The sequence below is a fragment of the Periplaneta americana genome, chromosome 2, assembly GCF_040183065.1.
Source record: "Periplaneta americana isolate PAMFEO1 chromosome 2, P.americana_PAMFEO1_priV1, whole genome shotgun sequence".
NCBI lineage: Eukaryota > Metazoa > Arthropoda > Insecta > Blattodea > Blattidae > Periplaneta > Periplaneta americana.
Window position 1 is genome coordinate 15,314,135 of NC_091118.1, and position 576,716 is coordinate 15,890,850.

Genomic DNA, 576,716 nt, shown 5'->3' on the forward strand with positions numbered 1-576,716 from the left:
GAGATTGTAATGATCGGGCTTCGAGACTTCGGACCCGATAGAGCAGTTCAGTGGGAAATGCGCATAACGGCGTACTGAGTATAGTGGTAAAGCGTAGACTACAGTGGGTGGGGGTACTGTAGAATGGATGCCAACAAATACACAAAGGAACACGCTCTGGATTTGAAGGTTCTGACGAATAATTTGGTTTTCATACAAACTGTGTCTGAAACTATTACACGGTTAGAAAAGTCAGAGCAAGAGATGCCGGAAGCCCTCAAATTAATTTAGAAAATGATGCAGAGAATTAATGAGACATCAAGTACACCGGTTACTGAACGTGTAAAACAGAAGTGGAAATCAATTTTATGTAAAAATAACGGATATGGAACATTGTGTAACATAAACAGCAAATTAGTGGACATAGAGTCACCCGAGAATAAAGGACTGTCTCTTAGAGACTGCAATGATGTTAGGTTTTTTCGTTTTGCTCCTATCACGTCATGCGACGTAGAGCGGAGCTTTCTACAGTACAAACTTTGGCAGATAACCGAAATAGATTTACGTTTGAGACACTGAGAATGTATCTTGTAGTAGCTACATTGCAGTTCGGTATTGTAACTGCACTTCCTAAAGACGACCAAAGGATAAATGAAAAAATTAAAATTGCTACATGCTTATTTCCACCATTAACACTGTGTATAATTAAACACAAATGCTTATAAAAGACAGGAGAATAAATGCTTTTCACATTCTTTTGACATTATCATTGTGTAATGTATATTTACTTTCGGAATGTACATACAGTAAAACCTGTCTAAAGCGGCCATCTGAAGTTACCTTGTAAAATGGCCGTTTTATCAGGTGGCCGCTTGATTAAGGTTGCGGGTTTTTATGAATCAGCATGAAAATACTGAATTTCATTGACTTTTTAGTACTGTGCGTGTACAATAATCGTGCATATTAATGTCAGCCTCTTCCATTCTTTCAACTAGCCTTTCCAAATCTCGCTTGCGGTACCTCAGTTTAAATGACTGGACAATACCTTGATCAAGGAGCTGGAGATGCGATATCGTATTTGGGGGAAGAAACACCAATTTCACGGATCACATTGCGATAAAGTTTTGTTAGGGAGGGCACTGAAAAAAAAAAACATATTTCATCAACATTGTTAATGTCTCTCAGTTCATATTCCGCAGGAATTGAAGACAGTCTATTTTTTCCATTCTTCAATAACATTGGTTGCAATGTCACCTCCTTCACCAAACACAGAACGAAATGCAATGTTATGCCGTTTTCTAAAGCTTACATTGAGTTCTTTGGCAATTTCAAGAGCTTTCTCTTGAATCATAGGCCCATTTACTGACAATTTCTTCGCCCTCTCACACTTGAACCATTCGTAAACGAAATCATTCACATTACTAAACACAGATTCTCTCTTCCTTTTTTGGCCGCCACGCATATTTTTCTCCCATTATTTTAATATTTAATTTTTATTCTTAATTATACCCTTTATTTGTGTCCGCCCACATTTTAACATTTCTGCAATTTTTCTCGCAGATGTTCCCTTCTCAATTTCTTCAATCATTTTTCGTCTCACCTCTGAACTTAACACCACTCTAGACTTACACTCTAGACTTATTGTTAGACGTGATTTCTCTCTCAGACTAACTGCACAGTTCCTCTGAATCAACTGAATGAAAAGAAGAAAAATTCGTAAAAGCTGGTGCAAATAGAGGAAGATAGAAAGAGGAGAAAAAAAATTCGAATGGTTAACTACTGATCTAAACCATTCTGTGACATTTTTGATAGAAAAAGTCCGTGTTTCAATCATTTAAAAACGAGTAAGAATTTATACTAGCTGTGGAGGGTCGGAGTGGAAAGTGACAAAAGTGTCATAAAACAGTAACCAACTAACCCCAAGATATGGAGGGTGTACTGTTGTACACTTAGCTATTGTCCTCGTGACATTGCTTCCTGTCCTTAACAATCGAAAAAATAGGTCAGACAGTATTCGTGAAAAGATTTTTTGTTGGACAGTGACTGTTATAGTCAGGTTCAAATCCAAATAAACCCCGGCCGCTGGCCGGCGCGTGAGGTGGCCACTAAATAAAGAGATAATTTGTATTGATCTTATGGAAAATCCAATTGGTTCCAGAGAAAATTGGCCTTTTGGCCAGATGACCGTTTAAATTAAGTGACCGCAAAGGCAGGTTTCACTGTATGTGTGTTTCTCCATAATACCGTACTCTAAATAGCAACGTTGTTACCTCAACACATCTCTATCTACCTGTAGCGAGTCAACAACCTACAGTGCATGCACAGTAAACTTATTGTATCGGGTCCAAAGTATCGAAGCCTGATAATGATGTTTAGGATTTGAACTCAAAGTTTGATATTTCTTTTCATTTCTGCCTTTATACTTCCAACATTTATCAACATCCCACCATCCGGGAACTGTTGTCAACCCCGTTCTCGCACGCTGGGTGGCGGCCTTGCAGACCGGCCGGGCGTGGCACAGTTGGAGGACGAACATACGAATAGTGACGGACGGACGGACGTTTCCCAAGCAAGCAGCCTCGTGTAGTGTGAAGGGCGTCACGCGGGTTGGGGCGCTCTGCACTTTCTCCCCCGCCGCGTTTGTACGAATGCGTGCGATCTTGACCGTAGAGGTCAGGGATTAAACCGCGGCTCTTGCACCAACAGCCACTCGCTATGGTCGCGGCATCTGGGCCAGTTCCGGCCTCCACCGACATCCGACGTTATTGCCAATATTTTCACCTTGCTTTCATATTGCAGCAACTGTAATACTGATTATGTATGAGTCAATGATTATCCGAAAAGGCGGATAAATTAACGATTTAATTCGTCTGTAAATGAATGAATGAATGAATGAATGAATGAATGAATGAATGAATGAATAACTACCTCTCTGCACCTTGTAGCTCGTGCTACGGACGTGGGTTCGGAAACAGCTTGGTTTCAGTATCTGTTTCGATCTTTTCACCAAGATTTGTCCCAAGTGGAAGGTAAATGTCACGTAATCTCATGGCGAATCCTCACTCCCATCTCGTCAGGTTATTTTTCCTGCTATCACCTATATTCCACCGACACAGCGCATTAATTAACCTATTAAATGATTCCTGACTATATGAGTTGAGTGAATTAAATTAGCTCCTGAGTAAATTGAACGGATTGTTGAGCGATTTGAATGGATTAGTGTGTGAATTGAATTAGTTAATAAGTGAAACGAGTAGATTAGTATGTTAATTGAATATACTAAAAGGTGAATTGAGTGGATTAATGAGTGAATTGAATGCATTATTGAGGGAATTGAATGCATTAGTGAGTGAATTCAATGGATTAGTGAGTGAGTTGAATGCATTAGTGAGTGAATTCAATGGATTAGTGAGGGAATTGAATGCATTCGTGGGGGAATTGAATGCATTAGTGAGTAAATTGAATGAATTAGTGAGTGAATTGAATGGATTAGTGAGTGAATTGAATGAATTAGTGTTTGAATTGAATGGATTAGTGAGTGAATGTAATGAATTAGTGAGTGAATTGAATGCATTAGTCAGTGGATTTAATTTATTAGGGACAGAATTGAATGCATTAGTTAGTGAATTGAATGAATTAGTGAGCGAATTGAATAGATTAGTGAGTTAGTGAACGGAATAAATTAGTGGATGAATTGAATGCATTAGTGAGTGAATTGAATGGATTAGTGAGTGAATTGAATGAATTAGTGAGTGAATTTAATTTGTTAGGGACAGAATTGAATGCATTAGATAGTGAATTGAATGAATTAGTGAGTGAATTGAATGCATTAGTGAGTGAATTTAATTTGTTAGGGACAGAATTGAATGCATTAGATAGTGAATTGAATGAATTAGTGAGTGAATTGAATGCATTAGTGAGTGAATTTAATTTGTTAGGGACAGAATTGAATGCATTAGATAGTGAATTGAATGAATTAGTGAGTGAATTGAATAGATTAGTGAGTTAATTAGTTAGTAAACTGAATAAATTAGTGGATGAATTGAACGGTTATTGAGCGAATTGAGGGAATTAGTGAATACAATGTGTTGATGAGTGAAATTAATTGATTACTGAGTGACTTGAATGGATTAATGACTGAATTCAATGAATTAGTGAGCGAGTTGAATTGATTATTAAGTGAATTGGATGAATTAGTGAGTAAATTGAATACATTATAGAGTGGCTTGAACTAACTAGAGAACTAATTTATTTTTGGATAGTGAGTGAATTGAAATTGATTATGGAGTAATTTGAGTCTATTAGTGAGTGAATTGACTGAATTAGTGAGCGAATTGAATGCATTAATATTAGCGGGGGAATTTAATGGATGAATAAGTGAATTTAGAATTTAGTGGATTAGTGAGTGAATTGAAAGGAGTAGTAAGTGAATGGAATAGATTAGTGATTCAATTAATTTAAGTAGCTTAATGAATATGAAAAATCTCTCCTATGTATGTGAAGTATAACTTTTATTAAATTACGGCAAAACTACACACAGACCTACAACTGTCGGAAGACAGGTTGGAACCTCATGAGCTTTCAACTGCAGTGTCATTCAACGTCTAAAATCAACGTGGGCTAGAAATGACCGACGAATTTTGACTGAAGCCCTCTATCAGGGACAGAATTCATTTACGTGCCGTAAATCTATGACATGGGCACACTGATTTACTTCCCTCCCGTAGGAAGCCATGCTAAATATTTTATCTTCCTTTAAGATTGATCGTCCTCGGCCGGGTTTGAGCCCGCGAACCTAGAATCCAACGTCAGCATGGTAACTGCAAGTCCCCGAGAACGACTGCGCCGAAATCTAATATATCAAATTATTATCCGTTTCAGCTATCCCGATTCTTACCAAACGGGCTGCAACTGATGCTCAGTCATGGAACCTGACACTGCACTGGTTTGAAATGTTGCGATTTGGAAAAATGTCTAAATTATGCCTCTGAACTACATGTGCTTGAGACTGTACAATCTGATATGAGTTCAATTAAAATGCGCTTTTTTTTACGACATAACTTTGAAGGAAGCAGAAAAGATGATAATGAAGAAGTTGACGTTTACTCTGGTAATCGTGAACTGAAAGTTATATTCCACATAACTTGGAACATAACTTATATTATAGTACAATGCTTAACTTTCATGTTTTAATAAAGAGTGTTTGGCTGAATCAGTGAACCTCTTTATTTGCACGAGTTTGTTGAACCCGTTGTGTGAGGAGGGGTCAGTTTCAGCCAGTGTATATCAAGGGACAGGTTTTGTTCTTCTGAATATTCATTCGACTTGCTAACACTGGATACCACCTCAATGCCACGAAACCGCGAAAAATCCAGCGTTGCTATGTCTCTCCTTTCAAGTCACCATCATGCCGAGAAGTTCTACCCGTCTTTGAATTGCAGTCTGGATACTTGGTCGTAGCATTTCTGTGCTTGACTCTTTAGTGAGTTCCCAGTTCGCAGACTTCTTACTTTTCTTACTTGATCTCTCTTTCATTCATTGTACTTATTCTACATCCTGCTCAGCTCATCCAACTTGTTCTCTTCAATCTGCTCATTCTCATTTAACACATCGTACAGTTAACTCTTGAACTTTCTTTTTCTTCAACCTGCTCATTCTCACTTAACTCATCCTACACTTTACGCTTGATATATTTTTTTTTCTCCTCAACCTGATCATTTTCACTGAATTCATCCTATACTTAACTCTTGAACTTCTCTTTCTTCTCAACCTGCTCATTCCCACTTAACTCATCCCACGTTAACTCTTGAACTTAACTCATCCTACACTTAACTCTTGAACTTTTCTTTCTCCTCAACCTGCTCATTTTTACTTAACTCTTCCTACACTTAATTCTTGAAATTTTCTTTCTCCTCAACCTGCTCATTCTCACTTAACTCTTAAACTTTTATTTCTCCTCAAGCTGCTCATTCTCAGTAAACTCATCCTACACTTAACTCTTCATCTTCTCTTTCTCCTCAACCTGCTCATTCTTACTAAACTCATCCTACACTTAACTCTTGATCTTCTCTTTCTCCTCAACCTGCTCATTCTCACTTAACTCTTGAACTTTTATTTCTCCTCAACCTGCTCATTCTTACTAAACTCATCGTACACTTAACTCTTCATCTTCTCTTTCTCCTCAACCTGCTCATTCTTACTAAACTCATCCTACACTTAACTCTTGATCTTCTCTTTCTCCTCAACCTGCTCATTCTCACTTAACTCTTGAACTTTTATTTCTCCTCAACCTGCTCATTCTTACTAAACTCATCGTACACTTAACTCTTCATCTTCTCTTTCTCCTCAACCTGCTCATTCTTACTAAACTCATCCTACACTTAACTCTTGATCTTCTCTTTCTCCTCAACCTGCTCATTCTCACTTAACTCTTGATCTTCTCTTTCTCCTCAACGTGCTCATTCTCACTTAACTCTTAAACTTTTATTTCTCCTCAACCTGCTCATTCTTACTAAACTCATCCTACACTTAATTCTTGATCTCTTTCTCCTCAACCTGCTCATTCTACCTTAACTCTTCCTACACTTAACTCTTGATCTTCTCTTTCTAATCATCTGCTCATTCTCACTTAACTCATCCCACGTATAATTCTTGATGTTTTCTTTCTCACTTAACTCATCCCACGCTTAACTCTCGAACTTAACTCATCCTACACTTAACTCCTGAACTTTTTTTCTCCTCATTTCATTTCATTTTCATTTAATTTATTGTATTCCATAGATCTTACATTCGTAATGAAGCTTTAAAATGTGTAACAAGTCAAAAAGTTACAAGATTACATTTTTTTTTTTTTGGCTGATGTAGTGAGATGTAGATTTCACTCTTTATCTTTTTTTTTTCTCCTCAACCTGCTCATTCTCACTTAACTCATCTCACACTTAACTCTTAAACTTTTCTTTCTCCTCAACTTGCGCATTGCCATTTAACTCATCCCTCTCTTAAATCTTGAACATTTTATTCTCCTTTACCGGCTCATTCTCCTTGAAATCATCTCCCTCGTGCGATTCATTCTCTTTTAAATAGTCCTTCATGCAATCCTCATCCGAATTGAACAATCTTCTCATTGTTATTTTACTCATCCTCTTCATCCTCATCCTGCGCAACTCCCAAAACTCACCCTCCATTTAATACTGCTCATCATGATCCAACTAAATTTCTTCCTCAAACGGCTCATTGAAATTCAAAGCATTCTCCTTCTGTCAGTCTCATTCCAACATGGAGCCATTACAGGCTCATGTCTAACCAACAACCTGGGGTGAACTGAAGGCAGATGAAGATGGGAGATTTTATCTCTACAGCGTACTGGCCGGCGTCTGTTATGGTAAAACAAACCTCAGTCACTGCCACTATAAACGCTGTCTATTATCGTGCTTACAGCCGTGCACACAAAGCACTTTTTCTTTGTGGTCTGAATAATAACCATTCTTTCTACAGTTTTCTATAGGCACTTCATTCAGGGTTAATTAATTGCACAATAGGAAACAGTTGTTTTATTTTCTTAGATATTTACAAGTTCCACTTGCCGGAACACAACACGGGTAAACATTAGTTTCCTTACCCGGATTCGAATGAGAGGCCTTGAGAAGTACTGGACATATACCACCTCGCTTACTGCAAGGTCAGCACTCTGGATAGAACAATCCCTCGGCAACAACTTGGCTTCCGGCATCAAGTAATCGTTTAACAAATAACCACTTGTTATTGTTTTATTGTGCTATTGTTTTATTACCCAGCTTACAAAGGTTACGGCGCACAGAAGCAAACAGAAAACTCGAAATGTAATTTTTATTCGAAGGACAGTTGTCATTAAGTGTAATTGATTGCAGAATTCATGTAATTTGTATGAACGCTAATATGTTATTTTTGGGTTTGTTCCTGTCAGGTAGGTCTCTGAATCAAGCATTGATCCCAGCTATACGATCGGTAAAAATAATAAACGCTGTCTTAAAAAGAAACCTATTCTTACTACGAAACTGTTCATTGTTTCGTCTATAGCTACAGCAGATTTATACCGCGAGTTCAGGCCGTAATCTCAGCGTTGACGTCAGTGGTGGACGATATCGGACAAGAGAGATTTCCTGGATTCTCCAGTCTTCCTCACTCACCACTACAGTTCATGTGCAATCTTGACTGCCTTACAGATTTTGAAAGACATGTTGGTTCAGAAAAATGTAAATACAATTAATAATTATATATAATAAATTTTCAGTCAAATACATTTTTCAATTTGTGAGATCAGATAATCTGTTACATCACAATATTTATTACAAAGTCACTAATATTTTCGACTTTAAAAAGTCATCTTCAGGTGCATGAGATGCAAAGAATTTTAAAAATAGGTGATAAGTTGATCTAATAATTAATAATATAGTAAGTAATGCACGTGCTGGCATTTACAATTATATAAGTTTCGTGCCTCTTGAGGTATACTGTACATGGTAAAGCTGAACACTGATGCTAGGTTCTCGTATATATATATATATATATATATATATATATATATATATATATATATATATATATATATTGTGACAGCGACGTGAGATTCGAACTCACGACCAGCGTCCCGCAAGAGAGAAGATCGCGCGGAGCACTTTGGGATGGCGCGCGGCGGAGAGGGGAAAGGGCCAACGCGGCGAGAGAGTGGAGAGAGAGTGCGCGCGCATCTGGTGCTGGTAGAGAGGAGAGGGCTCTGGATTTTTCTGGAGTGCCATCTCTAGAGACGCGTGGAACTTTCGAGGCTACGTCGCTGTGGTTATAAATTAAGGACGCGAAGGAACGACAGCAGTTTTCAGTTGATTAATCAGCCAGTCAGTGACTAAGACAGAGCAAGCAAGCCAGTCTTGTGTACCGGAGTTCGACTCGAGTGTGCGTCCGCATCTGCGTCAGCATCCGAAGGCCTGAGTTCGAGTGCAGTGGACCGCAGTTGGAGGGACCTGAGTTCGAGTGCAGTGGACCGCAGTTGGAGGGACCTGAGTTCGAGTACAGTGAACTGTCTCTGGAGGTCTGTGGTTCGAGATACTGTGAACCCGAGTGACTGAGCTAGAAGAACTGTGAACTGAGAACTGATAGTTCTGATTTGTAAATAGTGCTTTGTAAATATTAGTTAAGATTAACAGTTCATTGTTGTTCGTAATAGTCCAAGTAAATTGTCATTGTCGTCGGTGGAATGCTATAACGAATATTGTGTTGAGTGAAAATCCAATTGTTGGCGAGAGCGTTTAATGCGAATTGTAGAAAGGAATTATTGTTGGAAGAATAAATTACATTGTTGTGAGTGAAATAAAATCACTATATATATATATATATATATATATATATATATATATATATATATATATATATATAAAGGAAAAGGCACAGCATGATATTAACCTTATACAATTAAAGGCTAAGATTCTCATTAGGTCATATCATTAAAATTAAATTTGTACAGTTTGATATTAACTATGTTAAAATGTTAAATATAATGTATAAATTTAAAAGGGGTGGAAAAAGCTGTGATGCAAATGCTGTTGGTAGGAGAGTACGCAGTCTAATTCGTCGTGGTGAATGCCATATTTGTCTGATAATATTTAAGTTAATAGCTTATTATTAATTTTGAAAAGGTTGTGAGAGCTGATGTCAGAGTTTTTTAAAGGTTTATTATATTTATACTTACATAGTTGTTCAGTTGTATGCGTCCAGACAATTGCCTTACAGATGTCATTATAGGTCTTCCCATCCTCAGCTTCTTTTCTCCATCTTCTGATACAGATTTTTCTTAAAATGACACTCATACCCATGCAACCATCTTGCACTTGGTCTACCAGTAGGCCTAGTCCTTTTTTGTTATGTTGTTAATTTATACACGCTTTAACATCTATGGTCATATCACTTTTGTAGAATCTTTGGGTATAATATCAGTAGGCCGTGTACTAACTGTTGAGTTTTCAGTTTGTATTGTCGTGTGTTATAAATGGCTTGTTTTCATGTAACTGATTTGTGATGATTAAGGCGTTAATGAATCATGGTACGTAAATTTCCAATCTCACATTTATTTTTGTGACTGAGGAAAACCATGAAAAAACTCCAGTCAGATTGAACCCTGGACCTCCCGAATTCGAGTCCCAGACATTCAACATTTTGTACCTCCATTACTGTATTTTGGACAATAATGAAAATTGGTATATGTAAAACATTGTCTTTCTGCTATTGAAAAAAAAAAAATTACGATTTAAAAAAAATATTTACATTTTTTTTTTCCAAAATTCATAATGGTGACAGTGATGAAGCTTTTCTCTCATAACTCATAAAATTGTTAACTTTTCACGTTCTCTCTCTTTTATTTTATTGCTGAAACTTATGGTTACAATATCATGCTCTTTCAACTACATTCCTTAATAAATAATATTTTTTTTTTATTTTGTGTTAGAAGAAAATACTGATATCTGACCATTTTTGAATTAATTAATTTTTTAATTAGACAATCTATCAAAGGTAGAGAAGTGATCTTGGATCATATTGTAGATATGACATGCACAAATATACACAAAAAAAATGTTATCACAGAATGTTGGATAGTTTTTGAGTTATGTGAGAAACGCTTCATCACTGCACAGTGAACTGAATTTTGAAAAAAAAATGTAAACAATTGTTTTTAAATCGTAAAAATATGTTTTTCATATAGAAGAATGACAGTGTTTCACACATACTAATTTTGATTATTGTACAAGATACAGTAATGGAGGAAAATAATGTTGAATATTTCCAAAATTTTACTGCTGTAAGCTGTACCTAACTCCTTAATGAGTGGTCATATTTTATAATTCAGCAGGTTTTGACTTAGGAATCATAAGTAATAAGTATAATCTTGATCGATTGATAAATAAACATTGGGGGTTATGAAGGCCCAGCACTTTGTCTATTGTACTGACCCCCAGCTAGGTGCATTTTCACCCACGCCGGTCGATTATGCTACGGCACGCTGTGTATCATGATATTATACAGGCAATCCCACATGCCTCTCGCTGCTATGGAACTCGTGATAAGAACGTTAATGATTGTGGATAAATGTCGGAATGTCGACAGGCGTTTCTATGGCAACTGGTCATTTGATGAAATAGCCCCATATGCCCAGTGCTTATCTCTTAACCTGGAATCCTCTATAATATTGGCAATGTGAAAAAATATAGTGCCATTGATGAAACTCGAACAAATGGCTTCCACATAGGGTTGAATCTGCGTCCTAACCATTGTGCATTCTTTTTGGGTGTGGAGAACATGTAGGAAAAATAAAGGTCGAGAACCTGTTTACCAGCCTGTGATTTTCCTCAATATTTCCATCTGAAAACCGCAGAACGCTACATGCATGCTTACGCCAGAGCCAACTTGTAGCTTGCATGATAAATTATACGAGGTTCTGGAAATTTCCAAGAAATCTGTCACTTCTGTGTGAAGCTCTCAAGTTATTTTAGTACTGGAAGTCTGTGGGGTTTACCGGCACTGAATTACGAAAACAGGTTACAAAGCACTTGTGGTTATGAAAAAAGAGACTGTTGATCAGGATGTATGCGTCAGGAATAAGCAGTTGAACAAAATATACTCATGCAGTTGCCATGCCGACCAACGAACAGTTGAGAACACTGAATATTCATTAAGTTTATTTATTTGCTATCAGAATGTATGAAGGAGGATTAAATAAGCAGTAAGAAATCTGTTTTTGCCTTCCTCGATCTTTTATCTGAATGTTATTAATGTTCATGTTACAAGGGTGAATAGTCATCAATTCCATCGTATATTAAAATACGGCTGGGTACTGTTGTTAGACATGCAGACATGGATGCCCGGAGACTGAAACCCTTGCCCACGTCCAAGGTCAGTGTAACAGAGGTTTACTCCTCCGAAATGCCAGACACCATCATGTTCGATCCTTAATTGCAACTGCTTTTAAAAAAAAGTCTTGGACAGTAGAAGAGGAAGTTTTTTGCCTTGCTACTAATGGCTCCTCTAGACGTATTGACATCATAGCGTATTCCCAGACTACCAAGAAAGGATATATAATTGATCCTACCATAAGGATTGAAACGGGGAGTAGCCAGCCGGAGGATGTCAATAAAGAGAAGATCAACATTCATCTGCCAACAGATGATTACTTCAAAGCAAAATACCAGCTTCAAAACATTGAGGTGATTGGTCTTCTTATTGGAGCTTGTGGTGTGATTCCCATGTTCTTTGAAAGCTTCAGGAAGACTTTTGAACTACCACTGACACTTACTACTGACATCATAACTTCAGTTTTGAAACGCTCTTGCCAAATTCTGAGTCATCATATTCACTCTGTTTAATTTCTCTTTCTTCACTTTATAATTCATATGTATGTTTATTTTAATTTTCTGTCAACAAATTTATGTAAACATTTAGTGTGCTATTCATAGACATTTCGCTAGCCCGGGCTACGAGCGTGCTAAACAGGATTCATATCGTATCATATCGCTAACATTGGTTTATGAATACGAAAAACGTTAGTTCACTGATCATCCACCGAAAGTCCGCGCTAAGAATGTCTAGGAATACGGCCCTTAATATTTTATAATTCATGTAGGAGAGTATACTGAGTCCTTCTGGGCTACCTCCAATGGGAGCCTGTTAACAATTTATTATTTAAAGCATGAACTATCACCCCAAGATGTAAGCAGCCACGAATCAGTACTGCCAATTGTAAAATATTACGCTAGTGGCTAAGAGTATGCGCCCAAGAGTTCGCATGCGTACTCTTAGACTCGAAAGCAGCTACAGTACGACTCAGTTTTATAGAGATAATGTTTTAACTTGCATTTTGTTTATTTTATATTAGTTAAGATAATTATTGTATTTTAATATTTTATTTAATTATGTCCTATTTATTCGAATCCTAGATGTCTTTTTTTTCAGTGGAGTTGCAAGAATTAGGAAACTATGGGGAAATATAAAAGGAAATCGGATAGAAAGTTGGTTTTTACCAGAGTGCTGCATTGGAGTTAAATCGCTCGCTTGAACTCGGTCGAGTGTCGCACCCTCGAGTGAAATAAGATCGGTCGTGATACACTCGTAATAAATAGAAGCACAGTACAAGGTCATCTCACCGACATGTCTTATCTTGTATGGAAGGCGACAGATAAGTTACACGTATGTTTTGCTCACACGGTAAAAATAAGGCTTTATTTTCTGCGTTTATGACAAACGTTTAATGGAACAGTCAATGCAACGTACCAAAACAGGAACATGAAGTTATAAATAAAATAGTATGAAAAACTTCGATATACAGTTATTATTGCTAATTAATAATTATTCAATGTTTGATTTACCACATATACTCGTATAATATATTAGGTCCATACATAGTGTTTTGCCTATATACTGCGACAATGTAGAAACGTTTTACAAAATATTATTGATAAAGCAGTAGATTAATAACAATATTAGTACAGAGATAACGTCACAGAAAATAAAAAAAATATAAAAAAACGAATAATCATGCTGCACAACTGTTACAGACGCAAAGATTGATTCACTAATTATTAGAGATTATTATTATTATTATTATTATTATTATTATTATTATTATTGTTATTACTAGAAAACTTGATACATTTCTTGCATTATCGTGATTGTGTTCTCCGTTTATAATAATTACATTTACATCCAATAACATCTATCAGATGTGGCAAAAACAAAATCACTCCTGTGTGTGGGGGGGGGGGGAAACATTTACCTACAACATTTTTAGCAAGTTTTGTAGTTGTACTATGGAGAGGTTAGTTAAAAACTGCCAAGTTTTAAATGATAAACATCTATGATGTTACTACACAGTTCATCACTGTAACAAGAACGAATGTCTAACGCTCGGCTTATACCGTTCGAGGATTTATCGCTCGTGACAATTTTACCCATCATGCATGTGCGCTACCTATCGGATTATGCTATGAACTACTTGGCGCTCGAGCGAAAACGTCCGGTGCAGACCTCTGGTTTTTACGGAAGTAATGGTGGAATAGGTAAAGGAAAGACTAGCAAGAGGTGAGAGCAAAGATCCGTTGCATAGGCTTTTAATATAAACGAGGTGAACATCACTGCTTGTCCTCTGTGTTCTGAAGAGTATAGGAACCTCCTGATTGCGACTGGATAAAATGTGACCAATGTGATGATTGGTGATATGAGCACTGTTCGTGATAAATTTGATTTGTTAAAGTTAGTTGTGATCTTTCTGTCTCTGTTTGTTTACTTTTTGTTCTTGTTGCTAAAAATCTGTCATCAGGTAAGTGATTTAATTAACCATAACGTTTGAATTAATCTCTATTGACAGAAGAAACAAAATGATGATATACAGATAATAGTTAAAATAAATAAGTATAGTATATGCGTACTCTTGAACTTTACTCCTGCGTGCTCTTACACCATATGTCGCCTAAGAGTTCGCATTTTCAGTACCTAATGTAATTAATTAATTGAAGAAGAATTTAATATTATTTTAAGATTTTTACAATGTCCATGTTTTTGGAAACATTACTCTATTTTCTATAAAAAATTTACATTTATTAACTAAACCACTAAGCAACTAGAACTCAAAATCCAAAAAGTACGTCCTCTTACCCTACTTTTTCCCTATGCATCATAACTCTGAAAGTAAGAATTTTGCGGCAAAAGTTGTATAGAACATTTTAATATTACTTTTACCTCTATATTACAATAAAAATAGCTCGCAGCCGTCAAATTACTCTTCAAGGAACGACAGCTCATATAAATTGAGGGAAAGAAGACAGAGGACGGGCACTGGAAAGTTTTCTTTTCTCAATCGTACTATCAGGGACTGGAATGCTTTACCTGCAGACTTACTAAAGGCTTTACCAATAACCAAAAATGTATTTAAAAATAGGCTTAAGGACTTTACTAATAGACGGTAGTATATTATACACACTACTTAAAGGGTGTAATTGATATCTTGTTATTTGAAGTGTTCTATCAGTGAGGAAGTGTGTTGTGTCAGTGAAGTGTGCAGTGTCAGTGAAGTCTATTGTGTAAGTGAAGTGTGTTGGTGTCAGTGAAGTGGCTGTGCAAAGTATTTGAACAGTGAAATGGTTAGAAGTGTTAGTGAAATCAGGTAGAATTAGTGCAGTGAGTGAGTTGACAGCGAAATAAGTGTAGTGCCGAAAGGTACTTGTGCAGGTATGAACCTGTCACACTCGTGGGTCTTAGTTCGAACTTAGGATTAAGATACAAATCAGATTTACTTTAAATGTTATTTTAAATGACATGCTTCATTTAATTTAGGATGTTCCTTGTTATTATTATTATTATTGTTGTTTTTTATTAGTTGTGTTTATTATTAATTGTCATTATTGAGTGTAATTAGTTACCACCGCCACCGGGTAGCTATATACCCATTTGCAGTGTGAATAAGTACATACATACATACATACATACATACATACATACATACATACATACATACATACATGCATACATACATATATACACACACATACAAAGTTTGTACAGGTACTTATGAATCACCCTGTATAAGCATCGATATACTGAAAAATAAACGATTGGGAACCTTGTTCTGGACTTCTATTGCAGATTTCATAAGAACGAAATCCGCTGGAGAGAACTGTTGTCTCTCCTGGAGGAAGGTCGTCTCTGTGTTGCAGATCGATCACATGGATCTGCCGGTTATGAATTGCATCCGTATCCGACTGCGAAGTGACTTGCGAAATTTTGTATTGCAGTGTGAGAAACGTTAGAGGTCAACACAATCACATTCTGCGAACAGCGGTGCTTGCGTCATGCGACCCCCAAGATCTCGACAGAACTGAGGCAGATAAGGCACGTAAAACCGAGTTTCGAAAGGGTCAAGTGACAGGGAAGAAGAATAAGATTGGTACATCAACTCGTCTTATCTAGCGACTTAATATTAGTTTTTGAAAATAACTACGCAATGCTTGTCAGTGAAGGCTTTTGAGTTTGTAGTTGTCACTCCCCTTTCGTGTTGGATATTCACCGATTCGCACGCCTGGGAAGAAAGGTCTTCTGTCTTACATCAGATGTGTATAAACGTTTTCAAAGCATCAAGATGTAGGAATATTGTCAGGTGAGCCTTCTCTTCTCGTACTACGGTGGGCGAAAAGATTTCCAGAAGTGGAATGAATTATTAAATCCTAACGCACGGTTCACATGGGCTAAATAAATAAATAGACACATAGGTAAATATATAAGTAGATAAAGAAATATATAAATAGATATTAAATGAATGAATGAATAATGAATGAACGAATGAATAATGAATGAATGACATCATACACCCACAAACACAAAACCAAAGACATGGATACAATACTTTTATTTGAACCCAAATGTGTAACGAGTATTGTCTTCAATCAGTGATATCGGTCTTAGAATTTATAACAAATTAATTAGGAAATACCCTAATCTAGTTAACTCAAACAGTTTTAAATGTATAAATGTATGTAAGAATTTCTGTCTTTACTGTACCTAAAGAAAATCAAAACTCGAGTGGGATTTAATTGACTATTACACGATTAGAAGACAGTATACCAACATTAGAAGAAATAAAGTACTCTAATACAATAAAATATGAATTGAGTTGAACTAAAATACTGAACTGTCTTGAAAATGTGTTATTTCACAGTAGTGGCAAGAAAAACCGGACCAACGGAATAATCGAAGTCCCCGAAATGAGCCACTGCGCATGCCACGGCCGCATTCACAAGATAGCGAGTAATCTATTGAAATTGTTATAGTTTCGACTGCTGACGGAGCCCATTCCGAAAATCATAAGAAAATAAGCTGGTAAAATTCATGTTCTGGGAATAATAAGTTAATTCAGTAGTAAAATATCGCTCAATCGAAAAGTGTTTTTTACATATTTATTTATTTATTCATTTGTTGTTGAACATAACAGGCAAAGCCCAATTACAATGTTCACGACTAACAAATTAATTTATAAAACATAAACAAGGAAAAGGAAACATACACTTATTAAAAACTGAAACATAATAGAAGTAAGAGAGAGGGGGGGGGGAAGAGAAATTGAAATAAGGTGCGAAAGTAGCTTCAAATTAACTAACAACAATGTTCTGTAAAATATGATAACAAATAATTCTGTATCTAGAGAAATTCATATTGAAAATATCAACATTCGGATGAGGATGTAATTTATTGTATAACTGTAACATTTGGAAAACTGGGGAATTTTTGTGGGATTCAGTATTTGTCCTTGGTATGTAAAACAAATTTCGAAACTTCGTTTTAAGCTTAGGTGCATATAATGTTATATCTATACTAATAATAAATCTGTAGCCGAAATTTTTCTGATAATTTTCGATTTTCCATAAATAATTGCTCCTAACATATATAATTAACCACCCTGAAACCGAAAATCGCTTTTTTGAAATTTTTGTTTGTATGTCTGTCTGTCTGTCTGTATGTTTGTTACCTTTTCACACGATAATGACTGAACCGATTTCGATGAAAATTGGAATATAAATTAAGTTCGTTGTAACATAGATTTTAGGCTATATGGCATTCAAAATACATTATTTAAAAGGGGGGTTATAAGGGGGTCTGAATTAAATAAATCGAAATATCTCGCTTATTATTGATTTTTGTGAAAAATGTTACATAACAAAAGTTTCTTTAAAACTTTTTTCTGATAAGTTTTATTCTTTGAAAAAGTTTGATAGGACTGATATTTAATGAGATAAATGAGTTTTAAAGTTAAAATAACTGCCATCTAAGGCGGTGTATTGAAATAATAAAAAAAAAGACTTCGTCTATAAGGGGCCTTGGACACAACAATCGAAAGCTATGAAACATAGCCTACAGACAATGTTTCTGTGTTTGTACGAGTATGAAGTAATATCGGAAGATAAATTAACCGATTTGTATAATTAATTATTATTTCATCATTGGAAAGTGTAGTTTCTCTGTATGGACATAATGCTATAATGTTATTACAATAACTTGTGAGTGAATTGAGGACAGTAAGATTAAAATAGCTTCTTATGCACAGAAAACTTGATAGGTTATTCTGTATATTCATTTCCTGTATTTCTTAAAATAATGTTTATGAATATATTCATTTTTATCTCAGAGAATTAACGAACAACGAGAGTGTATTGATTTCGTATGCAGTAATAGTACGTTAGCTTAGCAATCCATTATTGTATAATTCAAATTTTAACTATGCTCAATTGAATCATGTTAAAATACATAAAATATATATGCAATAAATGCAATGCAAAAAAATTGGGTAATGAGCCAAGCAGATTATGTTGCGCTGTTGTAAAAGCTGTTCCTCCTGAGATTCAAGAGCTCCCACAACAAATTAAAAACTTTCTAATTCGAGTACATCCGTTATCAACACACTTTTTACATAACATAATATAATATAATATAATATAATATAATATAATATAATATAATATAATATAATAATAAATCTGTAGCCAAAATTTTTTTGTTAATTTTCGCTTTTCCAAAAATAATTGGTAATAACAATGAAGAAACATGTTAAAGGAATTGTCATTGCACCAAATGAGTGTCTCTGTATCAAAATGATCGTATTTTAATACTTTAAATACAATTTAAATTAAGTAACATATTAAACGATTTATCCTTCTATCAAACACGAATGTTCCCTGGACCAAATGTCCTATTTTAATTATGTAATTACTTTATATTTATTTCTAACGGGTGCAGCGGAGCGCACGGGTACGGTTAGTAATAAAATAAACTAACACAGTCCAACTTATTGTTAATAATTTTATAAAGAAAGTTTATAAATTGACAGTTTCGTCTAATTTGCAAACTAGTAAAATGGAAATGTTGAAGCATTGGAGCAAAACTCTTAAAAGTAAGGTAGGCTAATCATTATAAAGTCTGTAATATAACCATTTTAGAAATTTATTTTGAATTTTTTCCAGTAACAATATATTTGTTAGTAACTGGGTTCCAGATAACAGCAGCATACTCTAATTTAGATCGAACAATGGAATCATACAACATTATTATAGTTTTGACTTTGAATTTACAAGAATTTCTCATAACAAAACCTAAACTTTTATAAGACAAATTTACAATATAATTAATATGACTATGACTATTGGGAATAAATTTGAATAAGGAACAAAAAAAAAAAGTTTCCTTCCCAGGCAGGATTCGAACCACGAAAGTCTTAGTTACCAGTCTATCGTGCTGTCACTGTGAATAAGGCTCTGAAATCAGGTACAAGGGTCGGTCCGGGTTTTTTTTTTTTTTGCCACCACTGTGCCATCTCATCATTACAAATATTCCGCTAAATGACAGTAGTGTGTTATGATGAGCTGTTCTCTTGTTACCAGTTGTGCCAACTATAGGCTACAATCTTCATTGACCTGTATGGACGATTACTAGTCAAGAAGCCTTTGTTGATTCAGTTTCATTTTTATTAAAACAGTTACATTCCACTTCAATTATCAATATAGTAGACTATATTAAACAATCTCTGATACGTGACTATCCATAATCTCATACAGCAGAAGCTATAACGTAAAGTAAAAAATATAAACAAGATGAATGATAGAAAAGTTTTAATTAAGGATGATGAAATAAACATGAATCATTTTGAAAGGTACAGTTATTGAAAGTACAATGTTGGCAAACAAATAAACAATGCTAGGGAGGTGATAAAAACAAACAAATGCTAGGGATGTGATAAAACAAATGTTATAGAGGTGATAAAAATTGTAGGATAATCAACTATGATTGGTTGAAACACGTCGTTCCGTACCGTTTTATTGGTCAGAAATTGTATGACGTAGTAAAAGTGTAATAGTCTATGTAAATTTATTACGCATTAAATTTTTTCCCGAGCATGAGGTCTCTCTTTCACAGGAGTCCTAGAATTGTTTTCTATGTATTAATTTGATGCATTTTGAGCATATGTACCAAAGAATGTGCTTTCAACAATGTTATATTCATGATTCTCATTTTTTTACATTTTTTTAAAATTTCGATCTCATTTAATTTGTATTTCTATCGAAAATGATAAATTATAAGTTTACATTATGAGCACAGGTTGTATTTTGCAGTTATAAGAACCTAGTTTCGACGAGGAAAAAAAGTATAGTTGTTCGCTTTTCTGGAGTGCATTTTTGTATCAAAATTCCCACTCCGTCTTGCCCTGATCCTGTAGAGCGCGTTGGGAAACACCCTGTACAGGTAATTCAAGGCGAGATCTGCTCAAAGGGTTGCAGGGTCACTGGAGCCCTCCGGTAGTGAAAGTCCAGCAATGTTAATTCCATGCCTGTGTGTTTGCCTTGGATTGCACTACTTACATGTCGTGAGCGTTGTGTGTTGCCCTTTGTAAGGACGCGTGGAATTATTACAACTTTGAGGAATGTGGGACCGACCAGAGGTGTAGTAATACGACGTTATATGTATGATCTAATCATAAATTCTGTCGTAATGTGAGTTACAGGTGCATAAGTTCGATTCCATGGTTGGACAGTTCTGTGTTTAAATTCTGTTGCTGTCCGCAAACCTTTCACTACCAGGAATACAAGCGAAGGGATATTAAATCGAGTTATTTCCAGAAATGGTCAACGTCTTATAGTGCCAAGAAATAAATAATTACCAACATATAGTACACAGTAGTTTACTTATTATTGTGGATTTCAAATGACTGCTGCCATCAATATTAACAAAAGCATCTCGTATTATTCCGCATCCCTTGTTATGATTGGGAAGATTATTTCCATTCCGTATCGCCTCTGTGGCTCAAGTAATAGCGCGTTAGCCTTCCATCCAGGCTGCCCGGGTTCGATCCCCGTGCAGGTCGTAATGAAATTTGTGGTGGACAAAGCAAACGGTCCACACCTATGGAGTAACGGCTAGCGCGTCTGGCCACGAAACCAGATGGCCCGGGTTCGATTCCCGGTCGGGGCAAGTTACCTGGTTGAGGTTTTTTCCGGGGTTTTCCCTCAACCCAATAGGAGCAAATGCTGGATAACTTTCGGTGCTGGACTCCGGACTCATTTCACCGGCATTATAACCTTCATTTCATTGAGACGCTAAATAACCTGAGATGTTAATACAGCGTCGTAAAATAACCTACAGAAAAAATTAACACTGCAATTAGGAATACGCATGGTGGCAGTGATGTAATTAAAAGAATTACAGGAATAAATTACAATAATTACCGCAATAAAATTGCAGTAATTACAGCAATATAATAACATAGACAAATTAAACGTAGGCCTAATAGTAATATGCGTTACAAGAGCGGTATGTTGACGTTTTCATGTTCGAGGAAAAGATTGAAAAAGCGAAACGTAGTTGAGGTTTTTAATTTCCGAGAACATGAAAACAAACATACCGCTCGTGTATCGTACATTATTTTGTGCGAAGATCGTTTATTACATACCTGAAAGACGAATTTCTAATTAGTTGCAATGAAATCTCCATGTTGGTTTCTGTTTAATGACGGCAACTTCGGAAAACCAAAATATCTTTCTTCAACATTGTTGCTATAAAATGTTTTCTGTGTTTACTATACTCCAGCAGGCCATGATATACGTCTGTCTTTTTTTTCCCAGTCTATAAATGCGAACTTAAAACAAACGGTAAGGTTATGTAATGATTTATTTTTCATTTTAATATTTTAACAATATTATTTATATAACATATTGCAGTAATAACATCGGCATCTGGAATCTTGTTGATTTTTTCACGGCTTCCTTAATGTTACTTGTATGAGGAATGCAATAAGTTTCGTGGAGTAGTAGATTTTACTTAATTTTTGCAAATATTTAAAAACAATAATTAACATTGCAATTTAGGTGAAATTGCAGTGGTAAGTTTCCAATTTATAATTATTACTATGTTAAACGTCTCTAAAAATAATATGTTAAAAGCCTAAAGCAGTAAAAGGAATGTCGCGCTTAAGCGGTAAGAAGAGGGAAATTGTTATGTGTGTTACGTTGGGAATACTGAATGTGGTATTTCACACTTACCGCGTATTGGTTCTGTGCGGAAAACAAGCAAATACGCACGATCTCGCACAAAAATAATTCTAACTATAAATAAATAAATGCAATAAACGTAGGACTATAAATAAAGACTTTGCTATAATAACGTCTACTATAAACAAAAGTAAATTTAACTTGCAAGTAAACCTATTTCTATTAAACCCAACTATTGTCAACTAAAGTAATTGCATATCATCTTAATTAATCACATATCAACTTAATTACATGACACAACTTAGATAATTACACTGCACAATCTTTTCAACATTACCTTAAATGTATTGATTTTGAGAGGACCATCCTGAACGATATTATTGCAGGTAAACTGTCATAAATAAGCAAGTTACTGTAATATTAAATAAATTGGATAACTCCTGACTTTTTTGTACATTTTGAAGCTGCAATGCTTATGTGAGGTTTATGGAATACAATAAATGAAATGAAAATGATGGAATTCTGTGATAATTCACCGAATAATAATAATAATAATAATAATAATAATAATAATAATAATAATAATAATGTATATTTTTTATTCCTGGAATCTTTCTGCCAATGCAGGTTGTCATAGAAGACAAAAATTATTAAGAGATAAATGTGACAGTAATGTAACAATAAAATAGTTAACAGTGAAAATATTAATTTACAAAATATTACACAAATCTGTCGCAGAAGTTAACAACTAATTAAATACAAAACACAGAGTGATTTATATCTGTGGCCGGGAGGAAACAGGTCTTAAGTAAAAATTTTATGCTCTTCAGGAGAGCAGTAGAAAGATTGAAATTGGTGTCAATTATAGAGTTTTTTTAATTAAGGGGTTTTCCCTGGATATTATTTGCTTATATTTCTTCTAAAATAGGTAATGTTGCTCATTTAACAATTTTCTTGATTATTTTCAAAAATAGTCGCCCTTAAGCCCTTTTAAGACTAGAACCCAAACTGAGTAGAAGGGACTATGTAAATATGAGACCTTTTTCATGTCAAAATAAATGAGAAATGTAAATTATTATGAATGCAAAATGGGTCTTAAGCAATTAAAGGACTGTTTACCTGGTGCTTAAAGTTTTAATTGGAAAGGGCATCAGTATGTGATAAAATGGCTAAAATACAAGTTAGACCTTTTTAATAGGAAAGCATGGAAAGTAAACATGTGATGGTTTGTAAGGAATAAAGTATTAAGTATTCTTAAGTCCTTTATTTTGTGTGTGCTCGATTCAAAAAGTACTTAGGACATTCAGTAACGCCCTATAAATCCAGTCAGGATTCTTATTTGACTTTAACCGTTTTACCAGATTGTAGAGAATTGTTTCCGCTTTCAGAATATATGAGAATCTCATTTTCACAAAAAATTGACTTAAGACCTTTTTCCTCCCGGCCACTCTTCAAGGAACGACCACTCATATAAATTGAGGGAAAGAAGGCAGAGGACGGACACTGGAAAGTTTTCTTTTCTCAATCGTACTATCAGGGACTGGAATGCTTTACCTGCAGACTTACTAAAGGCTTTACCAACAACCAAAAATGTATTTAAAAATAGGCTTAAGGACTTTACTTATAGACGGTAATTATACACCGTTTTTAAAGGGTGTAAATGATATGTTGTTATTGAAGTGTTGTATCAGTGAAGAAATATGTTGTGTCATAGAAGTGTGTAGTGTAAGTGAAACGTGTTCCTGTCAGTGAAGCTTTATAGTTGATAGTGGCAGTGCAAAGTATTTGAACAGTGAAATGTTTTTGAAGTGTTAGTGAAATCAGAATAGAATCAGTGAAGTGTGTTGTAGTTCCAGGTTAGTGAGTGAGTTGACAGCGAAATGAGTGTAATGCTAAAAGGTACTTGTGCAGATATGAACATATCATACTCGTGGGTTTTAGTTCGATCTTAGGTTTAAGATACAAATTACTGTAGATTTATTTCAAATGTTATTTTAAGTGATCGTTTCATTTAATTTAGGATATTCGCTGTTATTATTATTATTATTATTATTATTATTATTATTATTATTATTATAAATTATTGTTAGTATTAATTATTATTAGTATTATTATTAATTGTATTTTTAATTAATAAGTTTATTACTGTCATTATTGAGCGTAATTAGTTACCACTGCCACCGGGTATATACCCATTTCAGTGTGAATAAATACATACATACATACATACATACCTACAGATATATGACAGGCATGGAAACCATAAATGATTAAGTACTTCGCAATAGGTTCAGATCAAATCATAATTATGTGCCTACTTCGATTTCACAGCCTTCTATTTTCTGATTGCTTACAGAAGGAGAGCGCGGGACCTGATGTAAGGTAAACCACTACCTATTGGTTCTTCCTTGGTGAGTACATATTTTGCCTTACATGCTTGTAGAAGGGAAGAACTATTACACAATTATGTAGAGATTGAAATCCAAAACGGTATACATCAAGGCTTCGAATTTTAATTTTTCTCTTCATTGCTGATTGGCTGCTTTATAAGACATCTGGCCTGTTGAACAAGTGCTCTTTGGCGATTTAAACCTCTCGACCTCTTCGTCACTCTCTCTGTTAAATTGAGAGTTTCCCATAATCTACATCTCCGTTGAACCCCCACGGTTGCCCTTCATTGGATTCCGCGCCGTCTTCAAGCGTTAATAATATTAAACTCATTATGACAGCTTCATGTGTGGCCTTTAACGAGTATGATAGATGCTTTTAAGAAGATACACGAAAAAGGTGAAACCTAACGCATGTAATAGCAACAAAACGATAGGTTGTGTGCCCTCATACTACATTATAACCTATATTGATCTTAATAACAGTTCACTGCTCATCTAAGACGTTGTAGCCTGCAATACACGCGGTAGAGGATAATCGAGTCATTTATCTGCATTAATAAAGTAGAAAACTAAGTGGAGTAAAGCCTCGATATAACGTTCTTAAAAAGGACCGAATGAAAAGCGGAAAAGCTATATAAACGGGAAATGAGGTTTCCTTAAACACAAAATGCAACATGTTTTAAATTACGTGAAAGTCTATACAAATTTGTTCAACTGCATCGCTTTATGCCAGTAAAACATTTTTTGCCCTAGTTCAGTCTATAATACAGTATGGAAATATAGGATGGGGTGGATTATCACAGAGTACCATTCGCCCATTAATATTACTTACTTACTTACAAATGGCTTTTAAGGAACCCGAAGGTTCATTGCCGCCCTCACATAAGCCCGCCAGCGGTCCCTATCCTGTGCGAGATTAATCCAGTCTCTATCATCATACCCCACCTCCCTCAAATCCATTTTAATATTATCCTCCCATCTACGTCTCGGCCTCCCTAAAGGTCTTTTTCCCTCCGGTCTCCCAACTAACACTCTATATGCATTTCTGGATTCGCCCATACGTGCTACATGCCCTGCCCATCTCAAACGTCTGGATTTAATGTTCCTAATTATGTCAGGTAAGAATACAATGCGTGCAGTTCTGTGTTGTGTAACTTTCTCCATTCTCCTGTAACTTCATCCCGCTTAGCCCCAAATATTTTCCTTAGCACCTTATTCTCAAACACCCTGAACCTATGTTCCTCTCTCAGAGTGAAAGTCCAAGTTTCACAACCATTCATTAATATTACTACATAAAAGAATTATTAAAATATGTTTAAGAAGAAAACTTGATCATCCAACTCATCTCATATATAAAGAATTTAATGTTTTGAATATCAAGCAAATTTATATGTATACTATTTCACCTCTATGCCGACGACCTACAACTTTACATACATTCCAGACCCAATACGATCAATGAATCGGTTGACAAGTTAAATTGTGACCTAGCCACTGTCTCCACTTGGGCGGCCAATTTCGGACTCGCACTTAACCCAAGTAATACTCAAGCTATAATTATTGGACATAAGCGTTTAGTTAACTCCCTTAATAACAGTAATCTTTCAGTTGTTACCCTTAACAACACGCTAATCCCTTATTCTTCTGTCGTAAAAAATCTTGGCTTCCTTTTTGATAATAATCTAAGTTGGAATTTTCAAGTTAAAGAAACGATAAAAAAAGTCTGTTCCTCCATTCACTATATGAGTCGCTTGAGAAACTTCTTGCCCCAGCAACTAAAACTTACCCTAGTACAAACCCTAGTAATGCCGCACTTCGATTGTTGTGACGTTTTGTTAAGTGACCTAAGTTCTGAACTGTCAGTCAAGTTACAGCGAGCTCAGAATATGTGCGTCAGATACGTGTGCAACATCCGACGATATGATCACATATCACCGTCCTTCGCAAGTCTCTCGTGGCTCCGACTTAAAGAACGCAGAACTTTACACTCTTTGTCTTTACTCTATCGAATACTGCGCACCTCAACACCAAATTACCTTTCGTCTCGTTTCTCTTATCTATACTCTAACCACGACGTAAATACCAGATCACTTATCTGTGGCACGCTAAGTATACCTCTTCATAGAACATCTTGTTATTCATCATCTTTTACAGTATCCACCTCGCGTCAATGGAATTCCTTGTCACAAAGTATTAGGGGCTGCAAGACAATAAACGCCTTTAAAAACAGCTTAAAAGATAACCTTCTTAGCATTTCACTCCAATCTTACTGATTTAAACTATCACTGTCTACATTGTTACTCCTTCCTTTAGACATGCATCCTGATAGTGCTGTATTTTCAAAATTGTCTCATAATAATCTCTATTATCTAACATTTTTTAGATATATTAACATTCTATGTATTTTAGCTTAATTCTGCTACACAGTTTATTTCAGTGTCTAATTAATAGTTCATAGTATTTTGTTGTTTAATTCGTATATAACTCTTGTATACACGTAACTCTCACCTAAATCAAATTGTTGAATTCTTTTTAAGTTCATGCATATGTATATTCACTTTTTTCTGGTTGAGTGGAAGAGAAAGCCTTACGGCCTTAACTCTGCCAGCTAAAATAAATCAATATTATTATTATTATTATTATTATTATTATTATTATTATTATTATTATTATTATTATTATTATTATTATTTTGAATCACTACCATAAATATCAAGCTAAATTCATATTATCCGATCATGGCCACAACACAAGAAGATACAATATTTCGCTCCCCCTCACTGAACCAAAATGTAAGACTGAAGCAGGTCTAAGGCACAGTTCTAATTATGGTCCAAGATTGTGTAATGATTTTACAAAGAGGAATCCTAAACTAAAATTATTAAACAATACATTATTCAAAAAACAAGTGCTTGAACTGCTTTTAAAATTATAATCATGTAAATTCTTATTTTTCATTTATTTTTTTCTGTCACTTTAACAATGTTGTATTCTTTTAACAATGTTGTATTCTTAACTCAGTATGTTTATGTATACTGTAAGCTATAGTACCGTTTGTTTGCTTGTCATTGTTTTATTCTTTTTCTTTTTAAACTTTATGTGCAATTACAGTTAACAGTTTAATCACAGTTGTGATTATTATTATTATTTTTTTTTCTGTCCAGTTTTCATTCTTGGCCACACCCGACCTCAAGCATCTTGCTTTTTCGGGTGTGATCCAGTTACATTGTATTTATGCAATAAATTGTAATATTTAGGCTATTTGACAATGAGATTGGTAATCAATCTGTACATTTTAACCTGATTTTATACTGTTTTCTTTTAAAACTTTTAACCTGTTTTTATGAATGCCTGGTGATTGTATATTTATTTTTTTTTATTCTTACATTTTATTCATATTGTACAGGGACATCATTTTATTTTGACTAACATGTTTAATATTAACTTGCCTATACCTCTGGATCAACGCAGTTTGCTACTCCCTTCCACGACTGGAGTTCGATGATACTGGCGTAATACACAAACAAATCACTTTACTAGGTTTAGGAGGGAAGAAAAGTAGTTCATACATTTACGTAAACTAGAAAATATTGCATTTTTGAGTTTTATCATTTTCATTAGGTTTTTGTTTAATCAAAATACAGTACAGTATTAACAATGAGTGTTTTTACTCACTAATTGATCTGTCTATGTGAACGTATTCATTATGTAGTGTATATTATACTGTCTACAACACATTAGCGTACAATATAGAGAATGAAGTTAAATTGAAAAATAATCATAATATGGATATTTAAACACATTTTTGAAAATGGTGGCCGTTCATTTCGATACAGGCTTCAGTTCTAATGTGCATATTATCGCACTATAGACTATTGAACCTAATTTCAATTAGGCTTACCAGTTTCGTCCTTCGTACTAGTAACTCATGTTGAAATAATTCTGTACCTACTCTATAAAAGAGTACCTTACGTACTGTAAATTCAATCTTCACTTCTGCCCGATCCGAAAAGATAAAATTACTCAGACATACTATCGACTGTCCGTCCAAGTGGTTATGTCTTAGGGTCGTAGAAAGGGAGGAAATCACGTGGCAGTTAATTACTTAACGAGGCCCTTTTATTTAAGTTATTTTAAACAGTTGTATAATATTACGTAGATGTCCAATTCCTAACAAATTAATGTTCTCAGAAAAGAGCTAAGACAGCCCAGCTACTAGCTGGCGAATAAAAGCTGGTGAGGGAAACCGGGATACGACGTAGGCAAATGGCAGACAATACCTGTGCGAAAATGATTCAGTATTGAAAGCTCTTTCGTCACTGGAAAACGGGAACATATTTTTGGAACGTACTGTTTACTATGACCGTAAGGCTACTATGACTGTATATGCGGTCTTGGATCTGTGTGGAGGACGGTTGAACTTCATTAGTAGAAGGGGTGGGAGTGAAGTACATTCAAAAACTCAGGTACAATAAAACTGAAGTAAAAATAAAATGATGTTCCTGTAGTAGCCATGTATTATATGTATCTACTCTGACGTTGTCTATGGCTGTAAATCGCTGGATGACATTAAAAAAAAAAATTTCGAATTTTGAAGAATATTCATATACGAGTATTACAGTAGTATTGTAAAATATTTGTTATTGTATGTAATTTTTGCTTGCAATAAAATCTTTGTAAATCTTAAAAAAAAATCTTATTGTATTTTATTACCGAGTGTAAACACGATAGATCGCTTTACATGATTGCAATTACTGGAAGCTACTAAAGTGGTTTTCTAATTACGTCATCGCATCTCTTCTGTCTCCGTATTTGCAGCGTCGTTCTCAGTGTGGTGGAGATTACGAAATAGATCTTCCAACGTATCATGGCGGGAAGTCAAATATGCTGACAGTAGACAAAACATCCACCACAGCATTATTACGGCAGTAAATGTTTAATAATAATAATAATAATAATAATTATTATTATTATAAAAGTTTATATATAAAATGTAGGCCTATAATTTTAACTTATAGTCTTAATAATAAAAAACTCCTATACGGATATTTAACTGCCTAACTTATACAATCAATAGCTCGTTAATAAGTGGTGTGTATATTCCTGACTAATAATCACTACATATGTCGTGTATAAGAATACAACTGTTACACAGCTACGTCATAACTTCGTCATTATTTTTATTACGAAAGGTAACAGAGCAACTGAGATTCTTTATAGCATCCGATAGTGTGCACTAATGTGCCACGCCAAGTATCGGTAGTACAACTGGGCCTGATCGATTACCATGCTATATTTTGATCAAACAGTACAGTTACAGCAATACTATTCTAATTATTTTATGCTCTTTGATTTATTGTTCTGTGGTTACAAGGCAATCATCATCTTAAAATGACAATCAATACGAACAGCTTTTAGAGAGATGCCATTTTTTCCTCTGTATATAACGCTTAAACTGGGAGTTTCGTGTTTATAACTACAGAAAAGCAATTCCCGTGTACAGTTACACACTGCTTAATACAAGTACATCCATCGCTTAGGCTATGCATGGTTTATTAGTTACGTTTTCTGTTCCAACTCTGCATAAGTCTTGTATAAAAATTTTACACTGTTTATTAGTAAGACCTTTAATGTTGAGTTATAAAACAGTTTAGCAAATCGTTTCCTGTGCGGTCCGTTACATGTAGATAGGGTGTGTCTGTTACTAAGCAACTGACAGTTGAAATTCGCACAGCGCTGGATTTTACACTTTCTCTCGAATGATCGAATGGCCCTTCAGGAAAGACGTATTCACGTCGAAAGAATAACATTCAACTGTAAGGTGAATGTCGGGTAATCTTTGGCGAACTCATGTAGTCAAAGATCCAAAATCCCATAAACGCTAGATTATCATTCATAAAGACTGTAACATGATGTTACATGTTACAAAACTAACATGACTATTAATCTTGATTCGCAATTTCGATCACCTTATAAGTAGGTAATCTTCATTCTCTTTCACACCTTATTTAGCATTGCCTTCTTGCCAGTGCTTCGTAGCTGACGGAAATCACAATGGCAGTGATGATGTTGCCATGACTACCTCCCGCTAGTACGGCCGCTATTTCCTACATAGGACAGCGCATGCTGATCTGAATAAATGAAACTGATTCGCTAAGATCCTGAAGTTTGCGTGATCGACTTTTTCATGAAGCAGCTGCAGGCCCGAGGCGGGCGGGACTGTGGCTGCCACGGAGTCCTCAGGGCTGTCCCTCTCCCAGGTGCGGTACTGAGTCTTTGTTTAGTTACACCACAGCATCTCAGATCCTGCCTGCCTCGTAATTTCTCTTGTTTGACAAGGTCGCAAGACCACCCGCCTGTGCTCCATGCGACCGAAACTAATTTCTGTAAAGATGAAAATATCCCTCTAACAAGTTTTAGGAATTTACCTTCTCCGCTGTGAATCAAGTGACAGCATTTCTAGCTACAAATCTCTAAAGAACAGTTGAGATATTATCTCCCTCTGATACTACATGTAATGTGTAGTACCAAGCCCCAGTCCTCATTAATAATATGTGTAATCCCTTATTGCAGCTGGCTACGGACTGGAAGGTTCCGGGTTCGATCCCGAGTGATGACGGGATTTTTCTCGTTGCCAAAATTCCAGAACGATCCCGAGGTTTACTCAGCCTCCTATAAAATTGAGTACCGGGTCTTTCCCGGGGGTAAAAGGCGGTCAGAGCGTGGTGCCGACCACACCACCTCATTCTAGTGCCGAGGTCATGGAAAGCATGGGGCTCTACCTCCATACCCCCCCCCCCCAAGTGTTTTCATGGCATGTGACGGGGATACTTTTACCTTTATAATCCCTTATTGAGTTGACTATTATATTGCAACGAACTTTTTTTAATATTGTCTAATTTTTTACTTCACTTAGTTCAGAAAGGCCCTTATACAAATGAAGAGTCCACTGCAAGAATGATGGATGTCACTTTCTTTTCGAAAATGAACCAAGACTGTCAATGCATAGCTTAAGACATATAGAATGTACATACAGAGTTATATGGCATTAACACTGATAGTCATTGTCCAGTAATGATCGGAAAACCACAGTGAAGCTTTGAGCGCTAAGCATTTCAAACTTTCAATTGCTTCTCCTGCAAAATGTATTCCAAATGACATCCATCATTCTTGCAGTGGACTCTTCAAATACATGTACATATTTGATTAATTCATGTAATTGTTTATTGTAAAACCACTGTTACTGTAAGAATTACATTAATGATAATGTTATTTAAATATTTGTCCCTCGCCGTGGCGTCGTGGTCTAAGGCATCCTGTCTAGGACTCGCGTTACGGAATGTGCGCTGGTTCCGAGTCCTCATGGGGTAAGAAATCTTCTCATGAAATTTCGACCAGTGTATGGGACCGGTGCCCACCCAGCATCGTGATGCACTTGGGGAGCTACGATAAGTAGCGAAATCCGGTTGCGAAAGCCAGCTATAACGGCTGGGGATCAACGTGCTAACGAATGCTACCGCCATTCTGGTTGGATGATCGTCCCCCTCTTCTTCGGCATGTGGACGTGAGGCCAGCAGCCGGATGGTTGGTCTTGGCCATTCATGGGCTGTCGTGACTCGAATTATTATTATTCCTCGAAGGGAAAATGAGAATAATAATATGATTGGGATACGTTTAATTCTATAATAATAATAATAATAATAATAATAATAATAATAATAATAATAATAATAATAATAATATTAACAAGGAGCATCCTAAATTAAATGTGTTTCTAATTCTCTGAACGCTCAACAAAAAATGCTCCTTTCGACACAAATATTGTTTTAGGCCAATTAACCTTTGAGGTCTTATTGTAGCCCTATGTAATTAAAAATTTAACTCATTTGCTTCCTGAGGTGCCTTATTTTTGAGAAAACATTTTAAATCCACAAAATATTAACATAACAAATTGGCCAATATTCAAATTCTGGGAAGGTGTATAATGAAGTTGAAAAACGAATTTCAAGCAACTGTTAATGAGCGGGGTCCGGCCACTTAATCCATGAATATTTCACACAAGGGACAATTCACCCAAAATATTTCACCGAAGAAAATTCATCCAAGAATATTAATCCAAAGATAATTCGCCCAACATATTCCATTCTTACCCCCATCCTAGGAATATTCGTCCACCAATATTCCCACATCCATATTCATGGTACATACGGTAATATTTCTATTTTGTATACAGTTTGCTCATACATCAGTGTACAGTTTTAAATTTCCAGTAGCTCATAAATTATCTAATGGGCGATCAGGGAGAAATTACACAACGTGAAAGGAATGAAATGATTTTGGTCCATAGAGGATATCTATACAACTTGCACTCAAGAAATTCTAACAGAACTAAATTGTATTGGGTTTGCAGAATAGAACCAACTTGCACGAAACGGGCTATTACTACAACGCCGGATGCTAACGTTGCACAGGTTTTGAAGGGCGTTGATCACGATCATCCACCATCGCTGGAAGAAGTGGAAGACCTATTAGGGTAAAGAAAGCTGCAGAGAATGAGCCTGTTGCGGGTCCAGCGCAAATTATCCAACGTGAGCTATACCGTCAAGAGTGCTTCTGTTCCTTTTTTGCGTGAGTCACTAAAAAGGAACATGAATAAAAGACGTCAGAGAACATTTCCCTCAAACCCCAAAGTCACTATCAGATCTTCATGTTTTACCGCAATAATTCCGAATAACAACAAGTGGTGAGCAGTTTTTGATGTTTGATAGTTTTGATGATCATGACAGTGATGATGAAGACGATTTTGATCGAATTATAATACTTGCTTCGAAGTCTCACCTACGAAAGCTGTCCTGTTCTACAACCTGGTATATAGACGGAACATTCCATACAGCTCCAGACATATTTACATAAATATTATAAATTTGGGACAATTTTCTTTGGGTGAACTTCCTTTGGATTAATAATTTTGGGCAAATTATCCAATGGACGATTGTTCCGAGAATAAAAATGCTCCTGGACGAAAATTCCCTGGATGAATTGGCACCAAACCTAATGAGCTGCTCGCTTAGATCATCACAGCAGAAAGGCGAATAAAGATAAATTAGCTGTCAATAGTGACTGTAAGTTTGCGAAATTAAACCATGAAAAAGATTATCCTGCAATTTAGTAGCAGCAGGCTTTGAGTTGTAGCTGCTGAAACTAGTCATCGCGCTTGCAGGCGCTTCTATGGTTACACCACGAGAAATCATCCTCACTTGTTGTTGATTAGCCCGCAGGACACCTGCGTCTGCACTACGTGACCGAAACTAATTTCCATCAAGGCGAGAGTATCTCTTTAAAAGTCTTGAGGATCGTAGTTCCAGGTTAAATTATAATAAAATCAATTTAAGATTAGGCACTGATGTCTGTTCTAATCGTGAACTGTCAGGATTTACGTTGCAATCGAAGTGCAGGTTTTGAATGACATAAATGTGACAAGTGACATGTTTGGTGGGCCGTGACAAGACTCGATCTCGCGGTCACAGTCTGTTAACACGGCCGTAAGGTAACACCACCTGCTGACATAACTAACTAGGACACATATTTCAGAGATCAGGTGTCTTATTTATGAGGAAAGGGATTCGGTTATCGAACTCAGTAATGATAAAGGAAACACCAGTCGTAGATTTCTATAGTATCTTCAGTTGACGTCTGGATGGTGCTGTCATATAATAATAATAATAATAATAATAATAATAATAATAATAGACCTAATAATAATAGCCTAATAATAATAATAATAATAATAATAATAATAATAATAATAATAATAATAATAATAATAATAATAATCAGGCTTCGAGACTTTGGACCGGATACAATAAGTTTACTGTGCATGCACTATAGGTTGCTGACTCGCTGCAGGTAGGTATAGATGTGTTGAGGTAACAACGTTGCTATTTAGAGTAGAGTACGGTAGTATGGGGAAACGCACACATATGTATATTCTGAAAGAAAATATACATTACACAATGATAATGTGAAAGGAATGTGAAAAGCATTTATTCTCCTGTCTTTTATAAGCATTTGTGTTTAATTATACACAGTGTTAATGGTGGAAATAAGCATGTAGCAATCTTAGTTTTTTCATTTATCCTATTGGTCGTCTTTAGGAAGTGCAGTTACAGTACCGGATTGCAATGTACCTACTACACGATACATTCTCAGTGTCTCAAACGTAAATCTTTTTCGGTTATCTGTTTGTACTGTAGAAAGCTGCGCTCTACGTCACATGACGTGATAGGAGCAAAACGAAAAACCTAACATCATTGCATAAGAGACAGTCTTTCATTCTCGGGTGACTCTATGTCCACTAATTTGCTGTTTATGTTACACAATGTTCCATATCCGTTATTTTTACATAAAATTCATTTCCACTTCTGTTTTACACGTTCAGTAACCGGTGTACTTGATGTCTCATTAATTCTCTGCATCATTTTCTAAATTAATTTGAGGGCTTCCGGCATCTCTTGCTCTGACTTTTCTAACCGTGTAATAGTTTCAGACACAGTTTGTATGAAAACCAAATCATTAGTCAGAACCTTCAAATCCAGAGCGTTTTCCTTTGCGTATTTGTTGGCATTCATTCTACAGTACCCCCACCCACTGTGGCCTACGCTTTACCACTAGGCTATACTCAGTACGTCGTTATGCGGATTTCCCACTGAACTGCTCTATTGGGTCCGAAGTCTCGAAGCCTGCTGATCATCTTCAACGATGTCTTCACCACCACAATCTCCTCCATTATAGGCCTACCATGGTCTTCATTCTAGTCCATCTCTTTATCTTCTTACCCTCCTCATCGGCCTTCGTTTCATCCTCCTGGCAGACAGTTATTCATTTCCTTACATCTTCATTTTAATAAATGTCTTATTTCTTTTTCTTGAATAAAACGATTGTTATTTTCTTTTCCCTCTAACCTTATTTATTTCTGTTCCTCCAACCTTTCTCCATATTCCTGTTACTTGTCGCCTTCACTGTCATTCTACATAATCTTTTTCGTTCCTATTATTTTTTTTATGTTTTGTTTACTTATCTGGAAGAGAAATACCACATGCCCGTTTGTCGCTGGGAAGTAATTGGTTTGCTCTTTTGTGCAAGGGGCACTATCCCATCGCACCTCCTCATACTCATCCGCTTTCACAATAGCCCTGCCAAGACTCTGGAATTCGCTACCTGCTAGCATCAGCGACTGTCGAAATAAAATTGAATTCAAACGCAAACTTACTAGGCACTTGGTCAGTAATTGAGACTCGTTCAGACAGGTTTCTTGTAAATAGTTCTCTTAATCTATCACAAAATATTTCAATATTAGGTAATTTCATTACTATAGATTTTTGTTATTGTAGGTTTAATTTGTAATTTAGTAAATACAAAAATATTCTTTGTTCTTAACTTCTATGATAAAATGTCTAGCTTTCATTAATCAGGTAATCTTGTCGTACTTTAATTTTTATTGTAATTGTAATTGTAAATTTAATGTTAATTGTAATTTTATTGTTCATATTATAGTTGTAATCCCCTGGTAGACGGGCAGAGAAGGCCTGACGGCCTTATCTCTACCAGGTTAAATAAATAAATACTACTAAATACTACTACTACTATCTCAAGATTTTGTATCAGTTTCTTTCATCGTTTTCATTGTGATCTTTTGGAACTTCAAGATATAGCCATTAATGTTTTAAGACATATCTTGTTAATTGTGAATAACCATCTGTACAGTTCTATATATGAAAAATAAAATTATTCCTGTCGGGGATAGCTGCCCCCAAAAAATAAATTAAAATAAAATAAAATTTAAATTTAAAATAGAATACTGTTGGTCTACAATTAATTTAGGTGCTGTTACCGCTCAGTACCCTTTTTCAAGGGCAGCTATCCTTTTTGGATTCTTCTCTTTATGCACGCTTTAACTTCTATAGTCATATCGCGTGTATAGTATACCAGTAGACCTTTTTACTATTCTTGAGTTCCTGTTCCTGTTGTCGTGTGTTGTAGATATCTAGTGTTCATGTAACTGATGCCAGGTATTGATTAATGTATACAGGATGGTGACTTGAAAGAACGAACCATAGGGATTTCAATGCTAAAATTTATATATTGTTATATTAGCTCCCCTAATTATTACAGAAGAAAATGTGATTAAAGTTTTTTGTAGAGAAGAAAATTCTGCATCCAATCAAACCATTAAAAACAATTTCGTAGATAATTATACTCGACATGTGAACCTATATGATCACTGAAACTAGGGCTTATAGCTCAGTACACTTCGCAATGAGGTCTGAGAGCTGGGCGGGTAATCTATTTCAAAGTAGAAATTGTTGAAGGAAAGGATAGCAGGAAAAGGAAATTGAATCGAAGTATCCCTGAACTTAGACATTGCAGGCAACGATAAGGAAGCTGGGTGCAGTGCTTGTTCACCTGACAGTTATCCTAAAAAGAAAAAAAGCTTTCACTACCGACCTTTCGGAAAAAAATCGACAATTCTATAGCTTTACTGTGCTGCATACCTTTACGTAGAACAGCGGTCATCAGCACAGTGCACAGCGTCTCTTACCCGCAGAGACTGGCGGGTATACTTTCTCCCTCCACTTTCTACACGACGGTGCATATTCCGATGCATTCATTACCAGTTACCCATTTCAGCGAGTGCTGACGATCAGTGACGTAGAATTATGTACAGTGGGGTGCTATCGCCTGTCGAATTAGCAGAGCAAGAGGCATACAAAAAGAACAAGATGAACACAAAGAGAAAAAGGGGGAAGAAAGGAGAACAATTGGAATACATGGAGAACAAGGGAAGACAAGGAGAATAAGAGGAATGCACGGAAAACTAGGGGATTACAAGGAGAACAAGTTAAATATAAGAAGAACAAGGGGGATACAAGGAAAACAATTGGAATATAAGGAGAACAAGAGAAGACAAGGAGAACAATTGGGATACAAGGATAATAAGGGGAATACGAGGAAAACAAGGTGAATACAAGGAGAACAAGGGGAAGACAAGGAGAACAATTGGAATATAAGGAGAATAAGGGGAATACAAGAAAAAAAGGTGAATACAAGGAGAAGACAAGGAGAACAATTGGAATATAAGGAGAATAAGGGGAATACAAGAAAAAAGGTGAATACAAGGAGAACAATTGGAATATAAGGAGAATAAGGGGAATACAAGGAAAGAAAGGTGAATACAAGGAGAAGACAAGGAGAACAATTGGAATATAAGGAGAATAAGGGGAATAGAAGGAAAACAAAGTGAATACAAGGAGAAGACAAGGAGAACAATTGGAATATAAGGAGAATAAGGGAAATAGAAGGAAAACAAAGTGAATACCAGGAGAAGACAAGGAGAACAATTGGAATATAAGGAGAATAAGGGGAATAGAAGGAAAACAAAGTGAATACAAGGAGAAGACAAGGAGAACAATTGGAATATAAGGAGAATAAGGGGAATAGAAGGAAAACAAAGTGAATACAAGGAGAAGACAAGGAGAACAATTGGAATATAAGGAGAATAAGGGGAATAGAAAGAAAACAAAGTGAATACAAGGAGAAGACAAGGAGAACAATTGGAATATAAGGAGAATAAGGGGAATAGAAGGAAAACAAAGTGAATACAAGGAGAAGACAAGGAGAACAATTGGAATATAAGGAGAATAAGGGGAATAGAAGGAAAACAAGGTGAATACAACGAGAACAAGGGGAAGACAAGGAGAACAATTTGAATGTAAGGAGAATAAGGGAAATACAAGGAAAACAAGGTGAATACGAGAAAAACAAGGTGAATACAAGGAGAACAAGGGGGATACAAGGAGAACAAGGGGAAGACAAGAACAACGGGAAGACAAGAACAAGGGGAAGACAAGGAGAATAAAGGAAAGACAAGAAGAACGAGGGGAAAACAAGGATAGCAATGGGAATACGAGGAGAACAAGGAGTATTAGAGAAAAAGGGGAATACGGGAAAACTGAGAATGCATTTTAATGTGACGGTCAGTTCGCAAGTAACGGGAAGACCAAAGAAGAAATGGTAAAGCTTGAAGTCGGAGTTGGACAACAGCAGCAAAAGGACGGTGAAAGCAATTAATTAATATAAATTACATAAAAGTCCCGTTATCATGTTTTGTAAAACCTCTGAATTGAATTGCTTTCAGCACTTGCGTTACAGTTCCCACATGAGAAAGTTAAATTCTATTAACAGTAAAACCTTTCGCTGTACACATGTTCGATACGCGTGCTCTGGGCTCCTGAGATCTGAATACACGAAAAATTCGTGACTTTTATTTATCGCTTTTTGTTTGTTGGCCTGATATAATTAAATTGCGCTACACAATAACTGACAATGTTTGTATTACGAGACAAGAGAAGTGGCTGTATAAGGCGCTCGATTGCTACAAAAGCGTGCGGTCTGAACACTTTACGTTCCAGTAAGCCATTACAACCAGCCACCCCGGCAAGCGAGGCACTTCTCGCATACCTCTCACTTTCCAGAGAGCTAACAACACTTCTCTTGTATCGAACACAGCAGGGGCAAAAAAATTGGAATAAATAAAAATAGACTCGAAACAGGAAGGCCCTTGGCATTTCTTTGGGAACACCTTGTCAAGAAACCGCAGCCTATCTGGATAAAAATCAGATCAGATGAATAAAGTTATTGAAAAAAAAATTGCGTCGTGACCAATTCGACCGCCACGCCGCGGCGGGTGCTGTAGAAGGACAGATAACATGACTATTTGCAAGTCAGGAAGAAAGTGTAGCGTCATGGGGGTGATGGAGGGAGTAGTACCGGTGGCCTAGCCTCACGGCTGGTCGGTGAAAGTGAAAGTGGACCACTAATTAGCGAAAAATCGAAGGACAATATCGCTCCATGTCTAGACAGTGTGACATCTAAGGTCGTGCAATTAGATTATAGAGCGGAACCGTATGGGAAGCAGCCTTGATGGTCGTGCAGGGCGGTGGGTTCTGAGAGGACTGAACTCGGACCCCCAACCGCATCCGGTTTCCGTGCAAGGTTTTTCTGCAGATTAGCCCGCGCCATTGCTACAACTTAAACCTTCACAAGGCCGCAAAGATACATTAAATGGTCAGTTGGTATATGTTGGCGCTCTTGTTTTGTGTTGCAAGTTGCTTTCCATTTCAGTGTAAGTGGAGAAATGGTACAGGAATTAAAAATCTGTCTACCGAAGTTGACATGTAATTTCCGATCAAATCTTTTTTGTCTTTAGCAACAGTAACAAAAATATAAACGACACTCGGGAGGAAATTAAACGCAGAATAAATATGGGAAATGCCTGTTATTATTCGGTTGAGAAGCTTTTGTCATCCGGTCTGCTGTCAAAAAATCTGAAAGTTAGAATTTATAAAACACTTACATTACTGGTTGTTCTGTATGGTTGTGAAACTTGGACTCTCACTTTGAGAGAGGAACAGAAGTTAAGGGTGTTTGAGAATAAGGTTCTTAGGAAAATATTTGGGGCTAAGAGGGATGAAGTTACAGGAGAATGGAGGAAGTTACACAACGCAGAACTGCACGCATTGTATTCTTCACCTGACGTAATTAGGAACATTAAATCCAGACGTTTGAGATGGGCAGGGTTTGTAGCACGTATCGGCGAATCCAGAAATGCATATAGAGTGTTAGTTGGGAGACCGGAGGGAAAAAGACCTTTGGGGAGGTCGAGACGTAGATGGAAGAATAATATTAAAATGGATTTGAGGGTGGTGGGATATGATGATAGAGACTGGATTAATCTTGCTCAGATTCATTGCCGCCCTCACATAAGCCCGCCATCGGTCCCTATCCTGTGCAAGATTAATCCAGCCTCTATCATCATATCCCACTTCTCTTAAATTTATTTTAATATTATCATCCCATCTACGTCTCGGACTCCCTTAAGGTCTTTTTCCCTCCGGTCTCTCAACTAACACACTATATGCATTTCTGGATTCACCGCTACGTGCTACATGCCCTGCCCATCTCAAACTTCTGGATTTAATGTTCCTAATTATGTAAGGTAACGAATACAATGCGTGCAGTTCTATGTTGTGTAACTTTCTCCATTCTCCTGTAACTTCATCCCTCTTAGCCCCAAATATTTTTCTAAGCATCTTATTCTCAAACACCCGTAATCTCTGTTCCTCTCTCAAAGTGAGAGTTCAAGTTTCAGAACCATACAGAAAACTGGTAATATAACTGAATTATAAGTTCTGACTTTCAGATTTTTTGACAGTAGACTAGATGATAAAACTTCTCAACCGAATAATAACAGACATAATAATAATAATAATAATAATAATAATAATAATAATAATAATAATAATAATAATAATAATAATAATAATAATAATAATAATAATAATAATATAACAAGGAATAATGTATATTCACGCCCAATTTCTTGAGATGAAATGAAATTATGCTTTAGTCTTGACTTCACACTTCGCCACTGCTACTCATGCACCACCTTGTACAGTATTATTATAGGTGCTGCGGCTTATCAGAATTTTTACTCGCTTTTCCAGCTTGCTTCAATATCCAATAGGACATCAGTACAGTAGCCTATATCGTTGTTGACAGATCCCTACATCGCGACGCACAGGTTGAAAGTCGCAGAAATATGTGCTCGCAGTCCACGAATATAAGGCGTGTTTGTGAATCAGGTTTGAGCCTCTTCTGTGTGACATAAGACAAATAAAAGTGTCCCTGATGTTAAGTGGTCAGCTCTGTAGGGCAGACAAAAGCGATGCCCGTCTGAAGGGTAAACACTGCAAGTGTGGGGCAGAGGACCTCTTGTTCGCCAACCGCGTCGTAGCCTTCACCTGGATTTGCACCCGCCACTCTCCGCCTGCTGACTTTCACAATCGAAAGGGAAGAAATGAATTGGGTAAATGTTAATGCTGAACTTTTGTCAGGCCGAAGAGGGGTTTCCGATCCCTCGGCTCCGTCGTGCCGTGTTCCCATCTCCGAAGGTCTAGTCCAATCACTAGAAAGCAGGATGGATGCTGATCGTGCCACGGCGATTGTTGTGTTTCCACAATAGCTTACAACAGAACGAGTAGGCCTACCTGACAACTTCATGTACAATTTTATGCTCTCTTTACAACGAGAAACAATCACTCTACTTTTTCTATTCTTTAAGCGACACTAGGGCTGAGTTTTCACAGAAGATGGTCAATAAACGATTTATATTTTTTTTACGAAAATCAGTAGCGGACGGTGGGTTTGAAAGTTGAGGAGGCCAGGACGTGAATGATGAGAATATAAAAATATAAGGTCTGTGACGTACCTCATTATCAAGCGCAGTATTGATAGATTTTAAGAAATTAAAATTAGGTTTTCCAATTTATGTTTTAGGATTTTAAATCTTATGTTAGGAAGTTATATGATTTTACGGGAAAAAATAAAAATAAACAACATACTGTTAATATTATTACAACGGTTTGGTAAAGATTGCCTCTCTTTAAGACACTCTTAAGTCCTAACCTACGAATTAGGTCTTTTTAGGTCATATTGGATTTAAGAATGTTACTCTTTGCTACATAAAACGAACAAGAAAAGCAGTATTTCGAGAGTAACAAGATAGCAACAAAATTGATTCGAACCAAGAATCCGGAGCTTGCTCATTACTATTACATAGTCTAATTTTACAGCAAATTAACTGGACGTTCCTCTTTCTTCGCAAACCGATCAAATAGGTCACAACATACTGAATAACTGCTACTAGAAGAAGCTAGAGACAAATCTGCATTTGTTTCTAAACTCTCGATATATTTAAAATACTGTATAAGTAAATACATCTCGTAACACAAAAGAATAAAATAAGAACATCCGCAAACAAGAGAAAAATCTAACAACATAAATGAAAACTTTTACGCAGGGAGAGAAAAATAACAACACGTGACTCAATTTTCTAAAACTACGAAGAGAGAAAGAGAGAGACCTTCCCAATACAGCCGAAACCGGCCGTGACTATAAGCAGTACAGTTGTCAGCGGTGGGTAGGACGTCTCCAAATCGGCTCCCTTCGCGCGTTCTAGTCAAGTTTAAACACTCTTCTAACCAGCTATCTTGTTGGTTGAACTGCTGTTGCCATGGTTACCGGGGAGTAGCGTCATGTAGCCGACTCCTCTCTCCCGCTCTCGCATAGACACTGCAGGCTGCGAGATGTCGACCGTACAGGTTACAGCGCTATCTGTTACTTTTCAGTACGAATTATTTGTACTATCTACAGTATAGCGAGCGGGCATCACCAACTGAATGTGGTCGACTTTACGTTACTTCTCAGTCGTAGTGAATAGTAAAATTAATATAAAAGGAAAAATGTTTCCCATTTGCTGTAACTTGTCTGTGATCTTAATTCAGCTGAAATTATTACTGCCATATTGTGTTCTGGTAAAATATTAGGGGAGGCACGGCCTCCCTTGCCTCCCCTGAAAATCCGTCGCTGACGAAAATGTTCCTTGGGCATTTAGGAAGTTGATAGTAAGAGGTTTTTTGCCTTTACGTCTTGAGTTGTAACAGCGATTTTTATATAGACCTGGTGCATACTTTAGTATTGCATCTCTTTTCACAAATTCGCCTTTTTATCGAAACTACATTTTTAGATGTTCAAAATGCTCCATGAGCAAGAGCATGCACTTGTCATCAAATTAAATAAATATACCTGAGATCTAACGTTGAGAAATCTTAAACATCTTGAAAACTGAGAGCTAAAACAAAATATTACTTATGTAAATAATATTTCCGTTCCACTCATCCATCATCATATGATGACGCAGAATTTCTGCACGGAAATATCATATGTACTTCGGTACATCGTAATAATATATGATATGCGAAAAATAATCACTTAGTGCAGCGTTTCTCAAACTATGGTCCGCGGACCACCTGTGGTCCTCGAGGTCTGCCCTTGTGGCCCTTAAAAAAAGACAGAAGAAAAGATAAAGTTCAAACGAATTGTGTATCACACTATAGCTTAAAATCTCAGAGTTTGGAAATGACACATGGCAATCGAATTTCACTTTTTCTCCCAGTACTGCATTTTACGAAATTTATTACCCTACCCATCTATCGGCTTCCCACTCTAGTTTCAACAACAAAAAAGGGATTTAAAACACTATACACGTAGTGTTTCTCGACATCTTTTGCCTGCACATCTGGCGCCGCGCCTGTAACACAACCAGAGACCACCCGAATTCATAACAGAGGACCAAAGTAGCGAACCTTATTTCAATTTTAAAATATAAGTATACTGGCATTAAAATATGCTACAAAAATGATAAATTTGCTTTCGAAGGGAACAAGAGTAAGGTAGCCCGCGGAACTGTTCTGACTTAAAAAAGTGGTCCCCACTTCAAAAAAGTTTGAGAAACGCTGACTTAGTGATTCAAGACGGCGCTTATTCCGTCGGATCCCGGCCACTTAGTCACTCATAACGAGTGCACCTCTGCACATGTGTGGACATTGTGCCACTGTCATACATCTGTTACGCAGTGCATGAGGGTAGGCCACTAGAGGGAACCCAAGATGTGGAACTTAAACTAAGAGGATTCAATCCGACATCGAGATGAGAATCCGGTGTGGCTTAGTGGATAGAGCGTCAGCACGTAGAACTGAAAACCCGGTGCCGGAGAGAATTTTTCTCCATTCCACTTACCCAGTCCACACCTGTGGAGTAACGGCTAGCGCGTCTGGCCGCGAAACTAGGTGGCCCAGATTCGATTCCCGGTCGGGGCAAGTTACCTGGTTGAGATTTTTTCCGGGGTTTTCCCTCAACCCAATATGAGCAAATGCTGGGTAACTTCAGGTGCTGGACCCCGGACTCATTTCACCGGCATTATCACCTTCATCTCATTCAGACGCTAAATAACCCAAGGTGTTGATAAAGCGTCGTAAAATAGCCTACTAAAATAAAATAAAAAATCCACTTACCCATCATCATATGATGAAGCAGAATTTCTGCACGGAAATATCATATGTACTTCGGTACATCGTAATAATATATGTAAATAAAGAATGTGAATAAATAAATGTCTGAATTTTAAAAATGTATTATGTCTAAAGAAACATACGAGTAGACATCGTGAATTTCTCAATGTTAAAATATTTCCCTTGAATCACAGCCCATAAGAAAAAATTATTAACTTGCTGTATTTAAATGTAATGAGCATGGAGCATTTTGGTTTTATCACTAATTTCCATAATTAAAAAAAAATTAGAATGTGGAAAAATCATTCCTCAGTAACAACATAAATTGAATAAAAAAACTACTGTTGCAGCATGAAGTCAAGTTATGTGTTCATAAGTTGCAAAAGAATCAGCTGTCTACAGTTTTTGAGGAAAAGTTCCTTACGTAAGACATAATTTAGCATTGTCAAGATAGCCAATACCGTGTCCTTCTAACTAGAATGTTTGTTACTTACTGCATTGTAAGCTAAAATTTAACTTTTAAATTACAAAGAGATTTTAGATTAATTGTTATTTCATCTCTATACATTCGTACACTTCATTCATTTTCTGTAGTTCTGATGGTAATGAAACTTCAATCACTTGTTATCAGAGAACACTACAGTAAAATCATATTATAACATTTTAAGATATCCATTATTTTTGTACTAGTTCTCAAATGAATTTTCGTCCTCAAAAAATTACTTTTTTTTTTTTCGTCTACAAAAATTAACACAAATCGAATTTGTTTAAGATATTTTAAAATAACTGCATTATTAAGATTAAATTTATTTATTAACATACCCTGAGCATTTTACAATCTTAAGTTAAATAGTTTCTGGAAAAAAGTGTTCCAGTGGAATGAATCTACAGAAATAGTTTAAAATGTAAAAATTAATTTAGGCCTTTAGCTGACAATGCAGTAAATAACAACTAGGTTCACTCAATACCCGAAACTTTAGCACAAACAATTTCAGAAAAGCTACCATCATTAGGACCAAATTATATGACAATCTAATTTCAGGCAATTTTTTTTTATGATTTTTCATAAATCCATAACAATCTTCTTCCTTAAAATATAGATTCTATGATGCTATATGAAGGACAGGTACATCATATGACCTAAATAGGTTAGGTTATGTGACAGTAGGTGACGGTGGCTAGGGGCCTATTGTGCACCCCGAATTTATGAGATGAATGAGGATGAGGTGTACTAGCCCACCGCCGCATGTGACCTAGGATTTTATCTCCCCTCCACCCTTCAGCAGAAATCTTAATTCGCACCCTGACTGCAGACAATATCCGACGTCTCCACATAATAGGATGCCATGTGAATTCCATGGAGACTTCTTCTATGGAAACCTACTGAATTCTGTTTTCTTTTTTTTTAAGTTTGTTCATACACGCTTTAACATCTGTGGTCATATCACTCATCGCGTGTTTTAGGTTTGGTGGGGTATACCAGTAGGCCGTTGTTATTATTGTTGAGTTCCTGTTTCTGTTGTGTGTTGTAGGTGGCTTGTGTTCATGTGACTAATTTTGGATTTTGATTAATGTTTATGATATTGGTGATTGAGGCGGTAATGAATAATTGCATGTAAATTTTCAATCCGCTGAATTCTTGTTTGCTTATACATTATTTTTTCTATTACAGTTTCCTTGTACCTTTTTAAATAAATTTACAGATTGGCTCGAATGGATTTCATTGAATCGAGCCTTGTACAATATTGTAATGATTAATTTACTAAGCAAGGAGAGGATGGTACTTAATAATCTAGGCTTGATCTGCATAAGACAATTTAGAGCAGTAGATGTATTTTTTAAACTATGTTCCTTCCATTATAGATGTAAATGGAGCACAATTGTTGGGTATTTTGTTTCTTGCACGGAAGGTATTTGGACATTCCTAAGGAAAAGAGAGGTGGCTATATTCATTGGTATTTTCTTAACACTACTACAGTTGTCTCCTTATTGTAATTTTAATTTTCCAGGTTTCAGTGTGTGGAAATTGTGCTCCATTTTCGACAGTATGAATAAATCAAAGTGCTGCTGTTATAATAAAAAAAAAGTTTTATTTAACGACGCTCATAACTGTCGAGGTTTTATCAGCGTCGCCGTGTGCCGGAATTTTGTCCCACAGGAGTTCTTTTACATGCCAGTAATTCTGCTGACATGCACACTGTCGCATTTAAGCACACTTAAATGCCATCGACCTGGGCCGGGATCGAACCCGCAACAGACCAGCGCTATACCGACTGCGCCACCCAGGGCAACCTGTTATAATATATGATTGTTGAGATTAAAAAAAAGAAAAATCTGCAAACTCATCAACTGTTCACTGTGCGTTTTCATCGTATACATTACAGATGAACAAAACTTAACTGCCGCTCTCGCTCGCTGTGTTCGCTGCATTTGTCTTTCGAGTCTTGGTTCGTCATTCTCGTGCGCTTCGAGTTTCGCTCGTCATTCTCGAAATAGCATTTGGTCGGCGTGGAAAGCCTTCGTAACTTTGAATAACATACATCATTGAAATAAATAACATTATAAATGTTGAAAGGAGACAAAAAGACAAAACAGAACAGTGTCTTAGTTACGAAATGTTCTCGTTCTATTATATGATATTACCAGGGAACGGATTTATATGGACTAAAAATATATGAAATATGTAAATATATATGTAGTTATTTTTACCAAAATATGGAATTAAATATGGATTTTTACCAAAATATGGAATTAAATATGGACTTAAAATTATAAAAAAATGACTATGTACGTTAAATATTGGTACATTTTAATCAAACTAAACAAAAAATATAATGGACGTACCTTATCTTCCAATGTAGTTTCAACAAAACACAATTTTTATTGTCTGTTACCATAACAATAGGTTACAAACATTTCTTTCAAGTGCTGAAAAGTGAATCTTCTTCTATTGTCTCTGAGGATAGATTTATACTGACTAAAAGAGCGTTCGACGTCACAAGAAGTAACTGGTACATAATTCAATTTCACAATGTCTGCTGGGGATAAGTCCAAGTTAATCTTCACTGTTGATTCACCACTCATCACAGCAACAACCTTTTGTAGTTCTTCATATCCAGGGTTTTTTGAAAGTACAGTGTCCACCTTAGCTCTTACTGCATCTGCAACTTTACCTCTACCACGATTCAGTTGTTCCACAGTACTATTTATAATTTAAAAACTTTCAGATAGTGAAAGGTGCCTATTTTGGAGACTTTTGAGCGTTTTTATGATGCATGAAAATGTATGCTGAATGTGAGCTAAGTCATTCTTCACACTTATGTCACAGGTAACTGTTTTCGCAGTATCAATTGAGACTGCATCTTCAGAGTCCAATGCAAGGAGAACATTGTTAATAGAGTCTATATGTTCGGCATAATATTCAACTGCTTCTAGCCATGTACCCCATCTAGTTAAAATTGGCTTTGGTGGCAATGGAATTTCAGGGTACATTTCTTTCAACACGTTAACTCTACTGGGAGCTTTGAGAAATACTTTTTTCACTGATGAAATCAACAAATCTACTTTAGGGAAATTGTCTCTGACCACTTCTGCCACACGATGAAATGCATGCGCCACACAAGTAAAATGAGTCAATTTAGGATATACAACAGATAATGCTTGTCCAGCTTTGACCATATAAGGGGCAGCATCGCTAATAAAGAATAACACATTATCGTACATAATACCCTTTGGCCACAGGATACCCATAGCTTCGTTGAACAGTTTAACTATAGTTTTGTTATTGCACTTTTCTAGAACATCACAATGTAAAAGAATTCGTTCAGAATATTGTTCACTTAACAAACCGATAACTACATTACCAACAAGTCTACCTTCTTTGTCGGGAGTCTCATCAATGGAAACCCAAATTGAACTATCTTTAATTTCATCTCTTATCTTCTGTATTGTCTCATCGTAGATGGATGGAGCATACGTCTTCCTAAGTGTTGACTCATCCGGGATTGTATGTTGAGTATATTTTATTCAAGGAATTCCCTGAAGACCTTATTCTTTAGTTTGTAGAGAGGAATATCAGCAGAGATGAGAGAACGGCACAGGTCGATGTTAAACTCAGATCTTACATTCGATGTTGTTGGTTGTGTTAAAAACAATTGTCTCTGCTTGGAATTTAGTTGTTTGTTGGCCTGATGTTTACTAGTTGTAATGTGTTGTTGCACCAGGAACTTTTGTGCAGATGATACTGCACACTGACACAAATTACAAAATAATATTTTATTGTCAGTTGATAAACCATCTTCTTTAAATTCTGAAATGTAACTTGTTAGTTTTGATTTTAAATTGACTGAATGACGTACTTTTGGCATATTTACCGTCTTTATAGTATGATTTACAAAACTGAACCTATGTGTACTCTGACTGGCATTTAACTGTTGAGCTGCACAACTGAAGTCTGTTAAAAATTTTAAATTAAATTAATACAGTTTTGTAACTTACTTTCCCATTGTTGATAGGACTGCTAATTTTCAAATAACTCTGATGTTAAAGGGATTACTGAACATGTGTTTAAATCTCTATTGTTGAAATGTATTTTTAAAAGTTAATGGAATTTTGTTTTGTTTTATTGTTAAACCTAATATAATATGGACTGTTTTATATGAAATATGGAAAATATATGGAAATTAACGAAAATATGTACTAAACTCTAAAATATGGAAAAATATGGAAAATAAAAGTAGGATTTTTCAACCCTACACATTGTGAAACATAAAGATAATGCAAAATATAAATTATATTAGCTTTATAAGTAAATATGTATTTACATATAAATCCTTTCCCTGGATATTACCTATGGTTATATAAATAAGAAAAAACAATTTTATTCTCAAATAAATTTACATTTCTAAGAAACATAAAACATTACAATATTTTTTTACGCGAGATTGCACGCTTGATGTTAAACATATGAAAAGAAAATTCCTGGTCTAAAAATAAGGGCCAAGTAATTAACTAAAGACTGGGGAAAGGATTATTATACACTGAAAGGTAGAGATGATGTTTCAAATAGGCTACTTGATTGTTTATACATAACAGTTACCAAAGTAGATAAGAGTTCAGTCAGGCATAAACAACTGCTGACTTTGAGACTTCGGGACTTCGGGAGATGATCAATCTCGAGTCTCGGAAGACTCACAACTGGTCTTTACGTCAAGGACGCGACGTAATACAACATTGTCGTGTGGGTTTTCGGCTTTAGGGGCGCTGTTAGTCTCGTTTTCTCGATCGTTTTTCATCTCTAGTATACCTATTTAAGACGGGTTGTATTGTAAACGGGAGTATTATTTTGTAGTTTAATTTGGGATCTTCGACTTACTTTCCGTTCATTCATTTCTTCTGTCAGACTTTTAATTTTCTTCAAAATGTTTGGCTCGGAACTGTAAAAATTATTTGTGTAGGGTTCTTAAAATTGCAAGTAATTCTTTACGTGCTAGGTCTGGTACTGTGGCTGGAACGAAACGTTCTGCAACTTGGTACAGTTTCAGAAAAAAAAAATAGCCCGCCTTAATTTTGTTTTAGATTCAGCGCATTGCGCATGCTCAGAGCTCTAAATCAGTGGTACACACGAGATCGCTTTGGCAGTTAATGAAATTCATTTTACTTCGATTGTTCTCGTGACCCGATACACGTTTGAAAAGATGGGATGAAAATTGATCTTTTCTTAACAGTAGATGAATTCTTGTAAGTCGTGCATTAATTAGACAGGTGGTAAACGAAATTAACCTCCATGATTAATAGGGCTAGGATTTTGATGACCCATAAATCATAAAAAAAGTCCTAAAACAATGCATTTATGACCTAAAAATCTTTCAAAAATGCTGTTAAAATGCCCTAAAAATTGATCTTACATAATTACCTTAGTAGAAAAAGAGATTTTGTACTACTTAATATTTACACTAATAATTAAATTAAATTTTACATAATTTTTTCTAAGTAGTACACTTTAATTATTTTATCTGATGTAGTTTCCATGTATGATCGTGCACCTCTGCGTCGGCATGTGGACGTGAGGTCAGCAGTCGGCTGGTTGGTCTTGGCCCTTCATGGGCTGTAGCGCCATGGATTTACTTTACTTTTAGTTCCCATGTAGTCTACCACAAGGCCACTCAAATCTGGAATTAGCAGGTATAGAGGAGTCTATATTGAAGGGGTGGTTGGACTGATCCATTACGTAGGGTGTACTACGTTAAAATGGCAATATTTGTGTAGAAAAACGATTAAAATATTATACAAAATAATGAGTATTAATGGACAAATATGTAAAGAAAATATAAAAGAAAATAGACATTATTTTACATTAATAATGTGGATTTATGGCCAAAATTAAATGAAAATGCCTAAAAAATGACCGAATAAGACAAAAGATGCTCTTATGAGTTGAAACAGACATAAAATATAAAAAGAAGGCCTAACAAAAATATCTTAAAACACTCAGTTTATCACATAACATATACAGTAAATACTAAAGCAGCTATGTTTTCTGGCTTACTAGAAAAAAGATACAATTTCATCAAAATCCTAGCTCTAGTAATTAATTTTAAGAATTCTTTCCTCAACAGTATCCGAACCCCGAACTTTGTAGTCTGCTAGCAAGCACGCTAGCACAGAGCTATCGGAATGATTGCGATGGATTGTCATAATCGGGGTTATCGTACTGTATCGTGATTGTTTAATAATGACTCTAGGCATTAATTTGATCTTATTTCGTGGTTTTTGGATTAGTTTTGAAATACCTTCCTGTAATACGAGTACTATTCAAATAATACTGGGTTGATAACCATTGTTAAATTTTATTGTCGTGTGAATCGTGGTCTGTAAGTAGCTTCAACAGTTGGTCCATTTTTGGTGTCTGGGACTGTACGTAACGACAAAGAACCTGTTAAGAATGCTTCGTATTTTCGCGACCAGCCATAAGATAGCAGCAGCTACAAGTGTAGCTGTATGTAGTTAGTTACCACATTACCGCGAGGCGCGCCACAATGCAGAATGTATCTGGACACTCTAGTGAGTATTGTGCGAATTTCTTGTATGCTTCCCAAATGATTACATTACAACCAACGAGCACAGAATACATAGAGTAGACACTAGCATCTTAATACCACAGTCTACTATATACAGTCGCGAAGCTTGAGGTGTTTTTTTTGCAAATCTTGTGATAAAGCGCTCCAAGCGGTTAGCAACTAGAAATAATAGACTGTCCATGGTCGACTTTGGACTGTGTCGTATTTCTATCGAGTGCTAGCTCGTTGCGTATTTCACATTGATGCTTGTGAAATGTTCGTTATTGGTTATAATGAAAATGTTAATGGCTCAAATATAATAATTGGAATAATAATATGGGACAAGGAGGAGACGTTTGTAGTGCTATAAATTGTAGCAACAGTACTAGAAAGAGGCCAGTTATCCTTTTTCCGATTTCCGAAAGATTCAGAAAGGTTCCTGGGTTTCCACAAGAATGCTGTGCAGAAACAAAACGGTTAATTTGAAGTTCTTTGTGACTGTTAGAATACATTATATCCTTAAATTTCACAATGAAACGTTTCAGTCTAACCGAAAGGACATTAGATACCGGTTAAAGTTCTGTCACTTAGGCTGTTAAATTTCCAGAGAAATAAAGGTTAGATCTACTTTTTTTTTAGAGGATATATTTTTAAATGTAGCTACTAATTTTGTTATTATTTTTATGTGTTATTTTACTAAAGACGTAGAAAAATTAAGTTTGTTTTAATGAAATTTATTGATCACGTTTTATTTTCAATTCTGGTGGGATTATTATTGCTCAGGCCTATTTTTTTCAAAGGATATGTTTTTAATTATAGCTGTTAATTTTGTTGTTATTTTTATTTGTTGCTTTACTAGAGACGTAGAAAAAGTCTGTTACAATAAAATTTATTGATCACGTTTTATTTCCAATTCTGGTGTGATTATTATTGCTTAACCTCATCCCCTTTGTTAACTACGTAAGCCTACACTACAAGTACCGGTACACGTAAGTTACGCCATTAATTCATATTTCCATTATTATTGTTATAAAGAGAAATGCAAATTAATATTTACTGGTTTCATAGTTGATTATCGCTATAATCTTGAATGAGTGAACCTATTATAGTAAATTTCAGTTCGTTTTGAACAAACAAAAATTATATTAACTTATTTCTTCCAGGTATCTTCGAGTTTATGGTGGAATTTAATATACTTCATTAAAATAATAAATTAACTTTACGCATTTAATATTTCAATAATGGAAGGAAGGTGTTAATTTTTCCAAAAGAACACGACAACGAAAGTGTAACATATTTTGTCGATTGCTAGGAGAGAGATCTGAGATGATGAGGCGATAGTAGCGATCCTAGTGGTGGGCAACTACCCATGTTTGCATTTTTACTACATATTGACCTTCGCGACTGTATATAGTAGACTGTGTTAATACCATTGGACGGAGTGAAGCCGCTCTGATGAACCTGACGCCATCTTGTTGCTACCAAAACATTGCAAAACAGCTGTACTAAAAGCCAGGTTATGATCCGACTAAACCGGAAGCAACGTTCTGTTGGTCTCTTTCTGAGCTCTGTTGCCACATAGTGGCGCGAGATTCAAAGCGTGTTCAGCGTTTGTCACCGATATGTTTAAAATAACTACTGTATATAGTTCTCGGTAACACTATCAACAATATTAGTAATTAAAATTACTATTTTTAAGAAAGCACGAGCTAATGACGCTGGTACGAAATGCGACTCGTAATGCACGTGGCACTGCAAATGAACTGGCTACACTGTCTCCGTGATTCCTTTGCCAGATTTTCGTTAGCAGACGACATTTTCACGCGAGGTCCAATAAAAAGCTCCGTTCTCGTTCTCCCCTCCACCCCCCACACTCAACGTGTCATCACTGCACAGGCTACCCCTCTAACCCGCACTTTTCTCTCGCCCATCCAACTACTTCCTGTTTCGTCGGTTCATAACCTGGCTTTTAGTATACTGCGTTGTAGAAGATCTTTTGATAATAGGAACTCCATACGTCCCTAATTTCCTGATGAAGTCACAGTTTCTTTTTTGTTTCGTAATACAGAATCGCTAAGCACATATTTTTTTTAGCAAAAATTGGAAACTATCATTGATAAATCACATACATACAACTTATTTAAATTGATAGCTCTTCTAAGTGCAATATGGTATTAAATAGTTTGGAAGGTTAAAAAAAAGCACTTTGATTTTATTTTACCACTAGTCCAATAAAAATGCTAACCTACAATAATTACTTTCATAGGTTGATCCATTTGTTTTGAGTTAATAATGCAACTGGTTGCTTAACGCAGATTATCATTCTTTTCCTTTTGCCAGTATTTCATATAGATGTCCCATTTTATATAAAGAAAATAGAATCTCCTTAACCATATAAAAATAGATAGGGTCTTCGTTAAAATTGTTTTACTTTAACATTTTTTTATTGTGAACTTCATTATGTACAAATTACAAAATGTTACTATAGTATTGCATTATTATTAACTAGTCGTACCCGTGCACTCCGCTGCACCCGTTAGAAATAAATATAAAGTAATTACATAATTAAAACAGGACATTTGATCCAGGGAACATTCGTGTTTGATAGAAGGATAAATCGTTTAATATGTTACTTAATTTAAATTCCATCCCAATAATTAAAATGCGATCATTTTTGTCCAGAGACCACTCATTTGGTGCAATGACAATTCCTTTAACATGTTTCTTAATTTTTATTACATACAACCATAGTTTAATGAACATTGACATCATTTAGATTTAATGTGTATGCTTTATTTTACTTGTTATAGCTTTCCATTTAATTATGGTAATAACTCAATTTTAACCCTTGTTTTCTACGTATTCAGTAAATGGCGCTTGGCCCACTATGGTTCTGAACCCTTCAAATAACTTAAATTATATTATATAATATTACATTACATTATAAATTATATTATATTATATCAGAAGTTACTGTAATAACATTATAGCATTATGTCCATCTAGATAAACTACACTTTCCAATGGTGAAATAATAATTAATTATACAAATCAGTTAATTCAGCTTCCGATATTACTTCATACAAACACAGAAACATTCTCTGTAGGCTATCTTTCATAGCTTTCGATTGTTGCTGTGCAAGGCCCCTTATAACGAAGTCATTTGTTTTTTAATTGATTACACGGCCTTAGATGGCAGTTATTTCAATTTTAAAACTCATTTATCTCATTAAATATCAGTTCTATCAAAATTTTTCAAGGGATAAAAACTTATCGCAAATTATTTTTAAAGAAACTTTTGTTATGTAACATTTTTCACAAAATTCAATAATAAGCGAGAGATTTCGATTTATTTAATTCAGGCCCCCTTATAACCCCCCTTTTAAATAATGCATTTTGAATGCCATATAGCCTAAAATCTAAGTTACAACGAACTTAATTTATATTCCAATTTTCATCGAAATCCGTTCAGCCATTATCGCGTGAAAAGGTAACAAACATACAGACAGACAGACAGACAGACAAACAAATAGAAATTTCAAAAAAGCGATTTTCGGTTTCAGGGTGGTTAATTATATATGCTAGAACCAATTATTTTTGGAAAATCGAAAATTACAAGAAACATTTCGGCTACAGATTTATTATTAGTATAGATGTTTGCAAATGAAAATAACATACGAAATAAAAGCTTTCACAAATATTGAAATTAATTTCTACTGCTGGTTGCAATTTTTCTATTAGTACCTATGTAACATAAAATATATTATATAGAAATAACTAAAATCGATTGTAACACACCTTCCAAGGCTTCTATACATCATTTTTCATTAGCCAATCAAATGGTTAGTTGGCTGATGACGCGCGAAGAGTCCAAGCTCATTGGTCCTTTATTTTCAAATTGATCAGCTACGTAAGCGTACATTATAAACATAATCGCATGAAATAAAAACATTATAATGGTTATAAACCAATTGTGTAGGTATCAATTAATAAAATAAATACGTTGGAAGTGTTTATGCCGTGTATATAGAAGCTGTACTTACACTTGTCACTGCATTATTTTTCTGTATTTCTTAACAATTCGTCTGCTCTCAGTGTCTGCCGTCCGTTTTCGTCCGCTAGTTTCCAGTACAAATTGTAACATAGAATGAGATATTAAAAAGGGGCATATATCGATAATGAAATATCAGCTACACGTTTCTTTAATATAATCACTATAACTCAACAATGAATTATCACTGAAGGCTTTTATGACTAACCGACTGAATATGCCATCAGGACAAAATGTCATAAATCTTTAATATAAAATCAATTATATCGTGATAATTATAGTGAAAAAAAACATCACTAGTATTAGTCGCTAACCCTCCACCCCTTTGGTATGCGACTGTTAGTATAAGTAACATGATTGTTTTGTTAATTGTAATTTATATACTACCCAGCAGAGATTACAAAAGAAAGGAAATAATTTGAAGGTTAACATAGATGAACCTAATCGAATTATGTAAGCTTTTTGACGCTCTGGTGTTAGGTTAGCGGCGCGGTTTTGTCGCTGCAGTTGTAGGTTAGCAGCGCGTTTTTGACGCTCCTGTATGGATTAGCGGCGCGGTTTTGACGGTCTAGGAGTGGGTTAGTGGCGCTTTTTTTACGCTCTTGATTTGGATTAGCGGCGTGTTTTTGACGCTGTACGTTTGGATTGTAGCGTTTTTAACGCTCTAGGTGTGGCTTAGCGGGGTGTTTTTGACGCTCTAGGTTGATATAGCGGCGATTTTTTGACGCTCTGATGTTGGTTTAGGGCTGTAGTCTTGGGTTAACGGTGCGTTTTTGACGCTATAGAGTTGGTTAGCATCACGTTTTTGACGCTCTAGTGTTGGGTTAGCGGCACGGTTTTGGTGCTATAAGCGTGGGTTAGTGGCGCGTTTTTTACGCTCTTGATTTGGATTAGCGGCGTGTTTTTGACTCTGTAGTCTTGGGTTGACGGTGCGTTTTTGACGCTATAGAGTTGGGTTAGCATCACGTTTTTGACGCTCTAGGTTGAGATAGCGGCGCTTTTTTGACGCTCTGGTGTTGGGTTAGAGGCGTGGTTTTGACACTGTAGTCTTGGGTTAACGGTGCGCTTTTGACGCTATAGAGTTGGGTTAGCATTACGTTTTTGACGCTCAAGTGTTGGGTTAGCGACACGGTTTTGACGCTCTAGATATGGGATAGTTACACTTCATTTACGCTGTAGAAGTGGGTTAGTGATGCGGTTTTGGCGCTCTGGTGTTGTTATAGCGGCGCGTTGTTGACGCTCTTGTGTTGGGTTAGCGGCGAGTTCTTGACGCTCTAGAATTGGATTAGCTAATCGCTTTTGACGCTCTTGATTTGGATTAGCGACGCGTTTTTGACGCTCTTGATTTGGATTAGCGATGCGTTTCTGACGTAGGTTTGTGTTGTTGCGTTTCTGACGCTCAAGGGGTGGCTTATTGGCGTTTTTGACGCGCTAGGTTTGTGATGGGAGCGCGTTTTTTACTCATGTTTTGGGTTAGCGGCGCGATTTTGACGCTGCAGAGTGTGTTAGCGGCGCGATTTTGACGCTGCAGGGTGGGTTAGCGGCGCGTTTTTTAGGTTCTTGATTTGGATTGTTGCGTTGTTGACGCTCTACGTGTGACTTAGCGGCGTGTTTTTGACGATCTAGTTTTGTGATAGCGGCGCATTTTTGACGCTCATGTGTTGGGTTAGCGGTGTGATTTTGACGCTGCAGGGTGGGTTAGCGGCGCGATTTTGACGCTGGAGGTGTGGCTTAGCGGGGTAACATTGACGCTCTAGGTTGAGAGCGGCGCTTTTTTGACGCTCTGGTGTTGGGTTAGCAGCGCGGTTTTGTCGCTGCCGTTGTAGGTTAGCTGCACGTTTTTGACGGTGAAGTTTTGAGTTAGCGGCGCGGTTTCGACGCTCTAAGCGTGGGTTAGCCGCGCTTTGTTGACGCTCTAAAGTTGGGTTCGCATCACTTTTTTGACGCTCTAGTGTTGGGTTAGCGAGGCGGTTTTCACGCTCTAGTTCTGATTAGCGGCTCGTTTTTGACGCTCGTGTGTTGAGTTAGCGCCGCGGTTTTGACGCTGCAGGTATAGAATAGCGGCGCCTTTTTGTCGCTCCGTGTTTGGGTTAGCGGCGTGGTTTTAACGCTATAGGCTTGGGTTTAAGCGCGTTTTTGACGCTGTAGAGTTGGATTAGCATCAAGGTTTTGACGCTTTAGTGTTGGGTTAGCGGCGCTGTTTTGACGCTCTAGGTATGGGATAGCTGCACTTTATTGACGCTGTAAGGTTGGGTTAGTGACGCGGTTCTGACGCTCTGTTATTATTTTAACGGCGCGTTTTTTACGCTCTAGTGTTGGGTTAGTGGCGCGTCTTTGACGCCCTATAATGGCTTAGCGACTCGTTTTTGACGCTCTTGATTGGGATTAGCGGCGCGTTGTTGACGCTGTAGGTTTGTGTTGTTGCGTTTCTGACGCTCTAGGTGTGGCTTAGCGGTGTGTTTTGACGCTCTAGGTTTGTGATAGCGGCGCGTTTTTGATGCTCTGCTGTTGGCTTTACGGCGCGGTTTTGACGCTGTAAGTGTGGTTTAGGGGCGCGTTTTTGACGCTCCATGTTTCGGTTAGCAGCGTGGTTTTGACGCTCTTGTTTTGGGTTAGCGGCGCGTTTTTGACGCTCTAGAGTTGGGTTAGCATCACGTTTTTGACGCTCTAGTGTTGAGTTAGCGACTCGTTTTTGACGCTCTTGATTTGGATAAACGGCGCGTTTTTTCTGCTGTAGGTTTTGGTTGTTGCGTTTCTGACGCTATAGGAGTATCTTAGCGTCGTGACTTTGACGCTCTAGGTTTGTGATAGCGGCGCGTTTTTGACGCTCTGGTGTGGGGTTACCGGCGCGGTTTTGACGATGCAGGTGTGGGTTAGCGGCACGTTCTGACGTTCCAGGTTTGGGTTAGCGGCGTGGTGTTGACGCTCTTGTCTGGGCTTAGCGGCGCGTTTTTGACGCTCTAGAGTTGGGTTAGCATCACGTTTTTGACCCTCTAGTATTGGGTTAGTGACGCGGTTTTGACGCTCTGGTGTTGGTATAGCGTCGAGTTTTTGACACTCTAACGTAGGGTTTGCGGCAGGGTTTTGACGCTGCAGGTTCGGGTTAGCGGCGTGTTTTTGACGCTCCGGGTTTGGTTAGCGGCGCTATTTTGATGCTGTAGGTTTGGATTAGCGGTGTGTTTTTGACGCTCTAAAGTTGGGTTACCATCTCGTTTTTGTGCTCGTGTTGGGTTAGCGGCGTGATTTTGACGCTCTAGGTTTGGGTTAGCGTACGTTTTATGACGCTCTTGTGTGGAGTTAGTGACTCTGTTTTGACGGTCTGATGTGGGTTTAGCGGCGCACCACAGTCAACTATCTGTGTGCTAAGCGGGAGCTAATGTTTTGGTAGCATCGTGATGGCGGCTGTCCGCAAGCTCGGCTTCATTTCCAAGTTGTTTTTGTCTACTCTATGTATTCTGTGCTCGTTGATTACAACACGTAACAGTCCAACATCGGCTCATGACTTTCAGTAATATTGTGAAAAATATCTCCGGGTCCTTTGGAACAAAAGACTAACTTGCAAACAGCATATCTATATCATAAAAATACAGACATTAAATTACAGTGGATCCCGAAAAAGCATTGCTCGTAATCGGGAGCCAGTTCAATAGATGCAAACATTTACGAAGACAACAAAAACAATGATTTTGTCTTAAAAAAACAGTTTTAGAGTCATTTACTGATCATCAATTAAAATTAGTGAAGATTAAAAACAGTAATGGAAAAATATAGTAAAAAGAAAATTTACAACTATTTAGTAATAATAATAATTATAAAATAAAATATAAAAACAAAATGTAGCAAAAACGAAATTAAACATAATAATAACGAATAAAATTAAAAAACAAAATGCAGTAAAAAAGTAGAAACATTTAATAATAATTAACTATAATATGTAAAGAGTACACATAAATAATATAATGTGCTATAAAAACCTCTTATTTATTTCTTAAACATACATGTGCATTCATTTTACAGGAAATCTTTGTGACAAAATATTATACAGTCTTGTACTATAACACAAATTATGATTTGATCGAAATGTTGCATAGTACATTGTTTCTTATTGATAGGAGGAGACATAATCATTAATCAACCAGTTAATTAATGTAGGCCTACTTAACCAGTTATATGGCCACAAATCTAGAGTGGATCATCTTACAGACATACTAAGATAGGTAAATCTATTAACAATAATGTCATCGAGTTGAAAATAACATTGAAAATGCTAAACAGATTTTAGCATCAGAAACCCTCTGTTATGTTAAAACACATAGTTTTACATCGTGGTTCATTAGTGCAAAATATACGAAAGTAATATAGTAATTAAGACGTGAGTATGTTTATGAAACGAGCGCAAGCGAGTTTCATAATTTTCATACGAGCGTCTTAATTACCATTATAGACAAGTTTCATACGACTTTTTATGCTCGACCTTATTTCTAACTTGAAATTATTCATAAGTATTCATATTATTCTTATCTGACTGGGGAGCGGAACTGACCTTGTGCAATATCTCGTAAATTGTGAGATGTGCGCAGACGGGAAAGTATTGATTTTTTCCTAGAAACAAATGTCATTGACCTTGATATAATCTAGAGAGTAAAATAAAGATTAATCTTGATATAACCTTGAAATTGATTTAGACATTGTACAACGAGATGACAAATTGTATTTATTTGAATATTATTTACAATTCACGCTAATTATTATAGTAACAGAACATAACCTTCTGCGACAGTATTGGATTTCCAGCCTCTGTGACGTTTCTCTAGTTGTCTTTCGATTGCATATCCGAGAATAATCGATACTTGCGCTTTTATATTGCTACAATGGTGTCTTCTGATTGATGGAACACCTGAACTTTAATGAATAGGTGTACTTTAATGAGGTTCATTATAGGGCTGCTACCAGGTGTGTAATTACTACATTTCGGCATGGTCGAGCATAAACAATTACTGTTATAATTGTTTATGTACAAGTTACTATATGAATGTTTCATTGATAATAAACAAATAAATAAATGAATGAATAAATGATTAAATGAATAATTGAATGAATGAATAAATAAATAAATATACAGATAAATAAACATAAATAAATAAATATAAGGTACATGCATATAAATAAATTACAAATTATACTAGTATGCTAAAATGTAACTCTATTATTAATATATCGGTTATTCTGCAAACCATTATTTGCACAACACCTTTTAGATTAATTAATTTCACATCTATAATGTGTTACACTCGTAATTATTTATTGACTAATTATAAGGTTAATTACAACACATAAACAAGCGATTCGGATTAAATTCCAATTTTTACACTAAAAATTAATAAAATGTATTGTAATTCACACCTTCCAATAGAAGTTAAAGATATCATATTTGCAGTCAGATACATGTATTATTAATAGGCAACATTTTTAAATATATTTTCCATCAAATAGCTAAAAATTATACTTAGTTACTTACCTAGAAATGGCTTTTAAAGAACCCAGAGATTCATTGCCGCCCTCACATAAGTCCCTATCCTGAGCAAGATCACGCGTTCACAGCAATGCGTTCCAATAACGAAACGTAACTCTGTAAATATTGAGAATATGACCCATGTTTATATAAAATTTTTTGCTCAGAATGTTTTCGAAAATAAGCTCCGTAAAGGACGGTAAATCTCCGTTAGTCACCCTGTATATATATATATATATATATATATATATATATATATATATATAATGATATAATGATATATTTATTTGTCAGTCAACTTTACAATTCACAGTTATGGTGGACCTTCACATTTCTGTTTTTCGATCCACCATCCCTTTAATACATACAACTCTTTTCTATTAGTGTATTCTTTGCCGAGAATTTCTTGATTACTTTCTAATGTTCTGTTATGACTGAATTGCTACATGTCCTTCCCTCTCTATCCTCTTCTATTCTCCCCCTCCTACCTAGACTGTCTCCCTTCCATTTCTCGCTCACCTATTAAATATTGCATATTCCTTCCTTATTAATTAGCATTTTTTATTTATTTTCTTCTCTACCCTCACATCCTACCTACTCTTAATCATTATTTTCCAGCTATTTTCTCCTACATTACTTGCTAACTTTTCCGTTTACTCTATTTTACAACACTTACATCACTTTTTTTTTCTATCCTCTGTTTATTTATGTATTGATCCCATTCTCTTCGTTTCACTCCTAAATTTCCTATTTTATTATCTCTTTCCATAAATTTATTTCTTTAATATTCCTACAGTTATAGTACCCCTGATACTACTCCCAACCCATAACATTGAAAAAACATGAAATATCTAATTCACTTAATTACACTTGCAATTTCTCTCTCATTCCACTTCTCATTTGTTCAGATTTTTTTTTTCACTTTAATTTTCTTGTATTCACTGTTTGATAGTTTATCTTATTACACTATTACACTATCTTCTTACACTTAACACTTTCTTCTCTGTTCCTTTTCTTACACTTTTGCCACCTCTAACTTTCTTGCACTCACTTTTTAGCACTCTTCTTCTTCGCTAATAACCTCTCCACAGCCCTATTCATTCTGTCCTCACAATCACTAATATCTGGTAGTCGCTTCATTCCTTCACCCGTTCTTATCATGTCTTCTCTTGCATTTCCTCCATTAGTCTTGTCTATGCTCCTGACCTTAGACCCTTCCAGCTGTTTCCATAATTCTTCGTCCGCAGTATTTTGTGTATATATATATATATATATATATATATATATATATATATATATATATATATATATATATATATTTTGGGCAAATATCATATATATATAATATTTGCCCAAAATACAGATATTTTAAATTTCATGTACAGGATGTTTCCAATTTTTCTCATTTCGTCGTGCATCTTCTCAAAATGTAGGCCTAAGCACCCGAGAACAGGTGAAGAAATTGAGGAGATACATACAAGAAGATCATGAATGAAGCTCGCACCCTTGGTGTGAAAATTTTCTTAAATTAAGGTTTGTATCGAAGAACTATAAATCCGACAATTTCTAATCGATATCTTTAAAATGAGTAAGATACAGATATTTATTAACCAGCACTGTCTGTTATCCTGACACTATTATTTACTTCAGCAAGTCACTATTGGCTGTAATCTTGCTTCTCTGTTCATTATTAGTAACAGTTTTAGTTAATTTTAAAGGAATGAAGTACGATAGTTGAGAAGGTAATAATAATATTTGGAGGGTAAGAAAGGGGAAAAAAAGAGAGAGGAAAGAAGGGCAGCAGTCTAGATGAATAGTGGAAGGATGAAGTTTATGATGTTTCATGTATTAAAATATTATTCTGTACATAGTATTTAAGATGACAATAGCAATATTACTTCTTTTAAAACGGTGATTTTTACAGAATTTGCAATAAAATAACCCATATAGAAATTACATGATTTTCTACAAGAAGGGCTCGAATAAAAGTTTTTATTTCATGTTGGTCAGCAAGTAATGGCGATATTTGGCTTTTGTGAATAAAATTGAATCGGTCATTGCAAAAAGGTCATGAGTCAACTTTTTTACGAAAATGAGTTATGCAATGAGCATTGTGATGTAGGGGTAGCCCGACTAGTCTATGTAAGAAGATCATGAATAAACTTTCAAACAGTGCTGAAATCGAAGCTTGAAATTTCCACTTCTTGCATAAAGGTCACGAGTCTGGCTTTTTGGTTGGATGTGCAGTATTTCCATGTCATTTCCAGAAACTCAACACACTAGTAAAATATGAAATATACAGACACACGAAAACACACCTGAACAATATTCTCAACACACAACTCAATTGCGAAACACATACACTCTTTGACTCTACACTACGAACACACCCACACAGGAAACAAGAGGCGCCAAGACCAACAACGACCAGTTCCGAAGATGACCGAAAATAGGTCGAAACATGTTAACAAGATACGTCAATAATATTTAACACAAGAAAGTTATCATACATATTCCGAAGTGATACAGTGTTAAAAGTTGTGTAATCAAGATGTATAAAAAATATCATATAAGCATGGGTCCTATTCTCAATATTTACAGAGTTAAGAAAAAAAGTATTTTACAAACAACTTTAAATTAGTGTAACTCTGAAAATATTGAGAATAGGAACTATGATTATATTACATTTTGTTTGTTCGAAATATCTTCAGAAATAACCTCCGTAAAGGACGGTAAATCCTTGTAAATCACCCTGTATAATATGAAAATAGTACACATAAGTGCTCTCATTCATGGTATATTGGTGCATTAAATAATTTATGTAATTAGAACATTATTTGCTAAAAATATATTTTATTAATTGGTAAAATGTGAACGTTCATTGCAAAAAGGTCATGAGTCATTGATTTTGAAAATGTGTTTTATGCCAAACAAAAAATTTTAAATGAAAAATTTATAATACTGTGACAGCGACGTGAGATTCGAACTCACGACCCGCGTCCCGCGATAGAGCATATCGCGCGGGCTTCACAGGGAAAGGGGAAAGGAGCCTACACGCGAGGGAAGGCTGCGCGCGCAGCTGCTACTTAACGCAGTGAATGTGGAACGACCTTCTCGACTATTCCAGAAGTCCGTCGAAGTGGAGATATCGAGATAATTCTCTACACACCTGTAGAAGGTTCTCGCAACTATGATTTTGCTATAAAAGAAGAAGCGCCAGCGAACTAGTTTCAGAGTTTTCAGTTATTCAGTCAGTGAGTAAGCCAGAGCAAGCAAGCCAGCCGGAGTTCGACTCGAGTGTGCGTCCGCATCTGCGTCAGCATCCGAAGGCCTGAGTTCGAGTGCAGTGGACCGCAGTTGGAGGGACCTGATTTCGAGCGCAGTGGACCGCAGTTGGAGGGACCCGGGTTCGAGTACAGTGAACTGTCTCTGAAGGTCTGTGGTTCGAGATACCGTGAACTCGAGTGACTGAGATAGAAGAACTGAGAACTGGTAGTTCTGATTTGTAAATAGTGCTTTGTAAATATTAGTTAAGATTAACAGTTCATTGTTGTGCGTAATAGTCCAAGTAAATTGTCATTGTCGTCGGTGAAGTGCTATAACGAATACTGTGTTGAGTGAAGATCCAATTGTTGACGAGAGCGTTTAAGGTGAATTGTAGAAAGGAATTATTGTTGTGACGAATAAATTACATTGTTGTTACTAATAAAATTCACAATACAATATTTTCCTCGATAACGCTTTAATCATTGACAGTCGTATGAGAATTAAAAATTAGGTAGTTTATGCTGTAGGTAGTTTCTTCTTTCCCCTGTAAAATTTCAGTGTCTTTACTCATGACCTTTTTGAAATGACCGATTCAATTATTAATAAAACATACTAAATTCCAATATGTTGTTCCTGTTCTGCCTGACAAGTGTCAGGCCACAAGGCCTGTTACGGTCTCACATAAAATTTTCACGCCATCTCTTAGCAGGACGACCCACAGATCTTTGGCCATGTGGTACATAATCATAAATTGCCTTTGGGAGTCTACTATTACTCATTCTTCCCAAATGATGTTTCCAATTAGACTGATATTGAACAATGTAATCTAAAGCTGGTTGAGTTTTTAGTTCCTTTAAAATTTCACAATTTCTTTTCAGATCCCATTTAGTATAGCCCGCTGTTCTTCGCATGAATCGCATTTCACAAGCCGTTCTTCTGCTTTTATCTGCTTTCCTCAGTGTCCATGCTTCGCTGCCATAGCTGAGCATCGGTCGTGCCACTGTGTTGTAGAGCCGTATGCGGGTGTGTTTCTGAACCAAGGATGGTTTCATCACACTATTTATAATGCCCATAGCTCTTGTGTGTTTATTAATTTTCTGTGATATGTCCAATTCTTCAAAAATGGAAAGATTGTAACCTAAATATGGGAAACTATTACATCTTTCTAATATTTTATTATCGAGACAAATTTTACTTTTTATTGGGTATTTCCCACAGAATGCCATAATTTTTGTTTTATCTGCTGAAATTTCCATATTGTATGTGGCTGCTACTTGCTGCAAATTATATATTGACCTTTGGAGGTCGTCTTCTGAAAGTGCTAATAATACCAAATCATCTGCAAAGAGAATTGAATGCAATTTAAGGTGTCTGTTAATTTGTATATATCCATGGCGAGTTTGCTTCCACTCTTTAATTATTCGGTTCATATAAATAATAAAGAGAATGGGTGATAATCCACATTCTTGTCTTATACCAGTATTGATGGGTTGTATAAGATGATAGCTTACCATCTTGTTTAATTGCTATTTTATTTTGGTTATATATGTTATGAATATTGTCAGTGCCGGTTCCTCGGGGGAGGGAAGGGAGGAACGTCCTCCTCACATTTTCTTCTTTTGAAAGTAAATACCAAATAAAATATGTGCCTTGAAATTCGAGGAAGATTCGATAATTTTTAAGTTCACAGCTATAAGAAAAACTCGGTTGATCGAGTTTTAAACGACGCGCGCTCATGTGCTGTAGAAAACTGTGAGAAAGATGCGAGATTTTCTGTGTGGAGGAAAGGCACTCCATTCCTCCTCTACTGCAGTTAACACACACAGACAACAGCGCACTAGCGGCCAGAGAAAGAAGCAGAGTTTTAAAGCAAGTAAATGAACGGAGAGGAAGGAGATCCTCCTCTGAACCAGCGCATGGGCGGGAAATAGAAACCGATTGGTCGTGCAGCAAGCTCGCTACCGCTGCCACCTAACGATGTTGCATTCAACGAAACTAACACATCTTGGAGGAGGCACAATAAAAACAGTTTTAACGCAACGCTATGAAAGACACCATGTAAACTTTTTTTTAATTATAAGTCAAAAATATTATTCATTGCACTTTATATAGGCTACTATTCATGGTTTGAAACTTTCGTGGATATTTGAAAGTTAAAGTCGGGTTTATGTAAAACAAAGAGGAAGTAGTTCTACGTAGTTGGCCCCTGAAATTCACTTCTATTCATTGTTTACTAGACAGGGCAACAGCCAAGTTGTCAGTTTTGTACAAATATATTTGAAATTGAAAGTAGGTACTCCAAAATACATCATTTTTAACATAAAAATTAATCGGCCACCGGCAGCTTTGAACAATAATGATAGTATGACTTTACAAGAACTGACATTCTTCAAAAGCTTGTGATACTGAACTTGTAAAATGTACATGTGGCAACACAGACCATGTGGGTGGGTGCAGTGTTCTCGCTTTCCTCAGATTATTTCCCATTCCCATTCCCACTTCCGTAAAACGGTTCCGGTTACGAGTTAGTAGCTAGTCTCTTCCAACACATGTGATGCTGTAGTGTGCTCGAAAAATGCTACGAGGTTGTGAATTTCCTTGTAATTGTTAATTTGCGCAATTATTCAACAATGAATGGAAGTGAAATCATAATATATTTTGGACAATTTAGGAAACTCAGTTTACAAGAACAGATTATTGCTATACAGAAGGGAAGGCCAACCCCAACACTACCTGGTCTTACATGTATGCATGTAGGCTAATTTGTAGCATGTTTCATTCAAGAAATTGTCATTTCGTGCTGTTAACTTCTTTCCTCCTATTAAGAAATATGCAGGGGCCGCCACTGAATATTGTGGATAAACTGTTGTGGAACTTTGTCGTCTACAAAAATTTATAATAACCTTGATCTGTCTACTTTATCAAAAGCTTTCTTGAAATCCACAAAAGCCATATGTGTCTCAATATTAAATGCTTTGTGTTTTTCTAATAATAGTTTCATTGTAAAATATCCACCTGCGCATGACCTTCCTTTACGAAATCCCATTTGTTCCTCTCCAATGAAATTGTCATAAAATTTTGATAATTTGTTTTTTATTATATTGGCATAGATTTTGTAGCCTGAATTCAATAAACTGATCCCACGATTTATTATTACATAACATTCTTCTTGCAAGTGACAACAACAGTAATAAAACTCTTGTTAGCTCGTTATTCTAAATATACTTTTGCTATCTCACGCCCTTCTTGCAGCCACCTCCTCAATTGTGATGTTACTTCCGAAGCTTCCCTGAATCAGCGGAGTAGGTAATGAACCAGTAATTCGGCTGTGAATACGACAGAAGCCAAAATAATACCACATGAGAAAATGTAAAATGCGGGGTAAAGGTGGTCCAAGGTGTACTTATAGTATATTTCCTGCATGGAATAATTTCTAAGGGCCGAGATATGTGTGTCAGGGATATTGTTAACCCAACGCGAATATAGCCCCGATTCCATTGTTCTACTAATGATGTCATTTATCCGGATGATGAGCGCGTTGCCATGCGACATACATGACGAATAATACTTGAAAAGCAACAAATTGCTGTCCAGTTTACAATATTTGAATTTGCCATTCTCATCCAAATGCAGTCTTAATGTACGCATGACTTTAAAGAACAGCGTGGTAAGGATGACAGATACGTTTTGATAGTTCACGGCCATATTGATGCAATCTGATTCATAGGCCATCTCCATGAAATAACCCTCAAGTTTAGACATTAATTCACTATTTGCAAAAGTGAGCGCCTTTCTCAAAGAAGGAGATGTACAAATCTTTAAATTCTTGGCAAACATTTCGTCTAAGGTCTCGACTGGACGTTCATATCCTGGGTCTACGAGGTACGTAGTGAGGAAACACTGAATTACGATGTTCAGAGCCAAACTGGAACACACCCACATCAAGAAGAACATTCGGAGAGACGATGTGCGGGGTACGACAGACACAGAAGCGCCCAGAAGCAAAGCCCAAACATTCGTCAAAGAACTTGCCAGATTCTGATACACAGCCTTCTCTGAACCGCTGCCTGTAAAGTGAGTCATTAACTTCATCGTCATGGAAACAACAACCATTACAAACAGTAGACAAACCCACACGTCGAAGGAAAATATCCTGAAGATGCCGCTCCATCGAGGGTATTTCATGGAACAGGGAACGTAAATGTACAACTCGTCAAAGTGCAATGCATTCGTTGACCCAGCCCTGAATTTTGGGCAGTCTTCTAAATTCACATGTCCCATTAGTATGTCAGCAATTCCGTCATATACTCTCCACACCTTGTCTAATGTAATCTCTGTATTTTTATCTTTGTACAATACTACTGTCATATTCATTTTCTCCATTATCAAGTTCATAAACAACCTGTCAACATCCGAAAGTCTAGCTGTTACGTGTATTATTATGGGACATCCTTGGACGTCCGTACCAATTTTATTGGTGAACAAGTCTTTATTCCCCAGGAAGTATCCTTCGCTATCCAACATCCACGAGTCTAACTTGGCAGTGATTACTCCTCCTGCCTCTACAAGACATCGGGACGGATCACTGTACGGGAACAGTGTATACACTCCGAGCATTATGTTTGTATTCACATCTGTTTCCTTCGTTATGAGTACGACATCTGTTAGTCTGAAGCGCCACATTATTCTAATTAATATTACATCGACGTAACGTCTGGAGCATCGACTAGTCACAGCTATTATAAACCGTGACTCCGGTGTCCAAGAGGCAAACTCATGGAAGCATTTGAAGAGATGTAATATAGAGTCTTCACACTTGCCTGTCAGCAATATAATATATATTCTGAACTTCTCAGTAATTCTCTGAAATGTGTCACCTGCACAAGGATATGATAGAATAGGCCACAAGTTTAGTTCATGAATATTTGCAGCAAGTTTGTCTTGTAAGTCAGTGTTCTTTGTGGTTGGAGATGTCATTGTCAGCATTACCAGCCTTTGACCGGGCTTGAAATAGCGAACGCTGATGTTGGTGATGCAGCGAACCCACTGATCATCCTCAGAGATCACGTGACAATAAAGCAATCTGCCTGTGATGGCAAGGAGCAGCAAGCGAGACAACATAACTCTGTGAAAGAAATCAAATTGTGATATTTGATAATAATAATAATAATAATAATAATAATAATAATAATAATAATAATAATAATAATAGTAATAATAATAATAATAATAATAATAATAATAATAATAATAATAATAATAATAATAATAATAATAATGTTTTATTTTCGCTGGCAGAGTTAAGGCCATAAGGCATTCTCCTCCACTCAACCAGCCTTAATCAATACAATACACAAATTTAAATTACAAATATTTACACTAAACTTAAAAGGTTCTCCAGCAATATTCTTCACTACATATTTATTTAAATTTAGATAAATCTATAAGATAAAGTAGTAACTTAATTTATGAGCTAATTTAATTCAATGAATTATAATTAATGTAATATTTGAGGTAGCTAGTAAAATGATGAAAATTAATTTAATATAAGCTTACTAGGACTATGTTACAGGAAGAATATATATATATTTCTATTTCTATAACGAGAATTTAATGTAATTGCCATTAGAGGTTTTGTAAATCTATTTAGAGAAATTAATGATAATAATAATAATAAGAAGAATGGACAGATGTTAGTTTCATTATAAGTAACAAATATTAATCAGCAATTCATCTGTTAAGTAAGAATTTATGTAATTTTGACCTAAATGAAGTTATTGTCCAACAACCCCTTACATCACTCGGAAGCGAGTTCCAATTTCTAGCAACTGAAACTGTATAGGATGAAGAATATAAAGATGTCTTGTGGTAGGGTATAATGAGTAAATTGTTATGATGAGATCTTGTACTTAGCTGATGATATGCAGATAAATTTTGAAAACGAGAAGCCAAATATATTGGGGTAGCGGTGCGCAGAATTTGAAATAAGAGAACAAGAGAATGCAGGGCTCGTCGATCGCTTAGCCTTAGCCAAGACAGAGTTTGGAAAGACGGGGAAACATGATCATACTTACGAATATTACAAATATAACGGACGCACGCATTATGCACACGTTGTAGCCTGCTGCTCAAATTTGCATTTAGGTTACTTAATATAATATCGCAGTAGTCAAAGTGTGGCATCACGAGTGTTTGTACAAGGATTAATTTTAATTTATCAGGAAGAAAGTGCTTCAGTCGCTTTAATGAGTGAATAATGGAAAATATTTTTTTGGAAGTGTGATTCACTTGTTCATTCCATTCCAGGTGACAATCCATATAAATGCCAAGGTTCTTCATAGTCGTACTGTATGGAATAGTAGTATTACTTACAATTATCGGTAGCAGATTTTGTTTGTCACACTTCGATCTTTGATGTTCTATTAAGATTGCCTGCGATTTACTTGCATTTAAATTAAGTCCGTGCGTTTTCGACCATATGGATATAGAATTCAAGTGATCGCTTAGACATAAATTTAAAATGTTTTCAGTAGGGAAAATAGTACCGGTAGCCTATTAAGATATAAACAAATCTACTGTAAAAAGTCAATTTTATGTTATTACTAGCTGGAAACACCCGGCATTGCCCGGGTTTTTATTTTTACTTCTATTTTTAATTAAACTGGTTGTTAAGACTTTTCGGAAATGTCGGAAATTCAGTAATAGACAACTTCGTTCATAAAGATGAATCTTTACATAGCATCACTTATATGAATGATTAATGCCTACCGGGGTTAACTCAATTTAAAACAGCTGTAGATCAGGCACCGAGAAGAAAAGCTTGCATCTTGAGCCTTGCGTTTAACTGTTTTTTAATTTAATTATATAGGGTAAACTAGGGTCTGTTGGACAGTCGGGCATGTTGGCCACTCTGTACTTTAACGTGTTACTACGCCACTTGTGGGCACCACATTCTGCTAGACGTCAATGACGGAAGTAGCCCCACTCGTACGTACTTCCGTCATTGACTTCTATCTGAATGTGGTGTCCACAAGTGGCGAGGTAACACGTTAAAGTACGGAGTGTCCAACATGCCCGACTGTCCAACAGACCCTAGTTTACTCTATATTGTTTTTTTATTTTTGTTTATTTATTTAATCTGGTGTAGTTAAGACCATTAGACCATCTCTTCTACATCACCATAAATAAAATAATATAGTAGTAAAAATCAAACTATAAACAAAGTAAAACTAACGAAAATATATACAGACTACAGTCGCACGAACTTTAAATGAGTTAGAATTTTCTTGAAGTTCAGCAAAACAAAAACACGCCCCTTTGTCCCTATACACCCACTTAGCGTTGACTCAATGTTCTACAGATCTTACATTTCATCTATAGTGGTCAATGACTTAAGTTTGAAGTGGCTTATTTTATTCGTGGGCGTTAGAGTATTAAAAAGCATTGCAAGCTTTCTGCCATCTCTTTTCCTCCCCAGCGCAAATGTGACGTTACACAGAGGCAGAGATAAAATTATATAAGATCTGTACATCTATATGTAGCTGTCCTGACACACATTTCACGTAATTTCATGACTAAGGAGCGAATTCCTATGTAATTAAATATTATTTTTGCGTGTGATAAAACACAATTAACAAAGTTAAAAATTCCGAACATGAAGTTTCAAGTTTAAAACCCGAATTTTATTTCACATAAAAACACATATTTTCACAAAAAAATTATGTAAATACATATTTTCAGGAAATCTATTATAAACACATAAATCTTGGAGTTTTTTTACTTAAATCAATTTTTTACAAGAACTTTTAAATATTTTAAAACTAAATCAATTATGTCAATCAGAAGTAAGTTATCTTTTTAAGAATTCTTGGTTGCTTCGTGTTTCTAAGCACTTTGTGGTGTATCTGTGATCTATTTTTGTAATAGTATCGCCTCAAGTTCTGAGAACTGCTAGGCAGCATATCAGTGTTATTATTAGAGAATAAATTAACGTGGACAAGGAGGAGAGATCTTGCAACACATAATTAGGAAAGTTTGTTGTTACTGAAGATGATTTCATTCCACGCTTTGTTTGTGAAACACAACAGATAAGAGCTTTGGTATGGACATTATCTAATTTAAACTAATCTCTCGCCTCTCGCTCATGTCTATCAAGTAAGGCAATATGTCTTGTTGTGATTCTCTGTTATTGGGCTTCGTCAATCGATATCCTTCAAGATATACTGAAAGATGGTTATTTAAAAAACGATTTGGCTTTCCTATTAGCAAATCTAAGCGTTTTGTGTGACACCATAAAAAAACTCGAAACATCCAAAAACCTGTTGTCTGAAACAAGGAGGTGCGTGCCGTGAAAATTAAACTAGACTCGCTACCAGGTTCAGAAGTACAAATACTAAGGGACAATTTCCAGAATGTGTTTGGAAAAAACAGTGGATATAAAAAAATGTATAAAGTTGCTCAAGTATTGGAGGATGTGCCTGTAAGTGAAATTGACAGTTTTAAATATGCACGTCTGACGTCCTGTGATGTGGAAAGATCGTTTTCACAGTATAAGTCGTTGTTGAGAGATAATCGGCATGCATTTGAGATGGAGAATTTGGAGATGACCTTTGTTGTTCACTGCAATTTTCGGCCAACTACTAACACTCAAGTGTGGTAAGTGAGTACCTAGTAATATATTTTTTTTTTCCGAGCTAAGTAAGGTATTTTTGTCATATTTAAAAGAAATATATTTTTTTTATTTTTAGCAAATATTTTCATACTTTTTAGCACATAAAAATAAATATATTTAAATTTTTTAGCACATAAAAATCCGCTCCCTATTCATGACTATATGTGCTTTCATTTGAACTTCAGAGAAAGTCTTAACCCGTTGGGGTGTCATAGTCAGCAAATATTTATCTCTCTAGCGGTCATACCAAAGAATCAATATATACGTCTTGTAATTCAATTTATATTCGAAGATTTTTTACCCCTTGACTGCTGTACGCCAGTTTATATCATACCCAGTTTTTTTAAATATTACTTGAGAAATTATGTGTCAGAAAATAAGAAAATATTAAGTATATTATATCTTATTTTGTATACAAAATAAAGATTACCTTCTGAGATAGTAGTAATATATTTGACACTTTCAGTTTGGTAGAATAGGGATGGCTGGCTCTCCTTTAAGCAATAGAAGTATTTTGCTTAATATGAGTCGGTATATATTTTCAATTACAACGTGCTAGTTAATAAATTTAATTCATTTGCACTAAGGCCCGGTTTCTTGAACCTTTGTTAAAATGCATCTAGCATAGCGTTAATTAACTGTAAATTAAAAGTATAAATTGCTGTTAAAAATATTGCGTTTCTTCAACTTTACATTTCACATTTTAACATTCTGTTTGTTGACTCTCTGTTAGGACCAGAGATTTTAGAGTTTAACCATAACCTATAACTAAGAATAGGCTCAATTCTGTTTTCTGAACTCTGACAATTGCGATTCTCGCTTTTTTCCGTTGTTTTAATTCAGAGAGGATAGAAGTCTTGAACGCGAAAAGTAAGGCTTGGTAGAAAATAGCCTATATCTTTGTATTAACTTCTGTTCTGTCAAATCACAGAAATCATCCGCTCTGTTTATGTATTCACGGATATCATTTTATAAATAATCAAGTTCAGCATCTAACGCACCAGCCATATTGAATACTTCTATGGTAACAGAGAGTTAAATGATTTAACTACATGAAATTGGGCAGTTAAATTAACATGGGTTATGTATGGATTTTATGAAAATTGAAAAATTGTAAATTTAAATTTATATATTATAATTGCATAGTAGACATAAGACAAATTGTATTATATACTTATTAATTTCAATTCAGGAATCCGCCTCTGAGCACGAGTTGTACTCTTTCAGGGGCGAGCTAAAGTTTTCTGTATATATTACAGTTTATGTTACAATTATTAGCAAAATAAAAATAAATAAAATAAAAAAATAAAATAAAACAGCCTGTTATTACTAACACTAGTTGAAGAAATGCTTCAACTGTTGAGTTTACAGTAAGAATTGAATAACACACTGTTATAATTTAACAAAGATTAAAGAAATCGGGCCTAACAGTTTTTTTCTGCGCCATGTAATGTAACACGAATAATGTCCCTTAACATTATCCGTTCTCAATTTATGGAATTACCAAAATGTTTACTTTAAATAACACAACAAAATTCGGTTGAAGTATTGACAGCAGTAAATGTTTGAAACTCTGTTGTCCAGTTTACAGTTCCTTAAAACAAATTGAACTAGAATATTAAGCTATGCTTCCATACACACCTATTGGGGCTCTTGTCAAGTCTTGCACAAGTATAGAAGTCTTGTATGCCAGACTGCACTTCTCACCGAACTGTGGAGCGTATATTCATAGAACTCTGCACGAACGTAACACAAACCTTTTACATGAATTGCACATTAATCTTCCTCTAATACAGACCTTAAATGACAAAGACAGTTCATGAATATACGATATATTCGTATTACAAACAATTGTCACTGTTATAGCATTGCTGTATACCCACAGGTATTGGTCATTCTTGTAAATTAACAAAAAAACAGTTATTTACTCTCTGAACAAGATAAATGCATCTATATCAGCCGTATAATTTTGTTCACGAACGATTTGAAATTCAATTCCAATTTCGAATAGTGAAATGCAATGAAAAAGCAGTTTCTACTGACAAATAGCATGTTTATCAATCCACTATATGTGCGTGTTAGTCTAAATTGTATGAAATAAATTCCTGCAAGTAACGCACTTTATGGAGGAAATAAATTTGACGCAAATTATTGAATTAAATGGCGTCACGGAATTTAAGGTTTTCAAACAATAAAGATTTTAACAATATATCATCTGTTCAGTATATTAGTGCTTGAGTATACTTACTTACTGGCTTTTAAGGAACCCGGAGATTCATTGCCGCCCTCACATAAGCCCGCCATCGGTCCCTATCCTGAGCAAGATTAATCCAGTCTCTATCAACATATCTCACCTCCCTCAAATCCATTTTAATATTATCTTCCCATCTACGTCTCGGCCTCCCCAAAGGTCTTTTTCCCTCCTGTCTCCCAACTAACCCTCTATATGCATTTTTGGATTCGCCCATACGTGCTACATGCCCTGCCCATCTGAAACGTTTGGATTTAATGTTCCTAATTATGTCAGGTGAAGAATACAATGCGTGCAGAGTGCTTGAGTATAATAATAATAATAATAATAATAATAATAATAATAATAATAATAATGATGATGATGATGATGATACAAATATGGAATAACTTAACTTTTTTTTTCGTTTTGACACCTACATATTTTGGATGCTGAACGTAAAGTGTCGTCCTTTTTATTGCTGAATGTCTCTGTGAATGGTACACCGGATTTAGAAGTTCGTAAGAAGTTGTAAAATGTTTAAAAAAATAAGTTGTAAGATGTTTGAAAAAAAACTTCCTCAAAATCTAACATATTTACTTCATAAAAAATGGAGGTACAAATATGGAGTATTATAACAAGTTACAAGATCAACAAAATTGAAAAGTTAAAATGGTCTCTACTAAGAAAAGCACAGAACAAGCATTCAGCATCTTCATTGGAAGGTGTTTTGCCAACCGTAATACTGGATCCAGATGAATCGCCTCTCACGTCTTTTCTCGAACTTGTTTTGTGCCTTCTTACATTACCTTTTCATTCCGCTGTTTTTTAAGTTTGTTGGAAGGTGAGGCTTTCCTTCTTTCTGGAGGTGTGAACACTAGTAACGAGACAGAAAATGAGGGTATCGTGTATTAATAATAAGCAATTCGGTCGACACTATGTGACTCTCTTGGAAATGATTTTAATTGTGTAAATGCAATGGTGAGGTTTTTATCATGTACAAGACTTGGTAAGGTGATTTAAATTTTAAGTCACTATTGACCCGTTGTTGCTTATCCTCTACATTCTTTACATCTAGGGGTTATTTGAGTTGTTTGTTGTTTGCCTCAACTAACATTTTTGGACCGTTTATTTATTTTTTTTATTCTTTATTTATTATATTTAAATTTAAATATACAGAATAAAGAATATAATTACAAAACAAACAAGAGAAATAGAAATAAAATAATACAAGCAATATAAAAAGAAGATACAGTAGTATTAACAAAATTTGAGACCGAATGAGCAGCGCTCGTGCTCGGTCGCAGTTCAGATATAATATTAAAATAAATAATAATAATAATAATAATAATAATAATAATAATAATAATAATAATAATAATAATAATAATAATAATAATAATAAAAATAAATCTAGCCTATACTAATAATAAATCTGTAGCCGAAATTTTTCTGGTAATTTTCGATTTTCCAAAATTAATTGGTCCTAACATATAAATTAATCACCCTGAAACTGAAAATCGCTTTTTTGACATTTTTGTTTGTATGTCTGTCTGTCTTACTGTCTGTCTGTCTGTCTGTCTGTATGTTTGTTACCTTTTCACGCGATAATGGCTGAACGGATTTCGATGAAAATTGGAATATAAATTAAGTTCGTTGTAACTTAGATTTTAGGCTATATGTTATTCAAAATACGTTATTTTAAAGGGGGGTTATAAGGGGGCCTGAATTAAATAAATCGAAATATCTCGCTTATTATTGATTTTTGTGAAAAATGTTACATAATAAAAGTTTCTTTAAAAATAATTTCCGATAAGTTTTATTCCTTGAAAAATTTTGATAGGACTGATATTTAATGAGATAAATGAGTTTTAAAATTAAAATAACTGCCATCTAAGGCCGTGTAATGAATTAAAAAACAAATGACTTCGTCTATAAGGGGCCTTGGACAGTAACAATCGAAAGCTATGAAAAATAGCCTACAGATAATGTCTCTATGTTTGTATGAAGTAATATCAGAAGCTAAATTAACCGATTTGTATAATTAATTATTAATTCACCATTGGAAAGTGTAGTTTCTCTAGATGGACATAATGCTATAATGTTATTACAGTAACTTCTGAGTCAATCGAGGACAGGTAAGATTAAAATAGCTTCTTATGCACAGAAAACGTGATAGGCTATTCTGTACATTCGTTTCCTGCATTTCCTAAAATAATTTTTATGACCAAATGAGTGGTCTCTGGATCAAAATGATCGCATTTTGATTATGCAAATACAATTTAAATTAAGTAACATAATAAACGATTTATCCTTATATCAAACACGAATGTTCCCTGGATCAAATGTCCTATTTTAATTATGTAATTACTTTATATTTATTTCTAACGGGTGCAGCGGAGCGCACGTGTACGGCTAGTAAGTAAATAAAATAGGAACTAAAATATAATTACAGCGGCAATGGAATTATATAATATAATGTTAACACTTACTTACAAATGGCTTTTAAGGAACCCGAAGGTTCATTGCCGCCCTCACATAAGCCCGCCATCGGTCCCTATCCTGTGCAAGATTAAGCCAGTCTCTATCATCATACCCCACCTCCCTCAAATCCATTTTAATATTATCCTCCCATCTACGTCTCGGCATCCCTAAAGGTCTTTTTCCCTCCGGTCTTCCAACTAACACTCTATATGCATTTCTGGATTCGCCCATACGTGCTACATGCCCTGCCCATCTCAAACGTCTGGATTTCAAGTTCCTAATTATGTCAGGTGAAGAATACAATGCGTGCAGTTCTGTGTTGTGTAACTTTCTCCATTCTCCTGTAACTTCATCCCGCTTAACCCCAAATATTTTCCTAAGCACCTTATTCTCAAACACCCTTAACCTATGTTCCTCTCTCAGAGTGAGAGTCCAAGTTTCACAGCCATATAGAAGAACCGGTAATATAACTGTTTTATAAATTCTAACTTTCAGATTTTTGGACAGCAGACTGGATGATAAGAGCTTCTCAACCGAATAATAACACGCATTTCCCATATTTATTCTGCGTTTAATTTCCTCCCGAGTGTCATTTATATTTGTTACTGTTGCTCCAAGATATTTGAATTTTTCCACCTCTTCGAAGGATAAATCTCCAATATTTATATGTTAACACTAGAGAAGAATAATATCGCACGTACGTTTACGCTTTAAAATTTTATAGAAAATAATTTTATCTCAGATTGCCATACACTATATTCCTTTTTTAAACGTTTGTTTGGCTCTCATAATAATAAAATGAGGAGCGGTTTTTTTTTTCAAAAGTAGCTAAACCCTCAAATGTTCAAAATTTAATAGTTCGGTGGTTACATGACAACATGCGTGTTACGCGTATCTCTGTAATATCAGTTTTAGAAAAATCTATTATCCCTGCAGTTATAAGGCAATGAAAACTTTGATTTTGTTTTTTGCAAAACTCGATATTCGCTCTCGAACATTTAAAGCAAACGTCGATAAACGCCAACTACATTATAAGCAGAATACAACACGCAACATATGACGACTAGATAGCAATTTATATTTAGATCAACAATGTAAAATGTACATTAGAAGAAGAGTAAATGGCTACTTATAACGCATCAAGATAGTCTAGATTCACGTGAATGGAGATACAGTGAGGCGAACCACGCACTTGGGCATATCCAGAATAATCGATTCTTTTGAAAGAAGGTCTATTTTTTTAAGATAATTTGTAGTTCTTAGGGCGTTCTCTTCTTTCTTTCTTTTCTCTTTCTTTCCGTTTCAGCGATGGATTAGACTTCCAGTATGTCAAAGTAATCGAAACTGTATATAAGTTATACAGGGACATCATTTTATTTTTACTTCAATTTTTATTGTACCTGAGTTTTTGAATGTACTTCACTCCCACCCCTTCAACTAAGGAAGTTCCAACTCCACACAGAACCAAGACCGCAGATAGTAAGCAGTACTGAGTTACAGAGTATAGTACGTTCCAGAAATATGTTCGCGTTTTCCAGTGACGAAAGAGCTTTCAATATTGAATCATATTTTCGCACAGGTACTGTCCGTTTGCCTACGTCGCATCCCGATTTCCCCCACCTGCTTCTGCTCGCCCCTCTGTAATAGCTGGGCTGTTTTAGCTCTTTTCTGAAAACATTAATTTCTCTTAGGAATTGGAAGTTTACGTAATATTATATAGCTATTTAATTTAACTTAAATAAAAGGGCCTCGTTAAGTAATTAACTGTCACGTGATTCCTCCCTTTCTACAATCCTGCGGCATAACCACTTGGACGGACAGTAGATAGCATGTCTGAGTAATTTTATATTTTCGGGTCGGGCAGAAGTGAAGATTGAATTTACAGTACGTAGAGTAGGTACAGAATGATTTCAACATGAGTTACTAGTACGAAGGATAAACTGGCAATTGGAATTAGATGCAATAGTCTATAGTGCGATAATATGCACAAAAGAACTGAAGCCTGTATCGAAATGAACGGCCACCATTTTCAAAATTGTGTTTAAATATTCATATTATGATTATTTTTCAATTTAACTTCTTTCTCTATATCGTACGCTAATGTGCTGTAGATAGTATAATATACACTGCATAATGAATACGTTCGCATGGATAACTCACTTCGTAAGTAAAAACACTTATTCGTAATACAGTACTGTACTTTGATTAAAGAAAAACCTAATGAAAATTATCAAACTCAAAATCGCGATATTTCCTAGTTTACGTAAGTGGATGAACTACTTTTCTTCCTTCCTATATCTAGTAGAGTGATTTGTGTTTTACGCCAGTATCATCGAACTCCAGTCTTGGAGGGGGGGAGCAAGCGGTGTTTCCGGTTCTCTAAAGGTATAGACAGGTTAATATTAAAAATGTTAGTAAAAATAAAATGATGTCCCTGTATGTATAAAACTATAACAAACGTACCGGCAGTAAAAGGTTCCAAATTCGCGATATAAGAATATGTTAGACTCATGTTTAATATATCAGGGACTTTGGCAGTATCGTGTACATATAATACCGTTTTCCAACTACTATATTCAGTTTTTCAGTAGAACATAATATACAACCAATGGAAGAACTTAATCTAAAAAATGCCCCTCGTCCTGGCTTGAAATTATGAAAGAAAAATGATATTATTTCATTATTGAAATTCTTGAAACCAGAAATGCATGTTCTCTTCAAAATATTTTGGATTCTGAACCAGTGCTGGATGAAAATCATCCTGAAAGTGAATCAGTGATCATGCATAAGAATATTTGACACTGTAGTAGAGGAGTTTTCATCTGTAGTATAGTTTGAGAACTGATTTTCTTAATAGGCTACTTCTTATATTTTTTCTTATTAGAAATGTAAAACAAAACGTTGTTTTGACCACCTCTGTGGTGTAGGGGTCAGCATGCTGGTCTCTTACGCAGAGGACCTCGGTTCGATTCCCGGTTGGGTTGAATTTCCTGGTTGACGTTTTTCAGGATTTTCCCTCAACCGTAAGACAAATTCCAGGAAATTCAGACCACAACATCCCTGATTATCACCGGCCTCATTCATCACCGAAATCATATTCATAACAAATCAGTAATACATATACAGACGCCATCTAGTTCACAACAATAGAACCAGTCTCAACAATAGTACACAAGCCTTCGGATTTCAACCAAAGATTAACTCGCGATATGACCAGAGATGTTAAAGCGAGTATAAACAACAGCGAGAGAAAAAAAAAACGTTGTTTTGTTTCTACAGTATATTGCCATAAAAATGTAAGGGCTTATCGGCTAAAGTTCTTATTATGTATTATTTTGATAAGCTGAAGTCTTAATGTACTATTATTTCGTATTATTCATTTAGGAACTCTAATTAAAAAAAAGTAACAGACTTTATATACAAAAATGACTGAAATTTTCTATAATTTATTTAGCCTACAGATACTATAAAAATGGGTTGTGTTTAAATTATAACTGTTATTAATTTTAATAATTTATACAGTTTAAAATATTATACAGAACAAATGATGCTGGTATATACTTACTTACTTACAACTTACTTACAAATGGCTTTTAAGGAACCCGAAGGTTCATTGCCGCCCTCACATAAGCCCGCCAGCGGTTCCTATCCTGAGCAAGATTAATCCAGTCTCTATCATCATACCCCACCTCCCTCAAATCCATTTTAATATTATCCTCCCATCTACGTCTCGGCCTCCCTAAAGGTCTTTTTCCCTCCGGTCTCCCAACTAACACTCTATATGCATTTCTGGATTCGCCCATACGTGCTACATGCCCTGCCCATCTCAAACGTCTGGATTTAATGTTCCTAATTATGTCAGGTGAAGAATACAATGCGTGCAGTTCTGTGTTGTGTAACTTTCTCCATTCTCCTGTAACTTCATCGCGCTTAGCCCCAAATATTTTCCTAAGCACCTTATTCTCAAACACCCTGAACCTATGTTCCTCTCTCAGAGTGAGAGTCCAAGTTTCACAACCATACAGAAGAACCGGTAATATAACTGTTTTATAAATTCTAACTTTCAGATTTTTGGACAGCAGACTGGATGATAAGAGCTTCTCAACCGAATAATAACACGCATTTCCCATATTTATTCTGCGTTTAATTTCCTCCCGAGTGTCATTTATATTTGTTACTGTTGCTCCAAGATATTTGAATTTTTCCACCTCTTCGAAGGATAAATCTCCAATTTTTATATTTCCATTTCGTACAATATTCTGGTCACGAGACATAATCATATACTTTGTCTTTTCGGGATTTACTTCCAAACCGATCGCTCTACTTGCTTCAAATAAAATTTCCGTGTTTTCCCTAATCGTTTGTGTATTTTCTCCTAATATATTCACGTCATCCGCATAGACAAGAAGCTGATGTAACCCGTTCAATTCCAAACCCTGCCATACTAATAAAATTTCTACGTTGTTTTAAAACTTTAACATTGTTTTTCTCAGAACATATTTTTTCAACTTAAGCTGTTATTGCACCCAGCGGCTCAATTAAAATATTTACTAGCTAACTCCGTTTAAGTACGTTATAATAGCAATAAGTTTTAGTCTCCTTATACCTACCTTCGTCCAGAACTGGCATCATCGCAGCTCGGAAGAGAAGTCGCTATGTGACTATTGTCATATTAAATAAGGGCTTGGTGTAAGAAGGGCCTATTCCACGTTTTTTTAACTTCTGAGAAATGACTCTTCTTCCAGCAAGAAAGCAAGCAGTGAGTTACGCTTTTCTTCAGTAACAAAAATAACAAGTGTACTTATAATTATGATGTACCGAAGTACGTATGATATTTCCGTGCAGATATTCTGCGTCATCATATGTTGAAAGATGATTGGAACAGAGTAAAATTCTCTCCGGCACCGGGATTTGAACCCGGGTTTTCAGCTCTACGTGCTGATGCTCTATCCACTAAGCCACACCGGATTTGTCCGGTCCACTCATCTTTCATCATATGATGACGCAGATTATCTGCACGGAAATATCATATATACTTCGGTACATCATAATAATATATGATATGCGAATAATCACTTAGTGATTTAAGACGGCGCTTATTCCGTCGGATCCCGGCCACTCAGTCACTCATAACGACTGCACCTCTGCACATGTGTGAAAATTGTGCCACTGTCATACATCTATGACGCAGTGCATGAGGGTAGGCCGCTAGAGGAAACCCAAGAGGTGTAACTTAAGGTGTATGTACACCCACAAAACGCAAAAAATGATAAAAAAAGTTGGAATTTTAAAAATACAACTATTTTAATAGAGAATTTTCTCCCCTTTAATTTGATATAACAATTTTCGATTTATGCTTTATGGTTTTTCAGATAAGTCCCATTTTCCAAAATTCTGTGTCATCAGCCACGGTCACTTCTACGAAGATCACTCCAAAAGTAATGCACAACATTTTTTTCAATTTATTTTTTATTCTAAACCTTTGCAATTTATGGAGGTCATAGATACATCCTTCCCCCTTGTATTCAAATATAATTTAAGTCGTTCCCGTGAGTGGCGCCAGAGAGTAGCTCAGACGTGTTGGTTCAGACTTTTATCGTGCAGGTATACAGGCCCTCATTCCAAGGTGGCGTAAGGCAGTTGAAAGGTGCGGGGATTATGTGGAAAAGTGACATATTGTTCCTGAAGGATGTATGTACATTCTATGAAAATAGCAAAGCTGTAGGATAAAAATGTAATTTTAAATAAATATTGTGGATTACTTTTGAGTGATCCTCGTAGCAGTCAATCCCCTCGTCCAGCATTGCTTGTAAAATAAACTTCTTTCTAGTCCCAAAATAAAGGCATAGATATCTGGGCATGATCATTAGATTGAAAACACGTTTTTACATAATGAAGTAATTTATAATCTTTTACTGCTAGTCATAAAAGTGTAAATTTGTGTGTCAGTGATGTTGTACGTCATTTTAATAAGAGTCCAAAAGGAGAAATTAAAATTCTGAGGAGGATGAGCATCAACCCTGGGACAAACACCATCGCAAGATTTGTTGCATCAATGGAAAATAAGGACAAAAATGCCAAAAAAACATTCAACACCTGAAGTTAAAACAAGGAGGAGGTATTTGAGAGGCAGAAAGAAGCTGAAACTGGACCGACATGAAGCTGCTTAAGGGGTGACATATGATGATGCAGTCTTCTAGGCTCTGAAAGTTTGTGGTTCTTTTCCTGTAAATAGTAATTTTAGAATATTTAATTCTTTTAAACATATCTCAGTCAAATATGGTGATACCAAGAAGATATTGGTGTCATTTTGAAGCGTGAAATGTCTCCTAGAGCCTGACAATTAGTAAAATAACATTAATGTAGTTAATAATTATCTATGGATTTTTCACATCATATATGCAACATAAAATATTAGTATAAATTACATATATGGTAATATTTAATTAGTGTAAGTGAAAATAAAAAAATTGCTCTATGTCAGGCACTAAAGAATAGTTTTAGCTATAAAACAGTGAAAAAACTGTGGCTCTAGCTTAAAAACTGAATGAGCTATCATGTTTCAAGTTGCATGTCAATATTATAAACAAAATAATTTTATACACAATTTGGACATAATGTCAAGGGATCTGTTCACTTCATTCTCTTTCTGGTACCATTCTCAATTGTATAAAAATTTTACAGAGCAAAAGTATGCAAAACAAAATAGTTTGTATGTAAAGGTTACATATACCTTAAACTGAGAGGATTCGATCCGACATCGGGATGGGAATACGGTGTGGCTTAGAGGATAGAGCATCAGCACATAGAGCTCAAAACCCGGGTTCAAATCCCGGAGCCGGAGAGAATTTTTCTCTGTTCCACTCATCTTTCATAAAAAATAACAAGGTTAGACATATTCCACCAAAAAACAAATAATAATAATAATAATAATAATAATAATAATAATAATAATAATAATAATAATAACTATTATTATTATTATTATTATTATTATTATTATTATTATTATTATAGTTTGGTTGTGGTACATTTATTACTGGCTGTAAGTGTCTTCTTTTTACAGGACAAATAGTAATTCATATGTCGCCTGTACTTTTCGTCTGCAATATACAAAGCAATGGGGTTCAAACAAGCATTCCCAAAAATGAGAGTCTCAGTGACCAAACTCAGAGTTTCATGAACAAGTCTGTCAAATTGAAATCCGAGTAGATTAACATATACGTGTACATAGTATGGTAGATAACAGACTGCAAAGACAACGGTGAGAGCTGTGACAATGTTGGAGCTGATTGTGCGAGCTTCAATCGTAGATTCCTGGCCGTTGCTCTTAAGACGTAAGTTCTTCATACGTCTGGCCGATATTCCTGAGGACACTGCGATGACGATCACAGGAATGGCACAAATCACCACGAGATCTGTTAATATCAACTTGGAGATGTATCTGTCTGTAATTTCAGTACTGCATGTTCTTCCGACAATAACTGCGCTCATAAAATGTGGAATTGCTGGAAAGCTTGCCATAAGCCACACAAACAAAATGATTAGAGAGTTGTTAATGTTTCTGGGAATTCTACAGCCACAGCTCGAAGATTTAAATGTGCAGGTCAAAACAAGGCATCTTTGAACGCTTATGACGACAATAGAATACACTTTGACGGAAATGCAGGTATGACTAACATATTTATAAATCTTGCAGAAGACCAATCCAAAAATCCAGAACCCATAGAAACGTATTAAGCCAGCGAACAGAACGTTCACCAAGAGCGAGAGAAAACCCCCAATAGCCAAATTTATAATCAATAGACTTGCATCTGTACGCATTTCTCTATGTCTCATAAACACAGTCAGAAGTATACCATTGCCAAATATTCCTACAACAAATATTAAGATCTGTATACCAGGACCGACGTAATAATGTAATACATCGTCGAAATTCCTGTCTCTTCTATAGCCTTTCCAAGTTTCTAGAACTCTAGTCTCATTGCTGTATCTGTATCTCCACTGTCCCATATCCAGCAACTTTGACATGTACGAAGATTGAAAACGCATTTTAATGTCACAGGCTTTCCTTAACTCTAAAACAATCTCGCCTTCTTCAAGTATTGTCTTGATTATGTTGACCATGTACTCAGATTCTTCTATAATGTGGTCCAGTAATGTGACACTATAGTCTTTAACACATTCTTCGCATTTCTTAGTCATTGAGTCATTCACTTCCTCAGATATAATTTTGAATTCGACTAGTTTGTAGAGATAATCTAAAACTCTCACTGCACACTCCGCTCTCTGAAGATCTCCCGCAAATATATTTGCTGTATTCCCGCCTTCCCCGTAGAAGCTGGTGAATTCCCTGAACTCGTTTAACGTGTTTGCCATTTCTTTTTGCGTCTTTTTCATTTGAATCAAACCCAATGTTTCATTCTCTTCCATCCTATGTTCCCAGGCTGTTTTATAAAATGTCTCCATGAAATTATTTTTTATTGTCTCTAGTGATTTCATGTATTTGTAATTTTTTTCGTTCTCGTTTCTTAGTTTAAAAAAATGTAAATACTGTACGTCGTTTGTAGCAGTTTGATAGCCTAAGTACGACACTTTTGTTTCAATGTTTACACTTTGATTTTCTTCCGTTTCAATCACATTAGTGGTATAAATGTAATCGTCATATCCTATCGAAGTGGTCATTTCTGTCGTCATATCAAAACTCTGAAGAGTAGTTGCATTATTTGTTTCCCCGGCTTCTTCCACAACCGTCGAGAGTACATCCACTGCGTCTAGGCAAGGGAGTTGAATCACAGATAGGCCTATCAGCATCAGAGCAATCATACCTAAACAAAAACAAAAGAAACCGTATCATTAATACAGGGTCATCATTTTATTTTTACTAACATTTTTAATATTAACCTGGCTATACCTTTAGAGAACCGGAAAGACAGTTTGTTACCTCCTTCCACGACTGTAGTTAGATGATACTGGCGTAAAACACAAACAAATCACTTTACTAGGTATAGGAGGGAAGAAAAGTAGTTCATCCATTTACGTAACTAGGAAATATCGCGATTTTGAGTTCGATAATTTTCATTAGGTTTTTGTTTAATCAAAATACAGTACTGTATTAACAATAAGTGTTTTTACTCACGAACTGAGTTATCCATGCGAACGTATTCATTATGAAGTGTATGTTATACTGTCTACAGCACATTAGCGTACAATATAGAGAATGAAGTTAAATTGAAAAATAATCATAATATGGATATTTAAACACATTTTTGAAAATGGTGGCAGTTCATTTCGATATAGGCTTCAGTTCTTTTGTGCATATTATCGCACTATAGACTATTGCATCTAATTCCAATTGCCAGTTTCGTCCTTCGTACTAGTAACTCATGTTGAAATAATTCTGTACCTACTCTATAAAAGAGTACCTTACGTACTGTAAATTCGGTCTTCACTTCTGCCCGACCCGCACAGATAAAATTACTCAGACATGCTATCTACTGTCCGTCCAAGTGGTTATGCCGCAGGATCGTAGAAAGGGGTAAAATCACGTTACAGTTAATTACTTAACGAGGTCCTTTTATTTCAATTATTTTAAACAGTTGTATAATATTACGTAGACGTCCAATTCCTAACAGAAAATTAATGTTTTCAGAAAAGAGCTAAGACAGCCCAGCTGTTACAGGAGGCGAGCAGAAGCAGGTGGGGGAAATCGGGATGCGACGTAGGCAAACGGACAGTAGGCTATGCGAAAATATGATTGCATATTGAAAGCCCTTTCGTCACTGGATAACGCGAACATATTTCTGGAATGTACTATACTCACTAACTCAGTGCTTTTTACTATATGCGGCCTTGGTTCTGTGTGGATGGCAGTTGGAACTTCATTAGTAGAAGGGGTGGGAGTGAAGTACATTCAAGAACTCAGATACAATAAAAATTGAAGTAAAATAAATTGATGTCCCTGTACAACGATGTATTTTGATACTTTTTTTAGTGATTTATATACATGGACATCATTTTATTTTTACTTTAATTTTTATTGTACCTCTGTTTTTTAATGTACTTTACTCCCACCCCCTCTACTAGTAAACTTCCAATCGTCCTCCACACAGAACCAAGACTGCGTATGCAGTCAAAGTCGCCTTACGATCACAGTAAACACTACTGTGGTAGTGAGTATAGTATGTTCTAGAAATATGTTCGCGTTTTCCAGTGACGAAAGAGCATTCAATATTGAATCATATTTTCGCACAGGTAGTCTACTGTCAACCGTTTACCTATGTCGCATCCCGGTTTCCCCCATCCGCTTCTGCTCGCCCCTCTATAAAGGCTAGTGGCTGGGCTCTCTTAGCTCTTTTCTAACAACATTAATTTCTGTTAGGAATTGGACGTCTACTTAATATTATACAACTGTTTAAAATAACTTAAATAAAAGGGCCTCGTTAAGTAATTAACTGTCACGTGATTTTCCCCCTTTCTACGATCCTGCGACAAAACTACTTGGACGGACAGTAGATAGCATGTGTGAGCAATTTTATCTTTTCGGATCTGGTAAAAGTGAAGATTGAATTTACAGTACGTAAAGTACGCTTTTATAGAGTAGGTACAGAATTTTTTCAACATGAGTTACTAGTACGAAGGACGAAACTGGTAATTGAAATTAGGTACAATAGTATAGCAAAAAAGAACTGAAGCCTATATCGAAACGAACGGCCACCATTTTCAAAATTGTATTTAAATATCCATATTATGATTATTTTTCAATTTAACTTCATTCTCTATATTGTACGCTAATGTGCTGTAGACAGTATGTTAGTCTAAGTCAGGCCTGCACAAGGTTTGCACTCTCCGAGCCGGCTCACAGCTCATGAGCGGAATGCAGATATTAGCTGCGCTCTGTATAAGGGTGGACTGGAAGAAGGGGTGAATCTCGTACAAAATAAACACAAAAGGAAGTACTATTACGAGTGTTTATGAAATGAATTCCCGTTCAGTGTTTGCAAAACTATCTTGGACTATTATTAGTTAATAAAGAAATGTTTATTTTACAGAAGTAATAGAAATTCTATAGCTACTTAAATGCACAATATCATTTTGTTAGATTTTAATTTATCAGTACATCAAAACGAGGTTTTATGCTGTTGGCAGCTGAAAGGAACAGTAGCGTACTGATCATAATGAAACATAGTTACAGATGTTCGATGTCTGCCTTAATTAAAGTTGATTATAGAAAACAGTTGATCACAAATATAAATGTTGAGCCAAACATAGCGATCATTTTCACAGCCAGCCTGTGTAGTCGTGGATATTATTGCTAATGTTTAGTCTTGTAAAACTCAACCAGGCTAGTAGTATTATTCAAACGATCTTTAGCCCTTAGGTCACATTGAAGATCAATAAGTTCGAGCTGTAAATCGTTAAATGTTAAATGTTATGTTCCGTCTTTTAGATTCCTCCATACTGAAATGTAGCAGTAGGTAAGAACGTGAAACAGTTACTGAGAATAGGCCTACACACTCCACTCCACTAGATAGCTGAGTGGTCGTTTCCCTCTCCTCTACCTATAGCAAGTCTATGTCATTCTGACGTATCTTCCTCTCCGTTTCGGCAAGCGGTAAACACCGCTCTCCCGCTCCGAAGGAGCGCGCGCGCTCGTTGAGCGCTGTTTGTGCAGGCCTGATCTAAGCCATAGACGTCCAATTGTAACTCGTACGAGGTAACCTCTGACGTAAGCAACCTGCAGCGCATATTCTTTAACCCAGATAAACCTACTGACCTATATGTAGGACGACATACATTTTCTCAATTTAAATCTATCTCTTTGACTTCCTACAAGTTGGCAGTCCTGTTGCTAATGTTACAGATATCTATTTAGTTGTTGATGAGACAGCCGATGTTGCAAGTGTTCATATCGTAGTATACTTGTGTTTGGAAGTTGTCTGTGTCTTACCATGACAAACACTTTGTAAGTGTAATTTATTTTATTTACTTTTAAATGGAACTAGAACTTTGTAATTATATTTGTACACTGATAAGACATGAATACAACGTATTATTAAGTAAGATTGCAATTTACTGTGATTACTTCGCGTTTATAATAGGCTAAACTGAAGCGACCTAGATGTAGGACGGTAGGATGATCCGCGTACATTTCTGTTAAAATAATTTTGTCTTCTTAATATTTAAAATTCTGTAATCCAGCAATATGTATGTTACATAGTGACTAAAAGAGCAGATTTTCAAGAGCACCATGGTTGCAAACAATTTATCAAGAATAAACCCATCAGGTATGGCTTCAAATTTTGGCTTGGCGCTACAGACAATGGATTTGTCATTTGGTTTGAGCCATATCAAGGGGCTTCGACCCCAATAAAAGAAGATTATCAACAATACGGCTTGGGAGGTAGCATCGTGTTACAGTACTCTGACGTGTTGAGGTTTGAGCACCCTGATGCAGCCTATTACTTTTTCTTCGGCAACGTTTTCACCAGTATTCCTCTATTTGTAGAGCTAGGAAAGAGAAAAATCAGAGCTACTGCTACAATTCGAGACAACAGGAAGTCAAACTGCCCCTTGGTGACTACTCTTGAGATGAAGAAAAGATAGAGAGGATCTTATGACTTCCAAACAGCTGAAGCAAAAGTTATCGTTTGCAATTGGAACGATAGCAGTGGCATTACTGTAGCATAAAATGCCGTGTCTGTGAACCCACTGCAAAGTGTCTCTAGATATTCAAGACTTGAGAAAGAGAAAATTCAAATTTCTCAGCCCAGAAATATATCTGTCTACAACAAAGATATGGGTGGAGTTGATCGTGCAAATCAAATACAGGGTGTTTCAAAAATAGGGGGAATAATTTCAGGTATGTATTTCCCACATGTAGGCAATCAAAATAGTTCATTACAACATGTGTCCGGAAATGCTTCATTTCCGAGTTATGGCCTTCACAACATTGAAATTCACCGGAACGTTTTTCTTTCCGCAGGTCGTTGTCATTACAGAAGATGTTCAAAATGTCCACCTCCTGTTTGAATACAGACCTCACATCGATGTCTCATTGACCTTCGAACACGATCCCAAACTCCAGGAGTATTGCGTATGTCCTCAGAACATGCCACAATTCGATTCCGAAGGGATTCCAAATCAGGCACCGGAGACGAATAAACCAATGATTTTAAATGGCTGATAGAAGGAGTCATGTTCACAGTCTCCAGAATCTCCTCCTGTACTTCTGGAGTTGTAGATCTTGGTCGTCCTCCTCCCAAACTAGGAGAGTTAAATTTTCCATACTCGCACAGACGGTAATGGAGACGTACAAATGTCTTCCGATCTGGACATTGTCGCTGTGGGTACCTCTCCTGGTACAAACGACGAGCCAGCGCAGCATTGCCGTCCGCCTTGCCGTACATGAAGTGTATCTCTGCCAGCTCTTGATTTGAATACATGTCGCACAGTCTAACGCCTACACAACACTGAATGTAACCTTCGCCTCGGAATGAACTGTCAGAGTGCCCTCTTAATGTCTCCTTTGAAGGCAACGACCTGCGGAAAGAAAAACGTTCCGGTGAATTTCAATGTTGTGAAGGCCATAACTCGGAAATAATGCATTTCCGGACACATGTTGTAATGAACTATTTTGATTGTCTACATGTGGGAAATACATACCTGAAATAATGCCCCGTATTTTTAAACACCCTGTATATCATTGTATAGAACTGTCATTCTTGGTAAAAAAATGGTACTTCCCCATAATCATGCAGTGTATTGACATGGTTGAGCAAAATGCATGGCTTCTCCACAAAAATAATGACGGAAAGCTGGATCATCTGGCATTCAGACGACAAATAAGCGCTCAATAAAAAGAGGCCCAAGCAAGGCATCGCGAATGGAACATGCAGATTCGAGATACGACAGGCTCGAACATCTGGTGATCTAACAGAACTGTCAAACCAGGTGTAGAGTGTGTCATCAGAAGACTTCCTGTAGGAAGGAAGTGTGGCATTGGGTTACATGTCAAGTGTTTTCTTGTATATCACACTAATGTGTAGTAAATATTCAGAACTTCCCATGTTTGTGACAGTTTATTTATGTCATCACTGTGATTAGGTAATTTTCATTTTCAAGTTACAATATTGCACAATTTACCGCTGAATTATATATGTGGATTTATTTTGTTGCAGTTCACAGTAATGAACACTGAATGTTCATATTATTACTTTGCTCACTTCAGGAGTATACAGGGTGTTTAAAAAATACGGGGCATAATTTCAGGTATGTATTTCCCACATGTAGACAATCAAAATAGTTCACTACAACATGTGTCCGGAAATGCTTCATTTCCGAGTTATGGCCTTCACGACATTGAAATTCACCGGAACGTTTTTCTTTCCGCAGGTCGTTGTCATTACAGAAGATGTTCAAAATGTCCACCTCCTGCTTGAATACAGACCTCACATCGATGTCTCATTGACCTTCGAACACGATCCCAAACTCCAGGAGTATTGCTTATGTCCTCAGAACATGCCACAATTCGATTCCGAAGGGATTCCAAATCAGGCACCGGAGACGAATAAACCAATGATTTTAAATGGCTGATAGAAGGAGTCATGTTCACAGTCTCCAGAATCTCCTCCTGTACTTCTGGAGTTGTAGATCTTGGTCGTCCTCCTCCCAAACTAGGAGAGTTAAATTTTCCATACTCGCCCAGACGGTAATGGAGACGTACAAATGTCTTCCGATCTGGACATTGTCGCTGTGGGTACCTCTCCTGGTACAAACGACGAGCCAGCGCAGCATTGCCGTCCGCCTTGCCGTACATGAAGTGTATCTCTGCCAGCTCTTGATTTGAATACATGTCGCACAGTCTAACGCCTACACAACACTGAATGTAACCTTCGCCTCGGAATGAACTGTCAGAGTGCCCTCTTAATGTCTCCTTTGAAGGCAACGACCTGCGGAAAGAAAAACGTTCCGGTGAATTTCAATGTTGTGAAGGCCATAACTCGGAAATAATGCATTTCCGGACACATGTTGTAATGAACTATTTTGATTGTCTACATGTGGGAAATACATACCTGAAATAATGCCCCGTATTTTTAAACACCCTGTATATCATTGTATAGAACTGTCATTCTTGGTAAAAAAATGGTACTTCCCCATAATCAAGCAGTGTATTGACATGGCTGAGCAAAATGCATGGCTTCTCCACAAAAATAATGACGGAAAGCTGGATCATCTGGCATTCAGACGACAAATAAGCGCTCAATAAAAAGAGGCCCAAGCAAGGCATCGCGAATGGAACATGCAGATTCGAGATACGACAGGCTCGAACATCTGGTGATCTAACAGAACTGTCAAACCAGGTGTAGAGTGTGTCATCAGAAGACTTCCTGTAGGAAGGAAGTGTGGCATTGGGTTACATGTCAAGTGTTTTCTTGTATATCACACTAATGTGTAGTAAATATTCAGAACTTTGCATGTATGTGACAGTTTATTTATGTCATCACTGTGATTAGGTAATTTTCATTTTCAAGTTACAATATTACACAATTTACCGCTGAATTATATATGTGGATTTATTTTGTTGCAATTCACAGTAATGAACATTGAATGTTCATATTATTACTTTGCTCACTTCAGGAGTATACAGGGTGTTTAAAAAATACGGGGCATAATTTCAGGTATGTATTTCCCACATGTAGACAATCAAAATAGTTCATTACAACATGTGTCCGGAAATGCTTCATTTCCGAGTTATGGCCTTCACGACATTGAAATTCACCGAAACGTTTTTCTTTCCGCAGGTCGTTGTCATTACAGAAGATGTTCAAAATGTCCACCTCCTCCTTGAATACAGACCTCACATCGATGTCTCATTGACCTGCGAACACGATCCCAAACCCCAGGAGTATTGCGTATGTCCTCAGAACATGCCACAATTCGATTCCGAAGGGATTCCAAATCAGGCACCGGAGACGAATAAACCAATGATTTTAAATGGCTCCACAAGTAGAAATCGAGAGGGTTCAGATCAGGTGAGCGTGGAGGCCAAGCAATTGGGCCACCTCTACCTATCCATCGATCAGGAAACCTTCGATCCAAGTACTGAATGTAACCTTCGCCTCGGAATGAACTGTCAGAGTGCGCTCTTAGTGTCTCCTTTGACGGCAACGACCTGCGGAAAGAAAAACGTTCCGGTGAATTTCAATATTGTGAAGGCCATAACTCGGAAATAAAGCATTTCCGGATACATGTTGTAATGAACTATTTTGATTGTCTACATGTGGGAAATACATACCTGAAATTGTGCCCCGTATTTTTGAAACACTCTGTATAAGAGAAAACAATTTGTGTTTACAGTTTATAACATATTATTACAAGAATGAGTTAAAGTATTCAGTCTAAAATTACATTGTTGCACTATATTATTGTAGTTTTGATTTACATTGAGATCACAACTCGTTTTATCTGCATTCGCTCCTACATTTCGGACAACTAATGCATATCGCCCATATGTTCTCCCTATATCCTACCGACCTATATGTAGGACGCCACTTATTTAAAAAACCAATGCCATGATTACACAGTGTTAAAAAACTACTGGGTGTTCATTTCAAAGTGTGTCATGGCGTCACTGTTGTTGGGTCACCGATTTGAAGCGAGTTTCAGCTTGTATGTTAGAGAAGTTGCCTATTATTTAAGGCGTTCTTCAATCTGAACTTGAGAACGTGTACGGTATAACTTGAACGTCGTAGCAACAGATGGCGGTCTGTACGGTCTGTGTGCTACCATAACCTCTTTCGAACTGTGCTTTGCGCCGGCAAGTCGTACGCAGGGTATTTGTTATCATCGGTTGCTTACGGTAACATTCCACAACACAAATCAAATGCTCCGTGTCCATGTTGACCGTCGAAGTTAATGTCAACAAATACGTAAGTAATCGTCTTAACCCTCTCCCCATATCCCGACAGTACGTATTTCCAAACAGTTCACATTCCTGCTACTACCGGCGTTACCGTACGTATCGGTTCGTACTCTTCAGAATGAACGCCGTACTTGCTAGGCAACTTCTCTCGCATTTGGGTAATATGCCTCTGCGGAAGTGTAGGAAGATTGAATTCTCTAGGCTCATCGGCTAGCCACATGACGGCATACAGCGAGCCATGACACACTTTGAACTGAAAACCCAGTATATAAACGAATATTTTAAGTACATTTTATAAGGATATGATGAAATTCCTAGTAAAAAAAGTTTCAGGCTTATCTGGGTTAAGGTCGTTTTTCCTATTTTATATGGAAAGTTATTGGCCTTAGCAGAGTATGCTTGGCGTGTAATATCTCCCGGTTCTATAGGCACCCATGGTCTAAGTTATACTGAATAGCTGTGATACTCTTAAATGCATTCAGTTAAATGTAAAAGGAATAGAATTACGTCATAGACAACGTTTTGTTACTCCAATTCCTAGAACAGCTGTTTTCTTCAAGAATTCTCCATTGTTTGTTACGTAATAAACTTAAACTCTCTTTCAAACTCTGATTCTCTATTAGATTCCGGTTTATCAAATAATTTTTGCCATTTTAACAATGTCATATTCTTAACTTAATATGTTTATGTATGTATACATCCTTCCTTTTTTAGTTTATGTGTAATTACAAATAATAGTTTATCGTAGTTAATTGTGATTAATTTTTCGATAAAGTTCATTATTAATTGTAACATCCGATTTTAAGCACATTGCTTTTTCGCGTATGACCCAATTATAATTTATTAATACAACAATTGTAATATATTCTGTATTATACTCTAACGGGATAGGCACAGCTTACAGCAGTAAATTTTTGGTAATATTCAACATTTTTTTCCTCCATTACTGTATCTTGTACAATAATGAAAATTAGTATGTGTAAAACACTGTCCTTCTGCTATATGAAAAAAATATATATTTCTACGATTAAAAAAATTATTTACATTTTTTTTTTCAAAATTCAATTCACTGTGCAATGATGAAGCGTTTCCCACATAACACAAAAACTATCCAACATTCAGTGATGAAATTTTTTGTGTGTATTTATGCATGTCATATCTACACTATGATGCAAGATCACTTTTCTACCTTTGATAGATTGTGTGATAAAACATAAAGTCATTTAAAAAATGGTCAAATATAAGTATTTTCTTATAGCACAAAATAAAAAAAAATATTATTTATTAAGGTGTGTAGTTGAAAGAGCATAATATTGCAAACATGAGTTTCAGCAATAAAATAAAAGACAGAGAACATGAAAAAGTTAACAAGTTTATGAGTTATGAGGGAAACGCTTCATCACTGCACAGTGAACTGCCACCATTTTGAATTTTTTTTTTTAAATCGTACAAATATTTTTTTCATATAGCAGAACGACAGTATTTTACACATACCAATTTTCATTATTGCACAATATACAGTAATGGAGGAAAAAAATGTTGAATATTTCCAGAAATTGTACTGCTGTAAGCTGTACCTAACCCCTTAAAGAAGAGGAACGTGTATTTTTTTATTTAATTTCTTTATCATTGTGTTATGTTTACTTTTTATCTATAATTATAATATGTGTAGTTGCATTATTTGAATTCAAATAAATTTAAAATAAAAATATGAAAACATATTAATATTAAAAACAAATTCATATAATTTTAAAAACAACTGTATTTCCTTAGCTATTTAAATTATGAATAAGTGTAGTATAGACTAATATTTTTTTCTCTAATTTAAAAATAATTCTATATCATTGTATTGACAATTGGAACGAATGTTAACTACAGTATTATATTCTAGCATCTATTAGATATCTTTCCTTCTTCCTTTCTTTTGTTTGTCTTGCTTCTTTTGTTTCACACTTATGTATTTTATATATTAGGTTTATATTGTATTTATGTAAGCCATCTATAAATGAGGGGCCCAGTGGAAAAGGGGCCCATACCAAATTCTTGTTGACTTTTAGTTTCTTCGATAATCTAACACATCATACAATCTAGCACCGCTTTTATGAACTTCCAGTTTTGTGGCATGTGTCTACCGGACATAGTAAGCACTTATAAATGCCTCTTCTTCACGTGAGGAGAGAAAATCTCAGTGGAAATAAATGCTTCTTCTACAAAATTTAGTTTTCGTGGCATGGGCCCCTTTTCCAGTGAGCCCCACAATTGGAAGATTGGTTCTGTAGGCGGTGAAGTTGAAATAAGTAAATAAATAAATAAATAAATAAATAAATAAATAAGTAAATAAATAAAAAATAACTAATAAATAAATAAGTAAATAAATAAGTGAATTAATAAGAAATAAGTAAATAAATAAGTAAGTAAATAAATAAATAAGTAAATAAATAAATAAATAAGTAAATAAATACAAAATAAGTAAATAAATAAGTAAGTAAATAAATAAATAAGTAAATAAGTAAATAAATAAATAAGTAAATAAATAAATAAATAAGTAAATAAATAAGTAAGTAAATAAATAAATAAGTAAATAAATAAAAAATAAGTAAATAAATAAGTAAGTAAATAAATAAATAAGTAAATATATAAAAAATAAGTAAATAAATAAGTAAATAAATAAATAAATAAGTAAATAAGTAAATAAATAAAAAATAAGTAAATAAATAAAAAATAAGTAAATAAGTAAATAAATAAGTAAGTATATAAATAAATAAATAAGTAAATAAATAAAAAATAAGTAAATAAGTATATAAATAAGTAAATAAATAAGTGAGTAATTAAATAAATAAGTAAATAAGTAAATAAATAAAAAATAAGTAAATAAATAAGTAAATAAGTAAATAAATAAATAAGTAAATAAATAAAAAATAAGTAAGTAAATAAATAAATAAGTAAATAAATAAATAAGTATATAAATAAATAAATAAGTAAATAAATAAATAAGTGAGTAAATAAATAAATAAGTAAATAAATAAAAAATAACTAAATAAATAAATAAGTTAATAAATAAGTAAATAAGTAAATAAATAAATAAATAAGTGAATAAATAAAAAATAAGTAAGTAAATAAATAAATAAGTAAATATATAAAAAATAAGTAAATAAATAAATAAGTAAATAAATAAAAAATAAGTAAATAAATAAATAAGTTAATAAATAAGTAAATAAGTAAATAAATAAATAAATAAGTAAATAAATAAATAAAACTACGAAACGCAAAAACGCACATAGTGAAGCGGCCTCATCATACACCACGCGACTGGTCGACATAATATCAACAAATGCCATCCTTCCAAACCCCTGCAGCAGAGCAGCTTCCGCGCGTCGCTTCTTGCTCAGTGTTACGTAACTACCCAGTCTTTACCACGTAACACTGCATTGTGTAGACTAGGGAACAGGTCGGCATGTTCGCATGACGTCCACTGTGGTCACGCACACCGTCCTGACTCGGTCCCGGTCAGGCCTAGAATTTTGAGTTGAAAAATAGAGACACTTACGGCGGACAAGGTCACGATTTATATTTTGACGTACAGCTGCGTACTTCTTATCACTGGATAAGGGAAGCGGCAGACCGTCCATGGGGGGAGGGATACCACTCGAGTGGGGGTGCCGAGCACCAGGGAAAGTCGGCGTGGTTGTTTTTTTTTTTTACGGAGAGGAAGACACAAAATATCCACGAAACTTTTTTTACGCGAAAAAGGAATTCTGCTAAATCACATGTTATTGAAATATTAATTACGTCTTCAACAAGTTTTAAGAAGTAGGCTACTATTGAAGGATTTATTTCCTTCTTTATGGGGATGTAGTATTGTACTGATCGACATTTCTTATTTATTTAAACTAGTACGGATAAGGCCATTAGGCCTTTCTGCAACTACAATCTATACTAGGCCTAATAATAAATCTGTAGCCGAAATTTTTCTGGTAATTTTCGATTTTCCAAAAGTAATTTGTGTTAACATGTATAATTAACCATCCTGAAACCGAAAATCGCTTTTTTGAAAGTTTTGTTTGTATGTCTGTCTGTCTGTCTGTCTGTCTGTCTGTCTGTCTGGATGTTTGTTACCTTTTCACGCGATGATGGCTGAACCGATTTATATGAAAATTGGAATATAAATTAAGTTCGTTGTAACTTAGATTATAGGCTATATATCATTCAAAATACTCTATTTAAAAGGAGGGTTATAAGGGGGCCTGAATTAAATAAATCGAAATATCTCGCTTATTATTCATTTTTATGAGAAATATTACATAACAAAAGTTTCTATAAAAACTATTACCTAAGTTTTATTCTATGTCAAATTGTGATAGGACTGATATTACTATGATGTACAGAAGTATATAATATTTCCGTCCAGGAATTCTGCATTACCATATGGCGAGATATTTCTGTTTAAAAAAAAAAACAATGCTTTTTATATCTTGGCAACGTCAGATTAGCCACGAATATAGCAGTAATAAAGATAAAACAAATGAATCTGCATTTATTTAAGGCGGCCTTGGAGCCCTGGACAACAATCGGCCTAATCTAACCTAACCTAGCCTGCCACATAATACAGTATAGTCCCACCATCGGATCTGTGCCCCCGTAAGATATGCTAACTGAACCTTAATTCCTTTTCAGCCTCGGCAATTCATTTCTCTCCCTGTATTCCTATTTCTCTCTTTTCTATCCCTCTCTCTTTCTCTCTCCCACTACTCATAATTTTGAGCCTTCTTGCGGGACAGTTTATTTGCACTTGCAGTCCAGTGTTGTCAACTCAACATGAATACTGTAGCACGGAGTGGCGAAAGAAATATTATTCAGCAAGTAATAGCATTTTGCGATGAAGAGAAACAAACAGGTCAATATCTGTTTCCTATAAATCAGGCAACGAAAAGAGCAGCTGCGATCACAGGTGAGGCTTATTTTATTTCAATTGATTACGTATTAAAATTACTTACTTAACTAATACTAATATAATACTACTTTTTTATGCAATTTATATAGGCAGATCAGAGCGCCTAATAAAGAAAATCAGGAGAGAGGGAGTCTGTGCAGGAGATGAAAAGCTAGAGTCACCAGGGAAGAACAGACCAAGGTAACCTTTAATTCTTGTAGATGATATGGACAGATGTATTTTAAGAAGAAAGATACAAGAATTTTATACGATGCAGAAAGAAGTTCCGACATTGGAGAAATTATTCAAGGTTGCGGAGAAGCAATAAATTTCCAAGGAGGGAGAGAAACGCTACGGAAAGTGATTCGAGTCATGGGATTTAGATTTAAAAACTGTAGAAATACAAGATGTATTTTGATTGAAAGAAATGATATTGTAGCATGGAGGGCCAGTTATTTAAGAAAAATTGCGAAATTTCGCAGAGAAGGAAAGTATATTGTGTATTTAGACGAAACATGGATACATCCACATTATACTGTTAAAAAATGCTAGCAAAGCGATAATGTTTCTGATGTAATTTCAATTTAACCAATAAATATCCACTGTAATAATATAATTATCTGCAAACAATCGTAAGTCAATCAGCGTCATTAGACCTACTTAAATTAAATTATGAATAAGTAATAATTAACCTTACATTATCATAAGCAATATTCAAGGGACATAACACTGTTTGGCGGAAGTTTGGCAACATCCCTATTCGGCAAGGTTCGTGGCCTGCTGTTTGACGTAGTGGGAGAGAAACGGGTGGAATGGGGTGAGTAGAGGCGTTAACTTTTCCAAGAACGAAGACAGCGCTGAAGGGGCACAGATCCGATGGTGCAACAATACTACACACCTGTAGTAACATTCCTCACATTTAGTGTAATTTCGTTTGCATATATTGCCGGCCCTGCTTCTCGTGTTGGTAGCCATGTAGTGAAAGTGAATCGTAATTCGAGAAAGAAAATATGGCGACTTTAATAATAATTACATTTACTTTGTCCAGTGATATATTAAATGTGTTAATGTAGTAATAATTCTATATACATAGTACAATAAGAACTGAAATGTGTTGTGATTGTGATAAAAGTGTTCAAAATTGGTTTATAGCGCCACATTGGCAGTGATAAAAGTGTGCAATATTCGTTCAGTGGCCGGTGGATATTCTATATTGACCAGATTTTTTTCTTCAAGAAAAATTCCTCGAGACCGAACTCGGGAATTAAACCCGGGACCTCCAAAGCTGGAAGGCAGCATGCAGACCACTATACCACGGAGGCGTCACAACTAATTTAGTCTCAGAACGTGTAGTAAAGTGATTATCATCAGCGCAATCTACCGTCATTTTAACTATAAAACTTTAATAGGCGTATTACGTAATATAGGAAACTTAGCAATCCTTTTTTTTACGGAAAAGAAAAATTTCTGTCCACGAAGTGTAATAATGTTTGGCTACCTTAAATTATATGTACTTACAGTTGTTATGCTTGTATAATACACGTGTCACACAACTTAACCCACCTTGATATTCCAGTTCCGGCAGCCTTTACGTATTCACCGATGTTTGTCTTCGAACTGAACTCCAGATCACAGCGCTTTCGTCTCACATACGCAACTCAAGGTCGACTGGATTCAAGCAGGAAAGACAGAAATGAATTTCAATACACAACGCATCGGAATGGACTAAAATTGTATCAGCGAAGGACGTCAAGTCTTCCCTTATTCCGTCACACGCATCATTCTATCTTCCTACATTCCACACCTTCTCTTCTCCCCTCTGCAATTAATTTCCAATTACATATATTAATATACTGAATATTTTTTGCATATGCATGGTCCTAACGCTCCTTTACCCTGTAATTTCACCCGAATACAAAGCTAGATTCAGTCCTCGAAACGCTCTGAACGCCTCATTCAGAAACAGCAAAGGAAAACGTTCAGCACGTATATGACATTTCTACACAATGCAGCATTACTTTCTCTCTCATACAAAATGATTTGCTAATTCATTCATTCATTCGTAGCTTTCTGTCCAAGGGCAGGTCTTTCACTGCAAACCCAATATTCTCCAATCTTCCATATTTTCTGCCTTCCTCTTTGTCTCCTGATATGATCCATATATCTTAACGTCGTCTATGTTGTATGTATTTATTCACACTGCAAATGGGTATATACCGGGTGGCAATGGTAACTAATTACACTTAATAATGACAATTAATAATAAACACAACTAATAAAAACAATAATAGGCTAATTAATAATAATAATAATAATAATAATAATAATAATAATAATAATAACAAGGAGCATCCTAAATTAAATGAAGCACGATCACTAAAAATAACATTTAAAGTAAATCTAATTTGTATCTTAACCCTAAGTTCATACCTGCACAAGTACCTTTCGGCACTACACTTATTTCGCTATCAACTCACTCACTGCACTGATTCTATCCTGATTTCACTAACACTTCAAAACCATTTCTTTCATAGCTATGATCTGATATCTTCTTTTGCCCCGAACTCTTCTCCCGTTCACCATGCCTTCCAGTGCATCCTTCAGTAGACAAATAAATGTAAATTTAAGTGTAGATACTAAAATATGTAAATAATATTACAAGTAATACATGTAAATACTAGGTACTGGTGAACTGTGATAGTCATTTCGAGCACCGGTTGAGAAGTACAAAATGGTACGTTAATGTTATTAACCATAAGTTACGATGGGATCACTTGAAATGTGTCCAATCTGAGAAAATGTATTCCATAAAAAAGTGCAAATAATAATTGAAGCTGTGAGATCAATAACCATTCAAGTCCACTTCTGGCTATTCATTTTTTGTAAATTTGAAATTCAATTTTGGATATTTTCACACGTGTTGCGACTTTAAAAGTTGGTATACTACTTTGTCTTGATCTCTAAAACAACCACAAATATTACCTGCAAAAAATAATTACGTAACAAATAAAAAAAAAGTTTTTTGCATTTTTCTCAAAACTTGTGTAAATGGATTTGAATGGTTATTGATCTCACCACTTCAATTAACTAATTAATTGAAAATTTGGATTATGAACATATTCCTATTCAAAATATTAGTTTAATATAATAAATGAAAGCTTTTTTTTTTACAAAAGCTGTAATAAATTTTTCTTCTAGGAAAATATTTGGGGTAAGAGGGATGAAGTTACTGGAGAATGGAGAAAGTTACACAACACAGAACTGCACGCATTGTATTTTTTACCTGACATAATTAGGAACATTAAATCCAGACGTTTGAGATGGGCAGGGCATGTAGCACTTATGGGGGAGTCTTTTATTTATTTATTTATTTATTTATTTTTAAATTTTGTTGGGTTATTTTACAACGCTGTATCAACATCTAGGTTATTTAACGTCTGAATGATATGAAGGTGATAATGCCGGTGAAATGAGTCTGGGGTCCAGCACCGAAAGTTACCCAGCATTTGCTCGTACTAGGTTGAGGAAAAACCCATGGGGGAGTCTAGAAATGCGTAAATATAGAGTGTTAGTTGGGAGGCTAGAGGGAAAAAGACCTTTGGGGAGGCCGAAACATGGCTGGGAGGACAATTTTAAAATGGATTTGAGGCTGGTGTCGACAAAAAGCAAAAAATGCACTTCTGAATTAGGCGAGAATTCAGGAATTTAAATTTGTTTATAGAAGTGTGATGTTCATATAATAAGTACATGATTATATAATAGTTACATAACAATTAATCAGATGGGGTTCATGTCTAAAACAACTGAAGTTAAAGACAATATATGTTTATTGTAGACCTATTATTTCATTTTATCGTATAGTGAATGTCCTATAATTTCTTTTCCTTTTGTATAAGTTTAAAACAGAAAAGCAGCTTTATGTACTAATTGCATTATTAGATAACTATAACAAATAATTAATTAGACCCTAGTTATCTGAAATTGTATAAGTTAAGGAGAGTCTATGTTTATTATTAAATTGTACTTCTTTATAATTAATTGCATTTATGAGAGAGAACATGCTGCAAAACATGCTTTGATTTCTTGTTGTCTTGTATGAATGTGACACATTATCTATTGCTTAAAAGCAGTTTCATTCACCTCGCAGTGGTAGGCCAATAGAGTTCATTTTTCTCACCCATTGTTCACTGCTACTGCCTGCAGAATAGATTCATTGCAACCAGTCAGTGCTTGGTAGCACGTAGAGTCGTGTACGTGCTTCTGACCTTGACATTTCTGCAATAGGGAATTAGCAGATATGTTGTAGGTCTATACATGTTTCCAGTGTAAACTCTCAAACTTTCTTCACTTATCTTTATGGAAGAGATCTGTATGATACAAAATATCATAAGAATACATTTGTATAAAAAATAGTCCCAATGAAAACGCATCTTTACATGACACTATGTTTCATATTGTTCTTTTACAAGAAAACAGCATTCATACAAGGCACGAGGAATTTTACCTTAATGATTAATTTCGACGTGATGTATCGTCATCTTCAGATTTTTTAGTGAGGTCATGTGCTTGCTTCCGGTTTACTTTTGGTGTCTTGGTTAGGATGACGCAGAATAAATATGGGAAATGCGTGTTATTATTCGGTTGAGATTCTTTTATCATCTAGTCTGCTGTCAAAAAATCTGAAAGTTAGAATTTATAAAACAGTTATATTACCGGTTATTCTGTATGGTTGTGAAACTTGGACTCTCACTTTGAGAGAGGAACAGAGATTAAGGGTGTTTGAGAATAAGGTGCTTAGGAAAATATTTGGAGCTAAGAGGGATGAAGTTACAGGAGAATGGAGAAAGTTACACAATGCAGAACTGCAAGCATTGTATTCTTCACCTGACATAATTAGGAATATTATATCCAGACGGTTGAGATAGGAAGGGCATGTAGCACGTATGGACGAATCCAGAAATGCATATAGAGTGTTAGTTGGGAGACCGGAGGGAAAAAGATCTTTGGGGAGGCCGAGACGTAGATGGGAAAATAATATTAAAATAGATGTGAGGGAGGTGGGATGTGATGATAGGGATTGGATTATTCTTGCAGAGGATAGGAAGCGATGGCGAGCTTATGTGAGGGGGGGCAATGAACCTCCAGGTTCCTTAAAAGCCATTTGTAAGTAAGTAAGTAGGCTAAGTCTTGGTTAGGGTGTGTGGGTAGAAGTGGAGATGTGTTTTTGATTAATAATTTTGTGTCAAATAAAGTGTGTTCTGAAATTCAGCTGAGTGTTGAGGATATGTTGTACATGTGTTTTTGTATGTTTATAAATTTCGTCTTGTTATAGTGAGTTTAGTTTTTGGTTTTTCAGTTCAATTTGTAGTATTTACATATCTGTTTTTATATTACTGTAGTTGTGGTTGGAGCTGGTGATGTGTTCTACGAAGGTTAAACTGTTGTGTGACTTCGTTATTGTTGTCATTGTATTCCTTGTATAGTTTATGAAAATATCTCCCAGTTTGTCCCATGTAGAAGTCATTTCAACATTAGTAACACAGTGAAGTTTAAAAGCAGTTTATTTACGAAATATCTAGTTATCTTAATACAAACTTAGTTTTGTAACACGCAAGAGTCATCGATAATAAATATATTCTCTGTATTTATGTCTTATAACATAGATAGTCAAGGGACTAAAACAAGTGTTCGTGAATATGAGAGTGAACGTAGCAAAGTACACAATCGTAATAACAGATTTTTCCATGCCCATTTCATACCAAATATCTATAGCAGCAACAACTAAATGGGGGATGTAGGAGAGGGTGAAGACTGTGGATAGGACTATGAGAGCGTCAGAACTCAGCAAACGTGCTTGTCGCATCCTGTCGAGACTCCTTGCCTTGTGAGATATACTCCTGATGCTGCTATGCAGTTGCCTGGCGGAGACTCCAGAGGAGATGGCGATGATGATCAGCGGGACTACAAAAAATGTTATAAAGTTAATTCTGTCTCCCCTCCTCACGAAAACCTCACGGGGATCACGACAGTGAGTGTCATACCAGATGACGGAGTTCACCGTAATGTCAATTGAAAGCACACTTCCGATAAACCACACACACAAGATGACAAGATCGGGCTTGATGTCTTTCAGCACCCGATATCCACTACCTCGCCATCTCAGAAAATCTGTCAGCATGAAGCATTTCTGAATGCTGATGACGACTGTAAAGTAAACACATACACCGAGACACAGTTGTCCTAAAAACTTGTACATTCTGCATAGGCCTACCCCTACGTCCCAGGATCCACGAGCATCAACCATCTGAAACACTATAAACATCATTAAAAGAGAAAGGAAGTCGCCGAGAGTCAAATTAAGGATTAGCAGATTGGATGTCGTGCGCATTTCCTTGTGCCTTAGAAACTTGATCAACAAGAATCCGTTGCCGAAAACTCCAACTAAAAACACGACGCCTTGTGTTGCTGGTTTGATGTATTTGTCCAAAGACAATCTGAACTTCTCGTCTTCGAGTAACTTCTCAAGTGCTTCTAGATCTTGAGTTTGGTTCTGCAACTGAGAATCGAAGGCTGTCAAATCTAGTAACTCTTTCTTGCAAGGGGTATCGGAACTGAAATCCACGTTACAAGATGATATAAAGTTTACAATTGTGTCTCTTGTTTCTGAAAGAACAGCGTTGATCAGCTGTATTATCTCTCTAAATCCATCGGCGATGTGTTCCAAAGTCTTCATTTCATTGCTCCTGTAATACTCGTTTTTATTTTTAATCAATAAAGCTGTGGCGTTTGTAAAGCCGACGTAAAGTCCCAGTAATGTATACAGTTGCTTCAGTTCTTGAACCCTACGTTCCCTCCCCAGTAACACGTCATCACTGGGCAAAACTCTACTGAGGAACTCGACATTTTCAGAGTCATTTTGAAAGTTCCAAAGTTCATCAAGTAGAGTGGACCTGTTTACCATTTCTATGAGAAATTCTGTGTATTGCAGAGATTTGTTTATAGCTGTTAGACCAACTGTTTTGTTTCTATCCAGGATGAATTTCCAAGTTGTGTCGTTAGCCTCTCTTAACATTAAGGTCATCTCAGTGTTTATTAATTGTATAAGTTCGTATTCTTCCTCATTGGAGTCATGTTTGGCAGTAGTTGAATTCCCATCACCTTCACTCGTACTGTTTGAATTACCTGAACTAAGAACCGTTGCGTTTTCAGAAGATGAAAGAATTTTTGAGATGTTTATTTTTTCATGGAGAGGTTCTTTTTGTGCATCGCTTGAATTCACACTGCGTGGAATGGCATGCAAATCTTGTTCATGATGAACGACTTCTTTGTACGCTCCAGATTCCTCCCAGATTATTGGACCGTCGCCACTTCCTTTAACCACTGCAGAATCTATCCATTCAACTCTGTAGAAGAGCAGTAGAAGATGTACAGCAGAAGCTTCCATACCTAAATAGAAATAAACGTCATGAACTTCCATTATTGATAATCGGAGACCGGAAGTTTAGGCATTATGAATCATTAAAATAGGGAGGCAAAAAGGCATCATAAATAGCTAAAATAGGCAGGAAAATAGGTATTATAAATAGCTAAAATACACAATAAAAGGCAATTACAAAAACCTTGCACTAGACCCACAACCTTGCACTTTCCATAAAGGGATTTCGGCAGCAAGAAAAGCTTTACATAAGTCGAATGCAAATTGAGATTTTCGACTCGATGTTGCAATTACTGTTGGAAGCAAAGAAATTAATCTTCCCAGTAGCCTTGGAAAGTACATTTTTGTGTTTGGTTGTACTGATATGTTGCGATATGAAATATTTAGCTAGCCACAACAACGTCGCAATGAAAACTGAAAGAAAAATAACGTTAGACCCGCACTCATTGTTGCCTCGTCAAATAAACACAATCGATAATTAAAACGCTTACTGTTATACATTTTTGCACTGCAGCACTCATTGTTGCAAAGAGAATATGAACTGACTGAAAGACAATAATATACATTCGGTGAAGTCACTTTCATTGTAGCGGTTATAGAAATAAATTAAAGTATACCTGTAGGCAATTTTTAATAGTATATAATAGATAAATAATCAAATAAAGGCAAAAAAAACATTTATTTTATAAATTAGGCATTTATATTAAAAAGGCAGAAAAGGGCAACATAAAACTATGACGTTTCAATCACAAAGGTATAATTCGTACAGATTTACTTTCAAAATGAAGACAGATTTAACACATTTAAAAAGGCATTCTGCCAAAGTTCCGGTCTCTGCTGATGATGTTCGCAAGAAAAGTTTTGTGTTCTCTAAAGTTAGACTTGCTACAGGCCTGTTCGACTTTTTTTTTAGTAGATTATAATATTTGTTGTATTCTTCCTTACGTTTTCCCTATTAACTATTTTTATTGAGTTGCTTTTATCGTATTTCAATCGTTAGATCTGTATTTTACTTTCTTTTTTCTACTATGGTATTATTTTCATGTTGTTTAGTGTCGATTTTGTTATGCTATTATTTTTTTGTAATATGTTAGTATTCTGTACTTTAATTTTTGTCAAATTTTCACTGCTTGTATACTTTGTGACCTTGTAGAGTGTAGGAGAAGGCCCTATGGCCTTAACTCTGCGAGTATTAATAATGTTTATTTATTTAAATGAGGATCTATAAATTTTTACCAGTAGTTATCACATACTCTTTCCGACCAAGACTTTATCAGAAATCGCTGTACACAAACGGACATCTTACAGCACACAGATAGACAAATGACATTCCAAATTTACTATTTATATTGTGGAAGGTGAAAAACGAGTAGGTCTATTTCCACGAAAATTTCTAAATCAAATTATTTTTTAAACATCAGTACTTTCTGTGAGAAAACTTAAACAACATACATTCATTCATTTCTCTACTTGATCACATCAAGTACCATCTCGCCATATAGCATCGACATACAGTATAGACTACTGTAAAAATAAAGAAAATTTATGATAACGATAGAGGCATCATAATTCGTTTTGGTACCGTTAAAGGTCTTTAATCCTCTTAACCCCACTCACAAACTAGCGCACGGTTTACAAGATCCATTGCTCAGTCCTTCTGACTCAGTTGTCTGTTATTACATATCGGACTCCTGTGAACTAGGCTTAAAACTCTCCTCACAGGCACCACTTCGATTCATCTACACTCAGTGTCATTCTTAACTTTTAGCACCTAAAATTCCGGGGTCTATCATAAGTTCCCGAAACAGACGTCAAGGCCAGAAGCATCGGAAGGGGTTTTATGCTTTATCTGACAAGGAAAGAAAGCCTAGTATAGCGGCTGCAATTGATGCAGGAAGTTTTTTGCGGTTCGGAGCATCGTGATACAGAGTACGTGGGCGGAAGATGAAAATATAAATAATTTGACTTAGTGTGTTGAGAACTGAGCCAGTCAGTAACAAAATAGATGTAAAATTTAATATCCCAATTTGAGTAACACCGTAAATGTATTCAAGATAAAATATACGATTATAGGCCCTACTACAAGAATTGCTTGTTTAATGAAAATATTATAGGATTTGCGTGAATGTCATAGAACGCTGGAGAACTAAAAGCTATACTTGAAAGATGGGACATGACAGTTAAGCGGCCGAGCTTGAAACTACAATGGCATGTTGCCAATATGGACTACCACGCTGCCAGCTGATGGAAGCTAGCAATTGTCGTTAAGATGGCTGACGTTAAAACATTCATTGACAATTGACGCAAAGGTAAGAAAACAATACAAAAATCGACAGAGAATCAAAGACGAAACGTACCAATGCTAACATTGTGTGCACAATAAATGTCGCCAAGAGAGCTATTAAGCACTGGCCACGTGGGAACTGTAAGTTTGGCAACTCAACCGTTGTTACCATAGCAACAGGCCTACTACGCTATGTGGCATTCAGTTGTTTTTCCGATCGCAACGCTCCTGTCCTCCATCTTTCAAAAAAACAAGTATATTTAGTAATTTAATACGTTTTATTTGAGTTTAAATTGTTTCATAATAATTTTGACATTTCTTTTGTTTTTTATTTCGACGAGCTCTCCCCTATGAGTCGCTATATGCTCATGTTATTAACTGTTGCCTGTTAGTTTAATATTCCCGCTCTTATTTATTCCGCTTTGTTCTCTAGAGGTCTCTTCCATCTCTTAAATCGTTGTCACTCAGATCTGCAGGCTGAATCGAAACGTTTTCCCTCAGTTAATCCTGTAACTGTCTGCAAATCAGAGGTGAAACACAGTTCTCTAATATTCTCTCAGTAAGGAGCACTTGAATTCCGATTTTTTTAATAGTTTAACTGGTTATTTAACGATGTTGTATTAACTTATAGGTTATTTATCGTCGATAGGCGATGGCGTGATGGTATTTTACAGAGAATTCGCCATAGGCATACATTACCTCACATTCGCCTTATAGTTGGGGAAAACCTAGGAAATAACCCAACCAGATAACCAGCACGAGCGGGAATCGAACCCACGCCCGAGCCCGCTCTGGATCCCGATTTTATTTCTTTCTAAAAGACATCATATTAAGAAATTTTGTCGCTTCTTGAAATTGGATTTTTCTCAGCCGAACTTGAAGTCCGGGAATTGCAGGTCCTTTCGTTAGCCTAACTAATATTTTGTCCTCGAGTAGAAGATCTTGCACAGCACAAGCATATAAAAAAAATTGTCTGTTTAGAGAAAAATTAATTTTTAAACTGTTTTTTTTTAATTCACCTGCAAATTTACAGACACGAGGTATCACTTTTTGGCCATCGTTTTTCGTATATGACAATTGTTATCCTTGTCTTCCGCTTATTTTGCCTATATTCCTCTTGTTCTCCTTGTTCCACGCGTTGTTTAACAACCCCTCCTACGTAAAGATATCGAGCATAGTGAAGCTACGTGCCTGTCGACAGGTGATAGCACCCACACGTAGGCCTATTTGTATGTAAAGGTATCCAGCATAGTAAGCTATTCACCTATAAGAGAAACAGAAACTATAGAGAATTTCACGTTAAGAAAAAAGCATGCAGCATATGGGGCTATTCTATCAAATGACCAGTTGCCATAGAAACGCCTACCTACTACATAGCTTGTACAATGTATTTAGCAAGGCCCATAAAACCAATGCTATTTTCTTAACGTGGAATCCTCTATAGTTATACAGGGACATCATTTTATTTTTACTTCAATTTTTATTGTACCTGAGTTTTTTAATGTACTTCACTCCCACCCCTTCTACTAATGAAGTTCAACCGTCCTCCACACAGATCCAAGACCGCATACAGTCATAGTAGCCTTACGGTCATAGTAAACAGTACGTTCCAAAAATATGTTCGCGTTTTCCAGTGACGAAAGAGCTTTCAATATTGAATCATTTTCGCACAGGTACTGTCGTCCATTTGCCTACGTCGTATCCCGGTTTCCCGCACAGCTTTTATTCGCCAGCTAGTGGCTGGGCTGTCTTAGCTTTTTTCTCAGAACATTAATTCCTGTTAGGAATTTGACGTCTGCGTAATATTATACAATTGTTTAAAATAACTTAAATAAAAGGGCCTCGTTATGTAATTAACTGTCACGTGATTTCCTCCCTTTCTACGACCCTACGACATAACCTCTTGGACCTACCGTATATAGTATGTCTCAGTAATTTTATCTTTTCAGATCGGACAGAAGTCAAGATTGAATTTACAGTACATAAGGTACTCTTTTGTAGAGTAGGTACAGAATTATTTCAACATGAGTTACTAGTACGAAGGACGAAACTGGTAATTGGGATTAAGTACAGTAGTCTATAGTGCGTTAATATGCACATTAGAACTAAAGTCTGTATCGAAATGAACGGCCACCATTTTCAAAAATGTGTTTAAATATCCATATTATGATTATTTTTCAATTTAACTTCATTCTCTATATTGTACGCTAACGTGCTGTAGACATTATAATATACACTGCATTATGAATACGTCCGCATGGACAGCTCAGTTCGTGAGTAAAAACACTCATTGTTAATACAGTACTGTATTTTGATTAAACAAAAACCTAATGAAAATTATCAAACTCAAAAGCGCGATATTTCCTAGTTTACGTAATTGGATGAACTACTTTTCTTCCCTCCTATACCTAGTAAAGTGATTTGTTTGTATACTACGCCAGTATCATCGAACTCCAGTCGTGGAAGGGGGTAGCAAACGGCGTTGATCCAACGGTAGCCTATAGCCAGGTTAATATTAAAAATGTTAGTAAAAATAAAATGATGTCCATGTACTTATATTATGTAAACATTTAGTAAATTGGCGTTAGAAACGTGAATCGCAAAACTTGTTTCAAATGTCAGAAGCACTCCCACGACCAAGTGTAACAAAAGAGCGGAGTTCTTAGTGCGCTGTACTTCGCACATTCACGGACGAAGCAAATTACCGCCCAAGGCTCTAGGACAGGTAATTATTTCTTTTCGGAAGCTTCGTGTTAACAAATAAATAAGCATAAAACGTACGTTTTAATCCACTCCGAGTTTTTCTTGCATGTTTATCGCAAAACGTGCTTGACTGTACTTTAGAAAGGACTTTTTATGATATCCACTGAAATTTGCATGATAATTTCTAAATTGTGTACATTTTCTTTCTAGTTAAGTGGAGAGGATGGTATTTTTTAAAACTTTTTTCCTAGTTGGTGTAAATTATTAATTTTTTGTATGTAGAGAGCTCATAGCTGTGGCAACTCAACCCAATAAAAATATTTTGAAAAAAAAAAAAATTATTTGAGGGCCCGAAATTTGAAAAAAAAAAAAACCAATGCAGGATTGTACTAAAACCGATATATCTAAACTGTTTTAAAAGATAGATTCAAACAGTTTTTGCAATGTGTTTGCAAAAGTATGTTCTGCAAACTGTCTGTAACAGAATTTTGATATTAGTCCCTACGTTTGTAAAAATAAACAATTAAAATTTAGTAACAATTTTCTGATTTCCTTTCTTGCAAACAAACGGACGTATTTTTAAAATGAAATCAATTAACAAGATTCTGTTACAGAGAAAAGTTTCCTAATAGTCTAAAGAATGTGTGTCCTAAATTTCTAGCATGTATCTTTAATAGTTCAGAAATTATATCCATTTTGTCTGGCAATGTAGCAAAAAAAAAAATGAAGTTACTGGAAACCGATAAAAGCGGGCGTGTGATTTAAAAATCCATAGCGCAGGAAGTTTAAAAATGACGTCTCAACACCCGATAAGGGCACAAATACCCACAAAATGTTATGCAAAGCATTCCACATATATCAAAGGGTATTTTAAAGAAAAAAAATTTTGAAAATTTAATTTACCGGAAATAACAATAAAAGTGGGTGAGTGATTTAAAAATCGATAATGCAGGAAGTTTAAAAATGGCGACCCACACATATCACAGGGTATTTTAAAGAATTTTTTTTTTTGAAAATTTAGTCTCTTTCATCAAAAATACCATCCTCTCCCCTTAAGTATTGTACGATTTTCTATTACACTTTTTTGTTATGTTACGCTACTTCAATGGTCGTCAGCACTCGCTGAAATGGATTACGGGTAAGCAGTGCATGGCAATATGCACCCTTGTGCAGGAGGAAGCATACCGCCAGCAGCAACGAATGCACGCTGGTACTGTAAGAGACCTGCGGGCAAGAGACGCTAGCCCGAGAGTGCAGTGTTCTGATGACCGCTGCGCTACAGTAACGTTATGCGAGTATAATGTTAGAGTAGGCTACGTAATATAATTTATCCGCATTGGTTTGATAATGGATTTTTATCCATCGTGATATCACCATGGCATTGATTACCACACTGAATGCGGTAATTATTTACATATCGCACTCAGTCAACGTACGTTTCATGAACGCATTAAATGCATTATTAAATAGACGCGTATAATAGTACATTATGCAACGAGTCTATAATGGTAGTAATTAAGACGCGAGTATGTTTATGAAACGAGCGCAAGTGAGTTTCATAATTTTCATACGAACGTCTTAATTACCTTTACAGTCAAGTTTCATACGACTTTTTATGCTCGACCTTTTTTATAACTTGAAATTATTCATAAGTATTCATGTTATTCTTATCTGAGGAGCGAAACTGACCTTGTGCAATACCTCGTAAATTGTGAGATGTGCGCAGACGCAAAAGTATTGATTTTTTCCGAGAAACAAATGTCGACATTGACCTTGATATATTCTAGAGAGTAAAATAAACATTAATCTTGATATAACCTTGAAATTGAATTAGACATTGAAAAACGAGATGACAAATTGAATTTATTTGAATATTATTTACAATTAACGCTAATTAATATAGTAACAAATCTGACTTTATTTCAAATATAGGTGATTTATTGTGCAATTGGTGAAATGAATTTGCGGGAATGTGCTTTGTGAAAGGCTGGAAGATGACGGTGAATTGATGTTAATTTGTGTGTTGTCTTTTTCGACTGAGCTTAATATTGTGTTTGAGATTTCAATTTTATTTTGGATCGATTCTTCAACATAACCTTCAGGGACAGTATTGGATTTCGAGCCTCCGTGGCATATTCGAGAATAATCGATACTTGCGCTTTCATTTTGCTACAATGGTATTTTCTGATTGGTGGAACACCTGAACTTTATTGAATAGGTGTACTTTAATGAGGTCCATTAAAGGTCTGCTACAAGGTGTATAATTACTACATTTCGGCATGGTCGAGCATAAAATATTGTATGCAACTAGTGGGATGAGGATAATTATTGATTTCATGTAATAACAGAAGTCGGCTTACGCCTCGTTCTTGCAAAACACTTTCGTGCGGTAATGGTGTTCATATCCCACTAGTTGCATAAATAACTAATATCGTATTATATTATTTTATACTGAATTATGTTATAGGCTTATTATATTGTCATATATTGTCATACACAAAATGAACCGTAAGTAATGTTACTAATTTTAGGGGGTTATTCTTTGAGATATTTCAAACAAAAAAGTTTAACACAATTTTGCTCCTTTTTACTTCCTATTCGAGATAAGGATAGTTTTATATGAAACATTTCATAGCGTGTTTTGGGAAAGCGATTAATTTAATTCCCAATATGCTCAGTCGATTTAAGATATTATGATAATAATTAACGATTGAAAGAATTTTAGTTTTGTCCTTTAAATGCGAAGAAATTTGACCCCAACAAAGACGTTTTACAATGTTGCATTTGCAAATCAAGATTTCAGGTATAACTCCCTGTAAAGTTGATTTGAATAATTTCGAGGGAAAAATTGTTCCCGGGTTCGATACCCGGCTCCGGAACAATTTTTCCCTCGAAATTATTCAATGTTGCATTTGTTCGGATCAAATTTCTGCACATTTAAAGGACAAAACTAAAATTCTTTCAATTAGTTATTATCATAATACTCTGCTCTCTTAAATTGACTGAGCATATTGGGAATTAAATCAATGGCTTTCCAAAACACGCTGTGAAATGTTTCATATAAAACAATTTTTATCTGGAAAAGGGAGCAAAAACGAGCAAATTTATTTTAAACTTTCTTATTTTAATATCTCAAAGAATAACGCTCTGAAACTAATGACATTACTTACGGTTCACTCTGTACTATGCGTAACGCTGCAAGTCGGAAGGTCGCGGATTTCATTCCCGAAGGAGTCGTGAATTTTCTCCATTCATATCTTTGCACAATCTTCTGAGCCGAATTTGGTTTGTAATGGGATTGACTTTTACATTGCATTATAACTTTTATATTATATTATATTATATTATATTATATTATATTATATTATATTATATTATATTATATTATATTATATTATATTATATTATATTATGTTATATTATATTAGGGCCTATATTATATTGTATTATATTATATTATATTATATTATATTATATTATATTATATTATATTATATTATATTATATTATATATCAGAACATGAATTTGTAAATGTACAAGAATTACACAAGATAAGAAAAAAAGCGATATAAATGTAGTAATAATAAAGTATGTCACAGAAATAAACTAAATACAAATATTTATATACAGAAAACTTAATAAATTTTATAGAAGAAAGAATTCGTCCAAAGGGCTGGATTCGGGAAAAGTACCTAAAACGCTAATTGCATTTCCTTTTGAATAGCAATAGACCTACTTAAGCGTTGACTCAAATAAGTAGTGCAACGGCGATCACCAATAATGGAGATCAAAATTTGACCGATTTGAGATACCAAAACTTTAGCGTCATGACTCCAAGGCCAATATTATATTATATTATGTTATATTATATTATATTATATTATATTATATTATATTATATTATATTATATTATTGTGGGAAATGAATGAATGAAAATATGGGATAATGGAAAGAAAAATAATTTAAATTTACGTGTCCTTCCTAGGGAATTTGGGGCTGAGAGGAAGTTCCTGTGTGAGCTCCAAAGCTGTCAGCCACTTATCTCACTCCGATTTTCTCCGTTCCGTTTGTAGGAACAACACAGAATTTTGATGTGCAAAACCTGAAGGCACATTAAATATGGAATGGACTCGTACGAACAGCGTGGAAAACTACGAGACACGAAGTTCATCTTACACTTCTGTTTCCATGTTACCACGAATGACGTCAGAGTAAGCGTTTCATGTCAAATCGTTTATAATTTTTCTCTCTTCTACCTCCAGGATAGATGTTTGACATGAGGCTACGAAGAGGAATATTAATTTGAAAGTGATAATGATTTGAAGTATTACGTAATTGCGTGAAATATGTAATGGGAACATGGCTCATGTTCTTTTAACACATAGCGTACTGGATTGCGAACATAGCCATAAATGTCTTCAACCGGATTTGAACCCGGTCTTCAGTGTATAATCTAAATCCTACTGTTACTCTACCAGCTAGTGTTTTAGGTTATGTCTGAGATGAGAGTAATTTCTGTTTTATTGCGTTTGGTCTGAAAACTTTGCTTTAATTCCCAGATATGTTGAAATTTTGGCAAATAAAAGTATTTAAGATGGAAATGATTGTGTGTTTAAAACACTACGATTTAGCCGATGACGTAATGATTTACTTACTCGTTTCCTTACCAGCTGACTTTGACCAGCTGACCTTGGCAAATCCTCTCTTCCAGATCTTGACGCACTAGAATGCGACTTACTGTTCCAGTTGAATGTGCAGCCGAACTTGGAAGCATGGGATGCAACTGCTGTTTGGTGCCATACTGACAAGATTGTGTAAAATATAAATTGTTAGGATGAGCTGTTGGACTTACGTAAAACTCCCCCCAAGGTCGTCAGGAATTCCTCCTCAGACAAAAGAGAAGAGATGGGTGAATGTAGAAGGTTACCTCCAGCCTCAGGCATTTTCGTGCATAAAATGCGTAAATGAATTGCAGTTTCCTTGTTCCTCCATACTAAATCTGAGATCTGTATGAAAAGTAGTTGATAAAGTGTTTTTAGTTGGTTATTTTACGGCTCTTTATCAACTGCTATGCTTTTCTAGCGTCTGAGTGAGATAAAAGTGATAATGCCGGAGAGATGAGTCCAGGGTCCAGCGCCGAAAATTAATCAGTATTTGCTCTCAATGGGTTGAGGGAAAACCTTAACCAGGTAACTTGTTCCAACCAGGATTTGAACCCGGGCCCGCTAGTTTCACGGTCAGACGTGCTAATTCTTACTCCACAGCGGTGGACGACATAGTGTTTTATATTCAGTAGCAAGAAACGCCAAGCTGGAATGTCTGCTTTCGACATTAGAGACCCAGATTCATGTTTTATGAAAATAATCGCCATGATATAATCTGGAGTGTATTTTCAGTTGTTGCTTGAGGGTTGGCAATATTTTAGATTAATAGGGAGGCGCATACTCCCTCCCTATTTACACTGAAATGAAGTATTTTCCATATCGTAAAGGTGAAGACTTGACCATGAAAAGAATACACACCACACCACACACCACATCACGCTGTACGCTAATAATAGCTGTACACAATAAATTAGTCACACATAGATAGATAAACATACAGACAGACAGACAGACAGTCCACATTTGCGATGTCAAGAAAAATTATGTATTCATTTTAAATTTAACTTCATTTTTGTACTTAAAAATGTTTTTCCGTTTCAGTTTATATAATGACAAATAATAATAATAGTAATAATAATAATAATAATAATAATCTTAATCTTCACTTCACGGATTACGTATACCTACTGCGCCTTCAAAGATACCCTCTCCAGAATTATCTGTCATCAGTGTTCTTCTGCATATAATAATAATAATAATAATAATAATAATAATAATAATAATAATAATAATAATAATAATAATCTTAATCTTCACTTCACGGATTACGTATACCTATTGCACCTTCAAAGATACCCTCTCCAGAATTATCTGTCATCAGTGTTCTTCTGCATATAATAATAATAATAATAATAATAATAATAATAATAATAATAATAATAATAATAATAATAATAATAATAATAATCTTAATCTTCACTTCACGGATTACGTATACCTATTGCGCCTTCAAAGATACCCTCTCCAGAATTATCTGTCATTAACGTTCTTCTGCAGATAATAATAATAATAATAATAATAATAATAATAATAATAATAATAATAATAATAATAATAATAATAATAATAAAAATAATCTTCACTTCACGGATTACATATACCTATTGCGCCTTCAAAGATACCCTCTCCAGAATTATCTGTCATTAACGTTCTTCTGCATATAATAACAATAATAATAATAATAATAATAATAATAATAATAATAATCTTCACTTCACGGATTACGTATACCTATTGCGCCTTCAAAGACACCCTCTCCAGAATTATCTGTCATCAACGTTCTTCTGCATATAATAATAATAATAATAATAATAATAATAATAATAATAATAATAATAATAATAATAATAATAATCTTAATCTTCACTTCACGGATTACGTATACCTATTGCGCCTTCAAAGATACCCTCTCCAGAATTATCTGTCATCAACGTTCTTCTGCATATAATAATAATAAAAATAATAATAATAATAATAATAATAATAATAATAATAATCTTAATCTTCACTTCACGGATTACGTATACCTATTGCGCCTTCAAAGATACCCTCTCCAGAATTATCTGTCATCAACGTTCTTCTGCATATAATAATAATAATAATAATAATAATAATAATAATAATCTTCACTTCACGGATTACGTATACCTATTGCGCCTTCAAAGATACCCTCTCCAGAATTATCTGTTATCAATGTTCTTCTGCATATAATAATAATAATAATAATAATAATAATAATAATAATAATAATAATAATAATAATAACAATAATAATAACAACAACAATTTTATAACTGCCTTATATTCTACCCTACTCTATTGTCTTCCATTCTTACTTGTGGCTTTTAAGGAACCCTGAGGTTCATTGCCGCCCTCACATAAGCCCGCCATCGGTCCCTATCCTGAGCAAGATTAATCCAGTCTCCACCATCATATCCCACCTCCCTCAAATACAGTTTAATATTATCTTCCCATCTACGTCTCGGCCTCCACAAAGGTCTTTTTCCCTCCGGTCTCCCAACTAACATTCTACAGTACATACATTTCTGGATTTAATGTTCCTAATTATGTCAGGTGAAGAATACAATGCGTGCAGTTCTATGTTGTGAAACTTTCTCCATTCTCCTGTAACTTCATCCCTATACATCTAGACTACAGTATTTGTGTTCTTGATTACCTTTCGAGTCGACGCTACCGGTCGCCACGCTGATACTTCTAACTGTCCTCGCTAGATGTCGCCCAACAACTGAATCAGTCAGAGTCCGTGGATATACAGAGTAGCGCAATCACCGAGTCGGCCGCCATTGTTAGTCCTTTTCAACACGCTAGGGATAGGAATATTTGAAGTAAAACTCAGATATTTTAAATTAGAAGGGCAAAAACGTCTAATGGATCTTCTCACATTATAGAACATTATTATCAGTCAACATACTAATGTAAATAAACTTCATTTAATAATTATAATAGCATAAATATATATTTAAGTGTTCAATATACTCCTTCATAAACATCACAGCAGTATGAACTTAATAAATTACAAGTAACAAATGAAAACAACAATTTTGCAAATAAAATAACAATAAATCTAAACATTTCCAACTGCATTCCTCGTGCAAACTCTCCGGCTTCCGCATATAAGGGCACACTATACTGAAATTTCTCGAAGTTTATTAGTTTTAAGAGTTCACAACAGTGAAACCAATAACTACCATACTTACGAAGCTAGATTCACCAAATTTTGATCACTGGTATATCTGCTTATTAGTGACAAGTGTACAAAATTGCATCGGCCTATGATACGTGGTTTGCATTTTATTAATTATTTTACTAAAATATTGAACTGCTTTATATAAAAAGTCGCACTACAATTGACATTATTCTTAAGTGATTTTCACTTACATGGCTCCTTACATATATGGAATCAAAGCTTACTATAAGGTTTTGTTGTAAAATTAATAAGTAAATTGCTAGAATTTTTTAGTAAATAAAAAAAATTAATAGTCATAAAAATTCCTAGTAATTTACCCATTCGCTGTACAGAAAATTCCAATAGTAATGTTTGTTCCAAGGTATATAAAGAATCTTATAAGTGAATATCAATGAAAAATAATGTAAATTGTGACGCAAGGGACTTTTTGCATTAAGCAATACACTATATAATTAAGTTATTAATAAAGTGCAAGCCACTTATCATAGAGAGAGACGAAAGTTTGTACATGTGTTATTATCAACCAGATATACTAGTGATAAACATTTTGTGAGTTTAGCTTTAAAAGTATGAAAGTTAGTAATTTCATTATAATGTCCCCAAGCATACACTGATGTGAGATTTTGTCGATTTTTGGTAAAAAAATCGTTTCTTTGTTTTTATCTTTAATAATTCATTTATGATCTAAAGATGCCCTCTGCCAATTTTCATGATCATACGACCGGTCTATCAGCTGTTTAAGGTCACATTTTTAAAAGGCTGCGAGCTCTGACTGTTAATTTAAATTCTCCGTCCACGACCCCCACTCTGAATTTTGCGACCATTTTGGAAATTACGCTATATTTCATACATTATTTTTTATATTAGATTTCCGATTGAGTCAGTGTAGCTTCTTGACTTCTCGAAATATTTCTTCATAGAATCCAACAGGTGTTAGACCTACTTCAAAGGCTGCTTTCCTTTAAAACATATTCAGTTACAAAGGAGAGCACAACTCTTATCTTAAGGAAAATTCCACTTGTTGCTAGTAGCCATAACAACGTGTTTTCCATGCTTGGTTTTTGTTTGTGATACAAGAAATATTTGCAAGTTTCTAACAGTTTTATTGTTAGTGTTATAATAGTGTCTATAGTCCATAGTGATTTGTGAATAATATTTATCTATTATAGTGTTTTCATAAGATTACATAATTTTTTAGTCATCTTTATTTACTAGTGTAGGTTAGGTGTGCACAGCGTGGTAGTGTATATAAGGATAAGTTCTGTATATAGTATGATAGTTCTACATGTTTCAAAATGCCTAGAAAATATAAAAAGACAGAGACCTGGTTAATTATTATTATCCCAAACTTTTGAAGTCCATTTTCTCCACTTTAATTTTCTGTAAATTTTGCATTGCTAAAAATGCTACTCTTTCTACAGATTCTGTACTACATGCATGATTTTTTGTAGAGATTTTCTAATATGTTCTTAACAAAACTTACTATCAGTATTATACCTAACACTCATTTTTTTTTTTGTTCTTGTTGTTTAGTCAATTGTCCGAAGACAGATTTGAACCTCATAAGTACCACCAATAAGACATCACTCATGAGAAAACTAGGCCAGGAGATAATGGGGTAGGGTGGCAAGTTTCTTTCCCCCTCGAACGCATACTTCGCCGATTAGTTACATATTCCACTAATCACACTTCAGATACTTACAAACAATTGTCTTCCTCTGACACATATCGTCAAGTGAGATGTACTGCCTGATTATATAGATATGCATATCAGCCAGAAGAGGTATTTTTTAATATCAAGTTTTTTACGCTCGAGTTGAATTTTTCTGTTTTTACACTTTTAGTGCATTAAATATGTTTAATTATTTTTTAGTAAAATAAAGAGGAAAATTGTATAGTAAGTTTCGTTTCTGAAGGTCTGACACGTATGTAGACAAAAATTCTGGCCAAAATAGTAGCAATTTTTGAAAACCTAAATTTGCACAATTTAAAATTACAAATTAAAAGTACAAAATTTCATAGATCTACTTAGAATAGTTTAGAAAATTGAAATTTCACATCAGTCTAACCTTAATAGGGTTTCCAGTTTCTACGGTCTTTGTATTTTCTAATCGAGCCTAACCATACAATCTTGTCTCAAGAATAAATTCAGAACTTCACAAATATATTTTGTCATTCTTGCAAATAGCAAATAGGATCAAATTCAGAAATGCTTGATTTGAAAGGGAGAAGATGGTAAAAATTTGACACTGATACTAATTGGTACGTGACTTTCATTTGTTTTATGTAGAAATATCATTGCTGAATAGATTAGTTTTATGAAAATATTTTGGGACCCAAATTTTGAAAAAATAAATATCAAAATACAGTCATTCATTAATCTCACAATGTATGCTCGCTCAGGTAGCGGATCGTTCCTTTTTATTTATAGTCACTTCTTTCCTTTTTCCTTATTTCTTTCACCTTGTCACAGAGAAAACAAATGTGCGCTTTTTTTAGTTCTCTGTGAACAGTTCTGAACACAGTAGCATTGCATTTTTTCGCATTTAAATTACATTCTTTCCCTATACAACTGTATACTGCATAGCGCGCGCTGGACTAACAATGGCGGATTTGTCGGCATTTGCCGGCTCAAACGATTGCAGTACTCTGGATATCCACGGACTCTGGAATCAGTCAGTCCGTGTGGTATGTATACTGATGGGAACTTTCCGGAAATTTTCCCCTTAAGGAATTTTCCTGAAAATATTTCCCGTTATTAAGCTTTTGTTAAGATTTATAATACTCGTGTAACCATAAATTTTCTCTTAATTTTCCTTTATTAAACAGTTGATATAGATAATTTGATTTGGAAAATTCTTAGAATCGTTCTGATATAATTATAAATCTTCCAGAAAACTAGCCCCTTATTAAGCAGTTTGTTATCTTATTGATTCTTGTAAATCTTATAATATATCTTACTAATATAATTATGAATATTCTTGAAATTTTAAAAATATAATAATAGTTTGCATCCAAAGAACCAAATGCTCTTCCTTTTGGCATTTACAGTTATAAAATATAATACTAGTAAATAAGTTGTTTAGTCAACTGTCCGGAGACAGATCTGAACCTCAAAAATGATACCAACAAGACACCAGTTATGAAACAACTAGGCTAGGACTAATGGGTAGCGTGGCCAGAGAAGTTATGTGACATGATTAAAATTATAAGTATAAATTGGGAAAAAACACTTATTGAAAAAAAAAATATCTATACGAAGAGGGTTAAATAATGGACAATTCAAATTTAAAGAAATATAACGTAATGTTAATATCCATCCATCCATCCATCCACCCATACATCCATCCTTCCATCTACCCATCCATCCATCTACCCATCCATCCATCCATTCACCCATACATCCATCCATCAATCTATCCATTTATCTACATATCAATCCATCCATCCATCCATTCATCCACCTATCCATCCACCCATTCATCCATCCATCTACCCATCCACCCTCCATCCATCCATCTATCCATTCACCCATACATCCATCCATCCATCCATCTACCCATCCATCCATCTACCCATCCATCCATCCATCCACCCATACATCCATCCTTCAATCTATCCATCTATCTACACATCAATCCATCCATCCATCCATTCATCCACCAATCCATCCACCCATTCATTCATCCACCTACCCATCCACCCTCCATCCATCTATCTATCTGCCCATCCATCCATGTACCTAACCACCCACCCATCCATCCATCCACACATCCATCCGCCTTCTTTCCATCCATCCACCCATACATCCATCCTTCCATCCATCCAACCACCCATACATGCATCCATCCATCCATCCACCCATCCATCCATCCACCCCATACATTCATCCATACATCCATCCATCCATCCATCCACCCATCCATCCATCCATCCACCCATCTAGCTATCCACTGGCAAAGTCCGTAAGGCTCACTTAAGAAATCTACTTTTATGCTGTACGTTAGGCAACCCATCTCACTTTAGTGTATTGTGGACCATCCTCCTCTCTATTGTTTTCAGAGTTAGCCAAAACACATTCTTCAATGGTATTTAGGGGCTGAGAGAAACTTAAGATGTGAGCTCCAAGGCAGTTGGCCACTTGTCTCACTCCGAGTTATGGATTTGCACTGGATGAAATTTAGATAATTTAGCTACCACATGAGGAGGGACTGAACAGTAACAGGGCAGGATCGCCGAAAGACATAAAAAAAACTTGCACATTGAGTGGCACTGGCACTATCCTCGCAAAAGAAGGGTTCCGAGCCCTTACACTGTGCTAGTGACAGTCGGGTAAACTCACCCCACTTACCGAAGGCAATTTGCGAAAACCAAGGCTCCTATTTCCAAGGCTTTAATTTGGAAAAATACCGAAACTTGTGTGGCGAGAGAGATTTGAGTCCGTGGCCTATTTCTTTTAGGACTTAGCCCAACATTTGTCTTAACGCCTTAGGAAAACCACAGATAGGATGAGTTGTCTCAATTTAGCAGAGTAGCCAACTTCAGTTTGACAAGCTGGTGGATTGTGGTAACATTGACTGAGCAATCTACGTGTGTAGTTCTTCGTGCTGTAAGCAATGGAGAGAACCATTTGAACAGAGGGAAAATTTTCTTGAAAAATATAGTGGAAAATTTCCTAATTCAGTTTCACTTCACACCTCACTAGATGGTAGCACACTGCCATCTTACGTAGAGCTTAGTCTTACGTGGGTATTAGTGTAACTAGAACCTTGCTGTCTCATCAGGTGGCATCATCTATCAGCATCTTCATGAATTACATTGAACAGGTGATCTGGGGTTTTCTCTTACTTGGTTCACTGACTCGCACAATCGAAAGCATTGTACAGGAGAACATGTACGAAACATTAGGAATGAAGAATTGGGTCACGTGCTGGTATTTTAGGAGCTTTACCCCAGTTCTGAGTCTTGTGTGGGCCTCGGACCTAATTGATTCCACTAGTAAGAGATAAGAAGATGCTGTTTTTATGATACTATTACACTTTACTACGTCATACTGCTTTTGACCAATAAAACGGTACGAAAGGACGTCTTTCAATCAATCATGGCTGCTTATCGCACAATTTTATCGCGTCCGTAGCATTTGCTTAATTTTATCGCTTCCCTAGCATTTGTTTATTTTTATCACTACCCTAGGATTTGTTTCTTTGTTTGCCAACATTTCAAACTGCACTGGTCTGGACGTCAAAAAACAGAAAATTACAAACCACTCCAGTCGATGCACAGCACTTTCAAATATGACTCGCATTGGCATTCAAGAACAAGAATTAATAAAGATCACTGGTCATACCTATGCACCTTCCCTGAAACCCTAATTATAAATAAATGAAGAGCACCATTCGGAAATTCTGATTAAGTTGAGGAATACACCATGTACATCAACGAGTTCCACTTCTTCTACGTACACGTCCAATATAACATCAACTGAACCACCAACCACTAATAGCCTACAAAAGTTAGTAATGGATGTAATCTGATTTTATTTGGACTATTCGCTATTGTGTTCTTCTATTCCAAATTTAAGTCTATTATATTTTACTTAAAGTACGGTAATTATATTTCTTGTGCATCATTCTCGGATAAATTTACTAGTATATACTGAATTTGAACCGGACTCTTCAGGAGATATCTCTGTACAGAAATGAAAATACAGTTTGAGCAAAAGCACTTCTTTGTGGTAGGAATGCTGATACTAGAATGTGTATTTACTTGAAAATTCAGAAAACTATTTTATGCAGCATCAGAATCCTTCCTTTTTATTTTTGCGATATAATAATAATAATAATAATAATAATAATAATAATAATAATAATAATAATAATAATAATAATAATAATCCATACTAATAATAAATCTGTAGCCGAAATTTTTCTGGTAATTTTCGATTTTCCAAAAATAATTGGTCCTAACATATATAATTAACCACCCTGAAACCGAAAATCACATTTTTTTAATTTTTGTTTGTATGTCTGTCTGTATGTTTGTTACCTTTTCACGTGATAATGGCCGAACCGTTTTATATGAAAATTGGAATATAAATTAAGTTCGTTGTAACTTAGATTTTAGGCTATATGACATTCAAAATACTTTATTTAAAAGGGAGGTTATAAGGGGGCCTGAATTAAATAAATCGTAATATCTCGCTTATTATTGATTTTTGTGAAAAATGTTACATAACAAACGTTTCTTTAAAAATGATTTCCGATAAGTTTTATTCATTACAAAATTTTGATAGGACTGATATTTAATGAGATAAATGAGTTTTAAAATTAAAATAACTCCATCTAAGACGGTGCAATGAAATAACAAATGACTTCGTCTATAAGGGGCCTTGGACAACAATAATCGAAAAAGTGGCCTTGTACAACAGCAATCGAAAGCTATTAAACTTAGCCTACAGACAATGTTTCTGTGTTTGTATAAAGTAATATCGGAAGCTAAATTAACCGATTTGTATAATTAATTATTATTTCACCATTGGAAAGTGTAGTTTCTCTATATGGACATACTGCTATAATGTTATTACAGTAACTTCTTAGTAAATCGAGGACAGGTAAGATTAAAATAGCTTCTTATGCACAGAAAATTTGATAGGCTATTTTGTACATTCGTTTTCTGTATTTCTTAAAATAATATTTATGTACACACTCATTTTAATCTCAGAGAATTAACGAACAACGAGAGTGTATTGATTTAGTATGCAGTAATAGTACGTTAGCTTAGCAATCCATTATTTTATAATTCATATTTTAACTATGCTCAATTGAATCGTGTTAAAATACATAAAATAGACTAATATATGCAATAAATGCAATGCAAAAAAAAATTGGGTAATAAGCCAAGCAGATTATGTTGCGCTGTTGTAAAAGTTTTTGCTTCTGAGATTCAAGAGCCCCCACAACAAATTAAAAACTTTCTTATCGGAGTACATCCGTTATCAACGCACTTTTTATATAATGTAATATAATATAATATAATATAATATAATATATAATATAATATAATATAATATAATATAATATAATATAATATAATATAATATAATATAATATAATATAATATAATATAATATAATATAATATAGTATAATATAATGTAATATATACTAATAATAAATATGTAACCGAAAATTTTCTGGTAATTTTCGCTTTTCCAAAAATAATTGGTGTTAACATGTATAATTATTCATCCTGAGACCGAAAATCGTTTTTTTTTTTTTTAATTTTTGTTTGTATGTCTGTCTGGATGTTTGTTACCTTTCCACGCGATAATGGCTGAACGGATTTCGATGAAAATTGAAATATAAATTAAGTTCGTTGTAATTTAGATTTTAGGTTATATGGCATTCAAAATACTTCATTTAACGGGGCCTGAATTAAATCGAAATATCTCGCTTATTATTGCTTTTTTTTGTGAAAAATGTTACATAACAAAAGTTTCTTTAAAAATGATTTCCGATAAGTTTTATTCTATGCAACATTTTTGGTAGGTCTGATAGACTTTTAAAATAACAATACAATACGTTTTCACCGCCGCCTCAGATTGTAGCGTTGTTATTCCTGCAGTAATTCCCATGTGCAAAATATAAAATTTTTGAGTAGAAAGAAAAAAACACATTTATTCATTCCATGGAAATGGTACATAGGAGATCGTGAATTCTTATATTTTCGAAAGAAATATAATTACATGTCACTGTTTATGCTGTATCACTATTTAAGTTATTTGAAGGGTTCAGAACCATAGTGGGCCAAGCGCCATTTACTGAAGACGTAGAAAACAATGGTTAAAATTAAGTTATTACCATAATTCAATGGAACCATATAGCAAGTAATATAAAGTTTACACATTAAAACTAAATTTAATTTAATTTATTTATTTTTTATTTAATTTTATTTAAATTCAAATATACAGAATAAAGAAATATAATTACAAAACAAACCAAGAGAAATACAAATAAAATAATACAAGCAATATAAAAAGAAGATACAGTAGTATTAACAAAATTTGAGATATCTAAATGATATGTCAATCTTCATTAAACTATACTTGCATGTAATAACAAATAAGAAACATGTTAAAGTTATTGTCATTGCACCAAATGAGTGGTCTCTGGACCAAAATGATCGCAATTTAATTATTTAAATACAATGTAAATTAAGTAACATATTAAACGATTTATCCCTCTATCAAACACGAATGTTCCCTGGATCAAACGTCCTATTTTAATTATGTAATTACTTTATATTTATTTCTAACGAGTGCAGCGGAGCGCACGGGCACGGCTAGTAATAATAATAATAATAATAATAATAATAATATTTAAGGAATTCCCGTCCACACCTGTGGAGTAACGGCTAGCGCGCCTGGCCGCGAAACCAGATGGCTCGGATTCGATTCCCGGTCGGGACAAGTTACCTAGTTGAGGTTTTTTCGGGGTTTTCCCTCAATCCAATATGAGCAAATGCTGGGTAACTTTCGGTCCTGGACTCTGGACTCATTTCACCAGCATTATCACCTTCATCCCATTGAGACGCTAAATAACATAAGATGTTGATAAAACGTCGTAAAATAACCTACTAAAAAAAGAGGAATTCCCAGGATTGCATCAAACGTCTATACTCGACTTCCGGTCGTCCGTTCTTGAGTTCTTCCGTTCGTCGGTTTTTACCTTCGTCCGTTCTCCTATTCATTCATTCATTCATTCATTCATTCATTCATTCATTCATTCATTCATTCATTCATTCATTCATTCATTCATTCATTCATTCATTCATTCATTCACCCATCCACCGATCTATCCACCAATCAATCCAACCATCCATCCACCCACCCATCCATCCACCCACCCATCCATCCATCTATCCACCCATCTACTCATCCACCTACCCATACATCCATCCATCTACTCATCCACCCATCCATCAACCTATCCATCCGTCCGCCCGCCCGCCCGCCCGCCCGCCCGCCCGCCCGCCCGCCCGCCCGTCCGTCCATCCATCCATCTATTCATCCATCCATCCATCCATCCATCTACCTATCCATCCATCTATTCATCCATCCATCCATCTATCCATCCATCCATCTATCTATCCATCCATCTATTCATCCATCCATCTATTCATCCATCCATCTATCCATTCATCCATCTATCCATTCATCCATCCATCCATCATCCATTCATTCATTCATCCATCCATCCATCCATCATCCATTCATTCATTCATCCATCCATCCATCCATCCATCTATCCATCCATTCATCCATCCATACATCTATCCATCCATCCATCTATTCGTCCATCCGTCAGTCCATCCACCCATCCACCCCTCCATCCACCCATCTACCCATCCACCCATCCACCCCTACATTCACCCATTCATCCATCCACTCATCCATCCATCTATTCGTCCATCCGTCCGTCCATTCACCCACCCACCCATCCATCCACCCATTCATCCATCCACTCATCCATCCATCTATCCATCCACTGGCAAAGTCCGTAAGACTCGCTTAAGATATCTACGTTTATACTGTACGTTAGGCAACCCATCTCACTTCAGTATATTGCGGACCATGCTCCTCTCTTGTTATAGGCGTCAGAAGTCTGAACTCAACGTTAGTAGGCCTGTTATAGATTATCTTCTATTCTTTCTTCTTTTACTAAAGTTTCTTTCAGTTCTTTCAATCTCCTTTCTATTTCACGTTCTCTCCTCCTTTACCCGTTACTTCTTACTTCTCTTCTTTTGTCTTCCCACTTATATTTTCTTGTTCATCTCCTTTTCTTCTACTTTTTCTTATCCTCTTCTCTTTCCCTGTTCTTTCTCTTCCTTTACATATCACCAACTTTGTTTCCTCCTCCCCATTCGACTTATAATTGCGATAACCTTCCTAATTCTTTATGTAGAAGCCACCTCCACTCCGGACTTCAATTAGTTCTTACATAACATATTATCATTACTGGTATTTTTTCTACTTCCTTCCGTTTTCAACTTCTTTTTCGTCGTTGCTTTTCTTCCCCATTATCGCCCTCTGATCCGCCTGCTACTTTTTCTTCTTTTCTTTTTCTTTTTTCTAATTTCTGTCTGTCATTTTCCCCTTTCGCCTTAGCGTGTAATACTGACGTGAGTTTATGAATCATTATGCGATGTTGGATGATGGCTTATATTACGATGGAAGTGATGAGTTAATGACGATTGCGTTAATGATTCACAACAATGAGGATTTACTTTATAATGATGATAATGATGACGATGATAGTGGTAATGATCGTGGAAGGAGAAGAAATGAAGAAGATGCTCCTTAAAGAGACGTGTATAAATTTGCTAATATTTAAACTTCAGACCTACAGAAGTTGAATAATTCGATGTAATGTTTACGGCGTAGTAATGCATCATTTTGGAATATTTTATGGGTAAAGCAGTACGGCCTACGTAGTTTTTTTCTTTACTATTGCATATTGTACTGTGTGAAAAAAAATATATTTACATTTGGATTTAGTGTACAAAACTCAAATAAAATATTAAGTTCAAATGCTGAAATTTTGTATAAATTTTATGATTCAAGTACTGTATATCAAAATGTTTTATTATTTTTTTACATGGCTATTTAATGACGCTATACCAACTGCGGGGTTATTTAGCGTCCATGAATTCGGTGATAGCGAGATGGTATTTGGCGAGATTATGCCGAAGATTCGCCATAGATTACCTGACATTCGTTTTTCGGTTGGGGAAAACCTCGCGAAAAACTCAACCAGGTAATCAGCCCAAGCTGGAATCGAACCCCCAGAGCGCAACGCTATATTGTGATGGTGGTGATGATGATGATTATTATTATTATTATTAGTATTATTATTATTATTATTATTATTATTATTATTATTATTATTATTATTTAACGATTTTAAATATTTTTGCAGGAATTATTATTTTATATTACAGATATTTTTTATGGTAATGGAATTAAAAATATTTAACATTATTAATCCCGCAAACACTTTATAATAGTCGTTTTATGACCTATTAGAAAACAAATCGAAGCCTCACATAATTTGTTTTTTAGATGAGTGCACTCAATCAGACGTACCTACACATTTAAAAGTAGTCTATATTTTTTCACGTGGGATATATGAGTGAAAAGAAAGCTGTTCATCTGAAAGTTATTTTTCATTCATAAAAAATAGCGCTAAATAACCCATTACAATGCTGTAGAAATTACATCAATTAATACGTGCAGCTTTTTGTAAATCTGCAGTTGAATATTAGAAGAATCAGTAGATCGTCCGTGGTCGAGTGGTTAGCCTCTCTATCTTCTATCCTGGCGACTCGGGTTCAATCATTCAATATCTATTAATTCGAGAACCTCAGGTCAGAGGCCATTGACTTCGCCAAAGTACAATAGCCTACATAATAGTACAACAAGATAATAACTGCAAACATTTTAAAAGGCTATATTTACAGTGGATACTAAAAATTCATCAATACTGTAAAGAGGATTCATAATTACCCAGCTGTGAAGGACAGCTTTGAATCGTTGAAAGATTATATCGACGTCTGCATGCCTCGAACAGGAACGCTCTGTACACGGTGCTGTTGATGAGACGACGGAATTAATGAACAGTGAAATGACGTCGAGTATTACCATGATATATTTATACACACATCAATTAATATAATAATTTCGCAAACATGTCTTTGGAAATCCTCGTTCCTTTTATCATATTTACACGGACGGAAACCACGAACCTGTCTTTCGGAAATGCTCATCCTTTTGTCATAGATACACAGACGGAAACCACGAACCTGTAGTCACTTCATTGAGCCAGAATAATATATACCGGGTGTTTTCGCGGTGATGTTACAAATTTCCAGGAATGATACTTGCTTACTTACTGGCTTTTAAGGAACCCGGAGGTTCATTGCCGCTCTCACCTAAGCCCGCCATTGGTCCCTATCCTGAGCAAGATTAATCCAGTCTCTACCATCATATCCCACCTCCCTCAAATCCATTTTAATGTTATCCTCCCATCTACATCTCGGCCTCCCCAAAGGTCTTTTCCCTCTGGCCTCGCAACTAACACTCTATATGCATTTCTGGATTCGCCCATACGTGCTACATGCCCTGCCCATCTCAAACGTATGGATTTAATGTTCCTAATTATGTCAGGTGAAGGATGCAATGCGTGCAGCTCTGCGTTGTGTAACTTTCTCCATTCTCTTGTAACTCATCCCACTTAGCCCCAAATATTTTCCTAAGAACCTTATTCTCAAAAACCCTCAATCTCTGTTCCTCTCTCAAAGTGAGAGTTCAAGTTTCACAACCATAAAGAACAACCGGTAATATAACTGTTTTATAAATTCTGACTTCCAGATTTTTTGACAGCAGACTAGATGACAAAAGCTTCTCAACCGAATAATTACAGGCATTTCTCATATTTATTCTGCGTTTAATTTCCTCCCAAGTGTCATTTATATTTGTTACTGTTGCTCCAAGATATTTGAATTTTTCCACCTCTTCGAAGGATAAATCTCCAACTTTTATAGTTCCATTTCGTACAATATTCTGATCACGCGACATAATCATATACTTTGTCTTTTCGGGATTTACTTCCAACTCTATCTCTTTACTTGCTTCAAGTAGAATTTCCGCGTTTTCCTTAATCGTTTGTGGATTTTCTCCTAACATATTCACGTCATCCGCATTGACAAGAACTTTCAGGAATGATGGAACAGGGAAAAGGCATCAATTCGAAACCAGGAACCCCAATCGGGAAACGCCTCAGTCGAAAGCTACAAACCAAAACAGATGTTCGTAGATTGCAGGAGGTATAACAGTAGTAGAAAGGTGAGCAACCCCCGCTAATATGTAGCCGTCAAGTGAGTAAGATTTGCAGTGAACATGTTGGCGGGCATAGTTAATGATTACGTAATAGACCTACATCTTCTTTCATTCGCTTAACTGCAGCAGTATGACGTTTGTCAACATGAAGGGCCCAGTTCATTGTGCAAATGGTGCTCCTGAATACCTTAGTAAGACGTTTCCTGGAAAGTGGATTGGAAGAGGAGGTCCTGTTTCTTGACCAGCATATTCGCCTTAAGTATGACTCCATTTGATTTTTTCTTGTGGGGTCATGTAAAAAATTTCTCTCCACGAGTCACCTGTAGAGAACGAAGATGGCCTCCTAGCAACAATCTTAGCTGCCTGTGACATCATTAGAATGACTCCAGTGACATTAGATCAGGCGCGACTTTGTCATGCCTGCATCGATGCTGGTTCGCCAGTTGGAACAAATGTAAATGTAGTCTTCGTAGCTTGAAGGCAATACAATTATTAAATCTAGAAACAAACATCTTTGGGTTCTCTTACTGCTCTTCAATAAACATCCAAAAGGATTTTGGTTTATAACTTTCGACTGAGACATTTCCGAACCAGGGTTTCTTATCTCAAATTAATCCTTTTGCTCTTCTCGATCGTCCATGAAAGTTTGTAACATCATCAGGGAAACACCCTGCATAATACAGGGCGGCCGATATTTATGTCCAACTTTCTATTGCACTGTAATAACGTAAGCAGTCGGGTTAAGTGACCCATTCCACCATTAAAATGTACTGTGTTCCGAACCATTTGTAGCACAAATGAAGCTTTAATTTTATTTTATTCTCATTGCGGTCCGAAACATGTGCATTTAATCAGAAAATTTACTGGAATATGTTTTGCATAAATAAATCTTGGAGCAGTAACCATGGCGACAGATTTAACACTGTTAGACTTTTTTTTCTATGGTGATACCTTAAAGCAAAAGTGTACGCCAGGAAATTTCGGGATGTGATTAGCTACTTTAGAAACGGTAATTCGAGAGGCGTGTGGTCGGGTGCGAAATGATATGTTTGTGAGGGCGATTCAGAACGTTCAACCACTTCTGAAAAAAATGTGCAGCAAATGCTGGTGCTTACGTTGAATTTTAAGTAATGCTAATGACGTTGGATATAAGCATGAGTCGCTCTGTATATACACGCACGCATACACACACGCACGCACACACACACACACATATATACACAGGGTGATTCACGAGGATTTACCGCTACTTACAGAGCTTATTTTCGAAGACATTCTGAGCAAAAAATGTCATATAAACATTTATCGTAATCTCAATATTTTCAGAGCTACAGTAATTTGAAATTGTTTGTAAAATAGGGTAAATTAGGATCTGTTGGACAGTCGGGCATGTTGGACACTTTGTACTTTAACGTGTTACCTCGCCACTTGTGGGCACCACATTCTGCTAGAAGTCAATGACTGAAGTAGCCACGAGTGGGGCTACTTCCGTCATTGACTTCTAGCAGAATGTGGTGCCCACAAGTGGCGTGGTAACACGTTAAAGTACAAAGTGTCCAACATGCCCGATTGTCCAACAGATCCTAATTTACCCTACCATTATTTTTTAGTTTTAAGGGTAAAAGAATATTACAGATAAAGAATGAACAATTCAGGAGTATCATTTCTTTAATTAGCTAGTATTCTGAAGCTAAAAATGTGTTGTGAATTCCATAGTTGCTTCGTACAGAATTTTTTTTTTCCGATTTTTAACTACAAAATTACATTTTCTTACGCATTTATCAAACAATTGTTACAAATCACGCCACTCTTGTAAATTCTTTAAGACTGTACATTACGATGCTTCATTAAACTGTGAAGAATCAAGTTCCTAAAATCGTATGATTTGTAACAATTTTTGTGATAAATGCGTAAGAATAATGTAATTCTTAGTTAAAAATTCAAAAATAAAATCTGTACAAAGCAACTAACAAGATATTTTAGCTTCAGAATACTAGCCAATTAAAACTTGAAATTTCTGAATACTTTATTCTCTATTTTAATATTTTTACCCTCAAAATTAAAGAAAAATAGTAATATACGTTACAAGAGCGGTATGTTGACGTTTTAATGGTCGAGGAAAAGATTGAAAAAGCGAAACGTGGTTGAGCTTTTTTAATTTCCGAGAACATGAAAACAAACATACCGCTCGTGTATCGTACATTATTTTGTGCGAAGATCGTTTATTACATACCTGAAAGACGAATTTCTAATTACAGTAGTTGCAATGAAATCTCCATCTTGGTTTCTGTTTAATGACGGCAACTTCGGAAAACCAAAGTATCTTTCTTCAACATTGTTGCTATAAAATGTTTTATGTGTTTACTATACTCCAGCAGGCCGTGATATACGTCTGTCTTTTTTTCCCCCAGTCTATAAATGCGAACTTAAAACAAACGGTAAGGTTATGTAATGATTTATTTTTCATTTTAATATTTTAACAATATTATTTATATAACATATTGCAGTAATAACATCGGCATCTGGAATCTTGTTGATTTTTTCACGGCTTCCTTAATGTTACTTGTATCAGGAATGCAATAAGTTTCGTGGAGCAGTAGACTTTACTTAATTTTTGCAAATATTTAAAAACAATAATTAACAGTGCAATGTAGGTGAAATTGCAGTGGTAAGTTTCCAATTTATAATTATTACGATGTTAAACGTCTCTAAAAATAATATGTTAAAAGCCTAAAGCAGTAAAATGAATGTCGCGCTTAAGCGGTAAGAAGAGGGAAATTGTTATGTGTGTTACGTTGGGAATACTGAATGTGGTATTTCACACTTACCGCGTATTGGTTCTGTGCGGAAAACAAGCAAATACGCACGATCTCGCACAAAGGTATTTTACTAACAAATGGAAATTAGTGTAACTCTGAGAATATTGAGATTAGAACACATGTTTATATGACTTTTTTTTTTTTTTTGCTCAGAATGTCTTCAGAAATAAGCTCCGTAAGTAACGATAAATCCTCGTGAATCACCCTGCGTGCGTGAGTGCGTCTTTAATAAGTTACTTCGACGAATATGCCGCCTATTATTACTGGGGAAAAAAAAAGAAGATTTCCGGGCCTATACGTTTGTCTGGAATCTTTGTTTCGCAGTCTTTGAAATGGATACTCAGGACGCAATTTAAATAATAAATTCAACTCACTGCCTAGCAGTGCCTGTGACATCTGATCATTAGCTCGATATGAAGTGATAAAGTGTTGGTGAGTCCTGTCCTATTAATTTGATTAACGCCGCGCTATTATGCAGAACCTCAACGATACTCAGATCAGACAAATCAAAGGCATGCCACGAGAGTATTATAAATTAGAATAGTACCGTGTAATGCAATAAAGTAGTACCGACGGTGTAGTTAGATTATTTTAACAATTTAATTTGCAGTTAATTAAAAAATGCATTGAAATATCGTATAGGCCTATAATTTATACCAACTTCGAAGGACTCGAAAGAGTCAATGGCCATTTCTTATGAGACGGAACGGAAAGGTTCCTGAAATTTTCGAACTGGAACGCCGTTTCGGTCCATTTCGAGTCCTATCCGTGTTGGTCCTGGAGGAATTTCTGATGAACAAAGCAGACGAGAGAGGTTTTTCTCGGGATTCTCCCATTTCCCCTCACCATCATCATTCCGCGAATAATCCACGATCATCCTCACTCAGCAAGGTCCCCAACAAGGCCGCCAGAACAAATAAACGGCCCAGTTCAAAAGGGAAATAACTCAAAATTTAAAGTTTTGAGAAACCTGAATTTTAAAGCTAAATGTTGCTGTGAAAAGTTCAATTACACTATAATTTGAAGCTTGTAGTATACAGAGTGGACCGCTCGAATGTCCCTAATTTCAATTGTATGTGACTGGTGAACGGTTGAAGATGGAACCTTACGGTAACGTTCATATGAAAGAAAAACACAACAAATTTGGAATCCTATCGGTAGATGGTGCGCAGACACGGTTTCTTTTCGTACATTTTATCGATTGTCAAAATGGCGACACCGCAGATGAAAGCGCAAACTGTGTTGTGATATGCGGAGTTTGAATCAATTTAAGGGAGTATCGGCGAGTGTTTAACCATGATGCTCCAACTGCTAAAAGCATTAAGAAATGTCACGAGACATTTTTAGCTACAGCATCAGTGTTGAAGAAGCATGGTGGTGGTCGTAGAACATCCGACGAAATGGTTGCAAATGTTCAAGCCGCGTATGAGCGAAGCCCGCGGAAGTCATTAAGAAGAGCTTCGCGGGAACTTCAAGTACCAAAATCAACATTGCAACGCATTGTCCACAAACGTCTCGAACTGTACGCATACAAAGTGGAGTTAATGCAACGTCTGGAGCCGGATGACAAACTCAAACGAGTGGAATTCGCCAATACGATGCTAGACCTTCTCGGCGCTGATCCTGATTTAACACCGCTCGATTTTTTCTCGGGACTACGTCAAAGATAAAGTGTACGCCACCCCAGCCAGAGACCTTCGTGATCTTCGGGAGCGCATCATAGAGGCTATTGAGAGTATTCCAGAATACATCTCCAATTTGCTTGGCAAGAAATCGTTCATCTCCTCGATATCGTCGATATGGTCTTTGGTTTCTTCCGAGGTTTTCCACAGCCGTGGGACTGAAGCCGGATGGTCTATGGCGAGTCCTCGGCATCAACCCCTTTCATTTGATTACCTGGTTGGGTTTTTCCGAGGTTTTCCCCAACCAAAAGGCAAATGCCGGGTAATATTTTGGCGAATCCTCGGATCTCACCTCATCTCACTACATCTCGCCAAAATATTGTAAAAAATTGCACAAAATTGTAGAAAATTACTAAATTGTAAAGCTATAAAAATTTGTAAAAATTGTAATTGTAATATTGTAAAATTTTGACTTGTTCCACATCTTAAAGCTTCATTGCTCATGTAAGATCTATGGAATAAATGAATGAATGAATGAATGAATGAATGAAGTGAGAGCTGGAGCTCACATAGAGATATGGTGATGTGCATATCGAAACTTGTTGACTTTTCCTTTCATATAAACGTTCCTGTAGGTTTCTACCTGCAATCGTTTACCATTCACATACAATTGAGTGGTCCACTCTATATTATAAGATGTCATAATTTTTTCGTTCGTTCACGCACAACCACTTTAAATATAAATATAAGGAGTCCACACCTGTGGAGTAACGGTCAGCGCTTCTGGCCGCGAAACCAGGTGGCTCGGGTTCGAATCCCGGTAGGGGCAAGTTACCTGGTTGAGGTTTTTTCCGGGGTTTTCCTTCAACCCAATACGAGCAAATGCTGGGTAACTTTCGGTGCTGGACCCCTGACTCATTTCACTGACATCACCTTCATATCATTCAGACGCTAAATAACCTAGATGTTGATACAGCGTCGTAAAATAACCCAAAAAAATAAATATAAGGAACGGAAACTAAATTCGAGTTTATTAAAACCTAAAATTTCTGTAGAGCCGTCTCACTGAAACAGGAAGTTATCACGTGTATTTCGTACGGAAACTCTGCCCCGTGTGTACAGGGCCTCGAGCATGCTACCAACACGCCGTGTAGGCCTCTACTAGCGGCCGAGCCGTCAGCTGTGTTGTGTCCACAGTGGAGCAACGTTCCCGACGCGCACGCGCAGTGGCTTGTTTCTAACTCATTTCGCCTCGTCCTTCCTTACTCAGCTGACTGACTTGAGAGCGGCCGCGTGTTGTGTTGTGTGTTGGTGAGTGCAGGCGCCCCATGTCCGCAGAATCAACAGGTGGCTGGGGGAGGGCAGGACCATCGTCTTGTTTTGGTGAGATTAAGGGGGGTAGCCCTTGATAGCGTGTGACGTGGGGTCACGTGCAGCCCCCTCCTCCTCGACTACCAAGTCCCTCCCCCCCATTGGGGCACCACCTATCTATGTATTATGCATCTGGAAGTGTATGATAAGTGTATATAAGGGGGCACAGACCCGCGGCCTACAACTTCATTGAATCCGTCAGTTCGTGCCAGCACGTGATACCGACATGAGCACTCTGGAGTGGGGATACACCGAGAGCAATGGTGAGTGTGATGTGCCATATTCACTGGTTTCCTTCCCGATTTTGGAAATGAATTTATGAGGTTTTTCTTTTCGTTGATGAAACTTAAGGTAGGGCTCGAAGTGGACGTTTTCACGATCCGGAACGCTCTGTTGTTTTTCGTGGACACGGTGGTGACAATGACGGAATTAGGCTTAGTGACCAGTGATGACCTCGAATATTACCGTGAAATATTTTTATGTACATCAATTGAAGAGTGTGATCTCAAAACACAGTAAGTCCATTTTTATGAAAATATTGGACTAGTTTTTTTTTTATCCACTAGCCTACGGGACTGAGTGAGTTTTCAAGTGTCATGCACAATAACAGAGACTGGCGTTGTTTTTTAAGAAAACAAATTTAAAATATCACAGAGGTTTCAAAATAATCATCTAAATGTATAAATCGTACAACTGACCAAATGGACTGAGCGAGTTTTGGGAGCACACTCTTCTTAATATAAAAATTTAGGAGATATGTCTTAGGAAATTTTCATCCTTTTGTCATATTTATACAGACGGAAACCACGAGTGATGTCATATCATTCAGCCGAAAATATAAATTGATAATGTATCCTATAGGATACAACAGGATAATAGGCTATATGCTATAATTTTAATAGAACAGTAGAAAAAACATTAGTAGGAAAATTAAATTTTCACAATACTGTAATATTGTACAACATAAAAATATGGACATTGCGATAGTTGTTTTCTTTACGGTCCGACACGGTTTAAGAAATTATTGTGAGAAATGAAGCTTTGCTAAGTTAAGGGATAATAAAATGCACACATCTTCAATAAATTTGAAGAGTCACTGCAAGAATGATGGATGTGATTTGGAATACATTTTGCAGGAGAAGCAATTGAAAGTTTGAAATGCTTAGCGCTCAAAGCTTAACTGTGATTTTCCGATCATTACTGGACAATGACTATCAGTGCCAATGCCATATAACTCTGTATGTACATTCTATATGTCTTAAGCTATGCATTGACAGTCTTGGTTCATTTTCGACAAGAAAGTGACATCCATCATTCTTGCAGTGGACTCTTCATTTCTTTTATTATTATTAGCGAAAGAAAATGTTTTCCGGCCCTACACATATGACTGGAAACGCTTTTTTTTTTTTCTTCGCAAAGTCTTTGAAATGGACATTCAGGTCGCAGTTTAAACAATAGGAAATTCGAAATCTGATCATTAGCTGATATGGAGTGATAAAGTGTTGCTGAATTTTGGTCCTTTTATGAGTAATTTCATTAACGCCGCGCTATTATTCAGAACCTCAACGATAATCAACTGAGAATCAAACATATAAATGAGTATGCCTGAAGAGTATTATAAATTAGCGAGACCTAACACCAATGCTCTAACAGAATACAGCCTTTTTTTTTTTTTGCTTAGTTATTTAAAGACGCTGTATCAACTACGAAGTTATTTAGCGTCGATGGAATTGGTGATAGCGAGATGAAGCCGAGGATTCGCCATGTATTACCTGGCATTTGCCTTACGGTTGGGGGAAAAACTCGAAAAAACCCAACCAGGTAATTAGCCCAAGCGGGAATCGAACCCGCGCCTGAGCGCAACTCCGGATCGGCAGGCAAGCGCCTTAACCGACCGAGCTACGCCGATGGCCCTAGAATAAAGCAGTTTCACATTGCCGTTGTTACTATTTTTAACAATTTCATTCACACTTAATTGAAAAAATTATACATACGTAGCTATGCTAGCGCGTTTTCCCGCTGATCCGGAGTTGCGCTCGAACGTGGGTTTCATTCCTGCTTGGCTGTTTACCTGGTTAGCTTTTCTGCGAGGTTTTTCCCAATCGTAAGGCGAATGTCAGGTAATCTATGGCGAATCCTCGGCTTCATCTCGCGAAATATCATCTCGCCATCATCACTACAATCGGCGCTAAATAACCGAGTAGTTGATACAGCGTCCTTAAATAACCAAGAAAAAAAAAGATCCGGATCGAACAAGAGACATTTCTTACGACATGGAACGGAAAGATGCTACATGAAATTCACGAACCGAAACGCCGTTCCAATCCGGTCGATTTTGAAGCCCTGGTTTAAGGTGAGAGCAGAGGTCCTATATTACCAATGGTAAAAATTAATAATGTTTAAGAAATTTCATCTCGGAAGCTGTTATAGGTACCTAGCCTATATCAAAATTTTATTAATCCTTTATTAGGTACTTCTTTACTTCAGTTGACGGCGCGTTTTCTGGACGATATTTTTAAAAAAATCCACGATTTAACTTGGGGAATACGTAAAAACTACTAAAATTGAGCGGAAAGCAATAACTTTCATATTCTCTAGTCAATACGCTATTCACGGCTTTAAGGCAGCCTTTATAATCTGTGGTAAACTTCAGTGAGCGATATAGGCCTAGTTGACAGAGGGCGACTGAAGTTGATGTGTTTGTGGGTTTATCATATTTCACACATAGCTATTAGTGGTAGTATCTGATCGTGTTTCACTGTGTTTTACCCTTCGTCGGCACATATTTCCGTAAATATTTCAAGCTGAAGTATAGGTTAGGTTAGGTGAGGAGATAGGTAAGTGACAGTAGGTCGAGAAATGTGACAAAGTTAGAGAAATGGTAACGGAATGATGTAGATGCCTAATATGGGAAGAAACGGGAAAACACTGAGAAAAACCCCAACTGAGACCTTGTCCGCCACAAGTATCTCTATATGGATTTTTAAATCCCAGACCTGACCGGGACTCGAATCCGAGCCGCGTGCATAGATTAGGTTAGATGAGGGGATAGCTAAGTGACGTGAGGCCGAGGAATGTGCCAAGTTTAGCGAGAATTAGATGTTGATTCTAGCTCAATGATAAGAGTACCGACGATTGTGACAAGGTTAGAGTTTTTTTATATTATGCTTTCCGCGCAATTGTACTAATATTTCTACATATGTCCCAAGTCAAATCAAGGCGTTCTAAATAAATTTTGTCGAGAAAACAGTCAGCTAAAGCAAATATTTACACTTTATTATTTTAAAAGTGCTGAGCTCTTGTTTAGTAAGTGTTCTTTGTGAAAATAGTAAGGTATGATTTTTTGTAACCGACTACTTTTTAAGAAAAGTGAAATTGCATTACAACATAATTTCAATCCAAATGACAAAAACCTAGAAGTCAGCAATCAATGCACTGCTGTAGATAAGCTGTAAAACTACGTGCTTCTGGCTCTCTTGGCTTTTGAGAAAAAGGTACATATGTCGTGAGTTTTTAACTTTCGAGAAAATGAGCAGCAAAGCAAGCATTAAAAAACGTATATTTTCAAAGACACACAACACTAAGCTTGTTACGAAATTTCACATTAAAACCAGATAGGCTTTCCTGTCTCGGCATGGGCAGAATGAGGTCGCATCTTCAGACGAGTAACCTGATAAGCCCAAAACCTTTCCTATTTCTCCAGCCTGTTTTTAACTATTTCAAGTGATAGATGAAATTAGAGGGAAGTGGAGAGTGTTGGTAGAATGATAGAGGAACGCGAGAGTAACCTGAGAAAAAGTTTTTGCAAAATCTGCTTTGTCCACCACAAATTTCATCGAACCTAGGCCGCCTAGATGGAAGATCAGAACGACACTACTTCAACCATAGGCGCCGCCGGTTTTTTTTACAGCTTTTTACTTTACAGCAGTTTGCCGTTAGTTCCTGTTTTCCAGATACTCCTATCCTCTCATTGTCCTTCCAAACCCCTTTTCACTACCGCTGTGCTTATTTCTTCATACCAGATATTTCGAGCGCGGCCCTTATTTACCGGACGAAATCAAGAAACTTTTCTACTGTAAAAATAAACTCACAAAATGTTCATGACATTTCTCCGTCGTGAAATCGTTATTAATTTATCGGAACTGTTCGTTACGTACAAAAGAAGTCCAAGATATTGCATAGTTACAGATAGGCAACAAATTTATAGTTCTATACCTATTTTGTTTGCTACGTCCTAGACGTATGTTATTCAGATATATCTCTGTTTCTTGTACATAGTATCACCACAGTCTAAAATATAAAGTCACGAAGCTCAATACGTAGTAAATATGCACCCATAGATAATTGCTCACCACTAGGATCGCTAATATCGCTTCTTTAGAGACAATACGAAATAGTACCAGCACAGTCTATTGTTCCTAGCACCCTCACAACTGAACCTTCATGACTGTATATACTAGACTGTGGCATCACCCTGTTAAAAATCTATAGATCTAAAATACCTAAATGAAGCACAAAGTCCTGTAAGGACCTAAAAACTATGTTTGTGCCTAAAAAGGGTCTTTTTATTATTTTGTGTATATTTAAAATAAAAATACCGGTACTGAAAATGAAAAAATGCCCAAAAACCAAAAATTCTATTTAAAAAACCTCTTACAGACAAACACTGATCTAGCAAGTTCGTCCTATAATGGTCTTAGAAGTGCAGAGAAGAAGATTTTAGCTAATTTCCTGGAACCAAAGTTCGTTTGGAAAAGTCCATCTAGCATAAAAGAGATTAGTAGGTTGTTGATGTTAGGCGAGAGCTTAGAAATTAGTTTTTACATTAATGCAGCCCTATTATGTGAAATGAAACTGAGCGATCAGCAATCAATCTCTCTTCCTGATATAATTGTCTTTAGTTCAGTAGCATTCACCGGCAGCACCAGTTCTTTGTACTTATATTCCACATAAAATAGAATATTTACTAAAATCAAAGTTATTAATAATTGTTAATTTTATATAAACTCCTAAAAGTCCTAAATTTAACATTATAAAATCCTAATGTGTCTTTTTAGCACCTATAAATCCGTTCTCTAGTTAACATAATTTTCTTTCTATTTCATCCTGATTGCATTGTAACCAATCTGATAAAGATTGTGCGTGTTTGCTACACCCGGAAGCCACATGTTGCGGGAAGCTTATTGCAGTAGCTATCTCGGGAAGTACTGCATTTCTTCTTGCCAACATTCATATATCCGCTTAAACAGTAATCTAGGAATGGGAAGCTAAACACTTCCTTAATTCGTTTTTGCATTAACAGAGCGACTACCTGAGTAACCTTCCTTTCTTTCAGTAGTGGACTGATTCATCGCCGTACTAAATTAAATGTTGTTGCTATAGTTACGCTGAAAGATTAGTATAGTCTAACTTAGGTAATAGAGATATTTATGTAACGTTCACTTACTGTAATATTAGTAGGGGCTACTGCTGTGGGGTAAAGGTTAGCATGTCCTGGTTAAGACAAGTTGAGTTTTTCTAGGGTTTTCCCTCAACCCATTAAGAGCAAATGCTGGCTAACTTTCGGCGCTGGGACCTTGGACACACTTCACTGGCATTGTCATTTTTTTCTCCCTCTGACGCTAGATAGCCAACACAGTTGATAAAAGCCATAAAATAAATTATTTTAGCAAAACTTTCTCATATTTGCAGGCTAGGCCTATATAAGAATGTGACCAATACAAGGTATGAACTTATGGGCTGTAGGTGAACCTCTGATGATGACGTCACCGTAACCACTCTTAGCACTGCCGCTGAGCCTATTGCTACTGGTAGGTTCTGTTCAGCTAGTCTACCATCGAGCAAAATCCAGCATACGGATTTCATCCCTACAATAAGCATTGAATTGCTACAAAAATGTCTTCAGAAGTACGCCAATGCGGAAAAGGGTTATAGTGGCATTGATGGATAAATGAAAAATATGATAAAGTACCACATTTACCGCTCATTAATTCTCTGTATGTTTCCTTGTCTCCGGCGACCTCAAAACATTTTCTGCCGAGATTGAATGCAATCTTCTCGTGTCCATAATAATATTCTAAGTGTACAAACTTTGCAAGTAGTAATGGCAAAGGGAATGGTATGTTAATATGTTGCGATTGGCTTTCTTAGCCTCTTCGAGGGCTGAACCCAGGATGGGATCTTGTAATTAATGTTTGCTTTGGTCCATTGTACGCCCTATATATTGTGTAAAAGAGTTTGTTGACGATCGTATATTCTTTTATCGTACTTATCGATGTAGTTTACATGTCTTGTAAGTTGAAAATGACACACATTGACTGGTTGCAATATAAACAAAAGAAAGACACTTCTGTAATTATTACTTATCACATTAGTGGCGTAAACAAAATAATCAGAAAGGAAATCTTTATTTAGAAAATTAAACATGATAATACCACAGTCTAGTATATACAGTCGCGAAGTTCAATACATAGTAAATATGCAAACATTAGATAGTTGCTCACCACTAGGATCGCTAATATCGCCTCATTACAGGCAATGCAAAATAGAACCGTCACAGTCTATTGTTTCTAGCACCCTCAAAACTCAAGCTTCGTGACTGTATATAGTAGACTGTGATAATACAACCGATTCTCCATGCCTTTTCAGTATTTGCTTCCTCTGCTATGTCCACTACTACTTCTGCCATCATCAAATTAACACAAAGCTATTCAATCAAGCACCTACACTTAACTGCCTGAATAAAATTGATTTAATATTCAATATTTAATATTGAATTAGCTATTTACACGGAAACAAGAGAAGCTACGTAGTGTCCTAGCAACGACATGCAACTGTTCCTTTATAGCAGTAAGTTTTACTTACGAAAGAAATAAAATTTGTCTTTAAGGGTGCTATGCATAGACATTTCGCTACCCCGCGCTACGAGCGTGCTAAACTAGCCCCGGCTATCGAGTGATTACTTGTACAGGATTCATATCATATCCCTAACACTGGTTTATGAATGCGAAAAACGCTAGTTCGCTGATCATCCACCGGAAGCCCGCGCTAAGGATGTCTATGAATATGGCCCTAATATTTTAATCAATTAAAATGACGATCGCACAAAAAACAGTACGCAATACACATGTTTTACAGGTACAGTATTAACAGACTGTCGGAAATAGAAAAAAAAAAAAACTCGACTTCCTCTCTCTTTTTTCAGACTTTTCCTCCGTTGTGTAACAACGCACTCACACAATTGTATCGCAATGTGCTATTAATATAAGTTACGTAATATGGATTTAGCAAAGAAAATCAATCATTTGTCAATACTATCTTCCTTGTATGTTTCACAGGAAAATTGAAGGAAAAATAATAAGGGACTAAAAATTCATGGAAATGCACTAACGTGCGTTTTATTTTATTAATAGTTTCAGAGGAAATAATTAAATGAAATTCTAAAATAAGTTTTATTACTTTTGTTTAACATTTTACATTTTGTTTCAACTACAGTCAGTTCTTTTTTTTTTTTATTTCTGTTGTATTTATTCAAATTTTATTCAAATTTATTCACAATTTACATTTGAAATGAATACATATGAATAGATACCCGAAATGAACATATGCTCGTGCTCGGGTACAGTCCAGTAGTCTACATAAATTTTACATATATCAATAATAATGTTGATGATAGAAATAACAGTAACAATAATAATATTAATAATAATAATAATAATAGAATAACCTTGACGGAGATGATACAAAGTAATAATAATAATAATAATAATAATAATAATAATAATGATAATAATAATAATAATAATAATAATAATAATAATAATAATAATAATAATATTGATAAAACAAAAATATTTACAATAATAAAATAAATACTAAGATGGATAAAATAAAATATAAAACCACTAGCGAGAGTTAACACAACTTAAATAAGCATATAATAACCGAAAAAAAAAAATGACCAACTCGAAAATCAACAGAAAAGTTCGTTGTATCGTACACGACAGCAGACATCGAGTTTCATGGGGCCGTGGCAGAAATAACAAAATTAAATAGCAATGTTGTTAAAGCCTAGCCTATTAAGAAATCCTAAATCCATCTTCAAAAAAAATTCCGACAGGTTTAGCGTTGAATTACGGAATAGATCGAAAATATGTTATCCATTTAACCGCGACTTTGTTCTCGGAAGCTAATGTCACGAGGGGAATGAGGTGCATAATTATTTGACTTCTTTTAGTTAGAATATAATCCGGAGAGCGTATGCGAGGTTTGTGGTAAGTCCAAGAAAATACAACATTACACTCCATGCTATTGAATACTCGTATAAAATGTCGGCAATAGGGTAGGCCGGCATTCGTTACCAGGGAAACCAATGTGTAACGTGTAGTGTATTATTTACAGTATGTACTCTTTCTGTGTGTAATTCCATTGCTTTGACAGCTAATGGTAGTGATTATATTAGACTTTAATTGATGTTTGTTAGCCTATACCTACATAATAATGACTTGTACTTAGTCCCGATTGTTACGCCTTAAATACTGTATGTCGGTTGAGTGACTACGTTTAGTGGAACTAATTCGATGTTTTTGTAGCATAATTTTACCTCGTTACAATCACAAACAAAGACAGGCGATCGTAGATATTTTCTTGATCTTTACTGCCTATAAGTTAGATAATACTTGTACTGTATTAAAGGATAAAAAAACTGCATAATTTTGAGCTTGAAATGAATTACTTCAGAAAGACAGCTGCCATTTTATTTTGTTTACAATATTTACTAGTACCTGCAGTATCTGAGTAGCTAATTTCGGCCTTTCATGTCGGCGGTCGTGGTTAGTCCCAGTCCCGTCTAGGATTTATAAAAAATATACACAAGATCCCAATTTGATTTTTCTTTGGCGTTCTGTCGTTCTCCCAATATAGACATCGTAACCGGTTTCTAACCTGGGGTCCGCGAGTGATTTAAAAAGAGTCCTCAAAACCAAAATGTGTGTGCATTTTTTCTAAAGTTATCTCTGTGTACAAGCTTTACTGAATATCAATAGATAAACTCAGAACCTATGTCAATATTACAAAGACTTGTGAATCAAACCGAAAGCTGTTATATACTAACGGTCTTACTAATAAACCGTGTATAGTTTTTATACGAGACTTATGCAGAGTTGAGACAGAAAACGTTACTAATAAACCATGAATAAGCTATGGACGTATAAACAGGCTGTAACTATACAATGGGAATTGCTTTGCAGTAGTTATATACACGAAAACCCTTGTTTAAGCGTTGTATATAGAGAAAAATGGCCACTCCTCTAACAGCTGTTCGTATCGACTGTCATTTTATGATGATGGTTGCCTAGTAACCAAAGAAGAACAAACCAAAGCGCACAGAATAAGTAGAATAATATTGCTGTAGCTTGTTCTCTTTGACCAAAATATAGTATGGTAATCGATCAGAGCCAGTTGTACTATCGATTCTTAACACGGCACACTAGAGCGCTCTACCGGATGCAATAGAGAACCTCAGATATTCTATTACCTTTCGTAATGAAGTAATGACGAAACTATGACGTAGCTGTGTAACAGTTGTACTGTTATACACGACGTATGTAGTGATTATTAGTAAGGAATATACACACGACTTATAAACGAGCTACTCATTGTACTCGTATAAGACAGTTAAACGTCTGTATATAGAGTTTTTATTAGTAAGACCGTAAAACGACAATTGCTATTATTATTATTATTATTATTATTATTATTATTATTATTATTATTATTATTAATTTATGCTATATATGTATTTATTTATGTATATATTTATTTTTATCTATTATTTATTTCTTTGTTTATTTATTTATTTATTTAACGTTAAAATTTATTTTGTTTAGCTTGCTGAAATGATAGTATCCGAATTCCGAAAACCGACTTACTTACTTACTTACTTACAAATGGCTTTTAAGGAACCCGAAGGTTCATTGCCGCCCTCACATAAGCCCGCCATCGGTCCCTATCCTGTGCAAGATTAAGCCAGTCTCTATCATCATACCCCACCTCCCTCAAATCCATTTTAATATTATCCTCCCATCTACGTCTCGGCCTCCCTAAAGGTCTTTTTCCCTCCGGTCTCCCAACTAACACTCTATATGCATTTCTGGATTCGCCCATACGTGCTACATGCCCTGCCCATCTCAAACGTCTGGATTTCAAGTTCCTAATTATGTCAGGTGAAGAATACAATGCGTGCAGTTCTGTGTTGTGTAACTTTCTCCATTCTCCTGTAACTTCATCCCGCTTAGCCCCATATATTTTCCTAAGCACCTTATTCTCAAACACCCTTAACCTATGTTCCTCTCTCAGAGTGAGAGTCCAAGTTTCACAACCATATAGAAGAACCGGTAATATAACTGTTTTATAAATTCTAACTTTCAGATTTTTGGACAGCAGACTGGATGATAAGAGCTTCTCAACCGAATAATAACACGCATTTCCCATATTTATTCTGCGTTTAATTTCCTCCCGAGTGTCATTTATATTTGTTACTGTTGCTCCAAGATATTTGAATTTTTCCACCTCTTCGAAGGATAATTCTCCAATATTTATATTTCCATTTCGTACAATATTCCCGTCACGAGACATAATCATATACTTTGTCTTTTCGGGATTTACTTCCAAACCGATCGCTTTACTTGCTTCAAGTAAAATTTCCGTGTTTTCCCTAACCGTTTGTGTATTTTCTCCTAACATATTCACGTCATCTGCATAGACAAGAAGTCCGAAAACCGACTACCACTTTAAAATGTATACTATTTATTAATTGTAATTACTAATATTAATATTATTTATTACGTTCAAATTTCAAACTAACACTAGCTAGTAACTTTCGTTTCATGAAAGTTGGCAGCTTCTTCAAAGGCAAATGATGCTGTCGAGATAACAGTCAGAAAATAACAACCAGTTATAGTATTTGTTAGTCCGAAATTCGAAACAAAGTCGGCAAAAGAAAATTCAACCTGACAACTAGAAAATCACTATAATCCACTAGCATATTAAATAATAGGGAGAACGTCGTTAGGTTTCATCCTTAAGGTATAAAGTAAGAAGACCTGGACTATGGAATGGCTAGTTACAATTTTGGTTGCACACACGACCATATATCTCAATCTTTCCCTAATTGCAATACAACACAATGCCATGTGCATCAGCACACTTGTGTGAGTGTACATTTTCTGCTCTAGCCTCTTGGAAAACAAAAACCTGAAGTTGAGTCACACTTGCTACTCAAAATAATTACAACTGAAACCTACTTCCCAGAACTGATTACTGCAAGGCAATGTAAACCATCCCATTAACACCCTTCTGGTAACAGTAAAAGTCTGGCATCTTTTTCACAGTAAAGAAGTGATCTAATTGTATACAGGGTGAACCGTAAATAATGTCATTAATTTCAAGGCGTTATTGATTTGATTACCCCCTTTGATTTGATTACCTGGTTGGGTTTTTCCGAGGTTTCCCCCACCGAAAAGGCAAATGCCGGGTAATATTTTGGCGAATCCTCGGACCTCATCTCACCTCACTACATCTCGCCAAAATGTAAAAAAATTGTACAACATTGTAAAAATTGTAGAAAATTACTAAATTGTAAAACTATAAAAATTTGTAAAAATTGTAATTGTAATATTGTAAAATGTTGACATGTTCCACATCTTAAAGCTTCATTGCTCATGTAAGATCTATGGAATAAAATAAACGAATGAATGAAATGAATGAATTCTTTGAGATATTTCAAACGAAAAGTTTAATGCAGTTTTGCTCGTCTTTGCTTTATTTTCGAGATAACATTTCTTTTACATGAACTATTTCATAGCTTGTTTTGGGAAAGCCATTGATTTAATTACCAATATGTTCAATCAATTTAAGAGAGCAGTGTATTATGATCAGGGAAAGGAAGTTCATGCCCTAAAAACGTGAAGATATGTAGGCCTATGCATTTATGCCGTAAAAATAGATAAATATGCTACAAAATATGCATTATCAGTCTGAGATTATTTTAGCAGAATAATAAGATATAGGTAACTTACGTTTAGTCTATGGATTTTGAAGTGCTTGTCTCATTGCTGAATGCTCCATTTATGCTGTTACAGTTCACAACTAAGCAGTGACGTATGTTTTCTGTTGTCATTCTTCGCCTCTTGTCTCTCAGCATAGCTTTGTAGCGCGAAAAACTTCGTTCTACGTCACAAGAAGTAAGAGGGGCTAGCACAAAAGCTGTGAGTTGTTCTATAGAAAATTTTGTTGGTTTTGGGGGTGTTTTTCCTTCGAGAATATTTTGAGTTTCTTTTAAGTTGATAATAGCCAGGGTTTTTGGAAAGAATATTTGCTGTTTTCTCGTTCACTTTATCTCCTACATTTCCTGGAACTGATGTTAAACTGGATATTGTTCTATCGAAATCTGCTAAAGGCTGCAGTAAAGGAATACCAATTGTTAACTTGAGAGGCTCCCTATGAGGGCGTCATCGTTACGTTCAAAATTCATAAACACAAATTAGTCGTGTTTACGAGGTTACACACTTTTAAAAATGAGGGAAAGACAAATAAACATACATAATATGCAGTTTCCCTGCATAAATGTTAAAATATGATGCTTTTATAAATAATATGCATAATAAAAGTAATATCATTGCATTCAGAAATGTGTGATTCATGTAGATAATCTTTCAGCATATTCACACAACGATAGAGAACAAATATGCAAATGCATGAACTTCCTTTCCCTAATTATGATAATAAGCGATTGAAAGAATTTTAGTTTTGTCCTTTTAAATGTGCTGAAATTTGATCTGCACAAATGTAACTTTTCGTTCTGCAAAAGAATTTTACAAAGTTACATTTGTTCGCTACGAGTTTAGTACGGGTGTTTAATTCACTACGTTATGCAAATATATGTCACCACGCTGGTATAATGACTAGAGCGGTGGATTTACAATCCTCTGGATCCGGGTTCGATCCCTGACGTACCCTCGGTGTATAACTTGTGTTGGGCAAGTCCGTGGTGCAGGTGACACCGAGGTTTTCTCCGGGAGCTCCAGTTTCTCTTTGGAATCCCAACGAATCTCCATTATCATTTCATCTCATTGCGGGTGTAGTGTAGACCAGCCTCCTATGACGCACCCTGGGCAACGACTTAGTCGGTAAATTGATCTACACAACTAGCTTCACCCGCCATCAATAAAAAAAAGGCTGCAAAATATTTAATGAATGAACGTGTTTACCGGCCTAAATTATGAAAAATATCATGTGTGGGGTAGTCAGGGACACTCAGAAGTGGTGGAAATGCTCGATTGTAAAGACCCCAATAAAACAATCAATAAATGACAGTAAAGTGATATCATTTGTATTGTGTGTGGAGCAACTGTTGGTTTAATTCAGCGAGTCTTTGTAATATTGACATATGGTTCAGAGTTTATCTGTTGATATGCAATAAAGCCTGCACACAGAGATAACATCCATCACAAGGGGACTGAACCCTGAAGAGATACTTGTATGTTTTATGTCAAGTAGGCTTAGAATCTAATGAACGCCAGAAACAAGCCTAAATCTGCTTTACACGATCGAATTCAACGGTTCACAAGTCTTTTTAAGACTTGCCAATACTTTTTACAGGTTTTATTGTCAAATCACTTGCAATGTTTTGATTGTTTTGAAAGTAAATAAGATGATATAAATGATTAGGGACTTGACAGTTTTATTTTTTATTTTTTTTATTTCAACATCTTAGGTTATTTAGCATCTGAATGAGATGAAGGTGATAATGCCGGTGAAATGAGTCCGGGGTCCAGCACCGGATGTTACCCAGCATTTGCTCATATTAGGTTGAGGGAAAACCCCGGAAACCCACCTGGTTTCGTGGCCAGACGCGCTAACCGTTACTCCACAGATTTGGACTTGACAATTTTATTCTATGAAGAAATTAACGTATAAATTTCGAAAATATTATGCCGCCAACAACCACAAAAAAAAAAAAAAACAGGGCGTCCTGGCAGAAAGAAGTTGTTTGCGAAAACCCATTTCTGTGTGCCGTGGTTCTGTGAAATACCACGCTAAAGTGAAGAAAAATAATGTGTGTGAGGAAATTGCAGGGCAGATATCTCGGGTTAAGTACTAATACAATATGTATTTTTTGTTAAATATTCTAACCTACAACCTAGACAAATATTAATCGTAAATATTTCATTTTAAAATAATATACTGTTCTAATATTCTTCGTTTTAAAATTCCGTACAGTTAAGTAATACAAATATTATTTTCTAAAGCCTAGTTATTCTCCAAAGGATTTACATAGGCCTACGTATATTGTATATTTGAAGGGTTCGGAAGTAAAACATGGTAAGTGACGTTTTGAAATTATTATACATACAATAGTTTTATAGTTACCAAGAAAGTGAAATCTGTATACTTTTGCCATCTGTTGAGATGTTGGAAAACTAACTACTGCATTAGATGCAGAATGTAAGATACCATGTTATACGCTACATATCCCATTTTTTGACTAAAATTTCAGTTACTATGTTTTACGCCCGAGGTCCCTCATTTGGTAGGTAGGCTTACGTAGGTTACAGTAGATCAGAAGCACATGTTTTAACATCTTGTCAAATATTTAACAATATGAAACAGTTTTTGGCAAATCTTTTTCAATATTGGTGTATATTTGACAATTTTATTTTGTAAAATATTGGATTGGAAAAAAAAAATCTATAAAAACACCTTAAATAACACTGGAACTGAGTTTTTGAACTTCTCAAGTTCTTTTGTCAATTGCTTTCAAATTCGGTGGGTTTGTTGAGTAGGCCTATCTACTTTTCAATAAAACTACGAAATTCCATCAAGTTTCATGTATTAGTTCTTTAGATATTAATTTTCACTTATTTTAATGATATTAAATTATGAGTAAATTCAAAACATCCCTGACGTTTTCTCGAGTTGTTGTTGCTTTTTAAAATTTTCTGTGAAGGATTTAACATCTCATGAATAAGAAATCCGCGCGTGAATTATTTAATTTGATTATTGGTTAATGAGGTAAAAATTTGCCATACAAATTACAATTTTTGCTTCATAATTTTCTTTAAGTTTTAAATGTTAAAAATCCATATCTTGAAAGATTTTCACTGAAGAGCTGATTCCGTACAAAACTTTGAATAATGGAGTAATACGGGTATTCTTGCAAAGTTTAATGCAAATCTAAGCAAGTGAAAGCCACCAGGAACATTTTTATTGACCTAAAATGTAGTTTTGAGAAAATGCAATTTTTAGTTGATCTGGTAGTTTTAAAAGAGCTACGAGTAGCATTTTGAAAATGACCACCGTATATTTAATAATGGCGTACGGGGGATAATTAATATAGGGCAGAATGTTAAAGTAACTATTTATGTAACTTATAAAAAATATATATTCTTTTTTAGCCATTTTGGCCAAAATATGATATGATATGCGTAAATCGTGATTTAAGACGGCGCTCATTCCGTCGGATCCCGGCCAACTAGTCGCTCATATCGAGTGCACCTCAGCACATGTGTGGACTTCGGTCCTGCGTTCATAGACATCTATGACGTAGTGCAGAGGGCGGCCACTAGAGGGAACCCAAGAGTTGGAGCTTAATCTGAGACGATTCTAACCGGCGTCGGAGTTGTATCCGGTGTGGCTTAGTGGATAAAGCATCAGCACGTAGAGCTGAAAACCCGGGTTCAAGTCCCGGCGCCGGAGAGAATTTTTCTCCGTTCCATTACTCTTTCATCGCAAAAAAAAAATCAGTTCTTATGTCCCTTAGGTATTGTAGCCTTAAAAAAAATTACGAAGCAAAAATTGTGATTTATGTGGAAAATTTTTGCCTCTAACCAATAATCAAATTAAATAATCCATCCGCATGTTTCTTAATCATGAGATGTTAAGTCTTCCGCAGAAAATTTAAAAAAGCAACAACAGCTCTGAAACCGTCAGGGATGTTTTGAATTTACTCATAATTTAATATCATTAAAATAAGTGAAAATTAACATCTAAGGATGCTATTCATAGACATTTCGCAGCACGCGCTACGAGCGTACTAAGCTAGCCCCGGCTATCCACTGGTTACTTGTACAGAATTCAAATCATATCCTATCGCTAACACTGGTTTATGAATACGAAAAATGTCCACACCTGTGGAGTAACGGTCAGCGCGTCTGGCCGCGAAACCAGGTGGCCCGGGTTCGAATCCCGGTCGGGGAAAGTTACCTGGTTGAGGTTTTTTCCGGGGTTTTCCCTCAACCCAATACGAGCAAATGCTGGGTGACTTTCGGTGTTGGACCTCGGACTCATTTCACCGGCATTATCACCATCATTTCATTCAGACGCTAAATAACCTAGATGTTGATAAAGCGTCGTAAAATAACCCAATAAAATAAAAAATAAAATAAAAATACGAAAAACGCTGATCATCCACCGGAAGCCCGCGCTAAAAATGTCTATGAATACGGCCCTAAGGAACTAATAGGCTACATCAACTAAGTCTCTCTGATGTTCATGCAATGGGAAAAAGTTCCCAAGAACATTACCTCTTAAAATTGCTATGGTTACTTATCTAAAACGTTTTGAAACGATACACTGCAGACTGTAGGTTGCCAAAACCTTTATGTTATATAACGATATCATTACGAAATCTGTTATAGATCAAGGTTTAGTAGTGGAATTTTTTATCTGATAGCTTTGCCACACGTTGCGCTGAGGTGAAACATTGTGGCTTGTACTGTAATTGGGAAAAATTCTGGGAACTAACCACAAGAGAAGATTCTATTAAAAACCTGACAAAAGATTTTGTGCATAGACATCACGTAGGAACGTTAGCGATTTGTGAATGGGAATCAATTTTGTCGAGAAGAGTGGAAATCTATACAATGTAGTATAGGCTACTTGAAGAAAACCTTCCTCAAGGCCACTGTAATGCTAATGTTATGTTTTATTTAACGACGCTCGCAACTGCAGAGATTATATCAGCATTGCCGGATATGCCGGAATTTTGCACCGCAGGAATTCTTTTACATGCCAGTAAATCTACTGACATGAGCCTGTCGCATTTAAGCACACTTAAATGCCATCGACCTGGCCCGGGATCGAACCCGCAACCTTGGGCATAGAAGGCCAGCGTTATACCAACTCGCCAACCAGGTGGACAGGCCACTATCCTCGACAAGTTTCATATAACCTGATTAGATCATCATCATCATCATCATCATCATCACATCGGTCTATTTCTGTTAATACTCGGGTATTATCTAAGGTTCTAAGCCAAGAACCATAATTACTAATGTATCACTACGCCGTGATAAACAGAAAAGATGGAGTACATATTAATGTAGAGATACATTAGGTTTATTTTATTCTAGCATAATGGTTAATTACATTGCACTACTTTTAATTGACTTAATATTTTGTAAAAACGTTAGTTACAATGAAATATTTACGGGACTATATTTTATATCGTATATTGACTTTGGCTTTCAATCAATCGCAGATTAGTCAGTGATGTCATATTGTTTTGGTCTAGTATGGCTCTTGGCGTGGATAGACAAATAGGAACGAGTTTCTCTCCTGATCTTACGGTTACCATGGTTTTTATTAAATTCGAAATTCCCTCTCAGAGATCGATGTAATTATAAGGCATTTGAAAAAGATGACTTCCTTCAGTTCGGAAGTAACTCCCGGTGTATTTGGCTCGTTGAAGGATCTTGTTCCGGAATGAGCGGACGCCAGACAAAATTTATCGCCCACATTACTGTCTTCAGTCTCTAAAAATCTTCAAGTTTTTCGTTTCTTTTATGTATCGAGAAATATATAATCATACAGTACTGCATGTGTCTCACTTCAGAAACTGTTACTCCCAACATATTGTGCTTGTTTTTACTAAATCTCACAACCATACAATAGAGTTACAGTTTCCAATGTACACACCCTGAAACGAAATTTGGGCCACCTGAAACTTCCAAGTTCCAGTTATAACACTGCGCATGCTCAGTAGGCCCTATATTATAACGGGAATTCGGAAAATTCAGGTTACCAAATTTTGTTTCTGGATCTCTACGCTTTTGATGTTAAACGTGTATAGGAGAGAAACATTGTAACGTTTTGATATTAAAGGTTTGCTCTGACGTCACTCACGGTACCATAGAAACAGATTTCTGAGATGAATTTTATGTCTCGTAGTTTTCTCATCGGTCTGCCTCGCTCCATTCTCCATTAAGTGCCTCCTCGATGTTTTGCACACAATAGTCATGGAAATATTGGGTATATGGATTCTGTTTAATGTACTATATGAATACGAACAAAATGCATTACCGTGTTAAAGAAAGTACATAGGCCTAATATTTTATTGTATTACTTTAATTCAACGTTTACGCAATCATTGGGATTTTCTTATATTCCCTGTTAATTTTTCTGTATACTCAAGATTAAAGCAGAATTAATGGAATCAGTATCTTGTATGAAGTATGTAATTTTGTTATTTACATTTTGTTAATATTTGTATGAAATATTACATTCATTTCCTATTAATATGACCTCTCTATATATTTGTATCTTACGTTTTATCAACAGTAATCTCACTAGAGCTTTTGATTTATCTAGAGAAAATCAAAACTCGAGTGGGATTTAATTGACTATTACATGATTAGAAGAAAGTATATAAAGTTTAGAAGAAACGAAGTACTCAAATACAATAAAATATTAATTGGCTTACGAAAATACAAAACTGTCTTCAAATTTGTACCATCTCAACATTATAAATATTACGCTAGTAGATGGCAGTAGTGTGTTATGAATAGCTGTTTTCTTATCAATTGTGCCAACTATGGAATCTTCATTGAATTCTGTGAACGGTTACTGGTCAAGAAGGCTTTGTTGATTCAGTTTCATTTTTATTAAAATAGTTGCATTCCACTTCAATTATCCCGGTCCCAGTAATCAACGTCACTTGACAGATGACTTTCAATAAATCTTAGTATTAAACAATCTCTGATACGTGACTATTCATAATATCATATAACAGAAGCTATAACATAACCTAAATAATATAAACGAGTGTTAGATAAGTTTTAATTAGGGATGATGAAATAAACAAGAAACGTTTTAATTAACGATGATGAAATAAAAAATAAACATGAATAATTTTAAAAGAAACAGTTATTGAAAGTACAATTTTCAAATTTGAATGTTTTAGTAGTTGGTGGTTCAGTTGATGTTATATTGGACGTGTGCGTAAAAGAAGTGAACTCGTTGATGTACATGGTGTATCCCTCAACTTATTCAGAATTTCCGAATGGTGCTCTTCATATATGACCAGTGATCTTTATTAATTCTTGTTCTTGAATGCCAATACGAGTCATATTTGAAACTGCTGTGCATCGACTGGAGTGGTTTGTAATTTTCTGTTTTTTGACTCCAGACCAGTGCAGTGTGAAATGTTGACAAACAAAGAAACAAATGCTAGGGTAGTGATAAAAATAAACAAATGCTAGGGACGCGATAAAATTGTGCGATAAGCAGCCATGATTGGTTGAAAAACGTCCTTTCATACCGTTTTATTGGTCAAAAGTAGTGTGACGTAGTAAAAGTGTAATAGTCAATGTAATTTAGTTAATTTGATCTTTGTAGCTTTTATTCATAGCCTACTATTGCGGTAAAAGTCAAACATCCGCAGAAGTACTTTAGGTTGCTAAATACCGTTTTTAAAATCGATCTCAGGAACAAATCGCTGTCTTTGAAGATAGTGACATAGAGATACAAATGGCATGCCCAGTGAGTTAATGATGTACCTCTCCCCACGATCGTTACTTAGGGTTGATTTATGCTACTGTCCTATTTGAGAGGCAATTTGCATTTCTTTGACAAGTTAAACCACTGACTAAGGAACTTTAATATCAGAATGTGTATTGATTTTAGATTTATATATATATGGTAACACAAAAAACTGAAAACGACTTTAGGACGTGTATTTTAATATATTAGCTTTCTAGAAATGTGATTTATAAATAATAATCTTAACACAATGAATTGAAAACTATTTCTGGACGTATTTCAAGTCCAGTTAAATAGAATCTTTCTTAAAGAATTATAAATTAGAACTCCCATGCTTCAACTTTACTTCCCATTGAATTTTCGAAGTTTATTTTATCACAAAGGATAATCGCTGTTATTTGCATACAATTGCTTTGAAAACAGGAAAATATTTCCTGCTTAAGAAAGGAATATGAATAAAATATCAAAACTCTACACATTTTTCTGTGACCTGTAATTTCTGCTATTTATGCTAAACATTGGCTAAACATAGGAATGCATGCTGGGCTGTGAGGCGCATAAAAATGCCAAAGGCCTGGACTTCAAGTACTGTAATAATAACTTCCATGAATTAGGTCGATTCCAAAACAAACTGTTCGAGATACTCAACAGGATCTTCCTCAACTTCTTTGGCCTTTGCATGTGTGAGTGGCTATCTTTCTGGAAATGAGGATTTTGCCTATCATCAGGCAGAGTTCAACAGCTTTCAGCCTTTTCAGTAAGTAAAAATTATTCTGAGTGTTTGAGGAGAACATTCTGGTCTATTCATTCCCATATATTTTGCTGTTTTACTGCTATCTACACTAACGTCTTTATTTATATCACTATGTTACTCAGTTCAGTCACATTTGCCTTCGAAGCATTTAGGCCCATGTGTAAATTACATTTATCGAGATTTTCATATATATCAAACGTTTTCCAATTTTCAATTTCATTTTTATGTGAACGTAGAGCTGGGGCTTAACTGAAGGCTTTCACAGTATAATGGCGTATAACTCACACTGGGGCAATATTATTTAAATCATTAAGTGTCATTAGAATGATATTCCAACCTTATTATTATTATTATTATTATTATTATTATTATTATTATTATTATTATTAATCTTCATATATTTATGCTGATGACGTGAATATATTAGGAGAAAATCCACGAACTATTACAGAAAACACAGGAATTTTATTTGAAGCAAGTAAAGAGATACTTTGGGAAGTAAATCACGAAGAGACAAAGTGTATGATTATGTTTCGTAATGAGAACATAGTACGAAATGGAAATATAATGATTTAAAATCTATCCTTTGATAAGGTGAAAAATTTCAGATATCTTGGAGCAACAGTAACAAATATAAATGTTACTCGGGAGGTAATTAAACGCAGAATAAATATGGGAAATGCCTGTTATTATTCGGTTGACAAGCTTTTGTCATCTAGTCTGCTGTCAAAAGATCTGAAAGTTAGAATTTATAAAACATTTATATTACCGGTTGTTCTGTATGGTTGTGAAACTTGGACTCTCACTTTGAGAGAAGAACAGATGTTACGAGTGTTCGAGAATAAGGTGCTTAGAAAAATATTTGGGGCTAAGAGGGATGAAGTACAAGAGAATGGAGAAAGTTACATAACGCAGAACTGCATGCATTGTATTCTTCACCTGACATAGTTAGGAACATTCAATCCAGGCATTTAAGATGGGTAGGTCATTTAGCACGTATGGGCGAATCCAGAAATGCATATATAGTGTTAGTTGGAAGACCTGAAGGAAAGACATTTGGGGAGAACGAAACGTAGATGGGAGGATAATATTAAAATGGATTTGAGGGAGATAGGATATCATGGTAGAGACTGGATTAATCTTGCTCAGGATATGGATCGATGGCGGGCTTATGTGAGGGCGACAATGAACCTCTGGGCTTTCTGAAAGCCATTTGTATTCATCTTCATAAAACTGTAAAGGTTAAAGGTAAAGTCATCTCATTACAGGCCAAATCGGCCCGAAGAGTGACGGGAGGTTGAGACTCCTATCTGTACAGTCGGCATTAATAGCAGTAGGGATGTCAGTCCTACGCGTCCGCCGCCTTTACCCTGGTAGACTACTCATTTCTGTTAGATTCTGAGTAAAACTCAGTGCCATAATACGGCCAGAAGGATTAGATCAATGAAGAAAATACATGACCCTTTCAGCAATCGAACGCACGACCTCTCGGCTTGCAACATTACACCTTAACTGCAATGATATCACTTCCCATTCACACAATTGTAAGCTGGGGAAATAAGGGTAGCAGAAATATAAAAATAACAGAATCACATTTAGTAAATATAATAGGCTAGTGGTTAGTTTTGTTATAATTTTTTTATTAAATTTAATTGCTCTCAAAAAACGTATAAGCACAAAGTTTCTTGATTTGTAATTGGATAATCACTCAAACTGAAGAACATTAATCGAAAATAGTAGTAGTGGTAATAATAATAATAATACTAATAATAATAATAATAATAATAATAATAATAATAATAAAAGTCTGTGGCGCTAAACCCATGAAGGGTAAGATCTTATTAACACGAGCGAAATTTTCTGATCATTCGTTTGCCATGATAGAAGCTCGTAACTGAAGGAAACAGAAGCGAAACTCAAGCCAAAATTGCAAATTCCGTTGCTATAGAAACCAGGTAAAATCCCAAAGAATTTAACCGGATACCGATTAATTTTTTGCCTGGCAGATAAAAGGAGAAATGTAAATAATTAATTTTAAAGTTTCCTGTAAATAATGCTAAAGTGAGCGTCGTTTATGTGTGTGCAAATTTACTTGGTTTCTTTGCATAAAAACGTAGATTTATTTTCATACTCTCTTTTGTTTCACATTCGACCTATTTCTTCTTTGTCTAAACAACTTCACTGTTGAGGCAGTCAGTCCAGTAAAGTTTTATATTAGTAAATAGTGTAATGTCTACCTGACTTTGATGTTGACCTAGAAAAAGTATTTGAAAAATAAATTGCTGAAAGACAGGACAGTAGCTCTTTTGATGAATAAATCACTGTATTGTCCTTGTGATGGACTGACATACGAACCATTTAGCAGTGGATGCCCTGCCTCTGCCCAGTAAATATTCATAACATCCTTTTGCTTCTGTATCTCCTCAATGTTGCTGTATTCGTTTTCAAATTTGTTCTCATATTAGCAATTCACTTTAAAGTTAGGCGGTGAATTGGCATGATTTGTGAAACAAATGAAATATTAATGACAGTTCTGGTTTCTTTGAAATGATATGATACTTCGATTGCTTTCCGAAAACGAAAATAAAATTATACTGATCCAGAAATTTCTACTAATTGATTAGGCTGAAGTATAAACCCCAGTTTTAGATTATGGAATTCATGCCAAAATGATGAATTTAACATAAATTTCATACACATTTACAGACCAGGGATTTCTAAGCGGTTTTTCGCGAAGTCCCAATATATCAGGTCGTCTCATAAGTGTTTGTAAGATTTCAATGATTTTCTTTAGTATGACGATGAAATTTACAGGACGCTGTGATTATTATTATTACGTATTGTGAGCATGTGATTGTCATTTGGTAATACAAAGTATATAAAATGGAAGTTATAAATGTTGATATATACTTATATTAAATTAATTTTCATCATTTTACTAGCTATCTCAAATCTCAAATTAATTGTAATTGATTGACTTAAATTAGCTCATAAATTAAGTTACTACTTTACCTTATAGGTTTATCTAAATTTAAATAGGAAATATGTAGTCTACTAGTCGTTAAAACTTAACTGAAGAATATTGCTGGAGAACCTTTTAAGTGTAGTGTAAATATTCGTAATTTAAATATGTATTGTATTGATTAAGGCTGGTTGAGTGGAAGAGAAGGCCTTATGGCCTTAACTCTGCCAGCGAAAATAAAATATTATTATTATTATTATTATTATTATTATTATATTAGAGTCATTCTAAAGCACTACTTGAAACAAGGCTACCTGCAGCTGCAGCTCGAACATGTTGTGGAGTCGAGAGTGAAGGTGTCGTTAGTGAGCGTATATCAGTACTATGGTTTCAGCGTTTCTGTAATGAAAAAGGAGACATTAAATGTTTACAACGTCCTGGAAGACTTAAGATATTGAATATTGAAAATATACGCAGAGTTTTGAAAGCAAATCCACAAAAAAAAAGTGCTCCTAGGTTGCCAGAAGAACTTTGTGCTTCGGAAGGTGTGATACATGGCCACATTGAGACGCTTACAAAATCATACAGAAGTTGTAAATCTGTACCTCATGAATTGACACCTGAACATGCTCAACGCAGAGTGGATATCTGTTGTCATTTTATCGCTAATCCCATGGATGATAGACCTTTCAGAAAAATTTTACAAGTGATGTAAAGTGGTTAACTTTTTTATGCAATCTTACTCAACTTGGTGAGGTTGCCAAAGATAAAGAATGTTAGATAATAACATTTAAAATGACATTAAAAATGTATTACAAGAAATTTGTTTACAAGAAACTAAAATTTACAGTGGATAATATTTCACATAATGAAAATTTGCAGTAAAATAAAAAATACAGATGAAAATAGAATGAGAAAATTCAATTTGAATTGAAGTACAAGTGTCGCCGTAAAATCTGCAGAGAACCTTTGAAGGCTATCATAGAAATTTCCTTAATTGTTGTTGTTGGTACGCCAAAGTTATGACAAAATGACAGGAATTTTTTTTGTTATGGTCCCTCTAACGCCCACCATTAATCCGTGACTTCTATATCCCTGAATTTATATGATGTTTTGTAATAAGGGATAGTTGGTTCATAAATTACCCTCCTAGGGTTGATTATGATTCGTCTCGAATCTGATGGTCGGATCCAGAATATAATCTTTTTTCTCTCCAGGTTTAAATTTTGTAATATCAATACGCCGATGACTTCCGGTATCCGCTATTCCATGGACTTCTTCATAGGTAGTGTAGCCATTGGACTTAAAGGCATGTTGCGATTACAGACCTGATCTTGTGATGTCTGCTGTTACGAAGAGTTTCGCCAAATGGGCGTGAACCCAAGACATGAGCCAAAGTTTCAACCTCACTGTGGCATCGCCTATAGTGATTATTGTCTTTAGTTCTGCCTGGAACAGTTCGTACAGGAGCAACATTACCGGTCATCTTCAGCGCATCTCTCCACTCGGAGTTAGAAAGGCCTGTATGATGTCTGACCCAGCTGTTTGCGGGAGTGAAGTCTTGATATAAGTTGACTCCTTTACCTTTCTGTAGCAGTTGACACCATTTATTAAATTCTTCAAGGCGCAAAATTTTCCTGACTTTCCTAGAGTCAATTAGACCTCTTTTGTTCTTAATGGTGTCTAGGGAGATCAAATTGTTATCCAGAGGTAACTTAGTTCACTCTCTAAATCTCTTGTGTTAGCAATATACTGATTATCTGATCTCATCTAAACTTGACAACTGTTAATTTGTTGCAATACTGCCTCCCATGTCAGAGTAAATCATTGAACCTAGAGTATCTGTAACTAAACATAGTATTTATTTCAGTGTTGTTTTAATCATTTTATGCTCGACCATGCCGAAATGTAGTAATTATACACCTGGTAGAAGTCCTTTAATGCATGTCATTAAAGTACACCTATTCATTAAAATTCAGGTTTTCGATTATTCTCGGATATGCAATCGAAAGACAACTAGGCAAACGTCACGGAGGCTGGAAATCCAATACTGTCGCAGAAGGTTATGTTCTGTTACTATAATAATTAGTATTAATTGTAAATAATATTCAAATAAATTCAATTTGTCATCTCGTTTTTCAATGTCGAATTCAATTTCAAGGTTATATCAAGATTAATTTTTATCTTACTCTCTAGATTATATCAAGGTCGTCGACATTTGTTTCCCGGAAAAAATCAATACTTTCGCGTCTGCGCACATCTCACAATTTATGAGGTAGGCTATTGCACTCACTCACATAACAATAACATGAATACTTATGAATAATTTCAAGTTAGAAATATGGTCGAGCATAAAAAGTCGTATGAAACTTGCCTATAATGGTAATTAAGACGCTCGAATGAAAATTATGAAACTCGCTTTCGCTAGTTTCATAAACATCCTCGCGTCTTAATTACTACCATTATAGGCTCGTTGCATAATGTATTATTATCTGCGTCTTGTAGGAAACCAATTTGGATTTTTTCGAGAGGAATTGAGAAAAAGTGGTACATTAATATCGGACAGATTGAAGAGTTGAGGATTTTAAATTTCTGATCTGGATGTAACCAAGGTGAAGAAGAAAGTAGATCCAATTTAATTTTTTAAATTTTGAAATCATTTTTACCGTAACTCTGACTCCTCAAAGCAGTCGCTTAATCCCCGTCAGCCTACAAAAAATCGTCGTTAAACAAAATCGGTTCGGCCCTAAAGTATTGTTATGTGTGTGGTGGAATTTTTAAGTTGTCAGTCACTGGGAGTTTGTTCCAAACGGACGTGCCTATACGAGATAAAATTACTCTGGTTTTTCACTGAAATTGAAAAATTCTTCGTTCTACGAAGCAATACAACGCTAAAATTAATTGAGAAGAACCGTATAGAAGAAGCCAACGGCGAGATAATTGTCTACAGCTACTAGAAAAAGTATACATATACGTTTATTTTAATTGAAATGCTTTTCTTATGTGCTGCATCATGGAGAAAATGTAGTGGGGGTGTTTGGGGGCTCTGCTCCGTTTGTATTGACTGCAGCATGACTCACCATGACTTCATAGAATACCTAATTGAATCACGTCGCTGAAATCTTTCAGATCACAGAATGCATGTTCTGGAGTCTGGATTCCGTACTTAACGCATGTAGGATAGATTTAAACGAATATCAGTCTCTAGCAATGAAAAAAAAAAAGACGGGGACTTTAAGGAAATGCCAGTAATTGCATGAAACAACTGTACTCGAATTAAGGTAATAAATTAACAATATGTATTTTCTTAACACTGTACTATAGTATATTTTATTTCATACTAGCTGAAAGCACCCGGCGTTGCCCGGGTTTTCCTTTCTGCTTCTATTTTTAATTAAACTGGTTATTAAATTTTCGGAAATCTCAGAAACCTAACTATACACAACCAAAACGAATTGTCTTTACTACGCTTTCCTCGCCCATAAAGATGAATCTTTACTTAACGTCACTTACATAAATTAATGAAATCCTTAGCCAAATGCTTGCCAGGGTTAACTCAATTTAAAACAGTTGTAAATCAGGCACCGAAAAGAAAACATTTCATCATGTGCCTGACGTTAAACTGTTGTTTTAAATTTATTTATTTATTTATATTAATTTCTTTTTATTTATTTTTATTTATTTGTTATTATTTATTTATTTATTTTATTTATTTATTGTGGTGTAGTTAAGGCCATTAGGCCTTCTCTTCCGCACCGCCAGAAATACAAATAAAGTAATAGAAAAATCAAACTATAAACAAAGTAAAACCCAACGAAAATATAATTCCTTCTCCTCTTTCTGATCAGTTTCAGCATCGAATCAATATATACATATATAATTTAATTTATATTGGAAGATTTTTTTACCTCTTGAACGCTGTACACCCACTTATATCATATCCAGTTTTTTTATAACTTGAAACTGTACCTCATAAATTCAGTACATATTATATTAATTCTAATTTTACACACAGAATACAGATACAATATAAACTCGCAATAAGTCATTTTTTAACATAAAGACTAATATTCTGAGAAACGTATAGGCCTACCGGTATTTTAGAAATTAAGAGATTTTTATTTCCACAACGCTTAACATACTAAATTTGCAACGTGAACAACAATATTTTGAGAATTAATACAATGTTATTTTCAGCAGGCTTATGTACATTCACATACCACATTAGCAACACGACAAAAGTATCATTGAATTGCTTATTGATATGTGTAAAATCTTTTTTTTTTCACTTCTTTGTATGAAATATAGTTGAGGATGTGAAAAACACGCAGTTTTTAAGTTAATGTCTGCAACTTTGAGCAACTGTCCTTGAGCTTCATTTTAATATGGTCATTACAAATGCTTGTGGCATTGAAATTGCAGTTGAATGAGTATCCTAGCAATATGTGGAATAAAAACATCTCCTTTTATTTTTGCAGTTAATATTGCCAATTCTGTTACGTTTCGTATGAGTTTTTCACACCAATTCTTATTCGTGCATAATTTTGGTGGGTCAATATTTCACAATAGTACTATTGGTTATTCAATATTAAGTAAATTATGTGGTAGCAATCCTTGTAGTTACAAAGAATTCTAGAATTCAGTTGTATAAAACAGTTTGCTCACTATCTACAAAACTGCATCGAGGAATTCATAATACGGTCCTGGACTGCGTAAAGATACTTATTGTATGAATTATCTAGTTTTAGCCTTCATGAGCTGTAACAACATTGTAATTTAATTTCGTGTTAAAATTTCCATGGCCTCGTGAAAGTCGATGTTGAATATAACAGACAATAATAAAAAACACTTGACTGTAGAAGATTTAGCGTTTTAATATTATACATGAAGATTTGATCTATTTATTTTTATTTTTTATAATTTTAATGAATTTAACTTCCATTTGCACAATTTTAATGTAGCCTATGTTCTTCTCCTGATTATGAAGATTAAATGTGCAAACTTTGGCACATATCGGTCAAAGCGTGTAGATTTGTATAGAGAACATACACACACACACACATACATACATACACACATACATACATACATACATACATACATACATACATACATACATACATACATACATACATACATACATACATACATACATACATACATACATACATACATACATACATACATACATACATACATACATTCAATTTTATATATATATTGATATGCCTGTACTTAACCTATATACCCAACATTTCCATGAATATTGTGTGGAAAAATCGAGGCACAATACACAGAGAATACAGGGAGGCGGACCACGTAGTAAACCACTAGACACGAAGTTCATGTGTACCAAGAACCGAGTCCGGGTTTTCTACGCAGTCTTACAGATGCATAGGATAATTATTGTTACCCTGGAAGCGAACACAGTTCTATAAAAGATCCAATCTCAGAAAAAATAAAAAGCAATCGCTACTTCAATTAGTGTTTAGCTGTAAGACTGAAGCCTGTGAGAGGTGTAATCAATTGAGATTGCATGTCACTTTAATTTTGCAGCCTGGGGTGACTGAAAGGATAATGGTGATTAATCAGAAGTGTGTTGTCAAAGAAGTACTGTATGCAGGTACTTCAAATCGTGAGGCGGACTGCAAATAATGCAGGTGAAAGCGACTGATGTGTTGGGATAAAAGGTATTCGAATGCCGGACTTTCCTTAGCCTATTTATACTGCAAGCTCTTCAAATGTTATGTCTCGAGTTTCATGGCCAGTTTGTCCAAGTAATGTTTAATTTTACTTAACGAATGTTAAATTAACAGTCTGTTTATTTTTATCGCTTTGTTAATGTATTTTCCATTTGTTCAACATAATTTTGTTTAAGATAACCAACACTTAACTATAACGTCTGTTGGCACTATTTTAACTACTCAACAGCAGTTGGTAATGATTCTACACATGTAAGACAATTTTTGATTGGCTAAAATTAATCTTTAAATTCTATATTATAGAGTGAGTCATGAAACTTGCATAAAATGACAACCTGTTGTAGTAGGCCACGCTCCATAAACAAACAGTTGACAAATAAATGTTGTAGGTGACGTGCTGAATAATAATTACAAAGTAAGGTTATATTTCCTCATTGCTATTATGGATACGAAATACGAAAGAAATAAAATAACACTGATGTATTTAAACAGTCCAAAGTATTTTTTAAATGTTATATTACCAGTCATATGCTAAACATTCCCCACAGAGAGACACAAAATATTAATTTCGCAACTTCTGTTCGAACAGCTGTGGAGACATCGGCCATATTTAACTAACTGGTAAACGAGTTAACTGCCCGAAATCTTGCATTTAAAATTAACAAACTGTTAACAATCTGTTAAACAAAACTGGTGTTGAAAACATACAATTTTATTAATTAACAAACTGTTTAGAGTTTAATAATCGTTAAATTTTCTAACAATACTTGGAAAAACCGGCCATCAGGCATTTTATTAATTTTGCAAGAAATAATATTTGCAACAAAATAATCTCCCTTTTTACTGTTTTTATGAAGGTTAGAGTTACGATAATTTTGAAAGAAAATTCTTGTGTATACAGGTTGAACAGATTATACGCGAAAGTATGTTGATATCTGTTTAAGAAAAATTCATGTAAAACGCCATATTTACATTTCCCCTGTGTTAATAATTTTCCTATATAGAGTGTCATTTTTATGGTCTGATGTTTTATGAATGTTCGCACTATGAAACGCTTGTAGGTTTATGCTATACGCACGTCTATCTATTCCAGCATAAACATTCTTTCTCGGTTGAATGTTGTTAACCTTTAGTAAGGTCATTTGCGAATATTTGACGTAAAACAAGATCCTTAAGTAACGTACAGTCTTAGAAAAAAGTTTTGACGCACAAATACTGTTTGTCTCAGAAAGGTGACAGTGCGCATGAGCAAAGAACGAGCGATCTGGTTCACAAGAGAAGGACTAGTTGAAGTAATAAAATTAGTTTTGTTTCGTTGTATGTCTGATCATGCGCACTGCCTCCTTTCTGGGACTTACAAAGTATCTGTGCCACAAAACTTTTTTTCTAAGACTGTACATAATGTAAGGCCCGAACTCGCAAACCATTATTAGCTACACACCTTAACCACCAGATCTAGTTTGACAGGCTGGTAGGTATTATGTTTACTGAATTCACTGTGAATGTGCGGGATTGCTAACTCCCATAATTTTGGTTATATTAAGCCCATTAACACATTGATAGCCCAAAACTTTACCTCTATTTATCTGACAGTAGAACCTCAGAGCGTCAGAATTCGTAAAATAAAACTAAGAATAACTCCGTGCGTTGGACATAGTTGTTTCTTGGTAACGGAGTGATTAGAGCAATATCAAGGACATAAGCTGCTTTGACACACATTTTCCATTAGCGAACTCGGTTCACAAGCTTTGTATTATTGCACTTCCACTTGGCTATGGACAGGACCTTGGTCGCTTTATCCCGAATGTGCAGCACAGTAATATTACCACTTTTACATAAAAAATATTTTACAGTAGATTTAACTTGAATGAATGTAATACCGAGGCCAAGGATGGAAAACTCTCTCGTTAACCTTAAGCAAATTACTGGCTGTGATACAAAATTTGCGATAGAGTTGCTTGCATTGCTTCTTCAAGTAGCAGTGGTTTTCATCCTCTTGAAATAAATTAATGCAAATCCTATCTTTTTTTAGTGAAAAGTTTTACAAATAATTAGTCTTATACAGGGTGTTTCAGACCACCCTCTCAGCCTTTTTTCTCGAAAACTATTCGATACTGGTTGTTCATAAAAAAAATTGATAATCGAAACCTATGTAAAGAATCGATTGATGGTAGTACCGTTTCCCGTAACAAACCGGAAGTAGGGATACCTGTGATCAAATTCGAAGTTTCAAATGAGAACATGGGTCATTGAAGGTACCATTGGAAACTAGGTCTACTTTTAAAAAGAAACAGCTTTCACTGACATTTTTTTTCCAAACTTTATTGTTTACTCACAAAGCAAGAAAAATGGTATCTTCTGAGAACTGCTGCATGTTGTTTATGTACGTACATTCTTCATAGTAAGTGTTCACAATGTACACCACCCTGTGCTAAACAATGTTCTGATCACCTTCTATAGTCCCGTCGCTCCAATTTCCGGCAGCCAATCGCGTTGCAGGTCGGCTACATTTAAACGTGTGCGTCTTGTGATTCGCTTATGAAGACGTTATTCATTTCTTAAGGCTCGATAAATACTTAATATAATCGCCCGCCATTTTGGCTCTTTTTTGGCGTTCACAGAAAGCACACGAAGACTTTATTTGCCGCTCAATTATTTGCTGAATTACAATGCGTTTGATTTATTATCATAGGAGCTACGACATGATAATGTTTAACGATGTGGCAAATAGATTCCTCGTCTGGTAGCTAGGCAACAAAAGAACAAAAATGGCGAACGATACTACCTACCTAGACTTATAGAGCCTTCACTTCCTAAGACGGTAAGCAAAGAGGAGGAGTCACGCCGGAAATAACAGCGTCGCGACTATAACATCCGTGATTGCACTTCAGAACAGCTGAGAGATCCACAGGCTTCTCTAATTATTTGTTTCATGTCTTCTGTAGTTGTTGGACGCACCTGGTAGAACATGTCTTTAATTCTCTCCCATAAGAGAAAGTCATTTGGAGCGAAGTCAGGAGATCGGGCTGGCCAAGCTACTCGTCCATCTGGTCCAAATTTCGAAGTTGACCACAGGTATCTCTACTTCCGGTTTGTTACGGGAAATGGTACTACCACCAATAGATTCTTTACATAGGTTTTGGTTATCAACATTTTTATGAACAACCATTATCATATAGTTTTCGAGAAAAAAGGCTGTTACGAGTGGTATGAAACACCCGGTATAAATACTCGGTATCGACTCTCGCCATCATTATTTGTATCTCTGTTTGGTGTATATCTGTAAAATCATTGTGTTCTTATATAACACAGGGTCCGTTTCATTGTATAGTCGGAGCGTTCATTTAATACCCAGACGTTTTCATAGAGGGCACTTTCTTTTGAAGAGATAAGATTAGCGTTTGTTTATTTTTAGGCGTTCTCAGATGCCGCTTCAATCACAAGAATACTGAACGAGTTGGCGCAGACAGCGTTTGTGACCCGTATTCAGGAGGTCTCTGGTTCAAACCCCGTGACCGGCCAATCTGACCGGGGATTTCCCGGTTTCCCTCAGTCACAAAGGAAAATGCCGGATTGGAAATTTACATACCATGTTTCATCACCGCTTCAATCACCAATATCATAAACATTAATCAAAATCTGAAATCAGTTACATGAACACAATCCATCTACATCACACAACAGAAACAGAAACAGGAACTCAAGAACAGTAAAAAGGCCTGCTGGTATACCCACAGATCTTAACACGCGATATGACAACAGATGTTAAAGCGTGTATTAAATAAACTTAACAAAATAAAAACACAAGCGATATCTTGTCTACTAAAGATTGGTTAGCTTTTCTAATTGACGTTCACATTTCTACTCACTTGGAGTAAAATCCAGTATTGTCATGTCTTGAGTTGGTTGATGACGACATAAAAGGTTAGTAATTATATTTTCAATTTCAATTAAAATTAATCTTACAGATTAAAATTTATTAACTGTGGATGATGATGATGATGATGATGATGATGATGATGATGATGATGATGATGATGTGATAGAGATCGGTGTACTTATGTCGGTATATAAATAATAATAATGTGACAGCACTGTTGACTTTACAAGTATTGATGCGTGCAAAAAGCATAATATATCCAACACAAATTAGAGGTGATTTCTCCAAGAAAGAAAGTGTGTGCCATTCAGAGTAAGCTATAGTTCGTATGTATAATGAACTGAAGGAAGAAGCTAATGAAGAAGGAAGTATGCACATATAAAATAAGTATTATGACGTATTAGTATTAGTATTGATATTAATTAATTACACTAGCTGACAAATTGAAACTTTTTTTCTGTGTCTGATGTGTAAATAGGTGAATTTACCTAATTTTCGGATGCTGAATTCATTGGAAAAATCAGTTTCTTTCTTAACTTTATTCGTAGCATTTTAATTGTTCTCTGGAGAAATACGTATTACTGAATAAACAAGTAGTAATTGATCATTATTCAGTAAACTCTAAACTGAAAGTCAATACTTAAGTCTTATAAAGTTGTCATCAATTAAACACTGAAATTTCTGAAAGTAAAAGCGCTTACTTATTTTTATTCATAACACCATTAGTTTCCTTTGCACTCTTTGCAGTGACTCAGGTCAGCGGGATTTGGTGATTTTATTCATTTGATGGAATAATAGATTGCTTGCGAAAGAGTTCCTTTGCGTTTTCTATGGTCTGAATGTAGTAATATCGAGATCAGTTGGTAATCCTGCAGTAGCATATCGATGTGTCGAGTTACGTGAAAAAGATAATCGTCCTGTTGGTATTAGTCGTAATCTTATTACCAATATTTGTGATTATAAACAAGCTCTTAATACTTTAATGCTATGGTCCATGATGGATACAGAGTTCATATTCCTGGCGGCGGTGATGCAATCTTCGATTCCTCTATTCAGCCAGTGTTAGGTTTTTAGGTGCGCAGCTTTTTGTAGGATAAATGCTGATTTTTAATTTACCTCTGTTTACGCTGTTGTTGCCTATTTTAAGAATAAGTGCCTATTTTGGTTGCTTTTTTGCCTTTTAAATATCAATTTAAAGTAGCCTATATTTATTTATTTATTTTTTCGTTTTCTTGGCCTGAGATAATGCTCCTGCATTCCACTGAAGGATCTTAAGTTGTTCAGTGTAATCCTTAAAAGGACAATTGGTTGGCTTTCTCATTTTCTTTGCCTTATTATACACCATTTTGCCGCAAAGCGTTGTCCAGGGTGCACCACGTGGAGGTAGGTCTATTTTCCATTTTGAGTGATGTTAACACCCAACATTTTGATTGCCTTGAATTTAACCTTCTCATGTAGGAGTTTTAATGTTGTCTACTCCACAGTTGCAACCCTTCATTGAATCTATAACCACAGTCTAGTATATACAGTAACGAAGCTCAATACGTAGTAAATATACATCCATAGATAGTTGCTAACCACTAGGATCGCTACTATCGCCTCATTACAGACAATGCGGAATAGTACCTGCACAGTCTATTGTTCCTAGTACCCCCATAAACTCAAGCTTCGTGACTGTGCTATTATTATAATTAATTTGGACACCCTGTATTACTTATTTGAGCAGTATGACTTGTATGACTCTTTCATTACACAACGATGTAAAAGAATATCACTCTTTTCCAAATCTCATATTCAGATATTTGTGATAAAGTGCACTTTTAATACAATAATACCAGTATTATTAAGAAATGTTAGTAGTTTTACATAAATTAATTATAAAACCCTATCTTCATTCTGATAGTGTCAGTGATAAGGTTTCATAACAGTAACGTTAAACCGTTAATCCTGTTTGATGGATAGACTCGTCGTTGTTCATGTATTGATATTAATTAGATTGAGTTTTTATATAATGCATGCAGGCATGGCGTGAGCACACAAAGTACCATCATCATCATCATCATCATAATCATCATCATCATCATCATCATCATCATCATCATCATCATCATCATATTTAGTGTTCTCATTGCATGTTAACGATTTTTCTTGGCGATGTTTTTCATACAAAGTCATAATTTCGAAGGGATTTCTAAAGCATCCGCGGGAGTGACAACAAAATTACTTACTTACTTACTTACTTACTTACTTACTTACTTACTTACTTACTTACTTACTTACTTACTTACTTACTTACTTACTGGCTTTTAAGGAACCCGGAGGTTCATTGCCGCCCTCACATAAATATTATTTTAATGTACCGAAGTACATATGATATTTCCATGCAGATATTCTGCGTCATCATACGATGAAAGAGTAATGGAACGGAGAAAAATTCTCTCCGGCGCCGGGATTTGAACCCGGGTTTTCAGCTCTACGTGCTGATGCTTTCAGCTCTACGTGCCACACCAGGTGGCTTAGTGGATAAAGCATCAGCACGTAGAGCTGAAAACCCGGGTTCAAATCCCGGCGCCGGAGAGAATTTTTCTCCGTTCCATTACTCTTTCATCGCCCTCACATAAGGCCGCCATTGGTCCCTATCCTGAGCAAGATTAATCCATTCTCTATCATCATATCCCACCTCCCTCAAATCCATTTTAATATTATCTTCCCATCTACGTCTCGGCCTCCCCAAAGGTCTTTTTCCCTCCGACCTCCCAACTAACACTATATGCATTTCTGGATTCGCCCATACGTGCTACATGCCCCGCCCATCTCAAACATCTGGATTTAATGTTCCTAATTATGTCAGGTGAAGAATACAATGCGTGCAGTTCTGTGTTGTGTAACTTTCTCCATTCTCCTGTAACTTCATCCCTCTTAGCCCCAAATATTTTCCTAAGCACCTTATTCTCAAACACCCTTAACCTATGTTCCTCTCTCAAAGTGAGAGTCCAAGTTTCACAACAATAAAGAACAACCGGTAATATAACTGTTTTATAAATTCTGTCAGATTTTTTGACAGCAGACTGGATGATAAAAGCTTCTCAACCGAATAATAACAGGCATTTCCCATATTTATTCTGTGTTTAATTTCCTCCCGAGTATCATTTATATTTGTTACTGTTGCTCCAAGATATTTGAACTTCTCCACCTCTTCAAAAGATAAGTTTCCAATTTTTATATTTCCATTTCGTACAATATTCTGGCCACGAGTCAAAATTATATACTTTGTCTTTTCAGGATTTACTTCCAAACCTATCTCTTTACTTGCTTTCAGTAAAATTCCCGCGTTTTCCCTAATCGTTTGTGGATTTTCTCCTAACATGTTCACGTCATCCGCATAGACAAGCAGCTGATGTAACCCATTCAATTCCAAACCCTCTCTGTTATCCTGGAGTTTCCTAATGGCATACTCTATAGCGAAGTTAAAAAGTAAAGGTGATAGTGCATCTCCTTGCTTTAGCCCACAGTGAATTGGAAACAAAATTATTGAAACTAGAACCATACAGAATTTCATCATGTCATGAATTACATCTCGAAGATTACAATGACAGGCGTAATTTTTGTAATTGTGTGTTAGGAAATGTAAATAATGAAGAAGAACTTGATCCCTGATCGATTTTTTTATGATGAGGTTTGATTACATCCGCATGGACACGCAGTATTACAGAATTACAGGTATTGATCATCAGAGAACCGTGAAGCTCCGTTATAAGTTTTAACGAGTTAAGTTGCGCGAGCGCGCTTGCCATCTTAGCGGCAGAAGCGCGGCCTCCCACCGGGCACGCGATCGGTCAATCGTCGCGGACATTATGGCAAAGACGCACTGTATTAAAATCCTGTTTCAATCATAAAATTACTAAATATGGGAACTATATTATGCTTCCGCTAATCGCATTACATCTCCGGTATCCGATAGGACAGTTTCACACCCGTTACTTTTCTTTACCTCCCACTTTTAGTAAGATCTGCAGAAGAATCTATACTAATAATAAATCTGTAGCCGAAATTTTTCTGGTAATTTTCGATTTTCCAAAAATAATTGGTTCTAACATGTATAATTAACCACCCTGAAACCGAAAATAGCTTTTTTGAAATGTTTGTTTGTATGTATGTCTGTCTATATGTTTGTTACCTTTTCACGCGATAATGGCTGAACGGATTTCGATGAAAATTGGAATATAAATTAAGTTCGTTGTAACTTAGATTTTAGGCTATATGGCATTCAAAATACATTATTTAAAAGAGGGATTATAAGGGGGCCTGAATTAAATAAATCGAAATATTTCGCTTATTATTGATTTTTGTGAAACATGTTACATAACAAAAGTGTCTTCAAAACTAATTTGCGATAAGTTTTATTCCTTGAAAAATTTTGATAGGACTGATAGTTAATGAGATAAATGAGTTTTAAAATTAAAATAACTGCCATCTAAGGCCGTGTAATCAATTAAAAAACAAATGACTTCGTCTATAAGGGGCCTTGCACAGCAACAATCGAAAGCTATGAAAGATAGCCTACAGAGAATATTTCTGTGTTTGTATGAAGTAATATCGGAAGCTATATTAACCGATATGTATAATTAATTATTATTTCACCATTGGAAAGTGTAGTTTCTCTGGATGGACATAATGCTATAATGTTATTACAGTAAATTCTAATATAATATAATATAATATAATATAATATAATATAATATAATATAATATAATATAATATAATATAATATAATATAATATAATATAATATAATATAATATAATATAATATGTAATATTATATAATGTAATTTAAGTTATTTGAAGGGTTCAGAACCATAGTGGGCCAAGCGCCATTTACTGAATACGTAGAAAACAACAAAGGTTAAAATTAAGTTATTACCGTAATTCAATGAAAACCTATAACAAGTAAAATAAAATATACACATTAAATCTAAATGATGTCAATCTTCATTAAGCTATGGTTGCATGTAATAAAAATTAAGAAACATGTTAAAGGAATTGTCATTGCACCAAATGAGTGTCTCTGGACCAAAATGATCGCATTTTAATTATTTGGATGCAATTTAAATTAAGTTACATATTAAACGATTTATCCTTCTATCAAACACGAATGTTCCCTGGATCAAATGTCCTATTTTAATTATGTAATTACTTTATATTTATTTCTAACGGGTGCAGAGGAGCGCACGGGTACGGCTAGTAGCAAATAAGACCTAATATCTGAAGTAGCTCAGTTTGGCATCCTCGCGAAAGGGCATCTGGAGTTTATTTTCATCCTAGTAGGACATCAACGTCTATTATGCAACATTACTCCTGCTCTTCCAGTCAAGTTAAACGACACAATAATCCCTTTTGCTTCCTGTGTTAAAAACCTTGGAGTTTACTTTGATACCTATTTAAACTGGAATAACCAAGTAACCCATATTACTAAAAAAGTGCTTTCCATACCACATTCCTTAAACAAAATTCGAAAATTCCTTCCGCTATCACTCAAGAAATACTAGTGGAAACACTAGTAATGCCCCACTTCGATTATTGTGATTCTCTACTGACCGACCTCAATGTCAACCAGTCGCAAAGATTACAACGTGTTCATAATTCTTGTGTTCGCTTCGTCTGCGATGTCCGTCGCGCTGACCACATTACCCCATCTTTCCAAACTCTAAACTGGCTACGGCTTGACGAACGCAGAAATTTTCATTCTCTTGTTCTCCTTTTCCAAGTCCTTCACACTTCTACACCTACCTCTTGCCTCCCGTTTCAGTTACCTGTCATCATATCATAATGTCTTCACACGCACGCAAAATAGCCGCATACTAGCCATACCAACACATAAGACATCATCGTATTCATCATCATACTCAATCTCGCTCTCGCGCTTGTGGAATACCCTACCCAATGACATCAGAGACGTCGGAATTTAGTAGCATTCAAAAGCAAGCTTATTAAGCATTTTCTTACTGAGTACAATAGGTTTAATTTTTACTTAATCGATAAAGAAAATGCTTCTCTCTTCTTAACTTTTACAATAAACTGTCTAGGTTTTATTAATCAGTTAGGGCCGTATTCATAGACATTTTTAGCGCGGGTTTTCTGTGGATGATCAGCGTTTTTCGTATTCATAAACCAATGTTAGCGATAGGATGTGATTTGAATTCTGTACTAGCAACCAGTGGATAGCCGGGGCTAGCTTAGTACGCTCGTAGCGCGTGCTGCGAAATGTCTATGAATAGCACCCTTAATCTTTTAGTACTTTGATTTTTATTGTATCTGTAAATTTAATGTTAATTGTAATTATAATTGTAATTGTATTCTTAATATTGTAGTTATAATCCCCTGGTAGAGGGAAAGAGAAGGCCTGATGACCTTATCTCTACCAGGTTAAATAAATAAATAAATAAATAAATAAATAAATAAATAAATAAATAAATAAATAAATAAATAAATAAATAAATCTATACTAATAATAAATCTGTAGCCGAAATTTTTCTGGTAATTTTCGATTTTCCAAAAATAATTGGTTCTAACATATATAATTAACCGCCCTGAAACCGAAAATCGCTTTTTTGAAATTTTTGTTTGTATGTCTGTCTGTCTGTCTGTCTGTCTGTCTGTCTGGATGTTTGTTACCTTTTCACGCGATAATGACTGAACCGATTTATATGAAAATTGGAATATAAATTAAGTTCGTAATAACTTAAATTTAGGCTATATGGCATTCAAAATATTTTATTTAAAAGGGGGGTTTGAATTAAATAAATCGAAATATTTCCCTTATTATTAATTTTCATGAAAAATATTACATAATAAACGTTTCTTTAAAAATAATTTCCGATAAGTTTTATTCTATGCAAAATTTTGATAGGACTGATATTTAATGAGACAAATGAGTTTCAAAATTACAATAACAACGCCATCTAAGGCGGTGTAATGAAATACAAAACAAATGACTTCGTCTATAAGGGGCCTTGGACAACAACAATCGAAAGCTGTTAAACATAGCCTACAGAGAATGTTTCTGTGTTTGTATGAAGTAATATCGGAAGCTAAATTAACTGATTTGTATAATTAATTATTAATTCAGCATTGGAAAGTGTAGTTTCTCTAGATGGACATATTGCTATAATGTTATTACAGTAACTTCTGAGTGAATCGAGGACAGGTAAGAATAAAATAGATTCTTATGCACAGAAAACGTGATAGGCTATTCTGTACATTCGTTTCCTGTATTTCCTAAACTAATTTTATGACCAAATGAGTGGTCTCTGGATCAAAATGATCGCATTTTAATTTTTTTAATTCAATTTAAATTAAGTGACATAATAAATTATTTATCTTTCTATCAAACACGAATGTTCCCTGGATCAAATGTCCTATTTTAATTATGTAATTATTTTATATTTATTTCTAACGGGTGCAGCGGAACGCACGGGTACGGCTAGTAAGTAAATAAATAAAATAAAAATAAATATTGCTTGAGACTCGCCGCTGTGCAATATCGTTCTGAGCATTTCTTCTTACTCTGTTTATAATTTGACCATTGCTCCAAGATTTCCGTATCATCGTTATCTTGGTCTGTAATTTGAAGAGGGTTTTAAATATAGAATTAGAAAATATTAGAAACGGCACACAGATAATATAAATTGAGTAGCTTTGCTCCACAGCACGAAGAGTTGACTTCATCTGTTTCCCACTCTGATTACACGTTTGTTGCTTTTCCTGGCGTGTGAATGTGGTCTGTGCTTTGAATCTGAAGAGGAGTGTTCAGCTTTGAAGACTGGACGCGTCTGTCATTGCCCATCACTCTAATTGGAGACCACGCGTGCAGAATTGCCTCCACACAAATCTTACACATCACCATAAGCAAACCAGTCCTGAGTTTGAATATCCATTACATTACATTATTTTGTCCTACGAGCATCATTACCTGTTACGTATTGCACTGTTGTACAGAGTGAAGAAGTGTGGAATATTTCTTATAGCCAAACTTAGCATATTAGTTTCATTAAAGTGTTAAATATAATATCTAGAGACCGGATTTTAAACGGAATCCCTTTTTTATTTCAACACGAAACATGAAATAATTAATTACGATGTTCAAAAATATCTTCCACAGTATATATTATTTTAATGTACCGAAGTACATATGATATTTCCATGCAGATATTGTGCGTCATCATACGATGGAAGAGTAATGGAACAGAGATATGATATGCGTAAATCACTTCGTGATTTAAGATGGCGCTTATTCCGTCGGATCCCGGCCAACTAGTCACTCATAACGAGTGCACCTCAGCACATGTGTGGACTTCAGTCCTACGTTCATAGACATCTATGACGTAGTGCAGAGGGGGCCACTAGAGGGAACCCAAGAGTTGGAACTTAAACTGAGACGATTCTGTCCGACACCGGGATGGGTATCTGGTGTGGCTTAGTGGATAAAACATCAGCACGTAGAGCTGAAAATCCGGGTTCAAATCCCGGTGCCGGAGAGAATTTTTCTCCGTTCCATTACTCTTCCATCGTATATCTTCCACCCACCAAATTATGTGGTTTTGACTTCCCTTCCCCTCCCCTTTTTTAGTCCATATTCCATTTTTCCCCTTCTTTTAAAAATATCTCTAATTTTGGTCCCTTTTGACAGAATATCGCAAACATTTAGATGATTTTCCTACATTTTTTTTCCGATAGGCCTATAACGTACTGAGGAAGCGAAAATAATATCGTTCTTCTTCTGATTCCAGACATTGAAAAACTGCATTTCTTCCGACAATATTGAATTATTTATCCATTATTACAACATCTTTATGTAAATTATTATATCTACCTCGCATTATGTAGGCTACTATAGTTTCGTAACTTAAGGACACCACACACTCAAAGATTTATCGGAGACTTAATCTGTAAAGATTTACCTCCAGTAAGCAGCCTGTGTCCGAATTGGATGATTGCCCACACTGAATTACTTCCTAGACTTAACAGTTCACCAAGAACTCGTAGTTGTTGAAATTGATTTCTTTCAGTGGAGAAATGTGGTCACTCGAGAAATACAATTCATAGTTGTGCATTCATTTGTTCACCGTTTCTTAGCACAATTCTTAAATAGCACCATAGCACCTCTAAACTTATGCTGTTACAAGTTTATAACTTATAAACGAACAACATAAGATTCAATGACCACCTCTGTGGTGTAGGGGTCACCATGCTGGTCTCTTATACAGAGGTCGGGTTGAATTTCCTACTTGAGGCTTTTCAGGGTTTTCCCTCAACCGTAAGACAAATGCCAGGGAATTCTGGCCACAACATCCTCTGAATATCACCAGCTTGATTCATCACCAAAACCATATTCATATTTATTTATTTATTTATTTATTTATTTGATGGTGTCAATAAAGACACATGTCATCACAAGTTCCAGGTCACGTGGACCCTTGCCTTAACAAGAATATTGCTTAGTATAACATGAGTACGTAAATGAAGTGTGACCATCTTCTCCATCAGAGACGGAGACTGGTAAGCTGGATATGTAGGTAAACTTTCAGAGTCAATGATTTTTGCAGAAAAGTTAACATTACTTGATTGTTCACTGAATGCTATGTGTAATTGTAGTCTAATAAGTTGATTAGGGTGTGTTTGTAGTTTCTGAAGATAATCTTTACGTAAGTGCTGCACGTAGTGACTGAATAAAATGATTTCCAAGTCACTGTACAGTTGTGCGTTAGTAATATAAAAATCAGCTCCTGCGCACAGCTCTTTGGATGGCATCGAGTTTCTTGATGTGGCGGAGAGAGTTTGAGCCCAAATTTCTGACGCGTAGGACACGTATGATCGTACAAGTGATGTGTACAGCAATAGTTTGGTTTTGAGGGGAATGAAGCTTTTAAGTATTGGATATAATGCTAAGAATATTTGCAGAGCTTTGTCTCGTACTAACTGTATATGTTGTCTGTATGTCAAACGACTGTCCAGTACTATAGTCCCGTCGCTCTTATTTCCGGCAGCCAATCACGTTGCAGATCGGCTACATTTAAACGTGTACGTCTTGTGATTCGCTTCTGATGACGTTATACACTTCCTAAGGCTCAATAAATACTTAAAATAATCACCCGCCATTTTGGCTCTTTCGTTGGCGTTCGCAAAAGCAGACGAGGACGTTATTCGCCGCTTAATTATTTGCTCAATTATAGTGCGTTTGATTTATCATCATAGGAGCTAAGATATGATGATGTTTAACGGTGCGACAAATAGATTCCTCGTCTGGTAGTTCGGCAACGAAATAACAAAAATGGCGAACGATACTACCTACCTAGACTTTATAGAGCCTTCACTTTCTAAGAAGTAAGCAAAGAGGACGAGTCACGCTGGAAATAACAGCGACACGACTATAGACCAAGAACAAATCAGTAATACATATACAGACGCCATCTAGTTCACAACAATAGAACCAGTCTCAACAATAGTACACAGGCCTTCGGATTTCACACAGAAGATTAACTCGCGATATGACCAGAGATGTTAAAGCAAGTATAAATAAATACAAAAAATCAAATGGAATAAAACTGGTTGTTGTAAAGGGTAAATAACATTCCCACATCAGTTTATTGAAAGAATTACGATTCGAATCTAATGACGAAACAATTACGAAATCTCGACCACTGCTCGTAGTAGTAGGCCCTGTCATTTGTTTCTGTTTACTTTTTCTCCCACTCAATTTGAAGAGTGCTATAGTCGAAAAATTCAAGCAGCCGCTGAACTTTGGAGACTTACCTCAAAGTCGAAAGCCATAATATTTTTCGCTCTTACACGACGAGATTTGCCTCTGGATTCCGGTTTGTAAGGTAGTCCTTGCATGTGTGGAATACCTTACGCTGACTTGCTGCAATGCAGGCGAATTCGGAGGTGTGAGAAGTTACGTATAGGTTAGACACGTTGTAGTACCGAATTCTTTACAATTCTCATTAGCCTCCAAACTTAATTGTCTCAGAACCTGGCAGAGAGTTTACAAATAGTTAAATTCTTATCTTAAGCACGTGCGGTGCTTGTATAATTTCATGGATGAAGTAGTAGAGCTTGTCGGTGTACTCTGTGAGATCATATCGCAATTTGGCAACTCTGGACTGACGACGCTCTTTGTTCAGATTCTCGATGTCAGACACACACACACGCCTGTTCCAGGAACATGAGAATAAGGTAGCCATTGTGTTGAGAGAATGCACCGAAGATCCCACACATTTTCCTCGTATCAGAGAAGTGATGGCAAACATTCCAAATTTAAAATATTAACGCCGGAGGGTAATGTTTCTTATTTTCTTTGTTATTCATTATGTTCATTGTAAGAAGCTATTAATTTACTACGTAGCCTATGCTTAATGTATATTGGGTCGATTTCTAAATCACGAACGAAATCGTGGTTTCAAACCTTGACTTTTAAACCGCGATCAGGATCTGAATCCTTGTGCGATTTCTAAAACGAAGTCGAGACGCGGCTACGGAAGAAACCAAGGTTCGTACGTTTTATATATGGCAACGCAGCTTAGAATCGATTTTTATTCCTGATAAACAGTCGATATTAGAAAGAAATAAACATCGGGATTGATATTTTTATTGAATTGCAGTAAGGCACATTCTTTTGTTCTCAGCTAAGTTATTGTTATATTTACTCATTTACAGAATAAGTTATAGGCTATGTGTGTTTAAAATACTAGCATTATTTAGTACTAGCCGTACCCGTGCGCTCCGCTGCACTTGTTAGAAATAAATATAAAGTAATTACATGATTAAAATAGGACATCTGCCCCAGGGAACATTCGTGTTTGATAGAAGGATAAATAGTTTAATATGTTACTTAATTTAAATTGTATTTAAGTAATTAAAATGCGATCATTTTGATCCAGAGACCACTCATTTGGTGCAATGATAATTCCTTTAACATATTTCTTATTTGTTATTACATGCAAATAATTAAAATATGATCATTTGGTTCAGAGAACATCCGTTTTTGATGCAACGATAATCCGTTTAACATTTTTCTAAATTAGTCTTGAATGCATCTTTAATAAATCACTCCAAATTAATAGAGTGGATTGTGTACGAAGATAATTTTTCTGTGCGTAAAGATCTATTTTCATCTTACCTCATTCCTTATTATGTAGTATTATATCCATCTAGAGAAACTACAAATTTCAAATAGTGAAGGAATTATCCAAATTAGCTTCTGAGATTACTTCATACAAACAGACAAATTTAATATTCTCTGTATATTAATATTGATAAACGTCATGGCCGCCTTAAATAGACGGAGTCATTTGTTTTAATTTCATTATAGCCATCGATGTCGTTCCTGCAATAACTCCTTTGTGACATATCGATTTTCAGATTTTTGCTCTATTAAATAACTTAAATAGTTATACAGCAAATAATACAATCTCCTATATGTAATTATATTTCTTTCTTTCGAAAATGTAACAATTCACGATCTCCTATGTACCACTGCCATAGAATGAATAAATCTGTTTTTTCTCCCTACTGAAAAATTTTATAATTTGCACATAGGAATTACGGAACAATGACGCTATAATCTGAGGCGGCGTTGAAAATGTATTGTATTGTTATTTTAAAACTCTTGTATATCCTTAAAGATTAGTCCTATCAAAATTTTGCCTAGAATAAAACTTATCGGAAATAATGTTTAAAGAAACTTTTGTTATGTAAAATTTATCACAAAAATCAATGATAAGCGAGATACTTCGATTTATTTCATTCAGGCCCCCTTATAACCCCCCTTTCAAATAAAGTGTTTGAATGCCATATAGCCTAAAATCTAAGTTACAACGAACTTAATTTATATTCGAATTTTCATCGAAATCCGTTCAGCCATTATCGCATGAAAAGGTAACAAACATCCAGACAGACAGACTTAAATATCAGTCCTATCAAAATTTTGCCTGGAGTAAAATTTATCGGAAACCATTTTTAAAGAAACTTTTGTTATGTAAAATTTTTCACAAAAATCAATAATAAGCGAGATATTTCGGTTTATTTAATTCAGGTCCCCTCATAACCCCCCCCTTTTAAGTAAAATATTTTGAATGCCATATAGCCTAAAATTTAAGTTACAACGAACTTAATTTATGTTCCAATTTTCATCGAAATCCGTTCATCCATTATCGCGTGAAAAGGTAACAAACATCCAGACAGACAGACATACAAACAAAAGTTTCAAAAAAGCGATTTTCGGTTTCAGGATGATTAAGTATACATGTTAACACCAATTATTTTTGGAAAATCGAAAATTACCAGAAACATTTCGCTTACAGATTTATTATTGGCATAGATTTAATAGGGAACGGATTTTTAGGTACCAGAATAATATTGACCAAATAATTAGCACAAGTCGAGCATTTATGTTGTAGTTTATCATTTGTTCATAACTACTACCAACATTAACTACCTTAAAACCAGTTTCTAGGGAATTAATAACCTAAATATTAACTGGATTAAAATTTCAATTGAAAGTAAAATGTAGTATGGTTCTATTTTCACATATAATAGGCCTACTACGTGGAAAGCCCCAATAGCATAAAACCTAAAATAAGAAGACAAAATCACATTTGCTTCATATTCTTGTAGGCTCATGTCATTTTCAAGTATTAAATAAAATGTAAAAAATTACTGTAAAGACTAAGAATTAAATTATATCTTACTTCCCCCAAAGCAACAAAGTGTAAAAATAAAATTGCCAACCTGCCGCGTCTTGCATTTCGATGCAGATTATTCTTTTTCATACTTGCTAAATTTTGCGTTGATTCCTTCGAAAATCAAAATATATGTCTGAAATTATCGTTATTATATAGTTGCAAATAATTATTTCTGTTTTTCATCACTGTAATCCGGGGATTTAATACTTGTAGACACAATTTTTCCTTTGATAATCATCCAGCTGATCTACTACCTCCATCTTGTATACATGAAGCGATGATATTAAACCTACACCAGCCGTGGTCTCTGGTTCAGATCATGGTTTCAGCAATGGCTCAGAAAAATGAAAAAGACCTCGTTTTATAAGTCCAAACGCTGTTTAAAGCCATGGTCGTGGTCTAGACCTCGTTTATGAAATCGACCCTTTATGAAAAAGAGATAGGTCTGTGTAGTCCAATGAAATCATAATAAATAGGCCTACAGTATAAGCAGACATCAACAAAGATAAAATGTGCTATAACTAAGATACACTTCAGCGCTATAAAGAAGCTTTGAAATGAATCTTGACCCGACTGTCCTTTAAAAATAAAGATTTCTAATATTATATGGACATCTATTAAATAAGTTCAAAGTTATAGGCCTATTCTCAAACCTGTCATGCGATTTACTATATTTACGTATATAAAATATAAAGGGCGAACCGTAAGTAATGTCATTAATTTCAGGGAGTTATTCATTGAGATATTTCAACAAGAAGTTTAACACAATTTTGCTCCATTTGTTATTGTTTCTTTTCAAGAAAAAAAAAAAGAATGTTTTATATGAATGATTTCATAGCGTGTTTTTATTAAAACCATTGATTTAATTCTCTTTATGCTCAGTCAATTTAAGACAGCAGTGTATTATAATAATACATGATTGAAAGGATTTTAGTTCTGTCCTTTAAATGTGCAGAAATTTGATCCGAACAAATGCAACTTTTCATTGTGCAAAGGAATGTAATATATGTAATAGTAATGTTACAACTACACGAAATAAAAAACAGAAATAATAATACTCATTATTTATTATACTGACATCCAAATGGAACTGACAAGACAATTCACGGTCAGAATATATAAACAATGAATCAGATAACTTTTGCATATTTGAGAAACAAGAACAAACGTAGATAACATCTCTCTGCAGTCGCAGAAGTAGGCTGTGGCTGAAGTCTGATGACTCACCACCTCATTGTAGTGGCAGCAGTTGACAGTGGTTGAAGTCTGATAACTCATCATCTCATGTAGTGGCAGCAGTTCACTGTGGTTGAACTCTAATGAATGAATGAATCAATCAATCAATCAATCTAATCAATCAGTCAATCGTTTATTAATGTCATGAGCAACAGTTTGTTGCAATAGACATAAAATATACTAAATTACAAGAGACTCACCACCTCATTGTAGTGACAGAAGTTGACTATGAATGAAGTCTGATGACTCAGCACCTCATTGTGGTGGCAGCAGTTGACAGTGGTTGAAACCTGATGACTCAGCACCTCATTGTGGTGGCAGCAGTTGACAGTGGTTGAAGTCTGATGACTCAGCACCTCATTGTAATGGCATCACTTAACTGGTTAAAGTCTAATGACTCACCACCTCATTGTAGTGGCAGCAGTTGACTGTGGTTGAACTCTAATCAATCAATCAATCAATCAGTCGCTTATTAATATCATGAGCAACAGGTTGTTGCAATAGACATAAAATATACTAAATTACAAGAGACTCACCACCTCATTGTAGTGGCAGACGTTGACTGTGCTTGAAGTCTGATAACTCAGCACCTCATTGTAGTGGCAGACGTTGACTGTGGTTGAAGTCTGGTAACTTAGCACCTCATTATAGTGGCAGACGTTGACTGTGGTTGAAGTCTGGTAACTCAGCACCTCATTGTAGTGGCAGACGTTGACTGTGTTTGAAGTCTGATGACTCAGCATCTCATTGTAGTGGCAGACGTTGACTGTCATTGAAGTCAGATGATTCAGTACCTCATTGTAGTGGCAGACGTTGACTGTGTTTGAAGTCTGATGATTCAACACCTCATTGTAGTGGCAGCAGTTGACTGTCGTTGAAGTCTGATGACTCAACACCTCATTGTAGTGGCAGACATCAACTGTGGTTGAACTCTAATCAATCAACCAATCAATCGCTTATTAATGTCATGAGCAACAGTTTGTTACAATAGACATAAAATATACTAAATTACAAGAGACTCACCACCTCATTGTAATGGCAGACGTTGACTGTCCTTGAAGTCTGATGACTCAGCACCTTATTGTAGTGGCAGACGTTGACTGTCCTTGAAGTCTGATGATTCAGCACCTCATTGTAGTGGCAGACGTTGACTGTCCTTGAAGTCTGATGATTCAGCACCTCATTGCAGTGGCAGACGTTGACTGTCCTTGAAGTCTGATGATTCAGCACCTCATTGCAGTGGCATCAGTTGACTGTGGTTGAAGTCTGATGACTCAGCACCTCATTGTAGTAGCAGCAGTTGACTGTGGTTGAAGTCTAATGACTCAACACATCGCTGCAGTCGTAGCACGTCAATTATGGCTGAAGTCTAGTTACCAAATGATGTTAATATGAATTTTATTTCTTCTTCAATGGATATAGTGTACAGATACTTTAGCTTCTGTATCATTTTATTTTCTGCAGTAATTTCCAGTTTTAGAAATTCTTTTTTTATTTTTGATTAAGTGCTTCTTGTTGCATTTCTTCTTTGTAGAATGTATTTCTGTGGCTCCTGGTTAGCAGCGTACAATTTTCTTGGTATAAGATGCGTTTTCACAGTTGCATTACTTCTTGGTAAACAGCAGTGTTATTTTCCTTGAGTTGAATTTCTTGTTGACAGAAGATATTGTGATTTGTTCTTAGTTTCATCTTCCATTCATTGAAGAATATGTTATTAAAGATAATGTTTTGCTTTGGTTGGAGCTCTTCTGTATTGGTGATGCGGTTGTTTTTAATTACAGAGGAACTTTACCTCTAATGGAGAATTGATTAATGTTTCCTTATGTCATCAATCGTGAGCTCTTGATGTAGGCTATTTCTTTAGCTTGGAAGAGTTTGGCTTCTCATATAAGAAGAAATTACACGTTGTTGAGTATATTTTACTTGTTGGACAAGAATAAAGTATTTGTTGAAGATCTGGATTTGATTTGTTAGAAAAAATATATAATTAGGACTGCTAGTTGATGGCTTTTGTTTGATAGGAGATGATAATGTGATGAGTTTTTTTTTTTATTGAAGATGAAATGCTGATTAGTGCAGTTGGACTTCGTTATGTTAGAAGATATTATGATTTAATTTGATTGAGAAGATACTATAATGACGGTTTTAAGAGGGGAATCTTCTTCCCATAGGAGGGAATAAGTTTTTTTCACGTGATAGAAGTTGTGATAGCTTTCATGAAAGTGACTTTTTTTTTTTTCTTTTTTTTTTTTCAAATGATTGCGAGGTGATTTTTGGAATTGAACATTTATTTTTTCATCTGACATTTTCTTTTGTGGAGATGGTATTTTTTTTTCACATGGTGGCGTTCTGATTTTTAAAATGGATGTGTTTTTTTTTTTTTTTGGGTGGTGGCGAGTGATAATTTTGTTCAGTTATACTGAAAAATCTGTTTCGTAACAGTGGCCTTGTGAATTGCTTTCGTTTGTACTATATAAAATGTTTTGTAAAAGTTTACACATTTTTGTTTTTGAATTTTATGCCACTGTAGTAATCCATTATCGTCCATGTATTTTATTTTCGTAAATACATGGGAATTGCTCATAGTTTTGAGGTACATTTTGCATCTTTAGGTCTCGTTTATTTCTTACTTTTCGCGAATCTTTTCTACCAAAAGTAGTATCTACAGGAAGCATAGAGGTAGGGCTCCATGCTCTCTGTACCGTGCGGAGCAAGATTGACCAACACTTGTATCATCTCGCTGCGCTTATTCAGTTCCTGGATAGACAAACCAGGTAATCATTGAAATGAAATTGAACGGCACATGGCCGTTTCCTATTTTTAGCACAGTTCATTTCCCTCCTTTTGTCGAGGGAACTGATCTCAGCCATTCTGCAGTCAGTTGCCCTACCAACTGATATTAGTCAACTATAATTTGAACTTACTAGATTCATTGTGTACAATTTCATTTCTAAATAATTCTAATAGGTTATAAGTAATATAATGGTTTGCGATAAAATTCAAGATAAATATGAGATAGGTAATTGCCACATTCTTGCAATCACTGTTACTTTGGAATTTTGATACCGATTTATTATTAACATGAATGCAAGGAAATCTAATTTGTATATAGTTGCTCAGTGGCTTGTATTATTTGTTTTAGATTTCCTTAGCCTACTTCTGGTGACCGTATAGGGCCAAAAGTACTTTTTTACAGAAAGCACAGAGGAAGTAGAGCTCCATGCTTTGTGTACTGTGCAAAGGATGATTGAACTATAATTGATCATTTTGTTCTGGTTATTCAGTTCCTGGGTAACTCGGTAACCCCTGAAACAAGCCTCGACGGATAGCAGCCGTACTGCATTTTGTGGCACAGATAGTTCCTCTCCTTATCTCGGAGGGAACTGAATTCCGCCACCTTCCAGTCAGTTGCCCTACCAACTGCTGTTAGTCAGGTCCGATTTGGACTCTGTAGTTCCGTTGTGTGCAGTTTGCACTGCATATATTTTAATGTGCTAAAATTCATTTTTATAACATAATTAAAATAGTTGTATGAGGGTAAGCGTTTGATGGATGATTCTCACATTTCTGCAATCACTGTTATTTTGGAATTTTGATATGTCTGCCAGTTTCTTTTTACATCAAAGCATGGATTATATATACGCTCATTCGCTTTTATAATTTTTATACAGATTTTGATATGCGTGGATATTTGAGTGCATAGTACCGCTTTCATAATCTTTATTTCTCATACTAGACCTATTGGCGGATCTGGTAATAAAAGTATTGTTTACAGAAAGCATAGAGGTAGGGCTCCATGATTTCTGTGTTTTGTCGGTCGAGATTGAGGCATAGCCTACTTTATCACCATGTTCTGCTTATGCCTGTATAGAGAAGCATCCGGTAAACATTGAAGCCGTTCTGCAGTTTGTGTCAGTTGATATCTCTCCTTATCTCGGAAAGAACTCAACTCTGCCGCATTCCAGTCAGTTGTCCTGCTAGCCCATGGTGGAAACATAGTAGAGGTGTGGGACAAGCTGTTCGTGTTTTCGTTCAGTCTGCGCATGACGTCACCTTTACTGCAGGCCGCACTCGAATGACACAGTCAACATAACAGATTGTTGATGGTTAGATCTGCGTCCATAGATTTAAATGAATAAATAAAAACTCATGGTTTGTGTATTCAGTAAATATTGACAGTATAGGCTATAATAGGGTCTATCTTGAAGTGATAACATTATAAAATAGTGAACAATAAATTAAATTCAAGAGTCAAGAAATAATGTAATATGGTAGTGCAACGTTAATAATTGCCTTCTGTAATATACACGTACTTTTATAATAATTATAATACGTTATGCTACAAATATGCACAAAATTAGGCCCATATATCACACAAATTATATTACACATGAATTCAAGTACAATAGGAACTACCTTGAAATGATAACGTAATAAAATTATGATCTATGACATATTAAACTCAAGTTTCAAGAAACAATGTCATATGGCAGTGTGTCATTAATAATATTGCCTTCTGTAATATACACGTGGTTTTATAATAATTACAATACAATGTGTAATAAATATATACATACTTAGATCTATACAGTTATTTATAACATACATTATTTCGTACATGAATTCAAATACTTTTGAACCTTCACTAACATATGTATATGAATTTCTTGGAATAATTTGTCATTATAGTAAACAAATATTTTTATATATTCAGGCTATTGGAGACATAATATAGTCTACTACATTATTTACCTTATTATTCCACACACGACATAATATAATTTCACCATTATAAATCCCACTCTGTTAAGTAAATACTTATTCTTATGCAATCTTTTTCATTTTCTTTATAATATTTCTCTTTGAAATTCCAGACATTTTTATTATTTTATTAATTTCTTTAATTCTAATAAATGTTCTTGTTCTAACCAATGTCGTAATTACTTCTGGCGAAAGAGGAGAACTGATTTCTGCTTCGTTTTTCATGGCTGAATTAACCAAATTTACAGCCTTTTTTATTATAAATTTCTCATGAGAAACAGAATCTCCGTGCACATCTGAGAATATACTGTCAACAAGCATGGCAACCAATTGCAGATCCTTAGAAGGGAGAATTAAGTTTCCACGGGACACTGTAGTAATCCAGTCTTTTTGATTAGCAGAAGTTGACAATTTTGTAGGAATTCCAAGATTCGGGTATTGCTCCATATGTTTTGATGCAGCATATCCTGCAATATATTTTAATCCTTCCTGGGATATCCGCTATCTTGCAGAGATTTCATATATTTTTTCTGGGAGGCCTATATTTTCTTCAGGATCTCGATCGTTGGTAAATTTAACCGGTTTCAGAATGCCTTTAAGAAATTCTGCCGTTGCACATAGTTCTTTCTACAGATTATCATTGACTTCTGATTGGCTTGTACTAGGACCCACTATTAATGCCTCTTCATCCGAAAGCAAAAACGGAGGTGTTTTTGTTCTCACAAAACTGAGATAATGGATTTCGACCTAGTATGTACCACTTCAGTCTATGTTTAAAATATAAAGCAGAGGGATGATCGTTTGTTCTACCCATGCTTCTAATTTCCGAAAAAAAGTTTTCTACCAGATCTTGGTTAAGTTTTCTTGTGATGATGTATTCAATTTTGTACTTGTACCTCATTGCCTCATACAACAATGTTAATGATTTATTATTTATTAGAATTATAATTTATTATCAGGAATAAGGTAATTTCCTGTTTGCTTCTCCTACTTTAACTGTGATCATGAAGTCATTCATTTCTGAGAGTATAATATTCTGATCTTGAAGGTTTATTCCGTAACTATGCAGCCCACTGTGGGTACCGAATTTAGAAACGGTATTAAATAAATCAAACCAATCATTAGTTAATTTTATTGCCTTTGAAGTTTCTTTCCATTCATTTGATCTCAACAGCTCGTTTCACCACACCATTTCAAAGCCTTTGCAACTCTGTTGGAAAATAATTGTGCTGCCAAACTAACTTTTTGTCTTTGGGTACCAAGGACACTTAAGTGTAATGGAGTTAACTTGTAAGCTAATTTTGTATCAGAGGACGAGGATGCACGTAAAAGTTCATGAATTGGTTCTGATGAAATGTTCAATCCGTTCAAGTCGAAACCATGATCTAGAAAGTGATTCCTGTGTAATTTCAATAAATGTGGAGCGTCTGAAAAAACAAATATTTCTCGAGTTGAATCATTTGGATTAGGAAAACTGCAATTTAGTTTGGTAGAAATTTTCAAATCACGCCACAATTTTCTGTTACTTCCACCTAAATCGCTAACTGTGGCCACAACTTGAAAACCACTGCCTTCTAACTGGCAAATTATGTCTGTTAGGATTTCTTTTGTCATTGTCTGATCATATTTATAGTATACGGGCTGCTTCCTGCTTCCACCTTGCAAACAAACCACGTGCAAAAACAACCTGCACTGCCTTATGAGGTCCAATTATTTGTTCTTCCCTACTGTCAAAAGAAACCTCCTCATTTAAATACATTTCATCAAATGCTAATACTGTTTCACGCTCTAACTCCGACATATTTGTAGCTCTCGCCTTCATTAATTTTAAGACATTATGAAGTACCCCTTCCTCAAGCGATAATTGTTTTACTGCCCATTTTCTCAGAGTTGACAAATCAGGTAACGGGTAATTTAATTTTGTTCTTAAGTATCGGTATGTTTTTGGACTTAGGTTTCGAAGTGTTATTGCAGTACCGTAATCTTCTACAGGCCATTTCACCCTACGCTTTTTATTCAAAAGAGCATCAATTTGCCCAATAGTGAAAAATGGTTTCAAAATTTCAGCCACTTTAGATTTAACTTCCGTTTGTCTAATGTTTTTCAATGAAATTACATCCTCATGTAATTTTCTTTTGTCTTCTTCATGTTTCCTGTTGGCAGCTGTCAATTCCTTAATCCTCGTTTCTAGAGAGTAATTCTTCTCTTCTAATTCTTGAATTCTTTGTATTAGTATTTGGCATTCCTCTGTGACAGTAGACTCAGTGGCTCCGCGATTTTCCATTGTTACATTAGTGCTGGATGCTCCTGTTGCGCTGAAGTGAAAGAAAGTCAATAGGTACAGTAGCCTACATGCAATTAGGGGCGTATTTAGGCCTCGGAAGACTAAGCAGCTGCCTAGGACGGCAGATTTGAGGGAGCGACTTTTAAGCTATTACTGTTAATTTTTTATATGTTTTTTTAAATTTTATTCATAACTCTTTTAAAGAGTACATGAACTTAAATGCACAATGAAAAGGACATGAATAACAATGGCAACAATCAGTTCAAATTATGTATTGTAATTAATGTCTAGTTAGGTTTATTAAAGAAAATGTACTCAACGCAATGAGCTGCGATCGCTGTCTGCAGTAAAGATGACGTCACACGCCTCGGCCGCTATCGCAACAGCATGCGCAGTCCCACACCTTTACTATGTTTCCACCATGTGCTAGCCCTTATTGTTCAGATCCGATTTGAACTTTTCAGTGCGGTTGAATGCAACTTTCACTTCATATTTTTATGTGCTATATATGTTTATATATTTAGTACTAATAATTGGCTACGATGACAATATAAATACATTTATCGTTCATTTCTGCTATCAGAGTTATTATGTAAATTATGCTGTGTTATGTAATTCTGTAAATTTATGTATGACTTTACAACTGATTTGAATTTGTTACATTACAATTTAATTTCATGATTTTCAATCTATTGTGAGGTCAATATTTTTAGTTTGCATCCCTTTAGATAATTGAGACAGAAATCCTCTTTTATTCTGTGTTGCTGCCGGAGTTCTGTGCTTCCATTCGAAACTGTGAAGTGTGTTAAGTCAGTTGGACATTCCATTCGGGTTACGAAACCCATACCACTATTGGGAGTCAATAAAATGTTCTGATACTTTCTGGGCCTTGTAAATGAAGCTTGGAAAGCACCTTCACTGAACTCCGGCAATATAGGCCTAAAGTAAATTAAAATTTGCACTGTTGACAAAACTAATGCCTTATTCTCCCCAAACCCACGAAAAACCCCGAACCCTAACACCCCACCCCACCGCCCACCCCACCCCACCCCAACCCATCCCACCCCAACCCATCCCACCCCAACCCACCCCAACCCACCCCATCCCACCCAATCACACCCCTACCCGCCCTTGTACCCACCCCCCTTAAACCCCATGAGGAGTTTTACCTCCATCCTCCACGGCGATCCTGCAGTTGGGGAGTGCGCCCGAAGTTCCTCCCGCCGCGCCGGGGTACCATGAAAAGAAAGAAACTTTATGTTCAGACAAATTGTTCGCAGTCAACTAACTAAATGCAAGCTACTTCATAAAACTAAGTCCCATAACACGAGTCACCAAATAACGCCAACTATGACCGTGCGGTGTTATCTTGAGGGAGCCTTTGACATGTGCGGGCTGTATGGTGTGAGTGAGATGAAGGTGATAATTCCGACGAAATGAGCCTAGACTTGCTGTATAATGGTCGCAACTTGTGCAGCCAACCACTGTACATACATTGTACATAACATGTTCGACGTTGAGTGGAGCTACTTGTGGCTCCATATTGACGTAGACGATAGCAGTCATTCTAGACTTGCTGTATAATGGTCGCAACTTGTACAACCAACCACTGTACATACATTGTACATAACATGTTCGACGTTAAGTGGAGCTACTTGTGGCTCCATATTGACGTAGACGATAGCAGTCATTCTAGACTTGCTGTATAATGGTCGCAACTTGTACAACCAACCACTGTACATACATTGTACATAACATGTTCGACGTTAAGTGGAGCTACTTGTGGCTCCATATTGACGTAGACGATAGCAGTCATTCTAGACTTGCTGTATAATGGTCGCAACTTGTGCAGCCAACCACTGTACATACATTGTACATAACATGTTCGACGTTAAGTGAAGCTACTTGTGGCTCCATATTGACGTAGACGATAGCAGTCATTCTAGACTTGCTGTATAATGGTCGCAACTTGTGCAACCAACCACTGTACATACATTGTACATAACATGTTCGACGTTAAGTGGAGCTACTTGTGGCTCCATATTGACGTAGACGATAGCAGTCATTCTAGACTTGCTGTATAATGGTCGCAACTTGTACAGTCAACCACTGTACATACATTGTACATAACATGTTCGACGCTAAGTGGAGTTACTTGTGGCTCCCAGAGTTCACTACGTGCAACCAATTTCTGCTCGTCCACACATACACACCCGCACATTGTCACTGTTTTGGTACTTTGGAATCATGCCACAGTGTTAATCGCAGGATTAAATATCTTTGAGCTGGCGTCTGAGTATTTCTCATTTAATGCAGTCGGTTAAGCACGACAGGTCTACTGTCTGTCGGAGAAACATAACATCTGGTTGATTGTACTCTCCTCCATTGAGAGGAAAGAGGATTTAAAGGCAAACCTCTGAATAGTGGAAAAGCCTATCGAAAATAACTTTACTAGGCTTGTAAAACTGGAAGGTCTCCACTCAAGTGTTTTATTTAGGCCTATAACGGTCATTGACTAGACTTGCAACTAGAGCTGCGGTTCTTGATATCGCCTTCTATATTGAGCATATACCTGATCGTATGAAGTGAGGTTGAAAAGCTAACATTTGAGCCTTGTTTGCATGGCTGTGTTTTCACAGTTGTGATTATATAATATGATAATGCAAAGCTCAATCAACTTTAGCACCATGGTGAACATTTTGGACGCTTATCTCTGTTTCCACTCACTTTTCTGAGGAATATGAATCACTATTGGATATACTTTAAGGCTCTTTTGTTGATCAGGTCTTTTAGACAGTGTGAGATCACAGTTTAAGGCATGGCGGTGGGAAGGAATATGGAATTAAGTGTGATTCAAATCAATTCTTGTATTATTTTTATTTTCCTAGCATCTTTTAGTACATGTATTCTCGCAGTACGTAGGCCTTATGAGGACAGATACTGTTGTGAACAAAACAGTGAAAAGATTATTCCAGTCCAGTAAAGTCTGATAACAATCGAGATGTGTATATCAGAATAAAACTGTATATAATTGTAGTATTCCATAACTCAGACTTGTAGAATAACTTGAAAATTGTATCTTGATTAAAAAAATGTCGGGTTTTGTTGTGTCGGGAACATGGCCGTTTGTTTTACGTGAATACTTCTGCCTTAAGTGGACAGATCTAGACGAGATCTTTCGTTTCACACAAAAATCAGCATGCTACCACATCGGAATCACGAGATATACTGCTCTGAAATTATCGCCTATGCCCAAAATGGTCGTCAATCCAATAGATTTTATCGAAAACATATTTTAGCTGCCAGTTTGGATACGCCGCACAGTATGTAATTTCAAGCAGCTAGCCGGCCAAAAATCAATTTTCACACCGTATCTTTAATGCTAAATTCTTATATAGACGTGTTTATAACACTCCAAAGTATACTATTCAAGTGTAGCCAGATGCTTAGATCTGTTAGGGGACCCTCACAACGGAGCGAAAGTTGCATGTCTCCGATAAGATCATTTACGCTGCAGAGGCGGGCGCGAAGTATGTGTTTGGATGGTGCAAAGTGGTGAAGTTAGTACAGTATTTTTTCTAATACAGAGTGTGGATATATTATAAGAAGGTATGTACTTATATACAAGCTGATTTTCGTGACAAAAATTGTCTTACTGATCTACAGCAGAAATGAGAAAAATGCTTAAAATATAATGCGCTATGTTTCAGCCAAGATGCAAAGTCTGAAAATAAAATTTATGATACGTTGCCATCTACTACAAAACAATTCCAATTTGATACTGCCAGTACAAGCATTCGAAGACGTCCACGTAAACTTTTCGGAGACTGAGCGAAGGAAAAAAAAAAAAAAAAAAAAAAAAAAAAAAAAAATAAATAAAAAAAAAAAAAAATAGTCCACATTTTAAAGAAAGATCGCCAGAAGAAAAGCTTTCTGTTGCCGATATGAATTTCAGAACTTCTAGGATAAGAGATGCGGCCAATATTGTAGGAGAGCTTTCACTTGCATTACTTCAACGTGCGACAAAATTGGGGGGAGGGGGCAATCGTAAAAATTGATTTTGCAGGAACGACCAACAATTGTCACCTAATAAGGATCTCGCTTTGATTACTGATCTACAGTTGACCTCAAATCAATATAAAGAATTGAGGGATATACAAAATCTTGTAACAGTTAATTTAGATCCACCGTTTTACTTATTGCGAAACATTGAACATAGGACAGGTTCAGGCATGTTGACATGACATGTTGTTAACATGATAAAGCAAAGCAGTTGCAATAAAAACGATGCAAATACCGCAAGAATATTTTTCAGGAAGGTTTCCACTTTCGCATATATTAAAGGAATAGATGGAAATCTAATAAGTCGTTTAGACATAATGGGTGGTATTAATAAAGATGAGGAAGATGAGTTTGCTTCAAATTTTGTGAGCTTCCTCCTTTTCCTATTAATAAATTTGAGGAAAATGAGCTTGCTCATCAAGAATTTCCTCCACCTTTGAGCAAGGAGTCAGCACGTAATACTTTCCTCGCATTACTTATTAATGAAACGGAGTTTTGCTTCTTGCTCTGAAGCATTTGCTTCAAAAATCCTGAGGTACCTAAATAGGTAACTCAAGCTTGTAGAGTGAAGCTGTTGTATCGAAATGGCTGAGTTCATGGATATTCAATGGCCTCAAAAGTTGTATAAGAAGCACAGAGATTCACTTTCGAGAGATTACAAAAATTCGTTCCGATTTAATCGAGAAAATGTGGAATGTTTAACCGACTATTTCTTAGGTGACACAAACCAAACCAGAGGCAGTGCTTTTAAATATTTCCTTAACAGATTTGCAGAGGCTAATGCTGTTGGAACAATTGGAGGCATTGAAGGAACACAGAGAGTATTATAAGGAAAAGCGTGCAAGACTCTTTGAAAACTACTATCAAATCACAGCTGATAATACACGGAATGTCGAATACCTCTTTATTTACAATTTACACACAAATGTAACTTACATGAAATTATCAGTTCAAATATTATGCACTGGAATGAAATAGAATTTGGGAGAGGGGCACTATGACCCAGCACTGAGACCTATCAAGATACAATGCACTAACCCTCAAGCTAGGCACATTCCCAAACTCACACCGGCTGACTACACAAAGGTTTGCTATATATCCGGTTTTCGAGCAAGCAACTCCACTAATCCCTAGGCCAGCCCCGTTCTTACGTCGCTAGCCGGCATTCGAGGAATGCTATGGAATAATGAGTGAATGGAGAAATGTTGACAGAATGATGTAAATTCCTCATTAGGGGAAACGGGAGAACCCCGAGAAAAACCCAACTGCAACCTTGTCCGCCACAAGTGTCACTACGGATTTTTCAATTAAAGAACCCGTACGAACCCGGACAGTCATTCATCTTTATGATCTTGTTTCCCATATTTTTTTTAAATCTAGTCTTCATATTGGACACTTTTCTAATTAATTTGTGCCTCGGTTATTGGCACCCCAAACCCTTTTTCATACTTCTCTCTGATATTTGCAAATGCTGCAGATTTCTTTTGCCTGGATTCCGGTAACATTGACTTCTTAATTATAACTGGAAATTTTTTAATGATATCCATAAATAAAGATAAATCTTCTCCCTTTTTGCCAACGTCTTCCTCTGTATCACTCATAGCTCAATCACTAATCTTTTCGATCGAAATACACGTGGCGGTATCGCTTGTTGTCGCTGGCCTGAACCCGTTTGACGACCCTACTGATACGAATTCCCACGGTAAGTGAAGCAAAAACTGAGAACAAGCTCTGACACGTAAGAGCAAGCTCCGATACTTTTTATTAATACGACATTTCAGAGCTTCTTCATAGAAAAAGCAAGCTCGTTTTGCTCATGAGGAAGATGAGCAAAGTAAGGTCTTCGTTTTTATTAATACCACCCAATATATCAGAAACCTTTTTCTTGCGGTTTTGCAATACTGATGAACGGGCACTTGACAGTATGCAAGGGAGACAAGGGAATTATATTTATGCTTGCACAAATAGTATTATATGCCTACAATCCTTCACAAACTCTTGGCTCATGGACACAAAGTCACAGGACACTATTATACTTACTGCCAAACTATCTGAGGAAGCCCAGGAAACGAGGAACAAATACTATATTAGACTTTTCAGAGAAGTCTTCGCAAGAAAAACATCAAGAAAGACACAAATACCGATCTTTTACTCAGGCTACTTATTTCTTAGGACCCTTACATTACCAGCTTAAAGAAATTAAGAAGAGGAAATCGCGGTCGATTTCAATAGTAGTGCTGCAGTTGTCTCCGAGCCTCCATTAGTCGGTGCTGTCAAAGGAGAGACTAGCAGCGAGGATACAGATTCTGAAGGGGATGCATCTGACGTCCGAACGACTAAGATATGTAGCAATATTCCCTCGCCTTACGCTTTCAATTTTAAGTACATTCCACATTATGAACATTAATTCCACATTATGAACATTAATTAATTTTTTTTCACTCGAATCGAATTTTTTTTTTACAATATTGCTATTTTCATTTTCATTATAAAAAACTTATCCACTTCAATAATTCAAGGTACATACTAAATTTTATGAAAATTGAGCGATTAGTTTTCGAGAAATGATTTTTGGCCGGCTAGACTCGCTAAATTACACAGTGTGCGCCTGTGTCAGATTCACTGTCTGACGAGTATATTGGAATTATTATTAAATCAATGTCTCTTTATTCACTTGAATTCGCTTTATTGTGTGGAATGAAATAGTGCATCATCATCGTGATCCTGAACTCCTTCTGTTTCAGCCAAGTGTAAGCTGATCTCGTTGTCTCTGTGAACTTCGTACCGTCCTGTAGATGGGGGTGATACTGAACACTCTAATTTTAAGACCCTGTTCCTACACAGCTTGACTACATTGGATTTTATCATATTTTCCGCTACCATTTGTGGCACGTGACATAATTGTATATGTTAGCTAGCTAACGGTGTAACGCTGCAAGCCGTAAGTTCGCGAGTTCGATTCGCTATGTGGTCATGGATTTTCTCGAACCCTTCCAGCCGCATATTCCCCTGGATTTTATTCAGCCTCTAACAGAAATGACTACCAGGTGCACTTCCTTGAGGGTAAGGACAGCGAGCACGTAGGGCTGATATCCCTACTGTCATAATGCCGGTTGTAGCCTATAGCTGGAGCCTTAACGTCCCGCGACCCTCTGGGCCGATTTGGCCTGTAATGGAATTGCGTTTACTGACTACTTTGTTCAGTTGTAACTTTTCATTGAGGAATTCATTTTGGCATTCAACATGCGTATCTATATCTGGAAGTACCTTCTTCCAACGTAACTTCGGTTTGTTTATTTATTGCATAATTTGAGCAGTGAATTAAATTGTTCTATAGCAAATTAATATTTTAGAAAAGACTGTACCGTTCGTCTGATCTGTTTAATACAATGAAGGACCTTGCCATGTGACATGCGTAATTGGTACGTGTTTGCATATTTGCTGGTTACGACTCATGAATCACTTACAGCTGGATTCCGAAGTAGGTCCTACCGTAGTCATAATTTCTTTCTTAGGCCATTAATACCTGCCTTACTGTGAGACATGTTCGCCTGTTTTTGTTCCTGTTGAATTCGAAAGGTCTGTGATTTGGTGCTTCCACTGTAGTAAGTTGCTCAGTTCTTGCAAAATGAAGGCGATATTAGAACCTGTGGCGTTATTTGGCTTTTCTCCTTTACAATCTTTGACTCAGTAAGTCGATGCATAGTATAAGACTTGTTTTGTTAATACTGATTACGCTATATGTGAGTAATTCGCTATTAGTGATAGCATGTTTATAGTAGCGTTGTTTTAATCGCTTCATAATTTAATGGTATTTTAAAAGTGCTATCTGCAATTTCCACGATGAGTCTGTGACCTAAAAGTATGTGCAGCACTGTCAGAAATTTGACACAAGCACTTTCGTTGTGATTATTCTTTCGTCGATTTACTGAGGAAGTATTTATTTTATATTCCTACTCGTGTTATGAGACTGCATCACTTTTCTACATCTTAACACCTAAATGCAGATGGTAAATTTCCATAGGCCTATATGCAGATACTTTAAAAATCTAATTGGTTTGTTATGGTTCTTTATCAACTGCGATGTTTATTTAGCGTCTAAATGAGATGAAGGTGGTAAGATAATGCCAGAAAGTGAACCAGAAATTACTAGAAATTTTGTATAAAATGGCGAAAGACAGTTCCTAAAATTTGGTTAACACAGAAATTTAATTTTTGCTGTATAAATATTATGAATGAAATAAGACACTGATTGTATACTATAAATATAAAAAACTATAACTACAATAACCTATACCTATCCTACACACTAGAACACTAAGAATAATGATAATAGTAATGAAGCAGATTCTCGACTTACCTTAATTGTCTTGGCGACGAGCCCTACGAGGACCGCGGCCGTGCAAGTTTTGCCCTAATCCCCTCCGTCCCTGTGTCTACGCTCCGTCCCGTAATTTCTAAGGACCTTTTCATAGAATTCTAATTGCTCCTTGGTAGGATTAGATGCCAAATATCTTCTGTACAAAGCCTCGTGTTGCTCCTCTGTCATGCCTTGGCTGAAGTCGCGTCTGCCCGTACTGGACGCGCCAGCAGGCTGCGAGCGAGAGCCCCCCGGAGTCTGCTGGCTGGCGACTCTGCCCGTACTGGGCTTTGTAGCAGGCTGCGGGGCGCTCTCCCTCGGGGAGGAGCGCCTCGCTTCCTGCTGCCTTTGACGACTTGACCAGGGAGGAATTCTGTCTGTACGTTGTGGGGTGGACGGTCTGTCTGCCATTCCCGCCCGCATAGAGGGTGACGGCTTGTCTTCCTCCCGAGGTATCTCACGAACCTCGGGAACAAGCACAAGCCTCACCCTCTTGCGCGGACGGTCGGCCCCCTGTTCTTCTGGTGTACCCTTTTTGAGAATAGAGCGGGGCGGCGGGGGTGGCGGTGGTTCGGATGAAGATGGATGTGGGGATGAGGGGGGTGACTGTAGTGTCACTGGTGGTGGGCGTGTTGGTGTGCAGGGGGGTGCGTAAAAGTATGGAAAATGTGTGCAATAACGGGAGTGTGCGTGTGGTGACTGTGAAGGCGGAGACGGCGGAGGAACACGATCAGGGGACGTGGAGGCATCACTTCTCTCCGGTAGACGGTTCCATAAGTAATAGCCCCCCAACCCCACAGTCCCAACGATACCCACGGTTCTTACCAAATCTGGCATGCCCCACGAAATCCGCGATGGTGCTTGCACAACCGCAGGTCCTCCCCAGAACGCATTCTTGAGCGATTGAAGCTTGAGGGATCGGAATATTTTCGACATTTCGAATCTTCGAAATCGCAATCCCAAGTGTTTCCAGGGAAACGATCCGCACGTCCTGTGTGTTGAGCATTGTTGATGACGTCGCCACGACAATAACCAAGCTGCGAGTGCGTTCAAATACCGATACAATAAAAGATGCGAACGTTTACACATCTTCTATCCTTGCGATATTGTTATTTCCTTCTTTTTATGCGAATAGTTAAAAAATGCGATTGCTGTTTTATAGCTAGACGAGTATTGAATACCGACATACAAATACATAGGAATTAAAATTTCTATTAGAAATCAATCAGCCTTCTTATACATAAATTATAATTCAAGGCCAGTTGTTTACTCGTTTTGACTTCATACGGTGATATATTATTTAGAGGCATCTTCTTGTTTGAATAGTAAATATTAATGTGTCGTAAGATAAGCAATTCTTACGCCGAGGACAGGATTATTTTGGTATAATATCTCAGATTTGTTATTAGTAGGAGACGGATGTTCATTACCTAAAATTAACTGAAAATAACGAATATACTTAATGCCTTACATTTTACACAAAATATTCCAAACACTTAAGCTGAAGTGACCTTAAAAGTTAAGTCAGTGCTTGCAGTGGGACAAAATATAACTCCGCGGATGGTTTCAATAATTTTTTCTTTTTGAATATAAACTGTACTGGATAAATGCATCTACAACATATTACTGCCACATATTATGTAATACATTAATGTTTTTATTAGTTTAATTTTTTTTTATAATGGGGCATTTTCAATTCATGAGGTAAATAATAAATATATAGTACATTTTTACACATTTCGTTCTTATATGCAGTCAGTGAACCTTTGCGCAGTAGGACTACTCCTTTGTACACTTCGTTCATTGAAAATTAAAGGAAAGCAGAAGTTGAGAATATTTTCATATCTTTCACGCAATTGTCTATCAGTGATCCTGAAAACATGTATATGTTATTAAACTCTCAAAACGTAGTCCAGTACTTTACATATAGCTGCTTCAATCAGAAATGAAATCACAGCAGAAGTAGATTACACAAATTGTTAGCTGATATTTGAAACGGACAGGATGCCAGAACTCAGCTTTCTGTGGCGTTTGTATGCAACCCGCAAAACTCTCCAAATAAGCCTATAGTTCAGTACTTTCATTATGAGCCACAACGTATAGGCCACTTGGTCTGTTCCGTCATTAAGGGTTATAATAAACTCTTTTGTTCCATTAAGTCTTGAATGCAATAGTTTTCTGGGATTTTGTCGTCAACCATCCTGTTTATACTGTACTGGTGGCTTGTGCAACAAATGCTGCAAATCCAGTTAGTTATAAGTTCAAATAAAAGTTTTCATATTTATGTCCATAAAGATTACCAGACATTTTGAAATGCATTTGCTTCCACAATGATGAAGATGTAACATTTAAAGCAACGTAATTACTCAGGAATCCTGTCAAAAATATTTCTTTTAAAAAGCTTCCTCTTCAATGTTTTTTATGATAAATAGTTTTTCTTGACCACATCTATCTTCAGTTCTTTGAGCTCTCCCTACAACAAAATGATATGCTTGGCAGCGATCTCAGATCTAATCGATTAAACCAAAGGAATATGAAATTAATTTGGATAAGATGCAGCTAAAATAGAAACATGACTCAATTCACTAATGCCTCTTCCATATTACTGCACTACATCCTAGAAAAATTAGAGAATCACACATAGAAGTATCTGCACCGCCCAGCCATTAAATATATATTAAAAAAGACCCACACCACTTCAGTAATAAGTGTAAAAATATTTCATTTTTAATATCAATATTGTTATGTTACGTAAGTTTTGTAGTTTTCAGTAACTCTATATATACTATAGCCGTTACTCTGTAAATTATAGATATTAAGAACTAATTTAAGATATTCTGTACGCCTACTTATACAGTATAACCCCAATAGGATTCACTTTCATAATTATCATCGATATATCAATAGCATTAATGTACATCATTAGTGACAAATACATAATGGCATAAACTGTGATAATATTGTGAATTTTATTAGTAACAACAATAAACTTTATTCGTCACAACAATAATTCCTTTCTACAATTCGCCTTAAACGCTCTCGTCAACAATTGGATTCTCACTTAACACAGTATTCGTTATAGCACTCCACCGACGACAATGACAATTTACTTGGACTAGTATGAACAACAATGAACTGTTAATCGTAACTAATATTTACAAAGCACTATTTACAAATCAGAACTATCAGTTCTCAGTTCACAGTTCTTCTAGCTCAGTCACTCGAGTTCACAGTATCTCGAACCACAGACCTTCAGAGACAGTTCACTGTACTCGAACTCAGGTCCCTCCAACTGCGGTCCACTGCACTCGAACTCAGGTCCCTCCAACTGCGGTCCACTGCACTCGAACTCAGGCCTTCGGATGCTGATACAGTTGCGGACGCACACTCGAGTCGAACTCCGGTACACAAGACTGGCTTGCTTGCTCTGGCTTTCTCACTGACTGGCTGACTAATCAACTGAAAACTGCTGTCGTTCCTTCGCGTCCTTAATTTATAACCACAGCGACGTAGCCTCGATAGTTCCACGCGTCTCTAGAGATGGCACTCCAGAAAAATCCAGAGCCCTCTCCTCTCTACCAGCTCCAGATGCGCGCGCACTCCCTCTCCACTCTCTCGCCGCGTTGGCCCTTTCCCCTCTCCGCCGCGCGCCATCCCAAAGTGCTCCGCGCGATCGTCTTTCTTGCGGGACGCTGGTCGTGAGTTCGAATCTCACGTCGCTGTCACAATATTCAAATTTTAATGTAATAATGTCATCAAACCTTCTTAAGTTTTATAGTTTCTAAAATCCAATACACAGCTGTACTCAGAAAATTACGCACCAGAGAATCAGACCTGTAAATTATTTTTAGTAAGTCTTGAGATTTTCTAAAAAGTTACACAAATGAAGATCGACATAGCTATTGGAATTATGGTGTCAGATAATCTGAGCTCTAAATATGTCAGCAATCCTGCAGGTCATGGCTTTCGTGTAATATTGTTTATTGTAGTGTGTGTGTTTTGTTTTATTCTGAAAAGCCATTAGTTCTCAAAACTGATGACAGATGGATTTTGGAAAATAGGAAAATTATGTAGGAAAACTAACGCTTCAGTGAAAGTTACTATTTTTCTGAAAATCTTTGGATGTCAAGCTTCAAAATGACGGGTCATTCATTAAAATGAATTCACCCGTTTTCCCGTAATTTCCATTACCAGTTCAAATTATATATAGAAATGTTCAAACCAGTCCTTTTTTTGGTTTACTATTCTTTCTGTTACATTAAACCTATTCAATTCTTTCCTTATTTGTGAGTTTCTTTCCTGGTCTGTCCTCATATAGCCTGCCACTGATGTTAGGTATTCCATCTCTGCGGACTCAGTCCTTTTGTATCAGTCGTACTCGTCACCCGGTTTTCACATCCGTACATTAAACTCGGGACTGCGATGTCCTTATAAAATTTAATTTGTTTCTCTCTTTGAGTTTTATACTGCTTATTGTTCCACACATCATCTGGAATGTATTCAATGTTTTATTTGTATCGTCTTCATAATTACATGAAATATCCCAACCTAGATAACAGAAATGTTTCACCTGTTCTATGATACTATTGTTAATAACAGTCTTCGTTCTCAAGTGATGTTTTCCTTTAAATGGCACTGACCTTGTTGTTTTTTCAGTTCAAATTTCCAAATTAAATTTTTCATGATTTCATGTAATGAATTTGGTGCTATTTGTAATTCTTCTTCCGTTGCTGGTAAAATCGCCTGATTATCGTCAAATGAGATTGTCTCTAAAATTACATGTCTAATTTTAAAATCCCAATACTTTCTGTAAGTTGTAGCCTACTTCATATTTGGAGAAATGAAACGTTGCATAAACTGCAGAAGTCGTGGTATACTGAATAATTTTATTGAATGTTCTGTGACATACTATACAACAGAATAATAATAATAATAATAATAATAATAATAATAATAATAATAATAATAATAATTTGTAATGCATAGCACGGGGAGTACTATGAGAGGAAGTATACTGACAATAGTGGTGACAGTGGTAGAAGCTTTATTTTGCCTTGCAGAGTTTAAGATCAAAAGCCATTTTCTTCCACTCTTTATAAAGGTATACAAAATATACACGAAATACATTGAGTGGGGAGCTTATTTAAAAATAATTATAAGTCACACAAAATTACATGAAGTCAGTGAAAATAAGTGACATGAACATTAAACTAAATAAACAATTACAAGTACAAATTCAGCAGTATATATTATTATTTTTATTATTATTATTATTATTATTATTATTATTATTATTGTAACTTTTTAAACTAAACAACAATTTAATTTTATTATCTCAACAATAGGATTTGCTCTCCACACAGTAACACAGTATTCGTTAGTGCATTCCACTGACGACAATGACAATTTACTTGGACTATTACGAACAACAATGAACTGTTAATCTTAACTAATATTTACAAGGCACTATTTACAACACAGAACGGTCAGTTCTCAGTTCACAGCTCGTTTGTCTTGGCTAGTTCTTCTAGCTCAGTCACTCGCGTTCACAGTATCTCGAACCACAGACCTTCAGAGACAGTCCACTGTACTCGAACTCAGGTCCATCCAACTGCGGTCCTCTGCACTCGAACTCGGGTCCCTCCAACTGCGGTCCACTGCAATCGAACTCAGGCCTTCGGATGCTGACACAGTTGCGGACGCACACTCAAGTCGAACTCCGGTACACAAGACTGGCTGGCATGCTCTGTTCACTGGCTTACTCACTGAATGGCTGAATAAATCGAAAACTGCTCAAGTTCGCTCGCGTTTCTTCTTTTAAAGCCAAACTATCGTTGCGAGAAAGTACGAGTTCTGGATAGTTCGCGATCTCGAATAATCGATAGATGCCTAGAAGATTTCCACGGATGTCAGGATGGCATTCTCGAATAATCTCGCACGCTGCTGCTCCCCTCCTTCACCGCGCGTGCCATGCCCCAGGAGGCAGATGCGCGCGCAACCCGCCCAAAACACGGCCGACTTTGCACTTCCTTCTGCTAGTCGTGAGTTCGAATCTCACGTCGCTGTCACATTATTATTATTATTATTATTATTATTATTATTATTATTATTATTATTATTATTATTAGCTAAAGGAAAATAGAAAAAAGTTATGGAAGACTTTAATCATATTACATTAAACAAGCTACAACGTCGTATGCAAGATTAATGTATATATTTAGGCCTATATAGCCAGAGAATAATAAATAAAATATAAACTTACTTACTTACTTACAAATGGCTTTTAAGGAACCCGGAGGTTCATTGCCGCCCTCATATAAGCCCGCCATCGGTCCCTATCCTGTGCAAGATTAATCTACTCTCTATCACCATATTCCACCTCTCTCAAATCCATTTTAATATTATCCTCCCATCTACCTTTCGGCCTCATCAAAGGCCTATTTCCCACCGGTATCCCAACTAACACTCTATACGCATTTCTGGATTCGCCCATACATGCTACATGCCCTGCCCATCTCAAACGTATGGATTTAATGTTCCTAAATATGTCAGGTGAAGAATACAATGCTTGCATTTCTGTGTTGTGTAACTTTCTCCATTCTCCTGTAACTTCATCCCTCTTAACCCCAGATATGTTCCTAAGAACTTTATTCTCAAACACCCTTAATCACTCTTACTCTCTCAAAGTGAGAGTCCAAGTTTCACAGCCATACAGATCAACCGGTAATATAACTGTTTTATAAATTCTAACTTTCAGATTTTTTGACAGCAGACTGGATGGCAAAAGCTTCTCAACTGAGTAATAACAGGCATTTCTCTTATTTATTCTGCGTTTAATTTCCTCCCGGATGTCATTTATATTTGTTACTGTTGCTCCAAGATATTTGAATTTTTGCACCTATTTGAAGAATAAATATCCAGTTTTTGTATTTCCATTTCGTACAATATTCTAGTCACGAGACATAATCATATACTTTGTCTTTTTGTGATTTACTTCCAAACCTATCGCTTTACTTGCTTCAAGTAAAATTTCAGTGTTTTCCCAATTGTTTGTGGATTTTCTCCTAACATATTCACATCATACACATAGACATAAAGCTGATGTAACCCGTCAATTCCAAACCCTCTCTGTTATCCTGGACTTTCCTAATGGCATATTCTAGAGCAAAGTTAAAAAGTGAAGGTGATAGTGCATCTCCCTGCTTTAGCCCGCAGTGAATTGGAAAAGCATCAGATAGAAACTGGCCTATACGGACACTGTTGTACGTTTCACTGAGACACATTTTAATTAATCGAACTAGTTTCTTGGGAATTACAAATTCAATATGAATATCATATAATACGTCGCTCTTAGCCGAGTCATATGCCTTTTTGAAAATGGACTAGTTCTGTTCAGTAATACTATTTTTCAGTAGCAAAAATTTAAAACTTTCGAACTTCGATTGCTGTTGTCTTGTGGCAAAAAATTATTCCAGGACCGACTGTGGCTATTGTAAATAAGGCAGAGTAGAGAGATGGTCGATGATTCACAGATACATCAGTAGCAGTTGTGGTGGTGGTGGTGGTGGTGGTGGTGGTGGTGGTGGTGGTGGTAATTTTGTTTAAATAAAATGTAAAAAATTAATATAAAGACTAAGAATTAAAATATATCGTCTTATATTAAGGTATAAATAATATAAAATATTATATCTTACTTCCCTTAAAGCAACAAAGTGTGAAAGATTTGTCAACCTGCCGCCTCTTGCATTTCGTTGCAGATTATTACTTAGCATTTTTGCTCAATTTTGCGTTGATTCCTTCGAAAATCGAAATATTCGTCTGAAATTATCATCGTTATATAGTTACTAAGAATTATTTCTGATTCTCATCATTGTAATCCGGGAATTTAATACTTGAAGACACAAATTTTCCTTTGATAATCATCCAGCTGATATACTACCTCCATCTTGTATACATGAACCTACCTCAGCCGTGGTCTCTGCTTCAGAACATGGTTTCGAGCCATGGCTCAGAAAAATGAAAATGACCTCGTTTTATAAATCCAAACGCGGTTTAAAGCCATGGTGGTAGTCTAGACCTCGTTTATGAAATCGAACCATTATGCCTATATAGCCTAATGAAATCATAATGTATAGGCCTACAGTATAAGGAGACATCAATAAAGAAAAAATATGCTCTAACTAAGATACACTTCAGCGCTATAAAGAAGGTTTGAAATGAATCTTGACCCGACTGTCCTTTAAAAAGGAAGATTTCTAATATTACATGGAAGTCTATTAAATAAGTTCAAAGTTATAGGCCTATTCTCAAACCTGTCATGCGATTTACCATATTTACGTATATAAAATATAAAGGGCGAACCGTAAGAAATGTCATTAATTTCAGGGAGTTATTCATTGAGATATTTCAACAAGAAGTTTAACACAATTTTGCTCTATTTGTTATTGTTTCTTTTTCAAGAAAAAAATGTTTTATATGAATGATTTCATAGCGTGTTTTATGAAAGCCATTGATTTAATTCTCAATATCCTCTGTCATTTTAAGAGAGCAGTGTATTATGATAATAAGTGATGGAAAGAATTTTAGTTCTGTCCTTTAAACCTGCAGAAATTTGATCCGAACAGTGCAACTTTTCATTGTGCAAAGGAATGTAATATATATAATAGTATTGTAAAAACTACAAGAAATAAAAGCAGGAATATTAATAATCATTATTTATTATACTGACATCCAAATGGAACTGACAAAACAACTCATGGTCAGAATATAAAACAATGAATTAGTTAACGTTTGCATATTTGAGAATCAAGAACAATGGACGTAGATTCTGGTTGTCTGTCAGCACCTCTGGATGTTAATGACAGATTTCTGTTGACCCAACACCTCGCTGCAGTGGTAGAAGTTGTCTATGGTTGAAATGTGATGAATCAGCACCTCATTATAGTGGCAGCAGTTGACTGTGGTTGAACTATAATCAATCAATCAATCAATCAATCAATCAATCAATCAATCGTTTATTAATGTTATGAGCAACACTTTGTCGCAATAGACATAAAATATACTAAATTACAAGAGACTCATCACCTCATTCTAGTAGCAGCAGTTGACTGTGGTTGAAGTCTGATGACTCAGCACCTCATTGTAGTGGCAGCAGTTGACTGTGGTTGAAGTCTGATGACTCCAGCACCTCATTGTAGTGGCAGCAGTTGACTATGGTTGAAGTCGACTCAGCACCTCATTGTAGCGGTAGCAGTTGACTGCGGTTGAAGTCTGATGACTCAGCACCTCATTGTAGTGGCAGCAGTTGACTGTGGTTGAAGTCTGATGACTCAGCACCTCATTGTAGTGGCAGCAGTTGACTGTGGTTGAAGTCTGGTAACTCAGCACCTCATTGTAGCGGCAGCAGTTGACTGTGGTTGAAGTCTGATGACTCAGCACCTCTTTGTAGTGGCAGCAGTTGACTGTGGTTGAAGTCTAATGACTCAGCACCTCGCTGCAGTCGTAGCACGTCAATTATTGCTGAAGTCTAGTTATCAATGATATTAATAAGACTTTTATTTCTTCTTCAATGGATATAGTATACAGATACTTCAGCGTCCATATCATTTTATTTTCTGTAGCAATTTTCAGTTTTAGAAATTCTTTTTTTTATTTTTGATTAAGTGCTTCTTGTTGCATTTCTTCTTTGTAGAATGTATTTCTGTGGCTCCTGGTTAGCAGCGTGCAATTGTCTTGGTATAAGGTATGTTTACACATTTCCATTACTTCTTGGAAAACAGTAATGTTGTTTTGCTTGAGTTGAATTTCTTGTTGACAGAAGATATTGCGGTTTGTTCTTAGTTTCATCTTCCATTCATTGAAGAATATGTTATTAAAGATAATGTTTTGCTTTAGTTGGAGCTCTTCTGTATTGGTGATGCGGTTGTTTTTAATTACAGAGGAACTTTATCTCTAATAGAGAATTGATTAATGTTTCCTTATGTCATCAATCGTGAGCTCTTGATGTAGGCTATTTCTTTAGCTTGGAAGAGTTTGGCTTCTCATATGAGAAGAAATGACATGTTGTTGAGTTTATTTTACTTGTTGGACAAGAAGAAATTATTTGGTTGCAGAATTGGATTCCATTTATTAGAAAATATATATAATTAGGACTGCTAGTTGATGGCTTTTGTTTGATAGTAGGAAATAATGTCATGAGTTTTTTTATTGAAGATAAAATGCTGTTTTGTGCAGTTGGACTTTTTTTTATTTTATAAGATATTATGACTTTGTTGGATTTTTGATAATTTGATTGAGAATATGCTATAATGACGGTTTTATGAACGGAATCTTCTTCTCATTGGAGGGAATAAGTTATTTTTCACATGATAAAAGTTGTGATAGCTTTCACGAATGTGAACTTTTTTTTTTTCAAATGAATGCGATATGACTTTTGGAATTCGAATTTTTTTTTTCATATGACATTTTCTTCTGTGGAAACAGTACTTTTTTCCACATGGTGGCGTCTGATTTTTAAAATGGATATGATTTTTTTTTTCAAGTGGTGGCGAGTGATAATTTTGTTGACTTCTACTCAACAATCTGTTTCGTAACAGTGGCCTTGGGAATTACTTTCATTTGTATGTAAAATGTTTTGTAAAAGTTTACACATTTTTGTTTTTGAATTTTATGCCACTGTAGTAATCCATTATAGTCCATGTATTTTATTTTCGTAAATGCATGGGAATTGCTCATAGTTTTGAGGTACATTTTGCATCTTTAGGCCTCGTTTATTTCTTACTTTTGGCGACTTTGTTCTACCAAAAGAAGTATCTACAGAAAGCATAGAGGTAGGGCTCCATGCTCTCTGTACCGTGCGGAGCAAGATTGACCAATACTTGTATCATCTCGCTCCGCTTATTCAGTTCCTGGATAGATAAGTCAGGTAATCGTTGAAATGAAATTGAACGGCACATGGCCGTTTCCTATTTTTAGCACAGTTCATTTCCCTCCTTATGTCGAGGGAACTGAACTCAGCCATTCTGCAATCAGTTGCCCTACCAACTGATATTAGTCAACTACAATTTGAATTCACTAGTTTCATTGTGTATAAAATTTCATTTCTAAATAATCTGTATAGGCTATAAGTAATATAATTCTTTGCGATAGAATTCAAGATAAATGTGAGATAGGTGATTGCCAGATTCTTGCAATCACTGTTACTTTGGAATTTAGATACCGATTTATTATTACAAGAATGCATGAAAATATAAATTCCCAATATAGTTGCTCAGTGGCTTATATTCCTTGTCTTTGATTTCCTTAGCCTATTTTCGGTGACCACGTAGGGCCATTAGAAATGATTTTTATTCACATGATCTTTTTTAGAAATTTTTTTCTTACGTGATTTTTTTTTTTTTGAGATATTATTTTTTCACATGAATTTGTTTGGAGATGTTATTTTTTCATATGGGGTTATGATTTTTTTAGAAATGGCTATGAATTTTTTTTTCAAGTAGTGGCGAGTGATAATTTAGTTCTGTTAATTTATATTCCTTTTTTGACAGTGGCCTCGTGAATTGGTTTCGTTTGTATAGAGAATGTTTAGTAAAAGTTTACATATTTTTGTTTTTGAATTTTATGCCACTGTAACAATCCATTAATGCCCATGTATTTTATTTTCGTAAATACATGGGAATTGCTCATAGTTTTGTTGAGGTACATTTTGCATGTTTAGTTCTCTTTTATTTCTTACTTTTGGCGACTCTGTTCTACAGAAAGCATAGAGGTAGGGCTCCATGCTCTCTGTACCGTGCGGAGCAAGATTGACCAATACTTGTATCATCTCGCTCCGCTTATTCAGTTTCTGGATAGGGAATCCAGGTAATCATAGAAATGAGATTAAACGGCACGTGGCCATTTTGTATCTTTTGGTACAGTTCGTTTCCCTCCTCATCTCGGAGGGAACTGAACTCAGCCACATTGCAGTTAGTTGCCCTACCAACTGATAATAGTCAACTCCAATTTGTACTTACTAGCTTCATTGTGTACAGTTTCATTTTTATCTGCTAAATAACCTTTATATAATGAATATGATTGTTTGCAATAAAATTCAGGATAAGTATAAGATAAGTGATTGCTACATTCTTGCAATCACTGTTACTTTGGAATTTTGATATCGATTTATATTAACATGAGTGCAAGGAAATCTAATTTGTAATATAGTTGCTCAATGGCTTGTATTATTTGTTTTAGATTTCCTTAGTCTACTTCTGGTGACCGTATAGCGTCAAAAGTACTTTTTTACAGAAAGCACAGAGGAAGTAGGGCGCCATGCTTTGTGTACCGGTGAAAGGAAGATTGAGCTAATCATGATTATCTTGTACTGGTTATTCAATTCCTGGGTAGAGACACTAGGTAACCCTTGAAACAAGCCTCGACGAATAGCAGCCGTACTGCATTTTCTGGCATAGATAGTTCCTCTCCTTATCTCGAAAGGAACTGAACTCAGCCACCTTCCAGTACTTGCCCTACTAACTGCTGTGAGTCAGGTCCGATTTGGACTCTGTTGTGTGCAGTTTGCACTGCATATATTTTAATGTGCTAAAAATTCATTTTTATAACATAATTAAGATAATTGTTCGAGGGTAAGCGTTTGATGGATGATTCTCACATTTCTGCAATCACTGTTATTTTGGAATTTTGATATATATGCCAGTTTCTTTTTACATCAAAGCATGGATTATATATACGTTCATTCGCTTTTATAATTTTTATACAGATTTTCATATGCGTGGATATTTGAATGCATAGTACCGCTTTCATAATCTTTATTTCTCATACTAGGCCTATTGGCGGATCTGGTAATAAAAGTAGTGTTTACAGAAAGAATAGAGGTAGGGCTCCATGATTTCTGTGTTTTGTCGGTCGAGATTGAGGCATAGCCTACTTTATCACCTTGTTCTGCTTATGCCTGTATAGAGAAGCATCCGGTAAACATAGAAGCCGTTCTGGAGTTTGTGACAGTTGATATCGTCCCTTATCTCGGAAAGAACTCAACTCTGCCGCATTCCAGTCAGTTGTCCTGCTAGCCCTTATTGTTCAGATCCGATTTGAACTTTTCAGTGCGGTTGAATGCAACTTTCACTTCATATTTTTATGTGCTATATATGTTTATATATTTAGTACTAATAATTGGCTACGATGACAATATAAATACATGTATCGTTCATTTCTGCTATCAGAGTTATTATGTAAATTATGCTGTGTTATGTAGTTCTGTAAATTTACTTTGACTTTACAATTGATTTGAATTTGTTACATTACAATTTAATTTCATGATTTTCAATCTATTGTGAGGTCAAGATTTTTAGTTTGCATCCCTTTAGATAATTGAGATAGAAATCCTCTTTTATTCTGTGTTGCTGCCGGAGTTCTGTGCTTTCATTCGAAACTGTGAAGTGTGTTAAGTTAGTTGGACATTCCATTCGGGTTACGAAACTCATACCCCTATTGGGAGTCAATAAAATGTTCTGATACTTTCTGGGCCTTGTCAAAGAAGCTTGGAAAGCACCTTGACTGAACTCCGGCAATAAAGGCCTAAAGTAAATTAAAATTTGCACTGTTGACAAAACTAATGCCTTATTCTCCCCAAACCAACGAAAAAACCCGAACCCTAACACCCCGCCCCACCGCCCACCCCACCCCACCCCAACCCACCCCATCCCACCCCACCTCACCCCATCCCACCCAATCCCAACCCATCCCACCCCACCCCACCCAATCACACCCCTACCCGCCCTTGTACCCACCCCCCTTAAACTCCATGAGGAGTTTCACCTCCATCCTCCACGGCGATCCTGCAGGTGGGAAGTGCGCCCGAAGTTCCTCCCGCCGCGCCGGGGTACCATGAAAAGAAAGAAACTTTATGTTCAGACAAATTGTTCGCAGTCAACTAACTAAGTGTAAGCTACTTCATAAAACTAAGTCCCGTAACACGAGTCGCCAGATAACGCCAACTATGACCGTACGGTGTTATCTTGAGGGAGCCTTTGACATGTGCGGGCTGTATGGTGTGAGTGAGATGAAGGTGATAATTCCGACGAAATGAGCCTAGACTTGCTGTATAATGGTCGCAACTTGTGCAGCCAACCACTGTACATACATTGTACATAACATGTTCGACGTTAAGTGGAGCTACTTGTGGCTCCATATTGAAGTAGACGATAGCAGTCATTCTAGACTTGCTGTATAATGGTCGCAAGTTGTGCAGCCAACCACTGTACATACATTGTACATAACATGTTCGACGTTAAGTGGAGCTACTTGTGGCTGCATATTGACGTAGACGATAGCAGTCATTCTAGACTTGCTGTATAATGGTCGCAAGTTGTGCAACCAACCACTGTACATACATTGTACATAACATGTTCGACGTTAAGTGGAGCTACTTGTGGCTGCATATTGACGTAGACGATAGCAGTCATTCTAGACTTGCTGTATAATGGTCGCAAGTTGTGCAACCAACCATTGTACATACATTGTACATAACATGTTCGACGTTAAGTGGAGCTACTTGTGGCTGCATATTGACGTAGACGATAGCAGTCATTCTAGACTTCCTGTATAATGGTCGCAAGTTGTGCAACCAACCACTGTACATACATTGTACATAACATGTTCGACGTTAAGTGGAGCTACTTGTGGCTGCATATTGACGTAGACGATAGCAGTCATTCTAGACTTGCTGTATAATGGTCGCAAGTTGTGCAACCAACCACTGTACATACATTGTACATAACATGTTCGACGTTAAGTGGAGCTACTTGTGGCTGCATATTGACGTAGACGATAGCAGTCATTCTAGACTTGCTGTATAATGGTCGCAAATTGTGCAACCAACCACTGTACATACATTGTACATAACATGTTCGACGTTAAGTGGATCTACTTGCGGCTCCATATTGAAGTAGACGATAGCAGTCATTCTAGACTTGCTGTATAATGGTCGCAACTTGTGCAACCAACCACTGTACATACATTGTACATAACATGTTCGACGTTAAGTGGAGCTACTTGTGGCTGCATATTGACGTAGACGATATCAGTCATTCTAGACTTCCTGTATAATGGTCGCAACTTGTGCAGCCAACCACTGTACATACATTGTACATAACATGTTCGACGTTAAGTGGAGCTACTTGTGGCTCCATATTGACGTAGACGATAGCAGTCATTCTAGACTTGCTGTATAATGGTCGCAAGTTGTGCAACCAACCACTGTACATACATTGTACATAACATGTTCGACGTTAAGTGGAGCTACTTGTGGCTCCATATTGACATAGACGATAGCAGTCATTCTAGACTTGCTGTGTAATGGGCGCAACTTGTGCAGCCAACACCTGTACATACATTGTACATAACATGTTCGACGTTAAGTGGAGCTACTTGTGGCTCCATATTGACGTAGACGATAGCAGTCATTCTAGACTTGCTGTATAATGGTCGCAAGTTGTGCAACCAACCACTGTACATACATTGTACATAAAATGTTCGACGCTGAGTGGAGTTACTTGTGACTCCCAGAGTTCACTAGGTGCGACCAATTTCTGCTTGTCCACACATACACACCCGCACATTTTCTCTGTTTTGGTACTTTGGAATCATGCCACAGTGTTAATGGCAGGATTAAATATCTTTGAGCTGCCGTCTGAGTCAGTATTTCTCATTTAATTCTGTGGGTTAAGCACGACAGGTCTTCTGTCTGTCGGAGAAACATAACAACTGGTTGATTGTACTCTCCTCCATTGAGAGGAAAGAGCATTAAAAGGCAAACCTCTGAATAGTGGAAAAGCCTATCGAAAATATCTTTACTAGGCTTGTAAAACTGGAAGGTCTCCTCTCAAGTATTTTATTTAGGCCTATAACGGTCATTGACTAGACTTGCAGCTAGAGCTGCGGTTCTTAATATCGCCCTCTATATTGAGCATATGCCTGATCGTATGAAGTGAGGTTGAAAAGCTAACATTTCAGCCTTGTTTGCATGGCTGTGTTTTCACAGTTGTGATTATATAATATGATAATGCAAAGCTCAATCAACTTTTGCACCATGGTGAACATTTTGGACGCTTATCTCTGTTTCCACTCACTTTACTGAGGAATATGAATCACTATTGGAGATACTTTAAGGCTCTTTTGTTGATCAGGTCTTTTAGACAGTGCGAGATCACAGTTTAAGGCATGGCGGTGGGAAGGAATATGGAATTAAATGTGATTCAAATCAATTCTTGTATTATTTTTATTTTCCTAGCATCTTTTACTACATGTATTCTCGCAGCACGTAGGCCTTATGAGGACAGATACTGTTGTGAACAAAACAGTGAAAAGATTATTCCAGTCCAGTAAAGTCTGATAACAATCGAGATGTGTATATCAGAATAAAACTGTATATAATTGTAGTATTCCATAACTCAGACTTGTAGAATAACTTGAAAATTGTATCTTTATTTAAAAAATGTCGGGTTTTGTTGTGTCGGGAACTTGGCCGTGATTTGTACGTGAATACTTCTGCCTCAAGTGGACAGATCTAGACGAGATCTTTCGTTTCACACAAAAATCAGCATGCTACCACATCGGAATCACGAGATACACTGCTCTGAAATTATCGCCTATGCCCAAAATATTCGTCAATCCAATAGATATTATCGAAAACATATTTTAGCTGCCAGTTTGGATACGCCGCACAGTGTGTAATTTCAAGCAGCAAGCCGGCCAAAAATCAATTTTCACACCGTATCTTTAATGCTAAATTCTTATATAGACGTGTTTATAACACTCCAAAGTATACTATTCAAGTGTAGACAGATGCTTAGATCTGTTAGGGGACCCTCACAACGGAGCGAAAGTTGCATGTCTCCGATAAGATCATTTACGCTGCAGAGGCGGGCGCGACGTATGTGTTTGGGTGGTGCAAAGTGGTGAAGTTAGTACAGTATTTTTTCTAATGCTGAGTGTGGATATATTATAAGAAGGTATGTACTTACATATAAGCTGATTTTCGTGACAAAAATTGTCTTATTGTCTAGACCAGTAGTGTCAGAGTTGTAAGCTCCGAAACCGGTTGTGGTGCTAGAGACGTCCAGTTGGAGCGTGAACTTGCTTATGTCTGTGGAAGCACTGGAGGACGCAACGAGTTATAGTGGAGCGCTCCGCTCCGTTTAGGCTGTGTCTGACAACGCTGGTCTAGAATAAGTGTCTGGATAAACATGTGCAAAGAGTTTGAGTTTTACCTTATTATATATTTCGAGTTGACTTTTAAAAGCTGTAGCCCTCTATCACCTCGATAAAATTTGGTAGAGATATTCAATATACTTTTCTGAATACGACGTCATGATTTTTTTCTGCAAACAGATGCAGACAAAGTAGCTATTAATTATTTTCAGACACCATGCGCTACGTAATCCGGAGAGCTGTTTTCCAGATGTGGAACAAGAGCGAGAGAAGAGTGAAATTCTCAAATATAATTGAACATTTTGGCCTCAAAGATTACTCTGAAGACATTTTACAGTCAATAAAAAATGAATTAAATATCTATGCTCGAAAATTCGGTTACGGTGGGAAAAATACAGCAGAAATGGGAAAAATGCTTGAAATATGGGTAATACGCTATGTTTCAACCAAGATGCAAAGTCTGAAAATAAAATATATAATACGTTGCCATCTACTACAAAACAATTCCAATTTGATTCTGCCAGTACAAGCATTCGAGGACGTCCACGTAAAGAAAGATCAAAACGGGGGGGGGGGGACTAGTCCACATTTTAAAGAAAGATCGCCAGAAGAAAAGATTTCTGTTGCCCATATGAATTTCAGAACTTCTAGGAAAAGAGATGCGGCCAATATTATAGAAGGGCTTTCACTTGCATTACTTCAACGTGCGACAAAATGGGAGGAAAAAAAATCGTAAAAATTGATTTTGCAGGAACGACCAACAATTGTCACCTAATAAGGATCTCGCTTTGATTACTGATCTACAGTTGACCTCAAATCAATATAAAGAATTGAGGGAATTACAAAATCTTGTAACAGTTAATTTAGATGCACCGTTTTAATTATTGCGAAACATTGAACATAGGACAGGTTCAGGCGTGTTGACATGACATGTTGTTAACATGATAAAACAAAGCAGTTGCAATAAAAACGATGCAAATACCGCAAGAATATTTTTTGCAGGGAGGTTTCCAATTTCGCATATATTAAGGAAATAGATGGAAATCTAATAAGTCGTTTACACATAATATATCAGAAACCTTTTTCTTGCGGTTTTGCAATACTGATGAACGGGCACTTGACAGTATGCAAGGGAGACAAGGGAATTATATTTATGCTTGCACAAATAGTATTATATGCCCACAATCCTTCACAAACTCTTGGCTCATGGACAGAAAGTCACAGGACACTATTATACTTACTGCCAAACTATCTGAGGAAGCCCAGGAAACGAGGAACAAATACTATATTAGACTTTTCAGAGAAGTCTTCGCAAGAAAAACATCAAGAAAGACACAAATACCGATCTTTTACTCAGGCTACTTATTTCTTAGGACCCTTACATTACCAGCTTAAAGAAATTAAGAAGAGGAAATCGCGGTCGATTTCAATAGTAGTGCTGCAGTTGTCTCCGAGCCTCCATTAGTCGGTGCTGTCAAAGGAGAGACTAGCAGCGAGGATACAGATTCTGAAGGGGATGCATCTGACGTCCGAACGACTAAGATATGTAGCAATATTCCCTCGCCTTACGCTTTCAATTTTAAGTACATTCCAAATTATGAACATTAATTCCACATTATGAACATTAATTAATTTTTTTTTCACTCGAATCGAATTTTTTTTTTTACAATATTGCTATTTTTATTTGGAGTAAAAATTGTTGCTATTTTTATTTTCATTATAAAAAACTTATCCACTTCAATAATTGAAGGTACATACTAAATTTTATGAAAATTGAGCGATTAGTTTTCGAGAAATGATTTTTGGCCGGCTAGACTCGCTAAATTACACAGTGTGCGCCTGTGTCAGATTCACTGTCTGACGAATATATTGGAATTATTATTAAATCAATGTCTCTTTATTCATTTGAATTCGCTTTATTGTGTGGAATGAAATAGTGCATCATCATCGTGATCCTGAACTCCTTCGGTTTCAGCCAAGTGTAAGCTGATCTCGTTGTCTCTGTGAACTTCGTACCGTCCTGTAGATGGGGGTGATACTGAACACACTAATTTTAAGACTCTGTTCCTACACAGCTTGACTACATTGGATTTTATCATATTTTCCGCTACCATTTGTGGCACGTGACATAATTGTATATGTTAGCTAGCTAACGGTGTAACGCTGCAAGCCGGAAGTTCGCGAGTTCGATTCGCTATGTGGTCATGGATTTTCTCGAACCCTTCCAGCCGCATATTCCCCTGGATTTTATTCAGCCTCTAACAGAAATGACTACCAGGTGCACTTCCTTGAGGGTAAGGACAGCGGGCACGTAGGGCTGATATCCCAATTGCCATAATGCCGATTGTAGCCTACAGCTGGAGCCTTAACGTCCCGCGACCCTCTGGGCCGATTTGGCCTGTAATGGAATTGCGTTTACTGACTACTTTGTTCAGTTGTAACTTTTCATTGAGGAATTCATTTTGGCATTCAACATGCGTATGTATATCTGGAAGTACCTTCTTCCAACGTAACTTCGGTTTGTTTATCTATCGCATAATTTGTGCAGTGAATTAAATTGTTCTATATCAAATTAATATTTTAGAAAAGACTGTACCGTTCGTCTGATCTGTTTAATACAATGAAGGACCTTGCCATGTGACATGCGTAATTGGTACGTGTTTGCATATTTGCTGGTTACGACTCATGAATCACTTACAGCTGGATTCCGAAGTAGGTCCTACCGTAGTCATAATTTCTTTCTTAGGCCATTAATACCTGCCTTACTGTGAGACATGTTCGCCTGTTTTTGTTCCTGTTGAATTCGAAAGGTCTGTGATTTGGTGCTTCCACTGTAGTAAGTTGCTCAGTTCTTGCAAAATGAAGGCGATATTAGAACCTGTGGCGTTATTTGGCTTTTCTCCTTTACAATCTTTGACTCAGTAAGTCGATGCATAGTATAAGACTTGTTTTGTTAATACTGATTACGCTATATGTGAGTAATTCGCTATTAGTGATAGCATGTTTATAGAAGCGTTGTTTTAATCGCTTCATAATTTAATGGTATTTTAAAAGTGCTATCTGCAATTTCCACGATGAGTCTGTGACCTCAAAGTATGTGCAGCACTGTCAGAAATTTGACACAAGTACTTTCCTTGTGATTATTCTTTCGTCGATTTACTGAGGAAGTATTTATTTTATATTCCTACTCGTGTTATGAGACTGCATCACTTTTCTACATCTTAACACCTAAATGCAGATGGTAAATTTCCATAGGCCTATATGCAGATACTTTAAAAATCTAATTGGTTTGTTATGGTTCTTTATCAACTGCGATGTTTATTTAGCGTCTAAATGAGATGAAGGTGGTAAGATAATGCCAGAAAGTGAACCAGAAATTACTAGAAATTTTGTATAAAATGGCGAAAGACAGTTCCTAAAATTTGGTTAACACAGAAATTTAATTTTTGCTGTATAAATATTATGAATGAAATAAGACACTGATTGTATACTATAAATATCAAAAACTATAACTACAATAACCTATACCTATCCTACACACTAGAACACTAAGAATAATGATAATAGTAATGAAGCAGATTCTCGACTTACCTTAATTGTCTTGGCGACGAGCCCTACGAGGACCGCGGCCGTGCAAGTTTTGCCCTAATCCCCTCCGTCCCTGTGTCTACGCTCCGTCCCGTAATTTCTAAGGACCTTTTCATAGAATTCTAATTGCTCCTTGGTAGGATTAGATGCCAAATATCTTCTGTACAAAGCCTCGTGTTGCTCCTCTGTCATGCCTTGGCTGAAGTCGCGTCTGCCCGTACTGGACGCGCCAGCAGGCTGCGAGCGAGAGCCCCCCGGAGTCTGCTGGCTGGCGACTCTGCCCGTACTGGGCTTTGTAGCAGGCTGCGGGGCGCTCTCCCTCGGGGAGGAGCGCCTCGCTTCCTGCTGCCTTTGACGACTTGACCAGGGAGGAATTCTGTCTGTACGTTGTGGGGTGGACGGTCTGTCTGCCATTCCCGCCCGCATAGAGGGTGACGGCTTGTCTTCCTCCCGAGGTATCTCACGAACCTCGGGAACAAGCACAAGCCTCACCCTCTTGCGCGGACGGTCGGCCCCCTGTTCTTCTGGTGTACCCTTTTTGAGAATAGAGCGGGGCGGCGGGGGTGGCGGTGGTTCGGATGAAGATGGATGTGGGGATGAGGGGGGTGACTGTAGTGTCACTGGTGGTGGGCGTGTTGGTGTGCAGGGGGGTGCGTAAAAGTATGGAAAATGTGTGCAATAACGGGAGTGTGCGTGTGGTGACTGTGAAGGCGGAGACGGCGGAGGAACACGATCAGGGGACGTGGAGGCATCACTTCTCTCCGGTAGACGGTTCCATAAGTAATAGCCCCCCAACCCCACAGTCCCAACGATACCCACGGTTCTTACCAAATCTGGCATACCCCACGAAATCCGCGATGGTGCTTGCACAACCGCAGGTCCTCCCCAGAACGCATTCTTGAGCGATTGTAGTTTGAGGGATCGGAATATTTTCGACATTTCGAAACTTCGAAATCACAATCCCAAGTGTTTCCAGGGAAACGATCCCCACGTCCTGTGTGTTGAGCATTGTTGATGACGTCGCCACGACAATAACCAAGCTGCGAGTGCGTTCAAATACCGATACAATAAAAGATGCGAACGTTTACACATCTTCTATCCTTGCGATATTGTTATTTCCTTCTTTTATGGGAATAGTTAAAAAATGTGAATGCTGATTTATAGCTAGACGAGTATAGAACACTTACATACACATATATAAGAATTAAAATTTCTATTAGAAATCAATCAGCCTTCTTATACATAAATTATAATTCAAGACCAGTTGTTTATTCATTTTGACTTCATACGGTGATATATTAGGTTAGAGGCATCTTCTTGTTTGATTAGTAAATATTAATGTGTCGTAAGATAAGCAATTCTTACGCCGAGAACAGGAAAATTTTAGTATAATATCTCAGATTTGTTATTAGTAGGAGACGGATGTTGATTACCTAAAAATAACTGAAAATAACGAATACACTTAATGCCTTACATTTTACACAAAATATTCCAAACATATAAGCTGAAGTGACCTTGAAAGTTAATAAACTGTTGGACGATCTTAAACTTCAGAGTGTCAGTGCTTGCAGAGGGACAAAATATAACTCCACGGCTGGTTTCAATAATTATTTCTTTTTGAATATAAACTGTACTGGATAAATGCATCTACAACATATTACTGCCACATATTATGTAATACATTAATGTTTTTATTACTTTAATTTTTTATAATGGGCCATTTTCAATTGATGAGGTAAATAATAAATATATATGGTACAATTTTAAACGATTCGTTCTTACAGCAGTCAGTGAACCTTTCTGTAGTAGAACTACTCCTTTGTACACTTCGTCCATTGAAAATTAAAGCAAAGGATTAGTTGAGAATATTTTCATATCTTTCACGCAATTGTCTATCAGTGATCCTGAAAACATGTATATGTTATTAAACTCTCAAAACGTAATCCAGTACTTTACATATAGCTGGTTCAATCAGAAATAAAATCACAGCAGAAGTAGATTACACAAATTGTTAGCTGATATTTGAAACGGACAGGATGCCAGAACTAGTCTTTCTCTGAAGTTTGTATGCAGCCTGGAAAACTCTCCAAATATAGTTCAGTAATTTCATTATAAGCTACAAGGTAAAGGCCACTTGGTGTGTTCCTTCATTAAGGGATATAATAATCTTTCTTGTTCCATTAAGTCTTGAATGCAATAGTTGTCTGGGATTTTGTCGTCAACCATCCTGTTTATACTGTGTGTTAAAACCAATCCCTTTTTTGGTTTACTATTCTTACTGTTAAATCAAATACAGGGACATCACTTTATTTTTACCAACATTTTTAACATTAACCTGGCTATACTCTGAAACACTGTTACCCCGTTCCATTACAGGAGTTTGGTGTTACTAGAGCAATATGTAAACAAATCATTTTACTAGCTATAGGAGGAGAGAAAAGTAGTGTATCCATTAATGTTACAGGGAAATACGATATTAGGATTTTCAGTTTGATCATTACTTTTACGGTATTTTACCAAAATACAGTAGAGTAGTAACATTTTTTTCCACAAACTCAACTCCTCAGGCGGTTTTATTCATTATAAATGACTACTTTATTCAGCATATTACCGTACTTTCGGTAACTCTAATCTTCACTTCTGCTCAATCCACACAAATAAAGTTATTCAGTCATGCTACTCACCGTACCTGTGCGAAATAAGCAGGGCGGGTATTTACGGAGATCGCGAAAATCACGACATAATAGATATACAATAGATTTTTACTAATATTTAGGAATTAAGTGATTATGATTAATAATATGCGGATGAAACAATCACGACAAATCGCGAAATAGAGTTCTAATAGCGAAATATGAACACATTCGCGAATTATTATTATTATTGTGTCGTTTTATAGCGAATTTCACATTCTGAGTTCTTTTTTCGGACATTTTTTTTCATTTGAATTTGTTGCGCATTCAAGTAGGCTACATTACATGGTATTCCAGTTGTTCTAATTACACTAGTGAACTCAAAAGACGGAGAATTCAACATTTCACTAATAATTTGAAAGTATTATTTGAGGGCTGCAAGTTTTTTTTTTTTCTTCAGTTTTTGATGAATATGTCTTAAATACAGTCTCAATCCAACAAATATTGTCTATTGCATTCCGCACCTTTACCAGAATCCAATGAATCTTTAATGTTAATTATTTGGAAAGTAATATTGATACTGAGTTAATACTCCAATTTCAAAATAGTTGTACTTTCCAAAATTTCCATTAATATCCAACAAGAGTACAAATCAATCTCCAGCAATCTCCGCCGACACCAATATTGAAAAATACAAATGATAAAATTAATCTCCATAAATACCTGCCCCTGGAAATAAGCTTCAATAATATAGGCACTCCCTTCTATGGAAAACGCAAGCATATTTCTGAAACACACTATACTCTGTACTATTTACTTCACTGCTAGCAGATTTCGTTTGCTACAGCGGCTGTAAGTTTGTGTGGTTGACGGGAGCAAGAACATTAGTGAAAGGGGTGGGAGTTAAGTACATTCAGAAACGCAGGTACAATAAAAATGCAAGTAAAAATAAAGTGATGTCCCTGTATATTCAATTCTTTCCTTGCTTGTGAGTTTGTTTTCTGGTCTGTCCTTCTACAGCGTTCCACTGATCTTAGATACCCCATCTCTGCGACTCAATCCTTGTATCAGTTGTATTCGTCACCCGGTTTTCGCATCCGTACATTAAATTCGGGACTGCGATGATCTTATGGAATTTAATTTTAGTGTCCCTTCAAGTTTTACATTTTAAATTTCTGCTTATCGCTCAACACATCATCTGGAATCTATTCAGTGTTTTATTTATATTGTCTTCATAGTTGTATGAAATATCGCAACCTAGATAACAGAAATGTTTCACCTGTTTTATGGTATATATATGTATGTATATATTTATTCATACTGCAAATGGGCGAGCACCCAGTGGCAGTGGTATACACAAACTAAACAATACACAATAAAAGTTACAATACACAATACAACTATACAATATATAATACAATTTTATACACAATACAATAAGAATACACAATACAATTTAACACAATAATTACATTTAATAATAGAAACATAAATGAAATGCCTAATTTTACAATACAACCTACATAATTATGTATAGGCCCTACATAAGTTTCAATAGTCTTTCACTTTACTCTCATCTCACTCACTTATAGTGGCGCTATGACGCATTTCACTGACACTATAGAACACATTTCATTGACGCTATAAATTATCACTGATCGGAACTGTTCACTGCACTGTAAAACCATAACTTCACTGACTCACCTCGCTTCACTGATACAACAGTTCAAATAAGAAAATTACTTACACCCTTATGCATACTTATAAACAGAACTACATTTAAGCTAAACATTTCTAGTCTAAGATCCTCTTACACGCTATTTTTAAATAATTTACAATTCAAACTAAGGGAGCAACTCGTCAGGCTAAATAAATACATGTCACCTTAAAAAATTAAATGTTAAATGTCACCTTAATTTTAATTTGCACTTTATACACAATTTTTTAAGTTATTCTTGAATCTCCTTAAGGTACTATTGTTAATAACAGTCTTCGTTCTCACGTGATGTTTTCCATTAAATTACATTGACCTTGTTTTTTTTAGTTCGAATTTCCAAATTAGAATTCTTCATGATTTCATGTAATTAATTTGCTGCTATTTGTAATTCTTCTTCCGTTGCTGCAAAAATCACCTGATCATCGGCAAATGGGATTGTGTCTAAAATTACATGTCTAATTTTAAAATCCCAGTACTTTCTGTAAGTTATACTTCATATTTGGGGAAATGGAACGTTACATAAACTGCTCAAGTCGAAGTATCTATACTAATAATAAATCTGTAGCCAAAATTTTTCTGGTAATTTTTGATTTTCCAAAAATAATTGGTGTTAACATGTATAATTAACCATCCTGAAACCGAAAATCGCTTTTTTGAAATTTTTGTTTGTATGTCTGCCTGTCTGGATGTTTGTTACCTTTTCACGCGATAATGTTCGAACGGATTTCGATGAAAATTGGAATATATAAATTAAGTTCATTGTAACTTAGATTTTAGGCTATATGGCATTCAAAATACGTTATTTAAAGGGGGGGATTATAAGGGGGCCTGAATTAAATAAATCGAAATATATCGCTTATTATTGATTTTTGTGAGAAATGTTACATAACAAACGTTTCTTTAAAAATGATTTCCGATAAGTTTTATTCTATGCAAAATTTTGATAGAACTAATATTTTAGGATATACAAGACTTTTAAAATAACAATACAATACATTTTCATCGCCGCCTCAGATTATAGCGTTGTTGTTCCGGCAATAATTCCTATGTGCAAAATATAAAATTTTTAAGTAGGAAGAAAAAAAACATTTATTCATTCCATAGCAATGGTACATAGGAGATAGTGAATTCTTACATTTTCGAAAGAAAGAAATATAATTACATATCACTGTTTATGCTGTATCACTATTTAAGTTATTTGAAGGGTTCAGAACCATAGTGTGCCAAGTGCCATTTACTGAATACGTAGAAAATAGGGTTAAAATTAAGTTATTACCATAATTCAATGGAAACATATAGCAAGTAATTTAAAATATACACATTAAAACTACAGTAAATGATGTCAATCTTCATTGAACTATGGTTGCATGTAATAAATAAGAAACATGTGAAAGGAATTGTCATTGCACCAAATGAATGGTCTCTGGACCAAAATGATTGCATTTTAATTATTTAAATAGAATTTAAATTAAGTAACATATTAAACGAGTCGACCTGGTTGGCTAGTTGGTATAGCGCTGGCCTTCTACGCCCAAGGTTGCGGGTTCGATCCCGGGCCAGGTCGATGGCATTTAAATGTGCTTAAATGCGACAGGCTCATGTCAATAGATTTACTGGCATGTAAAAGAACTCCTGCGGGACAAAATTCCGGCACATCCGGCGACGCTGATATAACCTCTGCACTTGCGAGCGTCGTTAAATAAAACATAACATATTAAACGATTTATCCTTCTATCAAACACGAATGTTCCCTGGATCAAACGTCCTATTTTAATTATGTAATTACTTTATATTTGTTTCTAACGGTTGCAGCGGAGCGCACGGGTATGGCTAGTACTGAATAATTTAGTGAAAGGTCTCTGGCATATTATACAACAGAATAATAATAATAATAATAATAATAATAATAATAATAATAATTTGTAAGCGTAACATGGGCAGTATTGTGAGAGGAAGTGTGCTGGTGGTGGCGGTGGTGGTGGTAGTGGTGGTGGTCGTGATGGTGGTCGTGGTGTTGGTCGTGGTGGTAGTGGTGGTCGTGGTTGTGGTCGTGGTGGTGGTGGTGGTCGTGGTGGTAGTGGTGGTCTTGGTGGTGGTCGTGTTGGTGGCCGTGGTGGTGGTGGTCGTGGTGGTGGTGGCGGTGGCGGTGGAAGTGGTGGTGGTCGTGGTGGTGGTGGTTTTGTTTATCGACTGTGAATGTTCATCGTGGAAACTCAACGTGGGCGAGATATTGCCGACGAGAACGGTAGCCACTAGCAATAATTACGTCATTTAGGACACGTCGCTATACTGAGACAGACTGTATGGCAAAAACCACTTTTTTTCATATCAGTCTTACCGACATTTTTGTTTTGTGTCCCTTTCCCGGTTTTCTAGAGTCGACTCGCTTTTCTTTTCCATCCCACAGCTGTTCCTCCTTCATCTTTCTCTCTCCCTTTCACCTCTCCGCACCCTGCGACTTCGTTTCATCCTCGTCGCTTTGCATTCAGACCATTTCCTTACTTTCTCCTTACAATTCCACTTCTTTTTTTTTTCTCTGTCTTCTTCATTTTTTCATTGATATAATTCTTCCCTCCATACTTGTTCTCAAATTTTCCTTTATCTTTGTTCTTCTCATTACGCAAGACTGTAGCCATGTCTGCGCAGTTCTTACGTGATTTAAATCGATCACCTGTCGACAGGTGAAAAGCTTTACTATTGCATATTTTTACATAGAAGTACGTGTGGGTGGTGCAAGAAATGAAACTAGGAGAACACAAGGACAGAAAGGGACACAAGATGAACAGGCAATACAATGAGAACAAGGGAAGTACAAGAAGAACAAGGAAAAATGGAGGAATGGGAATACTAGTACAAGTAGAAGAAGGAAAATGCAAAGAGGACAAGAGGAATGGAATGAGAAGAAGGGAAATACAGGAAGAACGATGGGAGTACAAGGAGAACGAGTGATATACAAAAATGACGAGGGGAATACAAGGAGGACAAGGGGAATACAAAGAGGACGAGGGAAATACAAGGAGAATAAGAGAAGAGCAATGAGAACAAGGAAAATACAAGAAGAACGAGGGGAATACAAGGAGAATAAGGGGAATACAAAAATAACGAGGGGAATGTAAGGAGAACAAGGGGAGAGCAATGAGAACAAAGAAAATACAAGAAGAACGAGGGGAATACAAGGAGAACACGGGGAATACAAAAATAACGAGGGGAATGTAAGGAGAACAAGGGGAGAGCAATGAGAACAAAGGAAATACAAGAACAACGAGGGGAATACAAGGAGAACAAGGGGAATACAAAAATAACGAGGGGAATGTAAGGAAAACAAGGGGAGAGCAATGAGAACAAAGAAAATACAAGAAGAACGAGGGGAATACAAGGAGAACAAGGGGAATGCAAAAATAACGAGGGGAATACAAGGAAAACAAGGGGAAAGCAATGAGAACAAGGAAAATATAAGAAGAACAAGGGGAATACAAGGAGAACAAGGGGAATACAAAAATAACGAGGGGAATGTAAGGAGAACAAGGGGAGAGCAATGAGAACAAAGAAAATACAAGAAGAACGAGGGGAGTACAAGGAGAACAAGGGGAATACAAAATTAACGAGGGGAATACAAGAAGAACAAGGGGAGAGCAATGAGAACAAAGAAAATACAAGGAGAACAAGGGGAATACAAAAATAACGAGGAGAATGTAAGGAGAACAAGGGGAGAGCAATGAGAACAAAGAAAATACAAGAAGAGCGAGGGGAGTACAAGGAGATCAAGGGGAATACAAAAATAACGAGGGGAATACAAGAAGAAGAATGGGAGTGCAATGAGAAAAAAGAAAATACAAGAAGAACGAGGGGAATACAAGGATAACAAGGGGAATGCAAAAATAACCAGGGGAATACAAGGAAAACAAGGGGAAAGCAATGAGAACAAGGAAAATACAAGAAGAACGAGGGGAGTACAAGGAGAACAAGGGAAATACAAAAATAACGAGGGGAATACAAGAAGAACAAGGGGAGAGCAATGAGAACAAAGAAAATACAAGAAGAACGAGGGGAATACAAGGAGAACAAGGGGAATGCAAAAATAACGAGGGGAATACGAGGAAAACAAGGGGAAAGCAATAAGAACAAGGAAAATACAAGAAGAACGAGGGGAATACAAGGAGAACAAGGGGAAAGCAATGAGAACAAAGAAAATACAAGAAGAACGAGGGGAATACAAGGAGAACAAGGGGAATGCAAAAATAACGAGGGGAATACAAGAATAAGAGGAGAGGAATGAAAACAAGGAAACTATAAGAAGAACGAGGGGAGTACAGGGAGAACAAGGGGAAAACAAAAATAACGAGGGGAATATAAAGAGGACGAGGGAAATACAAGGAGAATAAGAGGAGAGCAATAAGGACAAGGGAAATACAAGGAAAACGAGGGGAATACAAGGAGAACAAGGGGAAAGCAATAGAACCAGAAAAATGCGTGAAGATCGAGGGGAATACAAGGAGAACGAGAGGAATATAAGGAGAAAGAGAGGAATACGAGAACAATGGCAATACTAGTATAACGAGTAAAATACAAGGAGAACAGGGGGAATACAAAGAGAACAAGAGAGTACAAGGAGAACAAGGGAAATACAAGAAGAACAGGGAACAAGGAGAGCAAGGGAATGCAAAAAGATCGAGGAGAATACACGGAGAAGAAGGGAGGTGAGATTGCATGCCAGTCGATTCCCAATTTAACCCCCAATACTATGTAGTGAGTAGAAAGACGTACGTTGTTTCAAAACACTGTTGTACAACCCGATCGTCTTATAGAGTGCATAAGCTGTTCAGTGCTTACATAAGAACCTAGCACAAAGTTAGTTTTCAAGACAGGAATACGTTTGTGTTCGCGTCTTTGAAAGCAGTCGTTCCACTGACGTAAGCAAGCCGTGTGTTTGACATGCATTGCATATCTGATGCATGTCATAAACAACTGGCAATTAAATATTGCACAGCTAAACCGTAGAAAACGTATATTGTATTGTGACGAAACTTACAAGCATTTTAAACGCTGCTGCAGTAAGTATCTGATAACAATAACTTTTGCTTCTATGCATTAATATAATAATTATATTTTATTGTTATTCTTCTTCTTCGCGGTAGAGGATGTTTATCCTGCTCCAGCTCAGTAGTCCATCGTCGTCTAGGTCTTTCAGTATCTCGTCTTTCTTACTTAGTTATAAATGGCTTTTAAGGAACCCGGAGGTTCATTGCCGCCCTCACATAAGCCCAACATTGGTCCCTATCCTGAGCAAGATTAATCCAGTCTCTGTCATCGTATCTCACCTCCCTCAAATCCACCTTAATATTATCCTCCCATCTACGTCTCTGCCTCCCCAAAGGTCCTTTTCCCTCCGGACTCCCAACAAATACTCTATATGCATTTCTGGATTCGCCCATACGTCAAAGGACAAAGGTAGGATGAGTGATTCCTAGACCATGAGCTCTACTGTAAATCCAGGCAACGCGTGACTATCTTGCCTCACTCCACCGTCGAAGAGTTTCCATTCTGTTCTCAGGCAGTGTGCCTGTTATTTCTAATCCTCCACCGTCAAAGGGTTGCCTTTTGTTCTCAGAAACATCTCCATTATGACGGATAGCATCGAAACAACGGAAAATGAAATAGCCTTCTTTTATTAAAAGGGGACGAACATTATGTCCAGAGCATAAAAAGGTAAGATTCCCATGGCTTTCAAACTCCATCAAACCCCTCCCGGTTTTCATTGAGTGATCCGGGAATACGCAGTCACACCAAAACAGCGTTTGCCATTTCTACTTGATTAGTTGGTTTCTAGTGTTCGAACGGTGAACGTACCTTCAAAAATGTCGAAGCATAAAGTGTTTTCTTTGGAAGATAATGCGAATATTATAAGTGACATTGAACTTGGTCTTTCGCAAGCGGACGTGGGTCGAGTGCATAGTTCAAGTAAATCAACTGTTAGTAACAGTATGCAATGTAATATTTTAACTACTGTATAGTATTTTATTTTCTTGTTCACAGTTTATTCATTCCTGTCATTTAAGGTTAGGGGAGAGACACATTGGATTTAGTGAACCTCGAATATTCATCTGTCGTAAAAAATCTTGGCTTCTTTTTTTGATAATAATCTAAGTTGGAATTTTCAAGTTAAAGAAACGATAAAAAAAATCTGTTCCTCCTTTCACTGTTTGAGTCGCTTGAGAAACTTCTTGCCCCAGCAACTAAAACTTACCCTAGTACAAACCCTAGTAATGCCGCACTTCGATTGTTGTGACGTTTTGTTAAGTGATCTAAGTTCTGAACTGTCAGTTAAGTTACAGCGCGCTCAGAATATGTGCGTCAGATACGTGTGCAACATCCGACGATATGATCACATATCACCGTCCTTCGCAAGTCTCTCGTGGCTCCGACTTAAAGAACGCAGAACTTTACACTCTTTGTCTTTACTCTTTCGAATTCTGCACACCTCAACACCAAATTACCTTTCGTCTCGTTTCTCTTATCTATACTCTAACCACGACGTAAATACCAGATCACTTATCTGTGGCACGCTAAATATACCTCTTCATAGAACATCTTGTTATTCCTCATCTTTTACAATATCCACCTCGCGTCAATGGAATTCCTTGTCACAAAGTATTAGGGGCTGCAAGACAACAAACACCTTTAAGAACAGCTTAAAAGATAACCTTATTAGCATTTCACTCCAATCATACTGATTTAAACTATCACTGACTACATTGTTACTTTTTTCTTTAGACATCATCCTGATTGTACTGTATTTTCAAAATTGTCTCATAATAATCTCTTTCTATTATCTAATATCATTTGAAATATATTAACATTCTATGTATTTTAGCTTCATTCTGCTACACAGTTTATTTCAGTGTTTAATTAATAGTTCATAGTATTTTGGTGTTTAATTCGTAAATAACTCTTGTATACATGTAACTCTCATCTGAATCAAATTGTTGAATTCTTTGTAAGTTCATGCATATGTATATACACTTTTTGCTGGTTGAGTGGAAGAGAAGGCCTTACGGCCTTAACTCTGCCAGCTAAAATAAATCATTATTATTATTATTATTATTATTATTATTATTATTATTATTATTATTATTATTATATAGTGAACGAAATATGCAAGTACGCAGAGATTCACTACAGTGGCTCAAAAATGTATTCACCTATATACTATTTTCAAGTGTAGTAATACAAAACTAGCAGAAAATAAAATAGTATCGTGACACTTGTATACAAATTTATTGTTTATCACATAGGCCAAATAAACACAAAACATAATATATAACTTTATCTCTTTTCAAAACAATAATATATGAAAACAAAACAAAATGTGTGTCATTTCACCTCAAATAAATATTCAACTACAAAAATAAAATTAATTTATTGTCCGTTATTAAACAATCCTTAATACCGGGTGGGCCTTCCTTTCCTCTTGATAATTTCTAGTATTCTTCTTGGGATTAATTTGACAAGCTGTTCTGTCTCTAGTGATTTTCCCCCATTATTTCAACAATGCTTCCTTTAGGTCTTTGCTTGAGATGATGTGATTTCTTATTCCTTCTTCTAAATCGTGCCACAGATTTTCAATCGGATTGATATCCGACGATTGTGGTGGAGTTACCATCCAGCAGGAGGTGTTGTACAACAACCACAATCTTGTGTTGAAGGCGGTATGTTTGGGGTCGGTGTCTTGTGTGAATATATAGTCGGCGAGATGAGACATCAAAATTCTTATGTAAAGATTGTGGTCCATTATACCAAATATAAAATACAAGTCGCTCACACCATTAGCACTCTTGAAGCCTCATACTAGTACTGATCCTTCTCCGTGTTTAATTGTGGCTGCTGGATTTTTTCATCTAGTTCACAATTATTTTGCAGCCACACTTTTATCTGTCCATCTGGCTTTAAAATGGTAAATGCTTTTCTCTGTGAAAACAACCTTCCTCCAAAATTCATAGCCATCATTGACATGTTCTTTAGTGTAGTTAAATCTCTTCGTTCTGTTAGTCCTGTTGATGTATGGTTTTCTTCGTGCTGTGCGGCCATGGTATCCAGCTTCGTAGAGCACATTTCGTATTGTTTGTGCATTAACACACTTTCCAGTTTCATTCTCCACTTCATTTCTAATCTTCGGAGCACTCAATTTTGAGTTTTTCTTTACTTTTCTAATGATCTGGCTTTTTTCTGACAGACTTAATACAGAAGGACGAACACATCGTGCTTTTTTTAACTTTTCCTTTGATTGAACCTGTATATAATGCTCTTAATTGTTTAGTATCTCACCTATTTCCTTGAAAGATTTACCTAGTCGAAAGCATCTCACTGCAATTTGCCTTTGTTCTTCAGTCGTTTCTTTACCTTTTCGCCCCATACTTGGTCAACCCTGATAAACTGCTTGTACACTGAAAACAACTTCACTGCAGCAGTCGTATACACCAGCTGAAGAGAGGGAAACTGAAAGAGTGAGGGTAACTTCATGGATTTTTGTTTACTAGTGGAATACTTATTTGACGTCTAAATCGACATAGCTTAAAGTTAGGGCTCTATTTGTAAACAAAACAGAAAACTTGTACAGTTAAAATGCATTTACAAGAATAGTGCTAATACTAACTTCACAAACATGACATGCAGATATTAAATTCGTCGTTAAGTATATGATATTTGAATAAAATGTAGTATAACGACCGAAAGTTGAATACTTTTTTGAGCCACTCTATATCGGGAGTTGACTGTATATTCCTGAGACGGACCATACATACCCCCTATGCGTACCCCTTGAGACAATCCCGAGTATCCTTGTGGGTACGCGTGCTTGAATACCACTGGTATAGGCTACATCTCACTTGACGGTATGTGTCAGAGGAAAACAATTTGTGTAGACTATGCATCTCAAGTTTGACTACAGTAGTGTAACATGTAGCTAGTCGGCGATGTTTGCAATGGAGGGGGAAAGGAACTGGCCACCCTACTCTATTATCTTCTGGTTAGTTGCCTCATAAGCGGTGCCTTCTTTTACCACGTGTGAGGTTCAGACCTCTCTCTGCTAAACAACAACCATCACTGAGGACTAGAGATGGCCGATATTTCACAAACCGATATTTTGCCACAGGTATTTTTTTGTCACAGATAAACCTGTGACTGATGACGCGAAATATCTGTGACAAAATATCGCTATCGAAATCTGCTCCGTATTTAGTACTCTGTCACCGTTGCAACGTCTGTGACTGATATTTTCTCCTCTACGTCGTGGGTTTGCACATCCGCATGATACAATAACAGCAATCGGGCGGTGGTACTTGATTATTTTTTCGTGATATTTTGTTCAATATTATTTTTTTCAAAGTGATGATGTGTTGCAAAGTTATTAGTGGCATTATAATAATATAATCATGAATCTGACATTTTGTTTTCATATTTTAATCTGTATATATGTTTTATAAATATTTTATGTATTCCCCGAGATCTTCACATTTTCATTAAGCTTACTGTCAATATTTATTAATTTGTAAGTATTTTCCACTCAATTAAAACCGAATGAGACAAAACTGGCTAGTATGATGGGCAACTTATTTCGCTAAACTAACCTTGAGGTAGTTCCCTTCGTATTCCCCTTATACACCTTGCATATACGAATCTGTGACAGGTCAGGTTTGGTTGGTTTAAGCTTTTATTATGCCTAGACATATAGGATCAACGACTAAACTAGCGTTGAGGTAGTTCCCTTCGTACTCCGCATATACACCTTGCATATACGAATCTGTGACAGGTTAGGTTTGGTTAGCCATGGATATACGATCAACTGCATCTCCACAAAAAATCAAATTCAACGATTTTCACTTTAGAAATCACCTAAACTACCTCAGCGCTAGTTTAACCCGAGGAACTGTCTCTCTCAAAAAAAAAAAAATAATAAAAACTTATAAATGCAACGATTTTCACATTCGAATTCGCCGAAACTACTTCAGCGCTAGTTTCACCATCTTATTATAAATTATATAATGACTACACGATTTAAATAGTAATAATACCATTGGTTACCAATACTTTATCTTGTGTAAAATCCTGTCTGAACAACGGTTTTGTTTTGTAATTATTTTCCATTGTTTTTCGGAATACTGATGTTTCGTTAATTTTTATTCTGACTCAATATTATAATGTTAATGCAGGATCAATTTTTAAAACCATTAGGATAATCACATAACTTCAATTTCTCCATACCCAACTACATTAAAAATTATATCTACAATCAACTACGATATAACCTCTTGGTATATGAGGTTAACTTTTTACATGTTTCTGTTGAGTTAGCTTAGTATTTATTTGTTAATGGTACATGTACATAACTTATTTGTTGCATTTTCCCATATACACCACTGATGTGTGGCGTGTATAGAGAATTCGTATTCACATTGCACTACTCTTCAATATTTCCTGTTAATTTTTATCGGTGTGACAAAAATTGTAATTCATGCATATTGTGCTTATCGATATAAAATATCGGTGTGACAAAATCACAGATAAAAGTCACAGATATTTAATTGTCACAGTCACAGTTGTCACAGATACTTGGAAATATCGTTTAAGCTCAACTCTACTGAGGACACTGCACACAGACAACGTGGTGTTCTATTAAACGTGGCTTAGCCCTGACCCTGCACTGCTCTCTTGTGGGAAGTCGTTGCAGCTCACATGTTACGATTGTTCTGTAATTCCCGCGGACATGCTAGAAGGTCGCACTGCTCAGTTCTTCTTGTTGCTGTACGCTTAACATTTTACGTAACCTCCTGAGCATCAACACGAGTGAGCAGCGGCGGCTCGCCAGGACAGCAATGCCTGCTGTTGGCTGAAATTCTATCATGATTGAACTGGAAATTCTCGGGGTTTCTGCTATCCTTCTCTTTGTCTATGACAGGGAGAATTTGCCGAAATTCTTGGAAACTGCTCCCTTTACAACACTCTTATATAACCTAGTAGTTGATACAGCGTCGTTAAATAACCAACTAAAAACACCCTTATTTTCTTTATATTTTTATTTATTCATTTATTTGCTTGCTTGCTTAATTACTTGCTTAGTTACTTACTTACTTAATTACTTATTTACTTACTTAATTACTTACTTAGTTACTTACTTATGTACTTATTTACTTACTTATTTATTTATTTAATTACTTATTTACTTACTTACTTACTTATATACTTATTCATTCATTCATTCATTCATTCATTCATTCATTCATTCATTTAACCACTACAGGTTGCCATTGACAAAGAGTACCATCATGATACAATAGAGTAAATGCCTTGAGGCTTAGTGATACATTGTTGTTAGAGTGAAAAATAACAATTTGAATTATATTGAAACACATGAAATTAAAAGAAGTAACGTCAAGGAGATGCGAATTAAAGTCATGGTCCATATGTATGATGCCTTTGAGTGTTGCAATTGTTAGATCCCTTAAACTATCTTTATGCAAAAGATTTACAGAAGTCGACTAGGAACCGGGGTATGGTCCCACGGGCTCCTATCATTAGTCCCGTAATGACGATGGATTCCAGATGGTATTTGTCCTTATAAAAACTGATGGAAGGTTCATATATATTCCTTTTTTCCTCGTGTACTTCTTCTGGCTGGTGTTCGTGCGAATCGAATCTCACAGTAGGGTCTATGATGTAACCTTAAAGACAGGGAGGTTTAAATGCAGTTATGTCGATTCTTCGATTACTACCCTCACTGGATATGCCGTGTACTTCTTCATATACTGAATAACCTTTGTTCCTTAAGGCAGTTGCTATTATAGATCTTACTGTATGATGCCGCGTATTTCGTACTCGTAGAAGTTCACCGTGTGGACAGGGCCCCCAGGACATGATATGGCCTGTGGAAGTGTCACTGGTTAACTAGGAGAAAATAATAATATTGTAATTTCCTATCGTTCATTTTCTTTTCCTACTTTTTATTATTTTATTATCCTAATCCTTCTTATTTTATTTATTCTTGTAACTTCGATTTCATTTTGTGTGATTTGTATTATAAATAATTGTATTTTCTTTCACGGCTCTAAATTTCTGAAATTTTACAAGAAAATGAACTTACAAGTGCACAAAAATTGCAGTTTACCATAATAAGACTTATTATAACTTAAATTACTTATAAAAGTATAAAAAGTTACTAATAGGCCTAATAATTTTTAAAAGCCAGTTTAAACATCGTTTTAATTCTTTCATTTTAATAATAGGCCTAATTATTGTCTTAATTAATTTACATTTCACTGCTTAATTTTATTATTATCTCTCTTCATTTTCATTTTTTTTTCATTTTCATAATTCTTATTTTCTCTTTGATTTCAATTAGGCTAAATTTTTTTAATTTCCATAACCGAAAATAAATTATTGTCTATTGAAGTTGACTTTTGTCGGAGAATAGCGAGAAAATCAAGGCGGGAAAAATAGACATCAAAGAATTAGATAAATTATGGAGGTAGAAAAAAGCGTTACTGGAGTAATTGAAGAAAGAAGATTAGGATGATTTGGGCACGACACGATGATGAAGAATGGAAGAATACTGAAGATGACTGTGGAATGGACTGCGGTTGGAAGGAAAAAAAGAAGAAAACTAATAGAACAATGGATGAATGACGTCAGAAGGAGTATGACTAGAAGAGATCTTACTGAAGAAGATGTTGAGAATAGAAATTTGTGGAGAAGCAAAATTTCTTTGGGTGCAGGATGAATATTATATTGTAGGAAAATCGTGATAAAAATGTCCATAATTATTTTTTTTCATTCCCACATTTATTATGTTTTTTCATATGATGCATAATTATAATTTTTTCATTTCCATAAATAATATCTTTTTAATCTTCATAGGCTAATTGTTATCTTTTCTTTAATTTTCATAATGATGATAATAATAATATAATAATAATAATAATAATAATGACAATAATAATAATTTTTTCACTTCTATAAGTCTTATCTTTTTGATCCCATAATCTTATGTTTTTCACTTCCAAGAGCTGCTGCCAGGAAGTCAAAAGGAGGATAGCAATAGCCAAGAAAGCTTTTAATGGAAAAAGGAGCATCTTCTGCGGACCTCTAGAAAAAGAACAAAGGAAGAGACTAGTGAAGTGCTTTGTATGGAGTATGGCATTGTATGGGGCAGAAACATGGACATTACGACAAAGTGAAGAGAAGCGGATAGAAGCATTTGAAATGTGGATATGGAGAAGAATGAAACGTGTGAAGTGGACAGACAGAATAAGAAATGAAGCTGTGTTGGAAAGAGTGGGTGAAGAAAGAATGATGCTGAAACTGATCAGGAAGAGGAAAGGGAATTGGCTGGGTCATTGGCTGAGAAGAAACTGCCTGCTGAAAGATGCACTGGAAAGAATGGTGAACGGGAGAAGAGTTCGGGGCAGAAGAAGATATCAGATGATGGACGACATTAATATAATATTGATCTTATGAGGAGACAAAGGGGAAGGCAGAAAACAGAAAAGATTGGACAATTCTGGGTTTGCAGTGAAAGACCTGCCCTTGGGTAGAACATTGAATGAATGAATTCTTACATTTTTCATCTTCATAATTGTTATCTTTTTTTCACTTCCACAATTCTTCTTTTTTTTTTTTTTCAATTTCATAATTATTACTTCTTTCATGTCCATAACTCTTATTTTTTTATTTCCATAATATTTTTCTCACTTCTATAATTCTTAGGCCTATCTTTTTCATCTCCATAATTCGTATGTTTTTCACTTCCATAATCTTTTTCATCTTCATAATTGTTATCTTTCTCATTTCCATGATTCTTATCTTTTTCACTTCCATAATTCTTATCTTTTTCGTTTTCATAATTCTTATCTTTTAACTCCATGATTCTTATCTTTTTCATCATCATAATTCTTACTTTTTTCATTTGCATAATTCCTTTACCATATTCTTATCATTATGTCTCCTAATCATGCTTATCACAATTAATTTCCATAATTATTTTCGTTTTCACTATAATTCTTCATTTCCATCCTCATTATGACAATTAATTTTTTATTTTTCTTGTCATTTTAATTTTCTTTCCTTTTCAATTTCAATAATCTTTTTATAAACAATTTTCATCATTCGTCTCCATGACATATATCTGTTGTTCTTCAATGAAGAAACACTGTAATAAATGTCAGTATTCTGAAGACAGTCTTCTGCAGTAAAATAACTTACGTTAAATGCCTGTGTTCACCTTGAGGAAGAAGACTGAAACTCAGTAGATGAATTACAGCTGGTCGTCAAGTTGAAGATAACAGACAGTTGAGAACATCGTGTTTCAAATCAATTCCTGTACTCTCGGACCGTGTTACATTGAAAATTGTCTATTTGCCAATGTTACGTTCGCATTGGTGTTCATTTTGCTTTTCCGTGAAATTCAATGAAATTTTGTTCCGTCTATGCTTGAATATGTAGAATTTCATGCAGGTTTCGATAAAGAAATGTATTGCATTTCAATGATTCCTAAATTGAGAGCTACTATGTCCTGAAAAACTAGTCGATAATCAACCATGGCTGGTATTCGTACTATAGCTTGTTTTCTGTTTAATAGGTTGTTAAAATATGTAATCATTTCGTGATTAAGAAGGTAATTTATGTGCCTAGATATAAGGTTTACATACAGGGTGTTTCAAAAGCGATGGTAAAAATTAGGAATGAGCAGTAAAAACGAAAAGGAGGAAAAACATTCCAGTAAACATGCGTTTGCAAAGTAATCGTTTAGGAGATAATACCGCTTTTTTATTGGTTGGGGCCGCCAGTGAACAGAGCGCCTGGATACGACAAAGTGGCAACATTCATCCTCTGTATGTATGCCGCACTCACCCCATTTCATTGCCTTCTAAGTATGAGACGATGTCTAAACAAACGATATGGTGAACGGTGGATAGGTACAGGAGGACCTGTATCTAAATCACCGGATTTAAATCCTTTGGATTTTTGTGTATGGGGTTATGCAAAAAGCCTAGTTTACACAACAGACATCACAAAGCCTGAAGAATTGCAGCATCGGATTGTAAATGCCTTCCAGCAAATGAAGACCCAGGATTACTCAAGCGCATCTGCTACTGCGCCGTCAAATAACTCACTAAAATCCGATCTTACCTATTTAATATACAGTACTGTGGGGTAAAGTTGCCTAATTCCGTGACATATTTAATAAAGTCTATATTTATGCCAAAATTGTACTAAACATTTTCAAATAACACCTAAATGACGTTATTTGGACCTTTAGCTACAGTTTTTACAACATCCAGTGTCAACAGTTTCACAAGTTTGATATATAATATATTATTCTTCATTGTTATACAGTGACTCCTAAATCCGTGACAGGGATCCAAATTCCTTGATAGTGGTTTCCTAATTCCGTGAGTGATATCCTAATTCCATGATACTAAAATAATCCTCATTAACTGCACAGAAAACAAACGTGTACTTGGAAAAACACTTTAAATTCATGGTATATTGTTTTAATATGGATTAAGCAAAAAATTACAACATAGAAAAAGGGCCTAAGTGACAAATTTCATACAAAATACTTGTGTAACTACAGAAATACATATTACATATTAATATATTATAAACAAAATAAATTGAAAGTTAAATTCAATACGAAATTAAATTTGAGTAAATTGAATTATAACACAATAAATTATTTCTTATTATTTATATTCCTAACAACAGCAGTAATTAATTTAAATGTGCTATTACTTTATTATAATCATAATTGATGTTTTCTATATCTTATTTCTATTATTTCCAGAAACTATTTTCTTTCATAGACATTAATTTTCACAATTTATCGTTGGCATCACTAGTCGAGTGAGCCAGGAAGGAGAAATATGGAAATAAATTCGAAAATGGGAAAGCTCCTGTACCATTGTTATTGTCTCATAATGTTTAAATAATCATACACATTGATTCAGCTGACTATAGTCTACAGTAATATATCATTTTTATAATGCTATATCAATTCTTACATCTTAAAGTTATTTGACGTAAAATGTCTATTTAAACCAATGTTTATTTGTTGTTATTGTTTAGCCAACTGTCCGAAGAAGGTCTGAACCTCACAAGCGATACCAAGAAGACACCACTTATAAGACAATTAGGCCAGGAGATAATGGAGTAGTGTGGCCAGTTTCTTTCCCTCTCCATTGCATACATCGCCAACTAGCTACATAATACACTAGTCAGACTTCAGATGTATAAAAGCAAATTGTTCTTCCCTGACAGATAATAGATGTACAGGGACATCATTTTATTTTTACTAACATTCTTAATATTAACCTGGCTATACCTTTGGATCAACGATTGAAAACCGGAAACACCGTTTGCTACCCCCTTCCACGATTGGAGTTCGATGATACTGACGTAATATACAAACAAATCATTTTACTACGTATAGGAGGGAAGAAAAGTAGTTCATCCATTTACGTAAACTAGGGAATATCACGCTTTTGAGTTTGATAATAATTTTCGTTAGGTTTTTGTTTAATCAAAATACAGTACAGTATTAACAATGAGTGTTTTTACTCACGAACTGAGGTGTCCATGTGGACGTATTCATTATGCAGTGTATATTATACTGTCTACAGCACATTAGCGTACAATATAGAGCAGCCGCGGCGAAAATGCGACTTACGAGCACATTGTGGCTCGCCGTGCATTTCCCTTGCTTCCTACCTACAACCCCCACCCTCTCACTCACTGGAGTCAAACTCCGTTCCATTTGTATTTGTCTCTGACCTGCGAGTGGCGTATCGTCGCAATGTCTCTCTCGAAACCATGTACCTCTATAAAAACGAAAGTTCCAAGTAGAATGGGAGGACGCATTTTTTTTGCTGACAATATGATGATAATATTAAATGTATGATTTGTTCACAAGTATTACGAGGAAAACGGTTGTATAACATAAAACGGCATTATAAGTTACTACATGTTACTGATGAAACATTAAAAGGTTAAGTATACCTACCCTACGCCAGCCTGGATGGCGCAAGCGGTAGAGGCACGGCATGTCTTTATCGCTTGGCCTGAAGGGTTGTGGGTTCAAGTCCCGCCTCGGGCATGGGTGTTGTGTACGTACTAGTTTAAGAAACCAGAAAAACAGAAATAAGATAAACAAAAAGAAAACTTTAGGAAAATGGCCTCTGGCCGGTTAAAAAAAAAAAAAAAAAAAAAAATTGTTATTATTATTATTATTATTATTATTATTATTATTATTATTATTATTATTATCTCTGTACGCCGATCCTTTTTCAGCAGATGTACGAATAATGCGGTTAGATCTTCAATTTAAACTCACGGATTTACAATGTAATGTCAAATGAAAGCTAGATGTAAGGACTTGACAAATGTTGAACTTTTCAAATCTTTGGCAAAAAATAAATATTTGAAGCTTCGTTCTTTCGCTTGCTCTGTTGAAGCCATGTTCGCTACAACTTACGTTTGTGAAAAATTATTTTCAACAATTAAAATAGTAAAAATCAAATTTAGATCACGACTGACAGACAAATACCTTCGTGATCAACTACGAATGGCAGTAAGTGACATAATTCCTAATTTTGAAATTTTGTCGCAGAGACATTCTGAAGACAGTTAATTTTAGGCTGTGATATTGTTCATTCATTGTTCATTTCTTTCTTCGTTACACGTACTAAACATTAGTTTGTAGCCTTGTACTGTATATAATTTTATTTAAGTGCTTGACGTAAGGAAAATGAAAAACCGTTAATAAGTCAGACAGTTGCTTCACTTCCCCTTCGGGTGTCCGCCTCCCTCCATAGGTGCTATGCACGTTGCAGCTTACACAATGGCTCGGCGCACGATGGCATTTTCGCCACGGCTGCTATAGAGAATGAAGTTAAATTGAAAAATAATCATAATAGGGATATTTAAACACATTTTTGAAAATGGTGGCCTTTCATTTCGGTACAGGCTTCAGTTCTTTTGTGCATATTATCGCACTATAGACTATTGTACCTAATTCCAATTACCAGTTTCGTCCTTCGTACTAGTAACTCATGTTGAAATAAATCTGTACCTACTCTATAAAAGAGTACCTTATGTACTGTAAATTGTTCAATCTTCACTTCTGCCCGATCCGAAAAGATAAAATTACTCAGAAGTGCTCTACTGTCCGTCCAAATGGTTATGTCGCAGGGTCGTAGAAAGGGAGAAAATCACGTGACAGTTAATTACTTAACGAGGCCCTTTTATTTAAGTTATTTTAAACAATTGTATGGGTATAATATTACGTAGACGTCCAATTCCTAACAGAAATTAATGTTCTCAGAAAAGAGCTAAGACAGCCCAACCACTAGCCTTTAAAAAGAGGCAAATAGAAGCAGGTGGGGGAAACCGGGATGCGACGTAGGCAAATGGACGACAGTACCTGTGCGAAAATGATTGGATATTGAAAACTCTTTCGTCACTGGAAAACGCGAAGATATTTTTGGAACGTACTGTTTACTGTGTCCGTAAGGCTACTATGACTGTATATGCGGTCTTGGATCTGTGTGGAGGACGGTTGAACTTCATTAGTAGAAGGGGTGGTAGTGAAGTACATTAAAAAACTCGGGTACAATAAAAATTGAAGTAAAAATAAAATGATGTCCCAGGTACAAATCAGCCATAATTAAACATCACGAGCCGCCTTTGCGAAAGTTCCCCGTGACGATACTAGTTCGACCTCTGGCCACAAAAGCCATGCTAGCTGCAGACTTACAAACCATGCGGCCCGTAGCTGCCGACGTCGTACCGAGGCTTATTTACTTCGAGTTTCCAGCACGGGTTTGGGCCTTGTTGGTCACGAAGAAACACGGTTTATTAAAAGAACGTGGTACAGCGCAAAGCTTTGCTGCTTGCGAAATTAATTTAAATGGCTGATAGCTGGCTGCAATAACTGTTATTAAAGTAATCTGCATTAAGTAATGTGAGTGAGTCTCAGGTTCTGTTTGTCGATGACTCTTGCAGCATATCCTGCTGTAGTTGTAAAACGCTGTTACGAAATCTAAGATGGAATAGCTAATTGAAAGCTTTTAAAGGTTATTGAATACAGCAATCGCCTGCGACACTGAGCATTTCTTTGAATGTATTTGCAAGAATGAATGACGCATTTTTAATTGGTTATTTTACGATGCTTTTTCAACTGCTGTGGTTATCTAGCGCCTGAATGAGATGAAGGTGATAATGCCAGCGAAATGAGTCCAGGGTCCAGGGCCGAAAGTTACCCAGTATTTGCTTTTAAGAGAGAAAACCCTGAAAAAAACCTCAACCAGGTAACTTGTCCCAACCAGGATTTGAGCCCGGGTCCGCTCGTTTCATAGTCAGATTCTAATAAAAATCGAATTATCTAAAAAAGAATATTAGTTGCATGTTTTTAAATAACAGCTCAAAATTATAGACTATCACGAAGTGCTTCAACAAGTAAAGAACATCCCTGGAAACAAAAGGTTGGCTTAAACTAGATAAGAAAATAAATTTACATTCACTTCTTCTCTTCGAGATCTTGAACTCTTCTATTCCTTCGTACCTGTCGTCTCGCTTCACTTACCTTTCTTCCCACCACAATCTGAACACACGCTCTCGTCATGAAACAATACTAACAATACCATCCCATCGCACCTCCTCATACTCATCCTCTTTCACAATAGCCCTGCCAAGACTCTGGAATTCGTTACCTGCTAGCATCAGGGACTGTCGAAATAAAATTGAATTCAAACGCAAACTTACTAGGCACTTGGCCAGTAATTGAGACTCGTTCAGACATGGTTTCTTGTAAATAGTTCTCTTAATCTAACACAAAATATTTCAATATTCGGTAATTTCATTACTATAGATTTTTGTTATTGTAGGTTTAATTTGTAATTCAGTAAATACAAAAATATTCTTTGTTCTTAACTTCTATGATAAAATGTCTAGCTTTCATTAACCAGGTAATCTTGTCGTACTTTAATTTTTATTGTAATTTTAATTGTAAATTTAATGTTAATTGTAATTTTATTGTTCATATTATAGTTGCAATCCTCTGGTAGAGGGGCAGAGAAGGCCTGACGGCCTTATCTCTACCAGGTTAAATAAATAAGTACTAAGTACTAATACTAAAGAAAGGAAGGATGTACATTTCAGAGTCTTCGTCCCTTACTCCTCATTCTCCGCCGCTATTCATAATACGAGAGAGAATATACGACTCGCCTGAAATCGGCAATTGTATAGCGAACGCATGAAATGTTTTGCACGCGGCACCTCTTGTTGCGTAGCGACGAAAACTGCCTGGAGCATCTTCAGCCGGCCAAGACAAGGACGTCGCATTTCTAACAGCCCTCAGGGCGGTAGACCTCCAATAATAACATGCAGCGCTGGAGGTGATGTTCCGTGAGTGGCTTTTATTGCATTCCTTGATCAATAACGGCCCACTGTGCCTTCCCGAAGGTTAACATTCTTCATATTGGAGGGTCAGTGCTCCGCCGTGAACCGGAAGAATGGAATTAGCACGCCAGTAAATACTCCAGCTGCCTGTCTTTACGCCTCGAGCTGTTTATTGTCTCGCCTGGATCACGTCATCACGTCAGAAATTATACACAAGTAGGCCTATCTGTGTTGTACTGTAGTTAAGAAGTTCTTGGTTTCATCCATCTGCTAAGTTCTGCTCCCCAATAGCCTACTTTGGCTTCCTCCTACACGTCTTTTCCATTCTTGTCATTTTCCGTAATATTGGCCCTCTTCTTGTTCTTATCCTCTTCTTTTCTTGCGCTAGGCCTTCTTATCTTCTTATCAATATTTGTAATTCTCTTCTTGTGACCCGCCATATACAGGGACATCATTTTATTTTTACTTCAATTTTTATTGTATCTGAATTTTTCAGTGTACTTCACTCCCACCCCTTCTGCTAATGAAGCTCAACCGTCCTTCACACAGATCCAAGACCGTATATACAGTCATAGTAGCCTTACGGTCATACTAAACAGTACGTTCCAAAAATATGTTCGCGTTTTCCAGTGACGAAAGAGCTTTCAATATTGCATCATTTTCCATTTGCCTACGTCGCCTCCCGGTTTCGCCCACCTGCTTCTATTCGCCTCTCTGTAAATGCTAGTGGCTGGGCTGTCTTAACTCTTTTCTGGGAACATTAATTTCTGTTAGGAATTGGACGTCTACGTAATATTATACAACTGTTTAAAATAACTTAAATAAAAGGGCCTCGTTAAGTAATTAACTGTCACGTGATTTCCTTCCTTTCTACGACGCTGCGACGTAACCACTTGGACGGACAGTAGATAGCATGTCTGAGTAATTTTATCTTTTCGGATCGGGCAGAAGTGAAGATTGAATTTACAGTACGTAAGATCTCTTTTATAGAGTAGGCACAGAATTATTTCAACATGAGTTACTGATACGAAGTATGAACCTGGTAATTGGAATTAGGTACAATACTCTATAGTGCGATAATATGCACAAAAGAACTGAAGCCTGTATCGAAATGAACGGCCACCATTTTCAAAAATGTGTTTAAATATCCAAAATATGATTATTTTTCAATTTAACTTCATTCTCTATATTGTACGCTAATGTGCTGTAGACAGTATAATATACACTGCATAATGAATACGTTCGCATGGATAGCTCAGTTCGTGAGTAAAAACACTTATTGTTAATACAGTACTGTATTTTGGTTAAGCAAAAACCTAATGAAAATTATCAAACTCAAAATCGCGATATTTCCTAGTTTACATAAATGGATGAACTATTTTTCTTCCCTCCTATACGTAGTATAGTGATTTGTTTGCATATTACGCCAGTATCATCGAACTCTAATCGTGGAAGGGGGTAGCAAACGGCGTTTCAGGGTCTTAATCGTTGATCCAAAGGTATAGCCAGGTTAATATTAGAAATTTTAGTAGAAATAAAATGATGTCCCTGTACTTCATTTATTCTTTTCGTCTCCCACATTCTTTGTCTTTCTAATTTTATTGTGACCCTTCACATTTGTATGCATATTCTCTCTTTCGTTCTCCTTCTCAAGTCCTTTTCATGTCACATGTTTTATTTTGTTCCACTCATGCTTATTCTGAATTTACATTTTAACATTTTATTTCTTTCCTTCTGCTATTTATCATTCATCTCCTTTTAGTTCCAATTTTTTTTATACTCCTTTCTGTTCCCCCTTTTTACACCACTGCTCTTTTTTCTCGTAATACAGATGTAAGAGGTTAACGGGCTATCTACCTTAGTGAACTGCCTTCTGTGTATCTTTCTGGCTACACGTTGCAAGCTTGTCGTATCGGTCATTGGCTTCAAATTAGCGATTTTGAAATTAAATTTACACGAAAACCGTCCACGCTATTGAAATATGCCAGAGGCAGATTTCCTATCGATATGAACAAAAATCACGATCCTACTCGCAATAGTTACTGAATAAGAGGATGTTAAACATTTGGGGGAGGGGAGTTTTCTCAGAAAACTGTAGACTTTCCACCAATATGGTATTACACTTTTTTGTTACATACAACATAAGCTATTCGCTCTGAAAATCTGCAGGGTTATTTTACTTTCACTCTGTATATGATTGTGTTTGAGCCCTCTATCATTAGGCCTATATTTTAAGCTTCTTTTCTTCCGAAACAACACCAATCCTTGTCTAAAATATTATTAAAATATTATTTTAATTTTAATTTTAATTTATTATTAAAATATTATTAAGATATACCGAAGCACATATGATATTTCGTGCAGGAATTCTGCATTGTCATATGATGAAGGATGGGTGGAGTGGAGAAAAATTCTCTCCGGCACCGCGACTCGAACCCGGGTTTTCAGCTCTACGTGCTGATGCTTTATCCACCAACAAGGAGAGGACACGCTCTTTATATCACCAAATGAAATAAGATTGTGTGAGATGAAAGTACAAGACGTACTGTTTAAAGTCATACCTGGTATGGGTGACCAATAACCCCTCGTTTTGGAAATATTGGCTATTGTTTGTGACATACTTCCGTTAGGTGCCTAATAGGGAAGCATTAGACTGTGTAATAGCGTAGCTCATACGGTTGGATGCTGAGTTGTTATCCAGGCAACTTGAGTTCGAATCTTAACTGGTCCTATATTTTTATGATTAATATTGTCATCACAGCTATCTATTTACATATATCACATTTCTCAATGTATTGAACGCTTTATCATGTTTTAAACAAATTATAATTAACTAACATTGTATTGTAAAGGATAAACAATGAAATATTGCTCATGTAGGCAGGTAAGATGTGTCACTGGTGTCTGTTCTGTTTCTGTAGCAGCTATTCCACTTCATTTTGTCCCCATTCATTATGATAAATGTCATAAAAACACACAAAACATACATATTTCCTGCACCATGCACAGCAAATGAAAGACGGTTGTCCACAGTCACACACATTTTTCTGCACTTCTACTGCGAAACAGATATTCACAAACACTTCTCGTTCGTTTATTAATTTTGATGCATACCACGCATATTTCAACATGGCTTTGATTATAGGAGTTGACAACTGAAAGTGAATTAAAGAAAAATAGAAATAAATAATAATAATAATAATAATAATAATAATAATAATAATAATAATAATAATAATAATAATAATATCAAGCTTTAAAATTGATAAGGCATTAGGATTCGAACTCAGGTTGCCTGGATGACAACTCCAACCATATGAGCTACGCTGTTACACAGTGTAATGCTTCCCTATTAGGCACCTAACGGAAGTATGTCACAAACAATAGCCAATATTTCCAAAACGAGGGTTCATTGGCCACCCATACCAGGTATGACTTTAAACAGTACGTCTTGTACTTTCATCTCACACAATCTTATTTAATTCGGTGATATGCAGAGCGTGTCCTCTCCTTGTAAGCCACACCGGATTCCAGTTCCGATGCCGGATTGAATCCTCTTAGTTTAAGTTCACCTCTTAGTTTCTTAGTAGGAATCACACGCGTTTTGGAATCACACTCTTCAATGCTTTTTTGTCTGTCTACCTTTTGTCCTCTTCATTATCTTCCATACTCCATTCACTACTCTCTTCCCTCCAGGAACTCCGTCTTGCTTCATTATTACCAACATTATGTAATTCCTATGGCCACCTGGAAGATGGTAAAATGATTCACATCGATGGTTTTGGTTTTATGATCGACATCACCCGCCCTAACAAAATAAAACTTTAGCCATCATTCAGTTAGCTTGCATTCACACCTAGGTCTCCAATTGACTGATGGTACTGTATTGAGTTCTAATCGTGCACGTTCCTTCACAACACCGCACGCTTCCCGTCACTTGACACTGGACGAATCAACCAGGAAAGTCCAATGACCGTAATCCATAGGTCTGTCTGTGGTTGAAAGTAGGTCACTACTATACGGAAGGTTGACATCGCCCTGGAGAGCTATTCTTGATTCAGAGGCCTTGTTCCAGTTCAGTGCGGGTTCAGAAATCACTCACTCAATGTAAACACTGCAAGGCTACCAGTTCACAAGGCTACCCAACTTTCCTCACTATAAACATTTCTTTTTTGTCCGCCCTCATCCCAGGTTGGCGGTCGAGCAAGTCAGTTGCCATAGCAATTATTCGTTTCACTTCCAGAACGACCCCGAAATCAAATTGAGTATCGGGTCTTTGCCGGAGGTAAAAAGGCGGTCGAAGCGTGGTGCCGACCATACCACCTTATTCTAGTGCCTGTTATCTACCTACTTTACCTACCCACCTTAGTGCAAATCCTAGTAATTCTGCACTACGATTTCTGTGACTTCTATTAAGGAAAGGAGCAGTGAAGGAAAAGGAAAACTTAATTTTAAAAACAATCAATTTATATCTCCAGTTGTTTGTTGTGTAGTCAACTGTCCTAAGACAGGCTCACAAGTGACTTAATTTACAATTCATGTTGATTTTCAAATAAGCCAATATACATATATACTTATATCAGGTTTTAAAATATCAATCTCTATGACTTACCATATAAGTGACACCAATACAGCATCACTTATGAGGCAACTGAGACAGAAGATAACGGGTTAGGGTGGCCAGTTTCTTTCCTTCTCCATTGCATAAATCGTAAACTAGTAACATATTACGATACACTAATCACTGATTAGTAATCAGACTTCAGATGTATACAAACAATTGAATTGTCGAGTAGGAAAAGGGCCCATCTACACTTTTTCTGAGAATGCAATAAAATACAGTCCATCATGAGTCGCACACACTGACGAGAAGAGAGACTAAGTCGACTTCAAGCCTTTCACAGTTTGAAGAAAGTTAAGCTGATGCAAAGGAAATAATACGAATTATATTCAGTTTTTCCTCTCCTGAACACTTAATTTTGTAGATGAACTCTTTTTCTATTCACCTATTCAATTGTTATTCCTCTGACACATATCGTCAAGTGAGATATCCCCAATTATTATATTTAATTTTAAGCTGACTAAAATTGTTATTGATTATTGACAATAGATGTTGTCTGTACTATTAATTTAACTTCCTTTTTTAAGTATATTTATACACGCTTTAACATCTGTGGTCATATCGCGTGTTTAGGATCTGATTATAGATTTTGATTAATGTTTATAATATTGGTAATGAATCATGATATGTAAATTTCCAATCCGGTATTTGCCTTTGTGACTGTGAAAAACCACGAAAGACCCCAGTCAGATTGACCGGTCAAGGGGTTTGAACCCGAGACCTCCCGAATGCGAGTCTCGAAAGCAACGGTCTGAGCCAATTCGCTTGATTTAATTTAACATTGGTACCTCATAAAACTTATGTAAAATTCTCAGTTTTCATATTATAAAGAAGTACAAATTGTACCAAATTATGTCAAATTGTACGAACAAAAATCAACCGTACGTATCAGCGTACAGACCGTTTAAAATTGTACTAAAAGTGGCGACACTGACTGTACAATTCCATGCTCAGCTCTTGTGGTTCAGCAGCCAGCAACATCTCCGATAAGCCACGGAAGATGTTTAGTATGGATGCGTAATTCACTCCTCCACTGAAGAGATCCATTTCCTGGCATCATACCAGATCGGCACGGCTCTGGGGTTAGCAATGCTGATCCGCTTCGTTTCTTTACGTAACGCTGACAGCTTCACTGCAGGTGATGCTTCCTTAACCGCGATTGTCCTTGGATTGGTTTCGCGACTGCAGTTGGTTAAGCATTGCGAATGCTATTATTCAGATATCTGGGGAAAAAATAAAATAAATTAATAATAATAATAATAATAATAATAATAATAATAATAATAATGTTATTAGAATTTTCCTACAATACAGTAGTCATCCTCCATCCAAAGAAATTTTGCTCCTCCACAAATCTGTATCCTCAACAAAGTAAGATCTCTTAGGCCTTTCCTTCTGACGCCATCCATCCTCTATTCTCTTGGTTTTCTTCTTCTTCTCCTTCCCTGCGCAGTCCGCTCCAGCATCATCTACGATATTCTTCCATTTTTCATCCTCTTCACGTGTCCAAACCATTTTAATCTTTTCTCTTCATTAACTCCAGGAACATTCTTTTCTCCCTCCATAATTTGTCTAATTCTCTGATTTTTAATTCTTTCCCTTCTTGATTTTCTCGCTGCTCCCCTCCAAAAGTTCAGTTCAGTAGCCAATAATTTGTTTTCGTGTATTCTAATGTCCTCTCCGTATAACGTAGAACTTTACACTCCTTGTCATTGCTCTTTCGAATTCTGCACACTTCAACACCAAATTACATTTCGTCTCGTTTCTCTTATCTATACTCTAACCACGACGTAAATACCAGATCACTTATCTGTGGCGCGCTAAGTATACCTCTTCATAGAACATCTCGTTATTCATCATCTTTTACAGTATCCACCTCGCGACAATGGAATTCCTTGTCACAAAGTATTAGGGGCTGCAAGACAATAAACACTTTTAAAAACAGCTTAAAAGATAACCTTCTTAGCATTTCACTCCAATCATACTGACTTAAACTATCACTGTCTACATTATTACTCCTTCCTTTAGACATGCATCCTGATAGTGCTGTATTTTCAAAATTGTCTCATAATAATCTCTTTCTATTATCTAACATTATTTGAAATATATTAACATTCTATGTATTTTAGTTTAATTCTGCTACCCAGTTTATTTCAGTGTTTAATTAATAGTTCATAGTATTTTGTTGTTTAATTCGTAAATAACTCTTGTATACATGTAACTCTTATCTAAATCAAATTGTTGAATTCTTTGTAAGTTGATACATACTGTATGTATGTATGTATGTATGTATGTATGTATGTATGTATGTATGTATGTATGTATGTATGTATGTATGTATGTATGTATGTATGTATGTATGTATGTATTTTTTTTTTTTTTTTAATATTAGTTGAACGGCATGTCCCATTACAATAAAGGTAATACTACATGCCTTGCTGCCTGTATGTTTACAATATAACACATTATGTCTCGTTTCTGTCACACTCTAAGCGTATGTAGGTCTGTTATTCTGTTGTGAAAATTTGAGTCTTTCATTATATCTATTGCCTACTCTTATCTATCCTAGATTAAATTATCCTACGTTTACTCGTCTAAATTTATAACATTGACATAGTTTGTGAATGTATGCGCATGTTCTTGCATTATTTTAAGCTTTATGAAAGTCCACTTGCCAGTTTTCCTTAACATTTCCCGCTGGAACGCTAGTCTTTCTTTGTCCAATTTCGGGCACTCGAAAAGGAGGTGGTCGACGGTCTGTTCCTCTGCTCCACACGTACACGACGGGTTGTCCTTCAGCTTGAATCTATATAAGTAAGCACCGGTTTTTCCATGTCCAGTTAGAAAAGTTGTGACCTTTCCATTCAGTGGAATGTTAACGCGTAACCTCTCTTTTACACTGGGGAAAAACGATTTTGTCACTGCACCATTTTTCGTGTTTTGCCACTCACTTTCCCACTTAACCACACTTTCTTCCTGAAGTTCCCGCATGATGTCGCTGACTGGTATCCTCTCGAAGCTCACTGGTATCTCGTTGTTACGTGCTGCCTGCTTTGCCAAGTGGTCGGCCAGCTCGTTCCCCGCAAGTCCAACGTGCGCCTTGACCCATGCGAAGTGAATAGTCCAGTTTAATGTTTCCAGCTTTCTTATCTGTTTTCTAATATGTTCTATGAAGTGGTGATGGTTATTGAAATTTCGTAACGAATCGAGTGTGATTCTGCTGTCGGTATGAATGGCTGCTGATTTTCGAACATCGTTTAGTTGTTGGAGTATTTCGAGTTGTTCTAGTGCTTTGAGAATGGCGTACTGTTCCGCTTGGTTGTTCGAGCACCGCCTGTGGAGTTTATATTGCAGCTCATGGACTAATTCTTGATCAATGAATATGGCGACACCTGAGCCAACTCCCGAGTCTCCCTTGCTGCCATCGGTGTAGATATCTACTTTGTAAGTTTGATCACTTGATTTTTCTTTAATCAGGATTTTATCTGCTGGATGCGGCCATGTTGTGTAATGCTATACTGTGTCAATTTTAATTCCCTCCTGGATCCTTTTCGTGCTTTCATATGCTGTCGCCAGCTTCTGAATTTCTATACCTATGGGTATGTTTTTTGTTAGGATGCATAGTGCTTCGGATGACGTGGTTCGAAAGGCCTTTGCTATTTTTATATTTATAAGTCTCTGGACTCTTTGTAGTTTCAGTTTGTTGTGTCTTCTGTTGATGGCTTCAACCCACACTGGTGCCCCATATGTCAAAATCGGCAGTATGGCTCCTTTGTATATTATTCTCATAACATCACTATTTAAGCCCCAGTTTATTTTAGCAGATTTGGATAGTGCGTGAATATGGTTAATGCATTTTTGGCTGACGTATTCTATATGCTGTGTGAAGTTAAATTTTTTGTCAAAAATTATGCCCAAGTACTTTAAGCTTTCTGTCTGCTGTAACTGTTTATTGTTGAGGTATATCTTGAGATCTCGTTCAATCACTGGTCTTCTTTTCGATATTACTAGCAGTTTTGATTTCTGCTCATTGAAGGTGATTTTGTTTTCTCGAGCCCAGCTTGATACTTTCTGGAGTTCGATATTGGCGTAATTTTCTAGTTCTAGAGCGCAGCTTCCTTTAATAACCAACATTACATCGTCCGCAAATGCAATAACCTTTGTGTTCTTATTATATTTCAGATTCAGAAGTGAATTATATTGTATGTTCCAGAAGCCCGGTCCGCTGCAGGAACCTTGTGGACAACCTTTGCTGATAGTTCTGTTTATGGATAGACAGCTTGCTGATATTGTAGCGCTCCTTTCACTGAAGTAGCTTCTGGAAAGATCGTAGAGATTCCTTGGGCATTTGAAGTCTCTTAATGAAGTCAGAATGCTGGGCCACCATGCGGCGTCAAATGCTCCTTTGACATCTAGGCTGATAAGGACAGCCATCTGACCTTGGGTTAGGGTTTCTAGGATTAATTCTTTCAGGTACATCGCGGCATTAACGGTGCTGGTTTGTGGTGTGAATCCAAATTGATTGTTATTCATAAGATTATTCTTATGTATGCGATGCATTATCCGTTGTATTAGAAGCTTCTCTAACACCTTGGCTGCTACGTTGAGTAGGCTGATAGGCCTATATTTACTTACACCGTCACAGTTTTCTTTGCCCGGTTTAATTATCGGTACAATTGTTGCATGTTTCCATCCACTGGGGAAACAGCTTCTCCTTAGACACCCGTTATATATAGCTGTGGTGAGTCTCGGCACTAGTCTGAACACTAGGCGAAGGATCTCTGCTGTGATTCCATTATCACCTGGAGCTTTGTTTGTGTCCATATTTTCTAATACTGATTCTACTTCTTCTCTTGTAAATGGAATGTCATCCTGTGTATCTAGTTCTTTCGTTACTTCATGTCTAATTTGTCTGTGATATTCATTATCCTCTTTTTCTTCATCAACCGGCGCAAATGATTCCATCATGAAGTTCAGAGTCTCAGCCAAGTCTCTGGTGTACTGACCATCGGGTTTCCTTATGGTCGATAGGGTGCAGTTTTGTGGCATCTTCCCAGACGCAAGCCTGTAGACTGCGTTCCAAGGATTGGCTGACGTGGTAACGTTGCAATATTGTCTCCAGGACTCATACTTGGCTCTTTTAATTGATGATTCATATCTTCTCTTCTCTTGGATGTACTGTTGCTTCCGCAGTTCCCTATCGTTTTCATTGCTTTTAACTTTCTGATATCTTCTTCTCATAGCTGTGGTCTTCTTCCTCATGATCGTCAACTCTGTGACCACCATGGAACTGGTTTGTGGTCCTTTACTTTAGTTGCAGGTTTGCAGATCCTAAAAGATTTGTTACATGCTGCAGTTATAGCTCCTTCAAATTTTTCTACCAGTATCTCAATATCCGTTTCGACAGATGCTATGTCTTGGAGAATTTCATCCAGCTTCCTCATCTCGTTGCTTGCATTCTGTACTCCAAATTTCACTTTAACCTCTTCTGTAAAGTTGTTATTAAATTCCTTGTAATTATCTGCCTGGACTACGTATCGTGTCCCAAGGAAGTTATACGATTTGACTTGGTCGTTTCTGTATTCTATGCTGAATGTAATCGTCCTGTGGGCAGAACAGTTTTCCTCGTTTACGCAACTCCAGTTATTTATAAGTTTAAGTATATTGTTATTTGTTACTGTTAAATCCACGTTGCTGGAACCTGTAGGTGACTCGAAAGTAGTGATTTCTTTGTTGTTGTTTATAATATGAAGATTGTTGCTTATTATAAATTCTTCGAGCATTTCCCCTCTCTTGTTTGTTATTTTGTCATTCCAAACCCTGGACCTTGCATTGCTATCCATGGCCAGTATTAAACCCTTCCCTTTAGCTACTTGGGTAATTTCCTCTAGTTTAGTTAGATCTCTGTTAATTTCCTCGTTGAAATCGAGATAGCTGTATGTATGTATGTATGTATGTATGTATGTATGTATGTATGTATGTATGTATGTATGTATGTATGTATGTATTCTTTTTGCTGGTTGAGTGGAAGAGAAGGCCTTACTGCCTTAACTCTGCCAGCTAAAATAAATCATTATTATTATTATTATTATTATTATTATTATTATTACCATTATTATTATTATTATTATTATTATTATTATTATTATTATTATAACGTAACACTTTGTACCAATGACTTATACGAGTAAATGGGCATTTTTGTTTTACTTAAAATGTTCCTGCTCTTCACTAATCGATTATATACATACACATACATAGTGTTCTACCAAATGGCTCATCTTTCTCCAATCTTCCCTATTTTCTGCCTTCCTCTTAGTCTCCGCACATGATCCATAAATGTTAATGTCTATCATCTGATATCTCCTTTTGCTCCGAACTCTTTTCCCGTTCACCATTCGTTCCAGTGCATCCTTCAGTAGGCAGTTTCTTCTCAATCAGTGACCCAGCCAATTCCTTTTCTCTTCCTGATCAGTTTCAGCATCATTCTTTCTTCACCCACTCTTTCCAACACAGCTTCATTTCATATTCTGTCAATCCATTTCACAGTTCCATTCTTGTCTAGACCCACATTTCAAATGCTTCTATGTTTCAGCGCCATACAATGCCACATTTCACACAAAGAACTTAATTACTTCTTTTCCAGAGGTCTATCACAAGTTTCCTTTGCGATTGCTATCCTCCTTTTGACTTCTGGCAGCATTATTATTATTATTATTATTATTATTATTATTATTATTATTATTATTATTATTATTATTGACGACCGGGTAACGAGGTAGAGCAGCTGGCTACGGACTGGAAGGTCCGGAGTTCGTTCCAGAATGGTGACGGAATTTTCTCGTTGCCAAACTTCCAGAATGGCTCCGAGATTCACTCAGCCTCCTATAAAATTGAGTACCGGGTCTTTCCCGGGGGTAAAAGGCGGTCAGAGCGTGGTGCCGACCACACCATCACATTCTAGTGCCGAGGTCATGGAAAGCATGGAACTCTACCTCCATGCCTACCAAGTGCCTTCATGGCATGTAAAGGAGACACCTTTACTTACTTACTTACTTACTTACTTACTTACTGGCTTTTAAGGAACCCGGAGGTTCATTGCCGCCCTCACCTAAGCCCGCTATCGGTCCCTATCCTGAGCAAGATTAATCCAGTCTCTACTATCATACCCCACCTCCCTCAAATCCATTTTAATATTATCTTCCCATCTACGTCTCGGCCTCCCCAAAGGTCTTTTTCCCTCCGGCCTCCCAAATAACATTCTATATCCATTTCTGGATTCGCCCATAAGTGCTACATGCCCTGCCCATCTCAAATGTCTGGACTTAATGTTCCTAATTATGTCAGGTGAAGAATACAATGCGTGCAGTTCTGCGTTGTGTAACTTTCTCCATTCCCTTGTAACTTCATCCCTCTTAGCCCCAAATATTTTCCTAAGAACCTTATTCTCAAACACCCTTAATCTCTGTTCCTCTCTCAAAGTGAGAGTCCAAGTTTCACAGCCATAAAGAACAACCGGTAATATAACTGTTTTATAAATAGTAACTTTCAGATTTTTTGACAGCAGACTAGTTGACAAAAGCTTCTCAACCGAATAATAACAGGCATTTCCCATATTTAATTTCCTCCCGAGTGTCATTTATATTTGTTACTGTTGCTGCAATATATTTTAATTTTTCCACCTCTTCGAAGGATATGTCTCCAATAAAGGAGACACCTTTACCTTTATTATTATTATTATTATTATTATTATTATTATTATTATTATTATTATTATTATTATTATTATTTAAAATCTATTCGGGAACCTCAGTTATTGCGGCCATTATGAATCTGTCTTTTGGTGGAACTTGTGACAACGAGATGATAGTATTTTTGCTATGAGGTTACCTAACGTTCGCCTTACAGTGGGAAAACTTCGGAAGAAACCCATAGTAATCAATACAAGTGAATAGCGTTAGAACCCGTACCCGAGATATAGGATCCAGTTTATTATCTCTGGGCTATGACGTTGGATTTCGAGTGTCATACTAGCTCCAAGTGTTACACAAGAAAAACACTTCCTTCATTGTGAATCAGCTCTAGCGTTGCATAGTCCTCATGTGCTTGGGAATGTCTGCTGTGTCGTAAGCAGAGCAAACAATGAGACTCCCACACGCGCATGTAGGCCTATATAACTGCCATTTTGTTCTTAGGCACATAACTTGACAACCATTTCTGCTGATAATTCGCGTGATACAAGAACATGTACGTGCGTTTTGTTCTATCGATTTGAGTGACGTTCTAAACGGTGTTATCTGGAGACATCCTCTTCCATGACACGGCTTGTCAAATCCGATGTGAACACCAGCTAAAATTTTAATTTGGCTTGCATGCCTCAAGCTCCGTCTGTTATGCAAAGCAAATTCTTTCCACGAACTGAGGTACAAGGACCTGGAAATATGGGCGCCACTGTTCCTCGACGATTTTAAGATTTTAAATTCCAAAAGTTCACTCGCTGAAGTTTTTCTTTTTAACAGAGAACAAGTCTTTTTCCGCACGGAGTATGGTCAGCCGTACCGGGATCCGTAGTGAGACAAAAAGTGCCAGAAATTCAAATGCTTAATGTAACAACACTATGTGCCACAGCTGAATGCTAATGTCATTAGTCAGGCCATGAACCAATTACGCCACCTCCCATCGCTACGAGCATGAGAGCAGTTTGAAACTGCAGGCTGACTTCAGATATATTACTTACTTACTTACGGCTTTTAAGGAACCCGGAGGTTCATTGCCGCCCTCGCATAAGCCCGCCATCAGTCCCTAACCTGTGCAAGATTAATCCAGTCTCTGTCATCATATTCCACCTCCCTCAAATTCATTTTAATATTATCATCCCATCTACGTCTCGGTCTCTCCAAAGATTTTTTTTCCATACGGCCTCACAACTAACATTCTATATGCATTTCTGGATTCACCCATACGTGCTACATGCCTTGCCCATCTCAGATGTCTGGATTTAATGTTCCTAATTATGTCAAGTGAAGAATACAATACGTGCAGTTCTGCATTGTGTAAGTTTCTCTTGTAACTTCATCCCTCTCAGCCCTAAATATTTTCCTAAGGTCCTTATTCTCGAATTCCCTTAACCTCTGTTCCTCTCTCAAAGTGAGAGTCCAACATACAGAACAACCGGTAATATAACAACTGTTTTATATATTCTCGTACACTGAAATATTTATGTTATAACTATATATTAAACAACATTATTATATCTGGTAATACTGAAAACTGCGCTAATAAAAATACAGGACGTCTGGCTTCTTAACTGTAACAATCAAGACTGAAAATGCAGATGGTTTAAATTTCAACCAATCAAGGTCGACCGGTAGATCACCAACCTTCAAGCAAACAACAGAATTTATTTTAGTTTGTGAAAAGTCATGTAGAATTGTATAAATCATTTTTCTTTTAAGTTTTTTTTTATAAATAGTCGCAAACCTGCAAGGGGGAAATCCTGAAATCTGGGAGGAAAATTCCGCCCCGGGCCGTCCCTGAATTCATCACTATTATTCACGCTCCTTCACAAGTCCGTGAAAACTTTTTATAAATTCATCACAAATAAACTAAGCAACGGATAATTGTAATTATTATAGGGATAGAACGAGAAACACTCAAAGTTTTGCTAGGAAAAAACCTATATCGCATAGTTGTCGTAGTTTGCCGCTAAGAGGAGTAGTAGTGAATTTGTTTTGTTAGGGAAAAGCCTGTGATAATTACATTTTTCAACAGGACGGCTGTCCGGCTCATTTTCACAATGACGTACGAGGCTATCGCATGACAAATTTATCACAACGTTGAATAGGACGCTGTGGACAAAAAAGATTATGCCTTAGTACGGTGGCCACCCAGGTTACCGGATTTAACATCTTGCGATTTTTTCTTGTGGAGATTTGTGGAGGACATTTTTTGTACTCCCACTCCTCGCGACCGTATCACCGCGTCTATGACTCTGACCGATCGTAATATGCTGACACTCGTGTGGGATGAAATGGAATATCGGCTAGATGTCGACCGTATCAGCAAGGAAGGACACATTGAGGATTTGTCAGATGTATAAAAAAAACTTGGAAGGTGTAGGCTACCTACATTTCTGTGTAATAAAATGTGGTATCCGTTGCGTAGTTTATTTGTGGTGAATTTCTAAAATATTTGACGGACTTATGAAAGACCCGGTATAATGTAGTTTGGTAGACTACTTAATGATATTTTAAAAATACAAAGGAAATTCTGTACGAAGTCCTTAGGTATTTTACTGAACGCTCCATGTAAAATAATCGTCTGTCTTAAAGTTTCACGGTTGTTTGGGCTCCACCTGTGCTCGTTGTTCGGAATGTGAGGAGCAGCCAGTGCTAGTCAGTCAGCCTTGTCCAAGTGTATGCCGCCGTAGGCTGAACAGGTTTCACTGTGGGATGTGTGCCAAGGGTCAGTGTCCGGCCGGTTCGAGGAACACCGATAGGCTTCAGGCTTCGAGCTTGACCCCAGGCCAGACCTACCCCAAGTCAGAATTAATCCCGAGTAAGCTGTGAAGAGAGGTTAACTTTATTGTCTGTGTCTTCAAATGCACACAACATTGTCCTAGCCGGAAATGTTTACTGTTAAAGAAGGGAGGTACACTTTTCGCTACTGCATTTCAACATTTTTCTATAGGTCCTTTGGAAATAAAAATTGGCATGTTTAATTCAGGGTGGTTCACGAAGTTTTACCACCACTAACGGAAATTTCCTGAAGTGATTTGCAACATATTTTTCTAATAAAGTTTTTCCTATGTCACATTATTCTGGAATAATAAATGATTTTCTAAACGTGTTGATGTGAACAGAGCTCTCAAATGTCAGCGCATGTGCTTACTTTGCAGTGCATCGAGAGTCATTTCTCGCATGTTCAGTTGACGGTCATACCACAGTATAGAGAACATACAGTAAAGACACCTAAGCCATTTCGTGGGAACAAATTCTGAGTGCGCATGTCACGAAACCGGGTGTATTATCTGGAACCTCCACCAGATGGATCTCCATCTACGACAGGGCTGGCATAATTTAATATTACCTGAAAACATTCATTACCCATCTTTTAATAAATTTAAAGACATGAGGCAAAGGAATGGCAATATAACCATAATAATAATTACTTCCGTATGCGATCGTCATGAAAATATTCACTAATTGACGCTAACGTTCAAGTCACTGTTTGAGGCTTATGTTGGTAAAATTGATCCAAGTACAACATAATACATCATGGCGTCCGTTGCGGTGAAGTGCGAACATGAACGTCAACAATGGATATAAGTATTTTGACTTCCTAGCGACATAATACTAATGATAGATAATATACATACAAGATTATTCGTATTACTGACCAATAAAATAAATAAATATTTTACTAATATTTTGATAGTGGTTTGATACTAGCGACATAGTTGGATTCATTGAGAACTATACCTTACTGAGCTTGAATTTAATACCAACAACATCAAAGGTGCCGACAAGAGTTGTCCCTACTGATTCTTCTTATACTGTGGTCATACATTGTGAATTTAGCAGCTTGTTAATTGTCTCAAGATGCCGTATAAATTTACAACTGAGGAATGTGCCGATATGGTATTTATTTATGATGTGTGTGAGGGAAATGCTACAGCTGCTGCTGCCGAATATTACCTTCGTTATCCTAATTGTAGGATTCCAAATCCTAGGACTATTGGTGGAACATTTAACACACTAGGGCCCGGTTTCTTCAACCTTTGTTACAATACATGGCGTTAATTAACTGTAAGTTAAAAGCATAAATTTCTGTTAAAAATATTGCTTTTCATCAACTTTACATTTCACATTTTAACATACTGTTTATTAACTCTCTGTTAGGACCGGAGATTTTAGAGTTTAGCCATAACCTATAACCAAGTATAGGCTGAATTCCGTTTTCTGAACTCTGATAATTGCGATTCTCGCTTGTTTCAGTTGTTTTAATTCAGAGAGGATAGAAGTCTTTCTATTCTCTCAGATTTGATTTCTGCTTCTTCCCGTCGTCTGTATCACGATAGCGTGGAGCGGCGTATAGCCGTATTGGTATTGCTGTTGTGAAATGGAAAACACTGGAACAAAAAGAAGTCGTGAAATTAACTTCTCATCGTTCTAGAGAAGCCTTCTGCTGGAAATAATTTCGCAGTATAAACCAATTATTGAGAAAAAACAAACAAACGGATCTACGTCGAAAGCGAAAAGTGAGGCTTGGCAGAAAATAGCCTATAATTACATTTGTATGAACTTCTGTTCTGCCAAATCACAGAAATCATCCGCTCTGTTTATATATTCACGGATATCATTTTATAAGTATTCAAGGTATAGAAGTTCAGCATCTAACGCACAGCCATATTGAATACTTCTATGCTAACAGAGAGTTAAATGATTTAACTGCATGGAATTGGGCAGTTAAATTAACATGGATTTTAACAACCTGTTAGTACTAACAGTAGTTGAAGAAATGCTTCAACTGTCAAGTTTACAGTTAAAATCGAATAAGATACTGTTATAATTTAACAAAGAAACCGGGCCTAAGGCAAAATGGTTCACTGCCAGGCCAGCCAGGTCCCCAGATTTCACATCCTTTGATTACACTGGACAACAAATTTAAGCTTTGTTTCTGTCCTTTAGATGAAACAATGTAATTTTAACTACAGTAAATGAGAGGTGCTGAGTTCATTTTTGAAAACCAAAATTTTCTAACACATACCATTATTATGGTACACGCACTTCAATTATTTACACAAATTTGTTACACTAGCACATAATGCAACCTTTGTTTGGCCAAAATAAAAAAAAATTAAAATGTATTTTTTTTATCTTTCACGTTTGTAAACAGCTTCTGCAATATCTCTTATGATTGATCAGCAATATTCAGCCAGCATACTTGCATTCCACCTTCCACTGAAGCGCTCTTCGAAGATTGACATGTCTTGATGAAAATTCTCGCCGTCTTCATCGCTTACTGCACCAAGTTTTTTTTGGGGGGGGGGAGAAAGAAATCCAGATGCTGTCAAGAAAGTGTATTTTCAGTGACATGTTCATCCCATAAGATCAAAGCAGTGCAACATTTCACTACTTACTGGCTTTTAAGGAACCCGGAGGTTCATTGCCGCTCTCACATAAGCCGCCATTGGTCCCTATCCTGAGCAAGATTAATCCAGTCTCTACCATCATATCCCACTTCCTTCAAATTTATTTTAATATTATCTTCCCATCTACATCTCGGCCTCCCCAAAGGTCTTTTTCCCTCCAGCCTCCCAACTAACACTCTATATGCATTTCTGAATTCGCCCATACGTGCTACATGCCCTGCCCATCTCAAACGTCTGGATTCAATGTTCCTAATTATATCAGGTGAAGAATACAATGCGTGCAGTTCTGTGTTGTGTAACTTTCTCCATTCTCCTGTAACTTCATCCCTCTTAGCCCCAAATATATTCGTAAAAATTTCAGGCTAACCCTTTTTTAATTAGGAAAAGTAAATTTCCTTCAATTACTCCATTTGTGTAGTTACGAAATGTCATCAGAGTTCCTGCATGGTGAAATGCGCCTGGTATTCTGTCCTCTATATCTGTGGTTCTCTCTAGCCATGAGCAACCACTTCAAGGCCGGATATTCGAACGAATGTCCAACCTCGCCGGTTGATCTACAACCGGTCGAATATAAACCGATTGTAAGCGCTGTTCTCCAGCATCTGGTATGTAAAGAGAGTAAGAAATTTGTCAAAATTGGACTATTTTCAGTAGCGCATCGCTTTAAACTCAGCAACGGCGCAAAGTTTCTTCCTGTACAAAAGAAACAGAGTAGGCCTATAGTTAAATAGTGTGCTTTGGAGTTTATAAGTTTTGCTTGTAAGCTCTGCACCAAAAAAAAGTCACATTAGAATTTTATTTTCAACTCTCACGTCTTATATTCCTGGAAGGACTTAGGAAAGTGAAAGTAGCCGCCGCTGACAGTCTGTACAGATTGGTCGTATTTTCAACTGCAAAAGAGCGCTGGTTGTAGCTATTAACTCCTGGACGGTATGTTAAGTGCGTTGCGCCGCCACCCTACAATTTATATATCGTCTCATCATCTCTGAACTGCTTCCCTCATACTAATCAGTGTCGGAACATTCCAGTCCCTAATGCCAGTGCATGTCTTCCCATCCTTGAAGCAACTTGCGCGAAATTGAAGTTAGGCTAAACAGAATACATTTGATTTATTCTTCTTTTTCTCTCTCATACATTTTTATTATATTATCTCATTCTAGTTCTCTTCTTACATTTATTCATTTATTGTTTTTATCTCTTTTCCCTCCTTTTATTCTATTCATTTAATTTAACTTCATCTCCATATTTATCATATTTATTTTTCGGCCTTGTCTCTCTTATTATATTAATTCCATTCTTCTTTTTTCTTGTCTCCTATTGTCCTGTTCTTTTAAATCTTCATTACTTCATCTCTTTCAGTATTTATCCTATATTATTCTTTATTTCCTCTCTTATTAGGCTGTGTTAATTCCATTCTTTTTTCTTTCTCTTCCATTGCCCTGTTCTTGTAATTCTTTATTATTTCTTTCTGATCCCTTCTTTTACGTATTAATTGCATTAATATCCTTCATCTTTTTCATCCTCATATTTCTCCTATCATTTCTCACCTTCTACAGTTATCCTCCTTGTTTTATCCTTTATTCTTCCTTGTACTGTATCCTACATATATTTTTATGAACATAGTAATAAGTGTTGCTCTCAAAAAAACTGAAAGTCAGAATTTATAAAATAGTTATATTACCGGTTGTTCTTTATGGTTGTGAAACTTGGACTCTCACTTTGAGAGAGGACCAGAGGTTAAAGGTGTCTGAGAATAAGGTTCTTAGAAAAATATGTATGTATGTATGTATGTATGTATGTATGTATGTATGTATGTATGTATTCACACTGCAATGGGTATATACCCGGTGGCAGTGGTAACTAATTACACTCAGTAATGACAGTAATAAACTTATTAATTAAAAATACAATTAATAATAATATTGATAATTAATACTAACAATAATAATAATAATAATAATAATAATAATAATAATATAATAATAATAATAATAATAATAATAATAATAATAATAATAATAATAATTGGGGCTAAGAGGGACGAAGTTACAGGAGAATGGAGAAAGTTACACAACGCAGAACTGCACGCATTGTATTCTTTACCTGACATAATTAGGAACATTAAATCCAGACGTTTGAGATGGGCAGGGCATGTAGCACGTATGGACGAATCCAGAAATGTATATAGAGTGTTAGTTGGGAGGCCGGAGGGAAAAAGAGCTTTGGGGAGACCGAGACGTAGATGGGATGATAATATTAAAATAGATTTGAGGGAGGTGGGATATGATGGTGGAGACTGGATTAATCTTGCTCAGAATAGGGACCGATGGCGGGCTTATGTGAGGGCGGCAATGAACCTCCGGGTTCCTTAAAAGCCAGTAAGTAAGTAAGTGAGTAATAAGTGTTGCACAAATTGAGAATAAGTACCTACGATTTTGGGACAGCCGATGACTTTTTGTAGTTGTTAAGCGTTCTACCCTACAAATAATCCGTGCCATTTTTATTGACAGCAAGTTGCCATACACGACGATAAAATGTATTCATAAATATGTAATATAAGAGAATACAGGTACCAAGACTTATGAAAATGCATGTGGAGCGTGGGGTCTTTCTTAGGCGAACTTGTCGTCCTTGGAAATATTCAAGATATTACCGGGACACATTATTCGACCTTTATTAAGCCGTAAATTAATTTTGACATGCTTGTTAATTAATGCATCTTGTAACTAGGTCACAATGTGGTACTTGAGTTGACCTTCTGTTTGCTGTGTTTCGCAAGATTTTCTTTGGACAGATGCTTCATTTACTGTACGATGATCTTTTCTCATCCGTTTTTCTCCTATTTTCAACCTTATCGCGCATAATCTTTTTCCCGTATCTTTCTTCTCCCTATCCTCAAAGTCTACTCCCTTTCTCAGTTACAGTTCCTTTATCTTTTATTTATCCTTTCTCTTCCATCATTTTCCTCTCTACAGTTCCGTTGCCTATTTCTTCCTCTCTGTACACCTCTTTCCTACTTCTGTTAAAATGTATTTCTCAGTTACATTCGGATTTTATCCTTGTCCAACTTCTCCATTTATTTCCATCCTCCGTTCTCTTCTTCTACTTTCCCTCCATCTCATTTTTCTTCTCAATTTTTACATTAACTTAAATAATATGTCCTTCATTTTCTTTCTCATCGCCATTTTCTCGTGCTTCTCTATTTTAATTATCTTGTCCATTTTGACCTACTTCTCTATCATCTTTTTGTCCTCCACTTCCTTCATCTACTTCTCCATCTTATTTCTCTCCTCCATTTTAGCCTATTATTCTACACCTCCTTCGATTCCTGGTCGGGGCAAGTTACCTGGTTGAGGTTTTTTCCGAAGTTTTCCCTCAACCCAATTTGAGCAAATGCTAGGTAACTTTCAGTGCTGGACCCCGGACTCATTTCACTTGCTTTATCACCTTCATCTCATTCAGACGCTAAATAACCTAAGATGTTGATACAGCGTCGTAAAATAACGTACTTAAAAATAGACTGAGACTGTCTATTCCATAACTCTTAAGGCTAATTCACAATGAAAATTAAACATAACGTAAGCCTTAACTTAAGAATATAAACGTTACGGTAAAATCAAGAAGTCATACCATCATTCACGATGGGAACATAAACATAACAGCAAACATACTTGGTAACCATGGAAACACAACAACGACGCCATTTCCTCATATTCTGTCGTATACTTCAGCGCTCCACGATTGTGTACTGTTTGCAAATCACGTAAGCATAAGCATGAAAGTTTGGAGTTTGCAAACTTTCATGTTAACGTCTAACGGTAATGTTTATGTCATTGCTTATGTGAATCATTGTGAATGATCCCATTTGGTAGCCTGGGCGCAAAAATCTGTGTTTATGTTACGGTTATGTTTAATTTTCATTGTGAATGGGCCTTTACTCAACCTCAAACTTCATAAGATGTAATAAAATAAGTATATATAAATTTCAGTTATAAGACACATCTGTTTTGCAAATGTTTATTTGCTCTATGAATATGGAATATATTAACGTTTTCGCCTTATTGGGCATCATCAGATATAATAAAATATGTAATCTGAACCTTGATCAAATTGAGCAAATAACAAATGAGCAATGTATTATATACATGGTGTTGGATCTTCATGACCTTTATGTATAAAAGTATAAATAAAGGATAATTAATTTCAATGTGATGCAAACTTTTGAAATTGAAATTGATTGTGTATACATATAACTTATGTTACAATATGAATACAAATTGATCAATTGAAATTATACGATTTATCAATGATGTTAAAATATTATGAATAAAATGAATATATTAGCTTAAAAATTAATTAAAATTCACATTGTTCGAAGAATGTCTTAAGGTACTATATACAACATTGGGGGGAAAAAAAAATCATAAGATGTGCCGGGAAACGAAGTATTTTCCATTTAGTATGAATGCGTAGTTTTGTCCCTTACATGTAGTAGCAGTAAAGCAGAAGAGTTTTGACTCCGTTTTCAGACAAATATTTTTGGACTCGCAAGTGACAGAGAATGATGCAACATGGAGTATTAACCCTGCGCGCCGTTTCCGCTTATCAAGAAAATGAAACTGAAGTACTTAATTTGAGCACATTGCTTAAGCGTGCCGGAGGTCAGCGAGGTCCTGTCGCTCGTGGTTTATCAGACGGCCACTTGCACTTTCACCACTGTCGGCATTCCGATCTATCTGAACACTTGTCTGTTCTTGCAAGCTGTAACACACTCGCTCTTTTGTTCCGGTAATTGTGAATTGCTGTTTACGTCCTTCGCTTTGTGTGTGAATGGGGAAAACACGACGTACAGTTCTGAGAACTGCGAGTCAAGGTGCCTCGAGCTCAGATAAAAAGACATTCAACTTTGTCATACACGTAATTCTCTTTGTAACTCATGTAGCGTGTGTCACAGGAGGAAAAGAAATGCATTAAATTCGTATAAGAAAACGGAGCAAAGTCTGCAGTGTTGTTAGTCCTTGATATCCTTATTCGTTATCACGTGAAACCTACTTGCTCGTAAGGGAAGAAAAATTGGACTGAGAAGCTTCCACTTGCAGCTAGCTAGCTCACTTACTCCCACAATAAGATTCTTACTATGAACTGCGACACATACATTCATTTGGTTTCACGAGATAAAAAATTCCCTATAGTGCATATTGTCCTCGGTGGTGCTCGGGTTACGAAGCCGGTCGTTGGACTTGGCGTTCTTGTGTTCAGATCCGGCCCCAGGGTGATATTTTTAATGGGCGATAAATATATTATTAGTATGGCTTCCTCTAGGAGACAACTAATGCTGTATGTGGATCCCCAACTGAATCTCGTTAAATGATATAATTTACTACTAATACTACTACTCATACTAATACTACTTCTGCTGCTGCTGTTACTACGCTACTACTATAGTGAGGGTCACGTAAGAACAGTTCCTAACCAGTAAGTATTGTCATCTTGTCAGTGTTGCCAACTGTTACCAGGTATCACCATATGAAATAAAATCACGATCCTACGTACTGAATGACTTATTTACTTACCGTACTCTATCTTTATGTTGGAAGGTTATTATAAATAATTCAATAATTTGGTAACATATTTTCGTAGGCAAACTGTGTGGCAATATGAAATTCATTTGTTTGACTAAACAATTGATTCACGAGACCTAACCTAAAAATGTATTTTGTTTGACCGCATGACATCATTGGCACTAAAACCGAAAGCCGAATCACCATGAAATGTATGCTTAAGAATATTTACTCCTAATAGTTTTGCTATTCTAGTTATAATTGCTGTCTACGTGAGCATAATTCCTTCTTCATTATCTTCTTTCGGTTAAATCTGAAAGAACAGAACGCCAGTAGGGGAAGTTATCCCCACTCTCGCAGTTCGCTTTACGCTTTCTTGGTGAAGTCGCTGCCATGATTTTTCTTCTCTTTGACATTATTATAATAAAAATCTAATCACGAAAGAAATTCATTAAAATGTGAAATAGTATTTCTATCGATTACCCACCTGCATTACCACACCCAAGTATGTTATATTTATTTACACTTAGATCTACCTGACTATAACTTAGTCCTGAATTGTAACGACAACGCAACATATAAAATAACTATTATGTATTAATATAAATACTGGTATTAATTAATTATTACTATGTTCAAATTTCACTAGCTTTCAGTAATCGGCTCAGAAATCTAATATAATTTGAATTCCATGAAACTCCAGTACCGACAATTTTTGTCTCAGCTACCAACATAACAGTTAGAAAATCACTATGGAAATTCAAAACGAAGTTGGCAAAAGAAAATTCAGTCTGCAAACCAGGAATTCAGCACATTCCACTAACATATGTAGTAATGGGGGGAAAAATGGTTAGGTTTCACCCTTAGGGTATGAAGTAAACTGACCCGAACTTTACTACTGGTACTACTACTGCTACTATTATAACTAGTACGCTATTACTGCTAGTACTAGTACTGCCGTGGATATGTGGTCATTCGTTGTTGGTGGTAGCGCTATGTACCGTGGGTTCTCTACTGAGCTCGTGGTAACTCGTGGGACAGGGAAGTTCGGTGGCGGTGCGCAGGGGGATCTTTAGGGCAGGGGGCCTTAGGGCTAGCACACCAGGGTATGGACCCACCCGAGCGGAATAGGTACGAGGACAGTCCCAGTGATCAGTGGCGGTTCGTGACCTTTTCTGTTGTTGGGGCCAGGTGAAAAAGAGGAAAACGGAGTTTTTAACAAACAATTAATTTCGTTCATGTTTACATTTTAATCGCTTAACATGCGCCACACACAAAATTACATGCACAAGGTGTCGATCTCCAAGATACTGCCACTACAGTCCGTTCAGGACCACGACTGACTGGCCTCACCATCTTCAGTCAGCGTGTAGGAGACAGAATTAACGGTTCAAAGAGATCCCATACCGGTGCAAGCAGTCAATCTCTTTTATAAAGGAATATTATTCGTGATTATATTGCATAGTTTTGTGCAGTATGCCTCAAGTGATCTGATTTGTGAATTACTTAAGGATATTATTTTACTCTTTGTTTAAAGAAGAGTAGTCAAAGGTTGATCCAGAGCTAGCCTCGTCATTCATTAGCAGCCCATGTTTGTTCATATTTGTGTCTGTGACTACGTAATGAAACAAACTCACGTGATGTTGCGTCAGCACCTTCATTCATTATTTCATTGAAACGGAAAACAACAAGATGGAAGTTTTCCCGCCATTTTACTTTAGTAGATAGGCCTAGACGTCGCCTTAATCTAGTGATATCTACAGTGACTCTATGAAGACTCACTGACTCTTTCATACAGTCACTGTACTGTTGTGTAGAGCCCTTTATACTATATTTATAAGAAGTGTTCAGCCACGCAATGTATTTTGATATTAGTGTCGATGGTCTTTTGTTGCAATCAGAAATTATGGCCTACTTACATGTCGCATACATCATGCACTATACAGTTCGCCTAAAAGCCAAATGGCTAGTCTCTTAAATTGAGACAACTCATCTTCTCTAACATTTTTCGTGGTTTCCTAAGGCACTAAGACAAATGTTGGGATGAGCCCTAAAAGAAATGAGCTACGGACCTACATCCTCCTGCCCATAAAGATCTCGGTATTTTTACAAACATACAGAATGATTCACGAGGATTTGACGCCACTTACGGAGCTTATTTCCGAAGACATTCTAAGCAAAAAGTGTCATATAAACATTTGTCCTAATCTCAATATTTTCAGAGTTACACTAATTTGAAGTTGTTTGTAAAATACCATTATTCTTGAGTTTTAAGGGTAAAAGAATATTACAGATAAAGAATGAACTATTCAGGGGTATCATTTTTTAATTAGCTAGTTTTCTGAAGCTAAAAATGTGTTGTGAATTCTATAATTGCTTCGTACGATTTTTTTTACGATTTTTAACTACATGCAACATTAGATTTTCTTACGCATTTATCACAACAATTGTTACAAAACACATTAGGATGCATACTTAAACTGTAAAGAATCAAGTTCCTAAAGTCGTATGATTTGCAACAATTCTTGTGATAAGTGCGTAAGAATGATGTAATTTTTAGTTAAACATTGAAAAACAAAATCTGTACAAAGCAAATTCACAACACATTTTTAGCTTCAGAACACTAGCCAATTAAAGAAATGATACTTCTGAATAGTTCATTCTCTATTTGTAATATTCTTTTACCCTTAAAACTAAAGAAGAAAGATATTTTACTAACCAACTTCAAACTAGTGTAACTTTGAAAATATTGAGATTAGAACCAATGTTCATATGACATTTTTTGTTCAGAATATCTTCGGAAATATGCTCCGTAAGGGACGGTAAATCCTCGTGAATCATTCTGTATAATAGAATCGCCGCTTCAGAAACAATTGGTTAGTCTCTTAAATTGACACAATTCATCCTGCCTAAGGTTTTTTCGTGGTTTTCGTAAGGTGCTAAGACAAATGTCGGGACGAGCCTTAAAAGAAATGGGTTCGGGTCTACTTCTCACTCCAATAAAGTTTCCGGTATTTTTTCAAACATGATTTTTCGACAAAGATGCCCTGGCTCAGCTTCCATACATTACATACATTACCCTGTTACATGGGCGAGGTTACTCGATTCTACTCGCACTACTTTTCAATATGCAGACTTACGACTCCCGGCGGTCTTGCCTTGGCCTTCAAGGGAATGTGGAGGGCCACGAGGACCAAACGGTTGAGTGACAATGAAGCATATCATATCATATCATGTCATATCATATCATATCATATCATATCATATCATATCATATCATATCATATCATATCATATCATATCATATCATATCATATCATATCATATATCACGTCACGTCACGGCACGCCACGTCACGTCGTCACGTCACGTCACGTCACGTCACGTCACATCAGTATAATTTAGGAAATGTCGATACAAATCTTTCATAACGATCACGCGACTTTACACAAATTTAGTAATCGCGAATGAAGATACTTCCTCGGTAGACATTAGACATAGTAAATTATAGCATACCGGTAACCATGAAATTAAAAACCATCCACCATTCACAACAGTGTTCTTGAATACAAATATTAAATAGCCATAGAAAGAAAAAAAATGAACACAACAAAACAAATGCGAATACAGCTCCTTCTTTGCTACTAAAATTAGATGCTTGCAAAAACTCCATAGTGACGGATAACCACATGGTTATGCTACTTATAACTCAAGAAAATAAAGTTGACCTATAAACACTAATCAGTAATATAATTCGCAACGCAATGAAAATGCTGTATCAACCCCTTGACACAATTTTTTAATTTTTCTACTTTAAACTCTTTTAAACTTCCTCGTTTCTCTTCTGGTCCAAAAGTGTATTTCCTGCTGCAAAATAAATAGTGGTACAGATTAATTATGATTATAGAAAATGTTTCTAAGAGTAAATAGGATGCGTTGGTTGTCGTAAAAGTGTCGCTTTTGTTTCCTGTTCCTTGAACTCTGCATGCAACAATTGCAATTGTCCCAGAGAGAGACGCGTTCTGAAGGCACGGACTGTAACGCCTGTGTTTTGGGAAGTCCTGCATTCGTTTGTGCGGATACAACAGCGAAATCTCTTGTGATGGAGACACGCAACTGGGGGAAAGTTATCCGCCGTCATTATGCTGGGATATCACTTATTTAATAGCTGCTGGCAAATTTGAGAAAGTTGCAAATGTCCCCATCATCTTCATTACTGTTGGACTGAAAATTTCGCAGACACTACTCTCGTTTGTTTATTTTTTCGTTTGTTAATTGAACGACCGAATATATGATGACATTAAATTAACATTGTTTTAAGTTCCCATATCACTATTTATATTTATGTTCCCCTATTTTCTCCATATTTGTAATATTACTTTTATAAGCACCGGCGTAACTTAGAAATCAATTATGTAAAACAACGCAGAAAAGTATGGAAAGACTAACAACAATAAAATTGAGAATGAAGTTGTTGTTTTTCTTTCCATATTTTTTACAAAATTGTATAACTGGCTGGCCGAACAACAGACAAAATAAAATTTTAGTGCGAATGCCTGACTGGCAGGTTTTCTAGTTTCTTGAATCATTAACTGACTGAACAGAGAGTTATTCGAATGACCGTCTGACTGACTGGCTCTATGTTTGTCTCATTGACCGGATGTCTGACTGATTGCTTTTCTGACAAACTGTCTGTGTCTGACTCAGTGACTTGGATGTCTGTTTGTCTGACCGACTCGATGTCGAACTGATGATAAGACTATTAGCCTGTTGGATGTCTGTCTTGATTACTTGACTATTTGACTCTGATTGGTTCATTGACTAGATGTCTAAGTAGTACCCTGAATGTTTTATTGATTGAATATCTGACACTCTGATTGTCTGAATAACTCATTGAATAAATGTATTTCTGGCTGAATGATTGTATGTCTTATAGTATGAATGTTTTAGTGACTGGATGTCTGAGTATTTGATTTTCTAACTGGCTTATTAAATGGATGTCTTTCTGATGGAATGACTGTATGTCTTATTGATATTTTAACTGTTTTACTGACTGAATGTCTGACTACCTGTTTGTCTGTTTGGTTCATTAAATGTTTGTCTGTCTGGCTCAATAATTGAAGGGGTTAGTGGAATAAGGGGGTATCCCACATTTTGGTAAAAAATGAACTAATTCCATATTATGAAAGCTGAGTCCATCTACTGTTAGTTTAATGTGCTATTTAAGTAAGGGATAGCCCCATTTTTAAATAAATATGAACATATGAAAGGGCTTTGTAAGTTGTATCAGAATTCTGAATGGAATAAGGAGGTATCCCACAGTTCTTTGAAACCTTGGTTCTGAATGGCAAGCTGTTTACCTAACTGACCAATGGGAGAACTGCTTTGATACAATAAGTTTCCAAGCAGCATGGTGGATGTTGACCGTAGGTACTAATGTTTTTGTAAGTGACGAAATAGTGAAAATAAGACAAATAATAGCAAAAAGAGGAAAAGAAATCCATAAAATGGAAAGACAACAGCAGAAAGAAGGCACGAAACAATGGACAAGAATATATTACACGCACAGACAAAGTAATGCCTGCTAAAGTGTTCACTAACATACAACAGGGAAAGAAAAGCCACCAAATACAGGGTGTTAAAAAGTATCTAATATTTTAGGAGGTGATAGTATGCATCAAAATAAGAAAATAATGTCTAAACATGGGTCCTACAACACATACTTTCTGAGATCTGAACACTTGTTCATAAGAGGTGCTCAATGTGACGTCCATTCATGGCAATGCATTTCTCTGTCCTACAATACAGCAGACTACCAGAAAATCATAAGTACCGTAGTTGACACCTTTGGCACGGAATAATGATATGCCGCAAGGAATACTGAAAACAAAAGTCTGGTTGCGGATATGAGCGGGGTTCAGCAGAGATGCTGTCGTGCATTTTTATAATCAGCATGTGTGGGCTGATGAAAATCCCCATGCAGTTGAAGAAACAAGGCATCAGCACCGATTCTCAATCAACGTATGGGCAGGCGTTCTTGGTGAAAGATTAATAGGGACATACGTGCTACCACAGAGACTTTTAGGACTTTCTTTTTAACGTATTGCCTGCCCTGCTGGAGAATGTGTCATGTCAGCAGGACTACAGATGTGGTTCATACACGATGGCGCACCAACACATTTTCTCCGCAATGTGCGTGAACACCTGACGTTGACATTTCAAGACCACTGCAATGGTCGGGGAAGCACCACACTTTGGCCTGCTCGTTCCCCAAACCTAAATCCCCTAGACTTTTGGTTATGGGGACACATGAAGGAACCAGGTCAGTTTCAAGAGTGCGTGATTCCTTACGCCAAAGGCCAGAGGAATGCATTGCCATGAATGGATGTCAGATTAAGCACCTCCTATGAAGAAGTGTTCAGATCTCTGAAAGTAGGCTATGTGTTGTAGGACCCATGTTTATTAGACATTATTTACTTATTTTGATGCATACTAGCACCTCCTAAAATATTGGATATTTTTAACACTCTGTATAGCAGGCACAGTTATGGAACCAAAGCACCCCAATGGAATGCCCATCAAAGCTGCTTAGCGTCCTGACATATCGTACATATTAAAGTTCATACCTCCAATTCATCACAACTTTTATTTAAATTTGAAATCAGATAATGGATGTGAAGTAGAGAACAATGATCATAACCCATTACCTCCTGGTCTAGTTGCCTCATAAGTGGTGCCTTGTTGGTATCACTTATGAGGTTCAGACCTATCTTTAGACAGTTGACTCAACAAACAAACTAATGAACCTTATTTAAGTGTCTTTTGATTAATGTCTTTCAAAGTTTGTTTCTTTCTTTGTTGTAAAAAGTAGTATATCATAAGTGAAATTTTCCTATAATAATAATAATAATAATAATAATAATAATAATAATAATAATAATAATAATAATAATAATAATACTCAAGATATTATGCTCTACATTTGCAGAAAGTTAGTGCAATACCTATCTAACACATTACCCAAAAGACTTTGAGATTCTTATTATTTTCCTTAAGTTACAGAGAATCTAACAAAATGCTAAATATCTCAAAAACATACTTTTGAGGGATACCCCCTTCTTCCACTAAGCCCTTCAATTGTATGCCTTGCTGTTAGCCTGTTTTACTGACAGTATGTATAACTGGATGTTTGGCAGGCTCATTAAATGGATGGATGTCTAGCTGAATAATTGTGTGCGTTACTGTTAGTCTGTTTTTGCTGACGGGATGTATAACTGGATGTTTGACTAGCTCATTAAATGGATGTATGTCTGGCTGAATAATTCTATGCCATACTGTTTTACTGACGGAATGCATAACTAGATGTTTGACTGGCTCATTAAATGGCTGCATGTCTAGCTGAATAATTGTATGACGGGATGTATAACTGGATGTTTGACTAGCTCATTAAATGGATGTATGTCTGGCTGAATAATTCTATGCCATACTGTTTTACTGACGGAATGCATAACTAGATGTTTGACTGGCTCATTAAATGGCTGCATGTCTGGCTGAATAATTGTATGACGGGATGTATAACTGGATGTTTGACTAGCTCATTAAATGGATGTATGTCTGGCTGAATAATTCTATGCCACACTGTTTTACTGACGGAATGCATAACTAGATGTTTGACTGGCTCATTAAATGGCTGCATGTCTGGCTGAATAATTGTATGACGGGATGTATAATTGGATGTTTGACTGGCTCATTAAATGGATGGAATGTCTGGTTGAATAATTGCATGACTTGAATAATTTCAAGGAAAAATTGTTCCGGAGATCGATACCCGGCTCCGGAACAATTTTTTTTTGAAATCATTCAAACGTGCTTTACAGAGAGCTACTACCTGAAAGCCAGATTTGCATAATTGTATGCCTTACTATTAGTCTGCTTTACTGACGGGATGTATAACTGGATGCTTGACTTGCTCATTAAATGGATGTATGTGTAGCTGAATAATTGTATGCCTTACTGTTAGTCTGTTTTACTGACGGGATGTATAACAATGTTTTACTGGCTAATTAAATGGATGTATGTCTAACTGAATAATTGTATGCCTTACTGTTAGTCTGTTTTACTGACGGGATGTATAACAATGTTTTACTGGCTCATTAAATGGATGTATGTCTGGTTGAATAATTGTATGCCTTACTGTTAGTCTGTTTTACTGACGGGATGTATAACAATGTTTTACTGGCTCATTAAATGGATGTAAGTGTAACTGAATAATTGTATGCCTTACTGTTAGTCTGTTTTACTGACGGGATGTATAACAATGTTTTACTGGCTCATTAAACGGATGTATGTCTAACTAAATAATTGCATGCCTTACTGTTAGTCTGTTTTACTGACGGGATGTATAACAATGTTTTACTGGCTCATTAAATGGATGTATGTCTAACTGAATAATTGTATGCCTTACTGTTTCACTGACGGGATGTATAACTGACTCATTAAATGGATGTATGTCTGCATGCCTTACTGTTTGTCTGTTTTACTGACGGGATGTATAACAATGTTTTACTGGCTCATTAAATGGATGTATGTCTAACTGAATAATTGTATGCCTTACTGTTTTACTGACGGGATGCATAACTGACTCATTAAATGGATGTATGTCTGGCTGAATGATTATATGCCTTATTGTTTGACTGTTTTACTGACAATGTCTTACTGGATATTTGTCTATTTGACTTGTTCATTGAATAGATCTCTGGTTGAATGGTTACATGTCTTACTGATAATATGACTGTTTTACTGACTGGACGACAATGTGTTCTGACTGATTGGATACATCACTGCCTGAGATCTTGCCTAACTGAATGTCTCATTAACTGAATAACTGGCAAACTTATTAACTTACTTGATTATGAGAGATTTTCAGCCTGTCTACTGTTTATTTACAGTTCCACTCAGGTGGAAGTGTGTCACATCACTCATAAATATTTATTTATCAAATTTGCAGTTTGAGCCATCATGCTAACTGGTGACAGAATTCATCACCAACGTCATTTCTGCAGCGTTGCAACATGTACTCAATAATAAAAGTACTGGAACTACAAATATATTTGGTATAAAACTTGTCACTACTGTGCTAAAATGGGCTATTTTCTCTTGTTTTTCTCACATTAGCCGAGAGATTACTGAGCGAGTCATCGTAAAGTTCGCTCCTCAAGACCGACTCCGAAATCTCGCTCAGCAATCTCTTGACTATTGTGTGAACAACAGAGAAAATGTTCCATGTTCAACGAGGTTTGAAAAATATGCACATGCCTTACAAAACAGCATTTTTCGGACTTTATGTTTTTGTACCACAGTGACATCCATCTAATAGTCTACTACACCTACCAAAAACTTTCTAGTGATATTAATAATATTTTCAACGGCTGGGAAGACTCAGAAATTATACGCCTAAATGTGGTGAAATTTATGTGGGTCTTCCAAAATTTGAAAATGTATTAATTCTACAATACATGGCATAACATAATGACACCTAGTGAAGTATAACTAATAGATTTAAATTCCAACAAAAAGTTACAGATCTCTTGCGCTAAAAGTTTAAGTTATAGGTGTTACTTAATGATATTTCACTGTGGTCTTAACCTTTTGAGCGGTGCTGCAGTTAAAATGCAATGCTGCATATCCACTTCCGAAGACAACTTACAAATGGCTTTTAAGAAACCCGCAGGTTCATTGCCGTCCTCACATAAGCCCGCCACAGGTCCCTATCCTGTGCAAGATTAATCCAGTCTCTATAATCATATCCCATCTCCCTCAAATCCATTTTAATATTATCCTCCCATCTACGTCTCGGCCTCCCCACACATCTTTCTCCCTCCGGTCTCCCAACTAATACTCTATATGCATTTCTGGATTCGCCCATACGTGCTACATGCCCTGCCCATCTCAAACGTCTGGATTTAATGTTCCTAATTATGTCAGGTGAAGAATACAATGCGTGCAGTTCTGCGTTGTGTAACTTTCTCCATTCTCCTGCAACTTCATCCCTCTTAGCCGCAAATATTTTCCTAAGAACTTTATTCTTAAACACCCTTAATCTCTGTTCCTCTCTCAAAGTGAGAGTCCAAGTTTCACAACCATACAGAACAACCGGTAATATAACTGTTTTATAAATTCTAACTTTCAGATTTTTTGACAGCAGACTAGATGACAAAAACTTCTCAACCGAATAACAACACGCATTTTCCATAACTTCCGAAGACATCAATATGTTTTTTCTAATTTGTATCCTTTTTTGAGCTTCGTACGTCTTGAAACATGAAGATTCAAAAATATAAAAACAAGTACATGGTATAATTAAGAAAAAAGACTAGTTGGCACATTCTTTTAAAATAAAAAAAACATAGTTTTTAAAACATTTTCGTCCACCGGTGTGGATTAGCGGTTAGCACGTCTAACTGTTAAACTAGCGGGTCCGGTTTCAAATCCTGGTTGGGACAAGTTACCTGGTTGAGATTTTTTCCTGGGTTTTCCCTCAACCCATTAAGAGCAAATGCTGGGTAACTTTCGGCGCTGGACTCTGGAATCATTTCGCTGGCATTACCACCTTTATTTCATTCAGACGCTAGATAATCATAGCAGTTGATAAAGCGTCGTAGAATAACCCACTAAAAACATTCCCAAAATATTCCTTTTTTCGTCTCCATACCTTTTGTACATAGAATGTCTTCATAAAAATAAAGATAGGATAGCTACAAGCAGTGTTGCATACTTTTTACTCGCCTTATATATAGTCTGAGAGAACATCTCTGAAGGCAGGACGCTGCAGGTACAGTATTTGAATGTTGGCGGAGTTCTACATCCCTAATTCGACGGTTCCGTGGACTACGGACGCCGGCCAGTCACTGCTGTTTGTTTGGCTGCTGTTCGTGAACATTCTCTACAGAAAAGCATCAATCTCGATGGCTTTCTTTGCGGTCCGCACACGCCTGCACTTCTATTCTGGTTCGTTATTTTGTTGTGTACTGGGTGTGCCAGAAATAGATGAGATTCTCCCCATTAATTGCAGGCCATTTTCTAGCAGCCAGATACGATCTGTTCTGCCCTGCGATTAAAACTTTTCCACTACTGATTTGAGCACTGTTAGCCGTAAGGAAGGACGTCGGGTTTTCTTGCCAAAGAGTCGGGTTTGAATCACGACATCATGCGTTTCTCTCATCTAAGCCGTCTTCCTTGAGTATCCTTTCTCTACTATCCTTCATCACGATGATCATCACAAATATCCCTACAATCATACTACCCGTTATCTTCTCTGAGATGTAATTGTAGGCCTACTGTATTCATTTTCGTCCTCACCTTAATCATATTCATCATCTTTGTATTCGTTACCTCAACTTTTCAGTCATTTTATTCTAATCATTTTAGTTCTCCATCATCTTATCAATATTCGTCACCATTTTCGCTGCCATGTTAGTCGTATCCATATTTTTTTTTTTCGTTAACTTAATCATACTCGTCATTATTTTCTCCCATTACGTTAATAGTATCCGTGTTTATTTTCTCTCATGATAATATTCGTCATCACTCTCTTTTATCTGTCATATTCGTCACTTTCATCTTAATAATATTGTCTATTATTTGCTGTCATTATGTTATTAAAATTTATCATTACTTTATCTTAATAATATCTCCATTATTTGCTCCCATCATGTTCATATTTGTCATTTTCTTTCTCATTATAATAATATTCGTCATTATTTTCATCCATTATATTAAAATCCGCCATTATTTTCTCTCTCAGAATCAAATTTCTCATTATTTTCTTTTATGTTATATTTATCATTAGTTTCTCTCATTATATTAATATTCACCGTTATTTGCTCCAGTTAGGTTAATAATATTCGTCATTATTTTGTTTCTCATTATCAAAATCATATTCGTCATTATTGTCTTTCATGGTGGTTGTATTCGTCATTTTTTTCTCTCATGTTAATCATATTCATTTTCTTCTTTATGTTAAACACATTCGTCAGTATTTCTCTCGCATCTTAGTCATATTCGTCATTTTTTCGCTATCATCTATCTAGTTCGAAACCGACGACATCTGAATCAGAGAGCAAATAACTGATTTTATTACGTAAAATTATTATAAAGATAATAACACTTCAAACAAGCGCTATAGACTGGCGTGTATACAACCCATTGAACACAGTGTCTATAAACGTTTCCTGTGTTCATTCTGCAAAATATATGAACCACGCGATCTACCTACTTAAATAGGTTTGCTCTTTTTTGTTTTCTTCAGAAACTGAATATATTTAATACCCGTTATGTAAGTACTTACAGCACAATAGTGACTCAGAACTTCAACAAATAGGCCTACCAGTATGTCAGTTTTCACGCCGGAGATATTAGTTTTATTCCTGATAAACTTCCTTCCTTCTTATACTTCCAGGCTGCAATTTGTCAACCACAAATTTTGGCATCTAAGAACAGGGAATTGCTGAGCAAGAAAGAAGACTTAGGGAAAATAAAAGTATTACTTGTATAATTTTCATGGGTTATTGTGGCGAGTATATATATATATATATATATATATATATATATATATATATATATATATATATATATATACTAGCCGTACCCGTGCGCTCCGCTGCACCTGTTAGAAATAAATTAAAGTAATTACATAATTAAAATAGGACGTTTGATCCAGGGAACGTTCGTGTTTGATAGAAGGATAAATCGTTTAATATGTTACTTAATTGAAATTGTATGGTTTGATGAAGATTGTTGCATGGCAGTAGAAAGAAGGAAACAGGCAAAATTGAAATTCTTACAGGATCCAGTTGAGGAGAAGAGAGATAATTATTTCAATGAAAGACGGGAAGCAAGTCGTACACTTAGGAATAAAAAGAGAGGTTACTTGAAGGAAAAACTGAATGAGGTAGAAACAAATAGTAAGAATAAAAACATTCGAGGTTTATATAAGGGTATAAAGGAATTTAAGAACGGATATCAGCCAAGGGTAAACGTGATCAAGGATGAGAATGGTGACTTGCTTGTAGACTCTCCATCAATCCTAAACAGATGGAAAAACTATTTTGCGCAACTACTAAATGTACATAGGCCAAATAGAAATGATCGGGACGAAATTGAAATACAAACTGCTGAGCCATTTATACCCGAACCCACGCTTTCAGAAGTCGAAATTGCGATAGAAAATCTGAAAAAGTACAAGTCTCCAGGTATCAATCAAATTCCAGCAGAATTAATACAAGAGGGTGGGAGTGCATTATCTAGCGAAATTTATAAACTTGTACTTGCTATTTGGGAAAAGGAAATTGTACCAGAACAATGGAAGGAGTCCATAATTGTACCTATTTTTAAAAAGGGGGACAAAACCAACTGTGGTAACTTTCGAGGAATATCACTTTTGTTGACGTCGTACAAAATTTTGTCCATATTCTTTTGAGAAGATTAACTCCGTACGTACATGAAATTATTGGGGATCATCAGTGCGGTTTTCGGCGTAATAGATCGACTATTGATCAGATTTTTTGTATTCGACAGATAATGGAGAAAAAATGGGAGTATAAGGGTACAGTACATCAGTTATTCATAGATTTCAAAAAGGCTTATGACTCGGTTAAGAGGGAAGTATTATATGATATTCTTATTGAATTTGGTATTCCCAAGAAACTAGTTCGATTAATTAAAATGTGTCTCAGTGAAACATACAGCAGAATCCGTATAGGTCAGTTTCTATCTGATGCTTTTCCAATTCACTGCGGGCTAAAGCAGGGAGATGCACTATCACCTTTACTTTTTAACTTCGCTATAGAATATGCCATTAGGAAAGTTCAGGATAACAGGCAGGGTTTGGAATTGAACGGGTTACATCAGCTTCTTGTCTATGCGGATGACGTGAATATGTTAGGAGAAAATACACAAACGATTAGGGAAAACACGGAAATTTTACTTGAAGCAAGTAGAGCGATCGGTTTGGAAGTAAATCCCGAAAAGACAAAGTATATGATTATGTCTCGTGACCAGAATATTGTACGAAATGGAAATATAAAAATTGGAGATTTATCCTTCGAAGAGGTGGAAAAATTCAAATATCTTGGAGCAACAGTAACAAATATAAATTACACTCGGGAGGAAATTAAACGCAGAATAAATATGGGAAATGCGTGTTATTATTCGGTTGAGAAGCTCTTATCATCCAGTCTGCTGTCCAAAAATCTGAAAGTTAGAATTTATAAAACAGTTATATTACCGGTTGTTCTGTATGGTTGTGAAACTTGGACTCTCAGTCTGAGAGAGGAACATAGGTTCAGGGTGTTTGAGAATAAGGTGCTAAGGAAAATATTTGGGGCTAAGCGGGATGAAGTTACAGGAGAATGGAGAAAGTTACACAACACAGAACTGCACGCATTGTATTCTTCACCTGACATAATTAGGAACATAAAATCGAGACGTTTGAGATGGGCAGGGCATGTAGCACGTATGGGCGAATCCAGAAATGCATATAGAGTGTTAGTTGGGAGACCGGAGGGAAAAAGACCTTTAGGGAGGCCGAGACGTAGATGGGAGGATAATATTAAAATGGATTTGAGGGAGGTGGGGTATGATGATAGAGACTGGATTAATCTTGCACAGGATAGGGACCGCTGGCGGGCTTATGTGAGGGCGGCAATGAACCTTCGGGTTCCTTAAAAGCCATTTGTAAGTAAGTAAGTATTTAAATAATTAGAATGCTATCATTTTGGTCCAGAGAGCACTCAGAAGTTACTGTAATAACATTATAGCATTATGTCCATCTAGAGAAACTACACTTTCCAATGGTGAAATAATAATTAATTATACAAATCGGTTAATTTAGCTTCGATATTACTTCATACAAACACAGAAACATTCTCTGTAGACTTGTTTCATAGCTTTGGATTGTTGTTGTCCAAGGCCCCTTATAGACGTAGTCATTTGTTTTCATTTCTTTACACCGCCTTAGATAGCATTGCATTTTAATTTTAAAGCTCATTTATCTCATTAAATATCAGTCCTATCAAAATTTTGCAAGGAATAAAACTTATCGGAAATCATTTTTAAAGAAACTTTTGTTATATAACATATTTCATGAAAGTCAATAATAAGCGAGATAGTTTGATTTATTTAATTCAGACCCCCTTATAACCCCTCTTTTAAATAATGTATTTCGAATGTCATATAGCCTAAAATATAAGTTACAGAGAACTTAATTTAAATTCTAATTTTCATATAAATCGGTTCAGCCATTATGGCGTGAAAAGGTAACAAAGATACAGACAGACAGACAGACAGGCATACAAAAGTTTCAAAAAAGCGATTTTCGGATTCAGAGTGGTTAATTATATATGTTAGGACCAATTATGTTTGGAAAATCGAAAATTATCAGAAAAATTTCGGCTACAGATTTATTATTAGTATATATATATATGTGTGTGTGTGTGTGTGTGTGTGTGTGTGTGTGTGTGTGTGTGTGTGTGTGTGTGTGTTGGCATTATTTTCTTAGTTGTAGTCAGTTGTTGCGTTTTCGTTCCCGGTCATTGCGTCATACATAGACAATTAAGTGACCCTATTGCACGTGGGTGGCAATGAGGAGTGGGCGAGGTGTGCCCCTGAGTGTGAGGTCACCTTGTATGGGATGTGCAAGGTCACAGCACGGGTGGGTCAGTTGCACTGCGTACTCCACCTGTCATACGGAGTGAAAGCGATCCGGTGCACTTAGCAGGGCAAACACTTTACGAGGCTGGACTGCGTGACGTAAACCAAGGCTGATGTCTATGACTAATTAAATTAAAAGTGCTATAGGCGATATTGAAGGCATAGATTTAAGTATAGTCCGGGTCAGCTTACTTCATACCCTAAGGGTAAAACCTAACCATTTTCCCCCATTACTATATAAGCTAGTGTATTATGGCGATTTTCTAGTTTGCAGGTTGAATTTTCTTTTGCCAACTTGGTTTCGAATTTCGGTACTGAGAAATACTACAACTGGTACTGATTTTATAACTGTTATGTTGGTAACAGTGACATAAGTTGTCGGTAGTTTAAATTCTGAAAATTAAAATTGTTCTACATTTGTCAGACCATTACTGGAAGCTAGCGAAAATTGAACATACTAATAATAGTAATATACGTTACAAGAGCGGTATGTTGACGTTTTCATGGTCGAGAACATGAAAACAAACATACCGCTCGTGTATCGTACATTATTTTGTGCGAAGATCGTTTATTACATATCTGAAAGACGGATTTATAATTAGTTGCAATGAAATCTCCATGTTGGTTTCTGTTTAATGACGGCAACTTCGGAAAACCAAAATATCTTTCTTCAACATTGTTGCTATAAAATATTTTCTGTGTTTACTATACTCCAGCAGGCCGTGATATACGTCTGTCTTTTTTTCCCCCTAGTCTATAAATGCGAACTTAAAACAAACGGTAAGGTTATGTAATGATTTATTTTTCATTTTAATATTTTAACAATATTATTTATATAACATATTGCAGTAATAACATCGGCATCTGGAATCTTGTTGATTTTTTCACGGCTTCCTTAATGTTACTTGTATCAGGAATGCAATAAGTTTCGTGGAGTAGTAGACTTTACTTAATTTTTGCAAATATTTAAAAACAATAATTAACATTGCAATTTAGGTGAAATTGCATTGGTAAGTTTCCAATTTATAATTATTACTATGTTAAACGTCTCTAAAAATAATATGTTAAAAGCCTAAAGCAGTAAAATGAATGTGGCGCTTAAGCGGTAAGAAGAGGGAAATTGTTATGTGTGTTACGTTGGGAATACTGACTGTGGTATTTCACACTTACCGCGGATTGGTTCTGTGCGGAAAACAAGCAAATACGCACGATCTCGCACAAATATCCTTTATTGATTCTCCATCCGGGAGTATAATACTTCAGTACTTCAACAGTGCTCTTTGGTTGAATTGTTAAGGGTTTTGGCTTTTACTGGTTGTAGTGGTGGTGTTGGTGGTAGTAAAAATGCTACCCCTCTCCGAGTTGCAAGGAAAACGGGGGAATACAAGGTTAATAGGGGATGCAAGTAGAACAAGAGATATGCTACAGGGAGAGCAAGGAGAATATAAGCAGAGGAAGAAGAAAATAAGGAGAACAAGCTGAATACGAGAAGTATAAGGGGGTTGCATTTTTATGTGATGATCGATTTCCAAGTAATCCCTCCCCATACCTAGTAAGGAGAAAGGTGTAGTTTTTGTATTAAAGCCTTAGGTTGAGTGTTGTAAAACTTGAAAGAAAAGTTGTAATAAGTGCGACATCCTCTGTGTTGAACATAATAGTTACGAAATGTTGGTAACATACACAAATCTTCAGCAACCAATCGGAAAAATTCTTCGTTAACGAAGTGAGGCAATACAGTGCTTTTAAGAAGACGACCTAATTTTCAGAATTTAATTTAAATATAAGCATGTTGTTACTGGAATACAAACAATTTCATCTTAAAATCAAAGCGATTTGTGACAGAAATTTATATTAACTTTCTTGATTATTTTTAGGTTTTCAATCTGTACTTACGTTTAATTCTTAATGTTATGAAACATTCTGTATATGTTGTTACATTTTGTTATAATTAAATTAATTTCACTTTAAACACGATTTGTAATTTGTAAATGTATACGCATTCTATTTATTTCTTTCGACTACATGCAAAGAACTTCTCACGCATTTCTCTGCTGCCATATGGTAATGATAATGATCAACTTGGCATACGAACCAGATTTTTTTTTGTAACCGTGAAGGCCTTGTCTCAGAAAAAATACAGGACTTGTAAAACAAAGATAAAAAATAACTAGAAACATATAAATTGAGGAGCTCATCTTGATCCAAAAATACCAACCGTTTGTGCTGGAGCTGCTATCGAGATCGTCATCTTTCGTAACAATCTTCGGCATCTGAAACTTGCATCTGGTTCATTATGTTCCTGGTCACGTGGCCAGTTTCCTAGTAACTGCCCCTATCCCATGACTTGGACAGTCACTTGTTTCAAATCTCAGCCACGGCTATCCAGATGAAAAAGTAAGTCCACACTTCTGAGTCCGTGCTGGTACTGGGTATTCGTAGCTCTGATTTTATAATAGGCCTGTCTGTAATACTGTAGAGCAGTGACGGGAAAATTCCTGCACTGCGTGCACGTACTGTGTGAGCCTAAAACGGCGTACATACTGTATGCACGAAGAACCGGTTCTCATGGACTCTGTAACAAAGGTAATTCAAAAGAATACAGAGCGCAGAAATGCGACATGAGGAAAAAAAAATGCAGGTTTTACAATAACGTACAGGATAAAAAGCAAAACACTTTTGGGTAAAATTAAAAATATCACTATTATTTCGACATTATATCTGCAGCACTTGGGAAAAGTGGCATAAGTCAGTTTCCACAAACATTTTTATTAATTTATTGACAACTTACGGAACATTTGCTCGCTTGCAAAAAGAGACATAAGTATTTCTCCCATTACAATAATTCATACAGAAGAAAATCAAATCGACATAAACCAGTGTGAAGACAGTTTTTTTCCTTCTCCTGTAAAATTAACATTTTTGACTTGTGCCACTTTTCCCGAGCACTACAGATATAGAAAACTACATATCAAAGTGGGTCAGTCACATTGAAAGATTGCAGAACTTTAGGCTATCAAAACTTAAAACACCAGCTTACAAGAAAGAGATAGTTGGCAAACCAAAGAAGGGATGGCATGAGAACGAAACAGACCAGTTGGCCTAAATTCTATGAAATGAAGAAGACGACGGAATTTATGATAGCAAGATGGTATTTTGTGAGGATTCGCCACAAATTACCGGAAATTTGCCTTATGCTTGGGGGGATGGAAAAACCTAACCAGTTTGTCAGCCCAAGGGATAATCGAACCCATAGCTCCGGAGTAGCTAGTCTAACGCTACCGCCTGAGTTACACCGGTGGCTTTTTTATTTAAGTAAGTTATTTTACGACGCTGTATCAACATGAAGGTGATAATGCCGGTGAAATGAGTCCGGGGTCCAGCACCGAAAGTTACCCAGCATTTGCTCAAACTGGGTTGAGGAAAAACCCCAGAAAAAACCTCAACCAGGTAACTTGACCCGATCGGAACTCGAACCCGGGCAACCTGGTTTCGCAGCCAGACGCGCTAACCGTTACTCCATAGGTGTGGACACACCGGTGGCTAATAACGGTAAACGTTTAAATATTTATGATAACATAGACGTAGTTCATATTGGATCTTTATTTTGGTTTCATTATTTGTAACCAAAAATACTACAATGCTGGCAATATTGTGCCCTTAAGTGTTAGGTCGTCATGAAATCTTATTCTTTGGTATCAGTGTCGAGGATACGTCAACGGGATTAAAAGAACTGCCTTGGTGTTGGTTATTGTATCAGAGATTGTCAGCCCATTTCTTTATGAGGATGAAATAAAGCAGGAAAGGGTCCTTATTACTCTGTGTAAGTACTGGAACTCTTTGGTCTCTTTCACGGTGTTTGCTTCACGTAAACAGAAAGAGGCACTCAATGCTGTGAGAGACCTATAAAGTGGTCTTCTTACATAATTCGTCGATACTCTACAACTCCCAAGAACTGGTTACGACCAGTTAGACGTGAATCTTGAAAAGCTACACAAATACTGAAGAAAGAAAAACAAGACGAACCCAGACAAATATTAGGCCTACTATTTTTTTCATAACGCACGTCTATCATTTGGGCTTACTGCCTGTCTTCCTGATCGTCCTTCATGTCTGTATGCTTATCTAATCAAGCAACTCAACAACCAAGAAAATAATAATCAACCAAATAGTGAAAAACTAAATAATAATCCAAGAAAACAATCTAAAAATTAATGTCTCAACCGAACAACCAATCAGTCGAACTATCTTGCAATCAATAGAATAATCATAAACCAGGTAGTCAACAGAACAACTAACCAACTAATTTAACCAATCGATCAACGATACAGTGGAACGTTCAACCGGTCGAACAATGGATCAACCATCCAATAAATCAAGTAACCAATAGAACAAGCAAACAACCAAAATATTTCGAATTAACCAACGAATTCACGAACAACAACCGAACGAACAATACAACAGTCAACAAACCAAACAACAAATAAGTCGAACAATAAGACAATCAGTAAACAAACCAAATAACAAATGAGTCGAACAATAAGACAATCAGTAAACAAACCAAATAACAAATGAGTCGAACAATAAGACAATCAGTAAACAAACCAAATAACAAATGAGTCGAACAATAAGACAGTCAGTCAACAAACCAAATAACAAATGAGTCGAACAATAAGACAGTCAACAAACCAAATAACAAATGATTCGAACAATAAGACAATCAGTAAACAAACCAAATAACAAATTAGTCGAACAATAAGACAGTCAACAAACCAAATAACAAATGAGTCGAACAATAAGACAATCAGTCAACAAACCAAATAACAAATGAGTCGAACAATAAGACAATCAGTCAACAAACCAAATAACAAATGAGTCGAACAATAAGACAGTCAGTCAACAAACCAAATAACAAATGAGTCGAACAATAAGACAGTCAACAAACCAAATAACAAATGAGTCGAACAATAAGACAGTCAGTCAACAAACCAAATAACAAATGAGTCGAACAATAAGACAGTCAACAAACCAAACAACAAATAAGTCGAACAATAAGACAATCAGTAAACAAACCAAATGACAAATGAGTCGAACAATAAGACAATCAGTCAACAAACCAAATAAGAAATGAGTCGAACAATAAGACAATCAGTAAACAAACCAAATAAGAAATGAGTCGAACAATAAGACAATCAGTAAACAAACCAAATAACAAATGAGTCGAACAATAAGACAATCAGTAAACAAACCAAATAAGAAATGAGTCGAACAATAAGACAATCAGTAAACAAACCAAATAAGAAATGAGTCGAACAATAAGACAATCAGTCAACAAACCAAATAACAAATGAGTCGAACAATAAGACAATCAGTCAACAAACCAAATAAGAAATGAGTCGAACAATAAGACAGTCAGTCAACAAACCAAATAACAAATGAGTCGAACAATAAGACAGTCAACAAACCAAATAACAAATGAGTCGAACAATAAGACAATCAGTCAACAAACCAAATAACAAATGAGTCGAACAATAAGACAGTCAACAAACCAAATAACAAATGAGTCGAGACAATAAGACAATCAGTCAACAAACCAAATAACAAATTAGTCGAACAATAAGACAGTCAACAAACCAAATAACAAATGAGTCGAACAATAAGACAATCAGTCAACAAACCAAATAAGAAATGAGTCGAACAATAAGACAGTCAGTCAACAAACCAAATAACAAATGAGTCGAACAATAAGACAATCAGTCAACAAACCAAATAACAAATGAGTCGAACAATAAGACAGTCAACAAACTAAATAACAAATGAGTCGAACAATAAGACAATCAGTCAACAAACCAAATAACAAATGAGTCGAACAATAAGACAATCAGTCAACAAACCAAATAAGAAATGAGTCGAACAATAAGACAGTCAGTCAACAAACCAAATAACAAATGAGTCGAACAATAAGACAGTCAACAAACCAAATAACAAATGAGTCGAACAATAAGACAGTCAACAAACCAAATAACAAATTAGTCGAACAATAAGACAATCAGTCAACAAACCAAATAACAAATGAGTCGAACAATAAGACAATCAGTCAACAAACCAAATAACAAATGAGTCGAACAATAAGACAATCAGTCAACAAACCAAATAACAAATTAGTCGAACAATAAGACAGTCAACAAACCAAATAACAAATGAGTCGAACAATAAGACAATCAGTCAACAAACCAAATAACAAATGAGTCGAACAATAAGACAATCAGTCAACAAACCAAATAAGAAATGAGTCGAACAATAAGACAGTCAGTCAACAAACCAAATAACAAATGAGTCGAACAATACGACAATCAGTCAACAAACCAAATAACAAATGAGTCGAACAATAAGACAGTCAACAAACCAAATAACAAATGAGTCGAACAATAAGACAATCAGTCAACAAACCAAATAACAAATGAGTCGAACAATAAGACAGTCAACAAACCAAATAACAAATGAGTCGAACAATAAGACAATCAGTCAACAAACCAAATAACAAATTAGTCGAACAATAAGACAGTCAACAAACCAAATAACAAATGAGTCGAACAATAAGACAATCAGTCAACAAACCAAATAACAAATGAGTCGAACAATAAGACAATCAGTCAACAAACCAAATAACAAATGAGTCGAACAATAAGACAATCAGTCAACAAACCAAATAACAAATGAGTCGAACAATAAGACAATCAGTCAACAAACCAAATAACAAATGAGTCGAACAATAAGACAGTCAACAAACCAAATAACAAATGAGTCGAACAATAAGACAATCAGTCAACAAACCAAATAACAAATTAGTCGAACAATAGGACAATCAGTCAACAAACCAAATAAGAAATGAGTCGAACAGTAAGACAATCAGTCAACAAACCAAATAAGAAATGAGTCGAACAATAAGACAATCAGTCAACAAACCAAATAACAAATGAGTCGAACAATAAGACAGTCAACAAACCAAATAACAAATGAGTCGAACAATAAGACAATCAGTCAACAAACCAAATAACAAATTAGTCGAACAATAAGACAGTCAACAAACCAAATAGCAAATGAGTCGAACAATAAGACAGTCAGTCAACAAACCAAATAAGAAATGAGTCGAACAATAAGACAGTCAGTCAACAAACCAAATAACAAATGAGTCGAACAATAAGGCAGTCAACAAACCAAATAACAAATGAGTCGAACAATAAGACAATCAGTCAACAAACCAAGTAACAAATGAGTCGAACAATAAGACAGTCAACAAACCAAATAACAAATGAGTCGAACAATAAGACAATCAGTCAACAAACCAAATAAAAAATTAGTCGAACAATAAGACAATCAGTCAACAAACCAAATAACAAATTAGTCGAACAATAAGACAATCAGTCAACAAACCAAATAACAAATGAGTCGAACAATAAGACAATCAGTCAACAAACCAAATAACAAATGAGTCGAACAATAAGACAATCAGTCAACAAACCAAATAACAAATGAGTCGAACAATAAGACAATCAGTCAACAAACCAAAGAAGAAATTAATTGAATAACCGGATAAGCAACCGAACAATTGAGCAACCAACTAACCAATCAAACAACGAATCATTTTAGAATTGCCAACTAACAAAAGAAACAATCTAACAACCAACTAGTCAAACAAACAGCGAAACAATCGAACAACCAACTAAACAATCAGAATCGATCAACTAACGAACCAAACAATTGAACAGTCAACTAACCAACAAAACAATCGAACAACCAACTAAAAAATCGATCAGCTAACGAGCCAAACAATTGAACAATCAACTAACCAACAATACAATCGAACAACCAATTAAACAATCGATCAACCAACGAACCAAATAACTGAACAATCAACTAACAAACAAAACAATCGAACAGCCAACTAAACAATCGCTCAACTAACGAGCCAAACAATTGAACAATCAACTAACCAACAAAACAATCGAACAACCAACTAAACAATCGATCAACTAACGAGCCAAACAATTGAACAATCAACTAACCAACAAAACAATCGAACAATCAATTAACCAAGCAATCTAACAACCAACTAACCAAAAAATCGAACCACCCAAACAATCGAATAATCGAACATCAAATAAATAAACAATCGATCAACCAGCGAACCAATCAAACAATCGAACAAACAACCAATCAAACAATTGATTAACGATCCAAACAACAAACACAACTGATCAACTAACCAACAGTATTGCTTCCACCTAATGGATGAGGGTTCTTTTTCAGTCATGTCCTGTTAAAACTGTTGTGTAAAGACTGCATAGCAGATTTTCTCCATGTTCTTACAGCATCCACACCGTTTTCATTCCACTGCTGTCTGTTCAGACAGTTACCATATCTACATACTCGAACAGCTTTGAACATTCAAAAGAACGTTCCCAGTTATCAAAAAGAGCTTGAATATGAGCTAAGGAAGGCAGGAGAAAACACGTCTCAACATCATGAAATTAACTGTTTAAAAAACAAAAAAGTAAAGAAATATCCTTGAGCAATGCATCCTCATGGAAAACTCGTTACAGTACTTATCACGATAAATCTGTTTCAAACCCAGTTCCCCTTGAACTAGCTTCAAGTTCACTGGTGTTGACTCATGTCTTGTGCTAGATTGCATTGTTTCACATCCAAGAATTACCTACTCAACTTAGAAAATGAAAGTCTGCGTTACTTTTATCCCAATCTGAAGACGTGATTTTTGAATGGCACGCAAATGCTAGCTTCTCTGTACTCAAAGTGCCTCTGTACATGCATTTCAGGTATAGCCAGGTCTTGGGAACTGCAATAAACCAAATCGAACTTTTGGTTATACCAATGCTGAATTAGGGTCGCTTCTGTCGATGACGTAGTGAGTCGCTGTTGCTGTGGTAACGTTAGCCAGTTTGCAGAGAATCTCAATGATGGCAGTACATACACCGTAATCACAAAAGAAATAGACTACTTCATGACCATTCAAGATGTAGAAATTCTGTCTGTAGATTTTTGTTCAGAGAGAATTAATATACAGGGTGATTCACGAAGATCTCCCCCGGTTTATGGAGGTGATTTCTGAAGTTCTTTGGAACAAAAATGTGAATAAATTAATGGAATCGCATTCATAATTACGGAGTTACAACATATTTTCCAAACGCGTCATAGTGAATGGAGTGCTACGTACGTTTGTTGCCACAGCTACGTGCACAAGCATCTGGGCTCGGACGAAAGACATCGTGTATCAGGTTAAGTTAGCTTTATTAGAAGTACTTCTAAGTTAGGTTTACTTTTGCTTATAGTAGGCGTTATTATAGCGTAGTCTATATTTATAGTCCTAGGTTTATTGTATTTATGTATTTATATTTACTTACTAGCTTTTAAGGAACCCGGAGGTTCATTGCCGCCTTCACATAAGCTCGCCATTGGTCCCTATCCTGAGCAAGATTAATCCAGTCTCTAACATCATATCCCACCTCCCTCAAATCCATTTTAATATTATCTTCCCATCTACGTCTCGGCCTCCCAAAGGTCTTTTTTCCCTCCGGCCTCTCAACTAACACTCTATATTCATTTCTGGATTCGCCCATACGTGCTACATGCCCTGCCCATCTCAAACGTCTGGATTTTAAGTTCCTAATTATGTCAGGTGAAGAATACAATGCGTGCAGTTCTGTGTTGTGTAACTTTCTCCATTCTCCTGTAACTTCATCCCGCTTAGCCCCAAATATTTTCCTAAGCACCTTATTCTCTAACACCCTTAACCTATGTTCTTTTCTCAAAGTGAGAGTCCAAGTTTCACAATCATAAAGAACAACCGGTAATATAACAGGTTTTATAAATTCTAACTTTCAGATTTTTTGACAGCAGATTGGATGATAAAAGCTTCTCAACCGAATAATAATAATAATAATAATAATAATAATAATAATAATAATAATAACAATAATAATAATAGTAATAATAATAATAATAAATCCCTCTGGAATTATTTAGGGAAGTGATATCAAATCCCATACTTCAAGGATAGGATCTACTTTAGGACACGGGTTGTGAAACTATGACACGTGATACCGATTTTTACTTTATTTCAGAAGGAAGCCAGACTAGAACTATTGTCTTCGTTTTTAAATAACTATTGTACTTGCAAAATTTGCGAATTTAATACACACACAGTTAGGAATTATTTCTGCTGTAATTTCTTCGCGAGTACATTCGCCTTTGATTTTTAGGGGAGTTACTAGTCTCGTTTTTACGCCTGTAGCCTTGGTATTGTGGAAATGCTAAAGAAAACTGAGAGCCTGATCTATGATACGTTATTCTGCGTACGTGATGAGCAGAGCGTTCATCGACGCTGTCGTGAGGACCAGCACGTATTTATCGAAAGTGGATGAACTGAGTCTCGGCACAAGCGACGGCCTGCACGTCTCCAGTTCCTCCAAGCCTCGGGGTGTACTTTCAGCTGGAGAGATGGATTTTATCTTAATTCTTACCTGTTCCCAGTAGCGTGATGCTATTCCACATCGATTCTGTGAATTCGTGTCTGTCTAGATACTTAAGACATACTTTCGATCTTAACAATAAAATGATATAGTTTCGAAATTGACCATTTTCAGTAATAAAATGTTCTCTTGTACCCTTCCCCTTTTCTCACGTCTTTATGGCGGCTTCACCCTCCAGCAATAAGAAAAAGAATAAGAACAATTTATTATCTTGAGAATAAATTGTTGAACTCTGTGTATAGTTAAAGGAACCTTCAGTAGGAAAAGTATGATGTATGGTTGTAAAGGATTTAATTTTTTCTCTTTGAATGTTCACTGTCATCCATCATCATTATCATGAATGTTGTGTTCTTTGTCAACATCATCGTCATTGTTACTTGGGCTAGGAATTTTATGACGTATAAATAATGGAAAAATGTCCTAAAAACAATGCATTTATGACCTAAAAATCTTAAAAAAACGTGCCCTTAAAAATATCCTAAAATTGATCTTACATAAGTGGCTTAGTAGGAATATTAATATGTAGACTTGTACCAACATTCAAGTTATTTAATTTTACATAATTTTTTTAAGTTGTACACTTTAATTAATTATTTCACCTGATGCAGTTTCATGTAGTCCACCACAAGGCCACTCTTATCCGGAATTAGCAGGTATAGAGGAGTCTATATTGAAGGGGTGGTTGGACTGATCCATTACATGGGGTGTACACCGTTAAATGACAATATTTGTGTACAAAATCGATTAAAATAATATACAAAATAATGGGTATTAATTGAAAAAATATGTAGAGAAAATATCGAAGGAATTAAATAATACTTTACATTAATAATGGGGATTTATGACCAAAATTAAATGAAAATACCCCAAAAATGACCGAATAAAACAAAAAATGCTCTTATGAGTTGTAAGGGGTAAAAAATGCAAAAAAAAAATGCCCTAACAAAATATGTTTCAAAACACTCAGTTTATCACATAACATATAAATACTAAAGCAGCTATGTTTCTGGCTTACTAGAAAAAAGATGCAATTTCATCAAAATCCTAGCCCTAATTATTACCAACGTAAGACGAATGTCAGGTAATCTATGGCGAATTCTCGGCCTCATCTCGCCAAATACCATCTCGCTATCACCAATTTCATTGACACTATTAACCTAGTAGCTGATGTACTGCCGTTAACTAATAAAGTAAAAAGTCTCGTATCATTGTCATTATAGGGGAAAATAAATATACTGTAAGTTCACAGGTCTAACGGCTTCAAAGCTGGGTACTTGGTTCTAATGAAGTGCATAGGTAGCAATATAACATGGGGGCATGAGATAGTTACTCTGCCTGCCATAATAAAATTCACTTCAATTAAATTCCCCAATGTAAAAAAAAAATAAAATAAAAAAAAACATTGTCATTATTATTGTCACCAATATAGTCAGTAGTAATAGCAGCCACGTCATTATCATCATAATTTTGTGGCTCCAAGGCTAAATATGACGTCATTTCTTTCAGGTTTTCAGGATCGAGCATTTAAAGATTGAACGACCGTCTAGCTTAAAATCATAGGAATCATCTTTCATAAAAAACGGACTAAAGGGAAAAATAATACAGATATGGTGTCATCTTTTGGCGCAATAAAGATACCATTAGAACGCACAACATATCGCAAAATCTCATTTTCGCCAAAAATTGACACATCACATTTTGCCTTGGAATCACAGAATTTTCATAATTATTTTTGTTGTTATAGTTTTATGACTTCATCATTGCTACTATTGTTTCGTCATTGTTATTATTATGATAATTTTGTTGATAATAATTTTATTTTAATCATGATCGTTACTATATAATTACCATGTCATTACCGAATGGCTATAATTGTCATGTCATTATCAAAATCATCACTATATATACATACATAATGGCAGTCTTTCACTGCAAACCCAGTTTTCTCCAATCTTTCCTATTTTCTGCCTTCCTCTTCGTTTCCTCATATGATCCATATATCTTAATGTCGTCTATCGCTTGATATCTTCTTCTGTCACGTATTTTCTCCCGTTCACCATTTCTTCCAGTGCATCCTACACTAGGCAGTTTCTTCTCAGCCAGTGACCCAGCCAATTCCTTTTCCTCTTCCTGATCAGTTTCAGTATCATTCTTTCTTCACCCACTCTTTCCAACACAGCTTCATTTCTTATTCTGTCTGTCTATTTCACACGCTCCATCCTTCCCCATATCCACATTTCAAATGCTTCTAGTCGCTTGTCTTCACTTCGTCGTAATTTCGTGTTTCTACTCCATACAATGCCACACTCCACACAAAGCACTTCACTAGTCTCTTCCTTAGTTATTTTTCTAGAGGTCTGCAGAAAGTGATTCTTTTCCTATTAAAAGCTTCCTTTGCCATTGCTATCCCCCTTTTGACATAACTGTATTATTATTATTATTATTATTATTATTATCATCATCATCATCATCATCATCATTACTGACGTATTTCTACATTGCAATATTTTACATGTTTTTCGTGTAGTGAGAAAATAAAAAAAAAACAGTACGCTGGGTTAGGTATATTAGACTGAATGTGTTGGTACGCCGTATTATATAAGCTATGACAATATTTCTGTATTTACTAGACGAAACCTCCGACAGATCTTCTGTCGCAAGCAACGAATTCCAACCTATGATTTCCGTAGGACTGAAAACCAACCGCCCAATAAACACTCAATTTTTTTTAGATAATTCCATATAATTTGGAGACCAAATCTTTTTTTATTTTTATAAAAGAGTCAAGAAAACTCAAAAACACTGTTATAAATTACTTGAAATCTATGCCCTTAAATTTTAACCTTGTCTTCTAATATTACTCTTTCCGGAATATGCGCTGAACAAAAATAAAATGTTGTTTGCTTAAAAAGGAGGCGTAGTTACACCTCTCTTCTGTTGAAATATTCACGATTCCACGCCAAGTGCAGTAGACGAGGTTGTTATGGCAGACCCTGGGGGATCTGCTGGTGCCAGGGCACTCTGGGAAAAGAATAGTTTGTGTGTGTGAGAAGAAACAACAAAATGGTTATGTGTTTAAGCAATAAAGCGAAGCTATTTTCAGAAGGGCAGTCGGATAAGTAGGGGCACTTGAAACATTCTGTTGGTTGCCATGGGGATGAACATGCTCCCGTCTTACGTGCGTGCACCTTAAACCTGTCAGCACATCGTAAATGTTTGTTTGAAGTGGACGTCGTTTTCTGAAATTTATTGTGTTGTGACGCAATACATTTTGTTTGAATAAAATTGTCTGTGAACGGAGTGCAGGATTCTGTTTTATGTAACACACTTCTTTACGTAATCCTTCAGCTTTTTATAGTGGGAGTTTGTAATTTATTAAATTTTCTGGTTTGATGATTCAGGGTGGATTATCATATCCGGTTCTAGGGTTCGGACATACAGTCTGTCTGCCTGTTTAGATCGATTTCTCATTGGACGGATTTTGTTCGTATTCAGTATTTACGAGTCACTTTATCAGGGAATGATGTATATGATATCTTTTCAATGTTGTACCTGTATATGAATATTTTACTTGCATATAGCTATTGTGAAAAAAATATTCTGAATCCATTTTAATTTGAATTGTTAATGCAGATACCTCTGTTTGTGTTTAAAAGTTCCATGAAGATCGTGCTTTCTTCTTATTCCTGTGCAGTGAAAAGTTTCTGCAAATTATAAGTGTTTGAATGTTATTTTATGGTTTTTTAATCGTAAAGATTGTTTAACAGACGCGCATCTATGTACAGGGACATCATTTTATTTTTACTAACATTTTTAATATTAACCTGGCTATATCTTTGGATTAATGATTGAGACCCGGAAACGCCGTTTGCTACCTCCTTCCACGACTGGAGTTCGTTGATACTGGCGTAAAATACAAACAAATCACTTTACTAGGTACAGGAGGAAAGAAAAGTAGTTCATCCATTTACGTAAAGTAGGAAATATAGCGATTTTGAGTGTGATAATTTTCATTAAGTTTTGTTTAATCAAAATACAGTACAGTATTAACAGTAAGTGTTTTTACTCACGAACTGAATTATCCATGCGGACGTATTCATTATGCAGTGTATATTATACTGTCTACAGCACATTAGCGTACACTATAGAGAATGAAGTTAAAATGAAAAATAATCGTAATATGGATATTTAAACACATTTTTGAAAATGGTGGCCGTTCATTTCAATACAGGCTTCAGTTTTTATGCCTATTATCGCACTATAGACTATTGTACGTAATTCCAATTACCAGGTTCGTACTTCGTATCAGTAACTCATGTTGAAATAATTCTGTGCCTACTCTATAAAAGAGTACCTTACGTACTGTAAATTCAATCTTCACTTCTGCCCGACCCGAAAAGATAAAATTACTCAGACATGCTATCTACTGTCCGTCCAAGTGTCCAAGTGGTTATGTCGCAGGATCGTAGAAAGGGGGGGAATCACGTGATAGTTAATTGTTTAACGAGGCCCTTTTATTTAAGTTATTTTAAACAGTTGCATAATATTACGTAGACATCCAATCAATTTCTAACAGAAATTAATGTTTTCAAAAAAGAGGTAAGAAAGCCCTGCCACTAGTCTTTACAGTGGAGCGAGCAGAAGCAGGTGGGGGAAATCGGGATGCGACGTAGGTAAACGGACGACAGTACCTGTGCGAAAATATGATTCAATATTGGAAATTTTCGTCACTAGAAAACGCGAACATATTTCTGAAACGTACTATAATCACTAATTCAGTACTGCGGCCTTGGTTCTATGTGGAGGACAGTTGGAACTTGGTTAGTAGAAGGGGTGGGAGTGAAGTACATTCGAAAACTCAGGTACAATAAAAGTTGAAGTAAAAATAAAATGATGTCCCTGTACATAAAGTACGACTTAACGGGCTAGCACCTTTTATTTTACACTTAACAGGCTACACAACCTTTTAATTTAACATCTTGCTCACCGGTTTCTTTTTTCGCCATTCATTAAATAGTGTCAGCTCCTTATAATATCGATCTCGCGATTTTCCTGGTATAGCTCTTTCGCTTACTTGTTCTGCTTCTACCAATTAGGAATTTCAATGCAATCCATTTCTACAAATTAATCTCAGAAAAAACCATTTGTAGTAAACGCTTTTGTTTTATTTTCCTACCATAGTAACCGATTATGATGTTTTCCCTCTCATAATAACTGACTAAGACGTTTCTCAATTGTTATTTTATCTACAAATTCTCAATTATTTCTGTTCCGACAACATGCAAAATACAATTATTAATTTATTTTCTCTTAAGATATACGATTCACGCTGTCATAAAACGTTGTACAATATACGACCTTATAAGAACTCAAGTGCTGACATAGATAACTAACTCGTTGTCGCTCGTTTAGTTAAATTCCATGCTCGCATGTTAAGTTCTACATAACAATCTTGTAATGTAAATAAGTACAGTATTTTTACATCAGCATTATAAACAGTGTTTATCGTTAGCGAAAATCGTTCATAACATCACATTATTGTACCAGAGCCGTAACATTACCGTGACAGCTAAAACGTCATGACTTTTGTTATTACGGCATAACTTGTGCTATAAAGTTAACATTATGAACGATTTGTCACGCTATAATATTTAATACATCATTGTTGTCATAGCAACCTCTTTCTTCATAGACCATGATATCAAACTACTCATCATTACAAATTTGATGTTATTTCTTTATTAATCTATATATATAATTTGAACTGGTAATGTAAATTACGGGAAAACGGCTGAACGGATTTTAATAAATGACCCCTCATTTTGAAGTTTGGAACTCAACGTTTTTCAGAAAGATAGTAGTTTTCAGTGAAATGTCAATTTTTCAACACAATTTTCCTATTTTCCAAAATCTATCTGTCGTCAGTTTTGAGAACTAGCTAATTGCATTTCATAATAAAACAAAACACACACTACAGTAAACAAAATTACACGAAGGCCATGATCTGCAAGAATGCTGACATATCTAGAGCTCAAATTAAATTGGTTATTAAAAACTTAACTTACTAAAAATAATTTACAGGTTCGATTCTGTGGTGTGTAATTTTCTAGGTACAGCTGTGTATTGGATATTAAAAACTACAAAACTTGAGGTGGTTTGATGACATTATTACCATTAGAAATGAAATATTATTGTAGTTAATGCCATAATGTGACTATTTTTCATTAATTATACATATTAATGCTATATTGATGATATGAAAGTGAAACGTTTTGGGGTTATATAAGTAGATGTAGAGAATAACTTAAATTAGATTTTGATTTCTATATTTTACTGAGTGGCGGCTATATAGTAGATATAGTATATGTTACTAAAAGCTATAAAACTTACGTAAGATAATAATATTATTAAAAATCAAATATTTTTATAGTTATTAATCAAGTGGGGTTGGGTCTTTTTCATATATTTAATGGCGGTGTGGTGTAGATATTTATATGCGTGGTTCTCTTCAGTATTGGCTCGAGAGAGAGTATCTTTCATTATTATGGAAGGAAATAACTTTCAGAATGTCTGGTATTCTTCAATGAAAATAAATCTGAAAAATGTTTATTTGAACGTCTAATGAACTTAGTTTGCAGCATTTGCTGCACAAGCCACTAGTTGTTTTATAATGCTGACGTACAAAAGAATAACGCACGAAACACGTTTATAATGTTATACAGTTATTGCACTACTCAAAATTAGGACTCATTCACAATGAAAATTAAACATAACCGTAACATAAACACAGAAGTTTGCACTCAGGTTACCAAATGGGATCATTCACAATGATTCACATAAATACTGACATTAACATTGCCGTTAGACGTTAACATGACAGTTTGAAAACTACAAACTTTCATGCTTATGCTTTAAGATTTGGAAACATCGCACTTTGCCTACAAGCTGCATTTCGATCTACCGGCCAGGATATAGCAATATGAAATCCTTTAACGAGAAATTTATAATTCTGTATCAAGAAAACCATGTCTATACGACAAGAAACATAAAACGTACAGGGCGTTCATTTCAAAATTTCCCCGTCTAAATAACTAGTTACTTAAATTGAATTAAATTTAAACAAAAAACACCTCAATTTAGATGTTCAGAGGGAAGTCTGAAACCAGGCTTAATTGCATTTTAGATTTCACCCCACACCCCACAGCCATCCCCGCTTTAAAATTCCAAATGGCACCTCTATATTTTCATACTTAAATATTGAAGAACATTCAATTCTTTATACATGTCATTCGTTTTCGAATGTTTTATTTTCTATCGTCGCCTGGCAACCTGGATTGTTGTTATTGTTGATTAGGTTGAAGAGAATAAAGCTGCAAGAACTTACTGAGCATTTCATGTGATAGTTGTGTTTGTGCATTAAATTATTTTAAAATGGTGTATACCCTTCAAGAGAGAACATAAATAATCCTTATTGATTAAATTTAGGAAATACACAAAATAAGCTGAATTTTATCCTACAATCAACTGATAACAAAAATACAGGTTGTCAGGCAACGATAGAAAAGAAAAGATGCGAAAACAAATGAATGAGGTGTACAAACAATTGAATGCTCTTTCATATTTAAGTATAAAAATATAGGGGTGCCATATGAACTTTCAAAATGGGGGTGGCTGCGGGGTGGGGGGTGAAATCTAAAATGCAATTAAGCCTGGTTTCAGACTTCCCCCTCAATATCTAATTTGAAATCTTTTTTGTTTAAATTGAATTCAATTTAAATAATTAGTTATTTAGATTGGGAAATTTTGAAATGAAATCTCTGTATAAAGAGAATACATTAAAAGAAAACATATGTAAAAAAATCGTACAGGAAATGAATTCTGGAGGTAGGTATCACTTGTATCATGTGCTAACATGTGTAGCCTAAAGTATTGATGTTTCACATACTAGTATCTGGATGCAGTTTATACGATTTCAATATTAAATAAATAAAGTGCTAAATCTGTTTACGGGAATAAGAAATCTGTGCTATTGTTGCGTGGTTAAACTAACTAAATGGCTTTTAAGAAACCTGGGGATTCATTACCGACATAATATAATCCTTCCATCGGGCCCTATCATGGATGAAGTTAACCCAGTTCTCAGCATCTCAACCCACCTCCCTCAGTCTTTTCTATATCATAAAAATCATCAACTCTCATTTTCGGTAAGAGGTTATAAAAATATCCCTGTTGAATTCTCCTCTGACTCAATGTATGAACCTACCATCGTTTATACTGTATCTACGTTGCTTTGACTTAAAGAATCAAAATCCATATAATGAAACCACTGTAGTTAGTAGCTATATCATTGTACAAGTCTCCATTTTTATGTAATAGGTACTCTTTTTCAATCTGTGTCCTTGATTTCCACACACGTTTATGTTTTTATGTTATCGTTAAAACTGCATTGTGAATGATGCCTGGCTTCTTATGTTTGTGGCATAAATGTTTATGTTACTTTTATGTTTAATTTTCATTGTGATGGACCTTAAAAATTGACTCGTATCATAACGTATAACATTATGAAGTATATATACTATTATCGCCTCAAGTGAATGAGTCTTTTTAATGTATTCTTTCTTTCTTCCAGGTAAGTACAACCGTGCCTTTGGAGTTCAGTGGAAGAGTGGACTTTGCGGCAGTGAGTACTTGAAACAGTTTTGTTACAGGCCCAATTATGATGCACAGCTGTAATAGTATATCACGATACAAGGTTGGAAAGTGCTTTTTATAGAATCGAGGAAAAGTTTGAAAAACGAGCAGACCGAGTTTTTCAGTTTCCCAGTTTTTCTAATGCAGTTCACAAACGCGTATAGTACAACATTTTTTGCATGGTCATATTTTTAAAATTGCAGATACATTGCATTGAAAAGTTAGAGCAATATTATTCCAAAGCCTTCGGAAAACTGTACTGTAATGGTAACTAAGTAACAATAAGTGCACTGTAATGGGTCTATTTCAGTATAGTTTTATGTTATGAAGAATGGTTTCCTTAGCAACAAGTTTCTGTGTGGGAATTCTATCTTTCAAGGCCTTACAACAATAGCTGTAAACAACAAAAAACACGGTCGTGCAAAAAATAAATTTTGAGATGTGTAGCTCTACTTTTTATAGATTAGGGAAGTAGTTGAAATGCTAGAAGTGTATCTATTGATATTGTTACCGAATTACAGAAACAGCAAGTTATAAAACATACTTTTTTTTCTTTTATACATTTACAGCATCCAATCATTTAATAAGCCATAAAAATTATTTTTTCAGGAGAGACTTTCTTTTTAATTTACTCTTAACTAATATAAGTATAATAATGAAATTCATATATGTTGGTTAAATTTTTAATTTAAAATACAAGAAGTTTTATTATTTAAAAAATTAGAAAAAATACTACCTTATGTGATTAGGTACAACAGAAAAATCGACTTTTTTTACTTATGTGTCTTTTCCCGCCGACCAAACAAATATTTCCTACCTTAGGAAATGGCGTCTCATTTTCATTCAACTTTATTGCACTCATTTGCGTTTCCTACACAATCTTAAAAATTCTGCTACTGGCATATTACACCAGATATGCGAATTTTTACATCCCCACTCACTGTCATAACTTCATCTTTCTCGTACAAGTAACAGCCTCTCTTCAAAGCTGTATACAACAGTTCTGAGTTCGTGTTCTAGAATATCTGCCACTGTGTGTGTTATGGAGTCCTTCAACTCATCAATTGTCGTACGTTTGCTCAAGAATACTCTTTCCTTCCTTCAGATAGCCTTACGACCAATAATCTGCTTGGTTAATATCTGGCGATCTTGCAGGCCAAGTCATAGGAAAGTGCCTACTGATAACGCGACCACCAGAACAATCAGAAACAAACTCGTTGTCATGGTGATCTATAAAATCGTATTTCTTATGTAATAAACCAGTGCCAGAATTTGAAAGATTGTGTAGAATATTAAGAATAAATAAGCAATTAAATTTAATTCTTGCTTTTGAAAACCCATGTACTTCTCTTGGGACTTCACACAATTGAATCGGTAAGAACTGAAAGGCATTAAGTCAAAATTTGACTTTTTTTTTTTAATTTAGCATTATGAACTATTTAAGCAAGTCCTATCGATCGGTGCAAGAAAGAATTAAGTCAGCCTTCTCCTTGTAGAAAGAACTGTTGCTACTGGTAACGTGAACGGACGAGGAAAGCATGAAGTCATTGACTTCCTGCCTTTCAGCGCCGCGCCACACCATGTGAGGTTGACTAAGCAGTGCTGATTTTCTATTCCCGCCAATCCCGCGTCCTTGCGATATCATATTTCAGTGTAATAAGAGTCATAAGTGACTTTGTGCTTTTTATCCCATTTCATTCTAATTAGCCTTAATTTTGCTGTATCATAAGAGAAGTTGTAAGCCACCGACGTAGTTCAGTCGGCTAAGGCACTTGCCTGCCGATGCGGGGTTACGCTTGGGCGCGGGTTCGATTCCTGCTTGATTTTTCCGAGGTTTTCCCCAACCGTAAGGCAAATGTCAGGTAATCTACCACGGAGCTAGAAAGCATTTAGTCAATTTTTTAAAATAAATATATATTTTAGTGTGTATGAGGCATTGACAAAGTATATGATTATGTCTCGTGACGAGAATATTGTACGAAATGGAAATATAAAAATTGGAAATTTATCTTTTGAAGAGGTGGAAAAATTCAAATACCTTGGAGCAACAGTAACAAATATAAATGATACTCGCGAGGAAATTAAACACAGAATAAATATGGGAAATGCCTGTTATTATTCGATTGAGAAGCTTTTGTCATTCAGTCTGCTGTCAAAAAATCTGAAAGTTAGAATTTATAAAACAGTTATATTACCGGTTGTTCTTTATGGTTGTGAAACTTGGACTCTCACTTTGAGAGAGGAACAGAGATTAAGGGTGTTTGAGAATAAGATTCTTAGGAAAATATTTTGGGCTAAGAGGGATGAAGTTACAGGAGAATGGAGAAAGTTACACAACACAGAACTGCACGCATTGTATTCTTCACCTGACATAATTAGGAACATCAAATCCAAACGTTTGAGATGGGCAGGGCATGTAGCATGTATGAGCGAATCTAGAAATGCATATAGAGTGTTAGTTGGGAGGCCGGAGGGAAAAAGACCCTTGGGGAGGCCGAGAAGTAGATGGGAAGATAATATTAAAATGGATTTGAGGGAGGTGGGATATGATGATAGGGACTGGATTAATCTTGCTCAGGATAGGGACCGATGGCGAGCTTATGTGAAGGCGGCAATGAACCTTCGGGTTCCTTAAAAGCCAGTAAGTAAGTAAGTAAATGAGGCACTGGATTTGCCTTTCTATTGTGGCACACATACGCTAGGGAATTATTCTACAGCTTAACATAAACATTCAATAAATTTACTTCGTTTTCTTCACGACATAATGTTTTTTTTTTTCTCCTGAAAAGTTGCAAAAACTGACTTAATTCCTTTCAGCTCCGACCGATTCATTTAATATACCGTCTCTTGTACTTCTAAAACAGTCTGAAAAGTCCCCTTTTATGGTCACTTTTAGGTGTCTCGTTGCTTTCTCCTTGATTTCCTAAACGGTCTGCAATATTTATTCCACACATTGTCAATTTCATCCTTGACAAATAGGCCTATCGCATACAGGCAAATCTGGGCTGTATGGCGGTTTGAAGCCAGTACTGTGTGGTATTTGGGTCTCCATTACACTGAATTATTGAAGCCTACTTGGAAAAAAAAAAATCGAGGTAATCTCTGTAATAGATACAGACTCAAGTTTGTGCGTGAATACGTCGCTAATAGAATTGCTATTAAGGTAAACGCCGGCAGTGACAATCAACGTATCTTCTTTCCAGATACCCTAAAAATTCGGTATATTTTCGCTGTATTGATAGTAAAGATCTCTGTTGCTATAGTAACAATCGTGCTCTATCGTTTCCTATCCTTTGCTTGGCCGCCCGGTCACATTTGCGCTGGATACGCCATGACATTGTGAATTTTATCACCACACAATTTAAACCGCGAAGTTTTCCAATTTAACTTGTCAACTGCTGTATTATTACAATGTACCGAAGTACATAATGTGTTGTGCATTGTGCCACTGTCACAACTGTGACGTAGTGCTTGAGGGTTGGCCACTAGAAGGAGCTTAAGAGGTGTTGGAGCTTAAACTGAGAGGATTCGATCCGGCATCAGAATGGGAATCCGGGGTGGCTCAGTGGGTAGAGCGTAAGCACGTAGAGCTGAAGACCCGGATTCAAATCCAGGTGCCGGAGAGAATTTTTCTGCGCTCCACCCATTCTTCATCATTGTCAACTGCTGATTGTTGCTCAGTTTAGATTGTAACGTTGTCTTTTTTTACTTGGTTATTTAACGACACTATCAACTGCGGGGTTATTTAGCGTCGATGGGATTGGTGATAGGGAGATATTATTTGGCAAGATGAGGCCGAAGATTCGCCATAGATTACCCGACATTCACCTTACGGTTGGGAAAAATCTCGGAAAAAAATGCCAACCAGATAATTAACTCAAGCGAAAATCGAACCCGCGCCCGAGCGCAACTCCGTATCGGCAAGAAAGCGTTTTAGCCGATTTAGCTACGCCGGTGGCTTTGTAACCTTGTTGTCCACACCTGTGGAGTAACGGTCAGCGCTTCTGGCTGCGAAACCAGGTGGCCCGGGTTCGAATCCCGGTTGGGGCAAGTTACCTGGTTGAGGTTTTTTCCGGGGTTTTCCCTCAACCCAATACCAGCAAATGCTAGGTAACTTTCGGTGCTGAACCCCGGACTCATTTCACCGGCATTATCACCTTCATATCATTCAGACGCTAAATAACCTAGATGTTGATACAGTGTCGTAAAATAACCCAATAAAATTAAAATTAACCTTGTTAGTTTCGAATTGTTTGACGCCACTGCGAACGTTCTATCGCTACGAATTTTCGAGTTAGCTACACTGTTGTGCGTCCCGCCAATTCGTATCTCAATTTCCGTCTGCTTATCGCTAGATGACGTCACCTGCTCCAACTCAGCTCACGATGGATACTTCATTGGAAAAATGTCGTGTGTTAAGGAATTATAGGAGCGGCAAAACAGATCTTAAAATGTAGGAATCGACTTTCTCGGATGACATCCTAGTACTGGACCGAAATTATAGAAGTGTAGTTGGCGATCATCATCATCATCATCATCATCATCATCATCATCATCATCATCATCATCATCATCTTCTTCTTCTTCTTCTTCTTCTTCTTCCTCTTCATGTTGTTAAGTACACACCTGTGAGTAACGGTGAGCACGTCTGGCAGCGAAACCAGGTGGCCCGGGTTCGAATTGAAATTGGTGTCAATTATAGTTTTTTCATTAAGAGGTTTTTTGTGGATATTATTTGTTTATATTTCCTATAAAATAGATAATGTTGCTCATTTAACAATTTCCTTCATTGTTTCCAAAAATAGCCGCATTTAAGCCCTTTTAAGACTAGAACCAAAACTGAGTAGAAGGGACTATTTAAACATAAGACCTTTTCCATGTCAAAATAAATGAGAAATGTAAATTATTAGGAACGCAAAATGGGTCTTAAACAATTATAGGACTGTTTACCCCGGTGCTTAAAATTTTAAAGGGAAAGGGCATCAGTATGTGATAAAATGGCTAAAATACAAGTTAGACCTTTTTAATAGGGAAGCATGGAAAGTAAACATGTGATAGTTTGTAAGGAATAAAGTATTAAATATTCTTAAGTCCTTTATTCTGTGTGTGCTCGATTCAAAAAGTACTTAGGACATTTGGTAACGCTCTATATATCCAGTCAAGAGTCTTATTTGACTTTAACCGTTTTACCAGACTGTAGAAAGTTGTTTCCGCCTCCAGAATATATAAAAATCTGATTCTCACAAAAAATTGACTTAAGAACTTTTTCCTCCCGGCCACAGAAATGAAAATAAATTCATGTGTTAAAATTAAATACAGTAACTGGTATTATGATAGAAGTAATGATTCTCCCCTTAAAATGCGCGTTTCGTTGTTGAAAGTCACCCGTCCGTTTAAAATAGACCAGATGCCTTTTCAGAAAACACACAGACCGATTCCCCATAATATATAGCCTACTGTGCTTACCTAAGTCTAAACATGTGCCGGGCTTGCCAAATAACACCACTCGTGATTCAGGATGTTCTGCTGCCTCTACGTCACCCGATTATCACCTGACTGCGAACTCAAGGCACGTGAAATTCCATTAATTTACGCAGGAATCCCAAGTCAGTGCAATTTGTGGTCAGACCAGACGGAGGCACTTGTTTTCTCAGCCGATGTTGTGCTAGGGAACGAAATCGTGTGCAATACGAGTATGTCCACACTTGTAATGGCGTCCATAAGTTGCACAGACAATTATTTTGTCTGTTTGTGTCAAGAGGTAATTATCGTGTTTTGATATTAATCATTTCACTCTTATTTTTTACGTAAATATGTTTATGCAAAAGGTCCATTCGACAAACACAACGTTATGTTAGATTTAAGTGTAACATCCAGCACGAGATACCTTCAACTATTGGTTACTCAGTAATGGATAGTGTAATTGTAAAATAAGTACTTGTGGCCAGCAAATGCTGCTTGTTGATTTTCGACAAATATAATAATATAGTAATAATAATAATAATAATAATAATAATAATAATAATAATAGTTACTTACAAATGGCTATTAGAGAACCCGGAGGTTCATTGCCGCCCTCACATAAGCTCGCCAACGGTCCCTATCCTGAGCAAGATTAATCTAGTCTCTATCATCATATCCCACCTCCCTCAAATCCATTTTAATATTATCCTCCCATCTACGTCTCGGCCTCCCCAAAGGTATTCTTCCCTCAGATCTTCCAACTAACACTCTGTATGCATTTCTGGATTCACCTATACGTGCTGCATGCCCTGCCCATCTCAGACGTCTGGATTTAATGTTCCTAATTATGTCAGGTGAAGAATACAATGCGTGCAGTTCTGCGTTTTGTAACTTTCTCCATTCTCTTGTAACTTCAACCCTCTTTGCCCAAATATTTTCCTAAGGATCTTATTCTCGAACACCCTTAATCTCTGTTCCTCAAAGTGAGAGTCCAAGTTTCACAACCATACAGAAGAACCTGTAATGTAACTTTCATAAATTGGACGGAGTTACACAATAATACACCAACCGATAATTTGAAAAAAAAATATATATATTTGCACAGATCTGTTGATGGCAGGCTAATTTAACTCGGAAAAAAATCTAGAATACGTTATTTGAATTTTGCTGCTATTTATAAGCAAAAATTTGTTTATTGCATAAAATTCACTTATTTATTTTGCTTTGAAATATTAATTGAACTGCTGGTCTCTTACTGTATCAAAAATCGGCTAACCTTTTTTGGTATTAGTTGTGCTATTTTTTTTTGTAATAGTATGAATCTTATAATACTTCTTGCATAAAATGTTTTATAAAAAAAACAGATTTATTTCAATGGCCAATATCTGGAAACAGGTTTTTGGCTCTTGATCTATTATTGCGTAGCTCCGTCCAATTCTAACTTTCAGTTTTTTTGACAGCAGACAGGATGACAAAAGCTTCTCAACCGAATAATAGCAGATATTTCTCATATTTATTCTGAGTTTAATTTTGCCTCGATTGTCATTTATATTTGAAGAGTTCGCGGGAAAAACGATGAATGTCACATTTCTGTTAAGGATTAGATAATGATCTAATTGAGTCTATAACTGCAAGATGTAGAGCTGTTTCTATAGAAAATGAAGGAAAAGATTACTGTATTCGTGATGATAATTCTCCTTTTTACCATTTTTCATAAGAACAACATTAAATTTCGTAGTGATCCATTGAATTAGATAATGACATCAACCTTAACAAAAATGTGACATTCATCGTTTTTCCCGCGAACTCTTCATTTGTTACTGTTGCTCCAAGGTATTTGAATTTTTTCACCTCATCAAAGGATAAATTTCCAATTTTTGTATTTCCATTTTTATGTTCTGGCCACGAGACATAATCATATACTTTGTTTTTTTCGGCATTTACTTCCAAACTTATATCCTTACTTGCTTCAAGTAAAATTTCCGTGTTTTCCGCTAATAGTTTGTGGATTTTCTTCTAACATATTCACGTCATCCCCGTAAACAAGCAGCTGATGTAAACTGTTCAATTCCTGGACTTTCCTAATGGCATATTCAAGAGGAAAGTTAGATGATGATGATGATGATGATAATAATAATAATAATAATAATAATAATAATAATAATAATAATAATAATAATAATGATTATGAAGATAATAATAGATTATAATCTACTCTGAATATGTTGTTACGTCAACCTGTAGATTTTTCCAGTCTTTCTTAGGAAGCAGTCTGATTCTAATTAACATTAATATTTCAGTATGAACAACATCTTTAGTATAATATCCATCATGACTGTGAAGCTGTCCTTGATCTGATGTAAGATTTTTACATTCGTTGGCGCTTTACTCACCATGAACCATGCATGATATTACATTTTCGCATAGTTTTAAATGATTCTCTATCAGGTATATACACGGGGCTGAGGAAAACACACTAAACCGTTCTGGAAGCGTGAGCTAAACTGCTCATTCACGATCACTGCTTTAAAATGAAATTCTTGATACTGACTACATGTATCATTTATTGCACTTACATCGTAATGCTTACCCTGTCTTCATTTACATTTTCCCGTCTTGATGCATTGTTCATGGTACCAACTCCATTGTGTTTTATACATTTTAATTCCTACTATGTGAGGTAGTGATTATCACTTGGGCTCGGATTTTTAGATGCTAAAAATCGGGAAAATATTTATTTCTTATGTGCTAAAAAACAGTCCACACCTTTGGACTAACGGTCAGCGCGTCTGGTCGCGAAACCAGGTGGTCCGGGTTCGATTCCCGGTCGGGGCAAGTTATCTGGTTGAGGTTTTTTCCGCGGTTTTCCCTCAACCCAATACGAGAAAATGCTGGGTAACTTTCGGTGTTGGACCCCGGACTCATTTCACCGGCATTATCACCTTCATATCATTCAGACGCTAAATAACCTAGATGTTGATACAGCGTCGTAAAATAACCCAATAAAATGTGCTAAAAATAAGGAAAATATGTGACAATAAAAGAAAAATATTTGATTATGTTTCCATTATTTTATATAAATATAAACCATGTCCTGTGCTCACCAGTATAAATTATGCTGTCTCGCCAATAGCTGAAGAATTACAGTACACAATGAGATTCATCCTCAAGTTGTCCATCATAAATGACTGACTATTATCGCGGAACACTGCCTTGTACTGGGAAAAGAGCGCCTGGCCATTGAGAAACAACATGGACTCCGTAGAGACATGTTTATGATTGGAAACGAAAACAGAGGCAGCTGATGTTTATGAAATTATAATTGCTTTCTCAGTAAGCGTTATGGTGACTTAAAAGGCACTCCTAAATGACACATCAATGTTTATGTGTGTTAGTTACAATACATTTTTTTAATGGTGAGAGAGCAGATTGTAGTTCCACAGATAGGCAATTCCGAGAAACAGTTGCGAGCTGTCACGTCTAAGCAACTGCACTGAACATTCTAGTGATGATTAATCTGAAATGGGGCCTTTGTCGAAAATTATTTGATGAAAACTTAATTTTTATGTTTTTATGTGGATATTTGAAAATATGTATTTACATGAAAAATGTCAAAATGTGTGTTTTATGTGAAATAAAATTTAAAATATATACTTAGGTAACCTTGTGTGAAACTTAAATACAAATTACGAGTTCCTATTACAGTGCAAATAAATAGTAATATACGTTACAAGAGCGGTATGACCGCTCGTGTATCGTACATTATTTTGTGCGAAGATCGTTTATTACATACCCGAAAGACGAATTTCTAATTAGTTGCAATGAAATCTCCATCTTGGTTTCTGTTTAATGACGGCAACTTCGGAACACCAAAATATCTTTCTTCAACATTGTTGTTATAAAATGTTGTCTGTGTTTACTATACCCCAGCAGGCCGTGATATACGTCTGTCTTCCCCCCCCCAGTCTATAAATGCGAACTTAAAACAAACGGTAAGGTTATGTAATGATTTATTTTTCATTTTAATATTTTAACAATATTATTTATATAACATATTGCAGTAATAACATCGGCATCTGGAATCTTGTTGATTTTTTCACGGCTTCCTTAATGTTACTTGTATCAGGAATGCAATAAGTTTCGTGGAGTAGTAGACTTTACTTAATTTTTGCAAATATTTAAAAACAATAATTAACATTGCAATTTAGGTGAAATTGCAGTGGTAAGTTTCCAATTTATAATTATTACTATGTTAAACGTCTCTAAAAATAATATGTTAAAAGCCTAAAGCAGTAAAATGAATGTGGCGCTTAAGCGGTAAGAAGAGGGAAATTGTTATGTGTGTTACGTTGGGAATACTGAATGTGGTATTTCACACTTACCGCGTATTGGTTCTGTGCGGAAAACAAGGAAATACGAACGATCTCGCACAAATATTTATTTACGTAAGAATCCTAGCTCTCAGCACCATGGCAACAGTTACCAGCCCGTTATAGCAGTATTCCCTGCTGTCCCACGGGCTCCAGGCCTCATCAGCGGAAGACAGCTGGCTAATTTTAGCTAAACAAGCGTTTATTGGTAAAAATACCACAGGCGACCGACGACCCCTCTTCGCATTGTCAAGTGTTCAGGCCACGCCAGGCCGTTGAGTTGCCAGAATACAATTACAGCAAAATAAAAAAAAAACTTTTTTCATTCTTGTTTTCTGCTATTTTCTATGCTTTTAATTATTTGCCCTGTTTCCTTTATCTCATTTCATTGTCTTACTAAGCATGGTAATACTAAAATAAACATTATATATTACATCATTTAATTGTGTTTTATCTCTTTATTTTTCCTTTTATGTTTCGCCTCGACTCTCATCTCATCACTTTTATTTCTTTCCTCTGTTATTTCATTTTTTCTTTTATCATTCATTTCTTTCTTCTCTAATTTCATTTTTATTTTGTCCTTTATTTCTTTCTTTCCACTCTTATTTCATTTTTTCTTTATCATTTATTTATTAATTTCTTCTTTTATTTCATTTCTTCTTTTATCATTTATTTATTAATTTCTTCTTTTATTTCATTTCTTCTTTTATCTTTCATTTCTTTCTTTCTTCTCTAATTTCATTTTCCTTTTGTCCTTTATTTCTTTCTTTCCACTCTTATTTCATTTTTTCTTTTATTATTTATTTATTTAGTTCGTCTTTTATTTTATTTTTTCTTTTATCTTTCATTATTTTCTTTCTTCTCTTATTTAATTTTTCTTTTATCATTTATTTATTTCTTCTTCTATCTTTTATTTCTTTCATTCTCCTCTTGTTTCATTTTTTTATCGTTTATTTATTTCATTTCTTCTTCTATATTTTTTTTCTTTCATTCCCTCTTATTTCATTTTTTCTTTTATCGTTTATTTATTTCATTTCTTCTTCTATCTTTTATTTCTTTCTTTCTTCTCTTATTTCATTTTTTCTTTTCTCATTTATTTATTTATTTCTTCTTTTATTTTATTTCTTCATTTATCTTTTACTGATTTCTTTCTTCTCTTATTTCATTTTTCTTTTATCCTGTATCTATTTCTTTCTTCTCTAATTTCATCTTCTCTTTCATCCTTTATTTTATTTATTTATTTCCTCTCTTATTTCATCCTTTCCTTGCACTTTCCCTCTCTTTCTTTTCTTTCTTTCATTTCATCCATCTTCTCTCTCTATTTTTTGTAGGCCTATAGATAGTTGATTTTCACCATCTGAGACTGGTTCAATTTCTCTCGCCTTAAGTGAAATCTGTGTTTGAGACAGATGATGTTGATGAGTTTTCGAAAGGCTCTTTTATTCGTCCTGTCCTAATTGCACAATTCCTATACTAATCTTTATAGTGATCATAATATTGAAAAATATGCGTTAGTGTACCATGGTAATGAAGATGGTGGCAAAGTGTTATACTGTTTCGTTGCATTATTCCTAGAAAATAAATGTTGAGCTCAATTTGAAATGTCTGAGGATCAGAGTAGTCGCCGTTCATTTGTTTGTTTGTTTATTTATTTTATTTATTTTTCGTTTGTTTATTAATTTATTCGTTTTTCGTTTATTTATTTATTCATTTATAATTTTTGTTTATTTATTCATTTATTTGTTTATCTATTTATTTATTTGTATTTTCGTCCGTTTATTTATTTATTTGTTTGCTTGTTTCTCCGTTTATTTATTTGTTTATATATTTCTTTCTTTGCATTTTCGTTCATTTATTTATTTGTTTTTCATTTATTTATTTGTATATTTATTGTTTGATACTATTTGATATTTCAGTTATTTGTAAATATATTTTTAATGTGTAGCCCTAATGTATTAAAACAGTTATATTACCAGTTGTTCTGTATGGTTGTGAAAGTTAGACTCTCACTTTGAGAGAGAAACAGAGATTAAGGGTGTTTGAGAATAAGGTGCTTATGAAAATATTTGGGGCTAAGAGGGATGAAGTTATAGGAGAATGGAGAAAGTTACACAACGCAGAACTGCACGCATTGTATTCTTCACCTGACATAATTAGGAACATTAAATCCAGACGTTTGAGATGGACAGGCCATGTGGCATGTATGGACGAATCCAGAAATGTATATAGAGTGTTAGTTGGGAGACATAAGGGAAAAAGACCTTTGGAGAGGCCGAGACGTAGATGGAAGAATAATATTAAAATGGATTTGAGGGAGGTGGGATACGATGGTAGTGACTGGATTAATCTTGCACAGGATAGGGACCGATGGCGGGCTTATGTGAGGGCGGCAATGAACCTGCAGGTTCATTAAAAGCCATTTTGAAGTAAGTAAGTAAGGTTGCTGCTCTTATGCGAAGGTAGTGAGGGCTTGTTACCAAATATCACCTACAGCAGTTCTTGGCCACTCTCACAAAACATAGCAACGGACATTTTGGTTTCGTCAGTCATTGCTTGAACTCTTCACGAGGCTGAAACACTCATCTGTTCCATGCTGGATTGCATCGCAATTCATAAATTCCACAGTCCTGATACACTCTTTTGTTTTATAAATAATCTAGGCCTCCTTCTGTTTCTAGGACGTATTTTGTTTACCTGTTACTAAATCCAGTGATCATTGAAATGAGTATAGGCTCTAACGACATTGAAATATGAACAACGCTTGGCTGACGGCCATGTTGTGCGCGGTCAGCCATTTCATGGTAGGTACTTCAAGTACATTAAGTGCCCCAGCTATAAACAGAAGACAGTTGTTACCATGGCAGCACAAATTAGAAATGAAGCTCGTTTTAGCCTCGCTGTCACATCGTTCTAGTGATTTGTATTGTGTTTGACTAGACTACTCTTCTTGTTTACTGAAACAGATTCCATTTTGAAAATGAAAGCGCGAGAGCTGGCTGTAGTTCAAATTCAGTAAAAATAGAGGGATTCTGTCTGGCTATCTGTCTGATGTATTAATAACACGTTAACTGGCTCATCTGATTACGAAAGTTTGAAAAGTGAAAGCGTTACGCCTCGTGTCCATTTAAATACAGTTGAGTCATAAAATTTATCTGTTACGTTGTTAGTAAATTTCTTTAGAAGACAGTGTGTGATTTTTCAAAAATTGGAACAAACTTGCCTCCTCAAAGACACTCTCAGCAATTGTCAGCCTTTTAACTTTATCTTGTCCAACGCTTTGGGGTAAGGGTTAGTATACCTGACCGTGTAACGAGCGGGCCCGGGTTCAAAATTTAGTGGGAGATGCACCTACCTAGTTGAGGTTTTCCCTCAACCCGTTAAGAGCAAATGCTGAGTAACTTTCGGTGCGGACTCTGAACTCATTTCGCTGGCATTATCATCTTCATCTCATTCAGACTATAGATAACCATAGCAGTTGATAAAGCGTCGTAAAATAAGCAATGAAAAAACTTTATCTTTGGCCGTGATCTGCTGCCTTAATTCAATTTCGTATGCACGCGGACGTAGCTTGTTGGACAATAACTTCATTTAGGTCAAAATTACATAAATTCTTACTTAACAGATCAACTTACTTACTTACTTACTTACTTACTGACTTGCTTGCTTGCTTACTTGCTTACTTACTTACTTACTTACTTACTTACTGGCATTAAGGAACCCGGAGGTTCATTCCCGCCCTCACATAAGCCCGCCATTGTCCCTATCCTGAGCAAGATCAATCCATTCTGTTTATTTATCCCCATCATATCCCACCTCCCTCAAATCCATTTTAATATTATCTTCCCACCTACGTCTCGACCTCCCTAAAGGTCTTTTTCCCTCCGGTCTCCAAACTAACACTCTATATGCATTTCTGGATTCGCCCATATGTGCTACATCCCCTGTCCATCTCCAACGTCTGGATTTAATGTTACTAATTATGTCAGGTGAAGAATACAATGCGTGCAGTTCTGTGTTGTGTAACTTTCTCCATTCTCCTATAACTTCATCCCTCTTAGCCCCAAATATTTTCCTAAGCACCTTATTCTCAAACACCCTTAATCTCTGTTCCTCTCTCAAAGTGAGAGTCCAAGTTTCACAACCATAAAGAACAACCGGTAATATAACTGTTTTATAAATTCTAACTTTCAGATTTTTCGACAGCAGACTGGATGATAAAAGTTTTTCAATCGAATAGTAACAGGCATTTCCCATATTTATTCTGTGTTTAATTTCCTCCCGAGTATCATTAATATTTGTTACTGTTGCTCCCAGATATTTGAACTTCTCCACCTCTTCAAAAGATAAATTTCCAATTTTTATATTTCCTTTCGTACAATATTCTGGTCACGAGACATAATCATATACTTTGTCTTTTCGGGATTTACTTCCAAACCTATCTCTTGCTTCCAGTAAAATTCTCGTGTTTTCCCTAATCGTTTAACAGATTAACTACTGATTAATATTTATTACTTATAATGAAACTAACATCTGTCCATTCTTATTATTATCATAAATTTCTCTAAATAGAATATAAAACCTCTAATGGCAAAATTTCATTACATTAATATTCTCATTATATAAATATATTTTAGAGTTATATCTTTTCTCCGTATGACACAGTTCTAGTAAACTTATATTAACATTAATTTACATTTTCTTTTTTGTTCATTTGAATTGATTAGGATGCCGATATTTTAAATCCAAGATTTGGACGGCTATCATTTCGATTTGATTCATCATCATTTTACTGGCTATCTCAATTTAATTATAATTGATTGAATTAAATTAGCTCATAAATTAAGTTATTACTTTATCTTACAGGTTTATCTAAATTTAAATAAACAGTACTAGTCGTTAAAACTTAACTGAAGAATATTGCTGGAGAATCTTTTAAGTGTAGTGTAAATATTCGTAATTTAAATTTGTATTGTATTAAGGCTGGTTGAGTGGAAGAGAAGGCCTTATGGCCTTAACTCTGCCAGCGAAAATAAATCGTTCTATTCTATTCTATTTTATTCTATTCTAGCTTATGTACGGAATATTATACATTTTGCTGCAAGGAAGTTGGGGTCGTCGAATGGATTTACTTGAGTTTCTTGTAAATGAGATTCGATTCCGTTCAATGTCTTCGAATGCTTTCTGATTTTCAGCAACAAGCTTCCTGTTTACTTGAACTTTGTATCCCAGGCCATTATTCTCTTATAAATCAGAAATGAAATCGTGTCTTTGAAGGTTGAACTTCGGATGAAACTGGCACAGTATATGCTTAAGAGATTTTGTATCTGCTAACCAAAAAACATACGACATTTTCTCCTGAAGTGTCCAAATGGTTGAACCATTAAATAATTAACAGTTTATTTTGACTTGGGTATGTCTTCAAAATCAGTAACCTCTAGCAATTGTTGGGCGAGCAGAAAAGAAGTATAGAACTTTTGCTAATATCTTAAAAGATATAACCGACAGTTAAAATGTGAAAACTGACTTCGAAAACCAAAGGATAGAAGCACCTAATAATAGCTACATCAAAGTCACGCGCATGCGCGAGGAGCGGGGAGAGCGTCCGCCATTTTTTGTTCTTTCGCTCTGTGTCCCACGTTTTCAAGTCAGTATATCTCCACACTGCAACGTGGTAAAACTGTGATATGGGCCTTAAGTGATTCGTCTGCACGAGATCTAACCATAAAATGCTAAATAATAAGCATCTAAACTAATGTGTATATATATATATATATATATATATATATATATATATATATATATACTACTGGGTTCAAAAAGTTCCCGGAATTTTACCACCATTTTTCGTATTAATATATAACAAGCGATATTATACATTTGTTTTGTTGGTAACATTCATGATGTTATTTCCTTAAAGTTTGCTGATAATGGCGATTGTTGGTTTTGAGTTGTAGGCAATTGTTTATCATAGTGTTTTGTTTGTTCGTCGCGTTTTGTAATTATGTCCACAGAGCAACGTACAAACATCAAGTTCTGTGTTTTGTTACACAAAACTCCTGCAGAGACATTAAGATTGTTGGAAGAAGCATATGGCGAAGCAGCAATGAAAAAAACCCAAGTGTATACCTGGCATAAACGCTTTTCTGGTGGCCGCGATAGCATCAAAGATGACGTACGCAGCGGCCGACCAACAACTGCAACAAATGAAGCAATCGCTCAGCGTGTGCGTAATGTTGTGAGGGACGACCGACGTAAAACCATAAAAGAGATAGCAGCAGAGGTCGGAATATCAGTCGGAAGTGTACACAGTGTTCTTCACAAGCATCTCAACATGCATTACGTGTCTCAGAAGTTAGTTCCGAAAATGTTGTCGGCAGAACAGAAAGAAACAAGAATGACTCTTGCTGGGGACATGATCAGTATGGCTGATGAAGATGGTGATTTCTTAAACAAAATTATTGCTGGTGATGAAACTTGATGCTACTTGTACGACCCAGTCCCTAAACGACAGTCATCTGAGTGGAAATCGAAAACATCTCCTAGGAAGCAAAAATTTCCTAGGGACACTTCCAAAGGCAAAGTTATGTTGGAAGTTTTCTTCGACTCTCAGGGTCTCATCCACCATGAGTTCATTCCAGAAGGTTGTACTGTAACGAAAGAATTGTAAGTAAAAATCCTCCGTCGCCTCCGGGACGCAGTGAGAAGGAAACGTCCAGAAAAGTGGGTAGAAAACAACTGGTTCCCTATGCATGACAATGCACCTGCTCATCGCGCAATTATTGTAAAGAATTTTCTTGCCAGGCACAACATAACTGCTTTGGATCACCCACCATACTCTCCTGATCTCTCACCACCTGACTACTTTCTGTTTCCCCGTCTGAAAAGTCATCTGAAAGGACGGAGATTCAATGCTGAAGAGGTTATCGCAAACGCGACGAGAGCACTAAGACGGGTTTCTCAAAATGGCTTCCTGGCCTGCTTCCAGGAACTCTGCACGCGTTGGCAAAAGTGTGTTGTTGCGGAAGGCAACTATTTTGAAGGGAATGCTGTAGAATAGTGTTTAAGGTACGTTGTTTCTATGATACTAGCAAATTTCGGGAACTTTTTGAACCTAGTATGTATAAGTGATTCAAATTAAAATGTCGAAATATTTGCATCTAAAGTCCAAGTCAAATATAAGAGATGCATAATGGATGAAAGAGAAGCTCAAAAGAGATGGATTAAGTTCAATATGACCCAAACCGAAAGATGCAGGGCTTATAGAGAGAGGAAGAAAGCCGAAGCGACGAAAATATGAAAGCCTAACCTAGAAACTCTACCGCGAGTACCGCAAGCCAATGGATGTGGACACTCAATAGAAGCGAACACACATATCGAGCCATTAATGGTTAGATCTCAAGAAAAATGTGAGAAAGTGTAACACGATGAACTAAATGAAATATTACAGGGCAATAAACCGTACGTTTGTTTCTTCTCATACCTTAAATAAATACAATTCTGCTAGAATTAGGGGAGAGTCGGGTAGGTCCGGACACATATGGTCGATTTCTAAAACACGGACGAAATCGTGGTTCCAAACCTCGGCTTTTAAACCGCGATCGAGGTCTGCATGCTTATGCGATTTCTAAAACGAAGTCGAGACGCGGCTTGAGAAGAATCCGAGGTTCGTGGGTTTTATGTATGGCAACGCAGCTTAGAATCGATTTTTATTATTGTAAACAGTCGATGTTAGAAAGAAATGAACATCGGGATTAATAATTTTATTGAATTCCAGTAAGTCACATTCTTTTGTTCTCAGCTAAGGTATTGTTATATTTACTAATTTACAGAATATATGTGCGTTTAAAATATTAGCATTACTTAGTATTTAATAGGGAACGGATTTTTAGGTAACAGAATGATATTGCCCAAATAATTATCACAAATCGAGCGTTTATGTTGAAGTTTATCATTTGTTCATAACTACTACCAACATTAACTACCTGAAAACTCGATTCTAAGGAATTAATAACCTAAATATTAATTGGATTAAAATTTCAATTGAAACGAAAATGTAGTGTAGTTCCACATATTTTCACATATACTAGACTTACTACGTGAAAAGCCTCAGTAGCATAAAACTTAAAATAAGAAAACACAATCACGTTTTCTTCACTTCACTTCAATTTCGAGTATTAAATAAAATATCCAAAACCACTGTAAAGGCTATGAATTAAGTTATATGTCTTATAGGCATAAAGGTGTAATTAATATAAAATATTATATCTTACTTCCCTCAAAGCAACAAGAAGGTGTAAAAAAATTTAAAACCCGCAGCCTCTTGAATTTCGCTGCAGATTATTATTTAGCATTTTTGCTAAATTTTGCGTTGATTCCTTCGAAAATCGAAATATTCGCCTGAAATTATCGTCGTCATATAGTTACAAAGGATTATTCCTGTTTCTCATCACTATAATCCGGGGATTTAATACCGTAGACACAAATTTTCCTTTGATAATCATCCAGCTAATCTACTACCTCCATCTTGCATACATGAAGGCGTGGTTTTAAACCTACCTCAGCCGTGGTATCTGCTTCAGACCATGGTTTCGAGCCATGGCTCAGAAAAATGAAAAGGACCTCGTTTTATAAATCCAAACGTGGTTTAAAGCCATGGTCGTGGTCTAGACCTCGTTTTAGAAATCGACCCTTAAGGTTTTTCTTTCATATTGACTTGGTTTTATGTTAAAGAAAAGAACAAAATCTTTAATAACACTATTCAAGAATCATAAAACAATATACGTGTACTGTTATTGATGAATAGACACTAATAATCTGAGGAAAGGCCTATTTACAAATATACATTTTGCCTAGTGATTCGGATATTGGCGGGTTGTACCGGACAGTCAAAAAGTTAAAAAAAAAAGTACAACAGATGGTATGAATTGAAAAGAAAGAGTTATTGCACTTGCATACACTTGTCACACTCATAATAAAAGGTCGCATTTTCTAAATTTGCACACTTTTCATGCGCGCAACTCTTGCACTTTTCACACTGAATCCAGTCTTCTTCAAAACTCTCACCACACAATATGCAACAAGTCACACTGGAAGCAGAAGCCTGGACTGATGTTGAAGATTGATCCAAATTTAGAGTTTTTGCGCATTTCCGGCGTTTTTTCTCATCCTTTTTGTTCTTTTGAACCTGTTTCTCTTCCAGCGACTCTTTGTAGGGGGTTCCAGTCAGAATTTGACTCTTCTCTGCCTTTCGTTTTCTCGTAGCAAGTCTTCGTTTGCTTGCATCAGGGATTGGGGACAGTTTCTTCAAGAGAGGCGCAATTGACGCAGAATCATTGCACGGAGTGCTGACTGAAGATTGACTTTCTTCGACATGTGGTTTTGTGAAAACCACTTCATCCATTTTCTCATTTTCTTCATCACAGAGCTATCTTTACTTGGACGCACCTGCTTTACAAAGTGTTTCAGCCATCCAAGAAATATGTCACCATTCATCCACCCGTTTGGCTGAGCTACACCTTCGCTTGCCTTTTTCCTTTCACGGACATCACTTTACAGTTATCATGCACTGAAGAAACGCCAGTTTCATCCGCACTGAATGTCCGTGAAGGGGGAAATGAATGTTTCTCCATCAATTCCACAAGCTTGCTGAAGAACAGGTCTACTTGGGGCTTGTTAAAACTCACTGCTCTCATCATACTAGTGGATTCAGGTACTCTTAATGCTATTTCAGGATGCCTTTTCAGAAATCCATAATAAAAGTCTTTTCCGGCAAGTTTCTTTGTCTTGTTAAACCTGTGTGGCAATCTCAACCCCACGGCTAGATCATATGCCAATTTCAAGAATTCCTTCTTGCTTAGTGGCATAAACATGCCGTCGAGCTGTCTGATATGGGCTAATAGTTCCTCTTCATATGTTTCGGAGAAAGTAAGTTCAAATCTGCCTAATTTAGGCGGTACATTAGCTTCCTTCCCTTTCTTTATTTTATTAATTCTGTCATGCAGAGAACTTTTCGGAACGCCATACACCCTAACTGCTTCTCTAATACTAATTTTTCCCATTAGTACATCATTCATGGCATGCTTCATATTTTCTTCGGTCCAACATCCCTTTTTATTATGTTTTTCTTCAGATTTCGGTATTATCTCCTCCAACAGTGAGCTCTGTAACACAGAAAAGCATTTTATTTATGTGTCCTGTGCTACCCGACAAAGCACTGTCCGGTCTTACCCGATACACACGCCAACGAAAGAATTCCTGCCATTTCTAAAGTTACTTGAATTTTAAAGCGCACTTCTATAATTAGTTCCCTAACACTTCTATAAACACAACAGTAGTTGGCAGATGCACTTCACTTACCTTATTTCAAAGTAGTGATGTCTTGAATAATACTGAGGCGGAGAGCAGACACAATGTAAATCACGAACAATGATGTACACACTTAACACCAGGAGGTAGAGCTACACACTGATGTGTATTCAGTACTCTGGACGGAGGCTTCTAAACGCACTCAATAACATGCTTCTATCTTACGGCATTTATGAAAACTGTAAGTGTCCGGACATACCCGCCGTCCGGCCCTACCCGACATTCCCCTAACTTGTATTTCATTCCATAACCAACTTCTACTGTCTAACAAGGATCCAAGTATAGAGAGTGTTACTTAAGTACTCATAACGTCTTAAATTTAATTTTACAAACAATTTTATACAAAAGCTGTTAGAGATAAATCATACAGTTTGATACCAGTGTTAAAAAAAAAGTTAGTTATTCAGGCATTCAGGGCGTGAAAGAAAACTATTTTTGAAAATGACACCCTATTTTAAGATTTACATATTCCAATCTCCATTACATTTTAAGTATGAATTTCTTCCTTTTGGGTTACTTTAAGTGTAGAGAGTATCACGATAAACCAAGAAATACTTAACAGAAAGAAAAAATTAGCTTAGAGATGGAACTGATCATTCATGTAACTATGAAAAAGACAATAGATTGTTTTCTTGATAGACCGGGACATTGTTTGTCTGTGAATGGTTCCCATTTTGAGCAACTGTTGTAAAGTTTGGTTAGTGATAAGGCCCGTTCCCATTTAGCGGAATCGAACCGAATCGAAACGAAAAGTCTGCTGCCGCTCACAATTAGTGGAATCGAACCCAACAGTACTTTTGTATTTTGTGTTTTGTCATACAAAAAAGGATAATTCTGCACAATATTTATTAATTTTTTATAACTTTCAATAGTAAACAAAGAATGGATGTGGTTCATTTGTTTTTTTTTTTTCACGAAGGCTTACGAGAACTTACGATCATAGCCGAAACAAGAAATTCTGTTCCGACAGTGGAATAAATATTCTAGCTCATGAATTGTGTTCTGTTCGATTCGATTCGACGCGCCGCTTTCTGCTATCTTCCATTTAACTGCATTGTGAAGAGAAATTCTATTCGATTCGATTCCGCTAAGTGGAAGCGGGCCTTAAGTGTTCTTTTTTTTATGGCCTACTCAACATGATTTTACATACTTATTTGTCTGAAGTTTGAAGTTCACGAAACAAGTTTAATAAATAGTTAAAAGACATGAAACGTCTAAATGCGTAAAATTTCTACTAATTTATACGTAACAATTAATGGAGATTCCATTTAAAAAGTAAAATTTACTGTCACACCCTGTATATGTGAATAACTACTTTTTTCGAACTCTGGTATCATATTGTATGGTTTAACTCCAACAGCTTTTGTATAAAACTTGTTTAGTAAAATTAAAGTTTAAGATGTTATTAGTAATATCCCATACTTAATGACCACTCTGTATAATGCCCCGCGGGTGTGTCATCGGCACAGCCTATCCCGATTTTATCAACATAGGCCTACGACTCCATGGTAACCATATGTATGTATTTATTCACACTGCAATGGGTATATACCCGGTGGCAGTGGTAACAAATTACACTCAATAATGACAATAATAAACTTATTAATTAAAAATACAATTAATAATAATAATACTAATGATTAATACCAACAATAATGTATAATAATAATAATAATAATAATAATAATAATAATAATAATAATAATAATATTAGGAAAGTTCAGGATAACAGGCAGGGTTTGGAATTGAACGGGCTACATCAGCTTCTTGTCTATGCAGATGACGTGAATATGTTAGGAGAAAATACACAAACGGTTAGGGAAAACACGGAAATTTTACTTGAAGCAAGTAAAGAGATCGGTTTGGAAGTAAATCCCGAAAAGACAAAGTATATGATTATGACTCGTGACGGGAATATTGTACGAAATGGAAATATAAATATTGGAGATTTATCCTTCGAAGAGGTGGAAAAATTCAAATATCTTGGAGCAACAGTAACAAATATAAATGACACTCGGGAGGAAATTAAACGCAGAATAAATATGGGAAATGCGTGTTATTATTCGGTTGAGAAGCTCTTATCATCCAGTCTGCTGTCCAAAAATCTGAAAGTTAGAATTTATAAAACAGTTATATTACCGGTTCTTCTATATGGCTGTGAAACTTGGACTCTCACTCTGAGAGAGGAACATAGGTTAAGGGTGTTTGAGAATAAGGTGCTTAGGAAAATATTTGGGGCTAAGCGGGATGAAGTTACAGGAGAATGGAGAAAGTTACACAACACAGAACTGCACGCATTGTATTCTTCACCTGACATAATTAGGAACTTGAAATCCAGACGTTTGAGATGGGCAGGGCATGTAGCACGTATGGGCGAATCCAGAAATGCATATAGAGTGTTAGTTGGGAGACCGGAGGGAAAAAGACCTTTAGGGAGGCCGAGACGTAGATGGGAGGATAATATTAAAATGGATTTGAGGGAGGTGGGGTATGATGATAGAGACTGGCTTAATCTTGCACAGGATAGGGACCGATGGCGGGCTTATGTGAGGGCGGCAATGAACCTTCGGGTTTCTTAAAAGCCATTTGTAAGTAAGTAATAATAATATTAACAACAGGGAATATACTAAATTAAATGAAACAATCACTTAAAATAACATTTGAAATAAATCTAATTTGTATCTTAAACCTAAGTTCGAACTAAAACCCACGAGTATGATATGTTCATATCTGCACAAGTACCTTTCAGCACTACACTCATTTCGCTGTCAACTCACTCACTGCACTGGTACTACGACACATTTCACTGATTCTATCCTGATTTCACTAACACTTCAAAAACATTTCACTGTTCAAATACTTTGCACTGCCACTATAAACTATAAAGCTTCATTGACAGAAACACGTTTCACTTGCACAACATAATTATTCACTGATACAACACTTCAATAACAAATAAATACTGTGGGGTTATAATTACCATCTATTAGTAAAATCCTTAAGCCTATTTTTAAATACATTTTTGGTTGTTGGTAAAGCCTTTAGTAAGTCTGCAGGTAAAGCATTCCAGTCCCTGATAGTACGATTGAGAAAAGAAAACTTTCCAGTGTCCTTCCACTGCCTTCTTTCCCTCAATTTATATGACTGGTCGTTCCTTGAAGAGTTATTTGGCGGCTGCAACCTATTTTTTATTTCTCTCCAGACAGGCTCACCTCTGTATGTTTTGAACAGTGCGCATAATCGAATTCGCGTTCTCCTGTCCGTGAGTGTGTCCCATTTTAATGGTGAATTTTTCCGACAACACTTGGGAGCCCGTTTTTGAATATTTTCCAGTGTCTTAATATGTTCTAATCTGTAAGGATCCCAACATGCAGCACCATATTCCATTACTGGACTGCAAAGGATGCAAATCTCAGTTGATTTATTTTTGTTTGTCTTCTAGGTTACATTTTCATATATAGCTATTTCGTTTATTGGTGTTTTAAGCTCGACACGCTGTATTTCACCTCAACCTGTTGCGTTACACCTGCCAGCCTTATCTCCATTACAAAACACTTCCTCCACTTCTCGACGCATGTCTCGTAATTCTCACAATTTCCAGCAACAGCTCGTCGGCGCTATCGTACTGTAGTCCTTGTAGTTGGTTAGCACGTGCTCTCGTTTGTCTGGGGCCCGATTCCTTAACGACGAGCTCGATAACAATAGAAATTAGGAAGCCGTTCTGCCCGGCTCGCTCCACGCCTGCAGATCTCTTTGGCGGCGCGTGCGTAAGAAAGTAAAACGCGGAACACTACACGCTCCGCAGACTGTGACCCTGGTTCGTGTCCAGGACACAGCACGCGACTGGACGCGTGAGGGGCGACCACTCAATTAAAGCACACTGTAAACACGAAACTCGCATTCTCTTCAACTAGTATAAGAATCTGTGCCTGAACGACTGACTCACTCAATTCACTAACTCAATTACTTATTACACTGACTGAATTGCTGATTCACGCCGTTGACTGGCTGAGTTCACTAACTCGATGCATTTTCTGCAGATTGATGTAATGACTTAACCCACAAATAAACTGATTTAACTGACTGACTGACTGACTGACTGACTTGTACTGCAAGACTCACTCAATTTACAAACTCATTGACTCGACTGAGTTATTAGTTATTGGTTGTCTGGTTTCCTTGTTATTTACTGTTTCCCGGCTGATTGACTATGTAATTGCCTGAGTGACTGATTTTCCGGCCTGGCTGACTGTCTGATTGCCTGGTCATTACCCGAATGACTGATTGTAGGATTGCTTTACTGTTTAGCTGTCTGATTGCTTTTAGATTAATTGTCTCACTGGATTGATTGATTGATTGATTACTTGGATGATTGGTTGTCTTATTGGATGACTGATTTCCTGGCTAATTAATTACCTAATTGACTGATTGTCTCATTGCCTAGAGAACAGCCTGATAGATTGTCTGATTAATTGTATATGGTTGCTTGATTTCCTGTTTATTTATCGATTTCCTGGCTTATTGGCTCTCCGATACAAAGCTAGCTGTCTGATTGCCTGGCAGATTTCACTGTCTGATTGCCTCGTTATCTGACAGTAATTGCCCGGCTAGATTTACTGACGACTGGCTAATTCCCTCGGAAACTATATGTCTCATTGTCATGCTGACTGACTTTATGATCGCCTGCTGATTCCTTGACTGACTGAGCTTATGTTTGCCTGACTGATTGCCTGGCTGACTGACTGTAGGATTGCCTGACTGATCTTATGATTATCTGCTGACTGACCTTATGATTGCCTGCCTGATTGACTGTAGGATTGCCTGAGTGATCTTACGAATATCTAACTGATTGTCTGGCTTTACTGACCTTATGATTGCCTGACTGACTGACTGACTGACTGTAGGATTGCCTGACTGATCTTATGATTGTCTGATTGACTGATCTTATGATTGTCTGGCTGACTGACTGTAGGTTTGCCTGACTGATCTTATGATTGTCTGATTGATTGACCTTATGATTGCCTGGCTGACTGACTGTAGGATTGCCTGACTGATCTAATGATTGTCTGGCTGACTGACCTTATGATTGCCTGGCTAATGGGGTATAGGATTGCCTGACTGACCTTATGATTGCCTGGCTGACTGACTGTAGGATTGCCTGACTGATTGGCTGTAGGAATGCCTGACTGATCTTATAATTGTCTGCCTGACTGACCTTATGATTGTCTGGCTGACTGATTGTAGGATTGCCTTACTAATCTTATGATTGTCTAACTCATTGTCTGGCTGACTGACATTATGGTAGGCTAATTGGCTGTAGGATTGCCTTACTGATCTTATGATTTCCTGATTGTCTGGCTTACTGATCTTATAATTGCCTGGCTGACTGGCTGTAGGATTTCCTGACTGATCTTATGATTGTCTGACTGATTGTTGATTGCCTGACTGACTGACCTTATGTTGCCTGGCTGATTGATTGCCTGGATGACTGACCTTATAATTGCCTGGATGACTGAAGTTATGATTGCCTGACTGATTGTCTGATTGCCTAGTTAACTGACAGTGATTGCCCTGCTATATTTACTATGTGATTGCCTGGCTGACTGTCTAATCCTCTGATAACTATCTGTCTCATTGTTCCGACTGACCTTACGATTGCCTTACTGACTGTCTGATTGCCTGTTGACTAACCTTATATTTGCCTGGCTGACTGATCTTAAGATTGCCTGGTTGATTGTCAGATTGGTCTTATGATGACCTGGCTGACTAAACTTATGATTGCCTGCATGATTGACATTAAGTTTGCCTGGCTGATTGTTTGGTTGCCTGGCTGACTAACCTTATGATTGACAGGGTGATTGTTTGGATGACTAAAAGTAAGATTGATAGACCGATTGCGTGATTGTCTTGCCGATTACTTGGCTCTGTAGCTGTCCAATTATCTGATTAAATGACTTCATATGCTTGCTTGGTTTATTGCCTGGATTACTGATTAACATAGGATTGATTGACTGTCTGGCTGTCTGATTTCCTTGCCGATTACTTAGTTCACCTGCTATTTGGTTGCCTGGCTGATTGGCTGTATGATTTTTTTGTGTCATTAGCTGTCTGGTAACCTGACTGGTTAGCTGTATGATTGCCTTCTTGTTTGATTAACTACCTTACTGACTATGATTGCCTGGTTAATTGGCAGTCTCAGTGACTCAGTGAGCTGATTGATTGATTGGTACACATCATTAGGCGGATTCACTAGAGCGTTTGTTTAGATTAATTGGTTGGATTAACTCAATTGTCTAACGTAACTCATGTAGGCTATTATATTTTCTTGGCTTCTAGAGGGCGCGTGTGCCTGATCAGTAGGCCTACAGCTGCTTATGTGCGGTTGTTTAATGTACAGAACGTGACAAACACGTTTACCACGTGAACTCACTTCCAGTCAGTGCGATCGGATTCATTAGAATGCACTGCTGGTAACATAAACCGGCTCTCCGGGGATTCACTCTACATTCCGCAATCCACAAATCAACTGGACTTCCCAGTAGTGCTCTGACCACGAGAACACGGTCGACATGGTGTTGTCTGGCCTTACAGAATGTTAGCAAGAATTGTGTGTTGAGGTGATTTTCTTGGTATTAAATCGGAAAATAATGGGAGGACTCCAGGATTGAAGTGTGACAGACAGCACTGCTTATAAGAACGATTTCTTGAATTCTAAAATACAGGGCCTGACGAAAAAGAAATAACTATATCTCTGAAACTATTGCATTTATTGTCATGATGTTTAGACAGTTACAAAGGGAAACACAATAAGTTTTAATGCACCTCTATATGAGCATCATTTGTGACCAGGACTATGTCCAGGCGATACTCAATCTCCTGTCACACACGCGAAAGCATCTCAGGTGTGACTAGTCCTATTGCTTCGTAGATTCGGCCACGTAACTCTGCAATATCGGTCACAGGAGTGCAATACACTTTGTCTTTCACAAAATCTCACAGAAAGAAATCCAGTGGGGTCATGTCCGGCGACCGTGGTGGCCGTGGCGTAGGTTCGCATCTCCCAATCCAACGGTCAGGAAATGTGCGCACATGGTTAGCATAGTGTGGAAGGGCCTCCGTCCTGTTGAAACACGGTTTCTGGTGGTAGTTGTGAGACAGCGTAATTTCGCAGCATATCCAGGTATATGTTACCTGTCACTGTGAGCTCTTGTCCGTTTGGAAACGACGTTGTACACGCTTGACTAACTTCAATTCAGCCAGCCATAAAACGTATTCTGCTTCATCTACTGTGCTAAACATTTTTCGGCTGTTCATTTGATACACGCACAACTTGCATTTCCAGTTCTCAGAGCAAGACTGTCTATATACGCTGTGCAGAACTAGCTTTTTATCGTTTTCTCCTCGCGCAATGGTATGCGCACGCGCGTAACATGCTGCTAAGTAACAAAACTTATCGAGTTTCTCTTTCTAACTGTGAAAACATTGAGGTAATAACTGTAATAGTTCCAGATATATAATTACTTCTTTTTCGTCAGGTCTTTCCCAGACACCCTGTACATGTAATGCAGCCAGTAGAGGATTCTTAGGAAAATATTTGGGGTAAGAGGGATGAAGTTACAGGAGAATGGAAGAAGTTACACGATTCAGAATTGCACGCATTGTATTCTTCACCTGACATAATTAGGAACATTAAATCCAGACGTTTGAGATGGGCAGGACATGTAGCACGTATGGGTGAATCCATAAATGCATATAGAGCAGGGTTTAAGTCATAGTCGGATTTGTCGCATTTTGGTACTCGATTTATAAAAATGCAACAAACTTTGAATGTAAATGTACAAAAATGCTACAAACACTTTGGACTTCAGAAACGAGGATGATAATGGAGAAAATGAAATCAGAGATGTGTTTGAACTAATCTGAATTTAAATGAAATACTAATGGCATGGACAATGTTCAAAAAGATATTGAGCAATAGATGTTCAGGAATGGATTTATAAGAGTTTGTGCAATTTATGTAAGTTAACAAGTTAAGTGAAGAATTACTTCTCATTGATGTATACAATTCCATCACACACTGTAAATTGTGAGCGAGGATTTAGTTGCATGAATCTTGTAAAAACTGGAATTAGAAACCGCCTTTCTGTAAAAAGAGTTAGCACTCTGCTAACAACAAAATCTTGAAGGCCCTGCTCGTAAAGAATTTCAATGTTTAGAGTGCCCATAAAATAACGTATTTTAATGAGATGTAAATTCAGCAATCATTGATTCTAAACATACCTACGTTTACTGATTTACTTACATAAGTATATCTAGAGTATTGTAATATGGATTGAAAGTAATAAAACTCGAAGAAACAAAATTCACAAAACTTTTTGTTTCTGCAAACCTTATTAATTTTATATTTCTTTACAATTATTTAGAATAATGATCAAGCTTTTCGCAGTTTGCACAAATATAATTTTTCATTTCTGCATTTTTGCATTTATTCGGTTGAGAAGTTTTTATCATCCAGGAGGATAATATTAAAATGGATTTGATAGAGGTGGGATATGATGATAGAGACTGGATTAATCTTGCTCAGGATAGGGACTCATGGCGGGCTTATGTGACGGCGGCAATGAACCCCGTGTTCCCTAAAAGCCATATGTAAGTAAGTAAGTAAGTAAGAGAAACAACTTCTGTTGTCGCCTCAGATCATATTGAAATCGATGTTAACTTTGTTTTGGATGATGGGAAACTAGTGTATTATGGGAAATTTATTATTATTGTTATTATTATTATTATTATTATTATTATTATTATTATTATTATTATTATTATTATTATTATTTGTCACCAGCGCAGGATTGGTGTTACTACACGTGCCATTTGGGGTTAAAACGGGAATTCTACTAGAACCCCAGACTTAGTAGGAAAAAGAAACTAAGAAAATGATGTACGGGCAGACAACCCCCCAATTCCCCCTATGTTCTTACGATTCTGACCCAAATATTCGATCCTAAGAACTAACTGTGATTTTTAATTGAAGAGAAGCGAAGACTGCCCACATGCTCCTTACAAATGCGAATTAAACATGCAGGCGGCAATGATCAATAAGGAAGCACTGCAGTGGGCAGGGTGAATGGTCAGACGTGCAGTCCAGGGTTCTTGCCTGGTGCTAGTTGCAGAACACGACTGTCTCTAGCTAGCCTTCCAGTAGACTTGCATTAGATTACAATTAATGTCCTGTTGCATAATAATTTACAAACTAATAACAATAGTAAATTTACTGGTGATTTTGTAATTTATAGAATATTTCTGTTGCGTAATGCTAAGAAGAAAACTTACATATTACTAGCAAAAATAACCGAGTATCGATCCCAGGACCCCCTTCGCTTAGCGCGCGAACGCTCTACCGACTGAGCTACCCCAGGAACTATACACGACACCGTCGTAAAAAATTGTGACGGTGTCGTGTATAGTTCCTAGGGTAGCTCAGAAGGTAGAGCGTGCGCGCGCTAAGCAAAGGGTCTCGGGATCGATACCCGGCCCCAGAACAATTTTTCCTTGAAATCATTCAAACCTGCTTTACAGGGAACTACTACCTGAAAGCCAGATTTGTATAAAAATAACCGATATAATTAGTGAATTTTACAAGCTCTGTTGCATAATTGAAACTAATATTATTAGTTATTAATATTTACTGATATTTCTTCTACAAGTTTGTATTCACCCTTTATTACAGATTATCAGTGAGGTCTTCAGATAACGAAGACTTACCAAAGCCTCCTCCTAAAGTGTATTGTTACAATTTTTTTGTTATTTATACTCGCTTTAACATCTCTGGTCATATCGCGAGTTAATCTTTTTGGTGAAATCCGAAGGCCTGTGCACTATTGTTGAGACTGGTTCTATTGTTGTGAACTAGATGGCGTCTGTAGATGTATTACTGATTTTTTATGAATATCATTCTGCTGATGAATGAAGCCGGTGATATTCAGGAATGTTGTGGCCCGAATTGCCTGGCATTTGCCTTACGGCTGAGGGAAAACCCTGAAAAACCCCAACCAGGACATTCAACCCAACCGGTATTCAAACCTGAGCCTTCTACGTAAGAGACCAGCATGCTGACCCCTACACCATAGAGGTGGTCATTGTTACAATTGATGTTCCATATTCACATATTTCTTCTCAGTAATTAATTTTGTCGTCTTTAGTTAACGTGTCGCTAAATCGGCCAAATAATATTGATTTCTTTTTTTTTTTACATTTAAATTTATTTAATATTCAAAATTTCAGTTTTCTTTGCTCTTCTCTCTTCCCCATTGCAAAAGATTTAGACACAACTGTTTATTTATTTTTTTTTATTTACGCGATGTTTACACTCACTGCCATCGAGATTGTTATAGTTTCTATCGTGATTATCATTGCACTGATGTATGCAATTACAATCTAAGAGGCCGTGACATGCCTATGGTTCTCTGACGAACTTGTAATTTGTAATTTTTTTAGAGCGAAAATCACTAATAATATTAGTAAATTGATATGTATTATGCAACAGAAATTATTAGTAATAGTAATTTGTAACTTTATTCTAATAATATTAGCAAAATCTTGCAACAGAGTCCAGAGTTATTTTCAAAAAACTACAAATAATGCCCATGGCTTGTCAGTATATCTTTTCATTAATAATCTTCCTCGTATGTAATCGTGAAAACTTCGTAACTAATTCAAAAGTTCATAGCATAAGTACACGTCAAAAAATGACTTCCATACTCCATCGGCAAGTCTATCGTGCTATCAAAAAGGAGTGCGTTATATGGCAGTAAAAATTATTAATAGCCTCCCTATCGATATAAAAAATGAAACTCAAAACATAAGATTATTTAGGGCCAAATTAAAGAAGTACCTAATTTCTCACGCCTTCTATTCTGTAGGTGAATTCATGACAATCAACAACGCTTCATGAAATTGATACTAAAACTTTGTGTTGTATTAGTAGACTATATTGTAAATCTCGTCTGTATATATTTTATCTAGACTGTGACTATAAATTAAGACTTTATAATAGTATTAAGTTTTTTGACTTGTTCCATATTCTAGCTGTAAGCATGTATGAATACCATGGAATGTTAATAAATACAATACAAAGGCTGTAGTTTAAAAAGCAGTGTGCAAAATTGAACTGGTGTGGCTCAAGAAAAGGGAATTGTTGAAAAAAAGATTGTGTATGATATAGTGGGATGCAAATTGTTGAAATTGGGTGGGATTTTTTTTTATATTGAGGCGAAATGTAGAGAAATACATTAATATATTTGAGAGCCTGTATAGCATACATTTATGCAATAGAGCATCGGCGTTTACGGCAACTCCCCCTGTATAAGCTGAGTCACCGATACGAGGAATCATCGTATGACCGTACAGTAGTGTGTAGGCCTAATTATTCTAATGCAATGGTTCAATAAGTATTTGGCATATAACTTTTGTTATGGTAGCTTACTGTATTTGCAAATAAAAGCAATGAAAGTATTAAAAAGTTTATTCCTAAGCTTCATCACATATTGAAGTGAAGTCACATGATATGGCCTGTATTGAAATGAGATGGCAAATTGTAAGTTGGGGTTGAATGGCAGAACATGAGATGCGTTAAATAATAATAATAATAATAATAATAATAATAATAATAATAATAATAATAATGATTTATTTTAAATAGGGTTTCTTTATTCTTACTTAAGCTCCCTCTAAAAGGATGAAGCTACCCATGTGTGATAATAATGCACACGCAGTGCAGAGTAAAAACTGACCTTCACGTACTATAATAATTACTGTAAGACACTCTCACGTTGTACGCATAAAAACAAGCGTGTTTCTTGAAATGTATATCATAGCCTCTCACCAGGGACTTTCTAGACGAGGCTAACAAAATCATTTGTATAGCCTACCGCTTTTCTGTATCTGTGCTCTGCGCAGAATTCGAATCCGCGTCCCTTGTCCCTGTCTTTTAGATTCTGCTTTCACCTCTGTGGACTCATACCACAGTCTAGTATATGCAGTCACGAAGCTCAAATGTAGTAAATATGCATCCGTAGATAGTTGCTAACCACTAGGATCGCTACTATCGCCTCATTACAGACAATGCGGAATAGTGCCTGCACAGTTTATTGTTCCTGATGCCCTCATAAACACAAGCTTCGTGACTGTATGTACTAGACTGTGGCTCATACCTAGAATTACAAAATATTGTAGGCAATGTCTCGATAGATTTTGGTTTTAACAATTTCTTTACTAGCAACTTTCTTGGGTGTAAATCATCTATTTTATATTTAATACTATTTCGCGAATACAGCAATAAATAATAAGAATGGAGCAATAACGCGCATTATTTTAACATATTAAGATATTTAATTTTTTAATGTTGAACTACAGCAATTTTATGCAGAGAACGCCAATGAAATATGTACGATTTTATTTTTTTTAATACTGAGAAGCTGTTAGTCACTTGTTCATGGTATTGTTGGAGAAAACAAAGGAAGGTTGGGGATTTATGTTACGAACCATCTGTGAGCTGAGGAGAAACGTAGAGAACATATAATTATAGGCTATGTCGCAAATCGGAGTCACGTGATTATCATGGTCTAGTCAAGGCCACCTTGACAATCGCCTGATCATGTTCAAAGTTCTAAAAAAAGACAAAGAAATTGCTATATTAAACTCTTTTAAACGTACATTTATATATAAACTTATTCAGTGTTGGCCATGTTATGATTAAGAACGTGATGCTGCGCAGTAGGCTGTCAGAGAGTTATTGGCAATTAAAAAAAAAATTAAATCTTTGTATTGCCATTCGCGGTGGTCATTTTGAAAATGTTATTCATCGAGCATGTATCTTGCATGTATTGTCTTTAAACACGTACATTAATAATTAAAGTATATAAAATTAGTTTAAGATTTTTAGTTATTAAAATCGTTAATATTTCATGGACGCTTTCGGTATTTCATTGGCTGACATGGCCTACAATATTTTAAAGGAGTAAAAATGTTTATTTACAAACATGAACAGGGCCATCTAGTGTTAACACTGCTAACTACAGCTCATTGACAGAAATAAAGGGTTTAACAATGGTTATGTTTATGTTTATACCTAGGCCAACATATTTTTAAAGAACATGATTTATTACATCAAACAAATGAATGCAATTAAATGTACAATTGAAGAGTGTAACAACAAATGTTGTAAGTGTACAGAACAAAATTTTTCAAGAGAGACATTTTTCTCCGTCAAAATCATTTAGGGTAAATGTTGGTAATATCGTGATACGAGTAATATTGTGATGGTTCTTTTTGAGAATTTATTACAATTTTATTGAGCGAGAGGAAGATCGTTTTTTTTTTTTTTTGCCTCAACATATTGAGGGAATGTCCGTAGAATGTTGCTGTACAAAACCGGTCCTTTTCTCGCTCAATAAAATTGTAATAAATTCTCAAAAAGAAGTATCACAATATTACTCGTATCATAGTATTACCAGCCTTTACCCTATTACTAGTGACAACAATAATGGCATACATTAACTAGGGCTTGCTTCCACTTTGAATTTCAACATAATATATTTATGTTTATAATATTATTATGTAGTTTATCGAGTTTCACACATACAATAGTAATATGCGTTACAAGAGCGGTATGTTGAAGTTTTCATGTTCGAGGAAAAGTTTGAAAAAGCGAAATGTAGTTGAGGTTTTTTAATTTCCGAGAATTGAAAGAAAACGTAGCGCTCGTGTATCGTACATTATTTTGTGCGAATATCTTTTATTACATACCTGAAAGAGGAATTTCTAATTAGTTGCAATGAAATCTCCATCTTGGTTTCTGTTCAATGACGGCAAATTTGCAAAACAAAAATATCTATCTTCAACATTGTTGCTTTAAAATGTTTTCTGTGTCTACTATACTCCGGCAGACCGTGATATACGTCTGTCTTTTTTTTTTTCCCTCAGTCTATGATGAGTCTGGAATCTTGTTGATTTTTTCACGGCTTCCTTAATGTTATTTGCATCACGAATGCAGTAACTTTAGTGAGTTGTAGAGTTTACTTAATTTTTGCAAATATTTAAAAACAATAATTAACAGTGCAATTTAGGTGAAATTGCAGTGGTAAGTTTCCAATTTATAATTATTACTATATTGAACGTCTCTAAAAATAATATGTTAAAAACCTCAAGCAGTAAAATGAATATGTCACTTAAGCGGTAAGAAGAGGGAAATTGTTATGTGTGTTAGGTTGGGAATACTGAATGTGGAATTTTAGACTTTCTGCGGATTGGTTTTGTGCGGAAACCAAGCAAATACGCACGATCTCGCACAAACTATTTTTGACAACCACTTAAGAAATGACAACAATGGCTCTTACAAACTTTGTTGCTTAGGTTACACTCTTCGATCAATGAAATGACTATTGTCAAAAGTAAACTTATTTGCTATGATTAACATTGGGAAAAATTAGTATCGCATTAGTTGATTATTATTTCTATAATGGAAATTTTAATTTTACGTAAAATCAGCAATGATCTTCTAAATCGTCCACATAAGAGGAAACAATTGCCAAGCAATGGCTGTAACAAACAGTCGATAATTTAAAACGATAATATAGCAGCGATGGTTCTGATTGATTGATATTCAACTGTTTCCTATACTCCATTGTTTAATAAGTACATGCGTGGAATAATCATAGTCGGTTCCAAGATGGACGGAAATCTATTTACACAAAGATGAGGTTGTTTCGTAGAATTAACGTAGTGGCATGATATTCCTTGTTTCTCGATAGACAAGGGATGCAAAGACGTTTAATATGGAAATTATTTCGGCTTAAGCAATTGTAATGTTGTTTCCATGTCATGATTTTACTCCTTTTCGCTTCTCATGCTGAGAATCTGCAGAGCATTTATTCGAAGAAGAATACTATTACTTCGCATGAGGTCATCAGTAACCCTGACTAGTTTGTGTGACTTCATAAGTTTCTTATTAATAGACCTTTACAACTTCCATCAGTAGGGAAAATCTGTAAATTGATCGGTGTCTTTGAATGACACTTATATTTATTACGAAATAACTAAAGCAATTATTATTTTATTATGGCAGGTTTCATCCATAAATGACAAGAAATAGCTACGTCAATTAAAATAGTTGACTCTTTATCATATTTTATTTTTAAAGTAACCTTACTTACTTACAAATGGCTTTTAAGGAACCCGGAGGTTCATTGCCGCCCTCACATAAGCCCGCCATCGGTCCCTATCCTGAGCAAGATTAATCCAGTCTCTACCATCATATCCAGGAAGTGTAAATTTAAAACTGCAGCCCTCATTTTACTCTGCATCCCATGAATTTTTAAGTTTATTTCCAATTTTAAGACAGATTAGGACCTGAGATGTTGATAAAGCGTCGTAAAATGACCTACTAAAATAAAAAATAAAATAAAATTAGGAAAACTCTAATGAATATCCCCTTTAAATTGTAATATTGTTGTGAACATAATAGTAATATACGTTACAAGAGCGGTATGTTGACGTTTTCATGGTCGAGGAAAAGATTGAAAAAGCGAAACGTAGTTGAGCTTTTTTAATTTCCGAGAACATACATACCGCTCGTGTATCGTACATTATTTGTGCGAAGATCGTTTATTACATACCTGAAAGACGAATTTCTAATTAGTTGCAATGAAATCTCCATGTTGGTTTCTGTTTAATGACGGCAACTTCGGAACAACAAAATATCTTTCTTCAACATTGTTGCTATAACATGTTTTCTGTGTTTACTATACTCCAGCAGGCCGTGATATACTTCTGTCTTTTTTCCCCCCAGTCTATAAATGCGAACTTAAAACAAACGGTAAGGTTATGTAATGATTTATTTTTCATTTTAATATTTTAACAATATTATTTATATAACATATTGCAGTAATAACATCCGCATCTGGAATCTTGTTGATTTTTTCACGGCTTCCTTAATGTTACTTGTATCAGGAATGCAATAAGTTTCGTGGAGTAGTAGACTTTACTTAATTTTTGCAAATATTTAAAAACAATAATTAACATTGCAATTTAGGTGAAATTGCAGTGGTAAGTTTCCATTTTTTAATTATTACTATATGTATCAAATATGAATGAGGTCTCGCACAACTCATTATATTTTGCTCGACTAGTATGACTAGTCAGTTTGTTTTTATGCCATTAAGTACGAGAAAAATTCGTACCGGCACCGGGAATCGAACCCAGGATCTCTCAGCTGTGCGCGCTGAGTGCTCCCGGCATAGCTCAGTTGGTTAGAGAGCACTCCGCGCGCACAGCTGAGAGGTCCTGGGTTCGATTCCCGGTGCCGGTACGAATTTTTCTCGTACTTAATGGTATAAAAATTATTACTATGTTAAACGTCTCTAAAAATAATATGTTAAAAGCCTAAAGCAGTAAAATGAATGTCGCGCTTAAGCGGTAAGAAGAGGGAAATTGTTGTGTGTGTTACGTTGGGAATACTGAATGTGGTATTTCACACTTACCGCGTATTGGTTCTGTGCGGAAAACAAGCAAATACTCACGATCTCGCATAAAAAAATTTGCGGTTCATAGGTATCTCTTGCTGTCTGTGATGAACACGTGTCTTGGTCAAGAAGGGCTAAAAATAGTGCAGACTGGAGCGAAGTCCGGAGCCTGGCACGCGCTCTGGACGTGCTGACCCTCTCTACGTAACGCCGTTTAGCGTCTTTAATATTAGCGTTCGTTTAGGAGGGCCTCATTAACTCGATAATTCCTATTCTTGTTCATGCCTAATTAATTCGTCCTCTTCTATTTCTGCGCCACTGTTTCTACGTCTGAATTCTAACAGTTTCCTGCGAGATCCGACAAATAATGTGACTGGTTCTACTGCATTAGTACAAAATAAATAGACATTTTCAATGTTTTACAAATACAAAAATATTAAAGTTACAAGAAATCAGTTTACACTGTTTAATAAAGTAATTCTTCAAGTTTGCTTTAGGAACTCACAAATGTTCAATATGTCACATGGCATACATCAAGGAGATGGTCTACTTCAGGGCCGGGCATGAGAGCGGCTCCATTTAGTCGGCCAGAGCTGCTCTCGCTCCGCAAGGCAAGCCAGAGCAGAACGCTCACGCAGTGGCGGACTCGCATTACAGCTACCTTCCCTGCATTAATGTAACAAGAGCCACGGTTGTTCTATTCATTCAGTCTGTCAGTACATAATAGACTAGTTTATAAGGATATTACATTAATCCATTGTACATTACAGAATTTATAACACTCTTATTAATTTATTGGAATAAACTTCGCTCTATGCACACACACAAATCATTAGGCTTATTTACATAATCCATACGCACATACTGCAATCTCCTCACCACGGTTCTATGAAACAGGCGTATGGCTTCCACTTCCCCTACTTCCTGTGGACATAGTTCATCTGCCAATATAATTAAACATCGCCTGATGAAGTTACCTTCGTTGAATGTTTTCAATTCCTTTGCAATTTCGTGGCAAATTTTGTAGCTAATTCTCATAGCCGATTCACTAAGTGCATTATTGTCATCCTGTTAATATATAATATATGATATGATATGATATGATATGATATGATATGATATGATATGATATGATATGATATGATATGATATGATAATTATCATAAATTAATACAACTTAAAGAAAATGTTTCTCAGGTACATTATATTAGAGTATCTATTTGATATTTACATTGCATTATAGGTTATTATACATTTAGGAATATATGAGTAGCTTAATATCAAAGACGGACATCTGTCATCTCCATAGTTTTGTTCTAAAGGCAATTTTTTAATTCACAATGTTCTTTGTAATATTTAAAGCAATTTATTTTATAAATGTAGTGTTAGAGTTTGCATATGGTTTCACTATAACTTGAAAGAGCATGAAAAATTGTATAAAAACCCACAGCTATCTAAATTTCTATTGAGGTCACATGTCCGTCTTTGATATTAAGCTACTCATATAATTTAAAATTATACAAGTATTATGATATATCATAGTATAGTATATTACAGTTCATATATAAATATCGAATAGATACTCTAATATAATGTACCTGAGAAACATTTTCTTTAAGTTGTATTAATTTATGGCGTTCATTGCCAACATATTTGTCAGATTCAGTAGCATGTTGTAAAGAAGAATGCCGTTGGATACTGAACTTCTTAATCAGTTGGAGTGTTTTATGCCAAATTAAACACTTTGCTAATCCACTGCTCTCTACCAAAAATATCTTCTCCTCCCATGATACATTAAAAGCATTGGGAGTAGCGGGCCGCTTTAGTATATGAGCGGAAGCTCCGTCTTCAAAGTTCGCCACTACTGCACCGACGCTGAATGACGTACAGTATGCATACGTCAGAGCGCTCGCAAGACCCGCTCTTTAAAGCACACAGCGCTCATTTCTCAGAATCGCGTAATGTGCCCAGCCCTGATCTACTTCATCCTAGAAATGGGAAAATTTGTTATTTTCTCGTAACCGTTCCAACTGTCCCATTTCCCTGAAAATACTAGGTTTCGAATAACAGTACCATATGTAACTTGTGTATAAATATATTTTGAAACCGCACGGTTGACTAGTATCTGATGGAACAGTAGTATTTTGGAACAGGTACGTACTATTAGTGTGAATGTAACAGTGGAATTTTGAAACATGCACGTACGACTACTACGTAATAAAGGATGCGTCAGAAAGAACGGATGGATTTCAAACTATCGATACGCAACGAGGAGAGAGATATAGTGAGGGGACCACGACTGTTGGGTCAGCCATAGAATGCAGTTTCAGTTGAGAATATGGTGTTGGTCTGGTGTACAACGTGCTTTCATCGTAGAGACATTTTTGAAAAATGAAGAGTCTGTGATAGCCACTCAGGACTCATTTCGACATCGGATGTCACGCTAGGATTCCAACTCGGAATACAATTTTGCGGTGGGAGGCTTCATTTCGTATCACAGGTTGAACATTAAAGAAGAAATCACCTGGACGAAATTTTATTGCACTGAGATTGTCCGAGGCTACGGTAAGATCTCGCGCCCTGCGACTTCTTTCTTTGGGACCATTTGAAGGCGTAAGTTTGTAAACATCGATCACATACACTGGACGAACTGAAGACAGCGATTCGTGAAGAAATCGCGGCAATTGCACCAGCTATGACTGTGAAAGTGATGGCGAACATCAGAAAACGCCTCGATGCCTCTATTGAAAGCCAAGGACGTCATATGGATAATGTTGTTTTCCATAAATAAACTGCATGTATTGGTGAATATGTTGATAACAATAAATTTTTGATTTCATGAATCTTTACAATTTTCTTGCCATGTGAAATCCATCCGTTCTTTCTGACGCACTCTGTATAACAGTGGTATTTATGACTAAAATGATCACATACTTCCCTGTATGCCATGTGATGCAATATGATGTCATAGTGAGCTGAGATGTGAATTCGTGGAAAAGAAATGTTTTCTAATGCCAAATTCAATTCGTAGATCAGGTTTGTTCGAAGCAGGAAATGTAATGCAATTTTAAATTATTTTTAAATTTTTTTGGTCACGAAATCGAAGTGGATCCCAGTGGTAAATAAAACCTAACCCATTCTTTCTCTTCTGCTCAGCTCAAGTTTACAATAGTGTTTCTTCCCATCTCACTTAGGTGTGATTTTGAAAAGTCCGGCCGTCAGTGGCCGAACAGCCCATAGAGGGGCCTTACGTCCACTTGCCTTAGTAGAGGTCGACGATCAACCAACTAGAACGGAGGTAACCTGTGGTCATCACACCCACCCTCCAGCCGTCATAGCTGGCTTTCGTAACAGGATTTCGCTGCCTATCGTAGCTCCTCAAGTTCTTCATGATGATTGGTGGGCACCGGTCCAATACACTGTCCAAAAATTCTATAGAAAATTCCTTCATCGTAATTTTGAATTGTACTTGAAAATAATAGGAATACCGTTCCTACCACGAATTGTTACGAAATGCGTTAAATGTACGAGAACGTACGTGTCATTGTTCGTTTGTATACAATAGCATACATTCGCATAATTTCAGTCTCTGTTTCGAGAATCGCTAGCTTCTATTTGTAGCTGTCCACATCCGCTCGAAGTCAGGAAGACTAGCCATTTGCGTCACGCCGCTGTATCCTGTAGATATTGATAATGCAGTTCTTAATATTCTGAACGAACTCAGCCTCACGTCAAGCAGTACTACTTCCGATTAAAGACCCAAGGTAACTCAATTCGAATCCCCAGCAGTGCAGCGGGAAAATTGTCTTCGTTCCACCAGGGCAGGGAGTGTGTTCGTGCTGTGTTGTCTCAAGAGAACGTCCATTTTACGAAGTACAAAAAATTAACCTTAATCCATTTTTTCATATTCATATTTCTTCATACATCACACTCACTGGCTAAAGTTCGCCACCACAATCTTAATCCATAATACTTTATTACAAAAACGAACACTTAAACATCTTGAATTAAATTAAATGTTACGTTTTGTTTAACGACGCTCGCAACTGCTAAGGTTATATCAGCGTCGCCGGATGTGCCGGAATTTTGTCCCGCAGGAGTTCTTTTACATGTCAGTAAATCTACTGACATGAGCCTGTCGCATTTAAGCACACATAAATGCCATCGACCTGGCCCGGGATCGAACCCGCAACCTTGGGCATAGAAGGCCAGCGCTATACCAACTCGCCAACCAGGTCGACTTAAACATCTTGATTACACAACTTTTAACACTGTATCACTTCGGAATATGTATGGTAAGACTTTCCTGTGTTAAATTTCAACGTACCTCGTTTACATGTTTCGACCTATTTATGGGTCATCTTCAGAACTGGACAGATATGGAATTACTACATATCCAACCAAAAAGCCAGAAAGTAAACATACTAGAACAATATGAAATATACAGACACACGAAAACACACCCCAACGAAATTCTCAACACACAACTCAACTTCAAAATACAAACACCAGGAAACAGAACAAGTGGCGCCAAGACCAACAACGACCAGTTCTGAAGATGACCCATAAATAGGTCGAAACATGTAAACGAGGTACGTTGAAATTTAACACAGGAAAGCCTTACCATACATATTCCGAACACTTAAAGTTTGTTTAAAGAAACGTTTTGATTGTCCAACTAAATTAACTTATTCTAAATGTAATGTATTAAAAATTGTACAAATTTATAAGTATATTATGTTAAAATTCTATCATAAAAGCGTCAATAAGTTTATATTACACCCACATAATCATGGCACAAGACGAAATAATAATAATTTAACATTAGTAGAACCTAAGTGTTTCACATCTGCTGGTCTAAAACTCAACATTAATTTCGTCCCTCGGTTGTATAATTCTGTAGCTACATTACACCGGAACTTATAATATGTAAAAACATGTTTCTTTGTAGTTTTATGCCCAAGGGCAGGTATTTCACTGCAAACCCAGCATTATCCAATATTTTCTATTTTCTGCTTTTATGTTAGTCTCTGCATATGAGCCATATATCTTAATGTCGTCTATCATCTGATATCTTCTTCTGCCACGAACTCTTCTCCCGTTCACCATTTCTTCCAGTGCATCCTTCCGCAGACAATTTCTTCTCAGCCAGTGACCCAGCCAATTCCTTTTTCCTTTCCTGATCAGTTTCAGCATCATTCTTTCTTCACCCATTCTCTCCAACACAGCTTCATTTTCTATTTTGTCTGTCCATTTCACACGCTCGATCCTTCTCCTTATCCACATCTCAAATGCTTCTAGTCGCTTTTCTTCACTTCGTCGTAATATCTATGTTTCTGCACCATACAGGTGCCACACTTCAATAATCTCTCCCTTAGTTCCTTTTCCAGGGGTCCGCAGAACAGAAGATGTTCCTCTTTCTATTAAAAGTTTCCTTTGTCATTGCTATCCTCCTTTTGACTTCCTGGCAGCAACTCACGTTAATGCTTATAGGAAGCTGTCCAGTTGCTCTATTATCCAACTAAATTAATTTATTCTGAATTTATTGTATTTTAAAATTTTTGAATAAATTTATAAATTCCATCTCATTTCATTTACTGTTCGGCCCAAGGGCAGGTCTTTCACTGCAAACCCAGTTTCCTCCAGTCTTTCCTATTTTCTGCCTTCCTTTTTGTTTCCTCACATGATCCATATATCTTAATGTCGTCTATCATCTGATACCTTCTTCTACCCCGAACTCTTCTCCCGTTCACCATTCCTTCCAGTGCATCCTTCAGTAGGCAGTTTCTTCTCAGTCAGTGAAACAAATAATTCCTTTTCCTCTTCCTGATCAGTTTCAGCATCATTCTTTCTTCAACCATTCTTTCCAACACAGCTTCATTTCTTATTCTGTCTGTCCATTTCACATGCTCCATTCTTCTCCATATCCACATTTCAAATGCTTCCATTCGCTTCTCTTCACTTCGTTGTAATGTACATGTTTCTGCCCCCATACAATGCCACACTCCACACAAAGCAATTCACTAGTCTTTTCCTTAGTTCTTCTTTCCAGAGGTCTGCAGATGATGCTCCTTTTTCTATTAAAATCTTCCTTTGCCATTGCTATCCTCCTTTTGACTTCCTGGCATGTTACTGCTTATAGTACACCCCAAGTATTTGAAGCTGTCCACTTGCTCTATTGCCTCATTTAGAATTCGCAAGTTTATCTTCTGTATTTTTCTTCCTATGACCATGGTCTTTGTCTTGTTTGCATTTACCTTTATCCCATACTGCTCACAGCTGTCATTTAGCTCCAGTAGCATATCTTTTAGTATCATTTCCTCTTCTGCTAACAACGCCATATCATCAACAAATCTTATGCGCTTTATTCTTCTTCCTCCTACTATCACTCCTCCCATGTTCTGAAAACAGAATTTATAAATATATAAATATACGCTGCTAAATTCTATCATAAAATTTTAAATAAGTTTGTGTTACAGACACATAATCAGATCCCCGCACAAGATGATCTAAGGAAAGACTAGATGAAACTTTGCTCTTCAATGTTTTTTGTTGCTTCCAGTATAATACTGTGAATACACAAAGCTTTGTTATCTAACAGTTGTTTTGTTTTCTTTTGTTGCAGGTAAGTTGTAATCTCTTCATTGAGGCTTCCGTATTTTCTGGATATCGTAAGTTACATAATATAGTAAGTACTAGGCTTAAGTTTAAATAATATGCCACCTGCGGCTGTTGGAATTAACAAGTATTAAATTTTATGAGTTTCAGCTTATGTTTACAATCGCTAGTAAAGGATTGGTTCACTTCATAAGTTATCTAAAGTTTTAATACTGTTAGTCACATAAGCAATATCTCAGAGACGGGATCATCTTCATTATCACGAACGTCTATATTTTCATATGCCAAACTATAGCTCGCAAGGTTAGGCGGCGAAATGCAAACGCGATATTTAATGATATGACGTTGTAGAATTTGTCAACCGTTATTGTGCTTTGTCCCAGGAGGCTACAAGATTAAGTATTACAGCCAGTTCCAGCGTTTTTGGCGCTTATCCTTGAGTAAAAAGACGTCATTGAGCACTTGCTGCCAGTGTAGCTGAGAACGGTACCACCCAATACGTCACGTCAGCAATCTGCCAATCACAGTTGTCAGTTTTCTCGTCCACAGACTGTGGCAAAGATAAGATACTCGCTCTCAACTTTCTAATTACTTATTTCACGCGCCAGAAACGGTGGCTTTTGTTATACTGGAGTTTTTAAGGAGTTAGGTACAGCTTACAGCAGTAACATTTTGGAAACATTCAGCATTTTTTTCCTCCAGTACTGTATCTTGTACAATATTATTATGTGTAAAACAATGTTCTTCTGCTACATGAAAAAATATTTTTACGATTTAAAAACAATTATTTACATTCTTTTTTTCGAATTTTTCAAAATAAAGGTTGGTAATATTGTGATATGAGTAATATTGTGATAGTTCTTTTTGAGAATGTATTACAATTTTACTGAGCGAGAGGAAGATCGGTTTTTTTGCGTCAAGGAATGTTCGTGGACAAGTTTCTGTACAAAACCGGTCCTTCTCTCGCTCAGTAAAATTGTAATAAATTCTCAAAAAGAACTATCATTATATTACCAACCTTTACCCTATACAATTATTATACGCCTGTACTGTATGTTAAGAATTGAATGGCTGAGAATGATATAGTCCTAAGCCACACAGACATAGCATAGCTCAGTTGGAAAGAGCGCTCAGCGCGCAGAGCTGAGAGGTCCTGGGTTCGATTCCCGGTGCCGGTACGAATTTTTCTCGTATTAAATAGTAATAATACATATTGGCTAATTCATAGTAGCCGTGTAGTATTCAATGAGGTGGGCGAGATCTAATACAAAATGAATATGTGATGTACACAGACAAAACTTTACAGGAGAGCATGCTAAAGGTTTAGAGTCCAATGCTATTAGGTGCGGTATCATAATTTCTTAACTTACGTAATTTTTTAGCAATTTTATAATATTTTACTAGCAGCTTCCCCATATGTGTAAGAAATGAACTCGCAAAAAAAAAACCGTTTTTGGTAAAAGTGTGGCTTTGAACTATCGCATTCTTCCTCACTCCATTATTTAGTATGTCTAGCATTTACTAAAAGCATTGCTTATAGTCGTACGTAATTTATTGTGTAAAGCTAATGTACCTGCATATACAATGCACAAGAGACAAGGAATTATCTACTTCAGCCTTGAGTCACTGCTTACATAACTTGTGTTAAATATGACCAAACATTAGAATTCTATCAGAATAGCGTGCAAATGAGTTAGAGCTGTCATAAACCAGTCTCTAAAATTTGCTGTATAATATCAAAGTAACGACCTCCTTCAACATACAGGGTGTCTCAGAATGAATGTAAAATATTTCAGGATAATGTAGTTTTGGTTATCTGCATCGATTTACCCTGATATACCTATATCTGAAATCTAATGATTGAGAAGATATTGATGAGGAAACTTTTAAATGGAGAGAGTCATTATAGACGTATTTCTACGTTTTAAACATTGTGATATGATATATTATTGAAAATGCTGCATCTTGTGTTGTTCCAATAAATTTATTTCATAATTAAGTACTAACTCAGTAAGAAAATAAAATAATTACACAAGGCAAATTAATGACATTGTCCTTCTTATGGATTCCATAAATTCTAAATTCATATCAGGTATCGGTACCGGTTCTGTTTCCGACCTCAATGAAACACTTGATAACTTGCCAGTTTCAGATAACATCCAGTAAACATGGGAAAACACACAACTAGATGGAATCCTTCGTCGTCTGTGTTCCTCAACAACAGCTCGTTAATGCATTGGCATCACAAGATCCATAAACAAAAAGCATGCCTGCATATTCAAGTGTATTGAGTTGTGTGTGTTGCGGTGCTCAGATGCTGCGGTGTGCAAAACATCTGGCGTAACACGTCAAATATAGTACACGGAACCGCAAGATGGTTCAGTATTTCTCCTCTTAATTTCTCCCCAAATTTTAGACTTTGGACAAAGGTATATCTGGTTAAATCGATGTAGATTAACCCAAACTGCATTATCCTGAAGTATTTTACATTCCTCCTGAGACACTCTATATTTATCGCTTACTGTTAAAGTGTTTACTTGAAAATTATACCTTATTTTTGTTTACTTTTCTACAAGTATAGCTTTGTTATTTTCATTCACTTCGACCTTTATTTTATATAGCATAAAATGAACAGTATATCTTGAGTAGTATTTTTTCATCTGTTAAATATTTTATCTCTGAATAGATATTTAGCAATTCCACTTCCCGCTTTAACATTGCTGTACGTTCAAGTGTGAATCGCTCTGGCAAAACAGCTGATCCAAGCTGACGCCCTAAGCTTATCAGGCTACATTGATAAGGCTACGTATACGAACGTAGCAGATAATTGAAGATCCACATGACAATTGCTAACACATTAACAATTGCTTTACGTCACAGTGAGATTGATTTTGCGTGCATTCTAAGGGAATGTCAATCGACCATTATTTCACTGTGCGTGGGTGTTGAAGCAAGCCATGCATATCCTGTGGAAAGAATACGTTGAGTTGTATGTAGATCATCTACTTTGAGATACACTACTGGGGGGAAAATCATTGTTTTTCCGGAACTGTACCGTTCAAATAGAGCACCTACTAGTTCAAAGAACAGTTCCGAAATAACTGCAAGCGTCTGACAACTCAATAACCACCGAAATGCTATGTTATTGCGGAACTATAGCCTAAAGGTGAAATCTAACATACGCTGGTGGGTTATAGTGATTTTTCTAGCCGTAGGGTTTGTTTTCCTTTTGCCAACTTTGTTTCGAATTTTGGTACTACAGCATCGTTTGACTTTGAAGAAATTCCCAACGTTCATGAAACGAAAGTTACTAGCGAGTATTACTTGAAATTTGTACGGAATTAATAATTAGTAGTAATAATAATAATAATAATAATGATAATGATAATGATAATAATAATAATACAGTAATCATTAAAACATAAACATAAAATATTTGAAAGTAATATCACAGTCTACTATATACAGTCACGAAGCTTGAGTTTGAGGGTGCTTGAAACAATAGACTGTGACGGTACTATTTTGCATTGCCTGTAATAAGGCGATATTAGCGATCCTAGTGGTGAGCAACTATCTAATGTTTGCATATTTACTACGTATTGAGCTTCGCGACTGTATATACTAGACTGTGGCAATATTCTGTTTTCGGAGTTCATACTAATCATTTCCTGTGGTCAAAGAAAATAAATTTTTATGTTAGGTGTGATGAATCATAAACTCTTTACCCAGAGCAATGAATTTCATGTCGCTAGACAAAAAGAAAATTAATATTAGATGAGTCATAGATAGATAGATAGATAGATAGATAGATAGATAGATAGATAGATAGATAGATAGATAGATGGATGGATGGATGGATGGATGGATGGATGGATGGATGGATGGACGGATGGACGGACGGACGGACGGACGGACGGACGGACGGACGGACGGACGGATGGATATTAAAAAGCAAACAAATAATGATATTTATTATTATTGTTCCAATGCACAGCGTTGTGATATTACCTGTTTTGGAGATAACTGGTAACAATTGGCAACATTGTAAAGACGGCCATATTAGCTTTTTGGGTGCCCACCGGCGTGGCTGAGTCGGTTAAGGCACTTGCCTTCTGGTCTGAAGATGCGCTCGGGCGCGGGTTCGATTCCCGCTTTGGCTAATTACCTTGTTGGGTTTTTTCCGAGGTTTTCCCCAACCGTAAGGTGACTGTCCAGGTAATCTATGGCGAATCCTCTGCCTCATCTCGCCAAATGCCATCTCACTATCATCAATCTCATCGACGCTAAATAGTCTCGTAGTTGATACGGGGTCATTAAATAACCAAATAAAAAAATGTACCAAATCTCCACACTCATGTTAGCTCCTCGTTCTAACATAACGCCCAAAAACAAAAATTTCAATACCTATCCAAACAAAAAAGTTATAATAGGTGCACAAGCTAAATGGGACACACTGTATAGGTACAGTACTGAACAAGAACAAAGTTTTTTTTTTTAAGTCTATTACATACTGTACTGTATTATGAATAAAAACTATTCATTGTGTCCCTGTGAGTAACGTCTTTGTACATTACTGGGTTTGATCTTTGTCCCTTTAAGATTACAGGATGAAAAACCACATAGTTATTTCACCCTCCGTATTACCCTGATACTTGCTCATCCAGATTGTCCTCGAACCGTATAGTCAGGATAATCGGGACTGTACCTCACCAATAAGTTCTTTACGAGTAGATCAAATTTCATTAAACACCCTGTATAATTGTAATATCATCCGATATGATTCCATTGCCAATAGATGATCATGCCACTTTATTCCTATTCTTTTTTGTCTAATGTAGAAAGAAAGCTCCTTATTTGAGGCGACTTCGTTCCGTAAGTCAGAATTCTGTAACGATGTAAGTGGGAAACATAGAGTTGGGGAGTTGGTTTGGGTTTCAAGTGACTTGTTGAGTGGTGAGTGGTTCAGATGTAGATTACTGGTTGTGCAGGCAGGTTGCAAGCTGTTGATTCAGCAACTTTCAAACTCTCGAGAGCTGTCAAGGACTTCTTGTGCTAATCCTGGCTCTTAGAAATCCTTGAAGGAAGACATTACCTGCAGTTAATGTGAACTTTTATCGTCGTCATCATCATTATCATTGTAAGCATCATAATCGTCTGCAATGAAAGGTGTGCATCATCTGCTCGCATCGATCTCCTTGCTTTATCCATCGTATGTTTGGCCGTTCTCTTCATCTAGAGTGTCTTTCAGAAATACCTTTAGCTGAATTCCCTTCGTTATCATTTCTTTATTCTTTCTCTTATGTCTGTTATTTTTTCTTCCACTTCGTTGTTTCTCGTCTCTTGCTAATTTCTTCCTCCTCTCTTGTCGTCACTTCCTTCCCTCTTTTCAGTATTACACCCTCTTCATTTATTTCCTTTAATTTACTCCTACGTCTCTTCTTTATTATGTATCGTCATTTTCTTCTTTGCTTTCCTTCCATTTGCTTTCCCTTCTTCACTTCTTCCTTTCCTTCTCATCATAATTTTTTTCTCTCCCCTTCCCTTCGTCTTTTCTCTTTTCCTTGTTTTTTGTTTTACTTGGTTATTTAACGACGCTGTATCAACTACTAGGTTATTTAGCGTCGATGGAATTGGTAATAGCGAGATGGTATTTGGCAAGATGAGGCCGAGGACTCGCCATAGATTACCTGCCATTCGCCTTACGGTTAGGGAAAACGTCGGAAAGACCAAACCAGATAATCAGCCCAAGTGGGAATCGAACCCAAGCCCGAACACAACCCCGGATCGACAGGCAAGCGCCTCTGCCGACTGAGCTACGACGTTGGCTCTTTGTTTTGTTATCTGCTCTTTCTTGCACTTTCCTTTCAACTCTTTCTCTTTCTTTATCATCTTTTTGTGTTTTGTCCATTGCATTTCTCTTATCTTTATTTGTCCTTTTCCTTCTGTCTCTCTTGTATCCCTATTTTATCTCTTCATCTTCTACAGCTTTCTATTTTCCTCCTCTTTTCTATCTTCTTTAACATTTCTTTGTATTTCTTCTTCTCTTCGCTCGTCTTGTGCTTCTTCTCCTCTGTTTTTCTTTTAAGTCATCACCTTCAAATGTTCTTCTCTTCTGACGTCATCTCTTTCCTCCTAGGTTATCATCTTTGACTATTCTATTTTGTTTTTGAGCTTCACACAAACCCAGCTTTCATTTCAGTGAATAACAGCTAGCGTCCAGTTGCTGGTCCGGTTCAAATATTCTCGAATCGTTTAATTTCGCAATCATAATATTGATTGTATTATAGTATTGTGGAATATCTGAGATAATTAGAAACGTTTATCATTATTCATTACTTCTCGAGAACTTCACGGTGCTACATAGAATATTCATGTACATAATATTACATATAATTTTGTTATCAGTATTTCGTATTCAAATAGACACGAACAAAACATTAAGCAAAACGTTATCAGTCCTATTCAGGGACGAATGTCCGTTGGAGGAGATAAGCCTCTTCAGAAGGTCGTCTTTTTCCTTATTGTCACGTTATCAAGTTTCAAACTGAATGCCAAAATTAACTTTTCTATTAAAATTCATAAGTTCTCGTTGTGTCTGAACCCCGAACCTTGGATTCAGTGGAAAAGCAAGGTATAATCTCTTGAAAACCGATAGCGAAGAAATATAATTGAGGCGTCCATTTTCAAACGGCTCCTTGTCCAGGCCATACAAAATGTGGGAAATTAAATAAAAACAGCTGAAATGTTAAATTTTCTTTATAGGTTTATGGAGTTTGCTGTAAAATATTATTATACCATCAGAAGAATTTATTTATGTTATTAATAATATAATTATAATAATTACAATATTTATTATACCACCAGAAGAATTATTCCGTGGAAGTTTGAGCGTTATAACCCTATTAATTTTCAATTTAATAATAAATTTAATTTTGACAAGGGTCGTTTTGGAATTGTGATGTGTACAGGTTGCGTTTTGAACCTGGGCAAGATGCTGTTTGGAGCTGTAATTTTGTCTAAACAATGCTTCGCCATATTGATTTCAGAGATGTGGACAAGGATCACGTTGGAAATGTAAGCCCATGCATTCCACATTTGAATGTTTTTTTTTGGGGGGGGGGGAATTGTAAACGAAACATATTATGAAAGATTGTGCACCAATATGCCTGAGTTAAATCCAAAACCTCTCCGCAGTGCATATGAAGGGAAGGCATATGTCACTGTTGATAGTGATTCGTCCGTCGGATGGGGACGTTAAGCCTGGCGGCCCCCTTAGTGCTATTCGACAGGAGTAGGCTACGTGCCGGCACTAGGTTTCCCCTTCTCCCTTCCTCATCATCATCATCGTCACCCATTCCCTTCACTACGCCTACAGATACACTCACCCTAGTACACGGCATAATTCTCCACAGATACTACACATGCATAACGTGGCCCGCCGAAGTGGTGTGCAACTTGAAAATGGGTTCTGCCATCTATACGCTATATGTGGAACCCGAATCACGTAAGTGAAGTGGGTAGACATTAGACACATACATAACATACATACATACATAACATATATACATACATACATAATATACATACATAACATACATACATAACATACATACATACATACATACATATATGACATACATACATATATAACATACATACATAACATACATTACATACATACATACATAACATGCATACATACATAACATACATACATACATAACATGCATACATACATAACATACGTACGTACATACATACATATATACATACATACATAACATACATACATACATTACATACATACATAACATACATACATACATACATACATAACATGCATACATACATAACATACATACATAACATACATAACTTACATACATACATAACATACATACATAACATGCATACATACATAACATACGTACATACATACATACATAACATACATACATACCTATATAACATACATACATACATATATAACATACATACATAACATACATACATTACATACATACATACATAACATACATACATACATACATAACATACATACATAACATACATACATACATACATACATACATACATACATAACATACATACATAACATACATACATACACATATAACATACATACATACATACATAACATACATATATAACATACATACATACATACATACATACATACATAACATACATACATACATACATAGCATACATACATAACATGCATATATACATACATAAATACATACATACATAACATGCATACATACATAACCTACGTACATACATACATACATACATACATACATACATACATACATACATACATACATACATACATACATACATATACATACACAGAGAAGATGGCGGAGGCTTGTGGATGATACGTGAATGTGGAGGTTTTGAAGTGGTGAGTTAGATGGTTAGTGTGTAAGTCTTGAGTGTAAAATAATTCAACATAAACGTTTGGTGCATTTAGAGTGTATGGAAGTGTTAGTGAAGCGAATGTAGCAATATAAGTTTTAAATTTGTTCAATTATATAAGTGAGTTACACCTATAAGTTTGGGACGGCCTCCTTGACCGTTGTCAATCAGACAGTTACCGAGAAGACACTGCCTTCCCATGCGGGATCTAGGAGACACTGGAAGGGGACAAGTGTATTCATGTGACGGGTAGTATCAATGGAGAAAGACCTCATGAGTGCTCGCTTAGTTACCCGTGCATGATTGTATAACCAACGCGGACATCGTGACAGAGAGAAGACGTATCGCTGCAAGGAAGGTGACTACGAAAAGTAAGAGAGAAGCCCTCACTCACGCAACATCACTACAACGAGAGGGAAAAGCTTTAAGTGTGCTATTTAAAAAAGGGAGTACTTAATAGCTATGAACTCTGCATGATGAGAAATAAAATGCAGGTTGAAATAGAGGAAGAATTTGAAACTTCAATTAAAACTTTAATTGCAGTCACGGAGGACAGTAAGAATTTGAGAAGTGACCTAAAACAGAACATCAGGCTAGCTGTGAAGTCTCTTAGAAAAGTATATCATACTCTAACTGCCAAGCTTGAAGAGACAAACTGCATACTTGAGGAGAAAACCAACACACTTGCTCAGAAAGAGAAAACTCTAGCGATCACAGAGAAGGGGACCCATTTCATCACCCAGGAGGCGGAGACACCTGTCAGAACGAAACGTAGCTATGCAGACGCTCTACACGGCAAGACAGGCGTACCGGAGGAGAGGAAATTTAAACTCTTTGTAAACTCCGTAAATAACCAGAGCGCAGAGTATATGAAGACATTAATTAAAACAAAGATAAACCCAGTGGATATGAAAGTAGGGATTAGTTCCTTCAAGACGATAAAAAATGGACAGCTACTAATTGAATCTCAAAATAAAGCGGAAGTTGACGCCATATGCGCAACAATAAACGAAAAATGTGGTCAAGAATTAACCGCAACAGCTGCAAAACTCAGAAAACCTAGAATGATAGTGTACAATATTCCGGAAGAGGTAACATTGGAAAATGCTGTAGAGGCGTTAGTTGCACAAAACCAAGAACTAAATATAGACCCAACCAAGATTGAACCTAAATTTATGTTCGAAAACAAAAAGAAGATTAAACATCTAGTGATGGAGGTCAGCTCAGACACAAGGAAAATAATCATGAACAGAAAATTGAAGATCGGTTGGAACATGTGCAACAGTGATGACTACATTAAAGTAACTAGATGCTTCAAATGCAGCAAGTACAACCACCGAGCTACAGAGTGCAGAGGGGAACAAACGTGTCCACGCTGCTCAGAGAACCATTCATTGAAAGAGTGCAAAGCTGAACAGATGAAATGCATAAACTGCATAACACATAATCGACATAATCCTGAAGCACAAATTAATGCGAACCATTCAGCCTTGGATAAGAATTGCAGGAGCTACCAATACATGATAAAGAAATACACAGAAAACACAGACTATTAGCAATGGACACACGCACAATAACACATGATTTCATACAGTGCGTACAAATAAACCTACAACATTCAAGGACAGCTACTTATAACCTAACAGAAATAATGCTCGAGAATAGAATTGATTTTGCTTTCGTACAAGAACCGTACATTATCAACAATAAGATTGCAGCGATCTCTAAATTCTTCAAAGTATACTCCTCAGGAGGGGGAAGAAAGAGGTCATCCGTATTTGTAAATTCTAAAAGGACGGACGTGCTACTCATAAATCAATTGTCAGATGAAGACTGCACAGTCATAGAAATAAAAAACGAATCCCAAAAGATGTATGCTGTTTCTGCATATTTCGACATAGAAAAAGATATTAATGCAGACTTAAGAAAAATGGAAAATATAATTAATTTCACCACAGGACACAAACTAATAATCACAATTGACTCAAATGCTAGGAGCACGATGTGGTACGACAGACTGTCTAACCAACGAGGGAAACGTTTAGAGGAATTTATAATGGCAAATAACCTGTACATAAATAATGAAGATACGACAACTCCAACATTTGAAACAGATAGAGGTAGTAGTCGCATCGATCTCACTATATCAAATTACCATATAGTACAATTCATAACAGATTGGAGCTGCGGTTTGTTGGAAAGCTGTTCTGACCACGCGCTAATCTCTTTCAAGATTGGAAGGGAGAAACAAACTAACAAGCAGATATTCACTGCAAAACGATATATAGTGAAGAATGAAAGATATGAAATATTTGAAAACGCCCTACTTGCTAATCTAGCCAAAAACTTTAAATGTATAAATAATACAATAGACATGGAAGAGATAGATAAAGAGATCAGCAGCAAGGTAAGCTCCTCACCCAGGCCCGAAGAAGAAACTAAACTCATTCATTCGTGCATAGAGGCGGCATGCAATAAAGCATTCTACTTATCGTCGGAGAAGAAATCTTCAAGGAAAGGCAAAACAATGCCGTGGTGGACTGACCAACTAACAATATTAAGGAAGAAAGTCAATGCACTAAGGAGGAGATATCAGAGGACTACCAACAACACGCAACTCAGGCAAGAGAGAAGAGTTGCATATACAGAGGGTAAACGACAATATAAAGCACAGCTCCAACATGAAAAATTCAGTTCGTGGAAAAAGTATTGCACTCTTCCGGAAGGGGCAAACCCATGGAATGCGGCTTACAAATTGGCGAATGGAAGATTAAGGACCCAAACTAGCTTAACGACCCTTAAAAAATCAGACGGAACTTACACCAAAGATATAGAAGAAACAATCACACACATGCTTAATTATTTCACACCTGAAGACGACAAGGAGAGCGACAATGAACAGCACCAGCAGATTAGAAGGGAAATAAAGAGTCAATTACAAACACCGGACGACAAAGAATTTACACAAGAAGAAATATTAACAGTTATACAGAAATTTAATCCTGCAAAAGCACCGGGGGAAGATGGCATTACTAGCGACATCATATTGAGAGCCTTCACGAAGATCCCTAAAACATTAACTGCAATGTACAACTTATGCTTGAAACAAGGACATTTCCCAAACCAATGGAAAAGATCTGTAATAATTCCAATAGTAAAGCCGGGAAAAGAAGAGAGTCAAGAAGCCACAAAGTTCAGACCTATAAGTCTTCTCAACGTTGAAGGGAAAATTTTAGAAAAATTAATGATAGACAGAATAAATCACCACATGTACTCAAATAACCTATTAAACTCAAACCAGTACGGATTCATTCCGCAGAAGAATACTGTGGACGCTGCGATGGCCGTTAAAAACTTCATACAGAAAAATCTAAATCAAAAGAAGACCATCATTATAACGAGTCTAGATGTAAAGGGAGCGTTCGATGCTGCATGGTGGCCGGGGATACTCCACAACCTAAAAACACTGCACTGTCCAAGGAATTTGTATAGTCTCGTTACAAGCTACTTTAGCAATCGGAAAGCAACACTGTCCATGAACCACAGCAAAGCAGAAAAACAAGTAACCAAGGGCTGCCCTCAGGGATCCTGCTGCGGGCCAGGACTATGGAATATATTATACAACTCCTTACTAAGTTTAGAGTATACGAACCACAGCCACGTCATAGCTTTTGCGGATGACTTGATAGTCCTAACCACAGGCGACAATATGGAAGAAGCTGAAATGTATGCTAATACAGACGTGAAAAAAATTGGAGATTGGTCGGAACAAAATAAAATACAATTCAATGAAGCCAAGTCAAAAGTTCTGCTAGTAACTAGGAAGATTAGAGAACAAAATAGCCCTGTTAGTATTTACTTAAACAACAAAGCACTAGAACAAGTTCAGGAAATCAAGTATCTTGGGATAATATTTGACAGTAAATTACTCTTCAATAAACACATCCAATATGTTAGTGACAGATGCATTACACTAATCAATGTACTCGCAAAATCTGCAAAACTTAACTGGGGACTAGGTCATCAAGCCCTTAAAACAATCTATAAAGGGGCTGTACTCCCAATGCTACTGTATGGAGCGCCAGTGTGGCAAGATGGTATCTGGAAACACAAAAATATTGCTAAATACAAAAGAGTACAAAGACTCATGAACATCAAGATTTCCAAAGCCTACAGAACTATTTCTTATGAAGCTTCATGTGTAGTAGCCGGACTCACACCAATAGATATAATAATACAGGAGAGAATGGAAATCTACAAGGCAATGCATAACGAGAGTGAAACACTTTTACAAATTGAGACCGCCCCAGAACTGGAAAACTGGACTCACCCAGCGGAAAGAGTAATCATTAAAGAGGCGGAAGAAAATAAAGATTATCCGATAGAAATATATACGGATGGAAGCAAGATTGATGGAAAAGTCGGTGCTGCTGCGGTCGTCTTTCAAAATGGAAATGTACTTCACAAACTGAAGTTCAAACTGCACAACGAATGTTCCAATAACCAAGCTGAACAAATAGCCATATTGCAATCGCTTCACACACTCCAACAAAATCCAGAAAACAGAATCACTGAAAGAACAGCAGTAGTATACACTGACAGCCAAATAACCATAGACCTCTTAAAAAACAACCAGAACCGAAATGTAATAATAGACGACATTAAACAAAAATACAAACAGCTTGAAGACGATAGATGGACGATTCACATAAAATGGGTGAAGGCTCACATAGGGATCTACGGAAATGAACTGGCAGACGGACTCGCTAAGGAGGCAGCAAAACAAGACAGTCTACAAATTATATACACGAAGATACCGAGAAAGGAAATAATACACCGCATAAAAGTAGAGAGCACAGAAAAGTGGCAACTCCAATGGAACCAGACAACAAAAGGAGCAGAAACCAAGCAGTTCTTCCCAATCATCAATGACAGATTAAAAACAAACATCAGGCCCACACCAAACTTCACTGCAATAGTCACAGGACACGGCAAAACAAGATCATATCTCCACCGCTTCAACATAGTAGTTTCTCCAATGTGCCCTTGCAACGGAGGGAACCAGACTGTGGACCACATCCTCTACGAATGCCAAGTGATAGCGAGTGAAAGAGAGAAACTAGTGAATAGTGTTCTAAAACGGGAAAACTGGCCAGTTTCGAAAAATAGATTAATACATAACTATAGAAACAGCTTCATACAATTTGTAAATTCAATAGACTTTGAGAAACTAAATCAGGTATAAATAACGAAAGGACATGTTAGGCTAGACTAAGTATTTAACAATGATTTTTAGTTAAATGTTTAGATAGGCATGTAGTGTTACCCACGAGTAACGGAGCATGCCGATTATGTGTACTAAATTAAAAAAAAAAAAAAAAAATACATACATACATACATACATAAATACATACATACATACGGCTTTTTACGGCACTTGTAATTATTCAAGGCATTGAACTGAAAGCACTTCAACAAATTACTTGATAGCATTGTTAACGTTATCTAAGGTAAAAATGGAGACAATGGGCAGTCGTTATGGACACTTATTTCTTTCATGATAACGATAAGTTACAATGGACATTTATGTCTTTGTGTTCATTTAAGAATATATGTGAGAACCTTGAACTTCAGAACTAGCACTTTGGTCTGCTATAGCGCGACATAGCATTAATCAGGAACACCGGTTTTCAATCAGTCATTTAATCAATTAAACAATTAATCAATTAGTCAGTCAATCAACGCTATTTTTGTGAAATGACTTTTGCGCATTTACGTCAAAAACAGTCATTTCTTTTCGGCTGGAATTTTTGTGAGTAATGACTACACCCGGAATATTTTTACTTGGTTATTTAACGACGTTGTATCAAGTGCTAGGTTATTTGACGTCGATGGGATTGGTAATAGCGAGATGGTATTTGGCGAGATGAGGCCGAGGATTCACCGTGGATTACCTGACATTCGTCTTACGGTTACGGAAAACTTAAAAAAAAATTCAACTAGATAATTAGCCCAAGAGGCAATCGAACTCGCACCCGAGTGCAACCCCAGATCAGAAGGCAAACGCGCTACCGCCTGAGCTGCACAGGTGGCTTGGTCCGGGTTTATATGCAAAATGTAAACATGTTTTCTTCGATTATCATGACAATAGTAATCACTTATGGAGTTATCCCTTACGCCTTTGACTTTTGTGGAGAGGTTATTCTCAATGTAGGCCTACAAAAATTTGTTTTCTGATGGGCCTAGGAGCTTCACCATGGAAACCGTGAAGATGACATTAATCTTTTTCTGCAATTCCCAGCTTTACTGTAGGTAAAAGACAGAAGTTTATAAGTAACTAGCCGTGCCCGTGCGCTCCGCTGCACCCGTTAGAAATAAATATAAAGTAATTACATAATTAAAATAGGACATTTGATCCAGGGAACATTCGTGTTTGATAGAAGGATAAATTGTTTAATATGTTACTTAATTTAAATTGTATTTAAATAATTAAAATGCGATCATTTTGGTCCAGAGAGCACTCATTGGTGCAATGACAATTCCTTTAACATGTTTCTTAATTTTTATTACATGCAACCATAGTTTAATGGAGATTGACATCATTTAGATTTAATGTGTATATTTTATTTTACTTGTTATAGGTTTCCATTGAATTATGGTAATAACTTAATTTTAACCCTTGTTTTCTACGTATTCAGTAAATGGCGCTTGGCCCACTATGGTTCTGAACCCTTCAAATAACTTAAATTATATTATATAATATTACATTTTATATTATATTATATTTTATTATATTATATTATATTATATTATATTATATTATATTATATTATATTATATTATATTATATTATATTATATTAAAATATATTATATTATATTATATTACTAGCCGTACCCGTGCGCTCCGCTGCACCCGTTAGAAATAAATATAAAGTAATTATATAATTAAAATAGGACATTTGATCCAGGGAACATTCGTGTTTGATAGAAGGATAAATCGTTTATTATGTTACTTAATTTAAATTGAATTAAAAAATTAAAATTCGATCATTTTGATCCAGAGACCACTCATTTGGTCATAAAAATTAGTTTAGGAAATACAGGAAACGAATATACAGAATAGCCTATCAAGTTTTCTGTGCATAAGAATCTATTTTAATCTTACCTGTCCTCGATTCACTCAGAAGTTACTGTGATAACATTATAGCATTATGTCCATCTAGAGAAACTACACTTTCCAATGGTGAATTAATAATTAATTATACAAATCGGTTAATTTAGCTTCCGATATTACTTCATACAAACACAGAAACATTATCTGTAGGCTATGTTTAATAGCTTTCGATTGTTGTTGTCCAAGGCCCCTTATAGACGAAGTCATTTGTTTTTTAATTCATTACACGGCCTTAGATGGCAGTTATTTTAATTTTAAAATTCATTTATCTCATTAAATATCAGTCCTATCAAATTTTTTTAAGGAATAAAACTTGTCGCAAATTATATTAAAAGAAACTTTCGTTATGTAACACTTTTCACAAAAACCAATAATAAGCTATATATTTCGATTTATTTAATTCAGGCCCCCTTAGAACCCCCCTTTTAAATAAAGTATTTTGAATGCCATATAGCCTATAATGTAAGTTACAACCAACTTAATTTATATTCCAATTTTCATATAAATCGGTTCAGCCATTATCGCATGAAAAGGTAACAAACATACAGACAGACAGACAGACATACAAACAAAAATTTCAAAAAAGCGATTTTCGGTTTCAGAGTGGTTAATTATATATGTTAGGACCAATTATTTTTGGAAAATCGAAAATTACCAGAAAAATTTCGGCTACGGATTTATTATTAGTGTAGATATTATATCAGAAGTTACTGTAATAACATTATAACATTATGTCCATCTAGAGAAACTACACTTTCCAATAGTGAAATAATAATTAATTATACAAATCGGTTAATTTAGCTTCCGATATTACTTCATACAAACACAGAAACATTCTCTGTAGGCTATCTTTCATAGCTTTCGATTGTTACTGTCCAAGGCCCCTTATAGACGAAGTTATTTGTTCTTAATTCATTTCACCGTCTTAGATGGCGTTATTTTAATTTTAAAACTCATTTATCTCATTAAATATCAGTCCTATCAAAATTTTGTAAAGAATAAAATTTATTGCAAATCATTTTTAAAGAAACGTTTGTTATGTAACATTTTTCACAAAAATCAATAATAAGCTATATATTTCGATTTATTTAATTCAGGCCCCCTTAGAACCCCCCTTTTAAATAAAGTATTTTGAATGCCATATAGCCTATAATGTAAGTTACAACCAACTTAATTTATATTCCAATTTTCATATAAATCGGTTCAGCCATTATCGCATGAAAAGGTAACAAACATACAGACAGATATACAAACAAAAATTTCAAAAATGCGATTTTCGGTTTCGGGGTGGTTAATTATATATGTTAGGACCAATTATTTTTGGAAAATCGAAAATTACCAGAAAAATTTCGGCTACAGATTTATTATTAGTATAGATAGTGAAAGTCGAGTCAGTTGTTTAACTGTGTTTTATTGCAGTATACAATGTTTTCTACAATTTTAAACAAATTGTGCCTGCATTGAAGTTTAAAAAAACTGCCATTTTACTCCATTTAGAAGTAAACACATTTACGAGCTTTCATTTTTCGACATTATATTACATATTGTAGTGCATATTTTAAGATTATATATAGCACATTTCAAGCTTTATAAATGCATGTAAATCCAGGCTGTAGTAATAACGTTGCATACGGACTGTAGCCTAGAATATATTTAAATAAATAATGATTTTAACCCTTTAGTAGTCGCGCGGGGTGTTGTGACACCCCAGTTACGTATACGGAGAACTGTTAACTACATATTGAGTAAATCTGTACTTCTGAAACTTTCAGTACTTTTCTTAGAATTGGCAAGGCAACAATAACCGTAAACATGTTTGAAATCGGAATTAGCATACTCTAGATAACAATGGTTTAAATGGTGTGTGGCAAAGCCAATACCCCGTGCTCCTATTGCAAATAGTGAAAGTGACTAAACTGATAATATTTGTGTAACAAATAATAACAATGGATGTTAATTTTATTTTATTGGGTTATTTTACGACGCTGTATCAACATCTAGGTTATTTAGCGTCTGAATGAAATGAAGATGATAATGCCGGTGAAATGAGTCCGGGTCCAGCACCGAAAGTTACCCAGCATTTGCTCGTATTGGGTTGAGGGAAAACCCCGGAAAAACCCTCAACCAGGTAACTTGCCTCAACCGGGATTCGAACCCGGGCCACCTGGTTTCGCGGCCAGACGCGCTGACCGTTACTCCACAGGTGTGGACTAATGGATGTTAAGTAGTGACTCTGTGCACAGAAAAATCAAGAAAATGGTCTGAAAAGAAAGATAAAAAGTAAATTATGGTTAGGAGTGAATAGACGTCACATGTGGCCAGTATTGAAATATTACCATTACTACACATGAATTATAACATTGTGATAGGTATTAAAGTACTTCATATAGTTATATAAATAAAAAAGTGGTATTTTAATTTTTCACTTAAAAATAATCCATAAGAAGCCATTATATCTGAATAGTGAATTTGCAAAACGACTTAAGTCCACATTTTGGGGGTTTTGAGTTGAGAGCATGATTATGTTACTGTATGCAAGGGGCATCGTTTAGTAGCAGAATAAGTTTAATCCACGACTTTTGTATAGTTTTTCTTGGCAGTAGAATGTTTGGTTAAGGGGTAAAACGACTTTAGTCCTGGACTTAAGTTGTTTTGCTTGTCAAGTACTGAAGAAACATACATAATATGTAATTTTAATCATACAATCAGCTGACAAAATGTGTTTTGTCTGTTGTCTTTGATAATTCTTTAATTGAGAAAATTTATTACGTTTGAAGAACAGAGCATGAAAATGAAAAGCAATATGCTCAGTAACCGTGCTAAACTTGTAGCTGAAGTAAAAAGTATTGGCAAAATGCAGCCAAGTTAAGCATCGAGAGAGAGGATTTTCTTGCTGTCACATTTGACTGCATGAAAAAATGTATGCTTGCCTAACACCAGTTCAGGATATGTATACTACTATCGCCAGCTTACCGTCCCAGCTTTCTCTGTGCACAACTACTGGATGTTCAGTTCAAAATGTGTCATGGCTCGCTGTATGCCGTCATGTGGCTAGCCGATGAGCCTAGAGAATTCAATCTTCCTACATTTCCGCAGAGGTGTATAACCTAAGAGGCAGAGAAGTTGCCTAGCAAGTACGGCGTTCATTCTGAAGAGTACGTACCGATACGTACGGTAACGCCGGTAGTGGCAGGAATGTGAACTGTTTGGAAATACGTACTGTCGGGATATGGGGAGAGGGTTAAGACGATTACTTACGTATTTGTTGACATTAACTGTCCACACCTGTAGAGTAACGGTCAGCGCGTCTGGCTGCGAAACCAGGTGGCCCGGGTTCGAATCCCGGTCGGGGCAAGTTACCTGGTTGAGGTTTTTTCCGTGGTTTTCCCTCAACCCAATACGAGCAAATGCTGGGTAACTTTCGGTGCTGGACCCCGGACTCATTTCACCGGCATTATCACCTTCATACCATTCAGACGCTAAATAACCTAGATGTTGATACAGCGTCGTAAAATAACCCAATTAAAAAATAAAAATTGACATTAACTTCGACGGTCAACATGGACACGGAGCATTTGATTTGTGTTGTGGAATGTTACCGTACGCAACCGATGATAACAAATACCCTGCGTACGACTTGCCGGCGCAAAACACAGTTCGAAAGAGGTTATGGTAGCACACAGACCGTACAGACCGCCATCTGTTGCTACGACGTTCAAGTTATACCGTACACGTTCTCAAGTTCAGATTGAAGAACGCCTTAAATAATAGGCAACTTCTCTAACATATAAGCTGAAACTCGCTTCAAATCGGTGACCCAACAACAGTGACGTCATGACACACTTTGAAATGAACACCCGGTAGTGAAATGTTCTTTTGTGTCTACCATGAGGGACAGGCCAAGAAAAGTCTTAATGAGATATGTAATTTTTTCCTGCACACTACTTCAATAACTGTCCAGTATATTAAAGAACTGTGTTCGTTTTGCAGACAGTTGTCCTGGACAAAATAAGAACAACACAATAATCAAATTCTTAATGGCAATAAGTGCTCAGAAACATTTCTTCAACATCATACTTTTCTCCATCAGAGGTCTATGCTCTTGTGATTAACAAATTGTTCAAAATAATGTTGTTCAACAATTGCAATAACTTTATTTTATGAGTTTGGTATAAATACATTTATTTAAAGATGTTTATGTGTCAGTAACATAATAATTATGATGCAGGATTGAAGTTAATTTGCAGAACAACTTAAGTCCTGAAGATAATTAAATTTTTTACGACCTGAAGAAGAGTACAAAAGTGTGAATTTTTATACTAAAACTAAACAATTAACCTCAATTATCCAGAAACTGATTGCCTTCATGTTTATATAGACGGATCCAAAACGGAGGATGATATTAATGTTGGTGCCGGTGTATACAGCGATATCTTTGCCTCCTATACAGCGGTAGGCACTCATAGGTCAGCTTATGACGGTGAAATTGAAGCTATCAGGGTAGCCTTAGCTCAACTGATATGTCATCAAACTAAATTCAAGAATGTCGTCATCCTGTCAGACTCCAAAGCAGCCATAGAATCTGTAGGTTCCTCAGACCCTGAGTCTTCATCAATCCAAGACTGTCAAAATGCCATACAACTATTACAAGGAAAACACAAAATCGTGGTACTACAGTGGGTCCCCGGGCACTGCAACTTATTTGGCAATGAGCAGGCCGATGCCTTGGCAAAAAAAGGTGCTAACATTTTACAAACATCTCCTAAACCAACACCCTTCCAGACAATAAAATTATACATCAAAGAAGTTGCCCACAACATCCACTCCCATGAGATTGCAGAAAGAACATATGGCAAACACTGGAGAAGGGGCCTTCTATCAATACCTAACGGACCAAGAAGATTGGCAGTCACGCATTTCCGCCTTGCAACTGGTCATGACTGCTTGGCGCAGCATCTCCACCGTTTCGGTATTTATCAACATCCAACCTGTACCCTTTATGACCTTCAAGAAGCGATGAATAGGGATCATCTCCAACGCTGCCCAGCTCTAAAATCACTGACTGAATGTGCCAGATACTGGGAAGCGAGAAGCCTCATGCCTCTGTTTAGTTCTTAGTTTTTAGTTCTTTAAGCTTTTTGTTTAATTCCTTCATTAGATTTAATTTTAAGTTATATCAAGTTAATTGTTTTAATCTTGAGGTTGTGTTTAGGTCAAAGATAAGTTATCTATGTACCTGTCATTCGAATAAATAAATAAATAAATAAATAAATAAATACTAAAACTATATTTCTTACATATCTCCTACATATAAAAAATTATATTGTAACATTATATGGTTCAGCGAGGCGAAAAACATTTTTCTTTCATTTTCTCAAAGCTCCTTCTAGGGACTTAAGTCGTTTTGCAAATTCACCATTCACCTGGAGTTATCAGCAACACCCCCTCCCAATTTTTAATGTTACAAAATTAGGCGCGACTGCTTAAGGGTTTATTTCTGTCAATCAAACCCATTGCCCTGGTTGCCTATCCTCATGATCAGTGATCGCCAAAAGCTGTGTCGCGACACATGCCCCTGCCTCCTCTCAAGCGTAACCATGGCATCATACCCCCATCCTCTGTTTACAGCCATTACTTCGACATAAGTAAAGACATTTATCAACAGCGAACGTAGGCCTACGCATGTAATGTTACAAGTGTGTAAGATAATATGTTTCGATGTCTTTTCGAAAACAGATAATAAGTAAAAACTTAATTTTAAGGAGCATGGGAGGAAAAGTTTTTTTTTTTTTTGTGCAGATGGAAAAAAATATGATATACTTAGACCTAATTTGTTGTAAAATTTTAAATGAAGTATAAAAGAGCAATATACGTTGTCATTATTCTACTATATATATATTTTGATGTACCGAAGTACATATGATATTTCCATGCAGATATTCTGCGTCATCATATGATGGAAGAGTGATGGAACGGAGAAAAATTCTCTCTGGCGCCGGGATTTGAACCCGGGTTTTCAGCTCTACGTGCTGATGCTTTATCCACTAAGCCACACCGGATACAACCCCGACGCCGGTTACAATCGTCTCAGATTAAGCTCCATCTCTTGGGTTCCCTCTAGTGGCTGCCCTCTGCACTACGTCATAGATGTCTATGAACGCAGGACCGAAGTCCATACATGTGTTGAGGTGCACTCGAATGAGTGACTGATTGGCGGGGATCCGACGGTATAGGCGCCGTCTTAAATCACAAAGTGATTTATTACGCATATCGTATATATATATTTTGATGTACCGAAGTACATATGATATTTCCATGCAGATATTCTGCGTCATCATTATTCTTCTTGTTATGAAGACTACCACGCCCTTACCTGTAACTTGAATATTTCATTAATAAACGAACAATAAAAAGTATCGGCTTCTATGTCTTAATCGGTGTCGACCTGGTTGGCGAGGTGGTATAGCGCTGGCCTTCTATGCCCAAGATTGCGGGTTCGATCCCGGGCCAGGTCGATGGCATTTAAGTGTGTTTAAATGCGACAGGCTTATGTCAGTAGATTTACTGGCATGTAAAAGAACTCCTGCGGGACAAAATTCCGGTACATGCGGCGACGCTGATATAACCTCTGCAGTTGCGAGCGTCGTTAAACAAACCATAACATCTTAATCGGTGTAAAATTCTTCGATCTTTTTTTTTGACGTGTGTACTGTAATTTGAATATTTCATTAATAAATAAACAATAAAAAGTATTGGCTTCTATGACTTAATTGGAGTAAAATATTTTGACTTTTTTATGTATGTAGTGTAATTTACAACTTCGTGACCAGCCTGGTACGTTCTTCTAATTTCAAATATCTGCGGATGTAAAGTACACGTTCTTTTTATGGTAAATAAGAAAATAAAATAAATTAATTTTATTAATAATACAAAAATAATAAGTATGAGGATAAAATATTAACATGGAAAAAAGTGTGTACGCTGTAGTTAATAAGTAGAAGAATATTACATCGCTTTTTGGTCACAGTCCGTCTCTGCACTGTTATTCACTGCATTACCTGAGGAGATACCCACTCCACCCCTCTCCCTGCGATAGTGGTGTGCGGGTTGCATTTCTATTACGTCATAATTTCGTTGTGTTTGGCAACCACTGCTCATGATGAACATATGAGGCTTCTTTTGACTGCGAATTCCAATATAAACAAGCCGTTACCCGGGCCTCGAGTTCACAGCAAATAAATCCGCCAGCGATTCAACTCACGTGAAAGGACAAGGCCGCCAACATCTGACCGCTTGGTTTAAATCAGGGATGAATTGACGTGCCGTGTAACATCTGCCCAACCTCTCGTCACTCCAAAAGAAGCCAACTGGTATAAGCAAACAAATATGTCCATACATCACTCACCGCAATCAACGCCCGCAGGGGAGACACTTCGCCAGACAGACTGCTCGCTGTGTCCTCTTCAGGATGCAGTCCGCTACGTGGAACTAGAGTGTTCACCATGTGCTGCAACATGGGCTTACCTCCACACACTCCTTCGTTTCATGGTTTTCAGATTACAGTCCAGAAGGTGCGGGTTCGATTCCAGCTTCGGCTAATTATCTCATTCGCTTTTGACGTACGACTGCGTTTATCTCCTCAATGGGCATCGGGGAAAGGGGTTACTTGGGAATTGACTGTGATATAAAAATTCAACTTCCCCTCCTTCTTGTACTCCCCACTTCTCTTGTATCCTCCTTGTTATTCTTGTCTTCCTCATATTATCTTCGTATTCCCTTTGTTATCTTTCTATTTCGCTTGACCTCCGTTTCATCCCTTGTTCTCCTTCTATTCCCCATGTTCTCCTTTTATTCCCTTTGTTCTCCTATTCCTGTTCTTCTTCTCTTTTGGGCTAACTTGAGAACAAGGGGAGGACATAATATTCTTTTTCTATCCCTCTCATTATTCTATTTCCTTTGTTCTCCTTGTCATTCATTTTTCTCCTTGTATTCCGCTCGTTTCCCATGTCGTCCCCTTGTTCTACTTGTATTTCTCTTGTTCTCTTTCTATTCTCCTACTTTTTCTTGACTTCCTTTTGTTCTATTTGTATTTACCTTGTTCTCCTTCACTTTTCCCCCTCGTTCTCCTTGCGTTCGCCTCGTTCTCCTTGTCTTTCCCTTGTTTTTCTTCTCTTCCCCTTCTTTTCCCTTCTTCTCCATTTGGTCCCCCTTTTTTTCTTGAATTTTTCTTCTTTTCCCTGTCTTCTTATTTTATTTGTATTTCTTTTGTTCTCCTTCACTTTTCCCCCTCGTTTTCCTTTCGTTACCCTTGTTCTCCTTGCGTTTCCCTTGTTCTCCTTGTATTCCCATTGTTCTCCTTGTATTCCCCTTGTTTTCCTTATAGTCCCCTCGTTCTCCTTGTCTTTCCCTTGTTCTTCTTCTCTCCCCTCTTTTCTCTTCTTCTCCATTTGTTCCCCATTTTCTTCTTGTATTGTTCTTCTTCTTCTTCTTCTTCTTCTTCTTCTTCTGTCTTCTAATTCTTCTTCTTCTTCTCCCGTCTTCTAGTTCTGTTTGTATTTTCCTTGTTCTCCTTCACTTTCCCCCCTCGTTCTCCTTGCGTTCCCCTTGTTCTTCTTATATTCCCCTTGTTTTCCTTATATTCCCCTCGTTCTCCTTGTCTTTCCCTTGTTCTTCTCTCCCCTCTTTTCTCCTTTTCTCCATTTGTTCCCCATTTTCTTCTTGTATTCTTCTTCTTCTCCTGTCTTCTAGTTCTGTTTGTATTTTCCTTGTTCTCCTTCACTTTTCCCCCTCGTTCTCCTTGCTTTCCCCTTGTTCTCCTTGCGTTCCCCTTGTTCTCCTTGTATTCCCCTTGTTTTCCTTATATTCCCCTCGTTCTCCTTGTCTTTCCCAAGTTCTTCTTCTCTCCCCTCTTTTCTCTTCTTCTCCATTTGTTCCCCATTTTCTTCTTGCATTCTTCTTCTGTCTTCTAGTTCTTCTTCTTCTTCTTCTTCTTCTTCTTCTTCTTCTCCTGTCTTCTAGTTCTGTTTGTATTTTCCTTGTTCTCCTTCACTTTCCCCCCTCGTTCTCCTTGCGTTCCCCTTGTTCTCCTTGCGTTCCCCTTGTTCTTCTTGTATTCCCCTTGTTTTCCTTATATTCCCCTCGTTCTCCTTGTCTTTCCCTTGTTCTTCTCTCCCCTCTTTTCTCCTTTTCTCCATTTGTTCCCCATTTTCTTCTTGTATTCTTCTTCTTCTCCTGTCTTCTAGTTCTGTTTGTATTTTCCTTGTTCTCCTTCACTTTCCCCCCTCGTTTTCCTTGCGTTCCGCTTGTTCTCCTTGTGTTCCCTTGTTCTCTTTATATTCCCCTCGTTCTCCTTGTCTTTCCTTTGTTTTTCTTCTCTTCCCCTTCTTTTCCCTTCTTCTCCATTTGGTCCCCCTTTTTTTTCTTGTATTCTTCTTCTTCTCCCTGTCTTCTTCTTGTTTTATTTGTATTTCCTTTGTTCTCCTTCACTTTTCCCCCTCGTTCTCCTTGCGTTCCATTCGTTCTCCTTGTATTCCCCTTGTTTTCCTTATATTCCCCTCGTTCTCCTTGTCTTTCCCTTGTTCTTCTTGTCCCCCCTTATTTTCCCTTCTTCTCCATTTGGTCCACATTTTCTCCTTGTATTCTTCTTCTCCCTGTCTTCTTCTTGTTGTACTTGTATTTCCTTTGTTCTCCTTCACTTTTCCCCCTCGTTCTCCTTGCGTTCCATTCGTTCTCCTTGTATTCCCCTTGTTTTCCTTATATTCCCCTCGTTCTCCTTGTCTTTCCCTTGTTATTCTTGTCCCCCTTATTTTCCCTTCTTCTCCATTTGGTCCACATTTTCTCCTTGTATTCTTCTTCTTTTCCCTGTCTTCTTCTTGTTTTATTTGTATTTCCTTTGTTCTCCTTCACTTTTCCCCCTCGTTCTCCTTGCGTTCCATTCGTTCTCCTTGTATTCCCCTTGTTTTCCTTATATTCCCCTCGTTCTCCTTGTCTTTCCCTTGTTCTTCTTGTCTCCCCTTATTTTCCCTTCTTCTCCATTTGGTCCACATTTTCTCCTTGTATTCTTCTTCTTCTCCCTGTCTTCTTCTTGTTGTACTTGCATTTCCTTTGTTCTTTTCATCTCCTCGCCTTCTCTTTGTTCTCATTGCGTTCCCTTTGTTCTCTTTATCTTCTCCTTGTCTAAGTCTAAGAACTCTTTCCTAATAAAGAGCTTTAGGTATATTCGTCGCTCATTTCTTTCCTATATATTTTTTTTCAAATGCCAAACATCTTTACCATCCCAATCATGCTCACAAGAACAATCACGAACAGTATTCTGTAAACGTTTCACGCAATTGCAGGGATTCCATGAATCGTCTGTCATTTTATTACTTCTGTAGTAGAAAATACCTATCACTAATGACATCCTATTTTAAGAAGATATAATATTCACGAGTTTAAATATTATTGAGTAATTTTGTGAGCAGAAATGTTAGACTTTCGATCTGTAGGTCTGCTGAGATTTAGCATCCAAACTACTGAAATATTTCAGTCACTAGCTGACGTTTTATGGAAATATTTGCTGAGGCACTACAATAAAACCGGACAGGAAACAAACTACTAGTTTGCATGCTCCGATGGCACCTCGCCAGTGTCGTCCATTTAACGAGGACACAAATTTGTCACTTCTAAACACACTTCACTTGTTTCTTCAGATTGTTTTATTTCATAGCGAAAATACTAGAGCAGGAACGATAAATCCTGTATCTATATGAATAAGGAGAAATATTGGTTGAAACAGAAATATCCTTCTTTTCTTCTTCTTCTTCTGATGCTTCTTCTTCCTCTTCTGATGCTTCTTCTTCTTCTTCTTCTTCTGATGCTTCTTCTTCTTCTGATGCTTCTTCTTCTTCTTCTGATGCTTCTTCTTCTTCTTCTGATGCTTCTTCTTCTTCTGATGCTTCTTCTTCTTCTTCTTCTGATGCTTCTTCTTCTTCTGATGCTTCTTCTTCTTCTTCTGATGCTTCTTCTTCTTCTTCTGATGCTTCTTCTTCTGATGCTTCTTCTTCTTCTTCTGATGCTTCTTCTTCTTCTTCTGATGCTTCTTCTTCTTCTGATGCTTCTTCTTCTTCTTCTGATGCTTCTTCTTCTTCTTCTGATGCTTCTTCTGATGCTTCTTCTTCTTCTTCTGATGCTTCTTCTTCTGATGCTTCTTCTTCTTCTTCTGATGCTTCTTCTTCTTCTTCTGATGCTTCTTCTTCTTCTTCTGATGCGTCTTCTTCTTCTTCTGATGCTTCTTCTTCTTCTGATGCTTCTTCTGATGCTTCTTCTTCTTCTTCTGATGCTTCTTCTTCTTCTTCTGATGCTTCTTCTTCTTCTGATGCTTCTTCTTCTTCTTCTGATGCTTCTTCTTCTTCTTCTGATGCTTCTTCTTCTTCTTCTGATGCTTCTTCTTCTTCTGATGCTTCTTCTTCTTCTTCTGATGCTTCTTCTTCTTCTTCTGATGCTTCTTCTGATGCTTCTTCTTCTTCTTCTGATGCTTCTTCTTCTGATGCTTCTTCTTCTTCTTCTGATGCGTCTTCTTCTTCTTCTGATGCTTCTTCTTCTTCTGATGCTTCTTCTGATGCTTCTTCTTCTTCTTCTGATGCTTCTTCTTCTTCTTCTGATGCTTCTTCTTCTTCTGATGCTTCTTCTTCTTCTTCTGATGCTTCTTCTTCTTCTTCTGATGCTTCTTCTTCTTCTTCTGATGCTTCTTCTTCTTCTGATGCTTCTTCTTCTTCTTCTGATGCTTCTTCTTCTTCTTCTGATGCTTCTTCTGATGCTTCTTCTTCTTCTTCTGATGCTTCTTCTTCTGATGCTTCTTCTTCTTCTTCTGATGCTTCTTCTTCTTCTTCTGATGCTTCTTCTTCTTCTTCTTCTTCTGATGCTTCTTCTTCTTCTGATGCTTCTTCTTCTTCTGATGCTTCTTCTTCTTCTGATGCTTCTTCTTCTTCTTCTGATGCTTCTTCTTCTTCTTCTGATGCTTTTCTTCTTCTGATGCTTCTTCTTCTTCTTCTGATGCTTCTTCTTCTTCTTCTGATGCTTCTTCTTCTTCTTCTTCTGATGCTTTTCTTCTTCTTCTGATGCTTCTTCTTCTTCTGATGCTTCTTCTTCTTCTGATGCTTCTTCTTCTTCTGATGCTTCTTCTTCTTCTGATGCTTTTCTTCTTCTTCTGATGCTTCTTCTTCTTCTGATGCTTCTTCTTCTTCTGATGCTTCTTCTTCTTCTTCTGATGCTTCTTCTTCTTCTGATGCTTCTTCTTCTTCTTCTGATGCTTCTTCTTCTTCTTCTGATGCTTCTTCTTCTTCTTCTGATGCTTCTTCTTCTTCTTCTGATGCTTTTCTTCTTCTTCTGATGCTTCTTCTTCTTCTGATGCTTCTTCTTCTTCTGATGCTTCTTCTTCTTCTTCTGATGCTTCTTCTTCTTCTTCTGATGCTTCTTCTTCTGATGCTTCTTCTTCTTCTGATGCTTCTTCTTCTTCTTCTGATGCTTCTTCTTCTTCTTCTTCTGATGCTTCTTCTTCTTCTTCTTCTGATGCTTCTTCTTCTTCTTCTTCTGATGCTTCTTCTTCTTCTGATGCTTCTTCTTCTTCTGATGCTTCTTCTTCTTCTTCTGATGCTTCTTCTTCTTCTTCTGATGCTTCTTCTTCTTCTTCTGATGCTTCTTCTTCTTCTTCTGATGCTTCTTCTTCTTCTTCTGATGCTTCTTCTTCTGATGCTTCTTCTTCTTCTGATGCTTCTTCTTCTTCTTCTGATGCTTCTTCTTCTTCTTCTGATGCTTTTCTTCTTCTGATGCTTCTTCTTCTTCTTCTGATGCTTCTTCTTCTTCTTCTGATGCTTTTCTTCTTCTTCTGATGCTTCTTCTTCTTCTGATGCTTCTTCTTCTTCTGATGCTTCTTCTTCTTCTGATGCTTCTTCTTCTTCTGATGCTTCTTCTTCTTCTTCTGATGCTTCTTCTTCTTCTTCTGATGCTTTTCTTCTTCTTCTGATGCTTCTTCTTCTTCTGATGCTTCTTCTTCTTCTGATGCTTCTTCTTCTTCTGATGCTTCTTCTTCTTCTTCTGATGCTTCTTCTTCTTCTGATGCTTCTTCTTCTTCTTCTGATGCTTCTTCTTCTTCTTCTGATGCTTCTTCTTCTTCTGATGCTTCTTCTTCTTCTTCTGATGCTTCTTCTTCTTCTTCTGATGCTTCTTCTTCTTCTTCTGATGCTTCTTCTTCTTCTTCTGATGCTTTTCTTCTTCTTCTGATGCTTCTTCTTCTTCTGATGCTTCTTCTTCTTCTGATGCTTCTTCTTCTTCTGATGCTTCTTCTTCTTCTTCTGATGCTTCTTCTTCTTCTTCTTCTGATGCTTCTTCTTCTTCTGATGCTTCTTCTTCTGATGCTTCTTCTTCTTCTTCCTCTGATGCTTCTTCTTCTTCTTCTGATGCTTCTTCTTCTTCTCCTCTGATGCTTCTTCTTCTTCTTCTGATGCTTCTTCTTCTTATTCTTCCTGCAATTATATAGAAGGAATAACGTCTATTCTATACATTTTCCTCGTCTTGAAATATTTGCCTATATTCACAAAATCATGCAGCAAGGGTGGTGGTGGTGGTGGTGGTGGTGGCGGTGGCGGTGGCGGTGGCGGCGGCAGCGGCGGCAGCATATAGTCTAAAGGATTTACACCTCAATATGATGCCAAAGAATGGTTTCAAGTTGTAATGCATAATATGAGACTACAGAGAACTGGATTCATTTGGAAATTAATGCTACATATGTGTTAGAATTATTATTAGGTAATGTTAAATTAACTATTTCAGCCTTTATACTCCCCGTATTTATTAATCACCCCAATTTGTGTAGTACGAATAATAATTTTTGTGAAATTAGAGCTAAGAGTTGAATATTTCTTTAAGCTTTCACAGTTAAAAAATAAACTTTCATTACGATGTCACATTAATATGTTTCCCCTCTATGTTTTATCCCTTCTGACCGGGTTCGAAGTTATTTTGTGTTAAGCACATCATAATTTCAGTCAGCCAAGGTCTACTGTAATTAATTACGTCACCATATTAACAAAAAATGTGATGAGACCTCTCCAATGTCAAGTACATTTAAACGTTTCACGGTAAAATAAAATAAAAAATTAAGGCATACAGCAGTAAACAAAATTAATAATTTAATATTATAATTCATTCCATCTACATAATAACTAATCATAACTAGGCCTAGCACTAATACTAATGATTAGGAACCTTATTCTGTCCCTGGGCGTGCGGAGATAAGGTTATTTGTTCATAGACTATATTGGCGTGACGTCATGTTGGCGCGTGGCACAGGTACTATGAGGGAACACTTCCATCTTCTATTGACGTTCTATTAATGATTCAAAACTTGACCTTGGAGACTGTTGAAAATCCATTCTTGTGATAAAAACTGGTACTACGATGATCTTTCATACAATTTAAATTATTTATTCATTTGATTTGTTTTTACTGGCATGAGTTAAGGCCATAAGCCTTCTCTTCCACTCAACCAGTATAAAAATACATGACAAATATAAGTAACATCAATACAGAAACAATGGAATAACAGTAATAATAATAATAATAATAATAATAATAATAATAGGCCTAATAATAATGATAATAATAATAGTACGAGTAAAATGTAGACGTGTTTAGTTACATGTAATTCTAAATAGTTAAATAAGTATATTTTAGTGTTGTAATATATGAGAATTTGGGTCGAAGGAATGATTAACATAATGAAGAAAAATTCATATTTCAAAAATAAATATTCTACAAAAGTAACATTTGAAGAGAGATGATTTTCTAGAGAGAAAAAAGCATCTTTCTGACAATCGGCTTTTGGAAGTAATAAATGTCTGTCAGCCCTTTACAGTATGTACGCTAAAATACGTTATTTTCACTATTACACTTACTGGCTTTTAAGAAACCCGGAGGTTCATTGCCGCTCTCACATAAGCCTGCCATCGGTCCCTATCCTGAGCAAGATTAATCCATTCTCTATTATCATATCCCACCTCCCTCAAATCCATTTTAATATTACCTTCCCATCTACGTCTCGGCCTCCCCGAAAGTCTTTTTCCCTCCCGCCTTCCAACTAACACTCTATATGCATTTCTGAATTCGCTATATAATAAGTTATAGAAACATTATTTACACTATTTTAGACTATTTACAAAATAAGTAGGCTATAGTATTACGAAATAAAATACCTTGCATTACAATATACAACACTGTACATAATAGTGTAAATAATGTTTGATCAATGTAGACCTACATTCTTTCCTATAGTGTAAATAGTAAAAATGGCGATTTCTAGTGTACATAGTGTAAATAATTTAAATTGTAAATATTAGTGTTGTCCATATTTTCTTCTGCCCAACTTGCCTAAACAAGAGTGGCGTGAGACGTCAGTCAAGGTACTTTGCTTGTTAGAAGCACGCACGTCGTTCACTTAAAAACTCCAGTAATACTTAATCTTGAGCCTCCTGGACAATGTCCCTAATAATGACCTTACAAAAACTGGCGAATCTCCCTTTCTTTTCACGTAAACCTTCTACATCCATGCCTTCTGTGAAAGTAGGTGGAGGAATTTCCGTTGCGAATTGAAGGAATGTTGAACAAAGAAATCTTTAGACCCACTTATAGGCCCTAAATATGATTACATTGAGGAGTGTTGAAGTCTATGAAGGAACTTAGAGAAGTGTGAATATTTCCGGTTCTGTTGTTCTAATACGCGCTCTTAGAATTATCAAGTATCATTCATGCGAAACAGGTGGGAATGCGAAGGAAATGCTTTGAGAATCGGGCGGCTGCACTTCAAGCTTAATTATTAAAGATGCCGTCAAGGAAGGAAGCTACGACAGTTCATCGATAAGGGAAGATTCTGTTGATTTTTCTTTCTATCGCTGGAAACATGACAGAAAAGCAAAGTTATCGAATATTCAAACCATCAAAGAATGAGGACTGAAAACGGAGAAATATGAAGAAAGAAAGAGGCGAAAGGAAGAAGAAAGAGGAGAAAAAGATCAAAGAGAAGGAAAAATAGGGGGATGAAGAAATACGAGAAGGAGGGGCGAGTGTAAGAAATGTGTAGGAACGGAGAAAGAAAAACAGGAGAAATAGCGGTGAAAAAAAGAGGAAGGGGCAGGCGAGAAGAGAAGTAGGAAGAAATGGGGGATAATGAGCGAGGAGAAGAGAAAAAAGAAATGACAGGATGAAAAATCGAAGGAAAATGACCTGTGGTAGCTAGTTTGATTTACATCTGAGGCTTAAGTTCGAATCACGCTTACGCGGATTATCTGTTTTTTTCCGAGGTTTGCCCCAAATGTGAGGCGAACGTCAGTTAAGTCTTGAGTCCTTCACCAAGCGAAAATGCTTTTTTCTTTAACTGTCTATAACTCGGAAACCAGTAAAGGTTTTGAGAAGCGACGACTTTTAAAAATACAGTCAACTCTGGATATAGTGAACTCGGTTATAGTGAACATTCGGCTATAGTGAACCTAAATCGTTGGTCCCGACCCACATACATTAAAAGTACATTAATATTTCCGTTTATAGTGATCCCTCACTTCGGTTATAGTGAACCTTAAAAATTGAAGTTACAAGAGTTGTATCCTGACAAATTCTTATTTGAAGTCAGACCTTCTTGTTTAAAATTAAAAAAATGTGTTGAGAACAACATTATAAGTTTCTTACTCCTTTAGTCAAAGGACAAAGGTAGGATTAGTGATTCCTAGACAATGAGCTGTACTGTAAATCCAGGCAATGCTTGACGACCTTGCCTCACTCCACCGTCGAAGGTTTAACATTCTGTTCTCAGGCACACTACTCTACTGTTATTTATAATCCTCCACCGTCAAAGGGTTGCCTTTTGTTCTCAGAAACATTTCCATTATGACGGATAGCATCCAAAGAACGGAAAATGAAATTGCCTTACTTTATTAAAAGGGGTCGGACATTATGTCCAGTGCTCACATGAAGGTAAGATTTCGATGGCTTTCAAACTCCATCAACCATCTCCCAGTTTCCTTTAAGTAACCCGGGAAATTCCAAGGCTGAGTACGCAGTCACACCATAACAGTGTTTGTCATTTCTACTTGATCAGTCTGTTTCTAGTGTTCCAACAGTGAATGTACTGTATAAAAATGTCGAAGTGTAAAGTGTTTCCTTTGGAAGATAAGGCAAATATTATAAGTGACATTGAACGTGGTCTTTCGCAAGCGGACGTGGGTCGAGAGCATAGTTTAAGTAAATCAACCGTGAATAAAAGTACACAATATACAGTGTAATCCATTCCACAAAAATGAAATATTTTATTTTCTTGTTCACAATTTCATTCATTTCTGTCATTTAAGGTTAGGGGAGAGACACTTCGGATATAGTGAACCTCGGAAATATACAAGTCCGCAGAGATTCAATAGGCCTATATCCGAAGTTGACTGTAATTCCCACTCTATCTCAACATTTATCTGCTTTGATCTACAATCAAAAGTTAAAAATAAAAACGTTTGCCGCTGACCAACTTTTGAAGGTTCAAATGTCTATTCCAAACATATCACTACGAAGTTATTTTTTTTTTTTCAAAAATGATATTGATTTCGAATTTTTTCTCTAATTTCCTTAGACATTGACTTATCAATTATAAAAATTACAATGGGATTGAATATCATAGGAGCTACGAGTCCACCGCTGTGGAATAACGGCTAGCATGTCTGACCGTCAAACGAGCGGGCCCGGGTTCAAATCCTGGTTTTTTCGAAGTTTTCCCTCAACCAATCGAAGCAGAATTGAGGGGTAACTTTACGTGATAAGGTAAAGGGATTCTGTAGGCTGTTTAGGGGAGTTTGGGAGCTGCCTGCGGGGAATGTGTAACGCGGGGGTCAGCACACCCTTCCATTCCGGGTTGTATAATGGGTTCACCCAAGCGGCCTACATGCCCGTGCACCTCTCCTCAAGGGGACTAATAAATACATAGGAGCTACGACATGATACATGTTTAACTGAGCGAGAAATATCGTTCTTGTCTGCTAGCTGCAAACGACAAGGAAAGAACTTAAATGGCAAACGTTTATACCTTGTCTTCAGAGAGGCCTATTCTCGAACGTCACGTTCGCCCCGTCCTTTCTATAAAGTCCTTTAAACAGTCTTCCATATTCACAGTGTTTTCTTCCGGATCGCTGGGTCTTTAGTCACTGGATTATTCGCTAGGCTGAGTCCTTCCGTCCTTGGAAATAGGACACGCCACCTGCTGATAGTCAACCTGTAATTCTGTCAATTCAATGAAAATGAATACCGGTATTTAATTTCCTACTTAAAAACTTTTCAGGTTTCATTGATTCATTCATTCATTGTTCTGCCCAAGGGCAGGTCTTTCACTGCAAACCCAGCTTTCTCCAATCTATTTTCTGCCTTCCTCTTAATCTCCACATATGGTCCATATATCTTAATTCGTTTATCATCTTATATCTTCTTCTACCCTGAGCTCTTCTCCCGTACACAATTCCTTCCAGTGCATCCTCCAGTAAATTTCTTCTCAGTCAGTGACCCAGCCAATTCTTTTTCACGAAGTTGAGGTATTATCATTTTTATTTTTGTTTTCGCTCTCTTTTCAGTGCTGCAAAGAACTGTCTCCTACACGCGTAATAAGCCTATTAAGCAATTTATTCAGTTAGACAGAGCATTATTATTTCATCATGATATCGAGGTAAAGGCCACTTTATTTAGCTCAATATTTGTGACATAGTTCCTTTTACCGTCATTGTACATATATAAAATCACCAAATTTAGAATTGAGACCGTTAGTGATATAAGTAACAAATTTAAGAAAAGTGACACTATGAACTGGCGTACACCTAAACGTTGTGTCTATTGAGGGACAGAGTGATATACATGGGTTCCATCACCTACTGGCATTGTGCTGGGTAAAATGTTTAGTACGTTAACTGAATTTATGCTATCTCACACTTTTGAAAGTCAAATATCTCGGAACATCTCCATGCTACTTAGATCACTATTGTTCTGATGGCCTCAATTGGGAGTTTACATTATGCATTGTCGCTAACAACAGTTAACGAAAAGTCGCTAAGCAGCAGAGCTAAACTTGCCGTATTTTTGTCACTAACAGTGGATAAGTTATATTTATATCATGTCCTAAAATAGATTATAGGCCTGATATGAGTTTCCTAAACCATATTTAAACAATGGAAAATATAAAACATTGTCAAGAAACATTCAAAAGTCCACGCCTGTGGAGTAACGGTTAGCACGTCTAGCCGCGAAACCAGGTGGCCCGGGCTCGATTCCCGGTCGGGACAAGTTACCCGGTTGAGGTTTTTTCCGGGGTTTTCCCTCAACCCAATATGAGCAAATGCTGGGTAACTTATGGTGTTGGACCCCGGACTCATTTCACCGGCATTATCACCTTCATCTCATTCAGACGCTAAATAACCAAAGCTGTTGATAAAGCGTCGTAAAATAACCTACTGAAAAAACATTCAGAAGACTACATTTCGCTATGCTGTTTTGGCTGCGCTGGAGTTACTTGATGTGGTAGATCGATTAGAACAATGGTTTACGATTTAAATGACCACAATTGAGGACGTAGCTGCAATAAGGGCCCATAGGCCCTTTTTCCGGAGAATGCATAAATCGATTCTCCATAGTTTCTTTGTTATACCCACAACGTTTCGTTGCGAAATGTTGAACAGTAATGCTGATAAACCTGTTTATTTTAATATATTTTACATGTCCTGCACTGTTTTTAAAAATTTCAACTCTATATCTCAGGACAGCATTTTGGAATATGGGCCCTTATTGCAGCTACGTCCTCAATTGAAACAATCAGGCTAAACAATGATAATAAATCTAAGGCTTCTAAAATAATCCATGTACTGTTAATGCAAGTTATCTTGAACCTTCTGAGCGGAGACAGAGGGGCAGAGGGAAGGAAGCGCGTAACGCGGGTGGAGCCAACTGAGTTGTTTGCGCATGCTCCGCAGCATAATCTCTTGTGAAGAAACATAGAACTATTTCCTTCACTGCGTACCAGTAGTGTTACCATGGAGCAGCAACCACAGGGTAGTTATTATGGTGAAATCACACCACCGCGGAGAAAAAGTAACGCTGTTATCCACAGCGGAGAAAGAGAAATTATCGCAAATGTAATAAAATTAAGCGTTGCGAGGAGGAAACATTAAACAAATATTTGCTGGAACCTCTTGCTAAGGAATATGTGAGAGCGGCTAAATACTCCGGCAAAAGTATTAGTTCCGTGAAGAGAATTAAGAATAATATTGAATTACAACCGAATGAACCTCACACTACTCCGGGAAAGAATAGGTATGTAATGTTTAGAAATTATTGCTATAATAGTTATGTACAATAGTGTGTGTACTGTGAACGACATAATGAATTACTGTTGTAAGTTATTATTTTCTTATAGTTCTACTAAACATATTATTTCATTCCAGAATTAGGACTTGTGTAAAGTTGAAGTGGACGACTTCGATCAACATGTTATTCGGGATACAATCGAAGAATTGTATCGTGTTCAGAAAGTAGTACATAGTCTACGATTAAGAAGATAATTCCGAATGGATGATGCCATTGACGAAATAATTAATTTTAGAACAAGCGATGATGGCAGCAATGATAGGGATATGGATTGTGTATAATTGTAAATTAATGTAAATTCAAATAATAAGCCTGTAAAACATTGTTATAAGAATATGTAATATTAGCTGAAGGTGTAAGTCATGCAGGCCTATATAATGTATAGAAGTAGCTGTAGTAACTCCTCCATTGCCGGTCCCCAGCCCGGATGAGAGAGGAGTGTACACACGATTATATTTAAATACTTACTTATTACAGGTTAATTAAAGCTTGCCACGAAACTATGTTCTCCTCTCAAAACCGGAGTATCGAGAGAAGATGATGTCTGTATTGAACCAAGTTCTTTTACAGTAGAGAGCCGTAAGGTAAAAGAACCAACGTTTTCTGAAAAGAGTCACGTTACCCGAGGGAGGGGCATCCTTGCCGTGCCGTTACGTTGATGAGTACACGCCGTACCGAGCAGTTCCAAAGACAGACTTAGGGGATGTAAGGTTCAAGATAGCTTGCAATGACAGTACTACCAACAACAAAATTAAAATTTCTCGTTTCTTTGTCCCACCTTGCATTTAATCTTAATTGATTATTACATTTTTACTCTTAATGGTGTGCAATAACTCATAGCATGGATTGAATAAATGTGATATGTTTATTTCCTTTATTCATAATTTATTGCAATGTTAAATTTGTACAATCAGTCCATTGTGAAACAAAGGACTTGTAAAATGTGCAGAATTACATTACTAAAGAATTTTACTTTCTTTGTAAAGATGAAAATAGAAAGGGGCGAAAAGTTAGAAACGGGATAATGAAAAGAGAAAGGATGAAGATATGGAGAAGAAGAAAGTATGAAGATTAAGGTTTTGAAGAAATATTTCCTAGTATTTAATTCTAACATTGGATGCGGACGACATTGTCGTATTGTCTACACACATTTCGTATAAAACAGTCTATCCTCGTTTCAATGTCACGGTTATTGGATGCGACAAGCATCGCAGAAATGTTTGCTGTACAAGGCCACACTTGTTTCGGGTCATCCTGAGGAGAGACGCAGAAAGCTTTCCTATCTACCAAACAAGAAGACCATTGAAGCCTGTATATCACTAATAAAAACAATATTATGGCGATGTATTTGTCCAGAAGCAATTCGCAGTACAACTCTGTCATTCAGTGGAGAATAGAATCACATTCTAGCACTAGAGCTTCCGCTTAGAAACGATGCTAAAACTCATTAGCAGCATCCCTAACGTGTCCGTGTAATGTATGACACTATTATGTTACATCCTGTATAAAACACTTATGGCAATGAGACCTACTTCCTGCCCGCATCTCACGTCCGTCAAAAACGTCCAGTATTTCGTGATCGCAAAGCGTTAAGCATCTGCTGACGCACGTGTGACGAATTCAGACGTTTGGCACGAGGACTTCTTAATCACTTCGTTGTATTATTTCTGCGTTTTACCAAATTTAAAATGGCTACAGACGTAGCTCAAGGATAAGGAGATGGTGAGCAGTAAGAAACGAAGATAAATGCAAACAAGACCATGGTTAACGGAAGAAAAAAAAGAAGGTAAACGTGCGAATTCGAAATGAGGCAATAGAACAAGTGAACAGTTTCAAATACTTGAGGTGCACTATAAGCAATAACATGAGCTGCTGTCAGGAAGCCAAAAGGAGGATAGCAATGGCAAAGGAAGCTTTTAATAGAAAAAGGAGCATCTTCTGCGGACCTCTGGAAAAAGAACTAAGGAAGAGATTAGTGAAGTGTTTTGTGTGGAATGGGGCAGAAACATGGTCATTATGGCGAAGTGAAGGGAAGCATTTTAAATGTGGATATGGAGAAGAATGCAGCTTCTGAAATGATAAACAGAATAAGAAATGAAGCTGTGTAGGAGAGAGTGGTGCTGAATTGAATGTAATATATAATAAGATGATATTTAAAATTCATTTATTGGTATGTTGTGGGTTGCTAAGGAGCAAGATGCGAGTAGAGTATTGCACAAGTGGTAACGGGAATTCTTCCCGAATTGGGACACACGATCCACTTTAAAATGTATGACATGTGAAATAAGAATCCGATAAAACGAAATGCGCTGAACTGAAAGCTTCTTCTTATTGAAATATGTATCTATTATTTATTTATTTGTTTATTTATTTATTTTATTTATTTATTTATTTAATTATCTATTTACTTATTTATTTAGTTATGTATTTATTTACTTATTTATTTATCTATTTATTTACTCGTTTAGTTATGTAATTATTTACTCATTTAATTCGTTATTTATTTAATTATTTATTTATCTATCTATTTATTTAGTGATGTATTTATTTACTCATTTATTTAGCTATATATTTATTTATTGATTTCGTTATGTACTTATTTACGTATTTATTTAGTTATCTATTTATTTACTTATTTATTTAGTTGTGTGTTTATTTATTTATCTATTTATGTACTTATTTACTTAGGTATGTATTTAGTTATGTATTTATTTACTTATTTATTTAGTTATGTATTTATTTACTTATCTATTTATTTATTTAGTTATGTATTTATTTATTGATTTCGTTATGTACTTATTTACGTATTTATTTAGTTATCTATTTATTTACTTATTTATTTAGTTGTGTGTTTATTTATTTATCTATTTATGTACTTATTTACTTAGGTATGTATTTAGTTATGTATTTATTTACTTATTTATTTAGTTATGTATTTATTTACTTATCTATTTATTTATTTAGTTATGTATTTATTTACTTATTTATCTATGTATTTACTTATTTAGTTGTGTAATTATTTACTATTTTATTTAGTTATGTGTTTATTTACTTATTTATTTATCTATATATTTATTTATTGATTTCATGATGTATTTATTTAGTTATTTATTTAGTTATGTATTTATTTATCTATTTATTTACTTATTTATTTAGTTCTGTATTTATATATCTATTTATTTACTTATTTAACTACCCATTTATTTATTTATTTATTTACTTATTTTTATCTATATTTTTATTTACTTATTTATTTAGTTATGAATTTATTTACTTATTTATTTCTCTATATATTTATTTATTGATTTCGTTATGTATTTATTTAGTTATGTGTTTATTTATTTATCTATTTATTTACGTATTTATTTAGGTATGCATTTAGTTATGTATTTATTTATTTAGTTACTCATGCATTTGTTTGTTTGTTTATTTATTTAGTGAAATATCGGAGCATACTTATAGCCTTGCAGTACCGTCAGACATTTCAACCATTTCGCGAGCTTGGGTATTTATATAAACAGAAGAGTTTATTTACGCCTGTTTTTGCCAAAGAATCGCATGGTGGACGTCGTGTCAGCCAAAATTTCTTTCACCCTCTATATGAAATGCTTCATACCGTCTATGCACGTCCTGTAGAAATCTTTACGTAAAAACAGATGTGCATTACATAAACAGGGAAAATATCATCATTGAAGAGCGAAGCTAAGAATCACATGTTACGAGAGTAGTAATTGTTGTAAGAAGGCTTCCTGCTATTGTCTCGTAACTATAATTGGCGTTTCCTGTTGGGCTAAGAAGTGCTCATCATCCGCTACGTCCTCCGTGCTAACAAATAAGTGCGTGGTAGCAGCATCAGTACCAAGTATGAATGCTATTCTGAGTGTCCATTCGAGATTGAACACCCATTATCATAGAACGTGATTACATCATCTTAGCGTTCAACCCAAGCTCGTCTACCGGACAACAGAAACGTATAACAGAGAGATGAACAATGTAGAATATGTCGATAAATGTAGCAATGCAAGAAGGGAACAGTGGAATATGGCATGATTGTAGTCGTTAATGAATCTATTACATTTATTAAATATCTTGTTCCCTACACACATTTACCCTTAACAGAATTCCTTTCCGAAAAATAAAATATGTCGAACGACTCTATTCAGCCGAACAGACAAACATGATGAAAGGTTCGCCAGTCCGTCACTTGCTTGGGTAACTGGGGTACTATTACCTCTGCATGTCGAGTAGACTTGTATCTCTAACCCTCTCTATCCATTTACCTCTCTATATCTCTCCAAGTTCTATACCCTGTATACGATTTAAATAGTGGACAGAGTCTCGAGTTCTCCTTCTAGTCGCTAGAGTGCAGCCAAACCATTCCCTGCTCTTTTTCACAGTATGACCTTTGCCATCTTTGATCAATTTTGCCGCACTTCTTGTATCCTTGTTTTATTCTGTATTAAGCATGGCCACGCTGCGACTCAAAAGCACTGGAAGCCACAACCACTGAAAAGAGCTGGCAGGATTTTTACTGCGGACGTGTTGAGCTACAGTGGTGGAATGTATTCTTTAGGTACAAAGATAGTTTTCTTTACAATTCTTTTTAAAATAATAAACATGTCCAAACAACTTAGAGAATATTTAACTCGAGAAAAATTATAATATACTGTATAACCATTCATTACAATAATATTCTATAGGCCTACTACCTGTATAGATATAAATAGACAGAATTATAACATAACATCTATATATATAATTTGAACTGGTAATGGAAATTACGGGAAAACGGCTGAACGGATTTTAATAAATGGCCCCTCATTTTGAAGTTTGGAACCCAACGTTTTTCGGAAAAATAGTAGTTTTCAGTCAAATGTCAATTTTCATACACAATTTTCCTATTTTCCAAAATCTATCTGTCGTCAGTTTTGAGAACTAGCTAATTGCATTCAGGAGAAGCGAAGCGAGCATCAAGTCGGCCGTGTTGCATTTCAGAATAAAACAAAACACACACTACAGTAAACAATATTACACGAAGGCCATGATCTGCAAGAATGCTGACATATTTAGAGCTCAAATTAAATTGGTTATTAAAAGCTTAACTTGCTAAAAATAATTTACAGGTTCGATTCTGTGGTGTGTAATTTTCTGGGTACAGCTGTGTATTGGATATTAAAAACTACAAAACTTGAGGTGGTTTGATGACATTATTACTATTAGAAATGAAATATAATTGTAGTTAATGCCGTGATATGACTATTTTTCATTAATTATACATATATAAAATTGAAACGTTTTGGGGTTATATAAGTAGATGTAGAGAATAACTTAAATCAGATTTTGATTTCTATATTTTACTGAGTGGCGGCTATATAGTGTATATAATATATGTTAGTAAAAGCTATAAAACTTACGTAAGATAATAATATTATTAAAAATCAAATATTTTTATAGTTATTAATCAAGTGGGATTGGGTCTTTTTCATATACTTAATGGCGGTGTGGTGTAGATATTTATATGCGTGGTTCTCTTCAGTATTGGCTCGAGAGAGAGTATCTTTCATTATTATGGAAGCAAATAACTTTCAGAATTTCAGGTATTCTTGAAAATAAATCTGAAAAATGTATATTTGAACGTCTAATGAACTTAGTTTGCAGCATTTGCTGCAAAAGCCACTAGTTAATTATATTACAGATATTTAGTTTTTTCCAGTGATATCAAAACCTCTTATTACTACAGTACACAGATTTCTTTGAAATCGGGTTCTATGTCTGTGAGAGAAATATTTAATATTGCCAACAAGCGCTCATTGCTTAAATGGGACCTGCGCTCTGATTTGACAGATTTTATTAAAGATAAAAAATTATTCACATAGATAAGCAGAACAAAATATACCTAAATTTCAGAACGAAACTCATGAAGTTTATGATACTCAAATTTTGGAAGTAGTCTAAAGACATTTTGTCCATAAACCTTGACATCTGGTTTTTATAAATATATAATTTTGAAATTCTATCCCCTTCATCTAAATCGAATTCAACATACATGGGATTAGCAAACAAGCCTCAACGAGGTAATTTGTCCCAAGCTTCAAGGTTCATGTTGTACAGGGTCATCATTTTATTTTTACTTCAATTTTTATTGTACTGAGTTTTTTAATGTACTTCACTCCCACCCCTTCTGCTAATGAAGTTCAACCGTTCTCCACATAGATCCAACCCGCATATACAGTCATAGTAACCTTACGGTCATAGTAAACAGTACGTTCCAAAAATATGTTCGCGTTTTGCAGTGACGAAAGACCTTTCAATATTGCATCATTTTCCATTTGCCTACGTCGCATCCCGGTTTCCCCCACCTACTTCTATTCGCTTCTCTGTAAATGCTAGTGGCTGGGCTGTCTTAGCTCTTTTCTGGGAACATTAATTTCTGTTAGGAATTGGACGTCTACGTAATATTATACCTATACAATTGTTTAAAATAACTTAAATAAAAGGGCCTCGTTAAGTAATTAACTGTCACGTGATTTCCTCCCTTTCTACGACGCTGCGACGTAACCACTTGGACGGACAGTAGATAGCATGTCTGAGTTATTTTATCTTTTCGGATCGGGCAGAAGTGAAGATTGAATTTACAGTACGTAAGGTACTCTTTTATAGAGTAGGTACAGAATTATTTCAACATGAGTTACTGATACGAAGTACGAAACTGGTAATTGGAATTACGTACAATAGTCTATAGTGCGATAATATTCACATTAGAACTAAAGCCTGTATCGAAATGAACGGCCACCATTTTCAAAAATGTATTTAAGTAAATATCCATATTATGGTTATTTTTCAATTTAACTTCATTCTCTATATTGTACGCTAATGTGCTGTAGACAGTATAATATACACTGCATAATGAATACATCCACATGGACAGCTCAGTTCGTGAGTAAAAACACTCATTGTTACTACTGTACTGTATTTTTATTAAATAAAAACCTAATGAAAATTATCAAACTCAAAATCGCGATATTTCCTAGCTTACGTAAATGGATGAACTACTTTTCTTCCCTCCTATACCTAGTAAAGTGATTTGTTTGTATATTACGCCAGTATCATCGAACTCCAGTCGTGGAAGGAGGTAGCAAACGGTGTTTCCGCTTCTTAATCGTTGATGCAAAGGTATAGCCAGGTTAATATTAGAAATGTTAGTGAAAATAAAATGATGTCCCTGTATATGGATCCCAGCATACCGCCCCGTGTTCCATATAAAGTAGACAAGAGAGAAAGATTTGTACACCCTTGATTTCATTTGAACCATGTCACTAGAATTCACGTAACGCCACGGAAGACGTCTATTCGACTCCACTCTTATTCTAACACATCATCCTTGTTACGTAACCGCAGCAATTTGCTTCTTCTTTGTAATGAATTTGTTACTTATCGCAGAATGAAAAAGAACACTAATTTGAAGAGAGATATTCGCATAAAAACGTGAGAAAAGCGATAGGGTTATGCAAGGGGTCAAGGGGTTGCTGCTGGGTTCAGGGAAGTTCACAATTTTCAGGATTCATAAAAGTTGAGGGAACCAAATCAGACGCTTGCGTAACAAGACGGACCGCAAGGTCAGCCACCTCTTCAGCGGATGCTAATGTCACGATTTGAATCTCCTACGACTTGTTAATTCACTCGTCGCTTACACTTGTACACAAGCCGGTCTTTTACAAGTCGAAATCAGACTGTCCAGTAGCTACACGCGTGTCTTTAGACGCTGTTTTAAGGGGAGAGGATAGTATTTTTTAAAACATTTTTCCTATTTGGTGTAAAATATTAATTTTTTGTATGTACAGAGCTCATAGCTGTGGCAACTCAACCAAATAAAAATATTTAATATATATATATATATATATATATATATATATATATATGTATCTTTGGGGGCCCAAATTTGAAAAAAAAAAAAATATATATATATACCCAATGCAGGATTGTACTAAAACCGATATATCTAAACCGTTTTTAAAGATAGATTCAAACAATTTTTTGCAATGTATTTCCAAAAGAATGTTCTACAAACTGTCTGTAACAGAATTTTGATATTAGTCCCTATGTTTGTAAAATAAACAATTAAAATTTAATAACAATTTTCTGATTTCCTTTCTTGCAAACAAACAGACGTATTTTCAAAATAAAATCAATTAACAAAATTCTGTCACAGAGAAAAGTTTCGTAATAATCTAAAGAATGTGTGTTCTAAATTTCATGCATGTATATTTAATAGTTCTTAAACTATATCCATTTTTGTCTGGCAATGTAGCAAAAAATGTGAATTTACTGGAAACCGATAAAAGCGGGCGTGTGATTTAAAAATCCATAGCGCAGGAAGTTTAAAAATGAAATCTCAACATCCAATAAGGGCAAAAATACCCACAAAATGTTACGCAATGCATTTCACACATATCAAAGGTTATTTTAAAGAAAAAAAAATTTTGAAAATGTAATTTGCCGGAAACAACAATAAAAGTGGGCGAGTGATTTATAACGCAGGAAGTTTAAAAATGGCGACTCAACATCCGATATGGGCACAGATACCCACAAAATGTTATGCTATACATTCCACACATATCACAGAGCATTTTAAAGAATTTTTGTTTTTTTTTTTTGAAAATTTACTCATTTTTCACCAAAAAATACCATACTCTCCCCTTAACTGCCTAGACCTAGAGGTTCAGCTGCGATATATAGAATCTCATGTAATACATGTATATACACAGTGTTAATTAATATATAGAAAAACTTTAGGGAGGACCTAAAAATAAGCAAAAAAAATTAATGCAAATACGTAGTCAATTTTGCTTTGTTTTTAGTTCATAGTTTAAACCAGCCGTAGCGAAAATGCCATCATGCGCCGCGCCACTGTGTAAGCTGCAACGTGCATAGCACCTATGGAGGGAGGCGGACACCTGAAGGGGAAGTGAACCAACTGTCTGGTTATTAACCCTGCGTTACTCATGTTATAAATATTCTCACCATTGCTCAGGTGGGGTTTCACAAACCCCATTTTAAATAACTAATATATTTTTCCGCAAGTTTCAGAAATCAGGTAAACGCAATTAAATATAATATTCTTAGTTCACTTAAACAATTTCTTAAGTGAACTCTTCTAGATGTGATTGAAAAGTATACAGATGCACAGAGTACACACTAGCTCCATCTCTTAGATTTTCGTTGAAATATACGCACCGGGATTTACCACACCCCACCTGAGTAATGCAGGATTTTCATTTTCCTTACGTCAAGCACTTAAATATAATTTTATACAGTACAAGGCTACAAACTAATGTTTAGTACGTGTAACGAAGAAAGAAATGAACAAGAAAACATAGGACACATTATCACAACCTAAAATTAATTGTCTTCAGAATGTCTCTGCGACAAAGTTTCAAAATCAGGGATTATGTCACTTACTGCCAATCGTAGTTGATCGAGAAGGTAGCCTATTTGTCTGTCAGTCGTGATCTAAATTTGATTTTTACTATTTTCATTGTTGAAAATAATTGTTCACAAACGTAAGTTACAGCGAACATGGCTTCAACAGAGCAAGCGAAAGAACGAAGCTTCAAATATTTTTTTTCCAAAGATTTGAAAAGTTCAACATTTGTCAAGTCCTTACATATAGCTTTCATTTAACATCACATTGTAAATCTGTGAGTTTAAATTGAACATCTAACCGCATTATTCGTACATCTGCTGAAAAAGGATCGACGTACAGAGATGATAATAATAATGATAATAATAATAACACTTAACCTTTTAATGTTTCATCAGTAACATGTAGTACCTTATAATGCCGTTTTATGTTATACAACCGTTTTCCTAGTAATACTTGTGAACAAATCATACATTTAATATTATCATCATATTGTCAGCAAAAAAAATGCGTCCTCCCATCCTACTTGAAACTTTCGTTTTTGTAGAGGTACATGGTTTCGAGAGAGATATTGCGACGATACGCCACTCGCAGGTCCGAGACAAATACAAATGGAACGGAGTTTGACTCCAGTGAGTGAGAGGGTGGGGGTTGTAGGTAGGAAGCGAGGGAAATGCACTGCGAGCCACAATGTGCTCGTGAGTCGCATTTTCGCCGCGGCTGGTTTAAACCAATGGGAGAAATTCGAGCTCTTTTGGGAAAACCTACGTCTTACGGGAAAGATGATCATCCATTTTATCATCCTTTTTATGTAACAGGATACGTAAAACAATTTACAAATTTGTAAACCTTCGCCATTACTTGCCTACTCATGTATTACGTTTGGTTTATTTGGCTCTAGTTGAATCTGTTATCCAATATGGTATAACTGGATGGGGAGGCATTACAAAAACTGCTCTTTTTCCTCTAATTATGTTGCAAAAACGTATAATCAAAATTTGTTTGAAAAGGCGACTGGATTATCCAACAAATTTGATCCATTCTGAATTGAATGTTTTTAGAATTGACCAAATTTATAAATACTCTTTAATGAAATTCTATCATAAAAACAGAATGAAATTTGTAGCTCAGCCATATGATCATAATACAAGACGAAATGAAATTCTTAAATTAGTTGAACCTAAATGTTTCACATCTGCTGCTTTACTACACAGTACAAATTATGGTCCACGGCTATATAATTCGATAATAAAATTTCATCCAGAATTGACTACTTTAAGCAATGAAATTTTCAGATCCAGAATTAAAAAATTTATATGACAGACTTCCCTGTATATATATATTATGTACCATGTATTGTAAAACAAGTTTATTTCTATCCTAAGTGTATTTTTCTATTTTATCTTGGTTACTATATCAACATGACCTGCACTAATTATACTACTAATAATAATTTAATATTAATCCATCAATCTAAACATCGTCTCTTTTTTCACTCAGTTATTATTAGTATTATTATTTACTAATTTTATTGCAATCTTTATGTGAGCTTTTTTCTTAAGTATTTTGTCTACAAAGTATGTGTATCTATGTAACGGAACTGTCCCCGAACACGAGCTTTGCTCTTTCGGGGTATTTTAATGTAACGTTTTTATGTATATGTTATTATTAAATAAATAAATAAATAAATTTAAAATAAAGTACCGAAATCAAAGAACGGACGTACGGAAATTTTTCTTCCTGAATTTTACAATAGTGGAACAGGTTACCTGTAATCCCCTTTATGGACCCTCCTATGAGTGTAAATAGATTTTAAAACCTAGGCCTATCGAAATAGTATATTATGAAACAAGTTTATAATGTTATACTTTGTGGCACGAGTCAATTTTTAGGCAACGAGCGAAGCGAGATTCCTAAATTTGACGAATGCAATGACTGTAGACCTATAACATTATAAACGTGTTTTATACATTATTATTATTTTGTACGACAGCGTTATACAGGGTGATTCACGATGATTTAGCGTCCCTTACGGAGCTTTTTTCCGAAGACATTCTGAGAAAAAAATGTCATGTAAACATTTGTCCTAATTTCAGTATTTTCAAAATTACACTAATTTGACGTTGTTTGTAAAGTACCATTATTCTTGAGTTTCTAGAGTAAAAGAATATTACAGATAAAGAATGAACTATTCAGGAGTATCATTTCTTTAATTAGCTAGTATTCTGAAGATAAAAATGTGTTGTGAATTCCATAGTTGCTTCGTACAGAATTGTTTTTTAGATTTTTAATTACAAAATTACATTTTCTTACGCATTTATCACAACAATTGTTACAAATCACGCCACTCTTGTAAATTCTTTAAGAATGCACATTAGGATGTGTGTAATTAAACTGTAAAAAATCAAGTTCCTAACGTCGTATGATTTGTAATAATTTTTGTGATAAGTGCGTAATATTGATGTTATTCCTAGTTAAAAATTGAAAAATAATATCTGTACAAAGCAATTAACACATTTTTAGCTTCGGAACATTAGCCAATTAAAGAACTTCTGAATAGTTCCTTCTCTATTTGTAATAAGTTTTTACCCGTAAAACTAACATCTTCAAATTAATGGAACTTTGAAAACATTGAGATTAGGATAAATGTTTATATGACACTTTTTGCTTAGAATGTCTTCGGAAATAAGCTCCGTAAGGGATGGTACATCCTCGTGAATCACCCTGTATAACAATTAATAAAGAAATGGCATCTGATTTATAATGATGGGTAGTTTGATATCATGGTCTATGAAGAAAGAGGTTGCTATGACAACAATGATGTGTTAAATATTATAGCGTGGCAAATTGTTTCATAATGTTAATATTGATCCATAACTCATAAATCTCATTAGCGTGCCTACCATGAACTCTAAAGTAAAAATGGTCTTCTGTAATGACTATCTTTCGTAGGAAAAATTCAGAGAGAAATGTGAATTCTTTCTATATTATTATCATTCCCAACACTTCACGGTTTCGTTTCTGTTTCTTTAAAGCTAGATAGCTTTAGATACCTGTTGAATAAGAAGGATGAGGAATAAGCTAAGCTGTTATCTTAAGCATTTTTTCGGTTCTATTGCTCGTGAAAAAAAAATCCAACACATATACGGGTGACGTAAATCCCTAATCCCTTACACTCCACCTTGGATGTACATTTATTTTGTGTAAAACACCTCATTTTTGTCTTCGGTATTGGTTCAGATTTCCTCCGCCAGGATTTTCATTTCCTTTCAATCTGTGTTTGAAGTCCGTGCCTTCATGCAATGCTCAAACCGTTCTGTAGCGCATTCCAAGTTAAGAAAAAAGCATTCAGCATATGGGGCTATTCTATCAAATGACCAGTTGCCATAGAAACGCCTAGCTACCACACAGCTTATACAATTTATTAGACAAGACCTATAAAGCCAATGCTTTTTTTCTTAACGTGGAATCCTCTCTTTTTTATGCTGCTGTATGCAGACTCCGGATGAAGCAGGTGATGGATATGCGTTGCGACTGAGCCTCACAGCCCGGGATCTGCACTGCTCTCGGCCTTGGCGTCCGTACGATCTGTGGGAAGCTCCATTGTCTCGCCGGTCGTGAAGCCGGGTCTTCCGTTACGTAACCTCACTCACATCACACTCTCATCACGGTAATCGCCTGCCACTGCATTCGCTCGCGCAGCCTTCTGGCTGTCATGGACGGCGTTCAGTTGCCCGGTCCTCAATCCCCATGCTGCTGCTTGTTACACGCTTTTTACTTGAGGGCTGAATCGACCCTTTTCTAAAGGAATGACTGCCTGCCTTCATAATGGTGAACCATGTAATGTTGCTGGTGAAGGAGTTGGGTTAATGCACTTGTGAAGGGAAGACGGGTGAGAACGGGAATGATAAAAGATTAAGATAAAGAAATGTGAAGAGAAGAATGACGAAGGAATAAGGAAGCCGGAAAGGGAATAGGTAACAAGTATTATTAAGAGATGGAAAAAGGGAGGTGAGAAGAAAATGGAAGGAGAAGAAAGCGGTGGAAGTAAAAGAAAGTGGAGGAAGAAGAAACGGAGGAGACGGAGGAAGAAAAAAAGGAGATGAAGGAAGAAGGATGGAGAAGAACATGGAGGAAGACGAAAAGAGTAGAAGATATAGGAAGAAGAAAGGGGATAGAGGAAGAAAGAATATGGAGGAAGAAGGAAGGAGAAGATAGAGAAAGAAATTGGAGTAAGAAGGAAGGAGAAGAAAAAAAGATGGAGAAAAAGATACAGGAAGAATGAGGTGGAGGAAGAAGTTATAAGAAGAAGAGAGAAGAAGATGGAGGAATAAGAAGATGTAGGAAGAAGGAAGAAATTAATGGAGGATGGAGGGAGAAGAAAGGAAGTCAAGGAAGAAGAAAGGGGAAGAAGATGGAGAAAGAAAAGAGAAGAAGATATAGGAAGCAGATGGATAAGTATATAGAGGAAGAAAGAAATGGAGGAAGAAGGAAGGAAAAGAAGATAGAGGAAAAAGAAGGAAGGGTAAGAAGATAGAGGAAGAAGGAGATGGAGAAAAAGAGTGAGGAAGAAGGAGATGGAGGAAGAAGGTAGAAAAAGAAGATAGAGGAAGACGGAAGGATAAGAAGATAAAGAAGGAAGGATAAGATAGAGGAAGAAGGAATAAGGGTAAGAAGATAGAGGAAGAAGAAGGAAGGGTAAGAAGATAGAGAAAAAAGGAGATGCAGAAGAAGGTAGAGGAAGAAGGAGATGGAGAAAAAGATAGAGGAAAAAGGAGATGGATGAAGAAGGAAGGATAAGAAGATACAGGAAGAAGGAGAGGAGATGCAGAAGACGGTAGAGAAAAAGATAGAGGAAGAAGGAGATGGATGGAGAGGGAAGGATAAGAAGATACAGGAAGAAGGAGAGGAGATGCAGAAGAAGGTAGAGGAAGAAGGAAATAGAGAAAAAGATAGAGGAAGAAGGAGATGGATGAAGAAGGATGGATGAGAAGATAGAGGAAGAAAGAAGGATAAGAAGATAGAGGAAGAAGGAAGGTTAAGAAGATAGAGGAAGAATGAGATGGAGAAGGAGATATAGGAAGGAGGAGATGGAGAAAGAAGGAAGGATAAAAAGATAGAGGAAGGAGATGGAGGAAGAAAGAAGTTGATAGAGGATGGAGGGAGACGAAAGAAGAAGATCGAGGAAGAAGGGGAAGAAGATGGAGGAAGAAAGGAGAAGAAGATAAAGAAGTTGGAAAAAGAACGAAGGAGAAGAAGGAAGAAGAAAATGAAGAAAAAAGAATGGAGAGACGAAAGAGAGGATGAAGGAAGATGAGAAGTGATAGACGAAGTATAATGGGAAGAAGGTTGAGGAATATGAAAGATGAAGAAATGAATTTAAGTACGTGAGAAGGCGAGATATGAATGGTAGAAGAAAACTGGAATGTATTAGAGGAAATTATGTTGATGAAAATAGAGAATTTTTTAATGTAACTTCAAATGATGAGGAGAAAAAAAAGAATAACGAAGGTCAGGAATAGCAATGGGATTAGAATGAATACATTAAATGGATAAATAAAACATACGAGTGTAAGACGTTTTTAAATTTCAGAAACTTCCTGGATAATCCTAAATTTGTGCTAGGACTTAAAACTCCAACGTTTCGTAACTAGGCCTACATGCAAGAACCTATTCAGGGCAATATAGCTAAACCTCAGTATTCACCTGTCTCTTTGGACTCGTTATGCCTGGCTGAAGACCAACACGCTGGATTACCCAAAAAGGCTTCTTCTAAAGACAGCGTGAAGACACTCAATTCCCTTACACTTTGAATATTTAATATTGAGCCGTCGAATGCTTACAAGATCTCCACTCTTCAGGGAATGAGCAAATTATTTGGAGATTTCGGGACAGTATATAGTAGGCTAATACATAAGGTTGTCCAAAATTAAGAGGTAACTTTAATTGATCCTTTTTTTTTCATTCCTACACAATCTTAAAAATTCTGGCACTAGCATAATACACAAAAAAAGAAGGATTTTTTGCATCAGAACCCATTGCCATAACTTCATCGTATATATCCTCCATTTTGTTCTTGTATAAGTAACAGCCTCTGTTCAATGCTGTATAGGCAGCTCTAAGTTCGGTTCTGGAATATCTGCTAGCTACAGTTTGTGCGATGGTGTCCTTCAACTCATCAATAATAATTGTCGTAGGTTTGCTTGAGAACACTCTTTCAGATAGCTCCACAACCAATAATATGCTAGGTTAATGTCTGGTGATCTTGCAGGCCAAGTTACAGGAAAATGCCTACTCATAACACGGGCACCAGAACAATCGAAAAGAAACCAACTCGTTGTCATGGTGATGCAAAAAAATCCCATTTCAGTGACAGAATGTTTAATGTTGTATAGAAAATAAAGGAAATATGAGAAATTAATTGTTGCCCATTTCTTTTGAAAACCCCTGTATATAGGTCGCATCTGGGGTACTTTTACTAGGACAGCCTTGCTCTTAGAAGTGATGCACACTTGCAGGAACAATTACTCGGGATGGAGGTGCAGACAAGCTTCTGTACGTGCACTGAATTGACGATTCTCACGTGACTTCCAGATGATCTGCCAAGTGTGTCTCGCCGGTGACTCCTTCCAGTCATGACAGCAATCAAATGATTCATGAGCGATATGTGACGAAGTTATCATAATTATTGGAGTTGTGTTTAATGTCTGTGAGACAAGTGTTCAGACTTCGTTACTGGAGGCTTCATAGTTAGTAGCTTTTTCCACAACTGGTCTTTTCATAGTTGTTTTTCGGCCTGATCGCACGAAACATTTCAAAATCTTCCACCTGAAATTGCTGTAACAGAAATGACATTCCATAACCGTGTTATTGATCACTTAGAGGTAGTAGTAGTATCTGGAAGATCATTTCCTACTAACTATACAATCAAACAACTAAATTCGGCATGTTTGCTATTAGATCTATGCAAGAGATTGAAAATATCAATACCTTAGAAACATACTTTGCATACTTCCACCCGGTAATGAGTTTTACAATAATATTCTGGGGAAATTCCACAGATAGTAACAGTATATTCCTACTACAAAGAAGAGTAATTAGAATAATAGTAGGTACCAAATCTAGGGAATCGTGTAGGACTATTGTCAAAAAACTACAAATAATGCCCATGGCTTGTCAGTATATTTTTTCACTAATAATTTTTCTCCTATGTAATCGTGAAAACTTTGTAACTAATTCAACAGATCATAGCATAAATACACGTCAAAAATGACTTTCATACTTCATCGGCAAGTCTATCGTGCTATCAAAAAAGAGTGCGTTATATGGCAGTAAAAACTTTTAATAGTGTCAGTATGGATATAAAAAATGAAACTCAAAACATAAGGTTATTTAGGGCCAAATTAAAGAAGTACCTAATTTCTCACGCCTTCGATTCTGTAGGTGAATTCATGACATTAAACAACGCTGAATGAATATTTCTGTCTTGTATAAAGTATTGATACTAACCCCTTGTGTTGTACTAATGGACTATATTGTAAAACTCTTCTATATATATTTCAACTAGACTGTGACTATAATTAAGACTTTGTGTACTATTAAGATTTTTTTGACTTGTTCCATATTCTAGCTGTACGAATACCATGAAATGTAAATAAATGCAATACAATACAACAAAACGGCTGTCCATACTCGGTGCGAGGAAATACGTCAAAAATATAATTCATTTCGACCAAACTTTGATTAATAGAAACTTCTGACTGGTTGGTAGTAACCTTCTGCTCGGATATGTTGGATCTTCATTCTGCCATCACCAGTCTGTTTTTGTATGGAGAAAGTAACAGTGTTATGGATAATAATTTAATAAATAATTAAATAACTAAATAAATAAATAGCAATTAAATAAATAAGTAAATAAATAAGGAAATAAGTAAATAATTAAATAAGTAAATAAATAATTAAATAAATAAATAAGTAAATAATTAAATAAGGAAATAAATAATAATAATAACAATAATAATAATAATAATAATAGTAATAATAATAATAATAATCCTTGGCGCTACAGCCCGTGAAGGGCCTAGACCGACCAGCCGGCTGCTGGCCTCACGCCCACATGCCGAAGCAGAGGTGGACGATGATCCAACCAGAATGGAGGTATCGTGTGGTTAGCACGATGATCCCCCGAGCCGTTATAGCTGGTATTCGCAACCGGATTTCGCTACCTATCATAGCTCCCCAAGTGCATCACGATTCTGGGTGGACTCCGGTCCCATACACTGGCCGAAATTTCATGAGAAAATTTCTTCCCCCATGAGGACTCGAACCAGCGCGCATTCCGTAACGCGAGTCCTAGGCGGGATGCCTTAGACCACGACGCCACGGCGCGGGACTAAGGAAATAAGTAAATAAATATATAAATAATAAAATAAGGAAATAATTAAATAAATAAATAAATAAATAATTAAATAAGGAAGTAAGTAAATAAATAAGGAAGTAAATAAATAATAATTAAATAAATAAATGAGTAAATAATTAAATAAGGAAATAAGTAAATAAATATATAAAAAATTAAATAAGGAAATAATTAAATAAATAAGTAATTAAATAAGGAAATAAGTAAATAAATAATTAAATAAGTAAATAAATAATAATTAAATAAATAAGTGAGTAAATAATTAAATAAGGAAATAAGTAATTAAATATATAAATAATTAAATAAGGAAATAATTAAATAAATAAATAAGGAAATAATTAAATAAATAAATAAGGAAATAAATAAGTAAATAAATAAATAAGGAAATAAATAAGTAAATAATTAAATCAGGAAATGAGTAAATAAATATGCAAATAATTAAATAAGTAAATTGATAAATAATAATTAAATGAATAAGTAAATAATGAAATAAGTAAATAATGAAATAAGTAAATAAATAATTAAATAAGTAAATAAATAATTAAATAAAAAATAAGTAAATAAATAATTAAATAAGTAAATAAATAAATAATTAAATAAATAAATGAGTAAATAATTAAATAAGTAAATATGTAAATAAATAAATATATAAATAATTAAATAAGTAAATAAATGAAGAATAGTTAAATAAATAAGTAAATAAATGAAGAATAGTTAAATAAATAAGTAAATAATTAAATAGGGAAATAAGTAAATAAATATGTAAACAATTAAATAAGTAAGTAAGTAAATAAGTAAGTATATAATTAAATAAGGAAATAAATAAGTAAATATTCTCTTAAAATCTCGAGCGATATCCTTATAATCTGTGCCGTTTTCAAGGCGTTGAATAATATTTGCTTTGTCAGAAATACTCAGACGTGAACGTGTTTGTGACATGATGCCTTACCGGTATACGGGGGCTTGGATTCTCGTTATAACAGACCACGTTGTACTGTTTTCCTGGTTTCTTTAGACTCAAACGCCTTGCACTAAATCGGCGGAGCAGTGTATGATGAAAACTCTCGTCTTGGTGCCCTTAGCTCGGGACGCACTGTAATGCAGTTCTTGTGGATATCTCTAATTCCCTCTTCCGCTGACGGTTAAGTTCCCGCATAAGATCTGCATGTGTTGTAGTGTCTTTTTTCCAGGCATAAACAAAAGCCGAGCGCTGTACTAAAAACAATATGTCGTCACAACTTATCTCAAGCAACTTACATAATTAAGTGGGGCTTGTGCCTTGTAAATAAACATGTTTAACAGCGCTGAGTGAAGTGCGGTGTTGTGTTTCACGAAAACATGCGAAAGTGATAAATAAGAATTCCACAAATATTAAGTTGTTGCTCTTCAACTGACGCGGTCGGCTCTAAATGAAGAATTATGAGACGACTCTAATTGCTGCTTATTACATCGGCCGTGCCTTCCCTTAACAACTCTGTGCTGTTCAGTAATATCCAGCTGCAGATTTCGTCTAATATTTCTGCGAAGTAAATCTTCACACTGTTACACAATCATTTAGCTCACCATGGCCATAGGTTAATGCCAGAAGGCAGTGGAATTGAGAGAGGAATACGACAAAGTTGTCCTTTACCACCTACCCTGTTAAACATCTATTAGGAGGATTTAGAGAATAACTGTTTTCAGAACATGGCAGGGTTGATGGTAGGAGGAAGAAGAATAAAGTGCATAAGATTTGGTGATGATTTGGCGTTGTTAGCAGAAGAGGAGATGATACTAAAGGATATGCTGCTGGAGCTAAATGACAGCTGTGAACAGTATGGAATGAAGGTAAATGCAAACAAGACGAAGACCATGGTCATAGGAAGAAAAATAAAGAAGGTAAACTTGCGAATACTAAATGAGGCAGTAGAGCAAGTGGACAGCTTCAAATGCTTGGGGTGTACTATAAGCAGTAACATGCCAGGAAGTCAGAAGGAGAATAGCAATGGCCAAGGAAGCTTTTAATAGAAAAGGAGCATCTTCTGCGGACCTCTTGAAAAATAACTAAGGAAGAGACCAGTGAAGTACTTTGTGTGGAGTGTGGCATTGTATGGGGCAGGAGCTTGGATAGACAGAATAAGAAATGAAGCTTCATAGGTTTGTTTATCGAATCTTAAGAAAGAAAGACGATTTTATTGATTTAATAATCTGTGGCACTTTCGAATATTTGAGTTTGGTAACGATACTGCTCTTCAACTACCTGTGCGGAAGTTTGAAGAATAATTTTTTAAGTAGGTTATTTTCGACGCTGTATCAACGTGTTAGGTTATTTAGCGTCCGAATGAGATGGAGGTGATAATGCCGGGGAAATGAGTCCGTGGTCCAGCACCTAAATCTACCCAGCATTTGCTCAAAGTGGGTTGAGGGAAAACCCCGGAAAAAACCTCAACCAGCTAATTTGCCCCGACCGGGATTCGAACCCCGGCCACCTGGTTTCGCGGCCACACGCGCTGTTACTCCACAGGTGTGGACAGAATAAATTTGTAATGCTCTGTTGTAACATTAATTTTGTTTTAAAAAATTACATGAATATTGATTGTAATAATAACATGGACGACATTCATTTTTTTTTTAAACGCGGCTATATTCATTTGTTCACAAAAATATTAATATCCAATGTCAACAACAGACCGCGCATATCGTACATACAGTACATATTTTTTTCTATTTTACTACTCATGTTCTCAAAGCAGTGTTTCTTATTTCGTCTGCAGCAACAAGGAATTACATATTATATATTACGATGTACCGAAGTACATATGATATTTCAGTGCAGAAATTCTGCGTCATCATACGATGATGGAAGAATGGAACAAAGAAAAATTCTCTCCGGCACCGGGATTTGAACCCGGGTTTTCAGCTATACGTGCTGACGCTTTATCCACTAAGCCACACCGGATTCCCATCCCGATGTCGGATCGAATGCTCTCAGTTTAAGTTTCACCTCTTGGGTTTCCTCTAGTGGCCTATCCTCATTCTGAAAACCCGGGTTCAAATCCTGATGCCGAGAGAATTTTTCTCTGTTCCACTCTTCCATCATCAAACAAAGAATTAGTCATCGCAGCTTTTCTGTGATATGAAACCTGGTGTCATGCAGTGAGGCCTTTTTATCACCTCACCGAAAGAATCGAGTGGAGAGAAGTCTGGAGATCGTGGTGGCCATTAAGTATATTGTGAATTGTAGAATTAAATGTAGCTTGAAGTCGACTCTGCGTGATTCATTGTCCGCTTGGTATCGCGACAAAACAAGTATAGCACATGGAATCGCTAGATGGTCCAATTTGTCTCTAGAGTTTAATCGAAAACCACCTATTTTCGGATATAAATATACGGGCTTAAATCGTGTAATTTTACCCACGAAACATATTGCCAAAGTGTTGTGGACTCCTTCTGAAATACCTGGTATATTTTTAAGAAAGACTGTACATTCGACGGAAAAAATAATACAGTTTTGTTAATTATTTTCACATTAAGAGACTAGAATCTAGGTAGATTTCCATTTATTCTCCTGTTTTTTCTTTTTATTATTTTCACCATCATCGAGATACTGCATTATTTGCGCATTTAACCTTGGAATTTTCTGTAAGAGCAATATTTATCATTCTTGACTTTAAAGACTACATGTATGACCATACCACGAGTGAAATGTAAGTGAGGGTTTTCTTTAGGTTGCCGTAGTTACATAATAAAATTGAATTAAGTGAATATTGTGGTATCAGCCACGTGCCGAAGCCATGAGAATCTTGTAAAGTTATTATCAATAAGTATGGATTCTCAGTACATAGAAAGGATGTAAGAACCTTGTTGCAAATGAAATGGTTTTACAGAAATACGCTGCGCAATACTATATATTTGATAAACCAATCCATTTGTGTAGTCATCGTTATGTATTTATTTTTCTGTGAGTAGAACATATTTCCAAGTTACGTAATCACATCTGCAAACCTTAAGAGTTTGATGCACTCGTAACTCTCATGGTATTTCAGTTGCATAACTGCAAGGCACCAGTTACTAGATATTGTTGTGTAAGTTGACATCTCGTTAAATGGACTGCAACTTATTTTATCAATGAACTTCGAAAGCCTTGATGTAAGTTAATGCCGCGTACGACTCATTAAGAACTTTGTCCTGAGTTCACATCTAGACTGTCTTGAGACAATGCAAAATTACAACACCCTTCGCAATGATGTTTTATCTATCTATCTATCTATCTATCTATCTATCTATCTATCTATCTATCTATCTATCTATCTATCTATCTATCTATCTATCTATCTATCTATCTATCTATCTGTCTGTCTGTCTGTCTGTCTGTCTGTCTGTCTGTCTGTCTGTCTGTCTGTCTGTCTGTCTGTCTGTCTGTCTGTCTGTCTGTCTGTCTGTCTGTCTGTCTGTCGTCTGTCTGTCTGTCTGTCTGTCTGTCTGTCTGTCTCTCTCTGTCTGTCTCTCTCTGTCTGTCTGTCTCTGTCTGTCTGTCTGTCTGTCTGTCTGTCTCTGTCTGTCTGTCTGTAAAAGGGCAAAGTCCCAGTTACAATAGACAGTGCAAATGGTTGCTTATAACACGCTAGCCTATTATCTCTTTGCTTAGTTGCCTCATGAGTGATGCCTTATTGGTGTCACTTATGAGATTAAAACCTGTCTTCGGAAAGTTGAGTAGCCTAAACAACAAACAACATAGAAAGTGTCAAAAAAATGAAATAAATAAATACAAGACAACAAATGTAAATATGAAGAGACAAATAAAAAAAATTGATAAATACTGGTATAAATAAAAGATTATAGAGTAACAAGTAGATATAGCATAATTATTTTAAATCAACTACATTAAATATTTTATTAAGAAAATGTTTATACTTAATATAAGAAATGCTGAAATCTAGATCCCATGTTTTGCATATTTCATTTAATTTTGAACACATTTTCAACATTGTTGAATTTTTAGATGATGTGATGTTTAGTTTTTGTAATAATTGACGATTAAGTTCAAGCATTAAGCTGGATTTGTGCCAATATTTCGCTATTATCCAATAGATCGTTGAATATTTTATACAATAAAAGTTGCCAAGCAAGTAATCTAAGACTGGCGAGAGACATTAAATTAAATTCAGAAAGTGGACTGTTGTACGAAATTTTGTAACAAAAGGCCGAATAATGATATTTTTAAAAAATAAATGTATCTTGAAAATGTTTTTGAAATTTTTTAAGTTGTTTACCATATAATTTACAAGCGGGAGACCAAATTTCTGAGGCATGGCAATTAAGTCGAATTTTTTTTAGTTTCTTATAATAAATCCTGTATTTTAAAGCATTTTTTGTTTTATTAAATACGTGAATATGAAAATTCACATTATGATTGATAGTTACATCTTAACTTTTTACACAATATATTCGTTCTAATGATTCATCATTCGTTGTATAATTAGATCCTAAATAATATGCTTTATTCATATACATTTTATTAAACTTTACTATGACTTTATAGAAATACTTTAAAAACCACCCATACCAAGTGACCAATCCTGTAGAATAAGAAGATGAAACAAAGCCTTCTCTGAGAAACTAATCTTGTTAAGTCCAATCTCTCCATTGTGGACGAGATTCAAACTATTCTTATAGAAAATGCGTCTAGTTGCGAGATCGCCCGGCAATAGTTCAAGAGTGACAAAGTCCTTTAGCTTAATTAGTTTGTCGTTGAAAAGTAGCACTATTACTTTATGTTACTGATTAGATGTACAGGGACATCACTTTATTTTTACCAACATTTTTAACATTAACCTGGCTATACTCGGAAACACTGTTGCCCCCTTCCATTACAGGAGTTTGATGTTACTAGTGCAATATGTAAACAAATCATTTTACTAGGTATAGGAGGAGAGAAAAGTAGTGTATCCATTTATGTTGTAGGGAAATACGATATTACGATTTTCAGTTTGATCATCACTCTTACGGAATTTATCAAAATACATTAGAGTAGTAACATTTTTTTTTAACTCAACTTTTCAGGCGGCTATGTTCGTTAGGTAATGTCTACTTTATTTAGCATATTAATTATTGGTGTTAACATACAATATAGAGAGTGCATTTAAATTGAGGGGCTCGTAAGTAAAGGGCTGTAAGTGCACTTAAGTTACTTTTGAGAAATGGGGTTTAAATATTTAAGCTTTCGTAAAATCGGTGAAATTTTTATTTAAATTTTAATGTGTGATGCGATTAAAATATCCCTTTGCCACTAAAATTTTAGATACTTTAGCTTACACTGGATGCACTTAACTCATGTTATTACAAATGTCACTAGCATTCCTTTGCTTCTAGCCACCTCAATTCAAAAAAAAGCTCATCTGAATTTTTAAACAAGTTGCTGAAAATGGTTGCCGTTCATTACAATGCAGGCTTCAATTCAGTACGCATATTATAAAAAATTTTGAAGCATATTCTCTGAAATTGAATTTATCGTTTCTTGAATATAATTTTTTAGTACGATATTATTAATATAGGTTCTTTCTTCTATAGAAAACGCAATCATATTTATGAAACACACTATACACTGCAGTGTTTACTTCACTGCTTGAAGACTTCGAATGCAACAGCGGCCGTAAGTTTGTGTGTCTGACGGGAGCAAGGACATTAGTGAAGGGGTGAGAGTGAAGTACATTCAGAAATGCAGGTACAATAAAAATGCAAGTAAAAATAAAATGATGTCCCTGCATAAGCTTGAAAACTACAAGCGAACTTGTTAATAGCCGACTATGAGCTGTAGCCAATGGTATGTGGGCAATCCGAAAGAGTTGATGCGATGAGAATATGGTTTGGTTTCCAGCTGATGACTTAGCTGGAGCAATTGTGCATGCTGCAGGTTTATGTGACTTACTCAACTACACACATTCTTTGACATTATCAAAGTTTCTCAATTATTTCATAATGAATAGTTGACGTCATTGTCAATATTTACAAATTCCCCAACATATATTTGATTTAATAACGAAATATAATGCAAAGTCAAATACATTTTTATAGGCTAAGTATATTTCATTTGTATATTTATTTTTGGATATATTTTCGGTCACATTATCTCATGTATAAAAACAATGAAGAACTAACTTAATCAGTGATCCAAGATTAGGAATTATCAGACTTTCACAATTTGTAAAACAAGAGAACATCAGGCTTTGACTTAGCAACCGTAAATGATGTTCTCTTGTTTTAAAAATTTTCAAAGTTTGCTAATTTCTAAACAAGGCCTACTGATTAAGTTATTTCTTTGGTTTTATGCACAGGTTTCTTATAGCAATATTAAGGCTATGGATCTGTGAAATTTCTAACTTCTACTATGCCTGGTTAAATCCCAAATCTCTCCGCAGTGCATATGAAGAGAAGGCATATGTCACTGTTGATAGTGATTCGTCCATCGGATGGGAACGTTAAGCCTGGCGGCCCCCTTGATATTATTCGACAAGAGTAGGCTACGTGCCGGCACCGGGTTTCCCCTTCTCCCTTCCTCACCTTCATCACCATCCTCACCCATTCCCTACAATACACTTACACGAACACTTACACAAACACTCACCTAAAACATGAATCACAGATATACATCATGCATAACGTGGCCCGCCGAAGTGGTGTGCAACTTGAAAATGGGTCACAGTCCTGGCATCTATTCGCAATATGTGGAACCCGAATCACGCTAAGTGAAGTGGGTTGGCATTAGACACACACATTTTTACACCAATTAATTTCAAACTGTTACCGCATATTTCTTACTATGTGCACATGCAATACACAAATTTTCACTTTGATATTCCTATTATTTTTAATACTGAATTACAGTTGTCCCAATTTTCAAAGTTTACATATTTTTTTTTGAATGTATATTTAATCTTTTCCTGATAGATGTATGTAAAATATGACACAAGCTTTTCATATTTTTCCAATTACGTTTTGAGAAAAGAAATATTTACCTTTTAGTTGTTAATTTTTCAATTTTTTTCAAAACTTACCACAGCCTCAACACATGGTGATTTCAATACTTTCAATAGAAGAAGGAAAACATGTTTCCAGTTTACTTCACATGCTTTTGTGGACTTCGTGCAAAATGTCACTAAGATTAGAGAAAAATTTCATTCATTAGAGCATTTTGAATGTTAAAAATGTTGAAAATTGGAAAAGAAAGAAAACGATATCAAAGTACAGCATGTATATGACATATACTATCGATATCCTTCCTTCCTATACAAGTCTACCACACATATTTTTCTCCTACATAACAGCGCGAAATACGAACTGAAAGAAACGTAAAATTAGTTAGAATGAAGAACAAAATCTGTCAGAATGACAGTGTCAGTTTAAAGGGCTGCAGCTTTATGCCCGCGCTAGTCCCTTCAAATTCGTCCTGAGGAGCTGTAAATTATCATAGGACCAAAATAAGCGCAGATTTAGAAAATTAAAGCATCTTGCTTTTTAGAGTTCAAAACAAAATTTCCATTTTTAATGTTTTTTCATTATTTTCACCGATACATAGCCTTAAATTCCTACGTACTATACTCAAAAGAAACACACAACATGCCTATTACTTCAAGTGCACATTTATTTCGTTGTAACTGAAGTCTAGTTCTGATGTTTACGCCGATGCGTTATTTGACGAACATGAGATTATGAGAGTTAAAAATATATGCGGCATGTAGGCCTATACGACAGCATGGGTAGTCTGATTACGCATTTGCCCTTTCCTGGATCAGTAAATACTCCGGAGTGATTTACGAGGTATGTTACTCAGGCTTAAGTATGTAACGGAAGTCGTAAAGTCCGGAAAGAGACAACAGTTTGACTAGCCAGAACTTGTGTAAACAAATTCCATACACGACTCTCACACCAGTTGGAAGATGGACTCCAAGCTTCATATTCCTCATAATATGAAGGGAATATCATCGTTGATTTTATGAAACCACCTACGTGTCTTTACAGAAAATAATTTTTTTGAGGAAGAAAAAATTAATTAAAAATGAATGGGCCTACATAAAAATATGAAGTAATTCGGGAGAAAGAGTTGGTGAATATGAAGAACATAAATGCCATCATCGAGGACCAGTGTAGACCTATTTTTTTATTAATTTTTTCTTCCTCCTCAAAAATTATTTTATGTAAAGTCACATGGGAAGTTTCATAAAATCAACGATGATATGCTGAATTTTGCATTCATATTTTTCGCACTGAAATATTACCCGTCATTTTTGGGGGGTTAAAAAGTTTAAATAGTAATTTAATTTTAATATTAATAAAGTTCTCAACCTTTCATTTATCTCCACTTTTATTGTGGCTGTTCATTATAAAATATAAAAAATTGAGATCTATATTAATATTAACATTTTTGAGCTCCCAAAAATTACCGGGAATATGTGAATACTGACCGACATATATAGGACGAACTGTAAGTAATATCATTACTTGCAGGGGGTTATTCTTTGAGATGTTTCAGACAAAAATGTTTAATAACAATTTGTCCCGTTTTTGCTTCCTTTTCGAGATAAAAATTATTTTATATGAAACATTTCATAGCGTGTTTTGGGAAAGTCATTTATTTAATTCCCAATATGCTCAGTCGATCTAAGGGAGAGCAGTGTATTATAGTAATAAATTATAGTTTTTTCCTTTGAATGTGCAGAAATTTGATCCGAACAAATGTAACCTTTCAATGTGGAAAGATGTTTTAAAATGTTACATTTGTTCGGATCAAATTTATAAACATTTAAAGGACAGAACTAAAATTCTTTCAATCATTTATCATCACAATATTCTGCTCTCTTAAATTAATTGTGCATATTGAAAATTAAATCAATGGTTTTTTCAAAGCACACTATGAAATTTTTCATATAAAACCATTTTTTTCTCGAAAGGGAAGCAAAAACGAGCGAAATTGTATATAACTATTTTGTTTGAAATATCTCGGGGAATAACCCTCTGAAACTAATGAATTATTTATAGTTCAACCTGTGGGCTATATACATATTCAATAAAATTGGAGACAATATTGGGCATCCTTCACGTAGGCCTACTCTTGGATATATAATTATTTTTTGTATGTTGATTTTTTGTGCATTATATGTCTCTAATATTTTTTATTATTCCTCATGTATTCTCTTGAAGATCTTATATCTACCTACCATATCAAATGCTTTAATGTAATGGATAAACGAAATATGTGTTTGTAAGTTAAATTCCCTCCCTTTCTGGATGAGTTGTTTTAACATAAAAACAGTTAGAGCAAGATCTTCCTCTTCTATCATGTCTCTGACATTGTACTTAGTTTTTTCGCCAAGAAAATATATATCGTAAGCTATTTTATTACTTTAATTCGAATATAGAAGTTTTATGCAATCATTGGGATTTCCTTAAATTGACCGTCATTTTTTCTCTAGCATCATAATAGCATGCAAGATGTATTACTTCCTGGTAAGATAAAGTAAGATAAATGTTATCATAAATATGTATAAAAAAACAAATGAAAAATCACATGTATGAATCGTTTAAAGAGAGATACAGAGATATATCGTATGATACACTCTGAAATTAAATATACATATTGACGTTGTCACAATGTAGATAGCTAACATTTCATAATTATTACACTTGATTGAAGATTGATAAATTGGAAACAAGAAAAAAGCGGCTTCAACATGGAGATAAAATATAGAAGAAATGTTTGACAGTACAGAATGACATCCTGAGTGCAGGCTAATCTCGTCAAACACAAATTGAATCACTTTAAGTGATGCAAGTATGACATCGCTTATCTCAGACATGTGTACATTGCAGTCACTACTGTTTGCGAGACTTCAAAATTTCCCATTCACGTCAACGAGAGAGAAGTTAGACACAGATTTAGGGTAAGTTATCCCACGCTATTATGGTCTACAGCAGACGTCTCCAAAAGCGTACTCGCGAGTAAGCCCCTGAACGGAACCGAAGCCAGTACGTAATGAGCGCGCTCCGCCTCACCCATCCCCACCTGTACTGTACTCAATGTTTATGCGCAAACGAAGAGCAGTGGCGGACTGCCATTATCATTATGTTGGTCGGAGTGTTCCACCGTTTCACAATGTCTTCTAATCATGGACGTAGTACATTCAAGGATGAATAGGAAGAGAAATTTTTTGTGTTAATGCGGAGAATGTGAAATGCTTAATTTGTTCGAAAATTCTTAAGCGTGTGTTAAAATTCAATATGCGACGACAATACTCGACTCTTCAAAAAGAATATCATACAATTACAGGCATGTTGGACATGTGAAAATAATTTATTTTGGGGCTATCTGTATAACTGCTGGTTATACATAACAATCAGTATATTACAATACGTTTACATTCAGTTCCGCATAACAAACATATGTTTTTCGTTTCATTTTGGGTGAAATGCGTAGGCCCACAAATATTTTGATAAATATAAAATAAGAAAATACAAACACAAATCACACACGTGTCCTCAGTCTTAAACAGAGAAAGCTTCTTGCTAGCTGTGTTCTAGCTTGGAATATTGGAAAATCACTGAAGCCCTTTACAGAAGCATCATTTATAAAATCGTGCATACAGGACGTTACTAAAATAAGCTACTGTGTCCAGAACAAAGTCAAAGTTTAAGAAAATTAAATTGTTTCCAATTACAGTTCAGAGAAGGAATTTCAAGATTGTAAATGTAATTGAATCTGAAGTCGAAACCACAATTAACCAGTTTGTAGCTTACTCACTTGCATTGGACGAAAGCACAGATAGAAATGACAAAGCTCACCTAGCCATTTTCATCCGAGGAGTTAATGAACATTTTACTGTGTCTGAATGTCTTCTAGATGTTAATTACAAAATATAACTGGAGAAGATCTTTTCCAGGTACTGAAAGGCACTATAGAACAGAAGAGGTTGAATTTGCAATGGCTTGTGTCAATAGCAACAAACGGGGCTCCAGCTTCATAGTATTTCAAAATAATATACAAACGTGTGATATTTGTTATCCTTTTGATGTTATTATTTGTAAACATAAGCAGACCGTTGCCGCGAGCCCCCACTGATCGCTCCCATCTGTTGAGGTACGAGTCTCTTCCCCTTCTCTAGCCTTACAGCACACTGTGTTCGGCGGGCAGCATCGAGAGCACGAATGACGATACCCTTTTTGGAGACCTCGGGGCTACAGATTTGTACCGATGAAACATAACGCAGTTCTATGGGCAAGATGAAAGTTCGGGCTAGAATACAGTGTGTAAACGTCGTGGGAAAACACAACATTCTGTTGGGATTTCTCGTGAAAAATATTAGTACATTGATGTTCCGTATTGAAAACCTAAAGCTGTTTGGCCTTCAGACGTTTCAACACTACTTTTAGGCAGCGTTGCCTTTATAAAAAAATAATACACAGGGTGTAAACGATATAAACTCCCGAAAAAAATGCTAGTGATAAAGCATAGAGCATAAATTACTGAACAAAAATGTCTAATAACAATTTTTTCTGTAACTTTTGTGGTTTCCCTAGAAAAAAATGTTATCTGTGAGTCTAATGTTTTTGGAAATGATAGTAGACCGTCATTATTTACTTCGGTCCGCCACGTACACTGGGCTGCGAAAAGGAATGCCGATACGAAATTATATCGTTTTCCGATGACTTTAACAAGCATGGAGAAGTGGAGAAGTATTTTTCTGAGATAAGTTTTTTTTAATGTAAATAAGACTTATATTATTAAATATGAATTGATTTTAAATTATTCATATACTTTTATTTTGCAACATTAATAAGAATATTACACGAAAATAATGAAACTCCAGTTTATATGGCATTCCACAGGCTTGCTTATTATCCATGGATGCTGTCATTGTTACAATCGATATAAAAATTGGGAGTATGTGTGTAGGCGTGTACTGCAAATAATGTGTTATTGTAATAATATGTTAATGGTGGCACCGGGTACAGAAATGAGAGGTACACCATTACATGTAAAGAAGTGCTGGTGACGAAATATATCATATATCATATCACATTATATAGAAACATTAATTGCCACGCTGAATAATGTATTATTATTATTATTATTATTATTATTATTATTATTATTATTATTATTGACCACTAAGCATGTGTTTCTATAATTCTTCTGTACGTGCATGAATATTGATATTTTTAGATCTCCCTAGAAGGATAAAATTATTAGGTTTTATCTAAATTTTAATCTTCTTAATCTTTAGATTAGGGTAGCTATTTATTAATTATTCATTTAATAATAGCTGATATTTTACAAAACCTGATTCAATATTATGTGCCAACGAATTTTTAAACACCAGAAATTGACATGTCTTAAATCATAGCCAGGAAGAGAAAGATGAGATAAATAAATTTAAGGAAGTTACCTACCTAATGAGGTTTGAAATATCTCGTGCTCTAAAGCCCTTTAATGGAACAGATTTTCTAAAAAGAGTAATGATTAAAATAGCTTAAATAACTTGTCCATAAGAAGTTTTTAAATTTGAAAAACTACGAATTTCTCGACCAAGTATTGAGAGAAGAATTTAGAAAATTCCTGATAGTAATCAAGAGGAAGATTAAAAAAAGAAGCAAGAAAAATCGTATATTATTCACTGGCTCTTGATGACAGCAGTGACATTACTGATACAGCAAAGCTTGAGATTTTCATCCGTGGGATTGATCAAGATGTTAGTACAGGAACCGCCACTGGTTGTAGTTTTCATGCCAGGTACCTTTCCTCCGTCTCCTTACTTCATAGGCTGTCTGTCGCATGTAATCACTGCAGCTTGAGTTTTGGTCACTGCTCCATGATCAGGTGCGAACAGAGTGATTAGGAAGTGGGGGCCACATAATTTTCTGCTTGATATCATACACAATATACTCTTATACGCTGATTTAATGCCATTACAAGTTGAATGTAACATTAACCTTGACACGGTCACGTCCGTAATCATTTGAAACCTATAGCATGACCATAGCGACCCTAGACAAAGGAAGATTGATTTATTCGTGCGTTTCCGATAGGAATAAGAAAGAAGACCCGCACAGATAAACAGGTTTAAAAATTCAACATCTCGTGTTCCTTTGTCCGAGCTGCAAAATTTGTATGACTATGAAATTTTTAACCCGTCGTTGAAATATAGCTGAAGGCACGTTCATATTGCTTGTTTCTTCGCGTTACGGCAGACAGTATGTGTATAATTCATGGTATGTCGTGTATAGCCTCATGACCTACGTCATATCTTGGCACAGTGTTATGGAGATCTTCGCATCACCCTAACACTTTCAAAGTCCAAAGAAAAATTTGGATGGCTCTGCCTCCCAACTGTCGAAAATGGGATTATCTACGTAGTATATAGAGGGGTCCAAAATAGAGGAACTGGAGCTGGGTTCTGTAGACAGGCCTCAGGAAACAGGACTGTCCAGTTCTTGAGCAAATATGATACTGTTTTCCAGGTTAAAATCTGTGCAGTCTTATAAATTGGGACTATATCTGGATCAAACATGAACAATCGAGAGGCAAGAGATTGAGCTCCAATGTTCGGGAAAGCCTCACTACATTTACAGTCAAATCTCATGCTTAACTGGGGGAGGTGTGACTATATAAATTCTTGTAACAAAGACAGCAGAGCAGGTTTAGCGTGGCTAAGATTGGGGGCATGGAAGGGTAATAAAATTGTCAACGAAGCGTCTTTGTCCGCTTTGCAAAGAAAATGATTCCTATAAGCATATTTTATTACTGTGTGTCGAATTGGAACATGTACGGAGGAAATATCTACCACCTTCGATGCTAAGTCAGAGTAGGAGTTCGCTTGCATGTCTTGACCTCATGGGGAATAGAGAATGGGAACAAAAGACTGGATTGTTCCTCTTGAAGGCGAGACAGATTAGAGCTGCAGCTGTCGAAGTTTGCGACGCGAACTGAGGAAGGGATAATAGTATCCACCCAACTGTACATTTTTATGTCTTTTAGGTTAGGATATATTATATAATGTGTTTTATTGTGCCATTTCCATTTTTAATATGTGTGTTCTTTTAGAGAGTAGTTGGATGTAATCATAGGTGGGGGGAACCTACAAAGGAGGACTTGTTTCGAGTACAAAGCACGTACGGTCAGAAGATCCGTGCATTGGATGTTAGATAAAATTATGATAATATAAAATTTGTATGTATAATATTACTCAATAAATCCATCTATCTATATAATTATCTAACAGCCACACAGTCCAGAAGTAGATGTCACAGTAGTCATGATTGTTTACTTACTTACAAAATAATGGCTTTTAAGGAACCCGGAGGTTCATTGCTGCCCTCACATTAGCCCGCCATAGGTCCCTATTCTGACCAGGATTAATCCAGTCTCTGCCATCATATCCCACCTACCTCAAATCCATTTTAATATTAACCTCCCATCTACGTCTCGGCCTCTCCAAAGGTCTTTTTCCCTCCGGTCTTCCAACTCACACTCTATATGCATTTCTGGATTCGCCCATACGTGCTACATTCCCTGCCCATCACAAACGTCTGGATTTAATGTCCCTAAAATTATGTCAGGTGAAGAATACAATGCGTGCAGTTCTGCTTTGTGTAACTTCCTCCATTCTCCTGTAACTTCATCCCTTTTAGCCCCAGATATTTTCCTAAGCATCTTACTCTCGAACAATCTTAACCTCTGTTTCTCTCTAAAGGTGAGAGCCCGGAAATATTGAGTATATGGATTATAGGATGAACCGTAAGTAATGTCATTAATTTCAGGTTATTCTTTGAGATATTTCAAACAAAAGTTTAATATAATTTTGCTCGTTTTTGCTTTCTTTTCGAGAAAAAAAAGTGTTCTATATGAAATATTTCACAGCGTGTTTTTGGAAAGCCATTGATTTAGTTCCCAATATGCTCAGTCAATTTAAGAGAACAGTGCGTTATGATAATAAATGACTGAAAGAATTTTAGTTTTGTCCTTCAAATATGCAGAAATTTGATCTTAACAAATATAACACTGTAAAATTCCTTTTCAGAACGAAAAGTTACATTTGTTCGGATCAAATTTCTGCTCATTTAAAGGACAAAACTAAAATTATTTCAACCATTTACTACCATAATACACTGATTTCTTAAACTGACTGAGCATATTGGGAATTAAATCAATGGCTTTCCCAAAACACGTTATGAAATGTTTCATATAAAACAATTTTTTTTCTTGTATAAGAAGCAAAAACGAGGAAAATTCTATTAAACTTTCGTTTGAAATATCTCAAAGAATAACCTGAAATTAATGGCATTACTTACGATTCACTCTGTGTGTATGTGTATATATATATATATATATATATATATATATATATATATATATATATATATATATATATGTAACTTTCTCTTTTTTACTTCACGCAATCATTTTAATTTCCATAAATCCCCTGTCATTTTATATTATTATTATTATTATTATTATTATTATTATTATTATTATTATTATTATTATTATTATTATTATTATTATATTTTTTTAAGATTCAGTTTGCAAAGCTTTCTTTATGCACAATTTATGTAAAACATTACATTGAGATCACAGATACTTTAAAAGTAATTCATTTAAAGGGCATATACACCTTCGGAGGATAAAAAAAGTTTTTTTTTCTTTTTGTTTGTGTTGAATAAACTTTCCTCAATAGCATGGTGAAAAAATGTTTAAATATATCGTAATATTTCTAGAGTTATGACCTAAAACATGAGACTTGAGACTTGGCCATGAAAATATGGGCAAGACTTCTGATATTCAGTAAGCTTTTTTTTTTTTTTTAATTTCGTTTAATTATCACCATGCCCCATAACGTATAGTCATATTTCATGGTTTATTGAAACTTGTTTATCACTTATCTCTTCATTGGTGTCCCATTGTCTTTTGCTTCACTGTTTCGTGATTTTGTTGATATTCATTTTGTTATTATTTTATTTTATGTTATTCACTGTTGTATGTTCACTATTACTATCTTTGAGTTAATGATACTAGTTCTATTTACGCTGTTTACATATATACACTTTTGGTAATTGGAATTTTCACTATCAGCGTCTTTCAGTTAATGAAACTAGTTCTATTTACATATATACACTTTTAGTATTTGTAACTGTAGTGATTATAATATTTTGCTTATTGAGTGTGTATACGCATGTTACAAAACTGAGACATATATTTACAATTGTTCAAAGTTTATGGCGTTAATATAGTGCAAAAATGACCTCATATGCTCTTTTATGATGTCCCTATAATTTATTGGCCAATTTCTTCCACTCCTTGTTGCTTGGAAGAAATTGGTATTCAGTAAGCTTGTCGTTCATTTTCCGTAACGTAGTTTTTCAATTTCGTTTTCCTCATAGCCTGCACATTATTTTAGATAAATTCATGAAATTATGCATACAAGTACCTTTAGTACTGTTTTATCATTTCAATTTCTTTTTTTTTATTAATAATTCTTTGTGTAAAGATAATTAAACTTTACAATTCATAGCAAAAAATCGAAAAAGAAAATATTTCTTATTCTCAACTGATAATGGTAGAATTTGTCAACAACTCACTATCACTCCTACCCCAGATTATCACGATAGCACAATTTTATTGCTACGGATTTACGTTATGATGTTCTAGGAGTTTGTACATTGCTTTTACCTCCTCGTTTTCACAGAATTTGTTATCAGTTTACGTCCTTGTCCGTTTCGATCACGGGACCCGGCGCGCAGTTGAGTTTGTCGCACTTTGCTTACGCTGGAAATCGAACTGACAGCGCAAAAAGCGACAATTCAATTATTGAAGGACGCGTCAGTTTGACGGACAAGGGCTGTCAAGTTGCTGCAGGAGGGACATGCAAGCTTATGATACTTCTTTATTAATTCCAACGTTTCTAGAACCGTCCTAAATCTTACCTGCGTGTCACAGGGCTTCATAAAACATGGCGGTTCAATATACTGCACAATACGTCCACTAGTTCAATGTACAGTAAAACTTCATTTATACGCTTTTATAGGATCTTAAGCGGAAAAAACGCTTAAGTGAGAAAATAGTACATTATGCAACGAGCCTATGATGGTAGTAATTAAGACGCGAGTATGTTTTTTTATGAAACGAGGGCAAGCGAGTTTCATAATTTTCATACGAGCGTCTTAATTACCATTATAGGCAAGTTTCGTACGACATTTTATGCTCGACCATATTTCTAACTTGAAATTATTCAGAAGTATTCATGTTATGGTTATGTAAGTGAGGAGTGGAACTGACCTGAATTGTGAGATGTGCGCAGACGCGAAAGTATTGATGCCATTGACCTTGATATAATCTAGAGAATAACATGAACATTAGGCTTGATATAACCTGGAAATTTATTTAGAATTGAAAAACGAGATGACAAATTGAATTTATTTGAATATTATTTACAATTAACGCTAATTATTATAGTAACAGAACATAACCTTCTGCGACAATATTGGATTTCCAGCCTCCGTGACTTTTCTCTAATTGTCTTTCGATTGCATATCCGAGAATAATCGATACTTGCGGTTTTATAATAGTACAATCAGTACAAAGGTGATTTCTCATTGGCTGAACAACTGAATTATAATGAATAGGTATACTTTAATGAAGTACATTAAAGGGCTACTACCAGGTGTATAATTACTACATTTTGGCATGGTCGAGCATAAACATATAACTGGAATGACATTTAAGAACATCTGACTATACAGGATGTAACTGAACGACCTTTTCAAAATTTGGGAGGATGCAGAGGTTGATATGGAAGATTTTTCACCAAGAAACTCATGACCGGAAATGAGAATTGTAGTATCTACAGCACTGTGAGATGTTGCATTTTCTGTTCTTGTGATGGCGAAATTTCTACGCATTCAGTAGGCTAAATAAAACACCAGGGTAATTTGAAGAACTTTATTGACTTTCACATTTACAACAAATGTTCAAAGTAACGACCGCCAACTTCGTCAATAGCATGCAACAACGATCCATGTTTTGTCTTACTCTCTGGAAGATTCTACGCTCCTCTCGTATTGTATCGAACGCTGTAAAGATGCGCTCAGTAAGCTCATATACTGTTTCTACCGGTATTGCTTACATAATAGCCTTCACGTACCCTCATACGAAAAAGTCAGGAAGGGTGAGGTCAGGGGAACGCGCAGGCCAAGATTCCAGTTTCCCTCACTCGGCAATCAACAGGAAGGAAACGAAAAATCTAATACAAATAAAGTTACCACTGCTCTAGATTTGATTACATTTTGAGTCAGGCTCAAGTCATTTGGTTGTTCAAGCAATATTACAGAGTGATTCGAACACTAGGGGTCCAAATTGTGCTAGTAAACTCAATCGTATATACAGAGTGGTTCAAAAGTCCGGCGCCATTGACAAACTGTATTTTTGCAGATAGCGAAAAACGGAAAAGGGGGAACGTTGTTGATTAGTTGTTTTCAATCTAATGGGGTTGGACTGTCAACGTAGAATGCACCGTTCAGGCTGTATATGGGTACGAGCCTCAATGAGAACGGAAAATGCCCTGTTGCCACATGTACAACCAATGACAAACTGAAACTTGTCCTCACAGATGATGTTCAAATTAGCTGTAGACAGCATATCCTAACACGGTGAAGGAATTTAAAGGAAAAGTTGTTCCGGGGCCGGGCATCGAACCCGGGACCTTTGGTTAAACGTACCAACGCTCTACCAACTGAGCTACCCGGGAACTCTACCCGACACCGATCCAATTTTTCCCTCTAAATCCACAGACCTCAAAGTGGGCTGACAACCGTCAAGCAACCAACATTGAGTGCACACTAACTGTGTGACTTAAATTGTGGTTTTCTGTTAACGAACAGTGACGTATATTATGCAAATCAAGCTTTCAGGTATAATTCCCTGTGAAGTTGATTTGAAAGCTTGATTTGCATCGTTAACAGAAAACCACAATTTAAGTCACACAGAGTTAGTGTGCACTCAATGTTGGTTGCTTGATGGTTGTCAGCCCACTTTGAGGTATGTGGATATAGAGGGAAAAATTGGATCGATGTCAGGTAGAGTTGCCGGGTAGCTCAGTTTGTAGAGCGTTGGTACGTTTAACTAAAGGTCCCGGGTTCGATGCCCAGCCCCGGAACAATTTTTCCCTCGAAATTATTCGAATTTAGAGGAATTTCGTTCTTGTCTGGCGGTTTTCCCTGAATTTGTGTTGGCAACATTGCTAATTATTGTCATTAATTCGTAATTTGCCAAGTACAGTACAGTAATTGCAACAACGTAAGGATAAAACATGTTTCTACAGGTTAAAATTAACAGTAATAATAATAATAATAATAATAATAATAATAATAATAATAATAAAAATAATAATAAATTTATGTGTTGCAGGACCCTCCACATGGGCCAAGAAGTTCCCAACGGCTGCTGGCAGTCGTCAGTCCCCCGTGGACATCGTGACGTCACTGGCCGCGTCGGACACGTCCCTGACGTCGAAGCCTCTGAGCTGGAAGTACGTGCCCGAGAATACGCGCCGCATCGTCAACACGGGATACGGATGGCGCGTGGACGTCGACGGCGAGGGGTCTGGTAAGAAGGGTGTCATGTCTCAAGAAAATGTCGATTTATTTTGTTATTTTTATATAAAATTTGTTTTTCTGATGAAAGTAATAGGGATACATTACTTAATGTGCGTCCATTTCATAATTGCATTGCTGTTATGCTTAAAATGTCTTCGTTCTATCATTTATAGTTCCTAAGAAATTGGGGCATTAACATAAAAATAGCAAAATAAATGGACATTATTAAAAAATCCTAATCTTTTTTCTCGCAACTTGTATTTTTTTTTAATTCTGCGACAGTTTGCTTAGAAACCTTGTATCTTTATCCTTAAAAAAATTCAGTATGATATCTATAGTAGTTCCTGAGGTAATGAGTCATTGTATAAGCAAATTTAACATTGGCATATTGGCGATATAGGGCAATTAATCACCCCTTAGAAACTGCAAAATGGTAAATCATTCATTAGCAGTCTCTAATAACAATAGTAAAAATCTGTATCATACGAATAGTACTTATCGACTTAATAGTGTTGACATTTCATTCATTCAATCAAGGGCAGGTCTTTCACTGCAAGCCCAGAATTCTCCAGTCTTTCCTATTTTCTGCCTTCCTCATAGTCTCCGCATATGATCCATATATCTTAATATCGTCTATCATCTGATATCTTCTTCTGCCCCGAACTCTTCTCCCGTTCACCATTCCTTCCAGTGCATCCTTCAGTAGGCAGTTTCTTCTCAGCCAGTGACCCAACCAATTTCTTTTTCTCTTCCTAATCAGTTTAGCATCATTCTTTCTTCACCCACTCTTTCCAACAAACTTCATTTCTTATTCTGTCTGTCCATTTCACACGTTCCAATGCATTTAGTCGTTTGTCTTCACTTTGTCGCAATGTCCAGTTTTTGCCCCATACAATGCCACACTCAACACAAAGCAAATTAGCAGTTTCTTTCTTGGTTCTATTTCCAGAGGTCCTTTTTCTATTAAAAGCTTCCTTTGCCATTGCTATCCTCCTTTTGACTTCCTAGCAGCAGCTCATGTTACTGCTTATAGTACACCGCAAGTATTTGAAGCTGTCCACTTGCTCTACTGCCTCATTTAATATTCAAAAGTTCCGATAACCATGGTCTTCGTCTTGTTTGCATTTTTCTTCATCCTATACCGCTCACAGCTGTGAGGGAAAAATTATTTTTTCTGAGAAAAGTGTTCATTTCGGTCTAATAATAATAATAATAATAATAATAATAATAATAATAATAATAATAATAATAGTTTTATTATCCCTGGCAGAGTTAAGGCCATCTGGCCTTCTCTTCCACTCAACCACGATCAAAGCACATACAGAAAAATACATAACTTACCGGTATACAAGTATTAACTTAAAAGTAATAATAATAATAATAATAATAATAATAATAATAATAATAATAATAATAATTATAATAATAATAGAAAATAAATAAAATAAAAAAAGAGAGATTGAATATATGAACATAACCACAAACAGGAAAATACATTCTGGTATATAAGTATTAACTTAAAAGAGAAGAATGAATACATATAAATATAATCACACAACTAAAGGAATAGTACAATTAGTATAATCAGCATGGATTACATTGAGACAATGACAATTACCTAGATATTAGTACTGATGGAAAGAACGGAGTAATTACTGTTTAAAATAATAATAATAATAATAATAATAATAATAATAATAATAATAATAATAAATAAATAAATAAATACAAATTATATCTGAAAAAAACTAATTCTGTGCATTTAAAATATTTCTAAGCAACCTAATTTTAAACGACTGAGGACTAAGACTACCCCTGATTTCCAGCGGCAGCGAATTCCAGGAGCGGGCCATGGCTATTGAGAAAGAACTTGAGTACAGAGATGTCTGACATGGTGTAAGGAAGAGACTAGTGAAGTGCTTTGTGTGGAATGTAGCATTGTATGTGGCAGAAACATGGCCATTACGACGCAGTGAAGAGAAGCGACTGGAAGCATTTGAAATGTGGATATGGAGAAGAATGGAGCGTATGAAATGGACAGACAGAATAAGAAATGAAGCTGTGTTAGAAAGAGTGGGTGAAGAACGAATGATGCTGAAACTGATGAGGAAGAGGAAAAGGAATTGGTTGGGTCACTGGTTGAGAAGAAAGGATGCACTGAAGAAATGGTGAACGGGAGAAGAGTTGGGGGCAGAAGAAGATATCAGATGATAGACGACATTAAGATATATGGATTATGTGAGAGACAAAGAGGGAAGCAGAAAATAGGAAAGACTGGAGAATGCTGGGTTTGCAGTGAAAGATCAGCCCTTGGGCTAAACATTATGAATGAATTGTTTTAGAATATTTTATTGTACTATATCCAAGGAATAAGCTGTTAAAACTGCACAGTTATATTACTTCCATCCTGTATATTTATTGTATTTATTCTACAACAGTTGAAGTAGGGTTTACAAGTAAATTGTAATGTTTACCTAATGATGTGACAGCGAACTTGTATGACGTATATTGGCAATGAATTCTGAGCCCCAGCAGACGGGATGTGCCAGTTACACAGAAGCCGGATATACGTCGTAACGGCCTCGCTCTGCAATTATCAGGAGCAGCAATTACCAATTAAAAGCCACATTCATCCCGGGACCGCGGAGTAAGGGGAGTTAGCCATGGACGGTATCTGTAGCGCTGCACTGAACAGTCTCTTTGTGGACCAAAATCCACAGCTGCCTTTGCAAAACTTTCGGAAAGACTGGTTACGGATTCAAGAATGTTATGTGACAAAAGATGAACAAAATATCTAACAAGTTAACGGACTGATGTTCGGTCAGAAAGCAACAGTAATATCTTTAGATCACTGGCGTAGCCTGGAGTTTAAGTTGGAGGGGGGGGGCAAATTTTTGGAATATCACTTGCAAGATAGACGTTTAGTACATTCTCTTTGCCTGCTATATCGAATTATACATGATTCCACACCCAACTACCTTGCCTCTCGGTTTACTCTCCTAGCTTCACATCATAATCGTAATACACGTTCACAGCACAATCTGTTGCCATCAATACCACGTCATCAGACATCTCTGTACTCAGGTTCTTTCTCAATAGCCATGGCCCGCTCATGGAATTCGCTGCCGCTCGAAATCAGGGGTAGTCTTAGTCCTCAGTTGTTTAAAATTAGGTTCTTTAGATATATTTTAAATTCAAAGAATTAGTTTTTTAGGTATCATTTTTATTTATTATTATTATTATTATTATTATTATTATTATTATTATTATTATTATTATTATCATTATCATTATTTTACACAGTCATTACTTTATTTTTCCATTAACACTTATATCTAGGTAATTGTCATTGTCTCAATGTAACACGTGCTGTGCTGATCATACTAATTCTACTATTCATTTAGTTGTGAGATTATATTCATATGTATTAATTCTTTTTTTTTAGTTAATACTGTATACTAGAATGTATTTTCCTGTTTGTGATTATGTATTCAGTCTCTTGTTTTATTATATGTATATTTTTTATTATTGTTATTTTAAAGTTAATATACTGATTGTGTATATGTATTCAATCTCTATTTTTTACTTAATTATGTTTATTATTATTTTTAAGTTAATATTTTTATACCGGTATGTATTTTTTTGTATATGAGTTTATCCTGGTTGAGTGGAAGAGAAGGCCTGATGGCCTTAACTCTGCTAGGGAAAATAAAACTATTATTATTATTACTTGGAAAATTTGCTTGTAACTTACAAACAACATACAGTATTATGTGAAAAACAATAATAATTGGCGAGTAAATCAAACAACAATAGTAGTAAGTGCACGAAACAAAATTTCTCTGGACAGACAAAATACGTTTTCAGCCCTCCCCCGCCAACATCAAAATCATCTACATCTGGTGACATCTGTGACTGCATACATTAACTATAGTCTAGTTCTTCCTTAAATTTCAACATTTGATTTTTGTAGATTATTGGGGCTTCACAGATACGTATAACCAAAGCCACCGTTTTTGGCGCGTGAAATAAGTAATGGGAACGTTGAGAGCGAGTATCTTATCTGTGGGAGAGAAAGCTGACAACTGTGATTGGCAGATTGTTGACGTCACATCTGTTTAAGAGATGGTACTACTCTCATCCGAAGTGGTATCAGATGCCACTGACTGGACAGTGTACTCAAGGACACACCCTAGAAACGCAAAGTGCAAGTATCTTGCCTTTTACGCAGTAAGACTGATAACTGTGATTGGCAGATTTCTCACGTGACGTGACGTGACGTGGTACCGTTCTCAGCTGCACTGACAACAAGTGCTTATTGACTGGCATTTTACTCGAAGACACGCGCCAAAAACGCTGGCACTGGCTGTATAATCTGTTTTGACAACCACTTAAAAATAATAAAAATGTCCCTAACAACCTTATTCTTTATACTCTAGAATTGAATCAGTCACATGCTTGATTTATTTTTTTTGCGTCGGCCTGGATTGTGCAATCGGTCGAGTGCTGGCCTTCTGTGCCCGAGGTTGCGGGTTCGATCCCGGCCCAGATCGATCGCATTTAAGTGTGTTTAAATGGGACAAGCTCATGTCAGTAGATTTACTGGCATGTGAAAGAACTCTTGCGGGACAAAATTCCGTTGACGCTGATATAACCTCGGCAGTTGCGATCGTCGTTAAATAAAACATAATCTTTAATTCATTTTTTGCTGAAATCAGATAAGAACGCTATCGTATTCGTCTCACTTCAATACAACTTTCTGTTAACAAATGGCATTATTCCATACGATTATTAAGATGCACACAAGCTTTACAATATTCAGAATACTTTTGAAAAGTCCCCATTCTTGCAATAAGGCCACTTTTATGGAGATCTGATTGCTGCCGTAATTTTGGAATAAAGTCATTTTAGAATTTACTGATTCAATTATTGTTCAATTATCAATTTAGACTCCCCAAAAGCTGTAATGAATCAGAATTCATTCTCCCTCGCTGCAGAGTGAATCAACAGATGCCAAATCTAAATAAATTACTTAATCTACTATAGGCCTAGTCCCGTCGCTCTAATTTCCGGCAGCCAATCGCGTTGCAGGTCGGCTACATTTGAACGTGTGCGTCTTGTGATTCGCTGATTCATTTCTTAAGGCTCGATAAATACTTAATATAATCGCCCGCCATTTTAGCTCTTTTTTTGGTGTTCGCAGAAAGCACACGAAGACGTTATTTGCCGCTCAATTATCTGCTCAATTACAGTGCGTTTGATTTATTATCATAGGAGCTACGACATGATAACGTTTAACGGTGTGGCAAATAGATTCCTCGTATTGTAGCTCGGCAACCTAAGACCAAAAATGGCGCACGATACTACCTACCTAGACTTTATAGAGCCTTCACTTTCTAAGACGTAAACAAAGAGGAGGAGTCACGCCGGCAATAACAGCGTCGGGACTATAATTGTATTGAGAATGGCAACTTTATAATTTCTTTGTAAATCATCGGTCAATATTTAAAATAGAGAAAAAGCTTGTCAGCAAAATATAAAGGATTTTTGTTCTAAATATTGGTCATTGTCAGTAGAAACAGTCAATTTTTTTTCAGTATTGTTTCTCTTAATGGTAATCACCTAAACTTACATAGCAAATCAATATTGTCTATTTCTATCAAATTAAATCTGGTTAACCCTACAGTGTACCACAAAAAGTTGGCTTCACGTCTACACATTATGTTTCAGAACTGGTGGGAGGCCCCATCGACGGAGAATACAAGCTGGAGCAGTACCACTGCCACTGGGGCTTCCGCAGTGACAAGGGCTCCGAACATACCGTGGATGGCCAGTCCTTCGCTGGAGAGGTAAGTGCCATCTGTACGCAGAATGAGAAAACAACCCCATAATTCCATTCTAATGAATTTATTACTAAAAATACGAGCAAGCTACAATGAAAAGGGCAGGTGTCTGAGCCCCTTCGTTCTCCTTGTGTAGAGAAAAGTCTGCTTTGGAAAGTCAAAATGACCATTTTTTGAAACTTTGCCGGCCTCTACCGTCCATATGCCTGGGGGCAGAGGGTTGTCCTTTGCACCACAGATAGAGTTCGAGGAGCTCTATTCGCCGCACTTATCTGATTTGTACTCACTACACATACGGCGGAGTTATGGCGACGAGAATGTTGGCGCAATAGAGGTTGCTATGTTTTTCTCGAATATCAGCTTGTGTTCGAAATTCCCATTTTGATGCTATCGTGTCCGAAGTAAGTCAAGGGGGAATATAACACCGCATCTCGTTTCTCGATATCGCCATTATTTCCGGGGATTACAGACCGAAAAATTTTAGGTAGGCAAAAAAGTGTAGAAAAAAGTGCAACAGATTTGCTCGATTTTATTGGTGATTATTAGTAAACGTGCGGGGATGCTACATTGAAAATGGCGTGTCTCAGAGCCCCTTCGTTCTCCTTGTGTAGAGAAGAGTCTGTCTTGGAAAGTTTTTCTACTCAAATATTGTCATTTTAACGTAGTACACCCCCACGTAATGGATCAGTCCAACCACCCCTTCAATATAAATTCCTCTATACCTGCTAGTTCCGGCTTTGTGGTGGACTACGGAGGTGTGAAAATTATTAGAATAATCTTAATTTTAAAGTTAATAGTTCCTTCACAAATATTAATTGAATTGATGAATATTGGTATATATTACTATACTGATGTAGGATATATTTACTACTAACAATGCCGGAAAGCATTGTTGTACATTGGTATTTTTCTTATTTTACAATTGTTATGGGAATTCAGAAATTATTATATTATGTTGGCGGAATTGGGAACATAAAAAATTATATGCACAAAACAGATGTATACGTTCATTTGAACCTTCACAACAATGTAAACACAAAGAACAATTTGTTTAAAGCATTTCTTAATTAATTTTTGATGTTTCCAATTCCGCCAACATAATATAATAATTTCTGAATTCCCATAACAATTGTAAAATAAGAAAAATACCAATGTACAACAATGCTTTCCGGCATTGTTAGTAGTAAATATATCCTACATCAGTATAGTAATATTATATACCAATATTCATCAATTCAATGAATATTTGTGAAGGAACTATTAAAAAACCTTTAAAATTAAGATTATTCTAATAATTTTCACACCTCTGTACATGAAACTACATCAGGTAACATAATTAATTAAAGTGTGCTACTTAGAAAAATTTTGTAAAATTAAATAAACTTGAATGTTGGTACTAGAATTTAATTTAATTACTAGCCTAATTATTAATATTCCTACTAAGCCAATTATGTAAGATCAATTTTAGGGCATTTTTGAAAGATTTTTAGTTCATAAATGCATTATTTTAGGACATTTTTTCGTGATTAATAGGTAATCAAAATCCTAGCCCTACAAATGATAAATGTACGGTATATTATGACGATTCTAATATGTTGTTTGTTGTTATTTAAACAACTGCCCGAAGACAGGTCTGAACCTCACAAGTGATACCGACAAGGCACCACTTATGAGGCAACTAGGCCAAGAGAAAATGGGGTAGAGTGGCCAGTTCGTTTCTCCCTCTATTGCATATATCGCCGATTACATTGAAAAACAAATTTTTACTTTTTGTTTTGCTCTGAAATAAAAATAGGTGAATTTTATTAATATGTGTGCCCTAATTCTGAATTTAAAATCCAAATTGCCCCATCTCATACCATTTTCCGGGGAAAATGAATTGATTTTTTATGAAGAAGCTTCTTTCTTATAAATTTTTCACTGCTACTGGTAAAATTACAGCACACTAAGGATTCAAAATGCCTCGTAATACTTTGAAAATGTGTACTGGATACAAAAATCTGTATGTAGTTCCTAAAGGTTGGAAATATCAAGTTCCAGGACATGGTGGAATACCCAGAAGCCTAATTCCAGTACTGAAAGTTGTTGTTTTAATAATACAGTAATGGATAATGTGATATGATGATTGATTAGTATTGTTAATGTTATCCTTGCAGCTGCATCTTGTGCACTGGAACAGCAGCAAGTATGAAAGTTTCGGAGAGGCAGCCGGACATCCCGACGGTCTTGCAGTATTGGGCGTCCTTCTGAAGGTAATGTTGTAGAGAGGGCTGCCGACACTTGAAAACCACAATCCAGTTACTGTAACTCCATTACGAAGCTTAGTAAGGCTTCGTCTAAACTGAGTTGACTCGGAATTCGCTGCGTCTGTTCTTTCAACTCTCACCGGTTATTCGATAGACTCGCATATCCGCCTCTGTATTTCTGTTCTTGTCTATATATCCATCTATCAGTTATATCTTATCCATCAATCCAAACTATCTCTGCCCATCTATCTAATCTGCCCATCCATCCATCCATCCATCCATCCATCCATCCATCAATCAATTCAATATATATCTATGTACCCATGTAACATTCCACGTACATTTCTTCTTCAGTCATACATTTCACAGTCAACGCTCCAAAGGGATCACCGTAATCCGACGTCTTATATACTGTAGACAAAATGGAAATCGTTGTCATAATACAACCATAGGTTGACATCTAAAATCAATGCAAACTCGTGATATTTTTGTAAGAGATTGACGACTGATGACCAAGACAGAAACTAATATTAATAAAAATATAATATTAGTAATAACAATATAATAACGATAATAATACTTACTTACTTACTGGCTTTTAAAGAACCCGGAGGTTCATTGCCGCCCTCACATAAGCCCGCCATTGGTCCCTATCCTGAGCGAGATTAATCCATTCTCTATCATCATATTCCACCTCCCTCAAATCCATTTTAATATTATCTTCCCATCTACGTCTCGGCCCCTAAAGGTCTTTTTCCCTCCGGCCTCCCAACTAACACTCTATATGCATTTCTGGATTCGCCCATACGTGCTACATGCCCTGCCCATCTCACACGTCTGGATTTAATGTTCCTAATTATGTCAGGTGAAGAATACAATGCGTGCAGTTCTGTGTTGTGTAAATTTCTCAATTCTCCTGTAACTTCATCCCTCTTAGCCCCAAATATTTTCTAAGCACCTTATTCTCAAACACCCTTAACCTATGTTCCTCTCTCAAAGTGAGAGTACAAGTTTCACAACCATACAGAACAACCAATAATATAACTGTTTTATAAATTCTAACTTTCACTACTTTTAGACAGCAGACTCGATGACAAAAGCTTATCAACCGAATAATAACAGGCATTTCCCATATTTATTCTGTGTTTAATTTCCTTTCGAGTGTCATTTATATTTGTTACTGTTGCTCCAAGGTACTTGAATTTTTCCATCTTTTCAAAGAATAAATTTCCAATTTTTATATTTCCATTTCGTACTATGTTCTTGTCATGAGACATAATCATATACTTTGTTTTTCGGGGTTTACTTCTAAACCTATTTTCCTACTTGCATCAAGTAAAATTCCAGTGTTTTCCCTAATCAATATGTGGATTTTCTCCTAACGTATTCACGTCGTCCGCTTAAACAAACAGCGGATGTAACTCGTTCAATTCCAAACCTTCTCTGCTTTCCTGAACTTTCCTAATGGCATATTGTAGAGCAAAGCTAAAAAGTAGAGGGATAGGGTGCAATCAATACATTTCCGAGCTGCACTTGTATTTATTGTATCGTTAATCAAACATGCACGTGTCATTTAAGGTCTTTGCTTCCATGCCTGTTGAGTCAGTCTATCAGACAGTATCAGATTGTCTTTAAGAATTGAGCTTCTACACGTGATTTTGTGCAAACATGTCAAGAACCTATTACGATTTTTCCTGAAATCTCTCGATATGCGTACGCCTTGTGGCTAGACATCTTCTCTGCCTTTCAAGTGATGCGTTTAGAATAGATTCCAGGCGTTTTCTTGCTAACTTCTCCGTTTCCTGTATCTTGTGTGTTGCCTACATTCAGGGCAGTCCGGAAATGTATTGTTTGTCTCTTGCATTATTAACATTCATTTCTGTTGTTACGATTCCCTATCATTTCATATTTTAAGGGGGAACAAAAAAATAGTCATATTCAAATTCTTATAACTTACAAAGTTTTAGAGGCAGATGCTTCGGTCTTGATATGTTTACAAAGATGTCTCATTTTATTTTCAATCATTTTGCTATAATTTTTAACGAAACTGATTTAATTTTATACCAGAGTGCCTAATTTAAAAAATGTTCATTTCCGCCCAAATTTGAGAAAAACTACAGTTTATAACAATCTTATATTTTTCACAGCTGTTTTATGGGAACACTTCGGTAGTTTTCAAAACCTTTTTTTTTTCTACTTTTGAAGATTTTAACCAAATTTCCACAATATGTTCACATTGATGTTGTATTAAAATATTGAATATTTGAAGGTAGTAATTGATTTTCTAGTTTTTTAATATCTTTAATAATTTTTTTATTATTTTTTTTTTTTTAGAATTTTTGGGCAACCTATATTTTTAGTCAAATTAAATTCAAATTTTATGAAATTTTCATACGCGGTGCAGAATAGTAAGTTAGAGAAATAACTCCTACTATAATTTTTCCTATTCGTCCTCTAGTTTTGTAATTATTTCCTCCAAAATTTATAATTCAATTTTTTTAGTGTTACAAGTCAAAATTATTATTCGGGGTCCAATCAAACTTATATAAAATCGATATTTGAAATTGATGTAGAGCATGGTGTCTACACGTCTGCAAAATTTCATTAATATTGAACAATATTTATTTTAAAAATTATAGGATCAAAAATACTAAAAAAAAAAGACACATAGCTATTTCCTTTCTCTCGCCCACATAGACATTATAAAACATTTTTAAACCAACTTAGAAATGAAAGTGAACAAAAATCTTGGGAAAGATGAAAGTACATACCGTAATGGTATCAGGGGAATCCCTAAAATTTTCATATTTTTTACCAGTGTGTCTCGTTGAACAATGGCTATATTGGGTTTTTATTTTATTTTTGGTTACATTTATTTTATAAAAATAAATAAATTATAATCCCTTTTAGATTGAAAAATGTACATGTCTTTGCAACACCAAAACATGTCATAATTTATTATTAAATTTTGAAACCACTGTTATGTTCATTTCTGTACAAAATAGTTGTATATAAAATTTCGTTGTTATGCAATAAGTACCCCGCACTCAAGTCTTGTTTTCTTATGACACAAATGGATAAGGGAAGATTATCTTAAAATTGCTTAGTTGCAGAGAAATGTGTGTTCAACAAATTGAAATTTTAAGACTACTTAGAGCCATAAATTCTTATTGAATTTGGTATTCCCAAGAAACTTGTTCGATTAATTAAAATGTGTCTCAGTGAAACGTACAGCAGAGTCCGTATAGGTCACTCCCTGACAGATGCATTTCCAATTCACTGCGGGCTAAAGCAAGGAGATGCACTATCACCTTTACTTTTTAACTTTGCTCTAGAGTATGCCATTAGGAAAGTCCAGGATAACAGAGAGGGTTTGGAATTGAGCGGGTTCCATCAGCTTCTTGTCTATGCGGATGACGTGAATATGTTAGGAGAAAATCCACAAACGATTAGGGAAAACACGGGAATTTTACTGGAAGCAAGTAAAGCGATAGGTTTTGAAGTAAATCCCGAAAAGACAAAGTATATGATTATGTCTCGTGACCAGAATATTGTACTTACTTACAAATAGCTTTTAAGGAACCCGGAGGTTCATTGCCGGCCTCACATAAGCCCGCCATCGGTCCCTATCCTGTGCAAGATTAATCCAGTCTCTATCATCATATCCCACCTCCCTCAAATCCATTTTAATATTATCCTCCCATCTACGTCTCGGCCTCCCCAGAATATTGTACGAAATGGAAATACAAAAATTGGGAATTTATCCTTTGAAGAAGTGGAAAAATTCAAATATCTTGGGAGCAACAGTAACAAATATAAATGATACTCGGGAGGAAATCAAACACAGAATAAATATGGGAAATGCCTGTTATTATTCGGTTCAGAAGCTTTTGTCATCCAATCTGCTGTCAAAAAATCTGAAAGTTAGAATTTATAAAACAGTTACATTACCGGTTGTTCTTTATGGTTGTGAAACTTAGACTCTCACTTTGAGAGAGGAACAGAGGTTAAGGATGTTTGAGAATAAGGTTCTTATGAAAATATTTGGGGCTAAGAGCGATGAAGTTACAGGATAATGGAGAAAGTTACACAACACAGAACTGCACGCATTGTATTCTTCACCTGACATAATTAGGAACATTAAATCCATACGTTTGAGATGGACAGGGCATGTAGCACGTATGGGCGAATCCAGAAATGCATATAGAGTGTTAGTTGGGAGGCCAGAGGGAAAAAGACCTTTAGGGAGGCCGAGACGTAGATGGGAAGATAATATTAAAATGGATTTGAGGGAGGTGGAATATGATGGTAGAGACTGGATTAATCTTGCTCAGGATAGGGACCAATGGCGGGCTTATGTGAGGGCGGCAATGAACCTCCGAGTTCCTTAAAAGCCAGTAAGTAAGTAAGTAGTAAGTAAGTATTCGGAGACGTAAAAGAATCAAAACATTTTTTAATGTGATATGCAACAACCCATATTATTTTCAAAACCATAAAAGTGTTTCATCATTTGTTTTTGTTATTTTTACGTCTGTTCCCCCTTAGTGTATAATTGTGGTGTTTCAGGTTGGAAAAGAGCACCCGGAATTCCAGAAAATCGTCGAACTTATCCCTAAAATCTATCATCGTGGAGAGGGGACGGACATTGAGGAACCAATTGACCCGGTGAAACTTCTACCTGGTAAGTGAGAACTTCATTTAAACAAAAAAAGTTTAAAATTATGTTTTCTTATCATATGAAGGATGAAGTATAGAACCCGGATAATGATTTAAGACTTCTCTTGCACTCACCTACCTGCAGCTACTTATAGATTCGTCGTTCTCGCTATATGGGATTCTGTAGACACATTTGACCTACCGAAAGAGGTTACTTTACTTGACGTTATTTAATCTAGGGAAGGCTAGGATTTACAACAGTTTGCATAGCTTATGTTAATTTTTGTGTGCTTAGATTAGCTTTAGTTTGTTTATGTTAATTTTGATTTGTTTATAGTTTCCTATTTGCTATACAAAGACTGGTTTCGTGAAATTTCTCGAGGTCTTCTTCGTTATGAACCGATTTTCAGTGCAAGGGATGGAGGGAGTTAGATTTGTGATGGAAATTTAAACATCTTATTATGTAAAGTAATAAAATTTCTTCACTTCGTATTACTGAGAAATTTGGAACATATATCTCGAAAGAAAGAAGTGCTGTTCTTAAATTGGTAGGAATTCAGGATTTCAATTTATCTTTACTTTCGTAAGGTCATCCTGCTTCAATATTTTTGTGAGCTTATATTATAATGTATTGGTAAAGCCAATAAAATCCACCTTCTTAAATAATTTTACGTTCAGTAAGCAGACCAATTGATTCGAATTCATGCGAAATTAGGCAACTTTTACCCTGCATAAAGAATATATTAAAACTTATAGAAATGATTCATTAGGTTTATAGACTTAATTTGAAACACTGAAATCTCATTTCTTTGTCTGTTTTCTTGCAGAAACTTACACATATTGGACTTACCTCGGCTCTCTGACCACGCCCCCTTGTTCTGAGAGTGTCACATGGATTCTGTTCAAAGACGCCATTGAAGTTTCAGAGGAACAGGTGAGACACATTTGCTGATTCTGTGATGAAGATCTTCATCTCTCTTGCTAACCACTACCGTTTTTATATAAATTTATATAAAACAATTCGTTCCTTAAGTTAATATAAAATTATTCGTAGAATTAAAAATTTAGAAAGACGTCTTCTTTTTTCCTTGGACGCGTTCATTTGTCAGCTATTACTTCTTACTCCCAAGTAAATTCATGTTGAACGCATCGTAAAATAACTCAATTAAAAAAGAAAATACCTGCATTATAGAAGTGAATACCTGCGGAATCAGTTGTCACTTCTCATTCACCCCAGTGCATAAAGTGGCGTTAAAGAACGTCACGATGTGTAAGTAATGTAAGTGAATATGGAAAGGGGAGTGTCGTTAATTTCAAGAGAATTAATAATAATTTAGAAAATAGACAACATATACGTAAGACAAAACATAGTCACATAAAACATACGAATACAACACAAGCACAAGAACACAAAAAATAGATCACACTAACATATGAAAACAAGAACACACACAAGATTGCAACCTCATTCAAGAAATTAAATTACAACATTGCATACAGAAGAAATAACACTCTACAAATACAACCACACAGGCGTATACAAACTCAAATGTTGTTGTTGTTGCTGTTGTTGTTTTCTAATGCCAGGCGTTTGACGATAAAGTCATTTGACCTCTTGCACTCCAATATTTTTGAAAGATATTATCATGGCCAGCAACTGAAGCACAGATTTTGAGGTGTTCCGAATCCATTTCTTGGTTTGAGTTGCACAATGGGAAGTTAGGGGACTGATATATTCCAATTCTAACACACACATTTCCATTTTCACAAACTCAAATGTAACACCTGCAACAACTTCTACCTAGGACAGACAGGCATATCATTTCAAACACGGTACAAAGAACACATCACAGCCATAACAAAATTACAAAACACCTCCACATATGCAGAACACATCACAAATGCTAACCACACCCACAGAGACATCAACACAGACATGGAAATACTAAAAAAAGCCAGGAACTAAACACACTAGAACAATATGAAATATACAGACACACAAAATCACACCCCAATGAAATTCTCAACACAAAACTCAATATCAGAATATACACACTCTTTGACTCCACTTTACACCACACAAACACAACCTCACAAGAAACAAAACAAGGCGCGCCAAGACCAGCAACGACCAGTTCTGAGGATGACCCATAATAGGTCGAAACTTGTAAACCAGGTACGTTAGAATTTAACACAGGAAAGTCATATCATACATATTCCGAAGTGATACAGTGTTAAAAGTTGTGTAATCAAGATGTATAATTTAGAAAAATTGCTTTGGGGTGGGAACAAGACATCAACTGTTTGACTGGCATGCACTGGCAGACTTTCGCAACATAAGACGCAGTTATGTTTTAGACAGTATTTTATAAAGAAAATGTGTGTTATGGTACAAATACCGTATGTATGTATATTTACTCCACGTTTCAGTTAAGCCAGGATTGGCTAAAACAAAGTTGGTTAAGCTGGCCTTAACTTTAGTTTACTAAAACGTTTGGTTTTCTTCCCCATGTTTTTTGCTCGTGTAAAATATGATGCAATTGGTATAGCGCTGACCTTCTGTGCTCGAGGTTGCGGGTTCGATCCTGGTCCAGCTAGATGGCATATAAATTTGTTTAAATGCGACAGGCTCATGTCAGTAGATTTACTGACATGTAAAAGAACTCCTGTGGGACAAAATTCCGACACACCGGCGACGCTGATATAACCTCTGCAGTTGCAAGCGTCGTTAAATAACCCATTTTTTTAATATGATGTAACCAATACAATTGAATTAATTTTTATAACACTCCAATTTGGTTTTCTTTGACATGTTTTTTGCTCGTGTAAAATAAGCCAAGAGAATTAAATTAATTTTTTATAACACTCCAGTTTGCTTCCCTTTCCCCTGCTTTTAGCTCGTATTAATATGCTGTAACCAAGAAAATTAAATTAATTTTTATAGCATTCCAGTTTAGTTTTCTTTCCCATGTACATAGGCCAAATAGAAATGATCGGGACGAAATTGAAATACAAACTGCTGAGCCATTTATACCCGAACCCACGCTTTCAGAAGTCGAAATTGCGATAGAAAATCTGAAAAAGTACAAGTCTCCAGGTATCGATCAAATTCCAGCAGAATTAATACAAGAGGGCGGAAGCGCATTATATAGAGAAATTTATAAACTTGTACTTGTTATTTGGGAAAAGGAAATTGTACCAGAACAATGGAAGGAGTCCATAATTGTACCTATTTTTAAAAAGGGGGACAAAACCAACTGTGGTAACTTTCGAGGAATATCACTTTTGTTGACGTCGTACAAAATTTTGTCCAATATTCTTTTGAGAAGATTAACTCCGTACGTAGATGAAATTATTGGGGATCATCAGTGCGGTTTTCGGCGTAATAGATCGACTATTGATCAGATTTTTTGTATTCGACAGATAATGGAAAAAAATGGGAGTATAAGGGTACAGTACATCAGTTATTCATAGATTTCAAAAAGGCGTATGACTCGGTTAAGAGGGAAGTATTATATGATATTCTTATTGAATTTGGTATTCCCAAGAAACTAGTTCGATTAATTAAAATGTGTCTCAGTGAAACATACAGCAGAGTCCGTATAGGTCAGTCCCTGACAGATGCATTTCCAATTCACTGCGGGCTAAAGCAAGGAGATGCACTATCATCTTTACTTTTTAACTTTGCTCTAGAGTATGCCATTAGGAAAGTCCAGGATAACAGAGAGGGTTTGGAATTGAACGGGTTACATCAGCTTCTTGTCTATGCGGATGACGTGAATATGTTAGGAGAAAATCCACAAACGATTAGGGAAAACACGGGAATTTTACTGGAAGCAAGTAAAGCGATAGGTTTGGAAGTAAATCCCGAAAAGACAAAGTATATGATTATGTCTCGTGACCAGAATATTGTACGAAATGGAAATATAAAAATTGGAGATTTATCCTTCGAAGAGGTGGAAAAATTCAAATATCTTGGAGCAACAGTAACAAATATAAATGACACTCGGGAGGAAATTAAACGCAGAATAAATATGGGAAATGCGTGTTATTATTCGGTTGAGAAGCTCTTATCATCCAGTCTGCTGTCCAAAAATCTGAAAGTTAGAATTTATAAAACAGTTATATTACCGGTTCTTCTGTATGGTTGTGAAACTTGGACTCTCACTCTGAGAGAGGAACATAGGTTCAGGGTGTTTGAGAATAAGGTGCTTAGGAAAATATTTGGTGCTAAGCGGGATGAAGTTACAGGAGAATGGAGAAAGTTACACAACACAGAACTGCACGCATTGTATTCTTCACCTGACATAATTAGGAACATTAAATCCAGACGTTTGAGATGGGCAGGGCATGTAGCACGTATGGGCGAATCCAGAAATGCATATAGAGTGTTAGTTGGGAGACCGGAGGGAAAAAGACCTTTAGGGAGGCCGAGACGTAGATGGGAGGATAATATTAAAATGGATTTGAGGGAGGTGGGGTATGATGATAGAGACTGGATTAATCTTGCACAGGATAGGGACCGCTGGCGGGCTTATGTGAGGGCGGCAATGAACCTTCGGGTTCCTTAAAAGCCATTTGTAAGTAAGTAAGTAAGTATGTCTTTTACTCATGTAAAATATGCTGTAACCAAGAAAATTAAATTAATTTTACAGCACTCCAGCTGGTTTTCTTTCCCATGTTTTTTGCTCGTGTAAAATATTTAGTACCCAAGAAAATTAAATTAATTTTTATAGCATTCCAGTTTGGTTTTCTTTCCCATGTCTTTTACTCGTGTAAAATATGCTGTAACCAAGAAAATTAAATTAATTTATGCAAATCTGGCTTTTAGGTAGTAGCTCCCTGTAAAGCAGGTTTGAATAATTTCAAGCAAGAATTCTTCCGGGGTAGCTCAGTCGGAAATACATTCGTGCTCTAAGCGAAGGGTCCCGGGATCGATACCCGGCCCCGGAACAATTTTTCTTTGAAATTATTTAAATTAATTTTTACAGCACTCCAACTGGTTTTCTTTCCCGTGTTTTTGCTCGTGTAAAATATGCTGTAACCTAGAAAATTAAATTAATTTTTATAACACTCCAGTTTGTTTTCTTTTCCATATTTTTTGTTCGTGTAAAATATGATGTAACCAAGAGAATTAGATTAATTTTTATAACACTCGTGATGGTTTTCTTTCCCATGTTTTTTGCTCGCGTAAAGTATGCTGCAACCAAGAAAATTTATTTTTATAACACTCCAGTTTGGTTTAGTTTCTCTTGATTTTTGCTGCTGTAAAATATGTTGTAACCAAGAAAATTAAATTACTTTTTATAACGCTTCGGTTTGGTTTTTATTTCCCATGTTTTTTGCTTGTGTAATATATGCTATAACCAAGAAAATTAAATCAATTTTTATAACACTGCAGTTTCGATTTCTTTCCCATATATTTTTCTCGTGTAAAATATGCTGTAACCAAGAAAATTAAATTACTTTTTACAACGCTCCTGTCGGTTTTTATTTCCCATGATTTTTGAACGTGTAATATATGTTATAACAAAGAAAATTAAATTAATTTTTATAACACTGCAGTTTGGATTTCTTTCCATATTTTTTGCTCGTGTAAAACATGCTCTAACCAAGGCAATTAAATTATTTTTATAACACTCCAGTTTGGATTTCTTTCTCATGTTTTTTGCTTATGTAAAATATGTTGTAACCAAGACAAATTAATTTTTATTACACTTCAGTTTTGTTTTGTTTCCTATGATTTTTGCTCGTGTAAAATATCCTGTAACCAAGACAATTAAATTGATGTTTTATAACATTCCAGTTTGATTTCTTCCCCTGTTTTTTTTTCTCGAGTAAAATATGCTGTAAGCAAGGCAATTAAATTAATTTTTCATAAAAGGCCTACCACTTTGCTTTCTTTTCTCTATATTCACTATATGGTACCATATTCCATCAATTTATTATAGCTCCATCTTACATAACCTTAAGCAACAGTTGAATATATTATTTTCTTTCTCTCTACAGTTGTCCGTATTCCGCAGCCTGCGCTGCTACAAACCTGAAGAGGCCTGTCCATGCGACGAACTGGAAGGCCTCATCATCAACAACTACCGTCCACCGCTGCCCCTCGGCAACAGGGAACTCCGAGAGTGCGGCTCCGCGTAGATTACGGACGAGGTTCACAAGAATGTGTTGCACCGCATCAAGCACCTTAGTATTATTATTGTGCATATATATTTCAGTGACTACATGTCTGTAATTTTGTGACCAAGCAGCTATATTTTGGAAGAGGAAGCTTGTGTCAACTAAGCAATATTCCAAGCTTTAATATGTGCTTAATTTAGCGCTTAATCTTTGTGAGTAGAAATCGAGAAATATAATTATTTACTTTTATTGTAACAGCCTCTCTTTGCAAATTTTCGTCACTGCTTTAAAAATGGTGCCCACGTCAGTTACAAGTTTACAACAAATAATATGAGAATAAAGGCACTGTTAATTCGCCTTTCATAAACAAGAAGTTTTAAAAAGAAGTGACATATTTTATACAACATATTTATAACATAAAGAAAATAATAAATTACGATATTAAATTTATACGAAACTATTAAATGTTGATGTCAAATATATTTAAAAAATCAAGAATTCCAATGTGCGATTTGTTATTTTTCTAGAGGGTGCAAATGGCTTTTTTCTGTCTGTCTTCCTCTGCCTAGCATTGAAAAGCTTTATTTAAAATTCTTAAATATAGCACGGAATTGGTAAAGTGAAATAATGACTTCATTATTTAATATTGAGTATTACATACATACTTAAATTCTTAAAAAAAAAGACTCGTTCATTAATTGAACTTTCTCAAAAGCAGACCTTCCATCACCAATACATAATACTGCATAAATCAGGGAGATGACTTATAAATTAGAGCCCAGAATTTCAGGTGCTAAATGTTTATAAATATGGAAGCCATGCCCTGACTTCTTTGAGATGTCATTCTTGTCATTCAGTATTTTTCCTTGGTACCGTTAAAGGTCTTTAAGCCTCTTAACCATCACTTATAAACTAGCGCACCATTTACAAACTCTGTTGCCCAGTCCTTGTGAGTCTTTTGTCTATTATTGCATATCGGACTCTTGTGAACTAGGCTTAAAACCCTACTCACGGACACTACATCTATTCATCTACAGTCAGTGTCATTCTTAACTTTTAGCACCTAAAATTCCGGTCTCTACTTATAATGACCAATCTGTGTTAAAGTACATCACTAAAAGCGATTCAGAACATAGAGTTCTTTGTGGCTTCGAAGGCTCATACTGCGTTCTGTGCCACCTGGCGGCATTTACACAAACTGTGTTCTGCACCACCTACCGTTAAATATCATTAACATAATACTTTACTTACCAAAAATTATTTCAGTTGTGTAATAGATAAAGGATAAAAATAATGAAAACAAATAAAACATTGTATGACTTGAGGCTTTCCCGGCGTTTAATGTAAAATAACTCTTCTCGGGTTCTCAGCCAGGTGAGTTGAAGATTTGCTTTCAAGCTTTTGATGGCTAGCTCTGCCATCTTCTTCATTCCCTGAGAGCTCTGCCATCTTCTTCATTCCCTGAAGAAGATGGCAGAGCTAGCTGTCGAAAGCTTGGAAGCAAATCTCTAACTCACCTGGCTGAGAACCCGAGAAGAGTTATTCTAAATAAAACATTGTTGTACTCACAAAACAAAACTGTAATCCCATAACTTTTGGAGCTAAATGGAAAAATGAACTCTATCTTCTGCTACTACCAAACAGACAACTGATTCATCTGGAAAAATCATATTAAATGAATTCGAGAAAAATAATTCCAGCAAATATATAAATATTTCTTACTTTTCCCATCCTGAAACTCTTCAAGAATTTATATATCTACAAAACTTTAAGTTTTCTCATAAATTATATGTTGCAACAGCTTGGAAACTGCCTTCAAAACTCATTTAAAATCAGTACACGTTGTTCAAGCTGTCAGAATAATAACAGATGCTTATAACAGTACAAGGATTCAATAAGTACATGAAAATGTATAACTTATTCGTTACCCATAGAAAACTCTGTTATGAAATCTGGAACAAGTGTAGACTCTGTTATGTCAGAAAATACCGATCGCCGAATTCTAACTAAAGACGGCATTATTTCCTCTGCTACAAATGCGAAGTTCCTCAAACAATTATGTAACATAAGTGGAAGTTCTATATATTATTATTTCACTTGAAAAACATATTTTTCCAACATTTTATGATCCGTAACAATTATCAGACATGAGTTTTTTGCTCAAAACTGCATTAAAACTTGTTTAGTTTCAGCTCTCTACTAATTATACAAAATAGAAGCTGTCAGAATTAGAAAATTTGGAATCAGCCAGCATTATAATCATTCCCAAGTATTTTGAGGCATAATAATCAAATTTCAGTTTTGATTCCCGCATGTTTCTGTTATTTTCTTATTTCATTTTGTTCACGTTGAATAAGTTTAATTAAATCTTCATCACTGGGAATTAAAACCACGTTCAGTGAAGTTATACTGCTTAATTGAAGAATTGCAAATTTTCGTCGATATGTACTGATTGCAGTATTTTTCGGTTTTTACACAAGAGATTTAAAGATCGTGGAACGAGAAAATATAGTTTAAGAAAATATTTGGTGTCCTTTATAAATATACCTTCTATTAGTGTATGTTCAGTACTATTTCATGACGAAAATAAATTAATTTTTTTGTCATTTGTACCAGTGACACTTTTTTAAAACTGCTCTCTATACTCCTTTTACTTTATAAATTATTAGCCAAGCTGAATAAACATGCAGAATCTTTTTTTATGTAATAAGAATAATGTTAAAAACGATATTCAATTTGTAGCATTTGATTGATTGAAGCATTTGTTTTTGAAAATAGTCTGGATACACTAGCGCCTTTAATCGGACGACTTGAAACTATACTCTTACATGGAAATGTGATACGGATTTAACATTGTTTTGTCACCCTTGATGGAAACGCATAACTTGTGTGCAAATCTAAAAAAAATAGCAGTATTACAAAAAGTATGTATTTGAATACAAAATAATCATATTAATGTAATTATGTTTAAGCGTACATAGGCCTTCCACAAAATTATATTCTAAGAAAATATTGTGGAGATGAATTAGCATTCCTAGTTGTTATAAGCAATGCTTGAGCAGAGAGGGGATGTTGTTTTTTGCAATGGGGAGGGAAAAAGCCCTTTTATCTCCCTACAAATCACACATTGATGACTTTCTTTCAGTCTAATGGCGGCTGCAGTATTTTTCATAAACAATATAACTAAACAGTTAAACAAAATTTGTCGTTAAGAAATGGTACATATTTTTTAATAAAATTTTGAGCTGTTTTATTCTTAAACAAAAAGACTAGTGTGCTGTATCGAACTTGGAATCTGTGCAATCCCATCAGCGCGACTGTGTGTATGGTAGGAGAGACATCAAATAGATCATATACCTGGGCTATAGCCTTCACAGCACAGTGAGTGGCAGATACCAGAGTGTTTGAAACTAAGAAATTCTTTTGCAATTTTTTGCAGTGTCTAATGTTTCAAGAGCTGAACTTCTGATAAACGTTTATCGAAATTCTAGCATAAATATTTGCAGTGTTTCACATTTAAGTGGTTACAAATAAAATAAATAACATACAATATTTAATAAACATTTCTGATCAGTAATATTGAAACACAACTCTCAATCCTGCCATAAAAAAGGTTGCAGCCGTCTTTCTCCAGTGTTATATCACACCATTTGCCTGTTGATTCTGGCTTTGTGGTGCCTGTAATTATGAATAAATATTTTTCTAAAAAAAAAAAAAAAACGAGTCCTTGTCACTATATTACAGCAAGGAATGAAGTCAATCGGGTACAAATACCAGGGATCAATGTAAAATAGCTGTACTTCAGTTATATAGACAAAATAGGCAGTGCCTCATTAAAATCTAGTTTTATATAAACATTAAGTGCGTTAATTTTATGCAAATCACAAGCTATGGCAGTAGCTGAGTATTTAGAAATAACTGAAGATGACTTGCAAACATGACAGCAGAAGGCAATAGAGAACTACGTATAAAAATAGTTGTATTCTTTCATTGTCTGTTCCTGTCTTTAATAGGGCCCTAATTATCTAGTCTCTGAAACAAATGAAGTAGGTTGTTGTAAGCGATTTGTTGTTTGGGAGTTTGAATGTCTGTAATTAACAGATCATCGAATTTACAAGAAGAATAAAGTTTAAAAAATTAACACTATAATAAATTTCAGAGTAGGTTTATGACAAAATATTATGGAGTGAAATATGTAACATTAACAAATGATTATTGGGAACACAAATGGACATTCCAGTTAATAAGAAATCAAAATTCTGTAAAAATATAAATAATACCTGAGATTTCCCTTCATGAAGGTGTTTTTATACTGAAGTTTACTGAAAACAATATTTTTATTATTAGTATACAGGGTGATTCAGAATAAAAATTGAACATTTTATTAAAATGTAGGTGATACTTGGATAATTTGAGAGAGGAAATGAGATTCTAGTAAAATGTCATTCAAGGCTTTGTTATAATGGGAGTAAGGGATTGCATTGTGAGACATTGCTATCATGTTAAAATTGCGTAAAATCTTGTTTCCATGGTTACACGTAATTATATTAAATAGTAACAGATTACTGTCAGTACATGACATTACTCTATAACAGCAGAAAATCAGTTTATAAGTTGACAAATGAAAGATCGAAGTACAGGAGATTAACTTGAACGTTGTCTGGGACAAATTGAAGCTTTGATGATCACTTGTTTCCTACCTGAAAATGTTTATGTAGATGTAAATATATTTTAGTACAACATTTGAATGTTTTTCTGAATCACCCATTACGTATTCAATAGACATGGATGTTTAAAGAAATACTAAAATGCAATTTATCTCAACATTTTAACAAGTATCAGTCATATGATACCAGATATAGATGAACAGAATTTATTTCCATACATAGTAACATTTGTTTAATATTTAAAATGAATTTAAAGATAAAAATTCATAAAAATTACAAATTAATGTAATTAAAAATTGTAATTATGAGCGATGTAATTATTTGAAAGATCCCTCAGGAGAGTTTTGAATGTTTTCGTTAAATTGGTAACAAATATTTTACACTTAAACGTAATTAAAGGATTCAAAGTTGGTAATGTAAACTAACATTCAGACTATGATAGTGGGATTTGTAGCTGCTGAATTATTTTTGTTAATGTTCACATCTATACATAACTAAAGTCTAGGTTGTTAAATAGTAGCAATGTGCCTTTCTAGCATGAAAAGCAAAGTCCAAGAATGAATGTTTATAATAGTGCAATTGTGATATTTAAGGGCCTCAAATATTTTCATTACATATACGGTACGTATAGAAAACTAACCAATTTATTATGATATATTATGTAGTTGAAGCTTTAAGAATTTAACATAAATTGTTTCATAGAAATTATGGATAATGTTAATAAATAGAAAGTATATTATGATGTTGTTATGTGTTAACCAGTTTATTAGAAGATATTGTTTCGCAAAGCTTTCTTGTTAATTTTAAGTGAATACCCACATGTGCTCATCAATGCTATGAAGTAGTAATAGGTTATGTGTATTTACATTTAAGTATGAAACAGTTCTCCAAATTTAGAATTTTTACAAATAACATTTTGAAGAGTTACTAAACATACATTTTTAATGCACATCACATATTAATTTTCATAGGTTTTCATTACAATGTATTCATAAAGATTGTACTCAAGCTTACAACAGGTTGTACATATTATGTAATTTACTATGCTACAGTAGAGACATGCTTGAATTAATTAAAGTTAAGGGTATATGTACGTGAACGACCACAAATATTATCAGAAAATGCAGGCTCTAAATTTCTAAAATTTTATAAGAAAATGAACTCACAATTGGACAAAAATTACAAGGTACCACAACAAGACTTTTTAGAACTTAAATATCTGATAAAAGTATAAAAAAAGGTACTAATAATATTTTTAAACCAGTTTTATGAAAGTATGAAAAAAAAATTCTGTAGTTACATCATCTGGTAACCATAACATTGTTATGATCTCTCTGACATCTTTAATATTTTTCCTGCATGTAATAAACACTTATTTCTGAAAAGTAGACTACTCTCAGACCGTAGAGTTGTTTAGTTTAATACAATTAATTTTTTATTTGTCCTATATAAAATATATTAAAATTTACATAATGTTTTGTGACCTAATTTTTCTATTTTCAAAGAAATAGGCATTATTGTAGTCTACCTTTTGCATAAATACATGTTAAATCAGTGTACAAAATTTCAGAATTCTATCTCTAATGGTTGTGGAGTTATGAAATAATATGTGTGAAAATTTTCAAAGGTTGGAAAATTTAATTTAAAGTAAGAAGTGAGTTCTAAAAAATATCATTAGTAACCTTTTTTTATACTTTTATCAGATATTTAAGTTCTGATAAGTCTTGTTGTGGTACCTTGAAATTTTTGTCCAATTGTGAGTTCATTTTCTTATAAAATTTTAGAAATTTTGAGCCTGCATTTTCTGACAATATTTGTGGTTGTTCACGTACATATACTCTTAAGAGGTGAGTTAAATATATATAAAAGATATCTCACATTTTTTTTTTTTCGAGATTTTATGTTGTTAAATTGAGTTCATTGTCAACTCCTTTTCCATTTGCAAGGAACAACTTATTTTTGACAGATGAATACCTAAAACAAAGAAAAAAAAGTGGCTTCTTATATTTATGTTTATAGTTCTTACAAACCACATATTATTGTTAAGTTTCTCATTGCTTAGGAAAATCATAATTTATTTTAAACAAAGACAAAAAAAATGTGCGATCTTTTGCAAATTCAGCAAAAAAAGCAGTCACTATGTATTATTGTTCATTATATGTTTTAAATTGTAAGCATACCTAATCATAAAATGTAAGTTTGTTGTATTGTAATTTATAACCAACTTCTCTTACAAAATTTGAGAATATCTGCAAACACGAAATTGTAATATTTATCTATAACATTTACTTTTATATCTGAGTGTCTGAAAGAAATGTCTTAGTAATGACGCTCATATTTACCAGAACAGAAAACTATACTCAGTGATTTATATAACTTGTCCAACTTTATAACTTCTAAAATATAAATTGTGGTGAAAAGTAAATTTCAAAGATAATTGAATGTTATAAGAAGATGATTCTTTAACAATAATTCAACCCTTCTCGTTTATAAACACAAAGAGTTACACAGCATGCTATTTTTAAATTAAAATATGACCTTTTATCACATGTAATTGATTGTCTTTCTCAAAAGACTAAAATACAATTTCAAACAGGCTGATATTATGATTGCTTTAAGTTGTATAAAATGTTTAATTTGCCTGCATATAATGGTTGCATGAAAATCTCTCAATTTCAAATTCATATACTTGGTTTACAGACTAGAAAAGAAAAACCATTTGAAAGAAAGTCTAATGGAGCTGCCAGTAATTTGAAGACATGTTCCATATGTGTCAAGACTAAATTGTTTACTTAAGTTTGTTTTTATGAAAACTTTTCATTGAAAAATGATACAAGTCTGATTCTTCATTATCTGAAAAACAATAAAATGAGACATTATATTAATCACTATGTATATATTACCGTCCAATTTTTACATTATGAGAAAACTAAAACTATTAGGACAAAGTTCTTTAAGATTCTTTGTTAGATTTATTGCTAACACAATTTGCTGGTCAAATTTGATACTACAAACTTTCTTCACGTAATAGTTTACCACGAATGCTTTAGCTAATAAATCAGATCGCAAATAAAATAAGCAACACGACACAAGAGATATAGTTTTACATGTTTATAGAAAATTGACGACCACACCAAAGTAAACTGAGGTACAGTATCAAAATTAAATGAAAAGCAAAATAACACACTTTCTCCTTCTTTATTCTAAGTTCAGATATTATATTAATTTTAATACTATTTTGAGTGATTTTAATCATTACAATATACCATGTTACTCATAATTAGGGCAACTAATTTGTTTTGTTAATAAATTATGCTTTTCGTTTTCAAGTATTTTGATTCGTTATGCTTTTGTTATTTATAAGCTTATTTGTTACTATGGTAACAGGTGAATACATTGGTTCTCCGTTCTAGTAATGTATCTGTATGAATTGAAAGACATTCATACAAAGATTAGAAGTAAAACAAAATTTTTGGAGGCATTATTTTACATCTCTATATATCAATATTTATTTTTAATGATTGTTCTAAGAAAAAAAAATATGTTTTTAGGATTAAACAAATAGGTAAATGCTGTAGTCTACAAACTGTGGATTGTTCCAATGTTTCTATTTTGTATTACTATTTCTTACAGGTTTTTATGAAATGAAACTCTGAGAATTATGCTTTATGCTTTATTGTTGTATATTATGAATCATTATGGATTAAAAATCATACTTCTCAACCCTTGTAACCATCATGCTCCAAAGTTGAAGTATCAGCCCTATTTGCAAAGTTTCAGTATCAGTACCAAAATGCTTTTAAAGTTTCTTTTTATACTTACAACATTATTGTTGTCCTAATTCTAACAAATTTATTTTATGTTTATTCTCTACTCCATGAATAATACCACGTTTGAGTTAAATAACAAAATTCATATCTCACTACTTGATAACAATTGTAAAGATTTTGGCAATAACAAATATCTTCCTTCACAAGAATTGGTGACATACGTGGTGTTTACTTTGGTCTGGTAATCATACTATCTGCCTTTCGATTTCACGTCGATGAATAAAATTAGAACATAAGAATATTGTACTGCTCTGGTAATTGTATTTCACAATGAATATGTAAGTTATAGGATACAACTATTATGTACAATGAATTGCATATTTCATAATTGTGAGCAAATAAATGTTAATACAAAATAATATAGTGTGAATATATTTTCTGCATCGTCGTCGTCGTCATCATCATCATCATCATCATCATCATCATCATCATCATCATCATCTTCATCATCATAATCATCATAATCTGTTAAATTATCAAGGGTGCTTCATTTCTTGAGAAATTGAAAACGTTATGTTCCACATCAATATCTTAAAACAGCTTACTTTGCATATTTTCAGAACATTATGAAATATGATGCAAATCTAGTCTTTCAGGTAAAGCTTCCTGTAAAGCAGATTTGAGTAATTTCAAGGAAAAATTGTTCCGGGGCCAGGTATCGATCCCGGGACCTATTCCCGAGTAGCTCAGTTGGCAGAGCGCTGGTACGTTCAACCAGAGATCCCGGGATCGATACCTGGCCCCGGAACAATTTTTCCTTGAAATTATTCATTATGAAATATGGTTTACTAATCTGGGGTAATAGTTGTCACATACAGAAGACATTTTTAGTTCAAAAAAGTGCAATAAGAGCCATAACTGATTTGTCTTCTACGGCTCACAGTGAACCATTATTTATAAAACAAATAATTATGACTATAACTGGATTATATGATGCTGTCCAGGTAAAGGGGGTTAGGTCATTTTTGTGCAAATCGAGTTTTGTTCCACAGGGGAATGCGTGAGTTAAATTCCACAAGTGTGTGTCAAAAAAATAAAATAATACTAGTAATTTAAGTTTTTTAGTTGTGTAGAGAATTATTTCAAATAAGAGTTTGATGTTTAATTTTCATTTAACTCAAAACTCATTTTTATGACTTGTCTCCCTTTATCCAAACAGCATCGATATATCCTTGAAGCAATTATGTATGGCTATGAAATGAGAAATTCTAATGAGGCTACAAGTTGTAGGTCTACATATTTTTATGATCTTAGAAAAAAAGGATTACTTTGACATTCCTAAATGTAGACTGTCAAAGACAATGAATAATTGAGGATCTTATTTTCAAAACGACCTTAGTCCATTCTCATAACTTTATGGGAAATTAAGAAGAACGTTTCTACGTCTAAAATTTATTACCAGTTAGGTAAGAGACATTATGAAATCAAAGAGATTGGATGCATTTAGAATCAAATGGAAGCATGAGATCTTTTGATTCCAAAGCTGGAACTAATATTTTGTTGCAATTTTGCTGTGGACAAGAGTCAGTCTGATTCCAATAGTCTCTCTTAACGCAAGATTTTAGTGGTTTAGAGGGCGTTCTGAAGCTAAATCATGACAGTTGTATGTATAGTTATATTTGAGGCGTGTAGTTGCAAAATTAGATACATCACTTTCTTTTCGAAAATGAGTTAATGTTATATTTCATATCTTCATATGATTCTACAACTGCTATAGCACTGTTATGCTCCAAAGTCAGATACATCACATGGATTTGTATGATGAAAGAATAGTATTGGTTTCAAATCCTTGGTTCCTTGCAAACGTTTTTCCTTCATACTTAAAAATTACGTTTTAGTGATGTATCTGATTTTGCATCTAAACGCCTCATTTGTATGCCTGGACAGAGGAACCTCATTTTCGTTATCAGGTGGACATGAGACATTTTGAAAATGAGCTCTTCAATTATTCAATTAACGGTTTTAGAATATGCAATAAGTTACGTAGTGACATTTTTTTTTATCTTGAAAAGAATGTCTTTAGACAAATTGTCTATGGTTGGGTGACACAGAAGGAATTTTATAATATTAATTAATTTTACGATTTAGGTGATACAGTGTTTTAATTTTTTAAATTATTATTATTTTTCTTGTGTTTTACCTGTTTTACTGTTGACTTTGTCAGTAGTCTGGAGTCTATGACATAATAATGATTATCAAATATCATCAGCAGCAACAGCATAATCTTCATAATCATCATTAGCATAATCTTCATCATCATCATTATCAACCTCCAAGCAAAGAATGCATATATAATTTTTTTAATAATTATTATTTTTCTTGTGTTTTACCTGTTTTACTGTTGACTTTGTCAGTAGTCTTTGGAGTCTATGACATAATAATGATTATCAAATATCATCATCAGCAACAGCATAATCTTCATAATCATCATTAGCATAATCTTCATCATCATCATTATCAACCTCCAAGCAAAGAATGCATACATAATTTTTTAAATTATTATTATTTTTCTTGTGTTTTACCTGTTTTACTGTTGACTTTGTCGGTAGTCTTTGGACTCCATGACATAATAATGATTATCAAATATCATCAGCAACAGCATAATCTTCATAATCATCATTAGCATAATCTTCATCATCATCATTATCAACCTCCAAGCAAAGAATGCATACATAATTTTTTAAATTATTATTATTTTTCTTGTGTTTTACCTGTTTTACTGTTGACTTTGTCGGTAGTCTTTGGACTCCATGACATAATAATGATTATCAAATATCATCAGCAACAGCATAATCTTCATAATCATCATTAGCATAATCTTCATCATCATCATTATCAACCTCCAAGCAAAGAATGCATACATAATTTTTTAAATTATTATTATTTTTCTTGTGTTTTACCTGTTTTACTGTTGACTTTGTCGGTAGTCTTTGGAGTCTATGACATCATAATGATTATCAAATATCATCAGCAACAGCATAATCTTCATAATCATCATTAGCATAATCTTCATCATCATCATTATCAACCTCCAAGCAAAGAATGCATACATAATTTTTTAAATTATTATTATTTTTCTTGTGTTTTACCTGTTTTACTGTTGACTTTGTCTGTAGTCTTTGGACTCTATGACATAATAATGATTATCAAATATCATCATCAGCAACAGTTTAATCTTTATCATCATCATTAGCATAATTTTCATCATCATCATCATCATTATCATCATCATCATCATCATCATCATCATCAACCTCCAAGCATAGAATGCATATAAGGACGAAAGAAAATTGGATACCATAGAATAGAGTAGATCAGTGATGTCAATCAGAGCGTATATGCGCTACGAGAACGCTTGTGCTACTGGAGCACGCAGAGGGCGCCAGCTACGAATACGAGCTTCGGTGAGGGTTGTACAGTGTACAGTTGGCATTAATCATGCACCAGGGAATAGATCGTATAAAAAGTTCCAGTTCGAATGAGCACTGCAGTTCCTATGCAAGGAACAGGAAGGAGATAATACAGTGCTTAATATGTAGACAACATACGATTAGTAAGAAAAGCAGCATACAGCGACATTATTCAACATACCATGAACAAACATACAGAGATATCTAGGGGGAAGAACGATCAAAATTATTACATACATTACAGACTACCGTAAGTGCAAATATCTAGATTATTACTATGTATACATTAATTTATTATTTCTTTATTGAGGGTCCTTACAGGGAGTTATCCCCAAGTACAAGTACACCAACATAAAGAATCACAAACAACAAATTAAAAACAAATGATTCATAAACATGTGCTGTAAACACAAAGTTTACAAAAGTTCAGTGTATATACTAATGTGATAAACTTCTAATTTCCAAATACGTAAACTGAATTGACAGATGTATAGGGCTACATAACAAAAAAATCAAGTACAGTTATTAAAGAGGTATTCAATTGAAGACAGTCCTGTAGGCCTAAATAAATAGTGTTCAAATTTAATGTATGGGCTATTCCATCTCAAATCGACCGAAATATAGAGAAAATTGACCTTGCATTTTTCAAATACAATGAAACTTTTTCTGTCCGTTGACAACTGTGATACAATGCTTTGTGCAAAGTTTGAGGCATCAGAACTTCATAGTGTTTAAATTTAAAATATTTTAATTTATCGTATTTTCACAAAATTAGCAACTTTAAACTGTTGTGGCTCCGAAACCCTTTCACCCAATGATCAAAATCATGGTTTATTTTGATGCTGAAAAATTATACTTTATATTGACATGTAAACAGTTCTTCATACTTTTTATGGAAATGGAGAAATTTAGATTTTTCTTCATTAAGACGCCTTTGCCCACGAAAAAATATTTTTAAATTATATGGTTAGATTCCGCATTGAAAGTACAAATAAACATATTTTTTTACAGGTGCACCGTTGAAAAGAAAGTATTGAAAATATCAAATAAAGAAAATAAATAGTACGCGCGTGAACTAACCAGCTGACTGTGAGACGGGACCTAGCAGACACAAGCAAGGCCAGAAGACAAAACATGTGATGTTTCGTCTAATAGCGCATAGCTGCGCTAGCTTTATCACAAATTTTCATAAACACAGGAGTAAAGTGACGCCCAACGCTCGCTTATCTCCAATGCGTGCGGTATATACTGCTCCGTTCAAGTCTAGGCGTGTGAAAATAATTCACTTTGTCCGCCCCTGTGTCTTGCTCTTATCTGTGTTTACGGCATCCCACTCCAGCACTTAAGCACGGGAAGGAATCGAACGTCCGTTATGCGCTCTTTCTTTGACATCACTGGAGTAGATCAAATCAAATATGCCGTCTTTAACTAATGCTGAGTTCTTGACAATAAAGCCACCAACTCTCTTGCTTCTCAGTATTTCTCACACACAGTGGGTTGTTTCGAGGAAAGGGCAGGACCAGCGATATAACTGTTCCATGAAAAATGAAGGAAATGTCATTTCAGTAAGCTGACCAGCCATGGCATGCATAAACCTCCCCTAAATAGTGAAAAGGGGATATGGTCGGTGGAGTTGTCTCACCGATCCCCACCCAGCATCGTGATGAACTTGGAGAACTACGGTAGATAGCGAAAGTCGGTTCCGCAAACCAATAGTAACGGCTAGTGAGATCATCGTGCTAATCCCACGATACCTTCGTTCTGGTTGTATGATCGTTCATCTCTGCTGAGGCATGTGGACGTGAGGACAGGCAGCCATCGTCCTTCATGGGGTGTTGCTCCTCGGATTTCGGAGGGGATTAACCGACATTCGTCTGGCAGTTGGTGAGACCGACTGAAAATTCCAACAACGCAATCAGTCCAACAGGGATTTACTCCCACGCCAGAGTACAGTCTTGTAGCATAAACCCCACTTGCTATACTTAGACCATACCGGTGGCATAAAGATTAGGGATGGTCCAAAAATAACGTAGCGGTTATTTTGTTACGGTTACTTACTAGACACTTGGTCAGTAATTGAGACTCATTTAGCCATGACTTCTTGTAAATAGTTCTCTTATTCTACAATAAAATACGGTACTTCAATTTCCGGTAATTTTATCCCTATATAATTATTATTCTAGGTATAATTTTTACTTAAGTAAAAAAATATATATTTTTTCTTAACTTCTACAATAAATTGTCTAATCTTTATTAATAATATAATTTTTAGTACATTGGCGTTCAAAGATATCTGACCTAGAATTTTTGATCGTGTAAGCGAACTTTCTAACCACGGGATTAGCCAGAACCAAAGATATAAAAAAACTTCCTGGTGTTCCTGGAGCTGTGACATATAACATTGGAGCTAGATCTTGTCAGCCATCCCGACTTAAAAGGAAACTCCCTCAAGACATCCTTCTTAGTGATACTGACGACTCTTCATAAATTTAACACAGAAAATCATCATATTTTTGTTCACATAATTCACAAAAATGTTTAATTAATTAGAGGAGCCTTTAGAGCCAACCTCAGCATGATATTCAGAATGTGATATTCTATCATTTAACAGTGGTCTGTATAGCAAGTTTGCTGGTCGACCAATATTAAACAAAAAAAAAGATATAAAAAAATGACAATCTTTCAAATAGTTCCGGTAGTTCTCAGTAGGTGATCCTATTATTGGGACGGGTAAAAATTGTGTTTGGGAAAAATGGTAATGTAGATTAAGTATAGGCCTACCTAAATTATTCTCATATTTGATAGTATCAGAGGATTCCCGTTGAATCTAGTCCTTTTTACAGTTACCAGAGAGGGGTGGGGAGGTGAATTTTTAATGCTATAATGCGGATATAGACCTATTTATGTACGATTGTTGACACTGAATGTTATCTTCGCCATCTATTCATAGAAGTAATAACTAAACAAGCCACATGTAAGCAAATGTACCACGGAATAAGTCACAACCAAAGACATAAAAAATTGACAAACTTTGAAATAGTTCCGTTAGTTGTCAATAGGTGAAACTATTATTTCACCGACACATTTTTCGACTAGAAGGATCAGATATTTTTGAACGCCAGTGTATTATGATTTTATTGAAATTATAGTTGTAAATTTAATAATTCTTGTAGCGTAATTATAGTTTAATTGTATTCTTAATATTGTAGTTGTAATTCCCTGGTAGAGGGGAAGAGAAGGCTTCATGACTTTATCTCCATCAAGTTAACTAAATAAATACTAAATACTAATACTTAATTGTAACGTTTAAAAATAATTGAGACACGAAATAATATTAGTTACTTGCTGTTACACGCTTACCATACTTTTGGAGAAGTAACTCAGAAATTAGTTACAGGAACGTCATTGCGTAGTGTTCAACACCCCCACAAGAGGTCGCGGCATTATTAATGTGCTACACCATCTGGCAACAAAAGTATCAATTAAGTCCGTTGCCTTAGGAACCTAGATAAAAATCATACTGAGGACTTTTCAATAAACATTTAATTTTTTGTACATAAGTTAATTTACAATTTCTGTATTTAAGTACCTCCTTTCTTCTGGTTTTACAGAAGTAAGGAAAAGCTTAACAAGAGCCATGGTTACACTGAGGTCTCTGGAGTCATAACTCACAATATAACAAGCAATTTGTTACTGTAAACAGTTATTAATATTTAGAATTATAGTAGACGGGATATTTAAAATAATTCTGCCAAAAGGTAATAATTAGTGAGATGTAAATTTTTGCTTAATTGCCAAAAAAAAAAACAAGTTTTTTAATATTGTGGGTTGTGATTCTAGAGAACTCCACTATTTATTACACAATAGGCGAGAGGTCATCAGATTATTATCTCGGTACCGGATTCTACAATGAATGGAAAAAAAAAAAACACCTAGGCCTAAATGAAAAAGATCAGCGCTGAGAATGTGCTAATACTGTATGATATTTAAGAATTATTATTATTCAATATAAACATGTAAGAAAATTTGTTACATTAGGGGGCTGTGGACTGAAATGAAAGGTAGTTTTATTTATAATTTCCTCGCTTGCTTCATCAAAAATTTCCACCAGAAGTGGAATGCGTATATGCAAACAAGACAGCATAATAAAATCAGTCGCAATGGACATATTAATATTTTCAATGTTCTTGAAAACAGCTCATTGAACCTGAAAAAATGTACACTGACGTTCAAAGATAGCCTATCTGACACTACTAATCGATAGTGATCGATAATTTGTTGGTGTAAGTGTGGATTTTTTAGTTATTACTTCTATGTATAGATGGCGAAGATAATTGTCACTGTTGCCAATTGTAGATAAATATCCTCGCATTTTGGAATTCAATTTTTCATCCCACTCAGCTGATTGTAAAACAACACTGGGTTTAGCTGGAAACCGCTGATATTGTCAATTATGATAATAATTAATGCTTAATCTACATGATCATGTTCCCTGACACTTTTTAACGTCTCTCAATAATGGAGCCACCTATTGACAACTAGCGGAACTATTTCAAAGTTTGTCAATTTTTTATATCTTGGGTTCTGACTTATCCCGTGGTTGGAAAGTTCGCTTACACGATCATAAAATCGTAGGTCGGATACCTTTGAACGACAGAGTATCTTAAGATACGTACGCGTTGGAACAACGATAAACGATAAAAGAAATGACCTAGAGACCCTTTGGTATTATCAAAGAGTCAAGTGTTCATATCGGAGCAACGAGGACGCGGGAAGCGAACATTTTGATTTATCAGTAGAAGATATTCTATACATCCACTTAATGAAAGAAGATATTATGTAGAAAATATCAGCTGCTAGGTTCAAGGTTAATATAACTTAAATACGTACAAAATTGAACCTGTTTCTCATCCCAAAGGTAGTATAAATTCGTTGTGCTGTGATTGGTTATTGTGATCACATAATGTATCACGAATAAATACACAACTGATCAATTTGTCAATATCTATGATAATTAATTTAATATGCCGAAATAATAATAAATCGATTAATATTCGGATATATTGATAACCACCGGTCATTATACAGATTAATATTATCTTAATCAGAGATCATATGAACGACAAGAGCAAAGAAAATGGAATTTTTCTCTTTCGTCGCTTTTATCGTATATCTTCACTTTTATCGTTACTCCAATATGCACACCTCAATGACAATGCATGCTTCAATTCTCTCTGATATAGCATCGCTGATTCTTTTATCGTTTATCGTCTCTCCAACGTGTACCCTTATATTTCACTAAAGAAAAATTATAACAATATGGTAGCAATCTTTGTTAACTAAGAAAGTAGTAAAGCAAAGTTCATGTTGCACTGATACTATTAGCTACCTTGTACGTACTCATATAATTCCAAATCTTTAAATTAAAAGTTATCCTATTTATTTCTAAATCTAATATTAATAGTATGAACAGGTTTGTGCACCCCTGAGTGCTTTCATGAGATGGGACTAGTAAATTTCTGTACTGTGCGAGAGGGTCGAATGCAAAGGAGTGGATATTAGAATTGGGTCAACTTCCGCTTTAATATTTCATTACGATTATTTGTATGTATATGGAATTTCGAAGACAGACAGACAAAAATGTTAAAGAGTTGCATTAGAAATTATTTTCAACAACATATACACACATTTAAAGCTATTCATCTCCCTATATTATACGAAACGTTTGTTAAAGTTCCTGAACAGCATATCTACGTAATTTCCGTCTTCAATCTCATTGGCTGAATCGAATGATTTGCCGTTACTACGTGTTGCTGAACGCTGGACTCCATTTAGTCCAACATACGTCGTGGAGCAGAGCGGACGGTCCTGGGTTTGGTAAGGTGGCTGTTGAGTTTCCGGATTGTAACAGTGTTTCGTTCAGGTGGAGTTAAAGCATTATTTCAAAGTGAAATCTAATTTTTAATTAAACAAAAATAAATAGAAGGCAATAATAGCTGTAACTGTGAATCACGTTAGATATTTTCTGATGCAATAAGTTAAATGAAATTCGTGATAGTCTCGGTAACGATAGTTTAGAATGGAAATATTTAAAACCTATGCGATATAAGTTAATTACAATATGTCTTCACTTAAAGTAATTTCTCATTTCAGAAGACTAAGTGCTTTCATTCTAGAAAACCACTAGAATATTCTAGAAAATCGTGTTACATCGACATGCAATATTTTACTCGTGGACTCCATTTTGTTAAACGACATTTTCTGCAGCCATATCAGTTTTTTTGTATTCGGACTCATAGCAAATCGACGCTAGTTAAATACGCCATTGAAGAATGTCCGTTATCGGTTTGTATTTCATAGTGTTCGGGTAGGAAGCAAGTAAATAAAATTGATTAAAGAGATTGGTCTTAAATGTTTGAATGCAACTAGAAATTTTATCGCGGTTCTTAAATGGTTAAAATGCCCATCATTTTGTGCAAATGGTAAAAGTGCAGTAAAATAGTTGGAAAAATGTATGTAGCATGTAGAAATTAATTTGGTGAAGGTATTCTGAATGTTAGCCATTTTGTGTTCGTGTGTTGGATAAAATTAACCGTAGTATGTGGAGGTTTAGTACAGTAAGTTGTAAAAAAGAACTTGGTGATGGAGAAATTACAACCTACTGCACTTCTGCCATTATAAAAATTGCGTTCAAATTTTGACTTTATTCGTTTTCTTTTTCGTTATTGTTAAATGATAATGCACATAAAATTAAATATAAATCATAGCCAATCTTTTTTTTTTTTAATTTATGCACTCATCGATTTCTAAATTTGAAATTAAATTTAAATTTTTAATTTCTAATTTCACGGGTTTTCCAATATTTGTCGTCGGTTCGAGGCAGGAAACCACTGACCTATTTAAAGTACAGATATTGGAGCAAAATTAAAGGTCTTTAGTCTTACTTTCTACAGAAAATGTTTTAATTACTGCAAAATTTTTGCCAGGACGCATTTGACTATCGATGTATATCCTGGATGCAATATTGGAAGTCTCTAAATTCCCCTAGTCTTCGAGAGATGACGGGCAGCTGAAACCAAAAACGTTAGCAATTCATGTACAGCTTTCTCTTCACTATAATGAATGAGGGATAAAATACAATCATAGAATAAAATCGATTAGAACATTTTAAGCACGTCACAGGAATAGCAGTAGTCTGATATGGCCAACCAACGTGTAGTAGAATAATGGGACTTTAAAAAACCTTCATATTGAAATAAAGACTTTAGGAAAAATTCACAGGCTGAATTCCTGAGGTAGTGCATTTCGGTACGCGCCGGCTTCTTCGTTTGCAATTAAAAAAATACAGTATGGGTATCAAACCCCAATTCTCAGGTTTGATTTCTTTGTCGCAACTTCGGCAGCAGGATTCACAAAGGAGTATTTTAACTCTTAAATAAACTTTTCTGGGATCTTAGTTTTTTTTAATTCCTTATTTAACGACGCTATATCAACTTATTTAGCGTCGATGAGATTGGTGATAGCGATATGGTATTTGGCGAGATGAGGCCGAGGATTCGCCATAGATCACCTGGCATTCACATTACGGTTGGGGAATACCTCGGAAAAAAACCTCTTAGTTCTAAGTTTCCCCTTCGCCTCATGAGGTCGAGGACAATCGAGACGTTCAGAATCGTTCTGCGTCTTTCTGTTCCCCAGAATAGTCTGTAACGTTGAAGTCTTCGTATTCTCTAAGTAACATCATTGAATATCTTGTTTTGTAAAGAAAGTGGGGTTGTGTCAACTCGTGTACCTTTAAATTTAATTTAGAGAACATTTAATTCTTTATTGATCCATGATATCTTTAACAGAAGGGACCTGAATGCGTTCAAATGATGGGTTTCAATATATCCGCATTTCCGGGCTTCTGAGGAGTAGGAGTAGCCAAAAGTGCCCAGTTGTAATTCGTAGCTACGTTCTCACTACGTGATGAAATTGAGCAATCACATCGTGATAAAAGTGTGTAATCTGGACTAAAACTTGATCCGTGGCCACCCGAAAGCCACAGCGTGGTACAGTGATTACAAAAACATTTAAGAAGTTAACAGGTGGTTCTGCATGTAAACTCTTGTGTGCCTCACTTTTAATTTGTATCCCTTGGTATGAGATTAATTACAATGAAATTATTGGAAATGAATTTGCTAGTCTGAGATTCAGTTCTAATACTCAGTGCCTACGTGTCTGTTCATAGCATATACTTCACGCAATTTCCGTCTACAAGGCTCTGGCTGAAGTACGTGGCTTGCCGTTAGTGCAGTTTCTGAAATGTGTCGGTGCAACGTACCCAGTGGAGCAGAGCGTTAGGTCCGGAGTTCAGTAAGGTAAGGACTTGATCATATCTTTAGGCTTGTTTCTTATATTTAAATGTAAATCATGAATATTTCAAGAAGACATCTGTTCTGTACAGTAATCTCACTAGAGGTTTTGCTTTATCTAGAGAAAATCAAAACTTCGATGGGATTTAATTGATTATCACAGATTAAAAGAAACTATATAAAGATTAGAAGAAATAAAGTACTCTAATACAATAAATTAATATTAATTGACTTACTAAAATTATATTTCACAAATGTTAACTGTAAACAAGTGACGATCGCAAAGCATGTTTTACAATAATGTAAAGAATTTTCAGTTTGAAATGTTGGCAAAGAAACAAATTGTAGGGAAGTGATAAAAACAGAAGTATATAAAGATTAGAAGAAATAAAGTAGGCCTACCCTAATACAATAAAACATTGACTTACTAAAATACTAAATTGTGTTAAAATGTATTATTATAGCATCTCATTATAAGTATTCCGCTAGATGGCAGTAGTATGCTATGAGCTGTTCTCTTGTTACCAGTTGTCAAGTACAGTGAACTCAATGGACGATTACTGATTCAGTTCCATTTTTATTAAAACAGTTGCATCCCACTTCAATTATCAATATATATTAAAGAATCTCTGATACGTGACTATCCATAATCTCATACAGCAGAAGCTATAACATAACCTAACTAATATACACAAGTGTTAGAAAAGTTTTAATTAAAGACTATGAAATAAATATGAATAATTTTAAACGGTACAATTATTGAAAGTAAAATGTTGGTAAACAAAGAAACTATGTTAGGGAGCTGATAAAAGCAAATGTTAGGGAGGTGATAAAAATTGTAGGATAAGCAGTCATGATTGGTTGAAACACATGGATACATACCGTTTATTGGTCAAAAGTAGTATGACGTAGTAAAAGTGTAAGTCGGAATAAATTGCAAAATTATAATGTATATTGCAAGGATATGTCTGATTTATTAACTCAGAATCTAACAATTTTTTGGTGAATAATGAGCTAGGTTACACCATATGATAGCACGTCTAGAGTCACCAGGATAGTCTAGAAAAAGAGGGCACTCTTAGAAACTGGATGTGAACAATGTTCAAGCTATATCGGCAGCAAGTCCATATTGTCATTTGTTTCATAGCATAATATCGACTAGCAGATTTCTACGCCAATAGTACCAAACATCCTCGTTATTTAGTCCATATTTCAGCGCTACAAACGTAAGGAGGGGATTTGTCATTACGCGAATAAAGATTGCTAAACATTTCACCTTCGCCTCTGAGAAAGGGGCTAAGCACCTCTGATTTTCGGTGCTTGGCCCAGTGACCTCAGTCACTGGCCCTGTCTTTTACCTAAATAATCAGTCACCAAACCCTCTCCAACTTCATCAAAATCTTCGGTATATTCCTATCACAGATAATGCTGTAATATTCCTACTCCTTTTGTAATAGTCATTGATTTGTTCTTTACGTCTTTCAGATGTTGCCACTACTTCCGCGCCTATTACGAAGAAGGTCAAAGGGAAACTTCTCAGCTCGCTGACGTAAGTCATTTGTGATTTATAATGGAGCAGTAGAACTTATTAAGTAATTTTTCTCGATCTGTAACCAAATGAACATCAGGGTAAATGTGAGATGGATTGGTCTTAACAATAAATAACCAATATCACAACTTGAACATTTGGAACCCGTATGATTGAGGTGATATATTATAAAATCGGAAGTATAAAGTTCTATCCAAAATTATTTATTTAGTAGATTTATTTCTACTCGCAGAATTAAGGCCATAAAGCTCTCTCTTCCACTCAGCCAGTATTAGAAGAATAGCAACAAAATAGCAGAAATACAGGAACAATATACAAATAATAATAATAACAATAATAATAAAAATAGTAATAATAATAATAATAAAATGGGAACAAGTTTAGTTACATGTAATTCTAAGAATGGAACAATTATAGTAATGTGAATTGAATTAATTGTTAAAATAATAAAGAAAATTGATATGTTAAAAATAAAAATCGTATACTACAAAAAATTATATTTTAGGAAAGCTCACAGTCTAAGCAGTCTGACAACCGGATTTTGAAATTAGTAAATGTCTGACAGCCCCTTAAGGTATGAGGTAGGGAGTTCCAATGACGAGAAATTGAAACAGTGAATAATGAGTATCGGGAAGTGTTGTAATGAGGTATACCCAATGTACCGGTGATCTGAAATAGTGTGTTTAGGTTATGGTTGGAGCATAAATACACAAGACGAGACGACAGGTAACTTGGGGTTGAGGTGCGCAGAATTTGAAATAGAAGAGAAAGACAGTGTAAAGTTCTGCGATCGTTGGGCCTGTGCCAAGACAAAGATTCGAAAAATAGTGAAATGGTATCGTCGGACATTGCACACCTATCTTATACTCACATTATGAACACGTTGTAATTTGTTAGAGAGTCAGTTGCTTATGAAACCAGTTCAAATTTAGATATCTACGCGTTGACTTGAATTCAGGTAATTGAATTTGCATCTACTAAAAGATTATCGATGATGAATTAGAAAGCAGTGTTGCTATATCTGCATTATTTCTTATAGACTTGGGTTACGATCTCGGAGACGTGCTACTCTGGCTACAGGTACATACGCCACTGACCGCCGGTGTTTACGTTACTGAATACTCGGTTAAGACACAGTTCCTATCTTCGCTATACTCTATACTTTACAGACGCTGACTTCACAGAACAAACGTCTCTGTCCGCTGGTAAGTGCGCCAATGGCCGTTGTGAATATGCGCCCCTGACCCTTTGGCTATGCGCCTCTATTCCGCCGGTGTATGCGCCACTGATCATGCGGTTATGAGACACTGACGACAGGTGCATACGCCGCTGTCTGCTGACATGGGCCTCTGTCCGCCGGTGTATGGCCACTGACTGACGGCTATGAGTCACTTATTACTGGCTCAAATGCCTTTGACTTTCGGAGACAGGCCCCCTGTCCGCTGGGTGCTTACATCGTGGTTTAGCAAACAAGGGCGTCCAACCTTTAAGGTGTGTCACTGTTCGCATACTGTTTGTGCCGTCTAGCGGATAAGCGCCACAGATTCCTGTCTTCCCTGTCCTTCAGAGACGTCGAGGTTATGCGCCACTGGCCTCGCGGCTATAATCCTCTCTTCCTTATCCCTGCACAACGCATTACAGACGGGGTTATGCGCTGCAGAATGCCCGGACATGAACCACTGACCTTCAGGACACGCGCCTCTGCCCCTCGCCACTCACCTGACAATGACAACGCGACTGTAAGCTACTGATCACACAGTTATGAACCACTGATTTCTGGGGTGGACATCGGTACCGTACATGCGTCGCTGACTTTCTGGTTATGACTTCACAGGACAAACGTCTCTGACTGCTGGTAAGGGCGCCAATGGCCGTAGTGACGGCGCCATCCTTCGGGACGTGCGCCAATGTCCGTCGTGAATATGCGCCCCTGACTCTTTGGCTATGCGCCTCTATTCCGCCGGTGTATGCGTCACTGATCACGCGGTTATGAGACACCGACTACAGGTGCATACGCCGATGTCTGCTGACATGGACCTCTGTCCTCCGGTTTATGCACCACTGACTGAGGCTATGAGCCACTTATTTCTGGTTCAAAGTCTTTGACTTTCGTAGACAGGACCCCTGTCCGCTTGGTGCTTACATCGTTATTAGCAAACAAGGGCGTCCAACCTTTAAGGTGTGTCAAGGTTCGCAGTGTGTTTGCGCCGTTAAGCGGTTACGTGCCACACATCCTGTCTTCCCTGTCCTTCAGAGACGTCGAGGTTAAGCGCCACTGACCTTGGGATATGCGCCTCTGTCCCCTGGTACAAGCGCCACTGACCTCGCGCCTATCCACTTCTCTTATCCCTAGACAAGGCATCAGGCGTCGGGGTCATGCCTTTGACTACGACCCGCGCACCTCTGACGTTGGGACGATGAGGCTAAGCGCCTCTGATGATGGCAATACGCGTCTTTGACGATGGGGATACGAACCTGTGACTTGGGGCTACGGGCCGCTGACCTTGTTCGTAAGCGCCGCTGTATCACGAGCTATGCGGCTGAGACCCGGGACTATGTAGCGCCTCTGGTCACGGTGGATGGCGTTTCGCCTCACAAACACCGGGTAAGCGCGGGGTACCCGGGAGAAGCGCATCTAGCATTCGGAACAAGCACCTCTGGGTTCAAGGACAAGCCCCTCTGGCTCTGGGTCATCGGCTCCACTCCTGGTTCATACGCCTCCTACTCTTTGTGCGCGACACTGACGTGGTGTACGCAACGCTGACGTGGTGTACGCGACTCTGACATCGACTCTGACAAAGTGCACGCGACTCTGACATGGTGCACTTCCTCAACTATGCATGTACAAGCCTCGCCCCGCTGACCTTGGGACAACGCGTTTCTGACGATGGTGCTAAGAGCCCCTACACGTCCCCTACGAACAACTGACTTTTGGACTACACTACGTTGCCTTTGCCTTGTATGTCATTAGTGATTTATAACGGAGCAGTAAAACCTATCATTCAATCATTTTTCTCGTTCTGTATCCAAATGAACATCTGGGTAAATGTGAGATGGATTGGTCTTAACAATAAATAACCAATATCACAACTTGAACATTTGGAACCCATATGATTGAGGTGATATATTATAAAATCGGAAGTATAAAGTTCTACCCAAAATTATTTATTTATTTAGTAGATTTATTTCTACTCGCAGAATTAAGGCCATAAAGCTCTCTCTCTTCCACTCAGCCAGTATTAGAAGAATAGCAACAAAATAGCAGAAATACAGGAACAGCATATAATAATAATAATAATAATAATAATAATAATAATAATAATAATAATAATAATAATAATAATATGGAAACCAGTTTAGTTACATGTAATTGTAAGAATGGAACAATTATAGTAATGTGAATTGAATTAATTGTTAAAATAATAAAGAAAATTGATATGTTAAAAATAAAAATCGTATACTACAAAAAATTATATTTTCGAAAAGCTCACAGCCTAAGCAGTCTGACAACCGGGTTTTGAAATCAGTAAATGTCTGACAGCCCCTTAAGGTATGAGGTAGGGAGTTCCAATGACGAGAAATTGAAATGGTGAATAATGAAGAGTATCGGGAAGTGTTGTAATGAGGTATACCCAATGTACCGGTGATCTGAGATCGAGTATGTAGGTTATGGTTGGAGCATAAATACACGAGACGAGACGACAGGTAACTTGGGGTTGAGGTGATCAGAATTTGAAATAGAAGAGAAAGACAGTGTAAAGTTCTGCGATCGTTGAGCCGGAGCCAAGACAAAGATTCCAAAAATGGTGAAATGGTATCGTCGGACATTGCACACCTATCTTATACTCACATTATGAACACGTTGTAATTTGTTAGAGAGTCAGTTGCTTATGAAACCAGTTCAAATTTAGATATCTGTGCGTTGACTTGAATTCAGGTAAATGAATTTGCATCTACTAAAAGATTATCGATGATGAATTAGAAAGCAGTGTTGCTATATCTGCATTATTTCTTATAGACTTGGGTTACGATCTCGGAGACGTGCTATTCTGGCTACAGGTACATACGCCACTGACCGCCGGTGTTTACGTCACAGACTACTCGGTTAAGACACAGTTCCTATCTTCGCTATACTCTATAATTTACAGACGCTGACTTCAGAGGACAAACGTCTCTGACCGCTGGTAAGTGCGCCAATGTCCGTCGTGAATATGCGCCCCTGACCCTTTGGCTATGCGCCTCTATTCCGCCGGTGTATGCGTCACTGATCACGCGGTTATGAGACACTGACGACAGGTACATACGCCGCTGTCTGCTGACATGGGCCTCTGTCCGCCGGTGTATGCACCACTGACTGACGGCTATGAGTCACTTATTACTGGCTCAAATGCCTTTGACTTTCGGAGACAGGCCCCCTGTCCGCTGGGTGCTTACATCGTGGTTTAGCAAACAAGGGCGTCCAACCTTTAAGGTGTGTCACTGTTCGCATACTGTTTGTGCCGTCTAGCGGATAAGCGCCACAGATTCCTGTCTTCCCTGTCCTTCAGAGACGTCGAGGTTATGCGCCACTGGCCTCGCGGCTATAATCCTCTCTTCCTTATCCCTGCACAACGCATTACAGACGGGGTTATGCGCTGCAGATTGCCCGGACATGAACCACTGACCTTCAGGACACGCGCCTCTGCCCCTCGCCACTCACCTGACAATGACAACGCGACTGTAAGCTACTGATCACACAGTTATGAACCACTGATTTCTGGGGTGGACATCGGTACCGTACATGCGTCGCTGACTTTCTGGTTATGACTTCACAGGACAAACGTCTCTGACTGCTGGTAAGGGCGCCAATGGCCGTAGTGACGGCGCCATCCTTCGGGACGTGCGCCAATGTCCGTCGTGAATATGCGCCCCTGACCCTTTGGCTATGCGCCTCTATTCCGACGGTGTATGCGTCACTGATCACGCGGTTATGAGACACCGACTACAGGTGCATACGCCGATGTCTGCTGACATGGACCTCTGTCCTCCGGTTTATGCACCACTGACTGAGGCTATGAGCCACTTATTTGTGGTTCTAAGTCTTTGACTTTCGTAGACAGGACCCCTGTCCGCTTGGTGCTTACATCGTTATTAGCAAACAAGGGCGTCCAACCTTTAAGGTGTGTCAAGGTTCGCAGTGTGTTTGCGCCGTTAAGCGGTTACGTGCCACACATCCTGTCTTCCCTGTCCTTCAGAGACGTCGAGGTTAAGCGCCACTGACCTTGGGATATGCGCCTCTGTCCCCTGGTACACGCGCCACTGACCTCGCGCCTATCCACTTCTCTTATCCCTAGACAAGGCATCAGGCGTCGGGGTCATGCCTTTGACTACGACCCGCGCACCTCTGACATTGGGACGATGAGGCTAAGCGCCTCTGATGATGGCAATACGCGTCTTTGACGATGGGGATACGAACCTTTGACTTGGGGCTACGGGCCGCTGACCATGTTCGTAAGCGCCGCTGTATCACGGGCTATGCGGCTGAGACCCGGGACTATGTAGCGCCTCTGGTCACGGTGGATGGCGTTTCGCCTCACAAACACCGGGTAAGCGCGGGGTACCCGGGAGAAGCGCATCTAGCATTCGGAACAAGCGCCTCTGGGTTCAAGGACAAGCCCCTCTGGCTCTGGGTCATAGGCTCCACTCCTGGTTCATACGCCTCCTACTCTTTGTGCGCGACGCTGACGTGGTGTACGCAACGCTGACGTGGTGCACGCGACTCTGACATGGTGCACGCGACTCAGACATCGACTCTGACAAAGTGCACGCGACTCTGACATGGTGCACTTCCTCAACTATGCATGTACAAGTCTCGCCCCGCTGACCTTGGGACAACGCGTTTCTGACGATGGTGCTAAGAGCCCCTACACGTCCCCTACGAACAACTGACTTTTGGACTACACTACGTTGCCTTTGCCTTGTATGTCATTAGTGATTTATAACGGAGCAGTAAAACTTATCATTCAATCATTTTTCTCGTTCTGTATCCAAATGAACATCAGGGTAAATGTGAGATGGATTGGTCTTAACAATAAATAACCAATATCACAACTTGAACATTTGGAACCCATATGATTGAGGTGATATATTATAAAATCGGAAGTATAAAGTTCTATCCAAAATTATTTATTTATTTAGTAGATTTATTTCTACTCGCAGAATTAAGGCCATAAAGCTCTCTCTCTTCCACTCAGCCAGTATTAGAAGAATAGCAACAAAATAGCAGAAATACAGGAACACCATACAATAATAATAATAATAATAATAATAATAATAATAATAATAATAATAATAATAATAATAATAATTAATAATAATAATAAAATGGAAACCAGTTTAGTTACATGTAATTCTAAGAATGAACAATTATAGTAATGTGAATTGAATTAATTGTTAAAATAATAAAGGAAAATTGATATGTTAAAAATAAAAATCGTATACTACAAAAAATTATATTTTCGAAAAGCTCACAGTCTAAGCAGTCTGACAACAGGGTTTTGAAATTAGTAAATGTCTGACAGCCCCTTAAGGTATGAGGTAGGGAGTTCCAATGACGAGAAATTGAAATGGTGGATAATGAAGAGTATCGGGAAGTGTTGTATTGAGGTATACCCAATGTACCGGTGATCTGAGACCGAGTATTTAGGTTATGGTTGGAGCATAAATACACAAGACGACGTAACTTGGGGTTGAGGTGATCAGAATTTGAAATAGAAGAGAAAGACAGTGTAAAGTTCTGCGATCGTTGAGCCGGAGCCAAGACAAAGATTCGAAAAATGGTGAAATGGTATCGTCGGACATGGCACACGTATCTTATACTCACATTATGAACACGTTGTAATTTGTTAGAGAGTCAGTTGCTTATGAAACCAGTTCAAATTTAGATATCTGTGCGTTGACTTGAATTCAGGTAAATGAATTTGCATCTACTAAAAGATTATCGATGATGCATTAGAAAGCAGCGTTGCTATATCTGCATTATTTCTTATAGACTTGGGTTACGATCTCGGAGACGTGCTACTCTGGCTACAGATACATACGCCACTGACCGCCGGTGTTTACGCCACTGACTACTCGGTTAAGACACAGTTCCTATGTTCTCTATACTCTATACTTTACAGACACTGACTTCACAGAACAAACGTCTCTGACTGCTGGTAAGTGCGCCAATGTCCGTCGTGAATATGCGCCCCTGACCCTTTGGCTATGCGCCTCTATTCCGCCGGTGTATGCGTAACTGATCACGCGGTTATGAGACACTGACGACAGGTACATACGCCGCTGTCTGCTGACATGGGCCTCTGTCCGCCGGTGTATGCACCACTGACTGACGGCTATGAGTCACTTATTACTGGCTCAAATGCCTTTGACTCTCGGAGACAGGCCCCCTGTCCGCTGGGTGTTTACATCGTGGTTTAGCAAACAAGGGCGTCCAACCTTTAAGGTGTGTCACTGTTCGCATACTGTTTGTGCCGTCTAGCGGATAAGCGCCACAGATTCCTGTCTTCCCTGTCCTTCAGAGACGTCGAGGTTATGCGCCACTGGCCTCGCGGCTATAATCCTCTCTTCCTTATCCCTGCACAACGCATTACAGACGGGGTTATGCGCTGCAGAATGCCCGGACATGAACCACTGACCTTCAGGACACGCGCCTCTGCCCCTCGCCACTCACCTGACAATGACAACGCGACTGTAAGCTCCTGATCACACAGTTATGAACCACTGATTCCTGGGGTGGACATCAGTACCGTACATGCGTCGCTGACTTTCTGGTTATGACTTCACAGGACAAACGTCTCTGACTGCTGGTAAGGGCGCCAATGGCCGTAGTGACGGTGCCATCCTTCGGGACGTGCGCCAATGTCCGTCGTGAATATGCGCCCCTGACCCTTTGGCTATGCGCCTCTATTCCGCCGGTGTATGCGTCACTGATCACGCGGTTATGAGACACCGACTACAGGTGCATACGCCGATGTCTGCTGACATGGACCTCTGTCCGCCGGTTTATGCACCACTGACTGAGGCTATGAGCCACTTATTTGTGGTTCAAACTCTTTGACTTTCGTAGACAGGACCCCTGTCCGCTTGGTGCTTACATCGTTATTAGCAAACAAGGGCGTCCAACCTTTAAGGTGTGTCAAGGTTCGCAGTGTGTTTGCGCCGTTAAGCGGTTAAGTGCCACACATCCTGTCTTCCCTGTCCTTCAGAGACGTCGAGGTTATGCGCCACTGACCTTCGGGATATGCGCCTCTGTCCCCTGGTACACGCGCCACTGACCTCGCGCCTATCCACTTCTCCTATCCCTAGACAAGGCATCAGGCGTCGGGGTCATGCCTTTGACTACGACCCGCGCACCTCTGACGTTGGGACGATGAGGCTAAGCGCCTCTGATGATGGCAATACGCGTCTTTGACGATGGGGATACGAACCTGTGACTTGGGGCTACGGGCCGCTGACCTTGTTCGTAAGCGCCGCTGTATCACGGGCTATGCGGCTGAGACCCGGGACTATGTAGCGCCTCTGGTCACGGTGGATGGCGTTTCGCCTCACAAACACCGGGTAAGCGCGGGGTACCCGGGAGAAGCGCATCTAGCATTCGGAACAAGCGCCTCTGGGTTCAAGGACAAGCCCCTCTGGCTCTGGGTCATCGGCTCCACTCCTGGTTCATACGCCTCCTACTCTTTGTGCGCGACGCTGACGTGGTGTACGCAACGCTGACGTGGTGCACGCGATTCTGACATGGTGCACATGACTCTGACATCGACTTTGACAAAGTGCACGCGACTCTGACATGGTGCACTTCAACTATGCATGTACAAGCCTCGCCCCGCTGACCTTGGGACAACGCGTTTCTGACGATGGTGCTAAGAGCCACTACATTTCCCCTACGAACAACTGACTTTCGGACTACACGACGTTGCCTTTGCCTTGTAAGTCATTAGTGATTTATAACGGAGAAGTAAAACTTATCATTCAATGCTTTTTCTCGTTCTGTATCCAAATGAACATCAGGGTAAATGTGAGATGGATTGGTCTTAACAATAAATAACCAATATCACAACTTGAACATTTGGAACCCATATGATTGAGGTGATATATTATAAAATCGGAAGTATAAAGTTCTATCCAAAATTATTTATTTATTTAGTAGATTTATTTCTACTCGCAGAATTAAGGCCATAAAGCTCTCTCTTCCACTCAGCCAGTATTAGAAGAATAGCAACAAAATAGCAGAAATACAGGAACACCATACAATTATAATAATAATAATAATAATAATAATAATAATAATAATAATACAATGGAAACCAGTTTAGTTATATGTAATTCTAAGAATGAACAATTATAGTAATGTGAATTGAATTAATTGTTAAAATATTAAAGACAATTGATATGTTAAAAATAAAAATCGTATACTACAAAAAATTATATTTTAGAAAAGCTCACAGCCTAAGCAGTCTGACAACCGGGTTTTGAAATTAGTAAATGTCTGTCAGCCCCTTAAGGTATGAGGTAGGGAGTTCCAATGACGAGAAATTGAAATGGTGAATAATGAAGAGTATCGGGAAGTGTTGTAATGAGGTATACCCAATGTACCGGTGATCTGAGATCGAGTATGTAGGTTATGTTTGGAGCATAAATACACGAGACGAGACGACAGGTAACTTGGGGTTGTGGTGATCAGAATTTGAAATAGAAGAGAAAGACAGTGTAAAGTTCTGCGATCGTTGAGCCGGAGCCAAGACAAAGATTCGAAAAATGGTGAAATGTATCGTCGGATATTGCACACGTACCTTATACTCACATTATGAACACGTTGTAATTTGTTCGAGAGTCGGTTGCTTATGAAACCAGTTCAAATTTATATATCTGCGCGTTGACTTGAATTCAGGTAATTGAATTTGCATCTACTAAAAGATTATCGATGATGAATTAGGAAGCAGCGTTGCTATATCTGCATTATTTCTTATAGGCTTGGGTTACGATCTCGGAGACGTGCTACTCTGGCTACAGGTACATACGCCACTGACCGCCGGTGTTTACGTCACAGACTACTCGGTTAAGACACAGTTCCTATCTTCGCTATACTCTATAATTTACAGACGCTGACTACACAGGACAAACGTCTCTGACCGCTGGTAAGTGCGCCAATGTCCGTCGTGAATATGCGCCCCTGACCCTTTGGCTATGCGCCTCTATTCCGCCGGTGTATGCGTCACTGATCACGCGGTTATGAGACACTGACGACAGGTACATACGCCGCTGTGTGCTGACATGGGCCTCTGTCCGCCGGTGTATGCACCACTGACTGACGGCTATGAGTCACTTATTACTGGCTCAAATGCCTTTGACTTTCGGAGACAGGCCCCCTGTCCGCTGGGTGCTTACATCGTGGTTTAGCAAACAAGGGCGTCCAACCTTTAAGGTGTGTCACTGTTCGCATACTGTTAGTGCCGTCTAGCGGATAAGCGCCACAGATTCCTGTCTTCCCTGTCCTTCAGAGACGTCGAGGTTATGCGCCACTGGCCTCGCGGCTATAATCCTCTCTTCCTTATCCCTGCACAACGCATTACAGACGGGGTTATGCGCTGCAGAATGCCTGGACAAGAACCACTGACCTTCAGGACACGCGCCTCTGCCCCTCGCCACTCACCTGACAATGACAACGCGAATGTAAGCTACTGATCACACAGTTATGAACCACTGATCTCTTGGGTGGACATCGGTACCGTACATGCGTCGCTGACTTTCTGGTTATGACTTCACAGGACAAACGTCTCTGACTGCTGGTAAGGGCGCCAATGGCCGTAGTGACGGCGCCATCCTTCGGGACGTGCGCCAATGTCCGTCGTGAATATGCGCCCCTGACCCTTTGGCTATGCGCCTCTATTCCGCCGGTGTATGCGTCACTGATCACGCGGTTATGAGACACCGACTACAGGTGCATACGCCGATGTCTGCTGACATGGGCCTCTGTCCGCCGGTTTATGCACCACTGACTGAGGCTATGAGCCACTTATTTGTGGATCATAGTCTTTGACTTTCGTAGACAGGACCCCTGTCCGCTTGGTGCTTCCATCGTTATTAGCAAACAAGGGCGTCCAACCTTTAAGGTGTGTCAAGGTTCGCAGTGTGTTTGCGCCGTTAAGCGGTTACGTGCCACACATCCTGTCTTCCCTGTCCTTCAGAGACGTCGAGGTTATGCGCCACTGACCTTGGGATATGCGCCTCTGTCCCCTGGTACACGCGCCACTGACCTCGCGCCTATCCACTTCTCTTATCCCTAGACAAGGCATCAGGCGTCGGGGTCATGCCTTTGACTACGACCCGCGCACCTCTGACGTTGGGACGATGAGGCTAAGCGCCTCTGATGATGGCAATACGCGTCTTTGACGATGGGGATACGAACCTTTGACTTGGGGCTACGGGCCGCTGACCTTGTTCGTAAGCGCCGCTGTATCACGGGCTATGCGGCTGAGACCCGGGACTATGTAGCGCCTCTGGTCACGGTGGATGGCGTTTCGCCTCACAAACACCGGGTAAGCGCGGGGTACCCGGGAGAAGCGCATCTAGCATTCGGAACAAGCGCCTCTGGGTTCAAGGACAAGCCCCTCTGGCTCTGGGTCATCGGCTCCACTCCTGGTTCATACGCCTCCTACTCTTTGTGCGCGACGCTGACGTGGTGTACGCAACGCTGACGTGGTGCACGCGACTCTGACATCTACTCTGACAAAGTGCACGCGACTCTGACATGGTGCACATGACTCTGACATCGACTTTGACAAAGTGCACGCGACTCTGACAAGGTGCACTTCCTCAACTATGCATGTACAAGCCTCGCCCCGCTGACCTTGGGACAACGCGTTTCTGACGATGGTGCTAAGAGCCCCTACACGCCTCCTACGAACAACTAACTTTTGGACTACACGACGTTGCCTTTGCCTTGTAAGTCATTAGTGATTTATAACGGAGCAGTAAAACTTATCATTCAATCATTTTTCTCGTTCTGTATCCAAATGAATATCAGGATAAATGTGAGATAAACTGGTATTAACAATTTATATCCAATGTCAGATCTTGAACTTTTCGAACCCATAATATGATAGAAGTAAAATAACATAAAACCCAAAATTATAAAACCAGTTCAAATTGAGATATCTGGGTGTTCACACTAATTCATGTAAACGGATTAGAATCTACTAAAAGATTGTCGATTATGAATTATAAAGCACAGCGTTGTTGTGTCTACATAATTTTATAGACCTGGTTTGCTTGGGTTACGTTCGGCGCTGACCTCGGAGACGTGCTACTCTGACTACAGGTACAGACATAGCCGCTGTCTGCTGACATCTGTTATTACGAGTGTTCTTGACATTTAAAAATGAAATTTACGTGTAAACGTACTCTCTGGGTTACGGTCAAAGACGGCGATAGAGTTGTAACACAATACTTCCTACACAAAATGAACACTGCACATAGTCACTTGTATATCACATATTACGAGTGTAATGGGGGGGGGGGAAATAAAAGCACTTACAAATAAAAAGAGAAGAAAACGAAGGCAGAAATCCAGTTACGTTCCTATGAAAATGGGGGCACAAGATTGCACGAACTGAAGAGGAGGAACCCGTGTTTGTGCCCCACGGCCGGGATTTAAGTACTTGTAATAACCTACTACCCCCAAAAGTTACCCTTTTTAATGCGTTAAAGTCACTTTTTTTTGGAGGGTCGAGTCAACTTCTGTTCTACTGCTCTAGAATATTTTCAGTTATCTTAAAGTTTGTTTTGATTAACCGTCACTCTTGGCTAAGTTTTTAATACATAAACATTCCATTTATAGCGAATAATGAAAACCAAATATGAAATTTAAATATTAATTTTTAATTATTCGTATTTATATTTAATTTATTATTTAATTATTTAAATATACAGGATACAGAATATAATTACAACTGTAGAAATAGAAATAAAATATTACAATCAATATAAAACGAGGATTCAATACTATTAACAAAATTTGAGGACCGAATGAGCAGCGCTCGTGTTCGGTTTCAGTTCAGATATATTATGAATATAATAGGAGTGCAGAAAATAAAATAAGAACTAAAACTAAATTACAGCTACAGTGAAATTATATAATATAATATATAATATAATACATAATATAATATAACAGAGATACAGAAAATAAAATAAAATAGGAACTAAATTAAAATTATAGCTACACTGAAATTACATAATATAATATTAACATAGACAAAAATAATATCGTACATGAATAAAGTAGGACAATTTATGAAAAATATATATTCCGAAATTATAGAATATAAATATAATATTGGCTGATTAATTCATGCACATAGGCTATAAATTTATTTGATCAAATTGAAAACATTAACACGTTTCTAATTTTCTTGTTACATATTAGAAGCTCTGGGTGTAATTTAGCTAAAGAATTACAGAAGAATTTAAATAAACTTTTGAAAATCAATTGACCACGTTTCTTTGTCAGTATGACTTAAGAAAAATGCAGTAGAGGTTTATTATTTCATTGTGGGTATAGAGGGAACTTGACGACAAATTTATAGTTCCGTTAACTTTTTAGACAACTACAAAAAATAAATTGGTCAACACTTCACATTTGTCAATGGTAAAAGTGCAGTAGATTAGTCTGTGCATGACAAAACTTTTCTGGCCAATTAGTGAACAGTGGCTTAATGTTAGTCCATGTCTGTGCGGTGTGTCAGTGTGTAGTTATGGTTGAGCAGTGTTGTTAAAATATTGGTGATGGAAGTTATTCTAGAAATAGATTTTGAAAATCAGCTGAATTGTAAATGTGATCCTTATGTTCTTCGTAATTCAATGTGCGTGGTGGTGGTGGTGGTGGTGGTGGTGGTGGTGGTGAAAAATACTTACCATACTGCACTTCTATCATTATGAAATGTGACTTTTAAATTTTAAGTAAATATAGCCCACGTCTGTTAAATTTTTTGTTTACGGAAACTTGAGTTTACACTTAAATTCTACTGGAATGTATTTATTCACACTGCAAATGAGTAAATACCCGGTGGCAGTGGTAACTAATTACATCAATAATGGCAATTAATAATAAACACAATTAATAAAAAATACAGTTAATAAATTAATAATAATAATAATAATAATAATAATAATAATAATAATAATAATAATAATAAGCAGCATCCTAAATTGAATGAAGCACGATCATTTAAAATAACATTTAAAGTAAATTTAATTTGTCTCAACCCTAAGTTCGAACTAAAACCCACATGTATGATATGTTCATACCTGCACAAGTACCTTTCAGCACTACACTCATTTCACTGTCAACTCACTGGAACTACGACACATTTCACTGATACTACCCTGATTTCACTAACTTCAAAAACATTTCTCTGTTCAAATACTTCACACTGCCATTATAAACTATAAAACTTCCCTGACACAACACACTTCTTCACTGATACAACACTTCAAATAACAAATCATCAATTACACCCTTTAAGTAGTGTGTATAATATACTACCGTCTATTAGTAAAGTCCTTAAGCCTATTTTTAAATACACGTTTGGTTATTGGTAAAGCCTTTAGTAAGTCTGCAGGTAAAGCATTCCAGTCCCTGATAGTACGATTGAGAAAAGAAAACTTTCCAATGTCCGTCCTCTGTCTTCTTTCCCTCAATTTGTATGAGTGGTCAGAAATAAACAAAATCGGATTCAAATTATATTCTAAAATAATACATATTATGTAATAAAAATGAATCTTAAATTAAAATTCAAGATTACCGCTAATCAGACGGGAGCTTCCCATTAGACAACACATTAATGGAAAATGTACAAAACTGGTTTGTGGTCGAGATGGATGACAAGTTTTAATTTCAAAATTTTATATGTTTCGGTAACTTGTACAAATTTGCTGGTCTACATGTTAATTGTCAGGTGTTACTGCTCTTCATTGGTGGTGATACTGCTAGGTACTGTTCCAAAGATTAAACGTGAAGGAAGTTTCGTTTTATATAGTAAAGTAATGAATTTGATATAAAAAGGAAGTTTTAATTTGTATCTACATGTACTTACCTCACAAAGGAGATCATTTTCAGCTCTGTACTAAGTTTGTCACTAAATTTCTCTAAACCTAATAATTTGTTCCGGAAATATTATTTTGACAGCAATACTCCGGAAGGTAACACAAATAATAGCCATTGTAATTTGAAGGATTAGTGAAAATAAAACTTACGAGGGTTATTTTTGTGTTTATTTATATGTATAATAAATAGTTTTAATTACATCTGAATATGTTTTTGGCATGAATTGTGACAAATTCCTTAATTTTTTGCCGAGGATTGTTGCCGAGAGATTTTTGCAACTAGAAGAAGGAATCAGCGCCATGGACCGGATTGCGGCGAACATCATTCTTCATCTCGTAGTGGCAATCGGTGAGTTCAGTTAATAAGTCGTATAATTTCTTAAATCGATTACCATCCTTTTGTAAGAAAGAAAACTATTTAAATGTAAAAATTTTTAACTTTGAAGAAAGAATGGTATAATTTAGGTGTTAACATAAATTTGATCTTTATCGTGACAAACTATAACAATTATACTATCAAATAAAACAACGCAACAGGTCTACTTGTTTTACGAGATTGTCTTGTATCTATTCTGTAGTTAACAATTCATTGCAGGAGAGAATGAGATGAACCCGATTCAGGTTTCAAACTGTTACACAGAAACTGTTAATATTGGTAATCTTAGCTGATCTGCATTTAACCAAAATTATTCTTGTAGAGAGATAGAAGTTCAAATTTCTAGCGCTGCTCTGAATTCATAAAATTAGAATTGAGACAAATTACACAAATAAAAATAGATTAACAGAAAGCAATAGTTTTCTTATACTCTAAAAACAGAGAAGCATGGTTCCCTTCAGATTTGGGATACAAATTTAGAAAACATTTCAAAATGTAAACTAAACCTACTTTATTTATGCTAAAAAGAAGTCGGTGTGTTTCGTGTGGAAATTTCACTTCTTTGAAGAAAGGTCTTCAATTAATATTAACTTAAGTTCTAAATCAGTATTAAAATTACGAAACTTTTAATATATAACTGCCATTTAAATGTTTCAAGACGTGTCATAAAAAGGAATAGTCTGCAGCTTGAAATTCCTCAACTGAACTGTTAAATTTCAGTTACCAAAATACTTCAAATAATTTTTATTGGAATTATTTATTCTTATGTTAGCTTCAGATATTAAAGCGTTGTTAATGTGACCACTTGATGTTCGAAATTACGTCTGGAAATTCACGAGTCTGAAATCAGCAGTGGACTTAGGTCAACGAATTAACCACGAGCACCAGCTAGTTTCCTTTTCAAAGGTTATCCATATACTTGCCAAGCTTTTAACTTGAAATAAAATAAGTGTTTCATTCTGTTGTATCTATTTAAAATACAAAGTTCGTTGTTACACAGAAGGTGCACAACATTACACCAATGTACACAAACTTCAATTGTTAAAAGAAGAGTTCATATTTCCAATTTATTGTAATATTATACACTTAAATATAATTATTCTGAATATATTTTCTTAATTTAATAACATAAGTACATCACTTCCCTTGACAGCAAAATACATTACATATCATAAAACTAGTTTGGTACCAATCCTTCTTAAAAGAATTATCAGGTTCATATATACTGCAGGTAATAACAATTAATGTAAATATAACAAAAAATATTTCCCTCCAAAAGAAAATCAATTCACAGATTTATACTTGAATTATATAGGATGGATGGAAACCTCTGCACCAAAATGAAACTGATAATAGATCATGAGGAGAGATTTCAAAAATCTAAATAAGGTTTTTCTCTAACTTTCACCGCTTTAGAGGAAATCGTAATGTTTCTATGAAGCATTTGGCAACATCACGGTTACTGCAATAACTCTAAGCGCGGCTTGCACTCCTTACCTTTCCCTCCCCCTCTGCTGTACTCAGTCGGTGACATATGATGTGCGCTGCGTTGCAAGATTTATCCAACGATTTTAACTATTATTCAGTTTAAATTCACAGCTAAACGGTTTGATTTGATAAAAAAAAAGATTCAAGACATTAATTGTTCAGATTATTTTTACCTATCTGCTTGTACAGCAATCAGCCATTTCTCTCGGGCCATTACCGCAATAGAGCGCTGCAAACATTGGGCAAAGACTATTTTTTTTTTCCTGTTTAACGGTGCTTCATCGAAGGAAAAGTGTAGTAAAAGTTTTGTTATATTTAACATGTAGAATCACCTCATTAATTTTTGGTGCAGTGTTTACCATACACTCTGTATATAACTAAAATCAACTGAATTTCAGGTGTAAGTAGTATTCCTGAAACCTACAGATTTAAGTATTGGCAGAGGAAATCACATAATAAATTGGCACTGGCGCATAATGTGTATTCTAGTGGCAGTTGAGTTATAAAATTAAATAACACGAAAAAGATTAGTGGAGAAAAATAAAATCGAATAATTGCTGAATTTTAAATGACTTAGAATACATTGAACATGACTTACAGTATAATAATATAATACAGCCCACAAATGTTTTAATTAGAATGCGTACAGCGCAAATAGCCACAAAATGCAGGTGTGTGAGTTTTGGAGGCAATATAAAGGTCGTGCTGGCACAATACATTCGTTCACCCTTAATGCATAATTCTGAAATACGTTTACTTTCACTATAAAACTTAAGAATCAGGTAGCTACTGCGAACATATTCAACTTTATGAAGTTCGTTCAGGTAACTGAGAATAAATTTCATTAGAAATATGAAACTTACAATGAAATACGTAATAGCATAAAAATGTGGGTGTTCTGCAGATATCTTGTTTTAATTTTGCAATGACATTGTCTCAAACTGTTGTTTCACTCTTTATATTTTGTTCATGCACAGAATTCTAAAATATTCTCCTTGTTACCTCAAATCTAGGCGGCGTGCATGACAGAGCAGAGAAGGTAATCCCTTAACAAGAGGATCTTCAGGAAGATATCTGGAGCCTCATCGAAACGAAGTTAAGTATCAGATAAGAGATTTTATACTTTTCATTGTGGTTGTAAAAACGATTTTCAGTTGCCATCAGAATTGACATACAATATTATTGCAAGTTTCGGACCAGAGAATGCCTTTATCAGATTCGTATTGCAAAAGAAATGGTCTCCATTTTGGTTCTATCCGATATATCAGGCTAGCCGAAACAACTGGATCAAATAGAATAGGCAACACTTCAGACCTTGGGAGAGACAAACCTGATCCCGGAAAGCAAGCGAAAATTCTTTGAGAGAACTAGATGAATTTTTAAACCATAATATTTATAAAAATTGTGAACGAAATTATCTATCAGGTTCCTGAGTAGTTCAAATATTTTTTATGAAGTCGAGAAATTGGCAGCATTGATTGTGTAGTTCAGTCTACATAAACAAGAGAAGAGTCTTCATGAACACAATAAGACAGTAAAAAAATGACTTCCTAAGATAATTCTAGTGAGGCAAAAGTGTTTTGAAATAACGTTTACTTTAAATTATTTTATATTTGAAAATAATTTTTTTCAGTTCATCCTAACTCTTTAAATTTACAACAATGGTAACATTTGCATGTATGAGAAAGAGATAATTCATAATATATTTTTATTTAGCTGGACTTCATTTGTTTCAGTGTTTTCTCATATTCTGAAGTTAATTCTAAAATTAATGAGTTTGTATTTTATTATGTGACGTGAATTTGATTAATTTTCTCGGAATTTCGATACAAAAATAATAATTTCTTCCATATGTATTAGAGTAAGAATTTATTCTACATATGTGTGATGTGTGTTATTCAATTAAGTCGTAGATTTATGTAGTATTATTCATAATTTGATCTTACTGATAACTGAATTAAATCTCACTGTGTTTTAATATGATAGTTATTTTTAATTATTTGAAATTTTCAGTTTTTAATCGCGGAAAATAAGTTCATAATAAATCACTGTTCATTATGTAAACGTGAAAACATAATTCCTATATTCTGAAATACATGGTCTGTAATTGAATTTTTAGGGTCTTGTGACACTTTGAATTCTACATTTTCTTTTTCAGTTTCTACGGGTACCATCTCTTCTTCATATTTATGTACTGCATTAACTGTGAATTGTTATAATATATTAAATTTAATATAATACAGTACATTATACTTTCTTCTTCTGAATCCAAGCAACAAATACATTCTTCTTCTTTCCCTTTTGCCTCACGGCGTCTGGTCTCCTCCATTCCTCTCTATCCCTCGCCATTCTTCCCAGTTTTCGGATTCCTTTCCCTCTTTTCCTTGCCATCTCAATATTATCCACATATATAGTCGTTGGTTTTCCCTTTCCTCTTCTCTCTTCCGTCATTGCCTTCATTACTTGCTTTGGTTTTCGTTCTTCTCCCATTCGAACCATGTGTCCATACCACTTTAGCTGTTTTCTTTTTAAATAAAATACATTTTAATATAATAACCTGAAAGTGATCGTTATGACTTTAAATTGATTACACAGAAATATAGTTCCAATGTTTGATCTTCCGAGAAAAAAATGCATAATTTGTGACTTGTAAGCACATTCGTTAAGATTTTCATATTCTTTATAGCATTTCAAATTTCTTAATATTTTAATTTGCAGGATTCTGGAGAGATGTTTATAAATAGAACAAGTCGCTTCATATAATCAATAATTTTTTTCCAGCTGACCCATATGAATAATTAATTAAAACTAATTTCATTTGAATGTTGCATGCTTCTGTTAGCCTTAATTAAGTAGTGGGAACATAAATCTCAAGTTCGCGAAAAAGTAGAAAATGTTTGTGTACTTTCAGAAGTACACAAATATTGCCATAATGCAAATAATATTTAGCCTTCGACTAAATTGACACAGGTCTTAGAAGCGTCATGTACCATACCATATTGTTAACTTTTCTCTTAGGAAATGCATTCAGATTCTCTCAGTGAATTATTAATATTCGGATAAATGTGTATTGTCAAATTTTAAATTCGTTTGAGATCTTTTAGAAAAGAAAAAATGTAATTCATGTAACTCAAAAACTACTGAATTAAAATTTGAATTCGAAAGTTATTCACATGTAAAAATTTTATGCGTTATGATGTATTACTTAGAATGCTCATGCCAAAGTTAGTATCGAAATTTTGATTGTGATTTCCCAAGAATTGATCGATGCCAATCTTGCTATTAAAGATAATGTTACGTTATCTATTTAATTTTCTCTTCTGTGAAACTTGTACCCTTCTTGAAAAATTGTAGGAATGCGAAGTGTGTAGTGAAGTGAAACAGTGAACGTGTGATGCGAAATGGGGGAAGTGAAATAGTGAGTAATAGGCGAAAAGAAACTAAAAGAAGTGAAGAATGAAGAAAACTGAATAAATAATTGATAAAACTGAAGAAAAGTTGAGAAACTGAAGAAAGAATTAAGAAAACTGAAGAAAGAATTAAGAAAACTTAAGTCAATGAAACAAAAGATATCGAAGAAACTAATCGTAAAGGATATAAAAATCTATGAAGATGGAAGAAAATAAAATGCAATTAACAAAGCAGCGTAATCTTAAGTGCGAAGAGGGGTACAAGTTTTCTTTTTAAACAACCAATCGCGGAAATTTATGGACAGTTCTCTGGGAAGTCACATTCACAGTGTGGAACTGAGCTAAGTTCCAAAGTTCTTAACTCAGTTTCGTTGTCGGAACATAGGTATCCCTAGCGGAGGTTTCAGTACCTCCAAAATCGAAGTTCCTTTACACAAACAAAATTCCAATTCCAATCATGAAGGATATTGATGAAAAGTTCAGTCCTTTTTCATATGAACGTAATTTAAATGCTAGAACTCTCTGATGTTTGAAAAACTTCTCGGACAAAACATAGTTTCGCAGAAAGTACTGAGAATCATGTTCCCAATTAAAATACTAAAATTTAACAAATGCTTTGATTTAGAATTACTGACGAATATTTAAAATATAATTAATTGTCTTTTTCTTACATTTTTAGGATTAAGTTAGATTGGAATTAATCTATAGGACTGAGAGCCAGTGTTAGATTCCTACAGAATGCAATTCTTACGATTTCCTAAAGGTTTCCTTCTTTGATTTTTATATTGTCTGTATATTTTTGGTTTTATTCAGTTATTGTATTTTTGTGTGTTGATATTAAATTATTAACATTATATAATTTGTTTTATGTAAATGTGATTAATTTGCAATAATATTAGGTTACTCTTAATGATTGAATTATTTTTTCTTATATTAGTTTTAATATATAATTATCTCATTACGTAATTGTTTTCAGGATGGAGTACAAATTAATATTAAGTTATTCCTAATACAAATTTCTTCTTTTATCTTGGAATGTTATTAGCTGACGAATGTTGAATTTTTTTTCACTGAAATGCCACGTTCATTTCTACCTCAACATTTTGTATTATGTAAATACGAGTATGTTCCTAGAAATCTTGCAAATATTAAATCTTAATTTGTATTTACTATTACCACAACTGTTACTAGGCAACCTAGCCCGTTCACTTCCTCAATCTGAAATCTATGTACGTTTTTTATTATATTGTGTATGCACTTGTTTCAAAGTGATAAATTAAACATTTATAGCACTTTTATAATTTTATATTACTGTAGAAGTATTTTTCTTCGTTACCCATGACAACCCCCGGTACTAAACGGATCACAGTTTGATTTTTGTAAGAGACTGTCCTCATCGATTAACAGAACTGAACTACTCGTCTTTTTTCTGATTCATGATTTAATTTGTGTTGCAGATACTACGGCTCGTGATGGATGCAGTAGGATGCTAATGGTTGTGAATCTCTCATCGCTTCTGCGTAAAGATTAAAACGAAAAAGTAAATCCATAGAACATGAAATGAATGTATACAGAAAGCTTTAAAATACATGTGTGAATATAGTGGTCAAGACTGTGTTCATTTCTCTCACTAGTTTATATTCCTTTCACCTGAAGTCACATGAGAATCCTATATCTGCCTGAGAATACAGTATGAGAACTTGGAAAATTCTTGATAAGATGTAAGCAGAAATAATGGTACAATGAAGCAAGCGTGGTCTGGAACTTCATCTTTATTCACCACAAATTCCTTTTACAATATTGATTTTAAATCTGGTTTGTCTGAAGATACAACAATTGTTATAACACAGTATTAATCAGAGATTATGAAAAAATTGTCCCTATTACAAAGTAAATTTTCAAATATTTCAAACAGGCTTACAAAGGACATAATATAGCTACAAAAACTGTAAAATATATCAAGGTTACAAATTCGTAGTATATTTTAAAAAGCGCAAAAAGCATTAGGAGTTTAAATATTAGAAATCAGTATATTAAACGAATATTATTTTATTTTACATCCATGTTAAAAATTAACGTTTGCACAAACGTGTGAAGTAAGTAAATATAATCCACAATAAATACTGTATGTACTTGACGAGAAATTGCTTTCAGGAGTGGCGAGGAACGCTTCTGGCATTTTTGTACATTTCAATAGGATTTACTCGATTTGAAATGCATATCTTGCTTAGGAATATCGTTTATACAGGGTGTCTCTAACCTTTAGGGTCAAAATGATACAGATGTTTAACTCTGATCCAGTAACTATTACAAGTAGGATCGTGAGTTTGTATCGATGAAAAAAGTAATAAAGAATCATTTATTCCTCTGGCCTATTTCAATAGCGTGGACGGTTTTAGTGTAAATTTAATTTCAAAACCACTAGTTTCAAGCCACTCACCATTGCAACACCGTAGCCTGAAAGGGAGATGGCAGTTCACTAAGGTAGACTGACCTGAGTTAGTTGACTTCTTACATCTGTATTACTAGAAGAAAGAACAGTGTGTTAGTAGCGATGTTGCCAAACTGCTGAAACTCTCAACTAAATTTTCTAATTAACCTTGCATTTAATCAGAGAACGTAATATATACGTTTACTATTCAATCTTTCAATAAATATAACGAATCAAATTGAAGTAAGACGCAAAACATATTTTCTCCCTTTCAATCTGCAAGATTATTTCACTTACACCCTGTATAAATCAGTCTCTTGTCTATAACGTGTAGGAATTGTCTGCCGAAATAAAATATAACATTAAAACATAATTAAATAATATTGTATCGGATATACTTGTACATGGATTAAGAAGTCACGTCCTTAGAATAGCTCTTTCTAGTTGACACTTACACTGCAAGAACGAAGGCGAGTGACGTCACCATAGCACAGAATATCCAGCGCTGCTACTCCAGTTACAGCGCTTCAAATTTTAGGCACCTTGCCCTGTTCAAAGTTGTCTTCTATTCTAATATACTTGATGTTTTCTTTTTGTTATTCTTGTACGGTTTTTTGTGGTTGTGGTTAATAAAGCTTTTGTTATGGAAAACCAGTGTTCAACAATTATTTTTTACACAAACAAACCTGGGATATCATGTTTACAGGGTGTGACATTTTCAAAGCCGTGCAGTGGAGCATTTTCAGTGTAGCCACATTTCAATCTGTGTATTTGTGTTTTTGGGCTCACTTCCTCTTAGCCACATATCTGTACCGGAGACTAGTCAATGTTGACAGCTTAGTCTCATGGTAGACACTTCATTCTCTCACTGTCCGTCTGATCGCAGACTAGACCTACCATCATCCTACACAAGAAAACCTGCCATTATATCAACAGCTTACCTATACACTTCGCAGCAATTTCAGTACACAGCCAATCCTAATGTCTAGTGCATTAGAACTACCGAACATAATAAAGTTAGAAACTGCAGGCTCCAGAATTAACATGAACCTCGTCCGAGTACAATGTGATGCATATCTTCCAGGCGCACAAGTAGATCGACGACTTCATCTCTCCAAGGAATCAAGGAGGCGATTTCTGAAATCAGGGGTTTCTCCTCATGAGGGCCAGAGAGGACGCTGCCAAGGAGTGCTCAGACTACAGCGGCGCAAAGCATATCAACAAGAAGAGCAATACAAAAAGAACAATTTCGCAACTTTTATCAACTGAAAATTGCAACACGTAATATTCCCAAAATGCTCACTTTTATTACGGGGATTGTACTCGCCAATACATCATTATAATAATATGTATCATTATAAAATTTAGCTCACTGAAAACAATGCAAAACCAAATTGTAAGTGTACAGGCTGTTACAAAAGTCAATTTCCCCTACAGATGTTCAATGTATCAGCCGTTATTTTTAATATAATTTGTATAACAACGTACAACAGATTTACAAATACGTGATATGTAAAATTTATCATTAATACTGTAAAATGGATGTTCACGAATGGTGAATCTGCTATTAATGTGATATGAATATAGAGAGGAGACTAATTTTGGGTACATTCTGTATATAATTTAACAGGCGAAGTTGTTAGTGTTCCGTAACATTGTGACCTCCTGAACATATTGGGATAAGTGGCTTAATGTAATGTATTGTTCTGAAGTGAAAAGAGAGAACAATGACTGCCAATCTGTGGGTTTCGTTGTCTTCCTATATTTCTTTGTTTTAAGTTTGGTATACGGACACTAATGTAAAATTTCGAACCATATCTCACTTTGTGTGTGTTCTAATTTCTTAGCTTTAGCTTGTATAGTCAATAATTATTTGAGATAACCTGTATTAAGTAATACTATCAGAGATACAGGCAGAAATAACACGGTGCGGAACGAAATTGATTTCAAGGCGTTATATTAATTTGCACAAATCTCAAACTTTTGCAATTGTCTACCTACCTACGAGCTACAACTAATACCAAAGATATTACCATAGTAATAACACAATTACAAATATTATATTACTACAAATCTTACATTCTTTGCATCCCTACCTCTTCGTCTCGACGAAAGAGCTCACGCATTTGTTGTCCTGTCATCTGGTATCCTCAGGACTAGGATCTTCTCTGGTCCAGAAGTATGACCACTTATTTATCTTATTGTCCAGAAGCTTCTACCTCGTTGTTAATCAAGGGACAAAAACTCAATAACGTCGTACGTAATTTTCCACACATCATCTACTTCAAAGTCCGTTGTTCCTCAATCTGTATGCTTTAGAAACGATTCCTTACGCAATTTTTTAGTCTTTCTCGACACATTTACATATTTATCATATATCAATTTACAGCTGATAAATCCCGTGCACAGTTTCAACTTTCTCACATATTCACCAAAGCTATACTTTACGAGATCCTCCCAATTACCTGGAAAAGGTATTCCTTTGTGGTTTCTTAAAGAGTTGAATTAAAAATATACGTGAAACATTATAATCGTATATTAAAACATCAGAACTGTTCGTCTATGAATCGTATAGTTTCGATGTACGAAGTAACGCGGCAACCTTATAAACAAAAACCGCATTTTACAGAATAAAAAACACAAAATTTCAAATAATACAGTATAATATTACTTAATCGCAATTACAATAAATTTATTAAAAACAACACAACAATATCGCATAATTTTATAGAGTAAGAACTTTAATTTTATATTTCAACAGAACAGTATCATTTAAATTTATGTATATTATTACATTAATTGCGTATGTGAATTAGATATGTTTGGAACATGGAACATTACACTTAGAACACCTGGAACACGTAAAGACAAGTGATTTAGCTACTTAAGCTACGACGACATATCGGTTAATGGCTTCTTAATTCCTACATGAGGCGTGCTGGTGAGTTTGTACCTAAACGTTATCATACATATAGACGCAATTTATGCTCTGATTTTGTGATTAACTTTTATTCGCGTTATTCGTAACTGTTACGGGAGCTCTGTGGTAAAGTGTTTGGTATAAAACACGTATTTTTTGTATTTTAAGAGTTCGAATCCTACCTAAAGCACGGAACTATATTCTATATTTTATTTTTAATGAGTAACTGCAGAAAAACGCGCAAAAAAAAAAAACAAATTCTAGTCGTATATTCGCAACGAATTCTACAGCTCAGGGATAAAATAAATGGTACGAATTCCATAAAGAAAGCCATTAATATTAACAATAGTTTCTTTAACATTTTATTACATTTCCAACAATAAACATTTCAATCGATATGTTTTATTAATAGAACATCATGTAACTTCATTGATATTATTATATTAATTACACATATGGAATAGAGACGTTTCGAACCTAGAACACTGTACCTAGAACACTGAAAGAGCAGACATTTAACCACTTAAGCTACGACAGCACATCGGTCCACTGTTTCTTCATTGCTATATGAGGCACGCTGGTAAGTTTCTACCTAAACGTTATTGTACATATAGATACTATTATATTGTGATTAACTTTTATTTGGTTACTTTTCAATTGTTACGTTAGCTCCGTGGTAAAGTCTCGGTCATGAAATGTAGTGTTTTTGTATTTTAAAGGTTCGAATCCCACCTAAACCTTAAAAATGTTTTTTTTTTCTCTCTATATTTGTAATAAGTAAATACAAAAAAGGCGCGCAAAAAGCAAATTTTTGGTTGTATATTCGCAATTTAGGACTAAAATAAATAATACTTAATGCATAAAGATGGTTACATTAATTCTAAATTTTCAAGGCATGTTTTTCACAATTTTACGTACTTGCAACGGGAAAGGTTGTATTTTATAGCAAGAACATCATATATATACACTCATTTTATTACATTAATTAATTATATGGATTAGAAACGTATCGAACCTGGAACGTTGTACCTAGAACACTGAAAGAGAAGACATTTAACCACTTACGCTACGACAACACATCGGCCAACTGCTTTTTCACTGGTACATGAAGCGTGCTGGTATGTTTCTGTTTACACGTTATAGTAATGTACATACAAGCAACTGTTTGTATATATTGTCATTAAGATTCATTCGCGGTTTTTGTAGCTGCTTTGATAGCTCAGTGGTAAAATGTCTGGTCCTGAACACTGTGTTGTGTATTATTACGGTTCGAAACCTGTCTATACCAAAATAAAATTTTATAAATTCTTAAACAACTAATAATATAAAAGAGCGCACATTGCAAGATATGTGCAGAATTTTGAAAGTTAGCAGGCATCGTTTTGTTTAGCCAAGCGTGTTAAAGCACAGCTCATTGTGTTTATTCTCAATTTCATTAGTTCGAAACCTGATGTAAAGAATAAAAAAATAATCGATTTCTTTTATTACTAATATTATTAATAAATAATTGAAAATCAATCGCCTCACAGGATAAGAGCAAAATTTAGACCCTCGACCAGCATCGCCTTCCTTAGCTGAGAACGCTAAGGCATGGTTTGTTCAGTTCATTAATTCATTCTGGGTTTCCTTGGTTCGAAACCTGGCGTGGGGAAAAAAAAATAAAATCTTTTATTATTGATATTTTTAATGAATAATTGAAAAATCAATCGCCTCACAGGATAAGAGCAAAATTTAGACCCTCGACCAACATCGCCTTCCTTAGCTGAGAACGCTAACGCATGGCTTGTTCAGTTCGTTGATTTATTCTGAATTACATTGGTTCGAAACCTGGCGTGGAAAAAAAAAATAAAATTTTTTATTATTCATATATTTAATGAATAATTGAAAAATCAATCGCCTCACAGGATAAGAGCAAAATTTAGACCCTCGACCAGCATCGCCTTGCTTAGCTGAGAACGCTGACGCATGGCTTGTTCAGTTTGTTGATTTATTCTGAATTTCATTGGTTCGAAACCTAGCACGGCAAATAAAAAAGTAAAAAAATTAATTTTTTATTATTGATATATTTAATGAATAATTGAAAATCAATCGCCTCACAGGATAAGAGCAAAATTTAGACCCTCGACCAGCATCGCTTTCCTTAGTCGAGAACGCTAAGGCATGGTTTGTTCAGTTCATTAATTCATTCTGAATGTCCTTGGTTCGAAACCTGGCGTGGAAAAAAGAAACAAAATTTTTTATTATTGATATATTTAATGAATAATTGAACAATCAATCGTCTCGCAGGATAAGAACAAAATTTAGACCCTTGACCAGCATCGCCTTCCTTAGCTGAGAACGCTAAGGCGTGGTTTGTTGAAAACGTTCTCGTTGATTCTGCTTTCACGGGTTCGAAACCTAATGAAACTGTAATAAAACTAAAAAATCGTTCTCTGGTATAGGAAACCTTTTATAATTATGTAAAGTAAAACTATATTTATGTATATATAAATAAATTCAAAATATATATATATAAATGAAAATTACAAATGTAATGTATATATATATATATATATATTTACATATAAATGTGTATGTTTATATATATGTATATACATTTTATATACATATATACATACATATATATACACACCCAACCAGTGGGGTGTCTTATTATCACCTTTGAATTGTCTAAAAATCACACCTCAGTGTCAACAATCACACCCCTGCCGGCCGAAGGCCGGCAGGGGTGTGATTGTTGACACTGAGGTGTGATTTTTAGACAATTCAAAGGTGATAATAAGACACCCCACTGGTTGGGTGTGTATATATATATGTATTTATATATATATATATGTATATAAAGACACCCCACTGATTTAGTGTGTATGTATATATATGTATGTATATATTCGTATATAAAAATGTATATATATGTATATTATATATATGTATATAAGTAGTATTAATTTACACAAATACAAAAGAATTTAGTGTACTTTACTTTCAATAGGTTTCGAACCAATATAAACTGAATAAAAGTAGAGGAAACATACATAACAAGCTATGCCTTAACGTTCTCGACTAACGAGGGCGATGCCCACCAAGCGTCTAAATTTTGTTCTTATCCTGTGAGGCAATTGATTTTCAGTTATTTAATACATGTATAAATAATAAAAAAACATTACTTTTTTTGTTCAATACCAGGTCTCGAACCAATGAAGTTGAGAACAAACTGAACAAGCCATGCCTTAGCGCTCTCGGTTAAAGAAGGCGATACTGGTCAAGCGTCTAAATTTTGCTCTTATCCTGTGAAGCGATTGATTTTTCAATTATCTAATACATATGTAAATAATAAAAAAAATTTCTTATTTTATTCGTTACCAGGTTTCGAACCAACGAAATTCAGAATGAACTCAACAAACCATGTCTTACCGTTCTTAGCTAAGGAAGACGAGGTTGGCCAAACGTCTAAATTTTGCTCTTATCCTGTGAAGCGATTGATTTTCAATTGTCTAATAAATATGTAAATAATAAAAAAATTTACTTTTCTTTTTCAGGTTTCAAACCAATGAAATACACAATGAACTCAACAAACCATGCCTTAGCGTGCTTGGCTAAAGAAGGCGATGTTGGTCGAGAGTCTAAATTTTGCTCTTATCCTGTGAAGCGATTGATTTTCAATTATCTAATAAATATGTAAATAATAAAAAAATTTGTTTATTTTTTTCTTTACCAGGTTTCGAACCAATGAAATACAGAATGAACTGAACAAACCACGCCTTAGCGTGCTTGACTAAAGAAGGCGATGTTGGTCGAGAGTCTAAATTTTGCTCTTATCCTGTGAAGCGATTGATTTTCAATTATCTAATAAATATGTAAATAATAAAAAAATTTACTTTTTTTTTCTTTACCAGGTTTCGAACCAATGAAATTCAGAATGAACTCAACAAAGCATGTCTTAGCGTTCTTGGCTAAGGAAAACGATGTTGGCTAAGGGTCTAAATTTTGCTCTTATCCTGTGAAGCGATTGATTTTCAATTATCTAATAAATATGTAAATAATAAAAAAATTTATTTATTTTATTTGTTACTAGGTTTCGAACCAATGAAATTCAGAATGAACTCAACAAACCATGCTTTAGCGTTCTTGGCTAAGGAAGACGATGTTGGCCGCGTGTCTAAATTTTGCTCTTATCCTGTGAAGCGATTGATTTTCAATTATCTAATAAATATGTAAATAATAAAAAATTTACTTATTTTATTCTTTACCAGGTTTTGAACTAATGAAATTCAGAATGAACTCAACAAACCATGCCTTAGCGTCCTTGGCTAGGAAAGGCGATGCTGGTCGAGGGTCTAAATTGTGCTCTTATCCTGTGAAACGATTGATTTTCAATTACCTAATAAATATGTAAATAATAAAAAAATTTACTTATTTTATTCTTTAATAGGTTTCGAACCAATGAAATTCAAAACGAACTGAACAAGCCATGCCTTAGCGATCTTAGCTAAGAAAAGCGATGCTGGTTGAAGGTCTAAATGTTGCTCTTATCCTGCAAGGAGATTCGTTTCCAATTATATGTATGATAACGTGTAGGTAGAAACATACCAGCACGCCACATGTAGCAGTGAAAAAGCAGTTGGCCGATGTGCTGTCGTAGCTTAAGTGATTAAATGCCTTGTCTTTCAGTGTTCTAGGTGAAATGTTTCAGGTTCGAGACATGTCTAATCCATATGTGTAATTAATATAATGATACGAATGGATTTATGTGATGTTGTTAATGTAAAATATAACTATTCTTGTTAAAAGTGTATAAAATTGTGAAGTCTGTGCATGAAACGTTTTGAATTAATATAACCATCTTTATGCATCAAGTATTATTTATTTTAGCTCTGAATTGCGAATATACAACCAAAAATTTGCTCTTTTCGCGCCTTTTTTTGGTAGTTACTTATTATAAATATAAAGAAAAAAATTGTTTTTATGGTTTAGGTAGGATTCGAACCTTTAAAATACAAAAACACTACGTTTTATGCCCGACACTTTACCACGGAGCTAACGTAACAGGTGAAAAAGTAACCAAATAAAAGTTAATCACAAAATAAGCGAATGATAGCGTCTATAAGTACAATAACGTTTAGGTAGAAACTTACCAGCGTGCCTCACATAGCAATGAAGAAGCAGTGGACCGATGTGCTGTCGTAGCTTAAGTGGTTAAATACCTTCTCTTTCAGTGTTCGAAGTACAATGTTGCAGGTTCGAGATTTCTCTGTTCTATATATGTAATTAATATAATAATATTAATGAATTTACATGACGTTCTACTAATAAAATACGTCGATTGAAATATTCATTACTAGAAATATAATAATATATTTAAAAAACTATTGTGCAAATTAATAGCTTTCTTTAGGGAATACGTACCATTTATTTTTATCCCTGAGCTATAGAATTCGTTGCGAATATACGACTAGAATTTGTTTTTTTGCGCGCTTTTCTGTAGATACTTATTATAAATAAAATATAAAATATACTTCCGTGGTTAGGTAGGATTCGAACTCTTAAAATATTGTTTTATACCCAACACTTTACCACAGAGCTCGCGTAACAGTTACGAATAACGCGAATAAAAGTTAATCACAAAATCAGAGCATAAATTGCGTCTATATGCGTAACGTTTAGGTACAAACTCACCAGCACTCCCCATGTATGAATTAAGAAGCTCCTAATCAATGTGTTGTCATAGCTTAAGGAGTTAAATGATTTGTCTTTCAGTGTTTCAGGTGCAATGTTCCAGGATCGAAAAATGTCTATTTCACATACGCAATTAATATAATAATATACATAAATTTAAAGGATACTGTCGTATTAAAATACAAAATTAAAGTTGTTACTCTATAAAATTATGCGTTATTTGTGTTACTTTTAATAAATTTACTGTAATTGCGATTACGTAATATTAAGTTATACTGCATTATTTGAAATTTTGTGTTTTTTTTCTGTAAAATGTGGTTTTTGTTTAGGTTTAAGCTATAAGGTTGCCGCGTTACTTCGTGCATCGAAACTATACGATTCAACGATTCATAGACGAACAGTTCTGATGTTTTAATAAACGATTATAATGTTTCACGTATATTTTTAATTCAACTCTTTAAGGAACCACAAAGGAATACTTTTTCCAGGTAATAGGGAGGATTTCGTAAAGTATAGCTTTGGTGAATATGTGTGTGTGTGTGTGTGCGCAAGGGATTTATCAGCTGTAAACTGATATATGATAAATATGTAACTGTGTCAAGAAAAGCTAAAAAAAAAATTGCATAAGGAATCGTTTCTAAAGCATACAGATTGAGGAACAACGGACTTTGGAGTAGATGATGTGTGGAAAATTACGTGCGACGTTATTGAGTTTTTGTCCCTTAATAAACAACGGGATAGAAGCTCCTGGACAAGAAGACAAATAAGTGGACATACTTCTGGACCAAAGAAGATCCTACCCCTGAGGATACCAGATGACAGGACAACAAATGCACGAGCTCTTTTGTCGGGGCGATATGGGACGGGACAATAATAATAATAATAATAATAATAATAATAATAATAATAATATATTTTACTACATTACCTTCATATTTCAGTTGTTGCTCATATTTAGGTAGACAAGCACAAATATTTCAGATTTATGCAAATTAATATAATGTATTCGAATCAATTTCGTTCCCCACCGTGTTATTTTGGCCTACATCCCTGATAGTAATATATCGCGTCGGTTACCTGAAATTATTATTAACTATATAAGTAAAAATTAAAACATTTCACCACAAGAACGAGATATCACTCGAAGTTACATATTAGTGGGCAGGTACGAAACAACTGAAAAAACCACGAAACCCCACAGATTGGCAGTCAGTATTCTCTCTTTTCACTTCAGAACAATATATTATACATATATTATACATTAAGCCACTTATCCCAATATGTTCAATAGGTCAAAATGTTACGGAACTCTAACAACTTCGCCTCTTAAATTGTATACAGAATGTCCCCAAAATTACTTTCCTCTCAATTGCTATCATATTAATAGGAGATATACCATTCGTGAACATTCATTTTACAGTGTTAATGATGATAAATTTTACATATCACGTACTTGTAAATCTGTTGTACGTCGTTATATAAAATATATTGAACGTAACGGCTGACACATTGAAAAACTGTAGGGAAAATTTACTTTTGTGGCAGCCTGTACACTTATAATTTGGTTTTGCATTGTTTTCAGTGAACTAACTTTTATAATGATACATATTATTATAATGATATAATGGCGAGTACAATCCCCGTAATAAAAGTGAGCATTTTGGGAATATTACGTGTTGAAATTTTCAGTTGATGAAATTTGAGAAATTGTTCTTTTTATATTGCTCTTTTTAATGATATGCTTTGCGCCGCTGTAGTCTGAGCACTCCTTGGCAGCGTCCTCTCTGGCCCTCATGAGGAGAAACCCCTGATTTCAGAAATCGCCTCCTCGATTCTTTGAAGAGATGAAGTCGTCGATCTACGTACTTGTGCGCCTGGAAGATATGCATCACATTGCACTCGGACGAGATTCATGTTCATTCTGGAGCCTACAGTTTCTAATATTATAATGGTCGGTAGTTCTAATGCACTAGACATTAGGATTCGCTGTGTATATTTGAAGCCCTTTAACTCGAGTAGCAGCACAGGATATTCTGTGCTATAGTACACGTCACCCGCCTTTCTTCTTGCAGTGTAGTCTGGAAGTAGTTACTCTCAACTTTTAGGAGCTATTCTTATGGAATGTCTTCCTATTACATGTCAGACACTATTGCATACAATATTGTTTAATTACGTATTAATATTATATTTTGCTTACTGCAAACTCAGTAAACATTATACTATCGAGTATACCTATATATATGAAGAGACTGATTAATGCATTCATATGACTGTTAAATTATTACATCGATCGCTATGCTGCACGGAGACCAACGCCTACGGCAGCAGAAACACCATCTTCGGCCAACACTTAGACTAAAATATTTAGGTGAAAGACAAAAATTCTAGTACCTGCTTTTGGAAAAGAGAAATATACATATATTTAAAAATTTAACTCGACTCCATCGGTATTACAAAATATTATCCAAGCCGTCCATTTCAAAACTACCTCAGACATAGTCTTAAAGGAGGAAATATATTGTTTTGGGTTCAACTTCGACTTAACACTTTACATTTATATCCAAAATCAAGAAGTTTGGGAATAATACTGAGAGAGAATTCGCACCACATTGTTGGTCCATGTGCCATACTTCATGTCTACGCCTAACAATGACTGTATACATAGTTAAAATTACATTTCATTTTACAATTAAAACGCAAAGGGCTACCTTGACTACCAGACACGACTTCAACCTGTAGGGTCAAAGGATATAACAGGATTTATTACCAGAGTTGAGCTGCTACAACTAATGTTTGTTGTTGCTGACCACTTAAAAAACATTCCTTTACCATTACTTCAAACAGTATCTATATAGTGAGTACGTGAAAGAAAAATGTATACACTACTCTAGAAATTTGAATAAATTGAGAGTTTAATATCTTTATATTGCTATGACACTAGAAAAATCTAGTACAGTTATTAAAAGATTCATCTGAATATCTTTACATTTGCTATGATACTTGAAAGTCTAGTACAATTATTAAAAGATTCATCTGAATATCTTTACATTTGCTATGATACTTGAAAGTCTAGTACAGTTATTAAAAGATTCATCTGAATATCTTTACATTTGCTATGGTATTTGAAAATCTAGTACAGTTATTAAAAGATTCATCTGAATATCTTTACATTTGCTATGGTACTTGAAAATCTAGTACAGTTATTAAAAGATTCATCTGAATATCTTTACATTTGCTATGGTACTTGAAAATCTAGTACAGTTATTAAAAGATTCATCTGAATATCTTTACATTTGCTGTGATACTTGAAAGTCTAGTACAGTTATTAAAAGATTCATCTGAATATCTTTACATTTGCTATGATACTTGAAAGTCTAGTACAGTTATTAAAAGATTCATCTGAATATCTTTACATTTGCTATGGTATTTGAAAATCTAGTACAGTTATTAAAAGATTCATCTGAATATCTTTACATTTGCTATGGTACTTGAAAATCTAGTACAGTTATTAAAAGATTCATCTGAATATCTTTACATTTGCTATGGTACTTGAAAATCTAGTACAGTTATTAAAAGATTCATCTGAATATCTTTACATTTGCTGTGATACTTGAAAGTCTAGTACAGTTATTAAAAGATTCATCTGAATATCTTTACATTTGCTATGATACTTGAAAGTCTAGTACAATTATTAAAAGATTCATCTGAATATCTTTACATTTGCTATGATACTTGAAAGTGTAGTACAGTTATTAAAAGATTCATCTGAATATCTTTACATTTGCTATGATACTTGAAAGTCTAGTACAATTATTAAAAGATTCATCTGAATATCTTTACATTTGCTATGATACTTGAAAGTGTAGTACAGTTATTAAAAGATTCATCTGAATATCTTTACATTTGCTATGGTATTTGAAAATCTAGTACAGTTATTAAAAGATTCATCTGAATATCTTTACATTTGCTATGGTACTTGAAAATCTAGTACAGTTATTAAAAGATTCATCTGAATATCTTTACATTTGCTATGGTACTTGAAAATCTAGTACAGTTATTAAAAGATTCATCTGAATATCTTTACATTTGCTGTGATACTTGAAAGTCTAGTACAGTTATTACAAGATTCATCTGAATATCTTTACATTTGCTACGATACTTGAAAGTCTAGTACAATTATTAAAAGATTCATCTGAATATCTTTACATTTGCTACGATACTTGAAAGTCTAGTACAGTTATTAAAAGATTCATCTGAATATATTTACATTTGCTGTGATACTTGAAAGTCTAGTACAGTTATTAAAAGATTCATCTGAATATCTTTACATTTGCTGTGATACTTGAAAGTCTAGTACAGTTATTAAAAGATTCATCTGAATATCTTTACATTTGCTATGATACTTGAAAGTCTAGTACAATTATTAAAAGATTCATCTGAATATCTTTACATTTGCTATGATACTTGAACGTCTAGTACAGTTATTAAAAGATTCATCTGAATATCTTTACATTTGCTATGATACTTGAACGTCTAGTACAGTTATTAAAAGATTCATCTCAACATCTTTACATTTGCTATGGTACTTGAAAGTCTAGTACAGTTATTTAAAGATTCATCTGAATATCTTTACATTTGCTACGGTACTTGAAAGTCTAGTACAGTTATTTAAAGATTCATCTGAATATCTTTACATTTGCTATGAAAATTGAAAGTCTAGTACAATTATTAAAAGATTCATCTGAATATCTTTACATTTGCTATGAAACTTTAAAGTCTAGTACAGTTATTAAAAGATTCATCTGAATATCTTTACATTTGCTATGATACTTGAAAGTCTAGTATAGTTATTAAAAGATTCATCTGAATATCTTTACATTTGCTATGAAACTTGAAAGTCTAGTACAGTTATTAAAAGATTCATCTGAATATCTTTACATTTGCTACGATACTTGAAAGTCTTGTACAATTATTAAAAGATTCATCTGAATATCTTTACAATTGCTATGGTACTTGAAAGTCTAGAAGTTATTAAAAGATTCATCTGAATATCTTTACATTTGCTATGATACTTGAAAGTCTAGTACAGTTATTAAAGGATTCATCTGAATATCTTTACATTTGCTATGGTACTTGAAAATCTAGTACAGTTATTAAAAGATTCATCAGAATATCTTTACATTTGCTATGATACTTGAAAATCTAGTACAGTTATTAAAAGATTCATCTGAGTATCTTTACATTTGCTATGATAATTGAAAATCTAGTACAATTATTAAAAGGTTCTTCTGAATATCTTTACATCTGCTATGATACTTGAAAATCTAGTACAGTTATTGAAAGGTTTTTCGTACACAAAGAGAAACAGTTCAAATTACGCCAATTTTAATTAAGTCCAAATAGTAAATTAAAAAGGATTTTTGAAATGTAATAGTAAGAAAAAGCACACTTGTGCAAAGATTGTAGCTCGTCTTCTGTACCCAACTCTCGTACGGATTTTGTCAGTTGAAACATACAGGGAGCTGAAAATGGAACTTGCTACACAACGCTCGAATTCTTCGCTCTGTATGAAGGACCGAGTAAATATAACTTTTACTGTTCCAGCGTGATAAAAGAATTATTCAACAGGTGACGAAACGCAAGCTCTCGCTCGATTCAGCTAAATTCTTAAATTTGTTAGTTTGGTGTTTGGCTACATTATGTTTTACTGTAGCAAGGGGTTCGCATTCTTGAATTTAGTTTCTTTGGGCATTGCTTCTTATCCATAAGGGATATGAATTACGGACACAGACACCTTAGCCATGAATTCGAGTGTTTTATTTTGTTATCTATAAAAATGGAAATGAATTCATTAGGAACTTTCGTATGTCTTTATTATAGCTTTTATTGCATTACAGTGTTTTCATTATAGTTTGTGTTGTATTACATATTTCTTAGTTACAATATTTGCATTATATTTTGACATATTAGAAAATTGCATTTCGCTCTCACACACATATACGGTACCCCAAGATTTGTATTCAAGGTACCTATGAATAAGTTGTACAAACCAAAACAAAAACAAGAAAGCAGTTCAGTAATGTCATGAGTTTACAGAATGAAGTACTTTGAGCAAATTGTTTTTTCCAACACAAATCACGTGATGTTAGCTGTTCCCACAATACCAACAGAAAAGTGCAAGCTAAATGCTGCATTACATTTAGATATGCATCTCAGATTTAGTGAATCATATTGAAATATAACAAACACCAGTGACTTTCCTCCCCATTGTCAAAGCAAAGTACTTATTTGCAGAGGTTTATATTTCTTCATTTGGTACGTAAATTGAAGTTTGTGCGATCGCTCACTTTTGACACCAAGATAAAATAAAAAATTAATCCTGTATTTTAAAAATTCGAAATTTTAAATCTCCTAATACTCTCCTGCACTCGTTATAATATAGTGCGAATTTGTAAGGTCAATTACCTTTCAAGTTTACAAATTTTTTAAACCATTTTTTTTTCATATTTCAAATGTTTATTTCAAATTTTCACTAAATGCTTAATTTTCACAGTTTCCTTTCATTATAGAATTGAATGACTGGAGTAAAAGTCCATCCCAATTGCAGTAAATTTTGAAAACTTTAAGGGGACACTCAACTATATTTTGGAACTTTTTTCCTATTTGACCAATCTTTTTCAAATTTGAAGAAAAAGTTTAATATACACATGGAAAGTAACATGCAAAATCTCAGCTCATTAGATCCAGTACTTTTCAAAATAAAAAATATTTCAATTTTTAATCAATCATTAATTGAAGTATCACTTTTAATTGTCATTTTTTTATTTTTTGGCTTTGTGCATTTGACTGTGATTTCTCAATGAATAGGGGAAGAATTCTACGTACTGATTTACTTCTGTCACGTAAATTAGTGTAGAAATTTAATTTTTCATTTCTATAACACTTTCTCTCCAATTTTTAAGTTGAGTGTCCCCTTAACATTATATACTGACATCTTTATAAACATAAATCATAAGTTAAATTCTTTCTTAGCATGGTATTATAATATTGTATATCGATCTTCCTATTTGAAAATATACAGAATCCTAGATTAACTGCAACAATTTCACATGTTTTGCTGAAATCTGTCATTTTTTGAACAGGGATTGGGCCTTATTCCATTCACCCACTCAATTTTTAGCTTACGATGTAGAATTCAGATGCTCTTTAATACAATGTAATTTTTTACACGATCGTGTATTTGCTGTATTTATAGCTATTGTTGTTAGGCCTTGAAAGTTAGAATTCCCACACAGTAACTTGTTGCTAGGGAAACCATTCTCCGTAACATAAAACTATACTGAAATACAGTGCACTTGTTACCTTAGTTACCATTACAAAGCAGGTTTGAGAAGGCTTTGGAATAATATTGCTGTAAATGTTAAACGCAAAATATATTGTATTTCCAATTTTAAAAATATGATCGTGCAAAAAATATTGTACAATACAAGTTTGTGAAGTCCATTACAAACTTTTGCTCGAGTTTGTAAAACGCACTTTCCAACCCTGTCGTAATATACTATTGTATATCCATGGTCCTGAACAGCAACCTCGTTTGCCAGAAAAATTCAATTTTACAGGAGAGCGAAAAACAATTTTAATATCTCGAAAACTGAGAAATATTGGACGTAAGAGAATATTTAAATCTCTTCTTGTGAAGTTTGTATTCATACCTTGATTAAACATGTGTTTGCAGAGGATACGGAAAATTTCTTGATAGGACTGAAGTGAAATCCCTGATCACATGTAACAGATTGATCAGTCTAATCCACTTTCAAGAAAACTTTAATCAATTTCACTATGCTGCCATCTAGCGACTGCAAAGGAAGTTACGTTATAACCCTGATCAAATGTCATTAAGTCACCTACCATAGTTGAAACAAATTTATATTCTGTTGGACGCATTCGTGTCGACAGAATTTAGATACCATGCGGATACCAAAGATTATAATATGCTACATAATTGAAGAGGAAGGGTTGATATCAACTGAAACTCTAACCAATCAACAAGATAGACTTGTGTGTCATTAAGTAATAGCTTGCAGCAGTATTTCCATCTAGCGGTTGTTGCCAAAAAATTCATTTTCGACAATGGAAATCCTGGTGGTTGTTCTCTTTTATATGTTGCCATTTTATAATGTGGAAATGGACAATCTGATATGTGATCTGGAGTGAAATATTTCGTTCATATTTTTTTTTATATACGAGGTTGCTGTTAAACACCATCGATATTTAAGATTTAAATTTTTGGATATTAGTGACAAAATAAGTAAGATAAGATTTGTTTCTGTCAATCAAATACATGGATAAGAAATAGGCATTGTCGAAAGTGTCCTAGTTTCGCTTCTAAAATGTGTTTTGGAAGAATACGAATTTGGTTTTCCTATTGCCTTCAATGATTTCAGTTATTGTGTTCCACTTCATCTTCCAAAGTTGTACAAAATTTTTTTAACTACATTATGTCCGATGTATTTAAACGTTTTAAAAACACACTTTGTACTGTGAACTGAAGTTTTTCATGTGTTCTGATTAACTGTGTGTTACAACTACTGTATTTTATCTCCAGGCAGACCAGGTTCAAATCAAGCGCGTTTAAGTGGAATTGGTGGTGAGCAAAGATGAAGTTCAAGATCATTATGATATTACTCCACCATTATTTCATCCTAAATCATTCAAAACACATTACTAAAGTACCAAGAACGTTCCTATATTCACACTGTATTCTCAGGCTAATACAAAACTCCGTTTTGAGGTAAAAGAAATATAAAATATTGAGAAAAACTAGCAGACTTGCCCATTATATTCACAAGTAAATACATAATTCAAAACGGTCTGCATACATTCAACTCATATTCTATGCAATTAGTTTTTCATTTTATTCTTCAAACAGAAGCGATGAGCGATTCACAACCACTTGCATACAATTGCGAAATACGCATCCACCACGAGGCATCGTATCTGTAACACAAATTAAATTATAAATCAGAATAAGGACGTGTAGTTCATTTCCATTAAATATACGAGGACAGTCTCTTACAGAAATCAAATGTAACAGACCCGTTTAGTACCGAGGGTTATCACGAGCAATGAAAAAAATTACTGGTAGAGAAATTGTACAAGTGTTATAAATTTTTAATTTATCAATTTTAAACAAATTTATACACAAATACAAAAACGTGCGTCGATTTCAGATTCAGATTGAGGAAGTTAACGGGCTAGGTTGCCTAGTAACGGTTATGCTAGTAGTGAAAGCAAATTAAGATATATTTTATATGGTCGAGATTCATAGCACCATATATAAGTAATAAAAAAAGGTGTTGCGATTGAAATGAATTTGGCATTTCAGTGAGAAAATTTTATCAACATTCGTCAGCTAACAACATTCCAAGATAAAGCAAGAAACTTTTATTAGAAGTAACATATTAGTTCGCACTCTACCCTGAAAACAGTCAAGTAATAAGATAATTATATAATAATCCAGAAGTTAAGAGTAACCCAATGTTATAGTAAATTAATAACACATACAAAAATAAATAGTAATATTAATAAAACCTTTGGGGAGGCTGAGACGTAGATGGACGGATAATATTAAAATAGATTTGAGGGAGGTGGGATATGATGGTAGAGACTGGATTAATCTTGCACAGGATATGGAACGATGGCGGGCTTATGTGAGGGCGGTAATAGATTAAAGTTTAAATTATATGTCTAAAAATAGTATATATAGACAAGGTCAGTTAAAATGGAACAATTACAAAGAGATTGTACAATAAAAAAAAATCGTCAAGATTATAAAACTGATTTAAAATTAAAAGCCATAAGTAATATTAACAACAATTAAATATAAATGCAATTAAATTAAGGCAAAAATATACAGAAAATATAAAAATCACAGAGGAAAATTTTTAGGAAATCTTACAGATGTAATGTTGATAGAGCAATTTTTAAGGACGAAAAACGTTTTGCTATTCTGTAAAAATCGATCACTGGCTTCCAGTCCTGTAGATTAATACCAATCTCACTAACAATCCTAAAAATGTAAGAAAAAGACAATGAATTATATTTTAAGTATTCGAAGAGCCCCAATGAAACACCAGGAAACGTGGAGCTTGGCCATTTTCTCTTCTGCATCCAATAAATTTTCTGTAAAAAATAAATATCAATTTTACACTGAAATTTTGTAAGTAATTCTAAACTAAATCATTTGTTAAATTTCAGTATTTTAATTGGGAACATGCTTCTCAATTCTTTCTATGAAACTGTTTTGTCCGAGAAGTTTTCAAACATCAGTGAGTTCCAGCATTTAAATTACGTTCATGTGGAAAAGTCTAAATTTTTCATCAATATCCTCCATGATTTGAATTGGAATTTTGTTTGTGTAAAGGAACTTCGATCTTGGAGGTACTGAAACCTCCGCTAGTGTACCTATGTTCCGGCAATGAAACTATGGGTTAAATATATACAAAAGAACTTTGGAACTTCGTTCAGTTCCACACTGTGAATGTGACTTCCCAGAGAACTGTCCACAAATTTCCGCGATTGGTTGTTTAAAAAGGATCCTTGTACCCCTCTTCGCGCTTCAGATTACGATCCTGTGCTAATTTAATTTCATTTTATTTTATCTTCATAGATTTTTGTATCATTTTACCATTAGTTTCTTCGATATATTCATTTCATTAACTATTCTTCAGTTACCTCAATTCTTTCTTCAGATTTCTCAATTTTCTTCAGTTTTCTCAATTTTCTCAATTCTTTCTTCAGTTGTCTTGATTTATTTTCGCCTTTTATTCACTATTTCACTCCCCCATTTCGCATCACACGTTCGCACGGTTTCACTTCACTACACACTTCGCATTTCACTTCGCATTTCTACGATTTTTTTAAGAAGGGCACAAGTTTCACAGAAGAGAGAATTAAATAAAATCAATATTGACGTCAAGCAATTCTTGGGAAATCACAATCTAAATTTCGAGATAAAAGATGACAGGAGCATTCTAAGTAATACATGATGACGTACTAAATTTTGACTAATGTGAATAACTTTTGAAATTTTAATTCATTAATTTCTGAGTTACATGAATTACATTTTTATTTTTCTAAACTATTTCAAACGAAATTTTTATATTAAAAATTAGTATTACATACAGTCTTACCCGAGTATTACAAGTTCACAGATAACTTAGCATGAATTTCGTAAGAGAAAAGTTAACAATGCAGATGATACAAGACGCTTTAAAGAACAGTCATAAATTTAGTCGAAAGCTAAATATTTGCATTACCGCAATTTTGAATTTTGTACTTCTGAAAAGATACAAACATGCACTGAATAATTTCTACTTGGACATATGAGATGCACGTTCCCACAGCTTAATGAAGACTAGCAGAAGCATGCTCAAATGAAATTTGTTTAAATTAGTCATTCATTTGCACCATCAGAAAAAGAACAGCATTGATTGAGTGAAGCAACTTACTCAGTTAAAAAAATAATGAACACTTCAGAACCCTTCAAATTTAAAATATTCACAACATCGGAAATTTTACAGAGATTACGAAAAATTTACACATAAAAATTGTTTCTCACACGACGGTAAAAAGATATTGGAACTATTATTGTCAGTATAATCATAACAAAAATTAGCCTACAGATTAATAAATTATTATATTACATTTAGTATACTTGTATATATCAATTCGCATTAAGACAGTATAAGGCAAACATTAAAAATAGGCTGTACCAAATAAAACTGTCATAGAAATCAACGAGAAAATGTAAAAAGTGTCACAGAATCCTGAAAATTTAATCATACAGTACATCGGTTTCAGAGTATGGGAGTGTTGCTTCTTACGTTTACAGAATAAAATTATTAGTCACAAATTTTTATTTTCTAAAATTGAAAAACTGCTGAAATATTAAACTAATGAAAACTATCAATCATGGTAAACATAACACTCAGTGAAACAATTCAGATGAACAATACTATTAAATCTAGAATTTCTTTAAATAGCATGCACATCACATATACAACACTTCATACAATTCTTACTCTAACACACATGAAAGAAAACATCTTTGCAGTGTCGAAATTTCGAGAAAATTAATCGAATTCATTTCACATAGGAGAATACAAACTCATTTTAAAATTAACATCACAAAATAAGAAAGCACTAAAACAAATGAAGTCCAGCTAAATAAATAAAATTTACGTATTATCGCTTTCTCATACGTGCCAATGTTACCATTGTTGTAAATTTAAAGACTTCAATGAAATATCGAAGTATGCATGTTGCTATGTGGATTCAGAAATAAAATTGTGGAAAATTTTGATTGGTGTATTAGGTTACAAGATTCCTAAAAAAAAAAAAAAATAAACACATTAGTGTACGATAAAATATAGAAAATCGTGACAATACAATTAACTCAACACTTCCAAATCTTCAGACGAACATCTGGATCTAATGCTGTTTAGGGCGAATGCAGTGTTACAAACATAAAATAACAATGACGAAATAAACGATGAAATTTTCTCATTTTCATTATTGCTTTGATCGCATGTAGTTTATTAATGTGAGTTACGTATTAAAATTATATAACATTTTAAATTAAATAATTTGGGCACATTTAAAAATTTTATAACGAATAGACGCGAATCACATTTTAGAGGAGAAAGTTGAAAAATCCATTGTTCGCAGTTTTTGAAAAGCAGGATACAAAATTCGCGAAATGGATATATAAATTGGTTATGTTAATAATTATAAAGCGGTTTATAGGCTATGTACAATATACACAGTAAAATAATTCAATTTTGTTAGGTTGAGTAGACGTAATTTATTTTCGAGTGTAAAATAATTTCAATTAAACGTTATTTTAGAACACTTTAGACATACCGGTACATAAATTATCCTTAAGTCATGTTTCACCGTCTTATTTTATTCACGAAGTCTCTTGTTTATGTAGAGTGAACTACACAAAGCTGTCAAATGCTATAGTTTTTAAAAAGTATCTGTACTACTCAAATACCCGTTCAATAAAATCGTTAATTTTTATAATTATTATTATTTAAGAATTCATTTGGCTCTCTGAAAAAATTTCTTCGCTAATTACATATTACACTTATAACTTTCTACGTTCATGAACTACTAGGATTGTCCCTCCCAAGGTGTGAAGAGTTGCCCATTTTATTTGCACCAGTTGTTTGGCTAGCCATATATATCAGACAGAACAAAAATGGATACCATTTCTTTTGCAACACGACCCTGACAATTGAACTTTCTAGACCGAAACTTTTAATATATGTCAACGCTGCTAGAAATTGAACTTTCGTCTATCCAACCACAATGAAAAGTATAAAATCTCTCATCTGATACTTAACTTAGTGCGGCTCCAGATACATCTTCCTGAAGATCCTCTTGTTAAGGGACCGTATTGTCTGCTCAGTCATACATCTCGCCTAGATTTGAGATAACAAGGAAAACATTTTAAAATTCAATACATGAACAAAATATAAACAGAGTGAAGGAACAGTTTGAGGCAATGCCAAAAGATTAAAACAAGATATCTGCTGTGCATCCATATTTCATGTGCTGTTATTTAACCCTTAAATTGACAAAGTATCGTATAGGGTACAACAGGTTAATAGGTTACATGCTATAATTTTAATAGAATAGAAAAAAATTGGTAGGAAAATTAAAATTTCACAATATTATAATATTGTACAACATACAAAATATGGACATTGCGATAGTTGTTTTCTTTACGGTCCGACACGGTTTAATAAACTAGTGTGAGAAAAGAAGCTTTGCTAATTTAATGGTTAAGTGTACCGTAGGTCTCCTATTTCTGGCGCAATTGAGTTTTTCAGGTATCTGAATTAACGCCAAAAAGTTAAGTTTATGTTCACAGTACCTGATTCTTAGAAGTTTTGCAGTGAGAGTAAACGTAAATTCAGAAATTAATATGCATTCAGAGTGAGCTATTCGAAAACAATCACGCCTGCATTTTTTTGCTATTCAAGGTGTATTATTGCTGATTAACTCTTTTATAGGCTGGATTATATATTATAGTTCAAGTTATGTTGAAAGGTTAATGCAGTCCATGTATTCTAATACCTGGAGCTTACATGAATTGAGGATTTTAATAAAATTTAATTAAATTATATTCGAAACTCAAATTAGTAAATCAGTTAAGGAATTTCAAGTTGCAGATTGCTTACACTTTTGAAACATTTGAATGGTAGTTACGTATTAAAAGTTCTGTAATTATAGTACTGATTTAGAACTTAATATGAATGAAATCCTTTGTTCACAAAAGTGAAATTTTCACAGAGAATAGATTTATTTCGCACTTTGAACTATTTCATAAATTTGTAGTCCAAAACTGAAGGGATCACGATTCTCTATTTTTTAGAGTACCGGTATAAGAATGCTATTGCTTTCTATTAATATGCACACTTCAAATCTATTTTTGTTTGTGTAACTTATTTCACAGTTCTGAGTTTAGGAATTCAAAGCAGGGACAGAAATTTGAACTTCGATTTCTTTACAAAAATAAGTTTGGTTAAATGCACATCAACTAAGATTACCAATATCAGTTTCTGCGGGACTATTTTGAACTTGAATCGGGTTCACCCCACTGTTGTGAAATAAATTTTTGTTAGCTATAGAAGAGATACAAGGCAATTTTGTAAAACAACTAAACCTGTCACACTTTCGTAAATTTGCGTTACTTTATTTGATAGTGCAATTATTATAGTGTGTACCAATAAGGAGAAAATTTATGGTAACACCTAAATTATACTTTTCTTTCTTCAAAGATTAAATTTGTACATTATTTACATATATATTATTTTAATGTACCGAAGTACATATGATATTTCCATGCAGATATTCTGCGTCATCATACGATGAAAGAGTAATGGAACGGAGAAAAATTCTCTCCGGCGCCGGGATTTGAACCCGGGTTTTCAGCTCTACGTGCTGACGCTTTATCCACTAAGCCACACCGGATTCCACCCCGGCGTCGGAAGAATCGTCTCAGTTTTAAGTTCCAACTCTTTGGGTTCCCTCTAGTGGCCGCCCTCTGCACTACGTCATAGATATCTATGAACGTAGGACCGAAGTCCACACATGTGCTAAGGTGCACTCGTAATGAGTGACTAGTTGGCCGGGATCCGACGGAATAAGCGCCGTCTTAAATCACGGAATGATTTACGCATATTATATATATTATGTGGCTTAGTGGATAAAGCGTCAGCACGTAGAGCTGAAAACCCGGGTTCAAATCCCGGCGCCAGAGAGAATTTTTCTCCGTTCCATTACTCTTTCATCGTATTATTTACATAGTTTATTTCTTACAATATAATGGTAATCAATTTAAGAAATTAAGTGACTTATTAAATGAACTTACCAATTGCCACTATCAAATGAAGAATGATGTTCACCATAATCTGGTCCCATGGCGCTGATTCCCTTCTTCTAGTTGCAAAAATCTCTCAGCAACAATCCTCGACAAAAATAAGTAATGTCACAATTCATGTCAAGAATATACCAAGATTTAATTAAATTATATATTATACATATAAATACACAAAAATAACCCTCGTAAGTTTTATTTTCACTGATCCTTCAAGTTACAATGGCTATTATTTGCGTTACCTTCCACAGTATTGCTGTCAAGTTTTCCTAAAGAAATTATTACGTTTAGTGAAATTTAATAACAGAACTTAGTACATAGCTAAACACGATCTCCTTTGTAAGGTAAGTACATGTAGATCAAAATTAAAATTTTCCTTTTATCAAATTCATTAATTTCCTATTAAAATGCAACTCTATTCACGTCTAATTTTTGTAGCAGTATCTCCATCCAAGTTCAAATATCTTGGAGCAACAGTAACAAATATAAATGACACTCGGAAGGAAATTAAACGCAGAATAAATATGGGAAATGCCTGTTATTATTCTGTTGAGAAGCTTTTGTCATCTAGTCTGCTGTCAAAAAATCTGAAAGTTAGAATTTATAAAACAGTTATATTACCGGTTCTGTATGGTTGTGAAACTTGTACACTCACTTTGAGAGTGGAACAGATGTTAAGCGTGTTTGAGAATAAGGTTCTTAGGAAAATATTTGGGGCTAAGAGAGATGAAGTTACAGGAGAATGGAGAAAGTTACACAACGCAGAACTGCATGCATTGTATTATTCACCTGACAATTAGGAACATTAAATCCAGATGTTTGAGATGGGCAGGGCATGTAGCACGTATGGGCGAATACAGAAATTCATACAGAGTGTTAGTTGGGAGACAGAAGGGAAAAAGTCCTTTGGGGAGGCCGAGACGTAGATGGGAGGATATTAAAATGGATTTGAGGGAGGTGGGATATGATGCTAGAGACTGGATTAAGCTTGCACAGGAAAGGGACCGATGGCAGGCTTATGTGAGAGCGGCAATGAACCTACGGGTTTCTTAAAAGCCATAAGTATCTCCACCCAGTGAAGGAGAAGTAACACCTGACAATTAACATGTATACCAACAAATTTGTGTAAAAGTTACCGAAACATATAAAACTTTGAAATTGAAACTTTTTATCTATTTCGACCACAAACCATAAATTGGTGTGATTTAATATGCGTTAAAGGTTTTCCACACTTTCGATTAACGTGTTGTCTAATGGAGTTCCCGTCTGATTAGGGGTGATCTTTAATTTCAACGTAAGATAGATTTTTATTGCATTTGTAGTATTTTAGAATATAATTTCACTCAAATTTTATTTATTTGTAGGTATCCTTTCTTGCAGAATGTAAATGTAAACAAGTTTCTTTAAACCAAAAATTTAACAGACGCATATATACTTATTTAAAATTTAAGTCACATTTCATAATGGTAAACGTGCAGTGTGATATTTACCACCACCACCACTACCACCACCACCACCACCACCACCACCAAACATTTAATTACCATGAAGATATGGATCACATTTACAACTCAGCTGATTTTCAAAATCTATTTCTAGAATAACTTCCATCACCAATATTTCAACAACACTGCTCAACCATCACTACAACACTGACACACCGCACAGACATAGACTAACATTAAGACACTGTTCACTAATTGGCCAGAAAAGTTTTGTCATGCACAGACTAATCTACTGCACTTTTACCATTGACAAATGTGAAGTGTTGACCAATTTATTTTTATTTAGTTATCTAAAAATTTACCGAAATCATAAATTTGTCGTCAAGTTCCCTCTATACCCACAATAAACCTGTTCCGTATTTTCCTTGAGTCATACTGACAAAGAAATGTGGCCAATTGATTTTCAAAAGTTTATTTAAAAATACGGATAATTAACAATATTTAAATTTTAGATTTGGTTTTGGTTGTTCGCCATAAATGGAAGGTTCATGCATTAAAAACTTAGCCAAGAGTGACGGTTAATGAAAACAAACTTTAAGATAACTGAAAATATTCTAGAGCAGTAGAACAGAAGTGCACGCGACCTTCCACCCAAGTGACTTTAACGCATTAAAAAGGGTAACTTTTGGGGGTAGTAGGTTATTACAGGTACTTAAACCCCGGCCATGGGGTACAAACACGGGTTCCCCCTCTTCAGTTCGTGCAGTCTTGTGCCCCCATTTTCATAGGAACGTAACTGAAGTTTTGCTTTCATTTTCTTCTCTTTTTATTTGTAAGTGCTTTTACTTTTTCCCCCATTATACTCGTAATATGTGACATACAAGTGACTACATGCAGTGTTCATTTTGTGTAGGAAGTATTGTGTTACAACTCTATCGCCGTCTTTCACCGTAACCCAGACCGTTCGTTGTTTACACGTGAATTTCATTTTTAAATGTCAAGAACACTCGTAATGTAACAGATGTCAGCAGACAGCGGCTATGTCTGTACCTGTAGTCAGAGTAGCATGTCTCCAAGGTCAGCGTCGAACATAACCCAAGCGAGCCAGGTCTATAAAAATCATGTAGACAGAACAATGCTGTGCTTTATAATTCATAATAGATAATGCAAATTAATTTACCTGATTTCAAGTTAACGCCCAGATATCTAAATTTGAACTGGTTTTATAATTTTGGATAGATCTTTACGCTTTGAATTTTATGTTATATTAGTTCAATCATATGAGTTAACAGTGTCTAGCGAAGAAGTTATTGCGGGTGGAAATGAAGAAATAAACATGTGATTCAGTGACTAGTGAAGAAATAGAGGATATGAGGGATGACAGAATTAAGGAAAGGTAGAAGTGATTGTAAATGGGAGATGAAAGTGAAAGATTATGATTAAGTAGTGTTAGTAGAAGTTACAGGAGTATATAAATTAGGGAAATTTTAGACGATAGGAGTACTTCAATTTAAGTAAACATTAAAAGTTGTGAGGTGACCACTAAATAGAAGGGAAAGTTTCAAAAGTGAGAGGTTAAATACTAAATAGAGGAAATGTGTTATAGTAATAGGGGCGGTAAAGATAAAACAAGATGACTGCACACGTCGATGAGAGTTTATATTATTGTAATTAGAAAATGATGGGGAGCCCGAATACAGAGATGTGGTGGCGATCCAGTACTAAACAAAAGTTGTAGAAATAAATATCGTAAGTTCGACATGTTCAAGTTCTGAAATTGGTTATAATTTTTCATCTCACATTTACCCATATGTTCATTTGGCTACAGAATGAGAAAAGTTATTGAATGATAAGTACTGCTACACCATTATAAATCAATTACTTACATCAGGGAGCTGAGAAGTTTCCCTTTGGGCTTCTTCGTAACAGGCGCGGAAGTAGTGGAACATCTGAAAGACGAAAAGAGCAAATCAATGACTGGTACAAAAGGAGTAGGAATATTACAGCATTATCTGTAATAGGAATAGACCGAAGATTTTTATAAGGTTGGGGAGGGTTTGGTGACTGATTATTTAAGTAAAAGACAGGGCCAGTGACTGAGGTTACTGGGTCAAGCACCAGAAGTCAGAGGTGCTTAGCCCCTTTCTCAGAGGCAAAGGTGAAATGTTTAGCAATCATTCGCGTGATGACAAATCCCCTCCTTACGTTTGTAGCGCTGAAATATGGAGTAAATAACGAGGATGTTTTGTACTATTGTCGTAGAAATCTGCTAGTCGATATTATGTTGTGAAACAAAAGAGAATTTGGACTAGCTGCTGACATAGCTTGGACATTGTTCACATCCCGTTTCTAGGAGTGTCCTCATTTTCTGACGACTTTATACATGCTACCAGATGTAGCCTAGCTTATCATTTACAGAATTATTTTTAATTTTTTACAACTCTTTATCAACTGCTATGGCTATCTAGAGTGAGCGGAAGGTGATAATGCCAAAGAAATGAGTTCAGAGTCCAGCGTCGAAAGTTACCCAGCATTTGCTCTTAATAGGTTGAGGGAAAACCCCGGAAAAAACTTCAACCAGGTAACTTGTCCCAAACAGGATTTGAAAATGGGGCCTCTAGTTTCACAGTCAGGCATGCTAGCCGTTACTCCACAGTGGTGGACCCGAAAAATTGTTAGATCTGACATAACTCTGCAATATAAATTACAATTTTACAATTTATTTGAGAACAGATGTCGTCTTGAAAGATTCGTAATTTACATTTGAATATAAGGAACAAGGTTAAAGATATTTCATGTCCTTACCTTACTGAACTCTGGATCTCACGTTCTGCTCCAGTGGGTATGTTGCACCGACACATTTCAGCAACTGCACTAACGGCAAGCCACGTACTTCAGCCAGAGCCTTGTAGACGGAAATTGCGTGAAGTATATGCTATGAACAGACACGTAGGCAATTTAAGTATATTAGTAAGAACTGAATCTCAGACTAGCAAATTCATTTCCAATAATTTCATTAGCCTATAATTAATCTCATACTAATGGACACAAATTAAAAGTGAGGCACACAAGAGTTTACATACAGAATCTAAATAACCTAGTAGTTGATACAGCGTCGTTAAATAACCAACTAAAAAACTAAGCTCCCAGAAAAGTTTATTTAAGAGTTAAAATACTCCTTTGTGAATCCTGCTGCCGAAGGTGCGACAAAGAAATCAAACCAGAGAACTGGGGTTTGATACCCGTACTGTATTCTTTAATTGCAAACGGAGAAGCCGGCGCGTACTAAAATGCATTGCCTCAGGAATTCAGCCTGTGAACTTTTCCCAGTCTTTATTTCAATATGAAGGGTTTTTTTTAAGTTCTATTATTCTACAACACGTTGGTTGGCCATATCAGACTACTGCTATTCCTATGACGTGCTTAAAACTTTCTAATCGATTTTATTATATCATTCTATTTTATCCCTCATTCAATAAAATGAAGACAAAGCTCTACATGAACTGCTAACGATTTTGTTTCAACTGTCTATCTCTCGAAGACGAGGGGACTTTAGAGACGTCCAATATTGCATCCAGGAAATACACCAAGAGTGGTCAAATGCGTCCTGGCAAAAATTTTGCAGTAATTAAAACATTTTCTGTAGAAAGTACGACTAAAGGCCTTTAATTTTGCTCCAATATTTGTACTCTGAATAGGTCAGTAGTTTCCTGCCTGGAACAGACAAATATTAAAAACTCGAGAAATTAAAAATTTAAATTTAATTTCAAATTTAGAAATCGATGAGTGCATAAATAAAAATAAAAGCATGGCTATCATTTATATTTAATTTTATGTGCATTATCATTTAGCAATAACGAAAAAAAAAAAAAAATCATCTTTAAGTCAAAAAATTTGGACGCAATTTTTATAATGGCAGAAGTGCAGTAGGTTGTAATTTTTCCACCACCAAGCTTTTTTTTTTTTACAACTTACTAAACCTCCACATACTACGGTTAATTTTACCCAACACACGAACACAAAATGGCTAACATTCAGAGTACCTTCACCAAATTAGTTTCTATACGCTACATACATTTTTCCAACTATTTTACTGCACTTTTACCATTTGCACAAAATGGTGGACATTTTAACCATAATAAAATTTCCAGTTGCATTTAAACATTTAAGACCAATTTAATTTACTTGCTTCCTCTTTCCATGCGTCGTATTAACGAAAAAGACGTCCAAGGCTAATATATTTACCAGAATCCTACCCGAACAGTATGAAATACAAGCCTATAACGTATATTCTTCAATGGCGTATTTAACTAGCGTAGCTTTGCTTTCAGTCCGAATACAAGAAAACTGATATGACTGCAGAAAATGTTTAACAAAATGGAGTCCACGAGTAAAATATTGCATGTCGAGGTAACACAATTTTCCAGAATTTTCTAGAGTCCAGTGGTTCTCTAGAATGAAAGCACTTAGTCTTCTGAAATAAGAAATTACTTTAAGTCATTCGAACTAGCTTATTCATATCGCATAGAATTTTTAGGTTTTATTCCGTTAATCTATCGTTACCAAGACTGTCACGAATTTCATTTAACTTACAACAGAAAATATCTGACGTGATTCGCAGTTACAGCTATTATTACCTTCTATTTATTTTTGTTTAATTAAAAATTAGATTTCACTTTGAAATTATACTTTAACTCCACCTGAACGAAACACTGTTAAAAGTTGGAAACTCAACAGCCACCTTACCAAACCCAGGACCATCCGCTCTCCTCTACGACGTACGTTGGACTAAATGGAGTCCAGCGTTCAGCAACACGTAGTAACGGCAAATCATTCGGTTCAGCCAATGAGATTGCGGACGGAAATTACGTAGATATCGCTGTTCAGGAACATTAACAAACGTTTTGTATAATATGGAGTGATGAATAGCTTTAAATGTGTGTATAAGTTGTTGAAAATAATTTCTAATGCAACTATTAAACATTTCTGTCTGTCTGCCTTCTAAATCTCATAGAAATTCAAATAATCGTAATAAAAAAAATTAAGTCGGAAGTTGACCCAATTCTAATAGCCATACTTATACATTCGATCCTTCCATTAACTAGCCTTATCGCCTGAACGCACTCAGGGGTGCACAAACTTATTCATCATACAAATATTAGTTTTAGCATTATTAATTTAAAAATATGAAATTCTGTATCTTCAACGCAATGGTGTCAGCACAACATGAACTTCGCTTTATTACGTTCTTAATTTTAATACAAATTTCTATCAGATTTTTATAATTTTTTTCAGTGAAATATACCGTGGCGTTCAAAGATATCTGACCTACGATTTTATGATCGTGTAAGCGAACTTTCCAACCACGTGATAAGTCAGAACCAACGATATAAAAAAATTGACAAACTTTGAAAGAGTTCCGCTAGTTCTCAATAGGTGGCACCATTATTGGGGCGGTTAAAAAAGCGTCAGGGAAAATTATTATGTAGATTACGCTTAAATTATTCACATAATTGACAATATCAGCGGCTTCCAGTTAGATCCAGTGTTGTTTTACAATCAGTAGAGCGGGATAAAAAAAAATTGAATTCTATAATGCGGGTATATTTATCTACGATTGGCATCAATGACTATTATCTTCGCCATCTATTCATAGAAATAATAACTAAAGAATCCACACTTACACCAACAAATTATCGATGACTATCGATTAGCAGGGTCGGCTATCTTTGAATGTCATCGATATGGTATAAGTGTAACAAGTGGACCTTAAGCTACAAGACTGCACTCTGGTGTGGGAATAAATTCCCGTTGGGGATAATTTTCAGACGGTTCCGCCAACTGTCAGACGAATGTCCGTTAAGCCCATGGAGATGTCGGGCTCATCTGGCCCGAATCCGAAATCCGAGACGCGACAGCCCGTGAAGGGTCATGGCCGACCAACCAGCTGTTGGCTTCACGTCCACATGTTTCAGCGAGGTGAATGATCATCCGACCAGTACGAAGATATCATGAGGTTAACACGATGGTCCCTCCAGTTGTTATTACTTGGTCGCGAAACCAGATTTTGCTAACTATCATTGTCCCCCAAATTCAAGACGATGCAGGGTGGGTGCCGGCCCCATACACTGGGTGAAATTTCATGAGGAAATTCCTTCCCCATGAGGACTTGAACCAGCGGGCATTCTGTAACGCGAATCCTAGGCAGGATGTCTTAGACCACGATCCTATGGTGTGAGATATCTAGCTAGAATACTATCTTCATATCGATGGCCCAGTTCAAAAGGGAAAGAACTCAAACTTTAAAGTTTTGAGAAACCTAAATTTTAAAGCTTCATGTTGCTGTTAAAAATCCAATTAACACACTCTAATTTGAAATTCAAAGATATATAAAACACCATTAACGAAATTTGAAAGATCCTTTGATTTTTCACAGCAACATAAATCTTTGAAATGCAGGTTTCTCAAAACTTCAAATTTTGAGTTGTTTTCCTTTTGAACTGCGAGACCTACTACCACGTAAAGAAGTTTAATCGCCTTTTAAAATTTTTCCTAATCCAACGGAATATGTCAATTGCTGCGTAGATTCGTGGGATATGTGATGTTACAAGACTCTCGTACACCATACCCTTCATAGTACCCCAAACAAAAAGTAGCCACCAGCTTAGCCCAGTTCGCTGAGACATTTGCCTGCCGATCTAGAGTTGCGCTCGGGCTTGGATTCGATTCCCGCTTGGGTTGATTACCTGGTTGGGTTTTTTCCGAGGTTTTCACCAACCATAAGAAAATGTCAGGTAATCTATGGCGAATCCCCTGCCTCATCTCGCCAAATACCATCTCTCTATCACCAATCTCATCGATGCTAAGAAACCTAGTAGTTGATACAGCGTCGTTAAATAAGCAACTTAAAAAATTTAAACTAGCAGTATCATTTGATTAATCATGGATACAAGTTTATTCTGCTACTGAATGCAATATTTTGTTAGGGCCAAGTAGGGTTATTATGATAAAAAAAAAATCTTTTGCTGCAATTTTTCTATCGGAGCAGATACAAATTTGAAAAATTAAGACATCAGCTATTTTAGACATATATTAAGGATTTGGAGTTAAATTTATTTTTATTTGTATTAATAGATGAAATTAAAACAAAATTAGAATATCATAATAGCCTTCTTTGAGATACACTTAGAGAACTCTTTTTCCCATACAAATTTATACAATTTATTAAAAATTTAACAACTTATTACCAATGCTAGAAAACTGCTGAATGTCCAGATATCTTTTCTGTGTGTAAGGAAATAGATAGAGAAAATTATGATACAGTTTGTATTGCTAAAATAAATTAAAATACGTTTTTAAATAATGATGGATGTATTTTCCAATGTCATGTTAAATTGTAGCAGTAAGAAGAATGGCTACTAAGCTAAAATTGCTAGATAAACAAGTAAAAATAAGTTTACATGTGTAATTTTTTGAAATTATAATGTATTGTAGGTGTCATGGTAACATGTCAATTCAAACATTCCTCAAGATCTGAGAAATTATGAAATATCCCTTAGAGGTAATACATTACTGTATGTTAAAATATTGATCAACTTGGTCAATTTCTTTCATTGTAAATAATATAATAGCTCTAAAAAGTACTGGTATATCATAATAGCCCTTCTTATTAACACACTAATTACTACTCAACATTCACAGCTTTCCTTCAGAGAAAAATAAAGCTGACACTTTTCTGAGTAAAAGGAAAATTAAAAAAATTATTCTATGTTTATTCATTCAAAAGCAATAACAAAACTAATCGACTATCACATCAAAAAGTCTTCTCAAGAAATAAAACTAAACTGGTGAACCAGGAAGATTTTAATATGAGTAATGTATTAAAATCTAAATTACTTCTGTTTCAATATACCTCGCTATTTTGATTGTTAGATGTTCTCATAGGTTCACTGGTGAACCAGGAGGATTTTAATATGAGTAATGTATTCAAATCTAAATTACTTCTGTTTCAATATACCTCGCTATTTTGATTGTTAGATGTTCTCATAGGTTCACTGGTGAACCAGGAGGATTTTAATATGAGTAATGTATTCAAATCTAAATTACTTCTGTTTCAATATACCTCGCTATTTTGATTGTTAGATGTTCTCATAGGTACACTGGTGAACCAGGAGGATTTTAATATGAGTAATGTATTCAAATCTAAATTACTTCTGTTTCAATATACCTCGCTATTTTGATTGTTAGATGTTCTCATAGGTTCACTGGTGAACCAGGAGGATTTTAATATGAGTAATGTATTCAAATCTAAATTACTTCTGTTTCAATATACCTCGCTATTTTGATTGTTAGATGTTCTCATAGGTTCACTGGTGAACCAGGAAGATTTTAATATGAGTAATGTATTAAAATCTAAATTACTTCTGTTTCAATATACCTCGCTATTTTGATTGTTAGATGTTCTCATAGGTTCACTGGTGAAGCAGGAGGATTTTAATATGAGTAATGTATTCAAATCTAAATTACTTCTGTTTCAATATACCTCGCTATTTTGATTGTTAGATGTTCTCATAGGTTCACTGGTGAACCAGGAGGATTTTAATATGAGTAATGTATTCAAATCTAAATTACTTCTGTTTCAATATACCTCGCTATTTTGATTGTTAGATGTTCTCATAGGTTCACTGGTGAACCAGGAGGATTTTAATATGAGTAATGTATTCAAATCTAAATTACTTCTGTTTCAATATACCTCGCTATTTTGATTGTTAGATGTTCTCATAGGTTCACTGGTGAACCAGGAGGATTTTAATATGAGTAATGTATTCAAATCTAAATTACTTCTGTTTCAATATACCTCGCTATTTTGATTGTTAGATGTTCCCATAGGTTCACTGGTGAACCAGGAGGATTTTAATATGAGTAATGTATTCAAATCTCTCATTGCTGTTTGCTCACACTTTAAATTTTCAGCATTTTCATTCCTCTAAAATGCTCCTTGCGAAGCAGATTTTGTGATAGACAGTTCAAACTTGGTATTTAAGTTCACAGATTGTAGTGAAAAAAAAAATAGCTCTGGATGTTATGGTGAATACAGTCTCAACATAATATATTTGCCTCAGTTTCTTAATATTGTTTTATTAAGAAAAATTATACAATACTTAAAAAATTCTAGAGGCTTATCTAATGAATCTGCATTGCAACCCAGGGTTATTTAAAGAAATATGTGTGCATTAAGCCTATTCACAAATTATGAGACTGAAAAAAAATTGTTACACAAGGGACTTTTTGAATGACTGGCTCCCAAAAATGTAAACTTGCCCATAACTTGTGAACCATGAAAGCTAGAAGAACAAATTTCTGTGCGTTATTTAGTTATATTAGTATACACCTACGGTATAAATTTAAAAATCTAGCTTTTATAGTTTAGAATTTCGTAATTTCACTCGTGGATACCCTTAATATGAGGGGTAAGAAAGTAAGTTTCCCTAGGTCAACAGAAAGAAAACATAATTCCATGGAAAAATTTTATTGTAGCAGATACAGCAAGTGTTGCACTATTTTTCCACATAATCACCACTGGAACTGAGACATTTGTCATACTGTGGGATCAACTTTTGTAATCCTGTGTCATACAAGTCCACCACTCGGATAGGAACCAGGTGTAACAGCTGCCTGCAACTCTACATCACTGTGATATGTGTGATGCTGACTGGACAGAAATTTCTTGAGGTGCAAGAAAAGATGGAAATCGCTGGGGATGAGATCTGGGCTATAGGGTGAATGACAACACTTGCACTGAGCATCCCTTGTTCTGAATGACCCTTCGCAGTGTTGCACAGTAACACTCGGCCAGGAACTCAGTGAGCAGAATGCCCTTTCTGTCCCAGAAGACAGTGCAAAATTTCTGTGTCGACAGTCTGCTTGAATTTGGTCCTAATTGGAGATCCACTGTGATGCCAATGCATTGACTGCTGTTTGGTTTCTGGGGTAAAGTGTGCAACTCACGTTTCATCACCTGTGATGATCTGGTCCAGAAACTCATCGCCATCATCGTGGTACTGCTTCAGAAATGTCAATGCTTCGGCACCTACCTGGCACACACACTCTTAAACAACAGGTGCTTCATGACAATTTCGTGCAATAAAAACCAGAAAATAGTTGCTGAGTTCTGTAATCGTGAAGCAATGGTTCTCCACAATGCACTGCCGCACTTCCTCCACAAGATCGACTGTGGCGAGCGATGGCTGCCCACTGCGCTCCACATCATGCACATTCTGCCGACTTTCTGAAAATTCCCTGCACCAGCAATGCACCATCTGCTTGCTCATTATGTCCAGCCCACATATTTGACACAGTTGACGATGGATTTCGATTAGTGCCATGTTATGCAAATCAAGATTTCAGGTATAACTCCCTGTAAAGTTGATTTGAATAATTTTGAGGGAAAAATTGTTCCGGAGCCGGGTATCGAACCCGGGACCTTTGGTTTAACGTACCAACGCTCTACCATTGAGCTACTCGGGAACTCTAACCGACACCGACACAATTTTTCCCTCTATATCCACAGACCTCAAAGTGGGCTGACAACCGTCAAGCAACCAACTTCGAGTGCACACTAACTCCGTGTGACTTAAATTGTGGTTTTCTGTTCACGAACAGTGACGTGTATTATGCAAATCAAGATTTCAGGTATAACTCCCTGTAAAGTTGATTTGAATAATTTCGAGGGAAAAATTGTTCCGGAGCCGGCTATCGAACCCGGGACCTTTGGTTTAACGTACCAACGCTCTACCATTGAGCTACTCGGGAACTCTAACCGACACCGACACAATTTTTCCCTCTATATCCACAGACCTCAAAGTGGGCTGACAACCGTCAAGCAACCAACTTCGAGTGCACACTAACTCCGTGTGACTTAAATTGTGGTTTTCTGTTCACGAACAGTGACGTGTATTATGCAAATAAAGATTTCAGGTATAACTCCCTGTAAAGCTGATTTGAATAATTTCGAGGGAAAAATTGTTCGGTGTCAGTTAGAGTTCCCGAGTAGCTCAATGGTAGAGCGTTGGTACGTTAAACCAAAGGTCCCGGGTTCGATACCCGGCTCCGGAAAAATTTTTCCCTCGAAATTATTAAAATTATTCTAGTGCCATGTTCTGTGTACTGAAAAACTTTATCACAGAACGAACTTCGCAATCAGCAGGGGGATGGAATTAGAGCCGCTATCTTCATCCGCTATACTGGTAATACTGTGAGGAATCAGATAGTATCAACTGGCGCATACCACTGCCACATCATTACTGTCACGCATGTGCACTAGCCTCTCACAATGCAGGACCTGCTGTGAGGGAAACTTACTTTCTCGTACATTTATGAGGTTGATAATGATTTTTTTTTTTCAAACTTCAATATTGCTCCTTAACGATCATAAAACATACTTCCATAATCACAGTTTTAAACATTTTCAAACCGAGCCTTTGGTACATTTTTAAGCTGTATCAAATTAGCCCGACTTTTCTTACTGTAGTCTTACTTGACCCTACAAATAAATGCTTCAAAATTACTTTTTCCACCTATGTCATATATTTCACTCTTATTCCGAGGAGGTCTTATATTATCAGTTTGCTGTCCTGTACAACATACTTAAGAGTTGTCAGTGTTATTCTGAATCATCCTGTGGATTATGGCATCGTTGAACAATCGTCTGTATAACAGTTTGCTAGTTGACCAATAAATAAATTTAAAAAAAAGATGGTGAGCTGCTATTCTGTTGAGTTTGAGAAATTAATTTTGTGAAAGAGAACAGTAATTATCAGGTTTAGGATAATTTAATTGTTGATTGGAAAAAGGGAGAATCTTCAGGTATCCTATTTAGATTAAATGTTAAGAAACTTGTTAGCAAAAATATATTTTGCTTCTTTTTTCAATAATCCAGGAGGTATATTTCTTATGTTAATATTTTAGATTTTTCATAACTGTATAAAAAGAAATACCGTCTTATAGGAATTTAAAATGTTTTATTTTGCCTGCTATAGAATTCTGTATAAATTATACAACAGTAATATATATGAAATTCATAGTTTTCGTTGACCATATTTATAAAAACAGATACATCATAATAGTAGTGTTCAGTATTTGAAATATGAAACATCTAAATCAGAATATATAGCAGTGCTTTATGGCCACTGGACAATGTTGTGAAATTCCTGATACCAGCAGGAATATATTTTATGATTTGCAATGCAAAGTTAAATACAGTGTTAATAAATTATAATCGAAATATTTGAGCTCTGAAACTAGATATTCATATTTCTTGATACAGCTTATCAAGTATTTGAAATACATATGGTGAATTTTTTAAAAGTATCTTGTATTTGCATTTAAAATACTGACATGTCAAAATTATAATCAAAATATTTGAGCTCTGAAACTACATATTCATATTTCTTGATACAGCTTATCAAGTATTTGAAATACATATGGTGAATTTTTTAAAAGTATTTTGTATTTGCATTTAAAATACTGACATATCAGTATTTCGCCATCCCTGTTTATTTTGATGAACACTACATTAAAATCTTAACACTAAAATAAAGTGAGTTAAGAATCTATGAAATATAGTTTAATTTTATAAACGAAGGCACAGTAACAACAATATTGTGTTATACAAAATATGTTATCTTTTGAGAGTTTATAAACATGTGGGAAGACATTATTAAATACGTAAAACCTTTCCTGTCATCCATATTGTCTCATACAAAGTGAAACCTGCCACTTTTCTTAGCACATGTACCTGAAATTCACATTGTCCTGAGACAAACCAGTCATATCCCATACAATATTATGTAATACTACATACATATTTACAAATATAAATATAATCTTTAACTTAAAATATTTAAATAATTAACGTAGATCTTCAGTGAGACGTAATCCCAAATCTTCAATATTTTATAACACATTCCAATGCAGTTACACAGATTTAAGTAATACTGTGGCTATTTACTCAATAATTTTTTTCTATTGAATTCAGAATATGCATTGAGCTCCAAATTTTGTAAAACAAGAAAATATGGAACAGTAATAGTGATCCACGATAAAGTGTGCTTATTTATCACAAATTAAAAACATGGTGAAATATTTTTTTTCTTCTGAATTTGTATTGTATTTTTGGTCCAGGGAAAATACTAGTCTTTTATTTAGTGATTTATAGTACTACCATTCATCACTAGAGCTTAGCCGAAAATATAAATAATTACTTCTTTACTATGAGCACAAATAACACAAGGAGCTCAGTAGCAATGGCTTTTAAGGCCAGAGACGCTGGTTCAAACCGTGGGACGGATACAGTAGGATTTTTACTAAATAAGAATGGTACTGGAACACTTTTGTATATGTGTTTTTGTTTCTCTGCAATAACTTCAAAGTTTAACTATAATACATCACCTATATTATTAGTTCATAAGAAAAGGGAAAATTCTGAGCCATACACGATGTTTCGAGGATATTATTGATAGGGATTTCTGTTGGCATATATTCCAATAATAACAGTGTCCCACAGATAAGGAGACCATGGGTGAATCTAGCAAAGCAGTGTGTGAAACAGAAGAGAATTAAGAGACCAGAAAAGAACCAATGAAGACTGAGCAACAGCACAGAAAAGAATAATTAGGTATGAAAGGAACAAAACAGATCAGTACATAACAAAACAGAACTGAAAAAAAATAAACAGAAACATAAGAAAAACGCTGAACAGAAGAGAAACAAAACACAACAACAAAAGAAGCTAGTGTATGAGCACAACAGATCAGGTGAGGTGAAGGAAAAAAAAAGCAGAACATATCACAAGAGACCAGGGGATAAAAAGAAGCTGCAAGCAAAATAGGGAGAAACTTGTGGAAAAAAAGACCTACAAAATGCGAGACCATGAAGTATTAAACAATAAAAAAGCGCAACAATAAAAAAAATGTAGCTAATGGAGCTTGTATTGTGGGTTCCTATCACCACGGCATGGCGCGTCCTCAGGTTGTGGATAGAGGAGACGGCCTCCAGATATGGAGGGGTTTATTTTTATTTTATTGGGTTATTTTACGACGCTGTATCAACAGCTAGGTTATTTAGCATCTGAATGAAATAGAAGGTGATAATGCTGGTGAAATGAGTCCAGGGTCCAGCACCGAAAGTTACCCAGCATTTGCTCGTATTGGGTTGAGGGAAAACCCCGGAAAAAACCTCAACCAGGTAACTTGCACCGACTGGGATTCGAAAACGGGCCACCTGGTTTTGCGCCCAGACGCGCTGACAGTTACTCCATAGGTGTGGACGATATGGAGGGTAGCTGCGAATATATTGAATAAGCCAGTCGCGGACAGCCAATAAGGGGTGGTCCTCCAGCTTGAGAGTTGGGCGAAGGGCTAACAACCCAATAGCGTAAAAAAACAGCTTGTTACGAATCCTCAAAATAAGCCTTGGAATGGGACTGATTCTCTGACACGACCGCAGCAAAGATCCAGACGTTTGAGATGGGCAGTTCGTCCAACCCCCAAGCTGGAAGACCACCCCTTATCGACTGTCCACGACTGCTTATTCAATATATTCACAGTTAACCTCCGTATCTGTAGGCCGTCTCCTCTATCCGCAACCTGAGGACGCGCCATGCCGTGGTGATAGGGACCCACAATACAAGCTCCATATGGGCTAATCCAGGAATGCATATAGAGTGTTAGTTGGGAGACTGGAGGGAAAAAGACGTAGATGAAAGGATATTATTAAAATGGATTTGAGGAAGGTGGAATACAATGGTAGGGACTGGATTGATCTTGCTCAGGATAGGGACCGATGACGGGCTTATGTGAGGGAGGCAATGAACCTCCGAGTTCTTTAAAAGGTATAAGTAATAGTAAAATATCAGCAAGAAATAAAGAAAGTACTTAGGGGAGAGTCGGGTAGTATCGGACATCGGGTAGTATCGGACAGTGCGTTTCTTTCATCTACCATCATATGGTAGTACCTGAATGACATGGTTACGTTTCTCTATGTGACATTACAGAAACGTAACCATGTCAATCAGGTACTACCATCATGTGGTAGATGAAAGAAACTCACTGTCCGATATTAGCTGATGTCCGATACTACCCGATTCTCCCCTACAGGATGTGAATGATCATGCATACGACTTTGTAGCAATGCCATATTATATTTTTAGTCCAGGGAAAATATTCTTCTTTTGTGAAAAATACGTAAAAACGCCATATTGCATTTTTTGTGCAAGGAAAATGCTACCACTTGGTTTTTTTTGGCATCAGAATGACATGATTACTTGCAATAAGGTTATATTCTGGAGTGTAGCGAAAATCAGATCAGAAAAGAGTAGTAACAGAATGAACCAGGTCATACTTAAAAAAATTGATTAAGATATAATTGAAAATAGAAAATGGTAGAGAAGAACATAGTGGAATGGAACATATCAGAACAAACTTCAACACTGATGTAAGTATACAACCTATGTACATCACAAACATCTAGAATATTGAGAAACTAACAAGAATAATTACTAAATAACTATAAACATCTTTATATTATATATGTCAAATATTTCCAACAAACGTAAAAATTCCACACAACCTGATGTCATGATCCAAATACATTATATTATAATGCTCAATAACATAAAGGATGGAACTGTCCTATAGTTTCAAAATGATAATTAATTGTAAAATGTAATCTTAAATAATTATATGTCATAGGATTCATTAACATCTGCATTATCTTGAAACGTAAGGACAAAAATATCCTAAATACAGACAGAGTTAATCTGTGGCTAGCCTGGAAACCCAGATCATTTTGTAATTATTTTATTGCCTATCCCAGCGTTTCTCAAACTATGGTCCGCGGACCACCTGTGGTCCTCGAAGTCTGCCCTTGTGGTCCTTCAAAAAAGACAGAAGAAAAAATAAAATTCAAACGAATTGCGCATCACACTATAGCTCATCTGGCACCTGTAACCAGCCAGGGACCACCCGAATTCGTAACAGAGGACCAAAGTACCGAATCTTTTCATGTATTTATGACTTCCTTAATAGTTTTGCTGACACTCAGTCTGCACATTGAAATGGTCACGTACCGTACTATATGTCGTACACCAATAATACAACTCTGAAGTCACAATTTTAAACTTATTTTCGAAGTAAATATGACGAATTTTCATGAGATCCTGATCACTTTCATTGCGATATTGAAACTAACAAACTTTCATTGAGTGAAAGAGAACAGTTAATTGAACTCTTGAATGAGACCAGACTTAAAATGAAATTCCAAGCGGAAGGTATGTTTAATTTCTGGACCTCATCACAAGTGAAAAGAGAATATAGTGAACTGTACAATGGTGCTTTAGAGATTATAATTCAGTTTGCTTCTACGTATGTGTGAGAAAGGGTTTTCATCACTAACACTAATAAAAACAAAGTAGGCTGCCGAAATCGACTCGAGTATGTGACGACCTCCGACTTAACCTTACCAGCATACATACAAACATAGAACAACTGTGCAAGCAACGGAAGGCTCATCCATCTCATTAATGCGAGTACCAACATTTATTTACCTTTTTAGTGAATTAGTTAAAGATTATCCAAACTCTAATACCTTGAATTATAAAAAAAACAAAATGAATTTTCTTCTATTAACATTAGCTTAATTAGTTAATATTAATATAAAATGAATTGAATTAAATTAATTTTAATTAATTAATTATTTAATTTTTTTTTTTTTAAATCCAATGCCACCAGGTTGTCTTTTCGACATTTCTGGTCTTCTCTCCTGGCCGTGGCTTAGTTGTAATCCACTTCTGAGGTTGGGGTGCCTGGAAGGCGGAGTTACATTACCCCGATGATGTGATAGGATGATTATGATAATGTAGTGCCAGGAGAGATCTTAAATCTAAACTTAACCTAAATTCCAGACCATGGACGAACACAGGAATAATCCCCTTTAAGGAAAAATTCCTGTGCTCTAACCGGGATAAGCATATGGTATTAAAATATGCTACAAAAATTATAAATTTTCTTTCGAAGGGAACAAGAGTAAGGTGGTCCACAGAACTGCTCTGACTTAAAAAAGTGGTCCCCACTTCAAAAAAGTATGAGAAACGCTGGGCTATACTATTTCTCTTTTGTTTTCCGTTGAGTTACTATGCTACCCAAGCCGACGTGGTAGACTAAAAAATTATTTAACTCAATGAAATTTGAGGGCATTAACATAAACAACAAGAAGTTGCTGTATACAAAATATTGAGTCTCTGACTTAAAAAATGTGGAAAATAGAAATTTCACCCATTTCATCTCTTAAGAAGGGGAAGAAAACACTGCCCAGAGTTGATTTCGAATAACATGTTTTAAATAAATAATAACAACAATCCGTAGCGCTACAGCCCGTGAAGGGCCTAGACCGACTGCTGACCTCACGTTCACATGCCGAAGCAGAGGTGGACGATCATCCAACCAGAATGGAGGTATCGTGTGGTTAGCACGATGATCCTCCAAGCCGTTATAGCTGGCATTCACAACCAGAGTTCGCTACCTATCGTAGCTCCCCAAGTGCATTACAATGCTGGGTGGGCACCAGTCCCATACACTGGCCGAAATTTCATGAGAAAATCTCTTCCCCCATAAGGACTCTAACCAGCGCGCATGCCTTAGACCACGACGCCACGGCGCAGGACTTTTTTTAATAAAACTTCTTTTAATTCAGGACATGGATGCTAAAGGAAAACCATCAAATGGCAGTACTATTTTTAAAACAATGGCTGTCATTGTAAAAGATAAATCGATCAGTTTACAGTGACAATAACAGAAATCTGACTTGAATAACTACATTTACATGACGTTTTTGTTTTCGTCCATAAAATATCTCCTTTCACTTCAGATTCACTCTGTGTAAATTACAATATCTTGAGGAAACTCAAAATGACATCATCCAGTATAGAAATTTCATCTCAAAATTACCATCTTGAAACATAAGGAAAGAGACACCCATCAAAAGAACTCATTGTCTTATAAAGTCTTAAAATAGTATCACCCACTTTGGGCACTATTCTAAAATTCACATCTTATAATCTATGTGATCTACAAAATATCGAAACCCAGCACATAGGCACTCTGTGTAAGGCTCTCTGGACATGATATGCAATGTGGGTTGCGATGCATGGTAAAGGAAACTGTCTGAGGCACACAATGCTGTGTATGTAATGCAAGATGAGATCTCTAACACAGTCCTGCCAGACAGGTAATTCAAGTGACAGCAGTAATAGCTTTAACAAAGTTCCGGAAGGCACTGTTTTAACTGATATCGTAGTACAAAACCTTGAAAGTTTTCATTCAATTAATTCCATAAGATCTAGTTAAGTTCATTGCTATAGTAACACACAAATCAGACATGATGAATTTTATAATTTACACAGGAAAACTTGCTTAGTTCATGATAACTTTTTAAAAATCTTCAAATGAGAATAGAATTAAACATTTTATTTCTCACTTATTCCAAAGTTCAAGTTCTAGAGGACTTAACATTCTAAATATGCTAAGTGCCAAAAGCAACTTTTTGAGACATTGATGAAAAGCACACTGCGAAATGTTGAGATACCTACAACACCGTCTTTTGGCACACAAATGAGTTATTTACAGTTGAGCTACGACAAAGACAATTTAGTATGATATTCTCATATGGATTCTCCCTTAAATTGAATAAAATTAAATTAAAAAAATTGGCATTTAGCACATTTAGAATGTTAGGTCTTCAATTGATTACCATCTATTTTGCTTTGAAACTTTCAGACAGAGAAATTCTTACATAAAAGTTTCAAGTGGTGTCTTAAGGATATGCACTACTTAATTTTACAACTTCTACATTGTTTTGTGTGTGTGTGTGTGTGTTTTTTTTTTTACATTTTTACAAAAGTACATATTACTAAAATACCAGTAAATATTTTTTCTTATTTTTTACTTTGTACATAAGCTTTAAAGTGATTCTTCTGGAGATCAGATTTTTTATTTTATTAATATTATTTTTTACTTTTAACATATTTAAAAATAGATATCTCCTGAATGGCTTAACCTAGATTATCGAAATTTTCCACACATCTTTATAACAGACCTGTGCACGAAATGGTATCAAAGTACCATGATTATGTAGCACCTTAAGATGGTGTTACAGAACATATACAATGTATGTAAATCTATTTGTTCAAGGATTATTTAACATGTGTAACTTTCTTAATTTTTTTGGCATATACGAGGTCTGTCTAAAAAGTATCCGACCTTAAATTTTCCCGCGCGAAGTAGTGATTCTAAGGCGGCGCCAATGTGCACGGTGGAAGGAGGAACCGTAATGCACATGCTTGAATTTTTTCACCACATTCGCTTGTGCCAGTCACTGGCTGGTGGTCGCCAAGTAAGGTGCTGTTCTAAGTGTTTGTCGGATTTAGTTTTCTCGCAAGATGACTGAACGAATTGAGCAAAGATACTGCATCAAATTTTGTCAAAAGCTTGGTGATTCTCAAAGTCAAACAATTCGTAAGATTCAGCAGGTGTTTGGGGAAGATGCGATGGGTGTAACACAAATTAAAGAGTGGTTCAACCGATTCAAAGATGGCCGCACATCAGCGGAGAGTGAGCAGCGTTGTGGCAGGCCCCAAACTGCTCGGAGTGCAACTGTTGTTGAGAGGGTGCGAAATTTGGTGATGGCAGATCGTCGTTTGACCGTGCGGGAGATTGCCGAAGAGGTTGGAGTGAGTAAAGATTCGGCACATGCAATTTTGCGTGATGATTTGAACATGAACCGAGTGGCTGCGAAATTCGTGCCCAAGTTGTTGTCCCCGGAACAAAAAGACCTCCGTCGTGACGTTGCACAGAACTTCTGGACACCGCCAACACTGATCCTGGGTTTCTGAACACCGTAATAACTGGAGATGAGTCATGGGTGTACGGGTACGACCCAGAAACAAAAAGACAGTCGTCGCAATGGAAGCATCCCGAGTCTCCAAGACCGAAGAAAGTGCGGCAGGTGCGAAGCAAAATCAAGGTGATGCTGACTGTTTTCTTTGATGTCCGTGGAATTGTGCATCACGAATACGCACCGGAAGGACAAACGGTGACAAAGGAGTACTATCACGATGTTCTCCGGCGACTCCGTGATTCAGTTCGGCGCGAAAGACCAGACATGTAGATGGGGAACAACTGGCACTTGCATCACGACAACGCCCCCGCACATTCATCCCAATTGATCCACACTTTCTTGGCCAAACATGGAATTACAACCGTTCGCCAACCTCCCTACTCTCCAGAAATGGCTCCTTGCGACTTCTGGTTGTTTCCAAAATTGAAGACACCACTGAAAGGATCCCGTTTTGAGAGTAGAGAAGAGATAATGCGGAACGCGACGACGGAGCTGAACACCATTCCAAAAGAAGATTCCAGAGGTGTTTCCGGCAGTGGAAGGATCGGTGGGCTAAGTGTGTGCAAGCACAAGGGGCCTACTTTGAAGGGGATTATGGTCACAACCCCGTCAGGTATTTGAAATATTTTTTCTGGCTAAAGGTCAGATACTTTTTAGACAGGCCTCGTACAATGCAAGTTCCAGCTCTACGTCCCAAATAGAGAGATTTATTTTTTTCTGCAGGGTCAGGGATAAATGAGTCAAAACAACTGACCAGTTAAGAGACACATTCTTGAATTTGCTCACGTTGTATTATAATTATTCCTCCTGCTTTTTATCATTTACATTAAGGCCCTTACAAAAGACTATCTCCATGGAGATATCACTATCAACAATCTAAATTTAGATACCCTGTTGTATGCTGATGACTAAGGCCCAGTTGTACGATCACAGACTAAATCTTGAAGTAGCAATTTGTGGAATAGCCTAAGAATAAATGAAGCTCCGTGTTATATGATGTTCGTTTATTTCAAGGTTATCTATTCCATAGTTAGCAGAATTGGAACAGAGGTTGGCAATACTGTAGATGGTTTTTTGTTTATAAGGTGTATTCATAATACCAGTATTTTTTTTTTTTTTATATTTCTGGACATATTATTACTATTTTGTCTATGGAGTTTATTATAAAGAAATGTATTAATGAAAAGAAATTATAAATCAAAACTATGAGACTGAAGATTTTTTTAGTAGGTTATTTTACGATGCTTTATCAACATCTTTGGTTATTTAGCGTCTGAATGAGATGGAGGTGATAATGCCAGTGAATAAGTCCGGGTCCAGCACCGTAAGTTACCCAGCATTTGCTCATATTGGGTTGAGGGAAAACCCCGGAAAAAATCTCAACCAGGTAACTTGTCCCGACTGGGAATCGAACCCGGGCCACCTGGTTTTGCGGCCAGACGCGCTGACCGTTACTCCACAGGTGTGGACGAGATTGAAGATACATTTACTTAGTTCAGATAGTGAATGATTATAATAATGTGATAGACAAAAAACTGATATAAGTCATTATTATGTCTATCAAAAGACAAGAGCATGGGAGTCTGTAGCTAGATTATTTAATTCCCAGACTAATATCTACAGGACTGCAGAATGTAATACTGATATTATAACATTAAAATATTGCCTTACGAATTTGTTTAAAATTTAATTTTAATTATTTAAAATATTAACATTTCTTTATGGCCAGGTAGCTCAGTTGGTAGAGCAGCTGGCTACGGACTGGAAGGTCTGGGGTTCGATCCCAAGTGGTGACAGGATTTTTTTCTCGTTGCCAAACTTTCAGAACGGCCCCGAGGTTCACTCAGCCTCCTATAAAATTGAGTACCGGGTCTTTCCCGGGGGTAAAAGGTGGTCAGAGCGTGGTGCCGACCACACCACCTCATTCTAGTGCCGAGGTCATGGAAAGCATGGGGCTCTACCTCCATGCCCAACAAATGCCTTCATGGCATGTTACAGGGATACCTTTACCTTTTACCTTTTATTAACATTTCTTTAAAATGATAATGTGAACTATTTTTGCCTGTCTGTCATATGTTTCAAATCACCATTTATTAATTCCAGCACACTTAAAACAGTGTCCATTTTTAGTCTATGAGTAAATCTTGTCAGAAATTCTTTGTCATAATCATTTCGTAGATCAGGTCTATTATGCCTTATTTTCTTTTGTTTCTGTGTTCTCAAAAATATATTATACACCCGTAGTAATTCACAATCAGTATCAGAGATTCATGTCTAAGATGCTGCCATTTTATAATTTATTCTCTCGATAATTTAACAGCAACTGAAAGCATGGAGTAGCCTATTCATAAGATATTCTCTAGATAATGCACTATTCCAAGTTTGTACAACACATTTCTCGCTTATACAATTCATTTTAACAGGACTTTATTCCATGTTCATACAACTGGGCTTTAGTATTATTAGCATTGAAATAGAAATTATAGAATTTTCAAAATGTTTTAGGACGCACTTTTTGAAATTTAAGATTGCCTATTAATTTCCTAAGTTTATTTAATTTGTTTTCATAATTAATTATGGGTCAGTGATGGGTAGAACTTGGGTTGAAGCAGTGAGAAGAGAAATAAATCTCTTCTATTACATTTTTTCTCTTGACCACAGCAACATAAGTTCTGATAGTGATTCCAAGGAGATCTACAGCCCTAGAATTTTATCACGTGTTTCTTGTGCTAGTAAAGGGAAGCATCCCTTGCCTGTTATCCCGACCCTTCGCCCACTTCTTGGTAAAAAGTGTCATCATAATTGAGCTAGGGACAAAGAGCTCAGAACTGAACTGTACATTTTACATATATAGAAGAGAGACAAAGTTAATGTAAAGTTGGTAAACTGTAAAATGAGCTGAAGTTATAACTTTTCAAATATACGTAATTAAATGATATAACAAAAAGTTGAAATAATAAATTGCTATTATATATACCAATCTGTATAACACAACAGTAAGAATTAAACATTTCTATACATTTATAACCCCAAAAATCTAAAACGTAATAGGTCAAGTTTTCCCCAACTGAAAGGGGAAACGTGGTCACACCAGCGTATAGGGAATTACAAGCAAGGACACTTCGTGTCGGTACCTTTGATGTAGCAGGACTGATTTCAATGACCTTCAAACCACCTTGAGCGTGAGATTCTGCTTTTTCCCTAGAGTTGGCGCTGACATCACACCAGCTAGCAGTTGACACATCAGAATAAAACAGACATATAATTAATACATCTAAATAAAATAAATTGGACTGATGAGATAATAAATCCGTCATTATCTGTAATGTCTAGACTCTAGAGTTCCTTTATAATGACAGTTGAGACGTTGAACTCATCAACAATTAAAATACGTAATGATTTGCTAGTGGTGAAAATTGAAAAACGAAACTCCTATGAGAAATAAAACCATATGCCTATATATTGTATATAAATATTAAACAAATCTGATACATAATTTTATAATGTATTATATTATTTTATAATATAATTTATTGTATATAAAACATAAAAAAATTATTATTACAACTAGTTTATCACTGAGAAATAAGGAATAGCTGTTAACTTGAATTTATTTGAAGCAAAACTGTTACTGGATTATGCAGCAAGAAAGGCGATGTTTGCTCCTGTGTCTCAACTCTTATATTAAATTATTATCGAGGACTCTCACCGTGTGCTCGATTACACTAACCTCTAGTGCTCAAAAGTGGAACTAAACACCGGCACACAGAAAAACAAAACAGGAAAATTCGTCAGTGTCCATTCTATATAATCCCTATTCGCTGTTCACACAACATGATTGTGGATTTCAAAATATAATACATTGTCATTAGAAACGTAAATATAAACAATTGAAATTCGTATCTTATGTATCGGTAACTGGCTATGTGTATTAAATTAGTAGGCTTTGACTTATTATTATACATAATGCTGTGATACAATTTACCACGTTTAGGTTAGGTAATTCAAAATAATTATATCTTGGCGTTAATAATTTAAATTGTGTATTTTATTTCATTATTGCTTTTTAATTAGATTACCTTCTTCACGAAGACACTAATAAACATTGCCTTTAAACCATATCATTATATACAAAATATTTTTAAGTTAAATTATCATATTACTCACGAGTACAATTAATTCACTAGGTGTTCGAATAAGCTAAAACTCTTCTACCAAGGAAAAAATCCAGCAAATAGGTCTCTCATTTCCCTAAAGAATTTCCTGCATAATACAGTTTGATGAATATATTTTTTAAATGTAATATAATAATTCATTATTGGAGGTTAATGACATCAAACAGAATTTTAGTCGGCAACAATCAGTAGATACTTTTTTTTTTTTACAAGGCCTTCTAATTTACTACAAATGGCCAATTACAATAAGTTACGAGTTTCAGTTGTTTGTATGTAAATTTCTAATGGTAGGTAAAGTGTTAACTCATTGTGTGTTATATTTTGAAATCCACACAATATAAAACTTTTCATCATTATAATATCTTGGACATGTGTATTAGATACATTCAAAGATAACTTATGTAAATGTGATATAAAAATTAAGAAGTGTAATTTAAACCAACTGTGACAATATTGTTCCAATGCTCTTATTCAACATGCCTTAAGGCATACTTTTCAGAGATCACCATGACAACTCTGTGGTTACAGTTAGATTCTTTCAAAAGCACGTGTTATACAAAATAATATAGTACCAGAAACTCTTTAGAGGAACTTTACGACTAGCCTGTATGCACCAGATTTTTATAAGGAATTGTTTTACATGGACGGAGAGATACAGAGATAAAGTGCGTGTCTAAAAACAACGTTTGTAGTATCAAGGATGCTGTAAACGTGTTATCTCTACAAAATTTCGGCAGTAAATTGATTAAAGATCACAATACTTTCCCATCAATTTGTGTTATGAGAAAGTAAAAAAATGGATGGAAAAGTGTGAAGTAAAATGGGATGTTCATATCCCGAAACTTGTGCTTCTGCAGATTTTTTTCTTTTCTTTTTGTAAATTATTGTAAAAGGTGGACAAATAACGTCAATACATCTAATATTTTATTACACACTGTAATATAAATATAATTCTTTATGTAAAATTCATAGATGCCTTATATGTGAAAGAGATATATTCAGTGCCATCAATATATTCTTTGCAGCAAAATGAATGCTTTCTATATTATTGAAAGTATTCAATAGTAATTATGTTTTAAAACAAGCACAAGTCCTTAAATCTAAATAAAAAAATATTTTGAAAATATAGTTTATATATCTGAAGCAAATACTTATTTATTATTTATTGCTATTCCGGTTAAGTTTACCCTATTCAATAGCAATGAAATAGTACTCACTTCCATGTCTATCTAAAGCTTTCACTGTAACAATATGTAAACTCTGTTCAAAATTAAGATTTTTTTTTTGTCTGTAACAACAATAAAACTAGTTATAGTCCCGACGCTGTTATTTCCGGCATGACTCCGCCTCTTTGCTTACGTCTTAGAAAGTGAAGGCTCTATAATGTCTAGGTAGGTAGTATCGTTCGCCATTTTTATTCTTACGTTCCTGAGCTACCATACGAGGAATCTATTTGCCACACTGTTAAACATTATCATGTAGTAGCTCCTATGATAATATATCAAACGCAATGTAATTCAGCAAATAATTGAGCGGCAAATAACGTCTTCGTGTGCTTTCTGCAAACGCCAATGAAAGAGCCAAAATGGCGGGCGATTATATTAAGTATTTATGGAGCCTTAAGAAATGAATCAGCGAATCACTAGACGCACACGTTTAAATGTAGCCGACCTGCAACGCGATTGGCTGCCGGAAATTAGAGCGACGGGACTATAGATACCCGATTCTGTATATTTTCATATTTAACAAATTCTAACAATACGTCAATTATTTATAAGAAGGTGCTCTGATATTGTGTCCCACAGACAAGCCACATTCTGTTAATGGCCAAGACCAAGTGATATTTCTGATGACAGAAGATTTTCACGGGCATTTCTGTTCACTTTCCCATATTTATATAATTTCTCCTAACTTCACTATAATCCCTAACAATTATTAAAAAATCAAGGGAGGATTATTGCACTCTATAAAGTTCTCAGGAGACAAACTCCATTCGATTTACATGACGAAACATTCAAAAAGAGACAAATAATGGCAAAGAACTCAAAACTGTCTCAAAAGCAAAAGTTTTCACACTGATGTCACAGATTTTAGAACTTTTATGGTGAAACTACATTGGTAATTCCATGCGAACTTCTCTTAGCCAATGAAATAAGCTTAATGTTACACATTACACCAATAAAAATCCTATTTATACTGATGATATCTCGGTTACCATATTACAGCAATAGTTTTTACAGCTTCGTGAAATTATTTTATTTCAGGAAACCAAGGTCTTTATTTACATCCTTTGTTTTCGAAGAAAACAAGAGAATGTTATAGTAAAATATATAACACATAATGGATCCTATTATTCTCAATGGCATTACTTAGCTGAATTTCATTTGTGCTAATAATGGTGATCTAATTTCAATTTTAAACTTCTTATTTCTTGACATAAGATTACTCCTTGGCTTGCGATCAGGAAATAATAATTATTATTACAAGAAATACTCATTAAATTCAATTAAATTACCAGCAAACCACCAGCATTTGTGATATTACTATTAAAAAAAAAGCACAAAATAATTTTTTATTTAATCCAGAAATTTTGGCCTTCTTATTTTGGGGAAAAAGGGCAGAAATCATGGACTTACTCCTGTACACAGTCAATTTTTATGCTTAAATAATCAGCTATTTCAGTAGTTGTTTCTTAAATACACCAGAGTCATCAGAAACTCCAAAATGTGACAGGAGAATCATAAAATCCCTCGGTTGGCTGTTATTGTGATATTTAGATTTTTAAGGAATTGCTTTTCATTTATAATGATTGTGAATATGATTCAGTGTGAAATAATTGAAATGCAATTTATATTTTGTATTATTTGTTTTGTATAGATAAACGATGTAGGTCATGTCTGTTGTTGACATTGGATATTATTCTTTTGTTTTGTTAACAAATGAATGTAGCCATATATTAAAAACAATAAATAAATGTCATCCATGTTCTTATTACAACCAAACTTCATTTAATTTTGTAAGGGCGAAATGAATGTTACGACAGAGTATTACAAATTTATTTTTGAAACTTATTTCTGTACAGGAGCTTTCGTTGAAGAGCAGTATCATTATGATATCGATCAGTGCATGAATGAATTTCTAATTGGCTACAATTCCAGAAACTTTCTCAACAAAACTTCTCAAGAATAAAGGTTAACTAGTAAATTCAATATTTTCTTGTTCACGTCACAAAATAATATGTATTTTTAAAAACAGACACAATTAAAAAAAAATTAAAATAAGTAAAGACATTTGAAAGTACCACAAATTATTAAATCGATAAAATCGTATTCTTTGATTAGGCTCAGCAAACCAACTAATGATGCTGCAAACATAAAAACAAATGCTGGAAGTTCTCATTCAAAACTGAATATGGGATGTATCTGTATATGTCATATTTAAAATTAAATTAATGCATTTGAACTGAAGGATGGGTTGCTAAGCAAATATTTTTATAATTATTAATCAAGTGGGGTTGGGTCTTTTCCATATATTTAATGGTGGTGTGGTGTAGATATTTATATGCGTGGTTCTCTTCAGTATTGGCTTGAGAGAGAGTATGTTTCATTATTATGGAAGCAAATAACTTTTAGAATGTCTGGTATTCTTCATTGAAAATAAATGTGAAAAATGTTTATTTGAACGTCTAATGAACTTGGTTTGCAGCATTTGCTGCACAAGCCACTAGTATTATTAATTTAACATGTTAATGGCCAGTTTGTCCAAGTAATGTTTAATTTTGCTTAATGAATGTTAAATTAACAGTCTGTTTATTTTTAATCCTTTGTTAATGTATTTTCCATTTGTTTAACATAATTTTGTTTAAGATAACCAACACTTAACTATAACGTCTGTTAACACTATTTTAACTACTCAACAGCAGTTGGTAATGATTCTTCACATGTAAGACAATTTTTGATTGGCTAAAATTAATCTTTAAATTCTATATTATAGAGCGAGTCATGAAACTTGCATAAAATGACAACCTGTTATAGTAGGCCACGCTCCATAAACAAACAGTTGACAAATGAAAGTTGTAGGTGACGTGCTGAATAATAATTACAAAGTAAGGTTATATTTCCTCATTGCTATTATGGATATGAAATATGAAAGAAATAAAATAACACTGATGTATTTAAACAGTCCAAAATATTTTTTAAATGTTATATTACCAGTCATATGCTAAACATTCCCTACAGAGAGACACAAAATATTAATTTTGCAACTTCTGTTTGAACAGCTGTGGAGACATTGGCCATATTTAACTAACTTTTAAACGAGTTAACTGCCCGAAATCCTACATTTAAAATTAACAAACTGTTAACAAACTGTTAAACCAAACTGGTCACAGTATAGACAATGTACAGTAAAGACACCTAAGCCATTTCGTGGGAACAAATTCTGAGTGCGCATGTCACGAAACCGGGTGTATTATCTGGAACCTCCACCAGATGGATCTCCATCTACAACAGGCTGGCATAATTTAATATTAACTGAAAACATTCATTACTCATCTTTTAACAATTTTAAAGACATGAGGCAAAGAAATGGCAATATAACCATAATAATAATTACTTCTGTATGCAATCATCATGAAAATATTCACTAATTGACGCTAACCTTCAAGTCACTGTTTGAGGCTTATGTTGGTAAAATTGATCCAAGTACAACATAATACATCATGGTGTCCGTTGCGGTGAAGTGCGAACATGAACGTCAACAATGGATATAAGTATTTTGACTTCCTAGCGACATAATATTAATGATAGATAATATACATACAAGATTATTCGTATTACTGACCAATGAAATAAATAAATAAATATTTTACTAATATTTTGATACTGATTTGATACTAGCGACATAGTTGGATTCATTGGGAACTAGACCTTACTGAGCTTGAATTTAGTACCAACATCATCAAAGGTGCCGACAAGAGTTGTCCCTACTGATTGTTCTTATACTGTGAACTGGTGTTGAAAACATACAATTTTATTAATTAACAAACTGTTTAGAGTTAACAGTCGTTAAATTTTCTAACATTACTTGGAAAAACCGGCCATAAAAGTTTCAAGTTTTTGCAATACAGTTTTAATGTTGAATTTTTAACATTAGTCGACCAAAATAAGGGTTCACATGATTCACATGTTGTTGATCTGGCAATTTCTTTTTCTTTTTAAATTAAATCTGCTGTGTTACAATATACAGTATGTCACGCTGTAAAATAAGCTGGCATTTGTGACTTACTACAGTTCTGCTAAAGGCAGGTGGTAGTGCAAGAAACACAAAACTAAAATAACTTAAAATATTGTCTCTTATTCCCTTATAGACAAACTAGGATTTAATGGAGACAAACCCAGAGCATGTGTCCTATTATTTTTTTTATAAACAATAGTTTCACAAAAACAATTCCCAGACATACCTGTAACATCAATGTAAAAACTTCTCCTTATGAGTTACAATGTATGGCACATGTTATATATGTAGAGTGAGATCTGTAATATACAGTGACCTAGTATTAAAAAAAATGTAAATGACTGAAGAGTAAATAAAAATGTATAAAGAATCGCATTCAAACCAACATTATTTGAATCAGGAATTTGCAAAAGGGACCAAGTCCATATTTTTTGTAAATTGAGTTTATTCCCGTTTCTGGCTCTCAATATACTCTTCTTGGATTTCAGCATTAAAAGGAACCAAGTCCTATTGAATGTACACATTTAAATTGTGTATCAACATGTTTGGACTGTTATACATCCACATCTATACAAAAAGGTTTTTTGTTGTTTTCTTAAAATTTACTTTTTCGGACTTAGGCCCTTTTGCAAATTCCTAATTCATTTCTTGGTTCTGATATTTTGGTTATATGAAAAAGAGGGAGAAAAAAATTAATGGAAACAGAAAAAAAAATTATATTAATAAATAAATATTATGCGAAAATTGTTAGGTTCCTGTACTATGTCATACACGTAGAAAACATCCATATTTTTAAGCAATATATTGCCTCCATTATAATGGCAAGTAATGAATTCTGAAAGTCCTTAGTTTCAACGACTTTGATAATTAAGTATTTCAGAAACTTAATAACAATCCTAGGATTTGATTTATAACTTTATCATTCTGAGCTTTCGATATTGCTTCTGTCCATCAGGTGAGCAGATATTCGTCTGCAAGAAGCAAGAAACTTGGACAAGAAAATGAGTAGGCAATTTAGCCTGGATTCTTTTTAATTAGAAATAGACGTCTTTTACATGCCATAATTATGTAATATATTTCGGAATTTCAAGCTTTACTTTTATTCCAAAGAAAACCATGCTGAAGATTTTATGGCCACAAAAATTCTTCACGTACTTAAATTTAGTTATCTGTCGGACACAGGGGGGAGAGCCATTAATCCTTCCCATTGAAGGCTTTAAGGAACCAACCTGGACAAATACCCAATGTCCCATCCCTACCTTCCCGTGGTGCAGCTGTTAGTAAGCATAATTTTACAAGCTGAACTAAAGGGAGGGGCTACTCATCAATTAGCACTGGTCAGCTTGATGAATTAATGACTGAATTTGGTATAATTTCCCTCTATTCAATACCTAATTCCCTCTTTACCCTTTCCTATCCAGTCCTCTGACTGAACTCTTACTTTCTTCGACCCTGATGGCATTAGAGCATTCGAGGTCTAGGGGTTCATTTCCCTTTCCTTCCTCCTCTTTCTACTTTTCTGTTCCTAGTGCTGACCTGCTATGGCACTAAAATCGTCCTCCAGTGGCTTAAGGAGGGAAAGCTGGTGATCAACAAGATCTCCCAGCTAGGTCCAATGGACCCGTCGACCAACAGCAGGTGTGGTCCTCCAGAAATTCTGTATGAATGAAGTAGCCACCAAAACGTTAAAATATGGTGTTCACTTAAATCGGCTACAACTTGCCATTTTCACTCAAATATGAAATGAATTAAAAATAAATAAAATTATGAAAATGTCAATGAGGTTTGATTCAATAATGCCTGGATGCAAGGGAAAGCACTCTAAGCAACAAAACACGAAGGATGAAGAGCAGGTGTTACTGAAATTAAGCAAAAATATTCAGTTTTCGGTAGTCACATGTCTGCTGAGGTCCAAGGCAATAATTCTCAACCAGGGGACCACATCCCATGGAGAGAGGGGATCTGCAGAGCAGTTAATGAAGGGCCAAGAACAAAACAACAATAATAATGGCCATGAAGTCACACTCAAGTATTGTGAGACAAAGAGTTGCCTCATCATCAAAAAGGTACAGCTCGACCAAGTTAAGTCTGCGAGCCGAGAGGGGAAGTTGGAGGCAGTTCTGTAGTGAAAGGAGGCGGTAACGAGAGGAGACCAGTACAGTCTCATATGACAGCAAAGTTTTCCTACTGCGCTTCAGTTCATAGAGCGGTAACAATTTAAGACTCTTTGAAATAGACTGTACTTCTACTTCTGCTTGACAGTGAGGTTTGGCGTTCTGATTGGCAAGCATGGAGAAAGTTGCATGAGGGGGGAGGCTGGGAGACAGCGTAACTGTTGCCTTTATCTGAAGACAAGGACAAAAAATCCGTGCGCTCCGTGGTGTATTTTAAACGATGTGCACACGTTGAAATCTGAGCATCAAGTGGCCTATGTGGCAACTGTAACAATTTAAGACGCTTTGAAATAGACTGTACTTCTACTTCTGCTTGACAGTGAGATTTGGCGTTCTGATTGGCAAGCGTGGGCGTAGGAGAGAAAGTTGCATGAGGGGGGAGGCTGGGAGACAGCGTAACTGTTCCCTTTATCTGAAGACAAGGACAAAAAATCCGTGCGCTCTGTGGTGTATTTTAAACAATGTGCACACGTTGAAATCTGAGCGTCAAGTGACCTATGTGGCAACTGTAACAATTTAAGACGCTTTGAAATAGACTGTACTTCTACTTCTGCTTGACAGTGAGGTTTGGCGTTCTGATTGGCAAGCATGGAGAAAGTTGCATGAGGAAGGAGGCTGGGAGACAGCGTAACTGTTGCCTTTATCTGAAGACAAGGACAAAAAATCCGTGCGCTCCGTGGTGTATTTTAAACGATGTGCACACGTTGAAATCTGAGCGTCAAGTGGCCTATGTGGCAACTGTAACAATTTAAGACGCTTTGAAATAGACTGTACTTCTACTTCTGCTTGACAGTGAGGTTTGGCGTTCTGATTGGCAAGCGTGGGCGTAGGAGAGAAAGTTGCATGAGGGGGGAGGCTGGGAGACAGCGTAACTGTTGCCTTTATCTGAAGACAAGGACAAAAAATGCGCACGCTCCGTAGTGTATTCTAAACGATGTGCACACGTTGAAATCTGAGCGTCAAGTGACCTATGTGGCAACTGTAACAATTTAAGACACTTTGAAACAGACTGTACTTCTTCTTCTGCTTGACAGTGAGGTTTGGCGTTCTGATTGGCAAGCATGGAGAAAGTTGCATGAGGGGGGAGGCTGGGAGACAGCGTAACTGTTGCCTTTATCTGAAGACAAGGACAAAAAATCCGTGCGCTCCGTAGTGTATTCTAAACGATGTGCACATGTTGAAATCTGAGCGTCAAGTGACCTATGTGGCAACTGTAACAATTTAAGACGCTTTGAAATAGACTGTACTTCTACTTCTGCTTGACAGTGAGGTTTGGCGTTCTGATTGGCAAGCATGGAGAAAGTTGCATGAGGGGGGAGGCTGGGAGACAGCGTAACTGTTGCCTTTATCTGAAGACAAGGACAACAAATGCGCACGCTCCATAGTGTATCCTAAACGATGTGCACACGTTGAAATCTGAGCGTCAAGTGACCTATGTGGCAACTGTAACAATTTAAGACGCTTTGAAATAGACTGTACTTCTACTTCTGCTTGACAGTGAGGTGTGGCGTTCTGATTGGCAAGCGTGGAGAAAGTTGCATGAGTGGGGGAGGCTGGGAGGCAGCGTAACTGTTGCCTTTATCTGAAGACAAGGACAACAAATGCATGCGCTCCGTAGTGTATTTTAAACGATGTGCACGCGTTGAAATCTGAGCGTCAAGTGACCTATGTGGCAACTGTGTTTTGCCTCTACATTCCATCCCGATATCCCCACTCGCAGACTTGACTTGGACAAGCTGTATCATGTCTGTACTCATGTTATGGAAAGACATATGGTTCGATTCCTCATGAGGAAAGAATTTTTGTAATGAAATTTTGGCCAATGTATAGAACCAGTGCTCATCCAGCATTGTGATTAATTGAATCAGTCGGAGCTAGAAAGAACTAAGTCACTTTTCACAACTTTTCAGGAGGTGCAAAAAACATTCCACTAATAACACAAATGTTATATTTTTATATTATAGAAGACGGAAGAATATTTAAAAGTCTTAGTTCCTTCTTCCTCTGTTCGATGTGTGTGACATCTGTTATTCAAATTGTTGCATAACCCAAAGCTGCATATTTTGACTTACTTCCTTTTAGCTCCAACCGATTCAATTTGAGGAGCTAGCCCTACTGTATTTTATCGCATAATGTTAACCCTTTGCATAATTCCTCTCCCCCATGATTTTACTAAAAAAAATACTGAAATTAAATATAACATATTTTTCTCCTCTCAAAGGAGACTGGAATTCCTTTCAAGCAGTTTGTGGTGGAAAGTTTCCTACAGCATTTGTTTCGCATATGTAAATTTTCGAATGCCCAGGGTCGACGATCTCCTAAAAATAGACCTGTATCTGATCCATGTAAATTGTTCTTTCTATTTTTGTCTTTTTATCTTCACTACAAGTATTATAAGCCGGCTATACTGACAGTATATGAATGGTATAATCAAGCATGGGGACTGATCACTGAGGAACTTATTAAGAAAACTATACAGGTTGAACTGTAAGTAATGTCATTAATTTCAGGGAGTTATTCTTTGAGATATTTAAAAAAAAAATTAATACGATATATTTTTCCTCATTTGCTTTCTTTTGGAGATAAAAGTTGGTTTATATTGAACATTTCATGGCGTGTTTTGGGAAAGAAATTGACTGAATTCCAATATGCTCAGTCAATTTAAGAGAGCAGTGTATTATGATAATAAATAATTGAAAGAATTTTAGTTTTGCTCTTTAAGTAGGCAGAAATTTGATCAGAATAAATGTAACTTTTCGTTCTGCACAAAAATTTTACACTGTTACATTTGTTCAGATCAAATTTCATACATCGCAGACTAGCTACATATTATACTAATCAGACTTCAGATGCAGTGGTGGCTTGTGTTAAGGGGCACATGGGCACGTGTCCTCCCATTCGTTTTATTTTCCAACAAAAAAAATTAAGCAATTTTTGCTTAAAATTATCCGCTCAAAACTTAATGATTTAAGAGCCTCCATTCAGGTATAAACATACTGTGAAATGTGAATGCCTTCAGCTACCGGTACGTCGAGGGAGTGAAATCGTGGAAACATCTGTCTCGGACACCGTAGTTGGTAGTTGTAGTGTCCATCCTTTGCACATGCGCACAACTACTCAGAGTTTCAAGTGCAAGAGAGCGGTGTGAGGTGATGGATGCGGGGATTGAGAAGATGAGAGGGGAAGCGTCTGTCAGGGCTGTCATTCGCGTGGCCATCCTGTGCACATGCGCAAATGGTTTTAAAATGTAGAACGCGATGAGGAAGTATGATGGTAACACTGTCATGGCCTGAAGAACCAATTGAGTTGCCAGCTTAGCTATTCTGTAGCTAGATCTAGTTTTTTTAGATTAGTTACTATAATTGCCAGCTGGCTACGGACTGGAAGGTCCGGGGTTCGATCCCAGGTGGTGACAGGATTTTTTCTCGTTGCCAAACTTTCAGAACGGCCCCAAGGTTCACTCAGCCTTCTATAAAATTGAGTACCGGGTCTTTCCCGGGGGTAAAAGGCGGTCACAGCGTGGTGCCGACCACACCACCTCATTCTAGTGCTGAGGTCATGGAAAGCATGGGGCTCTACCTCCATGCCCCCCAAGTGCCTTCATGGCATGTTACGGGGATACCTTTACCTTACCTTTTACCTTTACTATAATTGCTGTATTTCATATAAGAGGTAATACTTTACTATGTTTTCCGATTAAGTTAGCTATTAAAATTAAACCGTTTAACAATGTTAATATAGAAGTTTAGCTATATTCAAAATTATGGCAGGCTGCTTTTTTTATTAAGAGTGTTGGCAACATTGACAACCGTACGAAATACATGTTATCGGTTCCTGCATTTGTAATTGTAAAGGTAAAGGTATCCCTGTAACATGCCATGAAGGCACTTGGGGGGCATGGAGGTAGAGCCCCATGCTTTCCATGACCTCGGCACTAGAATGAGGTGGTGTGGTCGGCACCACGCTCTGACCGCCTTTTACCCCCGGGAAAGACCCGGTACTCAATTTTATAGAAGGCTGAGTGAACCTTGGGGCCGTTCTGAAAGTTTGGCAACGAGAAAAAATCCTGTCACCACCTGGGATCGAACCCCGGACCTTCCAGTCCGTAGCCAGCTGCTCTACCAACTGAGCTACCCGGCCGCCCCTTTGTAATTGTAGCGGAAATAATAAAATTCTGAATGTTATTAAAAATTCTCTTCTTTTCTATTTTAAGTGTGAAGTTAGTTATATTAGAATTTGTTGAGTGCTTGTGTATTTGATCATTTCAATATGAATAAAGTTAGTGAACTAATTGCAATGCAATTAGATTTCGACAAGAGGGTTCGCGCCAAGAAAGACTGACAGCATTAGCAATGCTTTCAATTAAGAGTAAAATGGTGCGTTTGATTCTTAACTTCAACCAGCGAGTTATCGAAGTACTTGTTCGAACTAAGGGTCGAAGAATGGACTTCATCTGTAAATAGAAATGTTAGTGTATACATTCTTTATATTTACATTTTGCTATTGAAATTTTCAGCAATTGTTCAGTATGGCAAGCCTATGTTCGTATAGTGAGGAACCTATGGGTTCAATTAATCCAGTATTAGTGTTAAGTTGTGCCCCGCCGAATAATTTGGTCACCAGCTGCCACTGTTCAGATGCATACAAACAATTGTTCTTCCTCTGACACATATCGTCAAGTGAGATGTACAGTCTGATAATAGATGTACATATCAGCCAGAACCTCAATCAGAGGACTGATTTGCAACACTATAAAATAATAAAAATGCATTGTAAAATTCCTGTGCAGAACGATAAGTTACATTCCAATCAAATTTCTGCTCATTTAAAGGGCAAAATAATTTGAATTGTTAATAAAGGAAGATTTTATACTACTTGCAACTTTATTAGAATACTTTTTCCATGTAATTTTCTTAAAAAAACCCACTCTCAGTCAAAAATCCACGGGTTTTACCCGATACCTGAAAAAACCCGTGGCGTTCTTTTTTTTTTTTTTTGTTTGGGTCGGGGAAAATCATGCCAGCCCTCGTCCTAATTCTGTGGACTATATCAAGGGATCCTATTTTATGACAAATAAAAATTGTATTAGTTTTGGTGTTATATCACACAAAAAACATAAATACCGTGTTATTTCGCATTTAAAACATAAAATGTTTTTACTCTCGTAGTGAAAAATACTTTACTGAATATTTCTCCAAAAACTAGAGGTCTATTTGTACATTTTAACAAATCTTACAATTTTATATGAGCACTTATATGTTGTGTAGAGAAATTTGTGTTAACAATCTCCCATATTACTTGTGAACATTATAAACTAATATGCACCACAAAACATTCAGGCTATTTCTAATTTATATTTAAAAAATAAAGTGGCTTGAAATACGGTTTGAATATTAGATTCAAAATTCTGTACATAAATATCAATACAAAACAGATTATATTTTAATCACCTATAATTACTAAGAAAATTCCACTACATAATTAAAACAAAATCGTAAATGAAGCTAATTCCAATCATTGCTATGCCTGTCAACAGTTCATGTAGGAGATTTAGCTTCAACAAAGGTTAACATATTAATTCTTCCAATAAATATATCTTTTGGGTGCTTTAAATTAAAATTTCTCTTGAAAAACACTAATTTTGAATTAATTCGTGCTACAAATAAATATTTCGCTCTATTTCTCGAGTATAAATTTAAGGTATTTGACCTGGAATGGCTTGAAACATAAAATTTTTACTTTTGTCAGTTGAAAAACCATATTTTGCGAATCTATGGTTTGTGAAAACTAGGTTTTTCTAACTAACCTAATCATTAGACTATTATAAAATAAGCATATAACAAATACAGTGTCGGAATATGTATTATATGACTTTCTTGTGTTAAATTCTATCGTACTGGTTTACATGTTTCGATCTTTTCTGGGTCATCTTCAGAACTGGTCGTTGTTGATCTTGGCACCTCTTGTTTTGTTTCCTGTGAGGGCGTGTTCGTGTAGTGTAATGTAGAGTCAAAGAGTGTGTATGTTCTGAAATTGAGTTATGTGTTGAGAATTTCATTGGGGTGTGTTTTTGTGTGTCTGTAAATTTCATATTGTTCTAGTGTGTTTAGTTTCTGGCTATTTGGTTGGATGTGTAGTATTTCCATGTCTGTGATGATGTCTCTGTAGGTGTGGTTAGCATTTGTCTGCCTGTCTGTCCTATGTAGAAGTTGTTGCAGGTGTTACATTTGAGTTTGTATAACTTCTACATAGGACAGACAGGCAGATCATTTGAAACACGTTACAAAGAACACATTACAGCTATAACAAAATTACAAAACACCTCCACATATGCAGAACACATCACAAATGCTAACCACACCTACAGAGACATCAACACAGACATGGAAATACTGCACATCCAACCAAAAAGCCAGAAACTAAACACACTAGAACAATACGAAATATACAGACACACAAAAACACACCCCAACGAAATTCTCAACACACAACTCAATTTCAGAACACATACACTCTTGGACTCTACATTACACTACACGAACACACCCTCACAGGAAACAAAACAAGAGGTGCCAAGACCAACAACGACCAGTTCTGAGGATGACCCATAAAAGGTCGAAACATGTAAACCAGGTATGATAGAATTTAACACAAGAAAGTCGTATAATACATATTCCGAAGTGATACATGTTAAAAGTTGTGTAATCAAGATGTAAAATACAGTGTATTTTAAAACCCAAAAAATTTAAATATAAGCTGACACTATATGGAATTGCCACGATACTAAAATATTTTGTGTACATACAACCAAGTATACCAGTTTCTTACTTTGAAAAACTGGGATCCCTATGTAACAGAGTTTGAAACACCCTGTATATCAACTTCCTCGGTGGTCTAGTGGTGACCATGCTTGCCATTGGTTTTAAATGTTGAAATCCGACTGTGGGAAACTAATTTTTAAATATGATAAAAATCGTTAGCATGGTTTCTTTCAAAAGAGAAGTAAAGCTTTGGGACCTCATTGTAGATTTCCAGCATACAAAACAACCCTGTGCTTATTAGAGAGCCTCTGGCTATTCACCAGCACATTTCTCACTTGTAAAAATTTTGAGGGGTTACATCACTGACATGAGCATGGGCCTGTCCCACCTTTTACCATACGTTATCTCACCCCGGCCAATTGAAAAGAACATAAAACCGAAGAACGCACAAGCCATATTTCAACGTATAATTACTTGCGCGTTGTTATTTCTGTGTGACTGGATGTTTTCTACGTGTATGAGTAATCAAATGAGAAATCTGTCTAAACGTTTTCCCACACTTCTTGCACTGATGAGGCCTTGAATTCGAATGTGTCAAAGAATGATTTTTCAGATCTGAGGCTTGCATAAATCCCTTACCGCATGTTTTACATATATGAGATTTTGCACCATTGTGAGTCCTTAAATGGTACTGCAGATTTGAATCAAACAAGAAGCTCTTCTCACAAACCGAACACTGGTACGGTCTTATCCCGATGTGGGTGAGGACATGGGAGCGAAGATTAAATTTGTGCAGAAATCTCTTCCCGCATTCGTTGCATTCGTAGGGTCTGTTGCCAGAGTGCGTGAGTTCGTGTATTTTCAGGTACCTCGCACGCTGGACAATCAATCCACACTTCTTGCAGGTACGACAAGTAATATCACTTATTTTACGGTCTTGAAGTCTAGTTTTCTTTACATTCCTTGTTGCAGGTTTCTTCGGATTTCCTTCTTCAAGTTTTATTGCATCTGTTGTTAAATATTTTTCTGTTTTTATTACACTGAAATAAATATAACATATTTAAATTATGTAATCAAAAGACTTTCCGAGTATAGGACATATTTCTAGATTAAAACTGTCATTTAAAATCCAAATACAAAAATTTACATGGTGAGTCACGTCTATCAATTTAGTAGGAAAACAATATATACTTCTCTATATTGTGCTCATCATTCAATTATTTTATTAAACTTTAAATATTCACAATTTTGATCATTTTAAATAATGAGAAGTACTGAATTATTACGGTGGAATAGAAAAGGTTTTGATAACCAAACTGTACCATGCAGGAAATTTACTGAGAGAAGTGAGAGAAAAATTGGTGTTTGTTTTCAATTAAAAAAAAAACATAACTATACTAAAAGCCAGGTTATGAACCGACTAAACAGGAAGTAGTTGGCAGGGTGAGAGGAAAGTGCGGGATAGAGGGGTAGCCTGTGCAGTGATGACACGTTGAGCATGGCGGGGTGGAGGGGGGGAAGGAGAACGGAGCTTTTCATTGGACCTCACATGGAAATGTCGTCTGCTAACGAAAATCTGGCAACAGGATCACGGAGACAGTGTAGCCAAACTTCCCAGTTCATTTGCAATACCACGTGCATTACGAGTCGCATTTCGTACCAGCATCATTAGCTCGTGCTTTCTTAAAACAGTAATTTTAATTACTAATATTGTTGATAGTATTATTGAGAACTATATACAGTTGTACTCGAATAGAATAATGAATTCTCCCGCATACTACGATACAAAATGGAAGCGGGTTTTTAAGTCGGGAAAGAAAGAGAAATGATTTTGTCTATATACAAGCAATACCAACTAAAAGTGTAAATGGAGGCATCACAACAGTAGAAGAAGCAGTGCAGCAAACGGCTGAGGCACTGCTTGTAACTTAACTGTTCTAATTTCCATATTTTGTGTACTATAAAATAATAGTAGACCTAATAGTGTCTGAATACTCTTATTTATTTTAAACAATGGCTCAGCCAGCTTAAGTTTTCATTTCAAATTTGTATATTTGCTTATAGATATATTATGTGAATTAATAATAGTAGTAGTAGTAGTAATAATAATAATAATAATAATAATAATAATAATAATAATAATAATAATAATAGTAATAATTCAATATGCTCGTACATGACTCAAACAGTATAAATATAAAATTAAGATCATATCCATTAAATTATTATTATAGATGTCAAAAAAAGCTAAATAGTAAATTCGATTTATAACGACAACTCAAAATAAAATAAAAATTACTATTATATATCTTGATATATTTAGTTAACACTGTATTATATTATTGAATTGAATCGTTGTGCGTTTAACTGAAATGTTTGAATTCGTTATATACTTCTTTATTATATTATTAACTGAAAACACAGCTACGACAGTTATTTTAAACATATCGGTGACAAATGCTGAACATGCTTTGAATCTCGCGCCACTATGTGGCAACAGACCTCAGAAAGAGAGCAACAGAACGTTGCTTCCGGTTTAGTCGGTTCATAACCTGGCTTTTAGTATAAAAATATATAAAATTGGTTCAACATTCTGTTTAAAAAGTACATAACCTAAAAGTAACGAAAACTATCAAACATTAAGTCGTTTGAAGGATGGTTATATAATAGATATTCTGTTGTTTTCCTAAATATGCTAAATTCATTAACACTACCCACCCTACAAGCCATACCTTTAAAATATTTATATAAATTTTATTTGAAGCAAGTAAAGTGATAGGTTTGAAAATAAATCCCAAAAAGACAAGGTATATAATTATGTCTCGTGACCAGAATATAGTACAAAATGGAAATATAAAAATTGGAGATTTTTCCTTCGAAGAGGTGGAAAAATTCAAATATCTTGGAGCAACAGTAACAAATATAAATATAAATAATATAAATAATAATAATAATAATAATAATAATAATAATAATAATAATAATAATGATTTATTTAACCTGGCAGAGTTAAGGCCATACGGCCTTCTCTAACACTCAACCAGGAGTAAAACTGCGTTACAAAAAACACTACAAATTTACAAAGTACACTACAATTTTACACCAGTGGCGTATACTAGTTAAAGGGTTTGGGCTACCGCTGACCCTATTATTACACAAAATATATCTAACAGTTACTTTAATTTTAATTACTATGGGAAAACTAATAATACAAAATTATTACATTATGTTATATTATAAACTTTTTCTTTTGTAATTTCCTTGGGCTACCACCGGTAGCCCGCAAAATACGCCCCTGTTTTACACACAAAACTAAATAAGATAATAATAATAAAATGTAAACAACAAGTAAGTAGAAATCAGACATAACATATATAACATACAGAAAGAAAGACAAAAGCATAATAAAATGTAACAGCAGGTCAAAATAAATGAGACATACAAAGTATAAAAAAATAAGACAATTATTGATGATGATAATAATAATAATAATAATAATAATAATAATAATAATAGTAATAAAATAGTGCAGTACAAAGCATACAATGAATACACTATTTTAAGTACACACGGTAAGGAAAATTATGATTATATATAGCTCAACTTATCACATTATATTTATTTATTTATTTTTTATTGGGATATTTTACGACGCTGTATCAACATCTAGGTTATTTAGCATCTGAACGATATGAAGGTGATAATGCCGGTGAAATGAGTCCAGGGTCTAGCACCGAAAGTTACCCAACATTTGCTCGTATTGGGTTGAGGGAAAACCCTGGAAAAAACCTCAACCAGGTAACTTGCCCCGACCGGAATTCGAACCCGGGCCACCTGGTTTCGCAGCCAGACGTGCTGACCGTTACTCCACAGGTGTGGACATCACATTATAGATATACCATTATCGGAAAATATGAAAACCAGAATATAAAATAAGTTAAATATCACTAGAACATAAAAAAAATGTGAATATGTGGAAACATGCAATACAACACTTGTCATAATAGTAAGTTAGTTTGGCAACTCGTCATAAGATAATTTTCTAACTTGGATTTCAATGTTCGGCAGCCCTTGACTTCAGACGGCAGAGAGTTCCAGTGACGAGAGGTAGCAACAGTGACACTCAGGAGGAAATTAAATGCAGAATAAATATGGAAATGCTTGTTATTATTCAGTTGAGAAGCTTTTGTCATCTAGACTGCTGTCAAATAATTTGAAAGTTAGAATTTATAAAACAGATTACCGGTTGTTCTGTATGGTTGTGAACCTTGGACACTCACTCTGAGAGAGGAACAGAGATTAAGAGTGTTTAAGAATAAGATTCTTAGGAAAATATTTGGGGCTAAGAGGAATGAAGTTACAGGAGAATGGAGAAAGTTACACAATGCAGAACTGCACACATTGTATTCTTCACCTGACATAATTAGGAACATTAAATCCAGACGTTTGAGACGGGCAGGGCATGTAGCACGTATGGACGAATCCAGAAATGCATGTAGAGTGTAAGTTGGGAGACAGGAGAGAAAATACCTTTAAGGAGGCTGAGACGTAGGTGGGAGGATAATATTAAAATGGATTTGAGGGAAGTGGGATATGATGATAGTGACTGGATTAATCTTGCTCAGGATAGGGACCAATGGCGGGCTTATGTGAGGGCGGCAATGAACCTCCGGGTTCCTTAAAAGCCATTTGTAAGTATGCAAGTTAGATCACTTTTCTTGTTGGCAGTTTTCTCGTAGGATTTTTAGTTATATGGCAGATTTAAAATCAACTTGACAGCACTGTCATTAGGAAGATCTAAAAGATGAAATGAGTTCCTGTTACATCATCAGAATTAAATGCAAGTCAGGAGGATGATAAAGAGAAGAAGATTAAAATTTTACTTACGTGTTTGAATCCATATTGGTGAGAGTGTTAGAATTGACATCAGTGCCACTACTAGATTTCATACAGGACTTGATATTGTCTGACTCCAGAAAATTAAACTTCTTCGACTCTAAACCATCCAGACTGTTTAATTGATCACAATCAGGTTTGCCTGATTCAACATCACCAAGACAGTCTGGATAGAATGGTCCGTCATAATCAGAAATCTTTGACTGCATGCAGTCAAGACCGCTCAGCCTCCCAGAATCTAGGTCCTCAGTTTCCAAACTGTTGGCTTTGTTCTTGGTGCCTCCACCATTCTGTGCAGAATTTTTCTTGATACCAACCAAAAAATCCTGCAAAATATAACAAGTAGTACATTGCACAAATACTAGCACATATTTACAATTCACTGAAACTACTTATGTCTTCTTACTATAGGCAGAATGAGTGATGAATGTTTTCCATGATACATAATGATTAATACACAAAGAATGTGATGCAAGACTTAAAAAAGTGCCACTCCCTCACATTGCTAATCTATTTCACTTCTTTTCCTTGAATTACCCCTGTTTTTCTTGCATTCTTCTACATCTCCTCGTATTTCTCCTGTTCTTGTCTTCCTTTGTTCTCCTCGTATTACCTTCTTCTCATTGTCTTCCTCTTGTTATCCTTGTCTTCCCCTTGTTTTCCTTGTATTCCCCATGTTCTGCTTGTATTTCCCATTGTTCTCCTTGTATTCCCATTGACCTCCTTGTATTCCCGTTGTTCTCTCTATATTTCACTTGTTATCTTTGTCTTCCCCTTGTTCTTCTTGTGTACCCATAGTTCTCCTTGTATTCTCCTTGTTCTCTTCATGTTCCTCTTGCTCTCCTTGTATTCCCCTTCTTCTCTTTGTGTTCAACTATTGTTCGCCTTATCTTTTCTTTTTGTTAAATAAGTAGATATTTTAAAACGACAGTCCATATGGTGCTGATCTGCAGCAGTTTATTAATATGCTTGTATATTACAATAGAAGTAGGTTGAAATAAGCTCCAATGGCTTCTAGCCTGCTAGAAAAGTCATAATTGAGCACTGTAGAGTCATCAGGTTCTTTCACACCTTCCTTCCTATTATAAGTGTTACAATACAGTGTTTTAACATACAAAATATCACAGAAATGGAATACCTATGAAATGTCTGCACAAGCAAACAAAAGTTAATCTTTCAAGAAGAATAATAATAATAATGAAGAAGGTCCCTCGTTACTGTCAGTAGTGTTTTGGTAAGTTGGAGGGCTATTCTGAAAAAAAAAAAACTTGTATGTTTGTAATGTTAGTCCATATCACATTTGATTAAAGTGTTTTTATGCCAAAGTTGCACAGTTTGAAGTATCATGCCTTGGACTAGAAATCACAGAATTGCTGGAAAACGCATTTTCTCATGAAATTTCGGCCAGTGTAGGGAACCAGCACATACTCAGCATGGTAAGGAATTTCTAGGGCTACAGTAAGCATGAAAATACAGTTTTATACACCAAACCAACTATAATAAGTGTGGGGGGGGGGGATGATTTGTTGTTGTTGTTGTTTTCTAATGCTAGGCGTTTGACCTCTTGCACTCCAATATTTTTCAAAGATATTATCATGGCCAGCCACTGTAGCACAGATTTTGAGGTGTTCCGAATCCACTTTTTTTTTTTTTTTTGCAAGTTGTAGCCGATTTAAGTGAACACCATATTTTAACGTTTTGGTGGCTACTAGAGTCGGGCAGACTGCCTCATATTATCGCCCGTTCTCGGTTGCGCAATCATCGTAGTCTCGCTCGGTGCGCGAGCACCTAACGTAGCCAAATGACTCATTGATAGAGAACACGAGATTCTCTTGGTCCCGAGATTACCGATACTAGGTCATTCCCGACAGTCTCGGAGGTCTAGGCGGGACTGTAGTACTGATAAGCAAGCGATATCGCTCGGGCCGTTCTCCTATAAGAAGCATTGGCTTCGACATTTCCCGGTTCTTTAAATATATATCATGTCGTAGCTCCTATAATACTTAATCAATCGCGCTGTAATTTTTTGGATTGATAGCTCAATGTCTAAGGAAAACATAGGAAAAAAATCGAACTGAAAATATTTTTTGGAAAGTGAGAAAAAAAATATTAACTTCGATGGAGATTGATGTGTTCAGAATAGACATTTGCAACTTCACCTTTGTAGGCTGAAAACTTTTTTGTTTTTCACGTTAGATGGGGGGTCAAAGCGAGAGAAATGTTGAGAAAGGATGGAAATTACTTTCAAAAGTGATGGCCACTCAAAATCTTTACTGGTTCTCGAATAACGGCGAGTTAACCAAAGAGCTGTTTGCGAAAGACTCATGACTCAAACGTTTGTTGCGTAAAATTTGTACGGAACCCTTCAACACATGAAAACCCGTTATTGTACGGATGGTATTAAATGATATTTTAATATAGGTACTTGAAAATTAGGCTATATAGTCCAAGATGGTTTACACTTTACAGTAATTAGGCTATCTTTTATAGCAACTAAATAAAAAAATAGTTTGTAACACAATGATGTGAAACATGAAAATATTAAAAGCTGGTTCACAATAAACCGGGAACGGAAACGGCAACGAGAACTAGAACGGAAATATTGTTAAAATAAATGTATTTAAATGTAAGCATTCACAATTAACTATTCTGAATGCTCACATTTAAATACTGTAGGCTACATTTATTTTAACGTTATTTCCGTTCTCGTTTCTGTTCCCGGTTTATTGTGAGCCAGCCTATACTATAGAAAACTACACTTTCTACTGTTGTGCACGTTATAAAATATTGTTACAGAACAATCCTTATTGTATTGCAGCCATGTTGCAATATAAAATAACATAGGCCTATATGGTTTACAATAATTTTCCTATATGTTATAGGAACGAGAATAACAAATTAAGAATTAATAAGATTTCTAATTCGTTGTACCTAATGGTAACTTACAAGACAATAATAAATAATAACCATCATAATAATCCTGATAATCATAATCTTGATCATCCTAATGATTACGATAATGATAATGATGATAACAGTGATACTACTACTACTACTACTACTACTACTACTACTAATAATAATAATAATAATAATAATAATATAATAATAACAATTAATAATAATAAGAATAATAATCCATCGCTGTAGAGTAACGGTTAGCACACCTGACTGTGAAGCGATCGGGTTCCGGTTCGAATCTTGGTTGGGACAAGTTAACACTGGTTCACAATAAACCGGGAACGGAAACGACAACGATAACGGAAATATTCTTAAAATAAATGCATTTAAATGTGAGCATTCACAATTAACTTTCACTTTCCCGTTCCCGGGCTCCGGCAATCTTCTCGTTAATTGTGAATGCTCACATTTAAATACATTTATTTTAACATTATTTCTCGTTGTCGTTTCCGTTCCCGGTTTATTGTGAACCAGCCTTTACCTGGCTGAGTCTTCTCGCCTCAACCCATTGAGAGCAAATGCTGGGTAACTTTCGGCGCTCGACCCTGGACTCATTTCACTGGCATTACCATCATCTCATTCAGATGCTAGATAGTGATAGCAGTTGATAAAGCGTCGTAAAGTAACTAATTTAATAATAATAATAATAATAATAATAATAACCGTTCCCTCTTTTATTCTCTGCTATGATATAGCAAATATAAATGACACTCGGGAGGAAACGCAGAATAAATATGGGGAGAAATGCCTGTTATTATTCGGTCGAGAAGCTTTTGTCATCCACCCTGCTCTCAAAAAACCTGAAAGTTAGAATTTATAAAACAGTTATATTACCGATTGTTCTGTATGGTTGTGAAATTTGGACTCTCACTTTGAGAGAGGAACAGAGCTTAAGGCTGTTCGAGAATAAGATCCTTAGGAAGATATTTGGGGCTAAGAGGGATAGAGAATGGATGAAGTTGCACAACGTAGAACTACACGCATTGTACTCCTCACTTGACATTATTAGGAATATTAAATTCAGAGGTATGAGATGGGCAGAACATCTAGCAGGTATGGGCGAATCCAGAAATGCATATAGAGTGTTAGTTGGATAGTCGGAGGGAAAAGACGTTTGGAGAGGTAGAGACGTAGCTGGAAAGATAATATAAAAATGGATATGATGGTAGAGATTGGATTAATCTTGCTCAGGGTAGAGACCGATGGCGGGCTTATGTGAGAGCGGCAATGAACCTCCGAGTTCCTTAAAACGCGTTTGTAAGTAATTATGATCAATTTTTGAAAGGATCTACTCTATTTAGTTATTCTGTCCTTCCTCTTGCAAAAGTGTTTGCATTTCACATTCAGCATTTTATCAGTTGGGAAACAAAAATATCTTTTGTCAGAGTCTTTAGTCCTTTATAATAATATAAATAAGTATTAATTAATTTATTTCGTCCTTACACAGCGCAATAACAACGAGACATCCAGATGTGAACGCGCAATATAATAATACAGACGTGTGATATCCATTACTATAGCGTGTACAAAACACTATCGAATGATTAAATATGGAATGTCAACGAAATGCTGATAGCGAGAAAATATATCATAGCTCCAACCATAACTTGTTATTGTTTCAGATTAGCTTAGGATTAGGTAACGACTGAAAGTGCTGCATTATTTTGCTTCTCCAGAAAGGCAATAAATAGTTCATTAAAATAGTGTGACTTCTGTAAGAATGTCGACAATCATAATGTGCTGTATTATTGCATACCACACTGCTGTGCCTTCTTAAATTACTTTATGAACATTAATATTTCAGAAAGAGTCACGAATTGCAGTGATGAGCGGCAATTAAGCCGGCAGTCAGTGTACGCATTTCATAACGATAAGTCGGCCGTGCGATAACAGGCCGGGACCCGGTATTCCTCGTTCCCGAGAGTGCCAATCTCGAGAATACGATTCTCGGAACTGGCATTATCGGCCAGCTAGTCTCGCCTACGAGAACGAGCAGGAGTAAGAGGCTGTTTGCCCGACTCTAGTGGCTACTTCATTCACACACAACCCCCAGAATGTCTGGAGGACGATTTTAGTGCCATAGCAGGTCAGCACTAGGAACAGAAAAGAAGAAAGGGGAGGAAGGAAAGTGAAATGAACCCCTGGGCCTCGAGTGCTCTAATGCCGTCGAGGTCGAAGAAAGTAAGATTCAGTCAGAGGACTGGATAGGAAAGGGTAAAGAGGGAATTAGGTATTGGATAGAGGAAAATTATACCAAATTCAGTCATTAACTCATCAAGCTGACCAGTGCTAATGGATGAGTAGCCCCTCCCTTTAGTTCAGCTTGTAAAATTATGCTTACTAACAGCTGCACCACGGGAAGGTAGGGATGGGACATTGGGTATTTGTCCAGGTTGGTTCCTTAAAGCCTTCAATGGGAAGGATTAATGGCTCTCCCCCCTGTAGGGATGATTTGTATGGACACACGTTACCCACATACTAATAGGATGATTGTTCATCTCTGATGAAGCCTATGGATGTGAGGCAACAGTTAGCTGGACAGTCATAGCCCTCTATGGGCTGTCGTACTATCTTATGGAAAAAAAAAACACACACACACACATACACATATATACACACACACAAACCTCTCTCTCCCCTCTACATCCCCTTACAATACAGGACACTTGGCAATCCTAGTTGCACTGGGAAGAAAATGGATTTTGCTCTAGCCCTATATTTTACTTCCACATTCACGATTCAAGAACATATTTAAAAATACAATGACTACTAAAAAGACAAAAAAAAAAAAAAAGCCTTCAAAATCCAAAAATTAGTGAAAAATGCTCTCTCTCTCTCAAAAAAAAAAAGCCTAACTCTTTAAAACTGCGAAAAAGAAAGAAAAATAACGTAAAAAATTACATTTCTGTAACCACCAGCTCATATTCAGTATTTATATGTATATGAATTGTAAAAGTGCACAGGCGTATATGAGTTGTACAAGTGATATTTAGTCTTGACTTTGATGTAAGTTTATTAAATTCGTATTAATTATCCCACAATCTTATGTAATTCAATATAACTTATATAATCATTTGTAATCGTTACCAAAACAAAACATATTTATAATAATGGCCTAGATAAAATAATTGCTCATGAAGGACCATTTAAAAATAAATAAATAAAATAAAATAAAAACATATTTACAAGAATTGCATAGGATGTAAAAAAAAATAGATAACATGTCATCAAAATCTGTCCCCTGCTGGTCACAGTGCAATGACCTACTAGATATGGCAAGACGAGAATATCTAAAATGAGACTAACATTAGTCACAGCCAATGAGCTGACTAACAAGAAATGCAGACCTCCCTCAAAGAATGTTGTATGTCAGATGATAAAGTGTATGATATACAACGTTCTTTAGGGCAGTCTTCAAATGTTTTATCATTCACTGCTGAAAAGATAAGTGACCAGTCTATATTTCTATATCTACATAGCTTTCAAAGAAGCTAATACTCACTATGACAATCTTGAGACATGGAAACTTCTCATCAATTCTCTGCAATTTAAGCCGAGGATACTTCGCCGAGAACAAATGAGTCCAAGGAATAGAGTGGTCTGTGAAGGGGTCGTACTTGCTTACATGTCGCAATGCCATCTTAACACTGTCTGAAGAAACAAGTGAAAGTGCACACAGCTATAAAATGCTGAAACGAAGTTAAATTATATCATTATGAGGAAATAATTAGCAATAATAATAATCACAAAATTGGCCTCAATCAGTTGTCTCTAGAAAATAAGTAGACATGGCACATTTTCATAATCACGATAAATGTGAAATATGCTGTCAAAATATAATTACTTATTATACAAGTCTGTAAAGGTTCTCTTTTTGGCACAAGTGTAAAGTTTGTGAAACGAGGCGATTTACACTCGTGCCAAAAAATAACTTTACAAATGTTTATCATACAATGTTTTTTTTTCTACGATAGCATAGATTTACATTAAATAAATATTTTAAGTTACAGATGTTATAAGGTCACTGTTTCAAGGCCGTCTAAACTTAGAACCATTAAGAAATAAGTACCCTTTAAATTACAGTTTGTTTTATTCATTATCACGATTTCATGGCCTCTAAACCAACCATAATCAACAAAGCGGTTAGGAAAAGTTGAATGCTACAACTTGTTGCAATATGTGCTACAGATGTAACTTGAGAATAATAAGGGCTAAAATGTGAATATGAATGCTAAATTTGTTATTTGTGTTTTATCATTTTTCATTTCAAGATTTGGTATTTAATAATAATAATAATAATAATAATAATAATAATAATAATAATAATAATAATAATAACAAATAGCCTAGGCCTATATCTTGAGCATACATGGTTTTCATTAAATAATTATCAAGTTACCTGCATTTAATAGAAAACTTGTCTCATTTTAGACTTGATAAAATTTCGCACTCTTATGCAATTTGTTTTGACATAGGTAGGCTAAAAAGTTTGGGATTTTACTGTGATTTGGTAGCTATAACTTGGGAGTAACATGATTTCTCCAATTTCATAATTAATTCAATACTGAGATGCGATTTCATATTGCGAAGCAAAATTTGTTTCGTTCATAACAAAGGTTAGGTTAGGTTTCTCTGTACTCTATAGCCAAATGGGCGAGAATCCTTTCAAAATACGAACTTCATTACATTGAGAGAGATTTTGCTATAATTCATAAAGAGATACGCAACAAATTATCCATTAATAGTCTTAATAATAGAGGAAACTAATAATTTGATTTACAGAAAGTGCTAAATCTCATTACTTTCGAAGTACGAATCAAAATCAATAACTTCCTATACAATTTTAAGTAGGATAAAAAAAATCATGTACATAAATGCAATACCTACCTCACATATCACTTACTTTCTTATTGCACCATAATAATATTATCTTTCGTATCATATCCGATAGGCTTAGCATTTGACACCATACGATAGTTGCGAGCGTAACTTTTACAAGCTAACGATCAAGGGTGCTGAGGAAAACGCATTCTTGCTAACGCTGCGCAATACGAGACGCATTCAATCAAGGTATCTGTGGAATGTTAACAACGTGCATAAACGGCATAAACCGATGTCCTATTGCAGTTAATATCATAGTCCCTGTTGTAATATCGTGTACATACATACAGTATGAAATTTATATTACGATAAATTTTCGTCTACAATGAACGTTCCGTTCAGTTAAGATGCCCATATTTTCCCAGAATGCCATTTGATTAAAATGGTTGAATAACATATAATGATAATGACACATTTTATATACCGTAATGTATTTGCATAAATATTACTATAGGTTCGACAAAGTAGCTTAATTTTAAAAAAATGTTTACAAGCAAGATATTTTACTCTTTAGATGAATATTTAGATAATAATAAAAGCGAATTAATAGCTCATTTAATGTAAATGACCTGAATGGAGGGGGGGGGGGCAATAAAATTCTTAGCATGACATGTTTGAAAGGGAAGTAAAGACATGGGTTACCGTGTTGTAGATATATGCAACGTGGAAATATTATTTTATTTAACGATCTTTCAACTGCAGAGATTATTCCGCATCACAGAAACGACCAACAAAGTTTGCCTGAAACTATCAGGAACAGAGTTCTCTTACCTAACGCAACCTACAACTTTAATTTTCTCGCGCAGGAAAACATGTTAAAGATTAAATTTCCTAAATAAATAAAGACAGAATTCTGAAATTTTGTACAGTTATTGTACTCCTTATAAATAATGCGTATACAGTACCAAATTTCGTCTAATTTGGTTCAAGAATGTGTGAATAATTAGCATTTTTATAAGTTTAAATTATTTTTTTTAATACGCTATTATTCTTACAAATTTTAACAATTTCGCCTGAAATTTCATTTTTATAACTTTCCAATATATTGAATAAGCAGTCGTGGACAGCCGATAAGGGGTGGTCCTCCAGCTTGGGGGTTGGGCGAAGGGCTAACAACCCATCACCGTAAAAAACAGCTTGTTACGTATCCCTATAATAAGCCTCGGAATAGGACTGATTCTCTGGCACGACCACAGCAAAGGAATAAGGATTTGAGATTTGGCACTTGGAATGTAACTAGTCTTTATAGAACAGGAGGGGTAACATTAGTAGCAAAAGAACTAGCTAGATATAGAATAGACTTCGTAGGAGTACAAGAGGTTAGGTTAGATGGGAATGGCATATCACAAATAGGAGATTACTTGTTGTATTATGGGGAAGGAAACAATAATCACCAATTAGGAACAGGATTCTTTGTTCATAAAAGAATAAAATCAGCAGTAAAAAAGGTCGAATTTATCAGTGACAGGTTATCATATTTAGTACTTAAGGGTAGATGGTGCGACATCATAGTTATAAATGCTCACGCCCCTACAGAAGAGAAAGACGACCATATAAAGAATAGCTTCTACGAGGAATTGGAACATACTTTTGATCAGTTCCCTAGATATCACATGAAAATTTTATTGGGGGATTTCAATGCTAAAGTAGGACGGGAGGATATTTTTAGACCAACTATTGGAAAAGAGAGCCTACACGCAATTAGTAGTGACAATGGAGTTAGATTAGTCAACTTTGCCACATCGAAAAATTTAATTGTCAAAAGTACAACATTCCCCCATAAGGATATACATAAATATACTTGGACTTCTCCAGATGGATTGACACACAACCAAATAGATCACATCTTGATAGATAAACGGAGACATACTAGTATAGTAGATATTCGAACTTTCAGGGGTGCAGACTGTAATTCTGACCATTATTTGGTGATTGGAGAATTAAGAGAAAGATTATCAGTAGCCAAGCGAGTAGAGCAACAAGTCAATATTACTAAATTCAATATTTTGAAATTAAAGAACGAGGAAGCTAAGCAAAATTATCAGGTCGAAATTTCGAATAGGTTTGCCACTTTAGAAAGTTCCGACGAAGTTGAGAATGAATTAGATGTTAATAGCGTGTGGGAAAATATCAGAGATAGTATCAAAATTGCAGCTGAGCAGAGCATAGGTTATTATGAAACTAAGAAAAAGAAACCGTGGTTTGATGAAGATTGTTGCATGGTAGTAGAAAGAAGGAAACAGGCAAAATTGAAATTCTTACAGGATCCAGTTGAGGAGAAGAGAGATAATTATTTCAATGAAAGACGGGAAGCAAGTCGTACACTTAGGAATAAAAAGAGAGGTTACTTGAAGGAAAAACTGAATGAGGTAGAAACAAATAGTAAGAATAAAAACATTCGAGATTTATATAAGGGTATAAAGGAATTTAAGAACGGATATCAGCCAAGGGTAAACGTGATCAAGGATGAGAATGGTGACTTGCTTGCAGACTCTCCATCAATCCAAAACAGATGGAAAAACTATTTTGCGCAACTACTAAATGTACATAGGCCAAATAGAAATGATCGGGACGAAATTGAAATACAAACTGCTGAGCCATTTATACCCGAACCCACGCTTTCAGAAGTCGAAATTGCGATAGAAAATCTGAAAAAGTACAAGTCTCCAGGTATCGATCAAATTCCAGCAGAATTAATACAAGAGGGTGGGAGTGCATTATATAGCGAAATTTATAAACTTGTACTTGCTATTTGGGAAAAGGAAATTGTACCAGAACAATGGAAGGAGTCCATAATTGTACCAATTTTTAAAAAGGGGGACAAAACCAACTGTGGTAACTTTCGAGGAATATCACTTTTGTTGACGTCGTACAAAATTTTGTCCAATATTCTTTTGAGAAGATTAACTCCGTACGTAGATGAAATTATTGGGGATCATCAGTGCGGTTTTCGGCGTAATAGATCGACTATTGATCAGATTTTTTGTATTCGACAGATAATGGAGAAAAAATGGGAGTATAAGGGTACAGTACATCAGTTATTCATAGATTTCAAAAAGGCTTATGACTCGGTTAAGAGGGAAGTATTATATGATATTCTTATTGAATTTGGTATTCCCAAGAAACTAGTTCGATTAATTAAAATGTGTCTCAGTGAAACATACAGCAGAGTCCGTATAGGTCAGTTTCTATCTGATGCTTTTCCAATTCACTGCGGGCTAAAGCAGGGAGATGCACTATCACCTTTACTTTTTAACTTCGCGCTAGAATATGCCATTAGGAAAGTTCAGGATAACAGGCAGGGTTTGGAATTGAACGGGTTACATCAGCTTCTTGTCTATGCGGATGACGTGAATATGTTAGGAGAAAATCCACAAACGATTAGGGAAAACACGGAAATTTTACTTGAAGCAAGTAGAGCGATCGGTTTGGAAGTAAATCCCGAAAAGACAAAGTATATGATTATGTCTCGTGACCAGAATATTGTACGAAATGGAAATATAAAAATTGGAGATTTATCCTTCGAAGAAGTGGAAAAATTCAAATATCTTGGAGCAACAGTAACAAATATAAATGACACTCGGGAGGAAATTAAACGCAGAATAAATATGGGAAATGCGTGTTATTATTCGGTTGAGAAGCTCTTATCATCCACTCTGCTGTCCAAAAATCTGAAAGTTAGAATTTATAAAACAGTTATATTACCGGTTATTCTGTATGGTTGTGAAACTTGGACTCTCACTCTGAGAGAGGAACATAGGTTCAGGGTGTTTGAGAATAAGGTGCTAAGGAAAATATTTGGGGCTAAGCGGGATGAAGTTACAGGAGAATGGAGAAAGTTACACAACACAGAACTGCACGCATTGTATTCTTCACCTGACATAATTAGGAACATTAAATCCAGACGTTTGAGATGGGCAGGGCATGTAGCACGTATGGGCGAATCCAGAAATGCATATAGAGTGTTAGTTGGGAGACCGGAGGGAAAAAGACCTTTAGGGAGGCCGAGACGTAGATGGGAGGATAATATTAAAATGGATTTGAGGGAGGTGGGGTATGATGATAGAGACTGGATTAATCTTGCACAGGACAGGGACCGCTGGCGGGCTTATGTGAGGGCGGCAATGAACCTTCGGGTTCCTTAAAAGCCATTTGTAAGTAAGTAAGTAAGTAACTTTCAAACACATTAAAGCAAAACTTACTATCCAGTGTTTTCATTTTTCACCCCTACTCCAAACATATTTTTTATATTGTTAACTCTGAAAACAGACAACAAGTTACCAAACTACAAAATAATAATCATTATTATTATTAAAAATGTGAGCCTTAATAACATGTTTTGTTATGTACATACTAATTAGTACCCACAAAAAAATAAAATCATTAATGTAGCACAAATTTTGTAGGAGAAACTGGATTTTCAAGAAAGCAAAATGTGCAAAAAACAAAAACGGATAAAAAGTAAGTTTGAAATTTTTAAATTAATATAAACACATGTATATGCCTTTTAAAAATGACCACCGAAACATGCAATTGAAGGTGCATAAGTGTACGAAAATTTTACCCTGTCACTTCCTTAGACTATAAACATTTTTTAATGATAAAAACTATAGATGAGATTTTGAGGAAGGCAAATTTTCACCTTAAAACCTATTTTTTTTTACCACTGAAGATGATTAGCCTATATGTATAAACTTCAAAATATAATGCTATTTTTTTACAATTGAATTGTTCACCATCATTGAAAATGTTTACTGGTGTCATGCTTTATCACAAAAGCTTTCTCATACGTACTTATATTCATGGGGCTCTTTAATAGCATGTAAATCAAGGTTACCAGGCAATACAAACGTCTTATAAGCTGAACACATGTCACGTCGTTCTGCTGTATGATCAACACAATGATTCAGCAAGTCTCTTAGCAGATTTAATCTCTAGCACATGTGTGACAGACATGTGGTCGAATGATTGACAGAATAATAATATATAATTTGTTGTGTTATACGAATATATTGGCCTACTCATCAATAATAATTCTTAAAAATGTAGCTATATATAGATTTTAATTGGATGTGAGTTATATATTAACATTTGAGTAGATTATTTTTAATTATAACTTGTATTAATACAATGCCAGATTATAACAACTAATTAGTATAATTTGCATAAAGTTAATAGATCTTCCTATCCTGACGAATCCTATATCTGTGAACAGCAGAATGGTGGTAAATTTGATTTGAGATATCTAACTTATGGGGACACTTACGCGATTTTTAAAACTTCTGCAATTTTCATCGAAAATGTATTACTTTTAAACTACATAAACATGTCTATAATACTATCATCTGCACAAAATTTGGTACCATTACTACTACTATTACTACTACTTACTGGCTTTTAAGGAACCTGGAGGTTTATTGCCGTCCTCACATAAGCCCGCCATTGGTCCCTATCCTGAGCAAGATTAATCCATTCTCTATCATCATATCCCACTTCCCTCAAATCCATTTTAATATTATCTTCCAATCTACATCTTGGCCTCCCTAAAGGTCTTTTTCCCTCTGGCCTCCCAACTAACACTCTATATGCATTTCTGGATTCGCCCATACGTGCTACATGCCCTGAAATTTGGTACCATTAGGGCTAATAGTTTTAAAATTATATTTTCTAAATATATTATATATCCACGTCACTAAAAAGGCTTCTTGCAATAAAGTTTTAAAATTTTGAGTTCACATTTGCTCAAAAGTTTGAAAATAGTCATGGGAATAAAAATTAAGTAGTCTTTTGAGCTCAGTCTAAATAGAGAGTCACAATAAATTTCTAAATTTCATGAATTTACCATTACAGCTTATTTTAACCTAAGTGCAATATGAATATGCCCCAAAGGAACTTAATATTAATATTTCATAAAATGCTGATTAAACTTTATTTATTAACATGTTGTTGTTGTTGTTTGTTGTTCTTTTCTAATGCCAGACATTTGACAATAAAGTCATTTGACCTCTTGCACTCCAATATTTTTCAAAGATATTATCATGGTCAGCCATTGAAGCACAGATTTTGAGGTGTTCCGAATCCATTTCTTGGTTTGAGTTGCACAATGGGCAGTTAGGAGACAGATATATTCCAATTCTATGCAGGTGTTTGGCGAAACAGTCGTGGCCTGTTGCCAATCTAAATGCAGCTACAGTCGATTTTCGTGGTAAATCGTGACTTGACTGTGGATTATGATGCAGAGAGTACCATTTTTTCCCTTGAGATTGTGTTATCAAATTTTGTTTGTTGAAGTCTAAGTATGTAGATTTAATAAATCTCTTCACAGAGTAATATGTAGATTTAGTAACAGGTCTGTAAGTAGCAGTGCTGCCCTTCTTTGCTAAAGCATCCGCTTTCTCGTTTCCCAGGATTCCACAATGGGATGGTATCCATTGGAATACAATACTTTTATTGTGTGATATTAATTGAGAGAGCATTTTAGTTATTTCTGCTGTTTGAGACGGTGTGTTTAGAGACTATTGATAGAATAGCTGCTTTGGAGTCTGACAATGAAACTGCATTCTTAAATTTATTGATGTGGCATAGAAGATTCCTGATTAATATTTAATTGACCTCTGTGAGAAGTTTCAGACCAATATGACAATAACTGTTCAGCAAGGAGCTTCTTGTATTCAAGAAATTGCTTAAAATTTCAAAGTCGAGAAAACATTAAAAAAAATTCTCTGAACTTACTCATGCAATGTATGTTTGGCATTTAATTATATGGGATGGTATCTTAGAGCAGTAAAGGTTTTGGATTAGAAAGGGGGTTCGTCTGCATAGGCACAGGTAATAGGCTATTTTATAATTTTTTGCAATTTATTTTTTCTCTATTAAAATATATGAAAGTCACGTGACAGTTTGAAAGCTCTTGTCTCTCATCATCATCATCATCATCATCATCATCATCATCATCATCATCATCATCTTATGCCATGTAGTTAGTTCACGTCCCATGGCAGCAAAAAGAACTACAACATTGACATGTCACTCCTAGATGACTGATTGGGTGATTGATGCAATTCATGTAACTGCTATTGGATTAAAAAAATCATATTGTAATATACTCAAATTTATAAATTACATGTACTACAAACTAATTTATCGATTTTTATACATCAAAAGGATGTTATTGAGTTTCAATAAGATTACTGTCGAGTTTACACACAGCTCACCACCTTTCATTTGCTCCCCTAATAAAAGATGTAGGTCATCCCATAATGTTTGCAGATGACACAAGTATAGTAATTACAGCCAATAACTCCAACACATTCCAATCTTCAACGGAGGAAATTCTCTTCAAAATATGTGACTGGTTCTCAGTCAATAAATTGGTATTAAATTGTAACAAAACTAACATAATTCAATTTAAATCCTGTCCAAATTCAACCTCGCAAATTTCTAGCGCAACAATTAACAATAGATCCCTATTAGAAACTACAACAACCAAATTTCTTGGTTTAAAAATCGATAATGTGTTAAATTGGAAAAATCATATTAAAGAAATTACCCCCAAACTAAATTCAGCTTGTTTTGCTATTAGATCTATGCAAAAGATAGTAAATATCAATACCTTAAAAACAATATACTTTGCATACTTCCACTCGGTTATGAGTTTTGGAATAATATTCTGGGGAAATTCCACAGATAGTAAAAGTATATTTCTATTACAAAAAAGAGTAATTAGAATAATAGTAGGTGCCAAATCTAGGGAATCGTGTAGGACTATTTAAAAAAAAACTACAAATAATGCCCATGGCTTGTCACTATATCTTTTCATTAATAATCTTCCTCGTATGTAATCGTGAAAACTTTGTAACTAATTCAACAGTTCATAGCATAAATACACGTCAAAAATGACTTTCATACTCCATCAGCAAGTCTATCGTGCTATCAAAAAAGAGTGCGTTATATGGCAGTAAAAATTTTTAATAGCCTCCCTATCGATATAAAAAATGAAACTCAAAACATAAAATTATTTAGGGCCAAATTAAAGAAGTACCTAATTTTTAACGCCTTCTATTCTGTAGGTGAATTCATGACATTCAATAACGCTTCATGAAATTGATACTAAAACTTTGTGTTGTACTAGTAGACTATATTGTAAATCTCGTCTGTATATATTTCATCTAGACTGTGACTATAAATTAAGATTTTATAACAGTATTGAGCTTTTCGACTTGTTCCATATTCTAGCTGTAAGGAATGTATGAATACCATGGAATGTTAATAAATATAATACAATACAATACAATTTATCTTGTAGATTGGAAGGTTGGCATCACACAGATAGCGTAGGTTGGCAGTACGAAGGTCACAGCTGACTTCATACAAGCTTGTGCATTACACGTGGCAGCTTTGCAGTACTGTCAAATAAATGGCTCACTTGTGTGGAATGGAGCATGGAATAGATAAGGATCTTAAAGACAAACTTTAAATGTAAATGAAAAGAAATGCAAGGGAGTTTATTTATGAATGTAATAAAAGACATAATAACACTTGGCTATTAGTGTGTTGATCTCTTATAAAATCGGCAATTGAAGACCTGCCCAGAAAAAAGGGTATAACATCAGATCCTTGAAATATGTGATGTAGGTGGAAAAAGTATTTTTAAAGCATTTACACAGGTTGTGACTTTAATAATGGCAACTATTTATTTATTACGAATATACAAGTGATACATCTGTGAAACTTCTACAGTCCTTCAATGTAGTAACCAGCATTGTCTACAACTCGTTACCAGCGATGTGGAAGTCGTAGTATCCCTGTAGCAGCTCCTGTTCTGTTGATGTTTCTGATGGACCGCCCTAACCTGCAGGATCTCGGGAACAGTCAGGAATCGAACGTCACGAAGTGGTTCCTTTATCTTTGGGATTAAGTCATAATCACAGGGGCTTAAGTCTGGTGAATGGAAAAGCACTTCCCACCTCCAGCAACGGTACAAATCATTGTGCCATGTGCGCCCTTGAGTTATCCTGCGTTAGGCGATTCTTTAGAATACGAAACACAGTCATATGCGGGGCTAACTCACGTACCGTCTGTCGTCGATCGTTGACTAAGAGCGCGGAAACAGCTTGCACTTCCTCTTCACTAACATTGGACGGTCCTGCCGAGCCATGTTTTCCACGCAGTCATGCCCCTCGTTGAAGGCTCGAACTCACCTAGCCACAGTCCTGTATGGTAATGCCGTCTCTCCACATGCCTCAACAAGACCGTCATGACATTATCGTGCTGTACGACCACTGAGATTGAATTCTCAGCCAAGAGTGCTGTTCCTGCTTTGTAAACATGGCGAAACACAACCGCTTAGAGCTGTAACTAATAGGAGACTAACTTCAACTCTCCACAACGCATGCACTGTGAGTCGGATGGAAGAGTCCTTTTAGGGGGGAGGAGGACAGACATAGACTAACATGTGCTAAAAGTGACAACAATTGAAGCGTCGGCTGGAACAACGTTGTAAGTTACAAAATTTTCATTCGGCGTGTTTCCATGTAATAATGTTGTATGTCATGTTACCTTGCTATACTCTTTGGCTTGCAACTGTCTATCAATGCAGTACGTTAAATTTGTCCACTCAAAAGTTTGCTACCTTATAAGAACAATTGTACGTGTACACACTTTTGCAGCTCCTGTAAATTTTACCAAATGTAACTTATAACGTTGTTCCAGCCGACGCTTCAATTAACTCTGTCTCGTTTCGCTTTTACAGTAGTGTTGCCACTATTAAAGTTACATCCCACGTATTTATAATAAATTAGTGCGTTCAATGGCTGAATAAACTTGTATTCTTGTTTAGTTGAATGGTTGTAATAGTAAATATAGACCTAATGAAATATGCCCCTGTAATTATTTTCCTTTCTCCTGAAACAGGAATTACAGTTTGTTGGTTACATCCTTATTCCGGGAAGGTCTTCAATTTTAAACAATATCATGTATTCTCTCTAAGAGCAAATGAAGGAGATCCAAAGTCAAGAACATTAGCAAACAAAAACAAAATCTAGTCTCTGTAAATATTGTATTGTAATACTTTATATTTCTTGGTACATTTGAAATGGTTACATATATAGGGTGGACTTGAAATAACCCTGCAGATTGAAAGGGACGATAAGGTACACTGAAATGAATACTGGGTGTTCAGTTCAAAGTGTGTCATGGCTCGCTGTATGTCGTCATGTGGCTAGTCATTGAGCCTAGAGAATTCAATCTTCCTACACTTCCGGAGAGGCATATTACTTATGTGCCAGAGAAGTTGCCTAGCAAGTACGGCGTTCATTCTGAAGAGTACTTACCGATATGTACGGTAACACCTATAGTGGCAGGAATGTGAACTGTTTGGAAACACGTACTGAGGTGAGCTTTTTTCTTATTGTCGGGATATGTGGAGATGGTTAAGACGATTAGTTACGTATTTGTTGACATTAACTTGGACGGTCAACATGGACATTGATTTGTGTTGTGGAATGTTGCTGTACGCAACCGATGATAGCAAATACCTTGCGTACGACTTGCCCGCGCAAAACACAGTTTGAAAGAGGTTATGGTAGCACGCAGACCGTACAGACCGCCATCTGTTGCTACGACGTTCAAGTTATACCGTACACGTTCTCAAGGTCAGATTGAATGCCTTGATTAATAGGCAACTTCTCTGACATAAAAGCTGAAACTTGCTTCAAATCGCTGACTCACAACAGTGACGTCATGACACACTTTGAAATGAACACCCAGTAGTAAACCTATATTACGTTTTGTTGATTAAATGCACGGTCGATTGGGAAATTAAGTTGGAAGTTTCAACAGTCTGGCAACATTGCAACTAACACACTGCTCTTTCTTGTCGTAAACAGTTGTAAGAGATCAACGATATCAGGTCTGTATCCCTAGGTGAACTACCGCCCTCTCTAACTACGCTGCAATCTGTTCGCATTATTTAGTGGCTTCAAATGAATGGTTTTTAATTAAATTTACACGAAAACTGTCCACGCTATTGAAATACGCCAGAGTATAAATGATTTATTTATTGGATTTTCTATCGATATGGACAAAAATCACGATTCTACTCGTAATAGTTACTGAATAAGAGTGTTTTGAGCATTTGAGGGGGAGGAACACTTTTTTTTCTCAGAAAACTATGAACTTTTCACTAATATAGTATTACACTTTCTTGTTACATACAACATGAGTTTTTCGATCTGAAAATCTGCAGGATTATTTCACTTCCACCCTGTATCATATAACATGCATTATGATGTTTGTGATGTATGGTAGTTTAACAAAACTAGAGGATGGCACTCTTAGTCCATCCTTATTAAGACTGTCAACACAGCTACATTCGTTTACTTCTAGAGCTGCAATAAATTTTCACAGTATCTTTTTTGTTCAATAATCTGTGCCACATAACCACAGACATAAATCAAAGTAAGATTATTAATGGCCATATTTTTTTTCTCTATGGTCTTTGAAACAGGTGTCTTCAAATTCTGGATTCTCTACAAATTCACTGACATTGTCTACTATACTGTATTTCGTTTCTACAGGCTTCATTATAGCACTCAGAATTGAACTTGACACCTCTGCAGCGAGAAGACTACAGCTCTACAGTCTGTTGCTCGAATAAAGCTACCTGAAGATTTAAAAGGAAGGATGTAAAGAGATTGGGTCTGGAGTTTCATTTATTTGGTTAATACATTTGTAAAACGTTCGATGGCTCTAACCATGCAGCAGAACAAGTTTCATCACTCTAGCTTTAACCCACTGACAGAGGCTTACCTCGCAATGGTAATGATGATCGTAAAAGCATTCATTTGTGTAACTCATTGTTTGGTTGGTGTTGGTCAATACACTTCTTCAAAAATGTACATGAGGATTCTCTATAAAATGCACGATACAGCATGGAGCAGAGCAATAAGCACAACACGCAGAAGCAACATCTGAACAATCTTCTGAACCACACTCCAGTGCTATAAAATCAAATGCTACCTGAATTACATTTTTGAAGTCCGAGACTTGTTCAGAATTCAACTAATCAGCTGACTAACAGGAATACTGAAGCATAGGGCGGTATGCATTTGCTTTTTGCATAGCCCAATACGTCAGATGCCAGTAATGAACATATTTTCCCTCATTTCTCGACTTGTCAAATTGGAATATAACAAAATCTTTTATAGCTTTGTCCTTAATTACTTTATTCCCTCGAAAACATTTCTCACTTCTTTCCTTTTTTTTCCATATACACAAATATTTTTATAGATGGATGTCTTTTCAGCAAGCCAGCATAAGATTTCACCTTTCGTGGTATTTTGTGGTAATCATCATAAATTCGTTGAAGAGTTTCTTCCGAATATTTTGTTATAATGATGTTAACATTTGTTTTCATTTTTGGGAATGGTTCATAAACAGTAGAACTGCTTCTCTTCGAGGTGTAGTATTTCCATCACCAGCGCTAGCACTACACTCTTGATCTTGAATAATATTATGACATCCTTCGCCTTTCTCAAAGTCTTTTCATTGTCCATTATCCTGTCCAGTGTTATTTTGTTGATAAAATACAATTGATTTTCCTGTTTCTGAACTATTAAATCCATCAAAAACAACGCAAACATATGGTCTTCATTACCAACACTGTCCATTTTAGGATACATTCTCCTCAGTTTGGATGTCAATATATTTAAAACATTCCATATGTTTAGAGTTTTTCTTTCGTCCATTTTCACTTTCCTTTCAAGCAAAAAGAGAACGGTGCACACACCAACGAGATATAAACTGCTGTCTCCAGCTGTTGTGAGGAGGGTAGGCTTACGGGTAAGGTCCCCCACCCCCTTAACTTGTGCAGTGCTCTCCCTACTCCCTCAAATTTT

At 35.7% G+C, this 576,716-nt stretch overlaps 3 protein-coding genes and 1 long non-coding RNA gene across 7 annotated transcripts; 1 reads left to right on the forward strand and 3 right to left on the reverse strand.

Moving 5' to 3' along the window:
* Nucleotides 1-105,048: 105,048 nt before the first annotated feature.
* LOC138713899 (uncharacterized) lies at nucleotides 105,049-116,746 on the reverse strand. 2 transcript variants are annotated; one of them, XM_069846411.1, is made up of 2 exons: nucleotides 116,583-116,746; nucleotides 105,049-106,949 (listed from the first exon to the last, which is right to left on the reverse strand). In XM_069846411.1, the coding sequence occupies exon 2, from the start codon at nucleotides 106,945-106,947 to the stop codon at nucleotides 105,121-105,123; it is 1,827 nt and encodes a 608-aa protein (XP_069702512.1). In that variant the 5' UTR covers nucleotides 106,948-106,949; nucleotides 116,583-116,746; the 3' UTR covers nucleotides 105,049-105,120. The 2 variants fall into 2 exon arrangements, with proteins under 2 accessions (XP_069702512.1, XP_069702521.1); XM_069846420.1 differs by having other exon boundaries at nucleotides 116,595-116,742.
* A 21,600-nt stretch (nucleotides 116,747-138,346) lies between these two features.
* On the forward strand, nucleotides 138,347-442,891 carry CAH1 (carbonic anhydrase 1). Its single transcript, XM_069846433.1, has 7 exons — nucleotides 138,347-138,768; nucleotides 423,575-423,772; nucleotides 429,493-429,611; nucleotides 431,762-431,857; nucleotides 436,418-436,532; nucleotides 437,335-437,441; nucleotides 442,517-442,891. Exons 1-7 carry the CDS (start codon nucleotides 138,732-138,734, stop codon nucleotides 442,655-442,657), a joined length of 813 nt encoding a protein of 270 aa, XP_069702534.1. The 5' UTR covers nucleotides 138,347-138,731; the 3' UTR covers nucleotides 442,658-442,891.
* LOC138695241 (uncharacterized) lies at nucleotides 210,765-211,262 on the reverse strand. The gene is made up of 2 exons (XR_011331092.1): nucleotides 211,150-211,262; nucleotides 210,765-211,033 (listed from the first exon to the last, which is right to left on the reverse strand). It is a non-coding gene; the product is annotated as an uncharacterized lncRNA (long non-coding RNA).
* Nucleotides 442,892-550,364: 107,473 nt separating the features above from the next.
* Nucleotides 550,365-564,864, reverse strand: LOC138713916 (neurotrophin receptor-interacting factor homolog). Of its 3 annotated transcripts, none has more exons than XM_069846457.1 (4): nucleotides 563,843-564,864; nucleotides 562,442-562,590; nucleotides 555,970-556,304; nucleotides 550,365-552,122 (listed from the first exon to the last, which is right to left on the reverse strand). In XM_069846457.1, exons 2-4 carry the CDS (start codon nucleotides 562,577-562,579, stop codon nucleotides 551,567-551,569), a joined length of 1,029 nt encoding a protein of 342 aa, XP_069702558.1. In that variant the 5' UTR covers nucleotides 562,580-562,590; nucleotides 563,843-564,864; the 3' UTR covers nucleotides 550,365-551,566. The 3 variants fall into 3 exon arrangements, with proteins under 3 accessions (XP_069702558.1, XP_069702549.1, XP_069702562.1); XM_069846448.1 differs by having other exon boundaries at nucleotides 563,827-564,864; XM_069846461.1 differs by lacking the exon at nucleotides 563,843-564,864 and having other exon boundaries at nucleotides 562,442-563,247.
* Between the last annotated feature and the right edge of the window lie 11,852 nt (nucleotides 564,865-576,716).

Excerpts from the sequence above, each read along its gene's own strand:
- LOC138713899 (XM_069846411.1), bottom strand. The coding sequence starts at position 106,947 with ATGGAAGCTTCTGCTGTACATCTTCTACTGCTCTTCTACAGAGTTGAA.
- LOC138713916 (XM_069846457.1), bottom strand. The coding sequence starts at position 562,579 with ATGGCATTGCGACATGTAAGCAAGTACGACCCCTTCACAGACCACTCT. Across the intron at positions 556,305-562,441 it reads CATGTCTCAAGATTGTCATA|GATTTTTTGGTTGGTATCAA; the intron begins GTGAGTATTAGC and ends TATATTTTGCAG. Across the intron at positions 552,123-555,969 it reads ACCAATATGGATTCAAACAC|TGTAATAAAAACAGAAAAAT; the intron begins GTAAGTAAAATT and ends TATTTATTTCAG.
- CAH1 (XM_069846433.1), top strand. The coding sequence starts at position 138,732 with ATGAGCACTCTGGAGTGGGGATACACCGAGAGCAATG. Across the intron at positions 138,769-423,574 it reads GGGATACACCGAGAGCAATG|GACCCTCCACATGGGCCAAG; the intron begins GTGAGTGTGATG and ends TATGTGTTGCAG. Across the intron at positions 436,533-437,334 it reads CCCGGTGAAACTTCTACCTG|AAACTTACACATATTGGACT; the intron begins GTAAGTGAGAAC and ends GTTTTCTTGCAG.